Source organism: Chrysemys picta, chromosome 4 (assembly GCF_011386835.1).
Source record: "Chrysemys picta bellii isolate R12L10 chromosome 4, ASM1138683v2, whole genome shotgun sequence".
Taxonomy (NCBI): Eukaryota; Metazoa; Chordata; order Testudines; family Emydidae; genus Chrysemys; species Chrysemys picta.
Window position 1 is genome coordinate 83879045 of NC_088794.1, and position 485026 is coordinate 84364070.

The 485026-nt window shown below is 46.2% G+C and overlaps 7 protein-coding genes and 5 long non-coding RNA genes across 115 annotated transcripts in view; 5 read left to right on the forward strand and 7 right to left on the reverse strand.

The window, feature by feature from the left end:
• The window catches only part of ARFGAP2 (ADP ribosylation factor GTPase activating protein 2), a 15512-nt gene extending 5807 nt beyond the window's left edge, over positions 1-9705 (reverse strand). The window contains exons 1-12 of one of the 2 annotated variants that reach the window (XM_065595218.1): positions 9573-9705; positions 8886-9004; positions 6323-6395; positions 5597-5728; positions 5432-5512; positions 4474-4576; positions 3692-3748; positions 2946-2990; positions 2126-2178; positions 1473-1609; positions 703-834; positions 86-214 (exon numbers count right to left, since the gene is read on the reverse strand). In XM_065595218.1, coding sequence (XP_065451290.1) covers positions 86-214; positions 703-834; positions 1473-1609; positions 2126-2178; positions 2946-2990; positions 3692-3748; positions 4474-4576; positions 5432-5512; positions 5597-5728; positions 6323-6395; positions 8886-9004; positions 9573-9644 — 1133 coding nt within the window. In that variant the 5' untranslated portion in view covers positions 9645-9705. The remainder of the gene's footprint in view (positions 1-85; positions 215-702; positions 835-1472; positions 1610-2125; positions 2179-2945; positions 2991-3691; positions 3749-4473; positions 4577-5431; positions 5513-5596; positions 5729-6322; positions 6396-8885; positions 9005-9572) is intronic. The other variant, XM_005302287.4, reaches the window with a different exon arrangement.
• Positions 9706-30910: 21205 nt separating this feature from the next.
• On the reverse strand, positions 30911-62308 carry PACSIN3 (protein kinase C and casein kinase substrate in neurons 3). 35 transcript variants are annotated; one of them, XM_065595244.1, is made up of 14 exons: positions 60821-61230; positions 44977-45045; positions 43638-43756; positions 42671-42738; positions 41035-41135; positions 40396-40552; positions 39324-39559; positions 38671-38826; positions 37759-37934; positions 36668-36788; positions 36029-36162; positions 35092-35154; positions 34462-34564; positions 30911-31239 (listed from the first exon to the last, which is right to left on the reverse strand). In XM_065595244.1, exons 5-14 carry the CDS (start codon positions 41086-41088, stop codon positions 31228-31230), a joined length of 1212 nt encoding a protein of 403 aa, XP_065451316.1. In that variant the 5' UTR covers positions 41089-41135; positions 42671-42738; positions 43638-43756; positions 44977-45045; positions 60821-61230; the 3' UTR covers positions 30911-31227. The 35 variants fall into 35 exon arrangements, with proteins under 35 accessions (XP_065451316.1, XP_065451298.1, XP_065451299.1 ...); XM_065595226.1 differs by having other exon boundaries at positions 34404-34564; XM_065595227.1 differs by having other exon boundaries at positions 34404-34564; positions 60607-61188.
• On the forward strand, positions 60488-93490 carry DDB2 (damage specific DNA binding protein 2). Of its 13 annotated transcripts, none has more exons than XM_065595215.1 (12): positions 60488-60616; positions 71739-71823; positions 74404-74591; positions 78763-78893; positions 80394-80585; positions 81522-81667; positions 84818-84917; positions 87828-88005; positions 90030-90175; positions 90377-90541; positions 91440-91485; positions 92555-93490. In XM_065595215.1, the coding sequence occupies exons 3-12, from the start codon at positions 74417-74419 to the stop codon at positions 92797-92799; spliced, it is 1524 nt and encodes a 507-aa protein (XP_065451287.1). In that variant the 5' UTR covers positions 60488-60616; positions 71739-71823; positions 74404-74416; the 3' UTR covers positions 92800-93490. The 13 variants fall into 13 exon arrangements, 11 of the variants coding, with proteins under 11 accessions (XP_065451287.1, XP_065451284.1, XP_065451286.1 ...); XM_065595212.1 differs by lacking the exon at positions 81522-81667 and adding an exon at positions 83497-83663 and having other exon boundaries at positions 60489-60616; XM_042849295.2 differs by lacking the exons at positions 60488-60616; positions 81522-81667 and adding exons at positions 70506-70547; positions 83497-83663.
• A 432-nt stretch (positions 93491-93922) lies between these two features.
• On the reverse strand, positions 93923-108161 carry ACP2 (acid phosphatase 2, lysosomal). 2 transcript variants are annotated; one of them, XM_005302291.5, is made up of 11 exons: positions 107713-108027; positions 107389-107484; positions 107078-107164; positions 103153-103305; positions 102683-102781; positions 102441-102530; positions 98372-98504; positions 98195-98283; positions 96579-96685; positions 96119-96294; positions 93923-96034 (listed from the first exon to the last, which is right to left on the reverse strand). In XM_005302291.5, the coding sequence occupies exons 1-11, from the start codon at positions 107800-107802 to the stop codon at positions 95898-95900; spliced, it is 1257 nt and encodes a 418-aa protein (XP_005302348.1). In that variant the 5' UTR covers positions 107803-108027; the 3' UTR covers positions 93923-95897. The 2 variants fall into 2 exon arrangements, with proteins under 2 accessions (XP_005302348.1, XP_005302349.1); XM_005302292.5 differs by lacking the exon at positions 107389-107484 and having other exon boundaries at positions 107713-108161.
• A 4241-nt stretch (positions 108162-112402) lies between these two features.
• NR1H3 (nuclear receptor subfamily 1 group H member 3) lies at positions 112403-163818 on the forward strand. Of its 5 annotated transcripts, XM_065595250.1 has the most exons (11): positions 112411-112690; positions 119589-119783; positions 119898-119952; positions 136622-136863; positions 138037-138303; positions 143765-143973; positions 144327-144506; positions 144938-145037; positions 156309-156422; positions 157298-157392; positions 161748-163818. In XM_065595250.1, the coding sequence occupies exons 4-11, from the start codon at positions 136746-136748 to the stop codon at positions 161892-161894; spliced, it is 1230 nt and encodes a 409-aa protein (XP_065451322.1). In that variant the 5' UTR covers positions 112411-112690; positions 119589-119783; positions 119898-119952; positions 136622-136745; the 3' UTR covers positions 161895-163818. The 5 variants fall into 5 exon arrangements, with proteins under 5 accessions (XP_065451321.1, XP_065451322.1, XP_065451323.1 ...); XM_065595249.1 differs by lacking the exon at positions 119589-119783 and having other exon boundaries at positions 112403-112690; XM_065595251.1 differs by lacking the exons at positions 119589-119783; positions 119898-119952.
• A 393-nt stretch (positions 163819-164211) lies between these two features.
• Positions 164212-280693, forward strand: MADD (MAP kinase activating death domain). 50 transcript variants are annotated; one of them, XM_065595162.1, is made up of 37 exons: positions 164442-164577; positions 186596-186783; positions 189223-189837; positions 192158-192461; positions 192876-193007; positions 193847-193960; positions 194970-195050; positions 199667-199723; positions 200440-200618; positions 202296-202531; positions 202962-203118; positions 205252-205355; positions 206002-206195; positions 207686-207966; positions 208594-208733; positions 211352-211453; positions 212262-212300; positions 214074-214176; positions 214912-215098; positions 215330-215480; positions 221207-221413; positions 228129-228182; positions 231396-231496; positions 232093-232176; positions 233261-233419; positions 237504-237612; positions 238285-238347; positions 238735-238855; positions 244315-244420; positions 245089-245199; positions 252140-252247; positions 252333-252497; positions 259384-259456; positions 265739-265845; positions 269202-269271; positions 274917-274963; positions 279013-280693. In XM_065595162.1, exons 2-37 carry the CDS (start codon positions 186725-186727, stop codon positions 279118-279120), a joined length of 5028 nt encoding a protein of 1675 aa, XP_065451234.1. In that variant the 5' UTR covers positions 164442-164577; positions 186596-186724; the 3' UTR covers positions 279121-280693. The 50 variants fall into 50 exon arrangements, with proteins under 50 accessions (XP_065451259.1, XP_065451262.1, XP_065451280.1 ...); XM_065595163.1 differs by having other exon boundaries at positions 206002-206186; XM_065595161.1 differs by having other exon boundaries at positions 164486-164631.
• Positions 182106-292607, reverse strand: LOC101943313 (uncharacterized). Of its 2 annotated transcripts, XR_010601039.1 has the most exons (4): positions 290218-292607; positions 247745-247931; positions 216185-216325; positions 182106-184041 (listed from the first exon to the last, which is right to left on the reverse strand). It is a non-coding gene; the product is annotated as an uncharacterized LOC101943313 (long non-coding RNA). The 2 variants fall into 2 exon arrangements; XR_006174236.2 differs by lacking the exon at positions 290218-292607 and having other exon boundaries at positions 247745-248101.
• Positions 271951-286120, reverse strand: LOC101943584 (uncharacterized). Of its 2 annotated transcripts, XR_010601038.1 has the most exons (3): positions 283868-286120; positions 274982-275124; positions 271951-272643 (listed from the first exon to the last, which is right to left on the reverse strand). It is a non-coding gene; the product is annotated as an uncharacterized LOC101943584 (long non-coding RNA). The 2 variants fall into 2 exon arrangements; XR_256452.4 differs by lacking the exon at positions 283868-286120 and having other exon boundaries at positions 274982-276031.
• On the forward strand, positions 286217-419679 carry LOC122173621 (uncharacterized). The gene is made up of 6 exons (XR_010601037.1): positions 286217-286341; positions 296283-296353; positions 299974-300029; positions 378358-378464; positions 413293-413482; positions 418520-419679. It is a non-coding gene; the product is annotated as an uncharacterized LOC122173621 (long non-coding RNA).
• On the reverse strand, positions 300289-422304 carry MYBPC3 (myosin binding protein C3). The gene is made up of 35 exons (XM_008162799.4): positions 422146-422304; positions 404377-404643; positions 403715-403822; positions 402921-403013; positions 402638-402786; positions 400255-400372; positions 397308-397356; positions 393482-393526; positions 391612-391668; positions 390939-390941; positions 381125-381148; positions 380245-380408; positions 379257-379389; positions 378965-378967; positions 377495-377619; positions 376386-376491; positions 366061-366227; positions 364378-364543; positions 363498-363604; positions 361358-361387; positions 361040-361179; positions 357742-357819; positions 356167-356326; positions 347125-347229; positions 339130-339318; positions 336444-336578; positions 332839-333006; positions 329811-329899; positions 316996-317191; positions 309133-309272; positions 308402-308561; positions 307714-307850; positions 304064-304250; positions 302154-302248; positions 300289-301599 (listed from the first exon to the last, which is right to left on the reverse strand). The coding sequence occupies exons 1-34, from the start codon at positions 422168-422170 to the stop codon at positions 302178-302180; spliced, it is 3894 nt and encodes a 1297-aa protein (XP_008161021.2). The 5' UTR covers positions 422171-422304; the 3' UTR covers positions 300289-301599; positions 302154-302177.
• LOC135983412 (uncharacterized) lies at positions 301588-370431 on the forward strand. The gene is made up of 2 exons (XR_010601040.1): positions 301588-301633; positions 369172-370431. It is a non-coding gene; the product is annotated as an uncharacterized LOC135983412 (long non-coding RNA).
• A 27738-nt stretch (positions 422305-450042) lies between the features above and the next one.
• Positions 450043-452550, reverse strand: LOC135982745 (uncharacterized). The gene is made up of 4 exons (XR_010600292.1): positions 452106-452550; positions 451650-451966; positions 451102-451245; positions 450043-450553 (listed from the first exon to the last, which is right to left on the reverse strand). It is a non-coding gene; the product is annotated as an uncharacterized LOC135982745 (long non-coding RNA).
• Positions 452551-485026: the final 32476 nt, after the last annotated feature.

Sequence of the window (485026 nt, forward strand, 5' to 3'; positions counted from 1 at the left end):
TAGGGACCAAGCACATGGGACTCAGCTAGGTCAGCCATAAAAAAAACAGGACTAAGCCAAAGACCACAATGAGGCTCAGCCTTACTTGGGGGGTCCAGATGTGAAGCCTCCGGCATCTTCAAACAAGTCCAGCTGGGAGCGAGAAGATTTCGCAGCCACTGGTGTCTCCTGCTCAATCACTTGCATCTCGGACAGCACGGAGTGAGACACAGAACTAACAACAAGGCAGGGAGTCAAGCCTCAAGCTTTAGGAACCCCCAACCAGGGCGTGGCAACATCCACGCAACCCTACAGCATCTTGCTTCAACTAGAACTGGCTGACCCTGAGAAGGTGAGGGTGCTAAGAATCCCGAGCCAGTACAGCCTGGCTCCAGCACCATCCCATGATGCAATTGGACGAATTGGACTGAGATACCAAGTGTTATTTCACCTCCCCATAACCCAATGATGATGTAGGATGGCAAATGCCGCCAATGAGGCCCAGGGGTCAAAGACCCTTTGAGTGCAGGGCCCGCCTCATCCTCTCCAGGGATGGAAGTGATTCCAGCCACGGCTCATCACACAGGCATTCTGAATCAAAATTCAAACACTTATCTGTTAAGATGGCAGCAGGCTCCCGCACAAATCTAAGCCAGAGCAAAGTATCCCCAGATAGTCTTTCCTGCAGCAGAGTACCACCCCAAGCATCCCCAAAATAAATACCTTCTGGACACCAATCCCATGCCCAGTCTCTCAGCTTGTTCGCGTTTCTTCCCTTCCAGGTTCTGAAGTTTCTTTTCCTCCTTCTTCCGATCGATCTGCAACTCCTGATAGGCCAGTCGCATTGAAGTGACTCTAAAGGAAACAACAGTAGTGGATACAAGGTCACCTCTCCCCCAAGGTGGATACTGTGGAGCGTTGGTGTTGTGTGTGTGTGTGGGGGGGAAATCACTCTGGTCACATCTACACTGGGAACGGTAGGTTTATGCAATGACAAAGTAATCACATTGTAAAATCCTAGCATAGAAAAGGCATGCTGTAGTTTTTTCAATGTAGCTTGATCTACACTAGGATTTCATATTGTGTTCACTTTCTTATAAGAGACATATTTTTAATTAGTGTATAAAGTCTTTGAGCACAGACAGCAGGTCCTGATCCCAGCCCAGTCTTTGGATCAGGCCCAAAAATGGCATTAGTGGAATAGAACCAGAATCAATGAAGCAACAGGGAACTGCCACATCTACCCACCCAAACCCCTTTCAGAGGCACTGAATCAAATACAGTCACAGCAATGCTGCTTCTGCCTTGCTGGAGGGACAACTCCTACTTCAGATGACCTCCTGCTCCTGCCTAGAGAGCTACCTTGCTGCTTGTTCAGCACCTACAGGCTAAGAGTTCTCAGGGTAGAGAGCATCAACCTCATGCCAATTTCATTGCCCTGGCAAGCAAGTATTCAGCCCATGACCGTGGCTTCCCCAGTGCTTGACACTCACATGGACTCCTCAGCTTGTTTCCTCGACTCCACCGACTGCTGCTCCCTCAGCTTCTCAGCCACCTGGGCTTGTCGCTCTATCTCACTGAAGCTCTGGCTGCTCACTTTCTGGGCTCCAAGCCCCTTTTTTCCACCCAGCTGGATAAAACAGACCCAGAGTGAGAATTTCTCCCTAAGACATCCAGAGCCCATCACAAATACCCAGCACATCAGGCCTTCAGCTTTTCTGGTTCAGTGCCCCACACCACATAGCAGCAAGCGACTGATGTTTCAGAGGAGAGGGAGAGCACTCAGAGAGTGAGCTGAACTACTTGTGCAGTGCAGTATGGGATTAGCCAGGTGCATTCTGGGCCCACCTATGGTACTCACAATACCACAAGGCTTGATAGTTTCACTGCCTTCATCTTAGCAAGGCACTGAGTGTGCAGGGGGAGGAAGAACCGGTAGAGCAGAGCCTCATCGACTGGCTAATCAGGCAGAAAGAAAAGGTTTCATCAGCAGGCATCAGACACCTCAGAAGGAGGGCCAGGTTCAGAGGCAGCCTCAAAAGGGTAGCAAAGCGAGGTGCCAGGGAACAAGCCGGGACCAGCAGACGGAAAGCAGGGATGCATAAGGTGCAAGGGAGAGCCCCCTGTAACAGGAGCTCAGACATACCCCTTTCTTGGCAGTGCCTGGCTTCTTCTTTCCGATGAGGGAAGATTTTAGTTCTGGAACAGGAAGGAAGGAGTGAGTGAGCAGGAGTGAAAGCACTCAACAAGCTGGGGTTAGTACATAACAGCCCGGGCGGCAGCCCACACACAAAAATCCACAGCCCAGCTGCAACAAAGTCCAGGGCACATCATGCAGTTTCACAGCACAGCCCGGGTGACATCACCGAGCCAAGAATGAAGCAGTGAGACCACCATGAAGAATGAGAAGCTCCAGGAACACAGGCTGGGCCTGGATAGGAGGCATGTCACTCTGAGGGAAGTTCTGGCTGCACCAGTAAGTGACATGTCATGCAGCTGGTGTCCTGTATTTGGTGGTGAAGGTGGGGTCAATGGACAAAGACTTGATCTGTCTGTTGGGAGAGCTCCAGCATTGTCTCAGAAAGGAAAGGTAGCACCAGGGAGAGGTGGGGGAAGAGAGGTCGGTGCCCACCACAGATGCCTCTAGGGAGAGTCATCCAGAAAGCCAGAAGAGTCCAAGCAACAGGAAGCATAGCTGTGCCCCTGGTTGCAGGGAGACATCTGGAGGGGGCAATGACCCACTGTGCCCGGGAGGCTAGTTGGGTCCTAAAGCCCAATGGGGCAGAGAGGCAGCAGCAGCTTCTCTCACACCCTTCCTTCCACCTGGAATCCGCCACTTCGGGGGCAGAAGTTTGGATGTACTCTGCTGCCCAGGAAGCCAACATTAGGGCTGAAGGCAGAATCACAGACGAGGGCAGGCAGAGGTGCCACAAGCAGCCAGTGCAGGCTATTTGTTAGCCAGTTACCTCTGGCAGGAGCAGACCCTTGTGCAGACAGACACATGGACGCGTCTGAGGGAGAGAAAAACACGGGGAGTGAAAGGTTTACTCTTGGACTAAGGTTTACAACAGGCCTGGGCACAGTGCAGGCCAGGAGCGCACACACTTCCTAATAGGGAGATGCAGGCTCCGGCCACACACTACAGAGCCAGATGGAGGACAGCATCGTGGGACCTGCCGTCCCTGTTGGCCACACCTCCATACTGAAGAAGAGGCTGAAGTGAGCTGATTGTATGCCAATTATATGCTGTCATTGGGTTCCTAGAAAGTTACGAGAGTGTCCCTAGGGCAGTCAAGCTCCAGTCACCTGTGCTAAACCCTACAATGGGAGCAAACTAATGGGAATGAGATGCCTGTTTAAATTTGGAAGGGGAGGGTGAACGGGGCAGGAAGTCTCCAGTACATAGAGTGGAATCAATGACTGCAAAGCCTGGGCCTCTGGGTAACTTAACGAGAGCCAAGAGCACAATGTGATTGGAAAGCCAACAACAGATCCCAGAGGGCAGACTCCACAGGAGGATAAATTCCTATTACAGAACTGAGACTGGTCTCAAGCCAGTTCCAGCTCTACTGATCTCACTAGAGAAAACCTGCACATACAGTTACTGTGCCAGGCCCAGAGCCAGCTGGAGCCAAACAAGAATGATTCAGGGACAGTGTAACAGGGAGAGGACAGGCACTGATGTAGGAGAAACCAGAAGGCTCTCACTTACCCAGAGGAGCTTTAGGAGATGTACTCAACAGGTCAATAGATGGGCCTTGGTTGGACTCTATGGAGACAAGATGAGCAGTCAGACTATAGTGAGGAAAGAAGATTACAGATTTACAGCCTCTCCCGCCTGACAGGGGGCTCACAGTACCCCTACCCTAACAGATGCATTCCAGATGTTTCTCAGAAAGCTGCAACATCCGCAGAGCACAAATGACTCTTCACAGCAGCTGACATAGGGTCTTCATTCAGCAAGTTACTCCTTCTAAAAATTTCTTCATTAAGGGAGTCAAGAAACCATTGAGCGCCAGCTTACAGGGAAATATATGAAGCTCTTTCAAAGAGCAGCACTTCTTCCACATCCCGGATTCTCTGTGGCTCCCATCCCTCCCTGCAACATCTACCTGGAAACAGGTTCACCTGCCCCTGCTCCATGCACCCCATATGCAGACCCCATCTATTGCGAGGGACAGTGAAGAAGGCTGCAGTAGAAATAATTCTGAGATCTGCAGATGGGCACCAAGAAAACAGGTCAGGCAAACCCCGAGTCATAAAGATCCTGTTTCCATGCACATGCTGCAAGGAGAGCGAAGAACTGCACAATCTCTCGGATTTGGGAGCAGAATGGGTTTCCCAGACATATCCATTTCACCGGAACTCCAACACTATGTTGCATGGAACCTCCACTCATTGCCCATGCAGGGAGCAAGGGAGAATCTGAACCTTTCCAACCCCAGCACAGTGAGATTCTTTGCTGGAAGAGAAGCTGTTTAGCAGCGAACTCACGTGGCATCTCGCTGGTTTCCAATGGCTTTGCTGCTCTCTCAGACTCTATTGAGGACAACGTTGGATTCTGACCGGCCTCTGCCACATCCCAGGTACTGGAAAGCTTAAAGGTTGAAACATGCTACAATGAGTCTCAAAGGGATAAATGACCCAGTACAGTTACCAATCCCACCCCAGGTGAATAGTGACTCCACCCAGTTATAGATCGAAAGAGGATAACATGTATCCATGCACATATCATAGTTTCTCCGGAGACACTGATGACATTAGGGGCCAGTCAGCATTCCCTCAGGAGTTTCAAGAAATCACCAGTGAGTGGGAATGGAGCTGAGCTGGATGCAGTGGGGTAGGGGAGACAAGAGGTCTCATTCAAGAGATAGATAAACCAGGGATGCCATCACAATTTAGACTGAGATGAAGGACTTCCCATATTTGAGGGGATAACCCCCACCTGGCTCCCTGAGGGAGGGTAGAAGACTCGTCTATCCTGACTATCCTACATTCCTTCAGGTCTGTTCCCATTTTACTCCACCCACTATTAGTAACCCAAATCTAACAGACCTGGACCTCCAAACAGCAGGGATGATTTGTACACAAGCTCCTGCTGGCTACATGTCCTTGGCATAACAGTCTAAAAAAAGAGTCTAGGTAGTAAAGGGGTGGTCAAAACAAGGCCTATAGGCCAAAAGGAGCTGACAGAGTTCCCCAGTGGTGCTCAGAGCTGTCCTTCGCCTACAATGCAGAGTGGCAGCAGTCAGAGGTTCCAGTCTGCAATACTCCACTCCTGGACCATGCTGTAGGCTGGGAACTGTAGTCTTCACAGGCTGCAGTTCCATATTATTACCAAGTTCAGTTGCAATCAGCCCTTTTCATACAAACTAGGTGTGAAAGCAGGCGGCTGGCAAGCTGGCAAAGCAGCTTTCCACAGGGAGAGCCACATCTAGCTGATCTGTCTCACCTGCGTGTGCTCCATGAAGAAGTCAGCATCGTTCTTCTCAGGGGAATGGCCTGGGGTTCCACTCAGTCCATCTACCAGGAGCTGAAAGGAAGAAGACATCACATATGACTCAGCAATCAGCATCATGCTTCTTTCTCACTGTGGTACAGGCTGGTCAGCACTTACACTGGTGCCATACTTGGCCATGGCAGCACTCGCCAGCTGCCGGATCTTCTCCCTGTACATCTGGGCAGCTCTGCTATTATACTTGGCATTGGCATCTGTGGTGGTGCAGCCATGTTGGCGGAAGAAGGCAGTCTGAGGAAAAGCGGATAATCAGTCTACAGACAGCCAAGTCAAACTCCCACAAGCATCAGACATCAGTAACCAACTTGAGAGCAGCAGTAACAGGAGGAGGAAACTTCCCAGAGAATGAGGGGTGTAAGGGGAGTAAAGTGCTTTTCCCCAGAAATATACCAGCTACTGTTCAACTCCGCCTTCACCCGGATCCTGCTCTTCCAGGATCCAGAGATTCAAGAACTCACTACCAGCCCTTCCCAGGGAGGAGTGCTTCTGAATCACAGCATGGGGCAGGGCTTCTAGGCTCTTTCTGAGCAGAACTCCATTATCTTTATAAAAACCCCTTCAGATCTCATGTAAGGGAGATCTAGGAAAATGACAGTCCTATATATCAGGAGTCTCTAATCTCCACCAGGGTCACTGTTCTGACCCCTTAACTGGAGATGGAAAATGAAAGTGCCTCTCTTCTCCTGCAGGTCTCCAGAGAGAGTGAGAGGAGAATGGTACCCAAGCACCAAGAAAGCCATGTCAGGAGGAGCTGGGCACACAGGGAGCAGAGAATGCTCACAACTGAAAGGGAAATCAAACAAAATGCCTATAGAGATTCCTCACCGCATTGGCATTGCTGCCCACTTGCATACACCTCAGCTGGAACCAGCTCCAGTTTGAATCCAGCTCTGTAGACCTGTGCAAGAACAAATCAGCTATATCAAGAAGGTGTAGGTGTCCTGGATTCAGGAGCATTGTATCAGCCTGCAGAGCCAGAGCCTGACATCTCACTGCAATTTAGTCACACCATTCTGGAAGCATGTGGGATATCTGTAGCCTTCCTATTTCACTTCCCACCCAGTAACTGGAGTTAAGAGGAGTTTGTAATGGTCATTGATCTCACTGGCTTGCTCCCCACACTGGATATATAATGCCCACGTAAAAATGTCTCCCACTGGCATTGCACTCAGAGGGAGATCCCAGCCAGCATCTCCTGTTCTCCAGGATTTGATCCTACCACACCACTGAAGACACATATATTCAGCCCATCCTATTACGTTTTAAAGCATAGGGGTGGGTTTACAAGCCATATGAAAGGCACTACTCAAAATAAAAGGGCATTGCATACTGGCAGAAACATTAGCAGCAGAATGAAGAGCGAGATCCACACTCCCATCCTATGCTAGAACAGTATGCAAAGAGACACCAGCTACAGCCCAGGCCCTGATTGGAAGAGTCAGATATCATATAGGTGTGGATCTCAAAACAGGGCACTTACTCAACCATCATAACAAATAACGGTTAAGTCCTCCTGAAGGGCAGAGCATACAAGTTTTGGAGAGTGCAATGTTAACGTACTGAGCATCTGGACATTAGCCTGGGACCCAGTGAAACAGGTACACGTTTAGGACACTTCTGTTGGTGGTAGGTAGGTGCAACAAAATCAGATCTAGGAAGGTTATAAACATGGACAGAAAACAACAAAACAAGACTCTGCTCTGAAAGTGATCCTAATATACATCTGGAGGAACACATGCTGGAACAGATACTAAATGGAGAGAGAAACCTGGAAAGTAGAAATTCTCAGGGAGACTGTAGATGGCAAGTTTAACAGGAGGGTCGCTCACTATAGCAAGCCAAAAACGTTGCAGAGGTTTCATATCTGTGAGCAGGGAGAGAACAGCTTTCTTCCATAGCTCTGGTGCATGTGCACCTGAGCCTGAAATATTACCTTCTGTTCTGGCATCCAAGTGCCAAAAAGGTAAACCGGATGCAGATCAGAAAAGAGCAATACAGTGATCCAAGGTCTGAGGGTCTCAGTTACGATAAAGATGAAGAGCTAAATCGGTCTACTCGAGTTACAAAATGACTTAAGGAAAGACCAGTCTGTAAACATCCAAAGGGTATAAACAGCAGAGAGAGTAACAGGAAGAAGTGGGAAAACTTAGACTAATAAATAGTAATTTCTATCACAATCATGCCTGGAGACCCCAATTATAGACCAGGACCCCATTGCACTTGGCACTGTACAGACCCAACAAAAAGACAGTCCCTGTCTTAAGAAGCTTAAATACCATGAGAAACACCAAGATAGCATGGCTTGTGAGGCTGAGGAACAATCTCTGCAATGGAAAGGTTGGGAGTCCTATCATTTGAGACATGAACAAAACACCACACAATGTTCAGTGATGATCAACCTTGCTGGGGTTGGTCTGGATAAGCCCAATACATCACCACCTCTTACTCTTCTTCTTCCTTGAGCTAATGCCATCAAATGGGGTCTGCGCTATGAGCCCTCCAAAGTGCCCTGGGAGCTGTGTCCAGTGTCTCAGCCTCTATCACACCACATGCTAATACATCTTCTTCCTTTATGACATCCCTCCATTCTTTGGGCTGGCCTTAATTTGCTGGACTCTCTTATCCACATATTTGTCAAGACTGGACTTTACAGGACCAAACCATCTGAGCCTGCCTGCACTCCCTCATTCTTTTGTTTATGGGTCTCACTTTGAGTAAGTCTCATACACACATATTCCTGACATGGCCTTTCTTCCTTATACCACTCATCCGCCTCAACATTTGCTTTTCTGTGGAACAGATCATTTGCTCATTTTTCTTCTTTGCTGCTCAACAATGAGCACTATACATTAAAACTGGACACCTTCCATTTTTTAGACTCTCTCTCTTTTAATCTTACTGGTATCTCCCTGTCACAAACTACACCACTTATGTCTATCCATTTCAGTCAGGCATTTATCATCTAAGCTCTAATTTCATTCTTCATTTCCCCTCTTATTGATATTGCTTAAAAGAGTGAAGTTCTTCGCTAGTATTCCAGCTCTTACACAGAATACTCCAGATGCTCTTCCCTTGAGGGTAATGCACGTAACACATTGGTGCTCTGAGGACTATTTCACTGAGTTTCTTCATATGTTAAAAGACCTGAGAGCCAAATTCAAAGTGTTACACATTCAGCAAACTATAAAGAAAATTGTGCACTTTTGAGAATAAAGTGCCTCCTGCTTGACAGAAGTCCTCCTGCTAATCAAACCTCAACTAATTCCAATAATGACAAGGTAAGCAAATGTTGTGAGTGAATGCATCCTTGATCTGCAGATCAAAACATCTCTCCCTTCCCCACAATGCATCCCCACTCCCTTTCAACTCTTGTGCTAAACATACAAACCTGATAAAGCTTAGGTGCACACCCAGTGACCTGTGGACTCCAGAGCAGTCAATGCACAGAAATACGCCATAGGAAATACTGGCCCAGCTTGGATTCTTAGCACCACAGTCAAAGCAGGCCTAAAGGGAAACCAGAGCGAGGAAGAGTAAGGAAGTCACAGAGGGTCTGAGAGGTGGTCCTAGCATCAGTTTGAGGAGCCACAGGGAGGTCTGAGCTGGGTGGGGTTGTATCCCCGTTTCCACACGAAAGCAGAACAGAAGAGCTGGCAGATTAAATGCTAAAATAATAAGTGTCCCCTGCAGCTGGGCAGCCGCCCCCCATCCGCTTCCAGCCTCCGCTCACACCGTCCCGGCTGTGACGTCCCCGGGCCGCTGGGGCACTTCCAGCGGATCAACGCCCCGCCCGCCCCCAGCACCACGGCCGGCTGCCTGGCCACCGGCCCCGGAGGTGCCGCCACCCGGGAAGCAGCCGGGCAGCCCAGGGGACAACGGGCCTGTCTCGCTGCCAGGCCGCAGGCACACGAGGCCGGGCTGGGGCACAATCCGGGGGGCCACCCCCCAAGCCGGCAGGGGCCGGGCCCCGCAGCGTCCCCGGAAGCAGGAGAGGCAGGAAGCGGCTTCGGGGGCCCAGTCCCGACCGGGAGGACCCGGCCACGGGATAGGGCCCGACCCGGCCCCGCTCCGGTACCTTATTGGCCGGCGCCGCCCGCAGCCGCTTGAACAGAGTCTGAATCTCCGCCTTGCTCGGCTCCGCCGCCATGGTCTCTCCTTCCCAGAAAAGACCGGGGCGACGGGTCCCCGCCGGGTCCAATCCGCGCAGGGGCGGAACTGACGATGGGTCCCTGTCGGGGCCAACCACAGCCTACGCCGCCGCCATGACACCCGGGGCAGAGTAGTCAGGACGGCATAGGGATTTCGAGCCCCCGGGGCTCTGCCGGACGATGCCCAAGGCCTGTTCCGCCATAAACTGTCCGAACCGGGACACCCGGGAGAGCCGCGCCCGGGGACTCTCCTTCCACAGGTCGGAGCGGGATCGGGCCCTGATGCCGCTGGGCGGCGGCTGGTTTCTCTGGGGGCGGGGCCTCCCGGGGCTCGCATCCCTGAGGGCGGGGCTGGGGGGGCGGGGTCTGGCTTCGGCTCCTGAGGGAAGGGTTAGGGCTCGTTGCTCTCATGGTTGTACCTATGGTCGGGTTACCCTATTTGAACATTCAAAAAAGAGGACACGCCACAGGGGGGTATTTACACCAGTATCTACCAACTCGCGTTGTATTGTGTTTTTATACTGTTGTATATGCTGTGCGCTACATGTCGTCTATATTGAGTATATATAAGAAAAAGTGATATGGCCTCAAAAGTGAAGTTTAATTATTTAAAGTTTACTGTACTTCTTTATATGTAGTGAGTCCTTTCCTTTCACCAGTTCTTCAGTTTTCTTTCTCCTCATGTGTCCACACATACTTCTCTGTAGATCGCATTTTTCTCAGCGGTGGTTGATTGCTTTTTAAAAAGGCATGAAAGTCTTTACAAGAAGTTTGTCTGAAGTTGTCCTGTACAAGTAGAATTCCTTTCAGAGACTCAGCATTCAAGTTGTTCCTTTCCTTTGTCCACTGGCTTTGCATCAGTGAAAAAATTCGCTCTATATTTGCATTGTGAGAAGGAATAGGAAAGAAGAACTGTGCAATCTTTAACAGTTCTGAATGACACTCAATGTTTTCGGATTTCTCAAAATATTTGGTTCACTTCTGGTGTGCTAGCAAGTAATTACTGAACTCTTCATCACTATTGCAACTTTCCGTAAACTTCTTCAGGTTGCTGACCTGATCAAAACACTTTATATCATCAATTTGCACCCCTTATCGATCAGGTACTTGATACAAGGTTCCACATCACTCCAATTTGGTGTCTCACTCAGGGTAATCCTCCTGAAACAAGAGAAGTCTTCCAGCGGTCTAAGCCACTTCTCCAAATATTCTAAGCATCTGGTGTACATATTATCTACTTCAGCCAGGGCCGGCTCTAGGCACCAGCCGAGCAAGCTCGTGCTTGAGGCGGCGAGATTCTACGGGGCGACATTCCGCCCAATCCTAGGGCAGCACGGCCGCTTTTTTGTTTGTTTGTTTTTTGTTCGCGGATCCGGCCGCCCTGTAGAGGGCGGAGGAGGGGAGCGCCCTGCTGGGAGCGGGCTGCACACTCCGTCTGCCCCAGCTACCAGGTCTGTAGCAAGCCCGGCAGGGCAGCCCTCATTCTTCCCTCCCTGCCGACCGGAGCGGCACAGAGCCCTCCCAACAGGTGGCGCGGCGGTCAGGGCCGCGTGGCGAGCGCCCCGCTGAAGCCCTGGCCGCCCCACTTCTCTCTCTCCCTCCCCCCCGCTAGGCAGGGCACATCTGCAGCGCAGGGAGTCCCCCTGCACTCTGGCTTCGGCCACCCTGCAGGTTTTTTTTTTTTTCCCCATTTTGCCGCTCCGGCCGCACCGCAGGTTTTTTTTCCCCCCTGCTTTGCCACTCCGGCCGCACCACAGGTTGTTGGTTTTTTTTTTTTTTTTTTTTGCTTTGCTGTTCTGGCCGCCCCAGTTTTTTGTTTTTTTGTTTTGGTTTTTTTTTTGCTTGGGGTGGCAAAAAAGCCAGAGCCGGCCCTGACTTCAGCACAGACTTTGGCACACTCTTCATCAATTCCTTCTATGAGCTTTTGTGCCAGTTGTCCCTTAACTTTCAGGGACATAAAGTTGTGAGACTTGCATTCAAGAAGGATAGTGTGAACCGAGTTCAAACATTTCAGCACTTCCATGACAGAATTGCTTTCCCTTTCGATTTCTTGGATGTAAATTTGGAATATATTCATGAGTGAATGCATGTGCCAGAGGTAAATTTCACTTAATTCATACTCAAAAAATATCTTAAGCACTGTGGGTGGTTTGTCCTGTAACAGAAAGAATGACTTCAAGGCCGGAAACATCTGTATCAGCCTTGTAATGCCTGGAAATAATGACAGCCATCGTGTCTTGCTATGAGAAAGCAGCTTTCTGTATTCAACATCAACAAACTCACAGTACTCCTTCAGCTGCTCAGTTCGGACAATGTAGATATGAAAGTACTGGTGAATTTTAAAAATAATGTTCTCAGTGTCAACGTTCATTCTTTCTGCTGCATGGTGAACACAGTTGTTCAAAATGTGTGCTGGGCAACCCACACCAATTAATGTTCTCTTCTGCAACAACTTCTTTAAGATTGCAAACACATTCTTTCCATCTTCAACACGCTTCATTACAATTGTATTGTATTTGCAAAACATTGTATTGCAGTTTTCACGTGTAAATGCAATACTCTTCTCGAACAAACCATTTTTTTCAAGCATTTCTTTTATGTAATGAGCAATCGTGTTGGCAGTCTCATTAGGTGTGTTCTCAACCTCAATCAATTTTGACTGCAAACCACCATTCTTCCAGTCGAAATACTGAATAATTAATGGCAATATTTTCACTGAACCATGATTGCTTCTATCTGTAGCAACTCCACAGTAAGCTATGTCATTTTCTTCAAACGTTTTCAGAACAACGTCAACAGAATGTGGTGCAAGCACAGAGATAACAATTGCTTCTGTCTTGGTTCTAGCACTTGAAAATTTCCGTGCTACGTCAGAATCAGGGAATGTCTTCAACGAGACAGATGTGCAATCTGTTGACTTAAAGCTATTATGATGCTTAACAGTGTGAAATGCAAAAGCACCCTCTGCTGCAGTAACAGCATCCTCTGATTTGCTGCCTGGTTTTACAAAATAATCTGTCAATTTTGTTGATGAGCTCGCTCCTCGAACTGCTTTTTTGTGCTTGTCTGAGTCCACATGAGTTTGTAAATCATTAGCACCTTTATTTTTCACAGAGATGTAAGTACCAGGTCTACAGCTTCCCATTCTTCTCTACCACTTCGAAAACATGGGAATTTCATCTTAAGTTTTGCAGAGAATTTACACTTTCGTTTTGGCCTTGTGTTTGGGGGTAGTAAAATAAAATATCAAATAAAGAGCTCTTGAGGAAACACTACCGTGCACAGTACAAACTCAGAAAAGACACTGAAATTGTCGATGTTGCACTATTGCCACTATGGAAAAATGATCATACCTGTCTGGAACCATAGGGCTAGGCACCGACTTTCCCTGGTGCCGGTGGGTGCTCACGCCCCCCCGTCCCAACTCCACCCCTTCTCCGTCCCCATTCCAACCCCTTCCCCAAAGTCCCCACCCCTCCCTGCCCCATTGGACCCTTCCCCAAATCCCGGCCCCGCCTACTCCCCTGAGCGCGCCATGTTCCCCTCCCTCCCAGCCGCGCGAAACAGCTGTTTCGTGGCACAAGCGCTGGGAGCTGTGGGGGGAAAGCAAGTACTCTCTCTAGTGATCAACATTCACTTTCTTTCTCGAATCATCAACTTTCACTCTCTTTCTTGAATGATCAACTCTTCTTTGGGGAAAAATAATAATGGCAAAATCTCAGACGTTTTTAGATATTTAAAAATTCCTTCCGGATGGCAATTTAAGAACCAAAAAGCCAGCCATGTCCGGGAAACTACAGACGTATGGTAACTCTGGAATCTATGGCTCTAGGGCCAGCAGGACGGCTGGTGCCATGGGGCAGGCCTGGGCATGGGGACCAGGATGATGTCTGTCGTGTGCCCTGTCTTACGCATATCCATGGTAACATAACAGGACTGAGAAGTTCACCTGTCTCTCTGCAGCTTCCCCAAAGCCCATGAGCTGAGGAAGAGGTGGATGTTGGCTGTGAAGCGCATTGAGCCTGGCTCCAGGAGGCTGTGGATCCCAGGTGCTGGAGCCTGCCTCTGCTCGCAGCACTTCGCCCAGGATGAGTTTGAGCTTTATGGAGGGCAGAAGCGGCTGAAGGCTGGTGTGATCCCATCTGTGTTCTCCTTTAAGGTACTGTGGAGAGGGGAGGGCCTGGTGGTGATCACAGAACCAGCCACCTTAGAGAGGAGCTGTTTGTGCATGTAGCCCTTCACAGACCAACATCCAGCAACAGCCCTTGCCCAGACAGCCTCTGGCATAGTGGGCCTTAGTGTGAATGAAATCATGGCTATTCCAGGGACTGGTCCCCCCAGTTAAAGTCTGCTGGTTGCCCCCCGTTAACAGAGTTTCTGCTTTAGCTCATATGATAGGGGTTTGTGCTTTGGGTGCTGATGGTCCTAGGTTCAATCCTGCTGATGATTGCAGTTTGTGGCTACAGCATCTCTCCTTCATATTTGTAAACTAAGTCAAAAATGGCAAAGCCTTAGTAGGTCTCCTACAAATCTGCCCTCTTGCCTGAGGGCAGGTGTGTTCCCTGCAGCCTATATAGTCCTCCAGGATGTTGTCCAGTTTTAGAGTAAGAGATGGTATCACGTATTCTGCCTGCCCTGGCACCAAAGGCATATGTAGCGTGACAGTTTCTTCCCTGATCAATGTCATGGTATGAAGAAAAGATGGATTGTGTGATTAAAGGTTAGGACTTCTGGCTTCTGTTGCAGATCCTGCTGCTGACTTCAGTGAGACCTTGAGCAAGGTCTATGAGGCATGGTTTCCCTGTCTGTAACACAGGAAAAGTGATACTTCCCTATGTGCTGGGGATACAGAGGAAGCGTGTGGAGATCCTCAGTTGAATGAGACTAGAGAAGGACACAGTATGATGAGAAAGATGTCTCTGAATATGTAGCCCCCATACCTCGCTGCAAATTCAGACTTGGCCTTCCATCCATTCCCTCCCCTAGGCTGTGCTCACCATTATCATTTCCCCAGTACTGTCTCCCAGTGCAGGTCTGTGACTGGACTGATCTGCTCCAGATCAAACCTAACAGCTTCTGGCAGTATTCTCCTCGCAGCTTGAGACCCTGATGTTTATTACCCTTTTTTATGAAGCACCAACTAGTCTTCCATCCTCAGCACATTATCCTATGAGAACAATTTCACAGTTCTCTGCATAAGTAAGAATGTCATTTTGTTGAGTTTCTTCTCTGACTGTTTTTTATTCTGGCACAAGAGGGCTGACCTCACACTATTACAATGTGTCCCTTCTCCTTCTTGCTGTGGCCATTCATCAATGATTGTGGGTGGAGGGGGATGCTCTCTGTTCCATTACTCCTTCTGACTCCTCCATTCCACAGGTGGTTTATGTTTAGAGATCAGATTATAATAATGAGGTTATTTAAGATAGATGGCATAGAAGGGAGCTACTGCCCTTGACTCTATCCCTGCAGCCCACACATATTGGGCATTTTGCAACATAGTGAGGGAAGCACCAAAGACCAAGTCAATGAAGTATCCTCTTACCCAGCATGCAAACTATGGCCTCTGAACAAGATTAGCACTGTACATGTATGACCTCGCTCGGCAGTGATGGCTTCACCTACTGTTAACCTCCATACCCCAGGCCCTGGACAAAAACCTAGGAGAAGTGTGTTATGAAGGCCAACACATCCAGGTTCTGCCAGATCAACAGGGGAAGCAAATTCCAGAGTTGAGATTCCCCCTCTGACCCACTGAGAATACCCAGCCAGCAGCCTCTAGGTGTTCAAATCTAAAAATGGTCAGCAAAAAAGTATCCCAGGTGGTCTCAGCTCCTGGGGTCAGAGGGAGTGATCTCTTTCAGGTGGTCATGAGCCAAACTGCAAAGGATGTTTCAGATCACTTAATACCTGATAGTGAACAGGGACCAGAACAGCTACAGGAAACTGGGTGTAACACGTTCAGTACTTCCCCTTCTGCTGGGCAGTCACCTTTGGAACTAGCTACACCTTCCTCAGAAGCATCTGGTGCTGGCTACTATCAGACAGAGGATACTGGATTAGATGGACCTGGGGTCTGATCCAGTATGGCAATTTGTATGTTCCTAACTCAGCATAAAATGACACTGCACTGATCCTTCCTGAGCTCACTTAAGAAGAGCTACCTAGGGGCTGAAACAGCATCAGCCGTCAGTGAGTCAGTTCCGTACTTTGCCACTGCATATGTCACATTCCCAAGGAGACCTGGAAAGGCGGCACTACAGGCTTGAATCTCTTTGGCTAGCCTAGATTTATTGTGCAGTCACATGGGCTGTGCTGCAATAACAGGGCCTCTAGGCTCCAACAGGAACAACTTTGCAGTCTCTCTCCATTAAGTTCCTTGCAAGCCTTCCTGTCGATGGCCCCAGCTCTTGACAAATTTTCTCTGCTCAGGATGATACCTTCTGATCCTATCTATAGGTTTTCCATGAAAGCAGCAGGAATAGTGAGTCACTGGCAGTAGGAATATTCAGCTTTTTTGTTCCCTGGTGGTGGATAGATCTCCTGCCTGTGACTCTTCTCTGGAAGTGACCGCTGTCACATAAGTACTGGGCAGTTCTCTGTTTCCTGCAGTTATTTCTTTCACAGCTCAGCCTGGTCAGATGATCAGTCCCTCAATGCCATGTTTCTGAGCTTCAACCTGGCGGCTTGTCCCTCACCCCCGACTTCCAGGTCCCTCTGCCTTGCATCTGGCTTCTGCCCCTGCTCTGTGTTTAGAGCCCCACCCCTTTCCGAACTGCTATTAAAGCAGATCAGGAGCCAGTTCTAGCCTCCCAATCTCAGTTCTCCTTGCTGTTTCCCAGCCCCGCTCAGGAAGCAATGGCCTCAAACAGCATCCATTACATGAAGGAAAACAAGTGACAGGTGACAGGGTTTGTTCTTGATGCTTGCTATGTGGTTGGGAGCATTTCCCGGCATAAAAGGTCCTGCTGTAAATAGGTGTTTGAGCTGAGATTCCAATATAAAGATGAATAGTAAAAAGGAAATCCAAGAATCCTGTGCAGGAAACGGAAATAATCAGAGACAACAGTTTCAGAGGCCAAGAGCAAAGGTGGAAGTGGAGCAATGGGGACGGAATCTACCCCAAATTTACAGGGCCTGGCCCAAGAGAGAAAAATGGACAATCTCCAAGGATTACCTTCATGTGTTCCAGTGAGTGGGGGTGGGCTGCCTGGGATAAACAACATTTATTCCTGAGAGGGATGGGCAGGGAGAAGCAGGAACCCAGTAGACAGAAGTGTACACTGGGCTGAGAGTCAGGGTCTCGAGAAAGGAACATTCAGGAGATGGCCAGTAACCAGACTTCCTGTGCTGATTAGAGACATGCCCTGCCAACCAGAGCTGCTGGCCTCTTGTGCCATTACTGAACCAGGAGTCAGAGAGGATACACAGGGGCTACCGTGGATTCAGTAAACCGTGAAAACACCTCAGTAAGAAGCAACTCTCCATGGGGCACAGTATGGAATGGGTCGTGCCCAAGGGGTCTATCCTGGGACTGTGGGGACAGAAACAATATTAATGCAAGCCTGGCACTTTGCATCTTCAAAGCACTTTACAAACGGTAACAAGCCCTCACAGCCCCCGGGAGAGGGGCCAGCATCAACCCATCCTACAGCTGGCAAACTGAAGGTGCAGAGACAGGAAGTCTCTGTTAGCCAAGGCCACCCAGAAGTTAGTGTCACATCAGAGATAAGAACAGTTCTGCTCCATGTCTAGATCTTGTCTTTTGGTGAAGGTGGTTCCAGCCCGAGGATATCAGAGAATTGCTAGAAACAGGAATAGTGCATTAAAATGAGAGAGACAGTAACTAAACCTCTCAAACCCAAACCTGAATGGCTTAGCTGCCTAGAACATGTCAATAGCTAGCTAGGTGGTTTCCCCAAGTTATCCACTCAGAGTTCCAGGTGGCTGTTTGTGGGGCTCTCTGCTCTGAGAAGCTACCCCACTTGCTGGTCTTCAGCCAGCATTTTTGTAGTCACTGGAGATTTCCCAAGAGTCCTTGCATGTGGACAAATCCTTTTTCTGGGATTAGCCTTACCAAGTTTCCAAGCCCCAGCTCTGCTGGCCCACTGGTGAGGAAAGGGCCGGCTCCATTTCTGGCTCTGATGCAGCTAGTCCTGGTGGTATCCATCCCTATGAACACTGGTGCTCAGCCCAAGAAAATTCATTAGTATCATTTCTCCCACATTGGTGTTCCCTTCCTTTGAAGGGACTCTTGTGGTTCCAGCTCCTTTCAACTTCCCCACCCAGGTGCCTCTAGAGAATACTTGAGCCATAGGATTACACGAACCCAGCACTGCCCACAGTTTGTACCTTCACTGTATTGCTTCTCTGGGTCCCAGCTGTATTAATCAAAGACTGAGTTACTATGAGCTTGTGTGGGCAGGGCTTGTCTCCTTCTTGTTTGTACAGCACCAAGCATGGGATGGAACTCAGTAAATGACCCCAAGGCAAGGGAGGGGGGCTTCAGCCCCCAGCCAGGCCAGAATCTGGCTGCAGTGATAGAAGAGGGAGAGAGAAAGCTTGGCCATACAATGAGAAGAGGAGAAGGAAAAACACTTAGCCAGAGGATTTTCTGCGAGTGAATAGCTCTTGACATGCCACTGCTCTCCATAGCCCTGGAGCAACTGCCCCTGGAAAAAGCCATTGCAGTTTAGGGAAGAGAAAGAAAACAGAGAATGGCAAAAAGCTGCTAAGAGCATTGGAGGAAGAAAGCCACAAGAGAGAAGTTTATTTACTGTTGGAAGGAGACTAGTTGGGGGCAGGAGCAGCCTCTGAGCCTCTCCAGTGTCTTATTCTAGCTTCAGGCTGTTGATTCATTTAAGAAGAGGGTGTGTCTGTGTGTAAGTTTTAGGCTGGCTATTAGGGGAGTGATCAGTAGATCAGGGAGCAGGGGCTCAGCGCTGTATAGAATAGGCTATGGTCGATGATTGGGTGATCAAGCAATCATTTCTGGTCTCCCTATTAACCATTCTTAGCCCTGCTGGCAGGCAAAAGCCTCTTCAGCACTACTCCTGTCCTGCCAGCAGCTCACTGGCCTCTGGAGTTTCTACATCACTCTTTAGGTGTAGCCAGAACCTGGGCCAGGGCAGCTGACGGGATTTACAGGGTAAAGGAGGGAGTATGGTTCTGTGACTGAAGGAGTGGACTAGGCGAGTCAAGATCTAGAAGATCTGTTCCCAGCTCTGCCAGTCACTCAGCGTGGGAACCTTGGGCAAGTTATGTTCCCTCTCTGAGCCTCAGTTTCTCTGTTTGTAAAATGGGGGTAATAAATATCTCCAGGGGGCTGGGAGGCTGAATTAATGTGTTCCAGGCAGTGCAGAGTATTATTAATAGCACTGGGGTTGTGGCCCTGTTGGCTGAGTCCCTCATCTGCACTGGCCTCCCCACTGGCTGAGTCTTCTGGGGCTGTTGCTCCTGCCTGTGCCACTCAAGGTCTGTGTCAAATATGTACCCTGAGCCTGTTCCCTGCACATGGGTCACACATTTATTGGTCATGAATTTATTGCTGCTTGAATGATCTGAACTTCTGCTCCACACAGAAATCACCCAGAGGGCAACGTCCACCCAGATCCCTTAAAGCCATGGGTGCCAATGTACCATCAGTAGGTGCTAGTGAGACTGTTTCACCAGCAGATGTCTCTCCAGCTCAAGCTAAAGTGGTAAGTAGAAATGCCAGTGGCAGCCAGGGCCAGGTTTGATGCCAAAAGCCCAGAGCTCCCATCCCATGGGGCCTACAGTTAAGACAGTACTTATTGCCTGTGACGCAGGAGGCTGGGAGTAGTTTTGTATGACTGAGGCGCAGATGGCAGTAAGAGGAATGCTTCCAACCTCTCAAGCTTCATAGATCTCAGCACTCAGGCTGGCTTCTGACAGGACGCTGGGGAGGGGAGAAGACCACGGCGGCCAACGATGATGGATTTAAAAATTAACTTATCACACTGTGTGGAAACGTCCTTGGCTCTCACAGTGGCTGGGGTGGGAGCGCCAGGAGCTGGGCCAGCAGGAATACAGGACAGGTAGGTCATTGGAAGGGTGACTGAAGCTCCTCTGTGTCCCTGCAGGTGGAGCTCATCCACGCTGAGCACCAGTACAGCCTGACGGAGGGCAGAACAAAATCCCCTCTGTCCCCGAGCCCTGTGCTAGGGAGCGAGCGGGAGCAGGATGCAGCCCAGCGGCGCCTCACCTACTATCGGCTGGAGCTACGGAGTGTTTTGGAGAGCCTGCGGGAGCAACACCTCCTCCGCGAGGACACGGAGCACATGCTGAGAGCCCAGTTTACTGGTACACAATGGGGACGGGAACAGAGGGGTTGGGAATACTGATGAGGACCTCGCTGACCTTTCAGAGACCATGTGTTAAATAACAAGACTTGTCCTGCTTCAGAGCCTCAGCCTGACATGGGAGTCAGCACAGTGAAGGGGGTGAGACCTGACTCTGGCCTCGGGGAGTACAAGCTGCTCCCGGCCTGTGAACAACGCATTTCTTCTCCTATAGACAGTTAGATGTTGTCCCTCCCCATCGATGGCAGCAAACCCAGGAGAGGGGTTTTTGTACCCACTTTGCCCCCCATCCCTTTTGAGCTCTAGGGCCTTGTACCTACTAGAGCCCTGAGTATACCCCAAGGAAAGGGCCTCATGCCTGCTCGCTGCCACAATCTGCAGTAGAGAAGGGTAGCTACTCTCTGCAGATCTTTCCCACAAAATAAGCCCCAGACCGGGGGCTTTCACCCTACTCTCTGCCCCATCCCCAATACCTGTCTCTTTGCTCTAGCAGACTTGCAGCTTGACTTGCACTATGAAGGAACCCAGCGTGGGAGCTACCCGGCCACCATGCGCAACTTCGCCGTCTCGCTTCATCTGTTCTCAGCCAAGGCCTATGAGTGCGTGGCGAGGACTTTCCAGCTGCCAGAACCCACCACCTTGCACGCGTGCGTCTCTCCTACATGCATCATACCCTCCACTGCTGGACAAATGCTATTAGGAAATCTCCACCAACACTGGGCACAGGCCTACAGAGTCTCGTTCTTGAGCCCTGTCTCTAATCCACAGAGCAGGCTAGGAAGACGTAATTACGAGAGACTGTTGAGCAAGGGAGGTCCCAGCACCTCCTAGCCCAGCTACAAGATTCCATGTTTTGGAATTGGACCCTGCTGTCTTGCAGAGGGGCCTGGATTCTCTTTCAGGCCTCATGGGAGAGTGTGGCAGATCAAGCCAAACCTACAGCACTAGGCAACACGTACAAAATCAAGAGAAGAAAGTGCAGGCGCTATGAGAGCAACCTTCACCTATTCCAGGGAGCAGGGCTGGAGGCCAGAGGACCATTGTTTCAGTGTCCAAGAGGGACAAGAAGGGAGAAGCAGGAACCTGCCAGCCAGTTACTTAGACATTGGCCCTAGGCCAGGGATGGTCAAACTTTTTGGCCCAAGGGCCACATCTGGGTATGGAAATTGTATGGCAGGCCATGAATGCTCACGAAATTGGGGTTGGAGTGAGGAAGTGGGTGAGGGATCCAGCTGGGGGTACGGGCTCTGGGGTGCGGCCAGAAAAGAGTTCAGGGTGCAGGTGGGGGCTCTGGACTGGGGCAGGGGGTTGGGGTGTGGGGGGTGAGGGCTCTGGGGATGAGGGTTTGGAGGTGCAGGAGGGCTGAGAGTGAGGGGTTCGGAGAATGGGAGGGGGATCAGGGTTGGGGCAAGAGGTTGAGGCATGGGAGGGGGCGGGGGGCAGGCCCTGGGGGGCACTTACCTCAAGCAGCTCCCAGAAGCAGCAGCATGTCCCCCTTCTGGCTCCTACGCAAAGGCGCAGCCAGGCAGCTCTGTGCGCTGCCCCATCCGCAGGTGCCACCCCGGCAGCTCCCATTGGCCATAGTTCCTGGCCAATGGGAGCTGCAGGGGCATTGCTTGGGACTGGGGCACCATGTGGAGCCCTTTGGCTGCCCCTATGTGTAGGAGCCGGAGGGGGGACATGCCGCTGCTTCTGGGAGCTGCACGGAGCGAGGCAAACTCCCGACCCTGCTCCCTGGCTGGAGCGGGACAAGCCCTGGACCACCGAGGGCTGAATTAAAACATCTGGAGGGCCGGATGCGGCCCACAGGCCATAGTTTGCCCACCCCTGCCCTAGGCTTAGGGTCAGGGAGCTGATATGTAAACATTTGGGTGATGTGGCCAATAACAGGCAGACACTGGGCTTAATGAGAAGAATGATTGTCAGCCTCCAGTGCCGTTAATGAGCCACGAGAGAGAGAGGGACCAGTGTGGCTTCGCACAGGGATTAATAGAGAACCACAAAATAGTGAGGGGAGCAAAGAGGGGAAACTGCAGGGATCAGAGCCAGGCTTTCTAGCCAATGTTTTCATTAATCACCTAGAGGCTGGAGTGGTATCAGATTTACTGACAACTCTGATGCAGACACATAGAAAACAGGGGAAGCAAACAGCTGAAGGGGCAGGGACAGCGAGAGCTGAAGACACAAAGATGCATCAGTCTGCGACACCCTTACACCCAGGGAGGGGAGAGGACAAAGGTGTAAACTGGGGGAAGAGGGAGAGGGGTGACTAGTCTGAAGAACGGATGGGATGGGGAATAAGAAGTTTGGGGTACTGTGCAGTAGCATTCAGATGTGTCTCTAGGCAATTGGCATGTAATACTAAAGTAGTAACAGTGCTGCTCTCCCTAGCCCTGGGGCAGCTAGAACACTTAAGAGCAGCTCTCAGCTCCACACCTGAGAAGAAAAAAAGAGCAAACAAACCAGAAAGACAGTTCTGGGGATTAGAGGGCAGGACAGATGAGGAGAGCCCAAGGAGGGTTAACTGAAAGAGGCTTAATAAGAGAGAGGAGCATGCCTGTTGTCTGAATACCAGTGAGAGACGGAAGGGAGCTTAGCCTCAGGCTGCCTCTGCTCCTGTCCTCAGTGGGGATGACAAGGGTGGGGAAGTTTAACTTATACACCAGTTTATGTCTCTTCCCCCACAGATCCCATGGGAAGAATCCCCTCCAGGTGTGTGGCTGCATCCTCACCTTTTGTATTCTCTGAAAGTTATGTTACTTGCCAATGAACGTCCTGTTCCTATCACAGTATGGGGCTTTTGCAGCTTCCCTCCCAGGTAACCTTCCTCTGTGTTCTCTATTGCAGGTGGCTCTCAAACCCAGATTACAGGCCAGGGTTCAGCCAGCAAGTTTTTAGTGTACTGGCAGAGAGAGCACAGGCAGGGGACAAAGACTTCCAGTCCTGTTCTCTGCTCATTGGTGCGATGTCATTGGAGAGGAGAATCCAGTATGACCAGCATACCAACAGCATGCAGGGGCTCATGGACTTTGGTGCTGGGAATTATGATGCAGATGAGGTGCCAGCAGCAGCAGAAGCCCTCACGCTTGTGGCAGTAGGATTCCAGGGGCATTGGATAGCTCCTCTCGGCTATTTCCTCCTTGCCACACTCACTGGTGACGTGCAGTCCCAGCTCTTGCGTCACTGTATCCTCAAATTGTACAGCATTGGCCTGCAGGTGGTCTCTGTTACTTCAGATGCCACAGCCCCCAATGTGGACACAGCCAGGCGGCTGGGGGTGCTGGTGGATGGAGTCTCTGTGAAGTCCACGTTTTTCCACCCTGCTAACCCTGCACTGGAAATCGCATATTTCTTTGACCCCTGCCACCTGCTCACGCTGGTTCACAACACGCTGCAGGTATACGGCAGCCTCCAGGTATGCAGCAAGGCCATCTGCTGGGACTACATCCTGCGCCTAGGGGTTCTGCAGGAGCAGGAGGTGCTCCAGGCTGCCCACAAGCTTAGTGGGGTCAGCCTATCTGGGCAGCAGGTGTGGGGGAACGGTGCTGCACAGCTGTTCAGTGAGAGCACGGCCCAGGCCCTGCACTTTGCAGCCAGCCTAGGCTTGTCCCAGTTCCTGGGTCATGAAACCACATCGCACTTTATCACCCTGCTCAGTGCAGTGTTTGATGTGTGCAGCAGTCGGAGCGTCCACACTAAAGGGCCCAAAGCGCCGCTGTCCCTCGCCAGTTATGACTCCCTCAATAACCTCTGCAACGAGTATGAGAACCTGCTGCGCAAGCTGCGCAACGGCACTGGGGAGCTGCTAGGACTGAGCAGGCATCGCTGGGGCTTTCTGGGCTTCCTGGTAAACCTGCGCAGCTTGCAGTGGATGGCAAAAACTTACCTGGAGGCAGAGGACAGGCCTGTGCCATATTTGCTCACCGGCTGGTGGAGCCTGGACCCTTTGGAGTGGTGCTGGGGAGCCATTCGGCAGGGTTGTGAGGAGAGAGGGACTACCACAGCACAGGCTTTCCAGTCCGCGTACAGACACATCCTGTGCAAGGGTCTTACTGGGCTGCGACACAATACACCCAATCTGCTGGATGTGTCCTTGAGCAGACGGGCCAACCTCCAGCTGCAGGCCTCCTGGCCACTGGGAAAGGGGCAAGTCTGGCTGGATTATTGGTGCCCAGGTTCCAGACAGGATACCAGTGCCATAGACTTATCTCCATCCCTCCTTTCGCAGTTAGAGGAAGACACAACCACGTATGTTTCCCGCTTTGTAGTGCGGAAACTCCTACCGCTCCTCACCTGCGCTGAGTGTCGAGCTGCCCTGATGTCCCCTTCTGGGGTGGAGCCTGCAGGCAGTGCCCTAATGTGTGTGAAGAACAGGGGAAGGCAGTTTCTCCCTGCAGAGTCTGTTCAAAGGGTGATCCGCAGGGCAGAGAAGATCTTTGGCCTTTCCACATGGCTCTTTAGAGACTCTAGGCAGCACAGAAGCTGGGGCTTGGTGCTAGAGCTGGCCATCTTGGCAGATGTGAGTGAGGAGCGAGGCCTTTTCCCATCTCTTCGTGATCATCTCTTTGAAAGCAACATACTTGTTTCCAATCACTATGTCACTATCCTCCAGGGCCTTGTGCGAATCTTCTTGGAGCTGCATTCAGTACAGTTGGGGGCAGCACAGGGACCAGAGTCGGGACGGTCCATTTGGGTACGTCGCTCCAAGGAAGCAAACAGTGAGCAGAGCCAGGGCAGTGCCAACAGAGGAACTGGCCCTGTCAGACACCTGGACTCAAGCAATGGTTTCATGCTCCTTGAAGAGAAGTTGACTGGACTTTGGGGAGAAAGGCCAGTCTGAGCTGCAGGAGAGGCGGGCTGGGCTCTGCACTCCTGCCTGCAGCCCTACACCAGATCCTGTTTGGGCTATGAATTCTGAGCAGCAGAATTTAATAAGACCTTGAGAAACTGACAGTGGTTTAAATACAATTTTTGTATCAACCTTCCTTTGTTCAGGGGTTTTAATTGCAGAACTGGAGGAATAGGCCAAAGTCAAACCAACTGCCTTAGAGGGGAGAGGACAGTTGTTGTGAGAGCATGTAGAGAGATTCTTTCCTTGAAACAGAATGGATACTCAGTTCCTATAGCCTGTATAGCAGCTCCAGAGCAATATGGCTGCCTAGCACTTCAGTGATCCTCATCATCCTAGTATTTGAGCTTTACAATACCCCTTGCCCCAGGAGCTCAGGAAGTAAAGTGATCTCTGTGTACAGATAGGGAACTACAACTCAGGGAATAAGTAACTTGATCAAGGTCACATGCACTGTGGCAGAGCCAAAGATGGAACTCAGATCTCCTGAGTGTCTGTCCAGTGGCCTAACCACAGCACCATCATCTCTTTTCAAACTCAATCCTTCCAAATCTTTTAGTAGTGGCGAGAGATCTGTCTGAGCTCCCCTACCCCATCCTTCCAAGTTCTCCAAATCTACCCCCCACCCCACTTTCTAGTAGCAGCCACAGTCTGTGAGGCACTTTCCAAACAAGGAAGAAGGCAGGATCCCCAGCCCACAGGCTGGGCAGGCACTAGAGGGTAGGATTTCCGATCCCATTTTGGGTTGGTTCATCCCTGCCCAACTCTCCTCGCCACTCCCTCCATGGATTTTTCTATCCAGCTACACTGATCTTACCCTGAGGCCTGTACCAGTGGCTTTGGTACAGTCCCTTCCATGAAGTGCCTCTGATCAGCCTATCACCGTCCAGGTTACAGCCTGCGCTGGGGCTGCTGTTGCCATTGGCAAAAAAGAACTTCACCTGCACAGCTTCTGTCCATTAACCTGGCTACCAGGTAATTTGATTTCTGCTACCCTCTGCACATGGGCAGAGTCTAACTGCCTGAGCAACCGAGCTGAGGCAGGCCTAGTTAATAACACAGCCTGACCTTCAGTCAGGGAAAGCCACCAGCACTGAGTGACTATGGCCTTGGGCTAGGTCAGTAAATAGCAGAAATGCAGAGGGTGAGGGGCAGACATGGCTTGTTGCAACAGTTCACTGGGGCGCTGGTCAGGTTTCCACACACTCACACCTGTTGCAGTGCTTCAGTCCTAGTGCCAAGCAACCCTACCACACAGAAACCAGCTGCGGCAGGTGCTCCATAGGGCCCCAGCTGGGGCTGCTACAGACCCACAGGAAAGTGCTCATCTGCTGCTCATCAACTTTGACATATCTACAAAAGAACATGTACACAAAGTGTGGGGAAAAGAGATGGGGAGGTTGTAAATTTAAACCCTGTCTGCAAGAAGCAACAGCACCAAGCTCTATGAAGGACCTGGGCATAAAACATTAGCCATAGGGTGGTTGGTGTATGTTGATTACCCCTGTCAACCCCCACCCATGGATGGAAACAGTTTTCCCAGCTGGTTCTGGGTTTCACAGTAACAACTCTCACCCCAGAGACTATGGGGCTGCTGCATGGGCCACAGTAATAGGTGGAGCAGCTCAGGTGGCAGCCAAGTCAGCTGTTCCTTTATTGTGGAGCTATTGAAAGAGACATGTGATCACTATCATACCCTCTTCAACTACTTCCACCAAGCAGGCTCACAGGTCCTCCTGTACCAGCCAGGATAGCCAAGCACAGGTTTCCCCTTTCCAGCATACAGAAGCCTTCACTGCTAACTCAAGGTAGGGTTTCCCAGAAGGGCTTTGCTATTGTTATTGATTTCATGTGGAAGGCACTTACGTACTGAAGTGCCTGGGGGCATAGGTAATATAAAACACTTGAATAGAAAAATACAATTTATTTAAGAAATAATGTAGTTAGTACCATGGTGGGTCTGTTGTAGTTTAATTTTGCTGTATTCAAAATCTCAGTGTCAGCAACTAGTTCCTGTCTAGTTTTTTGGCTCTCCCAGAGTATCACATGCAACCACAGGGTGTGACAGTGGGGATTGGGGCAGGGCCTATGGAAGCTTCACATTCCCTGATTGAATCTTAACATTAAAGCTCATTTTCCATTCAGTGGAGGAACGGGACAAGTTTTAACACAAACAGGGCCATAGTTTAACATCATCCAAGCATTTAAATCTGTACCTTTCAACAGGTTTCTGTATCTGTTTTAGATAGATTCCTGAAATGATTTCTGGTTTAAGAGCCCCAAACCACATTAACCAATTATGGCAAAGGGCATTTGGCTCCATTATAGTTTTGTATCCATTTTGATTTGTCAGATCTCTGCCAACATCACAAGTTTGTCAGGCCATAATTCTATCAGTCTGGTAAACAAGTATACACACAGCTGTTTGTACAGAGTTCTGCACTATGGGGAAATCACCAGCAGATGTGTTAAGTAGGGTTTGTTTGTTTTTAAGTAAATTCTTCACTACTTAGGCTCCATATTCTGTTAATCCATTTGTTTATAGGAATCTCATACTCTGTCATGCCAAAGTTCAGATTCCAGCAAAGTCCAAAACCTCCCCATTCTTAATGTGTGGGTCCCTTGTCCATTAATACAGTCCTTGGCATTTTATGGAATTCCCACTGTGCAAACTTGATTTTCTGGATCTGGTCACACAAGCTATGGTGTACTTAAGTGTTTATTTCTGAAAAGTTGCAAACAGTGCATTATGATCAGGTGGTCATGTTTTCTCAGGACAAACAAAACCTGTTCAGACTTTGTCCTCTGGAGGTGTAAGTTGTTCATTCTGTATCACAGGGTATTTCAGCTTTGCTTCTCTGTACCTCCCACCATCTTTCACATACGTTTGCCATTTTTTCAATGTCACTCTTCATCCCTGGCCAGAATACAATTTTTAAAAAGGAGAATTGTGGACTGTCATTCAAAATTGCCCTTCCTATGTTCTTCCCAATATTTCCTTGTCACTATGGGAAGGCGTATTTGTCCTTTTCTGTGAATGGTTATGAAAACTCTCATATACGTTAGGAATGTATAGGTGGGAAGACTAGATTTCTCCATTTGTTACATATAATTTATTGTTTGTAGGGTTTTATCCTTGGCCTGTTTTCCCTCTAGCTCATCTCATGTTCTTGTTCAGGATCCTTTTATCATGTTCATGTGTACTATCACTATTTGTTCTAGGTCATCTGGCTGCGGGTCAGTGACGGGAGCACATGCAATTTACTAAGCAATGCCCTAGCTGGAGCTTCAGGATCATGGTAAAGGAATGACTGCATCCTTAGTTACACTTCTCCATGTCCTTCTGTAGGCCATAATCAGTGGTTTATGGTCCATTTCAGCTTGAGGATTCATAACTCTCTCTAGTCAAACTGTATAGGGATAGGCAAGGCCTAGCATCTTTTCAGATGGACATTTTCTGCCAGTCATGCTCCTTGTAGGGAGCCATCAGTCCCACTCTTTTTGAAACCTCTTTAGAGACTCGTCCCGTGAGTCAAAGCATTGCTGTAGTAGTGCTATAGTCAGTAAATGTTATGCTTGAATTCTGACACTCTGCCATCCAAATCTATTCTGTTTATCTGTGAAGCAATTTTACTGAAAGTTGTTTGAGCTGCAGAGGTAGGTACAAGCTTACTGAGCTAAATAAACATGCCTTGCAGTCTCAGAATTCCTTTATCTTTTGGTCCCTGCATATTCACTAGTGCTTGAATCTTACCAGTCTGCTCACTTTCAGTAACTTAAAATGGACATTTAAGCCTCATTCACTTGAAGGTTGTTTCTTCTTATGGTTTCCAGCCCTCTCTAGAGTTGTTCCTGAAGTTCAGGAGTGGCGCTGCCCCAGATTATGATGGCATCAATGTACATTTTCACTCCTGAGACACCTTTCTGAACCTGGCACATTGTGCAGAGAAATACTTCCTGGTGCCAAGTATATCCCAAAAGGCAACCTCATGAGGCAGCCAAATGATGCATTGAAACTGCAAATATCAAAGTTTTGTGGCCAGGGCCATCTCCTAAACCCTGCCAATGCATCCAATGTGATGAAGAATTTGGCTTCTGCCATCACAGCAGACATTTTACTACTTGTGTTCTTGGTAACAGTACAGAGTTTTGAGTCTGTCTGCTTTTTGTCTCGACAGTTGGGTGAACGTGGGTGTTGGTTCTCCTCTGAATGTCTTATTGCTCTTTTTCTAGTCTAAGACTTCGGAACTTTTTTGTTGGCCTGTCTAACATCAGGGTTACCAGAAGACATGACTCCTGTGTTCCACTTCTTTCATCTTTGGCCCAAGTTTGTCATGGGTTATTCAGACTCTATGGCAGGTATCTTGTCGACCACCTTTCATGGGCCAAGCACCTCATGTGTGTAAGCACAGTTACCTTCCTCAGTGAAATTCTAAGTGCTGTTTTTACAATCTTGCCTCTGTATCTCAGTGATATTCACTTGCCCAGGACTGAAATCTTACAATGAAAAATTAATTCCAATTTCACTTTTAGTTTTGCACTTCAAATGTCTGTTACAGGATGGCTGTAGGAACCCAAATAAAATGTAGGTCAGAGGTAGGCCAGAATCGAGGACTCTAGGCTATCCACATATTTGAATGCTAGCACCATGAACTTCAGACCCCCAGCTGATCTCAGTTGCCCCAGTGGAACAAAGATGGAGAGAGTACCCAGGCCATAAAAGGCTTTATAAATCACCATCACTGAATGGCACCTGGAAATAGTTGGGAAGCTAGTGAAACTGGAGTAAGGTAGCTTCTGTTGCAAAGCAGGTAGGTACATTCTATACCATATATTGCTTCTAAATGATCTGCAAGCACTGCACCCCATGTAGAGTGCAATACAGTCATCCAGTCTGCAAGTCAAGGGTCTGAAGGAGGTGGGAGAGGGTCTCAGAGGTGTGAGAAGTGCTTAAGTACCTTTACAGCCAGAAGGAAGAGGTAGTTTGAGCTCCAGTTATCAAGGATCCAAAAACCCACTACAAACCAAACGTGCCATGAAGCTGAGTGGGGTAGGCACCAAGCCTTCTCTCCCCTATGTCAACTTCATCTTGGCTGGAGGCTCTAAAAAGGTACATCATCCACTTCCCAGTCCCAGTCAGATAGTGGGAAAGTAGAGAGTGCACCATCCTTGGTCCACTGACACACTGGACATGTTTTGTGACACCTCAGCATCTTCCCCAGCTGTATGGCATAAATATTGACTAGGATGGGAAACTTAATTGAACCTCAAGATCATGGGTGGCCCCACCTAGCCCGCAGGAGCCCAGAGCACCCCCACCGCGGCCACAGCATCCCCAGCCCTGGTGCGCCAGGCCCACGGCACCGGGCAGGCAGTGCAGCCCTAGCACCGGCCGCCTTGAGTCCCTGTGGGATGCAAGCCAGCTAGCCCCAGTCAGCCTGTGCTAGGGCAGAGGACCGGAAACTGCAGGAGGGGGCCTGGCCTGCGGGCAGAGCGTGGGCAGGCCCAAGCTAGGCTGTTTGGGGAGGCACAGCCTCCCCCTGCCTACGATACCCACCACCCATGCTCAAGGTGCTCCACCTGGGATAGCCCTTTGGGCAGGTGAGTAATAACCAGCCCTATCATACTGGATCTTTGGAAGAGAAAAAGAATAGGATAGAGCCACTCAAGCTATGCCAGCTACAGTCCACAGAGCAATCAATGAGACCTAGAGGTGAATGGTATTGAAAGCTGCCAGCAGATCTGAACGAATTATCACGGACACTTGGCTTCCTTTTGCACAGGGACTGGCAAAAGCCAAGACCACCAGACCTACTTCAATGCCATACCTAGGCCAACTGAAAGGGTCCAAAAAGGAAACTACACTAAGGTTTCCTCACAGCAATTTGTCTTAAAAATTTCCCTAAAGGGGGAAGCTTAGTAACAGAGCAGCCTTCAACCAACCAAGTATGGACTGAAGAGCTCTTAGCTAGATTTTACAAGCAGAAGCAGAGTGGCAAGGTATCAGTATGTCCCAATGGCCCATCCCAGCACAAGCCATTAAGACCCCTCCCCCCCCTCCAAATTCCTACAGTGCTCAGAGGCAGCAGAAGTCTTTACTCAATTTTTGTTTATTAGAAAATCCCTACAGCTCTAGAATTTTAAAATGAAGCATTGATTACAAGAAATAAATGTCCCCAGAAAGTCCAGAAATTGCTACATATGCTGTTGATGTGGGTTAGGGGCTCAGCAGTGACCTGGTGACCTCTGCAGGAGATGCTGATATACATGCGAGACACACACACACACCTCAAGATGAGAGTAGCAGTCATGATCCCACCCTCTTGACATAGTTAGCAGGATAGAGTCCAACCTGGCCAGTGTGAAGCCGGCCTTTACACCAGCCCTGCTCATCCTCTTCACTGATCTTCATTAGCTCTTCACCTAAAAGAGGAAACAGCACAAACTTTGCCACTGGAAAGTAGTCAAGAGACCATACACCTCCCAATGGCTGGATAGCTCCCTAAGGGCAAGTGAGCATGGCCCCTCTATTAGAAGTACAGTAACTCCTCACTTAACGTTGTCCCAGTTAACGTTGTTACCTTGCTGATCAGTTAGAGAACATGCTCGTTTAAAGTTGCGCAATGCTCCCTTAAGTTGTTTAGCAGCTGCCTGCTTTATCCACTGCTTGCAGAAAGAGCAGCCCGTTGGAGCTAGCTGGTGGGGGTTGGAACCAGGGTGGATCGGCAACCCCCCCTCCCGCCCCCATCAGCTCCCTAAGTTCCCTGTGCAGCAGCCACCCAGCAGGCTATCAATTGCCGGGCAGTTCAGCTGTCCCTCCCTGCGCTGCTCCTGCCCTCTGCCTTGGAGCTGCTCCCAGGAGCCTCCTGCTTGCTGTGCGGGGGGAGCGGGGAAAGAAGAGGAGTGCTGATGTCAGGGTGCCCCCCTCCCCCTACTCCTGCCCCCCATTCCTGTACCCCATCTCCACAGAGCAAGGGGGGGGGGAGGAGAATAGGACAGCGCCCTGAATGGAGGGAGCAGCTGCTGTCTCAACTTGCTGATCTACTTAAAAAGGCAGTGTACTTAGAGTGGGATCAGCGTTCTTAAATGGGCAACACACATCTCTCTCTAACACCCCCCATGTGTGTCTCTGTCTCTCTTTGACACCCCCCCTTGGAACGTGGAGGGAGTGGTGTGCTCCAGTGGGATAGTATGGGTTCATCATCATGTTCTGTTTCCACAGGGTATGTTTGCAGCCACTGCCATGCTGTGTCTCCTCCCTCCATTCGTGCTGCCTTGTAGAGTGTGAGGCTACATTAACAACAATGTGTTAACCCTTGAGGGCTCAGCCGAGTGCTAGTTCATCATTTAGCAGTAAGATATTCCCTGGGAAATATCCCACCCTCTGACTTCACCACCTCAACCCAGCTTCACAATTATGATGGCTGTGTGCAGTATTAAATTGTTTGTTTAAAACTTGTATACAAGTCTTCTGTCTGGCGAAAAAAATTTCATTGGAACCTAACCCCCCCCCCCTTACATTAATTCTTATGGAGAAACTGATTCGCTTGACATAGTTTTGCTTAAAGTTGCATTTTTCAGGAACTTAATGATAACATTAAGCAAGGAGTTACTGTACAAACCCCCTACAGGTGAAATGCAGCAAACAAGTCTAATCTCGATCTCATCACAACATCTCAATATTTCCCATTGGACTGGAACTATATTGCAGGCACACAACTCTATAGAGAGAACTCTTGAAGGAGGATATGTTGCTCATGAAGGATTTTTTCCCCCCCCCATAGATAAGGAGACCAGGACCAGAGAGGTCAAGTTCGGCGCTTCCCAAGGCTCCTCCGAAGCAGTTAGGAAGGACTAGTGAGAAACCGCCGAGCTCTAGCTGTTAGATGCCTATTCAATGATTGGCCAAAGCCCACACAGTCAGTAAGCTATGGAATGGGCCCATAGAGATTAGCCAGGAAGGGCTCTCATTCCTTACCCCAGCTCTGAACTTTGGGAAAGGGAAGGAATAGGATCAGTTGCCACCAATAGAAATCCTTTGTCTCTACTATGACAAGGAGATTTGACTGCCATTGTGGGACCGTCCAATTGTTCAGAGACTGGGAAGGAAAGTCACCTTGCAAACCAGGTTGAACTCAAGCCCTACTAGTACAGGCTGGTTATAGCAGCATTTGGATGGAATGAGCTGACCCCAGCACTGAAGGGACTAACTGGTTTGATTTAGAGCGGTTTCTTTTGGGGGAGGGGGGAGGGGTGGGGCCTGCTAGCTTCCATCTCCTCCCAACCAGCAGGTGTCAGGGAGAGAAATTGTATCTCCTCTGCCCCCTAGGGTAATTATCCTCAGCCACATTAAAGCAATCCCAGCAATAAAGCTGTTCTACTGAACCAGTAAGTGAGTTAGTGCCAAGAAATCTAGTAATGACTCAGCAGCACAGATGCTGACCTCATGCACCAGGCCTTGGTTGGGCCAGGGATTTTAGTACCTGAAAAGAGAGTCAATGTTTCTGCAAGCAAGTCAATACAAGCAAGATTAGAAACACTCCCAAGATCCAGATGGCCTCTGGGGAGGGGTGGGCAGAGTAAAAACAGCTAAAGTGGAGAGAAGGGTCCCAGGGTTCTCCTTTGCCTCATCATCTACTGGGAGCAGACTGCTCCAGTCCCAGGAAGCTCCCTCACCTTAGGTCAGTATTTCTCAACCCACTACCCGTGGGCTGCATGCAGCCCAATTAGCACACAGCTGCAGCCCAGCTGTGTGCTAAAGACCGCCCAGCTTGCATGCTGCGGGGCCAGGGCTGCCACTCGGCTTGCACACCAAGCCGGGTAGCAGCCCCAGTGTGCATGCCACAGGGCTCTGCTCCTGGCCCCACTCTGTGGATGGAGTCTCTGGGGGGGCATAGGGGTCGGGGGGGGGAGGGCTTGGGGAGGCGCTGTGGTTCTCAACCTGTGTCCCAGTAACGTGTGGCCCACAATGATAAATAGGTTGAGAACCCCCCACTGCCTTAGGTGGTGGCTGTGGAGCTTCCTCCTGCTAACCTCACTCCATCTTATCGGACAATAACTTAATCCCCCCCAAAACTAGCTCTGTCTGCCTTTACAAAGGCAAGAGGAGGCACTTTATAAAGGCAACCCAAACCCTCCCCCCCCCCCTTTAAGTTCCTAGGGAAAGGTTTGGAGGAGGAGGAGATTCTCACACTTCTGGCCCAAGGGAGCAACATTTGCTAATGTCTTTGTTCAGAGTTTCTACCTGACACACACATCAGGTAGGTCCCATCCTCCCCCAAGCAAACACAAATCAGGTTATGGGCCTGCTCTTCCCCAGCCCCTTGGCCAGGACCCAAAACATTCCATTTACAGCATTTGAATGCCTCACTAAATATGAGGTGCCTCCTTCACAATATGAGCCTTGCTGATCCCCCTCACTGAGCAGCGTGGTGGAATGGAGTGCTGGCCTGCCCAGTGCTATGCCCTTTTCCAGGAGCAGCGGGCAAGGACAATGAACAGTTCCCAAGGACCTATCCAGATCTCACAGTGGGAGGTTTCCAACCATCAGCCCAAGTGGTAGTGGCAAGGGGTTAGTGCCTCTGTACCTGCTTTAAAGCTCAGTTCATCAGCCTCCTGTCCTGTGTAATCATACAGCGCTCGCACCTGTACGCCTGGTACTTTTATGTCCTCCTCGTGCCCATTGGCATCCAGGCATTTCTTGGGAGTGTCATCATCGGACCACTCCGACAAGTCCTCTTTCCCGCCGCTGCGTGTATGGGGAGCAAAAACAAAAATGCAGGCTCATCTCAAACTCAGGACTGATCCTCTGAGGTGCCTCCCCATCTCCTGAATCATGCACCACTGAAGAGCCCCAGGGACAACTACACTGTTGAGCAAGGAGGAGACAGAGAGGCAGGACAGGAGGATGGAAATGTATGGAAAGGAGAGAGACCAGGAGAAATTAGATTTGGCTGAAAACAGCCCAGAAAACTGCAGAATCCCAGGGGGTTGTGCAGGTAACTGGTCCAAACAGCATCTCCCTTTCAAGCCCCAGCCCCACTCAGCAGAAACCCCTCACCCAGGACAGGCCAAGCCAATTTTAAACATAAGAAAGTTCAGGTATTTACATACTCAGCTAGAAACAGTCCTAAAAGAGAAAGGAGGCCACATTCCCCCAGGGCAGACTCAGCTGGGTCTCCCTAACTCAGGGGCCAAAGCAGAGGAGAAAGGAAGAGCAGAACACAGATACTTTGAACCCAGACACCCCCCGGATAGGTTGTGTTCCATACTAACTTCACATGGGCTGATGCCCTCAGGGTGTCATAGAAGAAATTGTTCTCCGCTTGGTAGGAAAACCTGTTGATTGGGAAATTGGGCCCTGAATGCAGCTGCCTGGGAAAGGACAGCAGCCTGGAGACAGCTCCACCCAGATTGTTTCCAATTCCTTCCCTCTCTTCCCTGCCATGTTCAACTCTAAGCTTCATTTGTACCAGCAGGAGATGATGTCTTCTGGGGCAGGAAGGAAGTAGACACCATAGGACACTGATTTCCTAAGCCCCTTCCCATTCTCTAACTCATTTGCTACAGATCCTGGAAGAGGAAGCAGCTACTTGAAGTGTGTAAACTGTCACCGCTGGGCTTGTCAAGTTTTGACCATGTAGCACCCCATACCAAACCAGAAGATGCTCATATCCAGGGAAGAGAGTCTTGTTCAAACATCCTAGCCTGCTGGTATACCTAGGGAAGGATTTCTAGTTCCTAATCCCCATGGGATTTTTCCATCTCCCAGAGATAAAAAGCAGCTGAAGGCAAAATCCTACCAGCATCCTCCCCCACACAGCATCCTGCTCAGTAGTGAATCAGACTAAGACCCATGCTAGGATGGATTGAGAGGAGGCCCCAGCACTGAACAGGGCCACTAGGAGAGGAAGGTCCTAGCTCTGGCACTGTCATGTGACTGCACGTGGACAGCAGAGGAGATCCTCCCACTATTCCACCCCAATGCTCCAAGTAAGCCCCTTTCTCTGCCCTACTCATCTCCGAGTTGTATAGGCAAGGGCACCGCTTGGGGCTCACCCATTTCCAGCCCAATGGCTATAAAAAAAAAAAAAAAAAAAAAAAAAAAAAAAAAAAGGGAGAGAAATACAAATGAGAATTCCTCTCAGCTCAGCTAGTTCATACCCCAGGGCATCATTATTCCTCTCCAGTATGTCCCAGCTTCAGCCCTTACCCTCGCCGTGTCTGTGGAGGGGTCTGAGAGACACCATCCCGTGTGGGCACAATGCTGGTCAGTGTCACATCTTCGGCACTTTTACTGCTTTTTGCCTTCTTGCTGATTGGCCGCTGGGTTTCCAGGGTCCATTCCTGTCCAGAAGGAAAGGCACATCAGTTCCCTGAGTCCAGAGAGCTTTGACACAGTTTATTCTACTGCCATAGAGGAAGATAGGGGGCACAAGAACACAGCACCATATTTAACTAATGACCAAGCAATGCAATGGAATAGTCTGCCAAATAAGAGCCCTGCAAAGGCAGTAAGATCAGGCCTGAGGACTGGGGGTGCGGAGGGGGGGAAGAGAAGATGCAGCACGTCTCATTACCCTTAGCGTAAACCCCCATCCCTGACCAGAGCTGGGCGGGGGGCCAGAATGATTGCATTTTAGCTGGCATAGCCACTCCCCAGTTGCCAGAGGTGGAACTTCCAGTAACATCCCTCTAAGAAAAAAAGGTGTAAACATCATGATCCCAGGTGATCAGGGATAGAGCCTTTTCCAGTGGGAAGAGTCTCAGAGGGCAGGGGGAAGCCACAGAGTACGAGTACAATAAAGTAGCCCTGCGGCATGTGGAAATGCATTCTAGAGGGATATGCCACCTCAAACTGTGGCCAATTCATGGCCATGCCTGGCCCATGTGTATTGCGCCACCATTTCAGGTCCTCCTGGTCATCTGCAGCCACGATTCCCTGGTACAGATCCCGGTACAGTGCATGAAAACTGCAAGCAGAAGCAGAACCAATGTCAGTGAGCAAGACCCTGTACAGCCCCGCATTACTGTCAGGTGCATAAGTTTCCCTTTCACCTCTACATCATCCTACTTCAAGAACCACTGGGGATTAGAGAGGCTGTGCTCCAGCGCCTTTAACCCCAAAGCATTTCACAAGCCACACACATCCCTTTCCATGGAAACACCATCCCCTCAGAGATGAAGCAGGGAGCCAGTTGGCCTGGCTTACAGGGGCACTGACAGGTGGGGATGCCCTGCTGCTGGAACTTGCAAAGGGTTGGCAGAATCCCATGAAGAGACACCAGGAAATGGGTCTGTTTGATGTGTAATGTTCCCTGACCCTACACAAAAAATGTCCTGGGAGGCTGCAATGGCTACTTCCGTGTTCCTGCACAGTATTACATATCTCCTGACTCATATCACACCAAAGGAAGCAGGTTAAGTATCTCCAGCTATTGGAGAGAATGGGGTGGCATTGGCCCTCAAAGATTATGGAGCAGTGAGTTGGGGTATGTCTACAACACATCTGAGAGTGTCTCTCAGCCTGGGTCCACAGTGGAGCTGGCGCACTAAAAATAGCTGTGCAGAAACGGCAGCTCAGGCTGGAGCTCAGGCTCTGAAGCCTGGGGGTAGGTCCATGTGCCCAGATACAGAGTAGACATCCCCTTAGAGGCATGTAACAGCCTTCACTTCAAAGTGAAGGACAGAGTAGATTAAAGACTCACACCCACAAGAAGAGAGCACGATGGTAGGAACAGTGGAATCCTCAAACTGAGGCAGAACCCTCCCTGAATAAAACCAGAGACAAGCTGTAGTCGGACTGCAGCTATTCACTCAGACACCTTAGAAGGGGAAATAATAGGACACAAGCCCCCTCACACACGTCAGACGCTCGCCTTTCCAAGAAGCCATGGAGTGGATATCCCCTGTCACAGACCTGGGCACTGAACAGGTAGGTACCTTTCATTAGTGGAGATGTTGAGGTGTTGGTGTAGATCCAGGAACATCTCCTTGAAGAAGCACAATCGCTTGCACTCTGCCTCCTGGCAGCCCTCAAACACCTGTTCCATGTCCTCCATGTAGCGGGGATTGTAGCGGTTTAGCTCCTCCAGCATCTTCTCATACTGATCCTTACACTGCAGCAGCCGGGAGGGAGAACAAACATAAGCCAACCGGCCCTGGTGCCAACCCTGTGCTCTGCACCCTGTCTAGGGTATACATGCACACACACTTCTTCCCTCCTGCTCCTGCTCTCCTCTCCATCAGGGGACCCTGCGCAGAGTCCCCTGCACAGCTAAGCGTGGGGTATGGGAACATCAGGGGAACCTAGGCAAGCCCCTTTCTCCCCAGAGCCAGGCTCCCAGTCCTGCCATGTCAGTGACCCCTCTCTGCCTCTGACACCTTCCCCAGTTCTCCAATGGCAGTGACTTTCCCAGCTGTGGGGGGGCAGAAAGAGGGAGAGAGAGACAGAGACACACAGACAGGCTCAGCTCTCCAGCCAGCTTCTCCATTGAGCAGCTCTACAATTCTGCATTCACCTGGACATGCACACTAGTCACTCTTGGGCCAGATCCTTCTGCACTGCAGCTTCTATCCTGTGGAGCAGCAGACTGGAACTATTTGTTATACAGCACCAGGTGCGCGGTCTGATCCCGGTCACCAGGACCTGACTAGCTATAGGTCAGTCCCATGAGGTACTGAGCTCCCACACTTCCCACTGAAGTCAGCAGGCAGTGAGGATACTTGGCACCTTGTAGGACCAGGAGCTAAGTTGACTTCTGCCTTCAAATACACTTATTTCAAGTCTCTTCTCCCCATGCCTCGCCAGTATAGTGACCCCTAATGATATGAGTCCACATTGGGCACACCCACCTTCTCAGCCTCTTGTGCACATTTCTCCACACGCTCCTGCAGCTTGTGCAGCTGCTCCTGCGAGATGGAGGAATCTGCCTTGGCATGGTTCTCACGTGTCTGTGCAGTCTTCTCATCCTTCCGGGCTGTGTGATAGTTCTTCTTAGAGGTCTCCACCTAACACAGGTAGTTCTGTAAAAACAGAGCCAGATGCCCCAACACAAACTTCCCCATCCCTTACGTGTTGCTGGGGGTGGTGGGGGCAGGTAGGTGTTGTTAGGTGGTAGGTTAGAGTTGGTAGGTGTTGTTTTTCAGTCTTTGTTACTGGCAACAAACATTACACAGGAGCAAGCCCCATCAGGAGAGGCCAGCTCAGCCATCAGCCTGCCATGCTCAAAGGGAAAGGCTTCCCCTGAACGACACAGCCAGGAAGTCACCCCCCATAAAGTCACAGGTTGCCACACAGGAGGGCCCCAGCCCACCAACCCTAGATATTGCTGCACCAAGGAAGGCTGCAAGTCTGCCATGGGCAAGGAGCCACCCACACCTAACAGAACCAACCCCCACAACCAAAGAGGCCTAAACAAAGCACACCCAAGCTAACTGCACTCCAGGCAAAAATGTCTACCCCCAGCATCCCAGCCCCCCCGCCTTACACACCACTCCTTGCTCACATCTTTCAGCTTCTTCACCCAGGGTTTCTGGGCCTTACGGAATCCATCCTCTGCCTCCTTAGTCTCCTTGAACCCACCAATCATCTGCTTATGGTAGGCCTCCTTCTGCCAGGCCTTGATCTTGTCTGCATCTTCACCAGCAAGATGGTTCCGCACCTCTAGATGGATCTCGCTCAGCTTGTCTGCGGCTGTCAGGAAGGCGTGCCAAGTCTTCTCTAGTGTGCCATACTGAGGGCCTGGAGGAGCAAACACAAGAGTGGCCATTACAACCCTATGTCCACGGATATGGGGACCAAGTTCAGAAACCAGCCTTCCCTCATCACGCAGGACACCTCTGCCACCACCAAAAAGTACTCAGGAAAACATGGACTGTTCTCTGCACAGATAGGAAAGAGAGGAAGGACTAGGTGTTACAGCTCACAGAGTCAGGTATTAGCAACGAGCATCCATAGCTGATGATCTAGTCCTGCCCCAGTCAGTGCAGGGTGAGTCCCTACAAAATATTCCTCCGGGGCTTTGTCTGAGCTGAGCTTAGAAGAGGGAAGCAATGGCAGCCCCCTGGCTGGAGCTTAAGGCCAGTTTCACAGGCTAGTGGGCACTTTAAGGTATCTGTTCCAACACCCCCTCATTCCTTGTTACACTCTAAGGGCCTATCACCTTGTGATGTCAATCACCTGCCATTAGAGTCTCTTAGGCACTTGTGTCCCCACCCTCTCCTCTCAAGTCATCCTTTAGTCAGGCTACAGATCTTCCCTTGTACACACTCCAAGCCTAAACCTCCCCCCTCCAGTCTGGCAAACATTTTTTCATAATGGAGCACTTGGAAATGCAGAGGGAACATCCCTTCCCTGAAGGGATCAGAGAACTGGTGGCTGGACAGGAACCACAGGGCATCGCTGTCCTAGAGCTACTTGGTTTGAGCCAGGAAAGAAGAATACAAGAAATCCAGCTCCATGTTGCCCAATGGGTGTGCTCATCTCCTGCAGACAGCCCCAATCACAGTGAGACAGGGTGCTCTAGGAGCAGAGAGCTTCTCCTGAAGCCTGTGCCCACCCCAGCCTGCCTGCCTCACCCTTCTCCACAGTGGTCCTCCATTTGCGGGACCAGTCTGTTAGCTGCTGTGCATAGTTCTTCTCAATCTTGGCTCGCTCCTGGAAGCAGGAGATGAGGTCGTTACAGAGACGGTGCCCATCATCTACACGCTTCACTGTCCGCCTGTAGTTACCAGCCTGAAAGAGCAGACAGCGTCAGTCCCACTGCATTGACTTCACACCCACCCATCCACCCACGCTAGGAGCCAGAGGCAGCAGGTCAGGCCACCACATAGTGAGGGCAGGTCCTGCTGAGGCTAGCAGCCGGGCTAGGACCCCACGCAGGGCTCCCGCAGGAGGAGGTGGATGTATTCTGGGAGGTTTAAAAGGTGGGATGTTCTGTGTTCACATTCTTCTCCATTGGTGCTGATTCAGATCTAGAACAGAGGCATCACTCAGTAGCTTCTGAGAAGGGGTCACCTCCCCCTTATACCAAGGCCTATACACTCTACTGAACCCCTCTCCAGAGAAGTACACCAGTCCCAAAAGCAAGTCAGTGTCTCTCCCTCCCTCCCACTCCAGGAGGATAGCATAATACCCAGGGAGCTTGAGACCCAAGCCATAGCTCTATGGGTGACACATAAAAGACATTTTCCTCCCTGTTAATGATCCTGCCTTACCTCCCAAAAACTGCCCCCAGGAGCCTCCCCACCAACATCATCTTCTGAGGACATAACCCTGGTTTTCTTGCAGCAAAGAATTTTTGCAGCTTTCAGTGCAGCTGGAAGAGAAAGAAGAGCTGTATGTAGCATGACCCTGTCAGGGACTCAGCCATGCACCATCCCGACAACTCAACACTTATGGAAGGGAATTCAGTTCGGTTACCAGTGAGCAAGTGTCCATACCACAGCACCACTGGCACTTACCAACCACCTTACTCAGTTCCAGCACTAAACCGGCCATGCAGATTCAACTCCTCTCCCCACTAGAAGGGATCCATGCAGGAGAGGCTTGCGGCATATTAGAGGGGTTGTTGTGGAGGAAACTGGCCCTGCCACCACCCAGGCTGTACCTGTCCTAGAGACACTGGTAAGTCCAGCACCTTTCACCAGCACTGTTAGCCTCAGCAGAGACTCCTTCTTTTTGCACCAAGACCATCAGAGGAAGAGACATTAAACTACTGAGCATGCTCAGCCTTGAAACACTTAAAATAAGTTGTGTTGAAAGAGATGACTCGAGTGTCCCAATATAAAAGAGTGAGGAGGATTAAGGGATTACATCAGTTACTGACTACAGAAAACAAAACCCAAGGGTCACCAGGAAGGCATGTCCTGAATGAGGTGCAGCCTGCCAGGCTAAGAAGGGAACTATAGCCACACTAGTGCCATCTATCCAAATATGTGCTTGGGTTTCCGGGCAGAACCAGCTTCCTGGGAACATCCCAACTTACATTACGCTGCAGTCTCTGTCACCACATTCCTGTGTTGGGCACAGGGAATCTAGTGTAGACGGTGACAGAGGCCCTATCTCACCCCACACTGATACACTGTCACTACCAATTCCTATTCGGCCTAATACATAAAACTTTGGCAGTGACTGGGATCCTGGCACTGCTGCCACACGAGGATTGCCCTGATGGTGGTGCTCAGGCGGTCCTGGCCCTACCACCCTTTGGGGAGGGTGGCAGGGGGAGACAGGAGAAAGGCCTGAGTAAGGAGCATAGACAGGCCTGTCTCAGGCAAGTTTTGGTTAACATAGGATTGACATGCTTTGCTGCTCTTCTCCTCTTGCACATTCCCAGTTATAAAAAGCTTCCCTCACACCCTAGAAAGGTATCTGCTCACTCTGCCAGCCCCAAGGCAGAACTCACACAGCCTGAGATCAGTCCAAGAGACCAGATCTCCCATGTCCCCTCAGTCCTTCTCAGTGTCTGCTTTCTGGGACTATCAGCCACACAATAAGAGCCCCATGGTAGACTTCAGAAGACATACAGAGGGAACCAAGGAGAGAGTTAAGTACCATCCGCCTGAGCAGCACATTTGGATAATATGAAGGGTGTTAGAGGGGAATCAAGGAAATTCCTCTGGCTTCCCAAGAAAGTTCCAACTTCCCCCAACCCCACTGCCCTCCAAGAAACTGCCCTTCAGTTACAGGAGCAAGTCGTCATACCAAACAGAAGATTCAGGCATGAAACCTTAAATGCAGAAGGACCCCTCCCTTCACCAGCAGCCCTGATAGCCAGCCTGTGAAAGAACTTTGCATGACTACAAGTCAGGTGGTTCCACTCCTGTGCCCAGCAACAAAGTAACTACATACCTGAAAGAGAAGAATGAGGGCTCTGGAGGCCCCAGCTGCCCGGAGTGATTTCTTGGGCTGTTCCAACTCTAAATGTGGTGGTGGGTAAGAGAGAGATGTACAGACTGTTAAACCCTGCTGCTCTGACACAGACAGAGACACTGCTGTTCTGACAAGTAACAGTCCTAGGATAGAAACCTGGGTCTCGCCCTGTGCTCAAGGCAAGGAGGGGCACTCCCGATACAGCAGCTGTTGCCACTCTCCATCTTCCAAGGTGCCACATTCCAGCATGTAGGGGAGATGCCAAATCCCTGTGTCACAAGATCCAGTCCCAGAGATTTAAAATAGAAGCAGCATGACGGCATTGTGCGGGAAAGGTGCTGTTATAACAGCTGAGCAAAGGAACAGCCCACTACTGGAATAGACTGAACTAAATGAGGTTTCCCAGGCACAGCAGCTGCACTGGGCTCGGTCCTCCCTTCTATTGCAGTACAGCCCACGTGTCTTCTCTAGCCTCCCCCACTGCTGCTCGCAATTGGTTTTTCGGTTAAGCCTAGTGCCGTCTACCATGATGTGCAGGAGACTCAACAGGCAAAAGCCTTCTCTAGTGCCACTAGGCCAAAGAGCTAAGTGATTTAGACATTTTATTGCAGTAGTAGCAACCCCACTCGTAGACCAGGACTCCACTGTGCTAGGTACTGTACAAACATGAGGAGACAATCCCTGCCCAAGGAGCTTGTACTCCAAGGAGTAGTAATAACATTTCTTGTTTGGATTGGCTTTGTTTGTTCTGATTGATTTTTCTGTGTTAGAAACGGACGTCCTGCTTAAGCTAGAAGGCTACAACGGCTGAGAATTAATTACATGGAGATAACGCAAGAGCCAAATGAATGGAAGCTGCAGCACCTGAGAAGGGAGGGGATTTAGTCAAACTAAGATTTGGCAGGGAAAGGCGGGGGTGAGGGGCAGCTTGAGTCACTGTGCTAACCTTTAAGTGTTAAAGAGTCATCATATAGCCCCTTCAGTTAAAGTGTAGAACTCGCAGTAAACATCCCTGGGACTTCTAGTCATCCTCCAATACCACCAGACTTTACACTCTGGAAATCTCTAAGGTAACACACAAGCAGTTAAAACCATATTTAACCCATCTCCCAGGCCTTATTTCTCCTTCATAAAGAAGCAAGAGGCACAAGACCAATTAAAAAAAAAAAATCCTTCTCAGGTCACCTTTAAACAGAGTATTGAGTCCTCCCGATGAATCACGGACATGCTTTCAGACTCTGGTTTCCAGTCCTGACTAACTACCCCACGTGAGAGTTTGGGGGTGGAGGCTGAAAATTGTTTAATGTGCTGTGGAGCAGCCATGCTCCATCTAGGAAGCAGTCAGTCAGAAAAGGGACTAAAGGACACAGAGAACCCAGGTCCATTCTTTCTGCAGTTTTTACATCAAACGTTCAATTTAGGAGTCAGACAGGTGGATTCTTTAGCTGCCAGAGCTATTAATCGACCCCAGAACTGCAAACCCAGCTGGATTTACTATGCCTTAACACCAGAAATAATAGGCTATGCAACCCAAAAGTATCTGGCATTTGGTTAGGGCACAAGCCTCTCTTGGAGCAGCATAGGCCCTACAGAAGTCCAGTGGGTCTGTCTTGGTAGAAGAAACATCAGGAAATGAGAGGGACCCTTTTTTGAACAAGCCCTTTCCAGAGCTCCTACACACTTCCTGCCATTCTGGTCATACTGGCCGCACATGCAGACTTGGAGAGAACACTTTATAATGAACACAAGCACTGAGAAAGATAGCTGCCACTGCCACCCTGAGCCCCAGGAAGAGCAAAAGGCTTGCCCTCCAAGTTGGTTATTCCTACAGCATCATATGTGCTGTCTGCTCTCACCAACAGCTTGAGGGCAGGGACAGCCAGGAGAGTTTACTAGAATATTTTTTTTCTTTGTAGATCTATGTATCACACTCTGAGGCTAGTGGGATGGCAAAGCCAGCCCAAACTCCAAGTAGGAGAATCCCTGGGGTGGCTTTGAGGAGTGGCGGTTTTATCTGTGGGGAAGGAGACAAACTAGAAGCAGAAGGAAGCTATCTGGCTGTTGGATAGCTTTTACAGTGTTGCCACTTTATTGCAAGACTGAGAATCGCTGGTATTTTCCTAGAGCCCCAGGTCCTGGAGTAGTAATATTACAAGAGACTCTCTGCTTTCATTTTAAAGGGTTCCCAGCCCCCACGGGTTGTTGAGATAAAAAGCTTAAAAACCATGACCCAAGTACACTACAAAAAGGGAAATTTTTAAAAAGCATTTTAAAACCAAACTTACGATTTTTGAATGCCTGAGGTTGGCTGTACCGTTAGGGGGTCATTTCACCAACGGAGACTCCAAGCCTGCCTTAAAATACAAATTACATTAGTTTTCTGGTCACAGCAGAGTACCTTGTGGACATCTTAACATGGCAGAGGGTTGGCAGCTGCTGTACAGGAGAGGCCACGATACCAGAATAGTAGGGGGTATGTAGGTCAGAACCAAGGTTCTTTGGCAGAGGTAGTAGCAGTATTGGAAGAGCAAAGGATGTGGCAGGTCAGGATTGGGGGTGGGGGGTGCGAGGAGGAGAAGTGCGCCTGGCTCCCTCTTCTCCCTTCCACACCAGTAGGGGAAGAGAATCACATACTGTATTGCCTTGCCTGCTCCTGCAAGAGCACTAGAGTTAGACTGATCAGGACTGTCTCATTCTGCAGCAGGAGGACTACATGCAGAGGCATCAGAGACATGTGCAGAGTAGCTGGCTGGGAGAGGAGAAAAATATGGGATTTCCACATCAAAGTTAGACCCCATAATCAAAAGGGCTTTCAGAAAATCTGCTCACAACAAAAATGTGGCCAGACTAATATATCCCTCTTCTCACCATCAGCTACCCCATCTAGCTAGCTAAACAAGCAGGAAGACTCTCAGTTATAAGAAGGTGCTAGAGTTGCTCAGGGTTTCTTCAAATAGTTATTTCCTACCAGCAGCATTCTGTAAGCAGGGCCCAGCACCAGAGAAGCCATTAGGGCAGGGCTGCATCTGCCTCCAGAGCAAATTGAGAGGCAAATAACAGCGCTTGAGACCAAGTGATGAGAATAAAGTTGTGGAAGAGCTGCTAGCTCACCCTCTGCTCTTCCCAGGGAAATGGCAGGAAGTGGTCCCCAGGATGACTAACTACCCTGTGTCAGTACAATGGAGCTGATTTTTCTTCTGTGTTCCAGCCTCTAGTTATCAGGCCATGAGCCAGTTCCATCCTCTAAATCCAGTGACTCCACAGGGTTTACACCAGGAGTGGGGCACCTATGACCCACGGGCCGGATCCGTCCCATTGGTCAATTTCATCCAGGCCGAGCACCAGGTCACTCCATCTCAGGGGGAAGCCCTGAGCCTCCGCCCCCTCCCACTCCACAGGGCTGGAGCCACGAGTGCTGGCTGGACCCGCTGTGGGAGGGAAACCCTGAGTCTCGGTGCCCCCCCACCCACAAGGCTGAAGTTACAAGTGCTGGCTCACCCCACTGTGGGAGGGAGGAAGCCCCGAGCTCTGTGCCCCCCCCAGGTGAGTGAGTGGCCCACAATTGTTTTTTTTCTGTGGGTCAATGGCCCATGACAGAAAAAAAAAAAAAAAAGGTTCTCCACCCTGGTTTACATCAAGACTGGCGGACCCTAGACAGTTCCGTCTGCTCCCCAAGGGCAGGCAAAGGCTAGTGTACTGTAGGCAAAGGAGGCTAACTGCAGAATTGCCCCCTCCCCTCTCTCATACACACACAAGCCAGACTTTGCATGCATTACATACCAACACCCCTGTAACCATGTGTGCCCATAGCCCCTTCACTCAGCTCATACCCCTATCCACTGCTTTTGCATCCGTCTCCCACCCATCTTCATGCCTTCATCCCTGCAGTCCTGATGCATTAACTCTTTCTCTGGCCTGGGATGCCAGGAGACCATCTTCTACTTCTTCCAGGAAGAAACAGGATTCCTTAGCCACTGTGAGTGTTTACCCAAGACAGACAGAGAAAGCCTCCTCCCTGTGCACCACCCTTCGATACTTCCACCCTCTGAGTGCCTAGGGCACTATCTGGGTATATTGTTTGGATTGCCTCCTTGGACTGCTGGGATCACTGTGGACGAGGTCTGGACTTTTCCATTCAGTAAAGTGAGGGGCATACTGAATTGGGAGGTTCATTCTCACCCTCCCAACTCCCCTAATTCTGGAAGGCAGCTCTGCAGGAGCTTCACGTTTGAAGTGGATTTGCACAGGTGGGAGAGCACAGCCTTTGCCACACTAGGTGTTCTGTCCCACCTTCCCCCACACCACCCCAGTTGCTGCCAGACACAGGAACGAGTTGCATGACGACCCTATCTAGAAACTGAAGTTTTAGTCTGCCCAGCTTAGCCAGACATCTTTAACAAGGAATGGTTTTCCCTTGTTTTTAAGTCATTTCCACATCAGACACTGAAGCCAAGCCTAGCCCATGTTTGTCAGGAGCAGGCCATGTCTAGCTCAGTTCCACTTCAGGGGGAACAGGGCCTTTGTGACTGGTTTGATTCCCCAAATAGTTCTCGGACCTATACCAGATAGAGGTGAAGGCACTGTCCCTACCATACGGCACTCTCGGCCACAGTTACAGACATTTAGAGTGAACAAACTTACAAGAGAAACTGAGCCTCAAGCCTCCATAGTTAATTGTGTGAACTTTAAGGCAGGCTGGATAGAGTACTATCAGTGAAAGCCAGTCCTGCCCTGCCATCTTATCTACAGACAAACAGCCAAGAAAGCCCTTTATCTTTTCCACCAGTCTAGTGCCAGAAGAGACTTCCTGGTCCCAGCAGACACCAGCACAGTGGTAAACATGGATTTCCTCTGAGCTAGTGATGTGTTCTACATTCCCACTATATAGTAGCTTCCTGTAAATGCCACACAGTACTTACCCACTTCCAGCAGGGCATGCCCAGGTCCCCCACTCTAGCTTGCAGCTACTCAGCTGGGTGCCTGGTCGAGATGCCAGATAATGCAAAGATCCCACAAGCAATGGGAACATTAAGTGACTGCATGGGACATCCTTGTTGCTGGGGAGGGGCAGACTTTCACAATAGTGTTTATTCCAATCCAGGGATCACACCCTTGGTGGAGTCACCTGGCTGGGAAAGGAGCTAGGAGCCAATATTTCCCAGACGCTCCCTTGGAACTGGAGCGCCCAAAGCTGCCTAGTACAGTTTAAAGAAGATTTTCAGCTGGGTTCTCCAGCTTGTGAAGAGAGAGAACGAGAGAGACACAGAAAGAGACAGACAGAGTACTTAGAGCAGTGGGTACATGCAAAGGTCACTCCAGAAGCCTGCTAGTGAAAAAAGACACCCTGCTGAGGTCAGACAAATCCACACCGGGTTTCAAGGATTGCAGTGCATCAGCAAAACACACAGAAGGAATCCCACATTCTTTCAAAGTTGGGAGGTTCTGTGACTGGAATGGACAAATTCACAGGGCCAAGCAGCGAACTCAAACTTCTCCTGAGCGTTGGGAGTTAGCTTAACTCTCTGCACTGGTATCCTCCACAACTCCAACAGACAACATCCTGAAACAGAGAGACTGCACCATCCCCCATAACCCTGAAAATCCTCAAGTTGCTCTCACTGCCAAAAGCTGTTCCTCATGTCCAAATCCTCCTTTAGTTTCAGGCTGCTGCTCTCTCTCCTATTGTCCAGGGGTGTATCTACACTACGGCGACTACACCAGCATAACTATATCGGCATGGCCCCATAATGTACACGTAGCCTACACTGACAGAAGTTTTTATGTTGGTGCAGGACCACCACCACCCTGAACAAAGTTAACCGTGTCAATGGACGCTCCCATCCACTGCTGAGCTGTGTCACCACCAGGGGTTTTGTCAGCATAGTTACGTTGGTCATGGTGTAGTTTCTCACCCCGACCAATGTACTTATGCCGATATAACTTTTCAGTGTAGACCAAGCCTGACACAGGAGCTCCTTTCTTTCACTTTGAAGTTATCTCCCTCCCTTTCCAAGTCTTTTATTCTCTCTAGTTTACAGAAATGAGTCTCAGGCCATGTCTATACATACAGTGCTTCAGTGACGCAGCTGTACTGATATAGCTGTGCCGCAGCATGTCTTGTGAAGACGCTGTATGCAGATGGGGAAAAAGCTCTCCCATCAGCATAATAAAACCACCTCCGCAAGTGGTAGAAGCTACGTTGGCAGGAGAAGCTCCCCCACCAACATAGTGCTGTGCACAGGAGCTCTTATGTCAGTGTAACTTATGTTACTTGGGGGTGTTTTTTTCACACCCGAGCGACATAAGTTATGCGGACATAGGCTGTAGTGTAGACATAGGGTATGTCTTCACTACCAACATTAAAGCGCTGCCATGGCAGCGCTTTAACATGGCTGTAGAGTTGTGGCACCAGCACTGGGAGTTTCACCCTTCAGGGACACGTGACAGCTGAAGCAGTAACACAGACTTTACAGAGCAATTTCTAAACCAGAGTATCCATGAGGGTGGAGCTCTGGGGAGGATGTGCTTGAGCAACTAGGGTGTCTTGGAGGACCAGGGCAGCTTGACCGAGATGTCCCATTCCCTAAAAGAGGTACCAGACAGAGTCTGCGCCTGGAAAGTGTTCCCACCAGGCTAGCGTAAAAGGCTATGGCTAGACCCTGCCCAGACTTAGGGGACCTTAGAAGCACACAGATCCAGTGTGTGGTCCCAAACACAGCTGCCCAGTGGGCATTTGCAAAGTGGAGTTTAGTCAGAACTGTGCCATGAAGGCTTCAAAGAGCTGCACTATCACCTCCCTAGTTTCACAGCACCATAAATAGCATGGTTTCTGCCTCACATCATCTACATTCGCCACTCAGTCGTGCGGCTTCCCAGATGCCACCCATGACCTGTTTTCCCCTCTCTGACTGTGAGAGGGTTACACTCATACCAAGTAACCCTCCATGCATGCAACCTCCACTGTTTGTCTCTTTTGCTCAATTAGCTGTTTGCTTCTATCCCGTGCATTTCCCACCCCTACCAATCAGTGTCAGCTAGCATCAAACTTGCCAGTGAATTCATGCCAGCCTCTAGACTCATTTCAGCTGGAAGGGATCTCAAGTGAGTTATCTATTCCATCCCTCTGTATTGTGGCAGGAGTGATTTCATCCCCAAGCTATCTGAGGCGGGTGTCTAACAAAACCCTGACTAGCTCCAGGGAAGGCTGTCGCTCTCCCCCTTGGCAACTTGCTCCTGCTTGTTCTCCCAATATTTAACCTACATTTCTCCTAATACAGCACAAATCCACGGGCTTGTCCACACTCACTGACTAATGAGGATAATGCTGTAACAGAGCTGCCTGAAAGCAGTAAAGGGATCTCTTCTGACCACCAGGATGGGCAGCATCTGCCCACTTCCATACAGCCCTTGAATAAAAAGCTTACCCTTGGTGCTACTCCTCTACAAACTCTCCAGTTTGTTCACGTTGTTTTGTGAACTGAGCGAGGTACTCCAAACTGAGCCGAGTGCTCCAGCCTAGGCCTGACAAGTGCCAGGTAGAGCAGAATAATTTGTGGTTGTTTTTACATAGGAAACTCCTATTCATTCCAGAAGGCAAATGTTCCACTGAGATGGAGTCATCTTGCCAGACCATCAGGGCACGGACTGGATCTTTATGTATTGAAAACCCTTATGAACAGACTATATTCAGATAATCCTCCATAACAACCACTGCCTGGTTAGTCCCATTCTAGACCTGGGCATTTCATGGTTTCTTTCTTCATTAGACTTCATACCCTTCTTTAAAATGACTCCTAAATCTTTTCTGCCCATTTCTTCAATATGGAAATTTCACTGCATGTTAATCCACCCTCAGTTTTATATCATCCATGTACGTAAGTAACCTCTACTACATCCTCCAAGTAATAACTATTTCCATTCGCTTCTCATTACACTGACTTGTCATTTGAGTTGCCACTTGGAGGTTTTATCATTAGTGATTTCTTTGTTGTTCAGACCAAGTCTGTGACTGTGTCACGCCCTGACAAATTCAGAGAGCCTTTACCAGCTGCACCTCCTATTATCAGCAATTGCGTCATAGAGGCTATTGGCTTTGCCTGGCACCACCTGATTTTAATACCTTGTGTTTTTCACTGAAGTGCACCTTTCTCTCAAACATTCACACAATGGAGACAACAGCCTGGAAGAAAGAGGTCAAACACCAAGGTTTTCCTGAAGTTCATCTGGTTCCCTGCACAACTCAGAGTTCTATTTTCTCCTCTGCAGGTTACAGAAAAGCTAGAGAACCTAAGACAACACCTAAAGAAAAGCAGGATCACAAGACAGGATTGAAACTGAGATTTCTCATTCGGGGGGATATGGGCTGATATAAGGAGGGAAAGGGAATGAAGGGCGGAGCGAGGGGTCACATACCCTGGTGACTTTACTACATGTTGTGGTCAGTTCCTCTGCTTTGATGATGTGCAGGTTCATTGTTCGCACTTTTGGCATCAAAACTAGTTTACTCAATTGCTTCCTCCGAGAGGAAAATCTAAGCAACATGAAAGGCAACTGTGGGGGGTAAGACAGAGTTCAGAGCCATGTAAACAGGCAAGACTATAGACCAACAGCTACACACAGCACCATTCTGCAGGGCTAATGGTATCTTTGGAGATCATGCATGCGGAAAAAAAAAGAGTGTATTTTGCTGAAGGGGTGGGGAGAACACCCAGCAAACAAAAAGCTTTCATAACATCTCCTGTCCCATGAGAAGAGCTGATTTAACTACCTCAGCACTGCTCTGCCCCTTGAGATCTTCACTAGCTCTTTAGGAGCATCTATAGGGTTGTACTCCCTAAAGTGTGCCTAGGCAGCAGGGTTGAGCAGGGGCTGCCACTAGCAACTGGGCTAATTTTTTCCTCAAACTAATGTTCCTCCTACCAAAATTTTACATTGAGCTCCATTCAGGGAAGTCAGAAGGGTTTTTGCTATCTCTATGCTGCCTGAACAGTGCAAAGGGAGTCTAACAAGGCATAAAATCTGCTTCACCCTTTAAGAATCTATAGTGGCCCAATGACCTTTTTGAAATAGAGTCTTCAGCCTGAAGGGCAAACATCAATTTAAATCCCAGGTGTTACCATCCACCATAGATTCCTAACTATCAGAATAGACACGGGGGAATGGGACAGACATCTCTGAGAAGCACACACTGCGAGAAGATATTTCAGCTGTTTAGCATCACTGAAATGTGGCTTCTTCCCTCCCATCCCAACCCCCAGAGCAGAGAATCTTGCCTTGTCTTTTCAGCGCCCAGCCTGCAATGCCAGCAGGACACTGGGAAGCTTTAGTACAATCCAAGCTTTTTCTGCTTGGCTTGCTGAACAAGGCTCCATCCCACAGCTGGAGAGACCAGTTTTCTATTTGCATTTGGGATAGAGCCACCCTGACCCTCCTTACTTCTCAGTATGAATAGAGTGCTTCCTCTCTGGAAAGGCTTCCAGGTCTGCTCACTAGTCCAGTTCATAAGCCTGGACACCTCCACTTGGAAGGCGACACAGCAGTCGAACAAGACAGGTTCTGTGAGTGTATATATCTCAGGCTCTGTGAGCACTGGCACAGCAACCTCCGGCCCACTCAAAGCCAACACCAGGCTTTCACCCAGGCGGGCAGCCTGTGGAGCAGGCTCCTCTAGCAGGGCTAGTACTAGCAAGGACAGAGCAAAGAGCAGACTGAAAATACCAGTGGGCCAAATAAAGATGGAAATGAATCTAGGAGTGCCTAGAATTAATTGTTTTGTAAATGAGAAATGTGCTATGACATCTCCCAACCTTCCATAAGGCTCACATTCCCTTATCAAAAAGCATGCAGAAAGCCCCACCTCTGAGCGCTACACAGCAAGGGCCACATCCCCATGCACACCAACAGGAAGGGCTCTGCTTTAGAAGAGACAGAACAAAAAAGTTGCCAAGCACCATTGTTCAGCCGCCTGTAAATGTGGCATCCAAGTTTACCAGTACCCACAGCACTCCTGTGAGGAAAGCAAGTACTATCTCCATCTGCAGAGCAGAGAGGTGATTTGACTAGGGTAGTCACACAGATCAGTGGCAGGATTAAACTCAAGACCATTGATATTATTGTGACAGGTTCAGTCACAGAGAGCCACTTGGGACTGTCACCTAATGTGCTGAAATTACCTCTGAGCCCATTTTCCCTGCCAGTTGGGGACTTCCAGAACCCTGCCTTGTTGAGCCAAACATGCTAGCCTGCTGCAACACAGACTCAGGGTCTGGTCCACACCCTCAAAGCTGCAGACTTAACTGAAAACAGATCAGCAGTTACCTGTCTCCAGCACCCAGACCCCAATGGGATCCAAACCCCAAATAAATCCATTTTACTCTGTATAAAGCTTATACAGGGTAAATTCATAAATTGTCCGCCCTCTATAACACTGATAGCTGTGCATGATCTCTGTTTGCTCCCCCAGGTATTAATCACTTACTCTGGGTTTATTAATAAACAAAAATGATTTTATTAAGTATAAAGTAGGATTTAAGTGGTTTCAAGTAAGGACAGAATAAAGTAAGTCACCAAGCAAAATAAAGCAAAAACACGCAAGTCTAAGCCTAATGCATTAAGAAACTGGTTACAGGTAATATCTCACCCTCAGAGATGTTCCAATAAGTTTCTTTCACAGACTAGACTCCTTTCTAGTCTGGGCCCAATCCTTTCCCCGGTACAATCCTTGTTAGTTCCAGCAGACATCTCAGGTGGTGAGCAGGGGTTCTCTCATGACTGGCAGCCCCCTTTGTCCTGCTCCACACCCTGGGTTGGCCCACAGGAAAGTTTGCAGGTAAATAAACCATTTACAACCAATTGTCTGGGCCAATGGAGTCATCAAGATTCTAAACCACCATTAATGGCCCACACTTTGTATAATTACAATAGGACCTCAGAGTTATACTTCATATTTCTAGCTTCAGATACAAGAATGATACATGCATACAAATAGGAGGACTGTATTCAGTAGGTTATAACCTTTTTTATGATCCTTTACAAGAGACCTTTTGCATAAAGCATATTCCAGTTACATCATATTCATACTCAAACATATTTCCATAAAACATATGGAGTGCAACATCACAATCATCACTGCCAGGTAGTGGATAACTGGAAACTTATGAACTCCATCAGCTTGTATGCTGCTTACACCCATCTGGCTGTTCTAATCTTCTAGGCTAAAAAGTTTACTTACAGGGGGTGAAAAGCTAGGTAGGTTCCCAGCAAACCAATCCACCAGGAGAGTCTGGAACATCATGAGATCCCACTTATTCCTTCTGTTGCCTACAGAGCCAGACCCCTGCTAGCTGGTACCATGGTATTCTACTCCAGCATTTCAAAAATGTGGCCACCGTAGCTGCATGCTCCTGGATGCACAGCCTTGGTGTTGATTGCTCAGGCTTCCAGCAACGGTTGGGCAGCTGGTGAGTTCCCCATCTTTCCAGGGGTTGTGGGGCTCAGGATTTGGGCTTTAGCCCAGTGGTGGCAGGAAAGCAGGCTCAGGTTGTGAGGCTTTGGGCTCCAGCCCTGGGGCTTCAGGCTCCGCCCCCACCCCCATTGGTCCTGGCCCCTGCTGCTTCCCCTGATCCCCCACCCAGAGCTTAATTTGTCCCCAGACTTCCCAGGGCTGAGTAAGTCTGCTGTGAAAAGTGATACTGATATGTTTGTTAATATCACTTTTCACAGCTGACTTCCTAGCTAGCAATAATAAATTACAATGATTTGGACATGTATATGTGCATATTTGTTTGTTTTTCCTAAAGCTAATTGAGTATTTTAGGAAAAAGTGTGAGAGCGGCCACCAGCAAGAGTTGATGGCCACACTCTGAGGCAACCAAATAATTTGTCCTGAGAACCTCTGCTCTACTCCACACCCAATTTCTCAGAAATGTAGAAAACAGATCTCAGTGCTTTTAGTATCTTGACAAGGAACATGGATAAGGCATTGGCTCAGCGATAGTCTCCTAGTGGGGAGGCTACATGAAAAATGAGAGAATGGTGCCACTGCCAGAGGTACCCACTCAGATATCCACCGTTGGCCTCTGAGGAGCCCCCTTAGGTAGAGTCTGGCATCAACTCTGACTGGGCCTACCCTAAAAGAGAAGGTACCACTATGAAAGATACTGACCAACTACAAAGGATAACTTAATGAGGGAGGCATGCAAACCGTTTGAAGGGGTTGTAGCTAGGGTGACCAGATGTCCCGATTTTATAGGGACAGTCCCGATTTTGAGGTCTTTTTCTTATATAGGCTCCTATTACCCCCCACCCCCTGTCCCGATTTTTCACACTTGCTGTCTGGTCACCCTAGTTGTAGCTGACCATGGTTATGAAGCAGTGTCAGAGGTTTAAAAAAAAAAAAAAAAAACACAACCACCACCACCACGCCCCCTAAAAGGGGTGGAGGGGGGTGGAGCAAACTCTCCTCTGTCAGACCATACAGGGCATTCTAATCTAGTCTGGATTGGAGCTCAACTAGATGTATACCCTGATTTTTTGTCCTCAGCAGAGGGGTTGCCAACCCATTGGGGGCTGTAAGCGGGAATATTTTTGGCCCCCCAAACACACTAAAAAAGCAAATGGGGGGCCCCCCCTTGAGCTGCTCAGGAACCTAAGCAATTGCTTAGGTTATGTCTACACTACGCAGCTTTTAGAGACACAGCTGTGTTGCTACAGCCATGCCCCTAAAAGGCGTGCAGTGTAGCTACTGTTTGTCAGCTCTCCTGCTGACAAAAAACTTCCAATCACAACGAGTGGCGTTCGCTTTGTCGGCAGGAGAGCGCTCCTGCTGACAAAGCGCTGTTCACACCGGTGCTTGTTGCTGGTAAAAATTTTGTCTTGGGGGGAGGGGGGTTAACACCTCTGAAAGACAAAAGTTGTGTCGTTCAGTTGCCAGAGTAAACATAGTCTACGTCTGCTTCTGCGTAGCATCAGCTCTGTTTCTCAGGCACAGCCCCAAACCTCAGGAGAGTTAAGGGGAAAAAAAATACAGAAGAGCATCGGTTAGTGTGGGCATCACAAAAAGTGTTAGAGAGGACCTGCAAATGAAGAGAACATTGGAACTATGCCTTTCTGTTTCTTTCTATCCAATTAAGTGGCCTGGAAAGTTTTTTGCCCCAGAAGTTCCCTGATTTTTTTTTTTTTTTTTTAAGTTGAAATTCAACTCATCTGCCCTGAAGACTCTGTGGTGATTGGAGGACTAGAGAAATAAATGACATCACAAGAGTCTAGAGAGAAAACTGAGCAACAGAAAGGTGGAGGGAAAGCATTTTTTTTTTTTTTAGTTGTAGGCAAGAAGAGGGTGGTTCATTAACAACTTCAAGGACTAGTATTTGGAAAAGGACATCTATTAGATATTTAAAACATCCCTACTGCTTCAATTAAGATGCAAGAACTGAAAATAAACATCCTCTGAGATCTCCAAGGAGACCAAGGTGAACCAGGAAGTCAGATTTGATGTGTTTGATGTTTCTAAGGCTAAAGGAGTTTTTAAATCCTCTCAGGTGTCTCTTGCAGGTCGCCTTTGGCAGATTACAATGCCCTAGTGGCACCCACTAGATAATACTCTGCCTCCCAAGAGTCTGGGAGGCTCAATCCATTAGTGCAATTCATGGAGAGAAGGAACTATTACAGGACAAAAATATGATTAGGAGGCCAGTAACATATGCTGCCTCAGCCCACAGCTCTAGGGAGCTTGAAACTATTGTACCAGTCAGTGAAACAAAGCTGATTAATCACAGGAATGAACACACCAAACTTTCTGCAGCATAAGGACTCTCTCTCTTTGTAGGTGAGTAACTTCAGCTGCACAAGAAGACAGGCAGCATTTGGGACATTCCATTAGGACAATAACTGTGCTGCAGAAGGGTGGAGAGCAGTTAGACATCCTGCAACAGCTTCCTAATTCAAGACTCCTTCCTCTCCGCTAAAGAGGCTCCTAAATTCACATTTTTCATAAAGACTTTCAGACACAAAACTCACTAGACACCCTTCTTATTCAGTTTTGTATCCATTGCTAAGGCCTTTAGACTAAGATTTTGGGAGCAGCCTTTATCTGCCTGCACAGGTCCCCTTTATGGTGCCATATACACTCACATTCTGTAAGCAGTAATAAATGATTTGCCTGTTCAGAAAGGTCCACTTTTGTAAATACTAAAGTCCTGCCCTTCTTTCTGGGATTATTCATAACCATTATTGTTTAGGCAGATCCCAAAAATTCTCACCTGCAATGCATCTATAACCCATGTTACCCATTGTCCTTACTTCCCGATCCATAAAGGATGGAAATGCAGCCAGTCTATTACAACTCTCAGCTGGCGAACCTAGCTCTTTAGCTCAAATTGTAGAGATTTTCACTTTTAGCTCTGGAAGCCTTATTTAAGCCAAGATGCCAACCACTACTCACCACAAATGGGATTGCTCACGCAACAAATACTTTGTAATCCCTGAAACAGACAAGCAGGGCAATACCTATTGTTAATTACAGAACATATAAAAGCAGCTGGAGCATACCTGCTAAGGGTAGCACAACAGAATATTTGATTTCAGAGCAAATGAGATTATGATGCCTTATCCAATATCCTCACTGGCTTCACAATAACTGGTCCATGCAATTTTGCAATCCTCTCCCAGGAAGACAGTATCATATGGTAGGACAATCTTGAGTACGGAAGTAGAATTTGGAGCCTGTGTCCACCCAGACCCAGCACACAGGACTTTAGCGGGCTCTTGCACAAGCCACAAGGCTCTGAATCTTCACTAGGAACACCAGACATGACATTTCCCAATAAGGGGATTCCATTCACTTAGAACAATGTTTTCACACTTGTATGGCTTGGATACATAAAATCCTAATGGCCACTCACCAGCCAACAACCTGCCCCAGAGTTCTCTACTGTGTTGACAGAGTCCACAATCCTGTGTAGTCCATCCCACCTTAAATCCTGTCAAACCATTCACTTGCATAATGGAGTCCCAAGCGGGAAATAGATGTCAGCACTATGCTTGGCTGCCATAGAGATGTTAGGCCTCTCTTCACTGCATAGGAAAGGAAGGAAACAATCTTCACAAGAACAAGTGCAGACAAGCCACGGACAGGAGCAAGCTCTTAGGTAAAAGTCTCAGCAGGCACAGAGTGGGGAGAACAGCAGGCCAGTCACTCCCACATTTATCTTTTCCCTCAAACTTTAGCTTAGAAGAAGGCAAGAGGATGCTTCAGGGAACACAATCTCTTCTGCTGAAGTAGATATTAGGAATATAGGAGTTGCCAAAACAAAACAGACTGTTGGTTCATCTTCTAGGTGATAGTTTGTCAGTGAAGAATGTCTGATGCTTCATAGTCAGGTAATCCTTTGACACAAGGTGTACCTAGTTGTGCAATGCACTAGAGGAAATTCCATTTTGACCCCACCCAGAGATCAGATCACACCCAGAGACAAAAGAATCCCGTGCTCTAGTCATTTTACTCTCTGCAGAGCAGTTTCAAATGCTATTCCTATTACAAACAGAAAAGTTTTGGAGCTCTTGTAAGACTTTACTTCTCAGCTACATTTGAATTCCAGAGTGGGTTGGAAGAATGTTAGGGTTTTGTATGCAACTTATTATACTAGTATCTTCATTAGACTGGCAGTGGAATAGTTCCTAGTGAGCTTCATTGAGTCTCTAGTTCAGCTTCTGTTTTGGAAGGCAGAAAACCTCTGCTTGGGGTAGAGATTTATTTTTATTTTGGGGGGCGGGGGAACGAGGCTCAGGAGCTCATGGGGAACTTCAGAGAACAAGTACAAAAGTTCACCTCCCCCAACAAAAAAAGGTCTCAGAGCTTGGGAAGTGCAACAGGCAAAAAATACGTAGTTGGCACAGAAAGTGGACAAACTGGTTAAAGCATTTGGGCCAGGATAGCTGCACTTGTTGCTGTTTCTGCTGAGGAGTCTGACCCCTTCTGCCACAGGTAAGGACAAGCCATAGATGGTCTGTGCTCTCAAGGCACACACAAAACCTGGTGGTGAGCACCCAGTACACCAACATCCCATACTTGTTGATGCGCTAAAGAGGAGATGATAGTCCCAGGGGTTTTATGTAGTTACCAGATAGTAAAAACAGGTAGGTTAAAAAGAACTGCTCCTCTTACTCCCCCAAAACAGATATTTCTCAGCCTTCCCACCACCACAGATCCACCCCTCAGCCCTAGAAAGACCAAATGCAACATCAGTGGCCATAGTTAAGCCAGGACAGGAGTGGTGGAAGTTTCTGCAGCACATAATTCTAACTTGTCACCCCGAGTTCTGGGAGTCAGGAATTTACAATACGAGGAGGATGTCCCCAGCTGATGGGAGGGGAATGCCTAAGAAGGGGCAGAAAACCAAAGGGTCCAGCTGGACCTGAGGAATGGGTAGCACACTGAAGAGGCCTATTTGTTTTGGGAATGGATACAGGAGTCCCTATTTCCATGGACACCTCCCCAGACAGTCTAGTGGGAGTTGGGCTAAGGACTGGATGGGATCTAGGTGGTCTGCTGCTGTTTCAATACATTTATCTTAGGAGACTAGTGGCAGCTAGTTGGATAGGGAGAGGTATCAATACTATGAAAGTACCTCCCCACTGTCCAGTTGGTAGCGGGCAGTCAGAGGGTGCCTATCCCTTTAACAGAGGCTCTGCCAGACTCCAGGGCCTGCAGCTCCGGTTTCAGTGTGGGAAGCGACTCTGCATGGAGTCTTCACAAAGGGGCCCTGTCCCTTTCTCCCCCGCCCCTTCCCTGGCTGTAAAGCAGAGAAGCCTGCTTCAAACAAAAGGGGGGGGGGTCCCACAGAGAACCCACCCTAGGAGTCTCCGGGGGAGAAGAGACAGGAGGGAAGCAGGTGACTGAGTAGAAGCGCAGGCACTAAGGGACGTTCTGGGGAACCTTGTTCAGATGCAGACATGCGAGTTCTGAGCCCGGGAGTTGAGGTGGGGGTGGTGTCTGAGATCCCCAGCCAGGTGCAGGCAGAGGGGTGGGTTGCCTCAGCAGCTGGGATGTAAGGACAGATCAGCCTTAGGTCTCCAACTAACCTCTTGGTTAAATGCTTCCATTATACCTAGGGTAGCCAGATGTCCCGATTTTATAGGGAGAGTCCCTATATTCCAGGCTTTGTCTTATCAGTACGGGGAAATAGGCGTCTATATTTTTCCGCTTGCTAGGGTCACCCTCATTATACCCGTCTCTTGGCAGCTGACCCCCTAGCGGGGCACCTTTGGGGCCGGACACTAACAGGACACCGCCAGGGCCGCCAAGAGGATTCAGGGGGCCTGAAGTCTTCGGCGGTGGGTCCCGGGGCGGAAGGACCCCTTGCCGCTGAAGATCCGGAGCGGAAGAAGCTCCAGGGGCCCGGGCCCCGCGAGAGTTTTCCGGGGCCCCCGGAGCGAGTGAAGGGCCCCGCTCCAGGGGCCCCGAAAAACTCTCGTGGGGGCTCCTGCGGGGCCCGGGGCAAATTGCCCCACTTGCCCACCCACCCCCGGCGGCCCTGGACACCGCTCCCAGGCCGCTCCGACAGAGGGGATGGGGGGGCTCCACTCCCCAGAGCCCAGCAATAATCACAGAGCCTGCGGCGCACATACCAGCGGCCGATAGCCCAGCCTAGCGGAGGAGAGCGAAGTCCCTGCCAAGGGATGGAGGGTTCAGCGCAGATCCGAACGGCGGCGCCTCCTGTCCCCTACCCACAGCGGCTCCTTCCCCCCATGGCACTAGGAAACTTTTACCTTTAAGACGCCAGCTCACTTGCCATTAAGTGCAGCTCCCCCGCGCGCTGCCTCCCACCCAGGCGGGGCCGGACTACCCCACCTCCACTCCAAGCAGCGCCGAACAGGCCGGGCTAAGCCGCCAGCGCCCTGGGAGCTCTGGTACTTACTGGAAAACAGGTCCGGAAAGAGCCCGGGGGAGCGCCCTGTTTGGGGGTGCGGAGTGGAGAGACCCCAGAGGGGAGGGAAGCCTAAGGGGCCTCTGCTCTGCCTTTCGCCAGGGCGAGGGAACGAACCGATAGGAGCCCCGCTCCGGCAGCTCGGAGAGAGTTAAGGCCACCCCCGTCCCAGTGCAGTCCGGAGGCAGATTACTTTGCATCTTACCTCTCTAGTTGCTACCGTAGCGACTTCGGCTCCAAGCCCTGGTGCAAGGGAGTCCCGCTCGGCAGCGTCCCAGAGCGTTCCCGCTGCAGGCTGCCCTGCCTGCGGTGGGGCGAGTTGCAGATCGGATTGTCTCACAGCTCTAGCTTTGCCCCTTGCTCTAGCAGCTCCCCACCCTTATTTCAGGCTGCAGGACACAAGGGCCCCCGCCCCGCCTCCCAGCGCGAGGAGCTCCCAGCTGGGCGGACCCAAGCAGCCCCGGGGATTCCAAAGGAGTCTCGCTGGTGGCGGCTGGAGAGTAGATGCTAAGGCCTGGGACAGCGGGAAGGGAGTGCAGGCTGGAGCAGCGCCAGCCGGGGAGACAGCAGGACTCTCACCACGTTCCTGGAGCTCTTGATCCAATTAGTCTGCTGTCACTGCGGGATGAGCCAGGCCGCTGCCCGACAGCAGGTGGGGCTGTGCTGTCCACACTGAGGATAAGAGATAAGAGCAAAACCACGTGCCCAGAGTGGACAAGAGCAGCAGGGGGTGGTGCTATTCCTAGGGGAGGCCCAGCAGCCGCTGGCACCGGAGCGTGGTTAGCCATAGTTCTTAACGTTTAAACAGGGTTTAGTTTGCTTTTTTCCACTTCTGTTCTTTAAGAGCTGGGGAGAGCAGGAGGTGACACTGCAAACAACCTCTTGAGTTTAGCTACAACAGTGCCCCAAGTCTCAGCTGGCCCAGGGACCTGGAGCTCTGCTGTGAGGGGGCTCACTTACTGGAGTCTCAGCTGGGACCTGACAGTTCAGTGAGAAGCCAAAATTTGCCTGAGTCTGGGCTAGGCACTGCTCTGAAGAAACTCACATTACTAGAATCTCAGCTGGCTACTGGTGGGGCACTACTGGGGGAAGATCACATATCTGGAACTGACCATCAGTAGGGAGGAATCTGGAATATGAGTCTCTTTCTGCTCTACTCAACAGTTTTTCACGTCTTTCAGCTAGGTTCGCTAACCCTCCACGATTGCCTTGAAGTCTCCAGGAATTAAAAAAAGTAATCTTTAATTAAAGATTATGTCAGGTGATTAAACCTCCAGGAATGTGTGCAGCCAAAACTGGCAACCCTATTTTCAGCCAATTAGCTGATCTGCAGGAGCAATGAATCAATCTGTCTGGCTGTAGGGAGACCAAGGACAGGTCTGGGAAACTCGTATGTTGTTGTTATTTCCCCTTCTCGCCCGTCTCCTCCAAAAAACCGGAAAAGCCGTTCCCTATCCTCTTGCCATAGTTTACCTCTCTCTCTCCCTAGTGCAGGGACACAGGAGTTTCGCCATCGCCTTCTTTGGCTGCTGTTTGTCCGCATACCCGCTCTACCTAACTCATTAGGCGTCAGCAACGTTCTCTCTCCTTTTATCTGAAAATGCCATCAGCTCTTTCTGAACAATTCAGATCCTTAGTGCTTTTATGTCCCTAAACTGGAGATCTTGTGCAGCCTCGGCCCTCCACGCTCTAAGTACCAAAGTTTCTGTGCCGCAAAGCAATTGACCGTGATATGACGTGAGATTTTAGGGCAGGCAGTGCCGGTGCTAGCCCATTGGGGGATCCAAGCAGGAATATTTCCCCCTCCTCCCAACACATACTATACTAATAATTAATAGGGGGTCTCCCAGAGCTGCTTGAGGACCTAAGCAATTGCTTAGTCTGTTTTTGCCTAGTGCTGGCTCTGAAGGCAGGTTTTACATTTTGGGAGTCGATGAGCCTTGCTGCCCCATCTCCTATAATTTGTTTCTCACTAAATTATTTGGGACTCAAACAGCAGGACCAACTACGGGTTCCCAATGACGTTCATTCAATAAAAGTAAAGATAAAAGACTGAGGACCTTAAGGCTGGAAGGAAAGGGCATGCCCGCCCACTTCCCGGTTCACCAATACGAGGAACCTTAAGAATCTGTGTTATTTGGTGCTGATTGTTTGGCGTGTGTTCTGATGTCTGTAGATACCTGGGATTGATTGATTGATTAACAACAGTTGCGTCAGGTTTCCTGGGAGCTAGAGGTAACTCCTGCATCATAGGGCCCTTCTGAGATGCAGACTCTAGAAAAGATAATCGGATACCTTTTTGTTTCCTTTACTCTGATGTTTATATTTAACTTGAATGGTCACCCTGAAAGGGTCCCACACATGGGACCTGTGGTTTCTGATCTGTTCTAAGGCACATTCTTTCCCCAAAGAGTGTTTACAAATCCTTACCCAACCTTAAGTTAGCTCCAGGGGAAATAATAGATAGCAAAGGGATTTCCCTTTTCATATTTTAATTAAAAAAAAAAAGAGGGTTGTTCAACTTTCTTCAGCATAGTGTGATGCTCACTCATGGCTCCATTAAATTCCAACATTTTAGTCAAATTACCTACTCTAATAACTCTACATGTGTTTCCAAAGTGTGAAAAGGGCAGAAACCTTGGGTAATTGTCAGAGGTGGGTACAATGTATTCCGTGTCTGTGCAGGATTGTGATCTCAGTACTCCCAGCTAGTACACACACTAGTGTGTTTGGGTTGTGATCTCAGTACTCCCAGCATTTGTCCAGGATGGGAATTAATTTTTTGTTTGGAGTTTGGACCCGTGTCCATTTGTCAACACTGTCCATTTCTGATTCGGTGTCATGATGCTACGTAGCTACCTTTATTTCTGCTCTCTTTTTCCTTTCCTCTGGGGCAGGAGTGGCTCAATGGGGGAAGAATGTCCAAGTATAGGAGGAGATCAGAGAATGTTAGATGTTATCACTGACATTTTGTTTCCCTGGGATAGGAGCTGCTTGATAGGTTTGGGTCTTAGGACAGATAGGTATCTCCACTGTCTCTTTTCTTTTCCCTAGAGTTACTCCCAGCTTTTCCTCATTGTTTTTAGTGGAATACATACTTGCTTCCCTATACTGGCCTAAATCGAGTTGCTGTGATGTTACTGTGGGCATGGCTACATTTGCAGATGTAGAGCACTGTGAGTTAAACCCGCCTTCAGAGAGTGCAGTAGGGAAAGCGCTGCAGTCCGTCCACACTGACAGCTGCTTGCGCACTGGCGTGGCCACATTTGTGGCACTTGCAGCGGCACTGGGAGCAGTGCATTATGGGCAGCTATCCCACAGAGCACCTCTTCCCATTCTGGCGCTGTGGCTTGTGGGGGGAGGGGGGGGCATTCTGGGTCCTGTCCCAATGCCCTGTGATGCATTGGTTCGCATCCCAGCATTCCCTGTGCTTCCGTCCACATTTGGCGCCATCTTTCAATGTTTTTTGTACTGCGCGCTCTGTCTTCCCTTTCAGTCTGCGGGAATAGAGCCCGAACTGCTGAGGAGTATGCTGTCGAGTCTCGCCAGCACGTCACATTTGGCAGTCGAGTTATTCCTTAGGATCCAAAGTGACAGTGAGGGCTCTGACGACGATTGTGACTTGAGTAATGCATACAACACAAGTTTGATTGTGACATTCACGGACATGCTCACCACCATGGAACGCTGCTTTTGGGCTCGGGAAGCAAGCACTGAGTGGTGGGATCACATCGTCATGCAAGTCTGGGATGAAGAAAAGTGGCTGCAGAACTTTCAAATGAGAAAAGCCACTTCCATAGGACTGTGTGAGGAGCTTGCCCCCAACCTGTGGCACAAGGACACAAGATTGACAGCTGCCCTGCCAGTGGAGAAGTGGGTGGCTATTGTAATCTGGAAGCTGGCAACTCCAGACAGCTACCGATCGGTTGCTAACCAGTTTGGAGTGGGAAAGTTGACCGTTGGAATTGTGTTGATGCATTTTTGCAGGGCCATTAATCGCATCCTGCTAAGAAGAACCGTGACTCTGGGTAACGTGCAGGACATTGTGGATGGCTTTGCACAAATGGGTTTCCATAACTGCGGAGGGGCGATAGATGGCATGCATATTCCAATTCTGGCACCAGCCCACCTAGCCTCCAAGTACGTTAATCAGAAGGGGTGGTACTCCAAGCGCTTGTGGATCACCATGGGTGTTTCATTGACATTAACGTAGGCTGGCCGGAAAGGTGCATGATGAAGGCATCTTTCGGAACACTGGCCGTTCAGGAAGCTGCAAGCAGGGACTTTTTTCCCAGACCAGAAGATCACCATAGAAGAAGTCGAAATGCCCATTGTGATCCTTGGAGACCCCGCCTACCCTTTAATGCTGTGGCTCATGAAACCCTACCCAGGGAGCCTTGACAGCAGCAAGAAGTGGTTCAACAACAGGCTGAGCCGGTGCAGAATGACTGTGGAGTGTGCTTTTGGCTGTTTAAAGGGCCGCTGGTGCTCTCTGTATGGGAAGCTGGACCTGGCCAATGACAGCATCCCTGCGGTTATATCAGAGTGCTGTACCATCCATAACATTTGTGAAGGGAAGGGTGAACGATTCACTCAGGCATGGAACTTGGAGGTTCAACATCTGGGGGCTGAATTTGAACAGCCAGAGAGCAGGGCCATTAGAGGGTCCCAGTGTGGGGCTGCAAGGATTAGGGATGCCTTGAGGGAGCAATTTGAGGCTGAAAGCCACCAGTAATGTCTGGTGCCCTGCACGGGAGTGAAGTGCAGTGGTTCCAATGTTAGTAGGAATCTGTGTTTGCTACGCTGACTTGCAGTGCCTGTTTCTTTCCTAGGCTAAGGTATCTTTTACTTTATGCAACAATAAAGAATGTTTTAAAAGCCAAAAAATCCATGTATTGAAAAGAAAATTAATTTATTGAAAAGAAACACAACTGCTTGGGAAACAGAAAGGGCAAGGGGGTGGTATGGGGAACGGTACAATCACAGATTTGCTTATGTCCTGTCTGGAGTGCTGTGCAATGATTGCTGCACTTCAGGATGTCTATACTGCATGGTGATGGGGGTTGAGTGCAGAGGGTAAGGGTCATAGTTTTCAGGGCTGGGTGGTGAAGCTACAGGTGTTGGAGGCAGCTGGTGGCAGTAAGAACCCAGATGTTGGGGAAAGTGAGTTGGAGGTGAAATGGGTGCACAAGGGAAAGAATTTTGGGACAAAGGCTGCGGGGGGGGGGGGGAGGGGGAGGGAGGCACGGTAGTGCTCCACCAGCATGGTTACGAGCACCTGGATAGAATCTGGATAGAATCTGCTTGGCGCTCCATTACGCTTATCAGCCAATCCGTGCTTTTCTGCCGGAGCACTGCGCTTTTGTGCCAGCGCTCCTCGTTCTGCTGGCAGATCCTCCTTTCACTCTCCCGCCACTCCTGCACTTTTTGATTTTCATTACTTGAATGCTGCATTACTTCATGCAACATGTCTTCCTTGCTTCTACATGGCCTCTTTCTGATCCTTTGGAGTCTTTCGACAGGTGATAACACGGACAGCTGAGATCTCAAGGTTGCAGCAATGGTCCCTCCGCCCCTCACGGCACAGTGGCACGGACAAGTTAGCCTTACTGGGACAAGGACACAGTGGCTTTCCTGAGAAACCTGCACAAGTGCATTGCCCAAGTTCTGGATAAGACTTTTGAAGAGATCACTGAGGCCGACTACTGCGATGTTAGAGAGCACATCAACGCCCTATCTAGGCATGCATGCAGCCCTAATCCTCCTCACCCCAAGAGCCCCCACCAAATAACTTCCTTCCCAAAATAAAAGCCGCTTACTGGGAACCTCCTCTGGTGTTTGTCATTCCCCAAGCACTGGCCGCCGCTACTGGCTACCTTCCTTCTGGCTTGAGAACAGCTCCTGGCTGCATGTATCTAGGGATTCTGGGGTGCCTTCCTCCTCCTCAGCACACTCGCTCCCGCTTTGCCACCTCCTCCTTGCTCCTCCTCCTCCTGCCTTGTTGAACTGGGCTCTGAAGTGTCCATGGTGGTACTCGAAGTAGAGGTGGGGTCGCCCCCAAGTAGTGCATCCAACTCTTTGTAGAAATGGCAGGTCGCGGGGGAAGCACCAGAGTGGTTGTTTGCCTCGCAGGCTTTGCGGTAGGCATTCTGCAGCTCCTTCACTTTAACACTGCACTGCAGAGTGTGCCGGTCATGGCCCCTTTCCATCATGTCCCTTGATATCTGCCCAAAGATATCATAATTCCTTCCGATAGAGCGCAGCTGGGACTGGACAGCTTCCTCCCCCCAAACACTGATGAGGTCCAGCACCTCGCCATTGCTCCATACTGGGGATCGCCTGGTGCATGGAGGCATGGTCACCTGGAAAGATTCGCTGAGAGCACTGCACGCCTGGCTGAGCAAACAGGAAGGTGATTTTCAAAATTCCCAGATAATTTAAAGGGCGGGTCTGATGGTTGGTCACCTGAGGGAAGGTCAGTAGAGTTCAAAGTGATGACCACAGTGGCTAGAACAGGCATTGTGGGACACTTCTGGAGGCCGATTAGAGCGCATTAACAGGACAGGTCATCCATGCTGGCGCTGCGGTGCTCCAGCAGGGGCACAGCAAACATTATTCCACTTGCTGAGGTGGAGTACCAGCCGCGCTGTAGCCGAGGAGTCAGAGCGCTCTACGTACCTTGCCAGTGTGGACGGGGAGTGAGCTAGGGTGCCCGGGGCTCCTTTATTGCACTGTAACTCACAAGTGTAGCTAAGCCTGTGATGTTATTGTCTCTTAAAATGGTATAAGGAAGTAGTCAGACAAAAGCAGGAACTTTGGATTTCTTATAGCAGAAATCCAGGCATTGGGCAGTAAAAGGCTTATTTATACTACATATACCATCAAGCATACCACAGCACCAAGTCAGAAGCCACAGTTACAATATGGTTTTTCCCTGATCTTGTTGCAACATAGCAGAAAAGACCATAGACATGTTAAGATTATAGCTCAATTACAAAAAATGGAAAAATAAGGATAAGATTCCATCCACACTACAATTATAACTGGATCCACAGACTTGGTTGCCTTTGTACTGTCAATGGGTCCCGAGAGGCTAAGAATTGTAAATACAAACAACAAAAATATTATATTCAAGTGAGTCCTGTCTCCGGGCTTCTCAATGCATCCTGTTTTCTCCATTCCTGCCTTTTAGATTGTAAGAACTCCGAGGCAGGGACTATTCTATTTTGTGCCTTATACAGTATTTAGCACTGTTGGCCCTTACCAGATTCCTTTGCAATTATTTTTACTTGTTGAGTCTCCGGAGTGAAAGTAAGCACAGCGTTAGTGTTTGATAAGAAATAATTATTAATTACTTCCATTCTAGCTAAGTGAAAGGTTCATAGGTTGCTATGTGTGGTCTCTTCTGGGCAGTGAAGTTAAAACATCAGGGAGGTGAATGAGATAGGGAGAGTGCTTGCATCTTTGCTGGAGACAACTTTCTGCAAGTCTGAGGTAATAGGACCACAATTTTAAAAACTTTTATTAAAACTAATGTTTAAAATCAAGTTTACACAAGTTAAGAAGGAAGGTACTATACATCTGGGGTCATAAGCACCGACTTCCCCTCTGCCCGGTAGGTGCTCGACCCTCACCCTTCCTGCTCCCATTCCACCCCTTCCCCAAAGTCCCTGTCCCTGCCCCGCCTCCTCCCCTGAGCACACCGCATTCCTGCTCCTCCCCCTCCCTCCTGGAAAGTCCTAAGCACCACCAAACAGCAGCGGCAGGGGGGCAGGAAGTTAGGCGGCAGGGGGGCAACGCCCTGTTAGGCAGCAGGGGGGCAGGAAGTGCTGGGAGGGATGGGGAGGAGTGGGGACGCGACGTGCTGGGGAGAGAAGGAGGCAAGGAGGGGGGAAGCTTGGCTGCCAGTGGGTGTGGAGCACCTGCTTATTTTTCCCTGTGGGTGCTCCAGCCCCAGAGCACCCCAGGAGTTGGTGCCTATGTCTGGGGTCAGGCTTGAGTTATGAGAGATTACAAGTATAGGTTACAAGGTTCACAAGATACATATATAGTACATGACCAGCATAGACCCAGATTGGGGTGTGGGAGTTTTTAAAGCATCAGTGAATAAGTGATCTCAGGTATGCCACCCATAGAATGTATTTAGAGTCCAAGTCAGTATTGATGTAGTGAATAGGTTACTACAGGGCCACTGAAGTCAACAGGAGTCTTTCCATCTACTTCAATTGGGTTTGAATCAGGCCCTGTTTTTCAGTGGAAAAGGTTAGAAATGTACACTTTAAAAATTCTTTGGAAAGCAGCAGAGATTAAGATTTAAGTAATGTAATATATAATTTTCTGCTGGCTGTTAATGAGATATTTGAATCTCATGGATCCCTCTCTCTTCTTTTGTGATCTCTCTGAATCTATACTGTTGACTACACTCTTCTTGCCTGCCATGAGCAGGAGGAAATTTACCTGTAGTTTCCTTTCCTAGAGGTCTAATACTGGACACCTTCAAGACATCAATGTGTGTTCTGTGGGCAGATGGCTTGCAGAGGCAGGTGCTAGTTTGAATTATTTATTTATACATACATACATGCATACACATACAGTGCCCAAATGTGTGGTAGGTATTTTGCAGAGACATATAAGAAGACAATTTATCATGAGGTGCCAGTGTTGATATGTATGTTTATATAGAGATAGATACTTGTTTCTTATATGTCATTGTTTATACACAATTTTGGTATGTTAGCAGTTGGTGCAACATTGTTATATTCCAGTAGACAAGCATGGTTTGTGTGTGTTTTTAATGTAGCGTGGTTACATGGAAGACTACATATAGGTGTTAGTTGCAGCATTTTTATTTATTGAGAGATGCACAAACAAATGTTGTAGGAGTTGTGCTTGTAGCTAACTGTGTGGATGACTGGAGTACAGGCAGTCCTCTGACTCACGACACACTTGGTTCCTAAAAATTGCATTGTAAATCAAAACGTCGTCACTCGGAACTGCAATCCACTCCATTGCAGGACCGAGCGTTGTAAAGTCGAAACCAATTGTCGTAAATCAAATCAGGGTATCAATTCAGAAATGTCGTAAGTCGAACATCGTAAAGTCGAGGACTGCCTGTATAGCCTTTCTGTAAGGTTGTCAAATATGAATAGCAGGCTGATATCTCACCAAGTGCAATGGAATGTAATTTTAACTCAGGGTTGTTTTGTCCTAATTTCTTTAATGTTGTTAAATGAAATATTAACTAAGGTCCAGTGATCTCTGATTTAGATCTGAACTGTGATTTGTACCATATCTTGAATTTTCTTTAGCCGCATTGTAAAAGCATGGTTTTCTCTGACGAACTATACCATGTGAATTTTAACATTTCGACCTAGTATTCCTGATGGCTATAAAATCCACTACGGACCTCACAATGTACCTTTTGGTGCTCTAGAAATACATAAAATTGATAAAAGAGATTAAGTTTATGGGGCCCATGCCTAACAATGTGAAATATTTGATAACCTAAGTCTTTCTGTAAGCTGTTGTGTGTGACCAGATTGTTCTGGTCTATAGGCAGGTCCAAAAAACATGTGTGTGGTAAAAGGCCTACTCACATCCACTCCAGAAGAGAGTGAGGCTGTTTGTGTTAATTTTGTTGGTGATCACTAAGGTGCAGACAAAATGTTACTTTCCACTGGAATTATTTCCACAGCAGGGAGGTTGTGGGATTTGGGGGAATGTTTGCCAGTAATATCCTGGAATTATGATTCCCATTTTTTTGTTTTATGTGTGACTTCTCGACTCCAGCATCGTGCAAGGCTCTGTAGAGCTTGGTAATTGTCCTTTACATTTGTCTGTTACTCTGAAACTGTTGATAAGAGTCAGACAGATATTCGGTGCTGTGTCTTTGCCTGGCCCAGCCTGCTGGGGAGAGAGGACTATAACTGCAGGTATTTGAGAAAACCTAGCATTTGGAGTTTGCATTGTTTAATCAATAATTACACAAATGCTTTCTGGTCTAAAAGCCAAAATAACTGTTCCAAGTTCACTTATTCTATTGCTTCCCACATTAGACGAGGGTTTGTGTCTGGGAAGCTGAAGATTTGGGGGTGATGGAGGAGTATTGAGGCCTAGTTTCTAGTAAGGTTTGCTGGGCCGATTGTGTGTAAGGGGGCCCAGTAGTGTGTAGCAGGAAAGGATACAGCCAAGCTGAGCAGGGGTATGTGTCTGAAGGGCGCTATCCTGAGCTGTGCCTCTCCAGTCCTTGAGGCTGGGGTGGCGGGTGAGCCCTGTGGCCAGGGCCCCAGCTTCTCTGTGGAGGCTCCAGGGCCACAAGAGGAGTTTCCACGTGGGCCCTCGCTCCCCTCCACGGGCCGGCCTGCGGGTCACCCCCTTTCCGGGTGTCTCGTCTCCCCGGGAGCGAGGAAACGCGGGGCCGGGGGCAGTAGCTCGGCCGCTTCCCATCCCGCGGAATCCGGACCCTGGTTGCCCCCCCCGTGTCCCCCGCGGCCGGGTTATAAAACAGCCGAGGAGGGCCCGCCCCCGCCCTGCGCGCCCGGCTGTCGCGGTGCTGGGCCAGGTCGGGCAGCGGAGGCCGCGGCGGGAAGCAGGTGAGGAGAGCGCGGGATCCCCCGAAACCCCTCCCGGCCGCCGAGCCCTCTCCCTCCGCCCCCCCCGGCCCGGGGAGAGCGACGCGTCAGCGGCCCCGTGCCCGCCCTGCCCTAGTCCCAGCGTGAGGGCCCTGAGTCTTCCCTGGCGGGAGACCGGCCTCACAGCCGGCGGCCCCCGGAGCGGGGCAGGGTCATGCCCCGGACTCCTGAGGTGCCTTCAGCCTCCTGCTCGCGCCCCGCGCGCTGCCCTGTCCTGACCGAGTGGTTATCGCCATGAGACTGATGGGGAAACTGAGGCTCCGGGAGGGGAAGGGCTCGTCCCAGGTCATACCCTGAAGCATTGGGGGGAGTCAGGAATAGAACCCACGAGACTTGGCTCCCGTCCCCTTCCTCTCCCCGCCCCCCCAACCAGTAGATCTCCCCCATGTGCAGAGAGCACATGGAAACTTCCCAGGATGCATCTGGTGAATCCTCTTCCTAACATTCTCTCTAGCATGTTCCCTTCAGCTTTTGAAATGTTTCTCTCTCCAGGGAGGAGTGCCAGGGGGGCACAGCGGGAGATGGGCTCTGGCTAACACCTTTTACACTTACAACCAGGCCCTGCTGTGTTAGCCAGGTGAGTCTTGGAAGACCATTCACACCATGCTGCCAGGCCAGCCCAGGGCTTGTGACAGTCCAAAGTCTCCTCACACACTCTGCCTCAGATTTCAGAGTGGTAGCCGTGTTAGTCTGTATCAGCAAAAACAATGAGGAGTCCTTGTGGCACCTTAGAGACTAACAAATTTATTTGGGCATACACTTTCATGGGCTAAAACCCATTTCATCAGATGCATGGAGTGAAAAATACAATAAGCAGTATAAATATTACAGCAGATGAAAAGATGGGAGTGCTAATGAGGCCAATTCAATTAAAGTGGAAGTGGCCTATTCTCAACAGGGAGGGCTGCCGGGGGGGGGGGGGGGGGGCAAGTGGGGCAATTTGTCCCGGGCCCCACAGGGCCCCCCACAAGAATATAGTATTCTATAATATCGCAACATTTTTATGGAAGGGGGCCCCCAAAATTGCTTTGCCCCAGGCCCCCTGAATCCTCTGGGCAGCCCTGTTAGATCATCTATTCTGAAGGACAATCCCTCACTCTCACAGATCTTGGGAGACAGGCTAGTCCTTGCTTACAGACAACCTCCCAACCTGAAGCAAATACTCACCAGCAACTACACACCACACAACAAAAACACTAACACAGGAACCAATCCTTGCAACAAACCCCATTGCCAACTCTGTCCGCGTGTCTGTTCAAGGGACACCATCATAGGACCTAACCACATCAGCCACACCATCAGGGGCTTGTTCACCTGCACATCTACCAATGTGATATATGCCATCACGTGCCAGCAATGCCCCTCTGCCATGTACATTGGCCAATGTAGATAGTCTCTACGCAAAAGAATAAATGGACACAAATCAGACAGCAAGAATTGTAACATTCAAAAACCAGTAGGAGAGCACTTCAATCTCCCTGGACACTCAATAAATAACAGACTTGAAAGTGGCAATTCTTCGACAAAAAAAATTCAAAAGCAGACTGCAACAAGAAACTGCAGAACTGGAATTAATTTGCAAACTGGACATCATCAAATCAGGCCTGAATAAAGACTGGGAGTGGCTGGGTCACTACAAAAAGTAATTTTCCCTCTGCTGATACTCACACCTTCTTGTCAGCTGTTGGAAATGGGTGAGTCCACCTTGATTGCATTGGCCTCGTTAGCACTACAAAAGTAATTTTCCCTCTCTTGATATTCACCCCTTCTTGTCAACTGTTGAGAATAGGCCACTTCCACCTCAATTGAATTGGCCTCCTTAGCACTGGCCCTCCCCACTTGGTAAGGCAACTCCCATCTTTTCATGTGCTGTAATATTTATACTGCTTACTGTATTTTTCACTCCATGTATCCGATGAAGTGGGTTTTAGCCCACGAAAGCTTATGCCCAAATACATTTGTTAGTCTCTAAGGTGCCACAAGGACTCTTCCTTGTTTCTGCCTCAGATGTACTCTTCCTGCTGGGGTTGGATGGTGCCTGTGGCATTCACAGTGTCTGATTCACACTTCAGCTCTTTTCTAAAGTAGGTCATATGACACCAATGGCAACAATGTGTGTGGGACAGTTCTGGAAACATTCAGGCCATTATACAGAATGGAATCGGTGCTAACTAATCCAATTCCTGGATGTAGACTTCAGGGGTAGAATAACAGGGTGTGCTGTGGGTCAGAACTGAGGGGCATCAGCAGAGCTAGGGGGTGAGTGGGTGGTCAGGACTAGAATAGCGGGGTCTGCAGGGGACTGGCAGAGCTGTGTGGGCTTCCAGATGGGAATAGCAGAGTGCTGGAAAGTCAGCATTGGGGTACTATTTGGGGAAGCTTTCACAGTGCCTGCCTAACTATATTTAGCTATAGTGAGACATCAGTGACATTTATTCACAAACTAAAAATAAAATATACCACTGTCAAAGGATCAACTTGTACTATATTTTTCATAGAGGCCCCTTGGGATCTGCCACTGAAATTTTCTACTTTAGAACCTCCTAGATCAAATGAGGAAAACTGAGTAAAAGGCTTCTCACTTTGGATTGGGGGTGGGGGAAAAGAGCATTAAAATAGAGGACTAAAATTGTGTTGTGTCCCAAAATCTGTATGTGTGTGTCATGGAAAAGCAGGGAGTGTCCAGCATTTTCAGTTTGCTCATCACCATAGTATCTAGGAGCTTGAGTCATGGATGTCAATTTGAGTTGACTGAAAAATAATTTTTGCCCATACTTGGTGGCAGAGCCTAATGAAGCCTTGTCCTCTTCAAAAAGCACTGAGCCTGACCAATGAGCTCATGTAGCAATGTGGGTGCTGCAAAGACAGCTGTGGCATTTTGTGCAGCTCAGTAGATTTCAAACTTGAGAATTCTGTAGAAACGGGAGATACCCCATTGCTTTAGAAGCCAATCATTTTAATGAAGGCGTAAAGAGCCATTTATTGACCCCCTATATCCCTCCCCACAACAGTGCAAGTAAAAAGCCAGTATTACAGAGATGAAGGGTGGTACAGGTATGTCCCACTTTTAGGCTGTCAGGGCATGTTGCACTCCAACTTTCTGTCTTAAAGCCAGAAGCAATGACAAATCCTACTTTCCTTACTTTGTTTTTTTTAGCGGGGCAGACAGAATGACCCCTGAGAACCAGTCAAAGGACAAGAAGCATGTGAGGGTGTATGAGCATCAGCGAGAGGAAGATGCAAAATCAACTGGGAAGAGGAAACGAGACCATGGAGAACTGGAGAATGAGCCGCAAGCAAAAAGATTGTTTCTGAGAAAAGCAGCCAAGCCCTCAGGGAAAATTGGTAATGTTCCCTCAGATTCTCACTCTTTCTGCCAACCGGGCCTTTATAGAATGAAGGGCGTAAACCAAACTTTCAGATCTGGGGTTGGGAGATGTCAAGGAACCAACAGCTTGTTCAAACAGGACTTTTTGGATTGGGTTATGTTTCTAAGTGAGGGGTGGAGATATGTGGGGGCATTATTCTCAGCTGTCGTTTGGAAGCTGTACTGAGTGTGTGTGTGTGTGTGTTTGTTTATGTGCATGCATGTGTGCATATGCAGCATTTTGATGAAAGTCATTGCTTATCTCTCCTAAAACTGGGCTCAGCAGAGTGTACATCACTGCCCATTGAGAAGTGACTAAGCTTTGTGGAATTTCAGAAAAACTTCTGCTGCTTCATTTCTGAAGTAGGACAGACCAATGTTGGTAACGTGACATTATATAATTCTTCATGCTGTTCCATAATCAGAAGGTTAGTATTGTACATCATGCAGTCGAAACCAGTATTTCCATCTGGAGAGCATGCTGTGTCCACTAGCAAGATGTTGCACAGAAGTTGGAGCTAGAGGGCTAGGTAGATGGTAAATCTTTCTGCTGATCTTCTGTAAGGTTGTGTCCATAGTTAGACAGACTATGGACTAGTTCCTTTCTAGCTATAATCAGTTAATTGCACCAGACTGGACAAGTGTTCTCACAAGTCATCTCTCCTTTGTGTATTTTTTCCTTCAATATGTAACTTTTGGGTAAAAAATGTTTCACTTTTTCCCTTTAATGGAGGAGATGGGTGAATATTAGGTCTGGCCTATGCTACACAGTTAGGTCAATATAACTTATAAGGCATCTTATGTCGACCTAATTATGTAGTGTACACACTACACCCTTGACCCGCCAATGTAAGTGCCCTACCACACTGACATCATAACTCCACTTCCAGGAGAGGCCTAGTGCTTATGTCAGTGTAGTTAGGACAACACAGTGTCTGTGTATATACTGGGTTACTTACATCCACCACTAGCTCTCTTGTCAATTTCATGGCTCCCAGCCCAGCTGCCCCCTGCCCTCATGGAGAGCTTCTGGCTGGGAGCCAGGGTGAGACTGGATCCCACTCCTGGCTGGGAGTCGCGGGTAGTTAGACGCCACTACCAGCGGGGAACAGGGAGGCAAGAAGCCCCAGTTGGCTTCTGCCCCCTCTCCCTCCCGCGTCTAGGAATGTTGGCTGTCTTGTCCCAGCAGGAAGGGGGCAGGGGCAGCCTGAGAAGCTGGGGCAGCTGAACCCTGTTCCCCGGGGATGAGAACCCCCGGGTGGCTTCCCCCTTACTCCCGGTGGGGAATGGGGAGCTGAGGTGGGGATGGGGCAGCCCGCCAGGAGCCTGTGGTGCAGCTGGGCTCCTGGCAGGGAGCTACCAGTGGAGCTGGGAGACCGGGTGTTTGGTCACCACATTGCCCCTCTAAGATTGATGGAAGTGCTCCTGGTGAGGATGTGCACCACCGACCCAAGGAGGGTAGTGTGGACATGCACCACCACAGTAATTACTGCAGGGGCTGTAAGTTGACCTAAACTATATTAGGTCAACTTAAGTTTTTAGTGTAGACATACCCTTAGTCTTTCCAGTATCAAGGAAGTTGTGCAGGCTTACAATTCGAATAAGGACTCTGTGTCTCTTCATGTCCATGGGTATCATTTTGAATCCTATAATTTGCTTATGGGATCTTCAGAGTTATTTCCTTTCAGTATTTCTGGAAGATGTCCCTTCTAAGGACCCAGAAACTGTTGAAGATGGGCAGTTCTCATAATATCTGTATGGTGGCGCCCTTGAAGATGGCATCTTTACTATATTTCATAAGCCCCAGTTTGTTTGGTGTATGACCTAAAGATTGGAGCAGGCTCTAATGTGAGTAGTGGAAATTGAAGCAAAACATGCCTGTTTAGAGGAATTCTGCTTATTATAGAGTTAATGGTTAATGAACAAATCTCCTGTAGCTAATGTTACCGCATGACATTTATTATAACTCCAGGTCTGATTTTTAGAGTTGCTAACCCTCTCCAGTTCCAATGTGCTTCAGTGAGAGTTGTATGTATTCAGTACCTTTGAAAATGAGGCCAATCGTGTTTTCACTTATAGCTTACATAAAAATGTTTTGAGGCTGAGCCTTTCCATTCTGTATCCCAATCTAAAAGGTGAGTTTTAATTTTTACCCAGTTTGGAAAAAATCCCCGTGGGGAAATAATTTTTAATGCATAGATAATTCAAAAAATATCTAAACTTTAAAATCTGAGACTCTACATGCAACTAGTCCCCAAAGAGGAGTAATTGTGTTGACAGAATAATCCACCTTTTTGAACAATATAAACAATTAAATGAGTTTGGTGCATGCATGGTAAAAATTTGAGTTTGAAGTTCCGTAATTGCATTATGTAGGCTTGCAATACACTGCAGAGCTGATTAAAGCCATCAGTAAGTATTTTGTATTTCTATAAGGTTGAGTTTAAAATCTACTGAGCTACAGAGCAGCTATGCAACCAAATAGCGCAACAGCTGTCTTTGCAGTAGCCCATGTCTCTTCCTGAGCTTTCTGGTCAGGGTCAGCTGGGAGAAAGCACAGTGTTGTTGTGAAGTGGATGGATCTTCATTAGCCACAGAGCATTCCCAGAAGTGATTTTTCAATCCAGGGTTGTGAGTTCAATCCTGGAGGGGGCCACTTAGGGATCTGGGGCAAAATCAGTACTTGGTCCTGGTAGTGAAGGCAGGGGGCTGGACTTGATGACCTTTCAAGGTCCCTTCCAGTTCTAGGAGATAGGATATCTCCATTAATTTTGTTAACAAAGCAAAGACTGAGTCCCCAAAGAGGCCTCCACTTAGGCCACGTTTCAGACTTAACCCACTTCTGCTGTTGCCCTGCTTAAAAAGCAAAGTTGGAATTTTCTCACAGTGGGAGTACTGTTTTATGGGATTTCCTTCTTCCCAAACTCAAAAATGTGTGAAGATCAATTTAAAAAAAAAATAAATCTATATCTATAGATATACTTCCTGACAGGACCCACGCCTTGAAAAAAGCTTCCCTTCAATTCAAGCAGTGAAAGTCTTTGAGTATTAAGAATCTGTAAAAATGTGAAGTTAGAATGGAAATGCTCTTACACCCATAACTACAGCAAGTATGATGAGCACCTGCTGCAATCATGCATGAATGTGGGTGTGTGTGTTAACTTCTTAATTTCCAGGCTTCAGTGTTTCATAAAGTAAGGATATTTTTTGTTATATATATTACTCTTTTTGTTTCTCTCCTCCTGTTTTGTATTAGTATGGATCTTTACATGAAAATAAGATTTTTGTTTGAGATTCATCTGCTCTTCTGCTTCCCCATCTGACCCCTGGATCCGCTGGGATGTTACAGTCCGTTGCTGTGGGGATGATTAGGTCACACACGTGGGGTTGATCAGACTCTCTTTTCACATAGATGTCCCTGATGATTAAGCCTGAAGCACTAGCAAAATACAGAAAACATCCTGTGTTGCTCAGCAGAATTCTCCCTGAACAGAAAGGTTTTCAGGCTATTCTATGAGGTGCCAACAGGTCTTTTATCAAAAACAAAACACATAGAGCCATAGGCAGGCTGTGTGAACTACAGCACAAGCGAGTGGAATATTCTTATTCAGGTGCAGGGGAAGTGGTTTGGAATTCACAATTTGGGAATTTTCAGTTGTAACTGTTAAATTTCTCTCACTTATCTGCTGATCCCAGGTCTGATCTCTCCCCTGCCACTGTGGTTGAGATGCTGATCTCAGCAGTTCCTCTCCCTTTATCCCACTACCCAGTCTTGTTTTCAGGCTCTGTGTGTCCTTGCCGTATCAGGGTTATGTGTATAGCCTCTAGAAACTCAGGCGAGTCATACCCTGTAAAATCACTATAGCCCTCTCCTTTCCTTTGCTCTGGGATGAATCTTTAACAAGGAGAGACCTATTGAGAGGAAACCAGGCAGATGGTTTGTCAGGTTATGAGATGCATTGTGCTTTGCAGGAGGCTACTGCCCCTTACACTCATAGGAACTGCTTGAGGTCCTTTCTCTTGTGACTAGAGATCACTTCTGGATTCAGCACCAAATACAGCCATCCTCCCCAGTACAGTGTAGTGAATGAGTATGACGTGCATTGGCTTGTCTGTGTCAGTAAGTTTCCCTGTTTTGCTGTCTGGCAGGCTGGGCTGAAGGTGGTTCCATGTTCGGAAACACAGGGGTGCTCTTCCATCAGGTGGAGAGGCAGTGCAGCATCATCCACTACATCTACCAGAACATGCTGGGTGGCTCTATTCGAGCACAGCTCAAGCAGGTGAGGGTGTCTGCTTCTCATTCTACTGGACAGCTGAGCTCCCATCAGAGTTTCCCTTAAAAATGACAGTGACAGCTTGAACACACATGAGGGAGCTTAAAAGGGCCAGGGGTCCACTCCCATCCAGGACTCATGGTTTCCATGCCTTTAAAATGACTAAAAAACTTACAGTAATGTGCTGATAGTCTGATCTGCCGTCACATATCTCCCCTTAGTCCATACAAAATGCAACTGCTGAGATCATTTTCCTTGTTCATCAGTGACACATCAGTCCCCGCTTTGAATCCCTCTACTAATTCTCTGCTCCTCTGCATTAAAGGTAACTAAGCTTGTTCTATCAGTTGATGCCCGGCACAATATTACTTCCACCTACTTATCTGACGTAGTCCTATATCATGTTGACCCCAATTGCTCCACTCTGCTAATAATGTCGATCTCAATGTCCATTTGTTAACTTCTCTCACAGTCATCTCTACACCTTTTTCCATGTTTCCCCAGGGTATGTAATGCCTTCCCTGAACTGGTTTTCGAAGCCATAATTCTCCACTCATTCAATCCTTCCTTAAGGATTAACTTCTCCTGTAATGTCCACAAAGAGTAAATCAACCAGGATAGGTTTATTTTCTAGGTCATTTGTGTGTTTTGTATTTTTGATTTAAAAATTCATCCAGTCTGTACACTTGCTTTAGCTAAATAACCACATGATTTTGTCACTGTCTTGCCTTCCCCGCCCAGCCCCATTTCTGTTAGCCTTTTGTCTTATTGTGTCATGTTTTGTAAGCACTTTTGAAGAAGGACAGTGTCTTTATGTCTCTGGATGAAACATAACATGCTTCTGGGTGCTCAGTAAATACATAACAGGAGGAAATGTGGTTGTTGGAGTCTGTTCCTGTGAGGAAAGCGTGTCCAGCTGCCATGTTAGTGTGATGATACCAGTTATCCTCCCCTCTTAGCCAGCCCAAAGGGCTCAGCTCCCCTTACAGATCTAGAGAGTGTTTTCTCTTACTGCTTTGTCACTGGGGGGGTTGAGTATTTGTGGCTTGGGTATATTTGTTTGGAGTGGCCTGTCTTCCATGGGGCATTGTGTTCCCATCCATTGCTCAGCTAAGTCCAGAGGGGGAAGCAGCATCTTGATGTGAATACCCTAATACAGGAGTAACTGTTCACCCTGTTAAAAGGATAGGAGACAAGGCCCATTCAGATCAGGAAAGAAATCTGCATGACCCCATCACTACCAGATTGACTTGTGTTTATGGTACAAGATGGGACAGACAACAACCCTTTAGTTCTGCCCACTTGACTGTAAACTCCACTGTGAAAGTGAAGAAAGCTGGGCTGAGTTTCTCCCTGATATTCCCGGGGATCAGCCTCGCTTTTTTAACTCCCTGGGAAGTGTGTTTAGAGTGGTGTGCATACAAAGTCTGTAAGCATTTTTGGAGAGATTCAGAGACCTACTTCCAGCTCTGTGGAGATCCCAATCTCTCATTTTCTTTGCAACAGTGTCTCCAGCTTCCCTTTGTGCGTTCTCTTACTTCATACCGCCTCTTCCGAACAGCGAGTCCCTTTGACAGGAGAGTGACATGTCTGGAGTGGCATCCAACTCACCCCAGCACTGTGGCTGTGGGGTCCAAAGGTGGAGACATCATCCTGTGGGACTACGAAGTACTGAATAAAACCTGTTTCATAAAAGGGGTAAGTCACTTAGTGTGTGGGATGAGCAGGAGGGTAGGACTGGAACAGCACCGAGTGCTGCAGCTCATTATTGAGGTGCAATGTCAGAACTGTGAGGGGCCCAGGACTGGAATAGCAGCAGGTACTATCCTGATCTTACAGGACTGAGATGCAGTGGTGGATCTGTGTGTGAGGCCCCGGACTGGCAGTGTGGGGGTTTCAGGTCAGAACTGAGGTTTGTTTGTAGAATTTATGGTGAAGTTTCCTCAGATTATATGCTTGGGGGGGGGGGGAGGATGGGTTGGGGATTGGTGAGACACTTTAGTGGGACAATGAAGAAGAAAGAAAATCTATAACAAGCGTGCAGAGAGGGTTTATTTATTCTAGGCTTGAATCTCCCCCCTCTTCACCTTCTCGTTCTGTGTCAGATGAGGAAGCATCTTTTTGAGTGGAAGGAAGGAAAATCCCTTCTGGTGAAGTGAAAGAGTAACGTAGAGTGACTCCCTGTGACTTTGAATGGTTTGCATGCCCATCCCATTCCATGTACACACCAATTCCAATCCCAATTCTATATGGGCTCATAGTCTTCACATCAGCACCTGTGGCTCTTCGGCTTAACAAATGAATACAGATTGGAAAGAGGATGATCATCCTCTGAAGACTCCTAGGTCCCATTCCTGGTTGCCTTGTGCTCTTTTTTGTGTAGCATGATGACTGCCTGCCAGGGATCGCATTGCCCTGGAACTGCAGGAATTGTAATCTTCTCCCCGGTCAGGTTGCCTGCTCAGCCAAGGCATGACTTGTAGAGATGAAGGTTGCCTTTGTCTCTTGAGAGTCCAAGACTTGTGTCACTGTTGATGTTGGGGACACAGTGATGAGTACAAATTTGCAGAAGGGACTTTCCTCCTTCCCCATCACTTAGTGATTTTTCTTTTTTGTTCATCCCCTTCATTGTAGATGGGAGCTGGAGGGGCCATCACAGGAATGAAGTTTAACCCTTTTAATCCTAGTCAGCTGTACACATCATCAATTGCTGGCACTACCACCCTGCAGGATTTTACTGGCAATACACTCCGGGTCTTCACCAGCACCAAGGACTGGGAGTAAGAAACACAGCAATTTTGTGGGCTTTTGCCTCCTGCTGGCAGTGGCAGCACAGGGAGGGGGAGCTTTACTTGTTTCTGAAACATGAGAGCTGGCCTCTCTGCTCCCCTCTACACCCACCTCCTCTCAATTCCAGAATCTGTGTCTTTTGAAAGCCTGTCTCTCTTGTTTTTCCTATTTAGGATGTAGGAGGAGGGGAGAGAATACTGATTTTTTGGTTTCCCCTAAAGGAGGGACTCTTCTTCCACTCTTACTCATTTCTGTTATTTTTGGAGGGCACCAATAGAATTCCTCAATTTTGTGCCTTTACATGGCTCTGTGTTTAACCTCTGAGCTGTTGGCTGTGCTGCTTTCACTGGCCACAGGGTCTCTGTAGAGCCATCTGAGGAGTTCCTACAGTACTCCTGCAAGCCCTGTTGGCTTAGAAAGTCAGAGGATAGTCCTAGGAATGAGCCTGTAGCATCAGCATGCCAGTTCCACTTTGCCCTCTTTGTTTTCTTTCCCTGCCTGCCTCCTGCCAGTAGCATGTTTCCTAAGCATCTACTCCAGCTGCAGTCCTTCCTGGGAAAGAGGGCGAAACCAAACTGGAGAGGTCCATTGGGATAGTTCAGTGCTGCCATGCTGGAGATCCAGGTTTAGCATTCAGGTGACTCCCTGGAACAGCAGGGGCCTGGAGGAAAAGACATGCTCTGTCCTTGGGGTGGGAGAGCCTCACATGTTCCTGTAATATTTGCTTCTGATCAAGATGAAGACGACTAGGTCTGAAGGGGAGGTCAATCCAGTTTCCATTGGTTTTAGGTAGGTCAGGGTCTATGGAGGGGTCTTGTTTTTTTTCAGGGGCTTCTTGAAAGTCAGTATTGAGGATGAGGCCTTGGTACATGGTGACTTTGTGAGAAGCAGGTGAAATGCACTGCCTATCAGAGTTGTTTTTGTCTCCCGGTTAGCCCTATCTCTTTTCGCTCTCTGTTGGTGAGTGAGGATTCCACCTGTTGGCTCAGTAGAAACAGGCTGGGGATGGTTCCTGGGATAGGATACCTTTGCCTCCCTTGCCATGCAATCAGCAGTGGGGATTTCTCCCTGCACAGCTCTCTTCCTGCCTGCTGGCACCTTGGGAAAGACCAAACGTGACACACTGGAAACCGCTGCAGGGACTCTGTGGAGGAAGACCCTACAGGAAGAATGTGGTGCAGGTTGTGCTTGGGGTTTTGTATGTTTCTGCATGGAATGTCGCTTGTGTTCTTGCCCTTCCAGGCCTGGCAATGGTTCAGGCTGTGGTTACCACAGCCACATCCCGTTGTCTGAGCTAGAGAAAACTGTGCTGCTGGAGGGGACTTTGCTTTGTTTGGGAAGACAGATGGTAGAACCTGCAAGCCCAAAACATTTGTATTCTCAGGCTATGTCGTTATGCTGCGATCAATGCACCGGGGGTCAATTTAGTGGGTCTAGTGAAGACCTGCTAAATCGACAGCAGAGCGTTCTCCGGTCGACTCCAATACTCCACCGGAAACAAGAGGAGTAAGATAAGTCTATGGGAGAGCATCTCCTGTCAACCCAGCACGGTGTAGACACCGCAGTAAGTTGACTAAGCTATATCAACTCCAGCTAATTTAAGTCAATTTACCACGGTAATGTAGACATAGCTTCAATTTAGTAACAGACTAGATAAAATGTGGCTCTTTAGTGCCACTCTTGTTGGGAAACAGACTCCATGAACTTGGTGTATCTCAGCTATGGAGCGAGGGGTTCACTTCCAGGTGGTCGGCATTCTGCCATGTCCCTCCCTTCCCCAATAACATTGGTGCCCCTTCCCTTTGTCTGTGTGTTCCAGAAAGGGCCAGGAGACTCCCTTGGAGGCATGAAGTTCAGCCCATTTGAGGCAGTGAAGCTTTATGTGGCATCAGGGGATGGCACCCTTAGTCTGCAGCATCTGGAAGGCAAAGCGGCGCAGGTGATCTCCCGCACCCCAGGCTGTGGCCATGAGTACCATGATGTTTGGTGAGGAGGGGCAGGCAGGGTTGTGCCTCTGCTCCATGCTATTTATACTGTAGTCCCTCTTCTTCTCTTTGATGTCATCTTCCTTTGCTAGGACTAGGACAGACTTACTATTTGCTGGGGCTGTCAGTGAGCTCAGTGTTGTGTGATACAGGGGCAGGCATGTGGTCCTGCTCCAAGGGTTTGGCAAGCTCAGGACAATTAGACTCCTGCTGTTCCAGTGCATGATGGGTAATATAGTTTTTGGCATCTTTTGGACAGCAGCAGCACTGGGCATGTACTTTTCCTTTAAAAGGGTACAGGTGAGGAGAAGAGCAAGGTGCTAGATGGTCAGGCCAGTGTTCTCCTGTGAACATGAGCTAGGCTAAGCTTATAGGGCAGCTTAGGTTAAACCAAATAACATTTATGCAGAAACATATGTAATCCTATTGTGATAACTCTGCTATCCCTTTGGAGGTGGGGGTTGGGTTTTCAGGCTTGCCACCCTGACTCCAGGGCTTTGAATTCTAATGTGAAAATCCCCTGTAGGGCAAAGCTTTGCAAAGAAATCCTTGCACGTCAGAGTATTCACCCTTCTCCTCACTTAGTATAGTCTGGGTTGGGACACTATGCCACCAAAAGCCTGGGTTTGATTTAGTTCCTGAAGTGGGCTATTGCGGGAGCTTTAGACCTGAAATTTTCCAATCCAGAGTCTGTAGCAACTCCCTGCAGCTTCTTCACCCGTGTGGGGAAAGCTAATTTTAAATCCATTTCTGCACATTGTGTAAAAGTCTCCAGTGTGGTCCTGATCTTTCCCAAGCTGTCTCTATATGCAGTTGACAAGTGGCCACTCACCCTCAGCTACGTCCTACTGCCCCAGCATGTTCCCGCTATCTAAAGCTTACTTGGCAAATAACTCAGAAGTGATGTCACATCAGTCACCAACCCAAAGCTACCTTGGTGGACTCTGCCCCTGGACTGATGGTTGAAGTCCCACTCCACCACATGGGAGACCCAGTTCTGAGTCTGTTGCAGTCCCACTCCACCACATGGGAGACCCAGTTCTGAGTCTGTTGCAGTCCCTCTCTGTAGAGAGACAGAGAAGGCCGTACTTAGAGGTTCCCCTCCCAATACTTGTCTCCAGGAATTGATGCTGATCTATGTATCTTTTCTTTTAGTTTCTGGTACTGCAGTGTTGATGTGTCTGCGAGCTGCCGGACCGTGGTGACAGGCGATAATGTGGGTAATGTGGTCCTGCTCAGCACCGGTGGTGAAGAGGTTTGTATGGCTCCTCTCATCTTCCCTGCCTCGCACTCTCCCCTTTCCAGGGACCCCGATGGTTTGTTTGTTCTTTGCCCATGTCTGTCTTGGGAGCAGGGTCCCTAGAAAGAGGAGCATGCATCCTGAACCTCAAGGGATGCGAGTCCACCCAGTATCTGCCAGGTGGTGCTTCCTGCCCTTCTGCAGTGCACTAGAAACTGCCTGTTCTTCCTCCCAAGTTGGGGAGCACACCAGTAATGACTCAGAGTGATTCCAAGTTAAGGACCACATCATGGGATCTGCCTGCATTGACAGTGTCTGATTACTCAGGAGAGCAGAATTTGTGACATCCTGAAGGTGTCAATTCCCCCTAGCAATGAACACGTTCCAGAAACCTCTTTGGAAAAATGGGGAGTGTCGTGGGTGTGTGATGTGACAGAACCACTTCTTCCCCAGGGCTAGTCACAAGCTGGATCAAAGTCCTTGGCATTCCCAACTCCAAATCCCAATCTCAGCAAAGGCCAGGAGAAGAACAGAAACTGCACCATTTCCATACTGCCCAAGGGGGCAGAGTGTTAGTACCAGGACCGGAAACAGAAAAGAAAGCTGCCTAGGAGAGGGTGGGCCTGGAATTTCTTAAAAAGTGGGCCCTATCAAGAGCCACCTTTTTGATGCTGCTTTATTCTAATCAATCCTAAGTCATCACTTGTGTTGCCCTCGGGGTAACAGTGCAGGGCAATTCCCACCCCAGGAGCTGTAGGCAGGGGGGCCATGTTAATCAGTGGGCCAAGTCACTAGCTGGGGCATTCCAAATAAAGCCCAAATACTTGAGTTTAGATTTTTGCCCTTTCCTCAGGACATGTTTATTAATACACAGAAGATGCAAAAATGTTCATAATACAAAATTTTCTGTAATGGAGACCTTTCCTATCTTCTGCTATTGGGACTGATCCATCCTTCCCCTCTAGGTAGCCCTTTCCTGGCTACTATGGAGAAACTCACACTTGGGCTTCTCTGACCTCTGTTTTTTTCTGTCTGCTGTCCCTGCCCAAGAGGCAGGAAGCCTCATAGCTGTCTTCCTGTAGGTCACATGTTTGCTCCTAGTCATGTGCCCTGCAACTACAGCTCTCAGTATTAAAGGCCCCAAGGACTGAAAGAGCTGCCCTGTGTTTTATACCCTCAAGGCAGAGTGCCTTGTTACATGCCTAATAAATTCCTTGGGAGTAGATTAATCTCCAACCCCAGTAATGTCCTCACAATGGAAAGCTTTCTGTGGTGAAACTGGCAAAGGGACCAGGAGAAGATCTTGGACCTTAGCAACTGTCTCAAAGAGAGAGGGTCACACTAAGGCCCATCTAGCCCAGTATCCTGTCTTCCAACAGTGGCCAATGCCACGTGTTTCAGAGGGAATGAACAGAACAGATCTTTATCAAGTGATCTATCCCCTGTCACCTTTGCCCAGCTTCTGGCAAATAGAGGCTAGGGACACTTCAGAGCATGGTTTGCTTCCCTGACCATCCTGGCTAATAGCCATCAATGGACCTATCCTCCATGAATGTATCTAGTTATTTTTTGAACCCTGTTATAGTCTTGGCTTTCACAACATCCACTGGCAAAGAGTTCCACAGGTTGACTGTGCATTGTGTGAAGAAATACTTCCTTTTGTTTGTTTTAAATCTGCTACCTATTAATTTCATTTGGTGAACCCTAGTTCTTGTGTTAGGAGATGGAGTAAATAACACTTCCTTATTTATTTTCTCCACACCAGCCATGATTTTATAGACCTCTATCATTTCCCCCCTTAGTCGTCTCTTTTCCAAGTTGAAAAGTCCCAGTGTTATTAATCTCTCCTCATATGGAAGCTGTTTCAAACCCCTAATCATTTTTGTTGCCCTTTTCTGTACCTTTTCCAAATCCAATATATCTTTTTTGAGATGGAGTGACCAGATCTGCACACAGTATTCAAGACATGGGCATACCATGGATTTATATAGAGGCAATATGATATTTTCTGTCTTATTACCTATCCCTTTCTTAATGATTCCCAACAATCTGTTAACTTTTTTGACTGCTGCTGTATATTGAATGGGTGTTTTCAGAGAACTATCCACAATGACTCCAAGATCTCTTTCTTGAGTTGTAACAGCTAATTTAGAGCCCATTGTTTTGTATGTATAGTTGGGATTATGTTTTCAATGTGCATTACTTTGCATTTATCAACATTGACTTTCATCTGCCATTTTGTTGCCCAGTCACCCAGTTTTGTGAGATCCCTTTGTAGCTCTTCACAGTTTGCTTTGGATTTAACGATCTTGAATAATTTTGTATCATCTGCAAATTTTGCCACCTCACTGTTTACCTCTTTTTCCAGATAATTTATGAATATGGTGAACAGCACTGGTCCCAGTACAGACCCCTGGGAGACACCACTATTTATCTCTCTCCATTCTGAAAACTGACCATTTATTCCTACCCTTGTTTCCTATCCTTTAACCAGTCACTGATCCATGAAAGGACCCTGCCCTCTTATTCCATGACAGCTTACTTTGTTTAAGAACCTTTGGTGAGGGACCTTGTCTAAGGCTTTCTGAAGTTTGGGGTATGTCAGAAACTGCAAGTGCAGCCTCATATAGATGAGTCTGAGCTCCGTGCTGTGGGGTTTGCAGTGCTGGCTGTAGCCAGACTGCACCTGCACCATGCTCTAGGGCCAAGGCTTGCAGTGCTAACAAGCTCTACTACCTGCCCCAAAACCTTTGGATAAATGGGGCGATACAGTATGCAAGTTAAGGATTGCTCAGAGCTCCACTGTCTAAATCCCTCGGGCTCTCTGTACCAGAGCAGTGCCGGAAAGTTCTTCATGTGGCATGGATTGCACCTGCTTGCTGTGTAGCTGTTGCACACATCTCACCTTGTTTCCCTCCACTGCAGATTTGGAAGCTGAAATTACATAAGAAGAAAGTGACTCATGTGGAGTTTAACTCGCGCTGTGATTGGCTCCTGGCTACAGCTTCTGTGGACCAGACAGTCAAAATCTGGGACCTGAGAAACATCAAAGACAAGTCAAGTTTCCTTCATGTGCTGCCTCATGACAAACCTGTCAATGCTGGTAGGTCAGTGAGGTAGGACTCTCTCTCTGCTCTGTGCCCATCAATCTACCCATCTATTCTGTGTTTCTGTCTGTCCCTTTTGGTCTCTTGTGACCTGTGCCTGGGTCCATCACGCTTGGGTTTTCTGTGCCCCACTTTCCCTCCCACAAATGTGTATCAATCCTGTTTCTTTCATATCCTTCAGTGTGTGTCTATTAAAAAATGAAATCATTTTGGAGCAAGCCTGAGTTTGATCAGTTTAAAATTGTTCAGTTTTTAAATTCAAACACTGAACATAAACTTTATCGAAAGTTCTGTAAGAAAGTGTAGGTGTCACCCTTAACACCTTCTCATTGGCTTCTGGCTAATTCATCCTGAACTATTGCTGATGATGGAGGGATACTTAAAGATTCCAAGGCCAGAAGAGACCATTGTGATCATCTTGTCCAGGGGTGGGTAAACTTTTTTTTTGGCCCGAGGGCCACACCGGGATTGCGAAATGGTATGGAAGGCCATGTTTGGGGAGGCACAGCCTTCCCTACAGCCTGGCCCCCACCCCCATCGGCCCCCTTCCACTTCCAATCCCCCCTGCTCCTTGTCCCCTGACCGCGCCCTTCCGGGATTGCCCCCATCCAACCCCTGCTCCCTGTCCCCCTCCCAACTCCTATCCACACCCCCGCCTCCTGACAGGTCCCCCGGGACTCCCTCGCCTATCCAACCCCCGCATTCCCTGTCCCCGAACCTCCACCCCATTCAACCGCCCCCTGCTCCCTGTCCCGACTGCCCCCCAGAACTTCCTACCCCTTATCCAACCCCACCGCTCCCCGCCCCCTTACCGTGCTGCTCAGAGCGGCAGGACTGGCTTATTGGAAAGTCTGGGAGGTTGGTGGGCGCAAGCCACACAACCTGGCAGGAGCGGCAGGCCAGAGTGCTCCCCGCATGGCAGCATGGCTGTGGGGGAGGAGGGACAGCAGTGGAGGGGCTGGGGGCTAGTCTCCCTGGCCGGGAGCTCATGGGCTGGGCAGGAAGGTCCCGCGGGCCATAGTTTGCCCAACCTCTGATCTAGTCTGACCTTGTCTAACACAGGCCATTAGAACTTCCCCAAAATAATTCCTAGAGCAGAGCTTTTAGAAAAACATCCAGTTGTGATTTAAAAATTGCCAATGATCGCGAATCTATCATGACCCTTGGTAAACTGTTCCAATGGTTAATTATCCTCACTGTAAAAAAATGTATGCCTTATTTCCAGTCTGAATTTGTCTAGCTTCAACTTCCAGCCATTGGATTGAGTTATGCCTTTCTCTGCTAGATTGAAGAGCCCATTATCAAATATTTGTTCCTCATGTAGGTACTTATAGACTGTAATAAAGTCACCGTTTAATCTTCTCTTTAAGATAAACTGATTGAAGTTCTTGAGTATATCACTATAAGGTATGGTTTCTAATCTTTAAATATTCTCATGGCTCTTCTCTCAATCCACTCTAACGTAATTTAAATGTACTGTCCTGTTTAATAAAATGTCTGTTCTCAGTGGCTCAATCCTCTGCAATTCCTGGGGAGCTGCCCTTGAGAGCTTAATGTGAAAAAACTGAAGTTTGCTGGGGATAGTGTGTGGAATTTGTTGGGGCAGGTACTCCTGATCATTTCGTGCTGAAGTTCCTTTGGTAAAAAAGGGATTAGGAATCAAGATTCCTTTGGTTCTATTCCCAACATTGGAGGGATGGGGTCTGCAGCGTTCTGTTTCCAGTTCTTTCACTGGCTTACTATGCGACTTTGAGTGAGTTCCTTTCCCACTCACTGTCTTTTTTCCCCATCTGTATAGATTGTAAGCTTCAGTTTAATATTTGTAAAGATCTTTGAGTTCCTTGGAAAAAAGGGGCCATAGAAAGACAGAGTCTTGTTCCTCGGGGCACGTGGCTCTTTTAAAATAACTATTTAGGAAGTTGTAATGTGCTTACAAATTAGGGACATGTGTTGTTTTCCTCTTCTTTGTCTATGGCCACAGGACTGTGATCTTCTGTATGCTTTACTGCCCTTTTCCCAGCTTATTTCAGCCCAACGGATGGTGCTAAACTCCTGACCACAGACCAGCATAGTGAGATCCGAGTCTATTCCTCTTCAGATTGGACCAAACCACAGCATCTGATCCCACATCCGCATCGGCAGTTCCAGCACCTCACACCTATCAAGGTGAGGTAGGAAAGCGCAGTCTGATCTCACAGCAGATGCCAGTAGCAAGTTGGAAAAAGCTTTGGTACAATTTCTTTTCAGAATAGGGCACTGCTGTGGGAAAGCTCACACTCCTGGAGTCACAGCTCTTTCTGATTCATATCAGTCTTTAGCTGTGTTCCTCTAGAGTTGTTTACCACTGTCCATCTGCTTTATGTCTAGGCGACATGGCACCCTCGTTATGACCTCATTGTGGCTGGTCGCTACCCAGACCCTAAGTTCCCAGGATACACAGTGGATGAGCTGCGAACTGTTGATATATTTGATGGAAACACTGGGGAGATGGTGTGCCAGCTCCACGACCCGAATGCATCTGGCATTATCTCGGTGAGCTTGGGCGCTGGAGTTGAAAGGGCTCCTGTGCCCTTAACTGTAGCCAAGACCTGAGTATCAGGGAGATCACGCAATAGGAATAAGACCCAAAATCTCCTAACACATGCTCACACTCATACTGGAGGAGGCATCCTGGCAAGGTGCGGTGCAGGGAACAGTCTGTATACTGGCCATGGGAAAGAGTGCCTCAGAGAGGTTGGCTGTGACAACTAATATGTGTGAACAGCTTCTTCGGGGGGGGGGGGAAAGTCTCCTAAGAGTGAATCCAGGGTTGGGCATGTGAGGAGTCACCTGGGTTGCTGCTTCTCCATCCGTTAGCTGGTCCTTTGCAGGCCATGTGCATAGGAGTCGCTGTGAAATACAATCATGCCCCAGGGAGGAAGTAACTTCTCTTAGCATGATGCCAGCTCTCACGTCAGCTGCTCTCCCCATCCAACCCACCAGCAGCTTCTGAGCAGAAAGTGACATCCCAGTTACAGTAGCACACTGAGCTCCCACAGGGCTGACTCCCCTACAGGATCAGACTGAGGAGAAGCAGAGCAGGAAGACTGGACCTGATTCTCCTCACATTTATACCAGTGTTACACTGATTACTCCATTGATTTCAGTGGCATTACCCCTGATTTACACCAACATGAGAGGAGGATCCAGCTTGCTCACTCCCAACATGCAGCAGAGATGGGTCGTAAAGCCATGCTGGCCAGCCCCCGACACCTGGAGCTCTTCGCAGTTGGGGTGTAGGGTCATGCCAGCCAAGGGCAGCTGATCTTTGCAGAACGGTTCCATGTTCAGTTGTCAGCCTTTTTGTGGTGTACTTTAGGGAATGTTCTATGTTTGATAGTGTTACATAAGCATTGAGGCTGATAGTTTGTCAATATGTTTACATTTGCAGCTCAATAAGTTTAACCCTATGGGAGATACACTGGCCTCTGGTATGGGTAAGTAGGCTTCTGACTCTCTGTCCTTATTTTATTATTGAGGCAGCTGGACAGCATGGGGTTCTGGTCTCAGAAAAGGGTAGACTGGCTTCTCCCGACAGACATATGCCGAAAGTGATGTACTCATGAGTTCTAAACCGAGTTCTGTCATTGATATTCACCAAGGTTGAGTTTCCTTCTCTGTAAAATAAGTTAATACCCTATCCTCTTATCTCCAAACTCTAGTGTCCCCAGGATTAAGCCATGGTTTGTAAAGCATTTTGAAAACATCCACTAAAATGTGCAGTGTGGCAATTAGCTTCAAGGGAAAGCAGCCTCCCTAGGAGGAGAGGGTGCTGCTGCCATCTATCTGCTGTATGGCAATGCTGCAAGAAGCAATATGAAAGAAGTCCCTGCCCTTTGCCCGCTACTGCTGGTCTCACTGGCCTTTGTCTGACTTCTTTTGGGTTATTGCACATGTACATGCTTTATATCCAAAGAGGCCCTACCGTTCTTGGGCCCCCTAGGATCTGGGGAAGCTGGCCATATTGAGTTCTGATTTAATCTGATTGTAGAACTTTTCTTTCCATGGAAATTGTGGGGCAAGAGAATTAATTGATCATGCCCCTTAATTGCCAGCTATTGCTCAGTTTCCATGATCATATGGCTAATAGGTACATGATTCCTACAATAGGACTACGTGGAGGCAATGTCAGGAAGAAATAGTTTACACCAGGGATTCTCAAACTGGGTGTCGTGAGGTTATTACATGGGGCGTTGCAAGCTATCAGCCTCCATCCCAAGCCTCACTTTGCATCTAGCATTTATAATGGTGTTAAATACATTAAAGTGTGTTTAATTTTTAAGGGGGGGGGGTCACACTCAGAGGCTTCCTATGTGAAAGGGGTCACCAGTACAAAAGTTTAACTACTGGTTTTCACAATCCTTAGTGACTGGACATGGCTAGAAAAATACTTCCTTTTTTTGAGCAGTAGCTGAATGTTGTATTTAATTGGTATAGACAGTGATTCCCCCATTAGAAACTATGTCTATTGCAGAATATCTGAGTGTTGAATTTTTTTCCCCATAGGCTTTAACATTCTGATCTGGAGTCGGGAAGAGATGGTGACCAAGAAACAGGAGCATCTCTTGAAAGCTATGACAGAGCAGGGAATGGGAAGCAGGAGCTTGTCCAGGCATGGGCTCCAGAAGCAGTCAAACCCAAGGGCAAGCAAACTCAAAACGAAGCTGCTTGCTCTGGAACTAGAGGGGACTAAAACAAAGGGCAAAGATCCCAAATCACAGGGCAGGAAGCGGAAGGATCTGGAGGATTGAGCAGACACCTCCAGGCTTTCTAGATCATGCTGGACAAAGCCAGCTCTGGCACAGTGGGCAACATTTACCCTGAGGGGCACCCAGCCTTCTGCTTTGTCCTTCCTTGCTGGGTAGGAAGTTGCTGCTTGTACTCTCTGCTTTCCCCTCTAGAGGGTAGTGTCATTGCTCAGCTCCTCCTCCTGGGTGACACATTTTATCAAGCACTATGGGAGCCTGAATGTCAGCATGCCCTGTGCTGGCATCCAGTTAATGGAACCACAAAACGAAGCATTATGCTTATGTGTGATTCTTGTTCTTTAATTATCTGGGTCAGTGGCTATGAGGTCAATAGGGGAGCAGCCAGGGCTGAGCTGGGCCTCTGCTGATGCTGTAGTTTATATCTTCAGAGCTTTAGTCTCTCTCCTGCAGTGCACCAGCCAGCCCTGTTTTCAGTCTTGTACCCCAAAATGTGGGGATAGGTGTTCCCAAAGTGGAACCTGAGGACTGCCTTCCCCACCCCCCTTCTCATATAGCTATATCTCAGGGCTGCTGTTAACCTACAAGTTTTTATGTTTGAAAGTTAGCCTGTTTACAATGCTGCCTGGGGCATAGGTGGAGAATCTGCCCTCGCTAGGGCTCAGGCCCTGCTGGGAAGCTTTGTTAATTTCATGGTGTTTATAATATTCAAGTGTTAATAAAGTTTTGTACAAAACAGGCTTTCTTCCTTGGGAGAGTGGCCACCTCAGGGGCTTTGATGAATGGCCTGTTGTGAGGAGCTCTTAAGCCCACCCCAGCAGGAGTTGACAGCTAGCAGGCTGCTGGGGGGGGAGAGAGGGCATATGTGCTAATTTTGCTCCTCCAAAAGGCTCTTGTGAAAAGAGATGAATTCACTTACAAACTGAAGTATCTGCTTTTTGCAGAGTAGCAGGAGACAAAAATACTATGAAGAGAATCATAAAACATAGGGAAATGACCTCTGCTCTTCCCCTGCTTTGGGTGGGGTTGTTCATAGCAGGAGTATTGCCTCTCCTGCTCCATTTTTTGTCCTGTGAAAAGGTGAAGGTTGCAATAGCTTCCACATTAAATGCAGAGCCTAACAGGCCTAGGCCTCTATGATCCCACATAGCAGAAGGAGTAGCAGGAGCCCAGTCTCACTTTGATTTTAATGAAGAAAAGGCAAGAGGTAATGGAACAGAATTACAGAAACTCAGTCAAAGTCTAAATCACTGTAGAAGCCTTTCCTCCATGTGTGCAAAATCTGCTGCCTTTAAAAATAGCCCCTTCTGCTACACAGGCCCCTATGATGGCACTTCCATGCATCTTTCTCCTTCAGTCCTGTTCTCATGAGCAGCTGCTTGTTCTTTGTGACTGTGTTTTGCTCTTTAGGAGAACTAAATTGTATCTCCAAGTGAGAAACAGGTAAGGCAGTTGCTGAGAGCAGCAGGCTGGGTCTGCTGCATTAGAGTTCTCATACTGGTAGCAGCCTGTAAAATTCCCCATGGTGAAGTGGAAGGAAAGAAAAGGAAGCCTGCTAGTAGCCTCCACTGCCAGGAAGGGAACTGGACCAGAAAAGGAACTAAAACTAGGAAGTGAATGTGCAACATCACCCTATGAGGAGCCAGAGCCTCTGGTGCCTGCTGCAACCTCACTCTTTACCAGAAACTGTAGTGGAGGGCAGAAGATGATGACTGCTAGCCATTAATATTCTCAACACCTGTTGTAGGCTGCAGGGAGATCCCTGCAACCTCCACACAGTTGGCCTCAGGAAAGAGTCACCTTTAGTGACTCATCTAGAAGATCCAGGTGATTCACCCTGACAGGTGCATAGTGACCTATGGTCACTTGCATGTCCCACCGATTAAGCTGAGCATTTATTTTTTAAATTACACTAATGGGGGGGATAGGGAAAAAAAACTAGCAAGGTTGGCACGTGTCCCAGTTTTAGAGTAAACTGTTCTCCTACATGGTCTTTAATTGCAGTGTAAAATTTTCTGCCTGCCATGCACATTTGTTTGGCCCACAGTCAACATCTGCACCCATAGTGTGGTACAGGGGCTGTAGCTACAGGCAGCCTGTGGCATTCACAGCTGAGGGAGGTCAAAACAAAAGGCTGTAATTTTAGAGAGAGAGCCCCACTTTCATAACCACACCCACCGATTGTAGTTTTGCAAATTAGGATTATGAATGCAATTAAAGCTCAGGGAGCAGGCAGGGTACTTTCTCCTTTGTACAGCATTGCACAACAGCCTAGGTGCATGGTAACTCTGAAGGATCAGGAATTGGGTATCATAGGGGCTAATCCATGTGGCAAAGTCCATTGATCCCTAGAACTTCTCCAACCTACCCCTGCACTGAAGCTTGGGTCCAATGGCAGGTTTACAATCCTACCCTAACTTAAGGCCAGTTTTTCCTCTCAGAACAGAGTTGGGGGAAGTGGGGGGAGGAAGGAGTGACCAGGTGCCAGCAGCACTTAAGTAGCAAAGACAAGGGACCCCACAATCTCATCTGTAAAGCCAGTGATCTCCAGCAGCTCCATCTTCTTGGAAAGCAGATGAGGATTCAACCTCTACCCAGTGGGTGTGAGTTGGGGCCTCTGGTCCAGGTCCAGCCTTCATATAGTAATCAGCCCAATGGCCCAAGACAGTGCTCAAAGCAGATTGGGAATCACACTGAAATCAAATCATTCTGACCTCAGTAAACAAGGCTGTTACCAACTGAGCAGGTGATGGCAGCTACTGGGAGAGATTCCCAGTCCTCTTTGCTGCTGCTAAGATAATTGGTAAAATTACAACCATTAAAAGGAGAAAGATTATTCCTAAAGAGCAGCTGTCTGTGGAAGGGGAGCCCCAGCTTTGTCATGTATTAAAAGTAGGCATTCCACACAGCACATTGGATGCAAGGGGGCAATCCACTGCCTCCATGCAGTTAGACCATCCTGCTCCAGATGCCCTGGAATTTCACCGCCAAATGTCATGTCTCATCTAAAGAGCAGCCAGAGGCTGGTCACATCAGAGTCCAGCTTCTGTGCAGAAGAATGCTCAGTTACTGAAGGACGACCCAACCACTCCCAGGGGCAGCGCTGCTCCCTCTTGCTCCCTGGGGAGGGGTCAGAGCAATTGTCAGGGCTGCTCTTCTCCCTCGTTGGAAACATGCCGGTAGCCAGGTGGCTGGGACTGTATTCGGAAAACGACAGTCAGGAGGAGGATAATGAGGAGGAAGAGGATGGATCCACAGACAGCCAGAGCCACAATCAGTTCTGCAAGGGAGAAAATGAGCATTCAGTCTGGTAACATTCAATCATCACTGTCTCTCACTAATGCCCAACCTAGCTGGCACTCACCTGTGTCCTGAACATTGCTTGCTACCTGGCATTCGCGCACCCAATCCTGGGGAATGATCGGGTCAGTGAGCCGCAGGAAATCCAGCAAGGGGCAGCGCTGGTCACAACCAGGCAGTGTCAGTGGAAAAGGCTCCCTCCCACTCTCGTTGTGGAAAAACATCTCCACAGAAAAGTTACTGAGGACAAAGCAGAGACACAAATCGAGATGGAGTGCTGAGAAGTCAGTAATTGCATATTCATTCTCCCATTTTCCTCCTGCCCAGGACCATTGCCCTCTCCAGCCATCCTGTAGATCTCTCTTCCTATCACCCACTTAGCATGCAGCTCTGGGAGCTAGCCCTTTCCCGTTGTTCTGTATTAAGATCTTCCTTCTGTTGTTCTCCCCTTGGGAGCAAGGACAAGAGGATCTGCCCTGAGGCTAGAGTCTTGCCTACATGTCTAACCCAGCAGATGCCCTCACCTGTCATCATCTTGGTAAAGCTCAAATATGTGACATGAGGCATATGGTGCTTGCCTCCCATTGTAGACATTCAGAGCCATCTGCAGTGCCACAAGCGTTGTGTCATGCTAAGGAAGAGGGAGAGAACGTGAATCACTCTTCACGAATAAGACAGAATGCCTGGGACCATATCGATAAAAGGAGAGCTCAGCAGGGGACCAAGGACTGTGCTGGGCAAGAGACAGCTCATTGAAGAAACCCAGGACCATGCCAGAGAAGGGAAAATAGATTATGGGAAACTCACTAGAGCAACGGTTCTCAAACTTTAGCAACCCGAGTACCCCTATTTTGATTTAAAAATTTGGGGGGACCCCCAAGCCTCCGTTCAGCCCTTGCACTGCCCCTTCACAGAGGCCCTGCCCTTGCTCACTCCATCCCCCTCCTCCTATCGCTTCCTCTCGCCAACCCTCACTCACTTTCATCAGGCTGGAGCAGGAGGGGGTGCGGGGTTCGGGCTCTGGACTGGGGTTGCGGGGTGTAGGCTCTGGGAGGGAGTTTGGGTGCAGGCTCTGGGCTGCAGCAGGCGGTTTAGTTGTGGGAAGGGTTGCGGGGTGCAGGCTCTGGGAGGGAGTGCGGGCTTTGGGCTGGGACAGGCAGTTGAGGTGCCAATGGGAGCTGCAGAGTCTGCGCTCGGGGCAGGGGCAGCGTGTGGAGACCCCCTAGCCCTCACCCTAGGGGCTGCAGGGACATGTCTGGTGCTCCCGGAAGCAGCAGGGGGAGCCAGGACAGGCAAGCCTGTTCCCCAGCCTCCCCTGGAGGCACTCCTGGGAAGGAGGGGAAGGAATTTTTCAGCGGGGCCCACAGACCCCTCAGGGACCCCCAGGGGTCCACAGATCGCAGTTTGAGAAACGCTGCACTAGAGGAATAGAGAAAGCAGAGATGGGGCCCTGGTAAAATAACTTGGGGCTATGCCGGGGAGGGGGAGAGAGAGCTGGAAGCTATACCAGTCTAGGAGGTCAAGTCCCTGAAGGTACATCTACATGACAACAGAACACCCATAGCTGGCCTGGATCAGCTGACTTGGGCTCTTGGGGCTGTAAAATTATAGTGTAGACATCCAGGCTTGGGCAGGAGCTGGGGCTCTGTGATCCTAGATGTCTGCAATTTCATAGCTCCACAGCCCAAGCCCTGCAAGCCTGAGTCAGCTGACCCAGGCCAGTCATGGGTGTTTTATTGCAGTGTAGACACACCCCAAGGGAACCCATTCTATGGCAGTTCTGGGAGTGAGGCTGGACAGTCTAACTCAGCAGGTTGCTAGAGAGGGAGATGACTGCATCTATCATTGGCCGAAACACCACATCAGGGTAACACAACCCATCTATCAGAAGGGGCAGTGACCCCAAGTCTGTCCTCCTGCTCTTGCTGACTCAGCCACATGCTGGATTTTTAGACTGGGAATTCACTTCCTCGGATGCAGAAGGGATGATGAAAGGTGCTGTAGAGCATATGCTGATATGGGTAGAGACATATTCTGGATGTAGGGACTGCACTGGAGGATGGAAGGGGGAAGAGCAGCCACCAAGGCCCAAATCCCATGGCAGGTGGAGTGGGAGGGCAGCTCCCCGATGCAGACTTACTGCTGAGTAGGCGAGTAATTTCAGATGCTGGGGTGCAGACGCATTTGCTGCTGAGGTCATGTTTTTCCTTATCTGAGCCAGCAGGACCCCTGAGGAAAGAGAATAGCTGGTCAGATCCCAAAGCTCATTAGGACAGAATGAGACTCTTACCTGAGATGCCATCCCTTCCCCACTCACCACCCTGCAGACGAGCTTTCTCCATCTGCTGGTGGATCCCAAACAGGAATTCAAAGCCAAAGTCTTTTAGTTGCTTCAACCGAGTCATGACATCTGGGGTCACCCATGGCGGCAGTAGCAGCTTGTGTGTTTGCTGAAAAGACAAAAGGAGAACTCATTCAAAGGGAGACTGTGTAGGCAGGGTGTAGGTCACAAGGCTCAGAGTCAGGAAACCTGGGATCTAGTCCAGATTCTGCCATGGGCTCACAGTGTTACCATGGATGACTCCCTTCCTCATCTGGGCTCAGTCTCCCCTCTCACCCCCATCTGCAGAACTACGTTTGTAAGACATTCTGCCATCTCATCAAAAGTAGTACAAAGAATAGTAAGAATAAAAACTAGGAACTACATTTTTCTGAAAATACAGCCAGAGTGTGATGTTAGCTCAAGTTGCAGAGACAATAATCCTGGGACATCTGCTTTGTGTGAAGATGATTCTGCCCCACTGAGGCCACACACAGCCAGAAATCAAAACATAAGACAAAAGAGCAGGAAAAAGACTCAGACAAAGCTATTGCTATAGGCAGAGCACATCCATACAGGGGAAGTCATCAGAAGCACAAGCACTTGTGCACTGAGGAAGAGAGCAGAATACTAGCACTCTGTAATTGTCATATTGAGATGCAGTTCAGATGGAAGCCCCAATAACCATGCTCTGAACAAGGGGAGTCAGAAGAGGAGTCTGCTTTGCAGACAGCCAGTGTACTCAGAGGAATGGATGAATTATGGTGAAAGCAGCTGTAATCTCCTCAGAAAGGTCACAACTTTTGGGGCATCTCTCAGTTGGGCCAATTTCCCAGGCCATGTCCCATCAGACTCCATGGGAGACAAGAAAAAAAGCACCCTCTGGGCCATTCTACATGATTCAGCAGCCTGGGTAGTTGGTAAATGAATGCAAAACAAAGAGCACAGCTAGGAAGTTCTGGTTTTGCTTGGAGTTATTTGTTGGTTTGAGCTGGTGGAGTGAATCTACTGCCTCAGCAGTGGAAATGCCAGTTTCACTCAGCAAGGTCTATTCCCCAGAGCATTATTTGTAAGGTTGTGAGCACCACCACTTCTCTCTGAGTAAGCAGAACTTCCTTTCCTGGGGTACAGCCCTGTCCTGTGTGCCATGGGAATAAAGTTCTCCCTTCTCAGAGCCTGCCCACTCTCCTCCTGCTAACCAATGAGCTGTTCTTTGAGTTCTCAGCCCTGTAACTGTCTGCTTAGACTTCTCACAGATTTAATGAACAGGGCCTCTGACCCTGCTACACAAGGTCTTTGAGCGGGACCAAGAGCAGGAATGGGAAAGGGATTCCCTGATCTTTCTTCTAGGGGAGTTTCTATTTCACTAGCAGGAGCTGCTTAAATCAAGATTCCTACAAGGAAAGATAGTGGATTATGAGATGCTAAGAAATCTTTGGAAATCAGGGAGTGCTTGTTCCTCCCAGTACCAGGGGCTACAGGGCTTTTCAGATGCCATGCCCACAGGAAAAAAAAAGGATGGCATAAGCCAAAGAAATGCAGCAAACTATCAAGAAGGAATCTCTGCAAACATACATAATTGAGTCTGGGAGGGGTAGACCCTTCTAGTTAATGAACGAGAGTGAAATTCAGCCCAGTCACAAATCAATTACTGTGCTGGCAAGGGAAGGTTTAGAATGACATTTTTGGTAATTACAGTATGTGGACCCCCAGGGATTTTGAAGTCTAAGGGCTTGTCTACACATGGAGTTATTCAAGAATAGTTATTCTGGAATAGCTATTTCTGAATAAATCTATGTGCTGGCACTCTCATTCCCAAGTAAGAGTACCTTTTTCTACATAAACTTAATACACTTTCTGGATTAAAGGTGTCAACACAGAGTTATTCTGGAATAGCTATTCCACTTTAAATTCATACCCCACTTTATTCTGGAATAATTTTCCTGTGTAGACAAATCCTTAGGAAGGTTTTAACTAATCAGCAGTGTTCAAGCACTGATTCTACTTATATTATGGTGGTGTCAGTCCTGGCTCCATACTTAGCAGAGCTGAGTTTTGCACTCAAAGCAGAGATTAGACAATTTTGTATGTGTGAAGAATAGAGAGTATCCTCCCCAAATGTAGAGCTTCCAGGCCTTGTCTACACAAACTTGCACTGGATGAATACTCAGGTGTTTGGTTAAACCAGGACAAGTCTGTGTGTAAACAAGGCCATACTCTGAGTGCTAAATGGATTTTCTGAGCATTTGAAGATAATTTATTAGTTTACATTTTAAAAGTAATTTAAAAAATGAGTCCTAAGAAATGTAACATCCTATGTCAGACCATTTTTGTCCCCAATGATCTCAGTTCAGGCATTGTCTATCTACACAAAAATTGGCAAAGATCTGAATTTGGAATAGACCTGGTGCAAGGAATAGGTTTGGAAAAGAAATTTTTAGAATTAATTATCACTTTTCCTGTTATTCTTCATAACTGGAAGTTTCACTTTCAACAGAGGCTGGAGAATGTTTCTCAGAGAAACTCAAAGAATTGCCCCCTTTCAAAATGGCTCCCGTCTCCAATTTGGTTCAATGGGACTTAGACCACAGGCTGCCCTTAGCAAATATGGCCAAGAAAATAACTGTCCTGTAGTGACATTATGAAGAAAAAAAAAAGTCTGTCTTAAAAATCAGTTTAATCCCATTTGGGATTTAAAAAAAAAAAAAAAAAAAAGCATGAATTGTAATTGTATTGTTACTGCAAGGTGTCACTACAATGCAGAGTTAAGGTTATTGAGTGTTCTAACTGTTTGTATTTCTTTTAGTTTTAACCTCAACTCTAAATTTCTTGGGTTTGTAATGCTTGTTTTGGGATAATTATAACACAAACTATAATGTTTACCACAGTTCCCTCTAAGGTGTGGGCCTGTGCGGCCACACACAAAGGAATGAAGGACTGTGCACCTAATTAGTGGAGACGCGCAGACGTGGCTCCACTAATTAGGTGCCTCCTGGACACTGGAGAGAGGTTGTGGAAGGTGAGGTGGGTAAGGGTCGGGGGGGTGGGGAAACTAAGTTTTGGGCATCCCAGGACTCCCAGCCCTAGCTGGCCTGCCTGTGGCAGCCGGGGAGAGACGTGACTCTCCCCAGCAGCTGCCTCTCTGCAGCCCTAGCAGTACACCTTGTTAATGATCCCTTGTTTTAATATTCTTTCTTCCATACCTATTAACTTTTAAAAAATATCTATCTTGGTTTTTTGTTTGTACTGGTGGCGCATATCCGCACATTACCTCGATATTGGTGCACATACCAAAATTCAATCTGCACATGGATGAAAAAAATTAGAGGGAACATTGATGTTTACCCTATATTACTGATATGTGCTTTCAGCCTTAACTCCATTTTAATGTAGTTTTTGTTTGGGAATTACTAAAATGACGCCACTTTGCTCTTGTTTAGGGCCTTCCTGTGTCAGAGGAGCTCAAAACATTTTACAAACAATGAGGAATAAAACCTAACAGTCCTCTAGATTGTAGGAATGTATTATTCCCATTTACAGATAGGGAAACTGAGGCACTGAGCAGGAAAGTGACTGGCCCAAGTTAACTGAGAGCTAGGGGAGCATCAGGAATAGTATCCAGGAGTCTTGACTCCCTCTTCCTTGCTCAGATAACTAGATTAACACTCCCTCCATCTTGAAAAAAATCTCACTCCAGATTTAACTAATTAAAACCAAAGAATAGTAAAGATTTTGGGACAACCACCCCTTTCTCAGGAGATAGAATGCCAAAGGTTATTTAAGTTTCAGTTCTGGCATGACATCTGAAGTATGCAGCTAGAGGATCTATGGTGCTGGAGCAGATAGATTTCCTAAATTGTGCCTCTGGAGCAGGAGAAGAGTTGTTATTCCGAAATCTGAAGATTAGGGCTAACTATGTGGAAGGAGAAGTGGAACGTTGCTGTACAACAGGCAAATCCGTTTCTCACCAATGCAGTTGCCTCCAGTCTAGTGAATCCCTAATCTCACTCTGCTGAGCCAAGACCCAAGTCCCTGCTTTTGTGGGGGAATGCCCAGACTAACTTACCTCACAAAAAAGTGTGTCGTACACGTTCCAGACAGATTCCAGGGACACATCCCGGATCCCTGTCTGATTTGCCACCATCTCCAGGAACTCCTGCAGGCGACAAGGCAGAGACTCAAACCTTCTGGTCTTCCACCACACAACTCTGCAGAGTGGAGATCTTCCACCCCTCCCTGAAACCTACAATCATATAAAGGTATCTCCTTCCTGCTCAGGGAGACCTTTTCTCACAAACTCTCACTTACCAAATTCTGTCTGGTTTTATTTATGTACTCTGCTGACTGCCGGGTTTCATTCTGTAGTTGCTCATACCGCGGGCAAGGGGATAATGGAAACTTCAGCAGCTGGGCAGAAACAAAAGGAGAGGCTGGGTCAGGGAAGTTCCTGACAAGCAGCAGCGACTGTACTGCCTCCCCACCACAACCCCCCACCCTCTACCCCTCCAATGAACTGCACCCTTAAACAGGGTCTAAATAGTTCCTTCCGAGGAAGGGTCTCCCTTCCAGTGAGACGCTACATCTAAACAACTAAATCAACAAGGGACACAAGGAGAATTCCGGGTCTAGAAGCAGGGGGATCCCCTGCAAGGCCAGGCTAAGGAGCGATATGGGGTAAACTGAGGACTGAAGGGGGAGGACACTGAAGAGGGAGGCTCTTGGCGATAAGAAGAACACCATGCCTGAGCTGCCAATATTTATCCTTGAAAATGACTCACCCTCTCCGCAGAGTCAGGCACAGTGTGTACAGGGATTGGCTGCCAGGAAACATTGGGGTTGAACACCTGTTGTCCTTGTGGGGGGTACAGTCCTGCCAGATTGGCCTCTGCACTCATCAGCGTCCGGTCATAATCTGTGCTGCGAATGAAGATCTGCAAGGGGCACAGAGAGCCTGTTCTGTGAATATCACTATTGTACACAGGAGTGGTGATACCTGGGCTCTGACCAAGGGACTCAGAATACAGTCACCACAAAGACAAAAAGTTTTAGGCACGGCGGAGTACATTGAGTGTGCTGAGGCCATTACTGCTTAAGCACTTCACAAACAATGGTGGTTAAAGAGGGAGTGCATAACACAGGGCAGGCTATTAAGGCACATGGGCACTGTGGGATACATCATGGAGATGGGAGATAGAATACAAGTGAAGGAGTAGGTCAGGCAGAATAATGTAAGTAGCAAGTAGGTAGGAGACAAGGCAGGAGATATAGATATAGGGGATGGTAAAAAGAGAAAAATATAGTGTAGTTACAGCACAGGGTTCAGTCCTCAGTTCTGCCATTGACTTGCTATGTAACCTGCGACAAGAATCTGCCCCTCTCTGGCCTGTTTTTTCATCTGTGAAATGATGACAATAGCAACCTGGCTAGTGGATGTGGCAGAGGTTTCATTTATTAATGTCTATGAAGCACTTTTTGGTCCTCGGAGGGAAGGGGGCAGAAGATCATTATCATTCCAGAGCTTGGCAGGAGGAAAACTTGACAATACAGAAGAAGAGCAAGAGCAATTGCAGAGATTCAAGGAGGGTCAAAGTGGTGAGAGTTTGATACCTTGGCATTTGTGTACTGAAGCAACTGGAGGGGGGAAGAGAGGTGTGTGGGGCAGGCTTCAGTGATAGGTGGAGTAGACAAGATGAATGGTTATGAATGCAGGGATAAATATCCTGGCAGTCAGGACATCAGAGAAGAAGCAGATAAAACAAGAATCTTGTGAATGGTGATATAGTTTTGCTTTATAGAGCATCTTGCATACAAACTATATCCTCAAAACTTATTCTCGGAAAACACAAGATTTACTCACTGCCTTTACTCTGAATATTTCCACCCATCTGACCTGAGGCATGGCTAGAGAGAGACCTTTTCCCATTACCTAGGATGAAAGAACTCCAAGGTGTGCTCTAAAGAAACATCTATGCAGTATCTTAACACGGGATAAAGAAGGAACAATCTACAGCGCTGTCTCAGGGTGAAATATTGGAACGGCCTACCGAGGGAAACGGTGGGGGCGACGGACCTGTCTGGTTTTAAGATAAAGTTAGATAAGTTTATGGAGGGAATGGTTTAATGGTAAAACATAGTAGTCAAGGAAAGCCAAGCAATGGTGGGTAAATAGTATAATGGCTAACGGGGTCGGGCTGGAGACTCTCGCCTATATGCTCGGGGTCTTACTGATCGCCACATTTGGGGTCGGGAAGGAATTTTCCTCCAGGGCAGATTGGCTGAGCCTCTGGAGGTTTTTCGCCTTCCTCCGCAGCATGGGGCAGGGATCTCTAGCAGGAGGGTCTCTGCCGATGGAAGTCACTAAAAACAGGATTGGGGACTTCAACAGCAGAGTCCAGGGAAGGGGTAGGGACGGTTTTATGGCCTGCAGCATGCAGGGGGTCAGACCAGATGATCATAATGGTCCCTTCTGACCTTAAAGTCTATAAGTCTATGAGTCTATGAGGTTGCTTATCCTTGGACATATGCTCATGTCCCAGCACCCTTTTATAGGGCTCTAGCCTGTGGCTGAATCAAGTGACCAACAGTCACACAATGGCAACCCGGAGCTGGTGCTTCCTATAAGAGGGAGCTTGATGAGAGGATACCAGGATCAGGAAGTAGGAGGGTGCTCTCTGCATTAGCCAGGTGGCAGACAGCTGCAGGAAAAAGGAGAAACAGCAGCCTCAGCTGGGAAAAGCTTTAGGAGAGAGAAAAATGTGGGAAGGAACCTCAAAGCTTGGGGAGGAGAGCTGGAAGATTTGTAGTTGAGTTGACACTTAACCATTAACTGTTGTTAATAAGCTAGACCCGAAGAAGGGAGTGTTACTTTAACCACATGAATCTGCATTTATTAGAGAGCCCAAAAAGGGGAAATGAGGCAGCAGACACTTGACCAGAAGAAGTCAGCTGGCAATCCACTACCACATTAATATTAGAAGGCCTGACACAGCCGTGGGTCAGTATCAGCAATAGGACACAGGAGTCCTGAGATAACACTCCCTCCATCTTGAAACTCTTCTTCCTGCTCCAGCTGACTCAAATCTGTCAGAAGAACAGTAATAAGTATTTTTGGGGACTTCCCAGATCCCTCCCTTAGAAACCCCAAATTTCACCTCTATGTATAGTATATGCCTCCTGAAAGCCTCCATACTTTGAACAAATGAACTTCCCAAATGGCTAATCAGAACCATCCAGTTTTCAAAAACTAGGGCAAAGACTTCTGTAGCAACATCAAACTTGCAAAGAAAACAGAACCAGCTACTTTGGGACAAGACCCTTAATGCTTTACTGACAGAAATAAAAGAAGAGCTTGGGTAGAGATTATGGTGTGGATGTGTAAATTTATTAGACGGTGCCTGGAGCTGGTCACTGGCCTTGCCTGGGACTGGGCAAGGCAAACCCAAGCTGCATCCCTGTCCTATGGAGGGGGATCAGCTACCATTTAAAACTGTTACTTTAATTTCCATAGGCTCAAGTCTTTCATTCCTTGATACAGGGGCAGTGGTATCCAGTGCTATATTCCAACTGTAATTCATAGACCAATTTCAGAGTAGGTGTCTAACTTTCTGATAATGGTGTTGCTTCTGCTTATCCCTGGGTTGACTTTGTCCTGGTATCTCATGGGGAGAGTTTATGCATACTAATAGTAGCTTTTTCTTCAATCCTACTAGCCCTTTAAGACTGGGATATCTGCCACAAAGTATAAAGAGCTGAGAGTAGGCAGGTGTCTCTGCCTCAGTGCAGGAAACAATGATGGAAGAGAATCAGAAAGCAGGCATAGTCTTACTCAGCTAGGTGGCAACAGGATGCTCCCCCAAGGAAACTAGATTTCGTTAGTTGCTTCCTAAAGAATTTTACTTTGACAATTTCTGAGAGGTGTTGATATGTTTGAAGATCCAAGCACAATCTGCTAAGGATGATATATGCAACATCTCCATAACCCAAGGTTCTAGAAAATCTTGCAGAAATATCTGCTCTCTGACACTCTGCTCTACTGCAAAAGCATAGTAGAGTTAGGGTGGGGAACCAAAAAAGCAATAAGGCTGCTGGATAGAGGAACTGTATTTATTTATGTGGCTGAGTTCATTTCCTTTGGAGCCTGAGTTCCACTGCTTGTTGATCAGATAAGATAACTTGCCTGAGGCCTCCTGATTCAATTTCTCAAAAGGAGGGCATGAAAGAGATACACCTAACTGCAGCTGACACTCTGTGATGTCTTCCCAAGAGCGGGAGGGGATCAGATAAATTCCAATTGATATCATGGGTGCTTCTGTAGGTCTCTTTATTACCCTTTCTACCTCCCTTTGTTTAGGTGGCAGTAGCCTCAGGCCTCCTCTTGCATAGTATCTTGTCACCCCCAGATGTAACCATCATTCCTTCTTCCCCTCCCTCCACTCTTATGGGACTGCACTCCTTTGGTATTCACAATAACCCAAGTGATTTCAGAGACAGTTTCTACAGAAGATGCTATTTAATATAGTCATATTGTATCCTAATATGTGAAGGCACAGCAGCATGAACATGACAAAGGGAAACAATTAGGGGCCCTGAAGACAGTGCAGGTACCCTGAGCACCAGGCTGCTCCTTACAGGAAGATAAAGTGACTCCAGGAGAGGGATAGGGAGTGATGACCCATGGTAGTGGGGGGGGTACATTGCACTGACCTCCTGCTTATAGTATGAGGCGTTCAGGAATCCATGGTAACGCTTCCGGAGAGACTGGCCCAGATCCCATTGTTGCAGCATCCCAATCTGCACGCATCAAAAACAAGATTTGCCACTATCCTGGGCCAATCCCAGCAAAGACCTCCGATATCAAAGGCCACATAAAATGGCTACCAAAGGGGAAAGGGTGGGTTCCCCGACACCTCCCACCCCCTATTAGGAAAGGGCAGCAATCCCCTTCCTAGGGGGAGAGAAAGCAGACACCTCTGAGGTACAACTCCGAATGCAATGCTGCTTCCTGGGGTACCCACCTGGGTGAGCTGCCCAAATCCCTGGGGCCACGTGCTCTCCTGATAGGGGTCCCGAGGATAGGCCCTCACTGGGGAGCGGTCCCCGTGGCGGTACAACTGAAAGAGGAAACACCTTCGAATTGCCTAGTGCCCCAAACCCGCTACCCCCCGCCCCGTCACCGCGCGCGCCCGGCCGCCCCACCTCTGCCCAGCGGCGCCCCCCGCCCCGACCTGTCTCCCCCATTGCCCCGCCTCGCCCGGGGCGCGGCCTCGCTCTGCGCTCCCTATCTGGGCCGAGCCCCGCCGGTGGACCGAGGCCCGAGCTCCCCGGCTGTCGCCCCTCACCAGGGTAACGAAACGCAGGCTCCGGGCTTGAGCCAGTGGCGGTGCCAGCGCGAGGCTGATGCCCAGCAGCAGGGCGAGAGGAGCCGCCATCGCTCTCCCCACCCAGCTTATCACTGACGCGGCTGCTAGGCCTGGCCCGGTCCGGCCCGCCGCCCGGAACCCCGGTGTTGCGGGCCGCAGGAGCCGCCCCGGTACACATTCCGCCACACACAGGAAAGAGGATCCGCCATCTTGGTAGAGGCGGAAGCACCATAGAAATGGGACAGTAAAGGGAGAAAGGAACAGCACACCGGAAGTGAGTTAGAGAAGCGCCATGGGGTGGGGGAGGGTGTTTTTGTCAGCTGCTCAGGGCAATGGCTGTCACCCATTTCCAGACCCCCAGTGCCCTTCCCTTGGCTGCTGTCTGGTCCTTAGGCTGTGTGCATACGCCCCGGAGCTAGTGTCCATTGGGACTGGCATGAATGGGGTTGGCGGGTGTTTAACTGGCTTGGTGCACATGCCAGTGCCAAGGTCTTGCTCATGCTTAGGCTGCCCCCACCCCCTAGAAGCGCAGTGAGCTGGAGAATAGGTTTAAAAAGTGTGCCAGGCTTTCCAGCATACATGTGCTGTGCATTGGATCCTAGACCAACCTGACAGCTCTGATGGCTACCCCAGCCCAGTGGACAAAACGCAGCTAGTACTGGCGGAACTCCAGACAAATAAACTACAGTCTGTTGAGCCTAGAAAGCTAGCATCCAGCATGCTCCTAACTCCAAGAGTGGAAGCAGGAATTTAACATGAGTATTGGACTGACTTCAGTAACATGGAATTTGTAGTGATGTCTATGGTGAAGGTTGCCTAAAATCTCCTATTCCATTCTTTGTGCATAACTTGTTGAAGCATTCATCAATTTGGCTGAAAATTCCCAGGGATGGTCTCTGTTTGAAAATTTGAGCAAAAAATGATTCAGTTGTTTTTGAGAACAAGAGAGTAAGTGTGCATGTGAAAATATATATGTCCCATTATTTAAAAAAATTGACTTTTTTAACAAGTATAAGAGGGGTAGCCGTGTTAGTCTGTATCCACAAAAATGAGGAGTCCGGTGGCACCTTAAAGACTAACAGATTTATTTACCATCAATTTGGGCTTGAATGGGGACTGGAAGTGGCTGGCTCACTACAAAAGCAATTTTCCCTCCCTTGGTATTGACACTGCCTCATCAATTATTGGGAGTGGACTACATCCACCCTGACTAAATTGGCCTTCAACATTGGTTCTCCACTTGTAAGGTAACTCTCTTCTCTTCATGTGCCAATATATATTTATGCCTGTATCTGTAATTTTCACTCCATGCATCTGAAGAAGTGGGTTTTTTACCCATGAAAGCTTATGCCCAAATAAATCTGTTAGTCTTTAAGGTGCCACCAGACTCCACGTTGTTTTTGTGACTTTTTAACAGTTATTTAAAAAGTTAAAAATTGTCATGGCACAACCTTCACTGTGGAGCAACCAGCGTCTTTGGGAGTGTCAGAAAACTGATTCAGATTTACTATACTGAGCATGTGCAGTAAACTTTTTTTTGCTGAGCTTGTACAGATTTCCTAGAAACCTAGAAGATTCTATACCTTACTAAAGGTGACTCATCAAAAAACAAACAAACAAAAAAACAACAACCTGGGATTGTGTGCTTTTTTATTACTTATAAAGCAGGACTGGATTAAAAAAAAAGAGTTGCTTGCTTTTGACATTAAAATGTCTGTTCTCATGTAGCTTGGAATATTTTACTGGCTAGAGAACTTGTAAAATGATGACATTGCAATAGCCAAAAGAGTGAAAGCTGAGTAACTGAAAGATGAAGGGATTTGTAATCACTTGTTTACAAATGTTGTTGTTAATAATTGTTTCAATTACTAAGACAAATTTTTGGAGACACGTTATACAAGAGTCAGCACCTCAGCCCCTTCGATTAAACTGACTTCTCACTAAACACACGCTGAGACCTAACTTCAAACATGGATAATAAAGAAGTTACAGTTCTTCCAGCTATGGTGTTATAAAAGAATTCTGACAAATACCATGTTTAAATCCTATAACCAATGAAAAAGTATTGGAACTCAGCAACTGCTAGTTAGAGATCTTATGAAAAGATAGATTTGATTTGCACAGCACATTTTAAGAAGCTCAGTGGGTGATATATGTTTATAGGCACTGGAAAGGAAAGTTGATGGCAAAAGAACAGAAGGCAGAAAAAGAAGATTGTGGATCGATGATGTGGTATCCTGGGTGGATCAAAAGGAGTATTCATCCACAAAGAGATTAGCAGAGAACTGTACAGAATGGGTTACCATGGTTGAAAACCTCCAGTAATGGAGGTACCACATAAGAAGAAGAGTGTTTAGTCAATCAATGTTAATATTTTTACTGCAGGTTTTTAATATGGAATATTGTACTGTAGATATTATCTGTATATTAGTATTGTTCATTTCACTGGTGCTAGGCTAATGGTGGGAGAGTTGCTTAACAATTCTTTGCAGACAAGGCCTCTGTGTTGTTGCTGTGTACATATACTTTTAGTTTCTTTGTCAGATATGTTTTGGGTTGCATTTATATTTTGAGATTACTGGTGGAAAAATAGTATTTATATTGTGATGTGATGTGATTTTTATTGATCAATATTGGGATTCAAGGAAACATTAGACAAAAGTCTACATTTAAAATCTGGAGTGTCGTTTTTTTTTACTGACCTGTAACTCAAATACAGTTTGTTTGCATTTGCTTTGGCTCTGGGTGAAGCTAACAATTTTCTGGCCAAACCAATTTTCCATGTTAAAATTATAGATTGTCTAAAACAGGACTAATTGCAGCCTGAACTATGGAGAGGCTACAGCCTCTCCATAATCAGGGCCGGCTCCAGCATTTCTGCCGCCCCAAGCCAAAAAAAAAAGCCGTGATCGGCGGTGGCAGTTCAGCGGCAGGTCCTTCGCTCCTAGAGGGAGTGAGGGACCTGCTGCCCCCGAATTGCGGCAGGTGCTGCCCCTCTCCCTTTGCAGCCCCAAGCATCTGCTTGTTAAGCTGGTGCCTGGAGCTGGCCCTGTCCATAATATACTAGTGAGCAATCCCACCCTAGTCTTGGAAGAGAATGGACTGGGTGTGTCCTAAGGAGGTCTTTCCATTTCTGGTTAACATGACTGAAACTTGTCTGTCTGAGCAAGTTGTATCAGTCTAGCTTAAGGAGTGATTTTTGTTAAACCAATTTCATCAAACTGTTGCAAAAGGCTGTTATTTTGGTTTAAACCTGGCTTATTTCGTTTTAATTTAAGGCAATTAGTAATTGGTTAAACTAAACTGAAATAAGCCACTCTTAGACTGAGATAGGTGTCCACACAAGGGGTGGTACCAGTTTAACTAAAATGGTTTAAAAACTCATTTAATCCTGTGCAACTTTCTTGTATTGTATTGACAAGGCCTTGGATATATCCTCTGCTTGCCTGGAGAGTAGAAGGAGGGTGATTTTGTTGAGGCCATCAGAAAGGAGCTGTGGTTTCTATGGGGTTCAGGTGGTGGCAGTGGCTAGAGATGCCCAGCACTTTTATTCTAACTAATCAGATCTTCCTGCAGATTGTTTCTAAATTTACAGTTCCATTTCCTCCTTCCTTCTCCTCTGCTGCCCTCAGAGTCCTTTTTAGACTAAGGACCAATTGATCCCAACTCTGAGATCCATTTTCAGCTGAACTTTTTTTTTTTTTTGAATATCCATTTTAATGTAAATAGATAGGGGGCCCCTTCTGCTTCCTGCATTACCTGCTTCAAGGTTGGCTCATCAACTTTTCTCCTCATTTATTTCAGGGATGGGGAGAACATGATGGACCTAGGTGAGGAAAGGGAAGAGAACTGAGGAAAGCCCAGCAGAGGAATGGGACAGAACATAATGAAAGGGAGAGACACAGTAGACTGATAGTAGGTCAGGAAAAGGATAATCTTGGAGACAAAGAATGAAGGGGAAGCAAGAAGTGAGTAAATCACATTTCTTTGTGTTCCCATTTCTTGGTGTATTGAAAGGGAGTGGCAGGCCAGGCCTGGAATAGCTCCAAGGGGATTGGTAGAGCTCCATGCAGGGAGTCCTAGCCCTGGTCTGGAATAGCAGGGGGGCTGCTGGCCAGGATTGAAGGTGTTCAGGAGAGATGTGTGGGGAGCGCATCTGGAACAGCGGGAGGTGCTGATGATCAGGAATGGGGTCCATCAAGAGAGTTGGGTGGGAATGGAAGCTTTCCCTGTGCCAGTCCACACTGTGTCTGATGCTATTGGTCTTTTACTTTAATGGAGATCAAATACTCCCCAAATGTAAAAATAAATACATCTGTAATATTTTCCAGTTGAAACACAGTGCATGCCCTCTGCTTCCTAACTGTCCCCATAGCTCAGAGGAAGAGGCCAATGGGGAGAGCAGTGGGCTCAGTGCTGAGCTCCTGACCTCCAGAGATGGTGAGCCAAATGTTTGCAGGGGAACTAAATATGGTGACCAGAGCTCAAGCTCAGTAGCTGCAGTAGTTTTGTTGCTGCTGTTCTCTGGCTGAGTTCGACTAGGTCCCAGCCTTTCTGGCGGCGGGCCAGGTGGGAGGAGCTGGTTCTCTCTGTTTGTGTTGTCAAGCGGGCCATGCTGCCAGGATGTGGAGGTCAGGGGGATAGAGGGGGGAGGAACGCTATGGGGGTGGAGTTGGGGAAAGCTCAAGCATGTGACTCCGAGGCTGCTGCTCACATTACATCACTGCAACTTCAGCAGCAGCTCCAAGAAGTAAATATTAAGGGCCGGTTGTGCTCACCCGGTCGCCCCTTCTCCTGAGTCCTGGCATTCCTGTATCCCTGGGACCAACTGGGCTGCGCCGAACAGGTCACTCCCGCCCCTGTGGCCGGTGTTATTCCCGTATTGAGCAGGTCACGTCCAATCCCGGGGTTGCTGGCGTTCCTGTGCCACGGAGGAGCTGCAGGACGGAGATTACTGGTAACTTCTTTCTTTTCATGCTGTCCGGGGAATCTTGGGATTTGCAAAAACAACAAGGAGTCTGGTGGCACCTTAAAGACTAACAGATTTATTTGGGCATAAGCTTTCCTGGGTAAAAACCTCACTTCTTCAGATGCATAGAGTGAAAGTTACAGATGCAGGCATCTGAAGAAGTAAGGTTTTTACCCAGGAAAGCTTATGCCCAAATAAATCTGTTAGTCTTTAAGATGCCACCAGACTCCTTGTTGTTTTTGTGGATACAGACTAACACGGCTACCCCCTGATACTTGGGATTTGCAGGCACCTTCTTGTTCTGGCTCTACAAAGCTGTGCCTACCCCATGCTGGCTGTACAGTATGTTGTTCCCATGAATCTCGTTAGGGTGGCCATTATGATGGGTTTGTAGTGGCATAAGGAGACTTAAGGTGACTCAGAAAAACACCTGATATATTGTTTGAGCATAGGTTTGGACTGTGGACCCTCTGTGCAGCTGGGCAGTGTGGCTGAGGAAGCCATTCTGGCCTGTTCCCTAGGCATATTGTCTTCTTGCATAAAGAATGAGCTGAACTTTTCATGTGACTGTGATCCATCTTGGCCTGTCAGTGTGGGTAAGGTTGGGAGGCAGCTTAGGTGGAAGGAGAAAGGTGTCAAAAGGGGGTGGGATGCTTTTTGCACCCATTTGGTGCATTTTTGTTGCCCAGCTGCAAGATACCCATATTCTTATGTCTTCAGTGATAGCATGCAGGAATGGAGAATGCTTTGGGGAGGGGGGGTTCCCATTGAGCCAGGCTGTGGTCTCTCTTTAGGAGATACTCTGTAAGGTTTCTCTCTGACATGCTTAGATCAAGCTCTGCCTCTTCTGTACATGTTTTTGGGGGATATCACATCACCTGGGCCCCCACAGATCCAACCTGGCCCTGCTTCAGTGTAATGCTGCAGCTCCAGTGGTAGGGGAAGGTGACAGACTGATCTGCCATAATGGTTGCAGTACTCCTGTACATTATTCATGCTCTATTTGAGGCAGGGGGTAGCTGGACTCTTACCTGAATCCGCCTTTGTTTCTCTAAGTGGTTTTTAATTTATTCCCATGCATATGTGCTGGTAAGAGGTTCTGGACTAACATACATTAGGAATGGAGGTCCTTCTAATCCCACATGAGGTATAGCACGGGCAATGATAGGTCATCTTCCTCACATTACTGTCAGTGTTTCTCATCTTTGTCCTGGAGGGATCACATGTAGGGGGGCTGCCATGAGTTATCCAATCCTTGGCCTCTCTACTGAGTGTGCCAAATAAGACCAGTTGTGGTAGCGTTTTTTGTGTCGCGGACACCAGTCCTAGTAGGAACTGACTGAGACTACAACTCATTTCAAACAGGGGCCATCCAATAGAAACAGTTTTTAGTCATTACTAACCTGTGCCGGATTGTAACTGGTGACGGAGAGGTGAAAGTCTTCAGATTTGATTTTAACCTCTCTAACAGTGGTTCCCCTCCAATCCTCTGCAATGTCTTTTATTCTAAACGTGAGCCTTTCTGTTTCTATTCTAAAACAATGTCTATACTTAAACCGCTACGGCGGCACAGTTGCAGTAGCCCTTCAGTGTAGCCACTCAATACAGCGATGACAGGGATTCTTCTGTCACTATAGTTAATCCACCTCCCTGAGAGGTGGTAGCTAGGTTGACAGAAGAATTCTTCTGTTGACCTAGTGTTGTCTACACCGGGGGTTAGGTCGGCTTCACTATGTTGCTCAGGGGGTGGATTTTTTACATCCCTGAGTGACATAGCTTGGTCGACTTATCTTTTTAGTGTAGACCTGGCCCCAGTGAAATAAAAGGGATTAAATCCCCTAGTTTTAATGAAAAGTTGGAGACATTATTAATTTGTATTGCAGGCAACCATCAAGAATCAGGGACACATAGTGCTAGGTGTTGCATAGTCATGGTATAAAAAATGACCCCTGGTCTAAAGAGCTCACAGTCTAGATTATTACCAGAAATAACATGTGGATGAGACAAGCGCGTCAGGGGCGGTGGTGTCTAAGGGTGAGGTATCAGTAAGGCTGACTAGTTACACATTAAGCAGAGCAGAGATCTCTGCTCACTGCCTGCCTAGTCAGGTGGGGAGTGGATACCTCTGCTTAATGTATGATAACTTGTTAACTTTCCTGTGTCCTTGTCCTCCCCTTCTCCGAATTACCCATTTGTCTGTCTCATCCACCAGTTACATCTTGTCATAACCTTGATTGTGAGCTCTGTGGGGCACAGACTGTCTGCACAACTGGGAGTTGCAGGCTGAGTCATATGTTGTCAAAAAATAATTTTAACCTATATTTGAAATAATATCTCAGATTTGACCTTCTCTTTGTTGTGTTTTGGTCTGGAAGTTGGTGACAGTGGGTTCTTTAGCCTGAACCAGACCTGCCAGTCATTGGTAGTAGGGGAATGCCCTTGTCCCTGAAGTTCCCTCCGTTTTTTTGCCTTCCCAGTGGCCAGCTGCTCAGTCAGGTGCCTCAGCTGCAGGGCTTTACTGAGGGAAATTTCAGACTTGATTTCAGATTTCTGACTAACAGTTTGGTTTAATATTCTCAGCTGTGTCCCAGAGCTGCATTTGCCTTTTGGGAAGATTTCCCCCTCAGCTCTGTTTCCCCTCCTGCAGTGTTTGCAGCAGCTGGTGCCCCTGCAGACTTCAGAGAGAGAGCGAGGCCAAGAAAAGCCAGCGGCAAAAGGAAGCGTCTTTGCCTCCTGCTTCATCCCCATATTAAGTGTCTCATTGGGGAGCTCAGCCGGCTCTACAGGCAGATTGCACCTTCCCTCATCAGCCCACTCTGGGTGGAGTTGGCTTGGCACCCCTTCCCCAGGCATGGAAAGAACCAGATAGAATTGTGAAAACTGACTCCAGGGGCAAGCGGTTTCCCCTTCTGTAATCCCCAAGAGGGGAGTGAAGCCAGAAGGGCAGCACACTACATAGAAAATCAAAAATTGCACCTGCAACCCACACTAGCAGCCACACTCCTGACTGCTGAGGTCAGCCACCTCCTCCCCTCAGGCACTGGGCACAGCATGGACATTGTCAACACATGGTTGCCTAATGGTAGCTTAAGTACAAGCGATCATGACTTGATCACATTTATAATGTGCAAACAGAATGAAGTCCAAACCAGTAATATATATACTTGGTGCATCAAAAAGGGCAGTTACACAAAGCTGAAAAAAATTATCAGCCATATCAGCTGAGAGGAATAATTTAATCAGAAAAATATGAATGATGATTTGGAGTTGTGGAAGCAAAAAAAAAAAAAAAACCTGACAGAAAGGAAATGCAGTCACTTTACTAGATGCCCAAAAACCCTCAATCAAGGAAAAATGCTGTACTGGTTAAATAGACGATATGGTTTAGAGGGGAAGTGAAGGCAGCTATAAAAAACCCCCAAAAACATAACAAATGGAAGAAAGGAGTCGATACTAATTAATATAAATAAGAAACTAGAAATAGTAGAAAATTGATAAGGGAAGCAAAGGGACACATTGATAAATCTATGGCCAGCAGAGTCAAGGACAATAAGGAGTTTTTAAAGTATATAAGGAACAAAAGAACCCTAACTATGGTATTGATACATTACTAGATGGAAATGGTAGAATGATTGATAATAATGGAGAAAAGGCAGACACGTTCTATAAATATTTCTGTTTTGTATTTGGGAGGAAAAAAAACAGATAATGTCATACCATAGGATGACACTCTTCCCACTGCACTAGTATCTCAGGGGGATGTTAAACAGCAGCTACTAAAATTAGACATTTTTAAATCAGCAGGCCCAGATAATTTTAATCCAAGAAGTTTAAAAGAGCTGGGTGAAGAGCTTGCTGGATTATTAATGTTGACTTTCAATAAGTCTGTGAACACTGGTGAAGTTTCAGAAGACTGAAAGAAAGCTAATGTTGTGCCAATATTTAAAACGGGTAAATGGGATCACCTGGGTGATCATAGGCCTGTCAGTGTGATGTCAATTTCAGGCAAAATAATGGTGTGGTTAATACAGGACTTGATTAAAAAAGAGTTAATGGAGGGTAACATAAATAATGCCAATCAATATGGGTTTATAGAAAATAGATCTTTTCAAAATTGATATTTTTTGATGAGATTACAAGTTTGGTTGATAAAGGTAATAGTGTTAATATAATAGACTTCTTGAGGTGTTGCACAACATTTTAATTAAAAAACCAGAACAATGTAAAATTAACATGACATACATTAAATGGATTAAAAACTGGCTGAAAAGTCTCAAAATACAATTATAAATGGGGAATCCTCATAGAGCAGGTGTGTTTCTACTGGGGTCATGGAAGGATCAGTTCTTGGCCCTACACTATTTAATATCTTTACCAGTGACCTGGAAGAAAACTTAAAATCACCACTGATGAAGTTTGCAGATGACATAAAAATAGGGGAGTTGCAAATAATGAAGAGGACAAGTCACTGATACAGAGAGATCTGGGTTGCTCAGTAAAGTGGGTGCAAGCAAGCAATATGCATTTTAATACAGCTAAATGTAAATATATGCTTCTAGGAACAAAGAGTGCAGGCCATATTTATAGGATGGGGGACTATCCGGGGAAGCAATAACTCTGAAAAAGATTTGTGGGTCATGATGGTTAATCAGCTGAATGTGAGCTCCCAGTGTGACACTGTGGCCAAAAGGGCTAATGTGATCCTTGGATGCATAAATGGGAATTTCCAGTAGGAGTAAAGAAGTTATTTTATCTCTGTATTTGGCACTGGTGTAACTACTGCTGGAATACTGTGTCTGGTTCAGTGTCCACAATTCAAGAAGAGGTTGATAAATTGTAGAGGGCTCAAAGAAGAGTCATGAGAATGATTCAAGGATTAGAAAACATGCCTTTTAATGATAGATTAAATGAGCTCAAGAAAAGGTTAATGGGTTACTTATTTTCAGTCTATAAAGCATCTACCTGAGGAAGAAATATTTAATAATAGGCTCTTCAGTCTCGCAGAGAAAAGTATAACATGATTCAATGGCTAGAAGTTGAAACTAGATGAGTTCGGACTGAAAATAAAGTGTACATTTTTAGCTGTGAGGGTAATTAACCCTTGGAACAATTTACCCAGGGTTGTGGTCAATTCTGCATCATTGACAGTTTTTAAATCAAGATTGGATGTTTTTATAGGAATTACTTTGGTAAATTCTGGGGCCTGTGGGATACAAGAGGTCAGATTAGATGATCACAGTGTTCTCTTCTGGCTTTGGACTTGATTATTTTATGAACACCAGAGAGTGTGCTAAGAGGCATTTGGGTCCAGTTCCTTTTCTTTGCTGCCACTTCTGTAATAAGCCTCCAGGGATCCCTGCTGATTTCTTAGGGTATACTTCCAGGGGACAGACAGACCCATCTGGCCCATGTAGATCCTATGCAATAGAGAGGGTTAGATTTTCTGGGGACTCCGTTCTAAAGCCCCTGGCCAGTATCTTCCCAGAGAGAGATAGAAGGGGTCCTCGTTTTGATTCCCATAGGTGCGCTCACGCACACACAAAGGGAATTCTTTCTCCTTAGTAGAGAAAAGCCAGTTCTCTGAATGAAAGTTAGGGGATAAAAATAATAAAATGTATATGTTAAACCAAACAAAATAGAGGATAGACTTTTTCAGGCAGAGTAGAGTCCTGTGAGACTCTGCTTAGGAGATCTGGGGCTTCCCTAAGCATGCTATAGCTATTTAACCCTCCTTGTGTTCCTAGGGAAGATATCATAATAGAGGAATGAGGATTTTCTGCCTCACCTAAAAGATTAGGAAAGGATTGGGCTGCTGCTGCGGGTCACAATGCCCTAACCATTTGGCTGTTGTCTTTGGCTGCCACTGTGGATTGCAACACTTTAACGTCCAGGTTATTGTTCTTAGCCGCAGCTGCTGCAGGTTGCCATGCCTTGTCCTTATCCCCATCTCCTCCCTTTAGCAGCTGGCCATGGAGTGATGAAAAGTGGGGGAATAGCCCAGATATGGAAGAACAAGCAGGCAGTAAGGAACATCTTGGCTCACCATCTGTTTCTTTCTAGTCCTCTCATCTCCATTTTATAAGGCCAGACGGTTCCTCAGTGTGCTCCAGTCCAAGTTTAATCTGGTATCACTGCGAAAGATAAATGTGGCTATATTCTGTGGTGGTCAGGGACTCAGCATTTCTAATTGAGATTTTTACCTGAAAGAATGTCCTCACTATACAGGCTCTTCACAGGCAGCTGACTCCAGGCAGGCATCACCTCAGCCCCCTCCCATGGGCATGAAAGGTCTCTGTCAACAGCAGCTCAAGCACAATAAAAATAAAGGTGTGAAATGTATTTGACATTCTCCACATGCTTTCATAGTCAGTGCTAACATGGATGGTTAGTATTGCAAATATGATCCCCATCAATCTAAAAATTCCATAGTCTTCTCTCTGAAAAAGATAGTGAGATACAAATTTGTTTCATGCACATGTGGGGCCTTCATCATGGGCATGGGCAGATCAGTTTCCAGCTCTCTTAGACCTTGGCTACACTTGGGGATTCACAGCGCTGCCGCGGCCGCAGTGAAGTGTAGTCGCGCCGCCAGCGCTGCGAGAGCGCTCTCGCAGCGCTGCAAGTACTCCACCTCTCCGAGGGGAATAGCTTGCAGCGCTGCAAGCGAGCGTGCAGCGCTGCAGGTGCTGATTACACTGGCGCTTTACAGCGTTGCACTCGCTGCGCTTGGGGGGGTGTATTTTCACACCCCTGAGCACAGCAAGTTGCAGCTTTGTACAGCGCCAGTGTAGCCAAGGCCTAAGTGATACAGTGGGAAACTTTATGGAAAGCTGAAACTATTCAGAATAATAGGATTATAAATCTATTTTTTCCTTTCTCCTGCCAGAGGCTGTAGAAAAGAATACAAATCCTATGGCAAGATGAAGCAGACCTTGGAGTACAACAAGAGGGAGAATACTATTTTACAAGTGGTAGCTGGAACTAAGCTTGGCAAGCCAGCCAGTTGCCTGGTCAAATAATGTCAAAATTGACTACTTATCATTTGGCTGTGGTCAAATAGTCCAGCAAAAAATGCCCTGATGTAGGTGGAGGCCTATCTTTTTGGTTGCATCTTGTTGCCATTCTTTAATTTTTTTAGAACTTAATTTAATTGAAGAACATCTTGTCAAACCAACCTAATTTCCTTCTTTGACAGGGTTCCTGGTCTAGTGGATGAGGGGAAGCTGTAGATGTGGTTGATCTTGATTCTGGTAAGGCTTTTGATACTGTCCCTCATGATGCTCTCATAAGAAATGTGAGGCAATATGTGGTCTAGATGAAATTACTATAAGGTGGTTGGAAAATTGGTTGAAAGACTGCACTCAGAGTAGTTATTAATGGTTCGCCATCAAACTGGGGGGACACATCTAGTGGGGTCTGCAAGGGTCTGTCCTTGGTCCGACACTTCAATTTTTTCATTAATGTCTCAGCTAATGGAGTGGAGAGCATGCTTGTAAAATTTGCGTATGATGCCAGACTGGGAGGGTTGCTAGCACTTTGTAGAACAGGATTAGAATTCATAATGATCTTCTCAAATTGGAAAATTGGTCTGAAATCCACAAGCACTACAGTTAGGAAGGAAAAATCAAATGGGGAATAACTAGCTAGGCAGTAGTACTGCTGAAAAGGATCAGGGGGTTATAGTGGATCAGAAATTTTATGAATCAGCAATGTGATGTAGTTACTAAAAAGACTAATATCATTCTGGGGTGTATGAACTGGAGTGTTGCATGTAAGAAATGGTAGATAATTATCCCCGTCTACTTGGCATTGTGAGGCCTCATTTGTACACTGTCCAGTTTTGGGCTCCACACTTTAAGAAAGATGTGGATAAATTAGAGAGATCAGAGGAGAGCAACAAAAAATCATAGAAGGTTTAGAAAACCTGACCATGAGGAAAAGTTAAAAAAAACTTGGCATGTTTAGACTTGAGAAGTAGGTAGCTTTCTTTGGTGGGATCCAGTATTGTGCCTTTAATTCGGGCAAGTAGCCTTTACAACTGTTATAGCATTAATTTCTAAGTAAAATTCAAGAAATATTTTTCCTTATGTTAAGCATCAAATCCAGTCTTTAGGAACATTTGGCAATCTCAGGCCAGAGAAGTTATGTTTCCTGTCAGGGCTGGCTCTAGGCACCAGCGTCCCAAGCATGCGCTTGGGGCGGCACTTCTGAAGGGGCGGCATTCCGGCCCTTTGGGGTGGCACCTTTGCTTCGGTGGTGGCACTCCAGGTTTTTTTTTTTTTGCTTGGGGTGGCAAAAAACCAAGAGCCGGCCCTGTCTCCTGTAATGAGATCTGCTAGGTAGCCACATGGCCATCAAGACATACACTCTCTAAAACGCTATATATTGGACATTCAGACTTTAACCTTTGTTAATTTTCAGCAGGTTCTCTCCACTCCTTAATGCCCAGAGAAGACTAGAGGATAATATAATATATTATGGATGTCTATATTTAAAGGATGATCTTACTTCCTACTCTGGAGGCATACTGCTGTGAAAATCCTATTGCAATGAATCTGTGGACCTTAGCAGGATGAAGAATAGGAACATTTATTTGTACTTACCTGCAAATTTCCTTTCTTCAAGTAATAAGTTCCACAGATTCAGTCCACTCTGAATACAAAAGGATCATCCAGAAAATTGGCATTCAAAGATTCAGATTTATTTCATTAGGGGAAACTTTTTTTTCCCTTCGAAATATGTTTAGCACAATCTGTACTTTAGGAAAACAGAACTGCGTTATCCTGGCTGTGGAAGTTGTCTCAACTGAAGGGAAGTTCAGGCAGTGGGGCATTCCTCTGCTGCGTGTGATGGACAGGTCTGGTTCTGCTCCCCAGCCGCAAGCAGGCTTAAGAACCCATTGTAATGTATCTGTGAACATTATTACTCAAAGAAAATATTTTTTTTACCTAAATACAAGTAAATTTCCCTGTTGATTTGATCCCATGATGTCGTTGTTCTTAGTTTATTTGATCTAAATAAATAGATCAAATAAACTGATCTAATATTCTTCCACTAATATGTAAATGTGAGATTTGAGCTCATTTCAGCTGGAATTCCAGAAGGACTGATACATGTAATGTTATTGACCCTGTGGCCCATGCTGGACTGGACTGTGTTAGGGATGGGGCCTTTGGAGGCACCTAAATCTACTGGGTATTTGGAGACATCCTGTTGGAATGGGAGGCTCTTGCGTCTCATCTGGTGGGTGTGCCCTGAGTACAGCTATTTCACTGGCTGGCCCAGAACCAGCAGACTGTGCCTGACTCCAGGACTGTTTTCCAGCTGAGCATTTGTGGTGATGTCAGAGGCGGTGAGAAGGGACAATGTTTGGCAGGACAAATTCTGCAGAAAGTTCAACTCCACGTTTGGATTAATGCCTCAGAGGGAATTAGATCTACACACACACTCTGTTGCACAGACTGTCGCACGCCCTCTCACACGCTCTCTTGCTGTCACATAGATCCTCTCTCATTTGCACAGACTTTTTAACCCACCCCACCCATTATTCTTCATTTTGCAGCTTTACAGAAGATTTTCAGTTTCCTTACAAGTTGTTGCAACACATAGAGTTTCTTCTTTTCTTCAGTGTTTAATTGAATTCGGCCCATATAGCAGAAATGCGGTGGTCATGCTGACTAGAGCCAGGCAAAATATGGCTAAATATTGTGCAGGCTTCCTTCACACAGAGCTCCTAAAGTCCTTGCTCCTGACATGCTGTGAACCCCATCCACTATTTCAGTCCTTTCCCCTGCACCTTCACATCTCTGTCGATACCCCTAAATACTTCCTGGTACCACCTGATAATCCAGTTCTGGGTTCCCAAGTCCAGCTTTACTGCTGCACCTCAGTCTTGACTCTACTGTGCCATTATCTTAAGTGTAAAGACAGTAAATCCTGCCAAAATATTTGTTTTTTGGACATAGGGGGACTAGACTGAGATATGCAATAGCGATAGTTGAGCTAATTTCTTTTGAAGTGACTATCTAGTGAATTAAGACCCCAGTCCCAGGATCTATCTAATTTATGTTTTTTATGTAGGCCATGTTACTATGGTATCATTCTTCCTTCCTGGCCACTGTATGCAGACAGGGTGTTATTGCTATTAATGGGAATAAAAACATTTCCCTGCTGGTCTTTGGAATCTTCATGATTTTCCTGCCCATTTCTCAACCCAGTACCAAATCTCATTCCTCCTTTATTATTATTATTATTATAACTTATTTATTTGTATTGCAACAGAACCGGCAGGCATCAGTCAGGGCCCCATTGTGTTAGGGGCTATACAGACACACTATAAAGAGTCTGTGCTCCAAAGAGCATGCAGTCTAAGTTAGTAGTTTTCAACCTTTTTTTCTGACGACCCAGTTAAAGAAAATTGTTGATGCCCGTGACCCAACGGAGCTGGGAATGAGGGGTTTGGGGTGTGGGAGGAGCGCAGGGCTGGGGCAGAGGGTTAGGGTGCGGGGGTGAGGGCTGCAGGGTGGGGGTGGGAATGAGAGGTTCAGGGTGTGGGAAGGGGCTCTGGGCTGGGCCAGGGCTCTGGGATGGGCTCAGGGCTATGGCAGGGGGTTGGAATGCGGGAGGGGGTCCGGGCTGGGTGTGCAGGCCCTGGGGTGGGGCCGGAGATGAGGGGTTTGGGGTGCAGGAGGGGGCTCCAGGTTGGGGGAGGGGGGCTCAGGGCTGGGGCAGGGGATTGGGGCGTGGGTTTACCTCCAGCGGCTCCCAGTCAGCGGCGCAGCCTGGGTATAGAGGTGCAGAAGGGGGCTCCAGGCTGGGGGTGGGGGGCTCAGAGCTGGGGCAGGGGATTGGGGCGTGGGTTTACCTCCAGCGGCTCCCAGTCAGTGGCGCAGCCTGGGTACAGAGGTAAGCTTCCCGTCTCTCCTGGCACCGCGGACTGCGCTGTGCCTCGAAAGCAGGCAGCAGCAGGTCCAGCTCCTAGGTGGAGGCTCACAAGTGGCTCTGCGTGGCTCTTGCCTGCAGGCACCGGCCAGTGGGGGTGCAGAGCCAGTGCTTGGGCTGGGGGCAGCACGCAGAGCCCCTTGGCCTCCCCCACCTAGGAGCCAGACCTGCTGCTGGCTGCTTCCGGGGCACAGCGCGGTGTCGCAGCCTGCCTTAGCTGGGTAGCACCATCAACAGGAATTTTAACAGCCCGGTCAGTGGTGCTGATCAGAGCTGCCGTGACCCAGTCCCTTCCATTCCGCAACCCACTTCTGGATCACGATCCACGGTTTGAAAACCACTGATCTAGGCTATGGCAAGATGCAGCAAGTTGATGAAACAGACAGTAGAAGCGTGAGAGGGAGAATAACCTAACAAAAAAAACCCAGGTACGTTATTGTACAATAAGCATTACTGTCACCCTCTCTTACTCCCCATCCCTCTCTTCTGTTTTCCTCCTATTTCTTACTCCCAGGGGACCAGAAGTTGCCCAGTTTTGTAGAAATTAGAGAGGCAACAGGCCTGTTTGATAGAGAGAAATCTAGGTTTGGGAGTTGGAGGCAGGAACAGTCCTCTGAGTTCTAGTCCTGGCTCAGCCGCTCACTCACCAGATGGCCTTGGGCAATTCACTTATCTTCCCTGTGTCTCTGCTTCCCTGGGATAACTTTTCTGTTTATTTTCTATCATTTCTTAAATGCCAATGGTAGGTTGGGCCATCTCCCTGCCCAGAGGAATTAGTGACAATTAGAGGTTTATACCAAGGAGTTGTGCTGGGGCAATCTGGGGAATCCAGAGGATGTGGTGTTATCTTTGATTTTTTCATTGTAATTCTTCCTCTCTATTCTCTTCTTGTATAGTGCTGGGCTGCAGAAGGCCTTTGGGAGGCAATGATCACGATGGTGGTCTCTCCTACCTTCCAGGATTTTTTTGGGGGGGATGGTTAATTTGCTTGTTTCTAAAGAGTTTTGCAGATGAAAAGTACCAATAAGTTTGGATGCTATCTGCTTCATTTCCCACTGTTCCCACAGGGAGCAGAGCAGGATTGGACCCTGCAATGTCATTTTCTGGCCTTTATTGAGTTGTGTAGAGGAGCGGACTCACCCCTGCAGCGCCTCCTGCTGGTGAATTCCAGGAATTAGCTCCTTCCAGCTCCAGAGCACCCTCTGCAGGCCGGTGTCCCTCCCTGGAGCCCGGTGCCCTTTTACCTGGGGTGCTGCCCCCTGGCAGTACCCCCACAGTTCTGGGTCTCCCCCTCCCAGGGGAACCCCCACCCACTATCCCCACTTTGCCTCAGTTTTGGCTACTGCCCAGTCTCCATCTAGACCCCATTCACTGGGGCAGACTGCAGTATCAGCCACTCATCACACGCAAAGGGGTTCGGACCTGCTGCCTCAGCCTACCCATGGGCTGCCCCCTGCAACACAGTACCTAATAAGCCTTACCAGGCCTGCAGCCTGGGGCTTTCCTAGGCCGGAGCTCCCTGGGCCTTTCCCCAGCCCTGCTCCACTCTAGGCACTTAGGGTACATCTATACTTACCGGCTGGTTCGGCGGCAAGCAATCGATCTTCTGGGATCGATTTATCACGTCTTGTCTAGATGCGATAAATCGATCCCGGAAGTGCTCGCCATCGACGCCGGTAATCCTGCTCTGTGAGAGGAATAGGCAGAGTCGACGGGAGCCTGCCTGCCGCACATGGACCTGCAGTAAGTACCTTTAAGTTCGAACTAAGGTACTTCGACTTCAGCTACGTGAATAACGTAGCTGAAGTTGCGTATCTTAGTTCAAACTGGGGGCTTAGTGTGGACCACCCTTTAGTTAAGCTCCCTGTAGCCAGGCCCTTCTCTCTCTGAACACAGAGAGAGACTGTCTGCTTGAGCGCCTGGCTCAAGCCTTTATAGGGCCAGCTGGGCCCTGATTGGGGCGTGGCCCCAGCTGAGCTGGCTTCCTCCCAATCAGCCCAGGCCTCTTGCCCTTCGACAGCCCTCCTCCAGGGCTGTCTAAACCCCTCAGGGCAGGAGTGGGTAACCACCCTGCTACAAGTTGTTTTTTGAATTACTGCCAGGATGAGGCTTCTGCCATTTCCCTTGCACCACACTGTCAAGCAATTATTCCTGATATTCAACCTTTGCTCTTCTCTGACCTCTCGCCAATTTGTGAACATCTTTCTGGGACTGAGGTGGCATTTCCCCAGATCCATATGGAAAGGAAATATTAGTCCCCAGAGCACAAGTGTGAAGCCTCTAGGATTGAGGGTCACAAAGGACAAGTGCAGGATCCCAGGTGTGGTCTCTTCCTTGCTCCAAGATGTGGCATGTCTGCATCACTTCACAGTGGATAGAGAATCTTCTCTCAATCTTGCTTTGCTTCTCTGCAAGCTTCATGTTAAGATCAGTTTTGGTCCCCAGCCAATAACTCCCTGTATATATGTCCCATTGCACCATTCTGAAATATGGGCATTTCCCCTGGCCTTTCCTGCCCCTCTCCTTTGAATAACATTCTCTGAAAATGGACCAAGGAAAATTTAGATCTTAGAACTGGTGCCTCAAAGAAAAGCTGGTTGTCAATTTTTTTCCAGACATATATAATTAGCTCTGTGCAGAATGGGTATGAATGACTGAAGCTAGAGGAGGAATCTAGTAAAGAAGTGGGGCATGCAGATTTTCTCTCTCTGCTGACATTTGGTAGAATTTACAATAATCTATTTCCCCATGTTAAGTATCCTCACACCTTCTATGGGTCATCTCGATTATCACTTCAAAAGTTTTTTTTCTCCTGCTGATAATAGCTCATCTCAATTGATTGGCCTCCTACAGTTGGTATGGCTACTTCCACCTTTTCATGTTCTCTGTATGTATAAATATCTTCTTTCTGTGTGTTCCATTCTATGCGTCGATGAAGTGGGCTGTAGCCCACAAAAGCTTATGCTCAAATAAATTTGTTAGCCTCTAATGTGCCACAAGTACTCGTGTTCTTTTTGCGGATACAGACTAAAACGGCTGTCACTCTGAAACGAGGCAGGGACTAGTTCTCATTTTCAGCCTTCAAATTGGCCAGGGTGAGCTATCACTGCACCTAGAAGGTTTAAGTGCAGATCAGCAACTTGTTTGGTGAGCTGCAAGCTTCTCAGCTTTAGTTCCTCAGACCAGGGTTTTGCTTTTATCAGGCTGTTTCCCAGGAGAATTTTTCTGTAGGCTTCCTAGGCGTGGTCTAGACTTAAGTTTTGCTGGCACAGCTATGTCAAGAGTGTGAAAAAAATCACACAGACCTCCAACCAACATAGCTATGACAGTTATACCAGCAAAAAAGTTATTTTGCTAGTATAGCTTTTTTCTTCAGAGACTCGATATAAACGATACCGCAAAATAAATCTTTTGCTGGTGTAAGCTGAGCCTCCATTAGGAGGATTTGTTGATATAGCTATACTTTTCTATTGTAAACAAGACCCCAGACTAAACACCCCTCCTCTGCTCCCCTACACAAGATGCTGAGCAGACCTGTCTTTGTTTCTCTTTTGGAAAGGGGGGTGTTTGTTGCTGTATTTTTCTCTGCTTCTCCTCCTGAGAGGAGCACAGATGGGATTTTTCCTGTTTGAAGTCCCTGTCAAAGTCAAAGCCACTTTGTGTTTTCTGTCATCCAAAAGTTGGTGCTGATAGTGAAGTCAAACTGATGCTGAGCTGAAGTCAAAGTCAAGCTCCCAGCGTTACTGCAGTTCAGTTTCAAAATAGCAGGCTCTGCCTCTGTTCTCCCATGCAGGTGCTTCAGGGACCTATATAGCTTCTAAGCAGCAGCTGGACTGAATTGGGATTTTGTCTTTCGGAGACGTTCCTCTTGTGGAGATAGGGGTGACTCCTATTCCATCACGTGTGTGTTGTGGTGGTGGTGGCGGTCAGGGATCATCATCATAACATCTTCCTTCCTGAATCCCATACATGTCTTGATTTCTGCTCTCCCTGAGGTCGTATATGCTCTAGATTTGCCTGAGGCTCAGAACCCAATGTGATGGGTACAGTATAGAATCCCAGTTTGAATAGAATAGTCTGAAGTTGAGTTAGGGCTAGTCTACACAAACATTTAGTTTGTGACAAGCTGGGGTATGAATCCACCTTGCGCTAACCCGCTGTGCTCTAACTGTTCACATGGACCCTTCTGATGCACACTAACAGTTCCTCAGTGTACTTTGATCTAGTCCTGTTTCAAAGTGGGGGTAGATCATAGCACACCAAGGAACTTTTAGTGCATGTCAGCAGGGTCCACACAGACAGTTAGTGCATGGCAAGATATTGAGGGATTGATTGATACCACAGGTTGCTGTAAATGAAATGTTCATGTAGACAAGCCCTGAGGCAGCCATTGTCCAGACCCAGATTGAGCTCTCTGCCAGGGGCTAGCAGAGTTTGGGCAGATGACCACCATGAGAAACTCCATACCAGTAAATGTGACTGTATGAAATCCTGACACCATTCCCTAACTCACCCCCAAACTCTGAGCCACAGGGAACAAATCAGCCTTTCTCGTCATCATTCGCTCACTCATTCAGGGGAGCTGGCGTTTACAGGCAAACAGGAAAAGAGGCCAAAGGAGCCCTGCATACAGTGTGAATGAACTGGAGTAACCCCTTCTTCTTTCTCCTTCTCTCAGTTACAGGACCAAGGGCATCCGGCAGCACACAGGGAGGGAGGGAGCAGAAAAGCACAGCCCATTCTGAGAACTCACTGGCCTGAAAGTACTCACACTCGCTTACTCTCTCTCTCTCACTCCTTGTGCTGCTGCGGGATCTTTAGGCCTCCCGAGCCCTGGGTGGGAGATCACTGTCAGGGCAAAGGAAAAACCTCAGCCATTGGCACTGAAGGAAAAAAGGAACTAACAAGAGAGACAGGCAGGAGGGAGGCTTTGCTGCAGGACCAGGTAGGTGAGCTGGAGGTCTGCTTGTAGGGCAGTTTTTGGGTGGCTTAGTTTTTTTATTTTTTTTATTTTGGGGACCTTGTGGGCTCTGTTGTGAGATTGGAGTTGGCTACATCTGAATCCAATCTGCTTTGGGGTTTGGGAATGAGCATTCGTAGCACAGCAATGCCCATGGGCTCTCCTGGAAGGGAACAGTCCCCTGTTCACTGAAGGATTTAGGACAATGTGAGATATTATGGTCAGTGGGACACCTACAGCGGTAGAAGCGCAGGAGCTGCCAGAAGTGAGGCTGTGCACTGAAGTGGCTTGGAGAAAAGTCCCCAGATCTGATCCTGATCTGGCCTGGCTTATTATATTTATTATTTGTATTGTGGTAGTGTCTAGAGGGCCTGGCCTATTGGTGCTAGGCCCTGTGCAAACATAAGAGACAGTCCCATCTCTGTTACTTCGGTTCTGTATTTCTTCCTGCCTGGGATAAAATTAAACTGTTCTCATTGCCCTTTTATAATCATATAAGAAACATGCCAGGGGCTTCTCTCACACACCAACTCAGTAGACGGGTATTGGTAAATATCTCGGGACTTCTCTTCAGCCGGGGAAAAATGCAGTGGCCAGACCAGTTTGTGGAAGTTCAGAGGAATAACCTGACTCTCCCTTTGACAGTCCCATTCTTCCCCTGCTTTGCTTTGTGATCCAGGACAGGCTGCTGCATTTGACAGAGGCTGGGGGAGAGGTTGCATCTGTACCAGGCTGTTGGGAAGCTGTGGGCAATTTTTTGCATCATCAACATTAAAGGCAGGAATGAATCCCATAAATTCATCTAGTTCACACCTCCTATCTCTCTGTAGGATTAGTCCCTCGAGGGAAAGTTCCAGGGCTTTAGCGAGTCTGCTTTTCAGTGTCCTAAGTAATGAGGCTTCTCCACTTTCCTCGAGTAATTACTCCATAGTCTAGTAGATCTTACCATTAAGATGTTTTTCCCCCCTGATATTCAGCTTAAATTTCCCCTTCCTAGTTTCATCTCACTCTTCACATCTCCCACCCTAAGTAAGTCCTCCTTTCCTTGGTATTTACATTCCTCAGGTACTTGTACACAGCTATATCTCCCTGCCCCCACTCCAGTCCTCCATAAGACAAGTTGTATTTAGTTGTTTGAGTCTCTTTCTTCTGTTACTTTTCTCTGTACTCCCTCCAGTTTGTGGACATCTTTCTGGTACTGAGATGTCAAAACTGTTACATTATTTCAGATGGAGTCTCCTGAAAGCTGTATGGGGAGACACTATTCTCTGTCTGCTCAGGACTTTAGGCCAGGACTCAGAGCTGATCTCTCTTTTCCCAGAACTGTACAGAGCGGGGCTATCCCCCTGCTCCGTGAATGTTTATACTCTTAAAACTGAGTTGCCTTTTATGCTACCCTGTTGCATTGCGAGCACCTATCTAGTGTGCAGTCCACTATCACTAGGCATCACTGCTTCCCAGGTTTTCTCCGCCCATCTCGGATCTGGGTTTTGAGTTATTTTTCCCCTGAAGTACTAGTTGAGTACTGTTTCCCCAGGCTGAGTATCGCTTTATTTTCTGCCTGTGTATCTAATTTCTCTATGTCCCTTTGGGTTATTTCTCTGTCCTGACAGGGTGTTAGCAACTCCTTCCAGTTTAGTATGACCTATGCCTGTCATTAACATACTCTTTACCTTCTTAACAGATACTTGCTGATAATATTAAATCAGACCAATCTTAACTCTGGTTTCACCAGCAGAGCCTGAGAAAAGAGTGCTATAGAGACTGGGAGGAACAAGAGAACCAGTAAGAGCTGGAAAGAACCACTTGCTTCCAGAGACCTGCTCAGAGGAAGTACTAAGACCTTTTAGGAAGTTTGTGAAAATCTGCTAGATAGTATAAAAGAGAAGGTGCCCATCAGAGCACCAGGTCACTGGGCACCATCCACTCTTCTGATGGGAGAGAATGGGTCTTCCTGTGTAAGTTTTTATGCGGTCCTATCACATTGCAAGCTCCTACATAGTGCTGTAACACTTACTCTGTGGGACTCTACTAGATTCGGATCCCAACCCAATGCTTTGTTTTTTATCTCAGCCATTTGGACCTGTAGCCAGTTTTCTGCGAACATGACAGTGTCATAGCTGAGCCATTGTAAATTAAGATTTCAGAAAACTTTTTGTGGGATACTTTGGGCCCAGCTTTCTAAGAGAGAATCAAATTGGCTCTTTGATGCTCAAATGTGTATTTTACAAGTTTGAACTCATTTAGGAAATTTGGGCACATGTCTTAAGTGTCTACATTTGAAAGCTAGGACTGTCTATCAAATGCACTCGTTCACTTGGTCATATTCACAAAGGCTCCTGTGCTGTTATACGGGTGTACGTACAAAGGCACAATTCCACTGACACATATGGGGAGACGTGTGCTTGTAAGCCCAGTCATAACACATGGACGCACACACAAGTAAAGTTTCTCTGACAGAGTGTCCGTGTACACAGGGGAGTGCACCCAGGTCAGAAGCATACAGGCATATTTATGTTAACAGACATATGGATGGATGCACATATATGCCCCAGGCATACAGGCACGGTCCCTCTGTCACGCACGTGCACACCCATTCTTTCAGCAGGTGGCTGGCTAGTGCTGCAGTGACATAGGGTTCTGGTCAGCATCCCATGTTTTGTACCACCCCACAGATTTTCACAAACTTCCTAAAAGGCCTCAGCACTTCCTCTGAGCATCTGTTACTGGGAAGGAAGAGGCTCCTCCAACTCTTGCTGACTCTTGTCTCTCATTCCTTCTGTGGTCTACAGCACACTTTTCCCAGGCTCTCTTTAGGGGAACACATGCCTGGAACAGGGACTGTATGTAAAAAGCTGATTTGTATTTTCTGAGGAAGGCTTGTGACTCCTGAGGCTCAGGGCTTCTCCCAGAATGCACTGGTCCTTCCAGGAAGGCCAAGGGAGTTAGTGGAATTGGGGGTGAGAGAGAAAGGCAGTCATGCTTAGCAGGGGAGAAGTCATTGTGACTACTTCTGAGCTACTTGCTTATTGTGCACAAACTGTACTCTGCCCGAGGTCATCTCCTTTACTTGTATCTTTTGTGGCTAGGGGACAGAATTTAGACATATCCCAGGCAGCTGTGACTCTTGATTACTGATCAGATGGAAGATTTCCAGAATGAATGGAGGGGAAGTTCTCTTGGGAATTGGAATGGGACTCTTGCCTGTGGGATGGGGTGGGAGCTCAGGCTGTGGGGGTTAGTCCCTGTGAAGGAATGGATAAGAGCCCTGGCTGTATAGAGAGTTTCTGTGTGGGACAGGAGTGAAGCCCTGGCCGTGGGAGTGGGAGTGCTGGTTGCAGGGGCTCTGTGGGTATGAGGGTGGGAGCACTCACTGCAGAGGACAAGGCTGAATGCTGTGGCTTGTATCATGATATTTTATGGGTACTTTGCCTACAGTTTGAAACACAAGGGTTACCAAAGGGCTGAACTTGGGACTTTTGGTCTCTGAGTTGTTCAGCTGTCTCCGGGAGGGGTGGGGGGAAGGGAGGGTGAAGAAGCTGGTGCCAGCACATCTCGGAAGTGCTTGGCGCCTTGATCTGAGACATGAATGACAGTTTGTGGGAGAACTGCTTCCCCCAGCCTTTCACCTAGATTGACTTCCTCATTGGAGGCTGCACTCAGTGGATTTCTCTGTTCCAGATGCCGCATTTGGGAGTGAGGGGTTGTCCTGTTTTATCATTTTGCCAGCTCTGGTTTTCAGAACTGGCACCAGGAATTGGGACCAACAGGTGGGGTAGCACAGCAGGCTGTATAAGGAAGATAAAGTTTTCCTTTTGCAGGTACAATTAGCATCACAGTTTTACATCTGTAATTGAGTTTTAGGTGCAAATCTGTATAGAGAGTTTCTGTGTGGGACAGGAGTGGAGCCCTGGCCATGGGAGTGGGAATGCTGGCTGCAGGGGCTCTTACAATTACTTACAATTCTTAACTACCCGATTGCTGGTACAAAAGGGAGGTGGAACCTCAACCCTTTGAAAACTCAGCCCTAAATCTTTACGTTGATTCCTGTGACATCTCCTGGTGACTTGTAAGGTGAGTAGAAGTCCAGCTTTCGGTAGGATTTGCCTAGACCTGTGTTAAGATGGGAGGCAAATAGCCACCTCTCTGACTCTGACCTACTGTTAGCGCATGGAATGGGGACACTTGAGTTGGTTTCACAGCATGAAGACAATCATTTATTTGTATTCAGGGTGAGCTCACAGAGATTCCAGCCTAATGAGAGAGAGAGAGAGAGAGGAATTAGAAAAGACACTTAAAAAAATTGAAAATGAAAATCAGCCTCCATTACTCTGTTGCACAGGCTTCCCATCCCCCTGTCACCACTGATGGTCCACGGCCAGGGCTGCTCTGCTATAGCTGCCCTGGAAGGCCCCGCTTACTCAGTCTCCCCACCCAGTACACAGATGCTACGGCTTGCATCTAGGTCAAACACCATCAGCCCGAAGCTGCTACTGGATTCATAACGGTAAAAGGAAAATGCAGTGTGTAGCGGGGTGAATGCCGGCTCCAGCCCTGAAGGGGTTGGAAAAGCCCGGCAGAGGGCAGGGGCTGTGTAAAGGGGCAAAACCCTGGCTGATTGGGGAAGTGGCTGCAGCTGGGGCCATGCCCCAGCTGAGCAACTCAGCCTTATAAGAAGGCCAGGGTAGCCAGAAGCTGAGGAGTCTCCCTCTGAGTGCAGAGAGAGACAGGCCTGGCTGCAGGGAGCTCACCCTGGGACCTAGAGTGAGGCAGGGCTGGGGAAAGGCCTTGGAGGCTGGGAAGCCCGAGACCAGCAACTCCCCAGGCTGCAGGGCCTGGTCCTAGGCCCATATAGGTATTGGGGTTGCAGAGGGGCAACCTGAGTGTGGGTAAAGGCAGCCAGTCCAACCCCCTTGTTGCCGGTGATGATTGGCTGATAGCTGCAGTCTGCCCCAGGGTGCGGGGGCTAGATCATGACTGGTAGTAGCCATGACTGAGGTGACATTGGGATAGGGGGTGGGGGTTCCCCTGGGGGGGGAGACCCAGAGAGAGAGAGTGGGGTACTGCCAGGGGGGCAGCGCCCAAGCCAAGGGCACCGGGGTCTAGGAGGGACATGGGGGCCAACGACAGGTGGGACACCTGGCCTGCAGAGGGTGCTCTGGATGCTGGGTGAGCTAATTCCCGAGACAACCAGCAGGAGGCGCTGCAGGGTTGAGTCCGGGCCTGATTACACAGTGCTTTAGGGAAGGCTTCTCTGGAGTATCTCTGCTCCCAGCACTGGGAAAGTTAGGCATCCTCTGCATAAGTCAGACTACTCATGCACAGACAGGGAGCGTCGTGTCTCTTCTGTCAGAAACTCCTCTTTGGGCTCAAAATACCCAGCCAACAGCTAGTTTAACTCTTGTTACATGAGTTCGACTTGTTTGCGCATTGAAGATATGTCACTTTGGAAATCTCACCAGGCAGATATCTCTGTCCTCCTCTTTGGTTCTGGGTGTCTGGTCCTCTTCCCTATTTCCTAGCATACATAGGCTGGCTGCACTGGGGTGCTTAATCATCAAAAGTAATAGGAGCCCAAGCAGTCCTTCAGTTACAGAACTGGCCTCTTCCTCTACTACTGTTTGCAGAGCTGCTGTGGTCTATAGGGTAATTCTTTAAAAATAATTAATATTTTTTGAATGAATCTTCCTCATAATTTTAAATTCATGAACAACAGTGTGCTCAGCAGAATCTAGCCTCAGGGCAAGTATACTCAGCTCTCTGCCTGTCACACCCAAACATGGCTGGACATGCTGCTCACAGCTGTGCCAATGCAGAGCAAATGTGGGACTAAGAACAAACAGTGGGTGTGGGATTTGTTCATCTCCAGATCTCATCCCCAGAGGACTTTTGTTCACTACAGCATTTACATTGGAGTGGTTTTCAAGCCAGCTGTAACTATCCACTTTGTGCCTTTGGGCATAGAGGCACTGGGAGCCTTCTTGCATTTTCCCAAACCCAGATACATTAGCTCACTATCCTGCATGTAGGGATTTTTTATTCTTTCTGCCAGTTCACGGGTTTCCCTTTTGCTGCCATTGTATTTCTTCTCCAGTCGCTCAGGGACTAAAGGGAGAGGGACTCTCTACTCCTTACATTGTCCAGATCAAGGCTAAGGCCTTATCTACACAGATCATGTTTTAATATGGCCTGTGGACATTAAACTTCCTGTGTCTGTTATCTGGGAGAATATAATGGAACCAGGCAGGGGTCCAACAGACTCAACAGTGTGTGTCAATTTATGCTTGTTGGTTCCATTGGGGACATTGCAGTAGTCTTTGGATTGTCTATACTTGAAAAGTTGCATTAGTTTAACTAAATAGATTTTAAATCTGTCCAGTCAAATTGGTACAAACCCTTAAAGTAGATCAGGGGTAGGCAATGTCAGAAGTGGTGTGCTGAGTTTTCATTTATTCACTCTAATTTAAGGTTGCGTGCCAGTAATACATTTTAACATTTTTAGAAGGTCTCTTTCTATAAGTCTATAATATATACCTAAACTATTGTTGTACGTAAAGTAAATAAGGTTTTTAAAATGTTTAAGAAGCTTTATTTAAAATTAAATTAAAATGCAGAGCCCCCCGGACCTGTAGCCAGGACACGGCAGTGTGAGTGCCACTGAAAATCAGCTTGCGTTCCGCCTTCAGCACGCGTGCCATAGGTTGCCTACCCCTGATGTAGATGGACTTAAACTGCTGTAACCCTTAAGCTTGCATTATTAAATTGCTGAATTAAGCTAAACTGATAAATGAATATTAAACCAGTTTCGGTAGGTCTACATTAGGAGTTTGCACTGATTTAAACTTAGTCTAGTTAAACTGGTCCAACTCTTTGTATAGATGAGACCCTTCGAGAAATTTGACTAGGTCTTCTTCTCAATATGGCTGTAGACTGATGCTCTGCTCCTGTAGTGGACTTAAACAATGGATGTGGACTTTGTGTTTCCCAGGTGTTTGAGAGGGGAGCCATTCAGATGCATCTTTGGTGGTGAATGCATTTGCCTGAAGAAGATTATAGCCATTTTCCATAGATCTGATGTAGGAATTTTATCTCCTGCTATAGTTTGTACCTGTGCTCTAAATCAGTGGCTCTCAGCCAGGGTACTTTTACCCCTAGGGGACGCAGAGGTCTTCCATGGGGCACATGAACTTATCTAGTTCTACAACAGGCTACCTAAAAAGCACTAGCGAAGTCAGGACAAACTAAAATTTCATACAGACGATGACTTGTTTCTATTGCTCTATATACTGAAATGTGAGAACAATATTTATATTCCATTTGATTTACTTTATAATTATATGGTAAAAAGGAGAAAGTAAACAATTTTTCAGTCGTAGTGCGCTGTGACACTTTTTTGTATTTTTATGTCTGATTTTGTAAGCAAGTAGTTTTTAAGTGAGGGTACCACTTGGGGTACGCAAGACAAATCAGACTCCTGCAAGGGGTATAATAGTTTGGAAAGGCTGAGAGACATTGCTTTAAATGGCATTGATCCTGAGCACAACATAGGGCAGCTGTTAGTATCACAATGAAGATTTTATCGTGTAATAATTGTAAAGACCTTACATTTTTTATAATGTGAGCTCCTCAAGGCACATTACAAAATCCATCACAGCTGGCACTGATTAGCAGCCCCTTATTGGCAGGTTCGACAAGGAGTGTGGAGATTGGAATACCCCTCTCGCACACTTGGGGATGTCCCTACAGGTCAGGGCTGAGGTTCAGTGGTGATGTGTGTGGTAGGGAAAGCTTGTCCTGCAATAGTATATATTCTGGGGATAAACAGAGGATTCATTCTCCAGGGTCTGCTAAATCTTGTAACTTTCATCACATTCACATAGGGTTTTAAGGAAATAAACATAAATAACAAGGCTGATCGTCTCTTTGGGTGAATGATGGAGCAAGGCCTCAAAGTATAGCTGGATTGGTAGCCCCTGCATTTAAATTCTCTCCTCTTATGCTTCTGTTTTTCTCCACAGGCACCTCCAGTCAGTTTTTAAATAGCAGAGAGAATCTAACAGCCTTGAAGACTTCTGCAGCATCAGACACAGCAGTAACCATGCTACAGAGATGAAATGATAGTGAGTCTTGCCAGTGTATCCCATGGGTCCCACACAGCTTGCTGCACAGGATCATGGGAAAAGGGTGGCAAGTGTATTTGAAATGGAGGAGGAAGGGTTTTCACTCTTCCATGGCTCGGAGATCCCCCCCGAGCATGCAGGTAAGGTGGTCATTGTGACATCCACACAGTGTGAAGGTGGTGTGCTGACTGAATCACATACATAATGGCTGCTTAGGGTTTGATCCATTACATGCAGGGCACTTGATGGGCTAAGGGAGTAGAAGAAGAGTTGTCAGTTGGTGGGAGAGAGGATGGGGTTCTCCAGGATGTAAATGGTGACAACAGGTGTGCTGTAATGTGCTGGCTTTGTGTGTGTGTATGTGTGTGTGATGTTGTCCTCTAGTGGCTGAGCCCACAGGGAATAAAAAAGACAGACTTCTGTCAGTCATGGGAGATCTTTGGATTTAGGAGTGGATGGGAGGGTTCTTCCATGGGGCGGTATGTGCAGGTGGTAGAAGATAAGAACACTTCAGGAATCCAAGGATTAATTGAGCTAGTGCCATGTGGCCCCCACTTTTGCACTATTTTCCCTCTTGGCTGGTTCTCCAAGGCTTCGCTTCATGGGTGTTGTCTGCTTTAGTCTGAGTTTTCCGTAACACCCTCATTTCAGCCCCTCTTCCTGTGACTCTTGGGCTGCTGAGCCATATTTCAATATCATCTGTATGGGGTTTGAGTGCCACTGAGGTAATGCGGTGCTGAAGTCTTGCTCTTCAAACACCTGTAAATAGCGTTGCCCGTTGTTGCCTCGGGGGGTGGGGCAGAGGGTGCAGAGTGGAAGTGAGAGCACCAGAGACAAATTTTGAAAGAATAGATTTTCTGTGCAGTTTGGGATTTGGCTTTAGATTTGGACTTCTCCTTTTTGCAGATCTTTCATATGCCACTGCAAGTCACTCCCACCTTGTCAGACTTAGAGAGATGAAAGTGCAAAAGGGTATTTAGTCTGAACACATCCAACTCTTGGGGCTGAAAGCAGCAGGGGCTGCCTCTCCCCATTCCCATCCCCCAGAAGCCTGAAAATTGGGATAAAAATGGGAGCAGTGTTGTGCTCAGGTTCGGGCAGCAGTTGCCATCTCTAGTAGCTCTGAGTAAGAGAAGGAGTTCTCATCCAGATGGAGAGTGAGAGAGATCTGAGCCTGAAACTGACTCTGATTCCCAGGATGTATCTGTGCCACCATGGGTGGGAGTGGATTTGTGCTAGGGAACTGGCTTTTCTAGGGAACTGGATATCCTGGCCTATTCACAGCCTCCACTTCTCTTTGTCCATCTCCGTAGAAAATCCACCCCTGAAGCGGAAGAAGGGTCCAGCCCCCAAGATGCTGGGGAATGAAGTGTGCAGTGTATGTGGGGACAAGGCCTCAGGCTTCCACTACAACGTGCTGAGCTGCGAAGGTTGTAAGGGCTTCTTCCGCCGCAGCGTCATCAAGGGTGCCCAGTATGTCTGCAAGAACGGTGGCAAGTGTGAGATGGACATGTACATGCGCCGCAAGTGCCAGGAGTGCCGGCTGCGCAAGTGCCAGGAGGCAGGCATGCGGGAGCAGTGTGAGTGCAGGGGAGGGAGGCATGTTGAAGCAGTGCGGGTGCAAGGGAGGGGGGCATGCAGGAGCAGCGTGGGTGCAGAAGCACTTGTGGGGAATGTAGTCATTGTGGGCTATGCCGGAGCAGTGAGGCTGTTAGTGGAGATATTGATGCTGTGGATGAATACAGTGGCCATGCTGCCTAGTATCTATGTGGCTGGGAAAAGGAACTGTTTACTCTGAAACAATCTAAAAATAACCTTCAGAGGCACAGCTGCCCACACACCAATGAAGTTCTTGGCAAGCTGACTGCCTTGTGATTTTGAATGTGTGAAGCGTCATTATGCTGTCTGCATAGTCAGCACTATTGCAAGCGTTTGCTATGCTTGTAACACACGTATCCACACACAGAAGTTGTAACAAGTGCACAAATATTGCCACACCATTGCAACTGCACTTACACATGCCCAGTTTTGGCACTCAATTTTACTTCCTACGCTCAGTTGCTCTTCTCTGTTGCATTGCTAGTGTAGACCAGGAGCTCAGTCCACCTGGTACAGTCCTTCAGTGCTCCTGCCCACCTTTCAGTGACAGCTTAGCGAACTATCTCTGTCACATGTCAAGCCACCTTGTAGGACATGTAGGCCCAAGAGAAACTCAGTTAGTACTCAGCTTGTCTGGTTTCCCCCTTCCCCACACCCCAAAGCCCAGAGCAGTGAAAAAGGATACACCGTGAGCCATAGCACACAGCCATGCCCTAAATCAATGTGTATACTGCACTGGGATTGGTGTAGCCATATGAATTCTGCCTCAACACCATCACTCATACTCCTGAGAGCAGGAGATGGGACTTGATTGGAAAAAACACAGCAAAGCTACCCATTTCCCCACATCTCACTCACATTCTGCAAGTAAATCCCAGATGGCCTCCTAGTGGTTCCACACCTACTTGTTGCGTTGGGGGAAATAACTGGGCTGCATCTCCTCCCATCATCTGCACTGTTCTGCCAAACCTGGGCCCATTCCACTCCTGTCTCTGGATCCTTTGTGGAAATACAGATAAAAACTGATTATAAAGCAAAATCAAAACAAGAAAAAGCAATAATAAAATCCAGCCTCCCCCGTCCCCGTCCCCGAACCCAGAGCTACCCAAATAGGACATTGCTTGTAGTAATGGATACCAGAATATATTGGACAGTGGCTGATGGGGAAGCTGGTGAGCCCCTGCCATGGCATCTGCATGGATTGTGCAAAGGTGTAGCAAGGCATAGGCCTTGCCCTTCATGATGAATGCATGGATCCTTTGGCAGAACAGAACTATAAGAAATAGGCAGTGGAACAAACCAAAACTGGGAATAGGCACAAATGTATGTTTTCTACCGTCGCCTACAACCTGTATCACATACGTTAAAATATACTTCTTAGCAAACTTAGGGAGTTGATAGGTAAGATCCCATGAAAAGCAAGTCTAAGGGTCAAGAGAGTTGGCAGTTTTTCAAAGAGACATTGTTAAGGGCACAAGAGCAAACTATCCCACTGTGTAGGAAAGATAGGAAGTATGGCAAGAGATCACCTTGGCTTAACCAGGAGATCTTCAGTGATCTGAAACTCAAAAACTAGGCCTAATTACAAAGGATGAATATAAACAAATAACATAAGTATATAGGGACAAAATTGAAAAGGCCAAGGCACAAAATGAGATTAAACTAGCTAGAGACCTAAAGGGTAATAAGAAAACAGTCTGCAAATACATTAGAAGCAACAGAAAGATCAAGAACAGGGTAGACCCATTAGTCAATGGAGGAGTTGGGGGGAACGACAGTAAAAGAAAATGTGGAAATGGCAGACGTGCTAAATTATATTTTTGTTTAACTTTTCACCAAAAAGTTTAGTAGTGATTGGACATCTAACATAGTAAATGCCAGTGAAAATGAGGTAGGATCAGAGGCTAAATTAGGGAAAGAACAAGTTAAAAATTACTTAGACGAGTTAGATGTCTTCAGGTCACAGGGCCTGATGAAATACACCCTAGAATACTCAAGGAACTTACGCAGGAGAGGTCTGAGCCACTAGTGATAATCTTAAAAAAGTTATGGAAGACAGGAGAGATTCCAGAGGACTCTGGAAATGGGCAAATATATTGCCAATCTATAAAAACGGGAACAAGGACAACCTGGGAAATTATAGACCAGTCAGCATAACTTCAGTATCTGGAAAGATGATGGAGCAAATAATTAAGCAATCAATTTGCAAACATCTAGAAGATAATAAGGTGATAAATAACAATCAGCGTGGATTTGTCAAGAATAGATTGTGTCAAACCAACCTAATAGCTTTCCTTGACAGGTTAACAAGCCTTGTGGATGGGGGAAAGCAGTAGATGTGGTATTCCTTGACTTTAGTCAGGCTTTTGATACTGTCTCGCATGACTGTCTCATAAACAAACTAGGGAAATACAACCTAGATGGAGTTAGTATGAGGTGGGTGCAGAACTGTTTGGAAAACTGTTCTTAGAGAGTAGTTAACAATGGTTCACAGTCAAGCTCGAAGGGCATAACAAATGGGGTCCCGCAGGGTCTGGTTCTGTTCAATATCTTCATCAACGATTTAGATAATGGCATAGAGAGTACACTTATAAAGTTTGTGGATGATACCAAGCTGGGAGGGGTTGCAGGTGCTTTGGAGAATAGGATTAAAGTTGAAAATGATCTGGACAAACTGGAGAAATGGTCTGAAGTAAATAGGATGAAATTCAACAAGGACAAATGGAAAGTACTTCACTTAGGAAGGAGCAATCAGTTGCACACATACAAAATAGGAAATGACTGCCTAGGAAGGAGTACTGAGAGTCATAGTGGATCAGAAGTTAAATCTGAGTTAAGAGTAACACTGTTGCAAAAAAAAAAAAAAAAAAAGCAAACATAATTCTGGGATGTATCAACAGGAGTGTTGTGAAGAAGAAAAGAAGTAATTCTTCTATTCTACTCCATGCTGATTAGGCCTCAACTGGGGTATTGTGTCCAGTTCTGGGTACCACATTTCAGGAAAGATGTGGATAAATTGGAGAAAGTCCAGAGAAGAGCAACAAAAATTATTAAAGGTCTAGAAAACATAACCTATGAGGGAGGATTGAAAAAATTGAGTTTGTTTAATCTGGCGAAGAGAAGACTGAGAGGGGACACGGTAACAGTTTTCAAGTACATAAAAGCGTACAAGGAGGAGGGAGAAAATTGTTCTTGGTAGGATAGGACAAGAAGCAATGGGCTTAAATTGCAGCAAGGTTGGTTTAGATTGGACATTAGGAAAAAGGTTCCTGTCTGGGTGGTTAAACACTGGAATAAATTGCCTAGGGAAGTTGTGGAATCTCTCATTGTCTAACCTGCTCTTAAAAATCTCCAAACACCTGTCAGGGATGGTCTAGATAATACTTAGTCCTGCCTTGAGTACAGGGGACTGGACTAGATGACCTCTTGAAGTCTCTTCCAGTCCTATGATTTTATGTACATTTGGAAAGTATGACATTTTAGGGTGCAGTCCAGACCAGTGAGGATCTGTGTCACTACTTGCCCTGCAACCTGGGGTGCCTCACAATGCTTTGGTGCTGTAGCTCCCAAACTGGGCTCCTCACAAATAGCATATAGGTCACATTCTGAGTGTCTGTGCAGAGCCTTAGCCCTAGTCCAGCAGCTCTGACTCCAATAGTGTGTCAGCAAACACCAGCTGCACTCTGGCTTCCAGCAGCCTTTGTTACTACTTGCAGGGTGACCCCAACACATTGCCAGTCACGGATTTCCCCCCAAAAGTGTGTGTTCTGTACTGACCGGCCCTCTCCTGGATAGTCCAGATATATTAGGTTTCAGAGTAGCAGCCGTGTTAGTCTGTATCTGCAAAAAGAACAGGAGTACTTGTGGCACCTTAGAGACTAACAAATTTATTAGAGCATAAGCTTTCGTGGACTACAGCCCACTTCTTCGGATGCATATAGAGTGGAATAAATATTGAGGAGATATACATCTCCTCAATATTTATTCCACTCTATATGCATCCGAAGAAGTGGGCTGTAGTCCACGAAAGCTTATGCTCTAATAAATTTGTTAGTCTCTAAGGTGCCACAAGTACTCCTGTTCTTTTTGCAGATATATTAGGTCCATTGCCCCTGTAAGAGGATCAACATGCAACAGTCTGCTACGTTAAATGGAGTTACCCAAACAATTCACTACACTGGATTAGTTTTAATTAAAGAATAAAACAAGTTCATTCAACTACAGAGAGAGATTTTAAGTGAGTACAAGTAATGAAGCATTACAGTAAAAAATGGTTACAAGAAAAATAAAGATAAAACACTTTCTAAACTTAACAGATGAGGCATGTTCAAGGTGAAGTCCCTTACCACATGTTTTCAGTATGTTGCTGATCAAACTCTCAGGCCAAGAGCTGATCCCAAAGTCCATAGGCTGTTTTCTTTGTCGACTTAGGTAGGAAAGAGAGATGGACTGGGAGAACAGGGCTGCCCAGAGGTGGGGGCAAGTGGGGCAATTTGGCTCGGGCCCCGCAGGGGCCCCTCAAGTCCTGGCTGAGAATCCCTTCCCTGGCTAGGGGCGCCTTTTTAATTTTTACTCACCCGGCGGCGGTCTGGGTCTTCGGCAGCACTTTGCGGCGGGCCCTTCAGTCGCTCCGGGTCTTCGGCAGCGGTTCCTTCAGTGCTGCCGAAGATGCGGAGCGCGTGAAGGACCTGCCGTCGCAGACTCGGAGCGCCGCCCGGTGAGTACAAGCGCTGCAGCGGGTGGTGCCTTTTTTTATGTCCGCTCCCCCGCCTTGCCCCAGGCCCCCTGAATCCTCTGGGTGGCCCTGTGGGAGAAATAACTTGGGTGTTTTTGCCTCTCACTTTTATAGTTCAGTTACACTTTGAAATGCATTTTTCTGAGGGTTGCCCATAGTTAATATTCATTCAAATAGTAAAGAAGGCAACATGGCGTCTGGGGGTGAAAGAGGTTGCATGCTGTTTCTTCTCACCTCTGTTTGCTGAAATGCAGATTTTCCTTGTCTCCTGTCTTCCCCCTCTTGCTGTCTGAGGATCCTGTTTACACCTTATATGTAAACTGAGGTAAACACACATTTCTTTGTTTAAGACCTTCTTGACCAATTCTGCCTAATCTGGGCTATGTGGGTTTGAACAAATGCCACCAACATCATTTGGGGGAAATCATAACTTTACATATAATTTTGCTACCTAAATTTCACCATGAGGATATTGACCAGCAAGTTATTAGTTTTCAAGTGATACCTTACAAGGCATATTTTGTACAAAGTTGCATGTAGGGTGTGAATTCTGGGTGCATTCTGGCATAGAAAGGTAGCTGACATCTTTGCCCTGGTTGTGTCCACTGTGTTTCCCTGTATCTGGCAGTTGAGTCCACTGTGTGCCTCTTGCGTCTGGCATCATTGCTTGCTCTCTCACTGTAGCCTCTTCTTTCTCCCCCTTTTAGGTGTTTTGTCTGAAGAACAGATCCGGCTGAAGAAGCTCAAGAAACAGGAGGATGATCAGGCTCGGACAGTGGTTGTGCGCCCAACCCCCCCATCTCCGCCCAACCCCCCCTATAAACTGACACCTGAGCAGTTGGGCATGATAGAAAAGCTTGTGGCAGCTCAGCAGCAGTGTAACCAGCGCTCATTCACAGACAGGCTCAAAGTGACGGTACAGGCTCAAAGGGCAGACTCCAAATACAGAGGGAAAGGGGAGGCTGGGGTCATGTGCAAAGTGAAGGGGCGCAGCACAGGAGGGCTGTGCTCTAAGTGTCGGGGGCACGACCTGGGGGCCATACACTATGTTTACAGAGGAGTGGCATGGGGCAGGGAACATGTGCTAAGCGTGGGGAAGTGCAGGGGATGGCGGGGGGAGGTTAAGCACTAAATGTAGAGGTGTCACAGGGGTGGGGGCCATGCGCTAATTGTATGTGGGAGGTGTCAAGGTAGAGGGTTGGGGGATTGTTTTTCTTTATTCCTTTCTTTCACTGTCCCCTCTCGCCCATTGTGTCTCTTCTCGCACAGCCATGGCCTCAGGCTCCAGACCCTCATAACCGTGAGGCACGGCAGCAGCGTTTTGCTCATTTCACTGAGCTTGCAATCATCTCTGTGCAAGAGATTGTGGACTTTGCCAAACAGCTGCCTGGCTTCCTGGAGCTCACCAGGGAAGATCAGATTGCTCTGCTGAAGACATCCACCATAGAGGTGAGAATCCAGCACATCACCATTGACACCAGTAGAGAAGTATGTTTCTCTGGTTGGTGGATTGGATTTTTTTCTCCTTTGGCATATACTGGACCAGGTTTGAGCAGTTGCCCTGGGGAGGAGAGATGGAAGGAACCTCAGATATGGAACCACTATTCCAGTGCCATCCTCTCCAACCATGGGGTACAGTAGGGAATAGGGCAAGAGCACTGGCTGGGGAGAGCTCCCAGCTGCTCCAGGTGCAGCCTATCTCTGCAGAAGGCACTGCTTAGGATGGGGCAGGATTTACTCTGTAATATAGAGGGCTACAGGATGGTGGTGAGTAGGTGACTTTTCTACATTGATGCTTCAGGACAAGCTGTAGCTTCTGTAACATTTTTGCTGGATTCACAATCAGGCTGTGAGTGTGGCCCCCCGGCTCTGTGTTTTAGGTGATGCTGTTGGAGACATCCCGGCGCTACAATCCAGAGACTGAAAGCATCACCTTTCTGAAGGACCTGAGCTATAATCGGGATGATTTTGCCAAAGCAGGTGAGCTGAAGCCCAGCTGGGGCAGCAGATAGGTTTTTCCTTTCCCCTCTCTATCCCATGCTGTCCCGCCCTTTGTAATGCAGGCTTCTGGACCCAGGTACAGGGTTTAGGTGAGGTATAGATGGTTGGGAACAGGAACTTGGCAATGCACCGCTGGGATCTCAGTTCCCACTTAACATGCAGTCGCAGTTCAGTTCAGGTACTAGCCCCAAAGATTGTAGAGGAAACTGGGATGCCGAACTTTAATGATCTCCTAGCCCCTTCCAGCCCCATATTGGGGAAATGTAGGAGACAGGATCACCTGTCTCCACTGTCCCCTGGGAATAACGAGAGGGGCTTTTTTCCTCAACTCTTTCTAGGTTATATGGCTGCTTTCAGCTGCCTTACCTGGTTTGAGAAGCGGGGTTTAGGGAAGGCATTGTCACTAATGGTCACTGCATAGAGGGCATCTAGATTCAGTGAGCAGAGTTGGAGATTCAGAAACCTAATGTGTGGTGCTGTGACTGCTTGGAAATCCATATTACTTACCTGCCAGTGAACTGTTCCCAGCATCCTCTCTGGGGCTTGATTATCCAGGTGCGGGGGGCAGGAGTGAGAGGACGGGACTAGGGAACATAGTCTGCCTTATTATCTGAAACTGGTGCTAAGTTGTTGGAGTGTGAGGCTGCTGTGCTACACAATGCTTGTGTCTCTCATGGAGACCTCTCTGGGAGATGCAGCTAGCATGGCCTTGGTAGGGCTAGTTTGTTTGAACATTCTGTGTTGTATTGGCTCAGGTTGGGAGCTGTAGGAGAGGTGACACTAGGATGGCTATACAGTGACACTAGGATGGTGGTGGTGAAGTGAACTTTATGCAGTAGCTCGTGGTTCAATTTGAGACATTAGGAGACCCGTGTGAGGTGCAAAGTACTACAGAACTGTCATTGTTACTCTGTGGCTTCAAATACTTTAAAGGCTGGGTATTTCAGAAATGCTGATCATCATTAACTCCAGTTGAAGCCAATAGGAGCGGAGAGCGCTAGTCATTTCTGAAAAGTCAAGCTTTCAGCTGTCCATCCCCTGATTTTGTATCTCAGGAGTATCTGCCCTTAACTTGTACCTGTTGCTGAGGCCTGTATGTGGAAGTTACCCCTCAGTATGTCTAAGAATTTCCCTTTATGCTCTTGGGGTGCTCCCGAAGACTGTTGGTTCTGGGGATTTTGATTTGACTCATCCATGAGGGCTTCTGCTAGTTTGCCAATGGCAAACTATAGTGCTTGCAAGATTTACTGAGAGTCTATGTAAACAGGTCATCATCAGCATCCTGTCAGAGATGGATTTTATGATGTTTTCTATAATCCTATCCATGTACATGATGACCAGACTAAAAAAGTTAGCAGGTCCTGCTCCTGAAGGCCTTACTATCTAAGGGTTCTGAATAAGATGGTCCTTAAACTTACCCCCTAAGGGCAATATTGTGGACTTCTGTTCTTGCCCTTCTTTTGTAGCTTCCTCATTGCCCTTCATCCTCTTCCTCCGCTGGCGATTGCTGCCCCCTATTCAGTCCTGTTTCCCAAGTGGCTCATTTCAAACCCTTGGCTATAACTAGGAGTAACGGAATGAAATTAGGAAAACTTTCCTGACATTCAGACTACTTTTTCCCTATCAGAAGATGTATTGCTCAATGGAATCATCTCCTATGGGCTATAATGGGAGTCCTATTGCTTGAATATCGATAGTGGCAAATCTCTCCCCCACCAATCACCTTCCAACACACCACTTTATTTGCATATGGCCAGAAGATTATGCCCAATCCTGTAGGACTCAGTTCTGGAGACAGTGGTCCATGGGGCTTAACTACTGCAATCCTTTATATCTATGAACAAAGACACGCTCTGAAAAAATCTCTAGCTAATTCAGAATGTAGCAGTGATTCTGCTCAGTATTACAGGTTGCCAGGAACAGATCACCCCGGAATGCACTCTCGGCTCTGGCACCCCAATAAAACTGTGTTCTGATGTTCTGATTTCCAAAGCCCTGTGTGCACAGTTGATTGATTGATTTAAATCAATTTTGATAATGATTTATATCAGCAAGCAGGAAACCTTGATTTAAATAATAGATTTTAATCATGTTTTGCATTTGTACTTTTTAGTTATCCCAAAGAAATTTAGTGTAAAGGCAACTAAATATAGCCTTTACACTAAATTTGGTGCTTCTCCTTGCTAACCCAAGGGATACACTGTAAAGCAGGCGTTCTCAACCTTTTTCTTTCTGAGCCTCCTCCCCAACCCCCCACATGCTATAAAAACTCCTCGGCCCACCTGTGCCACAACAACTGGTTTTCTGCATATAAAAGCCAGGGTTGCCATTAAGGGGTAGCAAGCAGTGCAGTTGCCCAGGGCCCCATACCCCAGTTGCTCAGGCTTATGCTTCAGCTCCAGGTGGTGGGGCTCAGGGCCCCAGGCTTCAGCCCCATGCAGTGGGGCTTCGGCTTTCTGCTCTGGGCCCCAGCGAGTCTAACTCTGGTCCTGCTTGGCAGGCCCCAGGCCACTGGTTGAGAACTACTGCTATAAGCTATATAAATGCATATTATATGAAGTTACATTTATTCATATTTTTAATTTTTACATTTTTTATTATTTTAAAAAAGATGCAAGATGCATTTCTTATTTACTAGATGATTATTAATTGTTTACTTATGATTTGTGTCAAGCTCTATTTGGATGGAAATTCAAATTTAATTACAAATACACCATTTTTTTTTTTAAATTTAGTTTATTAAATTTAATGACCTTAAGTATGCTGGAAATAAGGAAAAGTATTAAAGTTTATCAAAACCCATTTTGCTTTTAAAAACTAATTAAACAAAGGAAGAATTATCTGTAGTTAATTGAAATAATTACTGGTCACCAAGTCCTTCAAGACTTTAGAACTAGTAGATTTTATCCTCTCACACCTAGTTTTTATTCATAGATTGGAAGAGGAAAACAAACTTTCCTACTTTTTCTTAAATTTTCAATTTTAACTGGTCATTGAACAGAATAAATTTGAAGTGAAGAAAATATTCGCTCTATATTTGCAGAAGAAGTTACTGCTGTCAAAAGCTGGTTTAGCATTCAGCAAACTCTGGTTCTGGGTTCTTACCATCAAGTCAGTAGTTTGACTTTCTTTAAAACTTGGTAGCAAATATGAACTGCTTTGTTTTTAATTTAAAGGATTTTTGTAAATAATACATTTATGCCTTCCCATAGGTTGTCAATTTCACATTTAATTTTAAATTAGATATATTTTTTAAATGAACCTGTATTTAATTTAAATTAGAAAGAATCTGATTTTGATAGATTAAAAAACGATCTCCCCCCCCAATCTTGTTGAAATAGGATTAGCCCTAGTTATCTGAGAGATTCTCTCTGTCCCTCCCTGACCACAACCTTCCCACACCAGATATGTTCAACTAGAATAAAAACCTTGTCAAATAGCATGAAACTTGTGCTTGTGGACGACTAACCTTTATCTGAGCTGGACTGAAACAAGGGAACTCACTGCCAAATGCAGTTAGAATGACCACTATTTTTGCATTTGGTGCTAAATGCAACCCCCCCCCACCCCCAAACCCTCATCACTTCTCTCTAGCCTGTCTGCAGTGGTACCCCTATTTATACCAACATGATCACGTTTGTACAGAACTAGAATGGAATTCTAGTATTCTAGGTGAGGGTGTACCATTGATTTATAAAAAAGCTGTTATAATAATTTCAGCATTACTTTCTATTCCATTCCTTATGCATCCAAACATTTGTTTATTTTTGGCTGGTGCACACTGAGCAGAAATCTTCATTGACCTGTTCACAGTGAATCCAGCAGTGTGTATAAGTCATTCAGATAATTCTTTCCAACTTGGACTTGTCAACAGTGCATGTCATATGCCATTGCGTGTTTGTCTAGCTTTGTTAGGACCTATTTATTCCTATTCTTTGTTTTCTGTATCTTAGCCAGTTTGAGCCATGACATAAAAACTTTGCCTTTCGCCGCATGTGTTAATTTCCGTTATAACGTCTTGTGAGGGACTTTGACAAAGGCTGATTTGAAAGAGGAAGTCAATTATATCAGTTGGCACTCTCTTTAGCTATTATTTTGAAGACACACTCGATCTCTAGTTCATACCTCTTGGAGTTATTTTTTCAGGCTGTTTGAACATTCAGATGGATAGGAGCTGCATTCAGTGCATGTTATCAAGCTTTTGCTTGAGACCATGAGGGCTTGAAACTTTTTAAATGAAAGCTGAAATTCTGATCTTGTAATGTAACTCCACAAGCTGGGGACTACACCACTGTAATAAAACGGCCTTTGGACACTACTGAGAGGATCAATTCAGGACAAATTGTTTAGAGCAGGGCAGTTACAGCCCAAGGCTGGGGATCCTTTGCACATCAAACCAGCCAAACAGAGAGGACTTCGGTTTTACCCCCCTGGCTAACCAGAAGTCATACAAGCAATTCCCTTAGACACTCCAGTTTCCCAGTATCACCACTAGCACTGCTCCTTATGGGGATGAATGGTTATGAAAACCAATACGCCAGTAAAAGAAAAAAGGTTCTCCCGATCCCAAAGGACCAAGCCCCTGACCCTGGTCAATATACAAGTCAAATCTTACCCACAAATCACACTGTTGCCAATCCTTTAGAATCTAAAATCAAAAGGTTTATTCATAAAAAGAAAGAAATATAGTTGAGAGTTAAAATTGGTTAAATGGAATCAAATACATACAACAATTGCAAAGTTCTTAGTTCAGGCTTGTTTCAGGCTTGATGGGATTACTGCTGATTTAAATAAATCAAGTTTCTGGAGTACAAACATCCCAGCTTGGATGGGTCGTTCTGTCGTTTGTTCAGAGCTTCAGTTTCAAGCACAGTTCCTCCAGAGGTCAGAAGCAGGATTGAAGATAAGATGGAGGGGATGCAGCTGCCTTTTATAGTCTCTTGCCATGCGGCCTGTGCTTCCTTTGTTTCAAACTCAAGCTGCCCAGCACATGGCTTGAAAGCCTCAGAGTTCTCTCCATAGGCATGTCCCTGCATGCCTTGCTGAATCATAAGGTATATCTGCCTTCTCTCAATGGGTCAGTTGTATAGCTGATGGTCCTAAATGGGCCATCAAGCAGGCTAGGCAGTGCTGATGCCAAACTGTCTGGGGTGTCACCCAGAAGCATAGCACAAGTTTGAAATACAGGCAGTATAGAGCCAATACTTATAACTTTAAATACAAAAATGATACATGCATACAAATAGCATAATCATAACTAGCAAATTATAACCTTTTCATAGACACCTTACTTGACCTCCTTTATACAAGATTTGGTGCCACTACAGGACCTTGGTTGCAACAATGATCTCTATCGTCACAGTTCATGTCAATAACGTCACATCTAGGCCTAGTGCATTAATCCCACTCAGCCATCTAGGCTGTTGATATTTTGTTCTAGTACCTACTTTTTTGACACCTCAGTTTTTGAGTGTGCCTCATTTTTATTACTTGGAAAGAGTAGATCCAAGGGTTCCTTCCTTGGTGAAGACTAATGTGGAGAAAACTAGTTTTTCTGCAGTATCTTAGGCACTGCAGTTGTTCCCATCATTCTCTGATGGTCCAGCAGATATATTAGTCCTCATTTCCATCATACTTATGGTAGTTTGTTCCTTTCTATTGGCTTTATTTGGGTTGGATTTCCATTCCCGGAGGCTGAGTGGCTGGAATAACCTCTTGAACTTGGCCACTTGAGTGGCCGCTTAGTCTAAGGATTTTAATTTCTTCATTTTTGCTTTAGGGCCTGTTTGACTTACTTGGTTCAAGTTTCTATTTTTTAAATCTCACTTTCTAATAGTGAGTGGCATCATAGTAATTGGTAAATTCTTCAGCCTCCCCTGGCAACGTTGAACTTAATCATATTGTGGTTACTAACTTTAGTGTGGATGGAATTATTTAACAACTCCAGTTATTCCTTTTGGGAGTGATGGGAAATTACTCATCAACCCTGATCCCATTCCCTTGTGGAGTCCTGAGGGATCAGTTCCATTAACTTTGTTCAGTGAAATAAGACAGAGTGGGCTGAGGTATCATCATTCACTGAGAATGCCGAGGGATCTATTGCTGTATCTTTAAGGCCCTACTTGAACTGCAGGATGATTGTCCAAAAATTGTGGCTAACTTGTGGATAAGCCATGAGGGGGGAGGAGAGGGGGAAATTGCAGAAAATAATGGATAATTATAATTATTTGCAGTAATAAGGTCCATTACTTTTCTGCTGTTGACCATCCAGGGCTGAGAGCAGGGGCTCCTGCTATCGGCCGCCCAGGGCTGACAGCTGTGGCTTGTGCTGTCAGCCCTGCATACGATGGAGAATCCCACTGTCGAAATTGCAATGGAAGCTTAATACAGTAACTCCTCACTTTAATGTTGTCCCAGTTAATGTTGTTTCCTTGCTGATCAATTAGGGAACATGCTCGTTTAAAGTTGCACAATGCTCCCTTATAACGTTGCTTGGCAGCCGCCTGCTTTGTCCACCACTTGCAGAAAGAGCTGCCCATTGGAGCTAGCTGGTGGGGGCTTGGAACCAGGGTGGACCAGCAGCCTCCCCATCAGCTCCCCTAAATTTCCTCTGCGGCAGCTGCCTAGCAGGCTATCAATTGCTGTGCAGTTCAGCTGTCCCTCCCCCAGTGCCCTGTGCTGCTCCTGCCCTCTGCCTTGGAGCTTGTCCCAGGAGCCTCCTGGGGGTGGGGGAGGGGGAGGAGGGGAAAGGATGCTGATGTCAGGATGTCTCTCTCCCCCCATTCCTGCCCCCCATCTCCACAGATGGGGGGGGGGGAGAAGGACATGACAGGGCTCAGGATTGAGCAAGGTTGCTGGCAGCAGCTGCTGTCTCAAGTTGCTGATCTACTTTAAAAGGCAGTGTACTTAGTGGGGTCAGTGTACTTAAAGGGGCAATGTCTCTCTCTCTCTCTCTCTCTCTCTCTCTCTCTCTCTGCCATGCTGTGTCTCCTCCCTCCATTTCTGCTGCCTTGTAGAGTGTGAGGTTACATTAACAACAATGTGTTAACCCTTGAGGGCTCAGCTGAGTGCTACTTCATCATTTAGCAGTAAGGCATTCCTTGGGAAATATCCCACCCTCTGCCTCCATCCCCTCAACCAAGCTTCATAATCATCATTGCTGTGTACAATATTAAATTGTTTAAAACGTATACTGTGTGTGTATGTATGTATATATAGTCTTGTCTGGCAAAAAAAAATTTCCCTGGAACCTAACCCCCCCCCCATTTATGTTAATTCTTATGGGGAAATTGGATTAGCTTAACATCATTTTGCTTAAACTACAATGTTAAGTGAGGAGTTACTGTACATCCTGCAAATTCTTAGCAGGCATAGGGGACAGCTTTCTGATTCAGAAAGTTGAGGAAACAACTAGGGGGTCATCTATTTTAGATCTGGTTTTGACCGACAGGGCTGAATTAGTTGCAGATGTGAAGGTGATTTGGAACTGATCGAATTAGGGCTGTCAAGTGATTAAAAAATTAATTGTGGAATTAAACAATAGAATACCATTTATTGACATGTATTTGGATGTTTTCTACATTTTCAAGTATGTTGATTTCAGTTATACCACAGAATACAAAGTGCACAGTGCTCACTTTATATTTTGATTACAAATATCTGCACTGTAAAAAATAGTATTTTTCAATTCACCTAATACAAGTACTGTAGTACAATCTCTTTATCATGAAAGTTGAACTTACAAATGTAGAATTATGCACAAAAAACCTGCATTCAAAAATAAAACAAAGTTCAATTTCTTGTTCAGCCAATCCCTCAGACAAACAAGTTTGTTTACATTTGCAGGAAATAATGCTGCCCGCTTCTTGTTTACATTGTCACCTGAAAGTGAGAAGAGGCGTTCACATGGCACTGTTGTAGTTGGCATTGCAAGATATTTACATGCCAGATGTACTAAAGATTCATATGTCCCTTCATGCTTCAACCACCATTCTAGAGGATATGAATCCATGTTGATGACTCTCATTAAAAAAAGTGTTGTTATAGGAAAGGAGAGCTGCTTCAGTCTTCACAAAAAATAACATGTGACTGGATGACTAGAGAAGTTACCATAGACAATCAAGGGGAAGGGATGCAGATCAGGATAAGTAAAGAACATGTCAAATATTCTGATTTGAATGGATTAAAATCAGTGGGGCCGGATGCTATTTACCTGAGAGTACTGAAAGAATTAGCTGAAGATATCTCAGAACTACTGGCAATAATTAAGGCTGTGTGTCTGTCACAGAAGTCACAGATTCCCTGACCTCTGTGACTTCTACAGTGGCTAGTGCAGCTGGCTCCATGCACCGCCCCCGCAGCTCCCACTGGCTGTGGTTCCTTGCCAATGGGAGCTGTGGAGCTGGTGCTCATGGCAGGGGCAGCACACGGAGGCTCCCTGGCCTTCCCTTCCCCTAGGAGCTGCAGGGACATGCTGGCCGCTTCTGGGAAGCTGCGCAGAGCTGGGTAGGGAGCCTGCCAGCCCTCCCAACCCTCTCTTCTCTCCCCCAGCCCCCCCCCAGCATGGGTCCCGGGCTATGTGCTGTCAACCGTCAACACCCCCCCCCCCCCCCCCCCCCCCCCCCCCCCCGCAGCCCCCGGCCCAAGTTTTAGTTAGGGGTATATAGTACAAGTCACGGACAGGTCACAGCCTGCAAAGTTTTGTTTACTGCCTGTGACCTGTCCATGACTTTTACTAATAATACCCGTGACTTAGCAATAATATTTACAAAATCATGGATGAGAGGAGAGGTCCTGGGAGACTGGGGCTAATGTAGTGCCCATCTTTAAAAAGGGGAAAAAGGAGGAGCGAGGGCACTATAGGCCAGTCGGCCTGATTTAAATACCTGGGAAGCTACTAGAGCAATGTTTAAAACATTCAGTTTGCAAATACCTGGAGGATGAAGGGGTAATCACTAGCAGCCAACATGGATTTACCAAAAACAAGTCATGCTAAACCAGTTTGATTTCCTTCTTTGACAGGGTAACTGATGGATAGGGGGAAATGCAGTGGACATAATATACCTGGACTTCAGCAAGGCTTTTGACACAGTTCCACATGACAGTCCACATTTCTACAGCTTGCTTATCAGACTCAACTGAACTACCATTAAGTGGATACATAATTGGTTAAACAACTGTAAACCAAGAGTAACTATTAATGGAATGATGTTGGATTGAAGGGAGGTCTCAAGTGGGGTTCCACAGGGTTCTGTTCTGGGTCTGGTCTTGTTTAACATCTTTATTAATTACCTGGATGGTAGGTATAGAGAGCATACTAATAGAGTTTGCAGATGACAAAGCTAGGGGGTGTTGTCAATATGTAGGAGGATAGAGCTAAAATTCAGAGGGATCTTGATAAATTGGAGAACTGGGCTACAGCCACCAAAATTAAATTCAACAAATAAATGTAAGGTGCTACATTTAGGGAAGAAAAACTAAATGTACAAATAGAGAATGGGGGAAAACTGACTTGGCAGCAGCACTGCTGAGAAGGATCTGGGAGTTGTGGTGGATCACAACCTCAACATGAGTCAGCAATGCTATGCTGTTGAGGGGAGAAAAAAAAAAAAAACAACCCATGCAAATACAATTTTAGGTTGCATTACCAGAGGCATATCATGCGAGTCATGGGAAGCGATAGTACCACTCTACTTGGCACTGGTTAGAGCTCAGCTGGAGTACTGTGTCCAGTTTTGGTCACCAGTGTATAGAAAGGAGGTAGAAAACCTGGAAAGGATCCAGGGGTGAGTGACAAAGATGATCAAAGGGATGGAATGCAAGCCATATGAGCAAAGGCTGAAGGAACTGGGTATGTTCAGTTTGGAAAAGAAGAGATATGATAGCAGTCTTCAGATACTTGAAAGACTGCCATAAGAAGATGGAGAAAAGTTATTTTATTTTATGCCAGAGGGCAGGACAAGAGGCAGTGGGTTCAAACTACAGCATAGCAGATTTAGATTAAATCTCAGGAAAAACTTCCTAATGGAATAGACTGCCTCAGGAGGTTGTGGAAGCTCCTTCACTTCCTTTTCAAAAGGAGGCCGGATAGCCATCTGTCTTGATTGATTTAGACAATAGATCCTGCATCTTGGCAGGGGGCTGGACTAGATGAACCTTACGGTCCCTATGGTTCTATTGCAGGATCCACAATATCATGAATTTAGGGCCTTATGTATCTTTAAAAAATTTTTATTTTTATGTTGAATAGCAAACCATTCCATCTTAAACCCATTATGGGATGAGAGACTAGGGAAAATAGTGTGAGATTTATGAAATGGGATTGGATTCAAGGTAGGTGGCTTCTAGGTATGTATTTAAGGGGTTTATGGTAGGGAGCTGGAGTGGAAGAGGTTTTTTTGTTTTTAAAATAGAAACACGTAGGCACTTGGCTTTTTGACAGATTTTTGGTGTAACTGATATGATTCTTTCATTTTAGCAATTACCTGTTAAGGTGTCCAGAGGTATTTAAGCCTTTGTGGTATCATGTACCAATTACTACTGTTGGGGTCTGTGATGGGATAGTATGCTACACCCCTGCATCATCCACAAACAGACCACACTGAGGCCTTCTTGCTTGTAAAACTACATAATGGTGTTGACAGTGTATTAATCCCTCCACCAATACATAGTAGTTTCTCCACACCTTTACACATTGTATCTCAACTTTCTAACCCCTTCTCCAGTAGGAGCAGAGCTAAGGCATCTACTCAGAGGACCCCCTTTGTTAAGCTCTCCTAGATTTCTGTTTCTCTCCTTTCCCACCCCAAGTACACCTTCCTGTGCCCTTTTAGACAGTTTCCCTGTTAATGGTCTAATTGGCTCACCATCCCCAATCTGGCCTGGTAATTGGGTACACCTCTGTTCCATTAGACCTTCTCCAAGGAACCTAATAGTGAGTAGAGTGCTGGCTCAAGTGCAGGTCCTCGGGACTCTGTTGCAGAGTCTGACACACGTTCCCCAGTAATGGAGCAGTATGAGGGAGGGACTCAATTTGCCATTGGCCCTGGAACATATTGGGGTAATGCAGATAAGGGAACAGTTTCTCCTGTGAGCTCTGCAGCAATGTGGGGACGGGCCCCACCTGCTCCCCAGATGGTCTTCCCCCCAGTAACTCACTGCAAGAAAACTGGAAGTCTCATCCAGGGTGGCTAGAGGCAGGGAGCAGTGGCCAATACTAATCCCTACACCCTTCTTTTCTGTTTTCTCTAGGCCTGCAGTTCGAGTTCATTAACCCTATCTTTGAGTTTTCAAAGGGAATGAATGACCTACAGCTCAACGATGCTGAATATGCACTTTTAATCGCCATCAACATTTTCTCTGCAGGTAAAAACCCAGGAAGGGGCCAGAGAGCAGTAGCACTGAATCAAAGGGAAGGAAGGATAGAGCAGATGTGGGGTCAGAAGCAGAGGAGGAGTGACAAGGGTATAGCAGAGGGGGCAGAATCCTAGTATGGGTGCTGTGGTAACACAATATCACATATGCTCTGAGAAATCATTATACTCAGACTCTTTGAGTTGCCCCCGTAATGAGGGGAATTCTCTACTGCTTCATGACCTGTACCAAATTAACTGAAATGTAGTCTGTAGTGTCTCTTCTAGCTAGAAACCATCAGTTTACTGTTTGGTGAATGCTCATGTTGTCCCTTGGTGTAGGGTAGTAGTGACATCTAGTGGTCAGTGAAAGGTATTTTGGAGTCTGTGCCCATTACAGCTTCTGAGTCATTAAAGTGCCACGCAGAGAAGTTATTAGATCAATCTTGTCTCTATTCTTTGAAAATTTATACTGTGAGGGAATAGATATTTTCCTATTTTTCATTATTTCTCCCAGTAACCCTCCTGCAAGAGAGAGTCTCCCATCCCTCCCTGAATGATCACAACCTCACATCTCCATTGGGACTGGAATGTGAGGCCCAGTGAGCTAGACCAGGCTGCCCTGGCTCTGATTTTACTTTGTGGCAGGAGGTTACAAAGTTACTCAATAACTTTCAAAATGTGGCTGATGAAGACAGACACAAGAAACTGATTCTCACAACTACTGCTGTCTTGCAGGAGGCATTTTGGCTGTATGCTATCTCATAGGGAGAGTACCGGACAAGACTCAGGGCTAGTCCAGGGATTAGGATTAGCTTTAGCCTGCGATGTCAAGACTGCCCAGGCTGCCTACAGCTACCTACTAATGTCTAACCTGTTTCTTGGCAGACCGACCAAATGTGCAGGATCAGTCCCTGGTGGAGAAACTGCAGCACACCTATGTAGAGGCCCTTCATTCTTACATTTGCATCCATAGACCAAATGTAAGTGCCTGGCTGAGTCCTGAAAAATGAATAAACACAAGTGTATGTGTGAGAGTTGATTTTATGATTGATATGCTCCTCTAATTCCCTACTCCCTGAATGAATCTTCTGCAGTCAGTGGTCATGCACCATTTCCTTCAGCTATTCCCCAATAGCCAGCAACCTTGTATCAGTCCCCTACAGGACCTCCGGGTAGAGGCTGGAGCTGGAGGAGTTTTGAGTAGAGCTGGGCAAAATGTTTTGGATGAATAGTTTGATGAAAAATGCACTTTCGGTTAACCAAAACTATTAATGAATTGGGTGAAATTTGGCAAGTAGTTTAGGTCAGAAATTTTTTTGAGAAATCATAAAATCATGGAAATGTAGGTCTAGAAGGGTCCTTGAGTGGTCATCTAGTCCAGCCCTCTGCATTGTGGCAGGACCAAATAAACCTAGACCACAGGCATCATACCTGTTCTTGAAACCTCCAATGATGGGGATTCCACAATCTCCCTTGGAAGCCTAGTCCTATGATTTATCTATCTTTTTATAGTTAGAAAGGATTTCCTAATATCTAACCTAAATTGCTATTCCTAAAGATTAAGCCCATTACTTCTTAGCCTACTTTCAGGTGACAGTCTAGAACAGCCCTTAACATACAGTATTTGAAAAACCTGTTATCAGGTCTCCACTCCATCTCCCCCAGCCCTGATGGAGAATGCCAAGCTTTTTTTAGCCTTTCCTCACAGGTCAGGTTTTCTAAACTATTTATCATTTTTGTTGCTCTCCTCTGGACTCTCCAGTTTACCACATCTTTCCTAAAGTGGTGCACACAGAACTGGACTCAGTATACCAGCTGAGGCCTCACCAGTGCAGAGTAGAGCAAGTTACCTACCTTTTATGACATACAACACTCCTGTTAATACACCCCAGAATACTAGCCTTTTTCCACAACTCCATCACATTGTTGTTTCATATTCAGTTTGAGAGACACTATAACCCCCAGATTCAGTTAATTCCTTAATACCCTAGGATGAATTTCATTAGGTCTTGCCGTCTTTAATACATCTAACTTATCTAAATATTATTTAACTTATTCTTTCCCTGTCTTGGCATGTATTCTTCCCCCTTGTTAAGTATCTGGTCACCATTAATCTTTCCAGTGAAGTCTGAAGCAAAATAGGCATTAAACACCTCAATCTTCTTAATGCATGTTATTTGCTCTCCTTCCCTGCTAAGTGGTGGACCTACACTTCCCTTTCTCTTGCTCTTAATGTATTCATAAAACCTCTTCTTACTGCTTTTTGTGTTCTTTGCTACATGTAACTCATTTGTGCCTTCATCTTTGACTTTGTCCCTACATACTTGCTCTAATCTTTTTGCGCATCCTTAGAAATTTATTCATGTTTCCACATTTTGTAGGATTCCTCTTTGGTTTTAAGTTCGTTAGAGAGCTCCTGGTGAAGCCATATTGGTCTCTGTGACAGAGGGCACTCACTTCTCATGAGCACCTCTAATTGGCTAGGTGTGATGCTGCAATCTTGTTTTCTCCTAGCACCCACTGTACATTGTCAACCTCATTCGGGGTCTGCAGTGGCTCAGTCCTCCAACCAAATCACATAGTCAATATAAATGAGCCAAGATATCCCTTCCAGGGTAACGAGTTTAAACACACTGTCAACCCTCATGTGGGTCTTCAGCCCTGTTTCTGGGCCCCTTAACAATCAGGCTTCTCAACAGGCTTTGTCCCTTTCTCAGGGCTTTTGCTACTTCTCTAGTGGGAAAACCCAGGTTTTCCCATTAGCCAAATCCCAACCCAGGGACCCTGTAAACAGCACCCATATACTGCTTCCTCCAGGTTGCTGCTACTATTTCCTGGGCATTTTCCCACATCGCCCTTTCCTTTCACCCATTACCTTAAGGTTACAGTTGTCAGGTCCTCTTGTTCTCAGGGCCAGTAAATCAGACTATTGAGTGCCTCTTATTTATTTTATTTTATTATATTATATTCCCTTCCAGTCCTAGCTAGGAACTGACCTGCTCAGTTCTGCTGCCTGCAGTTCCTTTTATCTGAGGCTGCTGTGCTCCGATTGGCTGCTTCTGCGCAGCCTTTCTAGGCAGTCCTGGAGGACCCACCTTTGCTGCTCCTTTCCTGGCTGGGGTATGATAGGACCACAAAGCCTCCAGCAGGGGGCCTTAAAGGGCCAGGCATACCACATAACAGCCTCTTACTAGTCTTTATATCTTTCTTGTATTGGGATAGTTTGCTATTGTGCCTTTAATATTGTCTCTGAGAAACTGACAGCTTTCCTGAGCTCCTTTTTGCCTTAGATTTTCTTCCTATGGCACCTTACCTACCAGTTTTCTGAGTTTGTTAAAGTCTGCTTTTTTAGGGTTACCATATTTTAAGTGTCCAAAAAGAGGACACTCCACGGGGCCCTGGCCCCGCCCCAACTCCGCCCCAGCCACGCCCCTTTCCCACCCCTGCTCCGCCCCCAACTCCACCCCCTCCCCTGAATGCTTCGCCCCCCCCGCCTCTCCCCGTCCCCTGCTTCCCGCGAACATCTGATTCGCGGGAAGCCTGAAGCAAGCAGGCAGCAGGTAAGCTGGGGCTGGGGCGGGGGGGCACGAGGAGGCGCAGCCCAGTCCAGGCTCCCTTTGGTGGCCGGCCGGCCCAGGCCAAGAGGCTCTGGCCCTGGCGTCTCCCGCCCGGCTCAGCTCGGGCCCTAGGGCACCGGCCCCCAGCCGAGCACCCCTGGCCCCGGCCCGGCCCCCAGCCGAGCACCGCCGGCCCGGCCCCCTGCCCCCAGCCGAGCACTGCCGGCCCCGCACCGCCGGCCCCGCCCCCACCGGCCCCCAGCCGAGCACCGCCGGCCCCTCCCTCCCTATTTTCCAGGACATGTCCGGCTTTTTGGGATTTTCTCCCGGACGGGGATTTGAGGCCCAAAAAGCCGGACATGTCCGGGAAAATCCGGACGTATGGTAACCCTATCTTTTTTGAAGTCCATTGTCTTTATTCTGCTGCTCTCATTCCTCTCCTCAGAATCATGAAATCTATCATTTCACAATCCCTTTCATTCAAGTTGACTTCATCCTTCAGATTCGCAACCAGTTCCTCCCTGTTGGTCAGAATCAAGTCTAAATTGGCTGTCCCACTGGTTACTGCCTCCACCTTCTGCAACAAGAAGTTGTCTCCAGTACATTTAAAGAACTTATTGGAAATTTTGTGTTTTTCTGTATTACTTTTCCAATAGATGTATGGTTAGTTAAAGTCCACCATTACTATGAGGTCTTTTGTTTTGGATATTTCTGTAATTTGTTCTAGAAATCTTTTACACCTCCTCCTCCGATTTGGTGGTCTATAGTAGACCCTTACCATGACATTGTCGGTTTTTCCCTTTTATCTTCACCCAGAGACTTTCAGCCTCCTTCTGGATCTCAGAACAAGTGCATTTTTAATGTATAATGCAATACCTCCTCCCTTTTTCCCCTGCTTTTCCTGCCTGAACAAGCTATACCCCTTTATATCAATATTCCAGTCATTAGATTTATCCTGCCAAATCTCAGTGATGACAATTAAGTAATAATTTGGCTTATGTACTAATATTTCCACTTCCTCCTATTTATTCTCTCTACTCCTTGAATATTTGTATCGACATCTAAGATGATGAGCAGATTCCTTTACTGTTTCCCCTCTTGTTGCTCCTATGAATTTATTGTAATTTTTCATTTTACCTTCAACGTCTAGCTCTCTGTTAAGATCACCTTTTGTTATATCCATCTGTAGGCTTATGTTACCTTCCCCCTCTGAACCTAGTTTAAATCTCTGCTCACTAGGTTGGTGAGTTGATGTCCAAAGATGCTCTTCCTCTTCCCAGCAGTCCTCCTTCCCAGAACAGCATCCCATGGTTGAGGAAGCCAAAGCCCTTCTGTCAACACCATCTCTGCAGCCACTTTTAGACTTTTCATTCTGAAACAGCTTTTCAGTCAACATTTAGTTAGATGTATTCTACAAGATGTGAAAAAATTGAAACAAAAATGGTTTCAGGTTGAACAAAACATTTTCATTCCACCCAAAATGATTTTTTCCTGTTTTTATTTTGGCCACCAACCTAAAATATCAGTTATTAGTTCAGCTATAGTTATTAACTCCCCCAGCCTATAATCCTGCACCATTCCCAGCAGCACCCTACTGGGAAATGCTGAGTCTGGAGTAGCTGTGATCTCCCCACACTGGTGCTCCTGTCCCATTCTGTACTGGGAGATGCTGGTATCGGAGGATGTGAGCTTGTGCTTTTAATGCATCCAGTAGGTGGTTTGTCTTGTGAGCAAGATTCTGGATTTACTTATGACTGTCTATTTGTGTGACCCTGCAGGACCATCTGATGTTCCCTCGGATGTTAATGAAACTGGTCAGTCTTCGGACTCTAAGCAGTGTCCACTCCGAACAAGTTTTTGCCCTTCGACTACAGGACAAGAAACTCCCCCCCCTGCTCTCAGAAATCTGGGATGTGCATGAGTGACTATGTGCTCCCAGGAAACTGACCTGCTGAAGTAAAACCACCTCCCATCCCTTGCTAACAAGAAGCCAGCCTCCCCTCTCCAAACCACTGAACTGGGGGGCTGGGCTGGGCAGTGCAGAGTGATGAGCCTGTGGTTTCTCTGATGTGATGAGACTGTGCATAAGGCATCTGGGAGAGATCAGATGTTTTTGTAATCTTTGATTTAGTGCCTCCTAGAAATGGGATCATGTGTGAAACGCCTGAAAATGCTAGAGATGAACATCCCACCCCAAATGTTTTTTCAACGTCTGTCTTTTTTCTAAGTACGTGTTCTGGGGTTTTGCCCCACCTTCCTTTCCCTTCTCATTGATTCTGAAAGTGAATTTGCAGAAACTTGTTAAATGTTCACCGAGCGCATCCTAGCCCCAAAGGCTTCCCCAGGGTTCTTAGGGGAAGTTTATGTCGATGTCCTGGGGGTTTTCTTGTATTCCCTGTATTTAAAGTTTCTATGATGTGCTGCCCTTCACAAAGATTCCCAGAGAAGAGGCTGTTGGTGGCATTCCCTCTTTGTGAAGCTTCATTTCTAGAGCTGTCCTTTCATTCTGGCCCTCCTTTGGCAAGTAGATCCCTGGAATGTGCAGTGCCATTTACTGAAAGTTATTCTGTGGACATCTTTTATGTACCATAGAGAAACCATGGATCATCTAGCTGGTTTTTTTTAATAAGGTTTCCTATCATTATAGTATCTTTTGGTTTGCTAGCAGGTGAAAGCAATGACTTTTTAAAAACCATGGAATAGATTTTATGTTGGGGTTTGTGGAGGAGAAGAAAGAGGAATGGAAGCATCAGTGTCTGGGCAGTAGAGGTGGTGGAAGTATATCGAGAACCACCAAAATGTTAGTATATTTAGTGGGTTCCAGTGAGAGTGAAGATTATCAGCTGGGGACTGAGAATGCACTATATTTATAGCATATTAGCAGGCATTGCCTAACCTATGGGCTGCACAACTCTCTCGGAACCCTGTCTGCAGGAATATTGAGCATAACCAGCTCTGTCCAAGTGTTCTCCCTTATGCTAAAGGTCTTTCCAAGTGTATGGTCATTTGTTAGTGATTAGTGGGATGTGGAGGTATCTCGGTATGATGAGTACACTCCTGCTCTTGTATATGAAACCGGGTTAAAAAAAGAACTAGATAACTTCATGGAGGATAGATCCATCAATGGCTGTTAGCCAGGGTGGGCAGCGATGTCCCTAGCCTCTGTTTGCTAGAAGCTGGGAATGGGTGACAAGGAATTGATCACTTGATGATTACCTGTTCTGTTCATTCCCTCTGGGGCACCTGGCACTGGCCACTGTTGGAAGACAGGATACTGGGCTAGATGGGCCTTTGGTCTGACCCAGTAACGCTGTTCTTATGTACTTCTTAAATCCTCTCCTTTCCACCTTGTGCATGGTAAGACTCACCAGTGATCCCTTGGTCCATAAGTATTTTAGTATTTAGAGCAATAATTTGTTTGACAAAACAGAAAAGTGTCATTGCAAAATGCGTTTCTCATTCTGCAAGAAACAACAAACAGTATTTGATCCCAGAGATGTAACCCCAAGTCCCCTGGTTTCATGTATTTTGTCTCTAACAGGGATCTATGTTTGCTTGCCCAGTGAGCATCCCGAGAGGCTGGGTTCACAAGGCTCATTGTTTTGGGCTGTGTATGTGAGCACCAGGCCTCTGTCAAGGGCTTTTTGTCCATTTTGCACTCAAGGTTGGTCCCTTGCCTCTAGCCTTCATTCTGCACCTTCGTAAAGCACTTGTAATAATCTGTAAAATAATCTGTTATTTTTTTATAACTTGTTGCAATTGCAAAATTTCTTGTTTAAATCTGTATTTTTAACTAATCTGTTTGAGAAATGTTAATGTTTATACAAAAGAATAAAGCCTAATACAGGATTTTTGACTAGCTATGATGGACCATATTTTAGGGCTGGCATAAAGTCTTAATCTTTTGAACCCCAAGATAATTATTAAAAAGGGGAAAACCCAGCAGGGAGGAGGAGGAAGAAGTGGTTGAGAATGAATGACAGTATGGCTCCAATTTAACTTCCTTCACCCTCTCCACATGCAGGATAAACCTCCTATGAGAATCCTCAGCTTGCTATACATCTTTCTGTGACCCATACACCGCTGCGATACAGAGGTGGCTCGGTGGGGGCCAATGCAGCACACGGAGACTACAGGACCCAGCATGCATATTCCATCTTGATTGGTACTGCCAGGGTCAGGGGAGAGCATTGCATGCTGGGATCTGTAGTCAAGTGACCCGCATCTCCCGCACGGGGAGGTGGGGGCTGCAGCCTGTTCTGGGCTATGCTCATTAAACCCCTTGCCTTCATTAGAACACGTAGCAAGCGCTGGCTGGCTCCCTCTCTTGCCCTAGGAGGTTCCCGGGGTCGCAGCGGGCGACTGACCTCCTCAGCTCCCTCCGTGCCCGACCGAGGCCGGTGCGCCGCGCAGCCTCCAGCGTCCCGCCTCTGCAGCGCCCCTGCGCCGTGCGGTGCTCAGGTGCGCTCCCCTCCGCCGTGCGCAAGTGGTTCGCTCCTCCCCCACCCCTCGGTGGTTCGCTCCGCTCCGCTCCGGGCTCTGGATGCGGAACTGGCCGCTCGGCTCAGAGCAGCAGGGGGCGGCGCCGGACGCGGCCTGTGGGGGCAGGTAGAGGCAGGCCCCGCTGCGGGGGCAGAGCTGACGGCTCGGGGGCTGCGTGTGGTAGGGGCTGGAGGAGCCGGGGGTGCGCGTTAAGGGCAGTGCGGGCCTGGTGTGGGCGGGCGGTGTGTGCCCTGGGGGCAGTGTGGGGTGGTGGGGAAGGGGCTGGGTACACTGGGAGTAGGGAGCAGTATGGGGTGATTGGGATGGGTGCATAGGGGAAGGGGGTGGGTACACTGGGAGCAGGGGGCAGTGTGGGGTGATTGGGATGGGTGCATAGGGGAAGGGGGTGGGTACACTGGGAGCAGGGGGCAGTGTGGGGTGATTGGGATGGGTGCATAGGGGAAGGGGGTGGGTACACTGGGAGCAGGGGGCAGTGTGGGGTGATTGGGATGAGTGCGTAGGGGAAGGGGGTGGGTACACAGGGAGCAGGGGGCAGTGTGGGGTGATTGGGATGAGTGCGTAGGGGAAGGGGGTGGGTACACAGGGAGCACTGTGGGGTGATTGGGATGAGTGCGTAGGGGAAGGGGGTGGGTACACTGGGAGCAGGGGGCAGTGTGGGGTGATTGGGATGAGTGCGTAGGGGAAGGGGGTGGGTACACTGGGAGCAGGGGGCAGTGTGGGGTGATTGGGATGAGTGCGTAGGGGAAGGGGGTGGGTACACAGGGAGCAGGGGGCACTGTGGGGTGATTGGGATGAGTGCGTAGGGGAAGGGGGTGGGTACACAGGGAGCAGGGAGCTGTGTGGCTTGAGAGATGTTTGGGGCTAGGAATCACTTGTCCTGTTTTCCTAAACAGCTGGCTGCTGCAGTGTTATTTCCCCTCCTCTCCTTCCCCTGCTGCATCTCCTCCTTCCCGTGAGTTGTCTGGGACTGAGCAGTGCAGCTGGGCTGTGCTACAGATCCCTTCCTTCCCCAGCCTTGCGCTGTAGTGATGCTCTCTCGTGATGGAGAATCCTTTGCAAGGTCACTGCAGGAGGGGGTAGAATGTCACTTAAGCTCCTCCAAGCTGTTGTGGACAGAGATTTCTATCAGTCTTTGCCCCAATCTGCTCTGGGCCCCAGGCACGTTATGTCAGAAGCCTAAAAGCACCCTGCAGCTCACACTCTGAGGTGGTAGAGTTATGTGGGGCCTGCTGTGCTGATGGGCAGCTTTGGCATGAAGGCTGCAGTCCTCTGTTTGTGCTCGGGGCTAGCAGGATCCTGACTGTACTACCTGTGGTTTTCAATTCCTGATCTTGTGGTTGTCCAGCATATGTAGACCCTTTGGGTACATTCTGAGGTGTTAGTTGCTCTTCTAGATGAGTCAGAACTTCTGCAGTATTTCAGGCTTCTTCCTGCTCAGGATTAGTAAAACCTTCAAATGGTGGTGGTAAAAGGGCTTTCTTTAAAGGAGGCTTCCTGATTTCTCATTGGGAGCTGGTGTTTGATACAAGTACAGTGTATTGTACAAAGTGTGCTCTCTCCCCTTGAGATACAGAATTATGTGGCTTTAGCCAGGAGTGAGTAGTCACTGCCTTTTAGAAGCTGTTGCTAAGGTATCTCTTTGCTGAGGAAGGGTGATTTTCATAGGTCTTGGGGGTGATTAGTGGGGGGAATTACAAAGATATATAATGAGTTTGTGATGGGGGCGTATATCCTTCACACAAAGGCTCATTAAAGCAGGGATAGAAAGAGAAGGTAGTGGCAGGTGGGGGAAAGGGACGAGGGCTCGGAGAGGAAACTGATGCTCTTTCTTCTTCTCCTTCCATCCAGGAAGGAAATGGTTAGGAAGTTTGCAGACTAGGAAGCTAGGAGAAACCAGGCAACTGACCATTTTGCTTGCAGAGAGACTAGATTTCTTACAAAGTACTCCATAAGTTAAGGATGTTTTTTCCAGGGGGAAGGATGTCATTCTTTGCTCTTTTGCTCTTTTTTTGAACCAGGTTGAAAAAAGCTTAGGTCCTAACTCTCTTCATGGGGGTAGGGTGAAAGAACAATATAATTAGAGGTGCCAGTTGGAGGATGCAGTCCTCTGTTCCTTGCGCCTCCCCCCCCTCCCCAACCCCCTTTCTAGTATCTGTAACTATGGCCTGAGCCTCACTCATGCAGGGCTATTTTAGGTGTATACTGAGCAACATTTTAAAATTATTTAAAAACACACAGCCATACAAACTTAACTTGGCCCACATAGAGATTGCAATAGGAATTGGAAATATAACAGTTCTTTACCTCGCCCTCCTCCACCCCCAACAAATCTGCCACTTTCTCTGTGTTCAACACAACTCCAAATCAGCACTCCTGTTCATACACTCCACCAGACCCTCACTGTGCTCTGTATAATACCACTGATCTGGGGAGAACTTGCCACTGGTTGAGAGAGGCTAAGGGAGGCATAAGAGAGTGTGATCATCTTCTTCTTTCTTAATGGCTTGGGTAGGTAGCAACGATTATACATTTATATCTAGATTTAATAGCCAGAATGTTGCTGCAACAATGAGTTGGTGAATGTCCTTCAGGCCCCCAGTGAAAGAACAAAGGAGACATTCAGATATGATGTGCTCCATCGTTTTTGCCTGGTGACCACAGTCGCATACAGGTGTTTGCCTCATTTTCCATTTAAACAGGTTTTATTCACATATCCCATGAGATGTCCCGATCTGATACGAAATGCACCAGTCTTTCTGACATAAGTCAAAATCCAGTGTTTCCTTGTCAGGATCAATGACGAGCTGTTTGTTTTGAGTGGATTTCATGGGACTGTGGGACCACAGGATCATTATAAACAAAATATTGAGTAGCAGGTTGGCATCTACAGGAGAAGCTCAGGCATGGGTGTTTGGTCTAGGGATTTAACATCTTCCTGAATGATTTAGTGGTGGGAGTAAAGGAATGTTCATGAAAAATTCAGGTGATATTAAATTAAGAAGAGGTACAAATGACTATGGGGATCTAGAGAGAATAGAACGGAGGGCAGATTTAACTTGCATCAGTGTAGCTAGCACATTGGGGAAAATGATCTAAAGTAGCAGTTCAGTAGAAAAATGAACATTTGGGAAGCAATAACACAGAACTATAGAGTGAGAATGGATAGAAAATTAGATACGGGTTTGGTGTTTTTGCTTTCACGTCATATTGCATTGTGATTTATGAGCTACTATTCATGCCATGGAGCTGGGAGGTGATACTTTTTCTCCTTGTCCTTTTGACTAAGATAAAGTGTAGTGAGTTGAATGTTTGATATGTTCTCTGTTAGAGTACAATTGCAGATAGGCACTGTGTAGGTTAGTAGGTCTTTTTATTTTCTACTATCATCCTTTGTCTCTGGTGTGACTGCTCCTGGGATATTGCATTCAATTCTGGGTAATTCCATCCCAGAATAGAGATATGAGGGTCTGGAAAAAATGTAAACTTTTTGGAAGAAAATATTTTGTTCTCCCCATGGCCTGGTGTGGAAAAATTGGAAATTTGGGGAAAAATTGAAAAGAAAGAGTTACATGAAACATGTTTTCAAAATGAACAGTGAAAGAATTTTTAGAGTAATGTTTAAAATAATATTGTTATTGATGCCCTTCAGTCCTTCAAAATGCTTTCTAATAACAAATATTTAAAAAAATATGAGTTTCTTCTGCATGATAATGTCAGGTCAGGTCTATTTACATACTATTTCTGAGCCCAAAGGATATAACCTTCCTTTTTGTTTACAACAATATTGATGCATCCTATTTTCAACATTTTTTTTCATATTTGCTAAAAGGCAAAAAAATACACCTAAGTACTTTAGTGTGCAGCTGTAGCTCCATCCTCAATGCTAGATATGTCGTTATTATTCAAATCAAACCTAAACAATTTATACATATTCATTTAATAAATATACCAAACTGTACTTTTTATGTGCTAACTAAATTATACATAATACATTTCTCATTCTTAAGTAAATCTGAGCTAAACTAGCTGAATCTTGAGAAACCATTTCCTAATGGGGCGATCTACAAAGTTGTGGAATGATCACAGTATCTTAGCTCTTGGAGGATTATGCTGCTTGTCTTCATAGATTTTTAAGGCCAGAAGGGACCATTATGATTATCTAGTCAGACCTACTGCACAGGCCATAGAATTCAGCCAGTAATTCTTGTATCTAGTGCCAAACATCTGGCTGAGTTAGAGTATGTCTTTTGGAAAGACATCTTTATTTAAAGATTTTCAGTGATGGAGAATCCACAGCATTCCTATGAGAGCTGTCGGAGAATTTTTTATGACCATCACTTAAAAATGTACTCCTTATTTCTAGTCTGAATTTGTCTTACAACTGTAGGGACTAATTTAAAGAAACTCTAAAGAATCAGCCCACTGGAGTTCAACACAAATGGCTCTTGCTGCTATAAACCTGAGGACTCCCAGCCTGGATGGCAGTGTAGCTTTGTGTCCAGCAGCCATTGAATTGTGTGGGGTGTCCTCCACACTGGTGCCGACTGCTGCTTTTCCTTTACTGACCAGCTGGCAGAATTGGTGCTGCTTTGGAAGTGAGAGGTACGATTTGCATGTGCCTAAGTTATCCGTCCTGGGGCAATTCTACTCTTGCTGCACCCTCAGAAATTGCAGTCCAATGAGACTCTGTTAGAAGTCCAGGTCACTATGTAAAATAATGCAGCAATTCAGTAGCTCGGACCAATGTGGCCTGTGAATCTTCTGTTTCTTCCACAGCCTATTATATATTGAGCATCTTACAGCTGTGGCAGACCCAAAATCAGGGGCTGGTCCTCATGTTGACTACAATTTACCTTGTAATATCTAATATGAGCGCTCTTCTCATTTATTTGTAGGTTAGTCTATGGTACTTGTCACCTTAAACAAGAATTAATTAATGCTTGTGACACTCTTGAGAGGCAGGGAGGTATCGTTATCCCCATTTTACATATTGGGAACTGAGGCAAAAAGAGAGTGACTTACCCATGGTGTCTTAATGAGTTTGTGGCAAAGCCTTGAATTGAACCCAGTTTTCCTAAATCCCAGTCTATTGCTTTAACCACAAGAGCAGATTTTCTCTTGCCCTTGCCCCTGCCCCTAGCAAGACTGCAAATGTAGTGTTGACAGTTGGCTGATTGTTTAGCAGGAAGGAAATGGTTCTTCTCTCACCCCAAAACACCCATTTGTGGGCACTTGCTGGTCTCGGGTTTTTGCCCTTTTGGGGTACATTCTGCTGATCTTTGATACCTTTTCTGCCCCACGGCAGTGGGAAGTTTAGGTCAGTGTTTCTCAACCTTTTTGACACGAGGAACCGGCTTGCTGTCTTCCTAAACTGTCAGTTTAGGACCAGCTTGGGGACCAGCTCTGGTCCACAGACTGGTCGTTGAGAAACACTGGTCTAGATCTTTGTTAGATTCTGCTACTTTTTCATTTTTAAGTGAATTTCCTGCTGCTGAAAAGTGTGGAATTGACAGCAGCAGACACTGAATAGTGTGCATATCAACAGAACAGGTAAAACCCAAGCAGCTGGAGTGCATGCTTCCCTGCCCCGTTTCTTCCCAATGGGAATCAGTCCTGCTCCAAAGAGGCCATTGTGGGGTGAGATTGGAAGTTCTGTCCCTATGGCCTGTTCATTTGTGGGTATCTCTTTAGATATTGGGAACAAGGGGGCTCAATTAGTGTCTCTTGCTATAATAATTTGGTAATAATGACACCTGTTCTATAAAATCTGAACTAATACCCACCAAAGAAATTTCATACAAGGAGTCACTGAACCACCATTAGATGGTAACTACTTTCTGTCACTCGCAGTTAAACCAGACTGGAATTGATTATTTTGCACTCAAAAACTCAATTTCCCTCCCCCCCCCCCCAACTGCACCCTCCTGCCGCCCCAGCCCAGGGTCACTGGTAACTCGCTCCCAGGGCGGGTCATTCAGCAGGAATTTTGGATGTGCACAGAACACAGACAGGATTGGTTCCCATATGGTTACAGAACTGCAGTAAAGTGGAACAATTTTCAGCTTGTGTGATTGGAGGATATCTGGATGCATATTATAAGATTGTCCTACATAAATGAGGAAAAGTTGAGGTGCCTTTATTATTCTTTTGTTCCATTCTTTGTTTCTATGGGGAATTTGCCAATGCAATATCACTGTCTTCCTTTTAAACAACTAAAACTAAAAAAAAAAAAGAAAAGCAATGGTTGTTGAAAATAGCAATTCCAGTCCTAATAACCACTGGGGAGCATTTCTTGCTCAATTTATTTTACTTTTTCTACAGCAAGTTACAGTGGATCAGTATATTTGATTTGGGAGAAATGAAGTAACAGCTGCCCAAACTGAGCTTGAGCACTCCTGAATTTTGAGGATGTTCAAATCTGGAAGGCAGGTGCTAGATTCCCTTTCTGAATATTAGCTAAATCTGGAAAGGAAAAGTTAATTTCTGCTTCCATGGCTCAGAAGTGTAAATCCTCCTACATGCCTGGTACTGTATCTAAAGCTGGCCAGTCTAGTAGAGCCTCCCCTCCCTTACTTTTCATTTTAAATTCTAGTAGGATCCACGTATCTCCCTTGCTAGGCTTTAGATAGAGAGGTGCACTGTCCATTTAGTCCACCCAATTCTTTCTTTGGGGGAGAGCCCAGGGCTGGGGCGGCAGGAGGTGGGGGGGGGTGAAGAGCCCAGGCCTGGGGCGGCAGGAGGTGTGTGTGTGTGTGGGGGGGGGAGGAGAGCCCTGGGGTGGCAGGAGATGCGGGGGGGGGGGGGGGGGGAAGAGCCCAGGGCTGGGGCTGCAGGAAGGGGGCCAGAGCTGGGGCAACACGGGGATGCGGGGGGAGCCCAGGGCTGGGGTGGGGGGCGGCAAAAAACCTAGAGCTGGCTCTGTCCCTACCATTCACAGCATGCTGCAGCATGAGGTTTCAGTTCCACACTCCTTCCCCCTCTCTTTCCTGTTAATTGCGGCCAAGGGAATGCTGGGAAATGTAGTTTTTTCCCTGCTCCAGGGCTGGCTCTATAGGCAGGGAGCTAACCAAAGAACTACAGCTTCCAGGGCCCCTGTTGGTTCTCGGCTCCCATGCTGGATTCTTGCGCCCCTGCAAATTTGCCGCCCCAAGCAACTGCTTGCTTTGCTGGTGCCTAGAGCCAACCTGCTCCCTGCCAGCGAACATGCTTCCTCCATTGGTTTTCCAACTCCTCTGAGTCTTCCATATAGCAAACTACTAATCCAGAAGGCTCTGGGTCCACCCACTCCATCATTTCCAGCCCTGGCCAGCTGTCAGTGAGAAACCAGGATTAGAAATCAAACGGTCAAACGGAGAACTAACTACAGGGCTAGTCAGGATTGAGAGGCTCTGGGCTGTAGGGGGTGGGGGAGAGCGAAGGGAGTGTGTGTGTGTGTGTGTGTGTGTGTGTGTACAGTTTGGGGCAGTCATGGAGTGAAGTCTATAAGTGAGTGACTGGTTTAAAGCTGGGGAAAGTGGAAGAGGGGTGGGGATGCTGAGTTAGGGCCACAGGGGTCAGGTAAATATAAAAATCTATTTTAACTGTGATTTTATGTGCTCCTGAATTTCATTCTCTTAGGAGATGCACAGAGAGCACTGAGACCACTTGTTAGTTTGCACTCCCCTTTCCCCCTTCTCTCTGCTGTTGACTGGAGGGTGTTGGGGGCTGCCTGCAGTCCCCATTAGACCATGATTTGAGTTGTTTGCAATGTCCTTGCCCCATTTGTAGCACACAAGGGGTTGTCTGAAGAAAACAAACAGGTCCTTTCCTCCCTCCCCTCTCCTGTGGGGGGAAGGGAGAAATCAGAGTGGGGGGAAAAAACGACCAAAGTGGTCTGTCTCTTAAACCAAACCCAAAGTGTGATGTAAAAGAGTGTCTATCAGCAGGTATAGTGTATTTAATTGGGATTAGGGTCTGCATCCAACCCCTCCCTTAGGGTCACTTCACTATACCTGGTCCGTGCAGTTTCAGAGACGGTGAGGTCTAGACAAAGTTTTCTAAACATCAGAGGAGTGAAGTTCTGGAATAGCCTTCCAATGGGAGCAGTGGGGGCAAAAAAATCTAACTGGCATAAAGACTAAAGTAGATACGTTTATGGAGGGGATGGTATGATGGGATTGCTTACAATGGCATATAGCCGATCTTTGACTGCTATCAGCAAATATCTCCAATGGCTGTTGAACGGACACCAAATGGGGAGGGCTCTGAGTTACTACAGAGAATTCTTTCCCAGGTGTCTGGCTGGTGAGTCTTGCTCACATGCTCAGGATCTAAATGATGGCCATATTTGGAGTTGGGAAGGAATTTTCCTCCTGGTCAGATTGGCAGAAACCCTGGGGGTATTTCACCTTCCTCTGCAGCATGGGTCTGGGTCACTTGCAGGCTTAAACTAGTGTAAGTGGTGAATTCTCTGTAACTTGAAGTCTTTAAATTATGATTTAAGGACTTCAGTAACTCAGCCTGAGGTTATGGGTCTCTTACTGGAGTGGGTGGGTGAGACTCTGTGGCCTGCAATGTACAGGAGGTCAAACTAGATGATCGTGATGCTCCCTTCTGGCCATAAAGTCTATGACTGTCATCCTTTTTGGTGAACTGCAAAACTGAACTGAACAGTCTGGTTTGGGAACCAGCACCATGGGGCTCCTCCATTCACTTTTGGACTCCACAGTTCCTCCTTCCCTCCCACCATCTCCAGCATAACTCATTCTTTTCGGACTGTGCCCTTCATTCTCCATAGCAATGGTCTAGGGTTCTCCTTGATTAGCCCAGGGTGATCTCTAGGTGATGGTGAATTAACTGCATTCTCCCTGGATGGGGGGAGAGTGCAGTTGCAAAGTCCTTGATCAATTGCAGGAATTGCTACAATTCCTCACCCAAGGTGTCTTCCAAGGTTTAAGAAGATTCACGTGATAGACTTTAGTTTCCTTCCTTCTATCTGGTTTTATCTTAGAGTCTACCGGCCCTTCCTGTCTAACAGCTTCAAATCGATCCTGCCATAAGCACATTAATTTTGACTTGGCAGCAAAAGGGTGAGCCCCTCTATAATTTTGTTTCTGTGCATGTTGGCTCTTCCTTAAATTCTGTCTGGCAAACACCTTTATGTCCCGAATCATTCACTTAATTGTAAGATGTGTTGCGTTGTGCTTAAGGCCTATGTCCTGTTCGTCTCGGCCCTCCCATGGGAAATCCAAGATTCCCTGCTGTTGGCAACCATAAAATAACTCAAAGGCAGAGAACCCTGTAGATAGGGTTGCTAATTTTGGCTGGATGTATTCCTGGAGATTTCATCACATGACATAATCTTTAATTAAAGATTAATCTTTAATTCCTGGAGACTCCAGGCCAATCCTGGAGGGTTGGCAATCCTACCTGTAGAGGCCTGCAGGATTCTGGTAAACAGAAGCTGCGAGAATAGTTGGTCTCAGTGGTTGGGGTCGCTACTAATAAAGCATCTCAACATTCACTTCATAGTCTTGTTAAATGGTTCGCTGGGCCATCTGTCTGTGTGTGGTACACCGAGGTTTTACAGGGACTTGACCTTTAGAATAGAGCATAATTCTAACATCAGCCAGGAGGTGAAGTTAATCTCTTGATCCGTTAGTATTTTGGGGGGAAATCCCATGCATGAGAAGAGCTTCAAGAGTTCTGGTGGTACCACTGTATGTGTAACAGAATAAAGGGGAACAGCCTCGGGGTATCTGGTTGCGTAGTTGACTATCACTGATATGTACTGAAGCCCCAATGTGGTCTTTTCTAGGGCACTGACCAAGTCCACTCCAGTTCTTTCGAAGGGTGTCTTAATCAAGGGCAGAGGGACCAAGGGCACCCTAGAAATCCCTTTGCTGCTGGCTAACTGCTACTCAGTATGAGGAACTGTATTCTCTCACCACCTGATGCATGCCTGGCCAGTAGAATTAGGCTAATACCCAGGACAGTGTCTTCTCTCCTCACAAGTGTCCATTGCATGGGATGTTGTGCACCAGCTGCAACACTCTCCAGTGGTACTTTCATGGCACCAGCGGCTGGGACCCTCACTATCCCTTTTGATATGATATAGGTACTCTTTCTTAAGTGCAAAGTGTGGATACTGCTCACCCTGCTGAGACTCTGTTACTTCCCCATTTACGGAGGCCAGTTGTTCATATGCACGGCTCAGTGTAGACTCTTTTCTGTTCTTGCATAAAACTCCCACCCTCTAGGAGAGCTTCTAGGTCCTCACTGCTTACCTCTTCTTTCGCTGTGGGTGTTGACAACTATGTTGCTTGGAATGATCCCTCCTTGAGGTCTTTGGCTTCCCCAAGATTTGCCAAGTGCTAGGGAACTGGGTGCAACAATTGATCTGGATCACTATATGAACCTGTTTGTTAATGACTTGCCAAAAAAATGGACAGTCCTAGCCTATAATTATGGGGTAGGGCAATTTTTCGGCAAGAGTTACTGTTCTCACCGTAGTACGTGTCCCCACTGTCAGTTGTAGACTTTTGCTGGGATATCTTTTCAGATTGCCATGTATACACGGTGGGTGGATCATAGTTTTAGGGGTGTCATTGTCTCCTACTATAGAGGCCTGGACCACCATCTGACTACAACCAGGTTGAACTCTCTTCCACTGGTCCATCACCAGCAGCTTAGTGGGAGTCCTTTTCCATACGCGGGCTTCTGCAGTCCAACCGTGGGCATATTCATATTCCATAAGAGGGTACTCGCTCTTTGTGTCTTGTCTGCCCCCAGGAGTAGCAAGTTATCGGGTTGACGTTTCCAGTACCTTTCCTAGATGGGGGTGAACTCGGTTGTGGAATAGTGGCTGGACTCTGGGTTGTGGGTCCTACTTCAGTTATTTGAGGTGCATGGCAGTCCCATTGGTGGTATTTTGTCTGCGCCTGACCTTGCTCCCTCCCCCCCAGACTACCCATGATCTAAAGCAGTGGTTTTCAAACCAGGGGTCGTGACCCAGAACTGGGTTGCGGAATGGAAGGGACTGGGTCACGGTGGCTCTGGTCAGCACCGTTGATCGGGCCGTTAAAAAAAGTCCCGTAGGCAGTGCTTCCCAGCTAAGGCAGGCTAGTCCCTACCTGTTCTGACACCGCACTGCGCCCTAAAAGTGTCCAGCAGAAGGTCCGGCTGTTAGGCGGGGGGGGACATGGGGCTCCACGTGCTGCCCCCACCCTGAGCACTGGCTCCGCACTCCCATTGACTGGTTCCCAGCCAATGGAAGCTGGTGTGGGCAAGAGCTGCAAGGAGCCACTTGTGTACCTCCGCCTAGGAGCCGGATCTGCTGCTGGCCGCTTCTGGGGCGCAACGTGGTCCGTGGTGCCAGGACAGACAGGAAGCCTGCCTCTGCACCCCCGCTGCGCCGCTGACCGGGAGCCACCCAAGGTAAGCCCATGCCCCAAACCTTTGCCCCAGCCCTGAGCCCCCCCCCCCCCCCCCCCCCCGCAAACTTGGAGTCCCTTGCTGGACCCCAAACCCCTCATCCCCAGCCCCACCCCAGAGCCTGCAGCCAGAGTCCTGACCCCCCGTACCAGCCCAGAGCCCCCTCCCACACCCTGAAGCCCTTATTCCTGGCCCCTCCCTGCAGCCCTCACCGCTGCACTCCAACCGTCTGCCCCAGCCCTGAGCCCCTCCCACACACCAAACCCCTCATCCCCAGCTCCGTTGGGTCACGGGCATTAACAGTTTTCTACAACTGGGTCACCAGAAAAAAGGTTTGAAAATCACGGCTCTAAAGGACCATCTGGGAGGACATCTTGGGGTTTGGACCTCTCAGAGAGGATGTTACTGGTTTGTGTTCATCCTCCTGGGTCTCTCTCTGTTATGTCCCAGGCTCTGCCAAAGCCTTGCGGGATTCTGCCTCTAGTGATCCTTCAGCTTCTATGAAGTCCTATATTAGCTGCACTGCATCTGATAATTTCCCAGGGGAATGCCATAATACCCACTCTCTGCCTTTTACGGATGCTGTCTTCATAAGTTCAGTCACAATTGCCTTGGCCAGTTGGGCCCCTGATTGTTCTTCCAAGTGGAGCTACTTCCAGTAGTGTTTCCTCAAGTGCTGTGCTACTATTTGGGGTCTGGCCCTCTTGGGGTAGCTCTCAGATCTAAAATGTTGGTAACAGGTTTCTCCCAAAATGTGCAAATAGTCCAAAATGGCGGACTTTACCTCTGTATAGTTTTTAGAACAGGCTAAGTTCAGGTTACTGTAGGGTGCCTGTGCTGGACCCATGCAATATGGGGCCAAAGTTGAAGGCCACCAGGATGCTAGTGTCATCCTCTCAAATGTAATTGAAAGGCCTCAGGATCATTATCCGGGCCCCATCTTGGTTAGCTTTACAGGTACCGGTAGGGAAAGTGCCCCTCTTTAGAAGCATAACCTGCTGGGGCTTCCTGAGGACTTAGGGCCAGCACTACCTGTTGTATCATTTCTTTTTGAAACTCCTGCTGCTGGGCCATCAGTTCCCTCAACAGCTCTTGCAGTGGGATGGTCTGAACTTGCTGTTGGGTGGTCTGCTGGTGCAGCGATTGCTTCTGGAACTCCTGTTGCTGAGTACCTTGCTGTTGCTGTATCTCCGCTAGCCACTTGTACCTCTGCTCCAGTTCCATCTTGTTCAGAGCTGCTGAGCTCTGTTTCCCTCTATGGCTTTTTTTTTTTTAATCCTTGTATCAGGCGTAATTATACCCACATTCTCTACTGCTTGTAGTAGGTTGGGAGCTTCCCTGAAACCCTACCAGACCACAGTTTTGAGTTGTTTATGATTTCCTTACCCCATTTGTAGCACACAAAGAGTTGTCTGAAAAACAAACAAACAAAAAGTTCCTTTTCTCCTCTTTCCCCGGGGGTGTGTGTGTGTGTTGGGGGAGGGAAAGACAAAGGTGGTCTGTCTCTTAGGCAGTCATTTTGGTCACGCCTTTGGGTTAGGTTTATCAGCAGGTATAGTGTCTTTAATCAGGATTAGGGTCTGCTGCTCTCCTTTTGGGCCACCCTGCTTTATACCTGGTCTGCACAGTCTCAGGGACAGCGAGGTCTGCAACTATCTTCCTCTTTACTGATCTGTCCCTGTCACCAGCAGTCTTCTTCCTGTTTGCCACCTCTTCCTGTGGCAGGCTTTTCCTTTTTGAATACCCCCTCCCCCCCATATGCAGAGCGAGCCTTACAGGTGCTCCTAATTAGTGCTGGCTGAGCCCAGAAGAGTTTGTTAGCCTCCCCCCTTCTAGAGTGATGATGTGTCTCCTCATACTGACCCATCTTCCAACCTTTCTAGGTTGGGCTCACTGGGGCCTGGAATTTCTGTGCCCCATGTGCAGCTTGTGGGGATCCTAGGGAACCTGTTACCTGCCCTGTTTTGGCCCCTCTCCAAGAAAGAGCACTGAATTTCCAGCTTAAGGACCATTGTGTCATGAGAGATGTGACTTGCTAAACAAGTGGTGTGATCAGTCCAAAGGGCCTGGTACCTAAGTGAGGTGAGAAGCTATCAATCAGTGACCATCTTTTTACTATTTGGACAAATCTTCTCTGCTTTGCCCACTGCCCTCTTGTGATGTGTCTTCTTGCAGGCCCAGTCTCTGACTTGCAACTGCCTTATCTGGAGGGTAGCACTGTGACATCAGAAAGAACTTGGTGAATAATCTAACAGTTACATTCTTGTTCATTTGCATTCAGCAATTTTTAGTTTAAATGTCATATGCCAATTGTCCTAACTTTGTATCAGAGCTGCTTTTTAATTTTTGATGACTGCATATCTCTAGTGTTTGGCCCTTAGCAAATGGCTTCTCATTTTCTGTAGCATCAGAACTCCAGCCTGCTTGCTGCATAGACAAATTGGATATAAAAATCCCCAGCGCACAACTCAGGCTGAGAATGTTTCCTCTTAAAAAACAAAAGTTATTAAGATGTTACAACTGAAAATTTAAACTCTTTGCAGTTTGGAAATTCTCATCTAATCCAGTTCAGGGCAACACAACTTCTTGGTGTTCATTGTCTTTCATACAGATTGTATGAACAGATTTTTAACTGAGATTTGAAGTTAGATGGTGAGTTGATGAGGCAAAGATAAATAATTAGTAAACTGCTTCAGGAATTACATTGGAGAAGGCTCTTGTACCTGTAATAGCACAGTTGTATGAGGAACAGAGAAGAGAGAGGATGAAAAAGCATAGAAGGAAGTAAGGGAGATAAGTATATTTCCATATATATAAAGTCTATCTCATAGAACTGGAAGGGACTCTGAAAGGTCATCAAGTCCAGCCCCCTGCCTTCACTAGCAGGGCCAAGTATTGATTTTGCCCCAGATCCCTAAGTGGCCCACTTAAGGATTGAACTCTCAACCCTGGGTTTAGCAGGCCAATGCTCAAACCACTGAGCTGTCCCTCCCGATGAGGTTGACTGGCGTAAACCCTTGGAGATTATTTAAAACAATATAAATTTTAAATTGGATCCTGTCATGATGGGGAAGCTGATGGAGTTGTCTAAGGGTGTGGGTGATGGGATTTGTACATGAGAAAATGGGCAGCAGCATTCTGCACATGCTGGAGTATGGAGAGTTGAGGGAATGATTACAGAAAAGGGAGTTGCTCTAGACAAAGTGAGAGTGTACCTTTTAAACCTTATTTTTAGTGTTTAAACTGAAAACAGAGTTAAGAGTTAATCCTGTGGATCCGTCTTGTGAGTAGTGCTGCAAAGAAAGTCACGTTTTACTCTGTTCTTCCACATGAGTGTATCGCCACTGCTTTCTTCCATGAAACAGTCTCTTTGTGGTAGGAGAGAGCATATACAAATATTTATTTAGAGACCTCACTCTTCTCCTGTGATCTTTCCACTAGCTCCTAATCTACTTCTGAGGCCAATTCAAGACCTGGGTCTTCTCTCCAAAGCCATCAGTGGGTGGGAACCTAGCTACATCAGCAGCCACATCTCTGTTCATGAAGACAGCTGTGCTCCCCTGGGACAAATGCTCTTCTGATTGCAACTGGCTGTCACACCTGGCTTGCCCCCTCTGCACTCTGACCACTCCTGAAAGAGTCTCATGCTTGTGTTAATGCATAGCCCTTTGGGACAGCAGCACTAGGGTGAAACTGAAAAGGACCAACCCTAGTGGGTGTTTGGGGAAGCTTTGAAGAAGCAGCTGTGTGTGGCTGAGTGAGTGATGGACGCTTTGTCAGCGTATGGTATGTTTTCAGTGAATGCTAATGATCTCTGATGTTAGTGCCGCATCCCTAGGTGGGGAAAGCCCTTTTGATGGGAGGGTCTGTGCCTGTGGCAGGTATTAAGGTGTCATGTAGCACAGGGGCCTTCAGGTGCCAGCAGGTAGATGTTTAATTGCCAGCTCCTGAGTAAAGCTTGTTTGTAGTGTGGGCAGTGCTGAGAGCTTTTGTTTATGAGCTGAGAGAAGGGGATGGCTGCAGCTGCTATATAAATAGCTCTAACAGGCTGGGATCTAGGGAAGAGAGATTGGGTTGCTATGGAGATTGATCTGAATCAGATTACCTGTGGCTCTTGTTCTCCAGCCTGTGCTTGTGTAGTGGATGTGTGGCTTTGCATGTGCCGGGGAGCATGCTGTGATCAAGAACTTGACTGAAGGGATGGAACAGAGGAAGGAAGCAACTCCCTGGCCAGTATTTGGCAAGATGGTGAAACCATTCACTAGAGCAACCAAGAGCTTTAATCATTCTGGCCTCAGCCCTGTGAGGCAGGAACAACATCCCTATCTGTGGGTGTGTACCATTTGTTTGCATGTATATGATGATTCTGTTTCTGGTAGTGTGTGTGGAGGTTATGAAGAACCTAGCTGCCTCTGCTCACTAATGACATGGTGGCAAGCTAACCCCTAGAGAAACAGTGACTCATAGGTGCCAAAGCCAGAAGGGACCATTATGATGATCTGGTCTGACCTCCTGTATAACACAGGTCATATAGTACTTTCCCAAAGTAATTCCTGGAGCATAGCTTTTAGAAAAACATCCACTCTTGATTTAAACATTGTCAGTGGTGAAGAATCCACCATGACCCTTGGTAAATTGTAGCAGTGGTTAATTACCCTCACTGTTAAAAACGTACGTGGATTAGAGAATTGACTTCTGAGTCTACAGGGTGTTTGTAAACCAGTTTGGTGATGCTGATAGTTTGGGGGTCAGGGGAGAGAATATCTTCGTGTATTAAAGATGCCCTTTTGGAGGATGTCCGTGGCTTGCTTGCTTACTGAGTCCTCCTAACTGGACTGCTCTCCAGAATGATTTCAATGAGCTGCTCTTGTTACTGATGAACATCATCTCACATTTCATTCTTTAAATCATTTTAATTTGAGTTCCACTGTTAATCTGCTCCCTCTCCACTGCCTTCTGGTTAGGTGGAAGGTTCAAGTAGTCAGGATGTGCCTTCTGCCCTGTCAATAAGGACGTTTTCCTGCTTTAAGGAACACTTGTGCTCAAGGCTCAATGTTGTTAGATTCTTTTTGCTATTGTATGTCTTTCATTGGGTTTTTCTCTTGCTTGGTACTGTGCCTGCTATGGTCCAGCTGCACAAGACAAATGTATTGCCGCTATCTATGTCAGGCATGCCTGCAGTGCTTCTAAAATGCATCCTGTCCACATACAGACCTGCACCCAGGTATTGGTATCTTTGTTAGGAGTACATATCCTTTGCCTGCATTGTTGCCCTGAAAGGGTGGAGGGCAGCACCAAGTAAAGCAGTTGCACTGGTGCAGCAAATCCTTCCAACTGTGCCTTTAGAGACTACTTTACATTCTGCAGGCTCCTCAAACTGACCCTAGAGCACCTAAGGTCTATACTGGGTTGTTCTCAGCTCAGCTGCAGAACTGTGACATAAAACAAGAACTATCTGTTCCATGTACTTATTTGTTAATGTTACAGTAGTACCAGATGCCCCAAATGGATTTGGGGCCCTATTGTACTGGGCACTGTTTAAATACAAAACTTCTATTAGACAGACTATTAAATGTTAGTACAAATGTTGTATGCAGCCAGAAATGAAAACTCTCACACGAGAAATGAGTTTGTCTTCTGCTTCTGTTAGAGATCATTGCAAACAAATGCCACATCAGTCAAACCAATGGGGAAAATAACTACATGAAGTGCACTGACCCACTTTAAAACTACATCCTCAGATGGGAGTTGCTGGAAAGAGAAAACATAACTTGGTGAAATGATACTAAAATTACAAACACACTCATTGGGCAAAACTACCTCACACTGAGTGAATGTTGCATCTCTAATGCCTTCTTCCTCCCTCTTTGAATTATGTGGGGATCACTATCACACATATGCAACTAGTTAGTCAGTACCTATCTCAGGATGCTCAAAGGGTGAAACATGAGAGACAAGGAACCTTAGTTCAGTTGAAAATTAGGGATCAAAGCTTCAGGCCCTGCTTGACCAAATTCTTATTGAAGTGATACGGCCTGTGTCCCATTTTTAGGATCAGGTCCATAATGTGCAAATAAGAAAACATACACACATTCACAAAATGACACATATAATAGTGATCAGGGTGCAGGAGGATTCATCCTAATCAAAGAGATTGCTGGCTCAGTTGTCTGTGGCCAAGGTGTTTATAATATTGCCAACTCTTGTATTTTTGGGGTCGGTTTTACCTGTCTTATGAAAACATGATGAAAGGCTGAAAACTCATGAATATTCGTATTTATAGTGGCCACCATCCACTCTTACTGTCAGGCCAACAAGCTTGCCACCATTCCCCTATGGTCTATCCGCATGTGGAAGTAAGACTGCCCTTAATAAAGTTGGCCGCTGCCTTTCCCTGTTTTCAGTTAGATTGAAGCCATGCCCACGGGTAAAATGGCTGCCATTGTATGGTTCAAGGAGCTAGCCAGGACAGAAAAACTGTGAGGAGCAGCAGAGAGACTGTGAAAGGCTGATAGAAAGAATGAGGGGGAACAGGATTAAGGGGTTGCTAGGGAATGGGGTCTAGGGAATTTTCAATTGCAGGAAGGAGGGTGAGGGACGTGCGGAGGGCAGTGATGGGGGTGGGATCTGGAGGGGATAGAATGGCAGTTCCTCCAGCTTTGGGTGGCGATGGAGAAGGGGAGTCCCTCCAAGAAGCCAAAGGAACAGTGTTGCCAACTCTAGCATACTGGAAAAAAGGGTAAACGGTGACGTGGCAAAGTTTGCAGACAGGACAAAATTACGCAAGATAGTTAAGTCCAAGCCAGACTATGAAGAGTTACAAAGGGATCTCACAAAGCTGAGTGACTGGGCAACAGAATGGCAGATGAAATTCAAAGTAGTGCACATTGGAAAACATAATCCCAACACTACATAGAAAATGATGGGATCTAAATTAGCTGCTATTACTGAAGAGAGAGATCTTGGTATCATTGTGGATAGTTCTCTGAAAACATCTGCTCAACATGCAGTAGTCACCAAAAAAGCTAACAGAATGTTAGGAACCATTAGGAAAGGGATGGGTAATAAGACAGGAAATATCATCATGGAGGAGGGAAGATATGATAGAGGTCTATAAAATCATGAATGTAAGATTCACAGATCTGGACCACCCTGGAGATAAATGGAACATTCAGAATAGAAATGGTAATTGACATCCGAAGACCTGAGTTTGTTTCATTAAGAGGAATTTCCCATGCTCTGCCATAGCATAAATTGTTGTGCTTTTCCCTCAAAATATACTTAGAACAACCTGTAATTTAGGAAAGTGGAATTGAATTATCCTGGCTCTGGAAGTTGTCTCAACTGGAGGACTTAAGCATTGGGGCATTCCCTTACTGCCAGTGACTGACAGGTCTGGTTCTGCTCCCGAACTGCAAGCAGGCTGAAGTATCCATTGTAATGGATCTGTGGATCTTATTTACTAGAAGAATTTTTTTTTTTTTTTTAGATAAACATAGATACATTTTCCCATTGTGTATTATAAACCAAAATAAATAATAAATGCTTCCTTCCTGACTGAAACAGTCAGGGAGGGGCATGTGTGCAGATGTTGGACAGGAATAAACTATTGGGACTTTTAGGAGAACCCAGTGTAATATTCTAAGTGGGATATCTCAGAATAGGAGAAAAATCCTTCTTGATTCCCTCCCCCATCTCACATACCCACTTTGTGTGAATGAGTATATCTTTTGTTGTAGTTATGTGCATAGATAGGTTCTTCTGAAAAAGAAGAGGCAAAACTCCAGAATATGGTGCAGATCTTTCTGCCAGGAGCTATGCTAGCCTCTAGGTGAGTGTCTACACTGGAATAGAAGACCTGTGGCATGGCTGCGGTTGGCCTGTATCAGTTGACTCTGACTCACAGGACTTGGGCTGCGGAGCTAAAAATTGCTGTGTAGACGTTCGGGCTTGTGCTGTAACCTGAGCTCTGGGACACTGCAACGGGGGAAGGTCTTGGAGAGTGTCTTATCTCCTGTATCCAAAGACCATACTCAGAAAAAGTATGCCAGTGTTAAGCACGTGGGACAGAGCAACCTTCAAGGAGAGCAGTCCCTCAGTGTCAGACTTGCTGGTCTCTTGGAGCCAAGAACTCCTCCCAGTTCAGGTCCAAGAGGCCTAGAAAGGAGAAAAAAGGAGAAGATTCAGATCAGGATCTGTTGGCTTCCCCAAGTCTCAGTGTCTTTAGGTCAGAACAAGTCAGCCAGATCTAGGGCTTGGAGGAAGAACAGCAAAACCTCTCCAATAGGCCTCATTCTGTCTCCAAGGAAAAGCACCAAGCTTCCATTTTAACAGAGAACTTAGTAGTTAAGCACTCTCCTTATCCTCATCTGCAGAGAAGAAAGACCTCTCAGACTTCAACCTTGAACAGAAGGCGAGAGACACCCAGGAAAAGCTTTCCCCTCCAAACAGCGTTATTCCCAGGCTCCTAAATGCTGTCATCATCCTACATGTGAATAGCAGTACTCTATACATCTCTGAAGAAGCGGCGAATTGTAAGGAATGGGAGACAGCCAAAAAAGAAAGTGCTTTTCTCCAGTTTACCAAGGAGAACCCTGCATCCCTTTCATCTGGTTATGGTGTATTGTGACCATTGAGAGTGTGAACAATCAACCAAATATAGAAATTCTGAGGCAGTCACAAAATTCTACACAGTACTTAAATCTAAATCTGCCTTTGTCACATTTCCCCAGGTTGATATTCTCTGCCATCATGGCACTATTAAACTTAGTTTATTTTTTTTATGTATCTATATTTTTAGTTTTCATAATGCTGCAGATTGTTTAGGTTTGAGTTGACAACTCAAATAAGACAGTTCACACCTTTAGGAGCAATGGTTTCAGGCTGTCTGCAGACTCAGACAGACTGCATTGTATTATTTACACTTTACTCACTTTTTTGAGGTTTTAATTGAAACCATGAGGTCTAGGAATATATTTTGTATATGAAAGCTCAGATTTTTGGAGCACAGTTCTACACTAGGTGAATTCTACAGCCATAGCATCCCAGGTGCTCTGGGATCGGTGACAAATAGCACTGATAATTTATAAATAACAAGGCGTGCCAGACAGATTTTTCTTAGACTGAATGATAAAATTAGTGGAGGAAGAGGCTTGAATTGTGAGTGAAGGAGTGAGTGGGGGAGATAAATAAGAGTAATGGGATAGAATAAAGCAAAAGAGAATATAGTTTGAACACCAGGAAACACTTTTTTGCTACAAGATGCATTAAGGTGTGAGAGAGGCTTACAGAGGAAGTGGTGGGAACCCCATTGCTTGGGACTCTTATGGCTGGACAGAGCCATGGAAAAGATACAGTAGGGAACAGTCCTGCCCTGGCCTACATGTAGCATTGGGACCTCAGAGGATGAGACCTAAGAGGATTTTTCTTATTGTTACCCATTTTGACCTGAACAGTTAGTCAAAATTCAGAGTTTCATGGGTTGCTTCCACTAGGAATCTGATATTTCTTTAATGCACTTCTGTTTATTTATAAAGAATGGACAAAAATGTCCTGTTTCCCTGAACACAATAGGAATAAAACAACAGGAGGCAGTTTCTTTGTTCCTGTTTCCAAGCTTTTTTCCAGTGAGCACGCTACCCAAAAGCACACTTTCTCTCTCTCAGGTTTTTCCCAGCATGACATGCCACAAGTGCTTCTCTGGTTTTGTCTGGGGCTTCCTTGATGTCTTATCTGCGAGCTTTTGGGGTTTTTCAGCTGCTTCTCTCCACACATACACAAAACTCCCTCAAACAATAACAGCTCCCTGCTTTTACATTCAGACCCCAGGAAAAAACCCTCAAATACTATGGTTCAACTCCAGCTTCAGCCTTGTAGGCAGCCTGTGTTTTGGGTAGTGGCTCCTATTGGTTTCCGCTATCTGTTCCGTAAAGGAACATAATTGCTTTTTACATTTATCCTGAACAAAGGGCGGCCGTTACGCCCACCAGCTTCAACAATGTTTCACTCAACTCCCCATATAAACACTACCTTTAGCTATTGTTTCCTGCTGTTTCTCTCAGGAGCTCGAATTTACGTTGTGGCCATAAATAAAATCCATTGGGTGGTTCTGAATCTTGCTGTTGTGATGAGAGGATGGGTCCTGCTGGGTGTTTGGCCCTAGCACAATCTCTAGTGTGCAACCCTGAAATTCACTTTACATCTTTCTGCTAGGTGAGGGAGTGTTCCGGTTTGGAGTCTAAAGTACTGGCTGGACAGTGCACATCAGTCTGGGTAATTCAGAAAGGACACAGGAGAAGCAAATATGAATGACATGGCTTCATGCACGTGGAACAGGATCTGTGGGTGGTCAAGACTATACATAAAAGTGGGATCTATGGGGAAAGGGTAGCATGGGACCAGAGTTATGTATAAGTGTGTCAGCTGTTCCTGTTTCTATGAAACAGCAGCGTGTGAGAGGCCGGATCCATGAAAAAAGTCCCATTGCTTTCAGTAGAAACAGGAATCAGGCCCTTGAGGAGGATTGGGATGCTTAGCTTTCCAAGGGAATGTGGCTGTCCCCAGGATGAGCATAAAGCTCTGTTGTCCATCCATGATCCACCCTCCAACTTTATTTCAAAGCACTACTCCCTAAGATCATGCCTCAGGCCCTCACACAAAACTCTGCTGCTGGTGCATATGACACTGACCCTATCTTCTCTCCTGGTTTCAGGTTGAACTTGTCAGAAGTTTCCATGTGGAGTCTCTTCCCTGAGGCAGCTGCAGCGGATGACTGGATGATTGGCTGCTGGTTCAATGATCAGGAGATTCACTGAGATGACCTAGTGAAGGGGACGGGACAATGTTGCAGAAGAAGATCTGCCCCCAGTTACTTGACTACCTTGTGATCGTTGGGGCCAGGTAACCTAATAGCCTCCCAGCTATGGTTTTGCTAGTGGTGGGAGGGGACGGTAGACTTGGCACCCCCTAGCTGTTCTCTCATTAAGTGCCAAGCAAATACTGTTCAGAATATATATAGAACACTACAATGTGTAGAATGTGCAATTTTGAAATGTACCCTATGAGAAAATTATTAATATAGGCTAGATCTCTGGCTTACCCTTGAGAAAGAGATTTATTATCCAGAAACCCCAGAAATTATTAATGATCCATAACAAAATCAAATCAGCTGGTGTTGCAATTCTAGTGTTTAGTCCTTTCACTAATACTCATTTATGTAAGTTCTTGGGCTGCTCTCTCTGTCCTTATATGAAGAATCAAGAATGACTTTTAAAATGTTTTTTTATTAACTACCAGTAAAATACAAGGGTTAACATACTCATTCAATAGTCAATTAATACTGAGTGCTTATCAAATACAGAATTGATTCTTACAGTATTTGTCAAGTAGCATTTGTTGCTGATCAAGGCTTATTTAGAACTTTTTTATTTATTCAGTAGCTATTTCCTGCATCTTTTTACAATACTTCATTCATGGGTGTATTCCTAAATGGATTAAACTTCCATTTCCAAATGCGAATGACTTATACATGTTATAGCATGTTTCCTTTTCATGAGAAGACCTTGACAAAACTATGTTGACTAAACAGGGAAATAACGTATTTGTTATTGGTAGATGATGATTTTTATTGGCTTACAAGGCCAGCTGGACTTATTTTAGAAAGAAGTCTGTGGCCAGAGTAATTTGTCAACTGTACTTAATTTTATTTCTTGACTTCTCTGTAAGAAATATCAGTCCTCTCCAGATATAGGTGTCTGACTGTTTATTGAGAGAGGAGGAGAAAATATTTAATATATGTTAGTTTCTTTTAATAAACTTTATTAACTGGAAACAAGGAAGAAACAGCACTCTCTGACCAGAGAGCGCTCTAAGGGTCACCAGTGGTCCGTGGGAGAACAGTATGGGAATTACTCTAGTAAACATTTATATGTTAACCAGTTTTTGCAATTTAGAGACTGTAAAGTGTAAATTCCACTTTAAAATTTTAAACATAGAAAAATACATCTCTGTTTACTAAAACTTATCTTTTTAAATTTACAGGATGAAATCCTGACTCCATTGAAGTCAATGGGAATTTTGCCATTGGTTTTAGTGGAGCCAGGATTTCACCTGTGTCCTTTAAGATTATCAAAAGCAAAAATATAGTACTGTGCTTTATCTAATAAGGGAACAAAGTTCTTTTTTCTGTGTACGTTAGGATCGTTTGTTCGGTTGGCCTTGTACATGAACAAAATGCTTATAATGTACTTTTTATCTTTAAAAGAAAACTAGCAGTGTTTGCTTTCTCACTGTTTCCCTTTATTGTTAGGAGAATTTTAAATGTTGTTCCCTCTTTGCTTTCTATATACCCTTTAGTTTGTGGGTCTTGTACACTTCCATTGCAGTTTTATTAAAGTTTATACATTATATATCAATTCAAAGAGTTCCATTATGCATGATTTTATTATGTTTCTGCCACGGCAGCTCCCTAGTCATGCTCTCAAAAGAGTGGTTTTCTCCCCCCATGGGAACTGCTGGGCCAGTCTCTGTCTGAGTTCTCCTCTGCAGCCAGAGCCCACTTTGCATGCCCTGGTAGGATATCATGATAATTTGAGGCTTCTAAACTTTCTCTTGCAGTATGTCGTCGTCATAGGTCAGAGTGATTTGTAGGTGACCTGTGGCAGGTGGAACACATGGGACATAGGTTAGCACGACAGTGATGGGGAGTCTCACTCAGTTTAGAGTCAGTTTAAAGCAATTCGCCATTGCTGTGGTGAAGGTGCCTTGTCCAGTTCTACAGAGCTGCTTCTAAGGACTGACAGTTTGGTAAATTCCTGTTGCCACTGGTTGGGATCTGTTTCCACTTTTTCTGGTTGAATTTTCCATATATTTCTCAGGTAAAAACGACCTGCATTTGGACCAAGCTGGCTGAGTTTATGCTCGCAGGGCCAAGTCTGGAGGAGAAAAAAATCAGTGTCTTCTCTGGCTAAGTGTCACCCAGAGATGTATATAGTTGGTTGCATTTTATAAATCAAAATCAGGGAAACTTCCCTTCTCAAGAGGATGCTCTCCCACAGTGACGCACCCATGGATCTCTTCCTCTTACTAACCCTCGGGGATGTCCGCTCCCCCTTGCACCTCAGTATTGACATTATAGACCATTCTTTCCTTTCCTATGATGATTCTGGTCCCCCTGTGGTCTTGGGCCTCCTTGTATGTCTACTGACTGAGAAGCTGTGCTCCCTTTCGGTACTGGGGAGAAGGCAAAGGTTGAAGCGGGTTCCATATGGACTAGACAGGTTGCCAAGGTTTATGTTGGAATTGGCCAGCTAAGTAATTGTGTGATTGTGTTCTTTCTAGGCAGCCAAGCAGCGATAGTGTGGCCCAGACCCCTGAGCTGCTCCGACGTTACCCTCTGGAAGACCATTCAGATTTCCCTTTGCCTCCCGATGTGGTGTTCTTCTGTCAGCCGGAGGGATGCCTGAGTGTACGGCAAAAACGCATGAGTCTGCGAGATGACACCTCCTTTGTCTTCACACTCACAGACAAGGATTCGGGCGTCATTCGCTATGGGATCTGTGTCAACTTCTACCGCTCCTTCCAGAAGCGAGTGCCCAAAGAGAAAGCAGAAGGCACTGGTGGGCATCGAGTTCGGGATGGACAAAAACCCCCCAAACCTGGGGATGCTTCCGTTGCCCAAGAGGAGGTGGGCAATGAGAGTTCAGAGAGTGGCTCTTCACTGCACACACCAAGCACAGAGTCCACTCCAGATGTGAACCGGTCACCACGCAGTAAGCGTGTTGCCAGAGGCAGCCATCACTCCCGGAACAGCACCCTGACTTCCCTGTGCATCATTAGTCATTACCCCTTCTTCTCCAGCTTCCGCGAGTGTTTATACATCCTGAAGAGGCTAGTGGACTGCTGCAGTGAGAGGCTGCTGGGCAAGAAGCTGGGGATCCCTCGAGGAGTGCAGAGGTATGTGGGGTGGGGGAGAAAGGCCATTTCTCTTACTCTCCAAGGGCTGCAGTTCTCTGCTTCAGCCTCTGCTCTAAATGATCTGTATGTATGTGTTTGCAGGAGTAGTGGAGGTGGTTACTGTTTGTCTGTGCTGAGATGTTTCTGTTCTAATTTGCAAGGGGGAGGGATCTGTGATAATTTTTGTAAAAATTCATATTTGTCTAATTCAATAATTGGATTTTATTTTAAACAGTAGTGCACCTACATGAAACAGAGGCAGTACCCTGCTAATAACTCTATCTAAATCTGATCTATCCTTTCTAAATCTAGACATTGATACTGTGGTTATCTCTGTGGCATGTGAGTGCCATGGTGATGCATACCATGACTGATATAATTTTGACCATGGAGGTACAGAGACAGAAATTAGAATCATAAGAAGAAAATAATGCAAAGAATTTCAACTCGGGGAAAAATGTAGCTAATGTATTTGAGGAAAAATAATCTGAAATCAACGCTAAATGGGAAGGAAGAAACCTCAGCAGCGGGAATAGCTGAGAGAGACTAACCGGTGGTTTGTTGTGATAAATGAAACATGAACTTAAAATGTGAAATGGTCGCCAAAAATCCGAGTTATATTGGATGCATACACAAAAGTATATTTCACCATGGAGCTGGGAAGGCATAGTACCTCTTTCTACAGCAATAGTGTGACTGCACGTGGATTATTGTGTTCACTGCAAAAGGTAGAACATATACAATAGGAAACAATCCTGCCCTGATGTCAGACCCATATGCTGGGTTATAGTCTTATCTCTAATTTCTGATTCTATAAATACCTTGCTAGTGATCCCAGGTCTGACTTGGTGGGTGGGTGTAGAAGAAGCTATCCCTGCCATCAGGGCAATGATCTGCTAGTAATAATGTTACACCTTAAATCTCCTCAGGTGCTATACTACCATAAGAGAGCAAAATGGATTTTATTCTGCCCCATGCATCGTCAGTGGATTTGCCAGCCAAATCCAGTGTCAGAATCATTCTTGGTGCCAACATCAGAGGCAGAACAAAATTAGTTGGATTTTCAGATGGAAATTTGTGGCTCTCTGGCTTTAGCTGAGTTGTAAAATGAGCTCTGTTAGACACTGAGACAGAATAAAGCTGGAATCTCATCGATTTCAGTTACTTCTCTGATTCTAATGGCACTTTAGAGAGAGAAACGGCCATTCAGGAGTTAAGAGAAGCTGAGCAACAGATAGGGGAGAGTTTAAAAAAAAAAAAAAAAAAAAAGTTGGGGAAGGTAAAATTGTTCCTAAAACCAAAGTTGTGGTATTCTACCCACGAGAGTACTCTTAAATTCAAAATTCTGTCTGCTATTTGATCTCCCATCTCTTTCTTATCTGTCTTTCTAGGTGGGTCCTTGGGAGCCAACTTCCTATGGGACTAAATCCCTAAAGAATAAACATGTATGCCGGAATAGTTACCTGGCCCTACCTCTAACATGGGGCTGTATCACTTCAGTGGGATCTGTGTACACTAGCTGAAGGGGAGAGACCTTCAGCTCTCCAAGTGGGAAATGATGCTTAATCACTTTGCCAGATTAGAATATTGTAGAAGGGCTTGAGGATGAGATTATTCTCTTTATATGCCATCCATTTCCCTAAAATGCTAAGGAACTTCACAGACTAGCTAGAGGAATCTGTATTTCTGTCAAAGAAATGGGACACTTTAGCTGTTTTACAGGTCACAGCAACATTGCTCAACAGTTTAGGTCAGGAAGTAGGGGGAAAAAAAATCAAATGAAAACTGCTGGAGAAATTTAATGAAGCTCAATGTAATTACCTGAATTGGAATTTGGGTCAGATGCCAGGATCCTCAAATTCTTCTGAAAAATGCATTGGGATTTTTAACTGTTCGGGCTCTGGTTTCGTTGCCTCTAGCAGTACAGAGTTTTATAACACCTTGCTGGGACATTGATTCATTGAAGTCTCATGGGGAGTGCCACCTACTGAATCCTGTTCTGGGGTTTCTTAGGAGATCTGGACACTGTTTAGCTAATGAGATCTGATGAGACCCTAGCCCAAGGTGGTATAGCTGTGACTGTTCTCACCACCGCAAGATTTATGTTCCTAGTGACTTTGCTTTAACAGACTAATTTCAACACTTACTAATCCTTCCTCTTCCCTGGCTGGACAGTGAGGACTATGTTACACTGTTTTCTGCTGCCTTGTAGTCTTTGGGTAATCTGGCCTTCCATGGAGGAGCCTGGCAAAATTCTGAGTGGAGCAGCTGCAGAATGTCTCTATGGGACTGTGTTAACCTTGTCATTCTCCCCACACAGGGATACCATGTGGCGGATTTTCACAGGTGCTCTCCTAGTGGAAGAGAAATCCAGTGCGTTGCTACATGACCTGCGTGAGATAGAGGCCTGGATTTATCGCCTGCTCCGCTCACCTGTACCTGTTGCAGGCCAGAAGCGAGTGGATGTGGAAGTCTTACCACATGATTTGCAACCAGCTTTGACGTTTGCTCTTCCTGACCCATCCCGCTTCACGTTGGTGGATTTCCCCTTGCATCTGCCCTTGGAACTTTTGGGAGTGGATGCCTGTTTGCAGGTGCTGTCCTGCATCCTTCTGGAGCACAAGGTGAGAGGGAGAAGATGTTTGTTTTTGTTTTGATTGGTCAGTCGGTCGGTCTATGGCTACTAACCAGTACAAAACTAATTAGAAATCTAACAATGTTGGTGAATAGGACTGATGTCCCTCTGCAGTTCTAGGAACAGTTTGCATTTGGGAGGCCCCACTTGAGGTTCTAATCTGGGAGGGTCTTGCTTTTTGTGCAGAGTGTTCAGAGGTTTGTTTGTGGAAAGACTTTTGCTGATGCAGGGTCCGCCCATCTAATAACAGCCAAGTCACATGGAGGCAGAGCAAGGTCTCACATAGCCCTGTGGAAGCATCAGGAAAGGGAGAGGTTTACTTTGGGACCTGAGCTCCTTTGTGGGAATCCCTGGGCTGGATGAATGATGGATATAGTGCTAACATGAGTTTTCTTGGCCACAGGTGGTGCTGCAGTCCCGAGACTATAATGCTCTCTCCATGTCCGTGATGGCATTTGTGGCTATGATCTATCCACTAGAGTACATGTTCCCAGTGATTCCACTGCTCCCCACCTGCATGGCTTCTGCAGAACAGGTACGTTACATTATCTCATCAGCCAATCATCAGCTGCAACTTCAGTTCTGTCCTGCATTCTTCTGCTGTAAGAACTCTGTCTAGTGTGGGCTGACCTGATATTTTAGGGAATAAAAGGCCCCATCTCCAAGTGGTTGGTCTCAATTTACTACAAGTCAATAGCAACCCGATATTATTTTGATCCCTTCACACAATCTGGTCAGTGTAGGTGTGAGAGCTGCCTTCTCTGCAGCTCCTGCTGTCAGGAACAACTTCCTATATCGCTTCATAGTTTTTCAGTGTAGATTTTAAAATACTTCATTGCCTGTGCTGCCTTAGCGACACCATCAGCTTGAAATTGAACTAGTTTTTTAAAAAATGGCTTTATTCCCAGAGCAGTGGAATCAGCACCTTCAATCAGTACAAAATACATTCAGACTCTGCATTTGTGCTGTATCTGTCTGTGTCTGTGACTTGTTCCCTGTCTAGCTTGGGCTCTGCTGTGAACTTTTTCCCCACTGGGCCCATGAGTAGAGCAGGAAGCTGTTGGGTTTCTTCTAAACAATTTTCCCTTCCCAAGAGGCTGGTTACTTCACCAAAGGAAAGCGTGTCTACCTGGATGGTTGCTGGAAAAATTGCATTCCTCCTTCTCCAGAACATTTGAGTTTTTTGTCCTCTTTGTGTCCCTCTGTGGAACTCTGTTTGAGAGCTGTGGGATGGATGCCTGCTGTGATAACTGGCTGGTACCTTTTGTGTTGTCCCCTCTCTTGTAACTGGATTGTAGACAATGTATTTAGGAAGCAAGGTGTGAGCATTACCAATACAGATCTTTCCCTTTATTCTTTCCTTTTGTCCTCTAGTTACTATTGGCCCCCACACCTTACATCATTGGGGTCCCAGCCAGCTTCTTCCTTTACAAACTAGACTTTAAAATGCCTGATGATGTGTGGCTTGTTGACCTGGACACCAATAAGGTAAGCGATCCGTGCTCAGGAGCCTTTGGTTTTGATGAGAGGGGACAGTTTAGTGGAAACCCCAGTTCCCATGGTGGATTTGAGAAATGCAGTGCACATGCCCAAGTGCACAAACGACTGCAGTCACATCTGCTGCCCCAATGCTTTTACTGCGTGGTTTTCTAAGCCCTGTCTTGAGGTCCCCTTTCCCACACCCCTCCTACTATTTCAGCTGAAAATGACTTTTGAATGAAATTTATTTTTTTCTTAAATCATTATAATAGAAATAATGTAGCAGTTAGGGCAAATTTAAAGCAGTCAGTCTGCCTGCCCTGTGAGAAACTGCACAGGAAGAATAAACTCTCACAGGAGTTATAAAACCACATAGTCTACTTGGCAGTCAGGACCCTATTTTTTTACAGCCTTTGGAGGAGAGAGGAAATTAGATCTGGTAAGTGTCTTCCTGCAGCATTTGGTGTGATAATTCAAAGAGGACCTTATAAGCAACTGTACATGGTGGTATTAACAATGCTGCTTAAAGGGAAACACAGTTAACATCCTCTAATAAACTGGGAATCTGAACGTTGAGTGTGTTAAGAAAAGTTTGAATTTTTTTTTGTGAAGGGTAAAGTAACTCCTCCCTAACCCCAAGGGAGTGAAAATCGAAGTACTGATCCTATCTAAGGGTACGTCTACACTACCTGCCGGATCGGTGAGTAGTGATCGATCTATCGGGGATTGATTTATCGCGTCTAGTGTAGACACGATAAATCGATCCCCGATCGCTCTGCTGTCGACTCCTGTACTTCACCGCAGTGAGAGGCGGAAGTGGAGTCGATGGGGGAGCGGCGGCAGTCGACCCCGTGCCGTGAGGACACGAGGTAAGTCGTGTCTCCCCTCCTCCCCCCGCGTAGACCAGGCCTAAGTCTTCTGCAGCCTTTGTTCTTTGGTCCCTATCATGTCTCATAAAGTATAGGACTCCAGCCTGGGGGTGGCTACTATCTAGAATTGTTTTGCTGTTTAATTCCAGGTGATTGTTCCCACGAATGCAGAATCTTTGCCAGTCCTACCGGAGCCGGAGGCATTAGAGCTTAAAAAACACCTGAAACAGGTAAGTGGCCACTCCAGGGGTCTGGTGAGGAGTGGGCATCAGACTAGCTACACTGCCTCAACTCAGCAGGTGCTGATCTATGTAAGAGGGCAGCTGTGCAGATCAGTGGGTCTAGCATAGCACATTCTATAAGGGGCCATTTGGTACTTGGATACCGTGGTGCCAGACACTTGAGACTAACTTTGGGTAGAGAAAGCAGAGCGCTGGAAGATCCCTCTTGTTCAGTCAACTGCCTCTCAGTCAGCTAACCACCTGGCCTGGGGAGGCCTCCTGCTCTGAATGTGGCAGTGGACTCTGTCAGCATGGGCAACTGAGTAACAAAGTTGCAAGGACATACTTCCTTGAGACCCATAGGCCATATGGTTCCTTCCCAAACAGCGCTCCTTCCAGACTGACCAAAACCTGAGGCTATTCTCTTGTTTGCAGAGCTCCCTGTAAATCTCCCCAGAGGTCTTCATCTTCTTCAGTTGTTTTTCCATTTGCTCTCTCTTTTTTTTTTCCCCCTCCCTGCTTTGCTTAGGGAAGTGCGGGGCTGGAAATTTCTCATTTTACCTGTTTAAGATGCTTATTTATTCAGAGAGTCCTTCTAGAGGGTGTCTGGTAGGCTTCTCCCCTGCTGCTCCCAGGTTAGAGCACCTGAATAACAACACTGCAGGCTTGTAGAGCAGTTAGTCTTGGAACCCGCATAGGGAGAGGCAATTCTTGATTTAGTCCTAAGTGGAGCACAGGATCTCATTCTGTGAATATAGCTGAACCGCTCGGTAATAGCAATCATGATATAATTAAATTTAACATCTTGTGGGTGGGGGGAGAATACAAAAGAAGCCCCACCACAGTAGCATTTAACTTCAGAAACGGGAGCTACACAAAACTGAGGAAGACAATTAAATGGAAATTAAAAGGAACAGTCACAAGAGTGAAATGCCTGCAAACTGCATGGAATCTTTTTGAAAACACCATAAAATTAAATGTATACTCCAAATTAAAAAGAACAGTGAGAGAACCAAAAAATGCCACCATGGCTAAACAACAGAGTAAAAGAAGCAGAGACCAAAAGGCATCCTTTAAAAATTGGAAGTCAAATCCTACTGAGGAAAATAGAAAGGAGAATCAATTCTGGCAAGTCAAGTGTAAAAGTATAAATAGGACAAAAATGAATTTGAAGACCAACTAGCAAAAGATTCAGGAACTAACCGCAAAAACATTTTTTAAGTACATCAAAAACAGGAAGGCCTGCTAAACAATCAATGGGGCCACTGGATGGTTGAGGTGCTAAAGGAGCACACAAGGAAGACAAGCCCATTGCAGAGAAGTTAAATTAATTCTTTGCATCGGTCTTCACTGTAGAGGATGTGAAGGAGATTCCCACACTTGAGCAATTCTTTTTAGGTGATGCATCTGAGGAACTGTCCCAGATTGAGGTGTCATTACAGGTGGTTTTGGAACAAATTGATAAATTAAGCAGTAGTAAGTCACCAGGACCAGATGGTATTCACCTAAGAGTTCTGAAGGAACTCAGATGTGAAATTGTAGAGCTACTAACTGTGATATGTAACCGATCATTTAAATCAGATTCTGTACCAGCTGACTGGAGGATAAATAATGTGACACCATTTTTTAAAATAGGCTCCAAAGACTACCCTGGCACTTATAGGCCAGTAAGCCTAACTTCAACTTCAACAAATTGGTTGAAGTACAGAACAGAATTATTAGAGACCCCGATGAACACGATTTGCTGCAGAAGAGTGAATAGGCCTTTTGTAAAGGGAAATCATTCCTCATCAATCTATTAGAATTCTTTGAGGGGGTCAACAGATGTGGACAAAGGTTTTCCAGAGGATATAGTGTACTGGGACATTCAGAAAGCCTTTGACAAGGTCCCTTACCAAAGGCTCTTAAGCACAATAAGCTGTCATGGGATAAGAGGGAAGGTTCTCTCACAGATCAGTAACTGGTTAAAAGACAAGAAACAAATGGTAGGAATAAATGGTCAGTTTTCAGAATGGAGATGTAAATAGTGTCCCCCAGTGGGACCAGCGCTGTTCATCATATTCATACATGATCTGGAAAAAGGGGTAAACAATGAAGTGGCAAAGTTTGCAGATGATATAAAACTAATCAAGATAGTTAAGTCCAAGGCAGGCTGTGCAGAGTTTAAAAGGGATCTCACAACACTGGATACCTGGGCAACAAAATAGCAGATGAAATTCAGTATTGATAAATGCACATTGGAAAACATCCCAATTATACGTACAAAATGATGGGCTCTAAATTAGCAGTTACTACTCAAGAAAGAGATATTGGAGTTATTGTGGATAGTTCTCTGAAAACACCCATTCAGTGTGCAGCGGCAGTCAAAAAAGCTAACAATGTTAGGAAACATTAGGAAAGTAATGGATATATAAGACAGAAAATATCATAATGTCACTATGTAACTGGTACGCCCGCACTTGGGATTCTGTGTGCAGTTCTGGTCACCCTATCTCAAAAATTTATATTAGAAATGGAAAAGGTGCAGAGAACGGCAACAAAAATTATGAAGGGAATGGAACAGCTTCCATCTGAGGAGAGATTAAAAAGACTGGGACTGTTCATCTTGGAAAAGAGACGATCGAGGGGGGGATATGATAGAGGTCTATAAAATCATGAATGGTGTCGAGAAAGTGAATCAGGAAGTGTTATTTACCTCTTTGCGTAACACAAAAACCAGGGTGTCAGCCAGTGAAATTAATAGGCAGCAGGTTTAAAACAAAGAAAAGGCAGTACTTCTTCACACAATGAAGTCGTCAACCTTGGACCTTGTTGCCAGGGGGTATTGTGAAGGTCAAAACTATAACTGGATGAAAAAAAGAATTAGATAAGTTCATGGAGGATAGGTCCATGAATGGTTATTGGCAGGATAGTAAGGGATATAACCCTGTGCTCTGGGTGTCCCTAGGTCTCTGACTATCAGATTCTGGGACTGGAGGATGGGATGGATCACATGATGCTTGCCCTGCTCTGTTCATTCCCTTTGAAGCATCTGTTACTGGAATACTCTATTGGAAGACAGGATACAGGGCTAAATGGACCATTGTTCTGACCCAGTATGGTCATTCTAATGTTCTGATGTAATAACAATTGCTTAAGGGTGTGTGTACACAGCAAAGAAAAGCCCTCAGCACTGAGTCTCAGAACCCTAGTCAGTTGACTTGACCTCAAGGGGCTTGGGCTGCTGGGCTAAAAATAGCAATGTAGGTGTTCCCACTTGGGCTGGAGCCTCGGATCCAAGATCCTCCCACCTCTCTGGGTTTCAGACTCTGGGCTCTAGCCTGAATGGGAATACCTACACTGTATTTTTTAGCCTTGCAACCCAAGCCTGAGTTAGTTGACCTGGGCTCCGAAATTGTGCCCTGCTGGTTTTTCTTTGCAGTAGCCGTAGACAGTTTTCAGAAACGGCTCACTTCTCCTCTCCTTTAGCGTAGTGAGTGGGTGGGGAAAAAAAGAAAAATCCCTGGGAACTTTACAGTTTCAGTGACTATAGTTGACCAGCAAAGGGACCCTTTGAGATATGCTTTAGGGTTTTGCAGCCAGTCTCCATCTCTTGCTGCAGTTTGGGGGTCTAGTTAGTACCCCACATCTTGTTTTCACCCTCATAAAAGCTCCAGGACTCTCCTTGGCACACACAATGTGGCCTTTGGACTTGGACTTGACTCCTCTCTCTCTCTGTCTCTCTCAAATAAACTTTTCCCTCTTTCCATAAATGAGGTCCCACTGCCTCCTCTCAGATCCTGATAAGCCATTAATCAGCTTGGGACAGGGTTGGCTGTCCTATCAAGCAGATTTTATCTCTTTATTTCTATTTTTCTCCTTCTGTACACTGCATGCACTACCTAAAGGTAAAGTGTGTTGGTGAGGGCTGCTATTTCTGCCTCTGTAGAGCAATTTGTATAACCTTGTTTAGGATCCCAGATGCCCTGCTGCTTTCACCAGAAAATGATCCTGCAGTGGAAACTACACTTGCTACTCCAAAACCTGTTTTTCCCTACAGTTTAAGGGCTGTTCAGCAAAATTCCCAAACACTGAGGAGAGGTTGAACATTAGATGGTACATTAGAGGTAGAACAAAATGTGATATTCCTTTGGCAACTTCTGTCCAAGGATTCCAAAGCAATCAACTAAGCTCAGAACATACCTGACCACTGCTGGGGAAGGGAGAATGCTAACTACCCGCTGGCACACAGCAATGTGGAAAGGGGAAACTTTGGCCAACGACACTGAGGTTAACACCTAACCTTTACATAGAATGCCACCTGGTCATTAATATCCAGGCAGAGCAGCAAGGACCTTGGATTTTAAAGTCTCATTGGAAAAGTCTCTGTTCACAACCAGGAGACTGGAATGTTATTACTTTCTGGGAAGAAGGAGGGTCTAGTGGGGAGCAGATGAGTGGTGATGGAGCATGCTGTTTTCTTTCAGGAATTGCACTGATTTGTGGTCCCTTTTATTTCCTTTCTCATCTGTGATATTTGGTAGTAATAGTTTTTTTTTTTCTTCTCCATCTGTCTGTGGTCATGTGTTCGTCTTGGCTCTGATTGGCTGCTGATGTTGTCATGTGATCTTCCATCTTGCCTCCAGTGTCTGGTTAGCATGACTGCAATCACTCAGCAACAGCTGCTCACGCCTGACAACAAGGTTCTTTATTTTACTCTTTTCCCCTCAACTTTCCATGATTTTTATTCTTCTTCTGTGCTTTACTTATTGACTTTTGAAAGGGAGGCTAGAGGAGGAGACTCAAGGAGCAGGAGGAGAAATGGGGGAGATTTGGGACCAATCTGGTTGTACGACTAGGAAGTTAAACCTTTACTGCTTCAAGTGCACTTTCAAGATGATACTATCAGGGCTTGGGATAAGCCTCTATTTCTCTAGAAAGGCACAGAGTTCACCCAGGTGAGAAACTGAGAATTGCAGGTTTATGTCCTGGGATTATGGCTATGCTGATTGGGTCTAAGGAGTGTATTTCTGACTACTGGAGATAGGAATAAATCTCCAACAAGCTGCTGGGATCCAGAATGCTGCACACCCTGAACCTGGTTTTGGACTATTGGAAGCATCTGTTTTTACTTTTATCAACCATTCAGAAATTTGACACCGTGTGCTGTTCCCAGGACTGTGTCATCAGTAAGGAGGTTGATGGGGCAATCCAGCAAATGCAGGGTCAGGAACCCAACAAAGGGATTTCTTTCTTGGCTGAGTGTGGGGCAGAGAATGGTGTAGACATGCTCCTGAGAGTGCACTAGAACCTGGCACAAGGGCTGTGATTGCTCAGGGGTCAAGTCAGCTCTACTCTTTATATTCTTGCCTGAATAATTGTTTCTTGCTGACTGTGCATGTGACCTGTTGCTCCGCAGGCCTTGGCCAGTATGAGTCTGAATACCCAGCCCATTCTTAACCTAGAGAAGTTCCATGAGGGACAGGAGATCCCACTGCTCATGGGAAGACCTCAGAATGGTCTACAGTCCACCCCTTCCACGGAATTCAACCCCCTGATCTATGGCAATGATGTGGACTCTGTGGATGTGGCCACCAGGTGAGTTGACTAGGCACCTACATGCTGAATCTCCATAGAGTTTGCACTTGAGAAGGAAGTACAGGGCTTTCTGAGGGTGCCATGTTGTAAGCTAGTCTGTATCTCTCTCCTTCAGATAAACACTGAATGTTAGCTACAAAAAAAAATTCTCTTCAAATAAACATGTCAAGGCAGTGGTTACCATGAAGTTTGTGTCAGGGGCTCACCGATGATGATGCAGAACATGGCAGTAAAGGCAGGATGGCGAAGGAGAATGAATGTATAGAAATGGAAATTACCATGTCCAAAGGGGAAGCAAAACTTGAAGGGCTCAAGATGAGGAGATTGGATAGTCTCACTCCCAGAACATTGAAAGAGAATGAAATTGCTAGTCTGGTAGCAAGGGTTTTTAATAAATCTATGAGATGGGGGTGGTATGATATGGCAGCAGAATAGCAAACGTCCTATCTATATTTAAGAAAGTAAAATAAAGTGATCCAGGCAACTTCAGACCCATTAATCTGACCTCAGTAATATGCAAGGCTTTAGAACAAATTTGGATGGAAAGAATAATTAAAGGCGTGGAGGTAAATGGAAAATAGGATCAATTGCAACATGGGTTTACCAAAGGTAGATCATGCCGGACTAATATGATATCTTTCTTTTGTTAAGATAACTGATTTTTTAAATAAGAGAAATGCAGTAGATCTAACCCATCTGGACTTCAGTAAACCATTTGGCCTGGTGCCACATGGGACATTATTAGTGGTTGAAGAGGTAGGTAAGGAACTGGCTAATGGAGAGAAAACTACAGGTTGTAGTGAAAGGAGAACTGTCTGGCTGGAGGGAGGATACTAGTGGAGGTCCTTGGGGTGGCTTTTGGGACCAATGTTATTTAACATTTTCATTAATGACCTTGGCACGAAAAGTAGAAATGTGCTAATAAAATTTGCTGATGACACAAAGCTGGACGGTATCGTCACTACAGTGGAGGACCAGAATATTGGATAACCTTAAGTACTGGAGTAATAGAAATTGGATGGAAATTTAATAGGACAAAGTGCAAGATTGTGCTTTTAGGGACTAATAATAAGAATTTCTGCTGTAGGCTAGGGGCTCATCAGTTAGAAATGACAGATAAGGAGGAAGATATGGGTGTATTAGTAAACTGTATGATGACTAAGACTCCAAAGTGATATGTTCATTTCCTGCATTTCCCCATAGCTTATCTCAGCTGCCTTCCCTAGGTCTCAGCAGCTTAACAGTGTGAGTTCAGGTTAACTCACGCACCAGTGTATTAGCTGCTTCCCACGAGTCATATTCATGTAAGAAATGTAACCCCCAGAAACCTGTCTTCTTCTTAGCAACTCTACTGGCAGGTATAAGGGATGATCAGCCATGAAGAGGCTTCTTTGCCAGAAGTAGTTGGCTGGGCTGACAATCCTTGTGTGAGTTGGGCGTACAAAGCACCTGCTGTGAGGGAAAGGAAAGTTAAACCAAAGCAGTTTCTTGAGAGAACCCCTTTTCCCAGTGGGAGTCACACATGTCCCCATTCCTATTTTGTATCACCCTTCCCTTTAGAAACACTAGTGGGTGGAAATGTTGCCTTTTGTGTAACATTTAAAGGCCCTGTCTGTGCCTCTCCCCTTTGAGGTTCCATGTCTGCATCTGACATATTACCATCTTTTTCCTTCTTAGGGTTGCTATGGTGAGATTCTTCAACTCACCAAACGTTTTGCAGGGTTTCCAGATGCACACCCGCACCCTTCGTCTCTTCCCCCGGCCTGTGGTGGCCTTTCAGGCCAATTCTTTTCTTGCGTCTAGGCCAAAGCAGACAGCTTTCGCTGACAAGCTGTCTAGGACACAAGCAGTGGAATACTTCGGAGAGTGGTCACTCAACCCAACTAACTATGCTTTTCAAAGGATCCACAACAGTAAGTCCTGGTCCTGCCTTTCCGCTCAGCCTGTTTAATGCAGAAGCTTCTAATATGGAGACACTACTGGGAAAGAGGTTGGCTAGTCAACACACTGTTCCAGCAATGGAGCCTATTTTTGCTGTGGAAGGGACCTTCTTTTCCAGTAAGGGTCCATGAAATGAGTCTTGAACTGAAACCTCCTTGTTCCAGTTGGTTGTGGGTTTCTGTTGGATTATTGTCATTGTTACCCTGTCTCTGTTGTTTGTTTTACCTATTTGTGTCTTGTCTGTCTGCATGCTGTAAGCTCCTCAGGACAGGGACTCTCTGTTCCTATGTGGTTTTATAGTGCCTAGTACAATGAGTCCCCATTTAATCAGGGCCTCTCAGGGTTGCCATAATACAAATAACTAAGTTCATTTAACTCTCCTTTTTCCTGTTTTCTTTGCAGACATGTTCGACCCAGCCCTGATTGGTGACAAACCAAAATGGTATGCTCACCAGCTTCAACCAATCCACTACCGTGTCTATGATAGCAATTCCCAGCTGGCTGAGGCATTGAGTGTCCCCATAGAGAAGGAAACAGATTCTGAACCTACTGATGACAGGTTGGTGGGGAACATGACACTATTCAATTGCTAACTAAGAGTCATTGTAAATGTTCTGGCCATCTCTTGCTTTGCTGTTGCAACCTGTTTCTCTGACCTCAAAGACTCCCACCTTGTTTCTTCAGTCTATAGAAAGCAGTGCTGCTAAAGTAATTTTTCTTCCTCGCTGCTCTGACTGTGTCACAGCTGCCTCAGATTCCCTTTATTGGCTTTCATAAACTCTTCATCTTCACCTTCAAGCATTTTTTTAACATCACTCTGCCTTTGCCTCTGATTCATCCTACTCCCTTTGGTCCACTTGGATTTCTATACTCCCTTTTGCCATGCTCCTCTCTTTGCTTTTTTCCATGCTGCCCTTTGCTCAGGGATTGTCCTTCCTCCCTTATTGCAACAAGTATCCCCCCCTTTCTTTCAAATCCCTCCTCAAAACACACAGCTACATGAAGCCTCTCAATGTTAATCTACCGCTTGAGAAGAACTATTCATGAATTTAATAAAACATAAATAGCTGCAGCCCTTCTGAGTGGTGATTCTATTCCAACCCCCAAAGCTGTGTCTCTGCTCTGTTGTTTTTTGCTTGTCTCTCAGCTTGCAAGCTCTTCCGAGCAGGACCTTGTCTGTTCTCTATGGTCTGTGCAGCACCAAGCACACTAACGGAAGTGGTCTGTTATTAGCCTAGCAAGGAAGGGCTTCGTGCTTTCTGATTCCCTCATGCTTTCCCCTCCCCTCCTCTCTCCTGAGAGCTCAAACACTCCTCCATGGCTACAAGTGCTCAGTTCACTCTACTTTGATGAGGGCCAGTGAGTTGCTCTTCACATCTTCTCTTCACCTATCCTAAAATTGTTAAATGTGCTCGTGAAGGGGTCTCCGGGGTGCATCATGGACTGTGGGACTGCTGAGACCCCGAACTCCGCAACCTGGGTTGCCTCTCACACTGTGATGCTGATGTCAAGCTATAAACCTCTGATAGATACTGCACTTACACAGAATCCACAGACAGGGACACACCCAACTGAGTTACACTGAATGATCTCCAAGCCACTCATGAACCATCAATAGAGAGGCACCAGCCAATTTCCTCCAGCTCTACACCCCAAAACTGTACTGTCTTCACTGCTCAAGGCCCCGTTTGGCAGTGCAAGTTCATTAAGTAGTTTGCCACTCTCTCAATGTGGAATGGACACACACTAGCCTTTGTAAATTGAGCTGAGATGTCCTAAGCACTTCAACCAAAACACACTGTTTTAGGAAAAATATAAAACAGATTTATTAACTACAGAAAGATAGGGCTTTGAAGTGATTATAAGTAGCAAGAGTAGAGATCAAAGTTGGTTACTTAAGAAATACAAATAAATTTGTAATCTAAATTCTACAAATTATGCAGGATTTGAATCAAGCAGTATCTTACCATGAAAGGTGGCACAAGCTAGTTACAGTTCCTCATTACACAGGCTGAGACCACCCTTCCCCAGTTCAAAGTTTTTGTCTTCCAGATGTTGAGTTGGGGGAGGGGGAGGAAAGAGTGATGATGTCACTTCCCTTCTTTTATATTTTCTTCCAGCTTGCTGGAAAGATCTTTGCTGTGACGTGGGGATCAGGCAGTCTCCATTGCATATGTGCTCTCCCTGAGAAGTCTCTGGGATGGCCATTGGGAGAGTGGATTCCCTTTAATAGGTCATCAGCACATCTGGCAGCTCCTTTGTTGCAATTGAAAGGTTGGCTGTGGGCATCTCCCAACTTCACAGTATATTTCAGTAACACATATAGCAATGCTTCATAACTTCACCTATAATGATAGCACATAAAATCCAACTGGATATTAATGTTCAACAGATCAAAAATTTTAAAATGATACCTCACAAGGCATACTTTGTACAAAGCATATCATATATGACAGTGGTGAATATGGGGTTCCAGGGTGCTACTTTGAGATGCAGAGTGTCACAGTGCACTCTCTTAAACATTAGCCTCTACCTCCGGCTTGTGGCCAGCCATGCTGCTATGACCCTTTTGGAGGGATCGGTGTAGTATGAGGCTTGGACGGCCATAGGGCAGTGCTGATGATCCATATCTTGTAGCATCCAGCTCCTGTGTTGCTGTTTGGCTGCCTCTCATCTCTCTCTCTTATCCTAGTGGTAGCGACAGTGTGGATTATGATGACTCAAGTTCTTCCTACTCCTCCCTTGGTGACTTTGTCAGCGAGATGATGAAATGTAACATTAATGGCGATACCCCAAGTGAGTAACTAACTTCCTAAGCTGCACTTTCATTGGGCCTGTATTGATCTTCCATCCCCATTCACCTGCCCTTTGAGAAAGTTGCCTCTTCTGAGTCTTTCATCAGAGTGGGAGGCAGGTAGATTATGGTCTGCTCTTATGCAGGAGAGAGACTCTCAGCCTATTCTGCTGCAGCCTGGGACAGTCAGAGGAAGAAACTTTCTCCTTTCTGTGAGCATCACTCTCCAAAAAATCTCTGGGAGAGAGGAATGAACTGAACGTCGTATTGGTGACAGGAGCTAGTTTAACAATGCAGGAAACTAACGTGCTCTGTCCATAGAAGATGTGCAGCCTGGGCACCAGTAGTGCAAGCTTCCCCTACCTCACAGTACCCAATCAGTGATCATCAGCCCTGACCAGAAAGAACCATTTTTAGTAGAGAACAGAGAGAGAATTCGCCTTGGCTTCTGATGAGGCTGCCAACAAGAGTTTCTGTTGGGATAGTAGTTTTTCTTCTTTAAGAAACTGTTATTGAAACCCCAACTCATTTCCCATGTTGGACAATAAGGCACTGAGCAGTTTTTGTTCATTAATGAGATGGGAGGTTGGTACTATGTGTTCGGCGGGAGTAGTGAGCAGTCTCTAATGCCTGGTGGTGCGTTTGCAGATGTTGATCCCCTGACGCATGCAGCCCTGGGTGATGCCAGTGAGGTGGAGTTTGATGACTTCCAGGAATATTCAGGGGATCTGGATGCGCAGGCTCTGGACAGTGAGAGCTCCCTGGACAACAACCAGCCTCGCTCAAGTTCCAGCACTACAGCTAGTAGCAGCCCCAGCACTGTCATCCATGGGGTGAATCACGTGTGTACTAGGACTATTGCACACACAAGCTCAGGCACAGGGTGCTAGGACCTGGAGGAGGGAGGAGTCTAGGCAAATTGGATTGGGATGAGGGTGACTCCTACTAAATGGACTTGGGTAGATGAATTTTTCACCCTCTTCATAGACAAGGCTGAGTTTGCTTGCAGCATTATGGTCACCAGAAAAGTTTCCTTTCAGTACAAGCACCTGTATTTCCTATCCCTATCAGCCCGTGGTTAGGAATGAGGCACCAAGCCTTATAGCTGAGAGAGTAAGTTCCCTCACCCATCTGGCACTGTGTGGGGTTGGTTCTGGGAATGGGAGAGCCGGTATGGTAAAATTATGGAGCTAGTAGGTAGAGGGTAGACAGTGAAGAAGATACACCTCTACCTTGATATAACGCTGTCCTCGGGAGCCAAAAAATCTTACCGCGTTATAGGTGAAACCGCGTTATATCGAACTTGCTTTGATCAACCGGAGTGTGCAGCCCCGCCCCCCCGGAGCGCTGCTTTACCTCATTATATCCGAATTCATGTTATATTTGGTTGCATTTTATCGGGGTAGAGGTGTGTATATGCTTTTCAGTCAGACATTATAAGGTTCATACTCTTTTATACTTGTAAGGGGTAGTAACTTAATGACTCATCCATATCGATAACTCATATTCTTGTATTTGCTGGACAAATACCAGCTAGATAAAAATCCCTCAAAGGGGGTTGGCATTTAAGGCTGTAATGAGTGGGGATACTACAGGGGTCTAGAAGACTTTGTAAATTTAAATCTGATCAGATTTGTGGGGAACACGAAGTGGGAGAAGTGGCAAACGCACAGAACAGAAGCAGGCTTAGCAGTGAGCTGGAGATGCTGGGATGGTGAGGGCTACAAGCCAGAGATGAGTTAGTATAAATGATGCTCTCAAGGAGGGGAAGCATGGATACAAACTGGGAGGTTCTCTGGAAAACAGTGAGTCTCAGGAATCAAGGGGCAATAAAAAACTTTAATAATCAGTTGGATCCCTGGGCAAATAGAATATAAAACTAAGGAGGCAACTTTGCTGCTTTCTGTGGACCTGGAGGAGCCACCCCAGAATACAACTCTGCCCTTGGAGAGAAAACATAATGATGACACAGATCCTGGGAGAGACGGAGGGAGGAGCTGCTTTTACATAGTCTGATAAAAATGAAAAAGAGCAGACTTGCCAGGGGAGCGGAGAAAACAAGAACAGGAAGTTATCCCCATTACCGCGTGATAGTGGGATACAGAGCAATTAGCTTGAAACGAAGGGAATATTTAATGATAAGATTTGTCGGGCAGCGGAATAAAGCCCCAGAAAGGTGATCAAGGCACTGTTACTGCAGATCTTAAAGCCCAGGTTAGAGGAGCTGGTAGTGGGAATGGTATGCAGAGTCCCTCAGAATGCTTTTCTTGCTCTATCCGATATTTCTATGGGGAGTGTGCATTGATAAATGGATGAATTGGTTGGTCCACAGGAGTCAGCAGATTCAGCGGAGATGGAGGAGAAGATGATTGCTGGGTTTTCAAATCACCTTCCCTCCTTGCCGCTGCAATCAAACTTCCCCAAGATGAATTTGGAACGTCGTGATGGTGAAAGCCCAGCTGGCAGCATGAGCTCTGTGGAGGGAATGGTGAAGAAACGAGAGTATGATAATCCATACTTTGAACCACAGTATGGGTTTCCTACTGAGGAAGAGGATGAGGAACAGGAAGAGAGCTACACCCCAAGATTCAACCAGAATCTGACTGGGAATCGGTAAGGCTCCCCCATCACTTGCTCTTCAGTAAAGGGGTGGTGAGGTTACATTTGTTTGTTCCAGTACTTCAGTGTTTAGCAGTCTTTTCCCCAGGAAACTCCTACATCCCAGGCATGTCCTGATAGTCTCCTCCAGTTGGTGCTGAGCAGCTGCAGCCCCTCCTGGCTGAGCACTGACGCTAACTGCAGACTTTTGTTTAAATTTGGGCGGCTGACATAATTATTGACATTTTCCTGAAAATGATCTAGGATGTCATCCTTCGATATTGGCTGCAGGAACTTGGAAATCTCCAGTGGCGTTTCGGATATGAACACTTGCCTCACTGAATCAAGAGACATTGCGCTCAGATACCATAGTGATGGGTGATCTTATTTAAAAATAAAAAAATGTTCAGGGGTCTAAGCACAGAATCGTTATGGTGTGCCCTTCTGGCAGGTAATAGAAACATGAACGTGGATATACTTGTGCCTCATGTTTCCTCTGTTTAACCCCAGTTTGGTAATACTGCTGTGGAATAGGTCCTAGAAGCTTGTATGAGTGTGGGAGATCCCTGCTGTTGGATTTAATGGCAGCTGGAGTCTGTACAGGGGTGTGAGTAATAGCTGAACTTTTTTTTTTTTTTCCAGGTCTCAGAAGCTACTACGTCCTAACAGTTTAAAGCTGGCCAATGACTCTGATGCGGAGTCGGACTCACGGGGCAGCTCCCCAAATTCCACCATCTCCAACAACAGCAGCGAAGGTTTTGGGAGCCTTATGTCTTTTGCCAGTATGTACCGTTGCGTCCTCTAAACTGGTTTTAATGATTCTACCTTAGTGTTTGTGCAGATTCTACCTTAGTGTTTGTGCAGATTCTACCTTAGTGTTTCTGAAGTGGGGAGGGGAGAGAGTAATTTGAAACTTCCCCAAGATGGCAGCTTAGCTGTCAATCTCTCACCAGCTCTGCCAGAGGTCATTCTGGGAGTCACAGGACCTGTTATCCTTACAGTGCCCTACATACTCTGCAGTAATATGGGCCTACATTCTGTAGAAAGGGCTTTGGATTCTTTGGTGCTCTGGTGTAGCAGACTGGAAATTATGAGGCAACTTCATTAAAATTTTGAAAATTGAGGTATTTAGAGCATTTATTTTCTATATTGAAACAGATAATCAATGCAGCTCCCCCCGTGTTGTTTATTTCAATATTAAGTTCAGTTTCTTTACCCTACCCCAACATATGCGATTTTTAATAACTTGCAGATTTTTCTGTTGACATGTGACTGAATACTAGAAGTTTTCAGGGGTGAAGTAGAAGCTGTGCGAGAGGGTAGTTGGGGTTTTTGACACTTAGAGGAGCATAGGAGTAGTGAGATAAACACATTACCTTGATATTTCTGCTAAAGTGATTAACAGTTAAATAGCGACGTGTTCTGATACCATGGTAATTGGTGCAGCACAAGAACATAAGAACGGCCATATTGGGTCATACCAAAGGTCCATCTAGCCCAGTATCCTGTCTTCCGACAGTGGCCAATGTCAGGTGCTCCAGGGAGAATGAACAGAACAGGTAGTCATCAAGTGATCCATCCTCAGTCGCCCATTCCCAGCTTCTGGCTAACATAGGCTAGGGACTCCATCCCTGCCGATCTTGGCTAATAGCCATTGATGGATCTATCCTCCATGGACTTACCTAGATCTTTTTTGAACCTTGTTATAGCCTTGGCCTTCAGAACATCTTCTGGCAAAGAGTTCCACAGGTTGATTGTGCGTTGTGTGAAGAAATACTTCCTTTTGTTTGTTTAAAACCTGCTGCCTACTAATTTCATTTGGTGACTCCTAGTTCTTGTGTTATGAGGAGGAGTAAATAACACTTCCTTATTTATTTTCTCCACACCTGTCATGATTTTATAGACCTCTATCACATCCCCTTTTAGTCATCTCTTTTCCAAGCCGAAAAATATCAATCTTATTAATCTCTCCTCTTACAGAAGCTGTTCCATACCCCTAATCATTTTTGTTGCCCTTTTCTGTACCTTTCCAATTCCAATATATCTTTTTGAGATGGGGTGACCACATCTGCACGCAGTATTCAAGGTGTGGGCATACCATGGATTTATAGAGGCACTATGATATTTTCAGTCTTATTATTAATCCCTTTCTTAATGATTCCCAACATTCTGTTAGCTTTTTTGACTGCCGCTGCATGTTGAGTGGATGTTTTCAGAGAACTCTCCACAATGACTCCAAGATCTCTGCTGAGTGGTAGCAGCTAATTTAGACCCCATCATTTTGTGTGTAGTGTGGGGATTATGTTTTCAATGTGCATTACTTTGCATTTATCAACATTGAATTTCATCTGCCATTTTGTTGCCCAGTCACCCAGTTTTGTGAGATCCCTTTGACTCTTCGCAGTCTGCTTTGGACTTAACGATCTTGAATAGTTTTGTATCATCTGCAAATTTTGCCACCTCACTGCTTACTTCTTTTTCCAGATAACTTATGAATATGTTGAATAGCACTGGTCCCAGTACAGACCTCTGGGTGACATCACTTTTGACCTCTCTCCATTCTGAGACCTGACTATTTATTCCTATCCTTTGTTTCCTATCTTTTAACCAATTCATGAGAGGACCTTTCCTCTAAGACTTTAAATAGAATAAAATTGTTGATCTTTAAATGATCATTTTTTCAGGGCAGTTAACTGCCCTGCTCGTATGAATGGGGTTGTTTCAGGCTATCTGCAGATTGGGGCAGATGGCAGTGCGTTAGTTACAGTCAGTCATGTTTTCATGGGTACTTTTTGTTTGTTTGTTTTTTACTGCCTATAAGTGCCAGAAACACAATTAAAAAAAAAAATGGAAAGCTCAGATTTTGGAGCACAATTCTGTGACAAAAATGGATTCCATAGCAGATTCCAGAGTCAGAGTACATGAGGCCCTGCTCATAGACCCCATCTCAGGATTGCATGTTTTCATGATCGTTTTGGAATTCTGTTCTCTCAAGTGGTATCAAGTAAATTACTCCAGGTAGAGAATCAAGCATTTGGAAGCACTGAAGACACAATGTGGTGTCTCTAAATCTAGGGTAGAAAGTGGGATATTACTATACCAAAGTGATTTGCAGCATCAGCAAGGTGCTTGGATACCATGACTTATAAGCATCGTATAAAAAAATAGATAGGATTTTTACAGACTTAAAAAAAAAATCTGACTTTTTTAGCAGGAAAGATTTAAACTGTAAGCGGAGGGCATGTTTGGTTTTTGGGACACAAGAGAATATAGAGGGTTAATCCAATAGTGGGGATGTGGAGCTACTGAGATCTGAATAAAAGCATGAATTGCAGGAAGAGTGAGGGGAGAGTGTATGTGGAGCACTAGAGACATTTGATTGTTTCACCTTCTGTTGTAGGCAGCCTGTACAGGAACCACAGCACAAGTTTCAGTTTGTCCAACTTAGCCCTACCAACCAAAGCTGGGAGAGACAAGAACACTCCCTTCCCCAGCCTGAAAGGTAACCACTTCCTCCCCTTGCCTGCTATTGCCTTTGCAATGCTTCTGGCTGCCAAGCAGTCCAAGGATTCACCCTCAAAACGGCATTTTGGGGGTGTAAGACATTCTGGGGATTTGGATCAGTGTTCATCTTGGATAGTTCTTCGATTTTTCTCGGTAGGACTTCTTCCCATCACTTGGGGTGTTTTGTGGGATGGAGAGGTTTCCTTGCCTGTGCTATGTTAATGTGCTTTAGTGGTTCGAGTAGGGGACTCTGGGAACCAGGACTTCTGTGTTCTACTCCTCCTCTACCACTAACTTGCTATATAGATTTGGGCAAGTCACTTTAGCACTGTCCCAGTTTCCCCATTTGTAAAATGGAGATAATGCTCACCTACTTCCCATGGAGATTATGGGGCTTAAATAATGTTTGTAAAGTGTTTTTTCGGCTTTCAGATCAAAAATCCCCTAAAGAGAAGCAAAATATTAGCACAGTAGCTCTCATTCAGGAGTGAAGGTTTGACCCTAAGCTCCTGGATACAGCTGTAAGCAGAGTACTTCCTTCTCCCTTGCAATGCCTTAAGACAATATGGACTGAAGAAATTATTACACTAGGGAATTGCCCCAGCATGGCTAACCTTGGAGGTGGTTATTGATAACAGAAGGGGGATCAGGGCTTCTCATTATTTTTTGCATTGAAACCTTTCAGTTGCTGAGCTGGGCAAAGGATTCGTTTGCTTTTTAAGTTCTTATAGATAATTAGAATTTATTATTTTGTTTTAATTTGATGATTTTATTTATTTTTCCCCTCATCATTTTCATCGGTAAAGATTACTTTAATCTGGAAGTGGGAAGGGATTTGAATGAAGGTTGGTATGACATTTTGCTGACCTTTGACCTTGTAGTAACAAAGGCCAAAAGTTGGGTTTTGTGTGTTAACTTCCATTTTTGTTTGTGAACTGAGCAATCCTGCTCCGGGTGTAAAGTGAGGAGGGGTAGGGCTGGGCTGGTGGAAATGTTAGGGGAGATATTGCACAATTACTCTCTGGGAATCCACATTCTACCCATTGGCTGTATTCCCACGTGCAATTGTGAAGGGTAGGAAGCATGGCTGGGTTGGGCAGTGTACAAGAATGTTGTCTTAGTTAAACTTGCTATTGATTCCACACATTGGAAGAAAACAGTGATGGGTCTTACCATTCCATGTTCATGCTTTTCCTCTCATCTCCTGCAATTTGTTCCCTTCTTTTCTTGACAGCTGTATGTCTGCACAGCCCACAGCAGCAAGCCTCACAGCCCAGATCAAAGACTTCTAAAAACAGCTGTGTAGACAACGCTTTGAAGTTGCTGCTTGGGCTGGGACTTGAGCTCTGAAGCCCACTCCCATGGCTAGGCCTTTAGTGCTTGAGCCCCAGCCTGAGCAGCAACTTTGAAGCGCTGTCTACACAGCTATTTTTTGAGTGCTAGTGTGAGCCTTGGTAACCAAGTCTATTAACTTGGGCTGAGCGGCTCCCAGTTGGGGGCTGTATAGACGTGCCCAACAGAATCTTTGGTGTGAGTGTTGAAACATGAGCAAGGGCCTTCTCTAGCCTGTAGTTCAGTCGATTTGCACACGTATAGATGCTTGCGTGTGTGTGTAAATGCTGGCCTGGGTGAAGTTTCCCTTGCAAGTGATTGTTTTAAATGTTTTTTTGTCTGTCTGTTGTGTAGTTTTAAATTGCTGAATAACTCTTGCAATTCCTGAGTGCATGTTTGTAACTCTAAGGGAAGATGATGCTGGGATTGTTCTTCTGTAACGTCCATTTTGTCACGGCTCCATGAGCTCTTTCCACCCCTTTCTTTAGTTTTTGTTTCATGCACATCTCTTCACTTTCTCAACTGGGCACATGTTTTTGATAGTGCTGGCGAAATGGACGGTGCAGTACATTGCCCCTGAAATTTGGCCAATCTGTTTCATAAATTTGGCTGGCCCCATGTTCTCTTTGAGGCTTCAAGAACCCTTCCTACTGTAGTGTCACTTGGGTTTGATTTTGAGGGAAGGTTGGGAGGAAGCTGGTTACTAACTTAGACTTTTGGTTGGAGGTGGTGGAGATTCTGTAGTACACCACTAATTGTGTATTTTGTGTCCCAGTATTTGGGTTAAATACTATAATGGAGATTATTACTGAAGCTGGCCCTGTAAACAATGAAGGTGGGTTCCCTACAGCATGTGCTGTGCATGATGTAACAACTCCCAGCATCCTCTATGCCTGCCTCTTGGGCAAACTTTCTCACTGGGTAACCAGTATCACATGATCTATACTAGTCACCCCTTAATGCATTGAGCTTTTACACATACTGTGTCTAATCCCAAGATGGTTCTTGTGATGGAACTGCATGCAGAGCAGCCAAGCTTCTCTTGCTCTTCACCTCCTGCTTCCATTACCATCTTTTCTCTCTCTGCATTGTTCCCATTACTGTTTTCTGCCCATGTGTGATGCTAGAATATGGTATATGCTGTTGCTTTTCTGAGTTTCCATTTTGTCTGAAGTCTTATCTGTAATTTAACTGGAGCATTAGCTGACTTTAATGTCTCTTGCTGCCATGGCTTTGGATTGCCTTTTTGATGACTGTTCTCTCATACTGTCTCCTCTCCCATACAGGGAACAGGAGGGCCCTGGTGGATCAGAAGTCTTCAGTTATTAAGCACAGCCCAACAGTGAAGAGGGAATCTCCATCACCTCAGGGGCGAACCAGCAATTCCAGGTAAAAATACTTGTCCTGACTTCTGTGCATACATATGAATGGTAGGGCAGTTCCAGACTTGCTGTAAAAAAGTCTGTATTAGATTCGCTATTGAATACAAAGCTGTATTTCTGTGCTAGTTGCCTTTGGGAAGTGTATACACCTTGAGGTCTTAGACTTTCAGAAGATGCTTTTACACAGGAAGTCTGAAGGTATTGATGGCCTTAGTCTATGCTCAAATCTGTATATTTTTGAGAGCTCTCAAAGGCCTCATCTCTTTTAGAATGGGCTCCTAGAGGTTTCTGATTCCTGAATTAAGTACTAATTTAAGGACTGAGTCCCCTTTTATAGACCATTTATCTCAGTCCTGAGAAATGAAAAGCACTGACAGATCTACTGGCCTCTTGTTCCCTTTGTTGCTCCTGTTTAAATGCAGTTGGATTAGGTTAGATACTACAGTAGTGTAGTCAGACTGCATTAGGGGTGTATGTTCGATCCTGCGACAGAATAGCTAGCAGTAGACAAATTGCTTTGAGCAGTTCAGTGAGGACGGTTACTATAGTACATAGATTGGGCTGAACGTAGTTACGTTAGCAGCATGTTGAACCAGGTTTAGATCCACCACTTGTAAACTTAGTTTTTACATGGAACAAGTTTGTGCAGTTGTCCAGGCCAGGTCACCCCTTATGCCTACAGATCCCATATACCTAGGTCTAGCTGCTTTCTGCCTGTTACTCTCATCTCTCCACCCTGCAGTGAAAACCAACAATTCCTGAAGGAGGTTGTGCACAACGTTCTTGATGGGCAGGGTGTTGGCTGGCTGAATATGAAGAGAGTCCGGCGTCTGCTGGAGAGCGAACAGCTCCGTGTCTTTGTACTAAGCAAACTGAACCGCACCATCCAGTCAGAGGAGGATGCTCGGCAGGATGTCATCCAGGACGTGGTCAGTGCTGCATTCCCTCACATTACTCAAACTAGTTCATGCCCAGTTTTGGTTAGTAGAGGGTGTTCTGAGGCAGTATCTTAGATTACTCCTTAAACACTGATAGTAGAAAATGGTTTCTGCGCAACGGTTTATTGATCTGCGAACCCCTGCTGGAGTGTGCATGTGTGTTCGTGCTGGGATGGATTTCTCATATGTGACGCATCCTCACTGCCTGGGCTCTCATTGCAGGAGATCAACCGCAAGGTTTACAAAGGGATGCTGGACTTGCTGAAATGCACTGTGTCAAGCCTGGAGCAGTCGTATGCAAACGCTGGCTTGGGAGGCATGGCCAGTGTCTTTGGCCTGCTGGAGATAGCACACACTCACTATTATAACAAAGGTAACATGTCAGAGTGTAGTACACCGGAGCATGCAGGGTCACTGTTCTGGAGTTAGCTACTGTGTGCTTCTATGTATAGTGAATGTCTTTTTATAGCACCCTTAAGGTGCATGGGTGCTGTACCATAATTACTAAAAACATACTGCACTTGAAACAACATTCTCTTGCCTAATACAGCCAACTGGCCAAATCAAAATAATCTCCAATGCTTGACTGAACACACAAGTTGTGCAACCTGATCTAAAGCCTGGGTCTCTGAGAGACAAACATAAAGTGGGGGCCCCTCATTGGACCACAGCTGGAATGATTGGATATAAGAGGTAGTGTCTCTAACTAGGTCTCAGATCATATCAGGCTTTAGAGACTCCAATGAACACTTTGAATTACATCTGGAACTGAGGAAGTAGCCGGTACTATGTGCAGAGCACAAATATAATGTGTTTATATGGACTCACCCCACTCACAAGATAGGCAACTGTGTTCCGTGCCAGCGGAAACTTCCAGAAGCTGACCCAAATAAAATTTATGAATCCATCTTGGAGGGGTGGGGACCTGCATAACTGTGGCAAAGTGTAGCTGTGACAAATGCCTGGACAGATGGGGAAAAAATCACTACAAACCAGCACTATCTGTAGATACAGGAGCAGTGAATGATCCTTCAGTTCCCTGTGGCTATGCACCCTACGGGAAAAAGTAGCACTTACCACCAAGTGAAAGGGCAGGTACAGTCTTCTTCCATTCTTCTAGATGAGCCTTTCTCTCTCATCTCACCAGCATCGTTTTGATCTAGTCCAAATTCAGTCTGAACCATTTGCTCCCATCCAGGTCCAAGCCTCAGTTAGGCCCTGAGAAAGCACAAAGGGAATTTGTATTTGATAAAAAGGTGACTGTGCTTAATGCTGTTCTGTATGTTGGTGGTATGGCTGACAAAATTGAAATAGAGGAACAAACTCACATTTGACATCACCCTGTGTCTGAAATCTGATAGGGGTTTTTATGTTGTTTTTAAATTTCCTGCTGCTGCTTTTCTTTTCTTTTTCTCTTTTTCTTTTTTTTTTTTAACCACCAACGGCAATTTGGATTTGGGTATTTTTTTCCCGGGGACTTGATTTCATTGTTTGTACCATCACCAAACAGAGAAGAAAAATCTTTAAAACATTTGTTAAATGCACATAAAATATAAAAAAGTTAAAACATTGAAAACTTAAAAGATTAAACCTCCCTTTTAGCAGTTTCCCTTATTTTTGCTCTCTTTCTTTGTGTAGAGCCTTTTAAAGGGAAAACCCTTACTTGACAGTAATCTCACATGGTATTAAGTGTCCTCAGAGGGGACAGAGTTCATTTTAGGTGGTATCTCTTAGTTCTTAAGTTCTGTTGCTAAAGTCTGATGTGTTTTAAGATAAAATAAGAAAAATACACACAAAAGAGGAAAGAGCAAAACACAGCTTCTGTCTCTGATGCTTACAGTTAAGTTGCTAGAAGACCCTGATCACATTAAATGATCCATTACCCAATTAGCTTCTCTGGGACCCTGACTTACCTCGGAAAACATTTGGCTAATTGCTTTTTCCTCTGGCTGATCTGTTGTAAGCAAATCTCTCACCTCAGAGTGAGTTGCTCAGTACTGCTTTTAGTTCACCTCTCTGGCCACAGCAATATGTTGGAAGATTAAATGTATTCTGACAGGATTCTTATTTGACAGAAGGGAAATAGGGAGTAACAGGAAAATGGCAGAAGAAATTGACACTTTAAAGAAGAAGTGATAGTACTACCCTTAGGTTTCCATCTTAGGAAGTGCTTGAAACACAGCCATGGAGATGGTGGTGATGAATTGTTTCCTCCTCTTTTCTGGACACATTATCAGGATCAGGGAAAAGAAGGCTCTACAGTGTGTTAGTAAATCCCTGGTCTCAGCCCATAGTGATGACAGCCATGCAGGTGAGGCAGGTTAATGCCCCTGTCACGGATCCACAGGATTGGTGCTATGCCCCCAGTTTTTGAACAGTCTCTTTGAGGATCCCCTTTAGTGTGCCAGACCCCCAAGGGATCTCACTCTTCCTTCAGGGTGAGCAACGAAGCTGCACCACCTCCTAGACCAGGGGTAGGCAACATATGGCACGGGTGTCGAAGGCAGCACACGAGCTGATTTTCAGTGGCACTCACACTGCCTGTGTCCTGGCCACCCGTCCAGGGGGGCTCTGCATTTTAATTTAATTTTAAATGAAGCTTCTTAAACATTTTAAAAGCCTTATTTACTTTACATACAACAATAGTTTAGTTATATATTATAGACTTATAGAAAGAGACCTTCTAAAAACGTTAAAATGTATTACTGGCACGCAAAACCTTAAATTAGAGTGAATAAATGAAGACTCGGCACACCACTTCTGAAAGGTTGCCGACCCCTGTCCTAGACTGAGCTACCAGGCTCCAGAACTCCTGTTTCACACCATGAGCTCTGCTCAGTGAGTTCAACTGAGAGAGACTCCTGGTAGAGACTTCACACTTCACTCAAAGGGACTAACACACCCAGCCACTATTTGCAGTGACACCCCAAATAGCATTTTCAAAACAGAGCAGGCTATATTAGTCAGTTGGAACACAGCACTGGAAGTCCTTGGATTAGCATAGAGAAATAAAGGTTAAAGCATAGTACATTCTGGTCAAGCCACAATTCACCAGCCAAGCTGTAGTGAACTCCATAGTCAGGCTCGCTCTCTCTCTCTCTCTCTCTGACTTCCTTTCTTAGTCCCAGTAGAGAGAGTTCCCAGCATTCTCAGAAGCTAGCTGTTACTCCCACTCCGTCCTTTGTTCTCCAGGCAAGGCCATGCTGAGTTCACAGCTCCCCAGAGTTTCCCACTGTTGATTCATGTGTTATTTGAGCTGGCGTTGTCTCTTTGGACCCCTTGTTGATCTGGATCGGAATCAGCCAGTTCCTCGATGACTCTATTCATTCCACCCAGACAGGGAGGTGAGAGACACACGTCTCTTGGGCCATGTCTACATTAGTGAGCTTCCAGTGGCACGGCTCTACTGATGCAACTGCGCCACTGTAAGATCGCTTGTGTAGCCACTCTGTGCAGATGGGAGAGAGCTCTCCTGTCAACATAACAAAACCAGCTCAACGAGCAAAGGTAGCTATGTCGTGGGAGAAGCTCTCTCGCTGACATAGCGCTGTGCACACTACCACTTGTGGCAGTGAAACTATGTCACTCAGGAGTGTGTTTTTCACACTTCTGAGCAACATAAGTTTTGCCGATATAAGTGGTAGTGTAGACATGGCCCTAGTCTGCCTTGAGAGCAAACTTAATCCTCTCCCCCACTGGGTAGCAATGCAAAGTATGGAGAGAAACTGAGGCACACATAAGCCTCCTAAATATATTACAAAAAATTCTCACTTTGTCACAACTCTCCAGAAAGGCAGTGCCCAATACAGTGCCTTTACAATCAGACTTCCTTTTGTGTTATAGCAACAGATCAAAGTGTATTTAACGAATCTGCAGTCTCACTAGGAGCCTTGAACATCCCTATTTCACATTTCTTTTTGTTCAGAGAAATTCAGTTTGTCATTTCTTTTCTTTAGTGCTTCCTTACTTTTAAGAATTTTATGCCATTTTAACCTGTAAACATGTTCTGTCTGCACCTTTCGGCCTCTTGGGACAATTTGTGACTTTAACTAGGGGTAGGATTCAACACAGTATATCTTTGGGGAAAGGAAAAAGTACATCATCACTTTCTGAGATGTCTAAGAAGCAGACTCACTACATGGCCTTCTCCCATCCACCTTAGCAAGACACAAGTGAGCCAACAATTCATAGTCAGAGATATCAAAGGTTGCTGACAGGGATAATAAAATTAGTGTGGACATTTTACTGAAGTTAGTCACTGATAGGCTCTTGTGTACTCCACAATTGTAATGGGACTCTGTCCCTCTTTGCCACATTATTCTCCTATAGCTAAGCTTTCACTTAAAAATTGTTTCTAGCCCTTATGGTTGTGAAGAAAACCTTGAAAATGTGGATCAGTGTAACCAATTCATTATTGTCTTCCCAAGTCTGTAAACAATGTGAAGTAATAGCTTTTAAGATGCAAGAACTGTCTTTGTTCATCTCATTGGGTTAACACTGAAACCTAAAGATGACAGTGAACATAAGTACATAAAAACAGGCATAATAGGTCAGACCAAAGGTCTGTCTAGCCCAGTATCATGTCTTCCGACAGTAGCCAGTGCCAGGTGCCCCAGAGGAAATGAACAGAACAGGTAATCATCAAGTAATCCATCCCCTGTCACCCATTCCCAGCTTCTGGCAAACAGAGGCTAGGGACACCATTCCTGCCCATCCTGGCTAATAGTCATTGATGGACCTATCCTCCATGAACTTATCTAGTTCTTTTATGAACAGTGTCATAGTCTTGGCCTTTACAACATCCTGTGGCAAGGCATTCCATAGGTTGACTTTGTGTTGTGTGAAAAAATGCTTCCTTTTGTTTGTTTTAAACCTGCTGCCTATTAATTTCGTTTGGTGACCACTAGTTCTTGTTAGTTTTGTTAGCTGTTTTACTATTAATCATTTTATAAGAAACACCCAGCTAATTTGTTTATTCCATAATTTCTAACTATATCCATGCCTGGCTAGGTGTCAAAAGCCCTGACTTCCCCCTACACAACTTCCAAAACCCCCAGCTTTGCCCCGTAGTATTTTAATTTAAGTGAAGCTGTACAGACTCTCCAGTTTTCTCTGATTCAATCACCATTTATTGGGCTTATGCAGGAATTACTTGGTGAAATCCCATGCTCTGTTTTATGCAGGCTAGACTAAAAGATCATAATGGTCCCTTCTGTCCTTAAAATCTATGAATTTATGAACTCGCAGGTAGTCAGCTGCAGCTCTTTCAGCATTTCCTCCTGCTGATTGAATGACATCATCAGTACTTTGCCCAAGATTTGTATTTGCCAACTCCAACACAGAATCCACAATGGCAGACCGATTTCCCTTACTGTTACTTATTTCTCTTACATCTGTTATTGTGAGAATTCTTCACAGTAAGAGAAACTTGATGGTGCTCCAGAGATGGTATTCTGGATTGATCAGGCTGCTGTCTCACCACTCTGAACAGTTCTATGGGAAGAGACCTCACAGTTAATGTGTCAGAGGAAAAGAAAAAATTCTAAGCATCTAATGCAGATAGATCGGCCTGGGAGTAGGTGTCCCATCATCAGTGCTGTAGTCTTCTCCCCTGCTGTTTCACTAGTGTCAGACCATCTGCAAACCATAGTGACCTTGAGGACAATGTTGGCTATGGGATGTCTAGGTGGCAGTCTATTAGCACTTGTGAGTGTTGTTAAGCCATTGACAGAATGGGCCTTCACAGATTTTGAAATTCCTCTGGGTTCACCAACCTGACAGGAGCTGGGATGGTCCCTCACATCAAACTGAAGGAGCGAATGATTTGACCATGAAAAATACAAAACAATTCTGGCTGCTCATGGGCTTATCTCAGTCCCTGTTCTTCACAGTGCTGCTGATGGTGAAATCTATTTGAGTCTCTAAATCTGAGAAGTGACTGTTTTGCATTGATGCTGTCTTAGGCACTAGGTTTTATTAACACCATCTGCCCCATCCTTTCTCCCTATTCCCCTTCCTGTTTCTGCCCTCCCCCCCCCTTCTTTCCGCTGTCTTACACTTTTTTGTCTGCTTCTCTTCTTGTTCTCCTTTCTCTTAAAGAACCAGAAAAAAGAAAACGAAGTCCAACAGATGGAGCAGCCACTCCGGTTGGCAAGGACCCTGGTTTAGCCATGAGGGCAGAACCGAAGCCTACAATGAAACTGCCAGTGCCCCAGCTCATGCCAAGGGTACCAAGCCCTGCAGGAAAAGGGACAAGGGAGTTTGACACAAGGAGTCTAAAGGAAGAAAATTTTATTGCTTCCATTGGTGTGTATTGATGTGCATGTGGAATGCAGGAGGAGGGGCTTTTCCCTAGCATTAGGTTCTGCTTGCATCCTCCCCATTTTAACACACTTGCCTTCATTGCTGCAGTAACGTGCTTCATTCACACCTGGATCACAAGGACCAATCATACCTGCTCTTCTTTCACTCGTGGAGGAATATTTCCCAGGGCAGTTTGTTTTTTTGAGACGTTTTCATTTTAAACCCTTACCAAATAACGTTGACACTTGATAAAATCCTGAGCATGTTCCAGGTTGACACTTTTTGGGAGTCAAAAAATGACCTGAGGGAGATGACCACATGATTCTGGGGTCTGCAGGACCTTGGAAATAGCAAACACAATAGGGACTAAATAAAACAAAAAAATACCTGTCATTCTTTACTATAACTGGGAGAAAGTTATCTGGGGTATGTATGCCAATAGAAATAGGGCCCAGGGATCTGCTAATCATGAACAGCAAAATCCTTAGAAAGGAATTTCACTTCCTGTACATTTTAGGTTTCAGCTCTTCAACTTCAGTAATCTGGACTAATGGGTGTTTCTTCCACATCATGGCAGGCAGGCAGACTGCCTGCCTACCTAAACAGTTCTTGCAAGGCTGGCTATTGGAAATTTCTCCAGTCACACTTTTTTCTTTAATGGGAGGAAAAATGAAAAGACAATAGGAAAACTAGCAGGTATATTCCAATCTCTGTTTATACTATCTGAAAAGATTTTCACTTGGTCAACAAACAAGATTTAGGAAGGGTCCAGATTATTGTATATTTGGGTAAGAAACCTGATCATCAAATGGGAAAATTCCTTTTTCTTCTCATCATCTCCAGTAATGGGGACTGATAGACTGGGTCCAGAGCATCACTATGTATAGCTTGACAAAGGGAGGCCGGGTTTTACAGGATCATTGTACAGAGGATTTATCACCCAAAGGCAGAGTCTGATGAGGCTACAACATCCAGTCCGCCGTGACTTGTACAAGGTGGAGAGAGTACCAGATACTCATATGACTAAACAGGTGCAGATGTTTTCCCCTCCTTCCACAATCTCCACCCATATAGTGGCCACAGTTTGGATTGAGTCCCACTTAAGGGAGGCTGAATCCTTGACCTCTGACCTAGTATGGGTCCTTGATTCAAGAGTTGATCCAAGGAACGATAGCACAAGTGAAGGCTTTCAGTTTACTTGGCAATCCCCCAGGGAAATAAAAAGTGATCTTATTTCTATGATTAAACTATAGGGGCTTGAATGCCTCTAAATTACATTGGATTCTTTTTTCCTCTGCAGAAAGAACAAAAGGAAGATTTTTTTTTTGATTCAGCTGGAAAGCTGGGAACTCAGAAAGGTGGAAGCTCTTTGCCTGGGATTCTTGTTGAGAATGAAGAAGCAGCGGTGACAGGACAGTTGGCTGTCCTTTCCTGGCTGAAACTAATACTTTATCTTGCACACAGGAGTGTCATAAGGATCAGTCAATCCATGTTTGCAACATGACTTAAAAGATGTAGTGCTACAGAAGTCCGAAATGTTTTTTTTTTATTTTAATATTTATTATTGAAACTGTTCCTGTCAAAAAAGCAGCCATGAGTGCACTGCTAATTGTTTAAAGACAGGGAACAGGTTAGCTTCTAACTATGCTCCTGATAGCCCCAATGTCCGCTACCTGTCTTTTCAGGGTATTTGATGCAAGAAGGAATGAAGCAACTGGACAAGAATCTGGATTTTTTTTTAAAAGTCAGTCTGAAAAGCTGTCCATATGTCTCTTATAGAATAGCCTCTAGGTGACAAGTTTTACCTTGTCACTAAAGCCATGTTTTCTTAAAGTGCAGTTCTACTCTAAAAGGTGTCTGTAAACATGGCATTGTAGGATTTCACATTTGTTTCAGACTTTATCTCAGTTGTGTTGAGTTTACAATAAAAGAGAGCCCTGTAGGCTCATCTGGAAATCAGGCTAGGTTCTTAAATGATCATGCATTGTCAATAATACTAAAGGTTTTATTGGACAAATTCTGCCTTCAGTGACACTTGTGCAGCTCCATGGTCTTCCATAGCTTTGAGCTGGCATAACAGATTGGAATGTCCTAGGAGCTTAGGTGAAGAAGGCAGATTAATGTCAGGAGACATCAGTGAATGCTGACAGCGTTGCGTTCTAGGGGGAGCCATCAATCTCTCAGTTGGCACAATTTGCCTCTTAACCAGCCGGCCTGGATGTTTAGTTTTTCATAATAGGTGAATTGACTTAAACATATGAAATGGCTTGTAGTTGGCTTCAGCAGAGCTGTCCTCTTCAACCGAAGTTTCTTGGTCCTTCCGTGTTTCCATATAAGAGACAAAGGATGCATTGTCCAGACCCGTGAAAAATGGCTTGAACTGATTGAAGAAATAAACATCTTTATTTCCAACCAGGTTATATGCATCCTTCCCTCAGACATGTTACAGATCCTTTGTACTGAGTGAGATTCCAGAACTCATCAGCCAAATAAATTGGCATCTGTGACCAGTTCCTTGTTTGGATCTGCCAAAGGAATTCCACTGAAGATGATATGTGCTTTATCCAATCATTACTCGATGGCTTTTTACTTTGTTCAAGAGAGTAGGTCCTAGGTTTTCGGTTCCCATTGGGATATTAAGGATGTTAAAACATGGGCCATCTTTTTGGACTATGGAATTCAGTTGGAATATGAAATAAGTCTCAGGAGATGATGAACCAGTCTGGTGGGAGAGAGAGCTAGAGATTCATCCTCCTAGTAGAATAGAATTTCCTGACATCGTATGTGCCTTGCTGCAGAAGATTTTCTTTTGAAGACTTGGGGTTTCTGACACCTTAGCTGCTTTCTTGCTCTTCTCCATTGGGCTAGTTTATTCTGCAACTAGTCTACCCTGAATTTAAATTCATCTGCTCCAACAGCAATTGCTTTTAGGCATCCTGGTCCACCTCAGTGGGAAGTTGATAAACTTTTTTCCTTTCACTTTTTAGGATCAGAGATTAGATTACCCTTTAGATCTTACCACACAGGCTTTCACCACACAGTTTTTCTCTAGTGACGCTAACAAACTCAGATTAGATGAGATATCTCCTGTTCTGGGCTTGATCTGCAGGACTATGTTGGATGACTACACTGGATATCGTATTTTTGGCGATCACCTTGCATTACAAGTAAACCATTCAAAGCTGCTATGGTATTATGGTTCCTTTTTGATCTTTATGGAAGATATAAGAAGAAACTCAAAGGGCCCTGGAGGTACATGACCAGAGTTTAGGTTGCAGCCCAGCCTTTGACTATGTATTTAAATTCCTTATGAAGTGATGCACGGACTGTCTTCTCTGTCAAGTCAGCTCTTTTTGGGGGGAAGAGACTATTTTTTTTTAATTTAGTGAATTGTTAAAATAACAAAGTATATGGAAGTTTTGGTGATAGTCAGCATCAAGATATATAAAAGCCGCCGAAGGCAAATGTTATAAATAAGCCTCTCAGTAAAGCAAATCTTGTTGTGTAGGGGAATTCTGAATAACGGAAATCTGCTTGCCTCAGTCTTAACAAAAAAAAAAATAGGGAAAAAGGGGAATAAAATAGATCACCAGAATGACTGGAATGTGTCATGTGCAGCACCATTTCCTGCCCGCTGCCCATATGCATGCATTATTAACTGGTGATGGAACCTGATATCTAGTAATAATGGCAACTAGTTAGATACAGTTCTTATGGTATACTACAGGTAAGACAAGCAGGGGACGACAGAACTTCTCAAAAGTTCAAGGGGAAATCTTTCCAGTGTGAACCACTCTTGTGTCCTTGACCTTTCTCAGAATAGTTGTCTGCATTTAAATCTTCAGAATGTCTTGTATTCAAATTGATGTGCTCTCCATCCTTGGCAATGGCAAAGCCTATTATCATAGTTCTTTCTGTTTGTGTTTGCCATTCTTCTGTCTAACTAGGAGAGTGGTAGCTTCTTCAACACAAAGTGGGTCTTTTCTTTTTGTTTTGCATTAATACTTTAAACAGGAAATTCTCTATAAAGGTTGTGGGGTCTGGGCCTCTTTCCTAATGGAACATCAGTCACTTACATGTTATGAGATTTTGCATTACTTACTACCAGTTTCAGGCATCTTCCCATACTGTGTGCCTTCACTGAAATTTTGATATGGGGAGCATTTTTAAAGTCAGTAGCTGGCACATTTTTTCCTTTGCTTTTCCTATCAGGCTGTTTCTCTCGCTGAAATACTTTCTAGCTTTCTTTCAAAGGAAATGTGTGTAGTTTGCATTCCATTGGTTCTAGCCAGTCTTTGACAGACCTTCTCACTGAGTCATTTTGGAGGATTCCTGGCCTGCAGAGAGCTCTGAGATGGCATTGGCAGGGTCAGGACCTGCTTCTGAAGACTTCACCATAAAGAAGTTTTTGATGCATTTTATCTTTGTTTTTGCCTATTTTATTTTCCATCTTTGTGTGTTGCTGGGCCTTAATGCTGTCCTGGTAACCATGACAGGGAAGACCCAGAGCAAAAATATTTTCTTTATTTTCTGAAAATAGGGCTTCCTTGGGATATTTTCTTTGGCTTGGCTCCAGGCTGTACCCCAGTAGAAGGCTTTTTGATATCAAGTGTCATTACTGAACCTACTCAGAAGGACAGTAAACCAAGGTGAAAACTGTCTAGTGTTTTCTGAAGTCTTGGGCTTGGAGTATTTAATATTTAGAGACCCACTGGACTCCTTGTAATTTTTTGCCAAAGGGAAAGACTTTGTACCACCCAGGCAATTTAAGCTGTCTGTACCAGATCCTTCCTGGCTACTTTCTCCTTCTGTTCAGGTTCTTTTGCCAGGCCCAAGCCTCTGAATTTCAATTGCCAATCTCAGATTTATCCGAGTACCACCCCCTTTCTCTGCTAAAGAATAATTCACAGTATAATCTGAGGCTGTTTTTAGATGCCATGAAGCCCTTTGCTCTCAAAATCCCCTTTTGGATCACTCTAAATCTTGGCATGTACCATAAACATTCTAAGAACTGATGAACTGGTAGGTAACTCAGGAAAGGTACCCTAGTAACAAAAGGTTGCTGTTTAGGTCCCCAACCATCACAGGGTTGAAGGCTTTAAAAACTGTGAAGCAGCATTTTAAAAAAAGCGTATAGTAAATACACTTCAGAGAAGGCCAGTTGGTGTGCTCAGCCATGGGAAACTGCAGCCAAGCCTACAGGATACTGTTTAACCTGGAAAAAGTGTCCTGTTCGTTTGTCAGCTTGTCAATGTGGAGGGAACACCCATCAGTCATGATTGTGATAGCTAATAAGCAGAAATAAAACCCATTTGGCTAACAGCCATGTTCCCAACACTCACCTGCTGCTGTCTGCCTCAATCACTGTAGCTTATCCCCCACAGCAATTTGAAATCTGGGGCCTACGAAATGTTGGGGAGGGAGATGAGCCCTCCACTGGAGTTGTAGCTTTATCCCTTTGATGTTCTTGTATAGCCTCATAGACTTCCTCACCAACTTTGTTTTCTTCTTGATTTAGAGCCTGATTCCCTTACTTACCTCCATCTGCAAGGTTTGGATGGGTTTCCTGCCACACTTCTATCAGTGCTTTTGATTGAACAGCAGGTTTCACTGCAGAAAAGTAACCCTCCTCTCTCCTTTCTTCCTCCCCTCCCTGCTCTTACAAGAATTGAGAGTCCTGCCTATGTATCGTTCCCAGCCTCCACCATCCTAGTGAGACAGAGGGTAAAGCTCAGCATTCAAATGGGGGGGCTCCAGTATACCAACTTGTGATGCTGCCACTGGGCCAGCACCTGGAATTATTTGATGTTTCCAAGCATGAGAATGAATGTGTCTCCGCTGCAGAATCTTGGTTATAGTGCAGGGTGGTGCTTATATTTTCTATCTTATCCCAGTGTTAGGTTTGAAAAGGAGAGTGTATGAACAGACTCCAAAAAAACCAAAACACCTTTGCCCTCTTCACTGTGTATTGTCCCCGGAATCCTCTCCATCACAGCTGGAAAGAGAACTGTGACCTGCCTCAAGTCTTTCGGGTAGCATTTGCCATGACTGGAATCCTGATTTCTGTTTTTGCTCCTTTTTCTTCCATTTTTCTATTATTTTTTATATATATCCTGGCCAGAAAAGCACCTAGGACTGGCCAGTAGGTGGAGCTCAGCACTTATGAGGATACTGTCAATTAAAAAAATCACCTATTTATTTATTTTTAAAAAAAATCTTTTTCTGTGGTGTTAGTAATAAGCAAGATTACTGACAATGGAAAGTTTTTAAAATGCAATTTCCTTTTCACCAGGAATGCTGTTTCTTTTGCGCATTTCTTTGACAATGACATGGCATGAATATTAAGTTTTGTGATAACCTAAATGTTGGGGATAAAATACCCAACTGTCCATCTTTAAATCAGCCCTTCCTAAGAAAGGAGACTAACTCTGCTGGGCAGATTTGGTTTTAAAAACCGTTTTTGGTTTTGCTCAGCTGATTCACTGTATCAGATCATCCCTAATTTTTGAAATAAATAGGCAATGATGCAGCTCTGTACTCCTAACATTGATTTGTTGTTGAATGGTGTTAATCCTTCACTCACTAGTTGTCATTAATTTCTGATTGTTTGGAGGTACAAGGGTGGGTGGGTTGTTTTGGGGGTTTTGGGTTTTTCATTTTCTCCTGTCTGACCAGTCTTTGACTCTTTCTCTTTTTCTCCTGCTTGCATCTTTGGTAGAATTGTGGAACAAGCACCAGGAAGTGAAAAAGCAGAAAGCTTTGGAAAAACAGAGTAAGGAAATGATGAAACGTAGAAACTGATTCCCCCAGCCTCCCCATAACTGCCAACTCCCCAGGCCTGGGGTGAGTGTGCACCCATAGCACATGCTCTTTTGCACACACAACCAAAGAGTTCAGGTAAAATCCTGCGCCCTAGGGCAGCCCAAGTAGGTCAGTGTGCCCTGGAGAAATCAAGTGCCCGTGTTTCTCTGTGCAAAGAGAAAAGAGGAAATGTGCTTTCTGCTCAGTACAAGGCCTCCCTAAACCTCCTCACCACTTGATGTAAAAAGTAATTGGAATGAATTTTGCCATGAAAATCCAGCTCCTCTTTTTAGAAGGCAGTCAGGCAATTTTGTCTGACAATACCTTGACGTTAACAGCAGTTGGTGTCTGAATGTTGTGGTGTGAAGGGCTCTCTGTTCCTGCAATTCTCCGGCAATGACAGATTTATGTTCTCTGGTATCAACTCCCAGTAGATTATTTCTGATTGCTATTGAACTGCAGCATGAAATTACTTTGGGGAAGAGGAAATATGGATCCATGATATGTGAAGAATTGTATTTAGTGCCAGTGTTAGCTTAAAACAAAATTAGGATGAGTCTTTCCAATAAAATGTTCTGGGTACCATGCTAAAGGAAGAATTGTGAATTAGGAAGCTGAGGACTGCTTTTAGAGTCTTCACAGAGCTTGATTTTTATAGTTATGAGCTATAATAGTAGCACACAACTATTTCTAAAACTAACGCACACATACTATAAAACGTTCTCTCTGATATACAGTGTGTGTGGGTGTGTATGTACACACACACACACACACACACACATGTCTATGACTGATTTATGTCCACAATGTGCTAGGTGCTTACCAAACATAAGCTCTGCAAGGCAGGAACTATATTCTCTTAAAATGGATGAGGGAAAGAAAAAAACAAAAGACTGACAAATAGCAAACCAGTCTGGTAGAGGAAAGAACAAACAGCCAAGGAGGCTGGGTGGGGATTGGTCACATCCTGATAAATTTTAATGGCACAGTGTTTTATATGTAACTAGCGTGTGTGTCTATATAAATATATAAAATCAAAATACAATATACACCTCTACCTCGATACAACGCTGTCCTCTGGAGCCAAAAATTCTTACCGCGTTATAGGTAAAACCGCGTTGTATCGAACTTGCTTTGATCCACCGGAGTGCGCAGCCCTGCCCCCCCGGAGCACTGCTTTACTGCGTTATATCCAAATTTGTGTTATATCGGGTCGCATTATATTGGGGTAGAGGTGTGTATAGTGGCGATAGTGTGATAAATTACATTTATCATGCTTTTAATATTTCAAATCTAAGAACAGCTTCCATAAGCTGTAATTACTTTCCAAATCAATTTGCCACAAGTGTTTCCTAATTTTTCCCCTTAAAAAAAAAAAAAAAAAAAAGCTTGCCCAAGACCCATGACTAAAAATAGATATTCTTGCACTAGTGATAGGTTAAAAGATCCCATATGTCATTACCACTCAGGGCTAGCAATAGTACCTTTGTACCACTGGAAATAGTAGATTTCTCATTTTCCAGTGTGATATGCAAAAGTTGTGACTTTCTAGGGCTAGAAACAAGTTATGTATAGAAAGGGTATTTTAGGTAACTGAGGTATATATAATGTATTTTTTTTGTAGTTTTTCCTCTCCTTTTGAGTCCTGGACACTGATTTATAGTAACTAAGGCATCTGGCTTTTTATGCAGAGGGTTACAAAATATAGTACCAAAATATTTTTTTGTATACTACATAACATTTCTGAAATATACTTTTGGCAAAATATATAGAGAATCCTTGATGGGGTGGCAGTCTAGAACATGCGTCTAGAACAAATATGTACAGCCTTTGGGGTGGTTTGCACAGCTAATTTTCAGCTTTGCTACTCATGAGTAATGTCATCCCAAACTCATGCCCATAAATCTTTATATACACCATGTATATTATCTCTCTCACACATGCTTCTCTCACTCTCTAATGTTAGCACTGTTTGGTGATAGATATCTAACATAAAAATGCTCTTCTCAGTTCCTAGTTCAGTATCTTTGCTGTGTAAGGTATTGCTGAATTGTTTGTAGAGTTACTGGATATTGTATCTATATGCATCATGAGTATATAAGAAAAATCCTACAGCTGCTTATCATGTGTCCCTGTTACTGAACAGTTGGCAGATATGGATATGGCAGAAGTGTTGCGTTCAGCTTCTTCTCCCTTCTGAGCTTAGTGGTTACCTGTATACAATCTGTAGTATATTCTTCTCCTGCCTTCTTACTTCCATTGCACAGTGCTTTCCAAATCCTTCCTCAGGCGCACGCTCTGTTTCTCTCTCTCTCTCTTTCCTTCCATTCTCTTTCCTTCTGTCATCCCATCAGAGGAGGGGAGAGAACATGGCTTCAGTATTGCATGGGGACCTTAACATAAAGCTCTTTATCTCATTTCTGTTTCTTTTTTCTTTTTGGATGAAGTAGGCTAGTGAATGCATGCCTTCAGACCTGCTGAAATTCTCTCACAATTGACCTATGTGATTGCAAACTCTGGAGCGCCATTCATTATGTATTCATATATGTCTTGAAGTAACATGCAATATTGTAATTTTTTCCAAAAGCATCTCACTTGACGCTCTTATTTGTGTGGCACTAATTACTACTGTCTGCTCTTTGACTGCGTGGTCATACCATGTATCACTTGGTTTAGGAAAAACTGCTGTGGTAACAGCTGCTGGCAACCTAACAAATTCAGCACAAGAAGACAATCAATTAGTTGTACAAAAAAATGACACCGGCAGTATTAATAAATAATTAGATGTCAGTTATTTTACCAAGAACAAAGGAAGTGGCTTTCCAGAGTTGAGTAGTGACTGCTCCGCATGTTTGTTGTAATTGGACTCTGAGACCTGTTTGTTCTCTCGTTCTGTCTCTTTTGAATGGATACCATAGGTCTTGCCGAGAGGTACTGTTTACTGACAGTCAGTAATTAAGACTGTTGGACTGCTTCCTCAGGGCATTGTGAGACACAAAGTAGCACTGGAAGGATGGCAGATGTGACCTGCTGGGCTTTGTTGTTGTTTACAGTACCAAGGAACTAGAGAACAAGAAGCTCTGGCTTGTCTTCCTGGTACTGTTCCTGTTCCCAGTCTATCATCTGCCTTAAACCACAATGCCTTTCCCTGTTACAGTAATGAATGTCTTTTCCCTCTCTCCAGGGTCAGAAGGTGTGAAACACTTCTTTGATCTGGGAGAGACAGACGAGAAAAAATCCCAAATCAGTGCAGACAGCGGCCTGAGTTTAACATCAGGCTCTCAGGTCAGTGTCTTTATGCTTCCATTGCTTACTTGTGGGCAGCTTTCTAGAGTTTGAGAGAACCTTTCAAGTGCTCTCATTTGGTGAAACTCTTCTCCTGTTCGGTGCTGGAAATATTTGTGTCTGCCCCAATCACATAGCTTTCATTTGAAAAGGTATTGCTGTATCTGACAGGCTGGGGGCAGACTGTCCTTTCGACTGGCTCCACACCAGGGCCGGCTCCAGGCACCAGCGCACCAAGCAGGTGCTTGGGGCGGCTCTTCCGGCGGCAATTTGGCGGCGGGTTCTTCCTTCCGAGAGGGACCAAGGGACCCGCCGCCGAATTGCCGCCGGAGAATAAAGCAGCGGCGGTAGAGCTGCTGCCAAAGTGCCGCTGATCGTGGCTTTTTTTTTTTCCCCCCGCCGCTTGGGGCAGCAAAAACACTGGAGCCGGTCCTGCTCCACACAGCAAACATCTGAGGCCTGCAGTTTAAGCTTCTCTAAGAGAGAGGCCCCAAAAGTAGTGGTAAATGTTGTCTGGCACTCTTGATAGAAATGATAATCTATAACATGGATTTTTTTTCTTCCTATCCCCTTTATGTTTGTTTGTCTGGTTGCAGAAGAGTGATTTGGACTCTGTTGCCAGTGCAGGACCGGCTGTTATGATCCGAAGCACAAGCCAGGATTCTGAAGTTAGCACAGTGGTAGGACATGGCCAAAGTGGAATCTTGGTGTACTTGGCTTTTTGCAGTGGTGGAAGAGTGTATATAGAGCGTGCGTGCATGTATTTGTGTATGTGGGTTGGATGTACTCGTTTTGTCTACATTCTGTGTATTGTCTGCTCTGATAGTGTCTCCATAGTGTGTTCTACCTGTACAGCCTCTGAGTGTGTGGTGTGCATGTGTACCTTACATATGGACATATGCTCCTTCTGTGGGCAAGTATCCCTCATGTATGCAGTGCTCTTTGCTGTTGGGTGTTGTATACATTTCTGTATTCCCCCTATGGATAATGTTGTTGTGAAAATGTTAGATTGCAGTCACTTTGAAAACAAGACCTCAGGCTGATAAAACATTTGTGGGGGGGTTTTGTTCACAGAAGACACAAACCTGTAACTTTGGAGCTGCTTGAGTGTATAAAGAATGTCATAAACTTTCTAAAGTTACATCCTAGAGCAGAGGCACACTTGCAGCCATTTATATACATACACGTTTGCTTGTAATGGCCTGTAGGATCCAAATTTGGGTAGATTTATCTCTTCTCTTTTAATAATAATAAAAAAAAAGTAGTAAGAGAATTTATTAGGTGAAAGGGATTGAGCCTTCTCTTGGCTACAATTCTTGTCTGATATTCTCCATTGTGGGGACCCTGCCAGACGAGCTTTCTAGCTTTCTTTTCTGAATTTCTTTGAAGTGGAATTTTTAGAATCTGAGTATCTAAGTCTCCATGGTCCTGTTCCTGACCTGTAAGGTGGTGAGTTCTATTGGGATAGGGAAAACAACCTAGCTGTCTGTGTCTAACTTGAATGGGCTCTGAGATTGTGTTAACTCAAAGGATTTTTAAATGTCTTTTAAAACAGTCTGTTAATATTGTCTCTTTCTGTAGGGTAGGGTTTGGTGGGAGGGTCCTATGACACAGGATAGAAATGCAGTGTGCTGTTGTTGGGAAGAGTGGGCCTTGGTGTCTTACTCAGCTTTAGGGTGACACTCTTGACATCTCTTTTCTTCACAATATCTTGTGCTAATGAAGAAAAGAAGCCATTCTAAATTGCTTTGTTTTCCTCCATAGGTTAGTAACAGCTCTGGAGAGACATTAGGAGCGGACAGTGACTTGAGCAGCAATGCTGGTGATGGCTTCAGTGGGGAGAATGGTGGGAACCTGACAGGATCACGGAACACTGTATCAGACAGTGAAATTGAGACAAACTCTGCTACTAGCTCCATCTTTGTAAGGGCACATTTGATTTTCTAATGAAATTTTGTATAGGACTTGAATAGGTGTAAAGTGGATGAGGGATCATAGTATTATGGATCCTGGATCCAATTGCAAGGGCTAATCAGCACTGACAGAATTCTGTAGTGTATTTATATCGCAGGTAGAAGTTTTTTGTGGATCTCTGAACGCTTCCTCTCAAGAGCCTGCATATTGTACACTATGTATATGGCAAGCTTACTCCTCACTCTCATACTATGGGCACTAACAGTATTTAATTCCCCACTCTCAAGATATGCTTCTCAATCAAGCTAATACTTCTGCAGTCTCCCCTCCCTATTTATATTACCCTTGATGGTAGAATGGCTTTATGCAGCAAAGACAAAATGATCCCTTATTGTGTTGAAACAGCTGCTCAGTGTGGGTGAATGGTGGCCCTCCCTGGGTTTAACAGCTGTTCTGTAGTTTTTTAAAACATTGTTCTAATAATATCTGAATGTCAATAGAGATTTTCTTTAAATACCAGTTCCTAGTTGGCAGATCTGAATAGGCACTGAAATTCAAACTATTAGCCAGAACATGTTTATCTCCAAAACATATGCACTTTGGGCATAACCATATCCAACAATGTAAATAGATTTCTCTTGGTGCATTTATTTACATGACTTGGCAAAATTGACTAGAACACTCCTATGCTGTTCAATTAACTTCCCAAAAATTAAGCTTATAGCAACTTTGAAAGACTCTTCCTTTGTTATGTGTTCAAATAGGATCTGTCCCCCCTCTGGCTTAATGTCCATCATTAGACTGTAAAACCTTGTACAAAATGATTTATTCTGTTATATGTAGTGATTAGAATTGTTCATATTACATTGGGGTTGTGGGGGATGATACTTAGTTACTTCCCAAGCCGTGTGTGAGGATTAATTATTTAATATTTGTAAAGAGCTAAGTAAATGTCAAGTATTATATGAATAGCTTGGTCAGACATAGCTAAGAGTATAAATGGTGTGTGGGGAAAAGACTTACAGAGGATAATACAAAAAGTTTCACTAGGGGTAATGAGATAAAATTCAGTTAATGGTTACTTTTGTAAAGGATTACCATCAACTTGACATCTACGCAATTGAAACAATTAGTTAAAACAACTTTCAGGTTCTTCTTCAAGTAGTGTCCCTGTAGGTGCTCCACTTCAGGTGCGTGTGCACCCCATGTGGTGGCAGTGTCTGTTCAGCCTGTGTACACCCCTTAAACATCCTCATGCCCTGCACCGAGACTGCGTAAGCTGCGCAGGCAAATTGCCCTCAGTTCCACTTTCTCTCTCAAAACGCTGGTCATACTGTCCACCCAACCTGGGAGTTCTCTGCCTCAAGGCTTCGTTCCTGAATGGTTTGTGGGAACAGAGGCTTCCTGTCCTGCAGAGGTACAGCAGGTGGTGTTAAACAGTAGGAAAGGATCCACATGAAATAACTTCAAAAATGGAAGAGATTCAACCATTGGTGTGACCAGTGGTATATTTCCTCTGCTCATTCTTCCCTCTCTGCTGTTCTCAACTACCTCCTGGAATTGAAAAAGTCAGGATTATATCCAAGTTCTGTGAGAGTCCACTTGGCAGCTATAACAGCTTTTCATTCACCAGTTGAGGGATTCTCAGTGTTTGCTCATTTCATGACACTGAGGTTTATCAAGGGGTTGAGGAACCTTTCCCATCAGATTAAAGACCTACTGCTGTATGGGATCTAAACTTGATTCAGTGGCCATCACCTCTGTCCAATGAGTTGGGAAAGTACAGACTTTAATGGCAGACCCTCAATTACAGTATATTTCAAGGACAAGGTTTTACTATGTCCACATCTTAAAATTTTTACCTAACGTGTCATCTGAATTTCACATCAGCCAAGTCATCCATCTCCCAGTTTTATTTCTGAAACCAAGTCAGACCAGAGAGAATGCTATCCTGGATACATTAGATGTCAGGTGGAGGTTAGACCTCTGTCTGGACAGAACCAAGCCATTTAGGAAGTCTTCCAGACTGTTCATACCAATTGCTGACAGGTCCAAAGGGTCCATCATTTCTTCCCAGAGACTCTTCAGTTGGATTTCTGGATATATTATTTTGTGTTATGAATTTACCATTATAAAACTTCTTCCTAGAATGTTAACCCATTCCACAAGGTGTGTCTCTACTGCTGTGGCATTACTCACATGTTCTGATTGGGGAGATTTGCAAGGCTGCAACTTTGACTTCAATACACACCTTCAAACATTATGCAGTGGTCCATTCTTCTAGATCAGATGCTGCCCTTGGGGAATACTCTTAAAACTCTCTACTCCGAAGCACCCCATTCCGCTGAGGGTACTGCTCAGTTGTCACCTGAAGTGGAGCACCCACAGGGACACTACCCAAAGAAGAAGAGGTTACTCACTTTGTGCAGTAACTCGAGTTCTTTGAGATGTGTCCCCCTGTGAGAGCTCCACTACCTGCCCTCCTTCTCCTCTTGGCATTTCTTCAGAGAGACTTTGCAAAGGAGAAGGAACTGAGGGCAGTTCACCCACACAGCCCTATATAGCCTTGATGTGAGGTATGAGGATGTGTAGGGGGCATGAGCAGGCCGAATTGGCACTGTTACCTAAAATCTCCAATCGAAGGTGCATGGTGCACATGTACACCTGAAGTGGAGCATCTGTAGGGATACACATCTCGAAGAACTCCAGTTACTACACAAGGTGAGTAACCTCTTCTTCTGTACCAGCCCCTTAGTTCCCCCAAACTGGTTTTGTGGTTTTATAAGCCCTTTTCTTTCCTGCTCCCCTATTGTTTTGTAAGATTCTCACAAAAGGGGAAACTGTGATAATGACTCTATGCAAAGTGCTGTCAACTGAAAAAATAGTGAAAAATACATTTTATAAAAAAAATTTGATTTACAGGAATTTTAGATGTAAATTGTAATAGTAGGTGAAAAAATTCAGTTATGTTTGTTTTTTGTTAAATTTGGTGATATCCCTTGAGGATGAACATCAGGAAAGATTTCACAACAGTGAGACCTGCCGGACTCTGGAATCTCCTAAAGAGGTGGTGGACGCTCACTTGCTTCTGTCATTTTCTTTTTATGGTCTGACCTCATTCCCCTTTGACGTTTCAGGGTGACCTTTAATGACCTCCTTTTCCAGCCTCTCTATCTATCTTGAACAAATAAACTTGTGTCTTCATCTCTACTTCCTTTACGTACATGTTTACAGAAGTGCTTTTGCTGAACTTGGGGATCATCCTGAACTCTCCATCTTGATCTTTTGCCTCATTTCAGAGCTCTCATTTGCCTCCACTTTCTCTAATATTGGCATTATCCTCGGCATTACTCTTTTCTCCTTTTCATACATTTTGGGTCTGTTAATCTGCTTATTTACCCACATACACCATTGTTATAATTTCATACCTTAACACATGGACAAGGATTTGATATCTCCAGTTGTACTGACTATTACATTTCTCTCTGCTATGTCCTCCTCAAGTCCCAATTTTACAAACTGTATTGGTATAAAAGCTGCTGTATGTGTTCTCATATGTACATAGCACTCCAGCAATGTTATGGACATCCTCAAATGACTCCACTGATGGCTCATTTATTTTTCTGGTTCCATTTAAAATTATTCTTGTTTTTCAAATGCTCCATGTACTTGTACTAGCCTTTAATAAAATGTTGTCATTTTATAACCCCCTGCTTGCTTCCTCTCGTCCTAGCTCTGGCCACCTTTGTCCCTCCACACAATCTGTCTATGTTGGTTTGAGAACCTTCTGTGCAGCCTTCTGTTCCATCCTGGACAGCCATTCTGTATTTCTGCACCTTCTCAGCTCCCCATAATTTTTCAAATGACATCCCAAAACATCTTCCTTCCTTGCTGAACCTGCATAATATTTCTCTCTCCCTCTAACTGTAGGCTCAAATTTATTATTTAGCTCTGTAAACTATTTGGGAAATAGTTTGTATGAAAGATAGTTTGCAAACTAAAATGGCTTTATACTTGAATATGTTGTAAGATACAATCCTATAAATAGCTGTTAAATTGGCCTTTCTGATGTCTCTCTCCCCCTATTTTTCAGGGTAAATCTCAAAGCCTGAAGCACAGTGTGAAGGATATCAAGGGCAGCAGCCCGGGGAGAGCTCTGGAGGATGTGAGCCTGCGGGTTTACCTCTATGAAGGGCTTCTGGGTAAGTTAATTTTTTGGGAAGCTGGAGAAGTCGTACAGAGAGTAGACTGGAGCTTGCATATTCCAATTAATAGCATCCAGAGATTCTGTTCTCAGGGATACATTGCTTTCCAAACTTGAGGCAATAAATAGAATGGCACTTCAGGTGGTTGAGGGGTTTTTTTTGGGAAGGAAGTGGAGGATTTGTCAAGGGTAAAAATAGTAAGTGAAGACAGGTGAGAAATTGTAGTTAGCATAAAGGTTAGTGTGCCTGAGCCCCATGCTGGCATATCCTTGAGTATGAATTAATTCTGGAATCCTGAGAGGAAAAGATTTTTAGCTAGATAAGTGGGTTTTTAGCCTTTTTTTCATTTGAAAACCCCTAAAAAAAATTTGAATGGAGGTGCAGACCCCTTTGGAAATCTTAGACATAGTCTGTGGACCCCTGGCTGAAAACCATTGTTCAATGGTAATGACAACCTGTTGCAAACACCTTAGACATAGTCTGTGGACCCACAGGGGGGCCGCGGGTTGAAAATGTTTCCTGCAATAACGAGCATATTTTTCTGCAAACTTGTTTGATCTGAACTTTGCATTAATCAACAGCTCTCTCTCCCCTCTCTTCTCTTCCCCTATTTTTCATCCTCTCCCTTTCTCTTTGCTGCCATGGTCCTGCCTGCTCGGAATTGTGCAGGGAGGGATAAAGGATCTGTCTGGGACCAGTTAGAGGACGCTGCAATGGAAACTTTTTCTCTAAGTAATAATTTCTTCTTTCCACTTCTGTGTGTTTGCAGTAATATCTTTGCTCAGCACTCCTATGCATCGTGGCCTGTCCTGTTCACTTCTGTGTGAGATGCACCATCCCATTGTGGGCAATGTTAACTTTAGGAGGAAGGTGTTCACTCAAGGGACAGTTACGAGATTGCTTCTTATGTCTGAGGTTTGTCAGAATGTACTATAGATTAGGATAGGAGAGTGTCTTTTCTCTCTCTCTGTTGTGCTCTTGTTTGTAATTTTAAAACTGACCTTTTTTGCTGTGGGTTTGTTTTGGCTTGGGGTGTCTTTATGGAATGGGAAGAAAGGAGTTGATCTTCCAATATCTGACTGGAATGAGAGCTTAGAACTCTTATTTAATATTGCCCAGGTAAGGAGCGCTCAACACTGTGGGACCAGGTACAGTTCTGGGAAGATGCTTTTCTGGATGCTGTGATGTTAGAGAGAGAAGGAATGGGAATGGACCAGGGACCTCAGGAAATGATCGACAGGTAAACTTATGAGAGTTCTTTGGCAGTGTCTTTTTTTCCTCATTGTTTCACCTTGGGCTGAAGCAATCCCAGGGTATTCACAAGTTTTGATTTAATTATGTGTAACACATTTACTACTACAACTTAGTAGACATCATTGATATAATTGATTCTCTCCTGCACAGTCTCTCCCTTGTATGCTCCCTCTCCGCGCCCCCCCCCCCTTAGTTTAAGGCCAGGACAAAGGTTTCTTTAAAGTTCAGGGTGACTTGACACTTCTTGTTAAATGAGGAATCATAGACGTGTAGGACCGGAATGAACCTCAATAGTCCAGTGGCTCTCAACCTTTCCAGACTACTATACCTTTTCAGGAGTCTGATTTGTCTTGTGTACCCCTAAGTCACTTAAAAAGTACTTGCTTTACAAAACCAGACATAAAATTACAAAAGTATCACAGCACAGTATTACTGAAAAATTGCTTATGGTCTCATTTTTACCATATAATTATAAATCAATTGGAATATAAATATTGAACTTACATTTCAGTGTATAGTATATAGAGCAGTATAAAGAAGTAGTTGTCTGTATGAAATTTTAGTTTGTACTAACTTCGCTAGTGCTTTTCATGTAACCTGTTGTAAAACCTAGGCAAATATCTAGATGAGTTGATGTACCTCCTGGAAGACCTCTCTGTACCCCTGGTTGAGAAGCACTGATCTAGTCCAGTCCCCTGCACTCAAGGCAGAACTACGTAATGACTAGATCATTCCTGACAGGTGGTTTTCTTACCTGTTCTTAAAAACCTCCAGTGGTGGAAACTCCACAACCTCCCTAGGCTTCTTCCATCTTGTCCTCTGTTTTTTGCCCTATGTACCTTCTGGCTGCTTCACAGAGAGGCACCACCTGGGCCTCAGATTGTGGGGTTGAGGCCCGGCACCAAAGGCCTACTTGACGTTGCTGCATCCTTCAGCATTGTAATTGTCGTGGTGGCAGATCCCTTCATCGAGCTTGGTACTGACTCGGGTACTAGTGCCTCTCCCGATACCTGGTTGGAGTGTCTGTCATTCAATTACTGCTGATGCCTATTCTCCAGTCCTCTTCAGCACCGGTGCCACCCTGACATAGAGCTTCAGATGAGTCTGTTTGTTTGCCGTGTTGGGATTGGCTCCCCCATTGCCACCAGAGAACCTCCAGGAATTCTCAAGATCCAGGTCATGGCCATCCTCTCCCTCATCATTGGGTAGGCACCAGAGATTGCCCTCAGATCACCATCAGTACCAAGATTGGCATCTGTCTCACAGTCAGGACAGTAGCTACTGGCTACCAGTGTCTTATCTGTATGCCCAGTGGCCTCCTGCACCCCAGCCCCCTTTTGAGCCCCCCTCATACATCCCGCACCCCTCCTCTGCCCCACTCCCTTGCCCTGAGCCCCTTCCTGCACACTGCAGCCCCTCCCACACCCCGCACTCCCTCCTGCACCCCAACCCCCTGCCCCGGCCCGGCATACAATTTCCCCACCCAGATGTGGCCCTTAGCCCCAAAAGTTTGCCCATCCCTGCTCTGCACCAATGGGCATTTGCTGACAGTGCCACCCATTAGAGCCACCCCCACTTTTAATCTGTCACCCCTCCTCCTATTTGTCTTGTATTCTCTCAGTCTTGCTTTTCTCAATTCATCAAGTTCTGTTCTCCACTCTCAGGCCCTCGCCTCACCAGCCAGTCAGCCACCCACACTTTGCCACCAGTCTGTGGGCTGGAGGCCAAAATAGGGGCTATTTCGTGAGGTGGGGAATAAAAAGGAGCCACAAAGTTTGAAGAGCAGCTGTTTCACTAGTCAGGGGTGTGGGAGAAGTAAGGGCCCTAGGCCTGAAAAGTAACCACTTCCTGTACAGGCTCTATGCAGCTGCAGAACAAGGGGAAGCAATTCCAGAGGGGTTACTCTTGTACTGAGCTGACTGTTGCACAACTGTGGCCATGTGATGGCCATCAAGCAGTTGCAGCTGGGGAAAATAGGAAATCATAGAATCACAGAAATTTAGGACCAGAAGGGACCTCGACAGGTCTTCTAGTTAAGTCCCTTGCACTGAGGCAGGTCTAAGTATTATCTCTAGACCATCCCTGGCAGGTGTTTGTCTAATCTGTTCTTAAAAACCTCCAATGACTGAGATTCCACAACCTCCCTAGGTAATTTGTTCCAGTGCTTATCTACCCTTACAGTTAGGAAGTTTTTCCTAAAGTTTAACCTAAATCTCCCTTGCTGCAATTTAAGCCTATTACTTCTTGTCCTGGATAAAGACAACAATTTATCACCCTCCTCTTTATCACAACCTTTTATGTAATTGAAGACTATTATTATGTCCTCCCTCAGTTTTCTCTTCTTCAGACTAAACAGACTCAAGTTTTTCAATCTTCCCTCGTAGATCTTATTTTCTAGACCTTTAATCATTTTTTTAGCTATCCTCTGGGCTTTCTCCAGTTTGTCTATATCTTTCCCGAGGTGTGTTGCCCTGACCTGGACGCAGTACTCCTGTTGAGACGTTAACAGTGCTGAGTAGAGTGGAAGAATTACCACTTGTGTCTTGCTTACAACACTCCTGCTAATACATCCCAAAATGATGTTTGCTTTCTTTGCAACAGTATTACATTATTGATTCATATTCAATTCACTGTACCCCTCTTCCCCAACCCACCAGTCCTTTTCTGCAGTACTCCTTCGTAGGCAGTCATTTCCTATTTTATATTTGTGCAATTGATTGTTCCTTGCTGAGCGTTGTATTTTGCAGTTGCCCTTACTGAATTTCCTCCTATTTGTTTCAGACCACTTCTCTGCTCTGTCAAGAGCATTTTGAATTCTAATTCTGTTCTCCAAAGCACTTACCGAGCTAGGAGGGGTTGCATCATCTGCAAACTTTATAAATATACTCTCTGTGCCATTATCCAAATCATTTATAAAGATACTGAATAGAACCGGACCCAGGACAGATCCCTGTGGGACCACACTCGATATACTCTTCCAGCATGACTGTGAATCATTGACATGTACAGAGTACGGTTTTCCAACCAATTTGCACCCACCTTATAGTAGCTTCGTCTAGGCTATGTTTCCCTAGTTTGCTTATGAGAAGATCATGTGAGACAGTGTCAAAAGCCTCACTGAAATCAAGATCTATCACATCAACTGCTCCCCTCTCTCTAGAAGGCTTGTTACCCTGTCAAAGATGATTATTAGGCTGGTTTGACATGTTTAGTTCTTGACAAATCCATGCTCACTGTTGTTTTGTCATTTTATTATCTTCTAAGTGCTTACAAATTGATTGTTTATTTGCCCCAATATCTTTCCGGGTACTGAAGTTAAGCTGACTGGTCTATAATTCTCTGGGTTGTCCTTATTTTTCTTTTTATAGATTGGTACTATATTTGCCCTGTTCTCTTCTGTCCTCCATGAGTTCTCAAAGATAATCGCTAATGGCTCAGAGATTTCTTCATACAGTTCCTTAAGTATTCCAGGATGTATTTCATCAGGTCCCACTGACTTGATGACATCTAGCTTGTCTAAGGGCCTGTCTTCACATACAGCACTACAGTAGCGCCACTGTAGCGCTACTGTGCTGATGGGAGATCTCTGCCCGTCGGCGTAGTTAAACCACCTCCCTGAGAGGCAATAGCTGTGTCGATGGAAGAAGCTCTCCCATCGACATAGCGGGGTTATGTTGTATAACTACGTTGCTCAGGGGTTTGGATTTTTCACACCCCTGAATGATGTAGTTAAACCAATATAGTTCTGTAGTGTAGACTTGGCCTAGGTAATTCTTAACTTGTTCTTTCCCTATTTTGGCCTCAGATACTACCTCATTTACACTGATGTTAGTCAGTCCAATTGCACTGACTAACTGCTTGTGTTGTTTTCTTTTCTATTTAGCCTTCATAATTTGACCTAATTTCCAGTTTTTATATGACTCTCTTTTGAGTTTCAGGCTGTTGAAGATTTCCTGGTTAAGCCAGAGTGGTCTTTTACCATACTTTTTATCTTTTCTATTCATTGGGATTGTTTGCTCTTGTGCTCTTAATAATGTCCCTTTAAAAAACTGCCAACTCTCCTGAACTCTTTTTTTACCTTTTAGGAACTTATCTTTTAGGATCTTTTTACCTTTTAGGATCTTATCTACCAATTCTTTGAGTTTGCTAAAGTCTGCCGTCTTGAAGTCCATAGTTTTTATTCTGCTGTTTTCCCTCCTACCATTCCTTAAAATCATGAACTCTATCATTTCTTGATCACTTTCACCCAAGCTGTCTTCCACCTTCAAATCTTGAACCAGTTCCTCCCTAATTGTCAGAATCAAATCTAGAACAGCCTCTCTCCTAGTCACTTTCTCTACCTTCTGTAATAAAAAGGTATCTCCAATGAATTCCAAGAACTTGTTTGATCTGTGCCCTGCTTTATTATTTTCCCAACAGATGTCTGGGTAGTTGAAATCTCCCAGCACCACCAAGTCCTGTGCTTTGGATGATTTTGTTAGTTGTTCAAAAAAAACCTCATCCACCTCTTCTTACTGGTTAGGTGGTCTATAGTAGACCTCTATTATGACATCACCTTTGCTTTTTTACCCCTTTTATTCTTACCCAGAGACTTTCAAAAAGTCTGCCTCCCACCTTCTATCTTGACCTCAGTGCTAGTGTATATATCTTTGATAAAAGGAAACATCTCCCTTTTTCCCCTGCCCGTCCTTCCTGAACAAGCTGTATGCTTCTGTACCAATATTCTAGTCACATGAATTATCCCACCAACTCTTTGTGATGCCAGTTATGTAGTAATTGTGATAATTCAGTAGTGTTTCTAGTTCTTCCTGTTTGTTCCCCATACTTCTTACATTAGTATACAGACATCTAAGATGTTTGTTAGATTTTCCCTCTATATTCCCTCTTGTACCTCCTTGGATTGGCCCTGCAGATCATGAAGGGAACCTGCTTCCTGGGCCTGTTGGGGAAACAGATGATCCTCCTTTGAGTGATGCTCCCTATGAATATTCTATACGTGGGTATGCATGCACACCTGGTGCCCAAGTCCAGAAATCTTTTAGTAAGCAGTGTCCGTTGGTTCTCTTCATGCTACAACAAACAGAGTATAAAGGGCAGTGTGGACAAATGCCTCTCCAGTTCCCTTTTACCACTGCATGCCCTGAGTCGGAATCCTCTTTGATTTTCTTTTTCTTTGAACTTATGAATACAAAGTGTAAATAATTTTTAATAGTTTAGTAATTTAATGTTTTTAGTGGTGGGGAAAGAGATGATGACCCTTTTAATTGGTGATTGGAGCACCCTGCCGAGAACATTTCCTACTGGGAAATGTCCATTTACCACTCTGTGCTCTGATGATTCCTTTGTTTCTGTCTCCTATAGACAGTGCTTTGTCCCCCTTCACTGCTGCAGTGAGTTGGATGAAAGGCACCCCTGGCTCTGTTTCACAACTGGTTCTTTTCATAGGTACTTATCCCTGGGAGAACATGACCGAAAGCGCTTGGAGGATGACGAAGACCGCCTACTGGCTACACTACTGCACAACATGCTTGCCTACATGCTTATGATGAAGGTGATACTCTGCTCCTTCCCTTTTCTAGGCACAGGACATTCTATTTGTGGTGTTGTGTGGCCAGGTACAACTGTACGTGAAGGTGGGGTCATTTTCAGAGCAGTCACAAGAATTAAGCTGCACACACTCCTGACTGGTGTTAATGAGAATCAGGGAGCTAGATTGCTATATTACATCATGAATTTATCCTTAGTATTCATGCCTTAAATCGCCCTTTGTGACCCATGTTCACTTTAGCCACAGTGACATAGTGTGTAATTGGCACATGGTGTCCTGCTGGCCATTTTTAACAATGCTTCTATACTAAATAGCAGTAACACCATTTAGTGACATTGTCTTCCACCCCCACCTCTCTAAATGTGGAAGAAAAATTGCATTCCCTTTCCTTATAGGAGGATTGCATGGGATACATGGTGATCCAGCCCTGTGGTTTCTCTTTACTTGTCCTATTTATCAGCACCTATTCCAGTTTCTGAAGCGAACTGATCTGTTTAAACAGTAGCTTACTCTATTCCTTTGTCTGGAGAAATTGATGGCTGATAGTGGAGCAAACAGTGAGTAAGGAGATCAGTTCTTCCATCCCCTTCGGCAATGTACACCAAGATATCTGGATATTTTGTCCGTGATTAGGGAAAGGTAAATAACCTGGTTCTGTACTTGCTTCCTAGGTGAGCAAGAATGACATTAAGAAGAAGGTGCGTCGTTTGATGGGGAAATCGCACATTGGATTGGTGCAGAGCCAGCAAATAAACGAGTTACTAGACAAAGTGGCTAACCTAGTGAGTAAAGAAAAAATTCATGACACCATATCTCTGCCCTTTCCTGGGAAGAGAGACAATAGAGGAACTAGTCCCCAATTCACTCCAGGACCTCTGGAGCTCTTGAGTAGCCAGGATATTGGCTTGTTTGACTTGAAATATTTTTCATTAAAATGCAAACTGATTTTCTGAGAAGTCTGTTGTTATAAATATACTGTAGATATTTTATATATAGTGAGTCTGAAGGAATTACTAAATATGCTAAATGTATATCTAAGGTTACAGGTGGTGTGATTTCAGGAATAGTATGCAATTACGTAATTAAAAACTGTACCATAAGAATGCATGCACACAAGGTACACGTGGTCAGCATTGGCTTTCTCATTCCTGACTTACGTGCATCATTGTGCGATGTTAATTTTCTCCCAATATAGCTGTTGTATGCTATGTGTTGTTTAAAAGATTAACAGTAACTTGATACAATAATGTTAACAGCAATCTATATTTTTCTGGTATTGATGGTTAATTTATGAACAAATTGGAGGGAATTCCTAAAAGAGGAGAGAAATGATCAGGGGACTGAAGGGATTGACTTTGGAGTAAAGATTAAGAGTAGTTATCTTGGTACTCAAATAACACGGTGACAGATGCAGTATAGGATTCTGAATAGGCTAGAATAGCTTGCCTAAACACTGCTAATTGGAAGGGGAAGAACATAATTCTACAACTATTTGGTGTTTTAAAAATAAAAAATAATTAAGAGGAATTGTTCTATGACAGGGATCCCCAAACTTTCAGAGTTTTTACTACTACTAGGGTTACCATACGTCCGGATTTTCCCGGACATGTCCGGCTTTTTGGACTCCAAATCCCCGTCCGGGGGGAAATCCCAAAAAGCCGGACATGTCCGGGAAAATCGGACATGCGGTCGGTGGCTCGGGTGCCTGGCCGGGGGCTCGGGGGCCTGGCCGGCGGTGCCGGGCCGGGGGCTCGGCCGGCGGTGCTCGGGGGGGGGCCGGGCGGCTCGGCCGCCCGTGCTCGGGGGCGGGGGCCCGGGGCCGGGGCCGGGCGGCTCGGCCGGCGGTGCTCGGGGGGGGGGGGGGGTAGGGGGGCCGGGGCCGGGCGGCTCGGCCGGCGGTGCTCGGGGGGGGGGGGGGGGGGGTTAGGGGGGCCGGGGCCGGGCGGCTCGGCCGGCGGTGCTCGGGGGGGGGGGGGGGTAGGGGGGCCGGGGCCGGGCGGCTCGGCCGGCGGCTCGGGTGCCGGGGGCTCGGCCGGCGGTGCTGGGGGGGCCCGGTGCCGGACCGGGCCGGGGGGCTCGGCCGGCGGCTCGGGTGCCGGGCCGGGTGCCGGCGGTGCTCGGGGGGGGGCCGGGTGCCGGGCCGGGAGCTCGGCCGGCGGTGCCGGGCCGGGGGCTCGGGGGACGGGCTGGGGACCTGCGGTGCCGGGGGTGGGCCGCGCCTCCTCTCCCCCACACACACACACACACCCCCTTACCTGCTTCAGGCTTCCCGCGACTCAAATGTTCGCGGGAAGCAGGGGAGGGGGCGGAGACTTTGGGGAGGGGGCGGGGTTGGGGCGGGGCTGGGGGCGGGGCTGGGGCCCCTTTAAAGTGTCCTCCTTTTGGAGGCACTAAATATGGTAACCCTAACTACTACTTAATAGTGGGGTTACTTCTTGAGCCAGTCCCCCCTCCCGGTCAGTTCCTCCTACATCTCAAAATAAACATAAACCTCCCATCCCACAGTGTCATGCAGTTCTCCTTTACTTTCAGATTCCATATTGAGTTTTCAGGGTGTAGAGTTTTCATCAGCTTCTATGAACTCTGTCAGTCAGTCCCTTTGCCCCCTCCTCCCTGCTTCCAATTAGTTCTTCTCAGCCTAGCATTCAAAATAAATTTCTCCTACAATCAGTTTTTTACAAATCTGTTTTCCACACACTCAAACAATTCCAAATGATTTCTCAACTCTTACATTATACCCCCAGTCAAAATCATTCCCCCGCATTAAAATTCACTTCTTTCTCTCCCTCCCCACATCAAAAAACAAAACAATCCAAAAAATCTATTGCTCCCTCAGGCTACCTGGCCTCTCATCTCCACCATCCTTTTCCAGGCTTCTTCATGCTTGCTGCTCCTCCTGCCCCCCCCCCCCCACCCGTTTCCACACTTAGACCCTGCCCTAATATCCTCCTTACCGCCTCCACCCTTCCCACAGCCCAGTTCCTGCTTCCTCTTTTGATGGGCTCTAGTTGTGGCTCAATGAAGCAGTGCGGGGACCATGCACTGTACTCTAGTTATAACTGCTCCTTTTAGTGAAAGCTGTAAAACAAGAGGAAACTGCATGGTGGGGCAAGAAGGCAGGAAAACAAAAAGCAAAAAAAAACAACCCTAAAGAAAACAAAAAAAACCCCAACAACCCTCTCTTTGGCTGCTGCAAAATTGTGACTGTTAAGTGGGTAGGGTGGGAAGGATTCCTGAATTTCATGACACTTTGGGAAAATGTCATGTTCTTTTCCTGCGGAATTGTGGCGTCTTTGTGGCCCCAGTTGACGTGAGGATAGTTTGTACCTCTGAGCTATTCTTTCAGGATCTCTGCAGATTCATTCTGACATCAGTGAATCTCTGGGTGGCAAGCCTGGTGGTGGTGTCCGTAGGCGACCCCTGGATGGCTCCCCCTCAGCAACAGCTTCAGCAGCTGTGGCCAGGCCCACCGACAGCAATTCCAGGCACCAGGGCAGAACAGTCAGTGGCCCCCCTAGAAAGGGACAACTGAGATTTACGACACTACGTTTTATTCTGTTGAGAACACATTAGAACCCACTGTGTATAAATTGTGGCACTGCTTGATCTAGTTAACTTTTCCCCCCATTATAGCACCAGTATTAAACAAATTGTGAGTCTAAATATAAGATGTAGAATTTGTTATTTTGAATTATATATTTAAATTAAATAAATACATTATGGAATTAAATTAATATATAAAACATTTAAAGAACCACAAAGTAAGAAAACACCTAAAGTATCAAGTAGGCTAATTAGATTACACATGAATCATGAGTAGGTGTTTAAAGACAAAGAAAAAACTGATATACAAGATGTAACTGAATATGACCAACAAAGTTAAAATATGCAATACAAGACTTGTGCTGCTGGTGCTGTTGGACATCAACACCCAGAGCAATGAAGAGACGGCAGGCATGCTGTGCCACACCTAGCGGGAGATCTCCAAGGAGGCAGCCGGGGCGAAGGCCGAGGGAAATCCCACACCTCATTTCCTGGCTGAGCGGTGGAGGTGGCCCCTCATCCTGCGCTCATGATAGCAGCTCGGCAGCCAGTGCTAGCGGCAGCAACAGGGGGCAAACTTAGGGCTGCTCGATTGTGTGGCTGAACTTGTGGCTTGTGCTTGGCGAGGAGCTGCAGCCCTGGGGGAGGAAATCAGGTAGCACAGAGGAAGCTTGTTCCTCTTTAAATTCTCCCTGTCCTCAGGCCCGCAACTGGAGAGCTGGCACAGCGGCTCCCGGGCAGCCAGAGGATGCAGCAAGCTTCATGGTTCCCAGGCTGCTGTTGCTGTTGCTCTGCTAGACTAGCAGGGTGCAGCAGCACGCTGGCAAACTGTTACTGTCACAAGGAGGGACGACGCCCTGTACAGAGCAGCAGCAGGAAACCGGATTTCTTTTTTTAATCTTAATTTTTAATTAAAAAAACCACATAACCATCCCATCTGCCCGGGCCCTTTTAAATCGCCTGGGCAATTGACCCATTTCCCTCCACCATCAGCGGGCTGGCTCTGGCTCTCCCTCACCAGTGACTCTGGTGGCATCAGGCAGTCAGTGGCACCTATTGGGCTCCTTGTGGTGACAGTCTCTGTGGCTCCTGTTAGCTCTTTCTGTTGGCAGCTCCTCTGTTGGCATGCAGACAGTAGCTCCACTTAATGAGCAGAAGACTTTAATGACAGCTCCAGTTTATACTTGGAGGCATTTTGGCTGGAGCCATGCACAAGGAGGCAGAGCCAGCAGCATCATGTAGCTGCCTAACTCTGTGACTCACCATGATGCTGGCTAGAGATGACAGCATGGGAATCTCTGGCTTAGAGTGATCTGATAGCTGTAGGGAGTGACAATGCTATATAAATGCTAAGTGATTATAGTATCCTAATTTGGGTAAAATCAAGAAAGAGAAAAGTTATGATTATCAGAATTTCTGATACTGTGAGCTGTTAGACTCTCTCTCATAAGAGCAAGGGTGGAAATGCCATCACTTGAGACATTTAAAACAAGATTTGGCAAATACAGTACAAACATAAGAACAGCCATACTGGGTCAGATCAATGGTCCATCTAGCCCAGTATCCCGTCTTCCAATAGTGGCTAATGCCAGCTGCTTCATAGGGAGAACAGAACAGGGCAACAATCAAGTGATCCATCCCCCTGTTGTCCAGTACCAGCTTCTGTCAGTCAGAGGTTTAGGGACACTCAGAGCATGAGGTTGTGTCTGTGACCTTCTTGGCTAACAGCCATTGATGGACCTATTCTCCATGAATTTATCTAATCCTTTTTTGAATCCAGTTATACTTTTGGCCTTCACAGCATTTCCTGGCAATGAGTTCCACAAGTTGATTAGTGTTGTGTGAAGAAATACTTACATTTGTTTTAAATCTGCTTACTATTAATTTAATTCGGTGACCCCTGGTTCTTGTGAAGGAGTGAATAACACTTCCTTATTCACTTTCTCCACACCATTTTTATTTTATAGGCCGCTATCGTATCCCCCATTAGTCATCTATTTTCTAAGCCGAGCAGTCCCAATCTTTTTAATGTCTCCTCATATGACAGCTGTTCCATACCCTATATCATTTTTGTTTCTCTTCTTTGTACTTTTTCCAATTCTAATAAATCTTTTTTGAGATGGCGTGACCAGAACTACATGCGGTATTCAAGGTGTGGGCATACCATGGATTTATATAGTAGCATTATGATATTTTCTGTTTTATTATCCATCCCTTTCCTAATGGTTCCTAACAGTCTGTTAGCTTTTTTGACTGCTGTTGCACATTGAGCGGGTGTTTTCAGAGAACTATCCACAATGACTCCAAGATTGCTTTCTTGAGTGGTAAAAGCTAATTTATACCCCATCATTTTGTATGTACAGTTGGGGTTATTTTTTCCAGCATGCATTACTTTGCATTTATCAACATTGAATTTCATCCATAATTTAGTTTCCCACTCACCCAGTTTTGTGAGATCCTTTTTTAACTCTTCGCAGTTTGCTTTGGTCTAAACTATCTTGAGTTATTTTACATTATCTGCAAATGTTGTCACCTCTCTGTTTACCCCCTTTTTCAGATCATTTATGAATATGTTGAACGGCACTGTTCTCAGTACAGATCCCTGAAGGACATCTCTATTTACCATTCTCCGTTCTGAAAACTGACCATTTATTCCTATCCTTTGTTTCCTATCCTTTAACCAGTTACTGATCCTTTAGAGGATCTTTCCTCTTATCCCATGACTGCCTTCCTTGCTTAAGAACCCTTGGTGAGGGATCCACTGGATCACCCTTGTGCAGATGCTTGTTGACACCCTCAAAAAATTCTAATAGATTGGTGAGGCATGATTTCCCTTTACAAAAGTCATATTGACTCTTCCCCAACATATCCTGTTCATCTGTGTCTGGTAATTGTTCTTTACTGTAGTTTCAACCAAAATGTATTGAAGGGACCCATCCTACACTGTTCCCTGGACTAGATCAGTGGTTCTCAAAGAGGATTATGTGTATCCCTGGGGGCACGCAGAGGTCTTCCAGGGGGTATATCAACTCATCTAGATATTTGCCTAGTTTTACCACAGGCTACATAAAAACACTAGCAAAGTCAGTACAAACTAAAATTTCATACAGACAAAATGAGAAAGTAAACAATTTTTCAGTAGTAGTGTGCTGTGACATTTATTTATTTTTATGTCTGATTTTGTAAGCAAGTAGTTTTTAAGAGAGGTGAAACTTGGGGGTACTCAAGACAAATCAGACTCCTGAAAGTAGTCTGGAACGGTTGAGAACCATTGGACTACATGACCTTTTCTTCACTAGGAAAATGGAAAAGCATTCTTAACTTGAGTTAACTTAGGCCTGATCTACACTTAAAAATGAGATTGACCTAGCTATGACCGTTAGCGGTGACCCTGAGCACCGAATTCTTCTGTTGACCTAGCCACTGCCTCTCAGAGAAATGAATTAACTACATGATGGAAAAACTCCTTCCGTCAACGTAGGAAGCATCTATACGACAGCCGCACAGTTGCAGTGCCATAACTTTGTTGCTGTAGTGTGGACATGCCCTAGCTCAAGGTAAAATCCTAGTGAAGATGAGGCAGGTTGTAGTTTTCATCTGAGTTAGTAGGTTGAGTTAAAGAATGCAAAGTAAACTCGAGTTATAACTTGTTGCCCCTAATTCGTGTTCCATCCGTGCATAAAACTTGAGTACTTGAGTGGTAGTGGTGCTTTTAACTGAAGCTGGCTGGCCCATCAGAGTATATGCTAATGTTCAAGTTAGCACAACTTATCAGCTCCTAACATGACCACTGTAGGTGGACATAGTGCTGCTAGTCGTCCAGTGCCTTCCTACAATTCCTCTGTGTACCCAGAAAAGACAAGGGAAGTTCTTTTACAATTCATTGGGAAAGAATTCACAAGCAGGTCAACTTACTGCAATGGAAAGAACCGCAGGATGTGCCCCCAGAAGTCTTAGCACCACATGAGAGAGTGTAGTACTAGTGTGAATGCAGCAGGACGAGTGTTGATTTGCAGAGTAGCGGTTCCTGCTTAAGCTACCCTATCTTGAGAAGTGATCATTTGAGTTACGAACACTTATCCTGGTTAAGACACAGCAGATGTAACCTACTAGATATTTTATAAAATCACAGAAATTAGAGGTGGTAGTTTATTAATTACAAGTCTTCCTTTTCCATAGGGCGTCCGAGAGCTGTCTGTCCGGCCCAGCGGCAGCAGACACATCAAGAAGCAGACGTTTGTAGTACATGCCGGGACAGATACAACAGGAGACATCTTCTTCATGGAGGTAAGGACAAGAATTAATGATAACATAGTAATAATGCTAGATGTATGATGTGAGGATTCCCATCTAAAACTCTTTATATCCTCAGGTGTGTGATGATTGCATTGTGCTGAGAAGTAACATTGGAACTGTGTATGAACGGTGGTGGTATGAGAAACTCATCAACATGACATACTGTCCTAAAACGAAAGTGCTGTGTCTCTGGAGGAGGAACGGCCAGGAGACACAGCTGAATAAGTTCTACACCAAGAAGGTATATCTGTTATTTCACCCTTTAGTTCCTAAAGGAAGTGAGAGGGCAATGAATCCTCAGTGATGATTACTGAATTGCAGTATCTGTTTAGCAGAACTGATGTTTGATGTAGACATTGAACTCCAAGAAAGCTAAAGATTTGTAACTACAAGTAATATATTTAAGGGCTATAGCATCGTATTATGTGCATAATTCTTTACTAAGCAATTAAAGACAGACCCCGTCCCCAAAATCTTACTCTCTACATGAAATAAGATTGGGAGACGATAACACAGGAAGGGCATAGGGTGGAGAGACCATAATGACAATTTGCTAATACAGTAACTTGGGAAGCTAACTTGCATATCTTGAGGCACAGGTATTTCTTAAAATCATGGTATCAGATTATAGATGCATTATACATCCTTGAAGTAATGCCTAAGAAGGGGCTTAGAAGAGGAGAGTCAGGAGGTGTGGCAGTAATGAAATCACTATAAACTATGACAGGAAAAGCTATGTGGTTACGAACAAGTATTTTTGAGGGTTGTGATTGCTGGAAGCTGGGGAAGGAGAAAAGAATGGGTTTACTCTGAGGCCCAGCCTGCACTAGGAAACTGACCTGTTGCTGATACTGATTGTCAGTAAGTGGTTCCCCCTGGAATGGGTATTGAAAATGGTTTAACTGCTAGTGTAGATTTTTTTTTTTTTTTTTAGCCATCATTATTTTACTGTCCTAAAGTGCAATTTCAACTTGGTTCCACTGTGCTTTCTCTAACAGGCAATGATGACTATCAGCAAAAGGTCAATTCCTTACTATTAACTTGGGCCTAGTGGGCTTAGAGTGGGTTAGTTGTAAATGGAAGTTGTGACCTCACATAGGCCTCTGATTTCAAAATTGTAAAATGCACCTTTTTTGTCTGAAATTTTAGAGAAGGCTCACTCTTGCAGTGTAATAAAATAATAATTAAAGTTTGCTTTAATTGAGGTGATCAGTAATAGCTGTGTTTAATATTTTAATGTAGAGGAAAGAAAGTACATTGTTGAAGGGCACAATTGCTGGGTTATTAATAGCAGTAGGCTCAGTGTATTCTCTTAAACTAAAAAGTTTTTGCTTTTAAGTCTTCTTTAAAACACTGCGACACTTTGGAGAAGGGGAAATTATACTTGGAGGAGAATTCAGTTGCACACCAACTAGTTATTGAGGGACAGATCTGATAAAGACAAGGGGGATAGGGAAGCAGATGCAGCATTAACTTCTCTGTGCCAACAGTTCAGCGTCTCAGATTGCTGGAGAGAATTGCACTCAGGGGAAAGAGATGACACGTTTTATTCACACCTTCATCAGTTCTATTCTAGAATAGATTTAATGTTAATCTCTAAATCTTTAATGAAACAGCCAAGATCTGCAGAAATTGGCATTATTTACATTGTGAAATCATGCACCAGTGGAAGTAATATTTGATAGCTGAGATGGGTCCCTAAGATTACTTTTTTGGAAAATGAACTGCTTGCTTCTCCAAGACACAATTTGCATTAATTAAAGTGGACATTGTAAAATACTTTCAAAATAAATGATACAGATAATACAAAAAGAGGCAACCTCTGGGAAGCAGGTAAAGCACTATTTAGGGGTCAATTGAAAAGCAGAGACACTCAATTGAAAAAAGAAAGACCTCAAGAAAAAATAGAGCTAGAACAGGAGATAAAAAGGTTACAAGACATTCATAAAAACACAAGTTCAAAAATGTATATCAACAATTAACTAATTTTAGGGGGAAATTGGATATGTTGATGACAGATGCCACTGCAAAAGACTAAGGTATAAAAGGAGATGTTTTATGAGAGAGGAAATAAGTGATAAACTATAGGCTCAAAAGCCTAAAGGTATTCAAGGATAGTGTATTATTCCACCAATTAAGAACAGTCAGCAAGATAGTTATATACTCTGCTTATTATAAAAATCTCCATACCTCAGATACTCCAAGCTCTGAAGTTATTCAAAAATATCTGGAAGTAGCAGGCTTGCCAAAAATAAGCAAAATTGATACGGAACTTTAGATAAATAATAGAAGACGACATTCTAGAGGCAATAGCAAATATAAAAAATGGTAAATGTCCGGCACTTCATGGTCTTCCAGCTGAAGTGTACAAGGTATTTAAGGAGGTATTAGTGGATCCTCTGAAAGGTATCTTCAATGCTATTCTGTTAGGGGAGGAACTTCCATAACCTATGAAAGAAGCTACTGTGGTTGTTCTCCCTAAAGATAGAAAAGACCTTAGCACAGGAGCTGTGGCACAGGAGCCAGAAAATGGGAGAGTTTGGGGAAGAGTATATGTGTTGAGTTTTTTGGGTTGGTTTTTTCCCCCCTTTTTGACAAGAGCTTTGGCGGGAAGGCTATGATGGCTACTGAGGCAGCAGTGGTAATGATGGGAAAGACAAGATGACTGGTTGTGGAAGCTGTGAGATGTACATTATTTTGGAGAGGGTACCTGAAAGGTGCTTTGTTTGTATGAAGTTCTGCCTAATAGATGTGATGGAAGAGAAGATCTGAGGTTTGAAGATGCAGCTAGAAACTATGGCTGAGTTTCAGAGAGGAATTGAGCAGATGATGGAGGGAAGAAGAGAGGAGGTGGAAGGAAAACCTCAAGATTTACAAATGCAAGCTGGACCAGAGAACTGTGAGGGTAGACTGCTGGGTGAGGGAAGTAGAAATGGAAGCATGTGACTGAGAACAAGGAAGAAGAACAGATCAACTAACGATGGAGAAATAAAACTGATGAACAAGTTTGCTGAATTGGAAAATGATGGGGAGAGTCTGGCAGTAACAGAAGATGGGAGAGCAAGGAAAAAAAGAACAGCTAGAAGAAGGGAAGAGATAATGGACATAGCCCTAGTTTGGAGCCCCAGAAGGATAGAGGATGACTTGCAGAAAATTGCAAGTAAGAACAGAAGACAAGAAGACTTGTAGCCAGAAAGAACAGAAGAGGTAAGGCTGGAGACTCGCACCAACACCAAGAAGAGTTAGGTCTGCGTGTTTGGGGACGATCTACTAAGAAGAACACACAGGCCTATCACCAGAGCTAATCCAGAGAACAGAAGGTGTGCTGTCTGCTGGGAACTAAGATATAGCATGTGGACCTGAGGCTGAAGAGGATCCTAATGGGAGAAGGAAAGAATCCATTGACTTTCTTTTGCATGGGAACAAATGCTGCTGTTAGATTCTCACTGGAATGTATCAAGAAAGATTACACCAAGCTGGGGAAAACACCTTAAAGAAACATGATCAAGTGATCTTCGGTGGATTCTTCCTGTCCCTAAAGGAGAAGTACAAAGACGAGACAAAATTATGGTGATTGACAAATGGCTACAAGGAGGGCTTCGACAGTCCTGGGAGGCATTAATGCACAGAGGATGTTCTCATGGGATGGACTCCACCTGAGTAGGAGGAAAATAGACTTCTGGGATGGCGGCTGGCATAACTGATTAAAAGAGCTTTAAACTAGGAAGTCAAGGGAGACGGTTGGGTGCTACTCAGGTAATCGCCATGTCTGATTCTAATACGGGGCGGGAGGAAAATCAAGTAAAAGATGATACAGCAATGGAGAAAGGAACAACGGGGAAGGAGAATGGACATTATGATAGTACCACTGATATTAACAGAAAGGTAGGCGATACTAGCAGTAAAATGATTGTACCTAATCAGGTGAGGAATCTGGGTAAAGCCAAGCAGAAACAACTAATATGTCTGTACACCAATGCAAGGAGCCTGGTGGTAAAATGAAGAAACTAGAACTACTGGTGCAGGAAGTGAAACCAGATATTATAGGGATAACCGATACATGGTGGAATATTAGTCATGATTAGAATATAGGTATTGAAGGGTAGGTGCTTTTCAGGAAAACAGAAATAAAGGGAAAGGTAGTGGAGTAGCAGTATATATTAATGAAGGGGTTAACTAAAGAAATTGAATGTGATGGAATGAATAACATGGCATCTGTTGGGATCAAAATCACTTTGGGGAGGAAAGGTAATAAAGGCTTCACTGGAATAGTGCTTGGGGTCTGCTGCAGACCTCCAGGATCTGATTTGATTATGGATAAAGACCTCTAACAGTTTTAATGATATCAATATTACAGGGAGTTGTGTGATTATAGGAGACTTTAATTTCCTAGATATATTGGAAGACAAGTGCTACTAATAATGGTAAGGGCAAGAATATTCCTGGGTATGATAGCCAACAGATTTCTTCACCAAATAGTCACTGAACCAACAAGACGTGATGCCATTTTAGATTTAGATTGATAAATAGCAAGAACCTCATGGAGGAACTGGTTGTAGAGGACAACCTTGGCGCAAGCGATCATGAGCTAATTCAGTGTAAACTAAATGGAAGCATAAACAAAAATAGGTGTGCAACTAGGGTCCTTAATTTCAAAAGGGCAAACTTTAAAAAATTAAGGGAATTAGGGAAGTAGACTGGACTGAAGAACTCAATAATCTGAATGTGGAAGAGGCTTGGAATTACTTTAAATCAAAGTTGCGGAAACTATCGGAAGCCTGCATCCCAAGCAAATGCAAAATATTCATAGTGAAAGGTTGCAGGCCAAACTGGATGAACAAGCATTTCAAACAGGTTATTAAGAGAAAGAAGAAAGCCTACAAGGAATGGAAGAACAGACTGATCAACAAGGAAGGCTACCGCTTGGTGATCAGAAAGTGTAGGGGAAAAGTGAGAACTGTCAAAAGTCAAGCAGAGTGGGACGTTGCAAAGAAAATTTAAACTAATAGTAAAAGTTCTTTATCCATATAGAAAAAAGAACACAAGGAAAGAATAAGTGGGACCGTGAAGCACTGAGAATGGGGTAGAGATTAAAGATTATCTAGGTATGGTCCAAAATCTAAACAAATTTTTAATAAGAGTAATGAAAATCTTAGGGGCTATGACTAATAGGAACATGGATATGGAAGAAGAAATTACTACATCCGAGGTGGAAACCAAACTCAAACTGCTTAATGGGACCAAATCAGGGGGCCCGGATAAACTCAATCCAAGAATATTAAAGAAATTGGCACATGAAATTGCAAGCTCAGTAGCAAGGATTTTTCCATCAACGAGGTCTTTTTCTTTGAGAAGCTAACTAATTTTCTCAACAAGGAAATGCAGTAGATCTAATCCTTCTGGATTTCAGTAAACCATTTGATACAGTTCCACATGGCAAATTATTAGTTAAATTGGAGAAGATGGGGATTAATAAAAGAATTAAACAGTGGGTAAGGAACTGGTTAAAGGGGAGACTTCAGCGGGTCATGCTGAATGGTGAACTGTTGGGCTAGAGAGAAGTAGAAGTGTACTAATAAAATCTGCAGACAACACAAAGTTGGGAGGTATTGCCAATACAGAGTAGGACCAGAATATCACATAAGATTTGGATGACATTGAACAATGGAGCAATAGAAATGGGATGAAGTTTAATAGTGCAAAGTGCCTTTAGGGACTAATGGCAAGAATTTTTGCTATAAGCTGGGAATGTATCAGTTGGTAGTGACAGAGGAGGAGAAAGACCTGGGTGTATCAGTCAATTACAGAATGACTATGAGATGCCAATGTGATGTGCCTCTGAAAAAGGCTAATGCAATCCTCGGATGCATCAGGCAAGGAATTTCCAATAGAGTTAGAGGAAGTGTTATACAAGGCACTGGTCAGACCTCATCTGGAATACTGTGTGCAATTCTGGAACAGATGCAGAGAAGGGCTACTAGGAGGATCAGAGGAATGGAGAACCTACCTTATGAGAGGAAACTTTAAGGAGCTTGGTTTGTTTAGCCTAACAAAATGAAGGCTGAGGGAGATATGGTTGCTCTCTATAAATACATCAGAGGGATAAACACGAGGGGGAAGATGAGTTATTTAAATTAAGGGTCAATGTTGGCACAAGAACAAATGAATATAAACTGGCCATCAATAAGTTTAGGTTTGAAATTAGATGAAGGTTTCTAGTTCTGGAACAGCATTCCCAGGAGAGTAGTGGGGGCAAAAAACCTAACTTGTTTCAAGACTGAATTTGATAAATTTATGGAGGGGAACGTATGATTAGGTTGCCTACAACACTGTGATACATGGCCCGTCCAGGATTACTATTAGCAAATATCTCCAGTGGCCAGAGATAGGACACTAGATGAGGAGGCCTCTGAGTTACTACAGAGAATTCTTTCCCGGGTGTCTGGCTGGTGGGTCTCGCCCATATGCTCAGGAAGGAATTTTCCCCCAGGTCAGATTGGCAGAAACCTTGGTGGGGCTTTGTCTTCCTCTGCAGCATGGAGCACAGGTCACTTGCTGGCTTAAACTAGAGTAAATGATGGATTCTGTGGACCTGGATAGACGAATTACCCCAGAGGAATGGTATTTGATCTGGACAAGTGGACCAGCAATCTGCTTGTAGCAGAACAAAAGAAAATTTCTTTAAGATATTGTTTCAATGGTAACTCAGAGTTGAGAGAGAAAGAAAATGGGGATAAATGTTGCAGAAATTGTGGCTAGAGAGGAGATTATGGAGGACATGTCCAGTCATTAGAAAGTATTGGGATGCAGTCTGTAATCAAATATCACAAACTGTTGGATATTTATTACCAAATGATCCTTTGGTAATCCTCCTAGGACTTCCTCATGGAAATGATCATACAAGAGGAAAGGACTTGACTTTTTTGTAGAGACTTACAACATAGGCTTTAAGGCCAGAAGGAACCACCAGATCATCTGATCTCCTGTACATCATGAGCCACCACCACCACCCAACATCCACACACTAAACCCCACAGTCAATGCTGTTGAGCTGCTTTGTGCTCTCCAGTGATGCGGTATTGCTAGTGTATGGTGTGAAAACATGTTATCTAACTCTTCTCTTACAGTGTCGGGAATTGTATTATTGTGTAAAAGACAGTATGGAGCGAGCAGCAGCAAGACAGCAAAGTATTAAACCAGGTAAGAGCTCTGGCCTCCAGGCAGGGGTGGACAGGATTTGGCAGGTACTGTATGATCAACCAACCTCTTTAATGCAGTGTAGTTGTAGCCATGTCGATCCCAGGACATTAGAGGGACAAGGTGGGTGCGGTAATATTTTTTATTGGACCAGCAGAAGATTTTACCTCACCCACCTTGTCTCTCCAACCTCTTTAATGATGGTTTGTGTGAATGTAGTGCTTTTTATTCAGTGATCTCAAAGTTCTGTTTTCTCCTTTATCTATGCATATATGGCAGGTTGTGGTGAAGGAGATGATGATGGTGGTGATGATGATGATTTATTATTAGCTGGTATAGTCCTCACCAAAAATCATACATTTCTGAAATCAGTCACCCCTTCAGGGGTCTGATTTACCAATACAATGATAATTCCAAAATAATACTACACGAGATGAAACCTCACTCTAGCTCTCTCCTTAGATTTGGCTGGTGATACCTTTCCTTCCATCAGGACCTATTTGTTCCATGTCCTGGCTCTCTGAAAGGGTTACTCCCACCTCCATTATATTCAGGGTGAAGTCTAATGAACCCCACTTGTCCCAGTGAATCAGCAATGATTAACCCTGTAGCTCCCTGCAGAGGTCTAACACTTAGGGCTTGTGTGCATGGGAAAGTTATACCAGTGTAACTTAAGGTCTGCATTTAAATCAATGGAGTTTACCATTGTTTGGATACTCTTAGGGTATGTCTACACTACGGGATTACTCCGAATTTACAGAATTCGGTTTTTGGCAACCGATTGTATAAAGTCGAGTGCATGCGGCCACACTAAGCACATTAATTCGACGGTGTGCATCCATGTACCGAGGCTAGCGTCGACTTCCGGAGCGTTGCACTGTGGGTAGCAATCCCATAGTTCCCGCAGTCTCCCCCGCCCATTGGAATTCTGGGTTGAGATCCCAATGCCTGATGGGGCCAAAAATTTGTCGCGGGTGGTTATGGGTAAATGTCGCAGTCAATCCTCCCTCCGTGAAAGCAACGGCAGACAATCATTTCACGCCCTTTTCCCTGGATTGCTCGGGCAGATGCCATAGCACGGCAACCATGGAGCCCGTTCAGCCTTTTTTCACTGTCACCGTATGCCTACTGGATGCTGCTGACAGACGTGGTACTGCAGCGCTACACAGCAGCATCTCCTTGCCTTTGCAAGTTAGCAAAGATGGTTACCAGCCATACTGTACCGTCTGCTGCTGTCATGGGTGCTCCTGGCTGGCCTCGGTGAGGTCGGTTGGGGGCGCCTGGACAAAAATGGGAATGACTCCCCAGGTCATTCTCTTCTTTAAGTTTTGTCTAATGGAGAGTCAGTCCTGCCTAGAATATCAGGCAAGCCTACTAAAGAACCAAAGAGGCAAACGGCCGCTCCAGGTCAGAGCCCCAGACATCCCGCAGAAATGATGAGCTGCATGCCATTCTAGGGGTTGCCCCTACAACAACCCCACCCATTGCTTCCCTCTTCCCCCACCCCTCCTGGGCTACCTTGGCAGTTATCCCCCCATTTGTGTGATGAAGTAATAAAGAATGCATGAATTTGAAACAACACTGACTTTATTGCCTCTGCAAGCAGAGATCAAAGGGGGGAGGGGAGGGCAGTTGGCTTACAGCGAAGTCAAGTGAACCACCATTCTGCACTTGCTCAGCCTATAGCTGAAAATGGGAATCTGTGATAAGCACTAGGATAGAAGCACAGGCAGGACTGAATCTCCATTTGTGTGTGGGCCTTTGGTTGACACTGGTAAAATACAAAATGTCCCAGGATGTTGGGGGACAGTTCTAAACGGCAGCTTTATTTTTCTATTTGCAGCAAAATGTAGAGGTCTAAGTATCTGATTGTGAGCCCTGGGAGCAAGGGGTAGGCTGGGGTAGGTGCGACCACGCGGTGCTGCCGGCTGGGAGAGCAGCCTGAGGCAGAAGCCTCCAGCTGGCATGATATTCAGGCAGGACTGAATCTCCATTACACAAAACTTAAAGAAGAGAATGACCTGGAGTCATTCCCTTTTTTGTCCAGGCACCCCCGACCGACCTCACCATGGCCAGCCAGGAGCACCCATGTCTGCCCAGGCGCTCCTGACCGACCTCACCGAGGCCAGCCAGGAGCACCCACGGGACGACGATGACAGTTACCAGTCATACTGCACCGTCTGTCATCCGCAAGGCAAGGCAAGGGGGTGCTGCTGTGTAGTGCTGCAGCACCGCATCTGCCAGCAGCATCCAGTAGACATACGGTGACAGTGAAAAAAGGCGAGAAACAATTTTTTTCCCTTTGCTTTCACAGAGGGAGGGAGGGTGGGGGGCCTGATGACATATACCCTGAACCACCCGCGACAATGTTTTTGACCCTTCAGGCATTGGGAGCTCAACCCAGAATTCAAATTGTTTTCGGAGAGTGCAGGAACTGTGGGATAGCTACAGTCGTCAGTCGCCCCTCCCCCCGTGAGCGTCCATTTGATTCTTTGGCTTTCTGGTACGCTTGTCTCAGCTCCTTAAGTTTCACGCAGCACTGTGTTGAGTCCCTGTTGTGGCCTTGGAGATTTTTTCAAATGTTTTGGCATTTCGTCTTTTGGAACGGAGTTCTGATAGAACAGATTCATCTCCCCATACAGAGATCAGATTCAGTATCTCCCGTACGGTCCATGCTGGAGCTTTTTTTTGATTCTGGCTGTGCTGATGAGCTCTGCATGGTCATCTGTGCTGATCAGCGCTCCACACTGGGCAAACAGGAAATGTAAATTCAAATGTTCACAGGGCTTTTCCTGTCTACCTGGCCAGTGCATCCGAGTTCAGATTGCTGTCCAGAGTGGTCACAATGGTGCACTGTGGGATAGCTCCCGGAGGCCAATACCGTCGAATTGCGTCCACACTAACCCTAATTTGAAATGGCAATGTCGATTTTGGCGCTACTCCCCTCGTCGGGGAGGAGTACAGAAATCGATTTTAAGAGCCCTTTATGTCGAAGTAAATGGCTTTCATTGTGTGGACGGGTGCAGGGTTAATTCGATTTAATGCTGCTAAATTCGAACTAAACTCATAGTGTAGACCAGGCCTTAGTCTCATATAAGAGGGGCTTTTTCTGTTTAGTTTATGTCACTTTGCAAGGGATTAAAGTAAACCAAAAAACCTCACTATTTTATACTGGAATAAGTGTGTCCACATGGGGATTTAAACCAATATAACGATACCAGTACAACTGGTAAAACATTCTTGTGTGGACAAGTACTAACAGAATGGGAAAAAGGACGATCCTGCCACTGTTGCAGCTGGCAAACTAGCAAACCCCTTTTAAAGAGTGTATATGGCCAGAAATGTGATTGTTATTCTTACTCAACATACTAGCTTTGTGTGTGTGTTCAGTGTTTTAACGGCTTACTTGGATGATAAAAATAATGTTACTGTTTACTCTTGGTAGTACTGCAGAGTAATCCAGCTTGGGGAGCTGGAGTCTACTCTGGCTCGTGTATGATCATCAACCTAATTGTGGTCTTGTCAACATGGGGAAGTTATACTAGTGTAAGGGAGGCAGGGTGTGAATTTAAACCAATCTAGTTAGACTGGTATAACTACCCATGTGGACACTCTTATTCCAGTAGAAGAGGGCCTTTTTTCAGTTTAATTTATGTCACTTTGGAAGTGTTTAAAGTAAGCCAAAAAGAAAAAGAAGCCACTCTTACTATGGAATAAGTGTATCCACACGGGGGAATTATACCAATATAACTATAGCTGTTTAACTCTACCAGTATAATTATACTGGTATAACTGGAAAAAAGCTCCACAGAGACAAGTCCCAACTTCCAGTTGTAGGGCCAAGTATTGCCCACATGTTTTACTTGAACCACCTTGTTGAAAACATAGAGAAAGTGTGACCCTACGAGTCCCTCAGTGCCCACTTGCAAAGAGTTCAATATCATATAACAGCAACTTCTATTAAGCCTGACAAACTTACTAAATCTAACGCACTACAGTGACAATATTTATCTGTAAAGAATATTTTGTAAGATATCAGTTGAAAGCCAGTGACATACTGGTCGTTAATATCACTGTGAAAGGTGTGTATTAACACTGTCTGAGGAATTGCGCATATTTTTGATACTGTGCTTTGAAGTCTGTAATCAAAGAGAGAAACAGGTTTTTTTTTTTTTTTCAAGACAAGAGGGAGGACAGTTATCTCCCTGTCCCTAATGTAAATTGAGCATGGTGATGGCAGAGACAATGGACAGTTCATTTGCATCTGAGATAAACAGGAGGAGCAGGTTAGGGAGGATGTGAAATCAGCATGGGAAGACACTGGAGTCTGAACCCCAGGGGTCCATCCTGACTCTGGTGACAAAGACAATAAATTCTGGGGAATATAAGGAGAAGCAAAAAGACATTTTGATTATCACTGAGGGAACAAAGAGGTTGGTGTTCTTTGCATTTGTGAATGGTGGATCCCCCACCATGTGGATTGGTGATGCTAAGAAGTGGCTGTAGGTGAGTGTGATGGAGTGTACCAACCCCACACTGGGCCAGCAGGGACGGACCAATCACTGTGGGCCCAGGAGGCCATGCCTCCTTTCCCCGCTACGCATGCCTCAGGTGGAAGAGCCAGATAAAAGGAGGCAGCCCAGCCCAGTCGGGCTGGCTGAGGAGGAGGACCTTAAGAAAAGTAAGCAGTCATGGGATAAGAGGGAAAGGCCTCTCATGGATCAGTAACTGGTTAAAAGACAGGAAACAAAAGGTAGGAATAAATGGTCAGTTTTCAGAATGGAGAGAGGTACAGACGCTCCCTGACTTACGCAAGTGTTCCATTCCGGAACGCCTTGCATAAGTAGAATTTTGCCTAAGTTGGGAACGTATACCCAACAATTACGCACGGGGGGGGGGGGGAAGCTTACGGAACTTTTTCCGTAAGTCCGGATTTGCATAAATTGGGTTTGCGTAACCTGGGGAGCGTCTGTAAATGGTGTCCCACAGGGATCTGTACTGGGACCATTGCTGTTCAACATATTCATTAATGATCTGGAAAAAGGGGTAAACAGTGAGGTGGCAATGTTTGAAGATGATACAAAATTACTCAAGATAGAGAAGACCAAATCAGACTACGAGGAATTACAAAGGGATCTCACAAAACCGGGTGACTGGGCAACAAAATGGCCAATGAAATTCAATGTTGATAAATGCAAAATAATACATGTTGGAAAACATCATCCAAACTATACATACAAAATGATGGAATCTAAATTAGCTGTTACCACTCAAGAAAGAAATATTGGAGTCATTGTGGATAGTTCTCTGAAAACATCCGCTCAGTGTGCAGCAGCAGTTAAAAAAGCGAACAATGTTAGGAACCATTAGGAAAGGGATAGCTAATAAGAGAGAAAATATCATAATGCCACTATATAAATCCATGTTGTGCCCACACCTCAAATACTGTATGTAGTTCTAGTTGCCCCATCTCAGAAAAGCTATATGAAAAATAGAAAGGGTACAGAGAAGGGCAACAGGCAGGTGTGTATTCTATCTTTTTGGAGACAACTAATTTGGTCATTCCTGTGAGAGTCAAGTGGCAGGCTGGATACGACAGAGGAATACTCTTCTGTGGGTACGGGAACTCTGGGCACCAAGCATTACCTGCAAGGCACAATAAGGGCTGTTGGAATCTTAAGTTTGTTTGGCTGTCTAACAGACTGGGGTGGCAGGGAGCTGTCAAACAGGTTAGCATCAACAAATCCCTCTTTTGCTAAAGCAGAGTGATAACAGGGTGGCTTACAGTTCTGGATGCCCTCAGAAAGCACCACAGAAGGACATGAGGGATTCAGGAAGCCCTTCTTTCTTTGTGGCATTAAGAGTATTTCCATTTTATTTTCAACCCATTAGGACACTTTTGTGTTCATATGAAATTGCAGGAAATTCAAAGCTCCATGTGAATTTGTATTTGCTCTGCTTCTGCTGAAGGTTAATGCTGTGTAAGGTGTCAACCACTGTGTTGCATCATACAGAAGAGAGAGCTAACTTCTGAGCTAGTCTTTTAATTTCCCTCACACATTACAGAGCTTTACAGACACCAGCAATTAAATATGTGATGGTGTTTAGAGCACTCACTGCTAAACTTTAATCAAGTACTCAATACTGTTTGTCATAAAATGTTGCAGTGTACATTACATGGAGTTCTTGGTTTAATCACTCAATAAATGGAAAGTATTGTGCAGCTCACTCTATTTGTTTGATTCTTTCCTGCCCTTCTTCTCTTTGTTTGTTGTTATATTGCAGGACCTGAATTGGGTGGTGAGTTCCCAGTGCAGGATATGAAAACTGGTGAAGGAGGGCTTCTGCAAGTCACGCTGGAAGGAATTAACCTGAAGTTTATGCATAGTCAGGTAGGAGGGAATCTTCCACAGGAGTATGTGAGCATGAAGCTTTTTGCAGCACCTCTGCATCAGTGTGTTTCCTCTTCCCTGCATCACCAAGGGGAAAGGGTAGGATGACAAAGGGGAATATGGCCTATATTCTGTAAATATTGAAATGAGAAATTCTCAGAGTGTAGACATAGAATCATAGATTATAGGACTGGAAGGGACCTCGAGAGGTCATCGAGTCCAGTCCCCAGCCCGCATGGCAGGACCAAATACCAAAATCTATAATACCTTTTTTTTTTTTTTTTTTTTAAGTAAAAGTAGTTGTAGAGGTGGGTATTAACTTTGTTTCTGGCTGCCAGAATTCTGTAGGTGCACAATGTACTAACTGGTACTCAATGTACTAAAACAGCAACAACAAAAAATAGTAGGTGGTAATCTAAGCTTCCATAACATATCATGTAGTGAACTCTGACATTCTGATGGCACAATGATTTAGCACTGTGTCTGTAAGATTACGCTAGGTACATTTGCAGGTATTTCAGGTAACTTTCTTCATCATGTTTAATTTTTGTATTTTAAAAATGTGGGAGAGTCTACAGATCCAGACAAGAAAATAGAGTAAGAGAATGACACTCTCTCACATTGAAGAAGATGAGAATAAATTACTGATTTCCCCCCCCGCCCCCCGTTTACAAATAGCAATCTATCTGTGGGTGTAGAGGAAACACAAATATAATTGTTTTATCATTTTCTTCCTTTATCTGGATGTTGTTTCATTTGCGTTCTTTAGTCCTTGTTTTTGTTTTTTTGCTTTGTGTTCATGTTTGTTTTGCATATGTCATTAGAGGTGTGCTGTGCTGGACAGTAGAACCATTTTTTAGCAGAGGGTGGTGTGTGTGTGTCTGTGTGTGAGAGAGAGAGAGAGAGAGAGAGAAAAGCTGCTGTCAATCAGTCCCTTGTGCAGTGTGTTACCTTTTCCTCTAATTAAATCTTCCCTCTACTGTTTACCATATAAGCCTTGTTCCTTTACACACTCACTTGCTTTCAAACTGAGGGGAGAGCATCTGCACCCCTCAAGACACAAAATGGAACTATGAAACATAGAAAAAATGCCTATTAACCTTTTGTGTAAACCTGTTTTTCTTATAATGGATGACCTTTGAGAATAGGGGAAGATTATCACCATGAGAGGTTACAAATAGTCTATTAATTGTTATGTTGTTAATTCTTGTTTTATTTTCAAACATTTCACTTTCCTAAAAATGGGAAACTCCCATAAATTCTGCCACTTGGGGAAATGCATCACCCTTTAGTTTTTGTTGAAATGAGCCAGACGCCTCCAGGGCAGTCACGTGCCTTTTGTATAGCCTTGCACTTACCATTTTTGGGCTGCTAGATAATTAATATTGTATCTGATCTGTTTAAACTTTTCCATTGAGGTCCTGAATAAAAAAGCTTGAACTGCATAATATGAACCTTAACAGCAGACGCTACTGCAATCAATGGAAATTATCTAAGTGGATAAAAAAATGGCGAATTATCCCCTTACAATGCCCTTATTTCGTCTTCCTTGTATCCCTCCAAAAAGAGAAAAATAGAGGGTGATAAAATTTTTGACAAACTAAACTGCAAAAGAGCGCAGGTAAACAAAGTGGTGGGATTAATTTTCTATTCTCTGGATACTTGGTTGTGAGAAGGAGGCAAGTTGCAGGTTTGCTGACAAAAACATCTCAGGTTTAGTTTCTGGTACTGAGGAATAAATAACCTGGAATCATGTGTTAGAGCTTCTCTATTATTGGAAACATCATCTATACTTGAAAATCAATTTACCTTGATTACTCTCAAAATGGGAATTGATCCATTTACAGAAGGCAGACATAGGTAAGACTGTTTCTAAAAGAGACCTTTTAACTGGCATGATCTTGGGTCCTGTCTGGTGGCCTCCCCTTGCCTTTCTTGGGCAGTTAATGATTTGGGGATTAAATGAAAGTAGTGTGTTACTGGTGGTGTAGTGAAAAGAAGTGCCCCAGATACCTTTCTGCATTTTCTGTTTTCCTAGTAGATGCAATATGTCCAGGAAATTTATCTCTAAATCCGCACCAGAGCTTGCAGCTTTGTAAGTAAATAGCAACTGAAAAGATCACTGCAGTTAGTTGCTATGCAGTCTTTCAAGAATATCTCTAAGGTGTTGGCAGGACACTTATTCAGGATACTGGAGCAATCTTACTCTTCATATGTATGTTTCCTGCTTGAAGAAACAAATGTTCTAGGACCTGAGCATACAGCTGATTCCTGATCACCTTCCTGTACCTTCTCCTCAAGCCCACAAGTTGTGTCTCGCCCTGAAAGGACTAACTGCCATTATGCTTTTCCAGGATATGGGTGCACATCAGAAAAGATTGTTTAATTGGATAGGGCATTAAATGGACTCGTTGCAGTCAGAGAATTTGCTGATTTGCACAAAGCTGGCATCTGTGTCCTAGAACATGGAAAAAAATGATTAGTGTGATCTGTGACCAGGCTCATTTTCCTTTTTTGGATGCTTATTTTTTAAAGCAAAGATCAGTCAAAACCAGTTCTGTTTTTCCGCAGTGGGTACCCAACTCACAGTGGCTCTGTGGCATACTGTATGAAATGAATGAACAAACAACAAATCTCGGAATCTTCATGCATGTTTTTTAAAGATGAAATCAGTGCTGCCCAAAATCATCATCTGGATCAATTTCAACACTGAGTGCACATACCATGTAAAATCTACAAACAGTTCTGTTGCTAAATCTCAATTGCAGTGCTGTCTGGTAGCAGCCCCTCCCCCATTAAGTTTGACTGGTGGATGGTCTAAGAGAAGCAGCATGAGGGTGGGAAGCACATTGCCCCTTGCCTGCCCTCTGTGCTGGAGGAGGATGCATGGAGGGGCAGAAACCAAGTGGGATGGACCTGGGCCATAAATCGTATGCCAAATTTGGGAGCCAGCCATTTCTTGTCCCCCTTTTTGTTGCATTTAAGGTGTGTTGGTTTTCTCTTTGCTATAATTCAATTGAGTGCCTGAAGGGGTAGCAATGTTGGATATGTCAGAGTTACTAACTCCTTCGTTTCTCTTCCATGCTTTCTCCTCCTGCAAGGAGCGGAAGGTACTCCATCTTCTGCTGTCTTCGCTTCTTAGCATTTTAAGTTGTTTGTTGATTTCTAGCATTGTGGCAAATTTATCTTTTTTAATCTCCCTGTATTTATGTATTGAACTGTAAATGAATTAGTAGTATGTGCTACAATGTTTCAAGTTATATCAGCCGTGATGGTGTTTTTTTTGTTTGTTTTTGAATAAAAAGTTGTCTCTCATTGACTAATCTTGTGTTATTTTCCTCCCTGTTTTGTTGTAGGTTTTCATAGAGCTGAATCACATTAAAAAGTGCAATACTGTGCGAGGAGTCTTTGTCCTGGAGGAATTTGGTAATTACATTATTTTGATATTAGGTCTGTACTCACATGGCAGTAACTCAAATTTCCAGTCCTCAGTCTCAGAGTTGTGTTCATTAGATCAGTGGTTCTTAACCAGTGGTATGCGTGCCCCTGGTGGTACGCAGAGGTCCTCCAGGGGGTACATCAACTCATCTAGGTATTTGCCTAGTTTTACAGCAGGCTACATAAAAAGCTCTAGTGAAGTCAGTACAAAGTAAAATTTCATACAGACAATGACTTGTTTGTACTGCTCTATATACTATACACTGAAATGTAAGTACAGTATTTATATTCCAATTGATTTATTTTATAATTATACGGTAAAAATTAGAAAGTAAGCAATTTTTCAGTAATAGTGTGCTGTGACACTTGTATTTTTCTGTCTGATTTTGTATGCAAGTAGATTATAAGTGAGGTGTACCTTGGGGGTACACAAGACCAACCAGACTCCTGAAAGTAGTCTGGAAAGGTTGACAGCCACTTCACTAGATGTTAGACAGTTTCAAAGACAGGGAGAAATATAGATTGCATCTGAGAGACTGTCTGACTGACTAGGAGGATGGGTGTCTTGACACGATCAGAGTAAACTTGTAGATTTTCATAATCATGGCTTGTAGTGTAGATGCACGTTGTCAGTATGCCATTGAAATCACTTTGTGCAGCATGGATAACAGTAATGAGTCAATGAAGTGGGAGGTGCTTAGAAATTATTTCTTCAAAAGTCTCCTCTCCGCAGAAGTCATGATCAAATGTGTCATATAATAGTCTGAGAGACAGATTGTTGCTCACAGTGAAATTTCCCCTTTGCTGCTCCAGGCAAGTTTTATTTTTATTCTGGAAAAAGATGTTGTTTCTGGACTGCAGTTTAGTCAATGGTTTTATTTTCAGTGTGAGAATTGTGGTGGAGGAGAGAGATGATGGTAGAGGAACTGGAGAACTAGTGCTATTTGGCCAGTGATTGCAGTTAAATATAATCCTCTTAAACCCAGACTGGGCAATATTCAGAAGTTTCTCAATATCCGTGTGATTCATAATATTCTGAACCACTGTTTGAAAAAATAGGGGTCTTTTAAGATTTTGAAGGTTTATAAAACATCTGAACCTTTCACACCCTCTGAAATGGTCCTCTCAAGGATTCCAAGTCTGGAGTGGTTTATTCTTTCATCTGTGGCTGCACGTTTGTTTAGATATTCACGGAAATGTGAAACTTTTCTTTTAAAAAGGTTAAATTTACAAATTGATTTCAATATTTGATCAGTGCTAATTTTTTCTTACATCCATCATTTAAAAGAAATAGTGTCTTGATTTTCAGACATTCTGGTTCTTTTCCACTGCTTTGGATTAAAGGGCACTGACTCATGGATCCTCTTTCCTAATATTCAAAGAAATGTAACTGATATTGGGATCTGGAAGCTTCATGTCCTGATCTTGACTTCTGTACTGCCGCCTTTCTGTTATGATACCAAGTCCTTCAAATGATACCATTGGATGTCATGAATCAGAGTACAATGACTGGAAGGCAATTGAGCCACTGGCTAAGAGACTTGGTGTATCACTTCATGAACAGGTTTTTCCCCTTTACTTTTTGTGAAACTATCTTGTCTCACACACACACACACACACACACACACACATCTCAGAACAATGAATGCAACATATGGAAAAGTTTGGGATAGTTTACGGATGCTCCTGGTAAGTGCTGCCTTGAAGGTGAAGATTTCTACGCTGTGTGGTTGCCTATTCCTCTTGTACCATATTTACCCCAAATAGGCAACAAGTTTATTATAGCATTGCTGTTAGCAAACACTTAGGGTTGCAAAATAGTAGTGATAATAAGTGCACAACGCTGAGAGATCAGAGCCAATAAAATCTGCTAAAACCATAATGGGTAACTTCCACTACCCAGATATTTAGTTGGTCAAATGTCACAGTTGGCCATCATTGGAGGGACAGTTTGACACACAGTTGCTTCTTCAAATAGCTATTTCTGGAGCATGCACAAGAAGAGGGAACATTTGACTTCATACAAAATAATACAGAGAAGCTGGTTCAAAAAGTAACTATAGTTTTAGCCACTAAGTAATAATGACCATACCATAAATCAATTTCAAGTGCACTGTGGAAAGGATTGTAGTGAAGGTCAGTATTGTGACAGGTAACATTAGGAAGGGCAGCTTTAAAGTAAAAAATCAGGAAGCAAGTTAGAAAGAAACTGAAGACAAAAATTAAGAAATTAAATCCTTGCAATCAGCCTAGAAGCTATTTAAGCAACTTGATAAATCACAGAAGGCATTCCTAGCCCTGAACAAAGTAGGAAGCAGAAAGGCAAGGAAAATGTGCTGTGGTTAAAAGGCAAGGCTCAAGAGGTTAGAATGCTATGCTTTAGTTCAAATTAAACTAATAGAAAGGGATATAATCTATGGCCTGTAAAATGAAAGGTGGAAATTAAGACGGAATTGTAAGATAAAATAGCCAAAAACTCATAGACCAAAATAACAGGCAATTCTTTAAATATGTCAGAAGAAGTCTGCAGTGGAGTTAGTGGTCCACCAGATTACCAAGGAGAAAATGAAAGGAAGGTAGACACTGCAGAGAATCTAACCTGCTTTCTTGTACCGAGACCAATAGAGAGATATTTTCCCTAGAGCTACGCTTTTAAAGATAATGAAGATGAGACACTATTAGACTCTATGCTCAAAAGAGAAATGATGACAAATCACTAGGATAAAATGGTAATATTCAGCCAAGAGTTCTGAAGGAACTTAATTTTTTAAGTGAATGAGCTGCTAACAAAACACTAAATCTTAAAATCAGCTTCTGTGCTTGAGGACTGGAGATGTAGCCATGGTTGTACTTTAACGAAGGGCATGAGGGCTGATCCTGGAAATTCTAGTCCAGTCAGCCTGACTTCATTACCAGGAAATGTAGTTAACTTTAATTATTTTGGAGGTTTTAGTGGTTTCCAAGCATGGTCTTTTTAGTGGGAATGGAAGAAGTTGAATATCACAAGACAGTAGGAAATTAAAGGCCGTTTGTAAAACACCAGGTTAACATGGCAAGGTGGATGTTGGAGATGTGATTTCAGACTGGGGCCCAAGTGAGAGCCACGGTTTGTTGTCCACAAATGGGAACAAAGATTTAAAGGAAGTGAAGAAGTGTAGGGCTCTTACCTCTGGAATTTGAGTTACTGCTGTGTATTTGTGCTTTACTTTCTCGTGGCCCCTTCATCGCCGCTGCTATGAAAACCTTCATTCTCCAGCAGGTAAAGTGATGTCCCCTGAAATAGTTCTCTGCTAGTGCCATATATTCTCATTCACAGGGCCAGAGGCTGCAGGATGGTGCTCAGTAACTTATCCCCTTCATCTTCTTAGTTTAACAGTATTGAGTCAATTTTATTGTTAGAAGAAAAAAAATTAGTATGATTTATATACTCTGCAGTGCTAGCACTTTGAGCTCTGAGGGTGTAAACCCAAAGCTTTTCTCTTCTCTCCTTCCTAACCCCACCCTCTCAGGAGTATTTTTTCCCACTGGAGGGCTACAGGGGAGTCATTCATTTGATGAGAGGGTGACTTCAGTGAGTGTGAAAGGAGGTGGTTTCTTCCCTAGGTCCTCACCCTGCTGTGTATTTGAGGATCAGGGACATTACAGCTTCCCTTCTCTCCTTCCCTCATGCCACCAGCTCCTTCCAGCTTCCTCTTCCTGCTTTTGAAGAGTATATGAACGATTGTGTGTTATCCAGTGAGAAATAAGATTTGTACATCTGTGTAATCCTATCCCATTTGGCTGTCCACCGCCTCACTCCCCCTTTATCCCCTGGTGACATGGAGTTAATTTGGAACATCTGGTGCCAACGGGTAAGGCAGCTTGGATGTGCACCGCATTCTCTTCCCAGCTCTAGCCACTGGTGTCATGGGCAGTGCAGCCTGGGTGTGCACTTCACCCAGTTTTCAGCCTCTGATGTAGTTGCCTCTGTCCAAGAAAATGGAGAATTTCAAAGGCAAATATTTATTTTATAAACAAAGGCTGCATTTTTCATGGGTCTTTCCAGGGATGTTGCTACTGTGATACACTAAGATCAAATCATAGGCATTGATTTTTATTAGAGTCCCTTCTCTTTGAACCAGTCTGCACTGCCTAGTTTTGACTCACTAGAGTATGAGCCCTCTTTCCATATTACCTTTTGTTGTGTCATGTCATAATCACAGGTGACATCTGCATGGCTAGGTTTTGGTGTCCATTTTCCCCCCCGAGCTCTTCATGTTGAGCTCATGTTTATATATTTTGCCTGTTACTGTCTTTCTGTCACTAGGTGCTATGCTTTATAAGATATTCACTCCTCCTTCCCCACCTTCCTCTATTAAACTGGTACTTATTTGGTCTGGTCTTGAATAATTTATAATGTTTCTTTAAGATTGTTGTTGTCATACAGAAATTCCAAGGCAGGTTTCAGCCACTTTGAAAGGAAAGGATTCAAAATATAATTGTCTTGTTGTTCCTTTAGTTTAAAAAAATCTAAATTTGCCTTTATGTTCATAGTGCATCATTATACTCCTTGTGCTCTTTGTTCCCTATATTGTCTTTCCATGAGATTTGTGCACAACATCATTCACACAGACTCAGAAGAGTGGGACAGAAGCACAGTGCAGGTGGAACACACTAATGGGAGGGTTGCAGCTTTCAGCGTGGGGTAATTTGGGTTAATGAGAGCAGAGGGTAAAATTTTCCTTTGCTATTCTGTGCTACATTCCTCCTTTATTTGTTAGGGACAGTTCAAGGGAGCAAAGGCTGAGCTTTCCTGGTAACAGATTGCATCTGTGTCATCTACAGCAACTCCTGCTGGTGTTTCCTTTAATACACCTAGAAGTCAAATCAAGCCTGATATTTTGAGGGCCATGTGTAACTGAAATCTTATATGTTGGTAGTTTTGAGTAAGTTTGTTCATAAAGCAATGAACATTTTCCTTGAGGTCTCCAGGTAAACTCCAGAGTACAGGTGTTAGACTTAATGAAATAACTTCAATGAACAGTGTCCAAGATACAGCTGGCCTGGAGGAGAAATAGTCTTCCATTCTAGAAGATTGGTTTCTCCACAGTCTAATTCCTATTCTTTTATGGATTTAACTGAATCCCGGGCAGAAATATCCCGTCATTCTTATACAAACTACCGCATAGCACAGGGAAAATTCAGATTTCTAGAGGGTACACTGGGGAGCGAGCAGTTAAAGTAGCAAAGTGGCTTTAAAAGAGATGTTGGTTTAGACTATATGGTTGTGCTGATAAACAGATTTTACCATGTGTTCTGCTAACAGGAATTAATAGCACCAGCAAAGCCAATGATGAGTCTGAGATACATCAAACACCTACTATTCTTTTTTCTCAATCAAGGAGCCAAAGAAATGTTTTATGCCATCTTGAGTTACATAATGTGTCATTGCTGGTATCGTCAAAAGATCACGATAGTATAAATATAGGGAAAGAATAGTATCTAGAAGTGAGGAGTAGCAAGGTGCCCTGGTCCTGCACCAGCTGTCTATGTGCATCCCTCCCCCTTTCCTTTGGGAACATTGTGCTATTTCTTTCACTTTTTCCTCTCGTTTTTTGAACTTTTTGTTTTGTCTCTTACCCGTCCGGTTTTAGTTCCTGAAACTAAAGAAGTGGTGAGCCACAAGTACAAGACACCAATGGTGAGTGAACTGTCTTACCTTCTAGTTCTTTTAGAGGGTATATTTTTAAGTTCTCATACGATGCCCATCACTCTGGTATCTGAGACCACTCTTTTGTCCTGCAGTTTACTGACATAATGCCATGTGGGATGCGGTTCAGACTGTTCCTCCAAATGGAGGTTCTGTGGAAGAGTGTTAGTGGAAAATTTGAGTGAAGACAATAGAAACTGGGATCGCAGGATTATGCAGCCTTAGAGCTACAGTGAAACACAACCTTCTCTTTTGTTCTAGCGCTTGTACAAAGGGGCTGTAGCTTGGTGCTTCCTACTTCTATAAAATTAAGGGAGATCCTGAGACAGCATAGAAGGGTCCATTTTAGAGAGAGGTTGGTTAGTGCATTTTTTTTAATTGATCATATTTGTGCTGTTAAGTGTTGAATTGATGACTCTGCAGACCAAAGTGCCTAATCCACAAAACAGATGAAAGGTGTGTCTAACTTCTGAGCATAAATTGATCTCTAGCTGAGTTCATGAAGAATTCTCTCCTTTTGGTATAATACTGAGCAGTGAGGTACATGAAAGGGATTTTATACCCTCCAACAGGTATTGACTCCTGTCTGAAAAATATTGATACCTGTCAGACAAGATACTAGATAGATGGGTTATTGAGCAGTTCCATTGTATCAGTTTTTTTATTCTTAATTGTTGAACACAAGATAGCAGTTAAAAATCGTACTTACCCTTTAATTACATAATATATTTGATGGTCAGCCCTGTATGTGCTTGCAAGTTGGAAACAGAAATCAAGGATTATCATCAGAACTAACTTGAGGAAGTTAGCTAAACAGAAATTAAAAGGTACAGTGCCAAAAGTGAAATCCCTGCAAGCTGCATGGAATCTTTTTAAAGACACCGTAATAGAGGCTCAACTTAAATGTATACCCCAAATTAAAAAACATACTGGTAGTTAAGAGAACCAAAAATGTGCCACCATGGCTAAATAACAAAGTAAAAGAAGCAGTGAGAGGCACAAAGGCATCTTTTAAAAAGTGGAAGTTAAATCCTAGTGAGGAAAATAGAAAGGAGCATAAACTCTGGAAAATGAAGTGTAAAAATATAATTAGGAAGGCCAAAAAAGAATTTGAAGAACAGTTAGCCAAAGACAAAAAGTAATAGCAACATTTTTTTTAAGTACATCAGAAGCAGGAAGCCTGCTAAACAACCAGTGGGGCCACTGGACGATCAAGATGCTAAAGGAGCACTCAAGGATGATAAGGCCATTGCAGAGAAACTAAATGAATTCTTTCAATCAATCTTCATGGCTGAGGATGTGAGGGAGATTCCCAAACCTGAGCCATTTTCTTTTTAGGTGACAGATCTGAGGAACTGTTCCAGACTGAGGTATCATTAGAGGAGGTTTTGGAAAAATTGATAAACTAAACAGTAATAGATCACCTGGATTAGATGATATTCACCCAAGAGTTCTGAAGGAACTCAAATGTGAAATTGCAGAACTAACAACTGTAATTTGTAACCTATCATTTAAATCACCTTCTGTACCAAATGACTGGAGGATAGCTAATGTGATGCCAAATTTTTAAAAGGGCTCCTGAGGTGATCCCAGCAATTACAGGCCAGTAAGCCTGACTTCAGTTCCAGGCAAACTGTTTGAAACTATAGTAAAGAACAAAACTGTCAGATACATCATTTGTTGGGGAAGAATCAACATGTTTTTTGTAAAGGGAAATCATGCCTCACCAATCTACTAGAATTCTTTGAGGGGGTCAACAAGCATGTGAACGAGGGGGATCCAGTGGACATAGTGTAAAAAATTAAAAATTCTGTACCAAAAAATTAAAAAATCTGCACACAATATTTTAAAATTCTGTAAAAATTCTTTAAATTTTATTTGTCAAATAAATTTGGAGGCTTCACCATGACACTGGGGAGTACAAGCCACTGGCTGCAGAGGTGGGAGATCACTGTGCAGCTCCCGTCCGGCACACGGACTCCAGCGGTGAGTCCGCTCAGCACCCAACCCTGACACAGCACAAGGACCGAGCCTGCACCAGAAACATCCCAGTGCCCTGCCCTTCCATGCCAGGTGCATCAGGTGTGCAAAGGCAGGCTCAGCAAGGCAGGATCCAAGTGTGGAGGGGCTTAATGTGTGGGGATCTAGGTGTGGGTTGAGCCGGTTCTGTGTGGGGCAATCTGGCTGCAGGCGGCTCAGTGGGGGATCTGGGTCCGGAGAGAGATCTGGATGCACAGGAGCTTGTTGGGGGATTCTGGGTGCAACGGTAATGGGACCCTGAAAGGGGGTCCAGGTGGTTGGGGCTCAGCAGGGGCGGGAGAGTCTGGGTGTGGGGGGGATAGAGCTCGGCAGGGAGGTCTGGGTGTGGGGGGCTTAGTGGGTGGGTCCAGATGCGGAGGGGGTGAGGATCCAGGTGCAGCTGGTTGGGGCTCAGTGGGGTGAGGATCCGGGTGCGGATAGCTTGTTGGGGTGGTCAAGGTGCAGAGGAAGTGGGGCTCATCATGAGGGGGTTCTGAGTGTGGGGAGGTGAGGCGGGGGGGTCTGGATGCATGGGGGTTGGGCAGATGGAGGAGCAGCTTCCTGCACAGGGATCCCTCCCCCTGCAGCTGAGGTGCAGGAAGCGGGGGGAGGGAATTTGCAGAGCTTCCTGCAGCTGGGGGGAAAATCTGAGGGTGAGTCTGACCCGGCCTCGGATGCTGTGTAGGGGAAGAAGTCGTCCCATCCTCCCCAACCCAGTCGGGACTGGCAGCTGAGCCTAGCGCAAGGGTATGAGCCACCAGCCGGGTCTTCCCCAGTCCTGCCCCACAGTGATTTACCTCTCTGCCGGCTGCCCTGGGCACCGAAACGCACTGTTGGGGAGGGTAGCATGACCGCTCTTGTGGCTTCCCTGTCAGAAAGTCATTTTTCTGCAGCAAAGAAATCTGCAGGGGACATAAATTCTGCACATGCACAGAATTCACCCAGGAGTAGTATATTCCAGAACAAAAAAGAGAGTACAGTGGGAAGGAAAAATCAGGTTACATGAAAGTGTGCTAGTTTATGTAAGTCATTTTATGACATTCTATAGTACAAGAACAATCAAATTTACCTCTTTCATCATAACACCTAGCTCTTATATAGTGTTTTTTAATTTATAGAACTCAAAGTGCTTTACAAAGATAGTATCAGCCTCCTTTACAGATAGGGGAAGCAGAGGCACAGCAAGGTGAAGTAACTTGCCCAGGGTCAGCCAGCAGATCACTGGCAAAGCTAGGAATGCAACTCTGATCTCCCACACCCCAACCTTCATTGGCTTATACTGCCTCCCATAATGCCAAAAGATGGCTCTTGAATTAAATGGCAACAAACTGAATAATTTAAAACATAATTGCAAATACTTTTTAATGCCATGTACAATTAAACTATGCTGCTTTCTGTCCTAGAATAATGAAGCAAATAGCTCAGTATTAGACATTTATATGAAAAATAATATCAACAGTTACATCAGCTGGGATGAAATTACAAGGGCTAGCAGTCTCTATGTTTCTGGGCATAAAATGATCATAACTGGGAGTAAGGAAGAAATCCCACCACCACCACTGTGATTCAAGGGGCAGTACTGGACAATTAGGTGTGTTACAGTAATTTTAGATAGCCCCTTTCTTCACCACCAAAGGAGTTCTTGCAGCGCTGTACAGCTTAGCATTGGCACCTGTTAAAGACATGATACAAAGCTAGATGGACCATTGTTCTCTTCTTCTGTGGTATGATTTCCGATGTTCTAATCCTAAAATCCTCTCTCATTTGGTATAATTAACAACTTTGGATCTTTCCTTTCCACCTCATCACAAGGATAGTGTGGGGTAGCTTGTGCCATTACCTCCCTCCACCCCCATACTTTTTTTTTTTTTTTTTTTTTTCTCTAGCCAGAGCTCTCTATGCTGTTCTGAAAGATGCACTCTGAAGGAGGGAGAATATACAGTAAATACAAATCTGTCAGTGTATTTTTGTGAAGCGGTACTGTCTGGAATCTCATTATCTCCTTTTCTAATATTTTCTAGGCCCATGAGATCTGCTATTCCGTGTTGTGTCTCTTCTCTTATGTGGCTGCTGTTCGTGGGAAAGAGGTAGAAAACAAAAGCAAACCCCCTCGGCCAGTTTCCAGCTGATCACAATATTGGGAAATGCTTGCCCACTGGCACATTGGTGTGTAATACTCCCATTTCTGTTGCTGTTACTGGAGCTCACATTGCTGACTCCAGTTAGAATTTGGTTATTTATGTATGATCCTGCAGGTCCTTCCCCTTAGAAAAAATTAAAACTTTCTTGTTCATTCTCCTGCTGAATTCATTCTTACTGGAGTTTTTACACCAGCTGTGCTTATCAGACAGTTCTGAGCATTAGCATCCAGCTATAACTGAAGATGGCTTGCTCTGGGCAATCCTTTGGAATTCCATTTTCAAGAAGACTAATGCATCTGGAGTTCGTTCCGTTGTTTTTGTTTCCAGTGGTACCTGTGTCACAGGTTTCTTCACTTACAGCTGTAGGCCTCTGCTTTCAGATTCTTCAAAAAATATGCACAAAGGAAGCAGCTTGGTCCTGCATGGATCACCTGTTGTTGTTTAACTGTGATAGTTTGTATTTATTTTCCTTCTGTGTTTTCACACTTTACCCACCAATTTGGAGTTCTTGCCATATGGCCCTCAAATCTTTTCAGTAAAGATGAGCAATTTAGCTACCTTAAACTCCTCTGAAATAGCCTACAATTAGAGATGGTGCTTTAAGATTGAATGTTAAATGTATAAAACTATGGAATTACTTCTTCTCTGGTGGGCGAAGGATTGCTTGCTTTTAATAATGGATAGGCACCATGGAGGGGAGAAACTCGGAGGCTATGCTTTATGAAATCCCCTTCAAACTGGTATGCATGTAACGTATATGTTTTTCAAATGGGAAATTAGAGCCACTCTGCTAACATCCCAGGAGTGCAGTTAATTAATATATGCATATTGTGGTAGCTAGAGCAGTTAATCTAAATGTGTAGGAATAAGTAAAGAGAGGTAAAAACTTAGAGAGAGTGAGTGCTATTGGCTGAATCATATGGCAAACTCGTGTAACGTGGGATTATCACTACAATCCCCCTAAAGTACTTCTATTAGAGTCTGCGTACACTGGTTCTGTAGAAAACTTGCAGAAACCCACAAGCTTATGCAAAGTGCATTGTGGGGATTCAACTTTTTGTGATGATGGTACTGTAATGCTGGTTCCAGATTTTGTTTTTTTAACTACTGCTTCTGTCAAACTGTACATGTATGTGTCAGAGTTTTGCAAATACTGTGTAATGAAGCACCCTCAGTTAAAGTATCCATCTCACACCTTATTTTAAGTAGGCTGAGAATGGATGTTTGAACACTGTTTGTTCTTTATGAACTGTACTGGACTCTACCGGGGGGGAAAGCCCCTGAAATGCTGGAAGGAGAGAGGATCTAGAGAAAATAATCTTAAATGTAAAATATCTGATGGAGTGCTCTAACACAAGCTGGAGTGCTATCTGATTTGACACAGGCCTCTGAGTAGTTGCACCCAGAAATAATCCTGTTTGGCTTAGTCAGGGTATTTACCATTTTGAGTGGAATGCATGAGGAACAGATGAAGAAATGATGTAAATATTCTAGGACCGTATCTATTTATAGAAGACTGTACAGCTGTCTGAATGTGAAAATAAACTATCATTTAACCACTGATGGCTTTTATCCTCCTGTGTTTCTTCCCATTGGTCTATTTGACTCTGAAATGTAATTGTCTATATGAATAATACATAATATGCACATATAAAATAAATTCCATTCTTGAAATAGTGGAAATACTATGTTCTCAAACATGATACAGTGCTAATGTGTGTAGCATTCCAAGTTATTTTTTAATGGTAACTATCTTCTAAAGGTTTTTTTTAATATAATGGTGTAAAATCAAAGACATTTTTGTCTCCCCCAAGAAAGATTTTAAAGAATATTAATGGTGAATACTGAAATACAGCTAAAAGCCCATTTTCTTCAGTCACTGCCATGACAAGGGGTTCTTTTAGGCATAGAAATAAAATCAGGGTTTACAGGATTATGTCTGATCCTTCCCTAATTAAAAAAGAAGAAATTAACAAATTGTGAGCCTATTGTCCTGACCACTTTGCATTTATATGGTATTCTGTTCCCTCTCCTTTTGTCTGTTTTTCACCAATTTAGATTGTAAACTCTTCAGAGCAAGATTTGTACAATGGTAATCTTAATGGTCCTCTGAGTGCTAATTATCCCCCCTTTAAGTGTGAAATATCCCAGGATTGACTAAACAGAGTGAATTTACCTCAGCCTAGAAGAGTTGTTCCCTTCAGAGCAGTGCTGGGGTTCTATTGAAGGAGCAGGGCAGAATATTTATTGGCAATCTTTCCTGGCGAAATCAGGGATTGTAAATTCCATTCTGCACATAGTTCTTACATGAAACTGAAGTTTGGAGTGAGGCTTGAAAGGGTCTGTAACCTAACCTGTGCTGCTCCGTTTGAATAATCAAAGCCTTTAAAAAAGAGGGCTGGATAAGTATGGTTCTGCAAAGTCATTACAGATGTAAAAGTTCCTTATACATGAGCTATTAATATCAGGTATTGCCTCTGAAGAACTGTATTCTTGGGGGGTTGACCATCAGTAACAAACCAATAAGGTGGGCTGAATAATATTTAATTAAATAAAAACTGGAGTACTCTTCAGAAGAGTATCTGAGTTGGTTTCTAATTGGAGGCAGTAATGCTGACTAAGGGAGTGAACTGAACACATGTATGCTGAAGAAATTGGCTTGAATCTGATGGAGTCAGTCCTAATGCCCTCTTGCACTGCCTCATTCTTGTATGTCTCAGTACAGTATCTATTTATGCAGTGTACGGGTGGTCTTGTGTTCTCACCCCAAACTCCTTATCAAATGTGGTTTCTAGTTTCAAGCTCAATAAAGTCGTTAATCTGCTTCTATTGTCCTCCAAACTTCATTCACATCTAGATTTTGTTGCATATATGGTTAAGACGAGGCATCAATCCATCTCAACATACTATTTAAGTGTGTGTGTGTTTACACACACACACACACACACACACACATATATATGTATGTATGTATACTTGAATACTGTGACTTGGCAGGTGTTCAGCCAACTGTGGGGATTACAGCATGTTCAGCTGTGGGTAAGGCAGTCTCCACTACATGCCTTAGCAATGTTTCCATCATTGAGATATAAAGAGCTGCTGCTTAGATGTCTATTACACAGCATTATTCTCTCAGTGTGGTCTCATACCAGATTTGTGAGCGCAGTTTTACAGTCATTTTCACCTCTTTTGAAGGTCTCTACTGTTGGTAAATCTCACAAGACAAGAGATCAATATAGACAGTTCTTAGGGGAAAAGGTTACTATAGATTGCACATATCACTCACCTTTTCCACTTTGTTTAATTTTTGATTGAGGATTACTCAGTGATAAGAGCTCAAAGCTTGTAGGGGCCCCTTCTTCTTATGCCCTTGGAAATCAGCTCAAGCCTTTCTGATTTTAAATAACTTGCAGTAACAGTGTAATACCACTAAGTCTGGCTGAGATATCTATTTTCTGTTATATAAATAGTCATGCAAGCTTTTTACCACTAGGAGGAGCCTGTGCCACATAATGTCCAAGTATTTCAAGGTGGCTGGATAATATCTTTTGTTGGTTAAAGAGACAAGTTTGTGAGCTACACAGAGCTGCTCTTCAAGTATTTCAATCTAATTAATATTCATATTGAACTGTCCAAAGAATTGTCTCTGTTATTTGCTTTTCCTAGATTTGCCTGTTTTGCTTTACTGCTTTTTTTGCCTCTCTGTTGTTATTCCTTGTCTTGTTATTGTGGAAGTCTTTTGCAAAATGACTATCAAAGCATGCTCTGAAAACACAGGCTTGGGATTAGTTTTATCTCATCCAGCCGGTTTTTCAGAAGTGGTCGTTCTTGGCCAAGATCCCTTGATCTCTAGTCCTCGCAAGCTTTGTCCTGGACCTTGTTGGTTGCCTGTGGATTGTGAATAAGGGATTGCTCCTTAAAGACCACATCTTAAAAGATCTGAAGGCCTTAAACACTAAGACCTGGGAGCCCGTGACAGCTGTGGGTCAGTGATATGCTGTGTTCTTTGCAGTTTTCCCTAGAAAGAGTGTGGGCTCTCATATTTTGTACGGGCTGCCACTTTTAAAATTTCCTAGAGATTTTCATGGTGTGTGTGTTATGAAGTTACCCTTTATAACTCAAGTTTGTCTGTAAAGCAAGTTTAAAGGTTATCTCTTAGCCCCACTGCTGTATATGGGATTTTCACTCCATTTAATAGTTGATGACTATATGAGAGATATGACCGGTTCAGTCACAGAGACCCCCTTGGGACTGTCACCTGACATGCTAAAATTACCTCTGAGCTTGTCTTCCCTGCCAGCTTGGGACTCCAAAACCCTGCCTTGTTGAGCTAGACATGCTAGCCTACTGCAACACACACCCAGGTCTGGTCTACGCCCCCAAAGCTGCAGACTTTAAAAATTATTTCCAGCACCCAGACACCCAGCTCCCAATGGGATCCAAACCTCAAATAAATCCGTTTAACTCTGTATAAAGCTTATACAGGGTAAACTCATAAATTGTCTGCCCTCTATAACACTGATAGAGAGAGATGCACAGCTGTTTGCTCCCCCACGTATTAATCACGTACTGTGGGTTAATTAATAAACAAAAGTGATTTTATTAAGTATAAAAAGTAGGGTTCAAGTGGTTTCAAGTAATAGACTGAACAAAGTAAGTCACCAAGCAAAATAAAGCAAAAACACGCAAGTCTAAGCCTAATACATTAAGAAATTGATTACAGATAATATCTCACCATTAGAGATGTTCCAATAAGCTTCTTTCACAGACTAGACTCCTTCCTTTCCCCGGTACAGTCCTTGTTAGTTCCAACAGTCATCTTAGGTGGAAAACGGGCTTTCTCATGACTGTGCCTCCTTTGTTCTGTTCCACCCCCTGTTATAGCTTTGGCACAAGGTGGGAATATTTTGTCTCTCTGGGCCCCCACCCCTCCTCCTAAATGGAAAAGTACCAGATTTAAGATGGATTCCAGTATCAGGTGACACGATCACATGTCCTGTGAGACCCCAGCCTCCATTCTTCCTGGGCTAGCCCACACGTACATAGGGAAGGTTCGTAAGTAAACAGAGACATGTACAACCAATTGTCCTAGTCAATGAGAGCCATCAAGATTCTAAACCACTATTAATGGCCCACACTTTGTATAATTACAATAGGACATCAGAGTTATACTTCATATTTCTAGCTTCAGATGCAAGAATGATACATACATACAAATAGGAGGAATATATTCAGTAGGTTATATTCTTTGATACCTTACAAAAGACCTTTTGCCTAAAGCATATTCCAGTTACATCTTATTCACACTCATAAGCATATTTCCATAAAACATATGGAGTGCAACGTCACAAGGGGTTCACATGCATTTTCTACCAACCACATACAAATAACCAGATAAAAACTGCTGAAGAAGACAAGGAAGTGAGAGTGAAAGGCAAAGGGACTGCTTTTTATTAAGAGCCACTTCAAAACAAACAAAAACAACCTCCCTCCACCTGACTCTTAGCTTCAACATTAAAACACACACACACTGAAAAAAAGACAACTCCCACTGAAAATTCAATTTTTACTGATTAAAAATTATGCATTTAGGGATCTAGAAGTTGTTGAAGAATCACTGGAGGCCCTAAATCATAGAAGAACTTGATTCCCACCAGAAAGATACCACATCTAATGCCTTGAAGGATTCCTGTGACAATTAATTGGATTTGAGTAGTTTTAGGTGCAGTTAAGGATTTAAGACTCTCCCTCCAGCCTTTAGCCATCTTAAAGTGACATCTGAACTTAGAACTGGCAGAACCAGCTCTGCAACATACGAAGTGTGTTAATGGTCTGTAAGTTTATCTTCTGCTTATATTCATGACAATGCTTGAAGACTCAGGGATGCTTCACCCTAGTATTGGATATTTTAAAACAAAACTATCAGCTCAACAGAAAAAGCAAGAAATAGAACTATATATACAACAGTGAAGGCAACCAAAGTTTCTTACACAATCGCTTCCCTCAAGTAAATGAAACTAAGTATCTGCAGTTAAAGAAAAGTTCCTTCTTTGAGTGCTTGCTTCACCAGTCTTGGGGAGGCATCGCAGGGTGCTGCTGTATCAGCACCATAGGCACCTGATGGTGCAGAGCCGGGGGAGAGGAGCGGTCCGACGCCCCTCTGTCTTTCGGCACTGGGGGCCAGCTCGTCTCAAGATGTTTGCAGTGCTGCAAAGATTAACAATGCCTGTCTGCTCTAAAAGATGATGGTGCACTCTGCACTGAGGCTGAAGTACTTGGTGCTGACTCTGAGTGCGGCTCCAAAGCTAGTCTTAGAGCTTCCTCCATAAGTAGGAGTTCAGTCAGGCAGCTCAATGCTTCTGGGTTTGAAGTCCTTGCAAATTTGGCAATGGTCCTTCCTGTGAGCTTCTCCATGGCATTTGAGACAGCTTGAGTGCAGTTCGCTCAATGGCATGGACCTGTTGCATGTGGAGCAAGACTTGAATCCTGGCCCCCGGGGCATGCCTTGGTACCAGGACCAAGGAGAGCCACGCCTATAGAGTGGGGTTGTCCCACTGTCTAAGCTATCTAACTTAATTATAAACTATTTACAACAACTCTAGGTAGAAAAATCACTGAGACATGATTGCCTAAGCAACCAAAGATTCCAGCAACTGTCACAGGAGGTAAGAAGGAACTAAGGGAGGGGAGGGTCGGCTGGCCTTTATACCGGTGCTATGAGTGCGCAATGCCAGAGGGCACTGCAGCCAACCCAACAGATACCGCTAAGGGAAGAATTTCCAGGAACTGTGTTTGGGGTGCAGAGACACCTACATGGGAATGGACATTTGCAACACATCTGGAAGAACAACAGTTACAGAAAGGTTGGTAACTGTTTTTTCACTCTAGGGAGGGAAGGGAAAAGGAACTGAATGAAGGCTTAACTGGACAAACAGTCCGTGTCTGGCAGCTTGGGGTGTAAATCTACCTTGCATTAGCATGCCCTGCACTATTTGTCCAGGAACCCTGCTACCCTGTACTGAAAGTTCTCTAGTGGACTTTGATCTACTCCTATTTCAAAACAGGGTAGATCAAAGTGCACTAGAGCACTTTCAATGCAGGGCAGCATGGTCCACACAGACAGGGCATGGCAAGATAGCGTGAAGAAGCCTGGGGTGTAAATCTATCTGCCCATCCAGACAAGCCCTGAGGATGGTGCAAATTAGAGAGGCAAGTGTGAATCTACTGTAAATAGAATGCACATTTGTGGTTTATGTAAATAATGCATATTTGGAGACACCCAATTCAGAGCCATCTCTGCCACCAGGAAATGTTGTGTACAGTGTCATGGTGAGTTTCTTGGAAACAGATACAGTAATTCACATTACTGCTCTGCTGTTACTCTGATACTGTAGCAAAATGTGCCTCCTTTGTGTTTTTGTGGCTTTCCATGCCTCAATGAGGACTGTGTGAAAAATAAATTCCAGTTGGCAACAATGGGAAGAGAGAGAATGGTTTTCTGGTTAAAGTAAAGAATTGAGAATTGTAGATTCCATTCCCTTCTACTCTGTGATAGGATTTGCCCTTAGTTGGGACATGATTTTCAGCATTCAGCCCCCCTTGTATGTATGTATTATGATTGTATTTAGTCACATGATCACATACTGTTCCATCCCCCCCCCCCCCCACCTTATTCAGTGCACAGGATAGACCTGCTCTGAGGATAAATGAGGATTGTGTACTAAAGGAGGCTGCTGTTGTGTGTAGTACCTCGGTCTCATTTTGTAGTTATCATAGAATATCAGGATTGGAAGGGACCTCAGGAGGTCATCTAGTCCAACCCCCTGCTCAAAGCAGAACCAATCCCCAGACAGATTTTTGCCCCAGATCCCTAAGTGGCCCCTCAAGGATTGAACTCACAACCGTGGGTTTAGCAGGCCAATGTTGGAATTGGATTGTATGTATCAAATGAGACGAGGTTGCAGGATAAGAAAGGAAGGATTAATGATTAAGGCAACTGAATCTTGCCTTGATGTACTGAACTCTATTCCTGCCTTTGCCGCAGAGCTGCTATGTGATACAGGCAAATCACTTAAACCAAAGAAGTGGTCGCTGACTGTGTTCTTTTTCTGAGTGCCCAACTTGAAACACTGTGGCCTGATTTGCTGAAGTACTAAGTATTCACAGCTGCAAGTGAAGTCAATCAGAGTTGTGCTTGAATATATTAAGTGCTATTAATGCTAAGTACTCTTAAAAATCATGTCCTAGGCCTCTCAAATCGGGCACCCAAAATTAGTGGATCCCTTTTGACCTTAAACTTTCTCTGTCTCAGCTCCCCATCTGTAAAATAGGGATAGTACCACTACCCCCATCTCATATGGTTTTATAAAGATTCAGTAATGTAATTAATGCTTGTGCAGAAGCACTCAGATCCTATAGAAAAGCCCATGAAGAAATTAATAATTCTGTCTTCAGAGCAGGATTTGAAGAGCATGCAATAAATAAGGCCTTTGGTCACACATTGAACAATGCCAATAAAACAAAACATTGAAAAGCCACTCATTAATTGAACATCTATCTTGTGGACTGAATGAGGCATGTGATCATGTAATTAAAGACTATACCATAAATTCCCAGGGGGGGCTCTTCCAACCTTAATTGGAATGATTTTTAAATAGTTTTGTGTGTTTAATTTCCTAGGTGTTTAAAAAAAGCAAACTGAAAAAACAAATGTCATCATGTGGTATTATACTGAACCACATGGTTCATCAGCAGGATTGGAACCTTTAGATCCATCACACAGACCTTTGTCATGTGATCTAATGAAGTAACTGTTATAGATCTTCACTAGAAAGAGATGAAATGCACCCTTTACCAGTGAGTTTTTCACATATTTCCTGACAGCAGAGGAATGATGAAATTCAGGAATTGTGGATTCCATTCCAGGCTCTGAAGAAGAGTGTGCTCTAGTGGGCACAGACTCTTTTACCCATTTTCCCCAGGCTTGATCCCTTCTGCCCCATCCCCTCCAACCTGTCCCAGTTCTGTCTCTTTCCCCCATCCCTGATTCCTAGTCCCATTCCCATTCTCTTTGCCTATCTAGTCCCAAACTTCACTCCCCAGGCATTCAGGCACTCCAGCCCCTGCATCCCACCCGAACTCTTTATGCTCAGTCTCCTTGCCCAGCCAGTCACAGGTCTTCCCTCCTTACTCCTTGTCCAGTTTTGTCTCTCCCCACCTCACTACTGGCTACCAGTCCAAGTTTCCCTCCTTGGACTCCTTATCCAATCTGTCTTCCGGTCTCCTTCTCCCACTCTCTTTGCCCAGCCAGTCTCATTTCTCTCCTCACATCCCAGCTCCTTGTCAGATCCCTCTCTTCATTTCCCTGCCCCTCTTCTCCCCCCTCCATTGGTTCCTAGTCTCCTTAGCCAGTGAGTCCCAGTTTTTGCCCAGTTCCTCATTTGACCTCAGTGTTCTTTTCCCAATCAGTCACAGTTCCCCCCCACAAATCCCAGTCAGTTTCTCTCCCCCCTTCTCCAATCCCAGTCTCACTACGCTCCTCCCAATCTACTCTTTTCTCTTCCCTTCCCTCTCCCCCCAATGCCCATTCCTTCTTGATTCACATCAGATAGCACTCTTCCATGCTGCCTGGGTCCCAGTACTGGGATGTGGGCAGTGGCGTAGCCAGGTGGAGGGAAGAGGGGGAGTGGGAAAAAAAAAAGGCACCACCCACTGCAGCGCTTTTATTGACGGGGCAGCGCTCCGGGTCTTCGGCGGCAACTTGGCGGCGGGACCTTCACTCACTCCGCAGGTCTTCAGTGGCATTTCGGCGATGAAGCTTCAGCGCCACCAAAGACGCCCAAAGCGAGTGAAGGTCCCGCCGCCGAAGACCTGGAGCGCCGCCCCATCAGTAAAAGGGCCGCAGCGGGTGGCGCCTTTTTTCCCCCCCACTCCCGGGAGAGTAAAATTAAAAAGGCGCCACTTGTGCTCGGTGGGGGAGCAGCCACTCCTCCCCTAGCTACGCTATTGGATGTGGGGGCGTGTCAAAGGAGAGAGAGAGAGAGAGAGAGACCCTGCTCTCATTTCTGTTGCCTAGCCGTGCTCCACTCCACCCGAGGAAAGCTAGGAAGAAGCAGTCTCTACAGCAAAACTCCCTGTGAGCCGGTTAGCCCAGGGCTAGAGCATGCTCTGGGAATGACACATGGGCAGCCTGGTCTGCACTGGGAGCTGTGAGAGGTTGGCACATGCTCAGCAAAGATGGACTCTGGAGATTTTTAATGTTAAGCTCTAGCTTAACTGAGTGTGTATAAACTACAATTTTTCATAGACTTATAAATTGGCCAAATGTGGATGGATTTTCACATCCCTGGTGCAAAGGTCACCTCTCCCCTGTGCCAAATTTCAAGTCCCTGTTCCAAAGCAGGAGGTGCTAGAGCTGTTATAAAAAGGTCTCAAGAATTTTTAAGATTGGGCAAAACATATTTTTCTCTAGCCTCATTCTCAGAACTGGACCATTTTGAAATGTAAAATATATAAGCCTGAGGCAGATGAAAGCCTTCAATTTTTTAAAAAAGTCTGTGATTTACATTAGTAATTCAAATTTTATTGACCATGCTTGTCCTGGAAGAGAGTATGGATGACTGGACAATGACTAGGTTTATGACATCAAATATCAAGCAAGTGCAACCTGAATGAGGGATGAAATTCTTCCTATTCACACCCCTACTCCATATTTTTCACTTCTCCACGTAAGACTTCCAGGAAAACAGGAGAAACTAGACAAGATATTCTTAATATTTCTAAGGTAAAAAGTAAACAAAAAACAAAAAAAAGGTTTCAAGCCTTCTTTATCCATTGTAAACAAGGGTAACACTTCCCCACCCCCTTTCTTTAAGTCCCTGTAAACTTTCCTACCCACTGATGTGTCATAGTTACTGGATTAGCCTCCCTACTCTGGAGTTATCCATCTGCCATGGAACTCAGTCTTCTGATTTACAAGGGTACGTCTTCACTACCCGCCATATCGGCGGGTAGCAATCGATTTATCCAGGATCGATATATCACGTCTTGTTAAGACGCGATATATCGATCCCCGAACGCACTCACCGTTGACTCCGGAACTCCACCAGAACGAGCGGCGGTAGCACAGTCGGCAGGGGAGCCGCAGCCGTCGATCCCGCGCTGTGTGGACCCCAGGTAATTCGATCCAAGACACTTCGACTTCAGCTACGCAAATAGCGTAGCTGAAGTTGCGTATCTTGGATCGTTTCTCTGCCCCCGCCACCCTCCCCCATGTAGACCAGCCCCAAGAGTAATTGAGCTCATGGCTTACTGGCTGGTTATCTGTGATTTTAGGACACTGTTTATTGTCAGCGTCTCCACCTGTCACCAAAAGCAGGCGCTGGATGTTGTCTTCTCTAAATCAGGAGCTAATGGATGAGGTTGGTCTTTACTTTCTCTCAACCTTTCATCAGTTCATGCTGTTTCAGTATACTCTGCTGATGTAGAACTCTGTAAGCCCTGCCTAGACACAAGTGAGGACATCTCAATGACAGCTTTCGTTTCCCTAAAATAGGGGTCTGTGACTGGAAAAGCACTTCAAAGATATCAGTGAGATTATTTCTCATCCAAACTGGACCCTCCCTCTGGAATTCACTAGAGATTGCGTCATTTGCAGAAGAGATGGAAGTGTTTTATTTCAGGGTCTGGAACTCCTACTTTAAGATAGTATGTAACTGACATTTTCTCCCTCTCCTGAATACATTTGGGCTTTTATTTCTTGTTTGGAAGAAACACTGTAGTATAAAATAGCTTAAAAGACATTGTAAATTAATTTGCTATTTTCCAGTTGGTTTTTTATTTGAATGGATGTAATGGATGTTATACAATAAATTTAAAAAACAAACAAGCAAACAACCTATCCTCACCCTATACTTAGTGTTCTCTCAAGTGATCTGACTCATTCCACTGGCATGTCCACCACAGGGTCTGGAATTTATCCTCCTAGGTATCCTGAGAAAATAACCTGAACTACAATACCACCTTCCCATAGGAAATGGGGCCTGCAGGCAATGCATGCTGGGATTAACTTGCCCACCTACTATGTCAGTACTATGTACTAATTAATTATTATGCATTTCCATAAAGTATAATTTAGAAGGTAAGCTATCCAAATAATTACCAATCAATAAAGAAATTTTGCAAACATTTTCTGGGATCCACAGGATCTGCTCATGCCAGATTGGGCACTCTGTCCCATTGTTAAACTCCTTTCAGATACTTTGGTCCAAATCTGTGCTTATTTTCATTTGAGTGTCACCAATGACAATCAATGAGCATTCACTGGTGTAATTTAGGGCAGAAAGATGGGGGGCAGACCTTCGGCTAGTATAAATCATCGTGGCTCCACCAAAGTCAAAAGAGCTACTCCGATTTATACCAACTGAGGATCTCACCCTGAATGAAGCACTTAATCCATAAAGATTAGAAGAGATTCTGAACAAAAAGTAAAGAAATGTAAAACTATTTTGAACAGGCATGTAATTTTATTTCTGTTACTTTGTTTCCTGCGTTCAGCAATATCACTTGGCACTGGGAAGATCTTGCAAACTCATCTGTGTCAGGCTGGTGAGTACTTGGACTTTGAAAATGTAGGACTTACCTATACTGGGGATATTTGTATCAGCATAGCTGTGCTAGGGCAAACTCCCTGTACAGATGTGCTACTCTAATGTGATATGGGACTTGCACTGCTGCAGTTTATCCTGGATTTAAACTGGGTTAAGCCACACAAGTGCATCGACTCTGGGGGCTTGCACCAGTGTAGCTACATTGATAAAAATATTCCCAGTGCAAACTGGCCCTTAGATGAGTCAAGGAACAATTACATACGTAACAGGAAGGGATATTGGTGTTTGAGTAGGTAACCTCCTTCCCTTTGAGGCAGCCCTGATCCATTGCCCCAGCATGGTTCTATGGGGCACTGTGCTGTTTGAAGGTGCTGTCTTTTGGATGAAATGTAAATTTGAAGCCCTGATTATTTGTTGCCATTCAAAATTCTATGGCACTTTTTCCAAGACTTGGTGTTATCTGTGGTGTCCTGGCCAAATTTAATCACTAATGCTTACATTCCACCACCTTAAATTTGCACTGCAGTTGACAGCTGTGCTTCTTTGTCTTTCCTGTTATATGGTGTTGTGCACAGTTAAACACCTACTGTGTTCCACCAATGGCAGGCGAAAGAATTTTTTTATTACTTTACATTAGTAAAATATTTTTTGATCCTGTGGGAAATTTTGTTCTTCTTTAGCTCAGGATGACCTAGCTCTGATACAGTATTCTCCCCTTCGGTTTATGGGAAGGATTAATTAGCAGTGGCCTTTGAATTAGAAAGCAGCCCTTTCCAGTGTAGGTCATGCCATTTCTCTGTGATTTATAGCTACTGCACTGTTAGAACATAACTGTCAAACAGTCAGTTCACACATAACCTGGGACTATTTCTCCTACATAAGCAAAGTGAGCTAAAACTAGAACAGGAATTGAATCAAATCCAGGGTGCTTACCTTATCCCTCAATGCTATCACCATAAGATACCATTTCCGATTTTGAGGACCAGGAAAAGCTGAACCCTTCCACAAATGCCCTCCTGGAATTGGTTCTAATGAAAAAGAAAAACAATTTTCTCTATTACCATGATGTACCTGTCCTACTTTTATGCTGAAAAGATCACCTTGCATCATCTTTCAGATGCACTGTACCAGAACATATATTTCTTTATTTTATTGTTGTATTGAGTGCCATACTTTACACTAGCAGATGTGTTCATCCACGGATGAGGTAATATCCAATTTCCAAGGACAAGACATTTTTCTTAATGACTGCACACTCACTAGTTTACTATAATTTTTTTATAAAAAATCAAATGCAAAAAACCTACATTAGTGCAACAAAATATGACAATTTGATATAAAAGACTAGGTTCTGACAACCTTACCTTGGCCATTGTGCATAGACTGTATGTATTGAGGTATATATTTAACAGCATAAAGAATTATCAAAAAAGTGTATGTAATATGGGTTAATTCCTGTTGAAGTGGGAACTTGATCTTTTAAATTCTTGAGTACTCTATCCTGTCTACTTTTAAATGACAAGAGCAATATTAAGACTTCCTTGTTAGGAAATTTATTCCAGATACCTATATATTTCCTTTCCTCAATAATAGAGGACATGGTACAAGACAAATTTCTTCATTCATTTTTCTTTTTTTGAACTTAGACTGAGGGTACTTATCAGTAGGTGGGGATGAGGTGAATTTTAGCATTTGTTTAGTATATGCACACAGATATATCATGAGATGATCTGATAGAAACTTAGGGCTTGTCTACACTGGCACTTTACAGCGCTGCAACTTTCTTGTTCAGAAAAAAAAAAAAAGGTGCCACGAGTACTCCTGTTCTTCTTTTTTCTTGTTCAGGGGTGTGAAAAAAACACCCTCCCTGAGCACTGCAAGTTTCAGCGCTGTAAAGTGCCAGTGTAGACAGTGCACCAGTGCTTGGAGCCGTGCTCCCAGCACCATAGCTATTCCCCTCGTGGGGATGGGTTTTTTTAGAGCACTGGGAGACCAGCACTTTAACATTGCTAGTGAAGACATGCTCTTATTCTTATTACTCCTAGTTATACTACTGTGGATAATCCTAAACAATTCCCCTCCCTTCTTAGTGTTTAATAATGCTTTGCCCTTCTCTAGCCTCATTCATCCAAGAATCTCAAAGCATTTACAAACATTAATTTAGCCTCACGAAACCCCTGTGAGTTGAGTATTATCCTCATTTTACTGGTGAAGAAACAGAGGCACTTAAGGTCTGATCCTGCACTCATTGAAGTAAATGATGGCATTCCTATTGACTTCAATGGGATTGAGCCCTGAGCATGTCTGTGGCAGAGACTAGAACTCAATTTTTTTTTTACTGTCTTTTGCCTTAACCACAAGAGCATCTTTACATCCTTCAAATGCCAGTACACACTTACATCTCTTAATTTCATTATTTTCATATTTTCTCTTCTCAGGGAAATTGTGTTCTGTGACTGGAGGAAGTGTAGAGGATGGTTTCCTCCCTCCTCCTGCTTCAGACTTACCTTGGACATAGTGCTTTAGTTGCTACTATTGTAAATTAATCATTCATATTTAAGGTGCCCACTAATGCTTGTACATAGAGGACCACATATCCATTATTGTTATAAAAAGGACCAATTTTTCTTTAGCTGGTGGTTATTCTACTCAGGACTGTTTGGGACTAATGTACTGTTAGTTCCAAGCAGTAACTCATATGACCTATAACTGGTCTTGAAGAATCAGTTAGGGGCATCACTGCAGGGAAGCAATTATTCTCTTGGCAATATAAGTTTGCCCCCTCAGTAAAAAGTTTGGATATTCCAAAGTAAATATCTTTCATGCTGCTTAGCTAAGTTTATTTGCTACTGCCTGCAACGTGTTGATTCTCCTAGAGGACCTTAGTTTATCCATCTTTTGTCTTCCCACTGGCAGTGCTAATGTGTCCTACTGGATGCAGTGCTGAAGGCCTCTTTATGTATATCATAGCTAATACTGAGAAAAGAAGGGTACTTATGTCACTACTGCCTAAAACCTTTGGAAGCTCTTTTTACCTGGACAGTTTTCTTCTTTAGGTTCTCTTTATTGAGCAATATTATTGTAGGGGTTCTGAATACAGATGACAAACTCATCTTAATAAGGGACTGTATTATACTGTGTATTTGTACAGCATATAACACAAAGGGGCCCGGGTGGGAGTGTGCACATCCTAAGACATTTTTAATTAGTTGCAATGTAATTCTGGTCACACCATCAGAAACTAATAAAAAATTATGAGTAACAAAAAAGGGCTAAGGTGTCAATTCAGAGTAATAGTCAGGAAGCCTTAATTTGTCAATTGTACATCAGCCTGAAATATGTCAAGGGTTCAACACACAGAGAAGCTGTTCAGAGAATCCATAAAGAACCCATCTTTTCTCTCTAGTACAACACTGAAGGTTTAAGTAAGATGAAACCCTAAACAGCAGCATTTGTCTTACCACTCCACCTCACCTCAGCTTTCCAGGACGGCTGCAGGTGTCAGCGTTTCAGTGTGATTTTCAGGACTTGGACACAGGAAGAGGACTCCCTCCAGCTATCATTTTCTTAGTTCTGTAGTACAGCAGAGATTGGATAGGAACTCATTACGATATCAAATTTGGTTTGACACCCTCTTATGTACAGCTATCAGCTCCGACTTGGCAGTAAGGGACATTTAGGAGGGTCACCTTGAGATGAAGAACAAGTTGTCTCTGTGCTTGTCTGCAGGAAAGGACTTACACACAGGAGACTGCATCTGGGGGGGGGGGGGTAGGAGGTACATGGGAACCCCACTAGTCAGACAGGGAATGAGTCAAGTTTTAATTTCAGAAACTTAAAAAAAAAAAAAGTCCTATTTTTATATTTTGAAGGGAAATTTAGAATTTTGCTTAAAGGGAAAGAGGATGAAAAATCTAGATCTAATCCTCCCCCAACCAATCACAGTTGCCATTTCCCTTCCAGGTACCATCATATATTTAGTACGTCAGTAAAAATGCAGCATGAACAGTTTTAGCACCTGGGCAGTAAATAAAATCTGATCTGCTAAAAAGGTTCAGTTAATTGTTTGAACCCAGTTCTGCGAATACAAAATATTAGTTTTTACTGAACTTGTCACATAGGAGGTCTTGGCATGTTGCAGGATTGGCTTTTTGTGAACACATGAATTCCATTTTAAATGTCTAAGTGAGTGTGTCTGTATATGTCTGTGTCACTGTCTGGCTCAGATTTGCAGGCACATATGAAATCCCTGCCCTTGGTGGTTGTCTCCACAGTAGAAATGTTTGTCCATTATCAGTGCTGTCCTCCTGAATGGATATGGTTTGAAATTGCAGAGCAGTCTTCCTTCCTGAGGGGCTAAGGAAACTAACAGCATACTGAAAATTAATGACACACCACAACACTAGAACATTGAAGTACCAAGGTGACATGCTTAAGATAAATTCTGAGAAATTAAGTGTCAAGACCGGGCCCTGGAGCCCAGAAAGGCAACCACTGTGGAGAACAGCCCAAAGTAAACAATGCCTAATAATGTTTCCACAGCAGCCTGGAAGATGACTCGGAGCAGCAATGGGGGAAGCCTCAGCTCTTGCAGAGATTCCTCCAGAAGACAAGTAAGGGGCTCCAGAGCTTAAGTTTGCACTTACATTGAATTTAGAGTCAACTAGTATTACCTTTGCAGGTTGTCCCATGTGGTGCATTGAAAATTGTGTTCAAAATGAAGGCTAAGATTTTGTCATGGTTATTTTTAGTAAAAGTCACGGACAGGTCACGGGGAAAAAACAAAAATTCACGGAAGCTGTGACCTGTCCGTGAGTTTTGCTGCTGCGGGCCCATGGTTTCCCCCAGGCTGGGAGCTGTGGGGTACCCCCTCTGTCTGCGGCAGCTGAAAGCTTCAGGGGCGCTCCCCTCCACCCATGGCGGCTGGGAGTTGCAGGGTGACCATATTTCCCAAAGAGAAAACGGGACACCCCCAGTTGCTTGCCCAAGGCGCCCACCCCCCACTGCATGAGGCTGTCACCCATCTCTGGAAGGGCCTGCTCAGGAGGCTGTCGCCTGTTGCTAGAGTCTTGCTACTAGCCCATGAGTGATGTTAATCAGCTTCAAACTGTTACTAACATAAACCTTCCCTGTATCTCAGTTTCCATCTCCTTCATTCTACTTTCCTTCCCATATTTCTGTACTAGACTGTTAGGAAAGACTTGTGTTTCTTTCACTATCTAAGCGAGGTCAGAAGCCTTATCTTTTTACATTTGTCCATATGGGACCCTGGCCAGGGTTGGGGTCTCTGAACACTAACCCAATATACACTATTAAAAACTTTCTCAAGCCCTTTAAGGCTTCTGGTCATAACAGGCTGTGGGTGACCTGTCCACAAACCTTGACTACAGGAACAATCAATGCAAGAATGGTTTAAAGTGGAGGCTGCTTTCTGCATCTCCTGAGGGAAGGGTCCTACTCGTTCTCCACAAGGGAGAGCCAGTCCCGGGTTCACAGAACTTAGGTATTGGTGGGCTTAGGGTCCAGGCTTGGTGGGGCAGGGGAGGCCCCAGCTTTCTTGTCTGCAGCATTAACAGGGGCCTTGACTATTTTTGACCGCAAAGGTGAGGGTGGGGCCGAGGAAGCCCTGGATGACCGGGGAGGGGCTAGAGTGTGAGTCTGTCCCACGCGGCTGTTCGAACGGCCTCTGTCATGGGGATCGCGCGCGCGCGCCCCCTCCTCGTTCACTTTGCCCAGTCCCTCTAGTTCTAACGAGTCAGCCCCGCCCTGAGGTGATGTCCTCGAGGCGCACGCACAGACCCGCTCTCCGGCGTGAGCCGCGGCCGCCAGGGTGCCGCGGTGTCGTTTAGGCGCATGCGCAGCCCCCGTTTCTGCGGCCCTCTGGCTTGCGGCTTGGGGTACTGATTGGCTGCGGTCTTTCGCCTATAGGGAGCGCGCGCTAGCTCCAGGCGCCTCTCTGGGGAGCGTGGGCGGGGGGACCCCCGGGCCGCCAGTTTCCTTCCCCCGGGAACACCCAAGGGTGCCCGGCCCCGCCCGTCACAAGGAGGCTGAGCGAGGTGAGGAACCGTCTTGATTCCCGCTCCCTGGCCAGCTTCCCGCCCTTCCTGGGGTACTCACGCGGGGCCCCGCCCTGCCCCTCCCGCTGGGGGATGTGCCTGGCCCGCCCGGTTTGAATGGTGCCATTGACGACAATGGACGTTGCACTTAGCCACCTAAATAGCATGGTGTTAGGTGCTTTAGAAATACAAATAAGCCATAGGATAGATAAATAGATGCGTTACTTAATTTTTAGGATGAATTTTCAATTGTCTATATTGTGTTTCATGAGTAGTGTCCAAAGTAAAAGGTCATCAATAAGAACAAAGAAATGCCTCGCTCTGTCCTTGACAATATTTAATAGAAAGTAGAATGCACAGGAACTTTACCTCTGTATTGTAAAAACCATTGCTTTATCTAATAGTTTTAAATAGAAGAAGGGAGTGAATGGAAGGGGAATTGTCTGGCGGGTGGGGTGGGAGGAGCTATTCCCCAGATATTCAGAGGGACCACAGGATGTCAGTCTTGATTTGCACACAGGAGGCCGTTTGTCAGAAAATTGTTCTATGTGATTCCGTTGCTGGAAGTAGTCTGGTGAATGGTGGTAGTGGAATGTGGGTATAATATTTTCTTAGCTAGCTAGGTTTGTGATGTGTGGGTAGACATGCCACATGGCATGTCAGTCAGTGCTTAAACTAGCATCAAGCTGGCAGCATTTTTCAGTCTGAGGAGTGGCCAGCATTTTGGTATTAAAATCAATATTTTGCTTTTTGAAACTTAACTATATTATGTCTACTTATTTTAACACATTTGGATCACTGTTAAATTTGCCCCCTATTATTGAGAATTTCACAAGCAAATGCTATTTCATGTCTGCCCTGTCATAGAACTGCATTATCTTAAGAAGAGCCACTAAAAATTGCGTGAGTAACCCATCCCAATTTGGTTTTGTACCCCAGGAACTGAAAATCCAAAGGCAGCAGCTCAACCAACTTAGTTAAAGGAGACTATGCACTAGCTATCATTAGTTTCTAGACTTCACATGTACTAGAGGGTGAGGCCGTCAGGCGCAGAGCAGGTTTGGCTGTCTTTTTGTCTCACGCCATTTGAAAGTACTATCACTGGTATCTGAGTTATCTGAATTTTGTAGTCTGACATTTATATAGTGGAATTTCATGAAGATGTTGTGTAGGTACTGTGACAGACCCAGACCAGTGGGGTACAGGAGTCTGGTCAAGGGCAAATATACTGGTCACTGGATGAGTAGTTTTCTGTTCCCTGAGTGACCAGAGCAGGGGCTGCACTAGAGTAATCAGGAACCTGCTAGAACCAGTTAAGGCAGGTAGGCTAATTAGGACACCTGGAGCCAATTAAGAAGCTGCTAGAATCAATTAAGGCAGGCTAATCAGGGCACCTGGGTTTTAAAAAGGAGCTCACTTCAGTTTGTGGTGTGAGTGTGAGGAGCTGGGAGCAAGAGGTACAAGGAGCTAAGAGGGTGTGCTGCTGGAGGACTGAGGAACACAAGTGTTATCAGACACTGGGAGGAAGGTCCTGTGGTGAGAATAAGGAAGGTGTTTGGAGGAGGCCATGGGGAAGTAGCCCAGGGAGTTGTAGCTGTCATGCAGCTGTTACAGGAGGCTCTATAGACAGCTGCAGTCCGTAGGGCCTTGGGCTGGAACCTGGAGTAGAGGGTGGGCCTGGGTTCCCCCCAAACCTCCCAATTGACATGGACTGTGGGTTCTTCCAGAGGGGAAGGTCTCTGGGCTGTTCCCCAACCCACATGGTGAATCTCTGAGGCAAGAAAATCCGCCAATAAGCGCAGGACCCACCAAGATAAAGGAGGAACTTTGTCACAGTACAAACACATCTCTGATGAAAGTGTCAAGGGAAATGCATTTCTTGCCACTGCTGATGGAGCTGTCATAGTGAGTGAACATCCCCTTGTCTTTCATAAAATCAGTATGTGTATAGTCAGCAGAATTCAATGGGAAAGTGCCATCTTCTTCAGGACCATGAGTTAGTTTTGTGAGTTCTTTTTAATCTTGCGCTAAAATATAGCATGAGTTTACTACTACTCCAAAACAATAATTCAGAGCAGCTTTCAAATATTAATTAACACCGTTTGTAAAGCACTTTGACTTCTTTCAGGCTAAAAGGTTAAGCTGCTGTTTATAATTTAGTCCTTTCTTTTCTACAGATGCTGTCAATATGGTTGCCAGAGGTGATGGTTTGAGTCTACTTTACATTCAGTTTGTAAGTTCTTTAAGACATGGAATGTCTCAATTTGTATGTCTGGTATCTAGCAGATTCAGATAAATAAGAAAGCTGGTCAGAAAATGGGAAAATGTAAATATTTTTGTATAATATTTTTAATTTGAAGTTTTCTAACTCCAACAAATAGTAATAAAGTTCATAGGAGATATCATAAAAGCATCTCTTGTTTTAGGGGAATTGTGGTTGCTTATACATCCCTCCATGTTCTGATGTTGAATAAAATACCGCTTAATCCAGCTGTCACTGCACAGGTATCTTTATTATGAAGATGCACTTCACAGTGTAGTACAATCTATCTGCTGAGTCAGAAATACCCATCCATCAAGAGCAGTACATCTTAGAGGGGAGAACAGGAGCACTGAGTATTAATATGAAGAAACTGATGTAGTTCTTTGATAAAGCCTCACTTCCTGGATGGGTTTCCTCTCCCTGCCTTCTCTTTTTCACGCCAGTGTAAAAGGAGAGTAATACCAAGTCAGGGACCTCTAATTACCACTATAAGCTGAAAAAGATTACACAGTGAAAACTAGCAAGTTAGAAGCAGGAGACTCTGCTGGAGCAAGAGGGTGTGTGTGTTTTTTTTTTTTTTTTTTTTTTTTTTTTAAACAAATTCAAAAACCTAACTGAAGAACATAACTGTCTGGAAAAACCACAAATGATACAAAATTAAAATAAGCTTTTGCTGAATTCATCATAAGCTTTGTGGTTTGAAATAGTCTTGTATGCTTTACTTCCTGACTGCATTTTTCAACATCTCTCCTGAGACAGAAAGCTAGTTTTGAATTTGAGTTCTTTCATGATGTGTTGTAGTAACATCTGAAAAACAGGAGTTCATGCTAGTGTAATTTACCAAACCAGAAGATGATTAGTGAATAGGTAGCAGGGACTATCTTATGTACAGCAAGCAGTGCGATAGCCTAGACCAGATATTCTCAAATAATGTTCCGTGGACAAGCTGGGATCTGTAGAGGCCTTCCTGAGTCCACAGACATAAACATTTTGAGAATCAGGTGTTGGAGGTTGGAAGAGGAAAGAGACCCCTGTGAGGTCTCTTTTATCTAGGGTCCTGTGGGGTGATAAAGTTGAAGCACTAGAACAAATGACCTGCTAGGATTTTCCTATCTGTAATATTTCTGGGCAATACAAGTATCCCATCAGGAATTTTAGAATTCTGAAAGTGACAAAGAGGAAAAAGAGAGGATTTATTTTAGCATTGGAGAGTTGATGTTAGTGTTTGTGCTCACTTCATACCTGAGGGGTGGGGGATCAGTTTTGCATTTAGCTTTAATGTTTCTGTCCTAAAGGAGAATCTCTAGTGTTAATGGGGAAAATATTCCAATTTCCCCTGCATGGTTATTGGGGACAATAACACTTCAAAAATTCTGAGAAGGGAAATATGTGAAACTGTGTAGCTAAATAGGGACATCATTTCTCCCCCATTAAATGACACTTAAAGATGAGCAGAGCTTTGGGTGTACATGGGTCTACCCGTTATTCATTTTTTTTCTTTTTTCCTTTCCTTCTTTTCAAATTCCAGCCCCAACACCACCTGAGACAGAAAGAGAACAGAGAGAGAAAGAGAGGTTGGTCACAAAAAAGTGTGATGTTTAAACTTTTTTAAAAATAAAATGGCTATCATAAAGTGCATTGTACACTTTCAGATATATGTATGAACAACAATTTAAACTTAACATGATTCTTAGACTACTAAATCCAGACACTGTGTTACAAATTAGCCTTGTACTAATTAATGGTGCACATCAAACCACTGCTGTGGTTCTCCTACACAAACAACTTTCAGTGAATTTAAAAGGGAATGCTCCAGTAGGATCATTCCATTATCCTTACAAATTGTTTAAGCCTGTGAGGGGCAGGAGAGCCTTCAATGCCTTTTAACTTGAATGGGAGTCCAAAAAAGGCACTTTGCAGGAATACGATTTAAATGCAGTGATTTAAAAAAAAAAATCTTATTGATTGACCCATAAACTGTGGATTTTCATAAATGGCTCTTCATGGACCAGTTTTCTATCTACCCAGCTATTATACATCATTATTTTACCGAATGCTAACTAAATATTTTCCTTAAGTCATTTTGATTCATACCTGGAATTGCTGATGAACTAAGGTTTAGAGTTTTACTGAGGTGCTGGAGGAGGTAAAAGAATTAAGAGACAGTGAGACACACCGTAGAAGCTGAACTGCAAAATTAAGACATGACACTAATTAAAGCTTAAAAAGAGGATGGGGGAAGAGAGAGAGAGAATTTTACAGTGGTCATTTTCTCCCGCACAATCATGGGGAGACTTAATATGCCCAAGACAGACTCCAAGAAAAAGAGGACTTAAAATTTCAATTACTATATTTTTTTCCATATTTAACAGGGAGTACTCCTCTTATATGCCTCCAAACATTTAACTCGGTCATGTGCATTCATTTTCAAATGTTCTGTCACTAAAATGCTTTCTACTGCAACTACCTGTGAAGAGAGTGACCTTCTCTCTAGCGGCCATATACCACCTTTTTCTTCTTGGGCCATATTATTATTAGTTTTAAAAAGAACACTGTAATTACTTTCTCCATTGAGATGAACTACAGTTACTCTTGTTGCTATTGTATTCAGATTACCAAGTTTTTGTCCTTATATTGGAACATAATTACACCATATTTTTTCTAGCTTTTTTGTTTGTACACAACAATTTTGAATGATGTAATACCATTTGGATTGGAAGAAGTCAGTCTCCTTGTACAGAAGGCACATCTCCACCAATAGCTATTCTACACGCGTCTTTGTTGGCAGTTTGTTCTGTTTCTGAAGTTGATTTGTATGCAAAGCATCATGCATGCTCATAGTACTTTATAACTCTTATTATGGTTTTTCTAACAATATTTAGCCTAAAATGTTCCCTTTTGCAGTGTAAGCGTTTGTCTGACTTCAGCTAGTCGTGAAAATAAGTGATCAATATCCTCTTTTATAATTGCTTGTAAAGTAACAGGCCTTATATTTACATATTTTTGACAGCTATCTTATCTCATCACTTTTGAGTCTCAGGAATTTCAGTTTTGAAATGTAGAATATTGTCTATAGCAGCGGTTCTCAAACTGTGGGTCGTGACCCTGTTTTAATGGGGTTGCTAGGGCTGATGTTAGACTTGCTGGGGACCGGGGCCAAAGCCCGAGCCCCACCGCCTGGGGCCAAAGCCCAAGGGCGTCAGCGCTGGGCGGTGGAGCTCAGGCTTTGGCTTCAGCCCTGGGCTTCGGCTTTGGTCCCCTGCCCAGGGTGGTGGGGCTCAGGCTTCAGCTTTGGCGCCCCCCTGCAGGGCTCGGGCGGGCTCAGGCTTTGGTCCCCCTTCCTGGGGTTATCTAGTTATTTTTGTTGTCAGAAGTTGGTTGCGGTGCAATGAAGTTTGAGAACCCCTGGTCTATGGGACAGTGCTGTTGTCCACAGCATACTGTTTATTAATTCAGATTGTGACATTCATTCCAATGTCCAGGGGCGCTCCAGGTGCCAGCGCAGCAAGTGCGTGCCTGGGGGACGGCCTGCCGGTGGCTGTGAGGACGGCAGTCAGGTTTCGGCGGCAATTCGGTGGCGGGTACACCGAAGTCGCGGGACTGGCAGATCACCTGCATAAATGCTGCCGAATCCACGTGACCATCCGCAGGGATGCCGCCAAAGGCCGCCTGACTGCCGTGCTTGGGGCAGCAAAAAAAACAGAGCCGCCCCTGCCAATGTCTTATGTCTTCTTCTGGAATATTAACAACTATGGGAGCTTAATAGCTTCCTGTCTTCTTGTCCTATAGTACCTAACATATAACACAGTTCTACCACAGAATTCTACCATATTTTCACCTGTTCCTATGGAGACATTCACTTATTCAATGAACTTTAGCTTCTGCCCCCCCCCCCCCCCCCCCCCAGATATCAACAATTTTTGCTTAAAGGGAAGCTATGATTTTTGGAGAAATTAATTATCCATTCATTTAAAGGAGAATATTGTCTACAGAAATCTGGTTACCTCTAACATCCAATCTGCACTCTATTTCAGCTTCACCACATTCATTCACAGCTTTACAGGTGTAAAAGCCTCCATCAAAGGGACTGGGCTTTCGGATCTCCAGGGTCAATACCCCGTGCTTACTGAACATACGATACTTGGCATCTCCAGAGAGATCCACTTTGTTCTTGTACCAGAATATCTTTGGCTGAAGAACATAAAAACAAAAGTTAGGAAGTTGTAGATTTATGGCTGCCTGTGCAACCTTAATAGAGCCCCGTTGGGTGCATTATGATACTATTTTTAATCACATGATTACATACTGTTGTTTTCATGGGACCCCGACTCATTCACTACATAAGATGGACAATGCTCAGAAAATAGATAACGTAGCTATTCAATATTTCTTTTTATCTTCATTCAGTGTGTAGCTCTGTATCTTGTTTACTGCACACTATCCAAACCCTGCACTGACTACAGAATTATTAATTTCCTCATGGGCTTTTTTTGGGTGCTCATCCCCATAACATCTGAGTGCTTTACAAACATGAATGGATTTATCCGCACAGCATGCCTGCGAGATGATATGGTGGTACACCCCTACCCCGATATAACGCTGTCCTCGGGAGCCAAAAAATCTTACCGTGTTGTAGGTAAACCGTGTTATATCGAACTTGCTTTGATTCGCCGGAGCACGCAGCCCCGCCCCCCCATAGCGCTGCTTTACTGCGTTATATCTGAATTTGTGTTGTGTTGGGTCGAATTATATCGGGGTAGAGGTGTATTAGTTCCATTTACAGATGGGGAACTGAGTCACAGAGATATTTTAGACCAAAATTGTAAGGTCTGCTAATTTTGCCTAACTTGAGAGATCTAGGGACTGGGTTTTTTTTTTTTTTTCAGCATAATTAGCACTTCGTATCATGTTAAAGCACAGCTCCAATTGACTTCAGTTTAAAGTGATCAGCACTTATGCCAATCAGGCCCCTGGTATCTCAAGTTGGGCATCCAGAAAAGGAGGAACACACAAACTATGAAACTAGTGGGTAACTATGGAGGGTAGGTGAAAGGGTAGAATTCAGCTCTCCATCATGGTATTCAGGTATTTTAACTACAAGATCATCCTCCTGAAGTTGCTGCCTCATTCACTATACCCCTTCCAATTTCCTGCAGAAAACAGACTTGTTTACTACAAAACCCTGAGCACCATCCATCTTGTGCACTGAATGAGGCAGAGGTCTTGTAGGAAAAAAGTATGTGATCACGTAATTAAAGGCTGTAAAAATGTATAAACATAAGAGTGCTGAATTAAGGTTGCGTAGTCAGTTTGAGTTCTGACATTTCCTAGTTTTGGGTTGAATCTCTACAATCTTTACACCATAGTTTATCTTGCATGTAATTTCCTAGGTTTTTAAAAAAGCAAATGGAAAAAAACAAGCTCCATCTGGAAGCCATATTAATCCATATGTGGTTTACCACTAGGATTCCACTTTTAAATCCTCACCACAGATCTCTACCATTTGAGGTATCTCAGTTCCTGGTAGACTGTGGGTCAGTCACTAGGGGTGGGGATGAGATACAGATTTTATCAGTGAGTTTGCCAGCTGTTTGCTGAGGACAGAAGAATGTTGGGACTTGGGAATCCTGAGTTCAGTTTTGGGTTCTGTAGGGGAGTGTTCTGTGGCTGTTACAGATTCTTTTGTCCCTGTTTCCTTCTACTTGTCTCCCCTACCATCTCCCCTGCTTCTGTCCCCCTCTGCTCAAATCCCCCAAGTCTGTCCCTGTCCACTTCTACTCCTATCCCTCAGCCTGTTCCTCCTCCTCCTCCTTCCACCCTGCATATCACCCCTCTACTTCCTTCTTCTCTTTCATGCTGCCTGGGTGCCAGGAGGGGAAGCACTGTGTGTACAGGAGGGAAAGTCTCTGTCAGTTGTAGTGCATGGTATTGATAGCTGCATATATACAGCTAATCAGGTATGTTTGTGTCTGATTGCAGTGTGGGACTAAAGAAGGTCTTCTATTTTTGCAACCAAGATGGTGGAATAAAAATTTAAATGAAAATAATGTTTCTTGCACTGTGACCCGTGTTTACCCTCTGTCTCTAAACCTAGTGGAATCTTTAATGCAGCACTAGGATTAAACAGTAAGAACCAAACCTTTGTGGCATCTGTTTTGTTTTTAAAATTAGCAGCCTTGGGCCTCAGTGTCCTCATCTGTAAAATTAGAGTAATGATACTGATCTCCATTGTAAAGAGCTTTGAGATCTACTGATGAAAGGTATTATTATTACTATTTTGTTATTGTATGTCTTTGGCCTTGTCTGCTTGACGAGTCTTGTGCATCCATACTAGTCATGCTGAATCATATTAATGACACCTGCAGTTTTACTGTTCTTGAACAACTTTGTCCACCCTTATATTTTTGTCAATAGCTGTCTTGCTCTTTCTGGAATTCCACCTCATGTCACAGTGCTATCTGGGCATGAATATTGGCTTCTGCCTAGTGGCAGCATGTTCATGGAATGCACTTTATACCTGAGACATCTTTAATAGTATAGAGTTATCCAAAATGTCAAAGCTCTATCACCAGGAAGTGTTGCCTCTGAAAAAGATGCAGAACAGCAGTACGGTGTTTATGGAGCCATTTGTATGTGTTGTCTGGCAAGCACACAATTGGCATTGCAGGTGCAGAAAGGTGTCTTAGATAAGCCACTTTGGAGTGACTGTTTGCACTGTGGGATGACAGGATGAGCAAGGGTTTGCATCAATTGTGCTTACTTGGGAGGGAGAATCATCCAAACTGGGATTCAAATGACTGACTCATTTAACAACCACAAAAAGCATAATCTGAGGTGTTAGTGAAAATCAATGGTAACTGAAACAGTTGTGTATTGGATACAAGATGAGTTTTAGTTGATAGAGGAGGAACAATTATTATTTAGCATGGTAAATGTCTTAAGTGTGTATAAGGCCCTTTCCCCCCCGTTCAGCCTGCTTTCAGAGATTGAATCTAATCTTAGACTGTGGTTGATATTCTTTCTGATGCTTTTTCCTAATATCCATATCAATACGGTACGAAGTATAGTTCACCCTGAATAGAGCTCAGCAAATAATTGAGAGTGAAGAAAGTGTCCCCTGCCTGAGATGTGTTGTTTTTTTTGTTTTTTTTTAAATGCTGTCCCCTTGCGCATACAAATTACAGCAGGGTATTTTACTACTTTATCACACAATATGCATTCAGAAACACACAAAGTTACATAGGTGCACTGTAGGTAATAGAAAAAGATGTATTTCCTTTGCATTCTATTAAGTGAATAGTATGTTGCGTTGTCCTTTGTGGGCTGAAAGATCCAATTATAATATATACATGGAAGGAGCCAGAGTTAACATTGCTATGCCAACTGTAATTTTCAACTTCCTGACTTGGGCATTTAAAAACTTAGGTTTCATGCTGTATCACTGTATTGGTTTTGTTGGTGGTTGGGTTTTTCACAGGAACACTATTTACTTCTAGGGTGTGGACGGATAGTATGGATTGGGATTGGTGTCCTATAATTTAGATCAGTAATTAGAACAGTGTAATTACATGAAGCTGGCATGGATTTTAGGGTAGTTGTAGTAGGCTTTTGACTTGTCACAATTATGTAGATTGAAAACTAGTGTAATCTGTACCTTAGGGCTTCCTCTTACAGCACAGCTGAGCGTAGCATTGTATCCAGAGATCACAGAACGGCTTACTAAGGGGTGAGTGAATTTGGGGGCTTCAGAGAAGTCATGCTCTTTGTAACTGGGTGGTTTATAAATGGCGCCTGCAATTCAAACAGAGTAATCTAGTAAGAATTTTGTCTTAAATCTTACCTAGTCAATACAATCTACTTGTAATTTTATTTTATCTATGCTGTTTTAGGAAAACAGTAGTGTTAAAACATCAGTTGCAAACATTTGTGATCTAATGAGGTATTTTTTTCCTAAAAGCCCTAGCTCCTGGAGTCCTAGGATTATGTGAGACTTTGTTTTCATTTAAAAAATAAGTTTCTAGCCTTAATGGTTGCATGGAAAAGCTTGAAAGCATGAACTCTAAAGATTCAAAACCCAGAAGATAAGAACCCCAAAATTCGTTTAATGACTTCTGGGGGCCTGACTCACGATTCTTGTGGCTGAAAATAAAGAAATATCAGTCTAATTTATAAAGAGTCTAAAAGATTAGAAGCTGTAAGTGCCCAGTATTAAGTAATGAAAAAGTCTCTGCTCCTATGCCAGTAATTCTGTACTCTCCTGTCTATAATGCATTACTCAACTTGCTAACTGGCTTATCCATGAGTCATCTTTTGTGACCTTTGTTTTGAAGAATGTGTGTTACCTGTCTTTTGTATGTAGGCAGGAGTTTTAGTTGTTGCAGCAGTTTCACTCAGTCCACACAAATTTTCACTGAAGACCCGGAAATAATACTCATTCCCCATAATCAGGTCTGACACTACACAGTTGGTGCGTCGATAGTGGTCAAAAACAGTGTACCATTCCTATAATGAGATTGTACATTAGTTTACTTTTTCTAACATCTTGAAAAAGGTTTAAAGGGTCAGAGATGGTGCTAGTTGTGGGATGCAGATCTTCCTTGTCAGTATTAGTGAAGAAGACCGCCTACCAAGCAGCAATGATTTTGGGAATGGATAACAATTCCTGATAGAGTAAGTGATAGCACACAGATTCCTTTAAGGGAAATTAAAACCTTACCTATTTTCTTTCTTTGATCTTCATTCTGGCACAAAATTGTATATGCACTTGCATAAAACACACAAGTTTCTATCCCTTATGCTTATTGCATATAAAACTTTGTAAACTATTGTAGGTCTGTCTTCCTAAGTCTTCAGAGACCGCTTTAGTGCCCATAATCACATGAAATCAACATGACTACTCAATTTCAACATGTCTGTTCATAACAAGATCAAAATCATGTCAATTGACACAAGCCCTGAAAGTGAATATGTAATTTCTGATTCAGCATCCTACTTCCATGCTCTACCTGGCCCTATTCATCCCGCCCAATTTCAGTGACTTTAGAAATTATTGGCAAGCCTCAGTGTCTCTCACCATTGTCTTTTTGTCAGCCTTCTGGATTGTGTACCCTGAGATCTGCGCATTGCCATCATCTTGGGGTGGTTTCCACTCCAGAGCGACATTGAATCCCCACACATCTGTGATTTTCACATTCTGAGGTGGACCAGGTTTGTCTATAGAGGAAACAAGTCAAACAAACTCAGTTCTTGTTTCAGGATCTTTGATCTTCAGCATTTCCTTCCAAGCAGGAAAAAAATTGTTACTAAGTTGTGTAATTATCCCAATTATCCTTGTTGAAGAAACCAGTGTTCTACTTGAATGTTGCCAAGTCTCTAACCTCCTGTCTCTGGGAACATCAGTGAAAAGGCAGTGACAGGCCAACTCTAGCATCCAAAATCCTTAAACTCCTTGGATCCATAGAATGGGTCCACACATTTCTTTCAGAGGCTAAGGGTGGGTGACTTCTTTTTCTCTCAGCTGACTCCCACAAGACTGAGTTTGTCACTGCTCTTTTACACAGTCTATATAAAACTGGTGAAACATTGTGATATAATGGCTACAGTGTTATCAGTTTGCAGACAGCACTTAGATCTATTTCTTACCTTCAGAAGTATTCAGTCGTATCCATGCTGTCCCAATGTCAGCCAGAGAGTGTGATTTGGATGGGTTTAACTCACTCCAAATAAGATTGAGTTGATGTGGATTGGCAGAGAGAAACATTTTGAGAACCTTTAACCTGTCTCTTGATTGAGGGTGTCTGCCCACATACTGTTAAACTGGTTCATTCTCTTGGGTCTTATTAGATTCATCACTGCACCAGACTACCAGCTTTTATCAGTGATAGCAAATACTTTTTCATCCATGGCTGATCAAGAGGATAAGTACTTTAATATGCTTTCTTCACCATGTTTCTGTGCCTTGTTTATACCTCTAGGTTAGATGAGTGCAATGCACTCTTTAGAGCTAGCCAAGAAGTTTTGACTAGTACAAAATGAGGTTCTCCACCTTCTGGCTAGAGGTGGGCTACCATGAGCATGCTACACCTGTGCGTTTCTCTCTTCCATAGTGGACAGTCACTTCTGGGTGAAATTCAAGGTGCTGATTTTCTACAAACCCCTTTATGGCCCAGGTTCTTGTTATCTTAGAGAGCCCCATTTCCTCTTAGCTAAAATGATACAGATGGCAATCTTTCACAAGGATGAAGTTTGCAGGAGCTGGAAGCCAGTAGGGGAGGGCTTTGTCTCTGGAATTTGCTCCTGTTGGAAATACTTTGAAGCCCAAACCTGTCCACTTTTAAAATGTGCAGAATGGCATCAGGCTTTTCCACTATCATGTCCACCCTCAGACCCCCCATGATATAATCAGGTGCCTCATGAAGGACTAAAACACAGTCACACCTTAGACTGGATCATCTGTCTAGATGTGGACAAAGGAAATTGAAGGATTGACCTTTATTTTGGGCAGTCCACTATAACCTTCTTCAAATTGATATAAAAACTCAGGTATAATGCAGGAAGAAGGTTTTATAAGTAGTCTGCCCCTGTTCTATAAACTCATAGTCCCAGATAATTTCTGAAGCATCCTCAGTGAAATCCATACCCAACTGAAGAACCAAGAACTGGAAGATCTGGTGAGACTTTGACCTTGTACACTGGCTTCTGCTGTTGACCACGCTGATACCTAAAAGCACCCTTGCATTCATCCCAGCAGATCACTGTTGGTTTCTGATAAGATGGAGCAGTAGGAAAGGAAACAAATGACACTGATAGAAAACTGGCAGTTAAACTCCAGCACAAGATTTTTCCCTACTGTAGCTAATATATCATCAACTTTACAAGTAATACCCTGTAAAAATTTTCCAGATTGTGAGCCACCTTGTTAATGCAAACTGCTTCCTCATATCTCAGCAACAAGCACCTTTCAATGAGCTGTCAACATTATATGATCAGGACATCAGCAGCTATTCATGAGCCTTAAAACACCTTTCCCCTTCCAATGAATTTAGCTCATTCACATAGCAAGAAATTATAGGACTGCTGGAAGAAATCTGATTCACTACTGACAATTGATCTATGCCCATCAAGGGCTAGTTAAAGACATGTGTGGATTCTTACAGAGATTGTCAACTCCACACCACCTTTGATGAGAGCAAGTTACCATCCACCTTAAAGCATACCACAGTCTGGTCTATTTATATTTAACTTAGATTTCACAAACTACTGCTTGTTGATTGACCTCTCATTTTTTGAGCAAATTAACTTAGGTGTGTTTTGGAGGCAGCCTGCAGCTAGTTTCTATCACCAATATCCTGCATCCCTCCAACCTGGGTTTAAGGCCAAGTCAGAACCAAGGTAGCACTGAAGGATCATCACCTCCTGCCTGTAAACTGCAGGAAGTTCTTGCTCTTATTTCTGGATCTGTCTGTGGCATTTCTATATAGATCATTCTATTGTCCAGGGGTGCTGGAACAATTTTTATAGTGGGGGTGCTGAGAGCCATTGGATCAAACTGTAAATCCTGTATATAATGGAAACCATTTCAAGCCAGGGGATTGCACCCCTAGTTCCAGCACCTATGCTACTGTCCTGCCTAAGTGATGGCAGGAATCCATTGTAAAGTGCTGAAATGGCTCCATTTCTTCCTTTCAAGACAACAGAGTGCAGTGATGGAAAACTGCTCTTTTATCTCTGGAGCACTCAGGAAGTCCCATAAAGATTGATTCTCTCCTCCATCCTTAACCTAAACACAGAGTTGTTAAGGGAAATTATGATACATTGTTTTAAATGCCAGCAATATGCAGACAATCCCCAATTTTAAGTTTTCATTTTCCTTTTGACACAAATGGAATGCTTTTCTAGCCCCCTCACTGCCCGGCTGAACAAGAGATGAGAATTCTGTACTACCATGAATAGAAAAGAATCACAAAGCACTGAGTCAAGAGTTATTTATATTTGGAGCTTTCAAATGGATCCAACTGTTGTTTATTGGTAACACTTCTACACCCTCAAGAGCAGTGTGAAGTGATGATTTGGAGTGCACATTCCAGACAGAGTAGAAAATACATCTAAATGAATTTAACTAAAAAGGCTCCTGGAATTTTGGGGAAATGATTGGTAAAAGTACAGAACTGTATTTCCATTTTAGTTTCTACGCTCTGTAAAATATAGATACTTCTGCTATCTCACAGGGTATCATGAAAGATTTATTCAGTGTTTGTGATGTGTTCAGCTACTACAGAGGTTCTGACTTTCATTTTTATAGTCATCTCAAAAATCAGTTTGAGGGGAGAAGTTGCAACTAATCATGTAATGGATAAAGATTACAAGTCTGTGTAATGAATACAAATACCTAGGGCAAAAAATTAGGGCAAAAAATTGACAGAGCCAGAATTAAGATGAATTGGGGCTAAGTGAAACAAGACAATACTGTGGAACACTGTTTTGTGTAATTGAAGTCTGTAAGGGATGATATTCTACAGAATAGTGATAAGTCCAACCCTTAAACCAACCTTAGTGGATTGCTAGCTATGCTGTGGCTTTCTGTGCCAAAGCATAGTATACCAACTCACTTCACAGGCATACGTGAGCCACCAGGGCTATGCTGAAATAAGGCAAAAACAATTACAGCCAGCTATTTCCAGCTGCTAATCTTTGGAGCTGAGTTGCAGATTGGATGAAGGCATTGCTCTTTCCCTCTTGCTTGTTCTCCATCCTCACTCACACCTGCAGTTCAGAGTAAAAGCCTTCCGCCTCCACATCTATCAGTGATTGCCTTAATTCTTTTTCTTTCTTTCTGAAGTACAGAACATAGAAACAGCGAGAGCAGCAGCACTGCCCATCAGAATGTGGAAATGTGTCATATTGGATTGGAAGTTTTAATCTTGCAATCTGCTATACCAAGAAAAATGTCAGCCTGTCATTTCTATATTGAATAACACCTCCATACTTATTTGAATATAACAATTCTACACCATATGCCTATGTATCTGCCTGTATGTAAAACCTCTATAGCAGGGTTTTTCAAACAGGGGTCGCCGCTTGTGTAGGGAAAGCCCCTGGCGGGCCAGGCCAGTTTGTTTACCTGCCCCGTCCGCAGGTCCGTCTGATCGCGGCTCCTGCTGGCCACGGATCGCTGCTCTGGGCCACTGGGAGCTGCTGGAAGCAGTGCGGGCTGAGGGACTTACTGGGGCTTTCCCTACACAAGCGGCGACCCCTGTTTTGAGAAACCCTGCTCTACAGCAACCCCACTACTTGTGAATCTACCAGTACCTAACAATATTGGACCAGATGACTGTTATATTTTTTAGAACACAATGAATAATTTCTAATCTGTATATACACAAATTAATAAATTCTAAACAATTTCTCTTTTGTTTCTATCTTGACACCAAGGGCTGGTGTTAATAGCAGGAAGTGTGTGTGATGCTGGCAGACCAGGTGCCAGCTCATGCCAAGGACGTTAGGCCCCAACTGAACACAGATGAATGCATAGCTGGAAACCACTCTGGCTCATCTGTGTGTTAGTATTATTAAAATAGTATTAGATTTATAAAAATGTCTAGACTTTATGAAATGATTGTAGGATGCCCCATGTATTTATCTCACTTAGAGATTTACAATGCATACCTTAAGATTATATTAACTATGGCCTGGTCTACACTACAGAGCTAGGTCAATGCAAAGCCGCTTTTGTTGACCTAATTTTGTAAGTGTCTACATTAAATTTCACTCCTGCCGATGTAACTGCCCCACTATGCTGACTTAATAAGTCCAATTCCGCAAGAGGCATAGAGTCAATGTCGATGTAGTTAGGTCGACGCATTGTCACTGTAGACACTGCATTGCTTACATCAACTTTTATTGGCTTTCAGAAACTGTCCCACAGTGCCCCATACTGACAGCACATTTGGTATAAGCACTCCTGGTGAGGATGCTCACTGCCACTATAAGGAGCAAAGTGTAAACACGCACCAGCGATGTAATTACTGTAGCAGCTGTACCCTGATGTAAGGTCGACTTAATTTTGTAGCATAGACATGTCCGGTAACTCACCAAATAGGAAAGAAGCATTACATTAATGTAAAGTCCGGATTCCTACCAAAGATGCTAGGTCCTGCACAAGAACGTCCATTGAAACCAAATGAGCCATTGTGAAACATTAAAGGACAAAGACTTTGTGGATTGCTGCTCTTCCCCCCCCCCCCTCCCCCCCCCCCGGTCCATGAAGAGGAGAAGTGTACAAGGACCTGTCCCATGAACTTGAACTATTGGGGAAGGGAATAAAAATTCCTGACAAGAAGAAACTGTGTCAACTGGGTCTCTATGCCGCTTGGACTTTGAGAGGGCAAGATTTCTAAGCATAAGTTCGGGATTGTCCGTGCTTGGCCTGGTTAGCCATAAAGGACTTAAAGAATTTGCTTATGATAGAAGCTTCTACCATCCTTTGAACTTAAGACTATAACTCATTTGTGTATGTGTGTTTACCTGCTTTAACCTTGTAATAAATTCTTTAATGTATTATAGGGTTGGCTTCAAGTGTTTTCTTGGGTGTAAGATCTAAGGTGCAATTGGCTTGGGATAAGTGACTGGTCCTTTGGGACTGGGAGTAACTTGAATATTATTGTGATTTTTGGTGTAAGGGCCCATGTATCACAAAGGCAGGCTTACCTGGCAACAGGGCCGGCTCCAGGCACCAGCCCACCAAGCTTGTGCTTGGGGCGGCACCTGGAGGGGGGTGGCGCAGTGTTCCGGCCGCCGGGGAGAGCAGGGCCACGGCCGGGGCTTGCCGCCCTCCCCCCGGCACTCTGGCCGCTGGGGAGAGCGGAGCCCCGGCCGGGGCTCGCCGCCCTCCCCCCGGGGCTCCGGCCACCCTCCCCTGCTGCGCTGGGGGGTGGGCGGCCGGAGGCTTTTTTGCCTGGGGCGGCAAAAAAGCCAGAGCCGGCCCTGCCTGGCAATATAGACCAAAGTACCCAAGTGGACTCTCTGTGACTCTGTGTTAAGGCTGTTACAGTGCTTGAGGAGTCCATACTTGGTTGCTGAAATCTAAGTATAGATCTCCCAATCAGTTTGGGGTTTGTGCTCTGCTTCTTAACAGTCTGCCTGAAGTTGCTACTCACACTCCCGAGCCGCTTCAAACAGCTTGAGAGTGTATAGTTCTTTTTCTTCTCTTTGGGGATGAAAGGGACTTACTTCAGGACAGTCCTGTTTTTGGTTGCCTGCTTCCTCACCCCAGTCCTCAAAAGGTAAGAGCACATGAGGCTATAGGCATTAATCCCTCAGCAAGTAGACATCTGTCAAGGAAGCTTAGCTGATTAACTGATTTAGCAAAGGATCAGTGATTTGATGTATTGGTTCTTTGACAGCCAGGTTAGGCTCTCGCCCTTCCAGCTGACCTATGCGTGCTGTTACATAGCAATTGTAGCACTGCCGTCAATAAAAAACAGCCTGCCTGTTTCTCCCCCATTTCTCTCCTGCCAAGAACATAAAAATCTGGAGAGCAGAAGGTGCTGTTGACAGAAGTGAAGTAGGGCAGCTCTGATGAATGAGGGGCTGAGTCAGTAATTTAAATGCATGCTTTGGCTGCAGAATGCTCTGTGAGTATCCAAGCGCTTTCAGTTATTAGTAGGAGATTAACTGAAATTTATCTAATGTTGTGGCAAAGCTATCTACCTAACAATTTAGAAAACTTACACCAGTCCTGCAGGCCTGGTACATCTTAATAAGTGTAATAACATTACTCACACTTTATCAGCCATTAAGTTTCTGTGGGAAATGGTTCTCTGGCAACTTATATATATTTTTACATGTAAAGTCATTTTTATGGTATGAGATGTACCAAACATTGAAAGGAAAATACTTAGTATTGCTGTACAGGACCAGAGCATGCCTTAGGTCCTTTGTGTCTAGAACCATTAGGTGCTCACTCTTGCCATCTTTATCCTATATATATTTTAAAATTTTCAACAATATGCAATAAGCTCCATATTCTCAATTCTAAACGGTCAGAAATTATATTAAATAATAACATTCAATAAAATTACACATTCCCAGAAAGATATTAACAAATTGGAGGAAATTTAAGGAGGAGAACAAAAATGATCAGGTCTGAAGGAAGTGATTTAACCTTTCCTCCTAGAAGAGCAAAATGTGTATAATGTGACTAAGCAACATTTTACTCTTAAAATATTTGCAGATGGTTAATAGCAAAGATAAAATATTATTTTGTATTATTAGTATTAGCATTATTTAGTATGTTAATCTGCACCAGAGAGTTGTAAATCCTAGTATACCATTAGTGTGTTGTGTACTAACTGGATTTGTGGACACTGCTGGCACCTACTAAACCTTCCCTAGTGTATGTTAAGGTAGTTCTGTGAAGAACTACACTAACGTGCACTAGGGAGCTTTTCATATGTGCCAGCAGGGTCCACAAAGGCCAGTAAGTCCATGACCTGCTCCAAAATTTACACCCACTAGTGTGGACTAATGCACCATGTAGACAAGGCCTTAGCTGATCTAATAGGTCTTTCCATCTCTGTCTGCTATAATTGTATTAGACAAGTATTCTCTGAATTATTTTACAAAGTTAGGATAAATTCACAACCTGAATAAAGTGGAATCCTCATACTAATGTATTAGCGCCCCTCTCTGACTCTGGGAATAGTAGAATAATACACATACTGGTCCCATGATTTTTTGCATTTACAACCCCTGGGTGTAGAAGGATCATGACACCAGCATACTAATTCCTGGATTCATATTTCCTACCTGGCTATAGTAAAATCATGCACAAGCCCACCAGGGCTGGGATCCATACTTTTTACTTCTGTGTGCAGAAGGATACACATACTAATTCCACTATTTTAAATGTTGAGCTTTAAAGTCACAATTTTCTTACCCATTATCTGCATGGTAATAGCAACCTTATCATTCATGTTTTCTATCTGAACTTCCACTTCATATGTCCCTGAGTGGTGATGCTCAGCCTTTCGAATGAACAGGATAGTATCTGTGGTGCTGTTCCGAATTCCCACCTCTTTGGCGTCTAGTGTTTGACCATCTTTTGTCCAAGTGACTTTGGGTCTAGGTTTACCCTGCAGGAAGAAAAGAGCATGTTTATTCTCTGGACAACAACAGATTTGCTTTTTTCAGGGTCTTTTTTTTGGTCTAGAAAAATAGAAAAATTAATTTCAGATGCTGTACTGATAGATGAACGTATGATTCTTTGGCTGCTTCCCCATTTCCTGGGCCCCTCCAGAGATTTATCTTCCATTCTCATGGATCATAGCACTATGTTCTGACTGGGCCATGGAGATATAATACCCCCATTTTAACAAAAGTCATTCTGGGAACAAACACTGACAAAAGGCTGAAGTTACCTTCTCCCTTTAGATTCATTAGAAGAGCTAGCTATCTCAATGCCCCTTTTCTTTAGAGGATGAGGAAACTGAGAGCATGTGGAAGATGAACAACAGAAACCTCCATGTGCTTTCTGTTGAGGCTGTTACTCCAGCTACTATTTCCCCCCGCCAGTCCCTGACTCCCATCTCCAGTTGCTCTCAAGGCCTTCCAGAAGCTCTTGCCCAGAACTGCAGCATCCTTGGATCTAGAATTTTGGTAGTGCAGGACAAATCACATAAACTGTTTGATATACTTCGCTCCAAACAGTCAGGCACAGTGGCTGTGCCCATAAATGAAGAAGACATTCTGGAGCCAATAAAAGATCTATAACTTACACCTCCATTAATATCAGCCACTTCCAAGACAGCTGATATTTAGCCCCTCAAAAGTGCTTTGGGTGCTTTTTTTTTTTTTTAATCCTACATTGGGGTTCTTATTGTTTCTGCAGTTTAAGAAACATCAAACAATTTGGCCCTCCAAAGTACATCTCTAGAAATAAAGATTCCAGGTGCCTAGAACTTCTGGGCAGGAACCCATATTTATTAGGCACATTACAATCCACAGTTCTACCAGGTTTGCTGGTTAACTGCTTTATTCACCTGGGACAAACTGGTTGCCTCTTCTTGATCAGCTGCTTGAGGACACCAGAAATCAGTCAAAAAAAGAGTCTCACAAGGACAGTTGGTGGTAAAGCACTCTGTCAAGCTGTCTGAAGTGGCTCACGAACATGTGTGCCAACCTCATGGCAGTCTGTCAAGAACCAGGGCACAAACCCCCAACTGGTTGTTTGTTCTATAATTAGATTTCACCAATGAAGTATGAGGTGTGAACTCCTCAAGCATTATACCAGACTTAACATGGAGTGAGACAGTTGTCTTAGGCACTGTGGTCTATCTTGCAACCCAGGCAAGCCTACTTTGTGATAGATGTTCCCTTACACCAAAAATCACATCAATAGTCAGGTTACTTCCAGTCCCAAAGGATCAGTCACTTACCCCAGGTCAATTGTACCTCAGATCTCAAACCAAAGACAATGCTTGTAGCCAATCCTATAATAAACTAACTACAAATTTATTAACTAGGAGAAAAATGAGTTATTTACGAGGTTAAAGCAAGTATTCATACACATATTAATGAATTACAGTCTTGGGTTTTAAAAGGTATAGAAGCTGCTGTAATATGCAACCTCTAGACGTCTTCTAGGGCTAACCCAAGCTAAACAGCTTGAGGATCACTTGCTTAAGTTTAGAAATACTGCCCTCTCCAAATTCCAAGCAGTATAGTGATGCAGTTCCTTCTGGTCACGGATATTTATTCCCTTCCCCCAGAGTTCAATGTGTGATGGAATGAGGGTTTGTGCATGTCCCCTCTTCATGGGTGTGGGGGGAACAAAGTCTTTTGTTCCCTGATGTTCCACAGTCGTTTCTCTGGTGCCCTGCCCAACAAAAGGCATGCGGAGATGATAACTCTAATGGTAAACTAATATTTCACACGTGGTAATGCTTCTCTCCTGATTGTGAGGTTTCCAGCTTCATAGCAAACATTTGTATATTTAGGATGACCAGATGTCCCGATTTTATAGGGACAGTCCCGATTTTTGGGTCTTATATAGGCTCCTATTACCCCTCCACCCCGTCCTGATTTTTCACATTTACGGTCTGGTCACCTTACATATATTACCTTATAATGTGGGATACAGATATTATAAGTGATATTAGTGCATGCAGCAACTCACAAGCATTTCATAAAGTCCAAACACTAAACACATTCTTAGAAACTTAACATCTATTCTAAAAATGCTAACACACTGGTTTCCAGCTATGCATTTGAAAGTGTTCAGTGAGGCTTAAGGGTGTTGGCATGAGCTGGTACCTGGTCTGCCAACATCACATACTCCCTTTCAGGCAGCAGTGAATTCGTCTGACAAGCTGCCCTCTCATTTGCCATTGCAGTAACTATGGAAAGATTCTCTGAGCTACAGTCCTCCAGACTTCTCAAGATGCTGCAGAAGCACCATTGAGGAGTTGTGCTTTGAAAGTCCTGAGGTCTTTAAATCAAGATGATTCTCTGCTTCCTCTGAGAGACTCAAGAGCATCCTCTAGGTTTTCTTTGCCACTACAAAGAAGTTCTCTTTTAGATACAAATACCTTCAGGCAAAGATCTGGCCAGAAACTATACACCTGCTGAGCCACCTGGAAAGTAACCATGCTATTCTAGGAATAGGAGCTTTACTCTGTCCTCTGGATCATTAGCTGTTGCCAGCAGTAAGTTTGATGGTCAGGTTGAGAGCCTTGGACTAGACCATTTTACAGATCTCTTCCATTTTCTTCCCCATTTTGCAATGCCTTATTTCTTCTTGCCATGGAATAGAATCACCTCAGACCAGTGGATTCTCAAAGTACAAGACGAGGTTTATTCATCCTATTCCAGTCCATAGCTGCCTCCCTCCCTCTCCATCCCATTTCAGGGACCCTTCTGAGGATAAATTTGAAAGAAAAAGTGGCCTCTTCTCTTCAACTGGGGGCCATAGAAAAAGTTTAAAACAACTTATATGAAAAAGGATTCTATTCCTGTTAGTTTCTCATTCTCAAAAGGAAGGGAGGATTAAGTCTTATCGTGGATTTTAGGCATTTGGTATACTTTTTTACTCATCTTAAGTTCTTACTGTCCATCCTCCTCTACCTAGATCTGCAGGACTGGTTCACTGCTCTCAGTTTTAAGGACACACATTTCCACACTACCATCTATCTGTTTCATAGGAAGTATCTCCGTTTCATACAATCAACAGTATCAATATTGGATCTTTCCTTTGGTCATATCACAGCTCCAAAGGTCTTCACCAAATGCTCAACACTAATAACAGTCCATTTCAGAAGAGTGGGAGTCCACATATATCCCTGGTGATTTAAGGCAAATCTTTTCAGGATGCTTCATCAGTTCAGGAAATTGTTCCAGTTTCTGGGACTCTGAGATTACCAAAATCAACACTCATGCTTACTGAAATATTGGAGTTCAGAGGCACAGCCTTAAATTCATACCTAGCCAGTGGATTAGCCTGAACATCATCTCCAATACTCAAATATGCCCATAACAAGACAGGTAGGGCATGCGAAGGCTCCTGGATCATATGGCTTCATGCATCTATGTGACCTCTCTGCTCCCTGCCTTCTTAGAGTTGGTAGGGCTACTCCCACCTTTTCAAGTTCTCTCTCTCTCTGTGTGTGTGTGTGTGTGTGTGTGTGTGTGTGTATATATATCTCCTTACTATATGTTCCATTCTATGCATCCGATGAAGTGGGCTGTAGCCCACAAAAGCTTATGCTCAAATAAATTTTAGTCTCTAAGGTGCCACAAGTACTCCTGTTCTTTTTAAAGGGGGACTGTGTTCCACCTTCACAAAGATAACATGGACAGTCAAGTAATTGGTTCATTAAAGTACTTTCATCTTTGTTCCAATGGACAAACCAGAGTTTGTATGCAAAGTGTCCCATTTCACTCACTAGTGCCGCAGAGGGAAGGGGTGCCAGTTGCCTTCACCCAAATATGAGGTGTTTATCCATGATACTTAAGGCACAAAGAATCCTCTCTACACCTAAAAGTTCTGGAGCTCAGAGCAATCCAGTTTAACTTGCAAATCTTTCTTTCCTCAGTTGAATTTTATCACTCTCAAGATCTTCGCATATAATACCGCTGCCATGGATTATGTTAACTGGCAAGGTGGGGACTTGTTTAAAGAAACTTATAACTTTAAGGAAAACAATTACCTTTTGAACTGAAACATCTCCTATTTATTATTTACCAAAACATTTAGGGCCAAGTCCTTGGCTGGTTTTTCAACCTGTTTGCAAAATGGAATAGCTCAAAGGGACTAGAGGAGGCAATAGATCGGTCCCTAATTTTTTTCGGTAAAGAACAGCCATGAGAAATTTTAGCAGCTTTTTCTGAAAGTATACCTAGCTCAAAATAGAAACTTACTATGGAAGTGTTCTCTTAAATCTAACCTTGCAATTGCTGTCATTTTAGTATGGTTGTGTAGGCACTTTTATTATAACTCCTTATTTAAGATGCTATAGTGACTAATGAAATAGGGCAAATGTTTGCACTCTTGGTTTTCATATCCTGATACTCTTATTTATAGACTGTGAAAAGCATGAACCCATAGAAAGCATGTTCCTAATTCATATCCCAGAGGATTGGATTTCTGTAATGAGCAATATCTAATCTTGGAGGGAACAGTGAGAGGCAGAGTAGGTGAATGGCACACCAGAAGAGCGTCAGGGCCTTTACTGGAGGGAGACGGAAAAGTGATTTTTTTTTTAACAATGTTTTTTAGCTACTAGCATTCACAGATATATGATGGGCAGGAAGGCAGTTAAGGAATACCTTGAGTCCCCACTAATAGCAAATAATACTCCTTCTAGAACCTGTCTAGTTAATTTTGGAAAGATTACAGTGCTCTATAAGAAAAGACATGGTCTACTAATTACTCGGCTTTTGCCCTTCTCTAGCATTTTTCATCTAAGGATTTCAGATTTCTTTAAAAACATTAATTCAGCCTCATAATACCCTTATAAGGTAGCTGAATTGTAGAATTCACGTGTTACAGATGGGTAAGGCTGCAATTTTGTCACGGAAGTCGTGGATTCCATGACTTTCTGAAACCTCTATGACTTCCGCAGCTGCAGCAACTGGTGCGGCTGACCCCAGGGCCACCCGAGCAGCTGGCCCTGGGGACCGCCCAAGCAGTAGTAGTCCTGGAGGCAGCTGGAGCAGCGGCCCGGGGAGCGCCAGAGCAGGAGCGGTCCCAGAGGCGATCGGAGCAGCAGACCCCGGGGGTGGTCCTGGAGGCTTTTAGGAGAGCAGTCCCCGCTGGCCTCGGAACAGCGAGCCAGCAGAGGCAGACAGCCCCCACTGCTGAAGCAGCCCCTCTCCCCCCACCCTCCCCGAGCAATGGGGCCTAAGAGCAGAGATTTAGTAATGGGTATTTATAGTAAAAGTCATGGGACAGGTCACTGGCTGTGAGTTTTTGTTTATTGCCCGTGACCTGTCCATGACTTTTACTAAAAATATCCATGACTAAATCTTAGCCTTACAGATGGGTAAACAGAGGCCCATATAGAATAAGTGATTTGACAAGGTCAGAGACTCGGTCACAGGAATAAAACACAGGATTCTGACTTCCAATGCCATCAGAGAGTGCTCCTCAATTCCTGATTGTGTCTTCTATTCACAGAGGTTTAGCATTAATTCAAAGGCTTGTCTCTGTACTCCAAATCTCTTTTGCATTTTGAAGACTGCAGTCTTCTCTGCTGAAGTGCCTCTTCTTTAGCAAGTACAGTCCTAATTTCTTTAGCCTGCCTGAAGAAGCTAAACCTCTCAATCTTTATTTGTATTTTCCTTTTGTTGTTTTTCGTTTGTTTAGAAAAGGTGATAAAAATTGGGTATTGTAGTCTAAATATGATTTAATAAGTTCCTCCAGAGCTTTTTACCTTAGTGAGAGCTATAGTTAAGGTTGCAAATCAGCTTCACTTACAACTTTATCAAGAATTCTTTTGAGTTGAAATTTTCCATTCTTGGTTTCAGACAAAAAAAAAATGTTTTGTGGTAAACTCCTTCAGCTGTTGAGAGTTATCACAGCAGCAAAATTATATCTTTTTTCAATTTAAAAAGGTTTTAAAGACTTAACAACAGTAACTCAACTTTGTCAGTAACAGTAACTCAAAATTGTCTGCCCTATAAAATGTTGCATTCTGTATGTGGCTAGACATAGGGAAAAAAATACTTTAGAAAGTTTAGGGATGAGGGACTTGAGAAAGAACAATGGTAAGTATTTAATTTCATGATAGTGGTTTTAAGCATGCGGCTCAGACATAAGGCATAAACTCCGTATGCCTCAACTTCACACGACATATCACAGTTGCTCCAAATTTTTGACTTTCCACTGCTCATTGAATAGATACACCCCCATGCAGGGCTGGTGCTACCATTAGGGCAAACTAGGTGGTTGCCTATGGCGCCAAGATTTGGGGGCGCAAAAAAGCGGTGCCCCCAATTTTTTTTTTTACAGAGTTCCTGGGCTGGGCTGCCGGTGGCACGCTGACACGTGCGGCTCAGACTCCCTCTCCCAGCGCAGCGGCTGCTCCACTTCTCCTGCCTCCCAGGCTTGCGGCGCCAATCAGCTGTTTGGCGCTGCAAGCCTGGGAGGGGAGGAGAATTAGAGCGGGGGCGCCGTGCTCGGGGAGGAGGCGGAGCAGAGGTGAGCTGGGGTGAGGAGCTGCCGCACGGCTCCCCAGGGGGAGGGGGAGCTGCCGCGGGGGGGGGGGGGCGCCTCAGGGTGGGGTGGGGAGCTGCCGCAGGGCTGGGGGGGGCAAGGTGGAAGTTTTGCGTAGGGCACGAAACTTCCTTGCACTGGCCCTGCCCCCATGCATATACGCCCCTTTGCATAATCTGGAAACCACAAGCCATAACACATGCATACTGTACTTTACATAGATTCCACTCATCTGCATATACAGTACTCCCACTTCCCATCCATCCCCAACATATGCACTTTATAAGTACTACATATACACATTCTCTAACTTACTGAAATGATATTTTGCATATCTCTAACTCATCCATCTGATGATTTCAAAACGCTTTACACCCTTAATGAATGAATCTCCACAAACACCCACCCCTGACACTAAAGGAGTTTCATTTTCTTCATTTTCTAGATGAGGAAAATGAGAAACATCAAATTATTTGCCCAAGATCACACAGAATGTCAGTGTCAAATCCAGCATGAATGATGACAATTATTTGTATGAAATAAACTTTTGATATTGAAACTTGTGTGGATTTTTTCTTTCCTTAAGATGTTTTTGAATACTTATCTTTTTAAATTAAATGTAATTAACATGATTGATTTTTGTTGTCTTTTTCTTTAATATTTTGTCCTAAATGTGAAATGATAAAAATACTATTGTATATTATTTATTACAACTGGAGCATGTAGTGAAAACTATAGGTAAGGTGGAATAAGCATTTACATTATAACCCCCCATTTTTAGTTGCTTGTCACTTTCTGAAGTTTTCACATTTGCATTGAGAATTTGATTTTAAATGGTTCATTGGTTTTTCAGTAGGAGGAAAGAGGGAAACAATAATCTTAACCCATTGTTAATACCTCAGCAGCAGGGGGTAGAAATTTGAAGTTTGCCAAGCAAGTCCTTAAGGAAGTGTGATATTTTAATGTAATTTGGCCAGATTATTTATTTATTTATTTCCATTTAAATAATAAAAAAGATGCCTATACAAAGCTCTGGCACATAATTAATACTATCAAAAAGGATTATGGGGGTTAAAAATCTTACTTTAGACATGTGCCATTTTTTCTGATAAAGAGTGCAGTGCATGTGCATGCGTGTGAAATTTGGATTGTAGTAAAAGCCATCAAACTGAGGACATTAAATAAGACAGCACTGCCTCATTATATAATATCTTTAAATGTGCACTCACAACTTTTTAACTCTATTGCCTGGCATTATAGTACATCTTTAATTGCATGAGCATAAGCTGGTATCTTGTCTTACTCATTGTGCAGAGTGTACAATGTATCGTGAATGACGCAGGGCAGGAACACTCAGTTTTAAATAACTTATCAGAACAAAAATGAACAGGAGGGACATACATAAAATTGTTTAACAACAAAAAATCCTTTGTGTTCAAATTCAATTGTTTAAATATATTTTAACTACCGTATATATCTTAAATACATGAAGCCAGATCTGAATCATTGTTTTGGATCATTGTTATTCATAGAATAACAGAATATCAGGGTTGGAAGGGACCTCAAGAGGTCATCTAGTCCAACCCCCTGCTCAAAGCAGGACCAATTCCCAACTAAATCATCCCAGCCAGGGCTTTGTCAAGCCGGGCCTTAAAAACCTCCAAGGAAGGAGACTCCACCACCTCCCTAGGTAACGCATTCCAGTGTTTCACCACCCTCCTAGTGAAATAGTTTTTCCTAATATCCAACCTGGACCTCCCCCACTGCAACTTGAGACCATTGCTCCTTGTTCTGTTATCTGCCACCACTGAGAACAGCCGAGCTCCATCCTCTTTGGAACCCCCTTCAGGTAGTTGAAGTCTGCTATCAAATCCCCCCCTCATTCTTCTCTTCTGGAGACTAAACAATCCCAGTTCCCTCAGCCTCTCCTCATAAGTCATGTGCTCCAGACCCCTAATAATTTTTGTTGCCCTCCGTTGGACTCTTTCCAATTTTTCCACATCCTTCTTGTAGTGTGGGGCCCAAAACTGGACACAGTATTCCAGATGAGGCCTCACCAATGTCGAATAAAGGGGAATGATCACGTTCCTCGATCTGCTGGCAATGCCCCTACTTATACAGCCCAAAATGCCGTTAGTCTTCTTGGCAACAAGAGCACACTGTTGACTCATATCCAACTTCTCGTCCACTGTGACCCCTAGGTCCTTTTCTGCAGAACTGCTACCTAGCCATTCGGTCCCTAGTCTGTAGCAGTGCATGGGATTCTTCCGTCCTAAGTGCAGGACTCTGTACTTGTCCTTGTTGAACCTCATCAGGTTTTTTTTGGCCCAATCCTCTAATTTGTCTAGGTTCCTCTGTATCCGATCCCTACCCTCTAGTGTATCTACCACGCCTACTAGTTTAGTGTCATCTGCAAACTTGCTGAGAGTGCAGTCCACACCATCCTCCAGATCATTAAAGATATTAAACAAAACCGGCCCCAGGACCGACCCTTGGGGCACTCCGCTTGAAACCGGCTGCCAACTAGACATGGAGCCATTGATCACTACCCGTTGAGCCCGACGATCTAGCCAGCTTTCTATCCACCTTAGTCCGTTCATCCAGCCCATACTTCTTTAACTTGGCGGCAAGAATACTGTGGGAGACCGTATCAAAAGCTTTGCTAAAGTCAAGGAATAACACATCCACTGCTTTCCCCTTATCCACAGAGCCAGTTATCTCATCATAGAAGGCAATTAGATTAGTCAGGCACGACTTCCCCGTCGTGAATCCATGCTGACTGTTCCTGATCACTTTCCTCTCCTCTAAGTGTTTCATAATTGATTCCTTGAGGACCTGCTCCATGATTTTTCCAGGGACTGAGGTGAGGCTGACTGGCCTGTAGTTCCCCGGATCCTCCTCCTTCCCTTTTTTAAAGATGGGCACTACATTAGCCTTTTTCCAGTCATCCGGGACCTCCCCTGATCGCCATGAGTTTTCAAAAATAATGGCTAATGGCTCTGCAATCTCACTCGCCAACTCCTTTAGCACCCTCGGATGCAGCGCATCCGGCCCCATGGACTTGTGCACGTCCAGTTTTTCTAAATAGTCCCGAACCACTTCTTTCTCCACAGAGGGCTGGTCACCTTCTCCCCATACTATACTGCCCAGTGCAGTAATCTGGGAGCTGACCTTGTTCGTGAAGACAGAGGCAAAAAAATCATTGAGTACATTAGTTTTTCCACATCCTCGGTCACTAGGTTGCCTCCCTCATTCAGTAAGGGGCCCACACTTTCCTTGATTTTCTTCTTGTTGCTAACATACCTGAAGAAACCCTTCCTGTTACTCTTAACATCTCTTGCTAACTGCAACTCCAAGTGTGATTTGGCCTTCCTGATTTGACTCTTGCATGCCTGAGCAATATTTTTATACTCCTCCCTGGTCATTTGTCCAATCTTCCACTTCTTGTAAGCTTCTTTTTTGCATTTAAGATCAGCAAGGATTTCACTGTTTAGCCAAGCTGGTCGCCTGCCATATTTACTATTCTTTCTACACATCGGGATGGTTTGTTCCTGCAACCGCAATAAGGATTCTTTAAAATACAGCCAGCTCTCGTGGACCCCTTTGCCCTTCATGTTATTCTCCCAGGGGATCCTGCCCATCTGTTCCCTGAGGGAGTCAAAGTCTGCTTTTCTGAAGTCCAGGGTCCGTATTCTGCTGCTCTCCTTTCTTCCTTGTGTCAGGATCCTGAACTCGACCATCTCATGGTCACTGCCTCCCAGGTTCCCATCCACTTTTGCTTCCCCTACTAATTCTTCCCTGTTTGTGAGCAGCAGGTCAAGAAAAGCTCTGCCCCTAGTTGGTTCCTCCAGCACTTGCACCAGGAAATTGTCCCCTACACTTTCCAAAAACTTTCTGGATTGTCTGTGCACCGCTGTATTGCTCTCCCAGCAGATAGGGTGATTAAAGAACCAGGGCCTGCGATCTAGCAACTTCTGCTAGTTGCCAGAAGAAAGCCTCGTCCACCGCATCCCCTTATTTTGATTCTCTCCATTAAATCATTGGACCCCTCCTTGCTTTTCACTGCTTGCTATCTGATCTGTGAACAGAGGGCCAAATTTTGCTCAGTTACACTGATATAAATTGGGAGTAAATCCATTGACTCCAGTGGATGTACTCTAGACTTACACTATTGTAAACAAACAAGAACGGCCCTATGGGGTCAGACCAGGGTCCATCTAGCCCAGTATCCTGTCTTCCGACAGTGGCCAGTGCCAGATGCCCCAGAGGGAATGAACAGAACAGGTAATCATCAACTGATCCATCCCCCGTCGCTCATTCCCAGCTTCTGGCAAACAGAAGCTAGGGACACCATTCCTGCCCATCCTGGCTAATAGCCATTGATGGACCTATCCTCCATGAATTTATCTAGTTCTTTTTTGAATCCTGTTATGATCTTGGCCTTCACAACATTCTCCTGCAAGGAGTTCCACAGGTTGACTGTGCATTGTGTGAAGAAATACTTCCTTTTATTTGTTTAAAACCTGCTAACTATTAATTTCATTTGGTGACCCCTAGTTCTTGTGTTATGAGAAGTAGTAAACAACACTTCCTTATCTACTTTATACCAGTCATGATTTTTGTAGACCTCAGTCATATCTCCCCTTAGCCATCTCTTTTCCAAAGTGAAAAGTCCCAGTCTTATTCATCTCTCCTTATACGGAAGCTGTTCCATACCCCTAATCATTTTTGTTGCCCTTTTCTGAACCTTTTCCAATTCAAATATATCTTTTTTTGAGATGGGGCGACCACATCTGCACACAGTATTCAAGATGTGGGCATACCATGTATTTATACAGAGGTAATGTGTCCTATTAGCTATCCCTTTCTTAATTATTCCCAGCATTCTGTTTGCTTTTTTGACTGCCGCTGCACATTGAGTGGATGTTTTCAGAGAACTATCCACAATGACTCCAAGATCTCTTTCTTGAGTGGTAACAGCTAATTTAGATCCCATCATTTTATATGTATAGTTGGGATTATGCGTTCCAATGTGCATTACTTTGCATTTATCAGCATTAAATTTCATCTGCCATTTTGTTGCCTAATCACCCAGTTTTGAGAGATCCTTTTGTAGCTCTTCACAGTCTGCCTGGGTCTTAACTATCTTTAGTAAGTTTGTATCATCTGCAAATTTTGCCACCTCACTGTTTACCCCTGTTTCCAGATCACTTATGAATATGTTGAATAAGACTGGTCCCAGAACAGACCCCTGGGGAACACCATTATTTACTTCTCTCCACTCTGAAAACTGACCATTTATACCTACCCTTTAAAAGATAGGAAACAACCATTTACCAATCCATGAGAGCACCTTCCCTCTTATCCCGTGGCAGCTTACTTTGCATAAGGGGCTTTGGTGAGGGACCTTGTCAAAGGCTTTCTGAAAATCTAAGTACACTATATCCACTGGATCCCCTTGTTCCACATGCTTGTTGACCCCCTCAAAGAATTCTAGTCAATTGGTGAGGCATGATTTCCCTTTACTAGAACCATGTTGACTCTTCTTCAACAAATTATGTTAATCTATATGTCTAACAATATTGTTCTTTATTATAGTTTCAACCAGTTTGCCCGGTACTGAAGTCAGGCTTACAGGCCTGTAATTGTTGGGGTCACCTCTGGAGTCCTTTTTAAAAATTGGCGTCACATTAACTATCATCCAGTCATATGGTACAGAAGCTGATTTAAATGATAGGTTACAGACTACAGTTAGTAGTTCTGCAATTTCACATTTGAGTTTCTTCAGAACTGTTGGGTGAACAAACTGAATTTGACCTAGTGTGAGGACTGGCCTAACTTGCTGCATATCTCAGCTTTATTTACTGTAAACTATCCAACCATATAAGACTACTGTCACATTTGATTCTAGGTTAAAGGTCACATGAGCCCATCATTTTAGGAATCCGTGGCCAGCCAGCAGGGGAGCTTGGGTAAGGAAAAAATAATCTGTTAGATAAGCAACTAAAGAGAACCGCGTCAAAACTGAATCAATCACATACCTGGAAGGGAATCACAATATTGATTGTCTCTCCTACTTTCTTCACCAGAGTCTGCCGTAGATAGCGTGGCAGCCAGAATTTGGGACGTTCTGTCGATAACCAAAATATGACATCTGTCTTTATTTGAAATGTTAGGAAAATGAAGGAAAAACACCAAAGGAGACAGAATTTATACCTAACACTGGGAATCAATACAAAGTGCTTGTGAGCATGAGAAAATCAGAGTGAAGGCTACTTATACTATTGGGGAAATTGATAATTTCCTATACATAGTCATCTGTAACAGCAACTCTTGCCCTTGTTTCTGCAGTTCCGCGGGATCAATTGCTAGCAGGACTACTGCAGTTCCACTGCACGAAGGAAGATTCTGGAGATTTCTGTATAGTATATGCACCTCTTTGTGGCGCTCAGCTCCACTGGGTACTCATCTACATAGCAACAAGGGGGCAGGGCATGGGCAGGCTTGGCTGAGGGACTGGGAAACTGCTGCTGCACAGATCCTCCAATCCTCCACCCAACACTATATCAGTCACTGGGTTTGCATCGCTGTTGTGGATTCGCTCAACACCACCTCTGTGACCAGCGGTGGAAGGAGTGGCACTTCAGTACTCAGCATCAAGGGAGTAATCTGTGGCATCTTACTTTTCCTTTACAAGTGGGAATCTTATTGCAAAGTGTATTCTGTCTTTTCAAATCCGGGCTCATTTAAGCTTTTCTTGCGGACTCTGTCTTACCTTTTCTCCTTCCCTCATCCATATCAGTTATCTATAGAATGAATTTGTAAGCCTGGATTTGGAGTACTTGTTCTCATATCTGTCTGGTTTTTGGATGCTTTGTAATTCTAGTTCATTACACTAGGTCATTTTATTGTTAGTGGGACTCTGGTAGGCATCTTGTGTGAGTTAAGAGTGAGGAATCTTCAGTTAACAGCTCTTAATATCGTTTGGACTGCAGTCAAATGAATTAGAACCTATTGCTATTGAGTGGTGGATAGGATGGTAACTAACGAAGTAGGACATGCAAGTGCAGATAACAGCTTTTATCCAGAGAGTCCTTGGCCTCAGTTTGCAGGAGTGTGAATGTTTGGCATTAACATACCAATCTATTTCCAGAATACTCTTATAAATAAATAATTAAATAAATAAAGCGCCCCTTAGTCAGACTTTGCGACAACCATTTCAGGACGCAGAATGTAAACATTTTAAAAACTGAAATATGAATAAAAATATACTGACTATGGTCCAGATCCTGTTACCTCTCTTGTACGTTTCCAGAATCAACAAATTAATAGTTCAGAACCAACTTGAGAGAACAGTCTAGTATTAGAATATAGGCAGAGTTATACTCAAGCGAGAGAATGCCTGCGCTCTGTCCTCACTCTAAAGAAAGTGTTTACCCTACCAATCCCAGAATTTCCTCTCCCTTAAGAGAGACAAGCTTTCAAACTACACAGAGCTCTTCCTCAGGTCTGGGGAAAGTACTCAGAGTGTCACAGCTAAATACAAGGCCAACAGATAGAATATGTGCTAACTAGTTATGCTAAACTAAGAGACCTTTCAAGGTGAAGTAGCCTATTAACACCTCTGTATCATAGGACAAAAAAGAGGTTTAGTGGATTATAGATTGTTGTAATAAACCATATATTCAGTGTCTTGATTAAGACCATGATTTTTAGGGAAGGTCTACACTACAAACTTGCATTGGTGTGGCTGCACTGTTTGGTGACGATGCTCTAAGCTGATGGGAGAGAGCTCTCCTCTTTGCTTAATAACTCCACCTCCACGAGAGATGGTAGCTATGTCGGTGGGAAAAGCTCTCCTGCGGTCATAGGACTGTCTGCATTGGGGGTTAAGGTTGGTATAATTACATTGCTTAGGAGTGTGGATTTTTCACACTGCTGAATGACATAGTTATATTGAAGTAAGTGTGTAGCATAGACCTGGCCATAGTGTCTAGCAACGTTAGGAATTTAAGCTCCCAGGCTCATCTTTTGAAAGTGTTGTGCAGGTTTCCTTTGAGGATGGGAGTAATAGGTCAGATGTAGAGTGATCACTTTGTGAAAAGTGTTCACCCACAGTGACATGGTGTTTTTGTCTTCTATCTTCTTCCTCTGTAAGTTCATTTGAGAGCATAGTGATTGTCTCATTTCACCCAGAGAGGTTGGAGGGTTGTTTGAAGACCAGGCTCGTCATCAGAACCAGGCTCCCCATAGACCAGGACAAACTCAAAGTAGCACCAGATCCTGCCAGAACAACAAAAGCAAAACCTGTGGACTTAGCTCCACTGCTACAATGATCAACACCCCTCACAACGCACCTTTTAAGATCCACTGGTCGTATAAATGCCTACCACAACATGTGGTTTACCTCATCCAGTGCACTAAATGTCCCAATAACAACTATGTGGTTGAAACCAGACAATCACTATGTTCTCGAATGAAGTCACACAGGAAAAGTATAAAAGACAAAAACACTGTATTAACTGTGGGTGAACACTATCCACAAAGTGATCACTCTCTATCTGACCTATCAGTCCCCATCCTCAAAGAAAACATGCATGCTTTCAAAAGACAAACCTAGGAGCTTAAATTCCTAACTTTGCTAAACACTAAAAAATCATGGTCTTAATAAAGACACTGGATTTATGGTTTATTACAACAATCTGTTAACCCACTAACCCCCCTTTTTGTCCTATTACTACCGGGATGTTAATGGGCCATTTCACCCTGAGGGTCCCTTAGTTTAGCATGAGTAGTTAGCACACATTCTATCTCTTCAACCTTGTATTTAGCTGTGACGCTCTAAGTACCTTTCCCAGACCTAAGGAAGAGCTCTGTGTAGCTGGAAAGCTTGTCTCTCTCACCAACAGAAATTGGTCCAATAAAATATATTACCTCACCCACCTTGTCTCTCTAGCATCCTGGGACCGACATGGCTACAACAACACTGCATAATTTCCATTAAAGGACATTATTAGAATTGTCCTAAAGGAAATAGATAAATGATACTTGTTCACTCCAGATACTCACGCAGGATCTCTTGGATGGTAACAGGCTCTTTGGTTAGTGCTGGTTCGCTCTCACCAGCCAGGTTTATAGCCCTGACACGGAAGTAGAGTTTGTCCCCAGTGACCAGATCTTTAATGAGTGCAGATGTTCTCTCAGTTAGACCCTGAAGAGCTGGAACCCACTCCGTAGCTGCAAGTAAAGGGTTTCTGTTTTAAAATAATACAAACTTTCTAAATTAAAGTCCCCTCTAGTTTTTTTAGGACTGTGTCTTCAGGAAGTTTAGTGATGACTGTTGAGGGCTTTCTTTGCAACTGATTTCATAAAAGTGGAAGGGAGTGGCTCTAACAGGGAGGCAGTGAGTTAAGTTAATTCTTTCCTGAAATTGATATGTCCCTTAACTATGTATATGGTACTCAGATACTATGGTGACAGAAACATGCTTCTAACAACAATAGTGCAAATAATGGAATTTATCACCATTTTTTTCTGCATTTTTACAAGTTGTTGGCAGTAGGACAGAATTTCTAGTTCTTCTTCAGTAATACTAACAGCATAGAAGTCATGATGCTAAGAGCACTGTTGTCAGGCTGTGATGATGTAACAGTGATTCTGGTAACTCTGCAGGGATTATCATTAGTGATAGATACTAGGGCGATAAGACACTTTAGAAAAACCTAATACAGATTACATGGCATCACCATAGTAACGCGGTACTGCAGTGACCCTAGGAGATACAGCTGCTTTGTCAATGGTGACTGGTAACAGAGAAGATTCTATATTCCATTATTCCATGTTGATGCTATAATGATTGTGGTGATTATGATTATGATGCTGCTGCAGTAGTTGATTTGATGACATGATAATGGTGATGTTGTGAAGATACCACGAACATGAGGATTCTAGACTTGCTGCAGTAATACTTTGATAACCATAGACATGTGGTATCAAGTAAGATTAGGGTAACTGTGGTATTTGATTAAGGGTATGTCTATTCTAGAAACACTACAGTGGCATAGCTGTGGCGCTGCAGTTACACCATTGTAGTGCTGTAATGTAAATTAGGGCTGTCAAGAAAATTGCAATTGCCAAAAAAATTGCAATTAATCATGCAGTTACATAATAGAATATCATTTATTTAAATATTTTTGATGGTTTCTACATTTTCAAATATATTGATTTCAATTACAACACAGAATACAAAGTGTACAGTGCTCACTTTATATTTGTTTTTATTACAAATATTTGCACTATAAAAAACAAAAGAAATCGTATTTTTCAATTCACCTAACACAAATACTGTAGTGCAGTCTCTTTACCATGAAAGCTGAACATACACACGTAGAATTATGTACCCAAAAAACTGCATTCAAAAATAAAACATTGTAAAACTTTAGAGCCTACCAGTCCACTCAGTCCTACTTCTTGTTCAACCAATCACTCAGACAAACAAGTTTGTTTACATTTGCAAGAGATAATGCTGCCCCTTCTTGTTTTACAATGTCACCTGAAAGTGAGAACAGGTGTTTGCATGGCACTGTTGTCACCAACTTGCAGATATTTACGTGCCAGATGTCCTATGTCTCTTTCATGTTTCTGTCAGCATTCCAGAGGACATGCGTCCATGCTGATGACAGGTTCTGCTCTATAACTACCCAAAGCAGTGCGGACCATTCATAGCATGTTCATTTTCATTATCCGAGTCAGATACCACTAGCAGAAGGTTGATTTTTCTTTTTGGTGGTTCGGGTTCTGCAGTTTCCACATCGGAATGTTGCTCTTTTAAGACTTCTGAAAGCATGCTCTACACCTTGTCCCTCTCAAATTTTGGACGGCACTTCAGATTCTTAAACCTTGAGTCGAGTGCTGTAGCTATCTTTAGAAATCTCACATTGGTACTTTCTTTGTGTTTTGTCAAAGCTGCAGTGAAAGTGTTCTTAAAACGAACAATGTGTGCAGGGTCATCATCCGAGACTGCTATAACATGAAATATATGGCAGAATGTGAGTTAAATAGAGCAGGGGACATACAGTTCTCCCCCAAGGAGTTCAATCACAAATTTAATTGACGCATTATTTTTTTAACGTATGTCATCGGCATGGAAGCATGAAGGGGCATACAAATATTTAGCATATCTGGCGCATAAATACCTTGCAATGCCAGCTACAAAAGTGCCATACAAACACCTGTTCTCACTTTTAGGTTACATTGTAAACAAGAAGCGGGCAGCATTATCTCCCATAAATGTAAACAAACTTGTTTGTCTTAGTGATTGGCTGAACAAGAAGTAGGACTGAGTGGACTTGTCGGCTCTAAAGTTTTACACTGTTTTTTTTTTTTTTTTGAGTGCAGTCATGTAACAAAAAACCCCTACATTTGTACGTTTCACTTTTACGATAAAGAGATTGCACTACAGTACTTGTATGACGAATTGAAAAATACTATTTCCTTTGTTTATCATGTTTACAGGGCCAATATTTGTAATAAAAAATAATATAAAGTGAGCACTATACACTTTGTATTCTGTGTTGTAATTGAAATCAATATATTTGAAAATATAGAAAAACATTCAAAAATACTTAATACATTTCAATCAGTGTTCTATTGTTTAACAATGCGATTAAAACTGCGATTAATTATGATTAATTTTTTTAATTGTGATTATTTTTTTGAGTTAATCGTGTGAGTTAACTGCGATTAATTGACAGCCCTAGTGCAAATACTTCCTACATTGACAGAAACAGTTTTTCTGTGGAAGAAGATAATCCACCTCTCCAAGAAGCAGTAGCTAGGTCGATGGAAGAATCCTTCTTTTGGCCTAGGCATATCTACATGGGGAGGGTGGGGGGGCAGGTTGACCTAACTATGGTGCTGCGGGTGCAACATTTTTTACAGTCCTGAGCAATGGAGCTAGGTCAGCCTAAGTTTTAGTGTAGACCAGGCCTCGTGGTGATATGGTATTTATTTTATTAGTATTTCTGTAGCACATAGGAGCCATAGTCAAGGACCAGGACCCCATTGTGCTGGTTGTTGTACATACATAGAACAAAAAGACATTGCTAATGTGTTGTCTGTAGAGATGATATGGGTTGTTTGACTTGCATTGGATGCTGCAGAAATGCTAAGATGGTGATTGCAGTGATGCACTGAGTCTTTTTGCAATACTGTGGTTAACTGCAAGTACCGTTTGTGATGATTATTGTGAAGATGATGGTGTGACAACAATGTTATGCTTGATATGATTATATCATGGTACTATGAGAATGCTGAAGTAAATGTGGCAATGCTTGATAATTATATTAGGATCACGTCCACCATTGTTAGTGGTAAGCTTTAATGTAATGATGCTGGATGTACTTATTTGTAGTGCTGCTGTTGTGAAGCTGTAGTAGTTATGGTGATATTTTCGTTATTCTGTTCTGACTGAGAACGCTCAATCGATACTGTGGTACACCTCTACTTTGATATAACGCTGTCCTCGGGAGCCAAAAAATCTTACCACGTTATAGGTGAAACCGCGTTATATCAAACTTGCTTTGATCCGCCAGAGTCTGCAGCCCAGCCCCGCCCCCCCGGAGCACTGCTTTACCGTGTTATGTTGGGGTAGAGGTGTTCTAGGGCTTACTCACATCCTTCTTTGCAGTACTCCACATTGTAGCCATCTAGTCCCCCTGCTCCAATCCGCTCAGGGGGTCTCCACTTCAGGGTAACAGTGCTGTCAGAGATGTCTTCCACTGTCAAGTGGGTTGGTTCACTTGGGGGAGCTAAAAGAAAATAAGTAGAAAATAAAATCCTGAAATATAGGAGTATAAGTGAGAGAACATGGTAGATGTACAGGGAGTGATCAGTGTATGAATTATCTTACTGAGGGGGGGGGGCGGGGAAAATGATATAGACTCATATCAAAATCTAGCTCTAAAATTTAACCTCTATCATTCCACTTGATGGAAGAATCAGTGACTAAAACCAGGACTGGGAGGAATACAAGATACTTGTACAGAAACATAGGAAGTCTAGATAGATAGCAGTTGCTGTGCATAAGTTCCTTTATAGATAAAAGCTGATGAAGAGACTAGAGCTCTGGAGAAATGAATCAGCTTTTCAGCTGAGGAGAGCAGGGGAACGGGAAAAAACAATATCTGTACAATTTGTATACTGCACTTATGACTTGACTATTACCAGGCAAAATTCACATAGACAGGGCCAAATTCATCAATGGCATAAATTGGTGTAACACATTTTACTTCAGTGGTGGTTTGTTGGCTTACCCCAGTGGTGAAAATGGCCTATAGTATCCATATTTATTTACAAGTGCAACTAGATCTGGTCTGTGCAATAGAAACAGAAACATGAGGAAAAAACATTTTGGTGTCAAGTGGTTTCACTTCTGCTACATTTATCAGCATTCCCCCTCAGAACAGGGGCTTCTTGCCTTGTGAATCTTCTGCACTTCATAGCTCAGCAAGAACAGCAGTTAAATACAGTCCTAGCATCTCATCTTATCTTTGGGTGTACTTCTTTTCTACTAGTTTGAAAAAAAACAAAGAAAAGTCTTGCTAAAGAGTTCTGAGACATGAATAGGCCTCAGGAAAACAAAACTTAGATTTGGGTACCAGTACCAAACCCATAGTTCAAAAATATGAGCTGAAAGTGAACTTGCTTAAAGTCACATATTGCATGACCAAAATACTGTATTGAGAATTTTTCCAGCTGTTGTTATCCGACCCCTGCTTCATCCAGATAGATATTTAAGTAGGATATCCCCAGGGCACATGCTCTGAGGAGTTACTTGAAGGTTGGAATTGCAGAATTGTGTATTTCTAGCATTTTATATCCCTAGTGAAAAAGATACTCTATTTGGGACACATTTCATAAAAGGACTGCAGAGAACCTAATACATGTGAGAGGATGTAAACTGTGTACCAAAGTATTAATACAGTGGCTCATTCTCATACCACTTAAGTAATATGGTATGGCAGAACATATTTTAAATAAATTATTTTTCCCAAACCAAGTATGTATCATAAACTGAACAGCTCTGGAATATTTTGAACATTTTAAATATTGTTTTAAATATTTCAATTATACTGTAAGATCAGTACAGTTTAATACGTTGTTTAATAAATGTAGATTATATTATTAGCATTGTGGCTCATGGTGCTATTAAAAAAATCAGATTTTAACCAGTTCCTTGCTGTTTTTGCATTACATCAACAGCCTTCATTTTCAAAATGAGATAAAGATTGGGCAGCATACACAGGAGGAAAAGGTAATTAGCAGCACATATGACCATACAATACATACTGCAAACCCAAATACTATTCTCTGAAGCACTGGGCTCAGGCTTTATCCCTAATCTAGTAAATCTCTGCCTGTTCCATGAAAAATTTGGACCTTTTTGTTCAGTAGCTCCTCTTGATGGTTCTTGTTGCTTCCCTTCTGTCTCCGTAGCCCAACTGTTGGGTGATTGAAGTCCAGATTTAACAGACCCCTCTTGCAGTTCATCCTTCCCTCCTGGCCCCTTGCAATGGTCTTTTGCTTTCACACTGTCTCCTTCAGAAGACTGTTCCCCCTGGCTACTGTCTGCAGATTGGGCTACTTTAGTCATTTCAGACTCCAGCTATTGGTATTTTTGTTACTGCTGTTTCTAAAGCCCTCAGATGGCTGGCTTCCTGGAGACTCTCACAGTTTGCTCCCAGCTCAGGGACTGCTGTAGACACTGTATTGCTGGGTTGAGAGGAATTATTTATAGAAAATAATTCCTTGGATATTTTCTTAATCAACTAGCCTTGTAGCTCTGGAGGGGGCTAGGATTAAAGGAGGTGGGATACTATGATATTTGCACCCATAAGGGAAGCTGAGAGGGGCTGGGAAAATGCTATTAATTAGTTCCCTCTCCTCTCCAGACCTGGCCTTGGCTCTCACACTTCTAATTATAACAGCTAGAAATTCATCAGCAATTTCACGAAACTAGAACCTCTGTGCTTCCCAGGGAAGGGAAATGGGAGAAAGAGAAGAGAAAAATTACAAAGAAAAAAGGTTTGACCTGAAGAAGAGCTCTGTGTAAGCTTGAAAACTTGTCTCTCTCTCACCAATAGAAGTTGGCCCAATAAAAGATATTACCTCACCCACATTGTCTCTATAAAGAAAAAAGGGTGAGAAGTATGGAATGGAGAGAAAATATCAAATGACTAGTTAGCTGTCTCAAAAAAGTAATCGTTTTTTCTTTTTAGAGAGGTGGAATGAGAAGGTGAAAGTTCATTTATCTGTTTCTTTGAAGTCATAGAGATAATGTACCATTTTGATGAAACTCACCAATTGGCATGAAGGGCTGTGAGGCAGGGCTAGGCCGGGACATGCCAATGGAATTCACAGCATAAAGCCGCATCTCATAAACAACACCTTCAATCATTCGCTTGGCTTCATATGACAGCTCCTTCAAAAGGTCAAAGTTCAGCCGCATCCACCGGTAGCTCTTCTTCTTTTTCCTCTCTAAGATATAGCCTATGAATGAAAAAAATGTCTGTGATGTACAAGAATAAGAAGGGCTGAGACAGCATAATTTTCTGAAGCAAAAGAAAATGGAAAACTACCCTTGTTCTAACTGTATGGAGGGGCCCAATCCAGGCCCAACACTGCTGAGTTTGCACTTCAGAGCCTCGTCTCTGGGGGTCCAGTACTATCTACCTCCTGTGCTCCAGAGTCTTGCTGGGCCCAGTAGTAGCTACTCTACACTGTCATTAGTTCTTGTCATCAGATTTGATTTCCAAGACCTGAAATTTGCCTGAGCTTTTGAGAAGGAATATGATGACACCATCCTCCTCAACAAAAACAACAGTGGAAGGAAGGAAACCCACATTGCTGGAATTGATTATTTCTTTTACTATATTTCCCTTTTCAGTCAAATTGTCCTAAGCCAGAGAGAGTGGCAAGTAAGCAAATAAAAGGCAATAAGAAACCCCTTTAAAACAGAGAGAGAGAGAGAGAGAGAGAGAGGAAAAAAAAAAAGAAAAATATAATTGTAAATGAATTGCCAGGATGTGCATATAACTAAATTGCTGTTGCTCTCCACCTTCCATGCTCTGTTCCCTCTCTACTATTTGACATCCTCATTTGTTTGATCATATTGGAAATTTAGAGTGTAGCTCTTCTGGGGCTGCGGATGCCTTTCTATGTCTGTTGTTAAGCACTTAGCACACTCTTGATGCTATACAATAATAGTATTCTATTATGTATAGTATGTAAAAATAACAAAGTTGAGAAAGAGTAGAGTTCCCATCTGCCCTCTCTAGACCTATTGCATTGCTTGGGAACAAGTATTCTTCATTAATCACTGAACCAGTTAAGGCAGGGATAGGCAACCTATGGCACGCATGCCGAAGGCGGCACACAAGCTGATTTTCAGTGGCACTCATACTGTCTGGGTCTTGACCACCAGTCCAGGGGGCTCTGCATTTTAAATTAATTTTACATGAAGCTTCTTAAACATTTTAATAACCTTATTTACTTTACATACAACAATAGTTTAGTTATATATTATAGACTTATAGAAAGAGACCTTCTAAAAACATTAAAATGTATTACTGGCATGCGAAACCTTAAATTAGAGTGAATAAATGAAGACTCGGCACACCACTTCTGAAAGATTGCTGACCCCTGAATTAAGGTATGAGCGCCTCATGTGAAGATAAAGATTTGGAATAGCGTAGGCCCATTACTAGATAGAGATGGTAAATTTGTTAATAACGATACCGGAAAGACAGAAGTGTTTAGTAAACATTTATTTTCTATATTTGGAAAGCAGCGGGATGATGTACTCATATCATAGGAGAATGATGAAGTACTTTCCAGTTCATTAGTACAGAGTAGGATGTTAGACAACATCTAGTAAGGATAAACATTTTTAATTCAGCAGACCTGGATAACTTTCACCAAGAGTCCTAAAAGAGTTGGCTGAGGAGATCTGTGGCCTGGTGGTGTTAATTTTAATAAATCTTGGAACACTAGGGAAATTCTAGAAGAATGGAAGCGTGTTAATATTATTCCACTATTCAAAAGGGCAAGCGGGATGACCTGGGCAGGCTAGCCTGAAATCAGTCCTGGGCAAAATACTGGATAAGCTGATTATAGGATTCAATTGGTAAAGAGTTAAAGGATAGGAATATAATTAATGCCAGTCAAAATGGTTTTGTGGAAAATAGGTTTAGTTAAACAATCTGATTTAATTTTTTGATGAGATTACAAGTTTGGCTGAAAAAGGTAACTGCATAGATCTAATATATTTAGACTGCTATAAGGTGTTTGGCTGAGTACCATACTACAGCCTGATTAAAAAATTAGTACTATGCAGTATCAATAGAGCACATGTTAAATGGATTAAGAACTGGCTAGCTGACAGGTCTCAAAAAGTAGTTATCAATGGGGAATCATCATTAAATAGGGGTGTTTCTGGTGGGGGTCTACAGGGATCAGTATGAGGCCCAAAACTATTCAACATTTTCATCAATGTTCGGGAAGTAAATATAAAATCACAGCTGATAAAATTTGTGTATGACACGAAGACTGGCTGTCAGAGAGGTAAATAAGGAGGACCGGGCAGTCATACAGTGTGATCTGGATTGCTTCTTAAGCAAAGCCTCAAAGAAAATGCATTTTAATACAACCCAATGCAAAGTTATACAACTAGGAACAAAGAATGCAGGCCGTTCTTGCAGAATGGGGGACTGTATCCTGGAAAATAGTGACTCTGAAAAGAATTTGGGAGTCCAAGTGAATTCTGTGGCAAAAAGGGCTAATGTGATCCTTGGTTACGTAAACATGGGAGTAGGGAGTATGAGCAGAGAGGTGATTTTACCTCTGTATATGGTATTGGTGAAACTGTTATTTGCGTACTGTGTACAGTTCTGGTGTTCACATTTTAAAAAGGATGATTAGAAACTGGAAAAAGTGAAGAAAAGAGCCACAAAAATTATTCAACGGCTGAAGAAAATGGTTTACAGTGAGAGACTTAAGGAGCTCAATATGTTTAGCTTATCAAAAAGAAGATTGAGAGGTGACATGATTACTGCGTGTAAGTACTTTCATAGTGACAAAATATCCAGCACTAAAGCGTTATTTAATGTAGTGGAGAAAGGCATAACAAGAACCAGTGGCTAAAAGTTGAAGCCAGAGAAATTCAAATTAGAAGTTAGACAAAAAATTTTTAACAGTGAGAGTAATTATCTATTGGAATAAATTACCAAGGTAAATGGTAGTCTCCATCTCCTGTTGTGTTCAAATTAAGACTGGATAACTTTCTGGAAGATGTGCTTTCACCAAACACGTTATGCTTTATTAAATGCATGTTACTGGTCTCAATGTAGTGGTAACAGGGTGAAAATTAATGACCTCTGACTAATGGTCCCTTCTGGCCTTAAACTGTATGAATCTTCCCACATAATTTGTGTATGAAATGCATTGTGATCCTTGCATGGTAGATAATTTAAAAGAACAAGTATTACCGTTCTAGTTTGGTTTGAGTGAGATCCTATTATTATGATTTCCCCTGACATTTTTCACTTCTGATGCTGGGAGACCAGGTGCCAGCTTATGCCAAGGCCCCTAGGCCTCATGGAACAATGACAGATGCGTAGCTGGAAACCAGTCTGGCTCACCTGTGTATTAGCATTGTTACAATAGATGTTAAGTTTATAAGAATGTGTTTAATGTTTAGACTTGATGAAATGCTGGTAGGATGCTGCATGCATTGATCTTACTTATAACATCTGTATCCCATGGTATACAGTTATATGGAGTGTTTGCATTGTAAAGCTCAGTAATTGTGTAACTCACCAAACAGGAAAGAAGCTTTAATTAATGTAACATGCTGGTCCCGCACACAAGAAGGCCTATTGAAACCAAATGAGCCATTGTAAAACATCAAAGTACAAAGATTTTGTTGATTGTCCCACACCCCCCCATGAAGAGGAGATAGGTGCAAACACTTATCCCATCAGTTTGAACTATGGGGGAAGGGAATAAAAATCCTATATGTTGCAAAAAATTAATAAAAAAGTAAAGATTTGATCAATTAGATCAGTATGAGTTTCAGAAGTATTAATTTTAAGTTCAAAAACAGTACAAATGGAAGCAGCTAAAATAAAACTTTGCAAACATTTTAGAAACATGACACCAAACAATGATATATTAATTCAGTATAATATCAAATCAGTCCTATCTTATCAGTGGGAGGGGTGTGTTTGTTTCCTTGCTGTACAAAGTAGTGGAATTCAGGGTTGCAGTGTAGAAAGGAAGAGACATACTGTGACGAACTGGGACTGTCTTACTGTGGTCTGTGAATGCTGACAGGGGAGTGTGGCTGGGATAGTCTGCATTGCAGAATGGGAGTCTGCCCGAGGGCGCATACCTGAGTGTGTAACATGAGAACCCAGGAAGGGGTTGAAGGCCAGGTGATACCTTGGCCCGGGAAACTGAACAAAGGCTGTGGGAGGGGTCGCTGAAGGCAGTGTGCTGGAAGCGGGCTGGAGAGATGGCTGGGAGACAGAGATGGCTCTGACCCCCCAAAGGGGGGTGGGCTGGGACGCCCTGGGACCCCATGATGGACCTAACTGAGGGGGTCCCTGTTGTCTGTGCCTGCAAGACCTGTCTTGGACTGTATTCCTGTCATCCAAATAAACCTTCTGCTTTACTGGCTGGCTGAGAGTCATGGTGAATCGCAGGAGGCCGGGGGTGCAGGGCCCTGAGTCCCCCAATACTCCGCGACACATACCGTAAGTCATCTTCAACAGAAAGCCGGGAGCCATACTTTGTTTTGATTGCAGTTAATACTGAGAAGCCTGACTGGCATAGGTATGTGGATAAAAAAGGAATAAGGGCTTTAGGTACCCAGTATATTAATTCATGAAACTCAGATAACCACCAATAACCAAAAGTCTGCAACTGGCATTTGTGAAAAATTGTGCTGCAGTTCCTTGGAGCTTGACAGGCTTAATAAGGCTTTCCTCTTCTTCTGTGGGGTTCGGCTTAAAGCTGAATGGGTTCCTGATCCATTGATTACATTTGTCTTTACCCACTTCAGGAAAGTATTCACAAAACTGCTCCTGCAGACTCCCTAAGTGCTGAATAATTACGTCCTGAATACTGTAAACTGACAGATCACTGCATTGTTCCATAACATCCTCCAGTATTGAAAAGATGGACACAGATCCCTGCAGCACACTTGAAGGCCACAGTTCACGTTTGTTAATGAATGCTGCTATTCGATCATTAATGATGAAAACATTTGCATCTCGTCCCTGAAGTGACACATTCAGTAAATTCAGTCGCTCAAATATGTCAGCTAGATATGACAACAAGGATATCCAAGTGTCACTGAAATGCTGTACAAGCAGAGAATTATTATCAGCAAGAAAAATATGGACTTCCTCACGCAGTTCACATAGTCTTGTCAGCATCTTGCCCCTGGACAGCCAATGAACATCTGCACGTAACAACAACTGTGTGAAGTTTTCCCCCATCTCTTCGCATAAAATGGCAAAACCCTTGAATTAACCGGGCACAACTTTATAAAGTTTATAATTTTTATTGCAACTGAGAGAACATTGCTGAGCTCCTCTGCCATCTTCTTAGAAGCCAGTGCTTGTCTGTGGATCGTACAATGATTCCAGGTTGCTGTAGGGGACACTTCTTGTACCCTTGTCACAAGTCCACTATACCATCCTGTCCTAGACAATGCTCCATCGCTGCAAATTCCAAAACAACGTCCCCGATCAAGACCTGTGTCTTGGACAAAATTATTTAATAGTTTAAAAAGCTCGTCACCAGTTGCTCATGTTGGAAGTGGATGGCAAAACAGAAATTCCTCTTTTAATTCTGTTGCTGTAGCAAAACGAATATACATGAGTAGCTATGCAGCATTTGATATATCGGTAGACTCATCTATCTGAATTGAATAATATGGGCTCTGACAAACACTTTTTAGGAGCTGTTCTTTTATATCAGTGGCCATCTCTGCAATATGGTGTGAAACTGTGTCATTAGAAAGTGGGATTACGTCTAGCTGTGATGCTGCTTTCTCTTCCATCATCACCACACATATCCTTTGCAGCTGGAAGTAGTAGTTTCTCACCTATGTTGTGCAGCTTACCAGCTCAGGCAATGCACAAAGCCACATGGTAAGACGCCTCAGTAGCATGCATATTAACAGTGCGGTAGAATTCAACAACTTTTTTTTTTGTCCTGTTAACGAGATGCTGGCATAGCTTGCAGGGCCACATATTGTCATTTACCAGTACTTCGCCACATACAACATCTTAGGGTGACCAGACAGCAAATGTGAAAAATCAGGACGGGGTGGGAGGTAATAGGAGCCTATATAAGAAAAAACCCAAAATTGGGACTGTCCTTATAAAATCGGGACATCTGGTTACCCTACAACACCTTGAGGCCTTGGTGCATCGCTGGACCAGCTCCATGTAAAGCCCAGTTTGAAATAAGCTTTATCATATTTTTGTCTTCTGCATTTTGCTGGAACTTCCACTTATGCCCTCGCTTTGGCTTGTGTTGTAAGCTTTTCTCCCTTTGTCACAAAACGATCCATTTCTCATATAAGCTGTTTCTTGCTGATAATGTTTTTAAGTTCTTGGGGGGAAAAAAACATGCAACAGATGTCTGACGTTTCGGAGTTGCTAAGAGAGCCCTGCATGGGACTAGTGAAGGGCCCTAAAGCATCCCATGAGGCTGCGGCTCCCACTGTCAGAGCAGGGCAGGCTGCGGTTCCCCTTGTCACCTCAGGGCAGGCTTCCAGCTGATAGATTATGTAATCAGTTCTAAACATGGAGGGTTTCTCAAGGTGTACTTACTTTCAGTAACTTTTAAATGAGGATAGAATATTTATCCCCATATTCTATATGGGGATAAAACAAATAATTTTCTGATGTACACCACAGTCTCTCACACTCTTTAGGAGGATCAGCGTAGGCAGGAGCAGTTTCAGCAACACAGTTTCTCCCTCTGATTCCCAGGCACATTCTGCTCCATTTCTCCCTGACTGTAGGAAGCTATCCACTGTTGTACATCAAAACTATAAAAAAACTAGGAAATTAGTAAACAAAAATTACAGTGATAGTAGTATTAGTGACCTCAACAGTGTTAAGGCAGAATAACTTTCCAAACACATGGAAAGCATGACAGTCAAACTGCTGATCTATTGATATAAAAGCATATAAGGTCACTCACTTAAGGTTTTGTGCTAGAGAGTGTAAGTTTAATGAAGTTGTATTGCTTTTTGTTATGTATTGGAGATGGACATGAAAGCCTTATGGAGTGTTGGAATGCATCAAAGATAATGTTATGGGCAATATGAAGATGGAAGGGAATGCACAAGTCTTTCCCCTTAACTTCTTATTTTCATACTTTTAAGGGTTTCAGTGAAAGGAGTGAATTCTGCTGCAACCTTAACTATCACTAAACATAGTATTTGCAGTTTTTGTTCTAGTTCTGCTGATAGCAAAATCCTTGACATGATATTAGCTAAAACTTTCATTAGGGATTGAAAACAATCCTTAAGTGACCCGACCCAACCCAAAAGAGCTCCACCTAACTGAACCATTGGCGTGATCTTTTCAAACTATTTTGTGAGCTTTTGAAAACAGCAACATGGCCACCACTGGTTTATTTCTTCACATCTAATAGTTTAAGCTATTAACTCCTTGGTGGCTGGAGTGGACATTTTGCAGGTCCTATTATTCCTGCACAGGGTACAAGTGACTCCTATAGAAGTTACTCTTTTCTTTTGGGAAAAAACGAAGCTCTAATACAAACTCTACTCTCCTAGAATATAGTACGAGGAGTTAAAAGGGAGGAATATAGTAGATCATCCATAGCTCCAGTGCTTCTCATAAGGCTTCATAAAGGTTGGACTGTACTGAAACAAGAAAACTCAAGCAAGTCCAGACCCTATAGACTTCAGCAAAGTTTCAGAGTCTGGAATGGGAATGTCTAACTTTATTTTCCTTCTGCCTTGACACTAGACATTCCCATTTGTGCCTTTGTCCAAACACAGACTTACCTCTGTCAGAGAAATGTGTCCCTGATTTAGATGGGGCAGATACGGGGCACTCTGCCCCTAAGATTAAAGGGCCAGGATTCCGATAGCTTGAGAATGAGTAGTGTGCATCTCTCAGTTTTAAGAGTCAGCATCTCTGATTTCTGTATGAACAGGCTGATAAAGGTCCCCAGGTCTCATTTTAAAGGGCCAGTAACTGGTATAGATGAGTCTGCTGAGGACTCTGTCTTTTTAGCAACTCTTACCCAGTATTGGTTGTCCTCCATCATATTTAGGGGGTTGCCACTGTACTGTGCAGTAATCCTCTCCAACATCGATGATCTTGGGAGCCTCTGGAGGATCAGGAACATCTAAAGATTGTATGAGAGAGGGAGTCTCAAAATTGTTACCCTTGCCATCAGCTATGTTACTAAACATTTTTGTTTAGCATTTTTCAACATTATATATCTAAAAGATATCTGCACAACCAAATCAAACCTATTGAGAGATCCCTCCTCTTTCATTTTGAAGACACTGTCTGTGGTATTTCTAATGTGCAGACCTAGATCTGTAGCATCTAAGCACCAGATACAGTATAAGTCATTACCTCAGTCCAGACTGAGCCCTGCTCTTTGATGCTTCTAGGTTAGATTGCTTTTACTTTAAATTATGTTTGATTATTCATATTTCTTAATCTGTACATACATAGATACATCTTTGTGAAATACAAAATTTTAGCTGGATAGCAGTCTATATAATCTGCCCACACCCCACCAAGGTTTTGACAGCTGCAGTCATAACATGTTTCCTCTGGCCTGCAGAATAGGTGCATTCCTGAGACGCATCATTGTTGTTCCATAATTTGTCAGGCAGAGGGAGCTGTTGCAGAGAGAGGCTGCCTCTTGCTACTCCTGGGGGAATTCTGCAACACTGCACATGCACAGAATTTCTGTCCCCCACAAATTTTTTTTTCTCTGCTGGAGAGGTGCTGTAGTTACACTGTTCACCCACCAGGGGATGCTGTGGTGCCAAAACAAAGGGAAGCAGGCTCACCAGCCATAGCAGTCTGCAGCTGACAGGGAGGAAGAGAGACTGGGTTCCTCACAGAGCCCTGCCCATGGGGACAGGTGAGAAGGCATGGGATATGGAAGGGGACAGACAGAGCAGGGAACATGGGGCTACTGGGGGGGTCACATAGACTGGGTTGAAAAGGGCTAGTGGGGAGGACAGACTAGGGCAGGGTCTGAATGGGAGTGGGGGTGCAGGGCCATGTTGGGAGGAGGGGGGATGGCTGCGTGGGGATGCAGGGACACATGGCCATGAGGGGGAAGGGTGGTGCAGTGACACATGGGGACAGGGGCAGATGTGCCTGACTGTATTGGAGAGGCTGTGGGTCAGCCAGAGTCTGCATGGAGGAGGCTCCCCAACTCCCTAACAATCTCTCCCCTGCAAAAAAACACCGTTCCATACTTGTTCCACCCACACCCAACAGCCCTCCAGGTTCACTCCCAGTCTCCTTCCCAGCAATTACTTCCCTCTCCCTCAACTCCTCCATTACCTCTGACTCCCACAAGCCTTTGCACTGCTTCTGGGGGATTCAGAAAATGCATTTCTGTATTGTAGTTTAAATTAAATTACTCAAAGTTCTGTATTAATATGCTCAGTAAGGAATCTGTTTGTCAAAAAAACATTTCCTGAATCTTTTTTGTTGTCTCTATTATTACAGACATACTTGCTGACAAACGTATTTTGAAATAAAATTAACAAAATAATTGTAGCTGGTGTGATTATATTGTGTTATTTTGACAAATAAAATATGCCGAATTTTGCAGAATTTTAAAATATTGAGCATAGAATTTTTAGTTTTTTGGCACAGAATTCCCCCAGGAGTATTGTGCCTAAATTCCACCTGTTAGGAAATGAGTTAATCTGACATGGCTCCCATTTCTTGGGTCTTCTGTGTCGGACACCATGATGGGGATGATCAGGCCTAGTTGCTGGAGCTGTTAAGCCTAGTGGTCAGAGCCAGGGTAGGAGCTGGAATGAGGAGTCCAAAGCAGGGTGGAAGCAAGGCTGGAGTGAGAGCAAGGCTGGAACAGGATGCGAGTAAGAGCAGGACTAGGAACAGGGCTGAAGCAAGAGCAAGGCTGGAGAGGCTAAGGTTTGGGGAGTAGGTTACCATCGTCAGGCAGGAGAGAGTTCTAAGTCCTGGAGTGATGTTGAGCTGACTGAACTACTGTTCCTCCTGTGGGGTTTATATACCTGCCCAATACAAGAGTGACTCACCATCTTCAATTACTGTGTGTCCCCCTACCTCCCGACGGCACCTCCCTAATGCCTTTGGACCCAACTTGTCTGGGTGCAATTGATAGAATTCATGAAGCACATTGGGTGCATGTATGTTACAGGCTGGTTCCCATGAACGATCATCTGGGGTATTCCCTTCCAGTCCTTAGAGGAGTATAGAGGCTAGGTTCTGTCTCACCTCATATTCTTCCTGTTCCTGAATCGAGATTTGGAGTGGAGGTGGTTGTGTGTATCTAGGAAAGAAGTTATCCACATATTTTTAACAAGAAAACACGGAATACTGGATGTCTTCATGGTACGCGGTAGCTGGAGCTTAAAGGTCACCAGGTTAATCTGTTGAATGATCTGGAATGAGCCAAGATAACAGTAGTTTAGTTTCCTTGAGGGTTGGGAGGTGTCAAAGTGCTGAGATGAGAGCCATATCCTGTTGATGAATGTCAGTGTATTGTTTGTAGTCCTCTTTGGCTGAGTTTGTGTGATTTTAATTCCTTTTGAATGCAGTGGAGATGTTCAGCCAAATTGGAGGCCACAGGGTCATGGGAGGCTGGCAGTACAGATGGATGAAATCAGGGCTGGAAGCAATAATTGAAATAGAAGGGACTTTGGCAGGTTGATTTGTGATCAGAGTTATTGTAAGCAAACTCGGCAAAAGGCAAGAGCCTGACCCAGTCATGTTGATGAATCAGTGAAGACATTTTTCTAGAATTTGGCTTATCCGTTCTGTTTGTCCATCCATGTGGGGGTGGTAGGCAGAGGAAATGTGTAGAGTGACTTCCAGGAGTTTGAACAATTCTCTCCAAAAATGGGAGACAAATTGTGGCCCACAGTTCGGTGTAATGTCAGTTGGTAACCCATGGAGCTTGAAGATGTGGTTGAAAAATAAGTGAGCCATTGCTTGTGCAGTGGGGATCTTCTGAGAAGGCAAAAAGTGCACCATTTTGGTGTGGAGGTTGACAATGATCAGTGTAGCTGTGCAGCCCTGAGCAGTGGGGCAGTCAGTGATTAAATCTATTTATTGATTTAACCGCTACCCCTTCCTACTTCTCCACGTGGGCACCAATGATACTGCCAAGAATGACCTTGAGCAGGTCACTGCAGACTACGTGGCTCTGGGAAGAAGAGTAAAGGAGTTTGAGACGCAAGTCATGTTCTTGTCCATCCTCCCTGTTGAAGGAAAAGGCCCAGGTAGGGACCATCGAATTGTGGAGGTAAATGCGTGATTGCGCAGGTGGTGTCAGAGAGAAGGCTTTGGATTCTTCAACCATGGGATGTTGTTCCTGGAAGAAGGATTGCTAGGAAGAGATGGTATCCAGCTAACGAAGAGAGGGAAGAGCATCTTCGCAGGCATGCTTGCTAACCTAGTGAGGAGGGCTTTAAACTAGGTTTGCTGGAGGATGGTGACCTAAGCCCTGAGGGAAGTGGGATACCAGGAGGAAACACAAGGAGGAGGGTGCAACAGGGGAAGCCTCCTGATTCATACTGAGAAAGTAGGGCAATAGTCTAGTTCTCGTAGGTGCCTGTACACGAACGCAAGAAGCCTGGGAAACAAACAGGAAGAATTGGAAGTCCTGGCACAGTCAAGGAACTGTGATTGCAATAACAGAGACTTGGTGGGGTAACTCACATGACTGGAGCACTGTCATGGATGGGTATACACTGTTCAGGAAGGACAGGCAGGGGAGAAAAGGTGGAGGAGTTGCACTGTATGTAAGGGAGCAATATGATTGCTCAGAGCTCCAGTATGAAACTGGAGAGAAGCCTGTTAAGAGTTTTTGTGTTAAGTTTAGAGGCGAGAGCAATGAGGGTGATGTTGTGGTGGGTATCAGCTACAGACCACCAAACCAGAAGGATGAGGTAGACGAGGCTTTCGTCGGACAACTAACAGAAGTTTCCAGATCACAGACCCTGGTTCTCAGGGGGGACTTCAATCACCCTGACATCTGCTGGGAGAGCAATACAGCAGTGCACAGACAATCAAGGAAGTTTTTGGAGAGTGTTGGGGACAACTTCCTGGTGCAAGTGCTGGAGGATCCAACTAGATGGTCGAGTTCAGGATCCTGACAAAAGGAAGAAAGAAAAGCAGCAGAATACAGACTCTGAACTTCAGAAAAGCAGACTTTGACTCCCACAGGGAACTGATGGGCAGGATCCCCTGAGAAGTTAATATGAGGGGGAAAGGAGTCCAGGAGAGCTGGCTGTATTTTAAAGAAGCCTTATTGAGGGCGATGTGCAGAGAGAATAGCAAATATGGCAGGTGACCACCTTGGCTTAACAGAGAAATCTTCGGTGAGCTTAAACACAAAAAGGAGGCTTATAAGAAGTGGAAACTTGGACAGATGACTAGGGAGGAGTATAAAAATATTGCTTGAGCATACAGGGGTGTAATGAGGAAGGCGAAAGTATAATTAGAGTTGCAACTAGCAAGGGATGTGAAGGGTAACAAGAAGTATTCTACAGGTATGTTAGCAACAAGAGGAAGGTCAGGGAAACTGTGGGACCCTTACTGAATGGGGGAGGCAACCTAGTGACAGATGATGTGGAAAAAGCTGAAGTACACAATGCTTTTTTTGCCTCAGTCTTCACAGACAAGGTCAGCTCTCAGACTGCTGCAGTGGGCAGCACAGTATGGGGAGGAGGTGAACAGCCCTCAGTGGTGAAAGAACAGGTTAAGGACTATTTAGAAAAGTTGGACAGGCACAAGTCCATGGGGCCGCATGCAATGAATGCGAGGGTGCTGCGGGAGTTGGTTGATGTGATTGCAGAGCCATTGGCCATGATCTTTGAAAAATCGTGGCAATCGGGGGAGGTTCCGGACGATTGGAAAAAGGCAAATGTAGTGCCCATCTTTAAAAAAAGGAAGAAGGAGAATCTGGGGAACTACAAACCGGTCAGCCTCACCTCAGTCCCTGGAAAAATCATGGCGCAGGTCCTCAAGGAATCCATTTTGAAGCACTTGGAGGAGAGGACGTTGAACAGGAACAGTCAACATGGATTCACCAAGGGCAAGTCATGCCTGACCATTCTGAATGCCTTCTATGATGAGATAACTGGCTTTGCGGATATGGGGAAAGCGTTGAACAGAGGTGATATATCTTGACTTAAGCAAAGCTTTTGATACAGTCTCCCATAGTATTCTTGCCAGCAAGTCAAAGAAATATGGATTGAATGAACGGACTATAAGGTGGATAGAAAGCTGGCTAGATCATCGGGCTCAGCAGGTAGTGATCAACGACTCAATGTCTAGTTGGCAACCGATATCAAGTGGAGTGCCCCAGGAGTTGGTCCTGGGGCCGGTTTTGTTCAACATCTTCATTAATGATCTGGATGATGGGATGGATTGCACCCTCAGCAAGTTCACGGATGACACTAAGTTGTGGGGAGAGGTAGATACACTGGAGGGTAGGGCTAGGGTCCAGAGTAACCTAGACAAATTGGAGGACTGGGCCAAAAGAAATCTGATGAGGTTCGATAAGGACAAGTGCAGAGTCCTGCACTTAGGACGGAAGAATCCCATGCACTGCTACAGGCTGGGGACTGACTGGCTAAACGGCAGGTCTGCAGAAAAGGACCTGGGGATTACAGTGGACGAGAAGCTGGATATGAGTCAGCACTGTGCCTTTGTGGCCAAGAAGGCGAACGGCATATTGGGCTTCATTAGAAGGAGCATTGCCAGCAGATCGAGGGAAGTGATTATTCCCCTCTATTTGGCACTGATGAGGCCACATCTGGAGTAATGCATCCAGTTTTTGGCCCCCCATTACAGAAAGGATGTGAACAAATTGGAGAGAGTTCAGCGGAGGGCAATGAAAATGATTAGGGGGTTGGGGCACATGCTTTATAAGGAGAGGCTGAGGGAACTGGGCTTATTTTGTCTGCATAAGAGAGAAGTGTGAGGGGGAATTTGATAGCAGCCTTCAAGTACATGAAGGGGGGTTCCAAAGAGGATGAAGCTAGTCAGTTCTCAGTGGTGGCAGATGACAGAACAAGGAGGAATGGTCTCAAGTTGCAGTGGGGAAGGCCTAGATTGGATATTAGGAAAAACTATTTCACTGGGAGGGGGGGTGAAGCATTGGAATAGGTTACGTAGGGAGGTGGTGGAATCTCCATCCTTAGAGGTTTTTAAGGCCCGGCTTGACAAAGCCCTGGCTAGGATGATTTAGTTGGTATTGGTCCTGCTTTGAGCAGGGTGTTGGACTAGATGACTTCTGAGGTCTCTTCCAACCCTAATCTTCTTTGATTCTATGATATTGAGGCCCCAGGTTCAGATAGGGGTGGAAGTGGGATCAGGACACCCAGCGGCTTGGTAGGGGGATCTTCATCCAGCTGCATGTCTCACAGGAAGCTTTGATGGAGGAGAATAGTTTTGGCCACCAAAAATTGTGAGAAATCAGCTTCTTTGTCTTCCAGTACCTAAAGTGGCCTGCCAGCTGGGAATTGTGGCATAGCCAGAGTACAGCTAGATGGGGTGATCCAGGCAATCCTTGAACCAGACTAACTTGTTTTTGACTGACTGAGAAGTTTGGGTCAGAATTGGCTGACATCTATTTCACTGAAAGCAGATCACTGACCAGTGAGGACTTTACAAGGCCAAAAGATCAATGTTGAAGCACATTCACAAAATGGCAGGGCTTTCAATATATTTCGAGAGCGTTATCCCCTTTATCTAGGTACTCCCCCTTGCAGGATAATGCACTGAGTTCACCATTTCGGGTTCTGAGCCAGTAGATCAGGGTGAAGTTAAATCTAGTAAGGAAGAGGGACCAGCATATTTGACATTGGTTGTGGGCTGTGGCATTCAGAGATGTTTTATGATCTGTGAACACATTGACTGGAAAGCGCGCACCTTCTAGATGGTGATGCCACTCCTGAAATGCAGCCTTGATGGCCAGTAATTCCTTATCGTACATTTGGTAATTTTGTTCCTCAGGTGTCTATTTCCTAGAATAAAAGGCACAAGCGTGGAGGTCATTTGAGGACCACATCGTTGAGATAATACTACCCTGATTGTATAATTGGAAACATCTGTTTCAACAACAAAAAGGTTTAGCTGCATCTTGGTATACTAACATAGGGGCAGAAGTAAATGCTTTCTTCAGCCAATCAAAAGCCAGTTGGGCTTCTGGTGTCCCGTTGAAAGCAGAGTTCTTCTGTAGCAGCTGGGTAATTGGGAACACCGCTTTTGAGAGCCCTTGGATGAATTAGAAGCTGGCAAATCCTAGAAAGCATCGGATATCACAAATGCTCTTGGCAGTTGCCCAAGTCAAAATTGCAGAAACCTTTTTGGGATCCATACTTATTCCACTGGGAGAGATGGTATAACCCAAGAAGTCCACAGCAGTGCGATCAAATTCATATTTCCCAGGCTTCCTATATAGGCCATTTGCTCAAAGACATTCAAGTAACAACCGGACATGCTGGTGATGCAAGGTTTGATTTTCTGAAAAAATAAGAATGTCATCTAGATAGATTATGATAAACTGGTTCAGAACCTCCCTGAAGATATCATTAATCAAATGCTGGAACATGGCGGAGATGTTACAGAGACCAAAAGGCATCATGAAGTACTCAAAAAGCCCATACCAAGTACGAAAGTCTGTTTTCCATTCATTACCCTCTCAGATGTAGACCATGTGATAGGTGCTTTAGTGGAAATTTTTGCTGAGCTGACCCTTTCTATTTCTTTGTTGATCAATGACAAGGGATATTTATTTTTGATGGCTATATTGTTCAGTGTTCGATAGTATATGCAGAGGTGCTGGTGCCATCCATTTTTTGACAAAACAGGATTGGGGCCGCAGTGGGGGACACAGACAGATGGATAAAATTCTTTGCCAGATTTTCATCGAGATACTCCCATAGGAACCTGAGTTCAGGGTTCTGATTGGATAAATTTTGCACAAAGGGGATTTTGGCCCCTAGCTGGAGGTCTATGGGGCAGTCATAGGACCTATGCGGGGGCAGAGCATCAGTATTATTTTTATCAAATACATCTGCAAGGTCCTTGCATTTCACAAGGATTGGTGAATTATCCTAATTCAGAGCCTGCTGTGTGCAGAAAATGGTGGTCTTGCCCAGATTACATCTAGGGTCTTCAAAACCAGATTGGACTAGGCACTGATGTAGACACTAGTCAGCTTCAAACCAAACTTCTTGTGCTCTCCAAGAAATGCTCATATCGTGGAGAGAGAGCCAGGGGATGCCAGGCATGATTGGGAAGTGAGGTTAGTTAATATGTGTAATACAATGGCTGCATGTATGTTGTTCTACCTTATTTAAGAACAGAAATTAATAATATAAAGAACTTCTACCTTTTGTAAATCCTATCTTAGTATTTGTCCTGATGACCTCATACAGCAATGAACTACAAAGGTTTACAATTCAGCATGCAAAAAACATTTCCTTTTATCACTTCTAAATTTGTTCAGTTTGCCTTTGTTCTGATAATGCAGGCCAGGATATAAAGAAGGAGCGGATTGATTTTCACAACACCCATCATAAGCTAGAGTACTTCAGTCAAACTCCCCTCTAGCTCTTCTCCTTTGTAGGCTAAATAATTCCAGTCCTTTTTAATATCTTATACCATATGTACATATCCCTTTATTCCATTAACTGTTTACCATACATATAATAAAGTCGTTTCTGTTAGAAAACTCACACAACAAAATGGCAAAAAGTGATTTCATTCTATATACATATCAACCCCACTGAGAGAAGAGACTGGATCACTGACATTCAAAAATGTAGGGAAATGGAAGGGAAGGATATTCATATAACCTAATTTTTAAGATTTAGGAATGATTCTTTCTCCTCCCAGATAGGGAATACAAGGGAAGCTAAACATTTCTGTCAGGTTTTATGAAACTTATTCCTCTCATATGGTCATTTTTCACCTCTTTGAACTCACAGTCAGAGCTGTTCTCAGGTTTACAGAAATGAGGGTAGGTCCGTCCCACTGAACTCAGGAGTTTTTCAGAGACTGGTTATTCCTGTCCGTCACTTACCAATAACCTTTACTGTGATATCAGCCTTATCTTCTCCTGCTGGGTTCTTTACTGTAACTCTATAAACCCCCTCATCTGGCTTCTCTGCTCCTTCAATGATGAAGATACAGTGGTCTTCATGCATCTCTACACGAACTCTACCTTCAGTTTCAGAGAGAAGCTGTGGGCATTGAAAACATCAAGTGAAGTCATTTGTATCTACCGTAGGGTGGAAACAGGAGAGCCTAATGCTGTGTCTGAATGAAGGGAACAGGGATTTGCATAAACACGCTGAGCCTGCAGCAACATGTAAGTCTTTCTGACACCGACCATTACCAGTATCACTGAAAAGCTATCGATGAAGTTTTATTCTATTTTAAGGTTCTGTTGTATAGGAACAACAGGACATCAGTGGGAGGCCATTAACAGCTCGGAACATTCTCCTTTGGGGAGAAATTGGTTTTTAAAGCTCTGTAAGCACCATTAGTAGTTAAAAAGACCCTATTGCATTTCTCAAACTTGTGACTTGGGAATTTTCCTCTGCTCCTGTCTCTCCCTTGGCCCACACGTTTTGTCTGTGTCCAAATCTTGTTGCTTCTTCCTCCTTGACATTTCTAAGATCTGAACTTTTGACCTTTTGTTTTTATCCACAATACTAAAACCCTTGTCAGAGCCCTCATCTTCCATTTTTGTTACTGCCACCTCCTCATCCTCGGGGCTCTTGGATGCCTACATCACCCCCCCCCTCCCCATCACTTAATTAAAAATACTTTGACCATTTGCCTGTTCTCCCATTTTGTGTTTTTCTCTTTTTTTGGCTTAGGGGAAAGGGGGGAAATCAGCGCTAACGTGTCTAAGCATAACCATCACCACTTTGTTGTATCCTTTTCCTTTTTCCTGTGTCACATCCTTGTATTTTTAGACTCTATGCCCCTTTGGACAGGGACTGTCCAAGACCTATGTGTATGTATAGCACCTAGAACAATGGGGTCCTAATCTTGACCCAGGCCTCTGAGTTCTAATGTAATACAAATAGCAAAATAATTCTTCTGACTGACTACCACACATACACCAATGTAACAAAAATTAATGCAGGATAAAAGGGACTTAATGTGAAAAGAGGTAGCCTCCATGATCTTGTAGTGCATCCTTCACATTCCCATCACTTTACCTGTTGTCATCTCTCTTTGCATCCAACTAATCTCTTCCCCTAGATATCTTTAGTAAGACTCAAAAAAGGGTTAGGTATCCAGAGTTACGTAAAACAGAATTTTAAAAGAATATTTAGAAGTGTTGCAAACCCTCATGCTTCAGGGCAAAAGTCCATCACTAAACAATGGTGGTTAGGAAGAAACTTGCCCTATAGACAGGTTATTCCATAAGTGTCCACTAAGGGGTTTCTTGTGCCTCCCTCTGAAGCATCTGATAATTGCCACTGTAAGGCAGAACACCGTCCTAGATGGACGGTGGTCTGATCCATTATGTTAATGACTATGTTCCTATATACTCTAAATGTTAAGCTCCTCTAGGCAGGACCATTTGTTTGTAAATACACCAGATATATTTATGGGTTTGTATAAATAGTAAGGAACTTACCTTGCTCTCATTACTTAAATCACTGCTGGAGTTTGGGGAATCCATGGACTCAGCATTGCTTAGCACATTGCAGCTGTTCTAGATGAGCAAAGAAATACATGAAAGATAATGGAGCAAATAATCAAGCAATCTATTTGCAAACACCTAGAAGATAATAGGGTGATAAGTAACAGTCAACATGGATTTGTCAAGAACAAATAATGACAAACCAACCTAATTTAACAGGTAACAAGCCTTGTGGATACAGGGAAAGCAGTAGATGTGGTATATCTTGACTGTAGTAAAGCTTTTGATACTGTCTCGCATGACCTTCTCATAAGCAAACTAGGGAAATGCAACCTAGATGGACCTACTATAAGATGGGTGCATAACTGGTTGGAAAACTGTTCCCAGAGAGTAGTTTATCAGTAGTTCACGGTCAAGCTGGAAGAGCATATTGAGCAGGGTCTCTCGGAGATAGGTCCTGGGTCCAGTTCTGCTCAATATCTTCATAAATGATTTAGATAATGGCTATAGAATACACTTATAAAGTTTGTAGACAATACCAATACTGGAAGGGGTTGCAAGTGTTTTGGAGAATAGGATTAAAATTCAAAATTATCTGGACAAACTAGAGAAATGGTCTGAAGTAAATAGGATGAAATTGAATAAGGACAAATGCAAAGTACTCCCCTTAGCAAGGAACATTCTATTGCACAAATACAAAATGGGAAATGACTGCCTAGGAAGGAGTACTGTGGAAAGGGATCTGCAGCTGATAGTGGATCACAAGCTAAATATGAGTCAACAGTATAACAATGTTGCAAAAAAACAAACATCATTCTGGGATGTATTAGCAGGGAGTGTTGTAAGCTAAACACGAGAAGTAATTCTTCCACTCTACTCCACGCTGATTAGGCCTCAGCTGGAGAATTGTGTCCAGTTCTGGGTGCCACATTTCAGGAAAGATGATGACAAACTGGAGAAAATCCAAAAGAGACCAACAAAAATGATTAAAAGTTTAGAAAACATGACTGTGAAGAACGATTGAAAAAACTGGGTTTGTTTAGTCTGGAGAAGAGAAGACTGAGGTGGGACAGGATAACAGTTTTCAAATACATTAAAAGGTTGTTACAAGGAGAAGGTTGAAAATATGTTCTTGTTAACCTCTGAGGATAGGACAAGAAGCAATGGGCTTTAATTGCAGCAAGGGCAGTTTAGGTTGGACATCAGGAAAAACTTTCTAACTGTCAGGGAAGTTAAGCACTGGAACAAATTGCCCAGGGAGGTTGTGGAATCTCCATCATTGGAGGTTTTTAAGAACAGGTGAGACAAACACCTGCCAGGAATGGTCAAGTTATTACGTAGTCCTGCCTTGACTGCAGGGGACTGGACTAGATGACCTATTGAGGTCCCTTCCAGTCCTACCCTTCTATGATTGTATGAAGAGTCAGAAAGATCTCATTGAGCAGAGTTGGTCAAGCTGGGTCTGAGACACAGAGGAGAAGGATCTACGCAGGGTATGTTGGCTGCTTGGCATGGGAGATGTGACAAAAATGAAGATCAGAATAAATGAACAAAAATGAGAAGGAAATTAACTGATAAAAAAAAAACCAGAATCATCAATGCATTCCCAGAGTGAGATAGAATTAAAGGAAGCATCAGCAAGATCAGTTTCATAGCCTTATAAACAAAGATTTATGAGATCCCTGCATCAGATGCCACAGATAGAAGTGATTCAGTCACTGTCCTATGAAAGTAGTAGGTTAGTGGGCTTATGTATTTGTGCAAAATAGAGAATGTTCTTTCTGTATCAGTGGGGTATTGGGCTTATGAACATCTTTTATGGAAAGGAATAAATTCATCCCTTTAACACCAGCCAAACTAGATAATCTGAAGTTATGCTACTGCCCTTATTAAATTCCTCCACTAGTCCCCATGCTTCCTTTGCATCAAATTCAGTTTCTTGTCCTCATGGTCCTTCATGGTCTTCCTTACTTATCTACTCATGTCTTATATCTCAACTAAAGTTCCCTGCTGCAGCTGCATTACTCTGTTCTTGCAAAAAGTAAACAAACTTTTTGGGTAATCCCTCCCAGAAGATTTTCTTCCACAAACTCATTTGGCTTGAGGGGGGAGGGGAGGGCTGCATGAGCTCTACTGTTCCTGGGGAAGAAATGGGACCTCTTCTCTGCCCATTCTGGAGCTGGGAGAAGGGGTAAGACTGGTTTGGGTCTTAGCTTCCTTTATGGGATAATATTAATAATTTTAATTTTAAATAATAATGAAGTCTGCATATGTTTTTAGAGGCAAAGTTCTTCTAGGAACTGTTTTCTGGACTTTTTTGTGGACTGATGATCAGAAGATAATATTTCAGAAGATTGAATTCCCTCTCCATCTTGTCACTGAAGGAAATTTCCTAATTCTGGGTTGCAAAGGAAAACATTATGATTTGTTTAGGAGTGGGTGCTGGGAATTAGAGTCTTTACTGCATTCATGACTGCCACAAGAGGTCAGCTTTTTGCTATCAACAAAAAAAAGAACATTTAACTGGCAGTAAGAAGTAGCATTTCACTCTTAAAGAAGAGAGATTGAAAAGTCTAAAAGGTTCAGCAAATACCATAAAAGAAGTAAGTACCATTGTCCGCACTATTACTTTATACTTCTCTATTTTGGCCTCCTGCAATTGCTCCAACAACCAGGTAAAATAGGAGTTATCCTTTAAATTCACAAGGTCTAAATTGGCAGAATGCCCAACAGAACTGGCTGCTGGTGTAGATGAGTCTACTGCTTCTAAGACATTCAGTAGGATGTTGAAAGTACCATTTGTTCACAAACTGACCAAAAGAACTTGGGATGGGAAAGGAGAGACGGTAGAACATTTCCTTCCTGTGAGGCACACGTGGTGGGGAGGGCTGATGACCATGGCTTACTTGTTTCCTGTGACCTGAGAAGACAGTAATCTAGTGGTGGCAGCCCTCTCCGTAGGCATGCAGATACTATGCTGATGTGCAGTAGAGAAAGAAGGGCAGAAAGGCTACCATACACATCCACTTCCTTCCTTTTGTTTTCCCCGCGCTGAAAATAAACACTTCAGAAAAAGAACACTGTTCAAGAAGACTACAGCAAAATCAACTAAATCACCAGGTGCTGCTTTGCTGCTGTTTTAGAAATGTCTTTGTTTAGAAACATCTACATTTGGGGGGATATGGAAAAGTTTTTTAGGTAAGAACTGGAAATTCAAATCATATGTTTAAAAGAGAAGAAATTCCTTGGTATGACCTCTTTGCCTTAGCCACATTGTCAGACTACACATTACCTTGTTTACTTTCTGCCAGATGACAGTGGGTATTGGATCTCCTGATATGGGAACGTCCAATCTAAGTTTGTTCCCAGCCACCACAACAATAGTGTCAGGGGCTGCTTGACCCATGAAGTCCAGATGGATTTTGGGGGGTTCTGTAGCGAAAGTGGAGAAAATCAAATATTTTTCACCATGGTTTGAATGTTTTGCAGGAAAAGGGAGGCATTACTCAGATGTTATGTTAAAAATTGAAGAGGTTCTGCTACTGAAAAGCATGCAAGATGACTTGTTCAGATGTTACTCACATGATCCAATAATGAACATTGTTTTTACCTTGTCTTGGCACAAAATCAATCTTGATCTCTGGAAAGGGAAAAAAAAAACGGATCTGACAATAGCTAAGTTTCCTGTAATCATCAGACCAAAAATAATTTTAAAACAAATAATATAATAAATAATCCCTCAGTGTATGTAAATCAATGGGTGAATATATATTTTGGAAACTGGCTTGGTAAAACAAGAAGAAAATAACACAAAAAATAGAATAGGGCTGGGTCTTGCAAAGGCTTTTGCAAGTGAATAACTTTGCTCCCACGTGTAATCCTATTGGCAGTGATTTAAGGCCCCAATCCTGCAAACACACACATACTTAACTTTACTTGTGCGTAGACCCATGAAGTCTTTGGGACTACGTGCATAAGTAAATGTAACCCGATGAATAAGTTTTTGCAGGATCAAAGCTATAGTCTGTGTTTGCAGGATCAGGCCCATATAAAATGACAAATAAACAATGTAGAAAAATAAAAATAGAAAAGAAGCAACTTTTTAAAAAAGTTTGGAAAATGTTTAGGATAAAAACAAACAAAATAATAGCAATAGTATGTGCAAGGGTTAAAAATACATAGAGATTGTAACTAAGCAATGGTTGAAAGAGAAACGAGAAACTAAGAGTGACTACACGCAGTTTGAAACTATTTTACATGTCTATTAAAAGGAATGAAGATATCATGTGCCAGTCCTCAGCCTAATCACTTTGTTTGTTTGTTTCTATCCCTCTTTGTGTTTTGTCCTTTAGTTCTCAACCCAGGAAACACTTTGCACGAATAACTTTACTTGTGTAAGTCATCTAACTGTGCTGTGTCATTACCTCCCAGTGCTCCCCATCAGTACTCTGCCCAAGCCAGGGAAGATAATGATCCCATCAGTAGACCAAATTTGGTGATGAATCCTGGTCACATGCCACCTGTAGCACTTTGCACATACATTAAGAAGAAAACCTCCCAGCATAACGCACACGGAAAGGCGCTCTGGGGGTGGAAATATTGGGGGGGGGGAGGAAATATCTCCCCACACCCGTGTTTAGGTGGCATCCCCCCTGACACAGAAGAGGCTGCAGGGCTTGCTCCAAACCTGATGGATCCTAGTGAGGTCTGTTGAAGGCCAGAGCCATCTGCTTGGAGGCCCTGTGTCTCCACACTGGCTTCAGTTCTTCCTCACCCCGGGCTCTATTGAAGCCACACTGCCAGGGTCTTCCCTGGCTAGAGACTTATGGGATCCCCAGGTTTATGGGATACCTCAGTTGAGCCCTACCGAAAAACATAATACAGCATTGGACTGTATTAATTTTTCTAAGGAATCGCTGTGAGATCTGATGGGCTGCCCAGACTCCACTCCCTCTCCCAGTGGAGACCCTGGATGCACAGAGAGGCCTTTCTGGAGGTCTGGTGAAAGGAAGGACAGTGCAGTGGAGGAGACTACCCTACCCCCAACTCCTCTCCATACAGCAGTGGTTCTCAACCAGGGGTACGTGTACCCCTTGGGGTATGGAGAGGTCTTCCACGGGGCACATCAACTCATCTAGATATTTGCCTAGTTTTACAACAGGCTACATAAAAAGCACAAGTGAAGTCAGTACAAACTAAAATTTCATAAAGACAGTGACCGCTTTATACTGCTCTATAGACTATACACTGAAATATAAGTACAATATTTATATTCCAAATGATTTATTTTATAATTATATGGTAAAAATGAGAAAGTAAGCTATTTTTCAGTAATAGTGTGCTGTGATACATATGTATTTTTATGTCTGATTTTGTAAGCAAGTAGTTTTTAAGTGAGGTGAAATTTTGAGAGTATGCAAGACAAATCAGACTCCTGAAAGGGGTACAGTAGCCTGAAAAGGCTTAGAGCCACTGCTGTAAAGGATCTATGTGCAAGGCTCCCTCCAGGTGCAAGGATCTGCTGTGAGCTCTACAATACAAATAATAAAGATGATGCACTATCACAGAGAGAAGTTACATGTGCCATGTTCATACATCAGGAAGGGAAATCTCCATACAGCCTCCTGGTGTAATCAATTAAATGATTTGGTCCCACAGCTCCCTGTAGTCCTTATATATGGATAATTCCTCCTTTGGAAGGCCTGTGGTATTCCTGTTACATATTAGGAACCAGATTCCACAACACTCACCCAAAAATCTGAGTTTGGCAGAAAGGTTGTAAGCAAATCCTTCAGGGACAAAAGAATAGTCAGCCTCATCTTCTGGGGTTACATCATCAATAGTTAGCTTATGGATTCTGAAAAATATACACAAGCATGTGACTCTCTTAATTTTAGTCAGGAGGTATACTGCTACAGCGAGTGAGTGCATTCAGGCTGCAGCACATGGCAAGCCATTAATAACCTTCCCAGTATCAAATCAACATGCTAGGGCAAACAGAACGAGTTTCCTCTCAAGGATATTGTAAACCCAAGCAACACTATGGCAAAGAAAGTGCAGGCTTGTTCACCATCCCTCTCCTTGTAAACTCAGCAGACAGCACATCAAAACAATCCTTTGGGAGCCTAAGTAATTTAGGTAATTTAAAAAATTTTACTCATCTAAATGTGTGTGTGTATGAGTATATACTATATATATTAAAAACTATAGTAAATTAACACAAAGAGATTTACTTCTCGGTACTGATATCTGTCTATCCTTATCTAATGTATCAGTCTGTTTGATTATGTCTATTTTAAAGTGACCATCAGTGTGGTCTCTAGGCAATTTAAATCCCCCCAAAAATGAAAGGCAGAGTAAAGGCTGAGAATCTGGGCTGATGCTCCATTGTACAGATATAGACTAACATACTATACGCACACCTGCAGAATTACATACATGCCAGTATTGTACATGTGGTGCACAAACCCAGGCAGATCACAGAAGAGAGGAATGGCTACATGTTCATTGTGCTGAGGAAGATTCCTACTGCCTCCCATTAGCTGGCTTATATTCATTTCCTCATCACTATCCAGAGAGGACTTTAGTGTCATACCCAATCCTGTCCAAGCTTTCTGAAGCAGGACTCACCTGCCAATATGAGAGATCTTTATCCTCTCATCTGGGATCACCTCCTTCCCATTTTTCAACCAGATTCCTTTCACGTTCTCATCGGAGACTTCGCACTTGAAGACTGCCTGGTCCCGTGCCCTCACTGTCAGGTCTGCGATACTCTGGTACACTTCCAGCTTCTTCTCTAGGGTTGTGAGTTGTGGAAGGAAGCAGCACAAACATCAGCAGGTCAAAGATCGGTTTGTACAGTAAAATGTTTATGTTGCGTTTAAAGAAGAGAAAGAGCCAGGTCTGAGGATGCTGTTTGTTGAAAGGTGAAATGTGAAGAGAAATCCACAGTATGCAGGATTTAACAGGACTGGTAGCCAGGCACCTGTTGCAGTCAGGATATCTATTACATCCGGCACACAGACCTAACAATCTTCTGTCTCCTTGAGGCCTCTGTGGTCATTTCCCCAGCTACGGTTTAATTTTTCTCCAGGCATAAGGACTAACTCACCTTCTTATCCCATTATGGAGAAGGTTACCTTCAGCCCTCTTGCACATTTCAACCTCCCTGATTATCTGGCATTGCCTGTAACTTACTGTGACGTTCTCCTGGTGTTATCTGGACTGGTGATCTGCTAGGTCACTCCAATCCTTGACTCTGGGAGCCAGCCTTACCCTGCTCTGCTGTGAGTACCCCCACTCCTGGGCTGTTCACGCACAGCCTCTGGCATGTAAGCTGCTCCTTGGATTGTGCAACTGAATGACACTAGCCAATATCTCTGGTCCCAGACACAACCCTAGGAACCTCCATCTTGCAGTGTCCAGTTATGCCCGCTGGATGTTGCAAGCTTATATAAATTCGTCAATTTAATAAAGAAATTGATATGTACCAGGCTTGTTATCCCAAGGGAAGTATCTGACACGCTTCAAACCAAGCACATTGCTTCAGGTAGAATAAACAAATTTTTTAACTACAAAGATAGATTTTAAGTGATTATAAGTCAAAGCATAACAAGTCAGATTTAGTCAAATGAAATAAAAGCAAAACTCATTCTAAGCTGATCTTAACACTTTCAGTGCCCCTACAAACTTAGATGTTTCTCACCACAGGCTGGCTGGTTGCCCTTCAGCCAGGCTCTCCCCTTTGATCAGCGCTTCAGTCACTTGGTGGTGATGTCTGTAGATGGAGGTGGAAGAGAGAGGAAGAACATGGCAAACGTCTCTCCCTTTTATCATGTTCTTTCTTCCCTCTTGGCTTTGCCCCCCCACCTTCAGAGTCAGGTGAGCATTACCTCATCGCAGTCCCAAACTGACCAAAGGAAGGGGGGTGACTCACTCAAGGGTCCAACAAATCCTTTGTTGTTGTCTAGACCAGTGTCCGTGGTTCCTGTGAGGCTGGGCTGTGTTTGTCCCATCCACGCCCTGATGAGGTGTGAATTGCCCCCCTGCTCTTGGGGAGTTTTTGCCTGGGCTTGCTTTAAGTCATGAGAACACATTTTCAGCCTCATACATATATACATGAAATTACAACCTATAACATTACTATAACAATGATTATGATAACATTACCATAACAACAATGTTCAGTACATCATGAGCCTTCCGAAGACACCCGACATGACAAACTTTGCATTAGATACCACACCATCATATTATAAGGATGAACATGGGAGGTGTAGAGTGTTCTCACAAGGTACAGAGCGTCACACTTACCTTGTATGATCAGTTCAGCGACTGACTCCCCACCATTGGTCTTCACAGTGTAGTGCCCGCTGTCCTCCTTGGTTGACTCATTAATGATCAGGTAATGCTTTTTCCCATCCTTCTTGAACCGGTACTTGAATGTCTCTTCCCGTTTCAGCTCAATTCCATCCTTTTCCCTGCAGTACCAAACAATATTGTCACTCTGCTTTCTGCTTCACTCTCTCCCTTCTGGGGCAGGATAAAAGTCAGCTGCATGATATTGAGGGTTTGGGGCATAGGACAGCAGTGCAGGATAGATGGTGACCTAAGTGGCAAAAGACTGAGCTTTTTACACAGTACCAAAAGACACAGAGCTGACACTACTACTTGCTGACAGTTCATTTGCACTGAAATTCTGATTCCTAGTACAAGAGAGTTAATTATTATTTTTGTTATATACTTACCCCTGACAATGTGTTGAATGTTGTACAAGAGGCAATGATAAATACAATCCTTGCCCCCCAGTGAACTTACTGTCTAAAAGACTGACATAGAGAAGACAGAACTCTGTGGAAAATACAGAAGATGAAATTCATTAAGGTTCATTTTAACTGTTGTTATTAATTATTATTTACTTATTATGAACTCACAACTTGTGGGCATCACAAAAGAAGTGAGATTTTAGGAGGGATTTATATGAAGAGGGGAGTTACTTTGGATTTTTCCCACCCTGTTTGTCCAAGGATCTCCATGTGTTTTACAAACATTACTGAGCCTCACAACACATCCTGGGAGTGTATGTAATTATTATAATTCCCAGTTTCCATATGGGGAAACTGAAGTACAGAGCAGTGAACCTACTTGAACAAGGTCACACAGCAAGTCATTGGCATAAAGCTTTTGTAAAAACTCTTCCCTATTTAGTAGGGCTGTCAAGCGATTAAAAAAATTAATTGCGATTCATCGCACTGTTAAACATTAATAAATACCATTTATTTAAATATTTTTGGACATTCTCTATATTTTCAAATATATTGATTTCAATTACAACACGGAACACAAAGTGTACAGTGCTCACTTTATTTTTTATTACAAATATTTGTGCTCTAAAAAACAAAAGAAATAGTATGTTTCAATTCACCTCAGACAAGTACTGGAATACAATCTCTCTATCATGAAAGTTGAACATACAAATGTAGAATTAATGTACAAGAAAACTACATTCAAAAATAAAACAATGTACAACTTTAGAGCCTACAAGTCCACTGAGTCCTACTTCTTGTTCAGTCAGTCACTCAAACAAGTTTGTTTACATTTGCAGGAGATAATGCTGTCTGCTTCTTGTTTACAATGCCACCTGAAAGTGAGAACAGATGTTCACATGGTATGGTTGTAGCCGGTGTCGCAAGATATTTACATGCCAGATGTGTTCAAGATTCATATGTTCCTTCGTGCTTCAACCACCATTCTAGAGGACATGCATCCATGTTAATGAGGGGTTCTGCTCGATAACCATCCAAAGGAGTGCAGACCGACGCATGTTCACTTTCATCATCTGAGTCAGATGCCACCAGCAGAAGGTTGATTTGCTTTTTTGGTGGTTCGGGTTCTATAGTTTCCACATTGAAATGTTATTCTTTTAAGACTTCTGAAAGCATGCTCCACACCTGATCCCTCTCAGATTTTGGAAGGCACTTCAGATTCTTAAACCTTGGGTCAAGTGCTGTAGCTTTCTTTAGAAATCTCACATTACTACCTTCTTTGCGTTTTGTCAAATCTGCAGTGAAAGTGTTCTTAAAATGTACAACATGTGCTGAGTCATCATCTGAGACTGCTATAACATGAAATACATGGCAGAATGCGGGTAAAACAGAGCAGGAGACATACTATTTTCCTCCAAGGAGTACAGTCACAAATTAAATTAATGCATTGTATTTTAACGAGCCTCATCGTGTCCTCTGGAATGGTGGCCAAAGCATGAAGGGGCATATGAATGTTTATCATATCTGACACATAAATACCTTGCAGTGCTGGCTACAAAAGTGCCATGTGAATGCCTGTTCTCACTTTCAGGTGACATTGTAAATAAGAAGCTGGCAGCATTATCTCCCATAAATGTAAACAAACTTGTTTGTCTTAGAGATTGGCTGAAAAAGAAGTAGGACTTGTAGGTCTAAAGTTTTATATTGTTTTGGTTCTCAGTGCAGTTATGTAACAAACAAAAAAATCTACATTTGTAAGTTGCACTTTCACGATAAAGAGATTGCATTACGGTATTGTATGAGGTAAATTGAAAAATACTATTTCTTTTGTTTATCATTTTTGCAGTGCAAATATTTGTAATAAAAATAATAATATAAAGTGAAAAACATCCAAAGATATGTAATAGATTTCAATTGGTATTCTATTGTTTAACAGTGCGATTAATGGTGATTAATTTTTTTAATCACGATTGTTTTGAGTTAATCATGTGAGTTAACTGCGATTAATCGACAGCTCTACTATTTAGTTTACAAATAACATAAAGGTAGTATAATAAGTAGCCTGAAATTTCTGCAGATATTCTTAATCCATTTTACATGTTTTTATTTTATTAAGATAATGCCGTTACAAATTGTATATTCACATTACTTTCCTTTTGGGGTTTGCTCTTTCCAGCTCAAGTAGACAGTAACTAACCCATGGTAGCTTTGATTGAGCTAGCACACTAAAAATAGAGTGTAGCCACAGCAGCAGGAGGGGCTAGCCACTCCAAGTATGTGTCCATCTAAAATGCTAGCTATGTACTTGAAGCAACTCCCCCTTCCTGCTGCTCACACCACTGCAGCTACACACTGTTTTTAGCATTCTAGCTCCATCAGAGCTAGTACAGTTATTTCTCCTCAAGCTTGAAGTGTAGACATACCCTAAATTACATGCATTGAGTAGTCTTAAACAGGACTACTTGAGGAATAAGGGATTAACGTGAGGAAGGATAGTAGAATCTCGCCTTATTTTTTGTCTGTATAAGTACTGCTATTGTGGTTTTCGTTTTTAATTTTCTTTGAGGGAGTAGTGGATTTTTTGCATTATTACTTTAATTTATTTAATTAAGTGGCTAGCACACTGCTGATGCCATATAAAATTATTTTATCTGCATAGGGCTTCACAGACAAGCAGTGGAACAATGAAACTACCAACCTCAAGAGGGAACCTCCAGATTTCTTCAAAAAGAAGAACAGGAGTACTTGTGGCACCTTAGAGACTAACACTGATGCCAACTCTGTCCACATATCTATTCAAGTGACATCATCATAGGACCTAATCACATCAGCCATACCATCAGGGGCTCGTTCACCTGCACATCTACCAATGTGATATATGCCATCATGTGCCAGCAATGCCCCTCTGCCATGTACATTGGCCAAACCGGACAGTCTCTACGCAAAAGAATTAATGGACACAAATCTGACATCAGGAATCAAAATACTCAAAAACCAGTGGGAGAACACTTTAACCTGTCTGGTCATTCAGTGACAGACCTGCGGGTGGCTATATTACAACAGAAAAACTTCAAAAACAGACTCCGAGAGACTGCTGAGCTAGAATTGATATGCAAACTAGACACAATCAACTCCGGTTTGAATAAGGACTGGGAATGGCTGAGCCATTACAAACATTGAATCTATCTCTCCTTGTAAGTATTCTCACACTTCTTAACTGTCTGTACTGGGCTAGCTTGATTATCACTTCAAAAGTTTTTTTTCTCTTAATTAATTGGCCTCTCAGAGTTGGTAAGACAACTCCCACCTGTTTATGCTCTCTGTATGTATATATATCTCCTCAATATATGTTCCATTCTATATGCATCCGAAGAAGTGGGCTGTAGTCCACGAAAGCTTATGCTCTAATAAATTTGTTAGTCTCTAAGGTGCCACAAGTATTCCTGTTCTTCTTTTTGCGGATACAGACTAACACGGCTGCTACTCTGAAACCAGATTTCTTCAGTTAGTTTTGCAACAGTATGCTACCACCAAAAAAAAAAAAAAAAAAAACCACATCTGAAGTACAAATGTAGTCATTGCTGACGGGGGAGGGGGGGAAGAGAGAGAAAAGGATGACAGTACAATTAAGACACTAGACTGGGCCTCACAAGGTCTGGGCTCCATTCTCAGATCCGCCTCAGTCTTCCTGCATAAATGGTTAATCTTGCTGTACCTCAGTTCCCCATCTGTAAAACTGGGGATAAGGACACTTTCATACTTTCCAGGCATACTGTGAGAATATATTCATCAATGTTTGTAACATGCTCAGTTACAACAGTCATGGAGGCCATATAAGAACACAGACAGAACTGTTATTACTACAGTTAGTACAGTTGTTTTCATTTGAGGCCTATAAACCAGTGCGCGCAAACAGCAGCCAGGGATGGAAAAATACATCCCAGCTACAAATCTTGTCACATTCCTTTTCTCAGGGATTGCTTTATTTCCAAAACACAAACTTAAAGTCAGAACAAATTAACTCATATTACTGGCTAATAACCACCTGAGGCCTTTCCAGCTTCAGCCAGCTGGTGAAGGAGAACACACAAACGTCCCCTTTAGTAACCCTTTCCAACTACTGTGGAGAGCCCCATACTAGGCCAACACTGATCGATGGCCTCTGCTGCCCCTTCCTAAGAGTGAGGAAGTCTTATACCTGTCTTCCTATAGGTCACATACTTGCTCCTATTTGTGTACCTGTGATTACAGTTCCCAGTTTTAAAGGGCCCAAAGGCTGTAACAGAACACTGGGACATGCACGTATGTCCCCAGTGCCCTGTTGCAGGGCCTAAACTACTTAAACATCTCCCTAAAGTAATATAAACTTGGAACTCTTTTTCCATATGGCATTTGATATTTTTCCCAGGTATGACATTTATCCCTCTAGTCCAGGTGTTGACAAAAGGGGCATTTATTGAGTCTCTGAAATGGTTAAAAAATACATTAAAATGTTAGATATTGTATTCCTAACTGCTCAAACTCAGTTACTGTGTATTTGAGAGATCTCTATCTCAGAGGGGGGCAAACTACGGCTCGCGGGCCACATCCGGCACGCGAGACCCTCCTGCCCGGCCCCTGAGCTCCTGCCCCGGGAGGCTCATCCCCGGCCCCTCCCCTGCTGTTCCCCCTCCCCTGCAGCCTCAGCTTGACCCGCCACCGGCGCAATGCTCTGGCCAGCGGGGCTGCTGCACGGTAGCGTAGTTGGCTGGCTCCAACTGGGCGATGTGGCTGCCTGTCCTGGTGCTCTAGGTGGCGCAGCTGTAGTGCCACCAGCCACCAGTACTCCAGGCAGTGCGGTAAGGGGGCAGGGAGCAGGGGGGGTTGGATAGAGGGCAGGGGAGATCGGGGGAGTGATCAGGGGGCAGGGGTGTGGATGGGCTCGGGGCGGTCAGAGGGCGGGGAACAGGGGAGTCGAATGGGGGCAGGGGATCCCAGGAGGCAATCAGGAAGGAGGGGGGGTTGGATGGGGCGGCGGAGGGTCTGGGGGCTGTCAGGAGACAGGGAACGGGGGGTTGGATGGGGCAGGAGTCCGGGGGGGTCGTCAGGGGTCGAGAAGCAGGAGGGGTTGGATGGGGGCAGGGCCGGGCTAGGCCTGGCTTTTTTGAGGAGGCACAGCCTCCCCTAACTGGCCCTCCATACAATTTTGGAAACTGGATGCGGCCCTCAGGCCAAAAAGTTTGCCCGCCCCTGCTCTATCTGACTGCTTACTCCCTATTAGGCAAAGACAGCTGCAGCTTTGCCCTTCTCTGATAAAATGCACATTCCACAGATATCAACTCTGTGTGGTGGGTCTGTTTTGGGGAGTGGTTCTGAAGCACAGGATCAGAAAGTAGCAATTGCCTGGTATTCCGGGAGGGACAGAGATCAGTGCCCCCCATGCCTTGTCATCTGTAAGTAGACACTGCACAACAATGTGTGTGCACACACATGTATTTTTAACAGAGTAATGCATACACTGTAGCCAGCTGTGGGGCGGGGGTCTATTTAAATTCTCAGTTCCTTCCTTGGAGAGGGCAGATGGAAGATAGCACTCTCCAGGAATGACATGGGCATTGCGGGAATTGCTGACAGTCTTGTGCCTGCAGCTGTTAACAAGCATGAGAGGATTCCATCTGAAAAAGAAACTAAGTGAGGACAACATGTAAGAACTGGTATGTCAGAATTGCCCAGTGTCTTCTCCAAGCATGATTAGCATCCCAACTTCCTGTAAACCAAAATGCTGAACATGCTGGGCTCCCTGGACTGAATGCCCCTCATCCCAATCTCACAATCCTAATTTGCATAATGACTGACTCTGCATGGTCAAGAGAATAGGTGCATTATTATTTATTATTTGTATTATTCCAGCACCCAGGAGCCCCAGTCATAGACCAGGACCCCATTGTGCTAGGTGTACAAACACAGAACAAAAAGAAAGTCCCTGTCTCAAAGAGTGTACGATCTAAGTATAAGACAAGAGACAACAGAGGGATGCAGACATATGGACGGGGAGTAGAAGGAAACAATGAGACAGTGCTGGTCAGCATTATCAGCTGTTGTCTCAGCACATCAGCAGCCTAACAGTTGTCAAGTTTTTTGTAGGCTTCACAGCATAGGAGAGTTTTGAGGAGAGACTTCAAGGAAGATAACATTAGATTTGCTGATATCATGGGGAGCTTTTCCCAAGTGTGAGGGGCAGCATGGGAAAAGCACGAAAATTTGTTTGAAAATTTACAGGTGGGCAAGGAAGCCTGGCTTCATGGGCCAATCAGAGGTGGACATCAATCTTTCAATACTGAATGAGAGAGGAGAGGTAGAGTGAGGATAGCTCCTGAAAGGCCATGAAAATGAAGACAAGTAAATGATGTTTGATACCATAGAGAAGAACCCAGTGGACGGATTCAAAGAGAGGCATGAGGTCATCAAAGTTACAGGCTAGGAGAATGATCTTTGCAACAGCACTCTGAATGGATATGTGCAGGGTAAGATTGCATTTGTCAAGCCCAGAGAAAAGGCTGTTGCAGACACAAAATGATGAGAACCTGGCTGAGAGTTTTAGCTGGGTGGATGGACAGGGAAGGTGGTATCTTAAGAGATTTTAGTCAGAAAGAATAATCAAAACTTAGACATAGGCTGGTTGTGATGACCTAAAGAGGGGTCTGAGTCAAAGATGACATTCAGGTTATGGGCCTGAATGACAGATCAGATGCTGGTGTTGTCCACCTTAGATATGTGTTCACTTCGAGCTGGCAGTGTCATTCCCAGCTTGAGAAGACATGCTTGTGCTAGCTCTGATCAAGCTAGTGTGCTCAAAATAGAATCTAGCTGCGACAGTGCACGTGGCTGCAGGAGGGGCTAGCCATGACAAGTACATACCTAGCATCTCTGACAGGCACACACTTGAGGCAGCTAGCCATTTGCACTGCCGCAGCTACATTCTATTTTTAGCATGCTAGCACAATCAGCACTAGTGTGAATATGTCTCGTCGAGCTAGGTACCACACACCCAGTTTGGAGTAATTGATAAAGGAGGTTGCAGGGAGGATTTAGGGAGGAGGGTTAGACTCTCTGTTTTAGCCATGTTGAGCTTGAGCTGATGGCTAGAGAGCCATGAGGAGATATCAGAGAGACAGGCTGAGATTTTATTTTGAACAGAAGGAGACGAGTAGAGTGGTATATCTGAGAATCATCTGTATAGAGGTTGCAGTTGAATTTGGGTTTGTAGATGAGATCACTCAGAAATAAAATGTAGAGGGAGAAAAGAAAGGGACCAAGGGCAGAGCCCAGATGAACCCCCACAGAAAGTTGGAGGGGGGGATGAGAAGGATCATCTGAAGGACATGCTAGAGAGGTAGGAGGAGAACTACAAGAGGACAGGGTCATAGAAGCCAAGGGGGGACAAGATTTCAAGAACAGCATGGGTGACAGTGTCAAAGCAGCTGACAGCTCAAAACGGATGGGGATGGGGTATTAGTTCTGACTTTGGGCTATGGAAGAGGTCATTAGACACTTCTGTGAGATCATTTTCAGTTAAGTGGGAAGGGATGGAAGCCAGATAGGAGAGGGTCTAGGACAGAACTGGAGGAGAGTCATTCCAGAAAGCAATTTTAAATAGAATGTTCAGTGAATTTTAAGATGAAAGAGAAAAGGGAGATGGGGCAGTAGTTAAAGAGGAAAGTGGGGACAAGGGTGGGTTATTTTAAGATTGGAGAGAATAAAGCATGTTTGTATGGTGAGGGGAAAGAGCCAGAGCAGAGTGGGAGGTTAAGGAGAAAAGTAAGGTAGGGATGAGAGTGAGCACCTGGGAGAGATCAAGAAATGGGATGGGATGGGGTTACTGGGCCAGAGGAATGGGTTAGAGGAGGAGAGCAGATGAGAAATTTCTGCATTTGTAAATGGGGAGAAGGAGAGAGTTGTAGGGGAGGAAAGGAGGAAGGGAAGGTGAGATGAGGGAAAGAGGAAGGTCACATAATATTTTGTCAATTTTCTCTCTGTGCAGAGAGAGAAATGGAAACAGGAAGAGGGGAGAGTTTGAGGAGTGAGTCAAGGATGGTGAAAAGGCAGCTGGGATTGTAGGCATGAGTCAATTAAGTTGGAGAAGTAGCGTTTAGCTATGAAGATGTTAGAATTGAAGAAGAGAATTAATTTCTAATGGAGGAAGTCAGCCTGATCACAGGTTTTCCACCAGAGTTGCTCTGTAGTGCAAGAGCAGGAGGGGAGAAAAGGAATGTTGGGGGTGAGCCAGGGCTCGGTTTGGTAGGGTGGATCTCTTGGGAGAGAGGGACTAAAGACTCCAGGGTGGAGAAGAGCAATGCATGGAGAGAATCAATAACCAAATTGATGGAAGAGAGGACAGGGAGGAGAGGGCTGAGCACATGAGAAGTCATCAGTTCTGATCAATTGGAAGTCACGGAAAGTCCGAGTCACAGGATGTGAGTTGGGAGGTTGCTGGGTGAGGATGAAAGAGACCAGGTGATGGCCAGAGTGAGGGAACTCAGCAACAGAGAGATCAGAGAGAGAGCAGTGCTTGATGAAGACCAAGTCAAGTGAATGGTCCTTCTGGTGAGTGGGAGAATTGAACCAGGGCTGCAGGTCAAATGAAGACATGAGGCTGATGAAACGTGGAGCTAAGGGGTTGGATGGGTCGTCAACATGAAGTCTCCAAGGATGAGTGGGGGAGATTGTGAAGAGAGAAAGAGAGAGAGCCACGAGTCAAAATCAGAGAGGAAGGCTGATTGGGAGGAGTTGTGCAGAGGGAAGATGACAACAACAAGGAGGAGAAGAGGAAAGGCTTTTGGCCTGAGGCATGCTGACTTCTCCCTTGAGAGTCCCTTCCCCTTTTGACAGTATTTGCTTCCTTGAAGGTACTTTCCTTTGCCTTGGAGACCACTCCTTGCTCCCCTGAGAATTTCTGTCCCTGACACTGTGAGCTGTTACTACTTCTCTGAGGGTTCCTGACGCATTCCCTGAAGATGGTGTTATGCCACTTTTTCTAGTCTGCCCTAGTTTGAGTTAGACTCAGAATCAACCACCAATAATGGTTTCTAGAATGCCAGAATCTGTATCCCTGTGCTGCACATCTGTGCAGGAGATGCCAACATCCTGGGTCCTGTGCTCTGTGAGCATTGAGGTGACACAGACAATCCAGAGAGGACATAGATAGGCGGCTATGAAATAGGGACTTAGCCCCCTTCTGCACTAGCTGGTCACCTAGGGCTGGTGCTGGGGGATATATGCTTACACCTCCCAAAAGGAAATGTAGAAGCCACTTCTTAATGCTTGTTATAGAGCCCTCGAAAGCATTGTGCTTGCTTGTGCCCTGTGTAGGGAGAAAACCTCCAACCACTGGCAATAGTGCTTCTGAACCCATCTAACAAGAAGAGCAGAAGATTCCATTAAGTCCATTAGGATCTTGCCATGCAGATCTAATGAACCTGTGCAACACTTAGACCCTAAAGTAATAGGCACCATAGAAAATTCCAAAACAAGCATATCGATAGAAAGCTAGAATTATAGAGCGAGAAATTCTGGACACATCATAAAACAACAAACATAAGGAATACTTTATCACTTTATGATCTGTTCTGGCCCCTCTCCTTCTCCTCCTTGCCCTGTTAGGTGGGCAGATGGGGTATTCTCAGTTCCTCTCTCAGTTCCACCCTGTCCCTCTCCTCATTGCTTCAGGGACAGGCCCCCGCCGCTCATCTTGAGGACCCCATTAGCTAATTTAATATAATTTCTTTGTGTTAGAGACCTTGACAATATAACCACACTAATGGTGTCAGCCCTAGAGTGCCCCACAGAGGAGTGTGCACCAGGTGTTTTTTTCTTTCTTTCTTACGTTCCCCTTACCATTTCACAGCAGCCCCTTCCTCAGACACTTCACACTCGAACTCCACTCTCTCTCCAACCATCACCACCTGGTCCTCCAATGGATGGCTGATCAGGATTGGAGGCTCTGGAAATGAACAAGCCTGTTTTAAACAGGGTCTGGATAATAGAATACAAAGAGTACTAAGATCCCTATAGCTTCATTTGCATCTCGGGGGGGGGGGGGGGGGGAAAGGGACAGGATCTGAGGTAAGACATTTTTCATTCTACAGTAACTAGGGAGCAGTGAACTAATCCCATCCATTCCAAAGCACCCACCAATGCACACCATATGGCAGCATGCAATTTCCTATGCCAGTTCACACCATTATTTTTATCTAGTGACTCCTCTGTTCTTACATTATGGGACAGAGTAAAAATGAGGGATTAATCATTTCTCATTTATACTCTTCATAACCCTAATTCAGAGGTGTTAAAAACCTGACCCATTTGACGTGTTTGTGCAGTCTATGTAACATATTTAGCTTATACACAAGCTAAGCTTTATTTGTAAAGTAAATTTCTAGTCCTCTTTGTTGCAAATACAGTCTTCTAAAAGTGTAAGCGCCCCGCCCCCCCCACTAATCTCATAGGGTGTTAACACTAAAGTCTAAAGATAACACTTGCAGTGTGAGCATTGACTGTTTCATTGTAGATCATTTTTGCAGTTAGTCTGGGGAAGGGGTTGGGACTGTAATTTTATTTTAACAAGCCTGAATTAATGTCAATGCAGAAACAGTTCCAGATAGAAAAGGCTCAAGGTGTGCATCTGGTCCTAACCTGCTATGACCAAAACTGAGCACAATGCTTCGCGAAAATAGCCTAATATCTGATATGTCATAACATTTGTTTTGTCTCCCTTTTATGATGTACTCAGGTGTTATATTAGCTTGTAACTTTCTGCTGCACAGATTATCTGTCTTCATTTAACTGTGAAGAAAAATGCCTTGTTGTTCAGTAAATAACAGACTCTGTTTCTGTTGTTAAGAATGTCCTTTTGTGTGAGATTAACTAGTCTCAGAGTAGAGAAGCAGGATGTAACAATAAATGGTATTAGAGTGGGTCTGCTTCTCTTGCTGGCAGTTACTCACCTTTTACAAATAGCTCTGTGAAGCTTTTCTCCTCATCAACCACACACTGATATGCTGCATCATCAGCTAGGGAGCAGTGATTGATAGTCAGGATCCTCTTATTCCCAACAGCCTCAAAAATATATCTGAAGAAATGCAAACAGAATTTAAGTGTAAGTCTCACCAAGTCTATCCCTTAGAGCCAGCCACCCTGTTCTGATGCATGTGAGAAGGGAGGGAAGACCTGGGTGAGAGGAGTGGGAAGGACTTTGGCCCAGCCACACTGTCCTGGCAAAGGGGAGAGGAAGACTGAGAGTTATCCGCTTCTAGAATGCTAGTAAGAGATGGGGGAACACAGAGAAATATTTAAACCACCAAGAGATAGTTAAGCAAGGTGTGATGGGGTATACAAACCTCACACTGAGCAGCAAGTATCAGAGGGGTAGCTGTGTTAGTCTGAATCTGTAAAAAGCAACAGAGGGTCCTGTGGCACCTTTAAGACTAACAGAAGTATTGGGAACATAAGCTTTCGTGGGTAAGAACCTCACTTCTTCAGATGCAAGTCTGAGCAGCAAGGGGTTAAGGAACCATTCTGAGCTCAGACAGCCCCACCCTGCCACATCTGTAGCAAATAGACCACTTGGAGGAGGAATTAAACAGCAGGGGAGCAGCTCATGTGGTGGCAGACCAAAGAAGCGAGCACACTGGATACTGGTAGCTACACAAGAAAAGAGCTCAGGGAAGGCAGAATCTCTTCCCTAAACAACTGCCAACAGGTCTCAGAGGGAGGGCTTGCTGCAGAGACAGCATGAGAGGGAAGCACTCCCTCTCTTATGAACTCTGGACTTCATTGATCCCCTTTATTTGTGTTTGGACTATCCCAGCAGGGGAAAGCCCTTGGACTGAGCTGGGCCATACCACAGGAGGAGGCCGTTTCTGCCTGAGAGTGAAGAAAGACCTTCCTACATCCTGCTGTCTGGAGGTGCCTGTGGTAAGCAGATGACCCTCATGCTGCCTTATCCCAGATGATGACCTTAAGACACTTGCAGGGAGGTGATAGGAAGTGGCCCAGGGAGGGCTGCCTTAAGAATCCTCAGCTGTCAGATCACTGATAGTCCTCAAAGGGGCCTGGGTTGGAACCTGGTGGAGAGGAAGGGCCCTGGTTCCTCTATTAACAACCCTCTTTCCCCCCCAGTGTGTCACTGGGCAGTGCTCCCCAACCAGCCTTGAGCGAGGGCTGTGTTACAGGGATATTGCCCTTCTTGTTAATGGTTGCTAGAATGCCAGCCAGTACAAGTGTTGTTCTCCCATGTAGCCTCACTATAAGCCTGATTAGTCCCCCACTTATGTCTCAACAGAATTTCAGCACAAAGTCACTTCAGCTGTAGCTGATGTCCTGTTACATCTAAATAGGTCCCATATCACAAGAAGGACAATCTCACTGGATCTTCAATACATTCAGAAACAGCAAGATATAATCTGAGGACTTACTTGCTAAGTGGGCAGATGGCAGTGTTCAATTCCATGTGCAGAGAGTGAGCATGGGGAGAGGGAGGAAAAAGAAACAGTGATGAGAACTGCAAACTGAATATCATTTCACATGTTAACCGGCACTGCACCCACAATGACACACCCATAGTCTTCCTCCATCTTTCCCTTTCCCTTCTGATATTCCCCCTTCTTTCTTTATTGTCTCCCCTTCCTGAAGATGGCTTGGTATCTACAATTGTTCAAGGCCGTAATACTCTCCAGGCTGGATTTCCCAGTCTCTTTTCTAATTTACCTGCCGCTCACTTGGATCTCCTGTCCATTCTTCAGCCATTTCACTTCAGCATCTGGGTTGGCAAGTTCAACCATTAACTTGATCTTCTGTCCTTTGTCCACTTGGTAAGCAGGATCCAGCTTCTGGAGGAATGCTGAGATGAAGAACCGTTACAAAAAGGAGATATTAATAATTTTTCTTTGCCAGGTTTCCTTTCTTTGCAGCCTAATCTGGAGGAAAGGAAGTCAGGAAAGGAGGTTTTTATCACCTTTCCTATTGGTTTATCTTCTTAATCCTTGCTCTGTTCTTTCTATATCTGCCATCACCCCCTTCTACCTTTCTTTCCCAAATGCCTTATGCGTCACCTTCCATCCTTTTCTATGATTCTGTGGCCTGATCTAGACTAGGATGACGTTAGCTAACATGCTAATTAGCATGTTCTAAATCTAGTATAGACAAGGCAGTGTGTAATTTAACCAATTTAGCACATGTTGAGTTAAAGCCTAAATTTCTCACTAGGCTTTCCTTTGATAATGTATTAAAGGCAGTGTGCCTTGTCTACACTAGACTTTTAAAATATTAGCTAACATCCCACTTTTAAATCCTAGTCTAAACAAGACTCATTAGATCACATAAGCCATGGTGTCTGGGGTGTAGCTGAGAAGTCCTTGTTTTCTGAGGAAAATAAAATTGACCACTCCTTTTTAAAGGAACCATTGCTGGCTAAAGCACAGAACAGGGTGTTATCGTAATACAGGGGGAAATCTAGCAAAATGAGGAAGATATGTAATCTCCAAGAGTCATAGTGAGGTAGTTCAGAAGACCTGGTGAAGGTCTTATCTTTAGGAATAGGCATCTCAAGTATAAAAGACCATAGGAAAAGTTGGAAGAACTAGTTAAATCATGTCCCTCTCCCCCATTCACCTGTATCAACTAATGTTGATATTGGAAACACCCATGACCAATAAGATAAGAACAGATATTTTAGGAAGAAATACAGCTCTCCAACCTGTACTTTTCTTCTCCTCCTTTTTTATGCGTTTGAGGCGTTTCAGCATCCCTCGTAGGTCTGTGATACCGTACTGGAAAGCAATTTTCTCATACTCAGAAGGAGGAGCTCTCCGCAGGATGTCCCAGACATCAACATCAGGTTGTGATTCAGTTTTTGGTTCACTTTTGCCAGGGGGGAGTAGAACATTAGAATGACACACTAGAAAGAACTTCAAAAAAAGCCATAAGCTTGGCAAGCTATGCATTGCTTAAGTGAAGCCATTCCTGCATTAGATGTCAGCAGTCTAGCTTTATTATTACAGAAATGCCTAGAGACCCTAAACAAAATCAGGGCCTAAGTATGGTAGATGTTGTACGTATGCATATTAAGAGACAATTCCTGCCCTGAAGCGCTTATAGTCTATCTAGGCAAGACAAAGTATTATCCCCATTTAAAAAATGGGGAACTGAGGCACAGAAATGAGTTTCCTAAGATCACCCGTGAAATCAGTGGCAGAGCCAGGAAATGAGCCCAGATCTTCTGAGACCCAAGCTCGTGTCTATAAGATAGGGACTCACCTCTTATCTCCCAGGATTCTCTCTCTTTATTAAAGTGAGGCCTGGTTCATCTTTAAAAGTGAAGATCAGTTTTGTGATGGGAAGGGTTGTCTATAATCGGTTCTTAGAATTGAAAGACACTTAGATTGGCAGGTTCTGGCTAGCAAAACACTATTTACAATGAGCCACTCAGTTTATGGATTACCCAAAGAGCTGGTGATTATGGGAGAGTTAACTTGTGGTACAGTAGGACCCAAACGGGAAGCAGGCTGACCAGCTGTGTGAAAAACATTATGCTCTTGTCATAGTATATATTATTTGAAGATTGATTAAAAACTTACCGATTTACTGAGCGCAAGAAGCTGCTGGACTCGAGAGCGATGCAGAGAAGCATTTGGAAAAGCATGCAGCATCCCCATGGGCAGGAAAGAGGGCAACATGTGTTAATACAACAGAGCCATCATCATCTCCACCATTAGCAGAAAAAGCCTGCATTTCAGCAGCAGGGAGATGGATATATTGCACTGAAATATACTCAAGAATAAATGCATTTTCTGAAATCAGCCTCATTCCCAAACTCTGTAGAGTTCCATCTTGCAGTTTATATTGCAGATGTAAATACCACAATTTATTTGTGCTACTGGGAGATAGCCTCGTAGGGCAAAGTGAGGCTATTTACGTCATTATCCTCATTCCAAAAATGGACTTTCTGCCTGACTTCTTTCAACGTATTTCTCACAAAAGACAGGGTATGATGAATTCCTCTGAAGGATGAGGGAGGTATGACAAGACATGCAGGCTCCAGAATCCTGGAGGGAAAATCCGGATGTCTTAGAACTCCTTGTAGGTGGAGCTTGTTTCTGATATCACCAGGATCAAGCAGATTCCAGTGCAGCAGAATATACACATGTAATAAGGCTGTGTTCAGTAATGAATCCCAAACCCCGCACCCCAATCACACACAAGCTACGTAGCAGGCAGTGAAGGGAAACTTAGAGAACTCTTTAGTTTTGTTTTCATGTATTTGATATACTGTGAATGTCTACAGAGAAGGAACATCTCCCATTAATCTCCGTGAGGAATGTCACTGCATGAAAGGAGTATGGAGGGTTAGTGGGGTTAGTCTTGGCAGCAGATTTAACGAGGTGCTTCTAATATTCCAGAGTTTTTCTTAGGAAGGTGTTTGTAACAGGATTTCTACTATTATTATAGTGCTGCAATCAAGTATCAGGGTTTCCAGTATCTGTGTCCAACTTGCACTTAAGTCATTCTTAGCTAAAACTTGGCATGTAAAGTCTTATACTTAGAGAATTATTCTTTAAGGTGGTTTAACATCCTCTATTACTGGGATTGACTGGTTGGATCTCAGGCCAGTATTCTGTTACAAATACAGGCCACAGTGGAGATGTTTCCTCATTAGAGCATATCTATATCCTCCAAAAACTCAGCCAGCTCCCTCCCCACTACATATCCCCACTGGTTTTTGCTAGGCAAAATACTATTAAAAATTGTGCCCTACCAACCAAAAAACAGACCATTTACCAGATAGTCTAAGAACTTTCAACATACCAAGCACTCTGGGCTTGCTTGCTCTTGATAATGTGAACAAGCAACATTTATAATACTGTCTAAATACATGTTTCCTAGTTATAAATGTGAGGTCTGCATTGGAGCAATTATGCTCTGTTGAGGAAACAGTGGCTCAAAAATAAGTATAGAATCTTAGAATGTAAAAAATCCCTATTAGGTCAAATCTAGTGTTTCTCTCTCAGCTAACGTGTATGCACTGTCCACCTGAAAGTTTAAGGTAGGATTGTTCATACTTTGTCTAGGTTATTTTTAAATGCAAATAAGTCTTCCACTTTGGAGATTGTTCCCCAACCAAATACATCTCACTGTCAAGATGATTTCTCTAATATTCAACTTAAATTTTCCATTGCTCAGTTTCATCCCATTATTTCTAGTTATACTCAGTTGGAGCACCTGAAACAACTCCTCTCCATTCCTGGTGTTTATATCCCTCTATAATTATAGAGAATTATTTTATCCACCTTAGTCATTGTGTAGCCAAGCTATATATATTTATTGTAATATTGCCTCATTCATGTAAACCATATCATCACCTATGGACTGTACTTCATGCCTATGGGAAGTTGGTAGAGGTGCTTTCTTAAATTATAACTCATTTTAAAAATCTTTGGGGCAAAAGCTATTGGCCAGATTTTCTGCTAGCATAACTGGTCAAAACTCCCCTTGAAGTCAATGGTGCTGCACCTATTTACACGAGCAGAAAATTTGGCCAGTTGTCTCCCTCTCTGTTTTGTACCTGGTCATGTAAACTGATGTTGCATAAATAACTGAAACAAAAATCCCACAGCACTTGTAAGGACTAATGAGATCTTGCTGTGGGTCCTGCAAGACTTACCTTTAAGTAGTTGGTATTGTATATACAATCCAAATATTTAACTGAATAAAAATCATGCAGCAAGAATCCCTAACTGTGTCAAGCCCACCCTAAACCCATGTTTATGTGAACAAAAATGCAAGAGACCTGAATGTTCCCCAAAGTGCAGTCTCAGCCTTGTTTGTAAATATCAAGTGTTTTCTAGCTTTCCAGAGCATGGACTGGCTTGTAAATTGCCACTACATAATAAAAATATTTTACAGCCAAGAATCACCATTTAAATAGTGTAGAATTGAGCACTTAGAAGCAGGAAATTCCTGTTCATGACCCTTCAGAATTCATGTCTCTGTCTCCTCCAGTAAGTTCCCGGCTTCATGTTTCCCCATTTCTAATGCTCCCTGTCACCACTTTAACTTTATTAAAACATTCTCTTAGTTCCAGTAAGGATTTGGAGTATTCACAGAAATAGACTGACCTCTCCCACCCAGCTGGAGTAACACCCTCCCAGGCTAAGCATTTCAGGGAGGGGAGTGCTCTTAATGGGGGGGATAGCTCAGTGGTTTGAGCATTGGCCTGTTAAACCCAGGGTTGTGAGTTCAATCCTTGAGGGGGCCACTTGGGGATCTGGGGCAAAATCAGTACTTGGTCCTGCTAGTGAAGGCAGGGGGCTGGACTCAATGACCTTTCAAGGTCCCTTCCAGTTCTAGGAGATGGGATATCTCCATTAATTATTTATATTATTTAATTTGGTGACTTTGGGCTCCTTAGGTTTCTCCTTCCCTAAAGTCATTCTCCCTGATGTTGAGGGTCTTAGCTGCAGGGATCACTTCATAGGTTGACTGGGCACTTGAGGACATTAAGATGAAGCTCAGTGAACCTGTTGTAAACAGTACAGGCAGCTGATATTTTTTTAAGCGTGTGAGGATATTAAAAATAGTTTTGTATATCCCAGAGATGGTTCCTTCCTATCCTGTTACCCCGGATTGCTTGGACCCTGTCAGCTGTCATCTCTTTCAAGGTCTCTTCACTATCCTGTTTAATAGTACTGTGAAAACTGTTCCTTTCCCCTTCCCCATGACCTCTCTGTGGCCTATGGCACCTGTGTGTCAACACCAGCTAATTAAATTACAGTGGCCAGAAAATACAACTCCTGCACAATATTAAATGAAGTTTTCTCCACGACAGTGAACATGTGCACCATCTGGGCAGAGTAGCACTTGATGATGGGTAAGGTGGAACAAAAGTAGAAGGTGATGGCAGAGGTGTCATTCCTGCATTCTGCCTCCATGCAGCACTTGAGAGTTCAACATGTTTGTTTCTCCGGTTGTGTTTTCAAAGGAGCACATATTCACCCCATAAAGAGGCTTGGTGCCTTTCAGGAATCATTAATGCAATGTAAAAATGCAGTGATAGTTAAAAGCATCATTTCCTGAGTCATGGTTTTTAGTTTAATATTAATGATAACTAACTCACCCAAAGGGTCAAATATCATGAGATTATTGCTGGAGATTACTGGAGATTATTCTCAATTAAAAAAAAATTGTGTCTACTTGATGATCACTAAAATTAACCATGAAAGCAGAAGGAAGGCTCCATTAGAGTTGTTCTTAACTCCTGTACTTCCCTCTTCTCCCAGCTTTAGAGAATAGTACAGAGCAATGTTTCTCAACTTTCCAGACAGGCAAACCTTATTTGAAGTAAAAATGCTTATGACCCCCTTCATTTATTCTAAAATAAGAGTTAAAAATCCATACAACCAGTGGCGTATTAATGATTTTGCCACCCCTAGGCCCTGAAATAATTGCTGCCCCCCGCCCCGCCTCCACTCTTTCCCCACCCCCATTCTAACCCCTGCCCCAACTCTGCCCCCTCCCTGCCCCTATTGGATCCCTTCCCCAAATCCCCACCCCAGTCCCGCCTCTTCCGCCAGCGTGCCGCATTCCCCCTCCTCCTCCCTCCCTCCCTGCCCCGCGAAACAGCTGTTTCGCGGCGCAAGAGCTGGGAGGGAGGTGGGAGAAGCAGGACGCAGCGGCACTCTCACGGAGGAGGTGGAGGCGAGCTGCTACTACACTAGGGGGGCGGGGTCGACCTAAGATACTCAACTTCAGCTACGCAAATAGTGTAGCTGAAGTGGGCGTATCTTAGGTTGACTTACCTGGCTGTGAGGACGACGACAAGTCGACCGCTGCCGCTCCCCCATCGACTCCACTTCTGCTTCTCATGAGCTGGAGTTCCGGAGTTGACGGGAGTGCGTTTGGGCATCGATTTATCGCGTCTAGACGAGATGCAATAAATCGATCCCCAATAGATCAGCGGGTAGTGAAGACCTGTCCATAAATTTGCCGCCCCTGCAAATTTGCCGTCCTAGGCCTAGGCCTTGTCGGCCTAGGCGATAATACGCCGCTGCATACAACTGCTACCAAAACTATTGCATTTGACCTCACAAACTCTGAAGGCTTTGGCCACTCTGAAGTTACTCTGCAATTTTTATTGTCTTTGCTTTAGAATTGTAATAACATTTTCAGTGTCTTGCTTCCCCCCACCCCCCCATGATTGCTTTATCTGACCCCTCTGGAGGTCATCATGACCCACCAGTTGAGAAACAACTGGTATAGAGCTCATGGCTCTGGATAGTTCAATTGCTGTAGTTCCAGCCTCTCCGAGCAGGCTCCACCTATGTAGGAGTGCTGTCTACGATGGCATTATGAGGGCAGAGTCCCTATCTAGTTAGCACAGTAGTATGTGGTATATCTGAAAATAAATTAGGCCCATGAGGCAGAAATTTAAAGACCTCAAGTTCAATCCTGTATTAACAAGAGTTTTGCTACTTGCTTTCTACTGGATCTTAATCGACATAAACACAGTTCCATTCTATTATAAATGGAGCCAAAACATGTGAGCAGAGACTAAGGCTAGAATCAAGAATAGAGAGTGGGCTAAATAGTGCATTGAGGAAAACTTGAAAGAATTAACTACGTATAACTTGGCAAAAAAAAGCAACTCAGGCACACCTGTCAATAATAATTTGAAGATTTTAAATATTGAGGGAGAGGAACAGTGTGTGGTGATCCTAAGGAATATATCTAGTAGCAATGACCTGAAGATGAGCAAAGGAAACTTTAGTTGTAAAGCAAGGGAACATTTTATAATAGTGAGATCTACCAGACTGTGAAATAATTTCCTATGGAAAGTGGTGGAAGCTCCATCACTTGGAATGTTTGAGTGTACTGAACAAAACATTGGAATATATATTCTTCTTCGAGTGCTTGTTAATGTCCATTCCAATCAGGTGTGTGTGTGCCACGTGCATGTCAGCGAAAAGATTTTTCCCTTAGCAGTGTCCGTAGGGTTGGCCTGGGCGCCCCCTGGAGTCGCGCCTTCATGGCACCCAATATAGGACCCTGCCGACCCCCACCCCCTCAGTTCCTTCCACCTAGCTGTCACCAGCAGTAAGAACAACTGTCGCTCTTGCTTTGCAAGCGCTTTTGGTAGCGTCCTCTTCAGTCTTCATTGTTAAATAGTTTGTTGTTGTAGTTGTTGTGATTCTTGGGGGTTCCCCCCTGCCCCCAACAACATTTTCCCCGGTTCTGGGGTATGCCCTGGTCCCCAGGGTTCACACTCTGCAAGGACTGTGGCAAGTTTATGCTCAAGAGTGACCTGCACTCTTCTTGTCTACGGTACCTTGGGGAGAGCCGCCAAAAGGACAAGTGCAGGATCTGAAAGGGTTTTTGCTCTAGAACCCTTAAAGACTGGGATCAAAGACTTAAGAGCCTGCTAATGGAAGCGGCACTCCGGCCGCATTCCAACCCCAGGTCCGCAGAACCCATGCCGAGCCCTTCCGCGACAGTCCGCAGTGCTCCGATGCCAATGGTGTGTGAGCCAGTGCTGAGCAAGGACCCTAAAGTCTCTCAGAACCCCCCACAGCTCCTCCCATAAAAAGCCCTCTTCGTTGTCACACTGTTCTCAGTCCCTGGTGTGTCAAAAGAAGAAAAGGCTGGATAGGGGTCACTCTCCCCCCTAAAGACAAAGGGACCTGCAGCATCGAAGAGCATCTTGAGCCAGGCCACCTCGTCTCTCCAGCCCTCCAGGGTCTCGTTGACTCCTGCCACATCTGGGGTTCAGTTGAGTCCGAACCCTCAACGGTCCCCAGACCGCCAAGGTTATGACCTCCAGCTCCCCTTGACACTGGAGGCTTTCGAGGCAGCCAAGGACCTTATACGCCTCACAGCGCCGTCCTCCCCGCAGAGGAGAGACAAGTTGCCGGTGACTGCACGGCCCCAGTTTCAGTCTAGGGGCAAACCAGCACTGATGGCCCACTGATCCCCATCCCCAGCATACCTCTCCCTGGCATGGCCCACCCATGCAGGGGAGCCGCACCGGTCCCCGACCTCTTGGCACTGCTCTCTGGAGACTTTGGAGTTGGATTTCTATCGCTCCGATAGGACCAGGAGCAGGAGGTCCAGATCCCACCATGACCACCAGCCCTACCCGGCACTGTGGCCTCCACAGTAGCAGCCTTACACTCAGGGTCTCCAAAAGGGCCACTGCATTGATCACCAGAGCCAGGGACAGGACCGCGGCCCAAGGTCCAGGTCGGTGTTCGTGTCTTTGGTATCCTTCATCCCCCCGCAGGCACCGCCAGCACTGCTGGCAGCGGCACTGCCAACAGAAGCGCCACCAACACAGTGGTTGTCCACTACAGCTCCAGCACTGACCCTCCCATCAGTGGCACCACTTGCAGCTACAGCATCGATACCACCGGCGTTGAGGATATCGGCACTGCCGGAGCCAACAATTTCGGCACCGCCTGCCTCGGCACAAGTATTTCCAACCCCAGGAGCCTAGGCATCACAAGCTTCGGAATACCACGTGCTGCAAGACCCATGGGGCGCTGAAGGGAGTGAGCAGGGCCCGCTTCCAGGCCTCTCCTTCTCATCCTCCCCAGATGAAGTTGTGGCTAGGGACGTCAACGGCCCCAGCTCTGGAGGATAACAGGGTATTCCAGCAGCTCTTACGTCGCGCTGCCCAGAACCTGGGTATACAGGTGGAGGAAGTCGTGGAGAAATCCAACCCTGTCATCGACACGTCGCACCCTCCTGTCCCTCTCGTATCGCCTGGCCCTTAATAAGGATGATTACAGAGACAACAAAAACTCTATGGCAGGCCCCTGCCTCTCTGGCCTCTACAGCCAACAGGAAAGAGAGGCGGTACCTTGTCCATTCTAAGGGATATAAACATTTATACACCTACTGAACCCCCGACTCCCTGGTCGTTGACGTCACCAATTAGCGAGAGCGCCAGGGCTACCAGGGACCCTCCCCTAAGAACAGGGAAGCAAAGAGACTTGACCTTTTTGGCTTGAAGGTTTATTCCACTGGGGAACTACAGCTCCACATTGCAAATCAACAGACCATCGTGAGCAGATGAGGTAGACTGTAAAGAAATAAGAAGTGATGGAATGGATAAGACAGTCTGTCTGGGCAAAAATTACATTGGGGAAGAAAGCTACTAGAGCAGGGGTCGGCAACCTTTCAGAAGTGGTGTGCCGAGTATTCATTTATTCACTCTAATTTAAGGTTTCGTGTGCCGGTAATACATTTTAACGTTTTTAGAAGGTCTCTTTCTATAAGTCTATATTATATAACTAAACTATTGTATGTAAAGTAAACAAGGTTTTCAAAATGTTTAAGAAGCATCATTTAAAATTAAATTAAAATGCTGATCTTACGCCACCAGCCTGCTCAGCTCGCTGCCAGCCTGGGGTTCTGTTCACCTAGGCCGGCAGAGGGCTGATCAGGGCCTGCGGCCGGGACCCCAGACCCTGGGGGAGGAGGGGTTGTTTCAGGGGTCGGTGCAGGGCAGAAGGCTGGGGTGTGGGTGGGTGGGGGGGTTCAGAGATCAGGGCAGAGGGCTGGGGGCTGTCCTGATCAAGTCAGGCAAGTTCTCCTTGGCAGTAGAAAGCCCTCCACAAGGGCGACGTACCTTGCCAAGTGAAAGAGATTCTCCATCCGCTCGTAGCAGCACCATCAGTCTCTGATGCTCGTCTCAGTGCCATTTATACTGGACTACCTCCTCCATCTTAAGCAACAGGCACTGTCCATGTCATTGATAAGGGTTCACTTGGCCGCCATCTCCGCCTTCCATCTGGGCACAGACGGCTACTCAGTCTTTGCAAACCTGATGGTCAGCTGTTTCCTTAAAAGTCTCAACAGACTATACCCGTAAGTACAACAGCCTATCCCAGCTTGGAACCTTAATCTAGTCCTTTCCAGACTTATGGGTCCACCATGTGAGCCACTGGCGACATGCTCCCTGCTTTATCTCTCATACAAGGTGGCGTTTCTGGTGGCGATAACCTCAGCTAGGAGAGTGTTGGAGCTCAGGGCCCTTACATCAGAGCCCCCTTACACTGTATTCCATAAGGATAAGGTTCAGCTCAGACCTCACCCAGCTTTTTTCCCTAAGGTTGTTTCCCAGTTTCACATCAACCAGGACATCTTCCTTTCAGTATTCTGTCCTAAGCTGCATTCCAGCAGCAGGTAGCAGAGGCTTCACTCATTGGATGTCTGCAGGGTGCTAGCCTTCTATATTGAGAGAACGAAGCTGTTCCGAAAGTCCGTCCAGTTATTCGTGGCGATGGCCAATAGAATGAAAGGCCTCCCTGTCTCATTGCAATGTATCTTGTCGTGGATCGTGTCATGCATTAGGGAGTGTTACAGCTTGGCGAAGGTGCCCGCTCCGCCAATCACTGCACACTCCACCAGAGCTCAGGCCTCCTCAGCAGCATTCCTGGCACAGGTCTCCACACAGGAAATCTGCAGGGCAGCAACGTGGTCCTCCATACACACTTTCACCACCACTCTGCGATCACTCAACAGGCCAGAGACGACACGGCCTTCGGAAGAGCTGTGCTCCAATCAGTTGATGGCTCCAACCCCACCTCCTGAACTTTGACTTGTGAATCACCTGATTGGAATGGACATGAACAAGCACTCGAAGAAGAAAAAACGGTTACCTTCTCGTAACTGTTCTTCGAGATGTGGTGTTCATGTCCATTCCAATACCCACCCTCCTACCCCTCTGTCGGCGCAGCTGGCAAGAAGGAACTGTGGAGATGGGGGGGTCGGCAGGGCCCTATATTGGGTGCCATGAAGACGCAACTCCAGGGGGCGCCCAGGCCAACTCTATGGACACTGCTAAGAGAAAAATCTTCCGGCTGGCATGCACACGGCGCACACACACCTGATTGAAATGGACATGAACAACACATCTTGAAGAACAACAATTACAAGAAGGTGAGTAACCATTTTTTGTGGGGAACAATCCTGCACTGACTTCTAAATTAGGTGAATGGACTAGTTGTGATCAAAGAAGTCTTTTCCATTTCTGATTTCTGTGCAAATGGGTTAGGAATATAGAACTGAAGTCTTGGACTATTAAGAGAATCTGGAAACTGAAGCCTAATTTAAAAGTGCCTTTAAAAGAAAGGGGTGGTTGAAACATAAAAGAAGTGTAGGAGAGGAAACAAATTGAATCTTCCCCCCTCATTACTTCCAACTGCACTAATTGTTTAAAAGCATTTCTGGATTGGAAATCAGTAGGTGATACCCTCCTCCAAGTTGTTGAGGTTTAGGGAATTTGCCATGCTCCACATGTGAAAGAAGGGGAGTCTCATGCATTATTCAAACCACATGAACCTTTTCTTCAGTCTGTCTCATGCATTTTATAATGAGATGAAATAGAAATCTTACTCTCTGTCTTAGACAACAGAATCCGAAGCAGTGTGTTCAGATTGAGATGGCAGGATAAAAGAGTGAAGCACAGGTAGGCAGATCAGAGGAAGGCAGTGAGGGATGAGAAAGGGAGGCGATGTCATAAAATAAAATGGGGGCGGGGGAGAGAGAATGGAAGCCAGGAAGAAGAATCAGAATGGAAAAAGTCACAATTGTTTATTATAAACAGATTTTTGATTTCTCCAACTCTCCAATCCCAGTGACAACTCAGGAATAGAAAGCTCCAGTCAAAAACTACATCCCAAAGGCAGCTGTTCCAGTCCTTACATTTTTCCAGCAGAAGGTGCTGTAGAAAGCTTACAGCTACTCCAGTTCCAGTCTCTACATCTGTATTTTCACAAATAAAAAAGGTGTGTTTTTTTACAAATTATCTATCTCTGATGTTAAAGACACCTTTTTTTACTGGTGAAGACGCAGTCTAGAGATGCAGTAAGTAATGGTGAAGTATTGCTGTCTGTGGAGAGTTCACAAATCTACCAGTCCCGGTTTCTCCATACTAGATGAACTTTAGGGTATGCTAAGGGAATTATGAATTGGGGGAACTTTAACCTGCTTTAGGTTTAACGTCTTCCAGGGCTGTTCTGCAAGAGCTGGTTAGTTTATTGCTCTGAGACTGTAGATTTTCACTCACCTCTTTTTCAATAAGGCACTAAAATCCAGCTCTGCACCATCTTCATGTCCCTCTGCACTATATAGTAATAGAAAAATATAATAGTGTCACAAGGAGATGGGGGGGGGGGAATGAATTGTCCAGAATTTTCTCATAAGCATAAGATGTACCATTGGAAGGGAAGTAGGAGACTCTAGAATGTTCATTGGTATTGCAGCCATTTTCTTTTAGAAATCTAGAGATTTTCTCTCTTCCTATTTGTTGGCCTTTATATAGATTTAAGAAGTGCACTTACTGAGCCTGAATTTCTCCTGCTCGGCTTATAGAGGAAATCATACACTGTGACTAATTTAGTGGCAAATACTAATCTAGAATATAGTTGTAATCCCCCTTTTCCTGAATTAAAAGAAAAGATTTCACACATATAATCAGTAGACCAATAAACACATTTCCCACATGCCCCAGGAAATTTGTGGAACATGGCAGGGATCTTCCTTTAGAATTATAAGTGCTTTCTGGGGACTATAGATGTGGGGATGTGGAAACTGTTTTATGAGTTGGGACAGCATTAAAACAACAATATCTTATGTATTTTTTTTAATATGGCCCTCAAGTGACATCCTGTGTTGCATACATTATTGCTTTAAGAATACAGGAATTGCCATTATTGAATCAGACTTTTGGTCCATGTTGCCCATTATTCTGTCTCCAATATTTGCCAGCACTGATTGCTTAAGAGGAAGTAATCTTGCTGAATGCCAGTAGACACTAGGCCAGAGAAACTTAAGGTGTCAGGAGCAAATGCAAGAAACCGCCTCAACAGATTGAAACTTAGTAAACAATTCTGTTGATAAAGAGGGAATAGAATCCAGCTCCCACCTTCGGAGTTGCATTGACACTGCAAGGTTAATTGGAGTCAACAGCAGTAAAAACTTATTTTAATCCGATGTGATTCTTAACATGCATTGGGGAAAGATCTTTTGATTACAAAAGTGCCATTTTTACATAGAACAACACTGCAAGGGTTAATTTTCCCTATGTGGTGCCTAGACACTTTAGTATGTTGATGGATGTATTGATTGATAAGAACAACTTGAATGGCAGAGGGCTTTAGTCATAGATAAAGTCACTAATGTTAGGCCAGATTTCAAAATAGCTCAAGGCTAGATTTTCAAATGGTCAGCATCCACAATTCAGGTAGATTTTTCTAAAGAATTGAGCATCTAGCAGCTCCTATTCTGACACTAATGACCAGATTTTTCTAAAGATCCCGGCACCCAACATGTTAAGCTCTTTGAAAATCCTGGCTACCTATTTTGAAAAACTGGCCACTTTTTTCTGGTGCCTAAATGGGAGCTGAGCTTTGTGGGTGCTGAGCTCTTCTGAAACTTCTTTAACCTCTGAAACGCAATGAAAGAGTTATACATTTGTAAAATAGGACATCTGAAAACACTAGAAACAGAGGGGGATGGGATAGCACACAGGTGTATTTTCATATCCAAGTGAGAATTTGTGTGGGAACAGTGAGGGAGGTGTAATCAGGATGTGTGTATGATAGAAGGGCAGACGTGTATTCAGTTTGAGATTTTTCAGAGCCACAATTCTAAGAGGGTGCCATATGTCCAGCATGTACCCTTCCTGTAAATGAATCTCTCTCACTGAAGCATCAAAGTTCTCTACTCGTCTCATTGCTTTATGCTTGTCTCACATTATCATTGTTTTTGTTTTCTAGTCACGAATAAAAGCGAAGTATATTTATTTTATTTATTTATTGTAATGAATTCAGATGTTCAAATTTAAATCTGCAGCAAGTTCTGATTCTCTTTACTGGTCAGAGAGAGAGAGAGTTCATTGAGGCTTGGGTCTGACTGCTGGCAGAAACCTGGGCTACCTGTGACAAGTTGCAGGCATCCGTCTTCCTCCTCCCACCAGGCTCCTGAGCGAGAGTCACAAAAACAGCATTTTAGATTTATGCACTTCAGTTTAATCTCTGCTGCCTTCTCATAGAACAACCTAAGATCCTCAAACTCCAAGCTCCACTGGCAAGTATGGAGTAGTTTTAGAACTGCTCTGTCCCAAAGGAGCCTTTTCCATTCCAAAGGGAGAATTACTACTGCCTAGTCCATGCAGCTGCATGGTGGGGTCAGACATTCTAACCCTTCTGTAAATTCACAGCTTGTCGTAAGGAATGTCTTGAGTCATCTACAAGTTTTTGCTTTGCTGTCCAAATACCTCCCTTCAGTTTCATAGAGACAAATGAATCCTAAATATCCTGCCAATCAAATGGGCAGGGCGATCTTGGGCCTTCCTTGAGTTATAATCAAACTCTGCAAAAAGGTGTTGTGTAATGCAGTGTCTCTGTGTCTTGCGTTCTGCTGGACAGTAAAGGCAGTAAATGAAAATCTGGTGCAGTCGCTTCACAGAGACTTCCTAATACAGTTTAGTAAAAGAGGAAGGAATCTTCAGTCTTCAGCTCTGACTCACAGATGGAGCAAAGATAAATATGGTTATTTGTTTTGTGACAGGGGTTTTGATGGGAAGGAGTTATGCTTCCTCCATGCTGACCTAAAAGTCCCTGAATCCAAAAGATTTGTTACAATTTTACACCCACATTGCACTCACTAGCACTAGATTTGTTGCTTTTGTTATCCTGCTAGCAGAAAGAGGAACTGTTGAATGCTAAATAAAGGACAACAAAGGCTTGGCCATGTAGAGTTATGTTCAAGTGGAATCAGCCTGTATCACAGTAGGACTGACCAGCTGAACACATGGATTCCATAATGACTGTTTAGTTAAAGTCTGCAAGACTTTTCTTGGTTCCTTGTGATAGAGTTGAGTGTAAAAGACAGATCTCATATAATAACTTGTGGAAAAGCACAAGCAACTGACTGTACTGGATTTTCTCCTGTACTAGGAAAATTGGTTCAGGTGAAATAAGTGCTGGAGTGATAAATTTCATTGTAGCTGCTATTGGGAGCACAGTAAATATCATGTTAAAATTCTTTAAGGGATAGCACATTGTGACAGTGTACCCCATAAGATTTTATGGGGGGAGGTGCTTATAAATGTATGTATGACATAACTGGAATATGTTTTGTGCTGCCTGTGCCATGTAATATCTCCGTAAAAGTTATGGTCTACTATATCTATTCATCCTATTTGTACATGTATATCATTTTCTACTTGAGGTTAAGAATATGGGCTATACGCTGGCTTGGTTTCTAAGTAAGCTTTGTGAGGCATTTAGTTAGCTTCTTTAGGAAGGAATTCGCCAGATTAAGTACCTGATCAGGAAACACTTGGGGAACAATACATCTTGGAATGCTCCAATCCACATAAGAAGTCTTCCTGGAGACATGCAAGATACCATGTGGACAATGGCTTCGGCCTGTAAAGGCTGAGTCATGCAGGGACATGTGACTTGCCCAGGTGACTCCAGAACTCCATTTTGGAGCTGGACTTTGCATAGGAGGGAGGAGGGGGGTCTCCACCCACAAGAGAGAGTCTATTTAAACCTGTGGGAGACCGCTCCATTTTGTCTTCAGCTGGCTAAAGAAGGAGCCTCTCCACCCCCCCAGGATCCTTGAAGGAAACTGAAACAAAGGACAGTAACTACAGGGGTTGTGAGTGATTGCTGGACCCAGGCTAAAAAGAGATTAGCCTGTAAAAGGGAGCATTCTGGAACTGGTGAGGAACTTATCTGTATCTAGTTTGATTAGGCATAGTTTTGCGCACTTTATTTTATTTTGCTTGGTGACTTACTTTGTTCTGTCTGTTACTACTTGGAACCACTTAAATCCTACTTTCTGTATTTAATAAAATCACTTTTTATTTAGTAATTTACTCAGAGTATGTATTAATACCTGGGGGAGCAAACAACTGTGCATATCTCTCTATCAGTGTTATAGAGGGCGAACAATTTATGAGTTTGCCCTGCATAAGCTTTATGCAGGGTAAAATGGATTTATCTGGGTTTAGACCCCATTGGGAGTTGGGCATCTGAGTGCTAAAGACAAGCACACTACTGTGAGCTGTTTTCAGGTAAACTTGCAGCTTTGGGACAAGTGATTCAGACCCTGGGTCTGTGTCTGGAGCCAGACGGGAGTGTCTGCCTCAGCAAGACAGGGTGCTGGAGTCCTAAGCTGGCAGGGAAAACAGAAGCAGAGGTAGTCTTTGCACATCGGGTGGCAGCTCCCATGGGGTTTCTGTGATCCAACCCGTCACACACATATTGCCCTGGTGGACTGTACTTGTTACAGCTGAGGGCTGTTGGAATGTTTTTTTATTGATAACTTAGGGAAAAAACACTGATTTACACACAAGATAAATGAATTTTCAGTAATGAATATAGTTGCAAGTTACTTCCTAAACTTTACCAAAAATCTGTAACAGCTCTTTCAATTTAACCAATAGAGGTCAGGGCAGCTCTATTAAGAGTTCCTAGGTCAATTGAGAATTTATTGCAGATCTGGGAAGAGTGGCCTTTCTCAACACCTATGTAATGTCCTGGGGCTAGGGTTGCCAACTTTCTAATTACAGAAAACTAAACACTCTTGCCCTGCCCCTTCTCCAAGGCCGCAGCTCACTCTATTTCCCCTCCCTCAGTCACTCGCTCTCCCCCATCCTTGCTCACTCACTCATTTTCACCAAGCTGGGGCAGGGGGTTGGGGTGTGGGAAAGGGTGAGGGCGCTGGGGTGGGGCTGGGGATGAGGGGTTTGGGGTGAGGGAAGAGGCTCCAGGCTGGGACTGAGGGGTTTGGAGTGTGGGAGGGGGTTCTGAGCTGGGGCATGGGAGGGGGTTTGGGGTGCAGGCTCCAGGCACAGCTGACCTCAAGCTGCTCCTGGGAAGTGGCAACATGTCCCTCCAGCTCCTAGGCAGAGGGGTGACCAAGGGGCTCAGCACGCTGCCGCAGACGTCACTCCCACAGCTCCCATTGGCTGCAAACTGCAGCCAGTGGGAGCTGCGGAGCCAGCACTTGGGGTGGCGCCTGCGGTTGGGGGCAGTGCGCGGAGCCAGCTGCTTCCCGAGAGCTGGGCACGGAGCCTGCCTGCCCCGTGGGCGCTGCGCCCAACCAGACTTCTGGCGGCCTGGACGCCTGGCAACCCTACCTGTGGCTCTTAATAGTCTAGGAGGTGTGTGTGTATATATATATACCTGACCATTCACACATACATTCAAAATCTCATTGATTGCACTTCAATCGAGAAATAAAATTACAAAACATTACAGTATGGTTATATTTAATTTTATTAATCAGCTATATACTGTTTATAGTGTTTATGTCCAAACTCTTGATCCCTGTCTAGTGCAAGAGTGTCTTAAGACACAAGTAGTTCCTCAGGCTCATCTAAACCATTTTGGAAAGCATTGCTTGGTCCAAGCCATACAGCCTGGGAACACCACAGGATCATTAGCTCCCCTTTTGATTTGTACCTGAAATGCTCTTTTCACACTGTAGAAAAAATTAGTGCAATTCTTAGAAAAACTGTTATCTCTGAAATAATTGAAGATCGCGATTGTTGTTGCATAGTAAGGAGCCAACCTCTTTTAGATGATGTCTAGGAGTCAAGGGTGGCATTTTAGCCTTAGAAACATTTACAATATAGACTTATAAAGATATATGTAATAATAGCTATTTGTACAACAGTTTTCCTCATACATGATCTTGTCTAGGAAGGTAATGAATTCCAGATGGAAGCACAAGCTTCCTACTCACGTTCGGCGGAAGGCAGTGCGGATATCCATGTCTCCTGTTGCTGGTGCTTCTGATATGGCATACAACAGAAAAGGAGGGTGAGGAAAACAGTTGAGTGTTCTTGAAAAAGAGACAGCACCACTACAAAAATTTTTCCTTTCAAGCTATTTTTGTTTCAAAGATCTTATATTTTAACTATGATTAATCACTTAGTGAATGGTGGCCATGATTAGTGCAAGTAACTGTCTGGGGTTCTATCCCAAGGTTCACATTAATTTGTAGTTTGACAGTGGGAAAGTCACATTGTCTTCTGTAAAATCTGGTCTGAATATTGACATCATGAATGCATTGAAATCCTCAGTTGAAAGGAGCTAGAGACGGTCCAAATGGTAATATTACCATTAATGAACTATAATCGATCTGTAGAGGCAGAAGATAAATTCCCTTGATTAACAGAAGCATGGAGAGGTTTCCAGCTGTGAAGCTGCTTATAAAATGTTTGATTAATCTTCAATTTAAAACAGCTTCTGTTGGCATAGCCTAGGATGGAGAGCCTCCAGTGACTGAAAGTCAACCTATGCCCTATACCAGGGGTCGGCAACCTACGTCACGCGTGCCAATTTTGAGTGGCACGCAGCTCCCTGCCGCGGTCCCGACCCCCAGCCTCACTCAGCCTCCCCACCCACCGCTCTCCCCTGCGGGGGCAGGAGGCAGAAGCTTGGTTCTGCAGCAGCCAAGCTTCCCCCCTACCCCTCTTCTTCCCCCCTTCTTTCCTGCCCCTCCTCCTCTCCGTCCTTGCGCCCATCAGCTGATGGCCCTAGCGAGGGAGGGGGAAGAGCAGCCGCATGCACACAGCTCCGTAGGGGTCGCAGAGAGAGGTAGGGACGGAGCCTGGGGGAAGGGAGTGGAACAGGGCATATCCCTTCCAGCCCCCTGCCCTGAGCTGCTCAGGGCAGGGGGCTGGGAGCACCCCCACAAGCCGAGCACCCCAGCCTTCTGCCCTGCACCCCCCACCCCTCTGCCCTGAACTCCCCCACCCCAACACACACCCATCCCTCTGCCCTGCACCCCCACAGCCCCATCCCTCTGCCCTGCACCCCCCCACACTCAGCCTTCTGCCCTGCACCCCCATACTCTCAGCTGTCTGCCCTGAACCCCCCACACCCCAATACACACCCAGCCTTCTGCCCTGCACCCCCCCCAGCCCTCTGCCCTGACCCCTGAAACACCCCCCCCCCCCAGGTCTGGGGTCCAGGCCGCAGGCCCTGATCAGCCCTCTGCCAGCCTAGCTGAACAGAACCCCAGGCTGGCAACGAGCTGAGCAGGCTGGCAACGAGCTGAGCAGGCTGGTAGCGTAAGATCAGCATTTTAATTTAATTTTAAATGATGTTTCGTAAACATTTTGAAAACCTTGTTTACTTTACATACAATAGTTTAGTTATATAATATAGACTTTTAGAAAGAGACCTTCTAAAAACGTTAAAATGCATTACCGGCACGCAAAACCTTAAATTAGAGTGAATAAATGAAGACTCGGCACACCACTTCTGAAAGGTTGCCGACCCCTGCCCTATACCTTCCTGCGGTGACAGGAAGAAGCCCAGTGAGAGCAGGGTCTCCTAGTGAAGTAGGGTTGGAGCACCCACCCGGAAAAACAAAAGTCAGTGCTTGTACTGTGAGGCTCCTATGGAGCCCCAGTCACAAATTAAAACTATCACTCCTCAACACAACCCGTGAGGAAGGAGAGTGGTGCAAATACTGCACCAGCAAGGGTGAATCATGCTCCCACTGTCTTAGCCAAATCCCTGGTGACCTATTCTACACTGGAGGTAAATAGATGGTTAAATGTACTTCCCTTTTAATCACTGGTCAGTTTTTACAATACAGCTGTCCTCAGGCACACGAGAGCAACTGTTTAGAGTAAATCCCTTGCTAAAACTAGTCAACTATGCTTGTTGCAATTTTATACTGCCAGAAACTCCTGCAGTGCTTGAATTTGGCAGGAGGAAAGGAAGTAATGTGTTAGCTTTCTGAACTTTTCCAAGATTTTTTTCCTTTTCTTTTTTTTTTTTTTTTCAAATGTCCATGTTCAAATACAGAGCCTTTGGCAACCTAGGACTAGAGTTAATTCTCAGACTTTTATTTTTAAATTTTACTGAATTAGTGCTCATGGAAGTGTGGGACTGAAGTCCGGATAAAGCCAAGAATAATATAGGCTAATTCTCCTTTTGCTTCATGTTGTTGTTTCAGTGCATCTCAATTCTGGCTTGAATTACATACTACTTTTCTTTCTAGAGGCCATCTCCCTCCCCCATAGTCCTGCCAATGCATCTCAGTCCACATCTGTTGCACTCCTGCTATTCTAGTTTTGGGCCTACATATAGCTCTGCCAGTTCCTCTCAAACTGACCTACACCCTCTTCTGGTGGCCACTGTTTATTGGGGAGAGAGGTTACTCTGTACACAGGGAGGACAGAGTGAGGATAAGATAGAGCTTAACTTAGCACAGGGGTGAAAGTAACATTAAACTCTTTCTGGTACAGGGGCCTGGCTCTGGGCCCCTGGAAGGGGCGGGGCTGGGGGGTCAGCCTCCCCCAACCAGCCCATCCAACCTGCCTGGCCTGTGCCGCCCGGTGCTCCGGCAGCCATTTAAAGGGCCTGGGGCTCCGATTGCTGCCACAGAAGCAGCGGCCGGGAGCCCCAGGGCCTTTTAAATCCCCGGCCCTGGGGCAGCTGCCCCTTTTGCCCCCACCCCCCTGTTGGCAGCCGTGGGGGTGGGGAAGGGGCAATGACATTAAAGCACTGCCATGGCACCGCTTTAAGCAGGGTCCTTTGCCGCGGTAGCGTTTTAACGTCAGCTGCGTATGGGCTGGTACCGGCGGCCGCTTTTTTCCGGTATGCTGTACCGGCCCACTTTCACCCCTGACTTAGCAACACATTTCTGTAATGTTGAAAACATATAATCTTACCATGGACAATCAGGCTGAAGTTACAGCTATCGAATTTGTCCTTTGTAGACACCTCACATCTATACCCCCCTGCATAAGTCATTTTCGCTTGGATAATGTGCATTTCATAGATGTAAACCTAAAAAATAGATCAGCCCACAGAGCAAGGAAATTAGAAAATAAAAGGGTAAAAAATGCATAGAAACAAATGTAGCATACCAGAACATTAACAGTGATAGACAAAGGCGGGAATTCGTTAAAAACCCCACTTTGTTCCCTGTACGTGCAACTCTCTGTCTCACTTGTGACTGGGTGAGGAGTTGTCATAAAGGTAAAATTTCTCTAATCCACTTTGAACACTTAAAGGACATTATCTGCAGAGGTTTTCCAGGGGATAGGATGTTGATAGCAGCAAATCGTACTGTTGTACTAGTCTGTGATTGCATGCATGCAGACACCACACTCATCAGGTAAAGTAGCTGCATGCTTGTGGCCAAGGGGAACAGGTCCTCCATCTCCAAAAAATATAGGCCTCTATATACAGCTAATAGAGCAGTTCCATAAATTCAGCCTTCAGAAGGATTTGTGTTACTGATGGGCAAATCTATCATATTCCATCCAGTAGAGGGAAGTGGAGATGCATACACATAGCAAGTATATCACAAACCATAACACTAGCGTGATCCCTACAGGGAGAGAGAGTGACGCACTACAGGCTTCTTTGTGTTCCAGGTGTCTGTCTGTCTCTGGACTAGAGAATTCGTGTTATAGACTCATTTATGGTGGGAATGGATTTTTGTTGAGCAATTTATGATAATTTACCCACTGTAATAAAGCAGTCAATTTCAGCGCCAATGTATGAGTGGCTAGTGTCTCTGAATATTCCTGTAAGGATAATTATACAATAAGATAATGGAAAATTGCCATACTAGATGAGTCCAGTGGTCCATCTAACTCCGGATACTATCTCTGACAGTGACCAATACCAGCTGCCTGAGAGTCAGATGCAAGGAACCCTGCAGTAGGCTGTTACAGATTAACCTGTTGCAATGAGATGTTCAGCCCACACCACCCCTGAAGGGATTAAAGTGGCTCAGAAGGGGCTAATTAACTGGAAGGCTGCACCTGGGGGAGACTGAGGCTTGATTGACAAGCACTAATTGAAGATGGGGCCCATCTAGACAGGAGTAGGTGCGGCTTGTATAAAGCTGGGAGTGGAGAGCAGAAGAGGGCTGCACTGTGAAAGTCTGTAGTCACTCTCTGGGCCTAGTGAGGAGAGAAGAATGAAACCTGCGGGTAAGGGAGAGAAAACAGAAGCCCTGGGATCCTGACCCTTAGGGAAGTGGTTTACCCAAAGGGGTAGTGGAGAAGAAAGCCTGTAGATGGCAAAGTAGGAAGAAGCCCAGGGAAACATCAGCAGGCAAGGTCTGCACTGTTTGTAGGGTCCCTTGGCTGGAACCTGGAGTAGCAGGTGGGCCTGGGTTCCCCCACTGGGAAAGTGGCACAGTATTGAATGGGACGACAGCCTAGAATGGCACTTGGACACCTAGTCCAGTGAAACTTTTCTGGAAGGGGAAAACTGTATAATGACCTGGCTGGAGGGCCAAGCCACAAAGCGGAAGCACTGCGACTCCTGGAGAGGAAGAGGGGCCGTGATGTGAGCGAGTGACAAGGAGAGAGCACCCTGAGTTCAGAGAGCGAGAGACACCATGGAGTGAGTGAGTGACAGAAAGGTGTGTCAGTCCAGGCAGAGCTAATTCCCCAGATGCAGTCACATGTGGTTGCCCCAGCAGTGAGTTGAACCCTGTTATGTGTGCCCACAAGGAGCATTTATTTCTAATACAAATTAGTTAGAGGTTGACTTACACTCTGAAGAATTAAAGTTTAGATGCTTTCCAAACTTGTTTTTTAAAATCCTTACTATTGTCACGTTGGATGTTCTTGTTATTCAAATTGTTAAACTGACTTTTATCATAATTATGTGGGTTTTTTTACACATTTCTTTGTTTTCTCCGGCTGCATGCATTCCTATTCCGTAGTCACTGCTGAGTGAGTGTTCCTGTCCTCTTTCTGGTATGCCTTTGTGTATTCATACAATTACCAAACTTCCACTCAGACTCTTCTCCAGACTGAACATATGCTGAACCTTTCCTGAAAAATCTTTGTTCTCCAAATCTTTTATTTATCATGGAACTGAGGAGTGATAGTATCTACCTTGAGCCTCTACTTTTGTCTAGATCCTCTAACTATAGATCTGTATCCATACTTAGAAATACGGTACGGTGTGCCATTTTGGGCACCTTAGTACCAAAATATGTCACAACCAGGGAAGAGGTCTTTTCCCCCAGAACAAAGGTTAGTGGCTAGGAGAGAGAGATTGAGAGCTCTGCTTTGCTGGCTGTACCTTGTTGTTTCGGTCATAGCTGTCATGCAGCTGAAGATGTTTCCCCACTTTGCTTCCCAGGTCCATCCACTTTCCCTTGAACCATTTCACTGATGGTTTCTTCAGCATGCTAGCACCTGCCACTTTGCAAGTGAATGTGATGTTTCCACCTTGAAAGGGAGACAGGTTAAGATAAGGCTGTGAGTGATGTTTAGTATTTCTGTTAGATCGTTGCTATTGTGCTATATATAGAGAGACTAAGGTAGTCGCTTAGCAGCTTACAAAAATCAAGTCTTTTACTCACCGACAGTCACTTCTCCATCCTGAGGCCGTGTCACAAAGAGACCAACAGGGTCCAGAGGCAGCTCTGGCTGAGCCTCAGGAGCTGGAGCTGGAACTGAAACAAATATCTGGATTTATTAACTCTGTCCATTTCAGCCTCTAATCTATACAGTGAATCCTTTACATCATTTCAATGTTTCCCTCAATATTCTTCTCCACGCAGATATTTCCTATTTCTTCCATAGCTCCTTATTCCCACTTGGCTGGGGCTTATCACTTGTCTTCTTCCTCCTGGTCCTGTTTTCCCCCACCATCAATGTTGGGATCCCTTGTCCCTATTCTTTCTTTCAGTGGGTCAAGTAGGGCAGTGGTTCTCAACCAGGTGTACACAGAGGTCTTCGGGGGGGGGGGGGTACATCAACTCATTTAGATATTTAAAAAGCAGTAGCAAAGTCAGTACAAACTAAAATTTTATACAACCATGATTGATTAGCGATCCCTCGATTCAAGGATGATCTCTACCATTGTCTACCGTACAGATAATGACTAGTTTATACTGCTCTATATACCATACACTGAAATGTAAGTACAGTATTTATATTCCAATTGATTTATAATAATATGGTAAAAGTGAGAAAGTAAGCAATTTTTCAATAATAGTTGCTGCGACACTTTTGTATTTTTATGTCTGATTTTGTAAGCAAATAGTTTTTAAATTAGGTGAAACTTGGGGGTACACAAGACAAATCAGACTCCGTCTGGAAAGGTTGAGAGCCACTGGATTAGGGTTAGTCCTAGCATTTTTTTTTTTTAAACCTTCGGAACTCTTGCTGCATTCTGCTGGTTGTGTCTCTGCTGGTGTAGGTGACTCTGAGACCATTGGGGTACAAACAGCTTCAGTAGGAAGAACTGCCTCAGACTTTTCTGAAATGGAATGGAAAGCAAGGTTACAGAAAGCCATGTATTTCTGGGATATACTTGAGAGTTGTGCAAAGGAGCATCTCTTCAGTGAACCTTAGGAAATGCACAGGAAATTGGCTATTGTCTTGTAGAGCTTGGAAGGTGCACTGCCTTGGAAGGTACCAGCCTTATGAGGTTTCTAACCAGATAATAATAGCTTACCTTTGCCAAGCTTTGAGCTGGGATGGTTAAGAACCCTCTTCTCTCTCTCAATGGAGATGTTTGAATTTTTAAATGCCATAATTTTGACATATCAAATTTTAGATGTTTTGAAGAATTTTTCTACCTTTTGCTTCTGTGATGTACATAGAAACAGCAGTGATGAAAAAGTAACTTTTTTATTTATGAACTTTTAAAAACAATTTGCTGGTGTGTGAGATTCAGGCACCAGAGGGCAAATAAAAATAAACCTCACATTTATTATTATTAAAATCTCATTTTATGGGCCCAGCTCATGATTTCTGAATGCTTGACTTTGCAATTCTGAATAAGCTAAAGTGGTTTAGGAGATACCATACCTGGCTCTTTGACCTTGAGGTCAAATTTGACCTTGGAACTCCCTGCAATTACAGCATATGTTGCATCATCCTCTCTTCCAATGTTATTGATAGTGAGTGAATGCTTGTTCCCCTCAGCCTTGATGATATACTTCTCGTTTTCAAACATTTCTGCTCCAGCTCGCTGCCATTTTACCTTGATGCCAGTCTTTTCAGTCTCTGCTTCAAACACAGCTGTGTCTCCTTCCACTACCTCTGTTGTCTTTGGCTTCTTGGTGAAAGCAGAAGCTAAAAAGAGAGGGGGTTCACCTGTTTGTTTTCTTGTAGGCAGACTTTGTGTCTACAACAGCTTTTGTCTGCCTTCCCTCCCCCACAATCTACCTCCCATCTGCCTCTGCAAGATGTGAATATAACAGTTTCCACAACTGTGGAATGGTCAGACCAATTTAACAGGACTCTGCAAAGACTTCGCTTTAGATCTCAGTTAATTGATTCTGTATCTATAATTGAGGTGTGAAATCTCCATATTGTCATGAAATAATACATAATGGATTGAAAACTGTTCCCAAACTAAGGACCCTGCTTAAGTCGGAAACACTACCTGTCTTCCTGTACCTCTATTCAAACCAATATTTCTACAGTTGTGATTTTCTAATTCTTCCCCTTGGATGTGATGGTATGTATCATGATGATGCAGTACATACACATAAAGCTGTCTCCTTGAGTTTCCCATGCAGTTTTTTTTAGATACAGGATTCACGTTCATATCCTGTCCTAATTGTTGCCTTAATTCGTGTTAAACAGATACTGCATTTCAGGGTAGCTTAATTTCATTGAGTGACGTGATTCCTGTATATATAGTGGTTAGTGGGGGTGAAAAGCACTATGGGTAAAATTTTCACAAATGCCTAAGCTCTTAGCCACTTCTGAGAATTTTGCACTGTCAGTGTAAGTGATTATTATTCTAACTGACTGCTTTGGTGTGTAATAATGCCTTAATACTGTGCAATGAGGAGAGCTGAGTGAGACCTCTTTGATCTCCTTCAGGTACATCTACACAGTGAGCAGCAACGAGTCTCAGAGTTCGGATTGACAGTCTTGGGCTCACGGGACTCATGCTGCAGCGCTAAAAATAGTTGTGATGATTTTGCAGGTCAGGCTAGGCTATGAAGCCTAGGGAAAGGCTTCAGAGTCTGAGCACCAGCCTGAGCTGCAATGTCTACACAGCTCTTTTTTGTGCCATAGTGTGAGCTCAAGTCTGTTGACCCGGGCTTTGAGACTTGCCTCCACTTGCTGTATAGACAGATCTATAGAGGGCACACCAATGGTCCAAATAATCAGGGAGGTATAGTTTTATTTTTTCAAATTACATGAGCCTAGAACTCCGGTTAGTGGTGGGTTTTTTTCCAAATTGAAATAAATAAAAGTAAATAGTTCCATCTAGACAGATTTAAACATCAATTAATTTAAGAATTTGTTTTCATGCTAACATTTTGACGAACAAATATTTAAGTAGCAACTTTTTTCAGCCTTAAATTTCTCTCCTAAAATTTGATTTACAGTTGCTTACTCTCTGGAGATTATTCTTTGGTTACCTGTACAAACATCAGTCATTTAAAAAAAAAATTAGGAATGTAAGTGTGACGGATTGGGTCACAGAAACCCCCTTGGGACTGCCACCTGGTGTGCTGGGACTACCTCTGAGCCCGTTTTCCCTGCCAGCGTGAGACTCCAGTACCTTGCCTTGTTTGACGCATGCCTGTTGCAAACACAGATCCAAGTCTGCACCGCGTCCCCACAAGCTGCAGGCTTAATTGAAAACAGCTTAAGAAGTGCCCCGTCTTCAGCAATCAGATGTCCAGCTCCTAATGGAGTCCAAACCCCAAATAAATCCACGTATAAAGTGTATACAGGGTAAACTCATAAATTGTTCATCCTCTATAACACTGATTGAGAGAGATGCACATCTGTTTGTCCCCCACCCCCAAGTATTAATACATACTCTGGGTTAATTAATAAGTAAAAAGTGATTTTATTAAATACAAAAAGTAGGATTTAAGTGGTTCCAAGTAATAACAGACAGAACAAAGTAAACTACCAAGCAAAATAAATCAAAAATACACAAGTCTAAGCCTAATACAGAAAAAACTAAATGCAGGTAAATCTCACCCTCAGATGTTCCAACAAGCTTCTTTGACAGACTAGCCTCCTTCTATTCTGGGCCCAATCCTTTCCCCTGGTACAGTCTTTGTTCCAGCTTAGGTGGTAGCTAGGGGATTTCTCATAACTGCTGCCCCATTTGTTCTGTTCCACCCCCTTATATAGCTTTTGCACAATGCAGGAATCATTTGTCCCTCTCTGGGTTCCCACCCTTCCTTCTAAATGGAAAAGCCCCAGGTTAAAGATGGATTCCAGTTCAGGTGACATGATCACATGTCACTGTAAGACTTCATTACCCGCTTGCCAGCACATAGGTATACAGGAAGACTTACAAGTAAACAGAGTCATTACAACTGTGACAGATTCAGACCGGAGGAATATAAGAGAGTGATGGAAGGTAGGTATATCAGCCTTCAAAATGAGCAGGTCCCTGTTCCCTGGATAGCCAAACAAAGGCTACTCCTGGCCAATTAAGACACCTGATACCAATTAACCAATTAAGGCCGTTAGGCTAATGGAGACAGCTGGAACCAATCAAGGTCCCACTTATACTGTTTAAAAGCTCTCCTTCCAGTGCCCTCTAGGGAGCTGAGTTGAAAGGAGCTGGAGGAGAGGAAGCATTGCTGAATCCTGAGGTAAGGGTGAAGCTAGGAAAAGGGGACCATGGCGGAAGTGGCCCAGGGAATCAAAGCAGCATCAGTGGTGAAGGGAAAGCTGCCAACAGCTGCTACCATTAGGGTCCCTGTGATGGAACCTGGAGTAGAGGGTGGGCCTGGGTTCCTCCCCCCCTCATACTCTACAGAGATCCCCTGGAGAAGGGAAGCAGGACTTGGTCCAGGCAGGAGGCCGAACTGTGCCTACTGAGCTCTTCGGAGCAACAGAGACTGTTGGGTATTCTCCCTTCCCATCTCCCATATTGGCAGGTGATGAAAGTAACTCAATAGGCTGTGACTCTTGCCACTACACTGAGAAAGGGAGGTCACATTGGGGCCTTATCAAGTTTCTGAGGCCACTGAATCTGCCCAGAAGCACAGGACTAGGGTGAGCAGACAGCAAATGTGAAAATTGGGATGGGGTGGGGGGTAATAGGAGCCTATATAAGAAAAAGACCTAAAAATCGCGACTATCCCTACAAAACTGGGACATCTGGTTACCCTACGCAGGACCTACCAGTACAGGCTTGGAACTTTGTCACACAACCAATTGTCCTGGTTAATGGGAGCCATCAAGATTCCAAGCCACCATTAATGGCCCACACTTTTTGCATAATTACAATAGGACCTCAGAGTTATATTTCATATTTCTAGTTTCAGATACAAGAATGATACATTTATACAAATAGGATGACCACTCAGTAGATTATAAGCTTTGTAATGATACCTTACAAGAGACATTTTGCATGAAGCATATTCTAGTTACATTATATTCACACTCATTAGCATATTTTCATAACATCATATGGAGTGCACCGTCACAGTAAGAATTTCTGTACTGTAGTAAACCAACACCATCTAGTTCAGTATCTATTCCTACTGCCATATCAGAAGACAAATGGTATATTTATTCAGTATATCACCTCTTGTTGTAGCAGAATAAACCAGTGGTTCATTTAGTCTTGCTATCTTTTCTTTGATAGTGGCCAATGCTCAAGCCTTCTCCAGCAGGATAAAACCACCCTAAAGTTGGGCCTTATAATTTTATCCCACCTATCTGTATTCAAATGTCTAATCTGTTATTGAAAGTTACTAAAACATTTGCCTACATAATACTCTGACACTATTTCTGCTAATTAATAACATGCTGTATCAAAAGTTTCCTTTACATGCCCCCTTATTTAAATTGGTGCTTTCCTCAGTGCTGAGAATTCAAGTAATAGTAAAGTGACTAAAATGAACAAGAGTAAGGGCAGATTATTCATTTTGGTTGATGTGCATACTTGATGGGCATGTCTGGAGCATGTACCATCTCCTGACTTGCCTCACTGAGGTGACTTCAGCTCATTGGCATCCTGTCTCCTTATTTGGGAATGTGGAGTTTTATTGTGATTCAGAGTTATTACTTTGTGTTCATATTAGGGCACTAGTCAAATCTCTTGTCATTTGTTAATCTTCACAAAATTTACACGTATTTAAGAACACCGGCTATCAAGATTCTTGTTCCTACTTTGAATATTTTTTTTGTAAATCATTGTAGCACCTTTTTGTTGACTTTCCCCATTCATTGATCATGTGTTCATAATCAATTATAAATTCCATTGCCTATTTAATTTATTTCCACTTCTGCAAATTTCATGTCTCTGTTTTGTTTTGTGTCTTTGTTTGTTTGTTTTGCTCCGGCAGCTACCTTCACTTCCAAATACACCTCAGTAAATCTGAGAACTAGCTTTAAACTTTTGATTCCACTTTTTAAATATGAGTGAACTGAAGTGTGAAATACTCTAAAATGTTTAGGTCATATTCATGCTTCACCGTGCACTCTACTTCTTATAGCTGATCTATTGCTAGTAATATTATCTGTCCATTGTGCACCATCTAGATAGGTCTGCCAGGTTTTCTGCTGGCATACCTCATTTGACTTCAATGGAGTTATACCAGCAAAGAATTTGACCCATGCCCTTTGTTTAGTTATAATACTTTGCACTTCTATAGCACCTCCCCTTCCTCCCTCCTTGAAAGCAACTGCAAACAATTGTTTTGCGCCCTTTTTTCCTGGGTTATCTGTGCAGACACCATAGCACGGCAAGCATGGAGCCCGCTTACCTGCACACTGCTTTTGTGAGCATTGTAAACACCTCACGTATTATCCTGCAGTATGTGCGGAGCCTAGCTAGGAGCTGCCAGCACAAGGACACAGACGTTCCTGAAAGCACGGGATGTGACAGTTGAGATATTATGGTGGCATTGGGGCATGTGGATACAGTGGAACGCCGATTCTGGGCCCGGCAAACAAGCACAGACTGGTGGGACCGCATAGTGTTGCAGGTATGGGATGATTCCCAGTGGCTGCAAAACTTTCGCATGCATAAGGGCACTTCCATGGAACTTTGTGAGTTGCTTTCCCCTGCCCTGATGCGCAGGAATACCAAGATGAGACCTGCCCTGACAGTTGAGAAGTGAGTGGCGATAGCCTTGTGGAAGCTTGCAAAGCCTGACTGCTACATGTCAGTCGGTAATCAATTCGGAATGGGCAAATCTACCATGGGGGTTGCAGTGATCCAAGTAGCCAAGGCAATCTATAACCTTCTGCTAACAAGCATAGTGACTTTTGGAAATGTGCAGGTCATAATGGATGGCTTTGCTGCAATGAGTTTCCCTAACTGTGGTGGGGAGATAGGGATATGCATTCCAAATATCTTGGCACTGGACCACCTTGCCAAAGAGTACATAAACGACAAGGGGTACTTCTCAATGGTGTTGCAAGCACTGGTGGATCACAAGAGCCATTTCACCGACATCAAAGTGGGCTGGTCAGGAAAGGTGCATGACACTCAGAACTCTAGGCTGTTCGAAAAGCTGCAAGAAGGGACTTCCTTCCCAGACCAGAAAATTACCTTTGGGGATGTTGAAATGCCAATAGTTATCCTTGGGGACCCAGCCTACCTCTTGCTCCCATGGCTCATGAAGCCATACACAGGCAGCCTGGACAGCAGTAAGGAGCAGTTTAACTATAGGCTGAGCAAGTGCAGAATGGTGGTAGAATGTGCCTTTGGGTGTTTAAAAGGGCACTGGGGCTGTTTGTTGAGTAGGTCAGACCTCAGCAAAAGCAATATTCCCATTGTTATTGCTGCTTGCTGAGCAGATATCTCTGTGAGAGTAGGGGAGAGACGTTTATGGCGGGGTGGGAGGTTGAGGTAAATCACCTAGTGACCAATTTTGAACAGCCGGACACCAGGGCAATAAAAAGAGCACACCGAGGCCCACTGCGCATCAGAGAGCCTTTGAAAAACAGTTTAATGACTGACCAGGCAACGGTGTGACAGTTGTGTGTGTTTGTCCTTGATGCAAAGCCACCCCCTTTGGTGAATGTACTTCCCTGTAAGCCAATCCCCCTCTGCCCCTTTGACCACAGCTGGCACAGGAAATAAAGTCACTATTGTTCTGAATCCATTCGTTCTTAAAAAAAACTTGAGATCACTGGCAATGCTGATTAGTAAAAAGTAGCCTGGGTGGGGTGGGGGAGGAGGGAAGGACAAGGTCACATTGCTTATTGTAGCCACACTACAAATCAAAGCTGTTTGAATGACCGCCTGTTGTTGCTTGAGCCATCCCCTGGAGTTGAGTGGCTGGGTGCCCAGAGCCTCCCCCACCCCCGCGTTCTTGGGCGTCTGGGTGAGGAGGATATGGAACTTGGTGAGGAGGGCAGGCGGTTACACAATGGATGCAGCAGGGTTCTGAACTCTAGTTGCCTTTCCTGCAGCTCCACCAGATGCCTCATCATGTCCATTTGCTCCTCTATTAGCCTCAGCATCTCCTCCTGCGTGTTCCGATCACGCTCACTGTATGCTTTCCTGGCCTCTGCCATCGAATGTCTCCATGCATTCAGCTGTGCCCTCTCAGTGCGGGAGGACTGCATGAGCTCTGAAAACGTCATCGCGAGTGCATTTTTTTTCGCTTTCTAATCTGCGATAAACTCAGGGATGGAGTTGATACGGGGAGCATAGAAACATTTGCAGCTGCAGGGGGCGGTAAAGGGAGAGTAGAATTTAAGAAGATACATTTCTGAGAACAAAAGGGAGACTCACAGTGAATCAAGCAATTCACAGTAGACAGGTGTTTTAGGTACAAGGTCGTATTTTGCCTTTTATATTGAGTGTCTGCTGCTATGGTGACACATCACACACAGCAGCTGGGCAACAGAATTCGGTTTCCAGGCAGCCATGGTAAGCCAAAGGCTACACAAGGTTGGCTTCTTCCACGTTCATAACATGTGAGAATGGTTTTAAACTGCAGCACCCTCCTTTCCCGTGGCAACCAATGCTGATTGGGTTTGCCATTTAAATGGAGGGACTGCGGTTGCAGTTTAAAATGAGGGGCTGTGGTTTTGGGGTGGATGTGCAGCACGCCCATCCCTCTCCCTCCATGTGGCTTTTCTCCGGGATGATCCCTCTTAGGCAAGCGCAAACAGCCCAGCATGACCGGGGTCTAATGGGTCAGGGATCACCAAACAGTGGGTATTACTGTTCCCTTACAAAAAGTCCCCTATTTCAACCAGGTGACCATGAATATCACTCTCCTGAGGCTGACACAGAAAGATAAAGACCAAATGTTGCCTGAATACGACCAAAACCCAGGACCTTTCATTGCCATGCTTTGTGCTGCAATGATTCCAGACCACTTGCTATTGGCTTGGCGTGGTAAAGTGTCCTACCATGGAGGACGAAATAAGGCAGCCCTCCCCAGAAACTTTCTGCAAAGGCTTTCAGAGTACCTCCAGGAGAGCTTAATGGAGATGTCCCTGGAGGATTCCCTCTCCATCCCCAGACACGTTAACAGACTTTTCCAGTAGCTGTACTGGCCACAAATGCATCCCAATTGTTCAGGGCAAATCAAACACTAAACACAATTGCTTTTAACCCCTGTAGTGTAGTTACAAATCTGCACTCACTAGAAGTGCCTTCTCTGCCTTCAGGGACCAGGAACAATTTGCCCTGGGAGGGTATTTGCTCCAGGGTGAGGAAAAGGTCCTGGCTGCAGGGGAGAATGGATTCTCTGCTTGCCTGCTGCGCATTCTCCTCCTCCTCCTCTTCCTCATCCACAAAATCCTCTTCCATGTTGTGTGAGGCTGCCACCTTGCAGGTGTCCACGGACAGTGGTGGGGCAGTGGTAGGGTCCCCCCTTAGAATGGCATGCAGCTGATCATGGAAGTAGCATGTCGGGGGCTCTAACCTGGAGCGACTATTTGCCTCCTTTGTTTTTTGGTAGGCTTGCCTGAGCTCCTTAATTTTCACACAGCACTGCTGTGCATCCATGTTGTAGCCTCTCTCCACCATGCCCTGTGCAATTTTGGCATATATATCAGCATTTCATCTGCTGGATCGGAGTTCTGCCTGTACAGATTCTTCTCCCCATACTGCAATCAAATCCAATGGCTCCCATTCGCTCCATGCTGGAGCTCGTTTACAATTCTGGGACTGCGTGGTCACCCCTTCTGCTGAGTTCGCCACGCTGACCAAACAGGAAATAAAGTTCCCGGTGCTTTTTCTGTGTACCTGGCTAGTGCATCGGAGTTGAAAGTGCTGTCCAGAGCGGTGACATTGGAGCACTCTGGGATACCATTGAATTTCACAGCACTGCGTCTACAGTACCCCAAATTCGACCCAGGAAGGTTGATTTTAGCGCTACTCCCCTCATCAGGGAGGATTACAGCAGTCGATTTTTAAGAACCCTTTAGGTCAACAGAACGGGGTTGGTTGTGTAGATGCATTCCTTATAAAATCAACCTAACAGCTAAATTCGACCTAACCTTTCAGTGTAGACCAGGCCTTAGACATATTTTTGTAAAAGTTCCATCATTATCACTCATCCCATTAGCCACAGGAGAATTCATAAATATATTAATTACTTAACACTGTGGCTTGTAATGGTTTCAACCTACAAGTAGCAACATTTCAGGACATGCATCCCTGACAAGACTCTCTGATCGATTGCAGACACTGCAAGAGGATTATGTTTCTTACATTTACATTAGACAACTCAATAAAAATAAATTGCTAGCCAGAACTATATTTCCACTGATAACTTCTTCTCCATCACATCAATCTCTTGTTTCCTTTCTTAGCACTAAATACACATGTAAGGGTTTATGAGCAACTCTGTCTCTGAACTTTCCTGTTAAGGCCTTTAAAGTCAATGGAAATATTCCCACTGAAGAAAAATGGGAGTTGGATTCACCGAAAAGCTCACCTGAGAAACTGGTTTTGCAAAACTACTTTCCTGAGGCTGGATGCTCCTATGTAAAGAAGATTCAGGTAAGATTCAGAAATTTCAGGTTCCCTATCCAGCTCCTGGGAAGCAGCGACCTCTAGCTCCACGTGCTGCCTCCGCTTCGCCCCAAGCCCTGGTTCTGCAGCTCCTATTGGCTGAGAGCCATGGCCAATGGGAGCTGTGGGGGCGGTGCCTGTGGGCGGAGGCAGCATGTGGAGCTAGGAGCTGAGGGAGGGGAGTTCCTGTCACTCTTCCAGGGAGCTTTCCCCCAGGTAAGCACCGCCCCCAATCCCAAGCCCTGAGCCCTCCCACACCCAAACTCCTGCTGGTGGGAGGGAGCCTGAGACTGCCCCAGCAGCAGCCAGTGCAACTGGCCTAGGGGCTGCACGAGCTGCTCAGGCGGCTCCTGGGCCAGCAGCACGGGCTGCTGCAGAAGTCACGGAATTGTGACAAACATGGAGCCTTAATAATAGATAATACTTAGTCCTGCCATGAGTGCAGGGAACTGGACTAGATGACCTCTCGAGGTCCCTTCCAGTTCTATGATTCTATGCAACTTTTGAAAGAACAACCGTAATGTTTTGTTCAGAGGTATGAACAACCTCCAAACCTCCATTCCCGAGGTGTTCGTAACTCTGAGGTTCTACTGCACCTTAATATTTCCCCCTACTGTCTGCACACACCCCAGTATACCTATTGATTCTATTCTCTTCTGCACATAATCCTATTAGCCTAATCCATCTCCCTGCCAGCTCAAAACATCCTTAGCCCCCATCAGCTCAACCTTCTCACCCCCATCCTTCACCCACACTTAAACTGAGAATCCTTCTTCTGCCTACTCTCAACCACTTGACACATCAAAACCAGGGGACTGGACTAGATGACCTACCAAGGTCCCTGCCAGTCTTACATTTCTATGGTTCTCAACACTGAAGTCTCTCCTACCGGACACTCCCATGCTCACAATATGCCTCTCCTATACCATCCCTCACCAGGGCAGACCTGCCAAATGACATGCATTTGTGTGACATTCATAAACGCAAGCTGCCTCTCAGGCATTCGTGCAACTCTGACCTCATCACACATTCAGGAGGGCTTGGGCTATACAGGCTGGCTGTCACCAGGAGCCACTGTAGCACCTGCTGAAGAAGCAGCTAGGTGGCCTCTGACACCCCTTCTAGCTCCTCTGTACCCCCTGTCAGCTCTCCGCCACATGGAGCAGCAGAGAGGCAAGGAGGCAGCCTCACAGGCAGGGGCAGGGAGGCACTACAGGAGGAGGGAAAGGGGGAAACAGGAGCTATTGAAGATGATGCATGACAGGTGCTGCTGAAGGGGACAGAGATGACAAGCTGTTGTGGGGGACAAGGTAGAGGCAGGGGGCTGATAAAAGGAAACAAACTAAATACCACCATTCTGTACCAACCTTCTCAGCAACTGCAACCCCATCATACTTCCCTGGTCATGTCTGGCTCCCTACAAGCCTTCCCGCCTCATCTCTTTTGAGAAGAGCAAAGAATAAGGTCCTTTCTGCCCATTGCCTTTTCCCACTGGTCAGGGATTACCCTGTGAGAGAAATGTGATGCCACTCCAGTATCCTTCATCAGCACTAAATCCATACAGATGCCCAAACTGATGTTCATGGCTATATCCAAATTAATTCCAATTATGCAAATTAGCCAGTTAAAAATTGTATGAAATGTCACACATAGAAGTGTGTACTATTTTGCTCAAAATCCCACTCCAAAAGAGCGAGGAAGCAAGGAGCCTGTGATCTGAAATAGCCCCACAAAAGATGTGCTGTGACTCCTCCCTTTCCTGCTTCCAGTCTATTTGCTGCAGGAGCAAGGGTCCTGTAGTGGCAACCAGCTGTACTGTATACTCCAGGAGTTCCAGACCCATCAGGAGTCCCCCAGTAGCTGGAGATGGGACTGCATGGCATCACAATGCTATACAGTTATTGGTGGGCATTAGCTCTATTAGCTCCCGATGACCAGCTGCCCCCGGTCAGAGTTCCAGAGCCAGGCTGCAGAGTTTGGTTTCAAGAGTACTTTAGGGAATGGCAGAATAACTTTGTTAGGATTCTGAGAAAATATGAAGCCTGTAATGAGGTAGCAGGACAAATTTCTCTAGAAGTAAATTATTTAAGCACTAATAAATCATTTCTTTCATCATTTTTTGCCCCTGACAAGTCATGAGTTTAGAATTCTGTGGGTATGTCTACATTGCAATAAAAGACCCATGGCTGGCCCATGTCAGGTGACTCAGGCTTGCAGGGGATTTGGGCTGAGGGGTTATAAAATTGCAGTGTACTTGCTCTGTCTCGGACTAGAGCCTGGGCTCTGGGACCCCATGCACGGGGAGGGTCCTGAGCCAGGCTCCATCCTGAGTCCGTACATCTACATTGCAATATTGTAGCCCCATGACCCTGAGCCAGCTGACCCAGGCTAGCCATGGGTGTTTTATTACAGTGTAGACATACCTTGTGTTTCTTCTGCAAGAAGACCAATTCCTGTTTGCTTCAAATGTTGATGGGTGTTCTCCATTCTTGCCAGGAAAGTATCTCTTTAATCATAAAGAGATATTATATATGAAAAAAATTGTAAAATTTGGTTGCAATTTAAGTTGTCACCTATATTCTGTGAATAATTTGGCACACGTATTAAGGGGAAAAACCATACCCTACAACTCCTGGATTTTTAAGTAATGTACAGAAGAGCATGTACAGAGAGCTGGCTGTGTTTTAAAGAATCCTTATTGAGGTTGCAGGAACAAACCCATCCCGATGTGTAGTAAGAATAATAAATATGGCAGGCGACCAGCTTGGCTTAACAGTGAAATCCTTGCTGATCTTAAACACAAAAAAAGAAGCTTACAAGAAGTGGAAGATTGGACAAATGACCAAGTAGGAGTATAAAAATATTGCTCAGGCATGCAGGAGTGAAATCAGGAAGGCCAAATCACACTTGGAGTTGCAGCTAGCAAGAGATGTTAAGAGTAACAAGAAAGGTTTCTTCAGGTATGTTAACAACAAGAAGAAAGTCAAGGAAAGTGTGGGCCCCTTACTGAATGAGGGAGGCAACCTAGTGAGGCAACAGAGGATGTGGAAAAAGCTAATGTACTCAATGCTTTTTTTGCCTCTGTCTTCATGAACAAGGTCAGCTCCCAGACTACTGCACTGGGCAGCACAGCATGGGGAGGAGGTGACCAGCTCTCTGTGGAGAAAGAAGTGGTTCAGGACTATTATGATTCTATGAATGTTCCAACGTGTAGTGCAGAAGAGGCATAGCCCACACAGAAGAGATTTTAAACTTGATGGGGGATTTTTTGTTTATTTTTAGATTCCTTCTGCACCCCTGGAGTTGTAAGTTCTCACTCAGTGAGGCCCCTCCCCCACTATGCTGTTGATGTCATGTCATCACCAAGCCCTGTTAGATAAAAGAGGTCAGCCTATGAAAGAAAGGGAGTGTGGTAGGGTTTGTACCACACACAGGCCGTGAAAGGGGTAACCTGGGCCTGAGAGGCCAATTAACATAATAAGCTGTCCTCTGAGGTTGAGCTAGGAATAATTAGAGATGAAGCCCAGCTAGAGAAGGAGCTGGATAGTTAGTACAAAAAGCAGGAAGTTTAGCACAGGAGAGGTCTGGAGGGTGAAATTCTGTAGTTGCTCTCTGGGATGAGTAAGTAGTGAAACCAGGAGGGTCAAGGAGGAAGTCCAGGCAGAGAGTAAGCCCTGGTATCTTCTCCTGAACAGAGAATTCTGGTAAGAGGCCAGGAAAAAGATGAATCAGCCACTGTGGGGTAGTGCAGGCTCCAATGGTAAACCCTGATAAAAGGGCATAATCTGGATTTTTAAGGAGAGAGTCCTGGGAAGTGGTTGGGGGGGCAGGGGCACAGCAAGGGGAACTTAATAGGCATGAAGGGCCAAGCCTGAGGAAGATAAAAACTTGTTTGAGTTTGTACTTTTGGTTTGAGTTTGTCAGAGGATTCCAGGGAGGGCCCTGAGAGCCAAGGTCCCTGAAAGGATTAACCTGGAGAGGCTCTGCATAGGAAGAAGTCCTGGGAGGCTGTAGCTAGGAGTTGGATGGAGCTTTTCCGTGGCTGCTGGTTATAGGGTCCCTGGGCTGGAACTGAGTGTAATGGGCGGGCTGGGTTCCTGTTTTAGCTACTGGCAAGATGGTATGAGCCCAGAGAAGGGGACAGGGATGATAGAGAGGTGTCAGAGACGGGACTGAGGACAACAGTGCCTGGAGTTGGTGCTGAAGGTCTTGTTTTTACATCATTGAACTGTTTGTGGGATTTTATTACACTGGAAGGTGTGGACTTAAAATCATGACTAAGCCAGAGGGCTGAGTCATGGGAAAAGGTGGACCAGCTGAGGGCTAGGGTGGCTACTGTCAAGGGGTTCTAGATGGGGAGAGAGCTGCCAGACCTGGTCACAAGGAGGTCCTTTAGTAGTGAGTTTTAAAACAACTACTACACGTATAGCTCACTGGAATAAAAAAGTGATTGTATACTATATACTAAAAGAATGGCACTTAGGTGATCACATAGCCTGCAGTAAGCAGACTGGAAGTCCACTAGAGCTTTGTGATGGGAATGAGCAGAAAATGCAGAAAACATGAAGTTTGTAAAATCAAAGACACAAAATTAGGAAATACCAAAAATTAGGGTTTCTCCTGCAGTGCTAAATTGGCCTTATTGCAGATCCTGTATATCTTATGGTAAAATGATTACATGTGCAACAAAGCCAAGTTAACATTTCAGAAAAAAATATTAACTTTCAAAATTGCTGAATAGTTCAAGGCTTGATGTTGCAGCTTTAATGTTACAGTTAATACTAGTTCTTTGCATTTCCTTTCCCCCCTCTTCTTTCCTTTAAGATAAGAACTGGAGCAGTTAGGTTTGTGCAGGTTAAAAGCTCCACAAACTTTAGCAAGGGGCATGTAAATTCCTTGCTCTTGAACTATATGAAGGAGCTATAAATTCCTTAGTCAGAGCTAAGTGGCTTCTTGCACGTACAGGCTTAACCATTACTTGATCAAAGCTATAAAGCCTCTCAAACTTATTTTCCTCTATTTCAGAAACTGAGATTGCTCATGTTAATAGAATTTACAAAGGACTGGGAGTAATTACACTTGCTTTGTGACCTTGGGCATTCAACCTGTCTGTGCCTTCAAAATCCCATCTGTAAAATGGGGACAATGATTAAACTTCAGAGCTACAAAAGAAAAGGTGATGTAAATTATTTATTTGTATTACATAGCATACTGGAGCCCATGAACCAGGACCCCATTGTGCTAGGCACTATGCAAGCATAGCCCCAAACAGTTTATAATCTACATAAGGGTTTACAAGCTATGTCTTATGTAGTAGCTATAGCTTCTCCATGCTTAAAGCTGCAATCAGGTTCTATTATAAACCTTGGCCAACATTTTCTAATCTAGGTCTCTAACTCTGTACTTCTCAATCTATATTTAGGTAACTAAATATAAATGGCCAGGTTTCAGAAGTGCTCAACATTCCTAGACTCTCTCTTCCATATTTAACAAAGTGCATATTTCTTTAAAGGTCTTTTTACATGACAAGTTTGATGTATCAAAGTTCAACTGTTATTCTCACAAACATTTGAGAGGTGGCAAGAATGCTTGTGGTGGTGGTGGTGTGTTAATTTGCTTCTGACAGGCTCATAACATCCCTTTGGCTGTTTAAGTTTAAACTTTTCATATTTGGTCTCTGCTCAAAGATAGAATTTTTTGAAAAGTGCAACTTGACTACAAAAGATGAAAGTCAAAGTTCTGAGCATACATACAAATGTGTTAAAATGGAAACTGTTTTGCACTCTTTAGTAGGTACAACAGCTATAAAGTGATAGTGTGGTATAAGGGTTTATCTGTGTAGGTATTTAATACCAAGGTGATGAACATGGTATAGAGCCTAGTTCTAATTGATACTGCATATAAGTATAAAAATTTCATGCTACATCACAAGATACTCTTAAAATCTAGCATAGATAAAATAATCTTTGCAAATGCTTAGAATTTGTAAATTGCTTACTACTGTATTTTCAACCCTATACCCCAGAAAGTCAGGATGCCTTAATTACCATGGGATTAGATACTCAGCTGGTGTAAATTGGCATAGCTCCATTGATTTGAGTTGAGGATGTGTCCCCGTGAATGTACATGTATCTGAATGACAAAGATTAGTACTACTAATCTTATTAAATGTCTACAAATGATGGTAACGATTATTTATAAGGCTCTTGTAATATCATGATCTGAGATGTTATAACTTCGCTGGGCTAGAAATAAATGCAGTATGTATATCAATGGAAAAGCTGGAATCTTAGCTTTCTAGTGGGTTCCAAATAAGCTTCTAGCCACGACAAGTCATGAGATGATAAAACTGTTACTGACTATGTGTAAAATCCTGGATAAAAGTCCACTGTAACTTTTGCTTCCTCTCCTCACCACCCCACCGCATCCTGTTTTTATCTTTCCCATATAAGGAAGAAAAGGAGGAAACATTTTTTATGATTGATTTGCTTTTATAAAAAGATTGGCAACTGTTTCAAAGAGTTGCAGCTATCAAAGGCTTTTTGCATGTGTGCATATGCATTATCACAGGGAGATTCTAAATCAGTTATTACTATGATTCTAGCAATAATATCTCAAATCAATATTAAATAACTAGCCCTGAAAGAGCACTTTGACTGTTTATTGGACTATGGAGAAAAAGACCTTTATTAGAATATACTTACATTTAATGGAATAAAGTGCCTGTCTCACTTTCAAGAAATCAGTTCCATGTTTGTTTAAAGCATTTAGGTCTGAATTCTATAGATCCTGACAATAATCAATGTTTAAGAGGTTGCTCAAACTGGAAATCACCACAGAAGTCGTAAATGCTTTTGGAGAGAATAACCCCTCTTCAGTCCTTTGTTTTGTGAAGAAATTGAATGATGCCTCATAGAATCACTGGCAATAATGTATTTTATTGAATAATTAGAAATAAGGGAAAAAATACCAGAAAACATAAAGATATAGTTTAAGTGTTTCAGGATGTTTTTGTTCATGATGAAGAGGCTCTTACTGAGCTGGTTTGAGTATAAGCCCTCTGAATATTCTGTCTTCCAGGCACTTCCCTTGGTCTGGACACATGACCTTATTTATGAGGCCTGGGTCTCTAGAATTCTTTAGTGTAATAAGTGTCAGAGGCAGCAAATGTGGCTGCTCAGAGGACGTAACATATCAAATGTTTCAACCAAAAGTGCTTCTTAATGTATCTAGGTTTGAACAAGTAGGGAAGATTTCTTCTCTGTCCACCCTAACAGTATATTGCTAAGAAACTGAACAGCCATCAAGCTGTACACAAGCCTCCAATAGCTTAAAATAAACACTAAACAGCTGCTATTAACTATCCCTGAAAAATGTGTGCTTGTAAAAAGTCACATGTACACCTGAACAGATCTGTACAGTGTATGTGAGTGATTGATTCTGATCTGAATCACTTCAGTTTTACACAAGTCTCACTGAGAGCAGATTCTGCCCTTAAGTGTAAATGCTCAGACTTAGTATAATTTTCTATTTTTGCATGTTCCTATACACAATGTTCAAACATCCATAACTAACTTTCAGCCCCTTCTTTGAAGTTAGTTGTGGACATACAGTGTTCTCATGGGCAGATGCCCTCTAAATACTCTCCACTCAACTCTGCCTTATGGGTGGTGTATCTTCCTTCACAAGTTTCTTGTAACTTGCACCCTCTCCCCACACCTCTCATAGCTCTCCTCTTTCAACATAGGCAGGTGGCTTGTGACTAGCTTCTTGATTCCAAATATTAAATAATCAAGGGAATAATTAGGAATGTCCTATATCTGTTTTGTTCTGCATGCTTCCTTTCTGCAAGTGTGGGAGTGGGAGGGGAGTGCTAAGCTGCCTCCCTGATGTTGGTAGACTGCTCTGACCTATTTCAATAGAGGAGAAGTTATCTTCTGGCTCACTGAAGTGGGAAGGAGAGGAAAGGGAACTACCTAGAGAGATTGCAGAAGCTCCTTCACTGGGGGTTTTCAAAAGGAGGCTGGATAGCCATCTGTCTTGGATGGTTTACACAGCAAATCCTGCATCTTGGCAGGGGGTTAAACTATATGACCTTTGCGGTCCCTGCTAACCCAGTGATTCTATGTATAAACCCCTCAGAGTTCCCTGTTTCCCTAGAGCTAGAGTGTGCCTGCCTGCCTGTCTTTCTGAGAGAAAGATCAAAATGTGAACCAGCTGCTATGAACTTTGTCTTTACGCTGAGATTTTATGCCCAAAAATTCTACCACAGGCTGTTGCTTATTGTCTGGAAAATACCCAGGAGAAGGACTGTGAGCTACTTTCACTGCCTTGATGGTGCCTAGGAGAAGAAGTGAAAGGAATTTCAATGGAACAGTTTAATTTTTGTCCTTTTCCCTCAGCCAAAGCTTCTGGAGCTAATTACTTGGGTGGGAGTTTCTGAGTGAACTTATCCCTCATCTCCCTGTGAGCTCTCTGAATCCATCTCTTTCTTTTGTTTATTAACTTTTTACAAAATGTCACTTTTAGTTTTTTCTCTACTTTGTTTCTCTGATATAGGGACAGCTGCTCTGCTTGGCAGTCACTCTCTCAGCCAGGCTACATTCAGTTTCTCTCTCTCTCTCTCTCTCTCTCTCTGTTGTTGTCCTTACCTGTTTTCTTTGCAGGCTCTGGCATCTTGATTTTGTCTTTCTTGAAGCTCCCAGTGGTGCCTCGAAGCCAGGGTCTGAGCTGAACTGGAATGAGACTGCAGGACTTTTGAGACCCCTTAAAAAACACTGGCTGGAAGTCCCCATCCTGCTCCTCCCCTTTGATTCCCCCACTCTTGTCACCAGCGGCACCTTATCAACAGCAGGGCACATTTGACAGAATACATCAGCCAGGATAAATATAGCCAAGTCCTGGAGCCAGACAGTTCAAACCACCCAAGAATGGACACTTCAGTTTTGTTGGGAGCCTGGTACAAACCCAATGCACAGAATTATGCTCCTCTGTCTGCTTCTCCACATCACATGCATACATCTTTCTTTCCCCACATATGTTCTAGTCCCCAGCTGGATATGTGCCATGTCAAGAAATCTGACATTGTCCATGTTTCTAGCAGTCATTTAAACTAGATATGACAATGAATAGTTCCATATACCAGTTCTGTAATTATCTGTGCATCTGTTTATATTATCTGTCCTATTTCAGTCCTTGTCAGTCTTGAACAACTCCTCAAACAAGAACTTCATTCTCATTCCTTCTTTATTATTGAATGTAGTGTCATTAGAGCTGAGTATGACTCTTCACGGAGAAACACATTTCTCCAGAGACTTAGAGATTTCTGACATTTACAGTCAAAAGTGGCAAGCACTACACTAGCTTCAACTTTCCCTCACCCCTGTAACACAAATCTGTTGGAAGCTGGAAAATCCTTTTTTTTTTATTATTATTATTATTTGAGCACCATTTCAATAAGATCCAGATGTGGGCAAGATGCATCCTAACTTTCAAATTCAGCTGAACCCTGTCAAGAAGTTCATGCAGATCCTCCCCAGAAAACTTCTCTGATGCTGCCCTTTGGTGCATCAAACATTGTCATTTATTTACTTGTATTTTTAGTAAAGTAAAACTAACAATTGTGGCCAATGGAATTCCTGATCACTTTTTTCTTCTTCTTAATGATTTAAGCATTTACCTCTATCATAGGGAAGAGGATTTTTCCCTCTTCTTTCCTGTGCTGTTTTTGGACTATGTATTTAGTGAGATCAGATCTAATGCCAGAAACTGGTTTTATTCCCATTTGTGCATTCTGTCAATGTTTTACTTCACCCAAGACTCCAGTTGACTAAATTCCCCATGTGATAGGAAGAGGCATTAACTTAAGTCGTCAGAGTACCTGCTGAAAGAAAGCACAGAAATTAACCAGGACCCATTAGGTTGTACACCCCTGTGTCTCCCAGATGTCAGCACCACACCAATCCAGCTGTTTCCTGAAACAACAGTTTTTTTTATAAGGAAAATTAGCCAACTAAAAGCCACATTGGCTATATGTAAATTCCACATGGTCCCCATCAGACCCTCTGAAATCAAGTATTCTGCACCATGGAGGTCATTTCCTCTCTGAGAGTGTTTTATTGAAAGAGTATTCACTGATGCACTTAGGCCTTTGATCCAGTAAAGCACTTAATCGTGTGTTTAAGTGCTTTGCTAGATCTTGGCCTTAGGCCTGTTCAGCCGTACAGATTTGTTTACCACCAACAAAAATCTCACACTTGTATTAACATCAACTACAAACCATATAAATGAAAATAAATCTGTAAATGTAGATTGAGATGGAATGTATTTATGTATAAATTTAGGAATTGCCACACTGGATCAGACCCAATGTTCCTCTAATCCAGAATCTTGTCTCTGACAGTGATCAGTACCTGATGCTTCAGAGCAAGGTTTAAGAACCCTGCAGTAGGTAGCAGAAGGATAAGCTGCCCTCTATATTGGGTCTCGTTCTAGTGTCTAATATTAGAGACTGGCTTAAACCAGAATATCCAGAGTTGTCATAATTAACAACATAAATTTTTGGAAAGAATATTAAACCTTGTGCTTCATTCTTTCCAAAATGTATGTTGTTAATTATGACAACTCTGGATATTGCCATCCATGTAAGTATCCGTTCCCTTTTTGAATCTTATTAAGTTCTTGAACTCAATGATTTCCTGTGGTAATCACACATTTTATGAAAGTATTTCCTTTTTATTGTTTTTGAATTTTCCATCTTTTAATTTCATAGACTGTCACCTTTCCCTTGTGATAAGAGACACAGAGAACAAAAACTTCCAATTTACCTTCTCCATACTATTGATTATTTTATATACTTGCCCCCTTTTATCTAATCTCAACCACATATCTTAGTCTATCTCAAAGCACTTAAAAGGCTTGACATTTGAAACTGAAACATCCTCATTTGCTAAATACTCATTCTCAGAGATTTATCCATAAAATTGTCAGGTATAAGTCTGATAAAGACATACATGCTAGAGTTCGCTTCCTCCTTTTTAAAATGATGAATACAATTCTATCTGGATAGGCAGAGAAAGTCTGCCACCCTATGGCTGATACAAGAATTACAGGGGTCTGTTTCCTTACAGCAATTCCTGCGAAAGAGTCAAGCCATGTTTCCCTTTAAAGGTGCTTCAATCACTAGTATAAGATTAAATTCCAAGGGCGGTTAATATCCCAGCTATTATATGTGAGTCACTGTTTCCGATGGCAAGTTAAGGGCAGTTCATGCTAACCTACACAGGGGCTACCAGTAAATAAAATAAGAAATCGAGCATGCTTGCCCGGTATTATATTAGAAAGTTATATGCGATGTTGTAGCTGTGTTGCTCAAAGGATATTAGAGAGACAAGGTGGGTGAGGTAATATCTTTTATTGGACCAACTTCTGGTGGTGAGAGAGACAAGCTTTCAAAAGTCTCTCTCACCAACCAAAGTTGGTCCAATAAAAGATATTACCTCACCCACCTTGTCTCTCTAATTAGAAAGTTGTATGTTCATGAAGCAATGCAGAGGACAAAGCTAGGAGCAGGAATGTGCAGGTGCTTTATCTCAGAGGTGCCTGGTGGGGTCTCAGAAGTAGAATTATTGGGCTATACTAGGTCATCTATTCACTATCCCCTTCCTTTTGCTTATCTATATAACATGCGTACTAAGTCCGGGGTTGAAGACTTTCAGTGCTGAGAAGCTCCTACCTTTTCCATTACTTCACTGATATGATCATTATAAACTTTCTCCTGTTTCAATAACAATCCATTATTTAGCCTGCAGTCTTAATTCCTGGGGCTACCTTTACTTGAGGCTTCATTTAATCTATTCCTTTCATCTTGTCGGAGAAAAACAGAGTTCTCACTATTTGTTTGGGTACAGCAAGTCAGATGCTTTATTAATTCTTACAACTGCGCAGAGGGAGAGAGCTAAGCAGGTCTCGCAACAGGTAAACAATTACAGCAAGCATTTATACTTTTTGTTACAGACAATAATAAGCAACAGCTGCATTTTGTTTATACATAGGTCATTCTGATATTTTGTTTTGCTCACTAATGTAGACTCTTAGTCTACATTTCATATTATTTACACAAGGTCGCAGCAACTTCTCACACAGTTCTTTCTTACTTGCCTTACACATTCTTCGCTTCTACAAATTTCGCGTTATTAGGGTTACAGTTAGCCTAACTCTTGCTAACGAACTGTCATGTATTGCATCTCCTTCTTGTCAGTTCTTTTTTTGCTTCCACAATCTCATTATAGAGTTGAATTTTATAAGCCATTTAATGTCTTAAGTATTTAAACACTTGCCTAACTTTAAACATAGACTTCGGTGTGACTGTTCATATGCTTAAAATTAGACACACTTAAATATGTTGCTGAATCGGGACCTGTGTTGGCTGTTTTCTCCAGACCCCCCCTTCTGGATTTAGAATCAAGAAAGAAATCGGTTCACTCCTCCCTGCTGTAAACCAGTCATGAGAACAATGACTAGACTTGGTAAATAGAAATAATCCCATTTCACATTTCCAGCTTTCCAATTTTTTTATCTTAAATACATATTTACTCTGAAATATGAAGCTGTTCAGAGGAAAAATATGTTGGTATTGAAAGTTTTCCTTGCTATTACTCTGCTGGCTACTAGATGGCAGCATTGTAATTACAATAAATATACGTTTTTCTGGGCCTATCTACATTGAATTATTTTATTTATAAAGCACCTTTAATACTAGAAGTTCTTTTCGAATTAGAGATATGATAGTAATCACTTCACCTGTCATGGAAATACAGCCATTTCTGAAGTGAATTGCAACAACAATTGAACAGTGCACTGCAGCCAGGGGCAGCTCTGTTTTTTGCTACCCCAAGCACGGCAGGCAGGCGGCTTTCGGCAACACGCCTGCGGGAGGTCCGCTGGTCACGCGGATTCGGCGGCATGCCTGCGGGAGGTCCGCCGGTGCTGAGCCATCGGCGTCCCCCCCACCGAATTGCCGCCGAAGCCACGGACTGGTGGACCTCCTGCAGGCATGCCGCCGAGGGCAGCCTGACTGCCGCCCCCACAGCGACCGGCAGGCCGCCCCCCGCGGCTTGCTGCCCCAGGCATGCGCTTGCTGCACTGGTGCCTGGAGCTGCCCCTGACTGCAGCACTAGACAACATTTTAGGAAACAAAACAATGAAAAACCTAAGGTTACATGAAACTGAAGCAGGGATTTAGGGAGGCAAAATATAATGAATTTTATTGGAATGTTGCAAGAGGAGTGACTGAGTGGAAAAGCTAAGGCACCTCTTGTCACTCTGAGAAATTGTTGAGCAGGAGAGATTAGTGGTCTATCTAGTCCAGAACTCTGGTCGCCAGCACCAGCTGCTTCAGAGGAAAGTGTGTGTTGTTTTTGTTAAATGAATAGAAATTTTGCAATGGCCATGTGATGTCTTTTCCTGACTCCATACAGCTAGTGCTTCGTTGATTCCATTAAACCTAAGAATTTATTATTTATAGGCAGAGCTGGTGGTACGGCCTATTAAGGTTGCCCAACACTTCCCATTGTAAGACCCTGTTTTCAGTTGCTTACAACTTTGCCAGACTAAATATCTTGGCTGAAATTTACCGTGCCAGGTGTCTGCCTCGGGCTGATTATGTATTTATTTATTTATTTATTTGCAGAAAATTTCAGTCACAAGCGTTTTGCCATTTCTAAGAACAAGGCTAGGGAAAAAAGACATTTTCCCATGTTAAAAGAATTCTGGCAACTTTTCCTTTGAAAAATATGTAATGGCCCCCATTCTTTAGATCAGGGACTTGAAATTTGGCAGGGAAATGGCCTTTTTGTCAGGGATGAGCCTTTTGCCATCCCTGTGAAAAAATGCTCAAATTTGACCAAGTTATAAGCTTTAGAAAATTTTCAGTTTGAACTTGTTCAGTAGAGACTTAGGTGTTAGAATCTTCCGGCAATTTTGCTTTTTCTGCCATATGCATGCTCCATCCTAGGACTGAACAGGACTTTTCCTGTAATTGCAGCTGTTGGCTGGGCCTGGGTCTGGATTTAGATCTAGGCAACTGAGCTGAGGGCCCTATGCTCTCAGTGAAATCCCTACTGGACCCAAACTGTGTGTAGGAACAAGCTGTGTGAATCAAATGCAAAGTGGGCAGAACTGGACCTGCATGGGAAACAGAGAGTAGATTTGGACAAGGAGTCTGGGAGGGAGATGAAGAGAGGGGCTGGCAGCTAGTGTGTGTGTGGCAGGGGAAGAAATCTGGGACTGGGAGCTGCGGTAGTGGGGAATCTGGAGCTGGCTGGGCATGGAGACTGGTACTAAGAATTAGAGAGGTGGGAAGAGGGAAGTGAAATTTGACAAGAAGTTAGGGTGCAGGGGGGGTGGGTAGAACTGGGAGTGGCTGGAAAAAAGGGACTAGACAAGAAGGTGGGAGACAATGATACTAAGATTGGACAAGAATCCTGGGGAGGGAGATTGGGACTGGGAGGCAGAGAGGACGGGGGCCACAGGAAGCCAGGGTAGTGGCGGGGGGCGGGGGGGAAGAGAGATCGGATGAGGAGCTGGGAGGGGAGTAACAGGGACCACTTGGACAATGACACTGGGTACAAAGAGCTGGAGGTTGAAGTGGGGGAACTGGGAATGGCTGGACAAGGAAACTAAGAGTTAGGGGGTGGAGATTAGGACTTGCTGGGCAAGAAGATTGGGACTAGCATGAGAAGCCTAAGGGGTGGAGAGTGGCACTTGGTAGGCAAAGAGAATGGAATTTGGACAAAGAGCCTGGGGTGGGGAAGAGACAAGACTGGACCAGGGACAGGTTGGAGGGGATGGGGCAGAAGAGGTCATGCTTGGGGACAATGGACAAAAGAGTCTAGGCCCACTAGAGAATGCTCCTCTCTAAAGCCTGGAATGGAACCCAGGATTCCTGAGTCTTACCATTCCTGTGCTGTCAGCAAATATTTGTGAAATCCACTGGCACAGTTTGTGTCCCATGTTCCTCTAGTGCGTGTCCACATTGCTCATTCATTAGCTCAAGTGGCAAAAGCATGTGTAGAGCCCTGCGCAGATACAAAATGTGTATCCGCATCCAGTCTGCGATCTGCAAAAATTGTCTGCAGATTTACTTACTGTGACGGGTTGGATCACAGAAACTCCCTTGGGAGCTGCCACCCAGTGTACCAAGACCACCCCTGTTCCTGTTTTCCCTGCCAGCTCAGGACTCCAGCACCCTGTCTTGCTGAGCCAGACACTCCAGTCTGCTGCAACACCGACCCAGGGTCTGAATCACTTGTCCCAAAGCTGCAAGTTTACCTGAAAACAGCTCACATCTGTTGGGCATCTGAGTGCTTGTCTTTAGCACTCAGATGCCCAACTCCCAATGGGGTCTAAACCCAAATAAATCCATTTTAACCTGCATAAAGCTTATGCAGAGCAAACTCAAATTGTTCGCCCTCTATAACACTGATAGCGAGATATGCACAGTTGTTTGCTCCCCCAGGTATTAACACATACTCCGAGTAAATTACTAAATAAAAAGTGATTTTATTAAATACAGACAGTAGGATTTAAGTGGTTCCAAGTAGTAACAGACAGAACAAAGTAAGTCACCAAGCAAAATAAAATAAAATGCACAAATCTATGTCTAATCAAGCTAAATACAGATAATCTCACCCTCAGAGATGCTTCAGTAAGTTTTTCTCAGACTGGACACCTTCCAGGCCTGGGCACAATTCTTTCCCCTGGTACAGCTCTTGTTCCAGCTCAGGTGGTAGCTAGGGGATTCTTCATGATCTCTCCTCTCTGTTCTCTTCCACCCCTTTATATATCTTTTGCATAAGGCGGGAACCCTTTGTCCCTCTGGGTTTCCACCCCACATCACTGGAAAAGCACCAGGTTAAAGATGGATTCCAGTTCAGGTGACATGTGATCACTGCAAGACTTCATTGCCCACTTGCCAGCACACACATATACAGGAAGACTCACAGGTAAACACAACCATCTGCAGACAATGATCCTGGTTAATGGGAGTCATCAAGATTCCAAACCATCATTAATGGCCCACACTTTACATAATTACAATAGGCCCTCAGAGTTATGTTTTATATTTCTAGTTTTAGATACAAGAGTGGTACATTTATACAAATCAGATGATCATACTCAGTAGATTATAAGCTTTGTAATGATACCTTAACGAGAGACCTTTTGCATGAAGCATATCCCAGTTACGTTATATTCACTTATTATCATATTTTCTCTAAAACTATCCCAGTTACAGTAGATTGACTTATCAAGTTTTTATAAAACCATATAGACTGCAGAAAGTCACACTTACCATGGCCAGGCTGAGGCTCTGAGGCACCCCCCCACCGGAGCCCAGTCGGGGAGAGCTGCACAGGCAGCTGTAGGGAGCCCACGCAGAGATGCGGACCCTCCATCTGCCCTTGGCCAGGCAGGGAGTCTGGGAGGGCAGTGACATGGCCACGGGCTGCTCTCATTCTCCCTCCATACTGCAGGCAGTTGGAGGGTCTGCTGCGGCTTCCCAGGGCTCCCCGGCTGGACTCCACACTGGCCTGGCTGGGGAGGGAGGGGGGTGACCTGTGGAGCTGCCCAGGGGCTGCTTGGGCAGGTAGAGGGTCCGCTGCGGCTCCTCACAGCTGCCTGCCTGGCTCTTACTGTGGCTGGGCTGCGGTTCCGAGCGCCCTGCCCCCCAGCCAGAGCCGGGTTGGGGAGAGCCACGCTGGCAGCTGTGGGGAGCCTAGGTCCCTGTTTCCCAGCCGCCCTCCCACCCTCCCGGACAGCCCTGGAGAGCCGCGCTGGCAGCTGTGGGGAGCCTGGATCCCTCCACTTGCCCTGCCCTGGGTAGGGGGGCCTAAGCAGCCCCCAGCCTGTGTCCCTGCCCCCCAGGCCACCTGCCATGGGCAGGTGGAGGGACCTAGGCTGTGGCGGACCCTCTACCTGCCCTGGGTGGGGGGCCTGAGCAGCCCCCAGCCCATGTCCCTGTTTCCCAGGCTTCCCCACCAGTGTCCCTGCCCCCCAGGTTCCCCAGCCAGGCTCCCCACAGCATGGCTCTCCCCAACCCGGCTCTGGTCAGGGGGAGGGGCAGCTTGGAGTTGCAGCCCAGCCACGGTAAGAGCCGGGTGGGCAGCTGTGGGGAGCCGCAGGGCGGACCCTCCATCGGCCCTCGGCAGGGGGCCTGAGCAGCCTCTGATGGGAAGAGGGGTCTCTGGGAAGCACTGGTGAGACCCCCAAACACATATCCCGGCCTCTCTCATTCACATCCCACTGCAGGCAATTAGCAAGGATTCGGGCAGGATAACAGCTGGCTGATCTACCTGGACTTCGTTGGCGTCCGTCTGCGTGCCCAGGGTGAAGACTGCGTGCAGGGTGGCTTGGAGGAGGTGGGTCTCCAGCTCCGGCTCCAGGGCAGGTGTCATGGTGCTGGCAAGAGAGAGGAGCCGGTATTAGACTGTGCAGTGCCGGGGTGGGACTGGCACCAACAGGGACGTGAAACTGCAGGGAAATAGGCAGAGGCTGGCGAGAATGGAAACTGAGGCACTGAGCCAGGGAATGATAAGGCCAAGGTTTCCCAGACCGACAGTGGCAGGGCAGGAATGGGGCCTGTTCCCTGGACCCTGCTGCCCCTCCTGTATCTGATACTGGGAGTCAGCCTCTCCCCAAAGCCATTGCAATGTGACTGGAGTGCAAAGAACAGAGCAGCCAGGAGAGGTAGTGACCCTTCCTGCCACCTCTGCCAGAGGAGCCCCCCTTGGGAGTGACCTTGGAGTGGGAGGGGCAGTGACTCCCAGCCACGGGCCTGAGCAGCACCGGGGTTAGGGGAACCGGGCGGGAGGGTCTCGGTACCTGAGGTTGGCCACAGCAATGAGGGAGTTGGCCAGGACGGCGCCGGGTGGAGAGTTAGGAGGAAGCTCCTCAATGAGCTCCTGTGAGACGCAAAGGAGACAAAGGAGCGTGTGAGATTTGGGCCTCACTGACACTCCCCAAGGAGGAGATTACACAGCCAGCAGGATCCCCCCAGCTGCCTCCCGCTCCTCCGATTCCTGCCCACTAGTTCTCCCGTCTCCTCTCCCCAATCTTCAGCCCCAGCAATCCCTGCCCTCAGCTGCCCTCCAGCACCAGCCATCCCCCAACCATCGGCCCGGGGAGACCCCTGCCCCTCCCATATCTCTGTCCAACCTCCAGCTCCTGGGCGCCGTGTCACACTCACCACAATCCTCTCCGCCACAGCCGCCTTCGAGCAGTGTGGCTCCAATGTGTAGTCCCCTCTCTGCTGGGCAGCGCGGCACGCGGGGTAGATGGCGTGCAGGAACTCGAGCTGCTGCGCCTCGTCCTGCGCCCACCAGGAGTGGGGTTAGGGGAGAGAGAGCCAGTTAGCCAGGGACCTCCCTGCCCCAGCCACACCAGCTGTAGGACTTAGGCCTGAATGGGGGATAGTGGGAACCTGCCTATTGTTCAAATCACCCACGACTCCTCCACAATCAGGGTCAGGAACTGGGACAGTGCCTGTGGGGGGAGGAGACCCCGGCTGGTGTGTGACAAACACCCCCATCTTGGGGGTCCCAGATCATGAAGGAGAAAGGTCCCCATTAGGGCCAAGACCTTCTGCAGGGGGTCAGGATGCTGGGAAGGAGCAGGACAAAAGGAACGTTTGTACCTTTTCTCGGGCATGGAGCTGCTCTCGGATGTTCATGAGAGCAGCCTCCTCTGTTACCAAGTCTACCCGTTCTTCTTTCTCCTCGGAGTCCCTGGCGGACGCTGCACCAGGGAGAGAAGGGGACAAGGTGACTCCTGCTGCCACTCGGGGGAAGGACAGGGGCATGGTGGGACAATGTGTCCCCTTCCCACCTCCGGGACATAGGGCAGATTGGGCCCCACACTCCCCCCTCTCAGTGATGGCATCAGCCCCCAACTCCTTCAGGAGCCCATAGCAAAGAGACCCTCCGCACTGTCCTGGACTCCCTTGGAAGTGCCTCCCCCCACCCCCGCCCAATGGAGCACCAAGGACCAAAGTAGCAGCATCTAGTGTCCGTGGGGTTCACATGGCTCAGGCCAGACACCTGGGCTGGAGACCCGCCCCCATAGCACTGCTCGAGGGCCTGGGCCCTGGCTGTTCACAGCCCCCTTCTCACCCCTCCCTGAGCCCAGCCTGGCTCCTCACCTAGAACAAAGCAGAAGCGTCCGTCGGCCAGGCTGCTGTCCAAGTCGCAGGCGCTGCTGCTGTCGGATGGGGAGCGGCCCGAGCTGCTGGGGCTGGCAGAGGGATCCTCCACCTCCTGCCCTGGGGAGGCTGGAAGGTCCTCCCTGACCGAGCAGGGCGATGCCTCCTGTTGGAAGTTGGGGCTGGGCTCCTGGGGCCGCTGCTGCCCACACAACAACAAGCCCCAGAGCACCCTGCCCGGTTCCGCCCCTGGGCTGGGTCCTGCCTGCCCAGCCGCAACCTGGCCCAGCTCCATTTTGGCCTGGGAGGTGATGCTCCCACTTCGGCGCCTGTGCCGGGAGTGGGTTTCCTCCGCCAGAAGGCTGGGCACTTCCACCGCCTGGCGCGGCCGGGAGCTTCTTCCCCTCCAGCGGGGACGGAGGGGCCGCTTCGCTCCTGGGGAAGATGGTGGCTGCTTCTCAGGAGCCTGGCCATCCTGGAACCCAGCGGGGAGCAGGTGTGAGTCTGGGGTCAAGGCAGCCTCTCACTAACCAGCCTGTTTGGTCCCTCCCCATCCCTGCCCCAGCCGGAGCAGCTCCTGCTCCCCCCACGGGGGTGCAGGGAGGGCAAGCTACCCCCACTGGCAGGAGTTCATTGCATGATCTGCTCCCCCTCAACGCTCCCCCTCGTCATCCCTGGGGCTGCAAGAACCGGGGAGTCTCGTCCTTTTCGAGCACTGGGGTCAGTCACAAAGACACTGGTCACTTTGGACAAGCAGCTCCCTCCTGCGACCCCAGACCAGACTCACACCCCCCCAAGCTAGAGAAGGAACAGAACCCAGGCAGGGCCGGCTTTAGGCCAATTCGCCCGATTCCCCAGAATCGGGCCCCGCGCCTAAGAGGGCCCCGCGCACTCACCCCAGCGGCATTCGTCTTCGGGGGCCCCGCTCCCCTGGCCAGAGCGCCAGCCGGAGCGCGGCGGCCCCACGGCCCCGCGACCCAGGCCGGAGCGTGGCAGCCCTGTGACCCCGTGACCCCGGCTGGAGCTCCGGCGGAGCGTGGCAGCCCCGTGGCCCCGCGACCCAGGCCGGAGCGCGGCAGCCCTGTGACCCCGTGACCCCGGCTGGAGCTCCGGCGGAGCGCGGCCAGCCCTGCAGTCCCACTCCCTGGCTAGAGCTACGGCCGGACCACGGCAGCTCCGCGACCCCGGCTGGAGCTCCGGCCAGAGCGTGGCTGCCCCACGGCCCTGCGACCCTGGCTGCAGATCCGGCCAGCCCCGCGGCCCCGCAGCCCCAGCCGGACCGCAGCAGCCCTGCAGCTCCACAACCCCAGCCGGACCGTCGGCCGGACCGCGGCAAGCCCCGTGGCCCTGCATTCCTGGCCAGAGCGCCATCCGGAGCGCGGCAGCCCCGCGGGGCCACCTCCCCCAGCCGGCAATCCGAAGTGCCGCCCCAGGAATCGGGCCCCGCACTTGCTAAAGCCGGCCCTGAACCCAGGAGTCCGGACTTCTCCTGGGAAACCATTCCCCACTTCAAAGTCCCTAGGCATAGCAAGGCCAGGGCCCCCTCGGTTCCCATTGATTTCCATGCTCAGCAGCTCACTGGGGCTGGCCCAGCTCACAGACTCTCAGCCTGGGGAACAGTCTCCCACAAGGGAAGGGCTGGGAGCCCCATTGCTGGGACCTTGCCAAACACACTGGAGACGGCTCTGGTGAAGCCCCTTCCCGGTCTGAGAGCGAGGGGGTCCTGGGGGCTGTTTGCAAATCCAATCTCCTTTGGGAGAGATTCTCTCCCCCTCTTTCTGCCTCTCCCCATACAGACAGGGGATGCCCCCGAGGAACCCTAATGTAGGGTTACCATACGTCCTCTTTTTCCCGGACATGTCCGGCTTTTCGGCAGTCAAACCCCCGTCCGGGGGGAATTGCCAAAAAGCCGAACATGTCCGGGAAAATGGCGGCTCTGCTCCTCCCCGACTCTTCGGCTCTGTTTAAGAGCCGGGCTGCCCGAGCGCTACCGGCTTCGGGCAGCCCCATGCCTCCGGACCCTGCGCCGCCGGAGCCCGGGAGGGGAAGTGCCCGGCTGGGGGCGCAGGGTCCGGAGGCATAGGGGCCCTCCAAAGCCCGAGCGCTACCGGCTTCACGGTTTGCTGGGCAGCCTCCAGACCCTGCGCCCCCAGCTGGGCGCTTCCCCTCCCAGGCTCCAGCTGCGCTGGGGAAGCGCCGGCTGGGGGCGCAGGGTCTGGGGGCTGCCTGGCAAACCCTGAAGCCGGTAGCACTGGGGCAGCCCTTTCCCCCTGGCTGGGAGTGGAAGGGAGGAGGGGGCGGAGTTAGGGTGGGGAAGGGGCGGGGCTAGGGGTAGGGAAATGGGTAGGGCCAGGGCCCGTGGAGGGTCCTCTTTTTTTATTTATGAGATATGGTAACCCTACCCTAATGCCACTCACTTGCTCTGGTGACGGAGCAATGGATGGAGGATGTTCAGGGTCGTCCCTCGCCCTTCTCCTCACTCTCCAAGCCCAAGGCAGGCTGGAGAGGGTGGTGGTGAGCTGAGGAGTTACCCTGCCCAGGAAGCAGGCAGGGTGATGGCACGGGGCGATCGGCTGGCTGTGAAAACAAGAGTCTGTCTTATTGCCAAGGGACAGAGAAACTCGGCCAGCAGCAGGGGGTGCAGAACACCGCCCTAGTGCAGGGGTGACAGCACTTCCAGGATCCCGACATCCCAGCACTATACTCACCTTCCTGGAGCCTCCTGACCCCCCTGGGCTGTCCGGACTGCGACCCCAACCCCACTGATGAGAACCAGGCCTGGGAGGGGAAGCTACTGGCTCAGGGTCACACCAAGTGTCAGAAGAATGGATGGGACCCAGCAGGCCTTCTTTGCAGGCCCCTTCGCTAACCACTGCTGCACACTCCCTCCCACAGCTGGCAATTTCAACCAGGCCCCCATGTCCACTCCCTCTGCCTTTGAGAGGGAGTGTGCTCTGCTGGAGTGACTGGACCAGGGGACTGGGAGTCAAGACTCCTGAGTTCCATTGCTGGGTTTCCTGTTGGTTCCACTGATGGTTGTTTTCCTTTTCCTGTGGGACTTTGAGCAAATTGCTCCCCCCTCTCTGGCTCTATCCGTAGCAGTCAAATGGGGATTTCATACTGAAACAGGGAGGCAGCAGGTAGGCTGGGGCGGGGTGCAGCGCGGCCCAGTCCGGCGCCCCTGGCCGAGCAGTTCCCTTTGGCGGCCGGCCGGCCCAGGCCAAGAGGCTCTGGCCCCGGCGTCTCCCGCCCGGCTCGGGCCCTGGGGCACCGGCCCCCGACCAAGTGCCCGCGCCCCCGGCCGAGCACCGCACCAGTCCCCCGCCCAGCACCGCGCCGGCCCACGGCCATGTGCCCGCGCCCCCGGCTCCGTCCGAGCACCGCGCCGGCCCTGGCCCCCGGCCCAGCACCGCGCTGGCCCCGGCCCCCGGCTAAGCACCACACCGGCCCCTGGCACGGCCCCCGGCCCAGCACCGCGCCGGCCCCCGGCCAAGTGCCCGCAGCCCCGCGCCGGCCCCCGGCCAAGCACCGCGCCGGCCCCCGGCCAAGTGCCCGCACCGCCGGCCCAGCACCGCGCTGGCCCCACGCCCCCAGCCCGGCCCCCGGCCCAGCACCGCGCCGGCCCCCGGCCGAACACCACGCCGGCCCCCCGGCCAAGTGCCCCCGGCCAAGCACCGCACCAATCCCCCGCCCAGCACCGCGCCAGACCCCGGCCAAGTGCCTGCACCCCCAGCTCCGGCCGAGCACCGCGCCGGCCCCCGGCCAAGTGCCCCTGCCGGCCCCCGGCCAAGTGCCCGTGCCGGTCCCCGGCCCCCGGCCCAGCACCGCACCGGCCTCCGGCCAAGTGCCCGCACCCCTGGCCTCCGGCCCAGCACCGCACCCCCGGCCCCTGGCCCAGCACCGCGCTGGCCCCCGGCCCATGGCCGAACACCACGCCGGCCCCCCGGCCAAGAGCTCCCGCCCCCGGCCAAACATCGCACCGGTCCCCCGCCCAGCACCGCGCTGGCCCCTGGCCAAGTGCCCCTGCCGGCCCCCGGCCAAGCACCGCGCCGGCCCCCGGCCAAGTGCCCGCACCGCCGGCCCAGCACCGCGCTGGCCCCACGCCCCCAGCCCGGCCCCCGGCCCAGCACCGCGCCGGCCCCCGGCCGAACACCACGCCGGCCCCCCGGCCAAGTGCCCCCGCCCCCGGCCAAGCACCGCACCAATCCCCCGCCCAGCACCGCGCCAGACCCCGGCCAAGTGCCTGCACCCCCAGCTCCGGCCGAGCACCGCGCCGGCCCCCGGCCAAGTGCCCCTGCCGGCCCCCGGCCAAGTGCCCGTGCCGGTCCCCGGCCCCCGGCCCAGCACCGCACCGGCCTCCGGCCAAGTGCCCGCACCCCTGGCCTCCGGCCCAGCACCGCACCCCCGGCCCCTGGCCCAGCACCGCGCTGGCCCCCGGCCCATGGCCGAACACCACGCCGGCCCCCCGGCCCATGGCCGAACACCACGCCGGCCCCCCGGCCAAGAGCTCCCGCCCCCGGCCAAACATCGCACCGGTCCCCCGCCCAGCACCGCGCTGGCCCCTGGCCAAGTGCCCCTGCCGGCCCCCGGCCAAGTGCCCATGCCAACCCCCGGCCCAGCACCGCACCAGCCTCCGGCCAAGTGCCCGCGCCCCCGGGCCCCGGCCCAGCACCACGCCGGCCCCGGCCCTGGCCCCAATCCCCAGCCGAACACCGCACCGGCCCCGGCCCCACCCCAACACTGCCCACTCCCCTGAACGCTCCGCCCCCTGCTCCTCCCCCTCCCCTGCTTCCCGCTAATCAAATGTTCGCGGGAAGCCTGAAACAGGGAGGCAGCAGGTAGGCTGGGGCGGGGTGCAGCGCGGCTCAGTCCGGCCCTCCTGGCCGAGCGGCTCCCTCCGGTGGCAGGCCAACCCAGGCCAAGAGGCTCCGGCCCCGGCATCTCCCGCCCGGCGCGGGCCCTGGGGCGCCGGCCCCTGGCCAAGTGCCCTCGCCCCCGGCCGACCACTGCGCAAACCCCCGGCCGAGCACCGCACCGGCCCCCAGCCAAGTGCCCGTGCCGGCCCCCAGCCCAGCACCGCGCCGGCCTCCGGCCGAGCACAGCGCTGGCCCCCGGCCCAGCCCCCGGCACAGCACCGCGCCGGCCCCGGCCCCAGCCCCCGGTCGAACACCGCACCGGCCCTGCCCCAACTCTGCCCCCTCCCCTGAACGCTCCAATCAAATGTTCGCGGGAAGCCTGAAACAGGGAGGCAGCAGGTAGGCTGGGGCGGGGTGCAGCGTGGCTCAGTCCGGCCCCCCTGGCCGAGTGGCTCCCTCCAGTGGCTGGCCAACCCAGGCCAAGAGGCTCTGGCCCCGGCATCTCCCGCCCGGCTCGGGCCCTGGGGCGCCGGCCCCTGGCCAAGTACCCCCGCCCCCGGCTGAGCACCGCGCCGGCCCCCGGCCAAGTGCCCACGCCGGCCCCCACCCCGGCCCGACCCCCGGCCGAGCACCGCGCCAGCCCCCCAGCCAAGCACCGCACCAGCCCCCGGCCGAGCACCGCACCGGCCCCCGGCACGGCCCCCAGCCCAGCACCGCGCCGGCACCCGCCCGAGCACCGCACCAGCCCCCGGCACGGCCCCTGGCCCAGCACCGCGCCGGCCCCCGGTCCCCGGCCCGGCACCGAGCTGGCTCCCGCCCAGCACTGCGCCGGCCCCCAGTCCCCGGCCCGGCACCGAGCTGGCCCCCGCCCAGCACCGCGCCGGTCCCGGCCCCCGGCTGAGCACCACACCGGCCCCTGGCCCGGCCCCCGGCTCAGCACCGCGCCGGCCCCCGGCCCCACACCCCAGCACGGCCCGCGGCCCAGCACCGCGCCGGCCCCCAGCCCGGCCCCCAGCACAGCACCGCGCCGGCCCCAGCCCCCAGCACCCCACCGGCCCCCGGCCAAGTGCCCGCACCACCAGCCCAGCACCGCGCCGGCCCCACGCCCCCGGCCCCAGCCCCTGCCGAGCACCGCGCCTAGACAGCAAGGTGGTGGCAGAGCCAGAAAGAGAAGCCACCAGTCCTGACTCCTGTTCTAATGGACAACAACCCCCCCAGAAGCACGGCAGAGGGGAAAGTAGGCCAGTATGGTATAGTACGGCGTAGCGGCAAGAGCCAGTACGCCGTGCCGGATTGGACCGGCATCCGCGGCGGTGATTTAAAGGGCCCAGGGCTCCAGCCGCTGCGGGAAGCCCCGGGCCCTTTAAAGCGCTGCCGGAGCTCCGGCAGCCAGTTTTCCGCGGTGATTTAAAGGGCCCAGAGCTCCGCTGTGGCTGGAGTCCTGGGCCCTTTAATTCGCCCCTGAGCCCCGGGGCTCCCAGCCGCCTCTGCAGCTGGTAGCTCTGGGGTGATTTAAAGGCCCTGGGGCTCCCAGCCATAGCTGGAGCCCCGGGCCTTTAAATCTTGAAAGGCCCCGCCTCTTCCAGTTGAGGCCACACCCCCGCTCAGGACTCCGGTGGAATGGTAAATCCTTTAAGTTCCTTTCACCCCTGGGCAGGGATAGAGCCCAGGAATCGAGATGGTGGGGAAATTTCATTGAAACCGTTTCTGTCAGAAAATCCCATTCAGACTAAACCAGTTTGTTTGCAAAAAGATTTTGTTGCAAAACAAAAGCATCTCCTGTTTGTCACAGTGTGTTAAATTGTCTCCTCGCACACCAAGAGGAGACCCTTAGATCTCGAAAATTAGATAAGATGCTTCAGTCTGAGCTAAGTAGTTGCTGCTCTTATCAATTTCAAAATAAAATAAACTATTTCAGCTATTCTATTATGTCACAATCTGATCTGAGTAAACGTGATAGGACACCTCATATTATGCACTCCTCCTAGTGACACTCTCCAATGGATCCCCATCCTCCACCCACCGTGAGGTAAGTAGGAGCGGATCATTATTATCCCTACTTGAAAGACGGAGAAGCTAAGGTTGAGAAAGGAGAATTGACTTGTCTTAGGTCACACAGCCAGTCAGTGGCAGAGTTGGGAATAGGACCCAAGAGCCCTGATTTTCAAACTAACTATCGGATCTTGAATTTCCTGAATAAAGTGCTCTCAGATGAGTTCCAGACCAACAACAGTGCACAGTAATTATTCAGCAAGTATTTTAGGAGAACTGCAATGTGAGAGAGACTCATGAGCTGCTCAGAGACAATTAATGCAGAGAAGCAGCAAAATTCATCAAACATAGAACTGCTTATGACTTATTTACTTGGTCTTAAAAGAGAACAAGGACCTGAGTCTCCTCCCTGTCAATAACCCCCTGCTCAGTCAGTCAGGGTAGAGGCTGAGGACGGGAGGCTGAGGGTTCTCACCAGAGAGCCCAAAGGATGGCTCCTCCGGCCGTGCCGTTCCGCCCTCGCGGGTGGGGCAATAGGTCACTATGAAATGAACTGACAACTAATGGTGGGTACGAAATAACAAACAGCTAATAGCCAGTAGTGACTCACAAATAATCAATAACTGGCAGCTATTAATGAATATAAAATAACCAATTATACAAGTTAGTTAATTGGCTAAGTGAAGTAAAAGGCCTAAAAGACAATTGGATGGCATTTCTCTTTGTCTGTCTGTATCGTGATCACTTTTTGAGACCACATCTGATCAATTCCCAAAATTCAGGGGACACGCTGGGCAACAGTTGAAAGAACACTACTGACTTGGGGACGGGGGAAATTGGAAAACAGGAAAGCCCAATTTCCATTTAGATCTGGTGAGTAGCATCAGCGGCCAATGAGCCAATCACTCTGGGGAAGGTAGCAGGGACTTCTGGGTGCTGAGCAGGGAGAATGAAGGGCACATAGACCCCTGGCATGGGGGAAGGGGGAATGAAGCACACACAGAGGTGGGGCTGGGGGATGGGACATAGGTTTAGAGTTAGGGCTGGTTGGGAAGATTCCAATGGAACATTTTTCCCATCACAAACCTTTAACTATCGCAGAGCGATGCAAGTTGCCCAGGGCTGGCTCCTGCCCATCCAGACTCAGTGTCTGGGTGCAGGGCATGTGCAGGTGGCTCCTGCCCCATATGGGGCACAGGCAGAGAGCAGGGCTGGGTGCCACAGGTATATTGGAGCGCCAGCCCAAGAAGGCCGAGGTACGGTTGGGCGGGCATTTCCCTTAACTCTGCTGGCCCTGGCTTGGCTGAGCACGACATTCTGGCTGGGCACGTTCTGTGAGAAATGCTGATTTCTGGGGGAATCTTCCCCCAACACCACTCTCTTTCCCCTCCCCTACTGCCCCATCCCCCATTCCCCTGCCTGCTTCCCTGCCCCACTCACCCTCCTCCCCTGGGCCTGGACCCAGAGGGGCTGGTCCCACATCCACACGCCCCTCGTCACGGTCGCTGTCCCATTGCGACACTCAACCCCCCCAGGGCCTTGTCCTCTCGGCCCATCCATGATGCATCCACAGCCCCCTGTAGGGGGTGACCAGGGCAAGGTCAGAAGGGAACGGGGATTGGGTCTGGCATTCTCAGGGGGCAGGGTGGTGGGACACTGGTGGAGGAGGTGGAGTTCTAAGGGTACTGGGGGTGGGGTTACAGCTGGAGGATGGGACCAGTGGTACATGGGGAGGGGCCATGGCTGGAGGGTGGGGCCTGTGCTGCAGGGGGAGGGGCCATGACTGAAGGGTGGGGCCTGTGGTGCAGGGGGAGGGGCCACGACCAGAGGGTGGGGCCTTTGGTGCATGGGGAGGGGCCATGGCTGCAGGGTGGGGCCTCAGTTGCTCTGCCCTGGGCCTGGTACAGCGGGAGGGCCCTGCCTGGGGAGAGGGGACCTTTGCTGTAGGGGGCATGGCCAGTCGTGGAGGGGGAGGGGGCCCTTGCTAAGGTGGGTGGGGTTTGTGTTGCAAGGGGCAGGGCCTTGGCTGGGGTGGGTGGGGTCTCTGGTTCAGGCGATGGGGCCATAGCTGGGGCTCCTGTTCCGACTCTCCGGGCTGTGGAGCCGGCGCAGCAGGCAGTTCATTAGGAAGGATTTTCCCCGGCACTGCTCCCCAATGATGGACACCAGGCAGACGGGGGCGTCCCCCACCCCACCCTGCTCTAGGCAGAGGCTCAGGGCCTCCCCGTACAGGATCAGGCTGCCTTTGTCATCCAGACAAACCAGCTGCACCGGGCGCCCCGGCTCTGGCTGAGCCCCCGGCCCCTGCTGCAGGGACAGAGCAGGGTCAGAGCTTGGACCCCATCCCAGAGCCAGCCAGTCCCTGCTTCTGGATGAGAGCCCCGTGCCCCATTCCCATCCCCTGAACCAACTAGTCCCTGCCCCTCAGATCAGATCCTCTTGAGTCATTTCCACCCCCCGTGAGCCATCCAGTTCCCTGCCCTCCAAATCAGAGGTTGCGCCCTCTAGAGAGGAAAGGCCCCATGTCCCATTCCCCACCCCCTGATCCAGCCAGTCCCCGCCCTGGGGCCTGTGAGAGCCCGCGCCCCTTTCCCCTGATTCAGCCTGTCTGGTCTCACCAGCTCCATCTCTTCCCGCAGGGGCTCTGTGATTTTCTTCACCAGGGCTCTCAGTCGCGTGTCTGGGGTCATCCTGTCCCTGGAGCAGGGAGTCCGGCACTCGGGGCACTGGTAGCCCTGGGCTGAGACCCCGCGCCAGTGAGCCACGAGGCAGCCCTGGCAGAAGTTGTGGCTGCACTCGATGGAGACGGGGTCGTCCAAGACATCCAGGCAGATGGAGCTGGTGACGTCCTCCTGGAGTTGATCCATCTCTCTAGACCCGCTGAGTGGGGGGAACCTATTGGGTCAGGACCTGGCACCCGGAGCAGTAGGGCTCTGCTGGAGGACGGCTGATCTCTAGCCCAGGTGTGCCCCTTCCTGGCAGCAGGAGTCTGGGGAGGAGCGAGAGAATATGGGAATATTTCTGTGAACAAGCTGTGTGACTCAGTTTACCTGCCCACTTTGTGTCCCTGTCCACCGGGCAGCACCAGAGAGAGTAGACGGATTCCAAGAAGTCAAGGCGGAGAGTAGTAGATTCCCAGGCCAGGGGGGACCAAGGCTGAGCTCCTGGATAACAGGCCAGAGAACTGCCCCCAGTTAATTCCTGTTTGAACGAGAGCAGATCTCCTAGAAACACATCCTACCTCGAGGGAGAATCCACTGCACTCCTTGGTACATTGTTCCCATGGTTAATTCCCCTCCCTGGTAAACACAGATATCTTCTTTCCAGGCTGTGTCCAGCTTCAACTTCCAGCCATGTGGTCACGTTAGAGCTTTCTCTGCTAGCCTGAAGAGCCCATTATTAAATATTTGATCCCTGCGTAGGTGCTTCTAGACTGAAGCAAGTCAGCCCGGGAGGTGGGAGCTTCTCTTTGCTAAACTAAACAGCCTGAGCTCCTGGGGTCTATCACTCCAGGCCACGTTTTGTAATCCTTTAACCATTCGTTTGGCCCCCCTCTGCCCCCTCTCCAATATATTCACATCCTTCTTGGACTGCTCCGGAACTGGACACAGGACCACAGCAGCGGTAGCACCAGTGCCAAATCCAGAGGTAAACTGACCTCTCTGCTCCTACGCGCGATTCCCCTGTTTGGGCATCCTTAGCGCCTTTGGCCACACTGTCGCACAGGGGCTCACGTCCAGCTGATTATCCCCCATGGTCCCCTACACTCTGTCAGCGTCTCTGTGTCCCTGGAGAGACACTCACCCCCCCACACCCCCCACCGGGCTGGGAGCATGGCCGACGCTCTTTGGCCATATCACAGCGCGTGTTGTTGGCTTGTGCCCAGCCTACCCTAGCGCTGGGGCTGTTGGTGACACTGGACTTTTCTCTGCTGCCTACGGCCTGGCAGACGCCATGTGCCAGGGGCTAATCACTGCCAGTGCCACGCCCTGATCTCAGTCAGATTCGCTGCTGAGGGCAGCTGGGGAGACACAGGGGCTCCTGGAGCCTGAGTCCGGGAGGCACCGAGCTCGGCCTTAGGAAAGGCCACGCTCAGGGCCTAACAAGGAAATAGCTTCCTTCCCATCATGCAGTGAGCTGGGTGCTGACTGGCCGAGCTTTCCTCCAGTTGGCGTGAGAGTAAATTCACCCTCTCAACCCCACAGAGCCCTGGGCATTGGGTGGGGGAAACTGAGGCACAGAAAGGGGATAGAACATGCCATGGCCAAACCCCACTCCCCTAACGCTGGGCTCTGGAGCACCAAAGTCTCCTCTTTTTCTGCTGGAGAGTCGCCAGTTTCCCACCCTGGGATCCCTCCCAGCCACCGATGTGCCCCAAAGGGGACCGGCTCTATCTGTCCTACCATCAGCGATGTCTCCTGAGCAAGCGCCGGGGCCAGCCCAATTCGTTTTTTCATCCTAAGTGGACACCCCCTCCCCGCCCTCCCCGTCAAGATAGAAGATGGAAATTTTGTTTCCCTCCCTCTTTGGACGAAATCTATCAGGATTTTATCCACCGAAAAGTTGCCAGATTCACAGGGCAGTCGGGGTTTTCCTGCAATCCCCAGCTGCTGGAGGCATGGGATTGCTGCGCTGTGATAAGGCAAAGCAGTGCGCATCACAGGCACAAACTAACCCACGGAAAGAGACAGCGACCTAAAAAAGAGGGGTTCTATATATTTGCTTGCTGGTCTTTGGAACCCCTTTTCCAGCTTCTCTCTCCAGTGGCAAGGGCTGGAAAAGCGGCTCCAAAGACCGGCAAGCAAATATATAGAACCCCTCGTTTTTGTGTGTGTGTGTGTGTGGGGTGAACATCTGAGGGGCCGGCTCTCCTTCCATAGATTAGCTTGTGCCTGTAAATGTCCCGATCGCGGCTAACGCAAGACAAGCCACTGTTCTGGGGCATTCCACAGGCCCAAGGGTTTGCCCGGGTTTTAGCTGGTTGAACTGGTCAGAGTTTGACAGTGTTTCAAATCACGCCATGAGCCAGACCCAGCGTTGGGGGTAGACTAGCTGCTGTCTGAGCCTATCTTTCTGCTGGACAGAGGGCAAGGTCCGAACTGCCCCTGTCCCACACCCCCACCCCAGCTGCTGGGAATTTCTGCCCCAAAGAGAGCCAGGACTTATCATGTGACTTGGCAATGCCCTAGCACAGTTAGGGAGGGTGAAACATGGGGAACAAGCAGGGACGATCCTGCCCCATGGGTGGGGAATAGACTGCGGGGGACAATCCTGCAACCTGGGGGAATAGAGCAGAGGGGACGAATCTGCCCCTTGGCGGGGGGGGAGGGGGATAGACTGGGGGGGACAATCCTGCTCCTTGGGGGGGGATGGGCTAGATTGAGGCAAACACCCTCCACACGCCCTCCGCCTCCTGTGACAGAGACTGGAGGGTGCAGAGAATGTTCATTCCCCAGATCCCCCCACGGGCTCTTCGGAGCAGCAGGGTCTGGAAGTGCACGTGCTTTAAAGAGCACTGAAAGTGCCAGGAACTGTGACCAACCTTGTGGGCGGGGGGGTGAGGAGGAGGGGGACAGTTTGGCCAGAGATACACCCCCCTTGTGAATTTCTGGATGTTACCATTGTCTCTCCGTCCAGAAATGACATCCCAACTGCCTCTTCTCAGAAATGAGGTATTTCTTAGAACTGAAAACAAAAACCCTTAGCAAATATTCAACTCTTTCCACTGCTGGGTAATGGTCACCTGGGACTGAGATGCAGTCACCTCTGGGGTGAAACAGCTGAGGAACAGCAGCACAGCAATACTACATGGGGATGGCTCGCCCAGCGCTGAGTTGCAGCTGTCTCTGGGGTGGCTTCTTCAGATAATGTGATCTTATGAATGGGTCCTTTATCTTTGGAACTCACTGCCACATGAGCCCTGCTATGTATCCTGGAGCTCTTTGCTAAGGCTTTTTACTCCTGTTTGATGGTCCCCTGTCTGGTATTTCCCAGGTTTTGGTTCTTTACATTAAGTGTGAACCACTCAATAAGACTCATACACTTTAAGGTCAGAAGGTCATCTAGTCTGACCTCCTGTACATTGAAGGCCACAGAACCTCACCACCCACTGCTGTAATAGACCCCTAACCTCTGGCTGAGTTACTGAAGTCCTCCCGTCGTGGTTTAAGGACTTCAAGTTACAGAGAATCCACCATTGACACTAGTTTAAACCTGCAAATGACCTGTGCTGCGTGCTGCAGAGGAAGGCGACCCCTCCCCTCAGGTCTCTGCCAATCTGACCTGGGGGAAATTCCTTCCTAGTCCCAAATATGGCGATCAGTTAGACCCTGAGCTTGTGGGGGAGACCCACCAGCCAGACACTTGAGAAAGAATTCTCTCTAGTAACTCAGAGCCCTCCCCATCTAGTGTCCCATCACCGCCTGTTGGAAATTTTTGCTGCTAGCAGTTACAGATCGGCTACATGCCATGGTGGGCAGTCTCGTCATCCCATCCCCTCCATAAACTTATCAAGCTCAGTCTTGAAGCCAGTTAGATTTTTTACCCTCACTGCTCCTTTTAGAAGGCTGTTCCAGAACAAACTAACTTCTGCCTCAGTCTGTAGTGGGCCTCACACAACAGCTATCAGAGGTGGGGGGCGAGCTGGCCTCAGTCCACCTCAATGTGGTGCTAACTCTGAACCCTACTAATGTAGGGTTACCATACGTCTGGATTTTCCCGGACATGTCCGGCTTTTGGGGGCTCAAATCCCCGTCCGGGGGGAAATCCCCCAAAGCCGGGCATGTCCGGGAAAATCGGGAGGCTTGGCCGGGGCCTCTTTGTCCGGGGTCGGGGGCATGGTGCCGGGCCGGGAGCGCGGTGCCGGTCCGGGCCCGCGGGGCCGGCAGCCGGGGCCGGGGTCAGTGCGCCGGGCCCGCGGGGCCGGCAGCCGGGGCCGGGGTCAGTGCGCCGGGCCCGCGGGGCCGGCAGCCGGGGCCGGGGCCGGTGCGCCGGGCCGGCAGCCGGGGCCGGGGCCGGGGCGCCGGGCCCGCGGGGCCGGCAGCCGGGGCCGGGGCCGGGGCGCCGGGCCCGCGGGGCCGGCAGCCGGGGCCGGGGCCGGGGCGCCGGGCCGGCAGCCGGGGCCGGGGCCGGGGCGCCGGGCCCGCGGGGCCGGCAGCCGGGGCCGGGGCCGGGGCGCCGGGCCGGCAGCCGGGGCCGGGGTCGGTGCGCCGGGAGCCGGGGTCGGCAGCCGGGGCCGGGGTCGGGGCGCCGGGCCCGCGGGGCCGGCAGCCGGGGCCGGGGCCGGGGCGCCGGGCCCGCGGGGCCGGCAGCCGGGGCCGGGGTCGGGGCGCCGGGCCCGCGGGGCCGGCAGCCGGGGCCGGGGTCGGTGCGCCGGGAGCCGGGGTCGGCAGCCGGGGCCGGGGTCGGGGCGCCGGGCCCGCGGGGCCGGCAGCCGGGGCCGGGGTCGGTGCGCCGGGCCCGCGGGGCCGGCAGCCGGGGCCGGGGTCGGGGCGCCGGGCCCGCGGGGCCGGGCCCGCGGGGCCGGCAGCCGGGCCGGGGTCGGGGGGCCGGGAGCCGGGGTCGGTGCGCCGGGCCCGCGGGGCCGGGAGCCGGGGTCGGGGTCGGTGCGCCGGGCCCGGGAGCCGGGGTCGGGGTCGGTGCGCCGGGCCAGCGGGGCCGGGAGCCGGGGTCGGGGTCGGTGCGCTGGGCCAGCGGGGCCGGGAGCCGGGGTCGGGGTCGGTGCGCCGGGCCCGCGGGGCGGGGAGCCGGGGGGTGCGCCGGGCCCTCGGGGGGTGGTCGGTCGGGGCCGGCACCCCAGGGCCCGAGCCAACCCAGGCTGGAGCCGCCGGGGGGCCAGCCTGGGCCGCGCCTCCTCCCCCCGCCCCCCTTACCTGCTTCAGGCTTCCCGCGAATTAAATGTTCGCGGGAAGCAGGGGAGGGGGCGGAGACTTTGGGAGGGGGCGGAGTTGGGGCGTGGGCGTGGGCGGGACTGGGGGCGGGGCCAGGGCCCCGGGGAGTGTCCTCCATTTGGAGGCACAAAATATGGTAACCCTATACTAATGGCAAGCCACTTCTCAACACCCCACATCTTCACTTTGGATCTCAGGCTGGGAGGCATGAAGGCAGTGATCAGACAATGAAAAGTTACACAGCCAGCTGTGAATGCTGTTGGGTTTTCTCAGAGTGCATCACGGCCGTGACACCCTCCACTCTGCATTGGATTTGTTTCCTGGCTGACGCGGGTGGAAATCGAAAGAAACATGGGAATGGCTCTTTCTGGGAAAGAAAAGATTTAGCAGATTTTATCTGCTGTCTAGGCATGCAGCCAGCATGAAGCCACTCGAAAAGCACTGAGTTGCAGCTGATGCTGCGGTGGGGCAGCTGGGTAACAGCTGCAGAGTCGCACTGAAGTTCTCAGTGGGGACCTTGCGCTCTCCAAAGGCTGTTCCAGGGGAGCATCTCCTTTGGGCTTTTACTGTCATTGGCCATGATACACTGACACTCTAGAACCCTGTGTCCCTCAGTAGCACACAGTATTCACCACTGTGATACGATTATGAGATGTTTTGTATTATGCATGCCTTGTGAGGTGGTATATAAAATGTCTGGATCTGTTGAACATTAATAACCTGTTGGATTGGATGTGCTGTCATTGTATGGGAAGTTATGCTCTATGTGCATTTCTGAAATATGTTGTGAGATTGGGAGACGCCCATAGCCAGCTTTACAGTAGAAACAAAGGAGGGCCAGAAAGGTGTTGATGGCCCATCAGGAAGAATCCACTCTCTGAGAGACTCCTTGGAGAGGGCACTTAGTCAGTGGGGTACTGCCTGACCAATGGGCTTGCCTGACCCCCATGACACAGCAACGATCTTTCTAGCAACTGAAAGAAAGAGTATAAAAGAGCGACAGACATCATAGAATGTCAGGGTTGGAAGAGACCTCAGGAGGTCATTTAGTCCAACCCCCTGCTCAAAGCAGGACCAACACCAACTAAATCATCCCAGCCAGGGCTTTGTCAAGCCGGGCCTTAAAAACCTCTAAGGATGGAGATTCCACCACCTCCCTAGGTAACTCATTCCAGTGCTTCACCACCCTCCTAGTGAAATAGTGTTGCCTAATAGCCGAGCCTGGACTCTGTGACTGCATTAGTCCCCAACAGGGGAGTGTGGCAGGAGAGGACACAGAACATGTCTACAAATAACTTTTTCTGGACTGCTGAGGTGGGGGGAGAGGCCAGATTCCATCTGGCGCTTTAGGACTCTGAGGACGCTCTGGGATCGGGAGCAAAGTCTCTGGAGCCTCGGGAGGTGCAGGTTTGGAGACATGTGGCTCCTACCTAGTCCAAAGTAACCTGCCGTGCTCCCCCACAAGAGCCATGTTAACAGGCAACACTGGCCCTCTCTTTCCTTGGCCACATGTATTGTGTCCTTTTTCTGGTGGCTAGTCCAGAAAAGGAGGACAAGCGCTCACTACTGCTACCACCTGAGGGAGTTGCTGGGTTGAGATCAGCTGGTAGAAGGAGGCAATAGCCCCAGAATCTGGGACTTCAAGGCCCTAGAGTGACCTCTTACCTTTATAGACCCCCCCCCCATACACAGCTATTTTAAAGTTTAGCGTGAGAGTAAAGAGACCCCTTTTCAACCCTTCACCACACAAGAGAGCCGGCAGCATTTGTCATTAACTATTTATTTCTCCTCTCCTGGCTCCCAAACTGCTTCTCCTCCCTACTGCCGCCAGCCACCTTCGAGTTCTCCCTCTTCTCTCCCCGGCTCTGCTCACTTGAGTGCAGCAGCTCAGCGGATGGTCCAGCTTTACTCTTTCACTTCCATTCTTCTTCACTTCTTTGCGGGGGGGGGGGGGGGGGGGACTGCATTTGCCATTGAGCAGGCTGATGGAAATACCTGAGTGCTCTGTCTAGGCCAGGGGTCTCCAACACGCGGCCTGCGGGGCTATTTCTCTAGGTAAGCGGCTCCAGGCCACAGCCTAATGCTATCCTGCACCCCAACCCCCTGCCATGAGCCCCCTGCCTGCACCCCAACCCTCTGCCACACCTCGCACTCCCGCCTGCACCCCACACCCCAACCCCCTGCCCTGAGCCTCCTGCCTGCACCTCAACCCCCTGCCATGAGCCCCCTGCCTGCACCTCAACCCCCTACCTCACCCCTCCAACTCCCTGCCTGCACCTCAACCCCCTGCTGCACCCCAACTCCCTGCCCTCAGCCTCCAGCCACATCCTACATCCTTCCTGTACCCCAACTTCCTATCCTGAGCCCCCTTCTGCATCCCCCACCCTTTCTGCACCCCAACCTCCTGCCCTGAGCCCCCTGCCTGCACCCCAACCCTCTGCCACACCTTGCACTCCCTCCTGCAACCCATACACCAACCCCCTGCCCTGAGCCTCCTGCCTGCACCTCAACCCCCTGCCATGAGCCCCCTGCCTGCACCTCAACCCCCTACCTCACCCCTCCAACTCCCTGCCTGCACCTCAACCCCCTGCTGCACCCCAACTCCCTGCCCTCAGCCTCCTGCCGCATCCCACATCCTTCCTGCACCCCAACTTCCTATCCTGAGCCCCCTTCTGCATCCCTCACCCTTTCTGCACCCCAACCCCCTGCCCAGAGCCCCCTACTGCACCCTGCACCCCCTGCCTCACCCCTCCAACTCCCTGCCCTGAGCCCCCTGCACCTCAACTCCCGCCCTGAGCCCCTGCAACACCCCTCCTGCCGCCTCTGGGGCAGGGCCAGGGGCAGCGAGGGGCGGTGTCAGTGATGCGGCCCTCGGGCCAATGAACTAGTCCTCATGCAGCCCTCATGGTCATTTGTGTTTGAGACCCCTGGGCTAGGCTCACAGGCCCAGCAGCTAAAGGCAAGCCCCACTGAGAGCAGTGGGAGATTAGCCTGGATTGGCAGGAGTAGAGGCTTGGCCCATGGGGACCCCAGGCACTGCCGCTGCTGCCACCTTCATGGTGAATCCTCCAACGCCTCACCAAAGGGCTCTTCCACATTCTGCAAACTGGCCTCACGGGCTGACTGTCTAGGAGAACAGAAACCCTTTGTTAGAGCCGGAGAGTCTCTTGCCACGTCTCCCTGAGGGTCACAGTCAAACACCTGCGAGTCTCTAGGAGGCTCTCAAGCAGTTCCCTGCTCAGGCACTTGGCACCCACTAGCAATGGTCTCTGACAGCGGCATTGCCAAGGGGAGCTCAGCAGATGGTCCCTTCTACGGCTTCCTGAGTGGGAGGGAGGTTGGTCTTGTCATTTAAGGCCTAGTGTCAGAGTCAGGGCTCCTGGGTTCTCTGACTTTGGAAATGGGTGGAGTCTAGTGGTTGGAGCTGGACTGGTATCAGTCCCACGCTTCCTTCCTGCCTCTGTCAGGGACGTCGTGTGTGACCTTGCAGCCAGTCGCTTTCTATCCCTATGCCCCAGCGAACAGGGATAATACTGACCCCCCTCAGAGGGGCTGGCAGGGGTCACCAGCGTCATGACTCAAGTTGGAACGAGTTGTGCTCTTCGTAGTGAAGGGCCCAGATTCAGTCCCCATGGATGCCCAGGGGGTCTGTATTGTGGCCATGGTTTGACTCACCTAGCATTACAGGCTGTTTAGCCCAGTCCTGGCCAGGCGTGGTGCATCTGCTTCTGGCCCTCTCATCACACACAAGAACATGGCCCACCAAGGACAATCCATCAGCTCTCACCTGGTGTTCAGCTCCAGGATGGATGGGGAGCCCTAGCCGGACCATAGAAAGACAGGGGGGTGTTCTTTGGTGGAAACTGCTGGAGCTTCAGCCTCTGCTCCCACCTCCACCCACACGCTGAGGGCTTCAAAAGTGGTGCCTGACCCCAGGTAAACAAAGTAGCCGAGCTGAGGCCAGGGTGGGACTGATCCTAAGAGAAGAGCAGATTTCTCCTCTGCTCTAGGGAGATTCCCATAGGAAAGGCAGCTGGGGTGGGGCGATACAAGCACTACCCCTCAGCCCTTGAACAGCGGGCAACTAGGACTTTGGGAGCCAAGGGACTGGTGTATCTTGCTGGAGAACAGAAAGGGGCATTGGAGAAATTGTACAAAAGTGAACATTACGGCTGGGTCAAGGGCAGCCAGATCTACTGGTCAGAGCCAGAGTCCACACTCACATGACAGGAGTGGAGAGTCAGCCAGGTCAGGATACTGGAAGATCAGCAGCAAAAGACAAACGTGCGATCAGCACCACAACTCAGATGCCAGGATGCCTCCAATAGGACCTCAGGAGCAGAGCCTCAAACTGGGGCTGAACTTCATGGGTCCGAGGTAAGCAATTTTCAGCAGGCTTCCAGCTGGAGGGTTGGAGTGTGGCTTCCCCATGAACCCTGCAGACCTGGGTCGGAGACCCCTGGGTCGTGACAGTGAGTGATCTCTCCCCGCTCAAACCTCCTGCAGCAGGAAACAGTCTCCAGGATCCTGGACACAGCCTCTGAGAATAAAATGAGGATATCATGATGAAAAATAGGGCTCTGTACCAGGGCTGGGAAAGCTCCCAGCCAGGCTATGCATCGGGGATGCCATTTCTCCCCCAAGAGACCCACACGCCCCAAGGAGTAAATGGCTCCTACCTCCATGAGGGACTGGGGTCTTCCATCTAAGCCTCTTTGAGAGCCGGCATTGCTGGGACGAGGTGACCTGTCCCCACTGCTCCCTAACGTGGCTCAGCTACAGGAAGCACCCGTCTGGGAGGCTGTGCCAGATCCCAGGGCCTGGAAGACAGCTGGAAGGAGGCTCCTATTCCTGTCACACCCAGAGACCCCATAGAAGGGCCAAGGGGAGAATAAAGGGCAGGAGATGAAACTAGCCCTGAGCCTCTGTCCCACCCCCACCTCCTCAAAAGTGGAGCTTTGTAGATAAATCTCTGATAATTTTCACATGACTCTACATTGTGCCTCTTCATATAACCTTGTGGTGGGTCTACCCATGTGTGACCTCTGTTTTCATGGGACTTTGTATCAAAACCTCATTTAGAAACTTTGCATTGCCCTTGGTATAATATTATAGCCCCTCAGGATAGAATAAGATAGAAGAAAAAATTCTTTTTGCTAGCAGTAGAACAAGAGCTCTCCCCCCCCACACTCTTAATTGCCCTGTTGAATGAATGAGGTGTGGATGAGCAAGGCATGGAAGGCAGCACCTCCAGACAGCCTCAACTGTTGGAGAGGGGCTGGGAGCCAGACCCAAGGACAATAAAACGTGTCAAGTGGGCTCATTAAAGACAAGCAGACATACCGACGGCCTCGGGGGTTAGAAGGAAGCACCTTCTTTTGGAAACACCCTCTTTGCAGCATTGGGACAACACCCAGAAGGAAGCAGCACAAAGGACCAATGGACACAGACACAGAGTTTGAATCTGGTATAGATTTGCATAAGAGGAAAGCTGCTATAAAAGTGAGGTGTCTTGCAGAGGACCCCGGGTCTCGTCTTGTCAACATGGGAGCATCGATCCGGATCGGCAGAAGCCCGGCTCCACCCCCTCCCCCATCTAACTCACCTGGCCAGTGAAGTTAAGGGGAGCAACTAATTGGTAACAACAAGACGGAGTGTGTTTGTGTGTGTGTGTGAGTGTAAGTGTAATATATTATATGCATATAATACAGTGTTAATGAATACATGTATTACTAATAAATGTGGCGTTTTGCCTTATTCCCCCTGAAAAGATCCTGTGCAGTACTTTAAGTACAACAGCTTTCCGAACTCCAGTGGGGCTGTGGCCCTGACACAAAGGCTTTTCTGCACCATATGGGGCAGGAAGAGCTCTGCCTGGGCACAGTGGGAATGGGGGGGGGGGGGGGGGGGCGTAGACCAAGGAAACGGGGGAGGGGAGTGGGTGCAAGGGAAAGAGGTCCTGCCCCATATGAAGGAATTTGAGGGGCAGAGGGAAGAACCCTGCTCCATAGAGAGGGGAGAGAGTTTCTGTGAGTGCCAGGGGGCTCCATTTCCCCTTCCACTAACTCCCCTTCTCGCTCTCCCACTCAGAGGGAGGCCACTCACGCTGCCCCAGTCTGGTCCGGACCAGAGTCTGCAGGGTAACAGTGGGCCCACAATAGGGCTGGGAGATTTTGACGGGTTTGGGACTCACCAGCATGGCGCCTCCCGCTGGTCGCTCTGGGAATTAGCTCAGTCGATGGGGAACACCCTCTGCTGGCAGCGTCCCATCCGTCTCTTGTCCTCCGTTGGCATCTGGACCCGCATTGCTCACCGCTTGACAGTGTCCTTCAGGCTACTGCCCCTCCAGCAGTGCCCACTAGTCCATCCTCACCCCATTCCAGGGGGCAGGGGTTAGCAACAGTCCTTGCACCTGCCTCGGTGGCCAACCGCAACCCCCAAAGTCTAGCCCCTTGTCTCAAGGACCAGTTACGATTTGTCTCGGCCGCCAGATGCAGTACTGCCCAGCCCGAGATGCTGGTCTCCTGCTCTGGAGACAGACCTTCCCCCATGAAATTCTGGGACAGACTACCTGCTGCTCTCCTGGGCAGCCATTATATAGGGCCTAGCCTAGCCCTGATTGGCTGGCTCTAATCTTGGCCCTGATTGGCTCTCAGTGGGCCCTTCTCTGATTGGCTGTGCAAGCCGTCAGCCATTCTGGCCTACTCTAGTTCCCTCTCACATGGGGGTGGGGCAGCCGTCCCACCACAAACCCTCCCCCTTAAAAATGCTCACGGGGGAGGGGAGGAAAGGGGTCCCTATCGCCCCAGCTTCCTTGGTAGTGGGGCCTGCAGGGTATCCCTTTCCTCTCGCAGGCCCTCCAAAGTCTGGAGCCAGCTGCTTCCCACCTGTAGGGTCTGGGTTCCCACTGTAGAACGCCCTGGTCCTACGTGGGTTCCTACTTCTGTTTGGGTTCCCACATGGGCCCTCCTGGCTCCTATGTGGGTTCCCTCATTTCGGTGGGGCCTCTCTGCCCCAGCCCCTTTCTCTCTAGGGGCCTCCGTCTTCACCACCTCTTCTCTGTGGCTGGTCTCTGACCGAGCCCTTGTCTCAGACACTCCCCCTTTCTGCCTCAGGGGGCAGTGCCTCTTTAAATGTCCCCGTTGGTGGCAGTGGAAGCACTTTCTGGGTCTTCCCCCTGCCACATCCCTACTCCTGCTTGTTTGGGCCCTAGCCCTTCCTTCTGGGCTGGCCCGGGCCTTGGGAGTCCTGTAGGGGCACTCTCTCTTCAGGTGCCCTGGCTCCCCACAGACCCAACAAGCTGGGGGCCCCCCTGTTACTCTCACAGGGGGTGCCTTTTCTGGGTGGGGCCTCTCTGCCCCCTCCCAGGAGGGACACTCCCTCCTTTAGTGTCCCTGTCACCTACAGGCGAAGCAGTTCAGCGTTTCTGGCCTCTTGCCCTCGGTGACCGGATCTCTTGTTTGGTCTGGGTGCCGACCTCCACAGCAGCCAGAACAACGCCCTCTGCTGTTCGGCAAGCCGAGCCACCCAGGCCCTCCAATAGAAGTCTCTTTTCTCCACCATTTTGGTCTCTCCATGTGGCACAATCTGCCTAGTCCGCTTGACGGTGTCCTTCTTCAGGCCACTTCCCTCCAGCAGTGCTCCCTAATCCATCCTCATCTCCTTCTGGCGGGGAGGGGGGAAGCAGGTTAGCAACAGTCCTTGCATATGCCTCAGTGGCCAACCAAAACCCCCAAAGTCTAGCCCCTTGTCTCAAGGCCCGGTTGCAGTTTGACTCAGCCACCACATGGCCAGGTGCAGTACAAGAGGGAACGGGGGGACCCAGGCCCACCAACTATCCTGGGTCCAAACCCAGGGATCCTCTAGTGGCAGTCTCCCTGCTCTCCCTTGTCCAACTGTCCCTGGGCCACTTCTCCTCTGGGCCCTCTAGGCCCTTTCTATCAGGGCCCGCAGTCTGGCAGGTCTTGGGCCGGAGCTGTAGTATGCTCCCTTGAGCCTGCCCAGCACTGCTCTTTCGGAGATGCTGGTCTCCTGCTCTGAAAACAGACCTTCTCCCATCAAGGTCTGGAGGATACTGCCTACTGCTCGCCTGGGCAGCCTTTATATAGGGCCTAGCTTAGCCCTGAATGGCTGGCTCTAATCTCGGCCCTGATTGGCTCTCAGTTGGCCCTTCTCTGATTGGCTACCAGCCTCTGCAGCCGCTCTGGCCTACTCTAGCGCCCTCTTGCATGGGGGTGGAGCAGCTGCCCCACCTCAGCGATCAGCTGTCGCAACCAGGCTGTGGCCTGGGCTGCGGGGCCGGCTCCAGGCACCAGCGGAGGAAGCACATGCCTGGGGCGGCATTCCGTCCATTCTTGGGGCAGCACAGTCCAGGCGACTTTTTTGTTTTTTGCACTTCAGCAGTTCGGGCGGCGGCAGTCCGAGCGTTGTTGTTGGTTTTTTTTCTGCTTCGGCAGTTCGGGTGGCAGCAGTCCAAGTGGTTGGGGTTTTTTTTGGTTTTCTTTTTGCTCACTTAGGCAGTCCGAGCGTTGTTGTATTTTTTTTTTTGCTTGGGGCAGCAAAAATGGTAGAGCCGGCGCTGCTGGGCTGAGGTCGCTCAAGTGGTCAGTCCCTCGACACACTGTATTGGGGGTGGCTCAGGCCTGGGCGGGGCCCAAGCACCCCACAAACAACCAGACTTCAAGGGCGGGCCTTGGCCTGGGTGGAACCCTGGCAGCCAGCAAACAGACAGACTTGACAGGGCTGGCTCTAGCCTGGACGGGGCCCCGGTGGCCAGCCAACAAACAGTTCCTCTCCTGGGCTAGAGCCTCCTTGCACCGTGTAGGGGGTCAGCCACCCGGGGTGGGGTGGCAGGGGGACGCGGTCCCACCCTCCTCCCCCGCGTCCCAGCCCAAGGCGCTGGCAGGGGCAGGATTGGTTGCCCCTGCGTCGGCGGGGATCCAGCCGCAACACGCCGACTGAGCCGCGCCGGGCTCTGCAGCCAGCAGCTCCCGGGCTGCCCCTGGGCTACTTCCTGCCTCCCCGGGGTTTGGTGCCTGCGGCCTCCAGGCCTCTTCCGGCTCCTTGGGGTAAACCGCAGCGGGTACTCCGGGCCAGTCCTCGTCCATGTCTGGGGTTAGGGTTAGGGGCCTCTGGAGAACAGGCCAAGTGTCCTCCTCTGTTGCAGGCTGTCCCCCAACTGTGGTGAAGGGCCGGCCTTTTATATTTCCGACCCCACGCCCCGGTCCTTATGGCGAGGGGGGCGGGGCGAAATAGGCTCCGCCCTCCAAGGGGCGTGTAGGGGGGCCCTCGCTCTCCCGCTCGGAGGGAGGCCGCTCAGTTGCAACAGAGTCTACCAGAGGCCCTGGTGGCCAGCCAACAGGTGAGCGGGGTGGGGCGATATAGGCTCTGCCATCCAAGGGGCGTGTAGAGGGGCCCTCGCTCTCCTGCTCGGAGGGAGGCCACTCAGCCTCACTACACTCCCCGTTTAGAGGGAGCAGGAGTTGCTGGTGGCCTTGGAGGCAGAATTCCTGCAGCGCCTCCGGCACTTGGCGCAAGTGCCGGATGATGTGAAGTTGCTTCATTATCTTGGCCGTGACGACCTCCTGCTGCAAGGGAACGAGGACCTGTCAGAGACTCAGACGCCCCCGTGGAATCAGGGGGAATTAAGGGCACCTGGGACCAGCAGCAATTCCACCCAGCACCCGCACACCTCTGAGGGATGAAGTCCCCCTATCCTGACCCCCAGAAAGGAGTCTTGTTTTCCTTTCAAGGGACCTCCAGTGCCAACAACCTCCTTGTAGGGGGAGCTCCTGCCACCTCCCACCCAGTGCCCCAGACAGCTGTTCCACCTCCAATCCACAGCTCAAGTTCTCTGACCCCTCTCCTCCACCCCCACCCAGGTTGGGCAGGGAGGGGGCTCTAACCGGGGGGGGGGGGCGGAGGGATTCTGGCAGCAGTGAAGTGGGATGTGGGGAGCTTGAGACCTTTCCTCAAGTCATCCCAGCCACTGATGCTGAAGCCGCAGGATGGCAGCCCTGGTGAATGGGGCAGATCAGCAGCCCCTGCTGACTGAATCCTCCCGTTCTCTCTAGAGCGAGTCCAGCCCTGCCAGCAGCAGGAAGAGCTTCCCCTGCCCATGTGCCTCAGAACTGCCCGGTCAGTCGCCATCACCCCTCAGTCCTTGGCCTCCCAGGCTGCCAGTGACGGGAACAACTCTGGGTGGTGGCGTGGGTGACAGGAGAGGCTCGCAGAGGGCACGTAGAGGACTCTGCTGCCCTTCCCAAGAACAGAAGTCCGTGCCGAGGCAATGCTTGTCATTCATTAGCCTTGCTAAAGAGCTGGGCTGGAGCTGCTCCGGGGACAAGCTGGCTCCCTCCTGCTCATGGAGGTGAATTCATCTCCCTTCCCAGGAGCACCTGCTCTCACTCTCATTCCCCACCGGTCGCCTTGCTGCCAGGCCGGCGAATGGCCAGAGGATGGGAATGAGGCCTGGGCCCCGCCCCAATCTCCTGAGTCTAATGCAGCTGCTCACCTTGCTCCCCATCAGCTGCTCGGCTTGCCCCAGGAGGGAGTAAGTGAGGAGCAGCCCAGCCTGGCTGACACGCAGCAGGGGGTTGTGCATGGCCAGCACTGCTGTCTGCAGGAAGAATCTTCTCTGCCCCTCCGAGAAAAATTTGGCAAAAACCTGAAACCAACCAGATGTGAGGCTTCAGCAGATTGCCCCGAACCACGCTCCAAATCCTGGCCTAGAACGGCAACTCCATCGCGTGGCTCCAGGAGGCAGCCACCTGCCCTGCAGAGCTGTGCCATGCCCTGGCAGAGTGTCCTTACCTCCCCCACCCTGGCGGTGTTCTTATAGCCGAGGAGCCGGCTGTCCTGGTGCCAGTCCCAGCACCAAAGGTCTTCGACCTCATGGATGTTCAGGTCTGGGAAAGAGAGAGACACATACACATTGGTCATTCTGGTTGCAGGGCTTGTGTCCTTCCAATCCCATTGGTGGCTGCACAGTGGGCAGAGCCCAACAGAACTGCGGGGGTGGTGGAGAACACAGAAAGAGATAGAGAGAGAGACTGATCCGCCAGCCGGGGTCACTCGGAGAGAAATTGGCTGGGGTCCCAGTCTCACTCGTCTAGCCGGGTTCCTTACCCCTCTGGCGCAGCACGAGCTGGTAGAGCCGGTAAACCCCCTCCCTGGCCTGCCGGCTGATGTCCTCGTCTGGGTCACCGACGAACAGAGCCAGCTGCGCCACGTGGTGGCCCATCCTGGGGAATTCGGCTGAGTTCTAATGGAAGGGAGAGGGAGAGGGGACTCCATCAGCATTTTCCTGTCAGCTCCCAGTCCCGGCCTGGGCCAGGACTCTCCTTCCCCTCAGCCCCTCTGCAGGAGATGCTAGAGGATAGGAGCTAGAGCTGGATCCTTAGTTATCTCTGCCCCCAAGGGAGCCCGGAGAACAGGGATGCGGGCAGGGCCATCCAGGAGGATTTGCTTCCCCAGCTACTCCAGGATGACAGGAAGGCAAGAACCTGGAGCATGCTCCCCTTACAAGCGAGAGTCGCCACTTAACCAGGACAAGAAGAACTTGACTCAAGCCAGGCTCATTCTCTGCTCTGCCTCTGCCTCCCCAAGAGGAACACTCCTAACCCACAGCCCCTGCAGCAGCAGATCCTCCAGCCCGTTGGAGCCGGCCCCCCTACGCCTGGAGTCAGGAAGCTGGGCTCAGAGGCCACTTACGTCAAAGTCAGGGAGGGAGATGACGGACGTGAGAAGGGCCGCGCTGCTCCTGATGGCCCTGGCTCTCTCTCGTGGCACCCTGGACACGGTCCAGTAGTTAATGTGCTGTGGGGAAAGGAGGCAGCTCAGGATTGATGAGGGGGTGCATGTGTATGCTAATGGCCCCCCCCCATCCCCAGGGGGCTGAGACATTGCATGCGGTGGGGGTGGAATATCTGATTCATTGACTGCAGAGCTTTAGAAGGGGACTCTTGCCCCCAGGACGATGCTTGTATCCTGCAGGTCACAACTTGTCATTGTCTCTCTAGGTTGGGACAATGCTCGGTGTCGGGGCTGGTCCCATCCTCCCTGAACTGCTGATTTCTGAACAGCTCCCCAGGAAGGAGACAGACCCCTCCCCCCTCCCTGCCTCTCAAGTCCTTGGCTGGGTGAAGGGACTGAGTGTGAGCGCAATCCCCCCAGGAATCTCGGGGCCCGTCAGAGACAAGGGCTGATTCTCTGGGGCCCTCCTGTTTCTCTAGGAATGAGGCTGTGGCTCTTCTCTGAGGACCATCTTCTGGATCTCCCAGGAGGGGTTCAGACTCTCACTCCCCAAGCCAGCCGGGGGCCCTGTGGTTAGTGCTCAACACAAGCAGGCAGAGCTCTGGCTTGAAGTCCCAGCTCCTTCCTCTGTCCTTCAAGCAGGAAAGGCCTGACCCTGCATTGCACTGACTGCCCTGACCAAGGATGGCCACTGGGGGCCCAGCTAGGAGGACAGACTGGAAAATGGATCTAAGAGTTAAGGTAAAATTGCCCCCACCCCCTCATCGGGCTCACCTCCAAGATGTAGTGGAGCTTGTCCGTGTCTGGGGTCTTTGCCAGCAGGTTCCCCAGCATGGCGTCCAGGAGGTCTGGTATGACCCTATGCAGATCCTGCAAAGCAAGGGAGAGCCATGGGTCAGACTTAGGGAAACTGGGGCTACACCTGCCACAGGATGGGAAGAGGGGTCTCTGGGAAGCACTGGTGAGACCCCCAAACACATATCCCGGCCTCTCTCATTCACATCCCACTGCAGGCAATTAGCAAGGATTCGGGCAGGATAACAGCTGGCTGATCTACCTGGACTTCGTTGGCGTCCGTCTGCGTGCCCAGGGTGAAGACTGCGTGCAGGGTGGCTTGGAGGAGGTGGGTCTCCAGCTCCGGCTCCAGGGCAGGTGTCATGGTGCTGGCAAGAGAGAGGAGCCGGTATTAGACTGTGCAGTGCCGGGGTGGGACTGGCACCAACAGGGACGTGAAACTGCAGGGAAATAGGCAGAGGCTGGCGAGAATGGAAACTGAGGCACTGAGCCAGGGAATGATAAGGCTGAGGTTTCCCAGACCGACAGTGGCAGGGCAGGAATGGCGCCTGTTCCCTGGACCCTGCTGCCCCTCCTGTATCTGATCCTGGGAGTCAGCCTCTCCCCAAAGCCATTGCAATGTGACTGGAGTGAAAAGAACAGAGCAGCCAGGAGAGGTAGTGACCCTTCCCGCCACCTCTGCCAGAGGAGCCCCGCTTGGGAGGTGAGCTGGGAGTGGGAGGGGCAGTGACTCCCAGCCACGGGCCTGACCAGAACCGGGGTTAGGGGAACCGGGCGGGAGGGTCTCGGTACCTGAGGTTGGCCACAGCAATGACGGAGTTGGCCAGGACGGCGCCCGGTGGAGAGTTAGGAGGAAGCTCCTCAATGAGCTCCTGTGAGAGGCAAAGGAGACAAAGGAGCGTGTGAGATTTGGGCCTCACTGACGCTCCCCAAGGAGGAGATTACACAGCCAGCAGGATCCCCCCAGCTGCCTCCCGCTCCTCCGATTCCTGCCCACTAGTTCTCCCGTCTCCTCGCCCCAATCTTCAGCCCCAGCAATCCCTGCCCTCAGCTGCCCTCCAGCACCAGCCATCCCGCAACCTTCGGCCCGGGGAGACCCCTGCCCCTCCCATGTCTCTATCCACCCTTCAGCTGCCGGGTGCTGTGTCTCACTCACCACAATCCTCTCCGCCACAGCCGCCTTCGAGCAGTGTGGCTCCAATGTGTAGTCCCCTCTCTGCTGGGCAGTGAGGCACACGGGGTAGATGGCGTGCAGGAACTCGAGCTGCTGCGCCTCGTCCTGCACCCACCAGGAGTGGGGTTAGGGGAGAGAGAGACAGTTAGCCAGGGACCTCCCTGCCCCAGCCACACCAGCTGTAGGACTTAGGCCTGAATGGGGGATAGTGGGGACCTGCCTATTGTTCAAATCACCCACGACTCCTCCACAATCAGCGTCAGGAACTGGGACAGTGCCTGTGGGGAGAGGAGACCCCGGCTGGTGTGTGACAAACACCCCCATCTTGGGGGTCCCAGATCATGAAGGAGAAAGGTCCCCATTAGGGCCAAGACCTTCTGCAGGGGGTCAGGATGCTGGGAAGGAGCAGGACAATCTCAGTTCCAGGACAGCTGGGGAACGTTTGTACCTTTTCTCGGGCATAGAGCTGCTCTCGGATGTTCATGAGAGCAGCCTCCTCTGTTACCAAGTCTACCCGTTTTTCTTTCTCCTCGTCATCCTCGGAGTCCCTGGCGGACGCTGCACCAGGGAGAGAAGGGGACAAGGTGACTCCTGCTGCCACTCGGGGGAAGGACAGGGGCATGGTGGGACAATGTGTCCCCTTCCCACCTCCGGGACATAGGGCAGATTGGGCCCCACACTCCCCCCTCTCAGTGATGGCATCAGCCCCCAACTCCTTCAGGAGCCCATAGCAAAGAGACCCTCCCCACTGTCCTGGACTCCCTTGGAGGTGCCTCCCCCCACCCCTGCCCAATGGAGCATCAAGGACCAAAGTGGCAGCATCTAGTGTCCGTGGGGTTCACATGGCTCAGGCCAGACACCTGGGCTGGAGACCCACCCACATAGCACTGCTCGAGGGCCTGGGCCCTGGCTGTTCACAGCCCCCTTCTCACCCCTCCCTGAGCCCAGCCTGGCTCCTCACCTAGAACAAAGCAGAAGCGTCCGTCGGCCAGGCTGCTGTCCGAGTCGCAGGCGCTGCTGCTGTCGGATGGGGAGCGGCCCGAGCTGCTGGGGCTGGCAGAGGGATCCTCTACCTCCTGCCCTGGGGAGGCTGGAAGGTCCTCCCTGACCGAGCAGGGCGATGCCTCCTGCTGGAAGTTGGGGCTGGGCTCCTGGGGCCGCTGCTGCCCACACAACAACAAGCCCCAGAGCCACCCTGCCCGGTTCCGCCCCTGGGCTGGGTCCTGCCTGCCCAGCCGCAGCCTGGTCCAGCTCCATTTTGGCCTGGGAGGTGATGCTCCCACCTCGGCGCCTGTGCCGGGAGTGGGTTTCCTCCGCCAGAAGGCTGGGCACTTCCACCGCCTGGCGCGGCCGGGAGCTTCTTCCCCTCCAGCGGGGACGGAGGGGCCGCTTCGCTCCTGGGGAAGATGGTGGCTGCTTCCCTCAGGCTCTGGGGCCACCTGCAGAGCCTTCTTCCTGAACATCCTCAGGAGCCTGGCCATCCTGGAACCCAGCGGGGAGCAGGCGTGAGTCTGGGGTCAAGGCAGCCTCTCACTAACCAGCCTGTTTGGTCCCTCCCCATCCCTGTCCCAGCCGGAGCAGCTCCTGCTCCCCCCACAGGGGTGCAGGGTGGGCAAGCTACCCCCACTGGCAGGAGTTCATTACATGATCTGCTCCCCCTCAACGCCCCCCTCGTCATCCCTGGGGCTGCAAGAACCGGGGAGTCTTGTCCTTTTCGAGCACTGGGGTCAGTCACAAAGACACTGGTCACTTTGGACAAGCAGCTCCCTCCTGCGACCCCAGACCAGACTCACACCCCCCCAGGCTAGAGAAGGAACAGAACCCAGGCAGGGCCGGCTTTAGGCCGATTCGCCCGATTCCCCAGAATCGGGCCCCGCGCCTAAGAGGGCCCCGTGCACTCACCACAGTGACAGTCGTCTTCGGGGGCCCCGCTCCCCTGGCCAGAGCGCCGCTCGGAGCGCGGCAGTCCCGCAGCCCCACTCTCCCGGCTGGAGCTCCGGCAGAGTGCGGCAGCCCCGTGGCCCCGCGACCCAGGCCGGAGCGCAGCAGCCCTGTGACCCCGTGACCCCGGCTGGAGCTCTGGTGGAGCGTGGCCAGCCCTGCAGTCCCGCTCTCCTGGCTGGAGCTCCGGCCGGACCACGGCAGCTCCACGACCCCGGCTGGAGCTCCGCCAGAGCATGGCTGCCCCACGGTCCTGCGACCCTGGCTGCCGCTCCTGCCAGCCCCGCGGCCCCGCAGCCCCAGCCGGACCGCAGCAGTCCTGCAGCTCCACGACCCCGGCCGGACCGTCGGCCGGACCACGGCAAGCCCCGTGGCCCTGCATTCCTGGCCAGAGCGCCATCCGGAGCGCGGCAGCCCCGCGGGGCCACCTCCCCCAGCCGGCAATCTGAAGTGCCGCCCCAGGAATCGGGCCTCGCACTTGCCAAAGCTGGCCCTGAACCCAGGAGTCCGGACTTCTCCTGGGAAACCATTCCCCACTTCAAAGTCCCTAGGCATAGCAAGGCCAGGGCCCCCTCAGTTCCCATTTATTTCCATGCTCAGCAGCTCACCAGGTCTGGCCCAGCTCACAGACTCTCAGCCTGGGGAACAGTCTCCCACAAGGGAAGGGCTGGGAGCCCCATTGCTGGGACCTTGCCAAAAACACTGGAGACGGCTCTGGAGAAGCCCCTTCTCGGTCTGAGAGCGAGGGGGTCCTGGGAGCTGTTTGAAAATCCAATCTCCTTTGGGAGAGATTCTCTCCCCCTCTTTCTGCCTCTCCCCAGACAGACAGGGGACGCCACCGAGGAACCCTAATGCCACTCACTTGCTCTGGTGACGGAGCGATGGATGGAGGATGTTCAGGGTCGTCCCTCGCCCTTCTCCTCACTCTCCAAGCCCAAGGCAGGCTGGAGAGGGTGGTGGTGAGCTGAGGAGTTACCCTGCCCAGAAGCAGGCAGGGTGATGGCACGGGGCGATCGGCTGGCTGTGAAAACAAGAGTCTGTCTTATTGCCAAGGGACAGAGAAACTCGGCCAGCAGCAGGGGGTGCAGAACACCGCCCTCGTGCAGGGGTGACAGCGCCTCCGGGATCCCGACATCCCAGCACTATACTCACCTTCCTGGAGTCTCCCAACCCCCCTGGGCTGTTGGGACTGTGACCCCAACCCCACTGATGAGAACGAGGCCTGGGAGGGGAAGCTACTGGCACAGGGTCACACCAAGTGTCAGAAGAATGGATGGGACCCAGCAGGCCTTCTTTCCAGGCCCCTTCGCTAACCACTGCTGCACACTCCCTCCCACAGCTGGCAATTTCAACCAGGCCCCCATGTCCACTCCCTCTGCCTTTGAGAGGGAGTGTGCTCTGCTGGAGTGACTGGACCAGGGGACTGGGAGCCAGGACTCCTGAGTTCCATTGCTGGGTTTCCTGTTGGTTCCACTGATGGTTGTTTTCCTTTTCCTGTGGGACTTTGGGCACGTTGCTCCCCCCTCTCTGGCTCTGTCCCCAGCAGTCAAATGTGGATTTCATACTTTCCCACTATTGGAAAGTGCTGGGAGAAGCCCCCAGCAAAAGCTGCTCTCACAGCACTAAGCAGCATCTGCCCATTGAAGGTGGGAGCGCACTGCCCAGGAGGAGGAGGGTTTGGCTCTGGGGTTTCACTTCAGCCCAGTCTAGAGAGAGGGGCCCAGCCATGGAGTCTGGCTCAAGAAGACCAAGTCTCCAATTTGTTAAGGGCGTTTTGAATTCCAATCCTGTGCTCCAAAGTGCTTGGTGTCATTTGCAAATTGTAGAAGCATGCTCTCCACTCCATTTTCCAAATCCTGAAGGAAAATATTGAATACTACCGGCCCCCGGACTGATCCCTGCCGGACCCACTAGGTACACCCTCTCCGTTGGACAGCCAGACAAGGAGAAGGGCTCTTGGAGTCTGGGCTTTCAACCAGCTCTGCACTCACATTTCACTGATTACATCTAGACCACATTTCCCACCTCCACTAGGCCTATAACCCTGCCAAAGAAGGAGCTAGGATTGGTTTGGAATGATTTGTTCTTGACAAGTCCATGCTCACTGGTAGGGTTATCATATTTTAATTTTTAAAAAGGAGGACACTCCATGGGGCCCCGCCCCAACTCCACCCCTTCCCCGCCCCCAACCCCGCCCCAACCCTTCCCCCTCCCCTGAATGCTCCACCCCATGCTCCTCCCCCTCCCCTGCTTCCCGCGAATCAAATGTTCGTGGGAAGCCTGAAACCGGGAGGCAGCAGGTAGGCTGGGGCGGGGTGCAGCACGGCCCAGTCCGGCCCCCCTGGCCGAACGGCTCCCTCCGGCAGCTGGCCGGCCCAGGCCAAGAGGCTCTGGCCCTGGCGTCTCCGGCCCGGCTCGGGCCCTGTGGCGCCGGCCCCCGACCAAGTGCCCGCGCCCCCGGCCCAGCACCACGCCGGCCCCCGGCCCCACGCCCCCGGCACGGCCCCCGGCCCAGCACCGCGTCGGCCCCCGGCACGGCCCCCGGCCCAGCACCGCGTCGGGCCCCGGCCCAGCACCGCGCCAGCCCCCGGCACAGCACCACGCTGGCCCCCGGCCGAGCACCGCACCAGCCCCGGTCCCTGGCCCAGCACCACGCCGGCCCCCGGCCACACGCCCCCGGCACAGCCCCCGGGCCAGCACCGCGTCGGCCCCCGGCCCAGCACCGCACCGGCCCCCGGCACAGCACCGTGCTGGCCCCCGGCCGAGCACCGCGCCAGCCCCGGCCCCCGGCCCAGCACCGCGCTGGCCCCGGCCCCCGGCCGAACACCACGCCGGCCCCCCGGCCAAGTGCCTCCGCCCCCGGCCGAGCACTGCAGCAGTCCCCCGCCCAGCACTGCGCCGGCCCCCGGCCAAGTGCCCGCGCCCCCGCCTCCGGCCAAGCACCGTGCCGGCCCCCGGCCAAGTGCCCCTGCCGGCCCCCGGCCCGGCCCCCAGCCCAGCACCGCGCCGGCCCCCGGCCAAGTGCCCGCGCCCCCGCCTCCAGCCAAGCACCGTGCCGGCCCCCGGCCAAGTGCCCCTGCCGGCCCCCGGCCAAGTGCCCGTGCTAGACCCTGGCCCGGCCCCCGGCCCAGCACTGCGCCGGCCTCCGGCCAAGTGCCCACGCCCCCGGCCTCCGGCCAAGTGCACGCGCCCCCGGCCCCCGGCCCAGCACCGCGCCGGCCCTCGGCTCCACGCCCCCGGCCCGGCCCCCGGCACAGCACGCGCCAGCCCCCGGCCGAGCACAGCGCCAGCCCCCGGCCCGGCCCCCGGCCCTGCACCGCGCCAGCCCCGGCCCCGGGCCCAGCACCGCGCCGGCCCCAGCCCCCGGCTGAGCACCGCGCCGGCCCCCGGCCAAGTGCCCGCACCACTGGCCCAGCACCGCGCTGGCCCCCAGCCCCGCGCCCCCAGCCCCAGCCCCTGCCGAGCACCGCACCTAGACAGCAAGGCGGTGGCAGAGCCAGAAAGAGAAGCCACCAGTCCTGACTCCTGTTCTAATGGACAACAAACCCCGCAGAAGAACGGCAGAGGGGAATGTAAGACAGTACGGTACGGTACGGCATAGCGGCAAGAGCCAGTACGCCGTGCCGGATTGGACCGGCTTCCGCGGCGGTGATTTAAAGGGCCCAGGACTCCAGCCGCTGCGGGAAGCCCTGGGCCCTTTAAAGCGCTGCCGGAGGTCCGGCAGCCAGTTTCCCGCGGTGATTTAAAGGGCCCAGAGCTCCGCGGTGGCTGGAGTCCTGGGCCCTTTAATTCGCCCCTGAGCCCCGCGGCTCCCAGCCGCCTCTGCAGCTGGTAGCTCCGGGGTGATTTAAAGGCCCTGGGGCTCCCAGCCATAGCTGGAGCCCCGGGCCTTTAAATCTTGAAAGGCCCCGCCTCTTCCAGTTGAGGCCACACCCGCGCTCAGGACTCCGGCGGAATGGTAAATCCTTTAAGTTCCTTTCACCCCTGGGCAGGGATAGAGCCCAGGAATCAAGATGGTGGGGAAATTTCATTGAAACCGTTTCTGTCAGAAAATCCCATTCAGACTAAACCAGTTTGTTTCTTGAACTCATAACAAGTGGGATGAAAGTTCTTTGCAAAAAGATTTTGTTGCAAAACAAAAGCATCTCCTGTTTGTCACAGTGTGTTAAATTGTCTCCTCGCACACCAAGAGGAGACCCTTAGATCTCGAAAATTAGATAAGATGCTTCAGTCTGAGCTAAGTAGTTGCTGCTCTTATCAATTTCAAAATAAAATAAACTATTTCAGCTATTCTATTATGTCACAATCTGATCTGAGTAAACGTGATAGGACACCTCATATTATGCACTCCTCCTAGTGACACTCTCCAATGGATCCCCATCCTCCACCCACCGTGAGGTAAGTAGGAGCGGATCATTATTATCCCTACTTGAAAGACGGAGAAGCTAAGGTTGAGAAAGGAGAATTGACTTGTCTTAGGTCACACAGCCAGTCAGTGGCAGAGTTGGGAATAGGACCCAAGAGCCCTGATTTTCAAACTAACTATCGGATCTTGAATTTCCTGAATAAAGTGCTCTCAGATGAGTTCCAGACCAACAACAGTGCACAGTAATTATTCAGCAAGTATTTTAGGAGAACTGCAATGTGAGAGAGACTCATGAGCTGCTCAGAGACAATTAATGCAGAGAAGCAGCAAAATTCATCAAACATAGAACTGCTTATGACTTATTTACTTGGTCTTAAAAGAGAACAAGGACCTGAGTCTCCTCCCTGTCAATAACCCCCTGCTCAGTCAGTCAGGGTAGAGGCTGAGGACGGGAGGCTGAGGGTTCTCACCAGAGAGCCCAAAGGATGGCTCCTCCGGCCGTGCCGTTCCGCCCCCGCGGCCCCCCCTCATGGCTCCTCCGGCCGTGCCGTTCAGCCCCCGCGACCCCCCCCTTGGCTCCTCTGGCCGTGCCGCCCCCCCCTTGGCTCCTCCGGCCGTGCCGCCCCCCCTTTGTGTGCAGGAGGTCAGCGCCGGCCGGGCAGCCAAGCTTCAGAGCGGAGCGTGGGCCCCGCCCGCTGGCGCCATGGTAACCCCTAACTAAGGCGCCACTTTTGGAAAATGTGCTGAGGGGAAGTGGCTGCTTCCCCTGCACCGCCCCTAGCTACGCTACTGGTGCGGATCACTGCCGGAGCACTATTTCAGCCCCACATTTTTGGGTGGACCTCCCACCGTGGGAGCTGCAGAGCACTCCCCCGCGACACACAAACACACACACCCTGGTGTTGGGAGGGGAACAGGGGAAAGGACAAAAGAAGCAAGAGAAGAAAAGAAAGGAGGGAGGGATGGAGGAAAAGGTGAAACAAAAAGGACAAACCCCAGTGTCCCCAGTGATTCTAAGGGACAAAATCCCAGGTGCGGAATAAAATTCTGCCTCCTCAAGCTCGTGTTTTCCATGCCTAGAATTCAACTCTCACCCGATGGATCAGACTGAACAGGTTTCACACCTCGAGGAGGCTCTTACCTTCTAAACAGGGACGTCTGCTTTCTAGTACAATCACGAAAAGGGAAGGAGAACACTCGAAAGAGGTTCCTCCTGCCGCTCACGTACGTGAACCAGAATGTTCTCTCAGTCCTCAAAGAGAGACCTCGAGACAGAGACTTGCTGAAGCAAAGCCACAGGAGTCTCTGAGCTTTCCCGGGCCACTCGCCTCTGTCCTGCCTGGCTGATGTCAGCATCTCTCTGTGAGGTCACCACCTTTGACCAATAGTCTGAGGTCCTGCAAAAGGCCTTTGTGATGGTCACTGCCACGCCCCTCCCTTGCTGTGCTAATGTCCTGCCCCTGGCCAGGCACTTGGGAGCTTTGAGCTACTCCCTGTGGATCACCCCACTCAAGGAGTGTTCATTCTAGGAAGCAAGCCGACTAGACAGTAAAACCTCAGACGCTGCTCCCAATGCTACACTCAGTTTTTCAGAAATTAGTAGACTTGATGGCCAGAAGAGACCATTAGAGCATCTAATCTGACCCCCTGCATGTCACAGGCCTCCTGTATGACACAATAGCTACTCTGGGGGCAAACACATTCCAGAAAGGCATCTAGTCTTCATTAAATGATAGCAAGAGAGGGCGAATCCACCACTTTCCTTGGTAGCTTGTTCCTGTGGTGAATCATTCTCGCTGTTGAATATCTGTGCTTTATTTGTAATATGAATTTGTCTCTTTTCACCTTCCAGCCACTGGGTCTTGTTCTGCCTTTCTCTGCTCGATTAAAGAGCCCTTTAATACCCAATCTTTTCTCTCCATTAAGGCACTTCAACACTTCAATGAAGTCACCTTCCAATCTTCTTTTGATAAGCTAAACAGGTTGAGCTCTTTCAATCTCTCACTAGAAGGCATTTTTCTCCAGCCCTCAGAACATTTGGTGGCTCTTTGCTGCCCCAGCTCCAATTTCACAACAACTTTTTCAAAGGAGGACACCAAAACTGGATGCAGTATTCCAATATCAGTCTCACTGATGCCGTGTCACCTCCTGTGATGCTATTGACATAATCTGTAACTGTATAGATCACCGTTGTAACCACTGTTATATATTTGCAGCCAATATTGTATAAAGGTTGCCGTGGAAGGGGTCTATGGAGAGGTTCTGATTGGCTGATTAGAATTATGCTATCTGTATATGTGTATCAGTTTTGTAGTTGACGTTCTGAATATTGGCTCTATACTGTCTGTATTTCAAACTTGTGCTATGCTTCCCGGGAACACCCCAGACAAGTTGGTGTTAGTTCTGCCTAGCCTGCTTGATGGCCCACTGAGGACCATGAGCTATACAATTGATCCATTGAGAGAAGGTAGATACACCTTGTGACTCAGCAAGGCATGCAGGGACCTGCCAATGGACAGAACTCTAAGGTTTTTCTATGCCACATGCTGGATAGAGTGTCCTTGGGACAAAGAAAGCAAAGACCACACGGCAAGAGACTATAAAAGGCTGATGCCTCGTCTCCATCTTGTCTTCAATCCTGCTTCATACTTCTGGAGGGACTTTGCTATAAAAGGAAGCTCTATACAAAGGACTGAATGACTCATCCCAGCTGTGGATGTACTCCAGAGACTTGATTTGAACCTGCAGTTTATTCTATCACTGCTACAAGCCTGAACCAAGAACTTTGCCATTATTGTATGCAGGGCTGGCTTTAGGAAGTGCGGGGCCCAATTTGAACATTTTAGGCGGGGCCCCGTCTGAAAAACTAGGTCTTTAGCCTCTCAAATTGCAGACCCCAAATTAGTAGATACCTTTGACTTCAATCTGTTTGTGCCTCAGTTCCCTGTCTGTAAAATGGAGATAATAACACCCCCTCATCTTACAGGTGTGTTGTGAAAATTCATGAATGTTTGTGAAGCACTCAGACACTGTAGTGATCAGCACCATAAAAAAGCCAATGAGGAAATTAATAATTCTATCTTCAGAGTTAGGTCTGAATAGTATACAGTAAATAAGGTATGGGACCACACATTGAACAACGTGGCGAAAACAAAATATTGAATAGCTGCTCATTGAGTGTGCGCCATTCATTCTGTGCACTGAATGAGGCAGAAGTCCTGTGGAAAAAATAGCATGTGATTAGGAAATTAAAGATATACACATCATAATGCACAAGGGGGCCAAGATAAGGTTGCACAGACAACTTTAATTCCGGCATTTCCTAACATTTGAGAGCTTGACTTTGCAATCTTAATAATGGTCTTGTAATTGCGTGTGTGTGTGTGTGTTTATTTGTATCCTAACTAGTTTAAATGCAGATGATATTCTTATCCATAAAAATGGATAATCCATTTTTGAATCCTGCCAAATCCTTGTACCCAGTGGTATCATATGAAAATGAGTTACACAGGTTAATTATGTTGTCTAAACAAATATTTCCTTTATTCTTTTTAAATGTATTGCTTTTCATTAATTGGGAATCCTTTTGGTCTTACATTATTTAAAAAGAATAAATTAGACTACCTTCTCTATCGTTTTTCTTATTTTATAATTAAATGGCAAAAAAACTTTAACTCAGAGTTAAGATTGCTCGGTCATAGCTTGTGCCCTTCCAGAACATAGAGTTCTTCAAAACTCAAACTTCTGAATACCAGGAAATACAGAATTAAGGTAGATGCCCATGCAACCTTATTTCTTCTACTCTGGAGCTGGTAATAACCACTGGGTATTATGTGCAAACAGTTCTGCTGCATTCACTATTTTGGGTGTAGCAATACTAGGGTTACCATATTTTGAGTGTCCAAAAAGAGGACACTCTACGGGGCCCCGGCCCTGCCCCCAGCCCTGCCCAGGCCCCTGCCCCAACTCCGCCCCCTCCCCTGCTTCCCGCGAACATTTGATTCGTGGGAAGCCTGAAGCAGGCAGCAGGTAAGCTGGGGGGGGGGAAGGGGAGGAGGCGCGGCCCAGTCTGGCCCCCCCAACCGAGCGGCTCCCTCCGGCCCCGGCGTCTCCAGCCTGGCTCGGCTCGGGCCCTCGGGTGCCGGCCCCGGGCCAACCCCCGGCCGAGCACCCCCGGCCCGGCCCCGCACCACCGGCCCCCGGCCCAGCACCACCAGCCCGGCCCCGGACCCCGGACCCTTGCTCCTGGCCCAGCACTGCCGGCCTTGGCCCAGCACCGCCGGCCCAGCACCCCCAGCCCCGCATGTTCCTATTTTCCCGGACATGTTCGGCTTTTTGGAATTTCCCCCTGGACAGGGATTTGAGGCCCAAAAAGCCGGACATGTCCGGGAAAATCCGGACGTATGGTAACCCTAAGCAATACTGAATGGTGAAGGAATAAATCGAAGCATCTTGGAAGAGCTGTGATCGTCGTATGAGGAGATATGGGTCTGAGTCCCTACCCCTCACACACAATGTATGTTACCAAAGGAAAGAGGTGCATGTGTACCTTGGGGGTCTGGCCTGCATCATTTCAGTACAGAATCTTGTAGGTTGTGTCGTGTGAGCAGCAGGGCACAGGTCTTCTTTCCATGGATATTGACAGTAGTGAGTTGGGTTATGAGAGCAGTCAGTTGATTTCATGATGAGGAAGGGGAAGGATAGGTTTAGATAGTATCCTGTGTGACGGGGTTGTAAAAGGATATGAACTGGTTGTTAAATTTTACAACTGTTGTATTTGTTGCAAAAGTAGGCACAGTGTTTGAGCGTAGGGCAAGTTCAGGTAGTGTCTGTCCAATAAAGGGGAGTGTGTGTGTGTTATGGATGTTTTAAGACAACAGAGGACAGAGTTAAGGTTTTATGGGTGTTTACCTTAACTCTGTATTTCTTGGTTTTCAGAAGCGTGTGTTTTGCTGAACTCGACATTCTGGAAAAACATGAGCTATCACCCAGCAATCTTAATTCTGTGTTAACACAATTTTTTGCTATTTATTTTCCTAGGTTTTTTTTTTTTTAAACAGAAAGCTGTTGTTGGTAGGATTTAATGGTAATTTAGACTGTTGTAATTCTCACCTAGGTTTTCAGTTGATTTGGTATCGTGGCTAAGTAATAATCAAAAGACCTAACTTTTATATAGTGCTTTTCATTAGTAGATCTTTAAAGAACTTTACCTAATTTTTCCCATTTTACAGATGGGAAACTGAGGCACAGAAGGGTGACGTGACTTGCTCAAGGTCACACAGCAGGCTAATGGCAGAGCTAGGAATAGACCCAGTCCAGTAGTCTTTCCTCTAAACCACATGGTTGCCATGAGATTCCTTACTGTTCCTCCCTAGTCCCCTCTCCTGTACATTTTGTTATAATGGAAGGGAGATAATGGTTGTGCTATAAAATGTTTTCAATGTGTATTTGCTAACAGGGCCAGCGAGAGAAATCTCATCCATGGTCTATGTCCCAAGACCTTGACGGTTTTTATTACACGGTTGTTGCAGTAACTTTAAGTGTGTGCAAGAAGATCGGTGCGTCTCTGTCCATCTCCATCTCCTGCTCCACCATTCCCTGCAACAAGTAGCTCCCCATCCTTTTCCCAGGCCACTGGTTGGAAACTTGTCACTGTAGAATCTATTAGCATGTAGCCATGTAAGAGTGTTACTCATTGCTGTCTGCTGCCCCATGCTGCTGCACACATGTCACAGGCAGCAGCTTACTAGAAGGCTGCATGCTACCTTGGTTATGTAGCCTGAGCTACACACTCTGCTGGGCCCCCTCACTCCCACTACACACCACCTGCACCAGCCACTGCTTCAGCCAAGCTTCCCCAGCCATGCCTCAGTTCCACTCAGTCCACAATCTGGTTAGCTCCCCCCATCAGGGTGATGTGGATCTTAACTATTCATTTTCTGGATTTCAAATTTTTACATTTGTGTTACCTTCATTCTCTGTTCCACCCCAAATCCCTGCTCACATGGGCTGTCTGAGCCCCTCTCCTTGTCCATCCTTAAGGGTCCCCCAGAACACACAGGAGGCAGGGAGAAGAGCTCAGGCCATCTACTCTTTCACCCCTACTCATCTCTCCCCTCTCAGTGAGCATTTGCATGTCTAATTTATTTTCTTTTCAGAAATAGTTTGTGCCCTCAGTGTTCTGATGTACTCAGATTATTTTTCTCAAAAAATCTTAACTGACAGGCAGATTTCTTTCAAATGTTTAACAGTTCATCCTCTGCTTTCTGCCCAGGATGGGTTTCAAATTTTAAAGTGCATATCTCTCTATCAGTGGCATAGAGGGCAGACAGTTTGAGTTTTCCCTGTATAAGCTTTATATAGAGTAAAACGGATTTATTTGGGGTTTGGATCCCATTGGGAACTGGGTGTCAGGGTGCTGGAGATAGGTGACTTGCTGAGCTGTTTTTGGTTAAAGTCTGCAGCTTTGGCAGGGTTCTGGAGTCCCAAGCTGGGAGTGGAAAACGGGCTCATAGGTAATTCCAGCACGTCAGGTGACAGTCCCAAGGGGGTCTCTGTGACCGAACCCGTCACAAATATTTTAATTATATTTTCCCCCAAAGGGTTGGTGGGGGCCATGCACTCTGTTGGGGTAACCCTGGTGCATTTGAGACCCTGGTGTGAAGAGCTATATCCGGGGGGGGGGGGGGGGGGGGGAGGGAGAAACATTGCCAGAATGTGTCAACTTTAAGAAAAGGATTCCCCACACACATACCAGGGGCTATATGTTGGGAATCCCTTGGTCACATAGACACTGACTCCGTGGGTGCTCCGGGGCTGGAGCATCCACAGGGGGAAAAAATAGTGGGTGCTCAAATGGCCTCAGATTTGGGTCACTGATCATACCCTACGTCCCCATGAGGCACACCAAATTTCAAGGCAATCTAGTTAACCATTCAGATTTTAGAGCACTTAAAACTGCCAGACTTTAAACAGAAAGTTGGTTTAACTTTTTCTGTTATAACCACAGGTGGCCGGTGACCTGGCCATTGGGGGGAGGCTAGCCCCTGACCCCTCCCCTTGTGTCTGAGGCCCCGCCCCCTGCTCCTTCTGCCCTCCTCCCCCGCAGGACCTATCAGCACCCCCACCACTGCCCCTGGCCCCAGCGCTAGGCAGCTGGGCGATGCAGCCTCAGTGTCCCTAGCCCCGGTGCCCCAGGTGGCCAGGCGACATGGCCGCAGTGCCCCCAGCCCCAGAGCGCTGGGCGGCCGGGCTGTGTGATCTGAGTGCCAAGTGGTCAGTGCGGCCCCAGCCGCCGCAAGTCCCTGCGGAAGGTAGGCCGGCCGGCCCCAATCCCAGCCATCCTGGGCCAGGGAAGAGCGCCGGGAACTGCAGGAGGGGATCTGGGGGCGGGGCCATGAAAGGCTGTTTGGGGAAGCACAACCTCCCCCAGTCTACAATGCCCGCTGCCCATGCTTATAATCCCAGATTAAAAAAAATAAAAAAAGGAGTTAAGGTTTAGAATACATAATTAATAATTTAGAGGTACTGTAATTATTCCAGAAACAAGCCTTATAAACTCAGGAAATTGAGTTAATGTTAAACTTAAAAGAAACCCAAATATGCTAAAGTATAGAAATGTAAAGTTAAGGCACCCCAACAACATTAAGGCCTTGTCTACACTGCAGAGTTTTGGTGACAAAAGTTATACTACTTTAACTAAAGTGCTTTAATTAAACCGCTGTTGCATGTCCACACAATACTCCTTGTGTTGGCAAAGGGCATCCACACTAGCAGCTCTCATATTGACACGAAGAGCAATGTACTGTGGGTAGCTATCTCCCTGTGCAACTGGCCATAGGGTGCTTTGGAAAGGGTTTGCAGTGCCTCATGGGGCAGATACAGCCTCACATGATGCAGGTTTCCCAATCCCTTCTTTCTGTGGGCATCCTACTAGATTGTCAGCTGCTTTTCAACTGACATGCGAGAGAGGAGCGGAAGAGTGTGTGACAGGGAGTGTGTGTGTGTTGGGAGGAGGGACAGGAACAGAGTGTGTGTTGGGGAAGTGTGTGAGAGATTGTGGGGGAAGGGAGAGTATATGTGAGAAAGGAAGTGTGTGTGTTGGGGGGAGAGTGTGTTGGCATGCTGTCTCTTTAAGTTCTGACAGCAACCTGAACAACCAATCCTGGGGAAGGGGGACACCTTCACTCCATCAGTCCCTGGCTCTGCACAGCACAACAGTTGCTCCCCCAGCAGCAGCAGCCCGCTCTGCCTGTCTGCCTATGATTCTGTGATTCCCTCAGAATTCTCCCAGAGTCTCCTCAGCTGCGGGGAAGCAGCATCCTCAGCAGCATTGTGAGCTCTCCAGACTGAGAAATGTCAAAGCTTCCCGGAGCTTTGAAAGGAGAGGGGTGCATGCCTGCAGGGCTGCCAAGTTCAAAACAGTGAGCAGAGTGGCCACAGCAGGCATTGTGGGATACTGGGGGAGGCCAGTTATGTCGACATAATGAACGGCAGCATCTACACTGTCGACAAAACTTTTGCGCAAGAGCCCTATGTCTCTCATCAAGGTGGTTTTATTTTGTGGCCAAAATTGAATAGTTTCGTCGCTAAAAGTGGCATTGCAGTATGTACATCTCCACTGTTTTGCCTCCACAAGCTGCCTTTTGTCGACAAAATTCTGCAGTGTAGATGAGGCCTAATTCTGCCCTAGTCAGAGGTAAAAGTGGGGAGTCCAATCCCTTTGCACCAAGACATCAGTTCTTGAAAGGCTTCTCGTACCACAGTTTCAGTCCTACTGTAGTGTTGCCCAGGGAGCTGAGACAGGAGCTTAGATGGAATCCTTAAACCCCAGAGACTCAGCGGTGTATTATCGCCTAGGCCGACAAATTTGCAGGGGCAGCAAATTTATAATATCAGCATTTTTGTAATTGCGGCATCAGTGATGCCACGATTCTACCAATCATAGCGCATATTCAAACCACCAATGATGGTGTGACGCCATTTAGTAAACTTACTCGCGAGAATCCTGAACGTTAATAATATGACTGGAAGGAAGAAATTAAGCGGTTCTCAGTTTTGGATCCATGCGCGGTCCTGCGCTATATGCGAAATTGCGCTATACAGACACGCGTTCAAGCAAGGGTCTGCTGTACTTGTAATTTTATTTATAATAAAACTTGTAAATGTTCAATTATTTTAATGATATTTAGATTCATTTTAGTTCAAACAAATTTGTAAAAAAACTAAAACAAGTTCATATGGGGCCGGGGGCGGCAATTATTTCAGGGGTTGGGGCGGCAAAATCATTAATCCGCCACTGCAGAGACTGCATTCCTCTTCACCGCAACCCCGCTCCCATAATCCTTTGCATAGCGCTGGTCTCCCTAACACACCCTTTTCTTGCATTGTCCCTTGCCTCCTCCCTGCTTCATCTTCTCCTGTCCCCCCATAGCCTTGCTTATGCTGCGTCTGAGGTAGAACTGCAGCATCTCATGACTGTTAGGGTATGTCTCCACTACGGGATTAATCCGAATTTATATAATTCGGATTTGAAAAACAGGTTGTATAAAGTCGAAATGAATGCGGCCACACTAAGCACATTAATTCGGTGGTGTGCGTCCAAGTACCGGGGCTAGCGTCGATTTCTGCACCGTTGCACTGTGGGTAGCAATTCCATAGCTATCCCATAGTTCCCGCAGTCTCCCTTGGGATTGTGGGTTAAGATCCCAGTGCCTGATGGGACAAAAAACATCGTCGCAGGTGGTTCTGGGTACAGCCTCACCTCCTCCCTCCCTCCCTCCCTGCATGAAAGCAACGGACGGCAGACAACCATTTTCGCGCCTTTTTTCCTGGGTGGGTGAACACTGCAGACTCCATACCACGGCAAGCATGGAGCCCGCTGAGCTCAAGACAGCAGTCATGAATATTGTAAACACCTCGCGCGTTCTCGTGGAGTTTATGCTCAGCCAGGACCAGAAAAACGAGGCGAGGAGGCAGCGGCGGCGGCAGCGCAGCGACAAGCATGATGAGGACATGGACACGGACACGGATACAGAATTCTGTGAAACCACGGGCCCCGGTGCTTTGGAGATCATGTTGTTAATGGGGCAGATTCTATCCATGGAACGCCGATTCTGGGCAAGGGAAACAAGCACAGACTGGTGGGACCGCATAGTGTTGCAGGTCTGGGACGATTCCCAGTGGCTGCGGAACTTTCGCATGCGTAAGGGCACTTTCATGGAACTTTGTGACTTGCTGTCCCCTGCCCTGAAACGCCAGAATACCAAGATGAGAGCAGCCCTCACAGTTGAGAAGCGCGTGGCGATAGCCCTGTGGAAGCTTGCAATGCCAGACAGCTACCGGTCAGTCGGGAATCAATTTGGAGTGGGCAAATCTACTGTGGGGGCTGCTGTGATGCAAGTAGTCAAAGCAATCACTCAGGTGCTGCTACGAAAGTTAGTGACTCTGGGAAATGTGCAGGCTATAGTGGATGGTTTTGCTGCAATGGGATTCCCTAACTGTGGTGGGGCAATAGACGGAACCCATATCCCTATCTTGGCACCGGAGCACCAAGCCACCGAGTACATAAACCGCAAGGGGTACTTTTCAATGGTGCTGCAAGCACTTGTGGATCACAAGGGACGTTTCACCAACATCAACGCGGGCTGGGCGGGAAGGGTTCATGACGCTCGCGTCTTCAGGAACACTACTCTGTTTAAAGGGCTGCAGCAAGGGACTTACTTTCCGGACCAGAAAATAACCATTGGGGATGTTGAAATGCCAATAGTTATTCTTGGGGACCCAGCCTACCCCTTGCGGTTTATGTAAGTGCAGAATGGTGGTAGAATGTGCATTTGGCCGTTTAAAAGGTCGCTGGAGATCATTATTGACTCGCTCTGACCTCAGCCAAAGAAATCTCCCCATTGTTATTTCTGCTTGCTGTGTGCTCCACAATCTCTGTGAAAGTAAGGGGGAGACCTTTATGGCGGGGTGGGAGGCTGAGGCAAATCGCCTGGCTGCTGATTACGCGCAGCCAGACACCAGGGCGATTAGAAGAGCACACCAGGAAGCGCTGTGCATCAGAGAAGCTTTAAAAACCAGTTTCATGGCTGGCCAGGCTACAGTGTGAAATATCTGTTTGTTTCTCCTTCATGAAAACCCGCCCCCTTTATTGACTGATTTTCTGTAAGGAACCCACCCTGCCCCTTCCCCCAGCTTTCTTTCAAACCAAATAAAGTCACTATCATTTAAAAATCATTTATTCTTTATTAATAGATTAGAAAAAGAGGGAGGGAACCTGGGTGGTATTTGGGAGGAGGATTGCTGGGAAGGAAAAAGCCACAAAGAAAAGGTTAAAAAAATGACAGCCTTTTGCTTGGGCTGTCTACTGGGGTGGAATGGGAAGGTGTACGGAGCCTCCCCCCCCCGCGTTCTTACACGTCTGGGTGAGGAGGATACGGAACATGGGGAGGGGGGAGGGTGGAACAGGGGCTGAAGCGGCAGTCTGTTTTCCAGCAGCCGTTCCTGAACATCCACCAGACGCCGGAGCATGTCTGTTTGCTCACGCAGCAGCCCCAGCGTTGCATCCTTCATCCTCTGGTCTTCCTGCCGCCACCTCTCATCTCGAGGGTCTCTCCTGTCCTCACGTTGGTCCCTCCTGTCCTCACGTTGGTCCCTCATGTCCTCACGTTGGTCCCTCCTGTCCTCACGTTCACTGACTTCTTTCCTATACTTTGAAACTGTTTCCTTCCACTCATTCAGATGAGCTCTGTCACTGCGGCTGGATTCCATAATTTCAGAAAACATCTCGTCTCGCGTTCTCTTCTTACGACGCCTTATCTGTGATAACCTTCGGGATGGAGGAGGGAGGCTTGAGGAATTTGCAGCTGCTGTAGGGAGGGGAAAAAAGAGAGAATTGTTTTAAAAGCTACATTTTGCAGAACAATGCTTATACTCTTTCACGGTGACCAACACTATTCACATTACATAGCACATGTGATTTCTGTGCAAGGTCGCATTTTGCCTCTTAATGCTGAGTGCCTGTGGCTTTGCTGCTAGAGATCACAGGTCTGGGCAACAGAATTCGGCTTGCATGCGGCCATGGTAAGCCATTGTCTTACAGCTTCTGCGCCCTCCTTTCCCACATACCAAGCATAGCTTGTAGAGTGCTGCGGTTTTTCTGTTAACATTCAGCAGCACCAGAAAACAAACTAACCACCCCCCCCTCTCGCCATGAATTCTCTGGGATGATCTCTGTACCCCTCCCCCCCCCACCGCGTGGCTGGTATCAGGGAAGATCCCTGCAGGCACCAAACTAACCCCCCCCCCCCGCCGCCGCCCCCCTCTCGCCATGAATTCTCTGGGATGATCTCTGTACCCCTCCCCCCCCCACCGCGTGGCTGGTATCAGGGAAGATCCCTGCAGGCACCAAACTAACCCCCCCCCCCCGCCGCCGCCCCCCTCCCGCCATGAATTCTCTGGGATGATCACGGTACCCCTCCCCCCCACCGCGTGGCTGGTATCAGGGAAGATCCCTGCAGGCACCAAACTAACCCCCCCCCCCCGCCGCCGCCCCCCTCCCGCCATGAATTCTCTGGGATGATCACGGTACCCCTCCCCCCACCGCGTGGCTGGTAACAGGGAAGATCCCTGCTAGCCAAACGCGAAAAACTCAGGGCCAATTTCCCATCTGCGCTTGGCTAACTGCAGGGAAGGATTTATTTTCCGCCACAGGCAAACAGCCCAGTAGGAACGGCCACCTCTGTCCCCTTAATTAAGTTCCTGTATTTCAACCAGGTTACCAGGAGTGACATCACTCTCCTGAGGATTACACAACAAGATAAAGAACGGATGTTGCTTGAATGCCAGCAAACACCGGGACCATACGCTGCCAGGCTTTGTCAGGCAATGATACCAGATTACTTGCTGCAAGCATGGCGTGGTCAAGTGTCCTACCATGGAGGAGGGAATAAGGATGCACTGCCCAGAAACCTTCTGGCAAGGCTTTCGGAGTACCTCCATGAGAGCTTCATGGAGATGTCCCTGGAGGATTTCCGCTCCATCCCCAGACACGTTAACAGACTTTTCCAGTAGCTACAGACTTTTCCAGTAGCTGAACTGACCGCGAATGCAAAGTCAGGCAAAGTAATCATTAAAAACCGTTTGCTTTTAAAACAAGTTTTATATTTTAAAAGGTAAACTCACCTGAGGTCCCTTCCATGGGGTCAGAGTCTTGGGTACTGGCTTGGGAGGCTTGGGAGGGTACTTCAGTCAGGGTGATAAAAAGATCCTGGCTGTTGGGGAGAACGGAGTGCTGTGTGCTCTCTGCAAGCTCATCCTCCTCCTCCTCCTCCTCCTCCTCTACCCCATCGGCAGAATCCTCAGGCGTCGCTGATGAGACTATCCCCGACCCAGAATCCACGAACACAGGTGGGGTAGTGGTGGCAGCCCCCCCTAGAATTGCATGCAGCTCGGCGGCTCTGACCCGGAGCGACCGTTTGCCTCCTTTGTTTTTTGATAGGCTTGTCTGAGCTCCTTGACTTTCACGCGGCACTGCTCAGAGCCCCTATTGTGGCCTCTCTCCATCATGCCCTTGGAGATTTTTTCAAAAGTTTTTGCATTTCGTCTTTTAGAACGAAGTTCTGCAAGCACTGAATCCTCTCCCCATACAGCGATCAGATCCAGTACCTCCCTCACGGTCCATGCTGGTGCTCTTTTTCGATTATCAGCCTGCATGGTTACCTGTGCTGATGAGCTATCTGTGGTCACCTGTGCTCTCCACGCTGGGCAAACAGGAAATGAAATTCAAATGTTCACGGGGCTTTTCCTGTCTACCTGGCCAGTGCACCCGAGTTTAGATTGCTGTCCAGAGCGGTCACAATGATGCACTGTGGGATAGCTCCCGGAGGCCAATAACATCGAATTGCGGCCACACTAACCCTAATTCGAATTGCTAAAATCGATTTTGGCACTACTCCGCTCGTCGGGGTGGAGTACAGAAATCGATTTAAAGGGCCCTTTACATCGAAATAAATAGCGTCGTTGTGTGGACGGTTGCAGGGTTAATTCGAATTAAAGCTGATAAATCCGAATTAAAGTCGTAGTGTAGACCAGGCCTCTGTGTCAAAAGGTGGCTCATAGGTTGCACAGTACTAGCATAAATGCTCTACCTCTATCTATGGCTATAAGTGGAATGTCCCTCATGCAACCAGCACAGTTTCTCCACCTATCCCTAGCCTGATGTTTCATCAGAAAGGGTCAAGACATTGTAAGACAATAGATATTGCTAGAGTCAGCTCACTAATACTTTCTTTGCATAATATTTCTAAAAGGATTGATTAGGAGCCAGACGGTAATTAAGACAGATAAAGTGAAGAATGGGTTTCTTGAACACAGACCAGATTAGAATGTTTTATATCTGCAGGCCAAATGAATACCCTGCTTGAGGGAGTCATTGATGATTTCCATCAGCCGTGGCTGTCAGATATTCCTACAAGGTTTTACTAATCATAGTTTCACGTTGCTGATTATGGTCCAGACTAAATTCCTTCAGCACCCTGTGACTGGGCCAAACTCAGTCAAAGAAGGTGGGAAGGTCACTGTTTTCTACTTCATCTTAGCCTCCTTGAAGCTACTGAGGCTGTCACATATTTGCTCAAACTTTCTCTCTAAAATTGCAGAACAGCTCCTGTTTGAGTGTGTGATGGGGTGGAGGCAATTCAGCTTCATCAGACAGACAGCTAGCTATTTAGAACAGTTCAGCTGGATGAGATATAACAGATACTATTACAGAGAAAAAAGATCCTTTGGTTCCCTTGGCAGCTGGGGCACCTGATTATTCAAACCCCTATGCCACAGATGGCACATCTAACCAGATGCAGATGGGGATTTAGTATTGTTTCTAAAAATATTTCAAAACATTAACTTGAGGAAGAGAAAAAGATCTTGGCTTTGGAGATTAACACCATTATTTTAAACTACTTGCTAAAATTACATTCAGAATTTTTTGCAAAAAATGTTTTAACAATAAATATTTCCTGTTCCCCATGAAATTGTTTTCAGAGATCCCCACGTGGAGTCTGGATCCATATTTCATGGACCTAAAACTAGGGTAGGCATTGAAGCTTTACATTAGAGATCAAAGCAACTGCTCGAAAGGTAGATTTTGAAGGAAGCACACAGGCATCCCCTCCTTCAGAGTCCTGGCTGTCAGATCTCAAATTGTTCATCAGAGTTTTTCATTTAAAATTTGAATTTCTGTTAAATTTCAATGTTTGTTATTTTCTCTGTCTGCTACTTCCTGGAGAAACAGAAAAGCAAATGGGAACTCTGATATCCGAGAGAACTCCCTGGTGAGCTGGAAATACCTGATTTAAGATCTTCCAGCCATTCTCTCATATTGTGTATCACAGATTTGCTCTGTTTGAATCATCATAGTTTCCCTGTAAGAGGAAATGATACCTGTCTACCAAGCTCTGATATCAGCGACTGTGAGGCTATTCTAGGCCAGTTTTGCTATGCCAGCTGTGTTTGGGATGAGGACATAACTCACATCTTCATGAGGAATTCTCTTCTTTCCTCTCAACTCAGGTAAGAAAGGGACAAATGTCTTGCTCCAAGACAGTTCCTGGAGCTGAGTCACCCTCAGTGCCAAAGAGAAAAGACATGACTAGGAAAGAAGCTCTCAACTTCAAAATCAGCACTGAAGAAATCCTGAAGACAGTCATTGGTAGGAGTTCTTCCAGCCTTCCATTGAGAACTGTCTCAGGACCAATAGAGGTACCAGCCCATAAAGTCTACCACAATGAGGCAAATGGAGTTTAATGGTAATAGCGTTGTGTGATGTAGAAAGCAGATCACTAAGTTGCTTCTAAAATTATAAAAGGCTTTCCTTAGGACAGTTTTACAATCTCTGCTATAACATGACACCATCTGAGTGTATAAATGCTCAACTAACAGCAAAGAGATTTCTGAAGAGCATTGATTTAAAGAAAGGCTTCAAGATTTTTTAGAAAGCAACAGAGAGTCCTGTGGCACCTTTAAGACTAACAGATGTATTGGAGCATAAGCTTTCGTGGGTGAATGTCCACTTCATCAGATGCATTTTTTAGAAAATTAAAAGAAAAAGCAGTCCCCCTGTCAGCAACTGCTGCTGTTGATAAAGTTCTGAAACTCTTGGCTAGCTGTAATTCTCAGATTTCTAGCATCAGTAAATATATTTACCATGTTCCTGAGTCAAGACACTGGAAAAAGTTACACACTTGGAAAAAACCACTTTGTGCATTTTGTTAAAGCAGCTGCTTCTTCCTGTCTGGTTCCAGGGAATTACCACTGCACAGTGATGAAATCAGTCTCTTCACTTCCCCAATGGGACTGTTACTATAGACAAATTTGACTAATTTGGAATATAACTTTAAAGACTCAACCCTGCAGGTGCTGAGCACTCTCATCTCCCACAGCCTTCAATGGGACATGAGGGTGCTTAGCACCTCTCCAGATGAAGCTCTAAGAAATCAAAGTTTCTTATTTGCCCATGTCTTCCTCATCACCATGTTTGACAGCCTATGTCACTGTTGAATATGTTTGTTTAAATAAGAACCAGGCTCTTTAATCCCAGCTTTCAGTCTGGTCTGCTCTCCTGAATTATGGTATGTAATCTCCCTTCCCGCTGTTTTAGAGACCTTTGTTACACCTTCCAACTATACATGCAAGGTGCATATTATAAGCTGTGAATATATACTATGCATCTTGTACAATACTCATGGGCTGTTTGTCAAGATGCCTCATGTATTTCAGGATGTAGAAAAATTATTTGGTAGTCTGTGATCATGTAATTAGACTATTGTAATACATGTGCACAGGGGGGCGGGAGGGGGAAGAGAGGCAGAATAAAGGTTCACATGGTATCTTAACTGTGACATTTCCTAATTTTTGAGAGCTTAACTAGAGCCATGAAGTCTTAACATTCTCCTAAAATAGGCTGGTTTTGTTGGTTTGTTTTTTGTTTTTATGGAATCCAGTAAAGCTGGTTAATACTTTGCGCTGTGAAGTAACTTATAACAGTACAGAGTTATTAGTTTATTATTTGCTTTACAATAGTGCCTAGAGGCCACAGTTAAGATCTGGTTGTAATCGATTGTGCTAAGCACTGTAAAAGACACAGTAAAAGGACAGTCACCATGCAAAAGTGCTCACAATCTAAATTAAGACAAAATGCAAGAGTGGATGTAACAAATAGGGCTATGTCTACACTAAAGAGTTTACAGCAGCATAGCTGTACTGATGCAGTTGCACCGATGTAAGATCTCTCATGTAGCCGCTCTGTGCAGACAGGAGAGAGCTCTCCTGTCGACATAGCTACCGCCACTCATTGGGGTGGATTAACTATGTCTGCGGGAGAGCTGTGAATATTCGTGCTTATGCTGGCGTAATTTATGTTGCTCAGGGGTGGTGGAATATTCACACTCCTGAGGGATGTAAATTTTTCCGACGTAAGTGATAGTGTAGACATAGTCTAGGAAAGAGCAAGAGAGAGAGGATAAGTGAAAGAGAATAAGGGCTGGTCTACACTGAAAACTTAACTTTGGCAT

What these genes read in the sequence shown, in the direction of transcription:
- NR1H3 (XM_065595249.1), top strand. Translation starts at nt 136,746, where the DNA reads ATGGGTCCCACACAGCTTGCTGCACAGGATCATGGGAAAAGGGTGGCA. An exon ending in CATCAACATTTTCTCTGCAG is followed by an intron (nt 156,423 to 157,297) that starts GTAAAAACCCAG and finishes GTTTCTTGGCAG; the next exon opens with ACCGACCAAATGTGCAGGAT. An exon ending in TTTGCATCCATAGACCAAAT is followed by an intron (nt 157,393 to 161,747) that starts GTAAGTGCCTGG and finishes GTGACCCTGCAG; the next exon opens with GACCATCTGATGTTCCCTCG.
- MADD (XM_065595162.1), top strand. Translation starts at nt 186,725, where the DNA reads ATGTTGCAGAAGAAGATCTGCCCCCAGTTACTTGACTACCTTGTGATC. An exon ending in TTGACCTGGACACCAATAAG is followed by an intron (nt 193,961 to 194,969) that starts GTAAGCGATCCG and finishes GTTTAATTCCAG; the next exon opens with GTGATTGTTCCCACGAATGC. An exon ending in CTTTGTCCTGGAGGAATTTG is followed by an intron (nt 269,272 to 274,916) that starts GTAATTACATTA and finishes GTCCGGTTTTAG; the next exon opens with TTCCTGAAACTAAAGAAGTG.
- PACSIN3 (XM_065595221.1), bottom strand. Translation starts at nt 41,317, where the DNA reads ATGGCCGGTTTAGTGCTGGAACTGAGTAAGGTGGTTG. An exon ending in GGAACTGAGTAAGGTGGTTG is followed by an intron (nt 41,136 to 41,280) that starts GTAAGTGCCAGT and finishes TTTCTCTTCCAG; the next exon opens with CTGCACTGAAAGCTGCAAAA. An exon ending in TGAACTGAGCTTTAAAGCAG is followed by an intron (nt 31,240 to 34,403) that starts GTACAGAGGCAC and finishes TTCCTCTTTTAG; the next exon opens with GTGAAGAGCTAATGAAGATC.
- MYBPC3 (XM_008162799.4), bottom strand. Translation starts at nt 422,170, where the DNA reads ATGCCAGAGCCTGCAAAGAAAACAG. An exon ending in ATTTAAGTAATGAGAGCAAG is followed by an intron (nt 356,327 to 357,741) that starts GTAAGTTCCTTA and finishes CAATGCCCACAG; the next exon opens with CTTCTCTCTGAAACTGAAGG. An exon ending in ATATTGTGATTCCCTTCCAG is followed by an intron (nt 317,192 to 329,810) that starts GTATGTGATTGA and finishes TTCTTCCTGCAG; the next exon opens with GGTAAACCTAGACCCAAAGT.
- DDB2 (XM_005302294.4), top strand. Translation starts at nt 70,819, where the DNA reads ATGTGTCTGAAGGGCGCTATCCTGAGCTGTGCCTCTCCAGTCCTTGAG. An exon ending in CAAGCCCTCAGGGAAAATTG is followed by an intron (nt 74,592 to 78,762) that starts GTAATGTTCCCT and finishes GCTGTCTGGCAG; the next exon opens with GCTGGGCTGAAGGTGGTTCC. An exon ending in TGACAAACCTGTCAATGCTG is followed by an intron (nt 88,006 to 90,029) that starts GTAGGTCAGTGA and finishes CCCTTTTCCCAG; the next exon opens with CTTATTTCAGCCCAACGGAT.
- ACP2 (XM_005302291.5), bottom strand. Translation starts at nt 107,802, where the DNA reads ATGGCGGCTCCTCTCGCCCTGCTGCTGGGCATCAGCCTCGCGCTGGCA. An exon ending in ATAAAACCAGACAGAATTTG is followed by an intron (nt 102,531 to 102,682) that starts GTAAGTGAGAGT and finishes TGTCGCCTGCAG; the next exon opens with GAGTTCCTGGAGATGGTGGC. An exon ending in GAAAGCTCGTCTGCAGGGTG is followed by an intron (nt 98,284 to 98,371) that starts GTGAGTGGGGAA and finishes CTCTTTCCTCAG; the next exon opens with GGGTCCTGCTGGCTCAGATA.